This window comes from Lepidochelys kempii, chromosome 2 (assembly GCF_965140285.1).
Source record: "Lepidochelys kempii isolate rLepKem1 chromosome 2, rLepKem1.hap1, whole genome shotgun sequence".
NCBI lineage: Eukaryota > Metazoa > Chordata > Testudines > Cheloniidae > Lepidochelys > Lepidochelys kempii.
Genome location: NC_136381.1, coordinates 81106674 through 81683389, shown reverse-complemented (window position 1 = coordinate 81683389; position 576716 = coordinate 81106674). Strand labels below are relative to the sequence as shown.

The window sequence follows — 576716 nt, the reverse complement described above, 5'->3', positions numbered from 1 at the left end:
GTAGATTTTATGACTCAGTCTGGAGTTAGTTATTTATCTGTCCTCAGTCAGCTCAGCCAAAGCAGCGAATTGAAGTTTGTGAGTCTTCACCAAGGAGCTTCCTGCTATTGTGTTCATAGGCTTCCCCATCAGGGTGAGCCTAACTAAGGCTTGTGAAAATGAATATTAAAATGGAAGCCATGGGGAACATAAGATTTGTGGTCTTGGGGCCAACAGGGCGGTTGAAAAGTAAAGGCACATTAAAATGAAGTTACACCATGATCATCTTTCTTACCTAGTGTGTGTGTATCTGTTGTGTGGATTATGTTGTGTGGATTGGGGTGCGGCCAATCTGCTTACATTGTGTGAGTCTGAGACCAATATATGACCTTATGTATTATATGTGCTGCAATAGCTAGGAATAATAGTATCTCAATTAGGGTCTACTGACTACTCTTTACACAATGTATGTCCTTAACTACTGCTCACAATAATGGAAATTATGCCTATTTTCTCTATGAAAGAAAGAATAGATTTCTTTTAAGACATTGCACCAAATTCTGGTACCTGTGCCAAGCCTGAGTATGCAGACTTGGCACAAGACATTCTGCAAGAGTGAGGGGGTTACACTCTTCTCTCAAGGCTGGATAGCAGCAATGAAACTGGTTTTGTAGCCATTACAGCAGGCATAAGGCTTCTGCCTTTCCACTCACTGTGGTGGATTTTGGATGGCAGAATTATGTAGCTTTGGCCATGCCTTGCTAGCCCCCAAAACCCGACTCCATGACAGCGCAGAAGCTTCTGCAGAGCATAGCTGCACAGCATGTGAGGCTCCATATACCCTGTATGGGCCCCCCAGCACTCGCTAGTAGAACTGAACTGGTAGATAAGCTTTGCCATACCACAAGAGTGGAAATGCTCAAAGCAAATGACTAGAAAACACATTGTTTTGAACATTCACAATAGAGAGGAAGAGGGAGCATGAGACTGGGAATGACAGAAAGGTGGATTCTCTGTAACGTGAAGTCTTTAAATCATGATCTGAGGACTTCAGTAACTCAGCCAGAGGTTAGGGGTCAATTACAGGAGTGGGTGGGCGAGGTTCTGTGGCCTGCGATGTGCAGGAGACCAGACTAGATGATCATGATGGTCCCGTCTGGCCTTACAGTCTGAGTCAGTGAGAACATGGATGAGTTTGACAGGAGACTGAATGTATGAGAGGGAGTGAATGCATGTCTGTGTGTACAGAATATGGTATATCTCGGTATAATAATGTATAAAGACATAGACGATGCGTGTAATCAAAAATGATTAATTTTGTCTCCAAACACCCCTCTTATGGCAAGATGGTGGTCTGAGGTCTACTACTCCACATTATGTTGAAACTTGTGTTGCAGATGACAAAACTTGACATTATGGCTACCGGCTAGTTCCTCACACAGCTTTGATCAATTTATCAATTTTTACACTATGCTAGTCAAGCAAGCAATCTACTTATTAAAAGAGTAGAACCTAGCCAAGTAACCACAGGGCCATAACTGAATGGAGATATGCCTCAAATTAAAAGTTATACAGATCATGTGTTTTTTGTCTATATCACAAGCAGAGCCAAGAAGCTAGCAGTATCATACCCCCTATGGAAAGGTCCTATAAAGTTTAATAGAGATGAAACCAAGAGGGTTTTTCAGAAAGTATGTTAAAAATCCATCTCATTTATAAATAACATTTTTTACAGCTTTTTAAACCATCCTATAGAATTTGAATGGCATGTTATATCCCTGTTATAGAAATCCATAGGTTGGTTTAAAAATTCTATAGCAAAGTTATCATTCTCCCTTAAATTTCCTGGGACTTTTCCATTAGGAATATTCTCTAAGCTCACCAGTTTGCCCATACCCAAAGAAGTGGATCTTAACATGATGCTTTAATGGAATCAGTTTGAATTTATGGGAAACACTCTGGGCCAGATCCTCAGCTGGTATAAATTGACTTAGCTTTATTGATGTCAATGGAGTCTTCACAATTTATACCAGTTGAGGATCTGGCCCCCATCTTCATTAAATCATTAGGTAGAAATATCTTCTTTAAAGCTAGGCAATTTGAGTATACAGTAAGACAGGAGCAAAGGATGAAGAAAAATAAAGGAATCTAGGTTTGTGAAAACAAAATAGCTGAAAATAACCAAAATGCTGATAAATTGCTGCTTTCTGGAAACAGAACCCAGAAATGGCAGAAAATACAGTGCCTAGAATAAAATAAAATAAAAAAAAACCATAGGAGAATCTTGCAGAGAATTAAGTGTGTAAACTCTGTTGAATTCATATGCCAGCTAATACTACCACTATTATGGATGTTTGTTTAAAAAAAAAAAAGGCTGTTTAGGAAGAAATGGTGTAGTGGGGTAATTCTCAGAATGCAGCGGCAAGGGGTACAAAAATAGCTCCTTTTCCTGACTTTTATGACAAAGAGAGAACATTGGCAGCAGCAGAATAAAAACAGGACATGAAATACAAGAGATTAAACATTTTATTTTTCCCAGATGTTTGGTTGGCAACTCGGGACAGGAGTCAACCATAATGAATATGCGCTTCCCAGATAAAGGAGCAGACTCTACGTGGCCATGATACTCAGAGAAGAGCCTTTCATGTTTTGGAACTTTAAATCAATTAAACAGCTCCCAGAAAAGGTATGGGAACAAATGGAAAGCCAAGAATAAGAGGGAAATTAATTAAAAAAAAACAAAACAAAACAAAAATACCTAGCAGAGTGTATAGAACTTTGACCAGTACGAAGATAGCATTTCTTTATGTACAGCAATACATGATTAAAATGTACACATGAGCCAGTATTTTCACACTAGCTATAAAACACTCCTCTTGGGTATAAAAGTACAAACAGAGACTTAGCTTCCAACCCTCTTCCCAGTGGGACCTTTGCCTCCAATTCAAAAGACAGCCTTGAAGGGCCTGATCCTGTTATCTAATTATTAATGTCTCCATATTTATATTCATATTAAAATGAAATGGGCCGAGCTCCAGTAAGGCCCCTAGCTCCTCCACAGAGGACAATCAAGCCTCATTTGTTTAGAGAGTCTTAGATTAGCTACAGTGTGGTATGATTAAAGATGAACACCAGCCGCAGAATCTGAACCCAGTCCCCATCATTACCAGCTAGACATATCTGGGGACTGATTTAGACACTCTCTCTGGCTGGGATAGTTTGGGGATACCAGAGAACTACTGCCTCTTGATGTAAAACATTATAGCCTTTATGGGTGAAATCCTGGCCCTATTGAAGTCAATGATATATGATCAGTCCTGCAAGGAACTGAGCCCTCTGGTCTGATCCACCAAAGCTCTTAACAGGGGCATGCACAGCAATTTAACTTTGACCCCTTTTTGGGGGGCATATTCTGTTCCGGCACCCTGCTCCGGCAAGAACTCACTCTACTCTTCCCCACCCCCCGGCTCCGGCAGGAGCTTGCTCTCTTCCCCGCAGCCCTGGGGCCAGGAGGAGCTTGCTCTCCCTGCCACCGCAGCCTCCGGGCTGGAGGAGTTCTATGCTCCCAACAATTATTAGGGGGTGGCGGTGTGCCCCTGCTTGCCCTACCTTGTGCACACCCCTGGGTCTTAAACATATGCATGGTCCCACTGACTTCAGTGGAACTACTCACATGCTTAAAGCTAAGCATGTTCTTAAGGCCCCAATTCAGCAAAGCATGTAAATGCCCGTTTAACTTTTAAGCAGGTGATTAAGTCCTTTCCTAGGGTTGCCAGCACTGTCTTGGAGTCTCCAGGAATTAAAGATTATGTCATGTGATGAAACCTCCAGGAATACATCCAACTAAAATTGGCAACCCTATATCAAAGCACTTAAGCACATCATAGGATTAAGCCCATTATTCTCCCCTTACTCCAGATAGAGATACAACTTTGAGCGCCTGATTCTGTTCTCATTTAACTTGTTTTTATATTCCATGTAACTAACTAATATTAAACACCCATGCATATTTATTTATATGCCAAGGGAAAGTGTGATTGATTAGAAAGATTAGAGATTAAATCACGAATTAATTTTTAAAAAATTATTCTTATGAGTAATGAGTGCCAGCATCTGCTTCTGGTATCACAGCTGAGATAGCGGATTGATTAATCAGAGGTAGGATGATTCAGCGTGAACTTTTCCTTTCTTTTACTTTCTCTTGCTTTCCCCTTTCCTGAATAAATGTAACTTTTCCAAATGAAATATAGATGGAAAATGCTAAATTATAAGGGCCAGATTCTGCCCTCTGATCTGCACTTTACATTTGGAATAATTTACTCAACAGAGTTAATAAATGACATTAAGGGAAGGTGGAGAACATCTGGTCCATGAGAAACTGAATGAAATTGAAAACAGGAACTGCCCAGACTAGCATAGTTGTTGTTCTGGTTCTTCTAGAAGTGGGCATTTCATGAGACACTTGCATTGATAAGAGGAGGAAGGATGGTCTAGTGGTTAGGACGCTAGCCTGGAATTTGAAGATCAGGGTCCCATTCCCTGCTCTGCTACAGACTTTGGCATGACCTTGGGCAAGTCACTTAGTCTCTCTGTGCCTCAACCTTTCATCTCTAAAATGGAGATGACAATACTTCCCTACCTCAAAGGGGTGTTGTGAGGAGAAATATTTTAAAGATGTTAATGGGGGCCATATAAGTACCTTAGATAGATAAGGATTTTCACAAGAAATTTCAAGATATCATGCACCTTAGTGTAAAACAGATCTTTTCATAGATTCATAGATATTTAGGTCAGAAGGAAGCATTATGATCATCTAGTCTGACCTCCTGCACAACGCAGGCCACAGAATTTCACCCACCACTCCTGCAAAAAACCTCACACCTATATCTGTGCTATTGAAGTCCTCAAATCGTAGTTTAAAGACTTCAAGGAGCAGAGAATCCTCCAGCAAGTGACCCGTGCCTCATGCTACAGAGGAAGGCGAGAGCAAAAAGTTCTTTACTTTATCTTTTCCCATCCTTGTAATGCATCTCTACATGCAAGTTTGCACCACATTACTAAAGGTGTGTTTTGAACAGATTTAGGTATGCTGGTGCAAGTCTGTGTGTAGATATTCTTATTTCAGCTTGAGTGGTTTATTTCAGTTTAACTTTATCTAGTAACAAACTGATGGAACACCCATTTTACTTAAACCAGCACAAGTCTATGTGTAGTTAAGGCTTGAATAACAACAGTTTATATCCATCCAAGTGTCTGATGGATATAAGTGCACCTAGGTGTGTTACAGACTTACAAATGATTTATTCATCTGATGAAATTCCAGGACACAATTAAGGTTTGATTCTTTCAGGTCATGTATTAAAATTCTAGTCTACCTAAGTGTTCAAGGTTGATTTGAACTCAGTGGATGCTGAGGGTTTTCAGCACTTTGCAGGAAGTATTTAGTACCTTTCAGGATTGAATTTTTGGTAAGACACAGTATAAATATGTGACTTGACCTGGACACACACACTGCAATAAGATCATTATTGATCATAAATGGTTAGAAACACATATTCATCTCAACTGAAAGACTCTAGTTCCTTGCTCATGCATTGGTTCATTATTGTCCCAGAAGAAAGAGCACCACCTACAACATTTAGAGAGGCAATGCAGTACATTTGCTAGGACAATAGTCTAGGAGTCAGGAATTCTGTTCCTAGCTCTTTCACTGCTATGAGACTTACGATAACTGGCTTAACTTCTCTATGGCTCAGTTTCCTCACCTGTTAAAACTGGGGTAAAGTGCTTTATAGATGAAAAATATTATATAAGAACTAAGTATGAAATTACTCATGAGCACCACCTCTTGATGAACTCTGATTTTCACTTGAGGTTCCTATCTATGCTCTAAACATGCCAAACCCATCTTATGAGATGACAGCACAAGATGACATAGTTTCTTTACCCTAAAATAAATATTTGTATAATTTACCTTGCACTGGACACAAAATTAAACTCTAAAAATACACCAATATAATTACTTTGAAACCAACATTTTTCAGTTTCTTACATTTTTCTTACATTTGTTTAATATATTTAAAATATAAAATAATGTCATCGTTAAGGATTATCTATACACAAACCAAATATCGACAATAAATGAATAAGAACCAAGGAACAAATTCTGATGTGTGTGTACAAGGCACAAAATTGCTTAAACTTATTCAACAAAGTGTTTGATGGATATAAGTGCACCTAGGTGTGTTACAGACTTAATCCTGGTGGCAAGGAAGAGTCAAGGGATGCCAGCTCCTAGTGGCTTTGAGGAGAGGTGGAGAAGGAAAAGGAAGGGTAGTGTGATTGGGATGGAGAGAAGAGGGTGTTTTTTGCTCAGAGGTGCACTCTCATGCATGCTGACTCCCTGAGATGGGGGACCATCTCCCGAAACCACATCCTGTAGTGGTCAGAGCACTGGCTAGCAATAGCAACCAGTGGCCTAAATCCAGGATTAGCAGTGGCACTTAGTGGTTCAAATGCAGGGGTTGGCAGTAGGGGAATCCAGGCCCTCCTGCTCCACCAGGTTTCAACCGAAGGCCCTGGGCAGGCAGTTCAGGTGTGCAACCTGGACAAGACTACCATCCAGCCTACTCCCTGGGTCACTTTCTACCACATCCCTGCCTCTCCAGAGGCACAGTGTAGGCCTGGCTATCAGCCCACAAGACATGCCCCTAGAAAGGGGTCAGGAGGTTCCCTCCTCAACCCATAAGCTGATGTTCCGCTGTCTCTTCTGCAGTGGCTTACAGTTCTGAGTTGAGATTGCTTCAAGGCAGCATGGGACTTCTACTGTATTTCTTCAGGAGCTACCAGTGCATGTTTGCTCCCTTGGTCATCTTAAAGAAGATAACAGGGAATCACATATTTCTTCAGCGTCTGTTTGCAACAATTTCAGATTCTGACATGAAAGAGCCTTTTGTCTTTAAAATCAACAAACCTGTCACTGGAATCACATTTGTAGGACTCTGCAAGTTACCCTAAAAGTTAAAAAGTAAATGAATTCCTCCAAAATTTTTGTGCAGAAGATCACAGTAAGCAAACACACTTCTCAGTTAAAGGGAGAAACTATTTCCTTGCACGCCAGACGATGCACAGGGACAACATCTTACAAAAAACTGATAGACAAAGCACCCAGCCCACAGTATCAAAAAGAGTTTGCCATGACTATGTAATTCTTTTAATCAGGTGTTTCTTTATGGTCTTGTCACTTGACATCCTTCTCAATAACTTTGTGGTGGGGTTCCATGGAAGCCCCGAGCACCTACTTTTCACCAAGTACAAGCTCAGTCCAGATTTTATTAAATTCAGTTTTAAATTTGTATTTACTTCTTGGCTCCACGCTTTCTACCACCACCTCCAAACTCAGGATGTGAACTGATGCAAGGCAACTCCAGTAGGATGGTGTTGGTAGGTGGTGGCTATGCATGTTAAGGCCACCAAGGTCAGATACCTTTAGATTTCTATTTGTATTAGTGGGTACAACCCAAGCCTCTTAACAGCCGCACCAAATGAGTTGAAAAGACCACTTGATGCTCTTTATGATAACATAATATCTCTCCTCTGAGAGAATTTGGTGGTAGTGTGTCCTTTGATGGAGCATTTGGACCAAGAAATGTCAATAATACTTGATATTCCTATGGCTTTTGTGATCCAGACCTCTAATACTGTTGGACTACATGTAGTCTCATTGGAGCTGGTACATGATGAAGAAATGACACAAAATACCTCCTCTTTCTTTAGGGTCTAAGAAACCTGTAATTTGCTCTAGAACACTGATACAAAGACTGAGGCTTGAGAGCCGCAAGTGGCTCTTCAATGTCTCCTGCGGCTCTTTGCAGCACACGATATTAAAAAAAACGGTGATTTAATTACCAACGCATCTAAGCTATTAACCAATCAGGATGCTTTTACTATGTTATTGACCAACTGTAGAATATTTGGTCAGTCATTTTGCTGTGAGAATTATATGTATATAGTAAATAAAACAATGAATTTACATTACTGTGGCTCTTTTGAGTAATGCTGATCACTAATTTGGCTCCTCTATCACTGCAGTCTGAGTATCACTCCTCTAGAAATTGTCATTATCAGTGGATAGAAGAAAATCAGATTTTGTTGTATTTAAAGCCATGACATCCTACATTAATGAATGATAACTTTTTCTGTTCTAAAGATGAAAGTGCTCTCCCACAGATGGGTATTGGACATCATTAGTGCTAACAGGTACAATGGCACAAGACCAAGGCACACTTGGGTGGCGCTGTTCATATGCAGCCAAAATCATTGGCAGTTGGCTGATGCTTTGTACTGAGGATATCCCTTGCAAGTACTGCGTGGCATGTAGCAAAGCCCTCATAAAGTTTTGAAGTACTTAACTCCTCTTGAATCACTGTTAAAGTATTCTAAGGTTATGTCTACACTAGAGAGACTCCCCTGTCAACGTAATTAATCTGCCCCCAACTAGCTGCATTCTCCCACACACATAGTGCTGTGCACACGACCACTTATGCTGGCATAATTTATGTCACTCGGGGTGGAATATACACATCCCTGAGTGACATAAATTTTGCCGACATAAGTGGTAGTATAGACACAGCCTGAGTATGTACACATCACGGATTAAGCACAGGGTTGTGCTAAATTCCTCCAAATGTTATGTAAAATGAGCACTGTTTGTGTGAGAAAGAGAATGAAATTAAATTGGAATTAAATACAGCATGGTAATTTGACTAATGTGGTGGAGCCTTTTTAGAATGATGTTTTTTAGCTCCCTTGAAAAACTTCATTGTTACTCAAACCAAGCCCCAACCATGCTCAAAACAAGATCAGAAAAGCAGGGGAATAATGCCTGCTGGATGAGGTATGAGCGGGAACAACCTGCAAAGAGCCTGTGTAGGGAGCCTTTGCACCCTTGTGTGCTGCAGAGTGGTGCTCTGTGATGGCAGAATCTGCAGAGCCCTCAGGCATTGGAGAAGACAAGAGGACTGGTGTGCTAGGTGGTCCCTGTAATTGTGGATGATAAAAGGAAGCCAGTCTGGGGGAGATCATGCATGGGACTGGTGTATGTCTATGAGACAATTTCTATTAAGATATGGTCTGAACTATGAATAAGCTTGAACCTTCATGTTTTGTGGTATACATTTAATAAATAGATTTTTGATACCCTTACTCATGGAGTAGACCTTCCTCTACAAGTGTCCCCACTATTTTCAGCGGCACTGCTCATCCCGGAGGAAGGTGCTATTCAGTGTGCCTGGAGTTCTCAGAACCTGGTCCATAAAAATAAAAATATTAAGTTACATATCAGAAAGACTTTGACAAGGTCCCTCACCAAAGGCTTAAGCAAAGCAATCGTGGGATAAGAGGGAAGGCCCTCTCATGGATCAATAACTGGTTAAAAGATTGGAAACAAAGGGTAGGAATAAACTGTCAGTTTTCACAATAGAAAAGAGGTAAATAGTGGGCTCCCCCAAAGATCTATACTGGGACCTCTGCTGTTCAACATATTCATAAGGGAAAGAACAAGTCAAAAATTACTTAGACAAGTTAGATGTCTTCAAATCACCAGGGCCTGATGAAATGCATTCTAGAATACTCAAGGAGCTGACTGAGGAGATATCTGAGCCATTAGCAATTATCTCTGAAAAATCATGGAAGACGGGAGACATTCCAGAAGACGGGAAAAGGGCAAATATAGTGCCCATCTATAAAAAGGGAAATAAGGACAACTCGGGGAATTATAGACCCGTCAGCTTAACTTCTCTACAGGGAAAGTTAATGGAGCAAATAATTAAGCAATCAATTTGCAAACACCTAGAAGATAATAAGGTGATAACAGTCAGCATGGATTTGTCAAGAACAAATCGTGTCAAACCAACCCAATAGCTTTCTTTGACAGGGTAACAAGCCTTGTAGATAGGGGGGAAGAGGTAGATGTGACTTGACTTTGGTAAGGCTTTTGATACTGTCTCGCATGACCTTCTCATAAACAAAATAGGGAACTACAACCTAGATGGAACTACTATAAGGTGGGTGCATAACTGGTTGGAAAATTGTTCCCAGAGAGTAGTTATCAGTGGTTCACAGTCATGCTGGAAGGGCATAACGGGTGGTGTCCCGCAGGGATCAGTTCTGGGTCTGGTCCTGTTCAATATCTTCATCAATGATTTAGATAATGGCATAGAGAGTACATTGTAAAGTTTGCAGACGATACCAAGCTGGGTGGGGTTGCAAGTGCTTTGGAGGGGTTGCAAGTGCTTTTGAGGATAGGATTAAAATTCAAAATGATCTGGACAAACTGGAGAAATGGCCTGAAATAAATAGGATGACATTCAATAAGGACAAATGCAAAGTACTCCACTTAGGAAGGAACAATCAGTTGCACACATACAAAATGGGAAATGACTACCTAGGAAGGAGTACTGTGGAAAGGGATCTGGGGGTCATAGTGGATCACAAGCTAAATATGAGTCAACAGTGTAACACTGTTGCAAAAAAAGCAAACATAATTCTGGGATGTACTAGCAGGAGTATTGTAAGCGAGACACAAGAAGTAATTCTTCTGCTCTACTCCGAGCAGATTAGGCCTCAACTGGAGTATTGTGTCCAGTTCTGGGCGCCACATTTCAGGAAAGATGTGGACAAATTGGAGAAAGTCCATAGAAGAGCAACAAAAATGATTAAAGGTCTAGAAAACATGACCTATGAGGGAAGATTGAAAAAATTGGGTTTGTTTAGTCTGGAGAAGAGAAGACTGAGAGCAGACATGATAACAGTTTTCAAGTGCATAAAAGGTTGTTACAAGGAGGAGGGAGACAATTTGTTCTTAACCTCTGAGGACAGGACAAGAAGCAATGGGCTTAAATTGCAGCGAGGGCAGTTTAGGTTGCACATTAGGAAAAGCTTCCTAACTGTCAGAGTGGTTAAGCACTGGAATAAATTGCCTAGGGAGGTTGTGGAATCTCCATCATTGGGGGTTTTAAGAGCAGGTTGGACAAACACCTGTCAGGGATGGTCTAGGTAATACTTAGTCCTGCCTTGAGTGCAGGGGACTGGATTAGATATCCTCTCGAGGTCCCTTCCAGTTCTATGATTCTATGATAAATGATCTAGAAAAGGGGGTAAACAGTGAGGTGGCAAAGTTTGCAAACAATACTAAATTATTCAAGATAGTTAAGTCCAACGCTGACTGCAAAGAGTTAAAGGGATATCACAAAACAGGTGACTGGGCAACAAAATGTCAGATGAAATTCAATGTTGATATGTGTAAAGTACTACACATTGGAAAACATAGTCCCAACTATACATACAAAATGATGGGTTCTAAATTAGCTGCTACCACTCAAGCAAGAGATCTTGGAGTCACTGTGGATAGTTCTCTGAAAACATTGCTTCAATGTGCAGCAACAGTAAAAAAACTAATGTTAGGAACCATTAGGCAAAGGATAGGTAAGAAGACAGAAAAATATCATGATGCCACTATATAAATCCCTGGTACATCCACACCTCGAATGCTGGATGCACTTCTTGTCACCCCTTATCAAAAAAAATATATTAGCATTGGAAAAGGGAAGGGGAACAAAAATGATTCAATGTATGGAACAGCTTGCATATGAGGAGAGAATAAAAAGACGGGGCTGTCCAGGTGAGAAAAGAGATGACTAAGGGGGAACATGACAGCAGTATATAAAATCATGAATGGTATGGGGAAATATTATTTACCCTGTCACATAACATAAACCAGGGGTTACCCAATAAAATTAATAGGCAACAGGTTTAAAACAAACACAAGGAAGTACTTCTTCACACAATGCATAGGTCAACTGGTAGAACTCATTTCCACAAGATGTTGTGAAGGTCAAAAGTATAACTGGGTTTAAAAAAGAATTAGATAAGTTCATGGAAGATAGGTCCATCAATGGCTATTAACCAAGATGGTCAGGGATGCAGCCCCATGCTTTGGGTTTCCCTAAACCACTGACTGCCAGAAGCTGGGACTGGAAGACCAGGGACAGATCACTTGATAATTGCCCTGTTCTGTTCACTTCCTTTGAAGCATCTGGCATTAGCAACTGTTGGAAGACAGGATGCTGGGCTAGACGGACTATTGTTCTGACCCACTATGGCCATTCTTATTTTCTTTATAAAGAATAAAAGGAATAGAAACCTGGATCTGAATGTTGTGACTCAGGCCCATCTAGGGTGACCAGACAGCACGTGTGAAAAATTGGGAAAGAGGGTGGCGGGGGGTAATAGGCGCCTATATAAGCCAAAGCCCCAAATATCAGGACTGTCCCTATAAAATCGGGACATCTGGTCACTCTAGGCCCATCTCTGCACTGGGCTGAACAAGAATGGTGACGCCAAACACCCATGAACTTTGCAGAAGTTTAGATTTGGATCCAGATCTGGGTGTGAGTTTTGTGACTTGGGACTATATAATGCAGTAGTTTTCAAACTGCAGGTTGCGATCCAGTACTGGGTTGTGGAATGTAAGGCACTGGGTCACAGCAGCTCTGGTCAGCACCACTGACCTGGCCATTAAAAGTCCCATCGGCAGTGCTGCCCAGCTAAGGCAGGCTAGTCCTTACCTGTTCTGACACCGCACTGCGCTCCGGAAGCGGCCAACAGCATGTCCACCTCCTAGGCGGGAGTGGGGGGGCCATGGGGTCCCACACGCTGCCCCCACCGCGAGCACTGGCTCCGCACTCCCATTGGCCGGTTCCCAGCCAATGGGGGCTGGGGCGTGAGGCCTGTGGGTGAGAGCCGCGCACCTCTGCCTAGGAGCTGGACCTGCTGCTGGCCGCTTCTGGGGTGCAGCGCAGCCCATGGTGCCAGGACAGGCAGGAAGCCAGCCTTAGCACTCCCTCTGCGCCACTGACTGGGAGCTGCCTGAGGTAAGCCCATGCCTCAATCCCCTGTCCCAGCCCGGAGCCCCTTCCTGCACCCTAAACCCCTCATCCCCGGCCCCACCCCGGAGCCTGCACTCCCAGCCCAGAGCCCTGACCCCCTCCCACACCCCAACCCTCTGCTCCAGCCCTGAGCCCCCCCCAAACCCAGAGCTCCCTCCTGCACCCCAAACCCCTCATCCCTGGCCCCACCCCAGAGCCTGCACCCCCAGCCCAGAGTCCTGACCCCCTCTCACACCCCAACCCTCTGCTCCAGTCCAGAGCCCCCCAAACCCAGAGCTCCCTCCTGCACCCCAAATCCCTCATCTCCGGCCCCACCCCAGAGCCTGCACCCCCAGCCCAGAGTCCTGACCCCCTCTCACACCCCAACCCTCTGCTCCAGTCCAGAGCCCCCCAAACCCAGAGCTCCCTCCTGCACCCCAAATCCCTCATCTCCGGCCCCACCCCAGAGCCTGCACCCCCAGCCCAGAGCCCTGACCCCCTACCGCACTCTAACCCCCTGCCCCAGCCCTGAGCCCTCTCCCACACCCTGCAGCCCTCATCCTCGCACCCCAACCCTTTGCTCCAGCCCTGAGCCCCTCCCACACCCCGAACCCCTCATCCCCAGCTCCCTTGGGTCGCGGGCATCAACAATTGTCTTCAACTGGGTCGCCAGAAAAAAAGTTTGAAAAGCAGGCCTCTAATGGACCCAGCCAGAACCCCCCTCCCCAACGCTCTGTGGATTGGGAGCCAGATTCCCAGACACCATCTGTTGGTCCGGCAGAAGAGGGCTGCCAGCCTCCCCTCCCCTCCCCTCCCCGCCCCCCAATTTCGTAGTCCTCAGGACCCAAATATTTCCTGCATGCCTCAGGCCTCATTCCCCGCCAGGAGCCCTCCTGCGCGTCTCGCTCTGTGCGCCAGAGGGGGGTGTTCTCTCCCCTGCTCCTCGGGGCGGGCCGCGCACAGCGGAGGCGCAGGCAGAGCGCAGGGAGCCTCTCACCTCCGGCTGCCCCCCATCAGCGCCAGGGACAACCGCGGGCGGGGGACCCGGCTGAGCATGGCAGCGGCGGCGCTGCAGGGCAGCCGCGCAGCTCCCTCACCGCTGGCGCCGGGCGCCGGGCTCTTCCTCGTGGTCTTCCCCCTCTTCCTCACCCTGCGCCCCGGGGCCGCCCAGGTGGGGCCGCCCGACTCCGGGGCGCTCGGGCTCAGCCTCCATCCGCCCTATTTCAACCTGGCCGAGACAGCCAGCATCCGGGCGACGGCCACCTGCGGGGAGGAGGAGAGCGGCGGCGGGAGGCCCCGGCCGGAGCTGTACTGCAAGCTGGTGGGCGGACCGGCCGCCTCCCCAGCGGGGCACACCATCCAGGTACCTCCCCTGGCTGCGGCGGGGATCCCCGGCCGGAGCGCTGGACACACTGGGGGGGCGGGTTAGCGGCCTCCGGGGCATGGCACACGGGCTGCCCGCCCTGGAGAAGCAGGACAGGTGCGCGCCGGAGCTCCCTGCCTTTCATTCCCCGGCCGGTGGCCCGCGCGGCGCCACCCCGGAGAGATTTTGCGAGGGGAGGGGAGCGCAGCGGTTGGGGGTTGAGCTCAAGAAGGGCCAGGTTAGCTTAGGCTTAAAAGCCTAGGTGGGCCCGGCTGGCAAAGTGCCCACCGGAATCTCAGCTCCCCCAGAGTCTAAGGGTGTTTGGGTGTGGTGGGGTGCGGGCCCTTCTTTAGGGAATAGGCAAGAGGTGACACTTGAACTCAGGACTGCACCTCGCCTGCACGGCCCCTGCCCACAGGGAGCGCTTTGTAGTCTCCTCAAAGCTTGCAGTATAATATTGTTTGACCTCTAGTTAAAGACTAACACCCGGTAAGCAACTGATGGTGGCGGTTACTTTCAGCCATGTTTCCCTGAATATTTTAAAGTGGCTCAGGTTGTATTGTGGGGCAGGAAGACAAGCCAGGACCCAGTGATCACATTACTGTTTGTAGGAAAAAATATAGGGAGCTGGAGAAGAGGGGCATATGTATGCTCCTGTATCTTTGGGTGTTTTCCCTCAGCCCTCCCCACACCCTTGCTTTGGTGTTTGAAGAGTTGACAGATGTAACCTCTGGAACCTAGTTTCCTCTGTGCTCAGGGAAGGAGCCCAGCTGCCCAATCTCACTTACTCAGTTTTTCTGAATAGAGTTTGGAAAGCAATCTCCCCTCACTCCACCAGCCTGGAAAGCTGCTTGGTGCAAGAGTTAGTGGTGCAGGATCACCTTGCTGTCCCAATCCCTCCCAAGCACTGAAGGGTTGGGCAGAGTAGATCAGATGCCTTACGGCTTTCATGCTTGTTCCCATCCCCAATTCTTCAGTGCTGGCAGAGGTGTGTAATAATAACTGCTGCATCGGGGAAGGGCCCTCTAGGCTATGGAGGGGGAAGTGCCTTTTAATGTTGTATTAAGAAGACCCAGTGTTTGTCCTGGTTTTCACAAGTACTGAATCCTGAGCCTCATAATGTACCCCTTGAGCTGCTTGTGGGATGATGCCAGAGATTCCTGTGGGAGTCGGGGTGGTGGTGGTGGGGGGAGTGGGGTTTCCTCTCTGAGAAGAGAGTGTGAAGGGTGGTGTGGTATGAAAGGATGATGATAAAGCTGCAGATGCTGATCTGACCTATCTGGTCAAGAGAACTCTGTGCACTTATGACAGCCACAAAGAGAAAAAAAGAAAGCAAAATTCCCAGGGGTGGGTTGATAGAAATACACTTTCCCCAGGTGGTTTGGAAGAAACTTGTGTGAACTTGTCTGTCAGGAGGGTGAGGAAAAAGGAACATTAACCACTGATCCAATGCAATGGACATGCAGTATCAGCTCTGACAATACATTACTACAGGGGAGATGTTGGAGATAGTTTGACAAACATTCTCTAGGACTTTCAAAGGAATTTGTTTTGGGGTGGGAGTGAGGGAGAGAGTTAGAAGAGGGTCAAAATAGGATTTAAAATAGGTTGTTACAGAATTATGGGGTCAAACTTGTGACTACAATTGATAGAAGAACTAGGCAAGTCATTTTTACAGGAACTTGAAGAGGGGGTTATGTTGTGTCAGTTTTATTTCAAGAATCATTCCTGTTTGGAGGGAGTTTCTCTCCATAGTTTTTTTTCAGAGGAAAGATCAAGAGGAGTGTGCTATCCTCAACACATGTAAATAGTGCCTTTCTTCCATATCACACTATAATCTATTTTTAATTGACTTTATATTTCTATAATGCCTTCCATCAGAAAATCTTAAAGTGCTTTACCAATACTAACAAACTGCACAACTTTCTGTTTTACAGATGGGAAAACTGGGATGTAGATTAAGTGACTAGACCAAGGTCACAAAGGAAGTTTGTGACAGGCAGGAATACCTTCGCTCTTAGTTCTGTGCTTTAATCATAAGGCTATCCCTTCTCCCTTACATATTCAGCTGAACCTTGATGTTTGATACTTGTTTAAAACAGACACCACATAATTTGAATAGACAATGCAGCAATCTCTCCCTATTTCTCAGCAGTGCTTTAATAGCAGAATAGTATAGTGTGATCTCATACTACTAACATTATATGAAGTATTAGAAGTCATTAAATATAAACTACAAATACAATCAAATCAGTAAACAAAGTTAATTCTGTGATGCAGTATCCTTGCTTTCTTGTCTTTTGTCTTTTTATATACTAATACCACTTGTAAGTGTGAATTAATGAGGTTTTACTGTATGTAGGGAGAGGATAGAAAGAAGGAGAATTCCCTTTGTTAAATATTTACCTTACAGATCCTGGGTTAGAGGCCAGTTGTGGTTTGTGCCTAATCCAAATTCCTGAAAAAATTACTGATAGCTCAGCCCTGGCTCAAGGAAACATGTTTTGCTTCTTACAGTATTTGTATAAACGTGGATACAGCAGAGTCTCTCTCCAGTTTCAACAAAGCCCCATTGAAATACATAACATGAATACTTCTGTAGTTTACCAGCAGTTGTTGTGATTCAAGAGGGGTTGGAAATTCTTCCAGAAGGCCAGGGAAATTCAGCCATAGAAAATATGATAAGAGCACAATGTACATATTATCAAACTGCTCCACCTTAAATAAGGGAAGAGAATCTCTCTTTTCGGTTAGACTTGCAAAAATGAACAAAAGTGCATTAAATTCCTATGAAATCTTAGCTCATAAGATTTAAACAAACACACACACATTACATGCAGTACTATGTCTTTAAAAATTCAGAGAGAGAATAGCCACAATAACAAAGAAATTCCAGGTTAAGGTGATACTGTGCACTTAACTCCCTCTGTTATGCCTTACTATTGAGGTATGTACAGGGCTGGATTGTGGCTGGCCCTGCACAGGTTTGTAAGTGCAAGGGGAGAGGGTCCAAGGAGCTTCTCCCACTCATGCCCAGTTCATGGGGTAACCACAAAGTGGATGGGGAGAGGAGTCACTGCTCTATGCTAGTGCCATCACTAGCCTCCCCAAAGAGGATGAGGAGGAGCAGAATGGTCCCACCTTTGCACTCTGGTGCTAACCTGGCATCCTTAATGTACACTTTCGCTGCATGGCATAGTGTTTACTGGAGTTTGCGCTCCCAGGGAGCTCCAGAAAGAATTCAGTGAGAGTCATCCACCATTCCTTCTGGGGTTTCCACTGCAGTGAGGCCCCTCCACACAACTCATCTACCTGGCATGGGCTGAGCCTGTAAGGCACTCTCCAACCCACAGTATAGCATACAGTCTATTTCCCTTAATCAGCATATTGGTAAATTGGCCATTCGCTAAATTAGGATGAGTTTCAGTGAACAGATTCAGTGCAGTGCTGTGCATTTCAGTGATTCAAAATGATGGATAGATGGCATGTCTGGGATTGGCTGGTAGTAGTAGTGCGCAGATGTGAATTAGCATTTGGTAGCGTACCTGGCCTGCTGCGGGGCACGTAACTGTCAGATATTATTGTGTAACCAAGTCCTGCAACGTGGTTCTTTTCTGTTGTGTAGATAGGACCTTTATCTTCATTGGGTGTAAATTGTGCACATTGGCATACTTCCATAGATTGCTTGTTGCAGTTTCAGTTTTCAAACTGAGATCACCATTCTTCACACTTGGGAGAACTGCAGGAGATGAGGATAATTAAATCACTAGCAAATGCACACCTGCCCTGGTGATGAATTCAAGCCAAAATCAAACAATGTCTTGAGGCTCAGTCTCTTGAAATCGAGACACGTGCAATCTACCAGATATGCTTCAGTGTGGAATGCCTGTAGATATTGTCAGTGGGAAGCAAGGGAGAATGGTTTGTCCAACAATTTATTTTCCTTCATTTCTTACTCGCTGTTTTGTTGGCAGGTCTTGTGGAATGTACTTTACATAACTGAAACTCCAGCTGTTGCAGGATCATTCTTTGAATTATGTATTGGGAAAATTATTAAATCTTGAGTTCAGATCTTCAAATGCTGCAGTTTCTTTAAAATAACCCATCTCCCAACACATGCATTTTATAGTCCTAATTCAGTTTTCAGTTCACTCTCATCTTTACTTTAAGGCTATCACCAGAGTGTAGTTTAAAACTCTGAAAATACACTAGGAAGAACTGTGTTAAAACAAGGCTGTTGCTGCATAGTTCTAGCATGACCAGTGTGGACATGGATTTCTTTTAAAGACTTATGCTTCAATATTGTTATAAAACCATGCTCTGGTCACTATTACACATTGTTCTTTCTGGTTGTGATAGAAAATGGTATCACTGACCCTTAGTGCAGTATGACAAGTTGTGTCTACATTAGCAAACCTCACTAATGCACAGCCTGAGCTTACAGTAGCACCCTGGTTTACCTTGGTCCTCTGTACATAAGTAAAACCAAACCAAGTTCTAGCATGATTGGAGGAGCATCATGTTATTGCATAATCCCTGGATAGTTCATCAGCCTATGTACATGGGGATTTGTCCATGCCTTTTTTCTAAATGATCCTTGACATTCTCAAGAGTTAATCCCTGACCCAGGCTGACAAGCACAGTATTGACGGACACAAACTCAGATTCATCATTTCTTGTGAAGTCTATAGCGTTGTATGCTATACTTGTTCAGGAATTGTCAGAAAGGGGGGCAGCTGCACCTGCACTGATGTTGACAATGGTTTAAATGCTAGTGTAGACAGGACCAAATCATTTTCAACACTACATTAAGTCTTGGATGAAGTCTTCTTGAAATAGTGACAAACTTAGCCTTGTATCACAAGCGCTAACCAGTTGTTGACACTGTGGTGCTGCACCCTTTGCTGATGGCAGATACAGCATGTTCTGGTATAGACAAGGCTCACGGGCTGCCTTTATTATAATTTCTACATATACAGTGACCCCATACATGTTCACAACCCTTAGATACCACAATAGGTGTCTTAGGTTGTGTCTACACTAGACTTCTTTGGGAAATCTCCAGCCATTGTACCAGCACCAGGGCAGCTTCATCTGTGGTAGCAAAGGTGGGGGCAGAAGAGTAGACATGATGACAGTGCTGTCCACTGTGTCAATTATCCCTGAATAGAGTAGGTCTAGATGATATGGTGGTAAAAACGCTGGTGAACATGCATGAGTGTCCTGTCTCCACTCTTGCTCTCACCTTTGCTATCATCAGTGGAGCTGCACTAGTTTTAGTGTAATGGTGGGAGATTTCCCAAAGAAGTTTAGCATAGTCAAGTCCTTAGAAAATCATTAGAATGATAGATACATAACTATTGGTAGTTGAAATAAATTGCGCTCTGTATGTAAGGTTCATAGTGTGTGGGATACAAGCCTCCCTTAAAAAATTGTTTTCTTTTTTCATGACAAAGGTTCAGATTCTGCAAAAACTTGTGCTCGCAAAGGGTCTGTGCTAGTTGATCTCTTTAAAGTATTTGGGTCTAAAGTCATACAAAGTTGACCTGGACAGATGTGACTATATATTTTTGTTTTATTTTAATGTTGTCTCTGTAGATATCATGTATGAAGTTGCCAGATATGTATTTATTTTGTCTGAAGCAGAATAATTTTAACTGAAAGGACACACAATGGGGAAAAGCTGGTGTGGGTGCATGTAGCGAAAGATGGTTATTTACACTTCCTTGTCTGTCCTTTCTTTGCTTTGTGAAGTTTTTTTGTACTTAGTTTTGCAGCCAAATTATATGTATCAATGGAAAAAAAAAAACTTAAAAAGCCTGTATAATGGTCCTGAGTAAAAAGATCCCCATGCAAAATATAGATGAAGTGTTCCAAAAATGAAGTATAACAGAATTAAGAGGCGAAATGATAAACTGACACATGAATGAGGGGGTGGGGAATGAAGAGCAGGCAGGTAGGGTCGATAAAAAAATAACATTACTGGAGTAGAATGTGATGGGGAAGGAGACCCTTGGAAATTGACTTTACTAATTTTAACTATTTAACAGTATTTGGATAGCAGAATACAGTTTTATGAAGGAAAAACTATAGCTTGATTAACCCCACTAGCAGATAAATTAGAAGCCAATTAGATTTTCTCATTATTATTTCTTTACAGTATAATAGGTTTTATATATTATCAGAGAGAGACAGGGGATCTCCAGAACTTGGTTTTAATTATATATTTAAAGGGCTGGATATCAGCCTCCATAAATAAATGCTTTAATTGTCTTAAAAGGCATTTCTCCAGATTTGCATGTTCTTTGGTTTTTCTTGGGGTGCATTTTGTCAGAAGTTCATGTTTCAGCACCAAAACATATTACACAGCCTGACATGGACAGAACTTGAAGAAAATTTTTAGTATAAGTTAATGTCCACTTTAGGCCTTGTTTACGCTAGTTTTTGCAACATTTCCCACTTTTGTTAACACCAGTTCACCTTTTTCAGGTCTTGTCTACACTTGTCTGTAGTGATGCTGCAGCACTTCAGTGAAGATGCTATCTATGCTGACAGGAGAGCTTCAGCATTGGTATTCTGCCTCCCCAAAAGGCAGTAGCTGTACTGATGGGAGAAGCTCTCCTGTCGCCATAGCACTGTCTATACGGGGAGTTTGGTTGGTAGAACGGTGCTCAGAGGTGTGAATTTTTCACACCCTGAGCAATGTAGTTATACCAACATAAGTTGCTAGTGCAGACCAAGGCCTGGTCTACACTACGAGGTTAGGTCGAATTTAGCCGTGTTAGGTTGATTTTATACACAAGCAACCCCATTCTGCCGACCTAAAGGGCTCTTAAAAATGACTGCTGTACAGGGAGAACTGGAGGTCCTGGTGATGTCAAGGAACTATGACGTGATCGGAATAACAGAGACTTGGTGGGATAACTCACATGACTGGAGTACTGTCATGGATGGTTATAAACTGTTCAGGAAGGACAGGCAGGGCAGAAAAGGTGGGGGAGTAGCCCTGTATGTAAGGAAGCAGTATGACTGCTCAGAGCTCCGGTACGAAACTGCAGAAAAACCTGAGTGTCTCTGGATTAAGTTTAGAAGTGTGTGCAACAAGAGTGATGTAGTGGTGGGAGTCTGCTATAGACCACCGGACCAGGGGGATGAGGTAGATGAGGCTTTCTTCCGGCAGCTCACGGAAGCTACTAGATCGCATGCCCTGGTTCTCATGGGTGACTTTAATTTTCCTGATATCTGCTGGGAGAGCAATACAGCGGCGCATAGACAATCCAGGAAGTTTTTGGAAAGCGTAGGGGACAATTTCCTGGTGCAAGTGCTAGAGGAGCCAACTAGGGGGGGCGCTTTTCTTGACCTGCTGCTCACAAACTGGGTAGAATTAGTGGGGGAAGCAAAAGTGGATGGGAATCTGGGAGGCAGTGACCATGAGTTGGTTGAGTTCAGGATCCTGACGCAGGGAAGAAAGGTAAGCAGCAGGATACGGACCCTGGACTTCAGGAAAGCAGACTTCGACTCCCTCAGGGAACAGATGGCCAGGATCCCCTGGGGGACTAACTTGAAGGGGAAAGGAGTCCAGGAGAGCTGGCTGTATTTCAAGGAATCCCTGTTGAGGTTACAGGGACAAACCATCCCGATGAGTCGAAAGAATAGTAAATATGGCAGGCGACCAGCTTGGCTTAATGGTGAAATCCTAGCGGATCTTAAACATAAAAAAGAAGCTTACAAGAAGTGGAAGGTTGGACATGTGACCAGGGAAGAGTATAAAAATATTGCTCGGGCATGTAGGAATGTTATCAGGAGGGCCAAATTGCACCTGGAGCTGCAGCTAGCCAGAGATGTCAAGAGTAACAAGCAGGGTTTCTTCAGGTATGTTGGCAACAAGAAGAAAGCCAAGGAATGTGTGGGCCCCTTACTGAATGAGGGAGGCAACCTAGTGACAGAGGATGTGGAAAAAGCTAATGTACTCAATGCTTTTTTTGCCTCTGTTTTCACTAACAAGGTCAGCTCCCAGACTGCTGCGCTGGGCATCACAACATGGGGAAGAGATGGCCAGCCCTCTGTGGAGATAGAGGTGGTTAGGGAGTATTTAGAAAAGCTGGATGTGCACAAGTCCATGGGGCCGGACGAGTTGCATCCGAGAGTGCTGAAGGAATTGGCGACTGTGATTGTAGAGCCATTGGCCATTATCTTTGAAAATTCGTGGCGAACGGGGGAAGTCCCGGATGACTGGAAAAAGGCTAATGTAGTGCCAATCTTTAAAAAAGGGAAGAAGGAGGATCCTGGGAACTACAGGCCAGTCAGCCTCACCTCAGTCCCTGGAAAAATCATGGAGCAGGTCCTCAAAGAATCAATCCTGAAGCACTTGCATGAGAGGAAGGTGATCAGGAACAGCCAGCATGGATTCACCAAGGGAAGGTCATGCCTGACTAATCTAATTGCCTTTTATGATGAGATTACTGGTTCTGTGGATGAAGGGAAAGCAGTGGATGTATTGTTTCTTGACTTTAGCAAAGCTTTTGACACGGTCTCCCACAGTATTCTTGTCAGCAAGTTAAGGAAGTATGGGCTGGATGAATGCACTACAAGATGGGTAGAAAGCTGGCTAGATTGTCGGGCTCAACGGGTAGTGATCAATGGCTCCATATCTAGTTGGCAGCTGGTATCAAGTGGAGTACCCCAAGGGTCGGTCCTGGGGCCGGTTTTGTTCAATATCTTCATAAATGATCTGGAGGATGGTGTGGATTGCACTCTCAGCAAATTTGCAGATGATACTAAACTGGGAGGAGTGGTAGATACGCTGGAGGGGAGGGATAGGATACAGAAAGACCTAAACAAATTGGAGGATTGGGCCAAAAGAAATCTGATGAGGTTCAATAAGGATAAGTGCAGGGTCCTGCACTTAGGACGGAAGAACCCAATGCACAGCTACAGACTAGGGACCGAATGGCTAGGCAGCAGTTCTGTGGAAAAGGACCTAGGGGTGACAGTGGACAAGAAGCTGGATATGAGTCAGCAGTGTGCCCTTGTTGCCAAGAAGGCCAATGGCATTTTGGGATGTATAAGTAGGGGCATAGCGAGCAGATCGAGGGATGTGATCGTTCCCCTGTATTCGACATTGGTGAGGCCTCATCTGGAGTACTGTGTCCAGTTTTGGGCCCCACACTTCAAGAAGGATGTGGATAAATTGGAGAGAGTCCAGCGAAGGGCAACAAAAATGATTAGGGGACTGGAACACATGAGTTATGAGGAGAGGCTGAGGGAGCTGGGATTGTTTAGCCTGCAGAAGAGAAGAATGAGGGGGGATTTGATAGCTGCTTTCAACTACCTGAAAGGGGGTTCCAAAGAGGATGGCTCTAGACTGTTCTCAATGGTAGCAGATGACAGAATGAGGAGTAATGGTCTCAAGTTGCAGTGGGGAAGGTTTAGATTGGATATTAGGAAAAACTTTTTCACTAAGAGGGTGGTGAAACACTGGAATGCGTTACCTAGGGAGGTGGTAGAATCTCCTTCCTTAGAGGTTTTTAAGGTCAGGCTTGACAAAGCCCTGGCTGGGATGATTTAACTGGGAATTGGTCCTGCTTTGAGCAGGGGGTTGGACTAGATGACCTTCTGGGGTCCCTTCCAACCCTGATATTCTATGATTCTATGATTCCTCCCCGACGAGGGGAGCAGCGCTAAAATCAACCTTCCTGGGTCGAATTTGGGGTAGTGTAGATGCAGCGCTGTGCAATTTGATGGTATTGGCCACTGGGAGCTATCCCAGAGTGCTCCAATATGACTGCTCTGGACAGCACTTTCAACTCCGATGCACTAGCCAGGTGCACAGGAAAAGCATCGGGAACTTTTGAATTTCATTTCCTGTTTGGTCAGTGTGGCGAGCTCAGCAGAACAGGTGACCATGCAGTCCCAGAATCACAAACGAGCTCCAACATGGAGTGAATGGGAGACACAGGATCTGATTGTAGTATGGGGAGAAGAATCTGTGCAGGCAGAACTCCGATCCAGCAGAAGAAATGCTGATATATATGCCAAAATCATGCAGGGCATGGTGGAGAGAGGCTACACCAGGGAGGCACAGCAGTACCTACCAAAAGACGAAGGCGGCAAATGGTCTCCGGGTCAGAACCCCAGACAGGCTGCTTCTATAATCAGCTGTATGCCATTCTAGGGGGGGACCCTACCAGTACCCCAACACTCTCCGTGGACACCTGCAAGCCTCACCAGCCTCACACAACACAGATGAGGATTTTGTGGAGGAGGAAGAGGAGGAGGAGAATGCGCAGCAGGCAAGTGGAGAATCCATTCTCCCTGGCAGCCAGGACATTTTCCTCACCCTGAAGCCAATACCCTCCCAGGGCCTATTGTTCCCAGACCCTGAAGGTTGAGAAGGCACCTCTGGTGAGCGCACATTTGTAACGACACTACAGGGGTTAAAAGCAATTGTGTTTAATGTTTGATTTACCCTGATCAATTGGGATGCATTCGCGGCCAATACAGCTAATGGAAAAGTCTGTTAATGTGTCTGGGGATGGAGCGGGAATCCTCCAGGGACATTTCCATGAAGCTCTCCTGGAGGTACTCTGAAAGCCTTTGCAGAAGGTTTCTGGGGAGGGCTGCCTTATTTCATCCTTCATGGTAGGACATTTTACCACACCGAGCCAGTAGCAAGTGGTCTGGAGTCATTGCAGCACAAAGCATGGTAGCGAATGGTCCTGGGTTTTGGTCGCATTCATATAACATTTGGTCTTTATTTTTCTGTGTCAACCTTAGGAGAGTGATATCATTCATGGTCACCTGGTTGAAATACGGGAAGTTTTGTAAGGGAACAGTGATCCCCTCTGTTTGGTGATCCCCTGGGCATGCTGGGCTGTTTGTGCGTGGCTAAGAGGGATCATCCCAGAGAATAGCCATGCGGGGAGTGGGAAGGGGTGTGCTGCACATCTACCCCAAAACCGCAGCCCCTCCTTTAAAATGGCAACCGCAGCCCCCCCTTTTAAACAGCAAACACAACCGGCATTGGTTGCTATGGGAAAGGAGGGCGCTGCAGTTTGAAACCATTCCCACATGTTATGAACACGGAAGTAGCCAATCCCACATACCCTTTGGCTTGCCATGGTTACCTGCGAACTGAATTTAGTTGCTCAGCTGTGTGTGATGTGTCACCATACCAGCAGGCGCTCAATATAAAAGGCAAAATGCAACCTTGTACCTAAAACACATGTGCTGTCTGCTGTGAATTGCTTCATTCACTGTGAAAGAGTCTCCCTTTTGTTCTCAGGAATGTATCTTCTTAAAAGTCTACTCTCCCTTTTTCCACCCCCTGCAGCTGCAAATGCTTCCATGTTCCCCGCATCAACTCCGTCCCTGAGGTTATCGCAGATTAGAAGGCAAAAAAAAAAACGCACTCGCGATGATATATTTTCAGAGCTCATGCAGTCCTCCCACACTGACAGGGCACAGCTGAATGCTTGGAGGCATTCGGTGGCAGAGGCCAGGAAAGCATACAGTGAACATGATCGGAACACGCAGGAGGAGATGCTGAAGCTAACGGGGGAGCAAACGGACATGATGAGGCGTTTGCTGGAGCTGCAGGAAAGGCAACTAGAGTACAGACCACTGCTGCAGCCATTGTGTAACTGCCTGCCCTCCTCGCCAAGTTCCATATCCTCCTCACCCAGATGCCCAAGAACACGGGGGGGAGGAGGCTCTCGGCACGCTGCCACTCAACTCCAGGGGATGGCCCAAGCAACAGAAGGCTGTCATTCACACAAGTTTGATTTCTAGTGTGGCTACAATTAGCAATGTGGCCTTGTCCTTCCCTCCTCCCCCACCCCACCCCACCAGCAAACCCTTTGCACACGCAGGCTTCCTTTTACTAGTCAGCGTTGTCAGTGATCTCAAGTTTTTTTTAATAAAAAATGAATAGATTCAGAACAATAGGGACTTTATTTCCTGTGCCAACTGTGGTCGAAGGTGGGAGGGGGATTGGCTTACAGGGAAGTACATTCACCAAAGGGGGCGGCTTTGCATTAAGGACAGACACACACAACTGTCACACTGTAGTCTGGTCAATCATGAAACTATTTTTCAAAGTCTCTCTGATGAGCAGCATGCCTCGGTGTGCTCTTCTAATAGCCCTGGTGTCTGGCTGTTCAAAATGGGCTGCCAGGCGATCTGCCTCAACCTCCCACCCCGCCATAAACGTCTCCCCCTTACTCTCACAGATATTATGGGGCACACAGCAAGCAGCAATAACAATGGGAATATTGCTTTCGCTGAGGTCTAACCTACTCAGCAAACTGCGCCAGCGTGCTTTTAAACATCCAAAGGTACATTCTACCACCGTTCTGCACTTGCTCAGCCTATAGTTGAATTGCTCCTCACTGCTGTCCAGGCTGCCTGTGTACAGATTTATGAGCCATGGGAGCAAGGGGTAGGCTGGGTCCCCAAGGATAACTATTGGCAATTCAACATCCCCCATGGTAATTTTCTGGTCTGGGAAGAAAGTCTCTTCTTGCAGCTTTTAGAACAGCCCGGAGTTCCGAAAGATGCAAGCATCATGCATCTTTCCCGACCATCCCACACTGATGTCGGTGAAATGGTCCTTGTGATCCACCAGTGCTTGCAACACCATTGAGAAGTACCCCTTGTGGTTTATGTACTGTTTGGCAAGGTGGTCCAGTGCCAAGTTAGGGATATGCGTTCCGTCTATCACCCCACCACAGTTAGGGAACCCCAATGCAGCAATGCCATCCTCTATGACCTGCACATTTCCCAGAGTCACTACCCTTCTTAGCAGAAGGGTATTGATTGCCCTGGCTACTTGGATCACAGCAGGCCCCATGGTAGATTTTCCCACTTTGAATCGATTCCTGACCAACCGGTAGCAGTCAGGCAGTGCAAGCTTCCACAGAGCTATCGCCACTCGCTTCTCAACTGTCAGGGCAGGTCTCATCTTGGTATTCCTGCGCTTCAGGGTGGGGGAAAGCAACTCACAGAGTTCCATGAAACTGACCTTACTCATGTGAAAGTTTCGCAGCCACTGGCAATCATCCCATACCTGCAACACTATGCAGTCCCACCAGTCTGTGCTTGTCTGCTGGGCCCAAAATTGTCATTCCACTGTATCAACCTGCCCCAATGCCGCCATGGTATCCCAGTTGCCACATCCCATGTTTTCAGGAATATCTGTGTCCATGTCCTCCTCACAATCTTCGTCATGCTGGCGACTCCTAGCTAGGCTCTGCACATACTGCAGGATAATGCGTGAGATGTTTGCAATGCTCACAAAAGCAATGTGCAGCTGAGCGGGCTCCATGCTTGCCATGCTATGGTGTCTGCATGGATAACCCAGGAAAAAAGGCGCAAAATGATTGTTTGCCATTGCTTTCAAGGAGGGAGGGAGGGGAGACTGATGACATATCCCCCAAACCACCTATGACAATGTTATTACCCCATCAGGCATTGGGAGCTTAACCCAGAATTCCAATGGGCAGTGGGGACTGTGGGATAGCTACCCATAGTGCACCACTCCGTGAGTCAATGCTAGCTATGGTATTGAGGATGCACTCCGCTGACCTAATGCGCTTAGTGGGGACATGCACAAACGACTGTATAAAATCAGTTACTAAAGATCAACTTCTATAAAATCGACCTAATTTCATAGTGTAGACATGCTCCAAGCCAACATTAAGAACTCTGCTGTAGGCCAACTGCTGCTAGTGTTTTGTATATTATGCCATCTAATCTTGTGCAAAGGAAAACTAATTAAAACAGTTCTTAAAGTGCTGGTACTAGCCGCTGACCAGTCTAGACTAGGGCTGCCAAATGTTAACAGTGGTGGAACTGAACCTGTGTTAGTAACAGTGTACTCGAGGCCAAAATATGGCAGAGGAATCTGTCTCTGAGATTCACTGATCTTAGGAAGAGTTAGTACTTCAACAAACTCTGGTTCCAGATGCTTAGGTAGTGATTTCCACGCCAGTTCAGTTGTCTGACTTTCTTTAAAGCTTGGCAGCAAAAATGTACTGCTTAATATTACTTTTTTATTTAACTTAAGTGACTTTAATAGAGTATAATGAGTTTAAGCTTTAACACAGGTTGTCATAATTTCAAATTTAATTCTAAATAGATTCATTTTTTAAAATAAACCCATATTTACATTAAAATATGATTTAAATTAAAATATCTGATTTTTTTAAATAAAAAAACCCAGATTTTTTTTTATCTGCCCTGCTCTATCTCTAGATTTGGTATGTGGGTGTTGGTGACTTATGATGTACAGGAGATTAGACTAGGTGATCTGGTGGTCCCTAGTGGCCTTAAATTCTGTGATTCTCTGTGCCTCCATTCCCTATCTGTAAAATGGGTATGTTAGTACAGTAAAAGCTGTTTTATCCGGCACTTCACCAACTGGAAAGCTCTATAAACCGGCATTTCTGATCTTCATTGAAAGTCCAGTTTATAGTCCAGTTGGCGCAGGGCTGGCAGGTTGCTGGGGTGTGGGAAGGGATGCGGAGCGAAGGCTCTGAGAGGGAGTTTGGGTGCGGGAGGAGGCTTGGGGTGCCAGATCCAGGGGACACTCACCTCAGGCAGCTCCCTGCAAGCAGCAACCTGTCCTGGCTGCTGCTAGGCAGAGGCGCGGCAGGTGGCTCTACATGCTATCTCCGCCTGAAGGCGCTGCCCCCACAGCTCCCATTGGCCAAGGTTCATGGCCAATGGGCACTGCAGAGCCAACACTTACGGGGGCATCGCGCAGAGCTGCCTTCTGTGCCTCTGCCTAGGAGCAGCCGGGACAAGTCACCGCTTGTGGGGAGATACCTGAGGTGAGCGCCTCCCAGATCTGATACCCCAAACCCCCTCCGACCCCCCTGCCCTGAGCCCCCTCCTCCACCCAAACTCCCTCCCTCCTAGTTAACTGGCATTTTTAACTTACCGGCATCCCCCATTCCCCCAACATGCTGGATAAAACAGCTTTTACTGTACTTCTCTTGCTCACAAGGGTGTTGTGAGGATTAAATACATTTAAAAAATGGTGAGGTGCTTAGATACTATGGCATTGAGGGCCATATAAGTACCATAGAGCATAGATAAAGAGAACTAACATGTATACAGAGGACTACTTACACATTGTTGGAGTTGTTCATTTTGAGAGGTGTGGAAGGGCCAGTAACCTTGTAATAATGCAGGCTGTGAAACTGAATCCCAGTAGAGAACTGACTATTTTGAAATGCAGATTACTCTGCTCCTGGAGCATGCTAGGAAATGGGAAGGAGTCTTGGTTTTTTTATAAACAGGGCCTCTTTCTCAATTCTTAGAAGAATGAATGGGGGAAAGATGGAAGTTAAAATTCCCATCAGAGATGGGTTTTTTTGGAGGGGAGGAGATTCTGAGAGGAAAAGTGTCTCAGCTATTCCTTGGTGTGTTTTGTATGTTAGTGTTATATTTTGCTTCCTGTGTTTTGTTTCACCTTTTAGCAGTTTAGGCATGTTGTTTATTGTTTTTTAATAAAGACTGTTTTAAATGAAAGAAACCAAATCTAAATCTCTGGTCTACTCTTGTCATCTACTATGAAAATGGAGAACCCCAAAATACTGTAGACTGTGGTATCACTGGCATAACTTGTACTCTTCAGAATCTGCTGCTATTAAAATTCGGGGGATGTCTGTAGCATTACCCTGTTACCTGCTAACTCAGAAGTCCACATGCAGAATCCAGTATGCAAATAGTTTGAAACCCTTTAAAAGTTTTGGCTCCAGTGAATGGATTACAATATTACAATATTACAATATTACAAACATAATGACAGACCTGATGGCAACTTCAGCAAAAGTGTAGGTTTTGAGTATGTGCTTAAAATTAAATGAGGGGTTAATGCCCGGATCCTCAAAGGTGCCTCAAAGGTCATTAGGTGCCTAACTCCCATTGATTTCAATAGGAGTTAGGCACACAAATACCCTGGGCCTAAGTGCTTTCTTGAATAAAAATGGACTTTGCACATGCGTACATGCATTGCTGAATTGGGGCTTGTGTGCATATCTTGATGTCATCGCAAAAGTGGGCCTTTGATAATTTTACTAAAATGTCAGTAAAATTATTAATATCAACATGCTCTACTGTAGTTTCTTTGGAAAGAGGTTAGAACCAGAAATACACCATACAAAAGCAAAACAAAATCTTACCACACACCCAGTCAAAGCCCTACCTAAATATCATAGTTAGCAGTAGGATTCATCATTTATAGTTTAATGGAAAGATGTGTCTATATTCTAAGTCAGATCAAACTGAGCATAAATCTTTTGTTTTCTTGTCTTTCAGGGACAGTTTTGTGACTATTGCAATGCAGCTGATCCCAATAAAGCTCACCCAATAACCAATGCTATTGATGGAACTGAACGCTGGTGGCAAAGTCCTCCTCTCTCTTTAGGCTTACAGTATAATGAAGTGAATGTCACTTTAGATCTTGGACAGGTGAGTACGTGATCATTTTATGTGGAGCGTTAAAGGGTTTGGCCATATTCTGTATCAATACAAAGGCCTTACAGTAGAAAGATGAAAATATTTGAATTAAGAATCTTGGTCTGCCATGTGATTCTTTTGTGGTTTATGTTCTGTGATTGTTACAGATTTAACTTTACTTAAGTGACTATCTTTCTCAGGAATGTTGACTGTGGGTTCTTGCCACAGACAATATATTGATTGCTATGAATTGGTGCCACTAGAATCTAAACACAATTAATTAATCTAAAGCTGCATAGGATCACTCTCCAGCCGCCCAGCTCTGAAGGCAGTGCAGAAGTAAGGATGGCAATCCTGCAACCCTCCTACTTTAGCCAGATTTCACGGTCCATGACGCGTTTTCAGGGCCATGAATTTGGTGGGGCCCTAGTCACAGGCCATGTCTTCACTGCAGAGTTAATTTGGGGATTGGCATATGGATTAGCCTAGTCTAGGTGTGAACGGCCACACTGAAAAGCCATATCCAAGTTAGAAATCATAGAATCACAGAAGTGGAAGGGACCTCAGGAGGTCATCTAGTCCAGGACTAAGTATTATAGACCATCCCTGACAGGTGTTTATCCAACCTGCTCTTAAAAATCCCCAATGAGGGTGATTCCACCACCTCTTTGGGCAATTTATTGCAGTGCGTAACCACCCTGACAGTTAGGAAGTTTCCGAAATCGCCCTTGCTGCAATTTAAGCCCATTGCTTGTCCTATCCTCAGAGGTTAAGCAGAACAATTTTTCTCCCTCCTCCTTGTAACAACCTTTTATGTACCAGTCTTCTCTTCTCCAGACTAAACAAACCCAATTTTTTCAATCTTCCCTCATACTTCATGTTTTCTAGACTTTTAATCATTTTTGTTGGTCTTCTCTGGACTTTCTCCAATTTGTCCACATCTTTCCTGAAATGTGGCACCCAGAACTGGACACAATACTCCAGTTGAGGCCTAATCAGCGCAGAGTAGAGTGGAAGAATTACTTCTTGTGTCTTGCTTACAATACTCCTGCTAATATGAGGGTTTTGTGTGTGGACTGGAGCCAGGTTAGGGGCAACACCTGAATAAGAGCTCTGGAAACTTCTGCAATGAAGACCTATTCATAGAAAGTTTAGGACGTCTGCTTTGCCTGCTATTGATAACATTGTTTAATAATTCGTCAGTTTAAGGCTGCACAATGGTAACGTGATATTCAGAAGTAAGTATACAGCTAATGTTGATGTGTGAGCTTCCTTTACCTTCTAAGGTACAGACAGGATATTTTCACTCCAACGCATAAATGCAATAATTATTTTTGTGAATGTATGAAATATCTCTTAATTTTGTTCTTTCCTTTATTTTAATGTTGTTAGGTTTTAAATAGATTTTCTCACTAGGCAAACAGCGGCTTTGTGAGGCAGTTAGATTCCAGTTTCTCCCTTTCTCTGACACGCAGCACAACAATCCTGAACCCTAGAGCTGTGGGCACCCTGCAGCATTCTGTATGTGATATAATGTAGTTTGCAAACTGAACCCTACCCTTTGGTTTGCAGTCTACCAACCTCTTTGTGTTTGAAGGTCTCCAATCCCCAAAGGTCCCAAGGAGCATCCTGCCTATTTCTCTCCCCAGGCTCTAACCCCCCAGATGCTCCTTGCTTCTACTAAAAGCACTGGGCCTGCTATGTAACCTTTGCTGTCTATGGAGAATCTGGTGGCAGATGCTTGATCCATCTCTTTTAGATGTTGGATGCACCCCTCCCTTCGTATTTTTGGGAAAGGATGCAGGCTGTGTGCTCTCTGTCCATCAGACTCTTCAGAGACTACCTGGTTTATATGGTTATTTCCCAGTCGATAAAGGTTTTCTGGGTAGAAGGCTCTGTTCTCCTTGCTACTCCAGCACACTTGACAGAGATGGCCGCACGCTCCTGAGCGTGGGAAATAAGGAACCCCAAGAGCCGATAGGCTGATGGCCTTGGGTCTTGTGGTAGTGGGGAATGCTTGTAGACATGGGGGTATGTAGGAAAGATAGGTCGGTGGGTTCTTTTCCCACTTTATAGACTTAGTCCCACTCCTCTCCTTCAACCCCAGGATCAATTTGAATCTGAGGTTCACTCTTAGTATTTTGCATGATACTCACATACCTGCTCCACATCAGTCTGATGTGTATAAAACATTCTAATAAAAGCCATTTGCACAGTGTTATTAATGGAGAAGACGTGGTAAGGGCTGTGGCCCCAAATACAGAAATGTGCATAAGCACAGGCCTAATTTTAAGCATGTGAATAGACCCATTAGTTTCCATGGAATTACTCACCTGCTTAAAGTTAGTCACTTGTTTAAAAGTGTTGTAGAACTGGGGGGCTGTAATACTGAAAGGAAGAGGGGAATATGTCTAACCATGCTAGGGGACAATTGCTTTACCCTTTATTTTAACGCAGTGCAAATCTCCCCGTTGATGAAGTGCACAAATTGTACCGCACTCCCATCATATTGACCAAGAATAAGTATATTAATGTATGTAAATGTATTAATGAACAACAGTGGCTCAGTTATGAATTGGTCATCAAATACCCACAGTTAGAGGAAGCAGAGTTATACATAATATTAAATGCTTTTCAAGTGCTGTGTTCCTGCTATTATACATTTTAAGACTCTCCATGGAGTCGCTCACTTCCTATGTTAATGTCATTGTTCAGAGGACATTTTTCGTATACATCTGTTCTATGAGAATGTTTGAAAGCTGGTTAAAACAGAAAACCACTCACTGGTGGTTCCATTTCACGAGAGACTGGGATGGTTTTGAAAGTCTAAATCCCTCCAGGATCTCAAAATCTGCCTATGCAGAAAGTAACATTTTGTTATTGTGAGTGCAGCCCTTGTGTTTTCAGACTCCTGAATGCAAAAATCCTGTCATACTTTTCTTTCTGGCTGGGTGTATTATAGTTATATTTTTCCAATCAATCACCATTCTCCTGAAAAATAAGACCAGCGTAATGCTGCTACCTGAGGCAATCTCTCCCTCGTGATAACATGTCTACTTACACTGTGGCTGTTCCTAACTTGTTTTAAGGTTGCTGGTACGCATTGTTGCAGCCTCACTCTTGCTTTTAATCACTGAAGCGGACCAGTTTCTTTCAAAATTGGTTTCTGCATTTTTTGTCTCTTTGAATCCAGAACGTCTGCCTGAAGTTCATTAATCTGCACTTGACTCCCTGGGTTGCTTAATTTTAGCAGATGTGTCTTCAGATTTGGCTTCCAGAGAGATTAAACTCTTCAAACGCCCATCAGTCGCTGCTCTAATATTGTCCTAAGTATCTCAAAATTTTCTGTTCTGAAAAGAGGAGGTGAAGGTGCAGGAGAGCAGCATAATGGTGGCTGCTGAGAAAAGGATGTCTGACAACTAAATTTATTTTTTAAAAAAGATTTGTCATTGCTCTTAGTTATGCTTGGTCTCTTTACTGTGCTTTATTGACAGTAACGTAAATGCTCAAATGTCCAGACGCAGTAAGATTTTGTGCACTAAATAAAAAATGTGCTATGTAATTTCTTCCATATAATCCTTTAAATAAACTTCTATGGTAAATGGAAGCTATGGAGTGGACATCTGCTATGTCAAAAATACTATTTTTCTCTCTTTAAGTAAAATATGATATTTTCTTTAAACCATAGGTTCTTAACCTGAGGTTAACAGACAGATGTCAGTGTGTCATAACCATCTAGCCTTCCTTTATGGCTAGATGGCTGAAACTCTTTTCTATTGTAACATAGAACCATGGTATGGAAAATGTTGAGAAACACTGTTAAAAGCTGATTTATAGTTCATCTTTCAGTGATAATGCTAGAGAAATATCTAGAAGACCAATTCAAAAAATGTTGCTGAGATTCCTTTGTGCATAGATGCATATGGGTCAAATTTTGCTTTCCCTTACTCTGTGTATATTTGCAGTAACTCCATTGTCTTCAGTGGAGTTCTTGTGGATTTCAGCTGGCCTCATTGTCTCAGGAGTGAATTCTGTGTGCATGTGTGCCTACGTACACAGACACAGTCATCTCCCCAAAGTAAAAGGTCAGAACAGCATAGAACATATGAGGAGAAATGATTTGTGGTGGACCTGAATCTCCAAGAAAAAGATTGAGCACAATGCAGTTTACTGTTTGTTTTTTTAGTGCTGTGTTGCTGGAGCATTTGGCATCTCAGGAAATAAATTCTCATAAAAGTGAAGAATTTTCATCTTGCATGTTGGACTTGGATTTTTTATTCTTGAGTACTTTCCAGAAAATCACTGCATGGCAACCTCCTGTGTAACAGGCCTCTCCAATGAGCGGAGAGCATAGCCCTAAAGTACTTGGTGAAACTAATTGCTTCAGCAAACATGGTGCCCTCATCTAGCAACAGGGATCAGGTCCCTGCTTGCCTTCAGATCAGGAAAACATTTTTTAGATTTTATTTTTCCATTATCACATCTGTACCTTATATGGGCTGTAAATAGACCAACAGCACCATGAAAATGGTGACAAAATCTCTCCAAGTAACTGTGTTGCAATACAGTAGTTATGTATTTACTTTCTATGGTATGAATCCCTTTAGTATATGAGCACCTCACAAATATTATTGAATTAACCTCACATCACCTCTATAAAATATTATGGTCCCTATTTTCTAAAAAAGGGAAACTGAGGCACAGAGAGCTCTTGCCCAAGATTACACAACCACAAGCAGAAAAGCTCAGCAACTGAGATTCAGCTCTTGGTTTACACTGTGATCTTGCTTTTATCCAGTTTTACAGCTAAATTTAATGTTAATTAGTATTCACACCTCCCTCAAACCAACCAAGAACCTTAAGCCAGTGGTATGATCTTTGGAAGACTTGAGGTTTTTACAAGTTCTGACGATAATGAAGGTTTTAAAATATTTAAACATTACTCACAACTTGGCAAATGGTGTGAAGTGCTTTTACACTAGGCACTTTTTGTGGGTTGAATCTGTCCTCTGTGACTAACCCTTTATGTGCTCAAATTAGCAAGGCTCTGCTGAGACTATTAATCAGCTGTCTGGTTACATGTTGTGATTTAAAATCTCTTCTCTTAAATCTGACACTTTATATTAGTAGATTGCAGTGTTGTAGCTGTGTTGGTCCCTGGGTATTAGAAAGGCAATGTGGATGGACCAACTTCTGTTGGTAAGAGAGACAAGCTTTTGAGCTTACACAGAGCTCTGTGTAAAACAAGTGTCCAGTCTTGCAGTCTTTTTTCCCAGGCGAAGCTCCCATTGGAGATTTGCCTGGTCGATGACTGTAAGATTCAATTCACAAAAAATAATAATTTGTCACATCTATAGCACTTTGCAAGTGAAGATTTTAAAGCATTTTTAAATAATTAAGCATCACAAAAATCTCCTATGTGAAATGAGTAAGGGATATTCAGGAATCAATTCACTCACCATGGAAGTGCAGCTAGCTCTGGTGTGGTGTGCAGCAGCTCTTGAAGAGCACAGATGAGTTCTATATATAACATTAGGACAGCAGTTGAAGAACAGTATTATATTCTCTTGAACGTGCAGGGGGATTTTCAGATTGACATAATGGGCTACATTGCTTTCTCACAGACCCACATGTAGAGGTTTCTGTGTAGCATTGTCCCTTTGGCTGGCTCTCTGGAGTTGGGATCCTCATGGAGTTGGGACCCTCATTGGGGACTTTGGGGGCCTGGAAGCAGGGCTGTATATCACTGCCTCAGCAGTACCACAGCAATTAGGCAGAAAAGATCATACAAACTTTCCCATCCCCTGCCTCTCACTGCATAAGAGAAACTTGGTTCTGGGAGCATCAGCTTGCAGAGTAAGTTGTGGGAGTACATTTCCAAAGGAGCTGTGTTGCCTGGGAGTATGAGAAGGAACACTGGGGGCCCTAGGGTTGGCATGGAGGTACCCCACAACCCTCCCACACTTGGCTCTTTCCCTAAGGCAGTGATTCTCAATCTGTGGCCTGCTTGTGGCCCAGTCAGCACATAGCTGTGGCCATGTGACATCCTCAGGACCGTAATCAGGGCATGGCAGGAGGAGCATCTGTCTTGGATGGGGGTGCATAAATGGGGCAGTGCAGGATCAGGCCCAGCATCCGCTCCCATGCAGGATTGGGCCCAGCGGAATAAGCCCCCGCCCCCATCACCTGGCAGGATTGGGCTCAGCAGCATCACCAGGAGGCCAGGGTGCTTAGCACATTCACAGTGTCTTGGGTCCAGTGACCCTGGCTGAAGCAGGCTTCCCGGTACTAGGACTGCAGCGGTGGGTGGGCTGTAGCCAAGGTAGGAGATCAGCAGGTGCAGGGAGGGAAGGTGCAGGGTGCTAGGGCTGCAGGGCACACAGGGAGAAGGGTGCTGGGGTATGGGAAGGAGGCTAGGGCCATGGGGAGGGGAGTACAGCTGGTGTGTGGGGGTTAGATTCTACGTGGGGGAACTGGTGACTGGGGGCAGTCGCTGGATGGGGGGGTTGAGTGCTGGGGGGCATTCCTTGGGGGGGTGCTGGGAGTTCCTGGTGGCAGTTGCTAGGTGGTGGGCTGGGTGCACTGGGGGCAGACCCTGGCTGGGGGACTGGATGCTAGAGAGGTTAGTTCCTGGAGCGGGGAGGGAGGCTATTCTGCCCTGGACAGGTCACCCTGTCTCTGCAGGGCAGGCCGGTGTGCCAGCCCAGTGTTTGTGGAGGTCTGAATGCTGGGGGGGATAGTCCCAGGGGGAGTTGGGTGATGGGAGCATTCTCTAGTTGTGGGGGCAGTCCCTTACTGGGGGTGTTGAAATGAAAGGTACTACATCGATTTGAATCGTACTGCTGTCATGTAACAAATACAAAATCTTTTTTTTTTTTTTTTGGTAGATATACAGGTAGTATACATATTGTGTGGATGCAACCCACATAACATACAGAAAGCTGCATATGCGGTCCATAATTGTAAATAGGTTGAGAACCACTGGTCTAAGGGATCCTGGCAGTTTGGGGGCAGGCTTGTTACCCATTCTTTGGGAGAAAATCTTTTCCAAGTGCTGAAGTGATTTTGGAGTTTTCCTCATCTCTACAGGTTTCTTTGTGTGGGGACATGGGTGCTAATTCTACTACTTTTGCAAAAAGTGCCACAGATCTTTAAGCATGACACATGGTTAGGACCGCTGCTTTATTGTCCTTTCCAAAAGATAGCACCGTTCATTCACCATGCACGAAGCAGTCAATCCTGCAAATCCTAATATCACTTTCAGACATATATTTATTATGTAGAAGGAAGAGTCCCACCTTCTGAATCACCAACATAATTTCTTATAGCACTCAGGTGTTACTTGAATGTCTCCCATCCAAAGACTCATCTATCCTGACTTATAGTAGCACCCCAGCGTTATGAACACCTCGGGAATGGAGGTTGTCCATAACTCTGAAATGTTCTGTAACTCTGAACAAGAGTTATGGACTTTAGCCAAAGGGGGAGAAGGGAGTTAGGGCTGCAGCCACAGGGTGGTGGGAGTCGGGGCTTCTGACACTGGGACGCCAGGGCACTGGGTGGGGGGCTCAGGGCTTCTGCTCCATGGGAGCACCAGGGCTCAGGGCTTTAGACCTGGGCGGGGGTACAGGGGCTTCAGCCCTGCTGCTTCACTCCCAGTTTCAGCCTAGCGGTGGAGGGTGGGGGGGTAGGGGTGCCGGGGCTCAGGCTTTAGCTACGGGTGCGGGATTGCTGGGGCTGAAACCAGCGCTTGAGCCCTGGCACACCCGTGTCCCCCGGAGTGCTGAAGCTGGGAGTGGAGCCGTGGGACTGAAGCCTAAAGCCCTAGCGCTCCCCCCATCTAAAGCTCTGAGCCCTGGTGCTCCTGATGGTCAGAATCCCCCCGCCGCCTCCCCCCACCTCCGCCCCGAGTACTGATCTCTCCCCCACACTCCGGGTGCAGTCCCAATTCTCCTGTGGCTGAAGCCTTGAGCCCCAGGGCTAAATCCCCCAGGCAGTACTGTACAGTATTTGCAGGGTTTTTTTGTCTGCGCTGCTGGCTGATAGATTACTTCCAGTTCCACAGGGTGTCCGGTTGACTGGTAAGTCTGTAACTCTGGTGTTCCTGTCTTTGAGATTCTTCTGTACTTAGCTTGAACATTCTGCTGGGATCACATCACAATATTTGATTGTACTACAGTAATAGCATTACCAGTCATGAGCTCTAGTTCAACTTAGCATTATAATATAAATAAACAGACTGACTATCTAAAAAGAAAAGGAGTACTTGTGGCACCTTAGAGACTAACCAATTTATTTGAGCATGAGCTTTCGTGAGCTACAGCTCACTTCATCGGATGCATACTGTGGAAACTGCAGAAGACATTATATACACAGAGACCATGAAACAATACCTCCTCCCACCCCACTCTCCTGCTGGTAATAGCTTATCTAAAGTGATCATCAAGTTGGGCCATTTCCAGCACAAATCCAGGTTTTCTCACCCTCCGCCCCTCCCCCCCCCCACAAACTCACTCTCCTGCTGGTAATAGCCCATCCAAAGTGACCACTCTCTTTAAAATGTGTATGATAATCAAGGTGGGCCATTTCCAGCACAAATATAGGTTTTCTCACCCCTCCCACCCCCCACCCCCCCCTTTTTTTTTTTCAAAAAAACACACACACAAAAACTCACTCTCCTGCTGGTAATAGCTTATCCAAAATGACCACTCTCCCTACAATGTGCATGATAATCAAGGTGGGCCATTTCCAGCACAAATCCAGGTTTTCTCACCCCCGTGTATGGGGGTGGGGGGGGTAAGAAAACCTGGATTTGTGCTGGAAATGGCTCACCTTGATTTTCATACACATTGTGAGGAGAGTGGTCACTTTGGATAAGCTATTACCAGCAGGAGAGTGAGTTTGTGTGTGTGGTTTTTGGAGGGGGTTGGGAGGGTGAGAAAACCTGTATTTGTGCTGGAAATGGCCCACCTTGATTATCATACACATTTTAAAGAGAGTGGTCACTTTGGATGGGCTATTACCAGCAGGAGAGTGAGTTTGTGTGTGTGTGTGGGGGGGGGCGGAGGGTGAGAAAACCTGTATTTGTGCTGGAAATGGCTCACCTTGATTTTCATACACATTGTGAGGAGAGTGGTCACTTCGGATAAGCTATTACCAGCAGGAGAGTGAGTTTGTGTGTGTGGTTTTTGGAGGTGGGTGGGAGGGTGAGAAAACCTGTATTTGTGCTGGAAATGGCCCACCTTGATTATCATACACATTTTAAAGAGAGTGGTCACTTTGGATGGGCTATTACCAGCAGGAGAGTGAGTTTGTGTGGGGGGGGGGCGGGGGGGGGAAGGGGGGCGGAGGGTGAGAAAACCTGGATTTGTGCTGGAAATGGCCCAACTTGATGATCACTTTAGATAAGCTATTACCAGCAGGAGAGTGGGGTGGGAGGAGGTATTGTTTCATGGTCTCTGTGTATATAATGTCTTCTGCAGTTTCCACAGTATGCATCCGATGAAGTGAGCTGTAGCTCACGAAAGCTCATGCTCAAATAAATTGGTTAGTCTCTAAGGTGCCACAAGTACTCCTTTTCTTTTTGCGAATACAGACTAACACGGCTGTTACTCTGAAATCTGACTATCTAAAGATACTATCTGATAATGAACGGTCCATTTATTACTTCATAAGGATAGAATCCCCGAAGAGACTTAGACATTGCAACGTTGAGTGTTATAAGCACCTAGCTTTTAGGTGCCTAGAAAGTCAAAGGAACAGCATAGTGATCCACAAAGCTGACTTAGGCACCTAGGCTCCCCCTACAATGAATGGGGATAGATAGGCAGCTAAGAACATGGTCCACAAAAGCTACCATACTAGATGGCTCCCTGCCTATGCTAGCCCATGAGAGACAAAGGTATCATAGAATCATTGAATATCAGGGTTGGAAGGGACCTCAGTAGGTCATGTAGTCCAACTCCCGGCTCAAAAGCAGGACCCATCCCCAATTAAATCATCCCAGCCAGGGCTTTGTCAAGCCTGACCTTAAAAACTTCTAAGGAAGGAGATTCCACCACCTCCCTAGGCAACGCATTCCAGTGTTTCACCACCATCCTAGTGAAAAAGTTTTTCCTAATATCCAACCTAAACCTCCCCCACTGCAACTTGAGACCATTACTCCTTGTCCTGTCCTCTTCCACCACTGAGAATAGTCTAGAACCATTCTCTCTGGAACCACCTCTCAGGTAGTTGAAAGCAGCTATCAAATCCCCCCTCATTCTTCTCTTCTGCAGACTAAACAATCCCAGTTCCCTCAGCCTCTCCTCATAAGTCATGTGTTCCAGACCCCTAATCATTTTTGTTGCCCTTCGCTGGACTCTTTCCAATTTATCCACATCGTTCTTGTAGTGTGGGGCCCAAAACTGGACACAGTACTGCAGATGAGGCCTCACCAATGTCGAATAGAGGGGGACAATCACGTCCCTCGATCTGCTCGCTGTGCCCCTACTTATACATCCTAAAATGTCATTGGCCTTCTTGGCAACAAGGGCACACTGCTGACTCATATCCAGCTTCTCGTCCACTGTCACCCCTAGGTCCTTTTCCGCAGAACTGCTGCCTAGCCATTCGGTCCCTAGTCTGTAGCGGTGCATTGGGTTCTTCCGTCCTAAGTGCAGGACCCTGCACTTATCCTTATTGAACCTCATCAGATTTCTTTTGGCCCAATCCTCCAGTTTGTCTAGGTCCCTCTGTATCCTATCCCTGCCCTCCAGCGTATCTACCACTCCTCCCAGTTTAGTATCATCCGCAAATTTGCTGAGAGTGCAATCCACACCATCCTCCAGATCATTTATGAAGATATTGAACAAAACCGGCCCCAGGACCGACCCCTGGGGCACTCCACTTGACACCGGCTGCCAACTAGACATGGAGCCATTGATCACTACTCGTTGAGCCCGACAATCTAGCCAACTTTCTACCCACCTTATAGTGCATTCATCCAGCCTATACTTCTTTAACTTGCTGACAAGAATACTGTGGGAGACCGTGTCAAAAGCTTTGCTAAAGTCAAGATACAATACATCCACTGCTTTTCCTTCATCCACAGAACCAGTAATCTCATCATAGAAGGCGATTAGATTAGTCAGGCATGACCTTCCCTTGGTGAATCCATGCTGACTGTTCCTGATCACTTTCCTCTCATGTAAGTGCTTCAGGATTGATTCTTTGAGGACCTGCTCCATGATTTTTCCAGGGACTGAAGTGAGGCTGACTGGCCTGTAGTTCCCAGGATGCTCCTTCTTCCCTTTTTTAAAGATTGGCACTACATTAGCCTTTTTCCAGTCATCCGGGACTTCCCCCGTTCGCCATGAATTTTCAAAGATAATGGCCAATGGCTCTGCAATCACAGCCGCCAATTCCTTTAGCACTCTCGGATGCAACTCGTCCGGCCCCATGGACTTGTGCACATCCAGCTTTTCTAAATAGTCCCTAACCACCTCTTTCTCCACAGAGGGCTGGCCATCTCTTCCCCATGTTGTGATGCCCAGCGCAGCAGTCTGGGAGCTGACCTTGTTCGTGAAGACAGAGGCAAAAAAAGCATTGAGTACATTAGCTTTTTCCACATCCTCTGTCACTAGGTTGCCTCCCTCATTTATTAAGGGGCCCACACTTTCCTTGGCTTTCTTCTTGTTGCCAACATACCTGAAGAAACCCTGCTTGTTACTCTTAATATCTCTCGCTAGCTGCAGCTCCAGGTTCGATTTGGCCCTCCTAATTTCATTCCTACATGCCCGAGCAATATTTTTATACTCTTTCCTGGTCATATGTCTAACCTTCCACTTCTTGTAAGCTTGTTTTTTATGCTTAAGATCCGCTAGGATTTCACCGTTAAGCCAAGCTAGTCGCCTGCCATATTTACTATTCTTTCGACACATCGGGATGGTTTGTCCCTGTAACCTCAACAGGGATTCCTTGAAATACAGCCAGCTCTCCTGGACTCCTTTCCCCTTCATGTTAGTCCCCCAGGGGATCCTACCCATCCGTTCCCTGAGGGAGTCGAAGTCTGCTTTCCTGAAGTCCAGGGTCCGTATCCTGCTGCTTACCTTTCTTCCCTGTGTCAGGATCCTGAACTCAACCAACTCATGGTCACTGCCTCCCAGATTCCCATCCACTTTTGCTTCCCCTACTAATTCTTCTCGGTTTGTGAGCAGCAGGTCAAGAAAAGCTCCCCCCCTAGTTGGCTCCTCTAGCACTTGCACCAGGAAATTGTCCCCTACGCTTTCCAAAAGCTTCCTGGATTGTATATGCACCGCTGTATTGCTCTCCCAGCAGATATCAGGAAAATTAAAGTCACCCATGAGAACCAGGGCATGCGATCTAGTAGCTTCCGCGAGCTGCCGGAAGAAAGCCTCATCTACCTCATCCCCCTGGTCCGGTGGTCTATAGCAGACTCCCACCACTACATCACTCCTGTTACTCACACTTCTAAACTTAATCCAGAGACACTCAGGTTTTTCTGCAGTTTCGTACCGGAGCTCTGAGCAGTCATACTGCTCCCTTACATACAGTGCTGCTCCCCCACCTTTTGTGCCCTGCCTGTCCTTCCTGAACAGTTTATAACCATCCATGACAGTACTCCAGTCATGTGAGTTATCCCACCAAGTCTCTGTTATTCCAATGACGTCATAATTCCTTGACATCAGCAGGACCTCCAGTTCTCCCTGCTTGTTTCCAAGGCTTTGTGCATTCGTATATAAGCACTTGAGATAAGTCCTGCTCCTTTCTCAGAGATAGGCGCCTAGCTCTGCTAATGATCCATGAACAGAAACCCCTCTCCTGGCTTAGGTGCCTACATAATTTCTTTTGGACATGAGTTAGGCACCTGTCCTGCTCCACGCAAAATGGCTGGTGATGGTGTCACCCACCTTATAACTCTTAGCCAAGTTGTTAGAACGCTTACCCGGGAGTGGGAGATCCAGGATGGGGAGAAAGGATTGGAAATGAAGTCTCCCACCTGTCAGACTAAATGTTGAACTATGGGATATTGTGCTGTGGAGCTCCTTCAGTCTCTCCTTTTGAAGCTGTTCCACCAGATAAATAAATGAAGAGTGATTGAGCCAAAGAGAGAGAGAGAGATCCTGTAGTTCAGTGGGTAGGGCACCCAGCTGGAGAGCGGGAGACCCTGGGTCAGATGCCTCTGCTCCAATCCTTCTTTCATTATTTATTTATCCACAGTGCAACAGCTTCAACAGATAAGACTGATGGAGACCCATATCAGAATAGCTCAGTGGTCAGAGCACTCTCCTGAGAGGTGGAAGGCCCCACTTCCAATCCTTTCTCCCGCTCTGTGCGGGAGGGGAGAATTGAAACTGGGGTCTCCGACATCCCAGATGAATACTCTTACCACTACATAGGCACCAACTCTGTGGGTGTTCCAGCCCTAAGCACCCACTAAAAACATTAGTGGGTGCTTAGCACCCACTGGCAACCAGCTCCTTCCCTCCTCCCCAGCACCTCCTATCCACCAGCGGCCCCACCACTCAACTCCTCCCCCTCCCTCCCAGCACCTCTCACCCACCACAATCAGCTGTTCTGCGGAGTGCAGGAGGCACTGGGGGGGAGGGGTAGGAGTGGGGCCGGGGCGTGCTTGGGGGAGGGGGCAGAACTGGGTGGGAAGAGACAGGGTGTAGTGGGGGTGGGGGCTTGGGAGAAGGGGTGGAGTAGGGGTGGGCCTGGGGTGGACTGAGGACAGGAAGTGGTGGGGCAGAGTGGGAAGAGGTGGGGTGGGGGCTTGGGAGAAGGGGTCAGTGTGGACAGGGCCTGGGGTGGAACTGGGAATTGAGCACCCCTGGGACCCAGAGGAAGCCAGCTCCTGTGAACCACTGGGCTAAAAGTTATAAGGTGGGTGGTGGCACCAGCTCCTCTGGCTGGATTTTGAATGGAGTCCAGTCTGGACAGTGCCTTCTAAGCATGTCCAGCTGATAAGCTCCGTGGGCAAGTTAGGTGGTTGAACGCCTGTCTTCCTTCGCCTGGTTTGTGAATCACTCCTAGGCCTAGATGAGAGATAGGCACCCAGATGCTTAAAGCGAGGCAGCAGTGCACATGCCCAGAGGCAGAAACTCAGTCACCCAGGGAACTTTTATTTTGAAAAACTTAAGTGTCAAGTGAGTTTAGGCGCTTACAGGGTTCAGTGGGAATTTTGTGCATCTCAGTGTGGGACTTAGGCATCTAAATATGGGTTTAGGCATCCAAGTGACTTCATGGATTCCACACTAAGACTATAAACATCAGATGCTGCACTGAATTACCAGTTATAAATCAATGTAAATATACCCTCTCTTACACAAATACTATCTTTGAAGGTGGAGCTGGTTTTATTTTTTCTAAAAGCAATAAGACTTTAATTATAAAATCTCATTAACTGTTCTAATATTTCATTACTGTTCGTTTTCTCATGGTTGCATAAATCTGTCTGCTGGCACTTGCATTAAATATGTATGTTGGCAGATATGAGATTGTTCTCATGTAAAATATACAGAAAGACATTTTTGAATACATGCATCATGACGATCACACACTTCTTGAAATCTTGTTCTCCCTCTGCTTTCATGTCCTTGCCCTCTTCTGTTCTCCGAGTCCTCCTAACTATTAGGTGGCTCCTCCAGCATCCTTTCTAGAAGGACTTCCTTTACTTTGACTCTCTGTATGGGTCGTACTGAGCCCTGTCATTCATCCCTTCCTGTTCTCCATCGGATCTCATTCACCCACATGGCTTTAATTACCATGACTCATAGCTGTACCTCTAGTCTCCGCTCCTGCTTTCTGTCCAGTCCTACATCTCAACATGTCTCACTGACATCTCCTCCTGAATATCTCACTGTCATCTTAAAATTAACAGGGTCAAAATGGAACCCCTGATTTTTCCTGCCAAACCTCCTCCTCCCCCCGCTTTCTGTCAGTGTTGACAATGCTGCCATTCTCCCTGTCCCTCCAGATTTGAGCCCTCATAAAAGGATTTGTTTTATCTCCTGCCTGTGGGCTCAGTCCCACAAATCCTTACTCATATGAATAGCTTTGCTGTTCTGTGAACAAATAGTCAATATGTAAGAATTATTATGTACATTGAGTTTGGTCTCAGTCCAGTTTCCAATGGAAAAGTGACTATATGAAAAAATTACATAGTTATAACAGTCACTAAATGGCACAATTGTCAACTGTCTCAACAGAAAGACCAAGGGTTGAATGGGCCTGGATATTGAACTACCCTTTCACCTCTGGAAGTGTTTCTTCCGGAACATGGAGAAGGCTCATTGGCCAAGACGTATGGGGAACCTTACACTACTGGTGGGATACCATTCCTGTTCAGTGAACAAAGGATTGGAATCTCTAGTACTGTCAGTGAGGCACATTTTACAAACACTGAATGCAAACAATGAAATAAAAAAAGACATTATTGTGCTGTAGTTCTTTGCAGGAGTAAGGAGCTGTTATTTACAATCACTGACTTCATTATCTACACCATTACCTGAAAGGGGCTTTAAACCCAAAGCAATTTGTGTGGCAGCTGCTTCTACTTGTGGATCTCTGTATTGGTCTAGCATCAGTGGCTAGTATTAAAATGACATGAACGTTGAAAGCATATTAAGTCTTGTAAATGTAAACACAAGTGGGTACTTGAATTTTAATGGGAAGAATGATCTCTTCTTGTGGTTTTGGCAGATGGAACTTGGGTTTTAGAATTCATCATTTCTGGGTAAGCAAATGTGGTAAGAAACCTGGTTCAGCTTGCCTGGGGTTGGCTTTTTTGTACTGTAGTTTCAGATGCAAAATTTGTGGCTTGGGATTTAGCAAATACTAATTTCCAGCAATGGTAGTTACTCCTTTGGATAACTGTGGTGGCTCTTAGGTCTTGCTGAGATGTTAACAAAGAATGATGGAAATAATCTTGATTCCATCCCTGAAGAAACCAGAAGTTTAATTTATATCAATATCACAGGATTTGGCAACAGTAACCAAAATGCATGGGATCATAAATTGACTAATTTAAAATAATTGCTCATTTTAGGGTCTGATCTTAGACTGATTCCTGGGTGGTGCTGGAGGCCCTAATTCAGCAAAGCACTTACGCACACGCTTACAGGCAATCATGTGCCTAACACCCATTCAAATCAATGAGAGTAGGATGTGCTTGGTACTTAATATGTACTTAAATGCTTTGCTGAATTAGGGCTTCAATTCTTGTTGGTTATTGAGGGCACTCAGCACCTCCCAAAAGGTGCTCATCATTTTTCAGGATTGGGCCCTTATCTGGGTAGGTTACTGTATGTGTAGAAAATCTTCATACTTTCTTCCCTCTCTCACATTCTATAGGTAACAAATAAAATTAGATCATGTGTCTGCTGGTAAGGAGTTTCTACTACTCTCTGTAGTCAGTATTTGTAGGATTGGGCCATTATTTTGTATGAGCAGGGTAGGTATCCTGTTGTCTTTTTGCATAATGTACAATGCTAAGCACAATAGTCATCACTCAACAAATAATAACAAATCGCTGAAAAGATTACAAGAACAAATGCAGTTAGATTGACAAATTAGCCAGGTTTAGGTCCTCAATAGTACATAGTATATTTTTCTTCTCAATTACATTGTATGAATTGTATATATTATGTTACATAAATCTAAGCACACTGTTGGAGTCTCATCTTGATAGCTGGAAAATAGACATCTAACACCAGCATTCGTGATTGAAATTAGTTTTATTCCTGCTATTATGCAGATTGCATACTAGGCTCCCACAGTTTTTATTCCTATTGAAAGATAAATTAGTGTTTAAAACCAGGTTTAAAAGAAACTAGTTTCTGAACTAAGTTAAAAGAAAACACTTGTTAAACTTTTCTTTGTACACAGGCAAAATGCTCATTTGGTTTATACCACATTTTTGTTACATAATAGTTTGTTTTCAGCAACAAGTGAACAAAACATTTGGTTTAGTTTTCTATTAAGGGAGAAAGGGCAAGGAGATGTATGCGACACATTTAAAGTATAAGATACTGAAGCAACGTATGGTCAATAAGGCCCCAGTTGTGTATACCCGCACATACTTAACGCTGTGAACTTGAGAAGTCCCATTAATGTCATTAGGACTGTACACATGTGTAGAGTTAAGCGCGTATACAAGGGTTTTTGCTGAATTGGAATCTAAGCTTGTTTTGCACCTGACTTTATATTATGAGTGGCTGACAGCGCCACCGGTAACGGAGAGTAGCAGGTATCCCACTCACATTAAGTGCTGAGCTTCCAGACAGAGCAATGCAACTTTGTGAGTAACCTATGGGACTGAAAGAGCAAATGACTAGTTTGGTGCCTCAGTAAGCAGTTTATGCATGTTGTCACCTGATTTACACATGCAGCTGCAGTAATTGCACATAAAAACGCACCATTGTGCATGCACTTCAGGCCTTCCTTTCTGCCAATGTGTTTCAATGTGCAAGTGGATCTTGAGAGCCTCTGCTGAAGTTTCAAAGAAAAAAAAGATGAAGTCAGAAGATGGCCCCACCTCAGAGCCCGCACTCGCAGCTGGAGCCGGCACCCCTTCTCGCATCTCAATCCCCTGCCCCAGCCTCATGAAAATGAGCGAGTGAGCAAGGGTTGGGGAGAGTGAGGAATGGAGGGAGGGGGGATGGAGTGAGCAGGGGGCAGGGCCTCAGAGAAGGGGCAAGGCCTCGGAGAAGGGGCAGGGCATGGGGTGGGGCAAGGGTGTTTTGGTTTTCTGCAAATAGAAACTTGGCAACCCTACTTGATACCCCTTTCTTACCTTCTCCCATTCTGGGTCTATTACCATGGGAACCCCGTGCATAGAACTCATTCTCAAAGTCCTAGTCTTGCCACTACTGATCTTTGGAACGTGAAGATTTTGAATGATTAAAGCCTTTTCCATATATTTTATTTAGACTTTATCAGTAATAAAATAATATAATAATTAATAATAATAATTATCAACTTCATGAAAAAACTCGTACAGATACAGAGAGACATCATCTTCCTTTCCAAATGCAAACAGATGGACCTCATACCAAAAGGACTGAAGGTAAAAAATCCATTACAATTTACATACCACACAGACTATGCTGTAAGCTTGTGCCACACACTCTCAAAGAAACTGCGGAACTACCTGATCAACATCCTTTACAGCAAACAGGGAAAGATTAAGAATGAGCTCTCCAAACTGGATACTCTCATAAAAAAACAACCTTCCACACATACTTCCTCATGGCTGGGCTTTACAAAAACCAGACAAGCCATTTACAACACACACTTTGCTTCTCTACAAAAGAAAAAGGACAGTAAACTATCTAAACTACTACATACCACAAGGGGCCACAACAGTGGTTCCCTTAACCCACCCAGCAATATTGTTAATCTATCCAGCTATATTCTTAGTCCAGCAGAAGAATCTGTCCTATCTCGGGGCCTCTCCTTCTGCCCCTCCACCCCCATGAACATGATACAGTTCTGTGGTGACCTAGAAACCTATTTTCGACATCTCGACTCAAGGAATATTTCCAATACACCTCTGAACAACATACTAACTCACAGAGACCTTTCTACCAACACTACAGAAAGAAGGATTCTGGGTGGACTCCTCCTGAAGGTCGAAACAACAGATTGGACTTCTACATAGAGTGCTTCCGCCAACGTGCATGGGCTGAAATTGTGGAAAAGCAGTGTCACTTGCCCCATAACCTCAGCTGTGAAGAACACAATGCTATCCACAGCCTCAGAAACAACTCTGACATCATAATAAAAAAGGCTGACAAAGGAGGTGCTGTCGTCATCATGAATAGGTCAGAATATGAACAAGAGGCTGCTAGGCAGCTCTCCAACACCACATTCTACAAGCCATTACCCTCTGATCCCACTGCGGGTTACCAAAAGAAACTACCATCTGCTCAAGAAACTCCCTGAAAAAGCACAAGAACAAATCCGCACAGACACACCCCTAGAACTCCGACCAGGGGTATTCTATCTGCTACCTAAAATCCATAAACCTGGAAATCCTGGACGCCCCATCATCTCAGGCATTGGCACCTGACAGCAGGATTGTCTGGCTATGTAGACTCCCTCCTCAGGCCCTACGCTGCCAGCACTCCCAGCTATCTTCGAGACACCACTGACTTCCTGAGGAAACTACAATTCATCGGTGATGTTCCTGAAAACACCATCCTAGCCAGTATGGATGTAGAAGCCCTCTACACAAACATTCCACATAAAGATGGACTACAAGCCGTCAGGAACAGTATCCCCGATAATGTCACGGCAAACCTGGTGGCTGAACTTTGTGTCTTTGTCCTCACCCATAACTATTTCACATTTGGGGACAATGTATACCTTCAAATCAGCGAAACTGCTATGGGTACCCGCATGGCCCCACAGTATGCCAACATTTTTATGGCTGACGAAGAACAACACTTCCTCAGCTCTCGTCCCCTAATGCCCCTACTCTACTTGCGCTACATTGATGACATCTTCATCATCTGGATCCATGGAAAAGAAGCCCTTGAGGAATTCCACCATGATTTCAACAATTTCCATCCCACCATCAACCTCAGCCTGGACCAGTCCACACAAGAGATCCAATTCCTGGACATTATGGTGCTAATAAGCGATGGTCACATGAACACCACCCTATACCAGAAACCTACTGACCGCTATGCTTACCTACATGCCTCCAGCTTCATCCAGACCACACCACACGATCCATTCTCTACAGCCAAGCTCTACGATACAACAGCATTTGCTCCAACCCCTCAGACAGAGACAAACACCTACAAGATCTCTATCAAGCGTTCTTACAACTACAAAACCCACCTGCTGAAGTGAAGAAACAGATTGACAGAGCCAGAAGAGTACCCAGAAGTTACCTACTACAGGACAGGCCCAACAAAGAAAATAAGAGAATGCCACTAGCCATCACCTTCAGCCCCCAACTAAAACCTCTCCAACGCATCATCAAGGATCTACAACCTATCCTGAAGGACGACCCATCACTCTCACAGATCTTGGGAGACAGGCCAGTCCTTGCTTACAGACAGCCCCCCCAACCTGAAGCAAATACTCACCAGCAACTACACATCACACAACAAAAACACTAACCCAGGAACCTATCCTTGCAACAAACCTGTTGCCAACTGTGTCCACATATCTATTCAGGGGACACCATCATAGGGCCTAATCACATCAGCCACACTATCAGAGGTTCGTTCACCTGCACATCTACCAATGTGATATATGCCATTATGTACCAGCAATGCCCTCTGCCATGTACATTGGCCAAACTGGACAGTCTCTACGTAAAAGAATAAATGGACACAAATAAGATGTCAAGAATTATAACATTCAAAAACCAGTCGGAGAACACTTCAATCTCTTTGGTCACTCGATTGCAGACCTAAAAGTTGCAATTCTTCAACAAAAAAAACTTCAAAAACAGACTCCAACGAGAGACTGCTGAATTGGAATTAATTTGCAAACTGGACACAATTAAATTAGGCTTGAATAAAGACTGGGAGTGGATTGTGTCATTACACAAAGTTAAACTATTTCCTCATGTTTATTCCCTGCCCACTCCCCACTGTTCCTCACACATTCTTGTCAACTGCTGGAAATGGCCCACCTTGATTATCACTACAAAAGGTTTTTTTTCTCTCCTGCTGGTAATAGCTCACCTTACCTGATCACTCTCGTTACCGTGTGTATGGTAACACCCATTGTTTCATGTTCTCTGTGTATATAAAATCTCCCCATTGTATTTTCTACTACATGCATCCGATGAAGTGAGCTGTAGCTCACGAAAGCTTATGCTCCAATAAATTTGTTAATCTCTAAGGTGCCACAAGTACTCCTTTTCTTTTTGCGAATAATAATCCTTTGCATTTATCCAGTGGCTTGAATCATACAGATTTTTAATCGATTCCCCAACTTTTCATTTAAATCCCTCCCTAGAAACTCATTTCTATAGGATTTGCCTATATTCAGATATGAATTAGAACCTCCAGATGGGTTCTTGCCACTACTGATCATATCACTGTAATCCTTGTCCTCCCATATTGATATGGACACATTGCCTGTCTTAAATTGAGAGAAGCTCAAACTATTTGTCAGTAACCTCACACATTCACTACTCAATAAACATGCATCCTCTTTTCAAGCGTACTTTTCTGTAGCAGATAGCTTATGGGTATCAGAAATGATTTTAGCTGGCTCGTTTGACCACTTTAATGCAACTTTTTGTGTGTGTAGTTTCAGAACAAACCACTAGACATGGAAGTTATAGGTAGCATTTTAATGTGGAATTTTCCAAGTAGTAGATCTTGAAAGATTAGAAGTTCATTCAATCTACGGTGATCTTAAATTATCTCTCTTTGGCAGCATGTCTTAATAGATATAGAGAAATTATACAGTGGCATGTTTTCACCTGCTATGTATTTGGATTTTGTGCAGACGTTCTGTTACTTCAAAGGCAGCACATAGTATCTGGAAAAGTGACATAAAATATAGAAGCTTTGAGGGGAAAAAAATCTCTTAAAATATCATTTCTATTTTAATCATGTTCTGTCTCTTGATTTATTTAACAAATTCAATAAGTTTTTTTGGATCCAATAATCTTTCGAGTTTTCTTTCTGAAGCTGAAACCGATAACTTTTGGTATGAAACTTTTTCAGTAAAAGGGTCATTGTTGATAAGATTCTGACTAGTTCAGATTGGAATTTTTTTTCTTGTAATGACAGAAATTTGTCTTACAAAGAAGCAAAAGAAATAATTTTTGGAACTTGAAGGAAAGTTGTTTACTTAAGGCAGTGGTTCTCAACTCTGGTCTATCGCTTGTTCAGGGAAAGCCCTTGGCGCACCGGGCCGGTTTGTTTACCTGCCGCGTCTGCAGGTTCGGCTGATCGCGGCTCCCATTGGCCGCGGTTCGCCGCTCCAGGCCAATGGGGGCCGCAGAAAGTGGCGTTGGCCAAGGGATGTGCTGGCCATCCTTCTAGAGTTGAGAACCACTGGTTTAAGGAAAGCTGTACTGATTAGGTATTATATCTTATGGCCTGATCCTTCTTCTGTTGAAGTCAATGGGATCAGGAACTTAGATAGTTAAATGTTTGTTAAGAATATATAATTAAATTGAACTTTCAAAATTGTTTTTAGAAATAACAGTTGCTGTTTTAGGCCTCACTTCAGCAAGGCACCGAAGCATGGATCCAGTGCTTAATTTGTAATGAAATAGGTGCCGGGGCTCAAGTAATTAGGTGCTGGAGCTATTGCAATTGTATTACTTTCATAACTGATGCAGCAAGGCCCAGGTGCTGCTGGGGCTATGAACTGCCAAACCTAGAGATGCTGTGGCTGAGTCCTGGCAAGCACTGACATAAATTAAGCACAGCATGGGTCTGTCTTAACCATGTGAATAGTCCTGTTGACATCAAGATAGACACATGCTTACATCCCATGCTGAATTCAGGCCTTAGTACAGGGGTGGGCAAACTACTGCCCACGGGCTGGATCCAGCCCCTCAGGGCTTTGGATCTGACCTGCGGGATTGCCAGCCCCGTGGTGCTGCGGGCCCTGTGGTGCTGCGGGCCCCGTGCCGCTCCCGGAAGTGGACGGCATCATGTTTCTGTGGCCCCTTGTGGGGGCGGTGGCAGGGACAGGGACAGAGGGCTCCGCGTGCTGCCCTCACCTGTGGGTTCCACACCCGAAGCCCCCATTGGCCAGGAACGGGGAACTGCTACCAATGGGAGCTTCAGGTGTGGAACCCACAGGTGAGGGCAGCACGCGGAGCCCTCTGCCCTCCCCCGCCCTAGGTGCCACAGGGACGTGGTGCCAGCCGATTCCGTGAGGGGCGCAGGGCCAGGATAAGCAGGGAGCCTGCCTTAGTGGTGCGGCGCCGCTGCCACCCCAGGTAAGCTCCAGGTAAGCGGTGCTGGGCCAGAGCCCGCACACCAAACCCCTCCTGCACCCTGCACCCCAGCTTCCTGCCCTGATCCCCCTCCTGCACCCTAAACCCCTGCCCTGAGCCCCCTGCTGCACCCTACACCGCTCCTGCACCCCAACCCCCTGCCCTGAGCCCCCTCCTGCACTCTGCACCCCTGCTCTGAGCCCCCTCCTGCACTCCATGCCCCCTCCTGCAACCCAACCTGAGCCCCCTCGTACATCCTGCACCCCTCCTCCACCCCAGCCCCTTACCCTGAGCCCCTTCCTGCATACCACACACCTTCCCACACCCCGTATTCCCTCCCACACCCCAACCCCCTGCCCCAGCCCTACATTCTTGGCCCTGCATGCAATTTCCCCACCCAAATGTGGCCCTCGGGCCAAAATGTTTGCCCACCCCGACTTAGTATTTCATTATGAATGTCACTGTTGTGTCTCAGTTACAGCTGCCATTGTATTGTTATTTTCCCAGCAGGAGGTGGAGGCTGATGGTGTAGTCTGAGGAACAGCAAACACAACTCATTGTTTGAATTTATGAGAAAAGCAAAAGGCACTTAAACGGTATAATTTGTAATGAAAAGTAATCAAACTCATCTTTACAATCATTTTATTTAACAGCAGTGTATTTTTTATTAAATTAAAAAAAGACATTACCATATGGCATCTTTTGAAAATCTCTTGCTTTTTCTTAGGGCATTCAAATGCTGAGATTCATTTTCTGTGTGTCATGCTATTGTCAAGGTAGTCGCTTCCTCTTTGTTAATTATTCTTTCAGTTGTATGTAAGATCCAATTCTCCATTGTCCTGCACCTTGTGTGGTCAGTTACACCTGTTCAAAGTGGGTACAATAAGTTACCATTTTGTATTGGTAGCATTTTACACCTGTCACCTGTTCACTCTGCACTAGTGTAGAGAGCACTTGGTCATGCACTTGTTTGCAAAGTTGGTTGCAAAACTTAATTTACATATGTGACGGTGAAGTTTTCCTTAAAGTATCTTGGAAAGATATGTACAGTCTTGACAGTAGCATTTAAATGGTGTTTTCCTTTAAAAGAGGTCTCAGGCCTTAATCTTCTGTTTGTAGTTTTTTATTGACAAATTTCATGTCCATAGTATGAAGTACTTTGTATTTTACTTTAACCTTTGAAATAAATGAAGACATCTCATATTTAGTCTGTTGTCTACTGTAAAGTCTTGATGTTTGAAGTTTCATGTCATTTGGCTTTCCCAGGAATTGCTTCATTTCCTCCAAAGTGCTTACAGTTAGGTTTCTTATTTTTTGGTAAAATCTGTTCTTGCTATAGTGTTGGGAGTACTTTTTTTTTTTTAAAGCCTTCTGTGGTCTAACACAGTACATGTGTTTATAAAGATGCAGAAGGCCCCTTGAGGTCTGGGGAGGAGACTAGGCTCTATTAGGAGCTCTTCAAACTGTCTTTGGTCTCAGAGTAAGTGGAATGTCATTCACATGACTGCTCCCTGTGTACCTTGATACACACATGGCTGTGGGAAGACTTACTTCTGCAAGTTGTAAGGTTTACCATGGCACAAATTACCCAGATGTGTCAGTGTAGTGAGAAGACTGGACAGTCCCTTCATCATCGAGTGGAGCTAGAGAGAGCTACAAAGTAAGTGTGAGATGCTGTTTTGACATTGTTTTTTAAGGATTTCATTGTGACTTTGCTTGACTGTATCATGATGATGTTGAGTGTCAGTGACCCAAGTATTGCAATGGGATAATCAGAATGGGGCACTGTGATTATTTTGTGACTCTATTCATTAATTAATTGAATCTCCAGCCTTTCACTGTTGAATTCTATTACTCTAACACATCCATGTAGTTAAGCATATACTAGACTGAGCTACTTCGATATAGAAAAGGTGGCATTTAGCATAATCACACTGCAGATTTTTCAGTGTGTTGGGCCATAGTGCCAAGTGGTATAGCTCCACTGAACTCACCAGCTGAGAATCTGCCCTGTTGTTTTTGTGGGCACTGAACTGGAAAACAATTTACTGTCTTGCTGTTCTACAAAGACAAGTTGTTAATGAATGTTAGTTCTATTTACTTGATTTTACACAACTTAACAAGCTCTGCTGTTTACTTCCAGCATTACTTGTGTTAATGTATATATATTTTGTTACCAGCTCTTCCATGTAGCTTACATCCTTATCAAGTTTGCAAATTCTCCTCGCCCAGATCTCTGGGTGTTAGAAAGATCAGTGGACTTTGGAAGAACCTATGCACCTTGGCAGTATTTTGCTTGTGAGTATTGATTCTTGCAGCCCTGCAGTTTTATAGGAGAGTTTAATTATTTGTAGAATTTAGAAACAAAAAATCAACCTAGTGGTTTCCCTGAATAAAGTATGGTAACATGAGATGCGTTTGGAAGGGGTCTGGTATAACTGTTAACTAGTTATCCTCCGTAAAGCCCTGACCTTACATTCATCAGCAAAATTAACATGACATGGTTTGAAAGTTTAGAATCTTTTTGTTTAAATTAGCCCAGAGACACACACTCAAACGGATTTTGTTGCCAGTAATTTTTCTTCCAAAGAGCCACTGCTTTATATATAGTTCTCTCTACTGAGAGAAGTCTTTGATGAGGTAAATTTTCAAAGCAAGGCATATTGATTTAATCTGACAACTTTCATTTAAACTGGTAGAGAACACATTATTAAAACCCAATATAGTACTGCAAAAATGTAAAACTGCCCTTGGGATTTTTCCTTTTATCTTGTTTTTGTCTTTTAATAGTGCCTTTCACCCCCCGCCCCAGGATTCCAGTCTTCTTTATAAACCTAAACTGGAATACATGTACAATCACCCTACAATGCAACCATTTTTGTAGTGATATGTGGAAGCTGTTTCAGTGCATTGCCAAACACTAAGAACAGTTTAGGGCAGAAAGTGAAGAAGAATGTGTTCATTTGCTTTTAATATTTTTCATTTTTCTATAGTAATATTTCTATTTTCATACAGAGATGTAATTTGATTCAGGGAGATAATCTATTAGAAAACATGAGGATAGTTCTTTATGGATTTATGTAGCACAATAATGCATGTTTCAATATGTAAAAAAATTGATTTCTTATTTTACTAGATTCTAAAGCAGACTGTTTGGAACATTTTGGAAAAAAAATTAGTGCTCGTATTAGGAGGGATGATGATGTTATTTGCACTACAGAGTATTCTCGAATTGTGCCTCTTGAAAATGGTGAGGTAAGTGCTTTTCAGAAGACTGGAAAATTTAATTTTTCACACTGGAAATAAACAGTGTTATACAGTGGTTGCTTATTAGTATGTTGTTATGAAACATTTGCTATTTCAATAAAACCTGAATTTTTAAGCCAATTTTCAAACGTAGGTGTCTATGTAAATCCATCAGGTATGTAAATCCATATTCAGGCATTTAAGAAGATGTCCTAATTTTTATACATGTGCTGAACATTCACAACTTCCAATGAGAAATGAGTGCTCAGAACTTCTGAACTTAGGCCATTTGTTTAGCTTCATGAATATAATTTAGGTGCCTTACTTTGGGCATCCAAGTATGAAAAATTTGGCTTTGTTTTCTGAGTAGTCACAATGACTGTAATGGGTCTAATTGTGTGAGAATTGTTGATGGAAGTAAAGGTTGCGGAATCAGACCTCTAAATTTCAATGAGCAGTAACTCTATTTTAAAAAAAAGAAAAATGCTGTAAATGTATAGTATAATATAAGTGTGTCTGTAAAAGCTAACACAGGTCATATTGCTTTGGCTTAGAAAGATGCTTCTTACCACTAGGAAATATGATTTATATTCCCTTTATATGAATGTTTATTAGTGGTTGCATTTATCATTCTTTCCAACATAATCTTTTATTGGAGGCCTGTGTCAGATCAAAATCCAAACTTCCTCATTATTCATGGTTGTTAGAATTGAATGTTATGTGACATGCCACTACAAAGAGAGGCTTGTGATGAAGCTTGTATCCAGATCCAAACTTCTTGAAAGTTTTGGGGATTTGGATCCAGTGTTCCAGTTTTGATTTATATTGGTCTATGAACATTTCTACAGAGTGGTCCAAAAACTTATAGAAAGATTAGCATTTTCTATTAAATTCTATGGATTTTCAGATTAATTTCTTTTAGAATCCTGTTGCATTATCCCCTGTTAAATGGTGTATGACTTTTTCTAAAGGAGTTGTGTTGTAATTGGAAACTTCAGTGATCCAATCTTATGTACTTACATGTTTCCAAGTGGCTACTATAAACTGTATCTGAAATCAGTTCAGTTATAAACAAATAAATAGCTTTTGCTCAGTTGTACACACACTCTGATTTATTAATTTAGGGTTCACTTATGATTGTTGGGATGCTGGCATCAATTTCTTTTTCATAATAAGAGCATTGAAGCATTTGTTTTGAATTATTATACAAACCTGCTCCCGCCTGGAGGGAAATTCTAAAGTAACATTGAGTACTCAGCCAAAAAAAACCAAAAAAACCCGAGGAGACCTTAGAGACTAACAAATTTATTTGGGCCTAAGCTTTTGTGGGCTAAAACCCACTTCATCGGATGCATGCAGTGGAAAATACAGTAGGAAGATATATATATATATACAGAGAACATGAAAAAATGGGTGTTGCCATATCAACTGTAATGAGACCAATCAATTAAGGTGAGCTATTATCAGCAGGAGAAAAAAAACCTTTTGTAGTGATAATCAGGATGGCCCATATCAAACCGTTGACAAGAAGGTGTGAGTAACAGTAGGGGAAAAATTAGCATGGGGAAATAGTTTTTACTTTGTGTAATGACCCATCCACTCCCAGTCTTTATTCAAGCCTAATTTAATGGTGTCCAGTTTGCAAATTAATTCCAGTTCTGCAGTTTCTCGTTGGAGTCTGTTGTTGAAGTTTTTTTGTTGGAGAATTGTGACTACTCTGAAATTGAGTGATCAGGGTGGTTGAAATGTTCTCCGACCAGTTTTTGAATGTTACAATTCTTGACTTTTGATTTGTGTCCATTTATTCTTTTGCGTAGAGATTGTCCGGTTTGGCCAATGTACATGGCAGAGGGGTATTGTTGGCACATGATGGCATATATCACATTGGTAGATGTGCAGGTGAATGAGCCTCTGATGGTGTGGCTGATGTGATTAGGTCCTATGATGGTGTCCCTTGAATAGATATGTGGACAGAGTTGGCAATGGGCTTTGTTGCAAGGATAGGTTCCTGGGTTAGTGTTTTTGTTGTGTGGTGTGTGGTTGCTGGTGAGTATTTGCTTCAGGTTGTGGGGCTGTCTGTAAGTGAGGAAAGTACTCACTTTCAAAAGTACATGAACATACTCTCAGGCACTGTAGCTATTAACTGAAATGTATTCCAGGAATTTTTGTGCCTTAACCCAAAAGTGAATGCATGTTGGTAAAAGGGCAATATCCTGAAGTTCTTACTTAGGTAAAAGTCCTATGGACATCATTGCTGTTAGTAATGTATTAGGAACTGACTTGTTTTTGTTGTTTTCTGTAAAATTACATGTATCTCTTCAGTACTCTCTGACGTAATTCATTCAAGACACATGAAGCTCTTGAAGACCAGGATATGTAACATGAGTAAATTGTGCCTGAAGTGAATGGGAATTTTTTCAATATTCAGGTTTTGCTGTGAATATTTTCATAGAACCTATGATTGCTGGAGCATCCTGCTAAATCAGAGCAGTATGGCCTGTATTAGCATTTACAGACACTTATACTATATACTTAAAGCATTTAAATTTTGTTTTAAATAGAAGAGTTACTTCTCACTGAAATTTAGAGGCCCGAGTCTGTAACCTTACTCCCTTGAATACTAGACATGGTTAGAAATGAGCAATCTGTAAAGTTTTGGATGTTTATATTATCGAACCCTATGGATGGCTCCCCACTGTTGATGTTAACTGTTTCCTATGTTTTGACAAAAAGATCTTTGCTCTTTTATTAGATTGTGGTATCCTTGGTAAATGGTCGTCCAGGAGTAAAAAACTTCACTCACTCTCCCATACTTAGGGAATTTACCAAGGCAACAAACATCCGCTTGCGTTTTCTCAGAACCAATACCCTTCTTGGACACTTGATAGCCAAAGCTCAACGGGACCCCACTGTAACCCGCAGAGTAAGTAACTTTTTTCATAAATGGATGTTCAACAGTTGCCCTTCATTCCATTACAGTGAATGGAATGGCACAAATGTCTTTAGTTTGCAAAACCACAACAAAAAATGGATATGGTCCTGATGATCCCCTCCAGCTCCACTTGCAGAGGGAAGCTAGTTGGGACAGATCAGAGTTGTGTGGTTTGTGTAGAGGGGAGTGTGGTGCTCTCAGGGCACCCAGAACTGTAAGCCATTGTGTTACCTCTCTGCATTAGCAAAAGAGCTTTGCTGGAGCTTAAACTGTGTGACAGCTCCCTGCCATGCCAATCTGTTGGCCTTGCTAGCAAACCCCTTGAGTCTCTGTCAGTCTAAATCTTGCCTTGCAGGTAATATCCAGTGAACCCCAGTTCCTGAGTTCCCCAGAGACATCTTTCTGCAGTGTCCAGTCGCTCTCAGTGGACACTCACAGAAATTAACCAAGTTCCCTGTCTTCAAAGAGAGGCAGAATATACAACAGCCTGTTAGTTCAGCTGGGGATGCATGCCTTAACTTTAATATAACAGCACTGAGATGGTTTATATTAAAAACTAAGAATAAGTTTATTAACCAAGAGAGATTTATGTGATACTAAGCAAGAGAAAAAGAGAAAGGTATGCTTTAAAACAAAAGAAAAACACTTTCTAGTGCCAGAAATTGAATTCTAGCAAACGATATCTTTGCCTAAAACAGTTTCTCAGGGATAGCTCAGTGGTTTGAGCATTGGCCTCCTAAATCTAGGGTTGTGAGTTCAATCCCTGAGGGGGCCATTTTGGGCTCTGGGGCAAAAATTGGGGATTGGTCTTGCTTTGAGCAGGGGGTTGGACTAGATGACCTCCTGAGGTCCCTTCCAACCCTGATATTCTATGATCACATGACCAGCAACTCCAGCTCTTTAGGAGGATCCACCTTTCACATAATCAGAAGGTCCTATTCCCTTTGTCCCCTAAGAGATGGATAACGAAATGTCTCATGAAAGATGGGTCACAGCCAACTTTGCTGTAAAGCGCTGCAAGGATTTTGGATGAGCAATATTCTACAAGACTTAATTAACTAGATACACTCATGTCAAATCTCTGGAATGCATGATATGATTTTATTTCATATGTAACCATTTGTTTCCAGTACTTCTGCTTGCTATTATTTGAATCTCTCTTTGTTAAATGAACTTAATTTCACTATAAACATATCTAAGTGCTGTGTGTTAGCAGAGCTGTGATCCAAGGTGAAACTGGTAAGGTGGGGTATACAGCTTCTGTGGAAGCAGCCAATCTGTGAATACTGTGACTGTCCAGTGGACCAGGGGCTGGAGGCCGAGGGAGATGCTTGGATTGAGGGTTGGGGTGTGCCAATTGCAGGCCTGTAGGCTGACAGGGAGTCCTGCAAGGTCTAGGGGGAAGTGTTTGTATTGCCCATGGCTGGGAGCTGACCCATGGCAGGCACAGACAAGGTTTCCTCACACTAAGAGAAGACGGTAGCAAAGTGAAAAGGAGGACTTGTGGCACCTTAGAGACTAACCAATTTATTAGAGCATAAGCTTTCGTGAGCTACAGCTCACTTCCTCAGATGCATATCGTGGAAACTGCAGCAGGCTTTATATATACACAGAGAATATGAAACAATACCTATTCCCACCCCACTGTCCTGCAAAGTGTGTCTCAACCCTGGGTACCCCCGGGAAGTGCCACAGCTTAGAAGTCCGCTGCCCATTCTGTGGGGAAATAAGAGAGGGGCAGACTCTTTGATGGAATAATCCATAAGAATCTCTTTTCATTGGAATTTGTAGAGTTTCTTGACCCAATGTGGTTATTTACCTATCAATTATACTGCAACAGAACCCAAAGGCTCCAGTCAGTGCCATTTGGCTAAGGACTGTACAAATACATATGGGTCTCCTCAACAAAAAAATACTTACCCATTCCAGTTGCTTGGCAGCGTACATTATGTAAGACTTAAGTGCAGCTGTAGGATTTTATTTAAGATATTACTTACAGGCTAAAATACATGCAGTACTTGTTATTCTGCTTGCCAAACACCATAACTTCAGCCTAAGGAACTCTTCCTGATGTAATCAAATAGTCAAATTTGATGGTGAGAGGACATATGGGAGGGGTAATAAGGTAATGTGTTTCATTAACTTGCTGACAGGGAGAGTGTCAAGACTTTTCATATCAGATGCCCTTGAAAACTAGCAGTAGTTCAGCATTCTAGGAGAGAGTCATTGTGTTAAACCTACTGTATAAACAAAACCAAACCAGCCCATCCCCTTCCTTCTGTACAAAGAACTGCCATACTTCCTCAATTTACGCATTGACTTCATAAGGTTGAAAATTATCTGCAGCACAAGCAATGTGGTATCTGAATTCTGACAATTTGGGCATAATACTGTTAATCCAGTGTAATGCCACAAAGTAGGAAGAAACCAGAGATTGAGTTACAAGTAATCATTATGGAGCTAACACATGATGAGATACTGCCAGAGAAAGTGTCAGGGACCATTTTTAATTTTGACCAAGACGCTGAAAGCATGGGGAGGGTGTGTGTGTGAAGAATAATAATAAACCACATTAGATGTGATTAGATGTGAATGTGTACATCCAAATAGAACTATTCCAGGAAGTAAAAATATGGCCTGGATTCTCTGGTCTACTAACGCCAATTTATTGCACCCATGTGGCAAAATGTAGCCTGCAAGCAGCCAGAGAGGGGCAATGGAGGAGTACCCCTATGCAGGGAGCTCTCTGTCAGCCATCTCCCCTCTCCTGGCGTAAGGAGAGGCAGAGAACATCTCGGGGTGAGGTGGACTAGAGGAGAGGACATAGTAGAGGATAGCTCAGCTGTGCCTGGCATAAACTAGAGCTGCCCCTTTACCGTGCACTGGGGCCAGGTAGCTGAGGATCAGGGAGCTGCAACAGGCTCCTTGCAGCCTTCCCTTGCCACTGAGCATAGTGAAGAATCTGCTCTTAAGTTTCTTAAATGTACTCAGAAGTTACTATAAATAGTGGTATTTACACTGTCAGTCCAAACGACTAAATCGTTATCTGCCACAGCCTGAATGACTGCAGGGAGTGGTGGTGAGATATGAAGCTTTTCAACTCTAGGTCACTAGTTCAAATCTAGGTCATGTCAGTCATAATTGCAAGCGAGCAGGTGGGCTCAGTTCAGTTCCTAGAGTTCCCTTGGCATGATCCTAGCTCACCATCACAACTGGCACCATTGTTGGCAGTTACACAGCAGAAAGGTCATCAACTTATTGGGAATGGAGATTGAACTATTACTTCCAGGGGCTGTGGTTCTAGAATCAGCCAGGACACTTTATAAAGACAGCATGGGGAATGGTGAAATACCACTGTCTGTGCGGTATCTATTCAGTGGGTAACACTGAGCTAGTGTGAAATGGCTTTGATTAATGAATCTGGGCCTGATCTGCAACATGGATGTCAGTAGGAGTTTGGCTGTTGACTTCAGGAAAGCTGGATCAGGCCCTTTGTGGATATGTTTGTTTAATATTCTGATAAGCAAGATTTAATGAGATAGTAATGATTTTCTGATGTTACTGTGGCCGCCATCCTACAGGCAAAGGAAAGATGTACACATAATTCTTGATTTGTTTTACAGTATTACTACAGCATAAAGGACATCAGTATTGGTGGACGATGTGTTTGCAATGGTCATGCTGAAGTCTGTAATGCAAAAAGTGCTGAAAACCTGTACCAGTAAGTAAACTGAGCAGCATGCTCATTTCACAGACTATAAACCAATGCAGAGGTATTTTCAAATTACGATTTTTAATGATAAAATAAGGATGTCTTATAGTTTTCTTTATAACATTTTTAAAGTGAGAGTGTGGTAAGGCATACATGAAGATATGCTGAGAGGTATTCTGTGTTGATTAAGTTTAACAATAAAAGAGTGTGCATTAGGTCTTTTTAAAATTAAAATGCGGCTTTGCTAGACTCAATAGTGTGTTAAACTGGTATTTCCCAAAAGGTGGGTCTCCACCTACCTGTGGATTGTGGAAAGATTCTAGATCTAAGGTCATGGGGCCCTAGGCAAATAAACATTCTCCTAGGCTGCTGTGGAGGGCAGGCCCAGGGTGTGGAGGGTAGTGGAGAGTGAGCCCACCCTGCACTTATCCTGTGGCAGCGGTTCCTGTTCCATGGGGCTGGGCCCGGTTCCATGCTCCACGTGTTGAGATTTGCTGTGTGGGATTGCAGTGCCACTCAGGTTTTGCCCGGTTGCCCCTCCATCATGACGGAGGGGTGACCAGGGCAAACCTCAGTGGCATTGTGACTTCATGCACCAAGAGAAGAGAGTTGGGCCCAGCCCCATGAGACAGGAGCCACCACTGTGTGAGGAGTGCAGGGTGGGCTCATAGAATCATAGAATATCAGGGTTGGAAGGGACCTCAGGAGGTCATCTAGTCCAACCCCCTGCTCAAAGCAGGACCAATCCCCAACTAAATCACTCACCAGTCGCCTCATCCCTTTCTTCTCCCTCTGCCCCCCGCCCTTCTCTCTGGCTCAGGATTAGTGGGGGTGGAGATTGTGCTAGGGCAGAAGGTGTATATATGTAAATGGTGGGTCACAAAAAAAAAATACAAAATGCAGTTGAACACAGGAACATAACTTCAGTTGATGGGTCACCTTAGTGAAAAGTTTGGGAACTGCTGTGTTAAACTCACCTCTTTTGGATACCGAGAACCTGGTGTGAGATCACCAATTTATTTCACATAAGCCATCGAACAGCCACATATAATACTTAGTCCTGCCATGAGGCAGGGGACCAGACTAGATGACCTCTCAAGGTCCCTTCCAGTCTTATGATTCTATAATGGGCCAGCATCTCAGTGAAATTACTCCAGCTTTACAGCAGAATAACTGAGATAAGAGTCAGACACCAGGACTTTTGGACATTATGTTGAAAGATCCCAACAAGAAAGTTAATGCACTAGATTCTATTACTAATCCCCTTGACCATCTATATGATACCTTTTCTGACTAGAATTGGTGACTATAGTAATATCAAGGAAAAAGCACAACCTTCTGTAGCAAGGGAAAAAACAATTCCATATATATATATATATATATAAATTATGTGTAGATACCACTAAGTCAGTGGTTCTCAACTCTGGTCCACCACCGCTTGTTCAGGGAAAGTCCGTGGCGCGCCAGGCTGGTTTGTTTATCTGCTGCATCCGTGGGTTCGGCCAATCGCAGCTCCCACTGGCCGCGGTTCGCCGCTCAAGGCCAATGGGGGCTGCGGGAAGGGCGGCCAGCACGTCCCTTGGCCCACGCCACTTTCTGCAGCTCCCATTGGCCTGGAGCGGCGAACCGGCCCGGTAAACAAACCGGCCCAGCCCGCCAGGGGCTTTCCCTGAACAAGCGGTGGACCAGAGTTGAGAACCACTACCTTAAGTATTCCATAAGTGCCTTCATTATTGCTACAGACTTTGAAGTAAGTGGTTACAGGACTGAGCCCTTAGATAGGCACTTTGATTAAGTCAAAATAAATTCAAAATTTTTCCTTTTGGAGGATGACTGTTAATTTTTATACTTTGGGTTATTTCTGATGATCTAATAGTCCTTAGTTTGCATTATTTTTATGAACTAGTTGATGTTACACTCTTAGATATGTGAAATGGTGCACTGTAGTCACCGCTGGGGTGGTACCCTCTTCTGGCAATTCTGGGGATTAGCTCTGCCCAATTCAGCCCCTCCTTTCTTCTCTTCCATCATTGCAGCTCTCCTCTTGTGGTATGGCTTCTTTGTGACTCAGCCCTCCAGCCAGGTCATAGTGATTTCTCCTTCTAGGGGAGTCTTTCAAAGTCTCTCTGCTCAAGGAGCATCAGGCAGTCATCACACTTGCAGCCCTGACTATGTTACTCCCACAGTGACTGAAGTAGTCTTCCCGTTCACTGCACCAAGCCGTATCAGGAACCTGGGCCTGCCCTCTACTCTGGGTTCCAGTCCATGGCCCAATAGTGAGCAGTTAAGGTCCAGGTCTTCAGCAAACCTACTGCTCTCTTCCCTGGACTACTTCCTCCCGTGCTTCTTTAAGCTTCTCCTTCATCAACCTTCTTAGTCAGACCCCTCTTTCTTAGGCCTACTAGGTAAACCCTTCCTTATGGGTTTCTGTCTCCCCTTCCTTCTCCCTTACCTCAGGGATAGAAACTGCAGCTTTCTCTCTGCCACTTGTGATGCCTGGCTTTATAGAAGCCCCATATGTTCCTTCACAGGTGAGCTTCCTTCTAATTAGCACCCTCCACACAACTTACATCTCCCCTATTTTCAGTTTAATTGACTGATTGGGCTCACCTGGCCTAATTCAACTCTCTCAGAGCCGGTGTGGGAAGGTCACCCCATCATAGTAGATTATAAAGCTCTAATAATTTTTTTTAACAAAAGATAATGAAAAATTGAGTCCAGAGTGTAACGGTAACAAACATTTTGATATAGTGTAGGACAGGAAGCTTGAGCCTTGGATCAAGAGCTAAAATAAGATATATTTGCAACTATGGCATATCATCCTGGGTTAATATCTTCTCAGGATACGGTTTCTTAAGCCATTGTTTATTTAATCCAATTACAAAAGACCTCTATAAATCATTTGTGCTAAAAAGCACAAAATGATGTGAGTGAGATACTCTATTGTGAGGAATGCTAGGATGGTTGTGAAAGGGTTTAGCGTTACATTGTGTCCCCTTTACACTTGGTCTTGCCATTTTCATGTTAGAAGTAAATTTTGGATTGTGGTAAAATAAGAAAAATATATATAGTTTTAAATCCTATTTCAATTAAACGAGAATCTTTTCAATATCCAGGTTTCAGTGTGAATGTCAGCATAACACTTGTGGGGAAACCTGTGATCGCTGCTGCCCTGGATATAATCAGAAACAATGGCAACCTGCAACTGCCAACAACGCAAATGAGTGTGAATGTGAGTAGCATGAAAATATGCTAATTTAAAGGTGACAATTCATACAGATTTTGATATAGAAATGGGAGGTACCTCCAGCACATACATGTTCACGCAAAATAGCAGAGCTGTGTTGAGTGGCTGCAAAGCCCCCAGCAGAATAGAGATTGCAGGTGCCTGGCACTGCCTCAAACCTTCCCATTCTTTCACACCTCCCCTTTAGCTGGATTGCCCAGAATCTTGCCCCCCTGGAGGAATATGGCTGAATCCATTTACATATTTATTAGCATTTTTCTAAATTGTGCCCAGCAGGGCTTTGAATCCAACCCCTAGATTTTGAGCACTGGTGATGTGGGGGTGGTTAGAGGAGAAGGAAACTTCCATAGAACTACCTTGCCTGATACAATAAGCCTAATTTTGGTGAACCCCAAGTTCATTTAGTGGAACACTGAAATATTCATAACAGTGCATTTAGATCCGTATTCCTTTTATATTTAGTGAGGAAACATTGTATTGAGTTGGAAAGCGAATCAGAGTTATTTACTGTACATGGATTTGTGACGTAGCCCAGTTGAAAATTTTTTCTTGTAAAACAGGTAGTTTAGAAGGGAAACCCTCTTTTGGGGAAGAGGTGTGCTTTCTTATTTTAAGGGTGTCAGCACACAATCTAGTCTCTTCAAAAGACTCTTGGATCTTCAATCTGCTCACTCAGAACAAAACTACATAGATGGAAGTGAAGAGTTGTTTTCTTCAGAGCAACACCAGTCACCCTTTCTAGTAACCTGGTCTCTTGACATATGCCTCTGGTAAATGGATGCAGATATTCTGTCTTCTTTTCCTTGAGCTCCTACGGGGGAGCTCCTTTGCAGCCAAGCTTTGCTCATTTCAGACAAACATTTCATTCTTTTGTTAAGAAAACTGGGACATGGGGAACCATGACCACTACGGCCCTTTTCTGGGTCTTGAAGAGGCTGTACTGTTCGCCATAGACTCTGTATAACCACGTGGCATGAAAACTGTAGCTAAGGTGATTATAGCATTTGCTCTCTTTGTGTATTCCCCTCTTTTGAACATAGACAGGATTCTCTTCTCTCATATCATCTTGGCAGGCCAAAAGGCAGTTGTTGTGACTTCAAGTTGTAACCCTGTTAGAGTGTCAAGTAGATGTATATTTATATCATTGAAGAAGTGGGAAATAAGAACCGGTTTTATTTTAATCAAAGTTCAGAGGTGATCTGCCAAAATTGTGATAGTAAAAATGGCAGACAAAAAAAAGTAGAAGCAGTAGATAGAAACTAGGCATGTTATGACTTGGTCAGTGAATACATTATAATTCATAAGGTTCTGAGCCAAAAATGTTTAACATCTACTGCTAACTGAAAAAGGGATCCTTTTAGCCTGAAAGTGTGTGTTTGTTTTAAGTTATTCACTGAGGATAGTACTCACTAGCTGAAGACAGCCTTCATTTACAGCCTGTAAGTCAGGAGTTTAGAGCAACCTTGCAAGTCTTCACAAAATCTCTGTATCCCTTGTAGGAACTCCCAACTCTCCTACAGAAAAATCAGTGGGAGACTGGGAGACCTGCCAAACCTGCAAATTTTTGTATCCGTCCACAATATTGTACTTTTCAGCAAATAGTCAAAACTTCAAGAAATTGTATTGTGATGTGTGAAGGGTATTTACCTACCTGCTGGTAAAAGTGCCATTACTTGGAACAAAGGAGGTAACTTGACATTATAGTAAGAGACATAGTAGAGGGCTCAGGATTCCAGTAGCCTTTGGCCATTAATAACATTGAGGGTTTTTTTGACACTTTCCTTTACCTTCCTGCTTTTTCTAAGAGCAGGGGAACCAAAGATGGCCCAGCCATTTTGTCAGCTTTTGGCCCAGCTATTTCCCTCTGAATCTTGTTTAGTTTTCTTGAAGAACTTCATGTATGGACTGGAAAATGAGCTACAAAGGCTCTTCAGGCACAGCTTGTAAATCAGATCTGAGCCCATAAGCTCAGGCTCTGGTTCGTGTCAGCACAACAAAAAGTGGCCCATGACTTTACTCATCCAGGTTGTTTCACAGCAGGGATGTCACGCTCTAGAAGGGAAAGAGTTTCCTCTCCAGAGACCCTTTAGCAGGGCCGTCCCTAGATATTCTGGGGCCCTATGCAGACCGCCCCCCGGGGGGGGGTGTGGGGCCCCAGGCCTCGGGGGGGGGGGAAGGGAAGGGAATGGAGGGGCGGGGCTGGCTTGGGAGGTACGGGGGAACCACCCCCCAGCACTCACCGGCTGCGTGGCTAGGGCCGGTTTGCTGCACTTCTCACTGCCAGTGAGTGCAGGCCTGACCCTGCTGCAGAGCTCAGGGGAGTGGGGGCAGGGCTGGGGTGGAGGAGGGGCGGGAAGGGAGGGGCAGGGGCAGGAAGAGGCGGGGCGGGGGCAGGAGCCCTGGGGAAGAGGCGGGGCAGGGGCTGGAGCAGTATGCAGCAGCGCAGGGCACCAGGGAATTTGGTGCCCTAAATCTCCTGGTTCGCAATGCAGTTGCGTACTTTGCGTATGGGTAAGGACGGCCCTGCCCTTTAGATATGAGGAATAAGAGGAATATCAGGATATGGAGGATTATCTAGAGAATCCACTTCTTTAACTATACAAACAGATAGCAAGACTGGGTAAGGAAGAATGCATTGTTCTTGGGATGTACTCCTTTTAATAGGATTATTGCTGTAACTCTTGCTGAGACACAAAGCAAATGTGGGCAGACCTAGGGTCCTTAGCCCTTGTTTCTAGGGTTTTCCTTGCAAGGAACCTCTTTGTCGCAAAGACAGTTGTGGGGTTGCCCTTCTGCCTAGTTGCCAGGCTAGAGGAAAGGAGACTTCCCCCACTAAGTCTGATGCAGAACCACTGGAATCCTCTAGGAAGATTTCCTTGGAATATTCTTATTTAAGCAGGTCACTGATCCCTTAATATTCAAATGAAAGTGGAAAAGGAGGAAGCCAATATCGTCTTCATCTCCTTGAGTTATTTAAATTGGAGAGAGTTTTCCTGTCTTCCTCTTCAGTGAAAAAGATGAAGAGATTCAAGTAGGCAGTATTTAATTTGTGCTAGGACTTGCCAGGACTGAGCCCTGCACCTCTAGGCTTGGCAGTTCATAGCCTCTGGGTTTGCTGCATCAGTTATGAATATAAAAAACTTGCTTGAGCCCCAGCACCTTTTTCATTACAAATTAAGCACTGTCGGTAAGCTAAGTAAAGGTAAGGGTAAGGAGCTCAAGTAATACAAAGGCACCGGCTAGCCTTTGGTTTGTTACCTCTGTTTGCTATTCTGGTTAGTCACTACTCTTGAATTATGTTACAACTCTGGATGTCTGGAAACTGGAGAAAGGAGAGCACAAGCTTTTAGATGGTTTGAGGGAATGAAGATAAGAGATTACGATAGACTGATATTGTGCCTGATAGACAGATTGGGAGGTGCTACTCATTAGTTTGCACTGGGGTAACAGGGCAAGAGAAAAGAATTAGATAAGGAATTCTATCCATCCACCATCCTTTACTCAAGACGTATTTGCAGAAACTGTTCCAAGTGTTGAGCTATTTTCAGATTAACCCTCACCTTTCAACCAAGGCAAGAACTTTAGGTCAGTACTGGGACTTAGATTACTTTTAGAAAAAGGCTATGACAAGGTAATGAAGGCTGTTGCTGGATTTAGACCTACCAGCTTGATATAAATGGACCTGTAATATTTTTCAGACTACAAAGAGGCTGATATTCACAAAAGGCTACAGCACATTATCTGATGTACCTCATATTTTTTTTCCAGTGTGTGAACAATACTCCTAGGTCAGGGAGCTTTCCATTGGGCTAATGTTTATGTTGCATATGCTGACAGAATATGTAGTCTAGTGGGCCTTGAGAAGTGTTCTTTGATCGTATGTTGTTCACTGCATGGAAAATTACTTCAGTCAGGAAGGGGTCAAAAGTTAGGACACAATCTCTAGAGTTGGACAAGATTCAGAATTGGTGTGAGTACAACTGCATTACCTTTATTTGGCCCAATAAATAAATAAAAATAAAAAAACCCTACCAACCAAACAGAATAAAAACACATCATAGCTGAGATTCTAAACCCATATAAACTAGGAAACTGAGTTACTTACCACAGTCACCCCACCCCTAGTGCTTGGTGAAGTAATTGTGTCTTTTGTCACATGATCACCTAGAGCAGGGGGTGGCAACCTTTCAGAAGTGGTGTGCCAAGTCTTCATTTATTCACCCTAATTTAAGTTTTCGCGTGCCGGTAATACATTTTAACGTTTTTAGAAGGTCTCTTTCTATAAGTCTTTAATATATAACTAAACTATTGTTGTATGTAAAGTAAATAAGGTTTTTAAAATGTTTAAGAAGCTTCATTTAAAATTAAATTAAAATGTAGAGCCCCCCGGACTGGTGGCCAGCACCTGGGTAGTGTGAGTGCCACTGAAAATCAGCTTGAGACCGCCTTCGGCATGCGTGCCATAGGTTGCCTACCCCTGACCTAGAGCCTACTACTTTGTCAGTTGGAGTTTTGCCATAGATGGGAGCAGGATCAAATCCATAATATTAGAAAATGTGACAGACTTTTTGATTTGAACATATCTCTGCAGTGAATAGTCCTCTGGTAATAGACTAGTTGTGTCTGCTGGCATCACTGCAATTAGGGCTATGTGAGTTCCTCCATATAAGTCTTCAGAGTAGCAGCCATGTTAGTTTGTATTTCCAAAAAGAAAAGGAGTACTTGTGGCACCTTAGAGACTAACAAATTTATTTGAGCATAAGCTTTCGTGAGCTACAGCATCTGATGAAGTGAGCTGTAGCTTACAAAAGCTTATGCTCAAATAAATTTGTTAGTCTCTAAGGTGCCACAAGTACTCCTTTTCTTTTTGCATATAAGTCTTGTTATGTATACACAATTGTTCTTCTGACTGAAGATTTAGCCCACAAGCCCCAGCCCAGATGTGAATATTTTTGTAAATTAAAAAAATAGAATAATATTTGCCTATTTTTTATTTTGAAAAATACCCCACCCAGACTAGGTGATTGGGTCAAGAAACATCCCTATAACTTATTTTAGCCTCAAATATATAGTTCTTTGTTGAGTAACTACACATGTCCATTCCACTATAGGTGTATGTGTGTGCCTTGTGCACAGGTGTCGGAGACTTTTCCCTTAGCAGTACCCTTTGGGGCAGCACAAGCACCATCTTGTGCCACTGTACTCAAGTATAAAGGGCCATGCTGCTCCCGACTGCCATCGGGTCCTTCCTACCACCAGCGACAGTTGTTGCTGGAGCTGTGATCTTTGTTTCTTCATATCTTCCCTTCCTTAGCGTAAATAGTAGCTGGAGCATTAGTTTTTAGTCTTGTATATAGTATATCTGTAAATAGTTACTTGTAGGGTTAAGTTTAGAATACCGTCTTACAGGGTTACTGGTGCCAGGTTGGGTACTGGGATTGGTACCGAACTGGTGCCCCATTCTCCTGGATTCAAGGCCTGTCGTTCATGTAGTCAGGTCTATGCCGTTAACTGACCCACTCCCAAGCTGCCTCAAGTGTCTGGGACAGGTGCATGTAAGTGACAAGTGTCACATCTGTAGACGGATCGAAAGCCATTCAAAAAAGGACAGGGCTGCCAGACTCAAGTACCTGCTTTTGGAGTCTGCACTTCACCCTGGAATCCTTCTGCTCTGAACAGGTAGCGAGCACGTCTGAGTCTGTTAGGAGTGCTCCTTCTGTTCTGGCAGAGTCCTAAGGCAGATCTGCATCCCCGGTGCCTAGGGAGACACTGCGTAAGTCTCCCAGGGACTTGGTACCAGGACCCTCTGAGAGGAAATTGCCGAGTGTTTGCAAGGACTTGGAGAGGAGCTCAAAAAAGTCACAACCCCAGGAGCAGTTTGTGAGTGAGAAGGTATTGCTGACTCTGGAATGCAGGAAGGGTCCGTTGAGACCAATCCCTGAAAGATCGGTGTACCTCTTGGTACCGCAGACTCAGGAGCCCTTTCTGATGTCACTGACAAGTTGCATAATTTGTCAGTACTGGCTTCTCTCACGATTCAAAAGCCTTGCAAGAGCACCGTTTTTGGAACTACACGCTCCTATAGTCCTGGCTTCAGCTCCAGAGCACTGCTCGGTACTGACCATTTCTATACTTGTGATATCCCTATGGAGAACTGTGTCTGGGCAAGCCAGTGATGATTTCTCCAATACCCCCTTCTCCAGCCTTGGAATCTCTCTCCCGACCTGAGGATGCCCAGCAGCCCCAGTGGGATGCCTGCCCATTGTGGTACCATCCACCGACTCAATATTCTATGACTCAGTGGCCTACACAGGGCTGGGCCCCACCTCTGTACCAATGGTCCTTTTGAACCCCTTGAGACTTCCCTCCATGTTTCAGAAACTCTCTGCTCCCTTCCTGCACTTCTTCATCAGCTAGGCACAGCTCAGGAGCATCTGCAGGCAGGTCTCCATTTTCCTTCCCCTGGAATTAGGATTGGTACCGAGCAGGCAGAGCCGTGTGCCCAGGACTCCACTGTAGAAGAATTGGGGGAGGGACCTCCTCAGCAACCTTTAGCCTCTTCTTCTTTGTCACCTGATGAGGCAGTAGTGGCTGAATCTACCTCTCTCCCCCACCCCCACGATGATTTTAGAGCTCATCAAGACTTGTTGAGGAAGGTGGCTGCAGCTCTGGATATCCAACCAGAAGAGGTACAAGATCACACAGGCTTGTGGACATTTTAGCATCTGCAGGACCCTTCTCTCCCTATTAATGAGGCTATCCTGGAGCCCGGAATCAAGGTTTTATGGCAGACTCCTTCTTTTCTGCCCCCCCTACTGCCAAAAGAGCGGAGAAGAGATATGTCCCATCACAGGAATTTGAACACTTTTAAAACCACCCTCTGCCAGGCTCCCTGGTGGTTCCAGCTGCAAACAAAAAGGAGAGGCAAGGACACCAGGCCTCTACTCTGAAGGGAAAGGAAGCAAAAAACCCTAGATCTGTTTGGCAGGAAACTTTATTCTACAGAAGGTTTACAGCTCAGAATCATGAATCAGCAAGCTCTGCTGGGTCAATGTGATTGCAACCTGTGGGATAATATCCTAAAGTTCCATCTGCTTGTGGATAATTGTTCAGTTTGTTCAACCCCCCTGTCCATCAGGTTTCTAAAAGATTTGTTCAGATTGTACCCTTGCGTTCATAGTCTGGTCCACAGTGGAGTGTATATTTGGTGGTAACAAAGTTGATGGGTCCCCAATTTGAGCCACGAGCAACTTGTTCTCTGTTTCACTTGTCAATGAAAGTAATTTTCCTGGTTGCTATAACGTCTGCCAGGAGAGTAGGGGAACTGCAAGCTTTGGTATCAGAGCCCCCCTATACAAATTTTTTTAGGGACAAGGTTTTCTTTTGGCCTCACCCTAAATTCTTGTCTAAAGTGGTTTCTGAATTTCACATGAATCAAGCAATTTATTTACCAACATTCTTTCCAAAGCCCCATTCAAGCAAAGAGGAGGAAAAACTCCATACACTAGATGTTACTAGAGCTTTGGCTTTTTACCTGGAGCAGAGTAGAACATTTGTCACCTTTTCATACCAAGCAAAGGGCCACTCAGTCTCCACCCAGAGAATCTCTACCTGGATTTCTGGCTGTATTTGTTTATGCTACCGATTGACCGATGTTGCACCTCTGAAAAAAGTGATGGCTGACTTGATGCAGTTGCAGGCGGCTTCTGTGGCTTTTCTGGCTAGGCTTCCCATTCTGGATATTTGTAGGGTGACAACTTGGTCATCGCTCCATATGTTTGCCTCTCATATGCTATCTCTCATCAATCCAGAGAAGATGCACGATTCAGAGTAGTTGTCCTTCAGTCCTTGTTCAAGTAGACTCTGAGCCCACCACTGAGTTCAAATTGCTTGTGAGTCATCTGTAATGGAATGGAAATGTGCAGTCACTCAAAGAAGAAAAAACGATTACCTACCTTTCCGAACTGTCGTTCTTCAAGATGTGTTGCATATGTCCTTTCCACGACCCGCCTCTTTCCTCTCTCTATCAGAGTCTTTCTAGTAGGAACTGAGGGGGGTCAGGCAGTGCTGCCCTTTGTATCCGTGTGCAGTAGCACGGGACACCAGAGGGCGCTCACGCTGCCCCCAAAGATACTGCTAAGGGAAAAAAATCTCTGACAACTGTGCACAAGGTACACACAAACACCTACAGTGGAATGGGCATGCGCAACACATCCTGAAGAACAGTTACAGAAAGGTAATTAACTTTTTTTTTTTTTTTGAAGCCTCTCTCTCTGGCAAGCCTGGTAGCACATGCTGTCTTATGTTTAGAGATGATCTCAAGTTGGCTCTAGTGTGAAAGGCTCTTGGCTGATTTAAAAAATATGTATACAAATTTGAGCATCTTTTTTTGTTTATAATAGGTTACTGAATTACAGCATAATAATGAAAACTGACTTGTAATATTACTTCCTCAGCCTGCAACTGTCATGGACATGCTACTGATTGCTACTATGATTCTGATGTTGATCGACGCAAAGGAAGCTTAAACGTCCGTGGGTGGTATGAAGGTGGAGGGGTCTGCATTGATTGCCAGGTAATAAGGTGCTTTGATCTCATAGGTTATGCATGAATGGGACTTGGAAAGTGTATCTAGAAGACTTACTTTTCTCAGGCTGACATTTTTGAGATGGCCATTTTGAATAGTACCATTACAATGACATAATCGCTCATGCTCCAGCCAGGAAGAAAAGTCACTGAAAGTAATTCATGTTCTGTGAGGCCAGAAAAGGGATCACCTAATTACAACGATCACACTTTTAAAGAGAACCCACTGTTGCAGTTCCCTACTTCAGTAGTTACAGCAGATTGGATGAAGAGGGGATCTCTCACTGCACCAGCCAAGGAGGAGAGGGAGTTGTGTGGGAGCAGTGCTCCTCCAAGCAAGGGAGAGGAGAGGGAAAGAGCTCTCCCTTTGCTGTAGTTGAAGAGGGAAAGCTGGGTCTCCCCCAGTTCCCTTTACTATAATTCCTGCATTCTTTTAAAAAGGGTTAGAGACAGACACCATGAAGTCCACTAGAGACTTTGCTATTGCCAATCTATTTTATGTGGAAAGCACTCAAATATTATAGTGATGAAGAGTGGTAAAAACCCCTAAGATAGATGGATAGATGATGACCCCTGCTTCCAACCAAGGCCTGTTCCCTCTCTCATCCCACTGTTGTTTTCCTCATTCAAGCCATTGGAACTTGTTTACTAATTTATAAATCACACCTGCTTGGACCAAAATACAGTCACACAATTTAAGAACAACAATGACACAGAATCAAGAAAATGATGCACGCTGTACGTGTAAGAAGTATAGTTGTGCTGTCAAAAATTAAGGAAGAAGGAAAGGAAGTGTGCAGTGCAACTATAGTTTGAGTATTTTTTTCCATCTTATTGCTAAAATAAAATCAGTTATTGCCCAAAAGGCAGTCAGAAGTAAATAAAAGTTCTTTTTATTAAAGAGAGGAAGAAGAGATCTTTGTCTTTCACTTAACATTTCTATGTAGGGCTTTGTTCAACCAATGCTATAAGATTTGTCATATTGGTGCTTCCTGTTAGCTCTTTATTCGTGAAAGATCATGTTTCCTAAATTGCTCCCAGTATATAAAAGAGCAAACCTGACCTAAATCCATGAGGCCTGCAGCTGATAATTGTCTGTAATTCGATTTTGTGGAAATTAAATTGCATTAAATGAATTAACCATGAAATCTAATTATAACATTTTCTTCATAAATAAGGCACATGGATTTTACTTTACTTTTTCCATTTGTGTCATGGAAAAAAGTGTTGGAAATGCATGCCTGAATGAAGAACTAATAGAACCTGATGCATGACACATATAGTTAGATCCTGTTTCTTTCAGGTCTGACAACAGTGCCCCATATATTCTGTATTATATATCTGCATCCGACAATATATTGCTGTTACATAGATTTGTGCTTTCCATTTCCCCTTTACATAAACCCCTATGTTGCTTTGAAAGGGAAAAGAGACAGAGATACCCTGAAGTCCACTAGGGACTTTACCCTATGACGCAAGAAATTTGTTGTAATTCAAATTCATGAACAGTATGTTTTCTGTGAGTGTAAGACATGTTAAGATGTTTAAAAAGCTGTCTCCTCTACTTACAGAAACTTTATTTTGTGCTTTTAATTTTATTTCTAGACTGATAGTTTTGTTTTCATTTTAAGTTTCTAATCTTAGTTGGAGAGTAATTTAGTCACAAAAATGTATCTTTCAATATGGAAACAGCATGATGCTGTTGCAGTCAAACTATATATATATATGTGTGTGTGTAATGATAAAAAGGCAAAATGAAAAGAAAGTTAAAGAAATATCTGGTAATAGTATAAAGATGACAGTGCTTTTCCCCTGATTTAAATGAGCAGAAGGTTGATTTAGGGACTTTGTGCAATGTTTAAAATGTACTAATTGTTAAAAATTCCATGTGTTTATGTGAAATTACCCTGATTCATAATATCATGCAAAGATCAGAGAGGTAAAGAACAAGAATAAAATGCACTCTTTATTGCAGTCTTGTTAGATTTCTTCCCATATGGATCCTGACTGTATATAATAGGAACCTAAATTACAATCTTTCAGTCCTGTATTTGCTTATGTATCCTTCTGCTTGTTTTTCCTTTCTTATGTTATATTTTTCTCTTACTTCATTCTGCATAGCATAACACAGCTGGAATTAACTGTGAACAATGTGTAGAGGGGTACTATCGTCCTTATGGCATTCCAGTGGGAGCTGCTGACGGCTGTATACGTAAGTCTCTCTCTGTTTGGTTATATCTCACACTGGTATTTCCTATCAATCAGGGCAAGGGCTTTGTTATTTGGGATAAAATTTTCTGAAGTGCCTAAGTGATTAAGTCCCATTGACTTTTAGTGAGACTCCTACTGTGAGGCAGTTGCAGTAGTTCAAAGACAAAGGCATGGACGAAGACTTCTGCACAGGTGGAGGAGAGGCAGTGGCATGCAAACACCAATGTTGTCTGGAGGTGATGATAGGAAGATATGCAGAAAAATACAGCTCTGAGTTTAGGGATTTGTAAATAATAATACTTACCTATCTCCCAGGATTAATTAATTTATTCAGCACTTTGAAGATGTGAAGTAATATGTAATTGTTAATTTGTAGCATTATTTAAATAATGATTAATTCACAAGTACAATTGAAACTTCTATAGTGTGACAAAGTTCCTCCTCTGCCTTGGTGGGTTCTGCGCTTTCTGGCGGATTTGCTCGCCTTAGAGGTTCACAGCAGTCCTCAGTTTGGCTCCTTTTGTTAGTGGCACAAACCTGCCATTCACTCAGCTAACCTCATCCCTGGCCAGCCTGGGGAAAAGGAGGAGAACAATCCCCGCAGTTTCTGCTGGCCCACCTAATGGGTCGGGGGACAGGCCAGAGACCTTCCCCTCTGGTGGGACCCACAGTCCAGGTCAACTCCTCTTATATCAAATAGGGAGTTGGGGGGAACCCGGACCCACCCTCTGCTCCGGGTTTCAGCTCAGGGCCCTGTGGATTGCAGCTGTCTACAGTGTCTCCTGTAACAGCTGTGCGACAGCTACAACTCCCTGGGCTACTTCCCCATGGCCTCCTCCCAACACCTTCTTTGTCCTCACCACAGGACCTTCCTCCTGATGTCTGATAACGCTAGTACTTCTCAGTCCTCCAGCAGTACACCTACTCACTACTCAGCTTCTTGCACGCCACTTGCTCCCAGCTCCTCGCATGCATCTCACTAACTGAAGTGAGGTCCTTTTTAAAACCAGGTGCCCTGATTAGCCTGCCTGTCCTTATTGATTCTGGTAGCTTCTTAATTGGCTCCAGGTGTCCTAATTAGCCTGCCTTAATTGGTTCCAGCAACTTCCTGATTGTTCTGCAACAGTCCATTATCTTACTCAGGGGAAAGGGACCTGCTTAATCTGGGGCTAATATATCTAACTTCTGTCACTCTCCTGTAGCCATCTGGCCTGACCCTGTCACAATAGTTACAATGTTATGTTTCTTTGCCAAAGCAACAAATCAGTTAATTTGAAGAAAGCATTTAACTGTTGTTATTTATTTAGCCTGCAGTTGTAATCAGGAGCATTCAGATGGTTGTGAGGAAGGATCTGGTCGCTGTCATTGTAAGGTGAATTTCCATGGCGAAAACTGTGAACAATGTGCTGAAGGATACTATAGTTTCCCATTCTGTGTCCGTAAGTATTGAAGTGAGACGTATCTCTGTTTCACAGGCTTCTAGTCATTTTAATAAGCATCTATATTATAAGTCATTATACATTACACTGCACGTATATAAAACAGTCATCATTTCATACTCTCAAATATATACAGACTTTAATAAATTATCACAATACGCAGGTGAGACAAATAAGTATTATTATCCCTGTTGTACACAATGGATAAGAACAGAAGTTAAGCTAGAAATCAGAGATTTAGCTACATTCCCAGATTTTGACATTCATTTAAGATACTTTTCAAGTGGATAGAGCCCAAGTCTTGAAGCCAGGAACTCATGAGTTCTAATATCGGCTCTGCCATGGAGAAATTGCAAGGTCTTGAGGAAGTCATTTAACTGTGGTTGAGTTTCTCTAGCTATAAAATGGGGATTTTAACTCACCTGAATTGGTACCGGAAGTAGAACATGACTCTTGTAAGAGAAAGGGGACAGCTTGCCAGGCATTCTCCTTGAGAACCCCATAGTTTTAACACTTACCCCCCATAGTCCAAAATAGCCTTAGTTTGTTAACTTTCTAGGGATTTTGCAGGGCCTGTGTATTGGGAAGGCTCTAGTGGGAAATTGTGAAGATCTTAAATATATCTTTTCCTGCTAGGTTTTTGCTGATACACTGATTAATAGTTAAAGGATGGGTTACAGGAGTGGTTTATGTCATACCTGTATATTTAAGAATTGTCAGAAGGTGACTGGTGCAAGGTTGTGTGTATAGTGAAAATAAAATAAATACATTAATTAAAAATGATGTGGCATGGAAGCATCCGAGTATGTAGAATTTGCCCCTATTCAAAATTGCAGCTAAACCGTGTCTAGATGCATTGTTTTAAAAAAAATAGGCTGTTACTTTAAAGTGGAGTGTTTACTGTTGCAATAAACAAGAGCAGTGCACCCCAAAAGCCTCTCTCAAGAACAAATTAAATATAATCCAGAAAAAAGTAACAGCACCAGAATTGTGTTTACTGCATAAAAAAGCAATGGCACTAGGAGCGGATTTCAAAAAAGTTGACCCACTGGAAATGTTTCTAGCCCAAAGGAGAATTGTGTTTCTCGTGGGTGATTACATATTGCCCTGGATCAGCGATTTTGGGCTTGGTTCACCACTGTGATATTCCAGGTTATGTTGTAAAATTGGACCTATGTGCACAATACAGTAGAAAGAGAAATGTCAGAAATTGAATGCTGGTGGAGGCCAGTTTCTGCAACGCAGTATATCTTCCCAATACATTGCAACTTAGATTATCCAAAGCTCACTTTGTAGGGTCATGTGCCCTGATTTAAGGGGCGCTCATCTCTGGGGCATCTCTGAGTGGCTGGGTGGGGTACCATAGTCCTTTTCTTGTCCTTAGTGCCCCCTGCAGCCTGTTGGACAACTTTGGTAGGTGTTTAGTGGCTTGACCCTCTGGCCAAGTCACAAAGTCCAAATGAACCCCTTCTGGGGTATTAAAGAGTCCAATAAATGGTCTCTTTGCCCTTGCTGGGGTCTTCAGCAGTGGCTCTGAGCTTTTTAAATTCAGCCTTTTGTTCAGGTTTCCAAATAAGCCCTGTCCCCTACTTGAGGTATACACCACTTTTACCTGTAACTGGTGGGGAAACTTGGGCCCACCTGCTACTCTAGTTTTCAACCCAGGGACTCTACACACAGCAACTGTACAGTGCTCAACTTTAACCCTTCCCTGCTGTTTCCCTAGGCCTCTTCCTACCAGGCCCTTTGATCACCAGGCCAGTGTCCTCAGGTCCTTCTCCCCCTGAATCCCCGCTGTAAACTCTGTCTGATTGTCAGGCTCCTTTGGCCAGAGAGGAGCACGTAGGCTGACCAGATAGCAAGTGTGAAAAATTGAGATGGGGGTGGGGGATAATAGGAGCCTATATAAGAAAAAGCCCCAAATATCGGGACATCTGGTCACCCTAGGAGCACCCTTCTTTACTCCTCTGATCCCAACTGAACTGATAAGGCCTGGTTGCTCCTTTTATCTGGGCCAACTGGACATGATAGGCTGTTGCTAGCCCTTCTAGTCCATGGAGGACCTGGTCTCTGTGGTTTCCAAAATGGCTGCTCCAGAGAGTCCTCTCTAGGCAAGCTGGAGGACCCACTTTCATGGCTCTTTTCCTCTCAACTCACTGCTTCTTGGGGCAGGGAGTAGTAGTACTGAAAGGCCCCCAGCAAGGAATCGCAAGGGCCAAATACACCCCATCAGAGTGCTGCTCAGATGGCGCCTAATCCAAAGCCCACTGAAGTCTATGGAAGTCTTTCCATGGGCTTTGAGTCAGGTCCATAATCAAAGCTGGCAGAGGAGAATCTTGTCAGGGCATATCTCCCTTTGCTTACCTGGTGGATTTCCAAATGGAAATCTGCCCAGGAGTTATTGCAAGCACCATTGTTAACTCCATCTCTTCAGAACAGGGCAGAGTAGAGGACAGGAACAGAAGACAGAATTAGTGGCTGCACAGCTCCCGAATCAGTAGCATTGAAAACAGCATCTCTACCCAGTGAATGGTATCAGAAACCCCTCTGCAAAAGGAGGGGGAACAGGAAGGTACCATGTAGATTTTCCAGCTGACGGTTGGTCTCCCATAGTTGTCCCCTCTCAAGGAATAATCAGTCCCTGGTTTGGATTTGAATTGGGAACATGGAGGTGAAGGGTTCCAAGTCTTGTTATTACCAGTTCCCTATTGTCAGTTCCTTGAAAACAAATATAAAAACTGAACATGGTTACTGCTGTCATATAAATACCGTATATTATTTATGATAGAATCATAGAATACTACGGTTGGAAGGGACCTCAGGAGGTCATCTAGTCCAACCCCTGCTCAAAGCAGGACGAATCCGCAATTTTTGCCCCAGATCCCAAATGGCCCCCTCAAGGATTGAACTCACAACCCTGGAAAGCACATGAGTTTTATGGCATGATCTTAAGTGAAAGAAATCTAGGATCTTACTTGTAACCAATATTCCTAATAGCGTTTTTTATTTTAAAGGACTTCCTATTTATCCTTTTACTACTCCAAATCCAGAATACCCTGAGGCTGGTGGTGTTAAAGGCAAGTTCTTTCTTTTTCTTTCTTTTTGGTGTTGTTTCAGAAATGTTTGTTCTTGTTATGTTGTCATGTTCGGTGCTATTGCAGTAATGTCTTTTTCAGTATTTGTCGTCTTACCAGAAACTCAACATATATTCATGCTTATATTAAACAGTTTAATGTGCTGACCCAGAATGAAAGATGGGTAAAAATAAGGTCAGCTGGCTGCAGGCAAACACCTGCAGAAGAAGCTGACCTTTTTGCTTGACACCATCATAAACTGATCCATTTTAGGATTCTCTGATATATGAACAGCTTGTCAACTGTCTGACAGTGAAAAATCTCTTCCTTAAGGCTACCTGACCTCTACTTCTGGTCTCTCCTGCACCTGGCAAATACTGTATAATGCCCTTGGCAATGCAGCACTTTGATTTTGTAACGGCTACATGTTTCTTATTTAAAGGCCAATGCAAAACCAGTTGAAATCCATTGAAAGATTCCATTCAATTCAAGGCACTTTGCAGTAAGCCCACACTTAAGTGTATACTTTCACATTGCAGAACACTACAAATGTGACTCAAGTAAATAAGTATTTAAACTGCATTTTGCTGCTGATAATTTAAAAAATTTAGCACCCTTTTTAAGATCCTAGAAAATGTAATATCTGCTTAATATTCAGTAACGTTCGCTGAGTTGCTGTTGCTGTTTGTGCTGACAAAACGGCTTTCATCTGTTGAACTAGTGAAATCTTTCACATATAATCAGAGAAACATAAATCCATTTCCATGTTTACAGATCCTAGTTGTTTCCCTGAAAATATCTGTAGAGTGCTAGATTCCTCTGTGTTCACCCAAAAGCCTGTTCATTTAGAGCCAGTCATCTCCTCTGGGAGGAATGACACTAGATGCGTGACCTCAAACATAGTTTCCTTGACAGACCTAGGGCTCAGAATTATGGCTTTCTGCAGAAACCTGCATAGCCCTGTGGGTAAATGCTTCTCATTCATATTTCTAAAATGAAAAGAATAGCAAAGAGTGATAACTAAGTGAATAAATCTATATGGGAAGAAACAGAACTACAGCTGCTCAAGTTTTAGCCAGTAGCACCAAAGTTTGAGGCATGAGAGAGAGACTTGTATCTTGATGGGTGCTCCTATGGTTATACAAATTGTAAATTTGTATTCCTGTCAACATTGTTTATAAAGGAATTTGGCAGAAAAATATGTGATTGTTCACGTTTTGAAAATGGGATTTGTGTGCGAGTGGCATGTAAGTAATTGTATTAGTTACAGAGTAATAGCACTGTTTTTTAACCAGGATTAACCCTGGGTCTGTTATGCTGCACAAAAATGTAAAGGGTTTTTATAGGTTTGTGCTACAGCTTTGTTCAGCTCTTTCTTTCTTCTGTTTATGTTTGAAGATGGCTGTAAACCAGGATTTTTTGGCCCTCAATGCCAGCGTAAGTTCCATAGTTGTTTTTTTTACAGTTTGAACCCAAATTATATACAAATGCCAACATTTTAAATCCAAGTGTAATGTGAACTTCAAGACTATAACACAGAAAATGTTTCCTTTTACAAAATGTGCTGTTTAGCTTGCCAGTGCTATGGCTCGGGAGTGCTGGATGGCAACTGTGATGGAAAGACAGGACAGTGCAGATGTCGAGTTGGATTTCAGGGGCTTTCCTGTGATGCCTGTGCAGTAGGGTATTTTCAATACCCTTTCTGTCAGAGTAAGCAACAATACTCTCTCTATAAATAAGACCCTGATCCTGCGGATGCATCCTTGTTCTATGTAGAGTTCAGGGGGAGTAAGGGTCATGTCCTTTTTGCAGGACTGAGACTTTAGTAAGTGATTCAGCATAGAGTGATAGGAAGCAAAAAGTGAAAAAGGTCCAGAAGAGGGTTTTTCCCCCCTAAATCATACAGGTACCTTCAACTTATTGACTATTATCTAATGCATGATGCATCTATCAGATTCTGATTTGACTATGGATTTAATAATATGTGATTGATGACAGTTTAACAAAAACGGAAAAAATTCCGTTACCTTGGTTTTACAAAACCTTAATTTTGGGCCTAGTTTGACTTGACAATGCCCCTTTGATGTGTCAAGCTACGACTGCTACAGTCAGTGATAGAAAGCTGTTCGTTTTTTTAAAATACTTTTACTATTCACCTACATTCTGGTGTTGGTAATAGTCTATAGAGAATTTTTAAAATGTATTTCAGTAGTCCCACTCCAAACTGAGATAATAAAACCAGACAACTGTTGTTTACTTCACAAGTAGTCTTGAAAACAGTGGAACTATTCCCAGTGTAGAGTACTGCCCCATCTGGCCCAGAATGAGAACAGGATGGTACTTCCTTGACACTGACATTTGGGCCAGATTCTGCCATGCTTACTCACACTGATTAATACCTTTCTTCACAAATAATCACTTCTAAATCCATAGAGCTAATCAACAGCATAAGGATGGCAGAATCTAGCCCTTTATACTGGAGATTAGCAAGAAGGGAATGTTTTTAGGAAGGAGGAAGAGGAATATCTCTGCAGTGGCTGCTTCTAAAATTCACTTCTTGTTTGTAGTGTGTGCATGTAATTCAGCTGGTGCCCTCCCTGAAATCTGTGATTTCCTTGGAAAATGTCTCTGCCGCTTTGAGGTAGATGGACGTCAGTGTGAGAGCTGTCTTCCTGGCTACCATTCTTTCCCCATCTGTCAAGGTAAGATTGCAGGTGATACGTATAGAATTGAACTGACCACTGAGAGTCTGGACTGGAATGACCGTACTTTAAGATTCTCTGTTTGCATTGACTGGGGCAGTATTCATTATTGTAAATAGGTGAGATTCTCTTACATTCTGTATGGTGAAAGTTCAGAGTTTCCCCTTGTCCTTTCACTGCTCTTGACTATTTAGAACACTAACTGCAGGCAAGCCTCGGAATCTAGTTATTAGATCTTATTTTTATATTTCTCTGTTTCATAGACAGATTGAACCCTGTAGTGGAGGTCAACAATCCGCTCAAATGCTCTTTTTTAAAAATAAAAGGCTATGAAAACTCTTTTCACATAGATGTTTACAGCACTAGTAGTATCATTGACATCGGAAGAAATGAAGTATACAAAGATGTGCTATAAAGGATTTGTTTGTTTTTGAAGGGGGTATTTGCTAGCAAGAGCATTTACATCCTTATAAGCTTTCTGTTTTGTAAAATGTACAAAGAAGTTGCTTTTTATTTTGTAAATAAGAATCCATTTTCCCCTTGTCAGTCATTCCATGTGTATTTTGAGAGCAAATGAAAGACCCCGGATCAGTCTCTGTTGTCTTATTTCTGTCATGAAAGCCCATCAACGTCATTGGAGTTGCACAGTTGTTTTTGAGGGAAGAATATGGCCCACATATCCAACTCCCACACCCTACGTTACTGCCCTGATGCAGAGAGCGGGTACTGATTAGTACTCATGGACTATAAGCTTATACATAAAAACAGCTATACTGGGTCATACCAAGGTCCATCTAGCCCAGTATCCTGTCTTCTGACAGTGGCCAGTGCCAGGTGCTTCAGAGGGAATGAACAGAACAGGTAATCATCAAGTGATCCATTCCCTGTCACCCATTCCCAGCTTCTGGCAAACAGAGGCTAGGGATACCATCCCTGCCCATCCTGGCTAATAGCCATTGATGGACCTATCCTCCATAAATTTATCTAGGTCTTTTTTGAACCCTGTGGTAGTCTTGACCTTCACAACATCCTCTGGCAAAGAGTTCTACAGGTTGACTGTGTGTTGTGTGAAGAAATACTTCTTTTTGTTTGTTTTAAACCTGCTGTCTATTAATTTCATTTGGTGACCCCTAGTTCTTGTATTATGAGAAGGAGTAAATAACAATTCCTTATTTACATTCTTCACACCAGTCATGATTTTATAGACCTCTGTTATGTTCCCCCAAGTCTTCTCTTTTCCAAGCTGAAAAGTCCCAGTCTTATTAATCTCTCCTCACATGGAAGCTGTTCCATCCCCTAATCAATTTTGTTGCCCTTTTCTCTACCTTTTCCAATTCCAATATATCTTTTTTTGGGATGGGGCGACCACATCTGCATGCAGTATTCAAGATGTGGGTGTACCATGGATTTATATAGAGGCAATATGATATTTTCTGTCTTATTATTTATCCCTTTCCTAATGAGTCCCAATATGCTGTTAGCTTTTTTGACTGCCTCTGCACATTGAGTGGATGTTTTCCGAGAAGTATCCACAGTGACTTCAAGATCTCTTTCTTGAGTGGTGACAGCTAATTTATATCCCATCATTTTATATGTATAGTTGGGATCATGTTTTCCAATGTACATTACTTTGCATTTATCAACATTGAATTTCATCTACCATTTTGTTGTCCAGTCACCCAGTTTTGTGAGATCCCTTTGTAACTCTTCACAGTCTGCTTTGGACTTAACTATCTTGAGTAGTTTTGTATCATCTGCAAATTTTGCCACCTCACTGTTTACCCCTTTTTCAGATCATTTATGAATATGTTGAAAAGGACTGGTCCCAGTACAGACCCCTGAGGGACACCACTGGTTACCTCTCTCTATTTTGAAAACTGACCATTTATTCCTGCTCTTTGTTTCCTATCTTTTAACCAGTTACTGATCCATGAGAGGATCTTCCTTCTTATCCCATGACAGTTTACTTTGCTTAAGAGCCTTTGTTGAGGGACCTTGTCAAAGGCTTTCTGAAAAGCTAAGTACACTATATCCACTGGATCCCCCTTGTCCACATGTTTGCTGACCACCTCAAGAATTCTAGCAGATTTGTGAGGCATGATTTCCATTTACAAAAACTATGTTGACTCTTCCCCAACAAATTATATTCATCTATGAAAAGGAGTACTTGTGGCACCTTAGAGACTAACCAATTTATTTGAGCATGAGCTTTCGTGACGAAAGCTCATGCTCAAATAAATTGGTTAGTCTCTAAGGTGCCACAAGTACTCCTTTTCTTTTTGCGAATACATACTAACACGGCTGTTACTCTGAAATTCATCTATGATAATTCTGTTCTTTACTATAGTTTCAACCAGTTTGCCCGGTACTGAAGTCAGGCTTACTGGCCTATAATTGCCGGAATCTCCTCTGGAACCTTTTTTAAAAATTGGTGTCACATTAGCTGTCCTTCAGTCATCTGGTACAGAAGCTGATTTAAATGACAGGTTACATACTACAGTTAGTAGTTCTGCAGTTTCACATTTGAGTTCCTTCAGAACTCTTGGGTGAATACCGTCTGGTCCTGGTGACTTATTACTGTTTAATTTATCAATTTGGTCCAAAACTTCCTCTAATGACACCTCAATCTGGGACTGTTCCTCAGATTTGTCACCTAAAAAGAATGCCTCACATCCTCAGCCATGAAGACCGATGCAAAGAATTAATTTAGTTTCTCCACAATGACCTTATCATCCTTGAATGCTTGTTTAGCATCTCGATCATCCAGTAGATCCATTGGTTGTTTAGTAGGGTTCCTGCTTCTGATGTGCTTACAATTTTTTTTGCTATTACTTTTTGAGTCTTTGGCTAGCTGTCTTCAAATTCTTTTTTAGCCTTCCTAATTATACTTTTAATACTTAATTTGCCAGAGTTTATGCTCCTTTCTATTTTCCTCACTAGGATTTAACTTCCACTTTTTAAAGGATTCCTTTTTGCCTCTCACTGCTTCTTTTACTTTGTTGTTTGGTCACAGTCACACTTTTTTGGTCCTGTTACTATGTTTTTTTAATTTGGGGTGTACATTTAGTCTGAGCCTCTATTTTGGTGTCTTTAAAATGTTTCCGTGCACCTTGGAGGGATTTCACTTTTGGCATTGTACCCCTAATTTTTGTTTAACTAACTTCCTCATTTTTGTGTACTTCCCCTTTCTGAAATTAAATGCTACCATCGTGGGCTGCTATGAGGGTATTTTCCGCACCACAGGGATGTTAAATTTAATTATATAATGGTCATTATTACCAAGCAGTAGAGGTATATTCATCTCTTGGACCAGATCCTGTGCTCCACTTCGGACTGAATCAAGAATTGCCTCTCCTCTTGTGGTTTCCAGGACTAGCTGCTCCAAGAAGCAGTCAATTAAGGTGTCAAGAAACTTTATCTCTGCAACCCGTCCTGAGGTGACATGTACCCAGTCAGTATGGGGATAGTTGAAATCCCCCATTATTATTGAGGTTTTTTTATTTTTATAGCCTCTCTAATCTCCCTAAGCATTTCACAGTCACTATCATCATCCTGGTTATCCTCATTTAATATGAGGCACTCAAGTTCACCCATTTTATTATTTAGACTTCTAACATTTGTATATAAGCACTTTAAAATGGTCACTTTTTAGATGTCTGCCATTATGTGATGTAATTGAATGGGACTCTTTTTCATTTGACTGTTTCTCAACAGATCCTACCCACATCTTATCTTCCATCCTCTCCTTCTTACTAGGACATAGAGAATCTCTGTTAATAGATCCTTCCTAGAGGGATGTCTCTGTCCAAACCACATGGTCATCCACACTTGTCGGCTTTCCCCCAGCCCTTAGTTTAAAAACTGCTCTACCACCCTTTAAATTTTAAGTGCCAGCAGTCTGGTTCTATATTGGTTTAGGTGGAGCCCCTCCTTCCTGCCTAGGCTCCCTCTTTCCCAAAAGTTTCCCCAGTTCCTAATAAATCTAGACCCCTCCTCCCTACACCATCGTCTCATCCATGCATTGAGACCCTGCAGTTTGGCCTGTCTAACTGGCCCTGCGTGGGAACTGGAAGCATTTGAGAGAATGCTACCATAGAGGTCCTGGGCTTCAATCTCATACCCAGCAGCCTAAATTTGGCTTCTGGGACCTCTCCCCTAACCTTCCTTATGTCATTAGTACCTACATGTACCACGACCACCGGCTTCTCCCTAGCACTACACCTAAGTCTGTCTAGATGTCTCGAGAGATCTACAACCTTTGTACCCAGCGGGCAAGTCACTATGCGGTTCTCGTGGTCATCACAAACCCAGCTATCTATGTATCAAATGATTGAATCCCCCATTACTATTACTCTTCCTAATAACTGGAGTTCCCTCCCCTGGAGAGGTATCCTCAGTGAGAGAGGATACCATAGAACAGGGGTCTCAAACACGTGGCCCGCGGGGTCATTTCCTGTGGCCTGCTAAGCTCCCCTCCCTCCAGCGTGCTGCGTCCCCGCTCCTCTGCCTACCTCCAGGTGCTGTTTGGCGGTGCTTAGCGCTTTCCAGGAGGGAGGAGCGAGAAGCCTCGCGCTTAGGAGAGGAGGCAGAGAAGAGGCAGGGATTTGTGGAAAGGGTTGGAATAGGGGCAGGGAGAGGGTGGAGTTGGGGTGGGGACTTTGGGGAAGGGGTGGGGCAGGGCCACATGGAAGGGGTGGAGTGGAGGTAGGGCCGGGGGCAGCAGGGATGTCAGTGATGTGGCCCTCGGGCCAATGTACTAGTCCTCATGTTGCCCTCCTGGTGATTCAAATTTGAGATTCCCTGCCATAGAATCATCTGGAAAGAGGGTCCCAACTATGGGATCATTTCCCTGTGCTCCAGTTTGATGCTCTCCTTCCCTGAGACTTACATCCTCCTCAACTGCACAGGGGCTGTCAGACTGAGGATGGGACCATTCTACTGTGTCCCAGAAAGTCTCATCTATGTACCTTTCTTTTCCCCTTAGCTCCTCCAGTTCAGCCACTCTGGTCTCCAAAGCCCCTATGTAGTCTCTGGGGGCCAGGCTCTCCTTGCACAGAATGTACACTTATGCCACTTGGCCATAAGGCAGGTAGTCATACATGCTGCATTCAATGCAATAAATTAGATAGCCCCCATCCTGCTGCTGGACTTCTGTCTGCATTATCTTTTTACTCCTGCATCTCTTTCAATTGTTATGTTTTTATCAGGAAGTGTTTATTGCCTTAAGCTTAGGGAATGTTAATGAAGAGTATCTAGCCCCCCCCCCCTCTAAACTCTCTTGCAAAACTCCCCTGTAACTATTTGTGTCTGTACAAGAAAGCAGTCAAGTCTCTTTTTGTCACCAGTTTGTGTTAGAGAGTGCCTGCTTCAGGCAAGATGTCTCTATATTGTTTAGTGTGTGAAGTTGTTAATTCAGGATTTAAGTGGCACAGGCCCTCAGCACTGAGGTGAATTTCACCCAGTGAGAGAAAAGGCGAGGTCTCATGTCACAGTAAGTTTTGATGTATGCTTGTGTACACACATGAACATGTTGCATATAGAAAGATACAGGAGAATTTGCTTCTTTGTTGTTGTTTCATTGTGATGTTACCTAGGGTACAGTCTGGACTGTTGAACAGCTCTGTCCCCTCAACTCTCCAACCTGGGGTGCCTTTTACACTGCTTTGCTGTCAGAACAACCATTCCTGGTCTGTTCACACACAGCCTGCAGCATGCAAAATCACTCCCAGCTATGTTGCATGAATGCTCTAGCCAGTCACGCCTGAGTTATATAGCAGAGGGACACCAGCAAATTCCCAGTTCCAGACTTGTCCTCAGATATGTGTGTCTTGTACTGCCTAGCAGTTTCCTTCTGGACAATACAAGCTCGTAGAAAGTTCATCATTTCAATAATAGAAAATGATATGCACAAACCCTGTTATCTCAAATGGAGGTTCCCAAGCATTTCATTCCATACACACTAGTTTCGATAAAATAAGTTTATTAACTACAGAAAGAAAAATTTGAACTGATTACATGTAATCAGGCATAAAAGTAAAAATTGGTTAGAAAGAAAATAAAAAGTAAAACAACTAATATCTAACTTATCCAGCTATTCAAAAGGAAAGGTTTTTCTCACCATATCTTTTTAATCATTACTGGCTGAACTTTTTCAGTCAGGACTCCTCCCCCAGTCCAGTGTCTTTCCAGTTTCTGTTGATGCCCGTGAGCAGAGAGAAAGGGAGGAGTATTTTGGGGCTTCTCTTGCCATTTCTTACAGTTCTCTTTTCCCTTTGAAGATCATCTCCAGCTGGCATTCTGGAGGCAGGAGGTCTGGGGGATGGGAACTTCCCATTGTTTCACTGTTAATATGTAAAGTTCTTGCTCACACTCTTCTTCCTGACAAAGAATGGCCGCTTAACCAGATGCTAGTCCATTTGATTTTGTGGATGCTTTGCTGAGATGTTGTCTAACCTTTTGTCTCTGGGGAACTGGTCTGAAGCTGTTTCCCCTAACTTGGAACATGACAGTAGCATTTTATAACCTTACATACAATGTTGCCACAGATTTTACCAGTACAATAATGTTCAGCAGATTATGATTTTTCAAATGATACCTCATAAGGCATACTTTGTACAAAATGTATCATACTCTTGTAAAAAGGTTAAACATAGGGGGTACAGAACATCACAATCATTTTGTATTAGTAAATGCAACAGACACCTTCATTATGGGCTTACGTTCTAAATATATGCCTATGAAAGGACTACAGAATTCTTTATGCTCCTTAGAAGAAAAATCCAAAGTACTAGTTTGAGTCAACAAGCAAAATGGATGGAGTAAAGAATTACCATATGGTTCTCCCTTTTACAGATCTGGAGTACATTAAAATGTTTTAATGAAAAAAATCAAATCAGAGTTCTACATTGGTACACACAGTTCAGTGGTTTTAAAATACTATAATTTTTTTAAGTTGGAAGTGAATCAACTGGCAATTTAGTATAGCAAATTTAGCCCATATTGAACTGGTTTAAACTTTTAATGCTGAAATCTGCAATGAAACATAAAAGCGGTAAGAGATCATGCAAAAACAAGTCACAAAAAAAAGACTGTAAAAGATAATTAAACATAAGAGAAAACTAAAAGGGGGCATGCAGCCAAAGTAAAAAAGGGGTGACAGTTTCTTCTTTAACCATCGTTTACCTATGCATGATCATAAAACTGATGTAATGGGACGTGGCAGATTTTTTTCTGTTCGGAAAGATTTTTTTTTTATCTAGTGCAACAGCAGAGTTCCTTGGAAAACTCGATTAGGAGGAGGGGTGAGAAAAAACAATTTGGCTTAGTATAATACTATCCATCTGAGTGCCCATCCCACTGAAGATCAAATCACTGTTCCTCCAGCTATGCAGACTAGCCTGGGCCTGATTTTCCTCACTTAGTGCCTGATCCTGCCCCATTGAAGTCAATGGGAGCATTACCATTGATTCACTAGGAGTAGGATCAAGCCCTTACACTGATTTAACTACATTTAAATGAAATGAGAATTTAACTCTACAGCATTACAATAAAAGAACCCCAGTCCTGCCCCAAGACCCCATTGTACTAGATGCTGTACAAAGAGAGAACAAAAAAGACAGGGCCTCCCCCAAAGAGTTTACAATCTAATGTAAAACTCTAGGCATTGGTGCCACTGAAGATGTTTTTGGGAGAGATGGGATGTGGGTTTGCTTTAGCAGCTCTCTCCCTCACATATTGACTGGGTAGCGAGTCTTGCTGCCTCTCTTAATCCTGTGAAAACAAACACAGCAGAGTAAGAGAGCTTTGGCTGCTGAATAGAGAGGAACTGAAAGAGGGAAACCAGAAACATACATAGAACAGGGAAACATTTAAAATAGCTGTAGCTGTAACTCCAGTAAAAACACCCAGCTGGCTAGCAATTATATTCTGACACAGATTCACAAACCGCATGCTAGTTCTTATACATTACTTCACAGCACATAAACTAGCTTTTTTACACTGTGGCAGCAATTCATTTGAGAGTTTGTTGAACTAAAGTTGGTCAGCAGTTAACTTGAACACTGTATCAAATTTCAGAGCGTTAGTCTGTATTCGCAAAAAGAAAAGGAGTACTTGTGACACCTTAGGGACTAACAAATTTGAGCATAAGCTTTCATGAGCTAGAGTTCACTTCATGCTCAAATAAATTTGTTAGTCTCTAAGGTGCCACAGGTACTCCTTTTCTCTTTATCAAGTTGTTATCCTAATAAATTACTAGCTAGTCATTATGCCATATCAAATGCTGCTCTACTTCCTCAATACTTAATGCATGAGGCTCTCTTTTAAGACTAAGTAATTTCCTCAAATAATTTTCCTTCAGTTTTAAGGTGAATTTCTATCCTGTATGTAGTTTGCAAATGATCAAACTAAAACTTTCTTTAATACGTTATAGCATTGCAATAAGACACTAATATCATGGCTGATCAGGCAATTGTATTCTAAGCCACTGTTTGCAGATGTTCATTTTTGCTGGTAAGATCATGGTTTTGGCTGAATGTCTTGTGTTTGTTTTTGAGCCAAAGGTGAATTTTTCAGAACATTTTATTTTAAAATAACTACTGCTTTGGACAAATAGCTGCATGAATAATTGCTTGTGATTTTCCCTTGTGCAGAGTGCAACTGTGATGCACTTGGCTCATTGGACAATACATGTGGGCCTAGTGGTCAGTGTCGGTGCCGTAAAAATTATGCTGGACTTCGATGCAACCAATGTGCTCCAGGTTATTTTAGCTATCCCAACTGCTTGTGTGAGTAACAGTAGTTCCTTCTTTTGCTTTGCTTTCTGTTATAAAGAAAAAAATCAGTTAATTCCCTCAAAAGCTTTTCCATGTAAAACTGCAAGAATCAAAGCAAGAGTGAGTCATTTTAGGCAGAAACAGTAAATGGTTCTCTCCTCCCCCTGTTTATTTAGCACATCATATATAGAAGCTCTGTGGGGCAGGTAGATGAGGCTACCAACTACAGTTCTTAAAAGCCTCATTAACCTCTCAGGCCTTGTCTAGACTGGGATTTAAAGTGTGATGTTAACTAACATGTTTTAAAAGTCTAATGTAGACAACGCTTGCTGCCTCTAGCAATTCTAACTTGGTCAATAGTTGGGGTGGGGACTTTGGGGAAGGGGTGGGGCAGGGGCAATAGGGAGCCTCAGCTTTAACTCAACTAGTTTAGTGTGTATTAAAGTATACATTGCCTAACATCATGTGCCAACATCACACCTTAACTCTTAGTCTACATGAGACCTAGAAGGGCTTGATCCTGCAAACCTACTCATCTCAGTAACCTTACTCACCTGACCAGTTCTACTGATTAGACCCAAAATGAATTATATGACTGATATTACAGAAACCTAGAGACAGTAAAGTTATCAAGTAGAATGAAACATTCAGACCCCATCTACACTGTAATTAAAATCAGGTCTTTAAGTAACTTTAAACATGGTTGTTATGTGCGTGGTTATAGGTGTGGTGGTCACGTGCCTGGTACCACTGAGCATCATTAACAGAGATATTTGTTTCCTGAGAATCAAAATTTCAGATTGGCAGTACCAGAGGAGCTATATTGTTTTACAGCAGGGGTGGGCAAACTTTTTGGCCCGAGGGCCACATCAGGGTTGCAAAATGGTATGGAGGGCTGGGTAGAGAAGGATGTGCCTCCGCAAACAGCCTGGCCCCTGCCCCTTATCTGCCCCCTCCCACTTCCCACCCCCTGACTATCTAACCCCTGCTGCTTCTTGTCCCCTGACCCCCCCTCCTGGGACCCCACCTCCTATTTAACCCCCCCTGCTCCCTGTCCCCTGATTGCCCCAACCCCTATCCACACCCCTGCCTCCTGACAGGCTCCCTGACCCATCCAACCCCTTACCCCTTGCTTCTTGTCCCCTGACCACCCCCTTCTGGGACCCCTGTCCCTAACTGCCCCCCCAGGACCCCACCCTCTAGTCAACCTCCCTGTCCCTGTCCCCCCCCTCCTGGGACACCCCTCCCATCCAACCCCTGCTGCTCCTGACTGCCCCCCCCCGAACCTCCACCCCATCCAACTGCCCCGGAACTACCCCCTGGGACTTCCTGCCCCTTATCCAACCCCCCTTCCCCTTACCATGCCCCTCAGAGTGGCAGGACAGGCTTATTGGAAAGCCTGGGAGGTGGGCGGACACAAGCCATGCTGCCTGCATGGCTGGGGTGACAGTGGGGGAGGAGCTGGGGGCTAGCCTCCCTGGCTGGGAGCTCAGGAGCTGGGCAGGATGGTCCCGCGGGCTGGATGTGGCCTGTAGTTTGCCCACCTCTGTGTTACAGTATGGCTATAACCACTTCTCAGGACAAAATTCCAACAACTTTTAGGGAACTAATTGCTACTCTACAAGAACTGTATTTAACAGTTTCAACTTTAGACACTGATCCTGCAAAGAAATATGCTTAACCTCACACACACCGAGTAGTTTGATTCACTTCAGTGGGACTACTCACAATGCGTAAATTTAGCATGTGTGTAAGTCATTTCAATACTGGGGTCAATAGTGTGAACAGGAACATGAAGATGACCACAAATGTGACTGCTCTCTGGGTAAAAGGCAAGACCCCCTTTTTAGCCCTTCCTAGTCAAGGTTTAAAGATCTGATGTTAGAACATAGTATGTGCTATCTCAGTTTTAAATCCTAGCCTAGAAAAAGCTTTTGCCTTAAGCTATATGTAAAATTAAACAGAACCAGCAAACAAAAGCCAATCCCCACTTCAGTCTGCCCTTGGGTTGAAGCAAAGAACAGAAGAATGAGTGCAGTGAAGTTCCTGATAATCCTAACTGCTTCTGTTAAGGGAAAAATCAAATCATGTAACTCGTGTGTGAAATAAGGCACTCAGATTTCATATTGATGGGTGCACTATTAATAAGTACCTAGGCAGAGAGGTTTTTTTTTTAAAACAGTTATTGCAAAGAAAATCAGGAATGTTCCAGATAAGTAATGTTAAATTTTAAAACTTCAGTCCCGAAACAGGTTATTTCTTACTAAATGTAGCTAGAATCTTACCAAATAATGATTTTTTGTTCAGCTTGTCAGTGTTCTCCCCATGGTTCCTACCAGAACACATGTGAGTCAACAACAGGGCAGTGTGAGTGTCGAACAGGCATTACAGGGCAGCAGTGTGACAGATGCCTTTCAGAAGGCTACAGTTTCCCCTATTGCCAAGGTAAGATTTACGATGGAAAATACTTGATCTTGATGCAAAATGCATACATTTTTGCCATTGTGTTCTCCAGAGCACTCCACTGTATAGATAGCTCCATAGAAACATGGAACATGTACAGGACACATCAGGGAGATGGACTAGATGATCTAATAGAAACACAGAATATCAGGGTTGGAAGGGACCTCAGGAGGTCATCTAGTCCAACCCCCTGCTCAAAGCAGGGCCAATCCCCAACTAAATCATCCCACCCAGGGCTTTGTCAAGCCTGACCTTAAAAACCTCAAAGGAAGGAGATTCTACCACCTCCCTAGGTAACACATTCCAGTGCTTCACCACCCTCCTACTGAAAAAGTTTTTCCTAATATCCAACCTAAACCTCCCCCACTGCAACTTGAGGCCATTACTCCTTGTTCTGTCATCTGCTACCGCTCAGAACAGTCTAGAGCCATCCTCTTTGAAACCCCCCTTTCAGGTAGTTGAAAGCAGCTATCAGATCCCCCCCTCATTCTCCTCTTCCGCAGACTAAACCATCCCAGTTCCCTCAGCCTCTCCTCATAAGTCATGTGTTCTAGTCCCCTTATCATTTGTTGCCCTTCGCTGGATGCTTTCCAAATTTTCCATATCCTTCTTGTAGTGGAGCCCAAAACTGGACACAGTACTCCAGATGAGACCTCACCAATGTTGAATAGAGGGGAATGATCACATCCCTCGATCTGCTGGCAATGCCCCTACTTATACAGCCCAAAATGCCGTTAGCCTTCTTGGCAACAAGGGCACACTGTTGACTCAGATCCAGCTTCTCATCCATTGTAACCTCTAGGTCCTTTTCTGCAGAACTGCTGCCTAGCCATTCAGTCCCTAGTCTGTAGCAGTGCATGGGATTCTTCCATCCTAAGTGCAGGCCTCTGCACTTGGCATTGTTAAACCTCAGATTTCTTTTGGCCAGGTCCCTCTGTATCCTATCTACCACTCCTCCCAGTTTAGTGTCATTTGCAAACTTGCTGAGGGTGCAGTCCATGCCATCCTCCAGATCATTGACTATATTGAACAAAACCGGCCCCAGGACTGACCCTTGGGGCACTCCGCTTGATACCGGCTGCCAACTAGACATGGAGCCATTGATCACTACCTGTTGAGCCCGACGATCTAGCCAGCTTTCTATCCACCGTAGAGCCCATTCATCCAGCCCATACTACTTTAACTTGCTGGCAAGAATACTGTGGGAGACTGTGTCAAAAGCTTTGCTAAAGTCAAGGAATAACACGTCCACTGCTTTCCCCTCATCCACAGAGCCAGTTATCTCGTCATAGAAGGCAATTAGATTAGTCAGGCATGACTTGCCCTTGGTGAATCCATGCTAACTGTTCCTGATCACTTTCCTCTAAGTGCTTCAGAATTGATTCCTTGAGGACCTGCTCCATGATTTTTCCAGGGACTGAGGTGAGGCTGACTGGCCTGTAGTTCCCAGGATCCTCCTTCCCTTTTTTAAAGATGGGCACTACATTAGCCTTTTCCCAGTTGTCCAGAGCCTCCCCCGATCACCATGAGTTTTCAAAGATAATGGCCAATGGCTCTGCAATCACATCCGCCAACTCCTTTAGCACTCTCGGATGCAGTGCATCCGGCCCCATGGACTTGTGCTCATCCAGCTTTTCTAAGTAGTTCCAAACCGCTTCTTTCTCCACAGATGGCTGGTCACCTCCTCCCCATGCTGTGCTGCCCAGTGCAGCCGTCTGGGAGCTGACCTTGTTTGTGAAGACAGAGGCAAAAAAAGCATTGAGTATATTAGCTTTTTCCACATCCTCTGTCACTAGGTTGCCTCCCTCATTCAGTAAGGGGCCCACACTTTCCTTGGCTTTCTTCTTGTTGCCAACATACCTGAAGAAACCCTTCTTATTCTTAAGATCTCTTGCTAGCTGCAACTCCAAGTGTTATTTGGCCTTCCTGATTTCACTCCTGCATGCCCGAGCAATATTCTTATACTCCTGCCTGGTCATTTGTCCAATCTTCCACTTCTTGTAAGTTTCTTTGTGTGTTTAAGATCATCAAGGATTTCACTGTTAAGCCAAGCTGGTTGCCTGCCATATTTACTATTCTTTCTACACATCAGGATGGTTTGTTCCTGTAACCTCAATAAGGATTCTTTAAAATACAGCCACCTCTCCTGGACTCCTTTCCCCCTCATGTTATTCTCCTAGGGGATCCTGCCCATCAGTTCCCTGAGGGAGTCAAAGTCTGCTTTTCTGAAGTCTAGGGTCCGCATTCTGCTGCTCTCCTTTCTTCCTTGTGTCAGGATCCTGACCTCGACCATCTCATGGGAACCTGGGTGGCAGTGACCATTGACTTTTGCTTCCCCTACTCATTCTTCCTGGTTTGTGAGCAGCAGGTCAAGAAGAGCACTGCCCCTATTTGATTCCTCCAGCACTTGCACCAGGAAGTTGTCCCCTACACTTTCCAAAAAGTTCTTGGATTGTCTGTGCACCGCTGTATTGCTCTCCCAGCAAACAGCAAGGTGATTGAAGTCCCCATGAGTCTTCCATAATAGATCTTGTTTATTCCTCACTTCCATGTTTCATAAACTGCACTGAGGGAATTTGGCACTCTTTAGCTGGTGGCATTGTAGATTTAGGAAAAATACCGTTAGTTATTCATCAGAGGGTAGCCATGTTAGTCTGGATCTGTGAAAGTGGCGAAGAGTCCTGTGGCACCTTATAGGCTAACAGACGTATTGGAGCATAAGCTTTCGTGGGTGAATACCCATTTCGTCGGATGCATGTAGTGGAGATTCAGTTACTCTTTTTCCCATCCCTGCCATATTTTTGCAAATAATCCTGATGGTTACATATAAAAATAAAAGTTCTAAAGTATGCACTGATGCTAATTATCCTTTTACACAGTCACCATGAAAGACTTCAACTCATTTTAAAATATCAAGATCACCCCTGGGCAACCTTATTATAGAAAAGTTTGGAATTTGCAACTGCTCCATTGCTTCATTTACAAAAAATGATCATATGTTTATTTTTTTATTACATAAAGGAGCAAACAATGACTGTGACCCTGCTGGTACTCTTTATTCCCATACTGTAAGTATTATATTTTTGGCATTTACAATAAATGTTAATTGATTCACTACACCTGTAATTACTGAATACATTGATTTGGAATTTCTAAATATTATAAATGATTTCCTAACTCAAGAAGTGTTGCAACAGACATGGGGGGAATTCTATATTACACACCTAGTCTTGATAGAGAGGAACTGGTCACAGAACTAGAAATTAATGACAGGTTTCAGAGTAACAGCTGTGTTAGTCTGTATTCGCAAAAAGAATTAATGGTAGCTTTGGTACAAGTGATCGTGACTTGCACAAAGTAGAGCAGCAACAAAACCTGAGGGAGCTTAGTAAAATTGGCATAAAAGCTAAGCTGTTTGAAATTGTGTGTCACTCTATAACGAAGCCAACATAAGATGCTGTGGGAACATAGCTAAGGCTTAAAACAAAAGCTATCAGAAAAAGTACGGCATCCATTAAATGAGCAAAACCAAAAACTTGTTAAACTTCTCTTACCTGCATATAATAAAAACACACCAAAACACGCCCCCTGAATAATGATTCCCCATTTATAATTATTCTACCATTTCAATCCAGTAAGGGACAAATACCATTGTTAGGATTGTTTTTGTTAATATACTTTAATGCCTTCTTATTCTCCTTAACGCTGGTGGCCATAGATTTCTACTTGCAGACCTTTGCTTCCCTTCTCAATTTTCTACAACTTCTACCTTTGGATTTAGGGTCATTACTGTCAACTTCCCCTTTCTTCCATTGGTAATGTTGTTTTTTAATTTTTATAGCTGCCTTCACTTCCCCTCTAAACAAGGTCTTTGTTAAAACCAATATGGCCTTCTTTCTCAATTTGTGGGATTGTGACTTCTCGGGCATGTTCTGAAGTGCTCTTAAGCAATTCCCAATAGTCATTCTATATAAAAAAGGGAAACAAGGAGAACCCAGGGAATTACAGACCAGTCAGCTTAACTTTTGTACCTGGAAAGATAATGGAGCAAATAATTAAGCAATCAATTTGGAAACACCTAGAAGGTAATAAGTAACAGTCAGCATGGATTTGTCAAGAACAAATTGTATCAAACCAACCTGATAACATTCTTTGACAGGGTAACAAATCTTGTGGATATAGGGGAAGTGGTAGATGTGGTATATCTTGATTTTAGTAAAGTTTTTGATACTGTCTCACATGACCTTCTCATAAACAAACTAGGGAAATGCAACCTAGATGGAGCTACTATAAGGTGAGTGCATAACTGGTTGGAAAACCATTCCCAGAGATTAGTTATCAGTGGCTCTAAGTCAAGATGGAAAGGCATAATGAGTGGGGTCCCACAGGGATCAGTTCTGGATCCAGTTCTGTTCCATATCTTCATCAGTAATTTAGATAATGGCATAGAGAGTACACTTCTAAAGTTTGTGGACAATACCATGCTGGGAGGGGTTGCAAATACTTTGGTGGATAGGATTATAATTCAAAATGATCTGGACAAACTGGAGAAATGGTCTGAAGTAAACAGGATGAAATTCAATAAGGACAAATGCAAAGTACTCCACTTAGGAAGGATCTATCAGCTGCACACACAGAAATAGGAAGTGACTGCCTAGGAAGTACTGCGGCAAGGGATCTGGGGGTCATAGTGGACCACAAGCTAAATATGAGTCAAAGTGTAACACTGTTGCAAAAAAACTGAACATCATTCTGGATGTATTAGCGGGAGTGTTGTAAGCAAGACACGAGAAGTAATCCTTCCGCTCTACTCCACACTGATTAGGCCTCAACAGGGGTACTGTGTCCAGTTCTGGGCGCCACATTTCAGGAAAGATGTGGAGAAACTGGAGGAAGTCCAGAAAAGAGCAACAAAAATGATTAAAGGTCTAGAAAACATGAACTATGAGGGGAGATTGAAAAAAGTTGGGGTTGTTTAGTTTGGAGAAGAGAAGACTGAGAGGGGACATAACCTTTTATGTATTTGAAAATTATTACAAGGAAGGAGCAAAAAAGTGCTCTCCTTAACCTCTGAGGATGGGACAAGAAGCAATGAGCTTAAACTGCAGCAGTGGCGGTTAGGTTGGACATTAGGAAAAACTTCCTAACCGTCAGGGTGGTTAAGTACTGGAATAAATTGCCCAGGGAGGTTGTGGAATCTGCATCATTGGAGATTTGTAAGAGCAGGTTAGACAAACACCTGTTAGGGATGGTCTAAATAATATGTAGTTCTGCCATGAGTGCAGGGGACTGGACTAAATGACCTCTCAAGGCAGTCCTATGATGCACATTTTTCAGATTAAATTCTTCCTCCCAGCTGATATGTCTCAATTATTTTCAGCTTTGTCAAATTGGCCCTTTTAAAACACCAAGTACATATGCTACTGGTTTGGACTTTCTGTTTGCATGTTATGACAAACCTTGGCAGGCTTATGCATTTTAAAGTTTACTTTTATAGTTAAAAACAATTAACACCTCATAAACAATATTTCACTAAATGTTAGTGACTGCAGATTGGTGAAATTTAACAACATTTAGCACATTAATACTATTAAATATTTAATTTTAAGCTATTAGTTGGGTTTGTTTTTATATAATTGTTTGGTTTTAATACAATTTTTACATATAAACTACTACTGTATAGGTTTTCACTTTCTCATAATTTATACTACAGATAAACAGATTTTTTTGGATAAGAATGTTAATGGTTAAGCTTTATTTTATATTTACTGCTTTTTTGTGGTGCTGGGTTGGTTTTTGCTTCCAAAACACACAGCCATCTGAAAAAGAAAATAACCTATTGTGTCTTCTCTTTGGAGCCTTTGAGATTTTAATTAAATAGCATGTTTTATTTCATTTGTTTTACAATATACACTACATGTTACATGGGAATGCACTCTTCTTATAGTGCAATCTTTACCCTTTATTTGCCATAAAATTGTTAGCCATATTAATCTTTATATGAAGTGCTTGTAGAATTTTCATCTACTCCTATCAAAGTGATTGCCTGGTTACGTAGAGCCACATTAAGGTCTGGTGTTCTGAACATTGCTATTTTTGTGAGTACCCCTCCCCCTGCCTCAGTTTTCTTTTGCAGCCTTTTTAGCTGCTATTTTATTAATCCAGAAGGATTTAGAGTCTCTTCCTACTGTCCTGGTTCTGGCCATCCCTGTCATAGCCACAACCATATCTTCTAGTCCTTATTTTAAAAAGTGTTGAACTTCATAAAAACATTGAGGTACTCAAATGATTAAATGCTAAAAAGCAGAGCCAGATAACACCAGCTACTGGGGTTTGACATGAGAGGGGGAAAAAAAAAAATAGCAAAGACTACTCAGAAACATTGACAGCTGCTCAAAAAGTGTGTGTGTCAGTTTTTATAACTTTGACTGAAAGATTCAAAAGGATTTTTAGTGGTATTTTTTAAAAGGCAATTCATTTTAAACATTCAAAATGGGGTTTTAGACACTAGGAGTGTTTAGGTCCCTAAAACTTTGCATAAGTACACAGATGTATTTGGTTTTTTTAATATTTTGCTTAATATCCCTTGTGTTGCTCTAATTATTTTTTTTATACAACTGTACCTAGATTACATTCCCTACTTGTACATTCTGAGGCAGCCAAGTTCAAATGGAAACCCCTTTTTCCCCCCTTAGTGATTTTGACTAATTTGTCCATACCACACATCCAAAGTTACACAGAAAACCTCTTCCTTTATTGTATATACATCACACATTTTGGGATTGGCTTGGTTACTTTGTGGGAACCAATCCCAGTACTGCATGCTTTGTCAACTAACAGTGTAGGATTTATGCTTTTCCTCATCTCACATTCTGGGCTTATTTTGTCCACTGTTACCAGTTCCCTGGGTATTCGCTCTTATCTTAGAGAAGATAGGCATTCTGTCCGATATATTACTAACCTATCAATGCACAAACATTCTGTTTACCTACTGTAGCAATGCGAGACTCACCAGCACAGCACCTCCTGCTGGTCATCTGGGAATTAGCTCTTTCCAGCCTTCAGAGCACCCTCTGCAGGCCAGTGTCTCACCTGCCACTGGCCTCATGTCCCTCTTGGACCCCAGAGGCCTTTTCCTCAGGGTTCTGCCCCAGCAGTACCCCCACACTCTGGGTCTTCCCTCCCAGGAGAACCCCCAACCCTCTAAACCCACCTTGCCTCAGTGGCTACTGCCAGTCATCATCTAGCCCCCGCTCACTGGGGCAGACTGCAGTGTAATGGACACTCATCATTGGCAAGGGGTTAAGACCTGCTGCCTTTGCCTGTCTCTGGGCTGCCCCTCTGCAGCACCAGTACCTTTGTAGGCCTTCACCAAGGCCTGCAGCCTGGGGTTTTACCAGGCTGGAGCTCCTGCACTCCCTCTGGCCTTCTCCAGCACTGCTCCACCTCAGGTACCCTGATCCCAGGCAGCTAGCCCTTCCCACTCCAGGACTAGAGTGAGACTCCTTGCTTCTGGCCCACAGCCCTCTTATAAGGGCCAGCTGGGCCCTGTTTGAGCTGGCCACAGCTGTGGTCAGCTACTCACTCAGCTTCCCCCAGCTGGTCTCACTCCTCTTCCCTCACCACAGCCCTTTCCAGGGCTGCTTTTACTATTGGCTCCCCAGGGCAGCCCTCTCCCAGGGCTGTTTTAACCCCTTCAGGGCTAGAGCGAGGTGACCACCCCGCTACCCCTCCCTAATCCTGTCTCCCAAGAAATAAGGCCACATCCATGTCTGACTCATGTCAAGCCAGGCCTACAGTGTTATAATATGGGACTTCACTTGGTAACGAACCCGGGTGCGCTTTCCTGGGCCCAGTGAATTTTAGTATACTAAAGCAAAGATGTTTTTTCCCAAGAATTGGCATCTATTGTTTAAATATCAATATAGTAAAAGTTCTGTATCCTGTCTTCTGGATGTAATTTAGCATGCTTCCTTTTGAATACTACGTAAAATATCCTTTTTGGAGATAAACAAGAATGATGTAAGCTAGTGCTTTCCCCCTTTGTTGCACATTATTCACATTCCTTAGAGTTCCATAGTAGGAAGAAATCTCAGTAGTGCCTCATTGTTCAAAGAACATTCTTTTCATTATTTAAAATAATCTGAACACTGGGATGCCCAATGTTTGATTCTTTTCTGCCATCAGGGCTATTGTCGGTGTCTGCAGCATGTTGAAGGTCCTATATGTAGCAGATGCAAACCACTTTACTGGAATCTGGCCAGAGAAAACCCTGATGGATGTACAGGTAAGATTTCGTACATGCATTTCTTCAGGTCATCAAAGACAGTTAAACTCTTTTTATCGATCGTCAGCTATAATTAGTGACACAAACCTTCTATGTTGGTTATTGTATCGTAGCAGCAGATTTTTCATACTGCTGACATTTGGTACCAAATTACCCATGATTCTTACACTTGTTTTCAAAACTCAGACCCTATCCTGGCACCAACATTTGATGATGATGTCCCAAATTCTGCTCTCAGTTACATTGGTCTGAATCAGGTGCAATCCCATTGTGACTTCAAAGGCGTTATGCAGACTTTACACCATTATAACGTAGAGCAGAATTTGCCCAAGAGTTTGGAGAAAATGTTCTTTCTCCTCTGATAGTGTATTCTCTTAAATTATCAAGGGTGAGAAAGCATTCTTATTGGCTTCACAATTTGCACAGCCTACCGTTGTTTATGTCTAAGTAAGATCAGTGTGACAACTGCTGTTAGTGAGGATGTGGTATACCATCTGTTTTTAAATTGCAGAGCAACAATTTTATTTTTAAAGTCCCACTTCTTCCATATGTTTCTCTTCTAGTGGATTGCTTCACAGCAACCTCCCAATGGTTGGAGAGATGAGATATATAGCCAGCTCTAGAGCTACCCCCACTGTCTTTACAGCACTGAATCCAAATATAGCTCAGTCTGTATCTTCTCCTCAGGGACCAGTCACATCACCTCTCCATAGTCCCAGTGTCAGTAGGGGCACTTCCATGGCTGCACAATGCACCTATGTCAGCAAAGATGGTTCCTGTGATATTTGTCTCATTTCTGTTTCATGAAGCATGCTGTAATTGTCCCAAAGGGTAGCACTGCAAAATAAGGAATAGTCAATCACTTTGGTAGAAGGAGATTTTTCTCTCGCCACATAAGTACCTCCAACGATCAGAGCAATATCATTCTTTGTTCTGTGTAGAATTCCTCAATCTCAATTCAAGTCTGTCTTTGTCAAACACAAATTGGAATATTTCAGACCAGTGTGTGGCTGGTAACTGCCCAGTTATGTACGGGAGTAAAGGACACAAGAAGCCCTCACCTTTCTCCCTTTCCTTTTCCTCTCCCCTCATCCCGTTATGCTCCTGCAATTCAGGGACTGGCCATAACTGTATTTCCTGTGCTTTCCTGAGGGAAGGGCTTGCTCTGTGCTAGCATCATCTGGAGTGCAAGGCATCAACAATGTGGCAGTAGGGAGGTAGTGTCATAGCCTGGCCTTACTCGCTTTCTGCTCTCACACTTGCCATAAAGCAGTGTATTCTGTACCACTGAGAAGTAGGTGTTCCTGCTTCATGTCTTAGAGCTCCAGAAGGCAGTGTGAATTCCAGAGGAAAATTCACATTAATGCTCAGTGAATCGCTATTTCAGATTCTGTTGCTTTTGGTCTAAAGCAGAGGTGGGCAAACTACGGCCCGCGGGCCACATCCGGCCCGCAAGACCCTCCTGCCTGGCCTGGGAGGTTAGCTCCCGGCCCCTCCCTCGCTGTCCCTCCTCCCCCGCAGCCTCACTGTGCCGCCGGCACAAGGCTCTGGGCGGCCGGGCAGTGCAGTTGCAGAGCCGCGGCCTGACCCGGTGCTCTGGGCAGTGCGGCTGGAGCGCTGCCAACCACTGGTGCTCCAGGCGGTGCGGGACAGGGAGCAGGGGGGGTTGGATAGAGGGCAAGGGAGTTCGGGGGTGTGGTCAGGGGTCTGGGGTGTGGATGGGGCAGGAGTCCCAGGGGGGCCCTCAGGGGACAGGGAACAGGGGGGTTGGATGGGGCAGGAGTCCCAGGGGAGCCGTCAGGGGTTGAGAAGCGGGGGGATGGTCGGATAGGAGGCAGGGGCTGGGCCATGCCTGGCGGTTTGGGGACACAGCCTCCCCTAACCGGCCCTCCATACAATTTTGGAAACCTGTTGTGGCCCTCAGGCCAAAAACTTTGCCCGCCCCTGGTCTAAAGGCTTCCTAGGAAGGTGAAATTCAGGTCAATCTGTCTGTCTTCACAGAGTGCCAATGTGAGGTGACGGGAACACTAAGTGGAGTCGGAGAATGTCAGCAGGTAAAGAGAAATTAAGGTTGCATAAAAAGGAATTATTTTAACACTCGGTCAGGTAGAATTCTAGAAATGGTTATTGTCCTTGTATGGACAAATAACTGGTGACATTCCAGATATATTCTATAAAACTTTCCCTGCACGTTTTTTAGGGTCTCGAGCACATTTCCTTTAGACTGTTTGTTCAAGGTGACAGATGGCAATAGTAATATCCTGAAAATATCTTCTTTGTTCTGGTCAGGATTTTTTCCCCTTCTGAATAAGAAATATTGAACAAAAAGTTGAAACCATCTTGATCAAATCATTTTCTCCGCAGAAGAATGGTGACTGTCATTGCAAACCTGATGTTTGTGGAGGTTCCTGTGACACTTGTGAAGCTGGCTATTATGCTCTGGAAAACAGGAATTACTTTGGGTGTCAAGGTAAAATGGAAAATGAGTGTTTCCAACAGAGTAGTTACACATGGTAAATAAAATGTCTTTAAAATCCCAAGGGTCACATTTTCAGAACCAGGCCTCTGTTTGAACACTAAACCACCCATATGTGCATTTTTTTACACTATCACTTGTGAGTGCATGTCATAAATGTAGAAGTGCAAACCCCAGTTTTAGTGTGCAGATTGAGCTCATTCATGAGCAATTAGTTTTGCTCATGAATATTCTGTCATCTTCCTTAAGGCTCTCTGCACCAATTAAATCACCTATTTCCATCTAAAGGGACAGAGAACAAGGCAGTTGTTTCTATAGCATACAGAACCTCTCTGACAAAGGGTGATACCTTTCCTACTCCCCACGTGGAGGACGTTTAAATGAAGTGGAAAGCCCTGTGAAGTGAAGTGAAGACCTAAATATCACAATTAAATAGACTTTAAAACAAGATATTTGAAAATTATTTTTCCTTTTACTTTCCTTTCGGGACCTTAGATCAGGGTTATTTGTTTCTTCTGATGCCTATAAAACTGCAGTTCCATGATGTGCTTAGCTGTTTGTAATGTCATCAGCTGCTGCAGAAAAACCGTGAAATGCTGAATTCAGATCCTAGCAGACTGTAAACTGCTTCCCCACCCCCCACCCCGAGATGTACTTGCATGTCATTTTAAACCTTTTCTGTTGGGGCCTAGCCCAAAATATGTTGAAATTGCTGGAAACATCCCCATAGACTTCATTGGGATTTGGATCAGTCCCTTAATGATTTGAGATTTTAAAATATATTTTTAGATCATTTCAGTTCTTTAAGCAATCCCTTCTTCAGTGTATGGAGTTATAAATTATGGCCAAAATGATCAAACCTAGATAATAAAAGTAAAGTACCTAAGCAAAAGTGGTCTGATTGTCAAAGGGTTGAGCACCTAAAGTTTCCATTGATTCCAAGGAGATTTATGGGTCCTCAGCACATCAGAAAAATAGGCCACTTATATTTTGATGTGTATGTAGAGTTAAGTACCTTGAAGCATTCGGCTTTGCATTTTTTGACCTAGATATACTTTTAAGGATGTCCTTAATTTGTGACTGAAGTCCTGTTTGCTGTATCAAGTCCATAGTTTATCCAGTATTTTTTCAAAAATTATGTATATACAGGTATATGATTATATACTGTATATAATTTTTGTACCACAAATCAAAACATTGTGGTAACTGTCCCTCAAAAATAAACTCTGTTTTGTATTTTACACGCGTTTGTTCTTTATTTTCTTAAAAAATAAACTGCCACTGTATTCCCACTGCATGCTTATTTTAACCATCATTATAGAAATCCGTCCCATTGAATAGAAAAGCTGAATGCTTATATTGGTAAACCTTAATCACAGCAAACAGTAAGTGTGGCTTGTATTTACTATTTAATATTTTGACCAGGAAAAGAACCCCTCATGAGAAACTAGAAGTAACTGAAATGTGTACAACTGTATCAACATTTGTTTCAAAATCTCAGAAGGGAGTCTGAAGGGGGAAATTTGCATAGCCACTTAATGGTGGTTTAATTAGAACAGTGGTTCTCAGCCTATTTACCATTATGGGCGGCATATGCAGCCCACAACATGTTATGTGGGCCGCATCCAATACTACCTGTACGGCCTTGAGGATGTCACGTGGGCTGCAGCTGTGTGCTGATTGGGCCACAGCTTGAGAACCACTGAATTAGAGGAAGTGAGGTGTGCTTTCTGGTAATGTTTATTACATTTTCTGATGAAAAATGAGGCTTCTGTTCTATACCTGATAGGCTGCCAATGTGATGTCGGAGGATCTGTCAATCTTGTGTGCAGCGAGCCATCAGGTGCCTGCCAGTGCAGAAACCACATAGTGGGAATGACCTGTCAGAAGTAAGTCTTGCTGAGACCTTTAGGCTACGTCTACACATTTAGCTGGGGGTGTGATTCCCAGCTTGCATAGACATATTCGTGCTAGTCCTGCTTGAGTTAGCCATGGTTGCACAGGCAACGGCGAGCCGCAGGGTAGCCCTGAGCACAAACCCGCTCAGACCCCTGGGGTACGTACTTGGGACATCAAGCCCCGCCCACCACTTGCCACTGCCCGCGCTACCAAGGCTACACTACTGTTTATAGTGAGCTAGCTGAAGTAGATTTAGCGTATGTCTGCACAAGCTGGGAATCGCATCCCAGCTCCAAGTGCAGACGTAACCATAGTTCATGCTTCAAAACAATCGTTTAAAACTGCCCAGGATTCCTTCATTTTTTTCCACATGTTTTGTTGATAAATTAGCTGGTAGGTTGGTCTCATTACTCACAAGTGGTGAGGTAACACATGAATTTGTCAGATGACCCAAAACACAGTTACTTCCAAAATGATATTTGAGGGGCAGTCAGCAGTTGTAATTGTATTTTGTTGGTAACAGTATGACTGCTGACAGGGAGGTGTTACAGTGTTTTTATATGGAGAAATTCAGATATTCAGAGAAAATAAATAGCTCCTCCATGTTTGTTTTTTCTTTATGAAAGGCCTGAAAAGAACCACTTTTTCCCTGATTTACACCACGTGAAGTTTGAGATCGAAGATGGTACCACTGCGAGTGGAAGAGGCATTTGGTTTGGTTATGACCCCCAGGAATTTCCTGGCTTTAGTTGGAGAGGATATGCACGGATGTCTTCCATACAAGTACGTCATTGATTCAGTGCTGCTGGATGAAAATGCAGCCATTGGGGCTTATGTCTCCTTAATATTGCTACCTGAATGTAAAGTCATGAAGGAGGTCAAAATAAAGTATGCCCTTGCTACTACAGTGGGTGAGAGACAGGAGCATACTTCAGTAGGCTTGACATATTTGCATTGTAACAAATATGGCCTGTTGATTGTTGAATAAAGCAGCAGCATCCAATCAAGAATGTGACTGTGCATGAATATTACAGTCTTGTGATTGTTTACAAGTCAGTTTATCATGAGCAGAGTCCAAGTGAGTAAATCAGAGAAATAAAGTGTCCATCTGCTGTGTCTAGGGCAGGAATTAGAAGATTTGCACTGAATTCAGAGCAAAGGAATTAACAGTTATAAAACAGTAAATTTAAGCAATAAAGACTAGTTGTTCACTGTCCTGGAATGTGTGCCTCTGTTATTAAATTGGTGCAAATTAGATTTACAGTTCTTAGAAAATTTATGTCCAGCTTTGGTAGGGTATCTGAGGACCAATTGGGCAACCATAAACTGAAGGGTAAGTACATAACCACTGGCCAAGTCATTATTTTCATTTTTCCTCTTAATTAGTCACTCTTTGTTCATTTTTTTTTCACTCTGGGGCTCTTTTTGTTAACTTTCTGAAATCACCCACATTCACAAAAGCTACTCTTTGAAGATCTGATTTCTTAACTTCCACTTTACACCGTCCTGCTTTTGTTTCATATCCACTTGACATTTTATGAAGAAGGTAGTGGAATTGCCAGGATGGGCAGGGATGCTATCCCTAGCCTCTGTTTGCCAGAAGCTGGGAATGGGTGACAAGGTATGGATCACTCAATGATTACCTGTTCTGTTCATTCCCTCTGGGGCACCTGGCATGGTCCACTGTCAGAAGACAGGATACTGGGCTAGATGGACCTTTGGTCTGACCCAGTATGGCTGTTCTTATGAATAATTTAGACCCTGATCGTGTAAATACACATGTGCATAACTTCACTTGCATGAGTAAATCTATACATTTATGCAACTATTTGTAGGATCTGAGCCTTAGATAGTTGTATCCTTGTAGGACAGCTGAATTACCTGCACACTCCTTATATCAAAGGGCATTCTGGATTTTGACATAGCTTACCCATGTCTTGCAGGGAAATCAAACAGTTATCCCAAAATTTCTTTGGGACTGACACATTGTTACATGATATAATAATGCTACAACTTTTGTTTAAGGAGACAATCTAAAAGCTTGCAGTGTTGTCATTCAAGTGAAATAATTAGTCAGTGTGTGTCCTTAGCAGGAGCTGCGAATGCACTGTCATTCATATACTTCATATACTTCAGTTTGACATCCAAATTTTAAAATGTTGGCCTAAGCAACTTACCCAAATCTGTGCCAGACCTTGGTCTAGCACCACCTCCCGACCCCCCGCCCACACTTTACCTTAAACACAAGACAGTCCACCCTTCCCCACATGTATCTTCCTTCTGTCTCTTCACTCTTGATTTCCTGTCTATGCTCTCAAACCTTCCCATCATGTCTCAAACACTATACTGTCAGTAAAGCTTCAGGCTTCTTTTCCATCTGCCTTTTCCCTGTCAAATATATATTCTTTTGATATTTCCTCTTCTGCTTCTCTCCGAGCCTCAGTGCTCTGAATGATCACTCTCCTCCCTTCAAAAATAGTTGTAAAAGCTTCTCCTATTTTTCCATATTTTCTGTTGAACTTTCCTTTCTGCTCTCCTATTTCCTTCTGCCCTCTGTTATACTTAAAGTATTTGTATACGTGGCCTCTATAGCTCTCCCATTTCTAGATTCCCTTCTGCTCTCCTGCTTTCCTTTTTATTTTAATAAAGGGGAGGGCTATATACAAATACTCTTGTTCTCTAATGATGACCAATAAGCACAAGCTCTGAAAATGGCGTGTAAGGCCTGTCCTGGTGGCATTAGCCATTAGCTACCTTTCAGAGATTAGAGAAGGTGAGGTCTTAAAATGGGCAACCCTACTGGGTGATATTTGTTCTGGAAGGCAGGGGAAGTGGAACATGTGTGTGCTTGAAAGGAAGAACAGACCAAGAAGGTGGTAGTAATAGAAGGGAACAGTCCCCTGGGCATGTTGAAAAGAGGGAGAGAGAGAGGCTTAGGAGGTGTGAACCATGAAGAGAGGAAGCATAAAGTAGAATGGAGGAACAAGGCAAGGGGAACCCTTGAGGTCATGCTAAGTCTGTTCATTTGCCATTCCACCACCAATCACTGAACCACTCTGCCTGTCTGCATAAGTCTCCCACTCTGCTGCTCTGCTGTGCAAGCTTTACGTAGATAATGTGCCATGTGAATTGTCTTCTGGGGGCAGCACTGCCAGTCAGTGGCTGAGAAGAGGCACTTGGTTCCAGAAATGTCAGTTCATCTGAAGGGCAAAAATATAACCAGAGCCACCATGAATGTAACAGGCTAGGAGGTTTGCTGGGGATCAGAAGAAAGTACAATGACATTCTGAGACTTCTGTGTGCTTTTAGAATTTTGTGTAGGATCCAGGACTTGGATGGGTAATTCTGGGTTATTATCCTGGAATCCAGGAATACAGGCAACCCTTGTTACAGTACATCTGCTTTAAGGCATTGTGTGAGCAATTGCAGGATTCCAACAAAGCACTGTCCACCATTCACAGCCTAGTGTCAACATGCACCTTTAATTCTGCTTTTCCAAGACTAGCTGGGTAAGACACTATTCAATATCAGTGTTTTACCTCAGCAGAGTGTTTTGTTCTATATTCTTTCGTATGCTACCATAACTTTTCTTTCCTGTTATGGAGTTTGTCCTTGCTAAATGGTTTCTATAACTTTTCTCTCTTTGGGTGGTAGTATGTTAAATAATTTACTTTCCTTTCTTCCTTTTTTTTCTCCTTCTTTTTATTTTTCCCAGCCAGAGGTGGTTGTGCCTGTCACTGTGACTTCCTCTAAGCTCTTCCACCTAGTACTCCGCTATGTCAGCCTGGTTTCAAAGAGCTCTAAAGGGAGGATCTCAGTTGCTGAGGGGAAACATTTTGACACTAATTATACTTGTAAGTGAATTAATTTTCTTGTTAGGCTTGCCTGTCTTCGCCCATCACCAGAATCGCTGTTTCTGTACATATTTGTCTGTATATGTGAGTGTGTTTATTTTCTCTAGAAATTTAGCATTTTGCTTGCATGGCTTCTAACTGTTTATCTATTTGGCACTTTATGGCTGTTTGTGTTTATTAACTTCCATTTTACAGAATGAAGTGAGGATAACTCTGAATGTGGAAAAATCAAACCTCTACTTATTTCATGTTATCTTGAGATATATTAACCCTGGAATTGAAATGGTATCTGGCCGCATAACTGCTTACCAATCTCGGTCTGAAACAGGTAGGTAAAACGTAACGGCAGAAGAGAGCAGATGACTCAGTGTTAGATCAGAGAAGCATTTTCATACTTTCAGCCAAGTTCAACTAATAATGTCATTTTAAATGTATTGTTTTTAACAACTTCGAGTGCTATGTGTTTTTCTAGTGTACTTTGCTGTGACTAATGCTGCCTGTTTTTGCATGATGCCTATTGATTTCATTATTAATATTTTTTTAGATGTCTAGTTTACCAAATTTAATATTTTCAGTACTGACATAGGTGGTTCATACTGACAGTTAGGTGAAGCTTTCAGCAAGTTTAACAGGACTCAGTTGCTTTTCGATGCTACAAATAATATTTGTATTCAAAAGCTGCTTGGCTTCTGTCTTCACGGAGTGACTAATATTTAACGATGGGTCCTGAACCACAAATGTTGGATCTGGTTACAGATGTCAACAGAATTTGGAGTGGTTGGTTTTGGTTCACACCATTATGGAGATAACGATTCCAGATCCTCTGTGTGTGGGAGGGGTAGAGGCTAATTTTAACGCCGTAGTGTGAGCCCGAATCTGTAGACCCAGGCTCTGATACTCACTGCTGCAAAGGTTGTTTCTGCCATGCTGCTGTACTCTTAGAGACTCTGTGTGGCGACACAGCTGCACAGGCTGTGTTAATTGGGCAGGGAGATGAGAGCCAAAAGGAAATACAAAGGGTCCTGTCTGTGATCAGTGGTTTCAATAAAGAATGCTCTCTAGAGTCATTGCAATTGACTCCCATTTCTTCTCTTCCGTGAGGGACACTGCAGCTATGGTATTTCTGTATTTTAACTCTGTACAAAGGAACAGAAGTCCTCTTATGTTACAGTTAGTAACTAAAATTGTAGATGCTTATCAGAACCTCCTGAGTCTGCAGAATTTGGCTGGAAATCACATGAGAACAGGCTGTCTCCTAAAATTTCCATTACCTGCTGCTTTGCGTCAACTGAAAATTCCACAATGTTGGCCCTTTGTTGTCTTTATTAAAGCAGTGCGAGACAGGTGGAACAAAAAATAAGGGAAAAGGAAGGAAATGTTTCAGAACTATCCCAAGCTGTGGCAAAAGTTCAGGGGGAAATAGAGGTGTTTCCTATTTTTCTAAATCACTTCACTTGAGCCTAGTGAGAATGAAGAGGACAATAATCACATAGATCTATGGCTTACTATGTACATTATGAAAAAGGAGTACTTGTGGCACCTTAGAGACTAACCAATTTATTTGAGCATGGGCTTTCGTGAGCTACAGCTCACTTCATCGGATGCATACCGTGGAAACTGCAGCAGACTTTATATACACACAGAGAATATGAAACAATACCTCCTCCCACCCCACTGTCCTGCTGGTAATAGCTTATCTAAAGTGATCATCAAGTTGGGCCATTTCCAGCACAAATCCAGGTTTTCTCACCCTCCACCCCCCACACACAAATTCACTCTCCTGCTGGTAATAGCCCATCCAAAGTGACAACTCTCTACACAATGTGCATGATAATCAAGTTGGGCCATTTCCTGCACAAATCCAGGTTCTCTCACCCCCTCACCCCCCTCCAAAAAACACACACACAAACTAAATATCCTGCTGGTAATAGCTCATCCAAAGTGACCACTGTCCCTACAATGTGCATGATAATCAAGGTGGGCCATTTCCAGCACAAATTCAGCAGGAGAGTGAGTTTGTGTGTGTATGGGGGTGGGGGGGTGAGAAAACCTGAATTTGTGCTGGAAATGGCCCACCTTGATTATCATGCACATTGTAGGGAGAGTGGTCACTTTGGATGAGCTATTACCAGCAGGATAGTTAGTTTGTGTGTGTTATTGTATTGTTTCATATTCTCTGTGTGTATATAAAGTCTGCTGCAGTTTCCATGGTATGCATCCGATGAAGTGAGCTGTAGCTCACGAAAGCTCATGCTCAAATAAATTGGTTAGTCTCTAAGGTGCCACAAGTACTCCTTTTCTTTTTGCGAATACAGACTAACACGGCTGTTACTCTGAAATATGTACATTATGTGGTGTATTCTTAACGCATGCTGAAAGATCAGTGTTGATCAGTTATTGTCAGTCTGATTTTAGTGAATGAAAGCATTGGTCTTATGCCTTGAGAAAATTGAGTCATTTGACATAATCTAATATTATTATTAATTTATTTTTTGCTGTCAGGGGCTACTCAGAGCAAAGACATTGTCTTCCCATCCAGTAAGAAGCCGGCTTTTGTCACTGTCCCAGGAAACGGCTTTGCAGATCCATTCTCACTTATTCCAGGAACATGGATTGTCAATATTATGGCAGAGGGAGTCCTCCTGGTAAGAAAATGACTGAGACAAAATATTTTAAGTTTTTGAGAGTAGAATTTATTTGGGAGAGTTTGAGAGAGAATGAAAGGACCACCTCAGAGTTAGGTGCCAGGAAGATCCCTGTAAAGGACATGAAACTTAATAGTACAGGAGAGCACAGTGTCATTCTGGAATAAAAATTGTGAAATTTTACAATTCTGCATTTCACTTCTTTTTCTCTTATTTGAATTTCACCTGCCCTTGTTTTGTATGTATCAGACTTTTATATATATTTAGACTGTGCCTCTCTAATGGATGTACTTTTAAAAAAAATTCACAGGTGCTTATACAAAGCTGTAATCATCACGTTTTGGCCTTATCCAGATGTCTTATCCAAAATCTGTGTCAGTTATAATTTAAAACTCTTTCCACAGAGTTAGAGCCCAATTCTGAAAAAGCCCACAAGAGTCACTTCACTCATGAGAGCAATCCAAGCTTTCATGTGTTTGATGGATCAACCTCTTAATAATTGATGAAGATCCTATGACAGGGAATTCTCTCAGAGAAAATATGAGGAACTCCTCCTTTAATAAGTTGTTTTCTAAATGCTGCAACCTCCTTCCACTGCCTACAAAATTGGCAAACTATCCATCATAAAGATTCAGAAGTTAGTGCAAAGTATAACACAGGCAAAATGTTTCAAGTGATCACTTATGAAACACCCAACTATATATAATCACAGTGAAATCATGCCAAAATCAACTTGTATTTTTAAATATTTTTTAGCATGAATCAGAAATGAACACCTTCCATCATCAAGCCCATGACTGTACTAAAATATATGGAATAGACTACATAATGTCTAGAGTACTAGTAAACCTTGTTTCTTATCTATAATAGCAATATTTATTAGGTTTTGTTGTCTGTTCTGTCCATAATTTTGAAAGGGGACTTGCTGATTGTCCTAACAAATCATATTATTTATTTTTATAGTAAAACTTCAATAAATAAAATTTTAAAATCAAATAAACATCAGTATATAGATTAAAATTGATAGATCAGTAGAGCCAGAGTTTTAAAATGTGCCTTCTTTTTATGCCTGTTTGACTTCACTTAATTCACTGAATTTGTATGCATAATCAGTTTGGTGCGCATAGGAGAACCCTATTTGCATATGTTAGTCAAGCACAAATGTTTTTGTGCATGTCAGTTCAACATCTTGCATACACAGGTGAATAGTGTGCAGAAGCAATTGTGTACATAAAGTGTTTATGTAACCCATGCTTGAACCATGTGGCATTCTGTCCTCCTCTAGTGGTTTGACTGCACAGAAATTTGAGAGTCAGCTGCAGCCGTGAGCTGAGAAACCTGGTCTCTTAGCTCAGTGGCTCTCATCCCTTTCCAGACTACTGTTCTGCTTTTAGGAGTCTGATTTGTCTTGCGTACCCCCAGGTGACACCTTACTTAAAAACTACTTGCTTACAAAATCAGATATAAAAATACAAAAGTGTCACAGTACACTATTACTTAAAAATTGTTTACTTTCTCATTTTTACCATATAATTATAAATTAAATCAGTTGGAATGTACACATTGTACTTACATTTTAGTGCACAGTATATAGAGCAGTATAAACAAGTCATATGAAATTTTAATTTGTACTGACTTTGTTAGTTTGTTTTATGTAGACTATTATAAAACTAGGCAAATATCTTGATGAGTTGATGTACCCCCTGGAAGACCTATGCATACGTTTTAGAGATGTACATTTTATAATTTTCTGTGTGCTCTTGTATGAATCACATTCTTTGTTTTTAGGATTACATGGTGCTGTTACCTAGTGATTACTATGAAGCGCCCATCTTACAATTACAAGTTACAGAGCCTTGCACCTATTCAGGACGTGCTACGACAGATAAGTTAGTATATACACTTTATAATAAGCTGATTACCCTGGACTACTTTAATGATTTTCCTTCAGTGTTGTAATTGGTAATTATGATATCACCGTGTTTTGCTTTGTTTTAAAGCTGCTTGCTTTATCAGCATTTACCACTAGCCAGATTTTCCTGTGTCCTCGGTTCAGAGGCGACACATTTCTTGCTTGGTGGAGAGTACAGAAAAATAGCTGTCCGACAGCCAACCCCAGAGCATCCAGTGATGTCCCACATCAGTGGAAGAGAGGTCAGATTCCTGTATACATACTAACAGATACTAATTATAGTCATGTTTGTATTGCCAATTGTAAATTAGCTAATTGTAAATTTGTTGGGATCAATTTCTCTGCAAATTCATAGCGAGTCCATTAGCCTCCATGAAGTTACTTGGGATTTATAGAAGTGTAATTTAGGGCATGTCTATATGGGCCTGCAGTTTGGACTAAAGGGACTACATTAGTGCGAGCTAGGGACCTTTAAGTTTGCACCCGCAGCATCCATATGGGGGAATTACAGCACTGCACTTTTGTGCACACTACCTACTCATGCCCCATTAGTCCAAACTGCAGGCCAGTGTGGACATGCCTGAAGATCAGAATCTGGTTCATCGACTAATATCACACATGGCTGCAATAAATATACAACTGTGATGTAAGTGAATGCTTTAGTCTATCAAAGGTCAAAAGGTTTTGTAAAGAATCCTTCACTGAAATCCCTCAGCTAATTCATGTACTGTCAAACTGTCTGTTTTAGAAACAAATTGTATCATTGAGCAGTAACAATAACACACAAAAGTAATGTAAAATTTAGCATTTTGTGATTTCTTAGATATATATATGTACATCTGTGTACATTTGTTTTATTAATGGTTGCATTTTTTAAAAAAAATCAAAGAAGCAGAACAATTATGCCAGAGTATATCCATTAAAATAGGGTCTCATGCTTTATCATATAAAGTTTTGTAGTAGTACATTATTGAAAAAATATAACACTAACCTCTATGATCTAATTATGTACGTGGGAACAACACATAAAGATAATGACTCCTTTTGTCTCCTGTTAATATCCCCTGGCACAGCTCATTCTTGAAAATCTGTATTGAAGCAGGAACAGTCAAACACCAAAAACCCTGATCTTTCTAACACTTATACACGTTCCTAGCGTTAGCCATGTGAGTTCTCCCATTGAAATCAAAATGACTAATCACATAAACAGATTCATATACATACTTAAGTGTTCACAGGATCAGGGCCTAAGGGAATACTGATGAAAATGCTAACGTTCAGAAGAATTATACTGAATTCAGCAACAATAAAAGGTGTAGCTGTATAACACTTTTCATGCCAGTATCTCAATAAATAGAAATTTTAAAATTTTTCAAGTAGTTTGCTTAGGACTCCAAGGAAAACTTCATGCTTCAGAAAGTGCTGTTGGTTATTTATTAGATAACAACCTTCTTCTCAGCCCAGCATTTTGTAAGGAGAACTGGAGGCTTTGCCTTTCAGTTGAGACATAAAAACAGTATTGACCTGGCATTAAAAATTCCATGTGGAGAGGAATGATGATAGCCCCATGTCCTGGCAAAATTTCGAAAAGTACATTCTACCTATAAAAATTCTTTCTCCTGTTATGTCTACTGGATAGAGTAAGATTCTTTTGTCCAAAACTGTCATATAATATTCCTGGCACTAATATAAGGGCAGGTGTTTCCAGAGATGGCTGCATTTTGGTGGCAGGCATAGTAATCTCTGTATACCACAGTTTTATTTCTGAAAAGCAGCTTAATGTTGTGAAAAGTAATATATAAATTGAGTGATTTTTTTCCCCAATGATGCTAAGCTTATTTTCTTGTTGAATCTCCAATAGGTTGATTTACAACTGAGACTCAACATTCCGCAAGTCGGTCGCTATGTGGTAGTTCTTGAATATGCTAATGAAGATGATCAATTATACACTGCTGAAGTGATAGTGAACAGTCCTGGGCCTGTCCTGAAGGCCAGAGTGAACATATACAGCTGTAAATACAGGTAGGGATTTCAGAAATAATTATAGAATGGTTAAATTATCAGGTGGAATGGAATTTTATACTTTTTAATCAAAGATTTCTTTGTAATACATGTAAATTGTGGTGTATAGTTTGTTTTATTTTCTAGGGTTTTTAAGTTATTATCTGATCTGTACATTTGAATTGTGCAGTTTATATTCCTTCTCTTTATCTAGGTTTTTAAACCATGCTCCATACCGTGGCATGTGTGCATTTAATATTATTATTACTTCAGCTAACTGGGCACTGTATCTTCACATAAAATGTTGCATCTTGAAATTTAGTTATAAATCTTTATGAATTATTAAGCACAGAGTCCCATGAGCCACACATCCTCCATATATGCATCATCTCTCCATGTGAAATGAAGGCTGCACTGCCCCTGTAGAACTTATCAGGAAAAGTTAATACAGCCAATACAGATTCTAGGCCAATATGTACAGCCAACAGACTGTAAAGGAATGGCTGCCTTTTGAATTAAGAGTGATGAGGTAGCATTTTGTTGTCTATTGGTACAAGGCTGCCAGGTGGTGGTGTGTAAGTGTTGGTCGCCCAGAGCCCTGCAGACTCAGGTTCTAGTTCTCTGGGTCCTCAGAGCTAGCTCGAGGAGAGCTAGTGAATGTCTGTCTATATAGCTGGGAAGCACCCTTTCAGCTGCTGTGTAGACGTACTCATAGATGTAACCCTTAATGCTCGTCTTAATAAATGGTACCATACCTAGTTACAGGCCATAGGGGCTTGATGGTGCCGTAGTCCTATGCAAAGGCTTCCTGCTCCTTCTCTACCCCCTGGGCTCCCCTGAGAAGCCTTCTGCATAGGAGTAGGACCCTCATAGATTGTAGCTCCAAGTACAGGAGTGTGGGAGGAACTGTGTACCTGATAATGTCCCCTCCCCCTACAAACTTTGGCTCCACCCCGCTCCAAACTACTGGCCAGCAGAGCTGTGTGAGCATACAGGAGGAGGAATATGCTACACTCCGAAAAGTGGTGTATTACATTTCTTCCCGTCCCTCAGCAAGGCAGGAACCCTGCGCTCCTCCTGTGGTGGCACAGCTCCACATCAGCCCTACACAAGGCTGATCTTAAAGCTTTCAGTAGGACTCTGTGTGTGAGCAGGTACTCACCAAAGCCTAGCCCTATTGATGTTAATCAGGACGGGTCCAATTCCACCACACTTGCTCCTGTTGAGTAGCACCTTACTGTACAAAACGCCCCCTTAAAATCAAGGATCAGCTAGCCTTTGTGCGCATGTTCGTGGCTGTTCTATGCTGCAGGCTGTGTGTGGCAGTAGAATGCAGCAGCTTTCTTAACTACTGAAGAATGTTGGCTCCTGAAAGAGTGTTTACTAAGTACATTGTTACCTGCAAGGCCCTTCATTTTCGGTTTTTATTCTGTTTAAAATTTCCTGGGAATTTATCAGTGTTTATTACAAAAATTAAAAAAAAGGTGAAAATTGGTGCAAAAAAACTGACGTCATGGTTTTCTGAGTACATGTCAGGGTTAATATTGGGGTACAGGAGGACAGAAAAAAAGCAACAAATGGAGAAAAGTAAGAGTACTTCTTCCCTGGCTTCCCACTCCAGTAGGAGAGATGGCAGCTTGGTAACCTGGATGGACCTCAGCGGGACTCTGGCTCCCTACTCTGGAATCAGAGATGGTGGGTTGGTAACCTGAGCAGACCCCAGGTGAACCCCCAGACCTAGCTGCCCGCTTCAGGAGGAGAGATGGTGGCTGAGTAACCTGGTGATTTAGGTAACCGAGCCACCATCTCTCCTTCCGGAGCAGGCCCACAGCAATCCTGAAAGCCAAAGAGGTGAAGAAGGAGAAGGTGTCATCTCCTCAGGCTGCTGCCTCTGTCTCATCCACTTCTGGGCCTGCTTCGGAAGGTGGGAAGTCAGAGCAGTTACCTGAGCTGTTCAGGTCACCAAGCCACCATCTCTCCTTCTGGAGCCGGAAGCCAGGTCCTGGGAGTTCTGGTACTTCTTTTTTTAGGACTCAAGCACTAATGTATACATACGCCTGCATGTATGTGTGTGTTTGTATCTTCCACTACATTGCCTTGCTTTAACAGACACCCTTGTATTTACATTTAGACTAGCTGATTATTAACGTAACCATATCTATCTAATGTAATGTATTGGATTTTCTTACCATAAAGAGTATTTTCATGTAGATCAGTTGTCCAAAATTATGGCGAAATTCATTAAAAAACAAATAATAGCTTTTGTAAAACCCAGAGAATTATTCAGTAAAAAAAAACAGCATAAAATGAAAGGCCTTGCTTATCTAGCATGTTACAGAGCACTAAAGCTGCCAAAAATGACTAATGTTTGCTGCCCATTTCAAAGCCTGCATACAGTGATGATTCAAGTGGAGACTTGAACTAAAATCTGGGCTTGGGGCTATGGATAGAATATGCCAAAGTGGAAGCACTGCTTTACACATGACTTCTCTTGCTCCTCCCCTTTATTTGGTCTATCTGTTGAGATGCTGCATTTTCATCAGTGACTGAGGGTATTCATTGTCCATTATCCAGGAGAAAAAATAAACATGTTGGCACTAGCATGTGCAATACAAAATATGGCACTGGCAGGAGGCTAATTTTTAATTCTACTTTCTGCTGCAGCTTCCTTTGTCGCAGTGTGGTCGTTGATAATATGAATCGCATTGCAGTCTATGACCTTTTAGCTGATGCAAAGTTACATCTTAAGGCATCAGTGATAAATTTTCTTCTGGTAAGTTTCTTCTTGTAATACTTTTCCCAGGAAATAAAGAGAGACTCTTTTCTCCTTTTTTTATATGCTTTGTGATGATTTTTTAAATGGTGTGTTTTAAGTGTTTGAGGATGGTGATTAGGATACAGTTTGAGGATTGCTAGGATTCATACAAGCTCAATTCCAAAGTGTTAAAAAAATTCTCCTTTCTTGGCAAAGGCATCACCAACATACTTCTGCTTTATTTTATTTCCCTAAATGTCTCCTATATGTACAGTTAAAGGAAGTATCATCTAGGAGCTTTCATACTTTATCAATGAGCTTATTTTTTTCTCCTTACCTTTTAATTTTTTTACTCCTGAAATTCTTCATGGGAATTTCCCAGCTCTCCCTCAGAGTTTCAGGTTGTGCAGGCTTTCATTTTTGAAACACAAGAGGCTTTTAAAAAATTTTTATTAGAAAACCTTTGCTGCCATCTTTTGGTCACATGAATAATTTTTCTTTCCTAGGCTGACTTTTCTTCTAAGTTGTTTCCTGTGTTTCTCATTTTAGAGATACAGGGCCAGATTCTGTTCTCTTGAAAATCCAGTGTAAATCCAGAGCAGCTCCATGGATATGTCCAAGGAATGATAATAGAATCTAGCCTAAGATTGTTATATACAACATAGGATGCCAGTTGCTTTATATCCTCTTGTTGCAAGGCATTGTTCAGTGTTAGCAAATACTGTCTGAAATCTCTGTTAGCTCTCAGTAGTGTCGACAAGATTCATATCCTAAAGATGTGGAATACCACCACCACCTGTTGGGCTGACTTAGATCAGAGGCTTTTTATCTATTTTATTTTTAATTCTATGCAAAAAAAACTATGCTACTTGCCCTATGTTTCTGAATACTTTCTTTAGCTGCAGAAAATGTGGTTTCCCAGTGCTCAAAGTGAAGACAAAAACGTATTCGTGCTTATGTGTGGGGGTGAGGAGGACACTCCTGACTGCCAGTACCATGCAGTTAATGCCCCAGCAGCTTACGAGTTAAAGATTCAGGCAGGTCAGATATACCAAGGATTGAGATTCGAGAAGCAACACACAATTTTGGAGCACAGAGGGCTGGTCCAAATAGCAAAGGCAAACAGGCTTCTTGCAGTCAGAGTTCAATAAATAAAAACCCAAGGGCTTCTTGCAGCCTGTTTCCTTTTGTTTCACAGTGAGTCAAATGAGCTGTCCAAATCCAGACAGTGAGTAACTGTCAACAGTTCCCTTTATTACCCCTCCTAAAGGTGTTATTCACTGCAGTTGAGCCTAGCCCCATTCCACCACTGTCTGGATTCCAATGATTCCTTACTCTGAGGACAGGCATCTTCAATTGACTCTGCATATGGAAAGAAATTTTTAGCTCTCTACCCTCCAGAGTCCGTATTTCCCATTCACAAGTGCTAAAATACAGGCTGGCTGTCCCAATATTTCTACAGTAGGCTGGCTTCTTTGCTGCTCATTTGGCATTTTTTTGCTTCCTTTTTAAGTAGTTCATGCACAAATAAAATTTTTTTTCACTTTCATTTTTATCACTTTTCTTATGGGAGAAATTAAGTCAGGTTGCTCTACCATATGCCTGGAGACTAACTCTGAACACAGTGGGTGAAGTCCTGGACCCACTGATAATGAGTTTTGCTATTGACTTCATTTTAGCAGCTGCTTCTCCCTTTTCACTGGGGCCAGGATTTCACCCTGTGTACAAAAAGTCATAGGACAGCAAATGGGGGAGTTATGGCCTTTCCTTCCAAACTTGTGCGGTGTGCTTTCTGGACATAGCTGAAGATCTGCTCCTCTTAGATACTACGGTAATGGGGACTATGTAAATACCAAAGCACTTCGCTATTTTAAAAAAATGCATTTATCTTCACAACACTGCTGTGAGGTGGGGAAGTTCTGTGACAGGGCAGAGGCTTGAACCTGGGTCTCCTCGTGTTATAGCTAGTGCCCTAACTACTGGATCATCTTTCCTCTTTGGGTCTGGCACCTTTATTTGCAGCTGACTAAAAAGATCACAGTGTTAACTGGGCATTGTACATTGTAATTGTGTGTGTTTTGCAGCACAAAATTTGCATTGTATCAGCTGAAGAATTTTCTCTAGAATATGTGGATCCTAAAGTACACTGCATAGCCACTTTTGGGAGCTTTCTTAATCAAAGGTAATTTGCATGCTTCCTTCCTTTTTTATGAAAGAGTCGTTGAAAAGGCAGACATATGCATTGAGTGGTATTTCAATGTCTTTATGACTGAAACTTTGTTCTGTGACTCAGAGATGATTGTAGGCCAACATATTACAGGGTAATAATTGATAAAAAGTTTGTGTTAATCTAGACAGTCTAGGATTTAGTTAATACCCTCAGTAGCAGATTCCTAGCCTGTCTGAACTACTGTATGCTAAACTACTGTATGCTAAACCTAAACAAGTGGATTTAACACCAGAGTCAGGAGAGTGAGGATTATACTGACTTGCTCTGGCCCTGATCCTGCAACTGGTAGCTTGTGGGCAGAGGCTGCTGTGCCATGGGAGAAATGTGATTATAAAAAGTGCAGTATCCTGGACATCCAAGATGTAGAAATACATTGTTTCTACCTGGGCAAATCATGGAATGTTCTTAAATGACCATTATTCTGATATGAGTTTCATTCTGAACTTTTCTTCACCACTTCATTTCTGCTAGGATTTTAGCATCTGCTTCCCATGAACTTAGATATTAATGATGTATGCCATTTCAAGACTTCTTTACACACAGGTCTTTTTCTACTATGTTGACAAATGTAAAAGGGGGATTAAAGTGAGTGTAACTGTAATTTACAAGTCTTCAAAAGGTAGAAAGAATTGTTGACTAAATCTAATAATTCTCAAGATAGTATCTGCTAAAATAATATTTGAATTGAAGTGGATGGGAGAAAAATCAGGATGGTAATCAGAATGAAGAGCTTTTAAGGTCCAATACGTCATCTTTCTTGGCTTCCACATGGTGTACAGCGTTTCATTTTCAGCCCCTGCTTATCCTAAAAAAATCAGTCTTATTGCTGGGACTAGTTCCTGAGAACTGAATATAGGAAATCCTGGACTTCACAGCAATATAATTTTGAAACCCTTGAATCTGAATAAAAGGTTGGTTTCAGGTTGGTTGAAAAAATAAAATTAAACAACTATGAAGAATATATACCTTTATTTTTGGTTTTGTGGAAAGACATTGTTTTTATGTTTTCATATTTGCTTTAGTTCCAGCATAAATAATTTATGTTACAGTTTTGTTCTGTTGTTAAATATATTATTAGCTGGCTTCATATTTAATTTTATAAATGGGTTTAATGTTCATGAAATTGGAAGATTAACGGCATTGGCTCAGTTTAGTTATTTGATGAGCAGATGCCTTATGAGATTTCCCACACAGGCCTGGCAAATGCACCTCAGTTCTGGACTGGAAACAAATCTGCTGTTCCAGTTCTGTGCCTCTCTTGAGCAGAGACTGATGATTGCCTCATACTTATAAGAAGTGAATAAATATCCATGAGTGACTAGAATGAAATTACCAATTAGAATTTCACTTGAAGCCTTAAAAAAGATTTCTTTCAATCCAGATGGTCAGAAGTAAATGCACCTAGAAATGGATGGTTAAACATTTTGGGTTGTCTATAGAGTCCCTTTTAGGGAGAGATGTTGTCCATATACCTACTTAGGCTCTACTCTTGCAAATACTTGCACATGTGGGTAACTTTTAAGTATGTGAGCAATCCCACTGATTTCAGTGGAATTACTCACATGTTTAAAGTTGAGCATGTATGCAAGTATTTTTAGGATCAGGATATTTGCTAGTAGTTTACATTCTTTAATTTGTAACTAACCTGACCCACTAAAATTTAGGTATGTGTTCGGAACCATTGGTTGTATTTTTGCATCTTGTTTAACAAACATTTAACAGGTAAGCTGTTTACGATACAGAAGTTTTGAGTAAATTTAGTTACACTTCCATTCAGTGATTTAAATCCATACATCTTCATTTTGCTTAATTGATATTAACTATATAGAATGCAAAACAGTGACATTAGTTATTAATGTGTTTTTAAGTGTATTCATTCTAATGCATTATTCAGGGATGGCCAACCTGTGGCTCCAGAGCCACATGCAGCTCTTCAGAAGTTAATATGTGGCTCCTTGTATCGACACCGACTCCAGGGCTGGAGCTATGGGCACCAACTTTTCAATGTGCCAGGGGGTGCTCACTGCTCAACCCCTGGCTCCGTCACAGGCCTTGCCCCCACTCCACCCCTTCCCGCCCCCTCCCCTAAGCCTACCATGCCCTCACTCCTCACCCTCCCCCCAGAGCCTCCTGCATAGCACGAAACAGCTGATCATGAGGTGCAGGGTGGGATGGGGAGGCGCTGATCGGCAGGGCTGCGGTGGGCGGAAGGCACTGGGTGTGGGGAGGGGGAGCTGATGGGGGGCTGCTGACATATTATTGTGGTTCTTTGGCAATGTAAATTCTGTCTCCTTTTCCGGCTCAGGTTGGCCACCCCTGCATTAACTTTTACCACTCTGACTAATTTTTATTTCATACCTGTTCTGCACCACTAGGCCTAAAACTTCATTATTTTACATAAGAAATTCTTCCCTACTGCACAAATAATTACTATAATTCTATTTTTAGTGCATCATGCATTCCCTCAGTGTATGAAACTCCACCAGTGGCCTTGCTTTTGGATGCACTCAAGGATGGGAAAATTTCAGAAGTGCAGAGAAATGTACCGTACAATCCACTGAGTGTCCCTTTCCCTTCTGTTAACCGGGTTAATGGAGTAATCTTGACCTCATTACAGGTAGTTCACATTTGACTGTATTATTTCTAAGGCACAAAGTAAGTTGTCAGTAATGTTAAATAGACTGAGAACAACATGAGAGTTAAAGCTAAATGGTGTTTTAGGGCCAAGCTGTTGCAGGGTGAGGAAGTCCGATAGATAATATTCATAAACAAAAACAAAGGACTCAGAACCAAACGAATGAAAAACCGTTTTGCTGGGTTGTGCGCATTAATTAACATATTTTATAATGTAAATAGACTTGTGATGACTTGCGGCTTTGCCGCTCAGGTATATAGTTTTATAGTAAGTATGAGTGAGGGTGGGCGATTGTGTGTGTTGTGCTGGGGGATTTGTGCTGGTTTGTGTGTGTGACAAATGAGGGATGTGTGTTGCAGTGAGGGGGTATGTGTGTTTGGGGTTATTGTGTATGTTGGTTGTGTTCTGTGGGTGGTTGTGTTGATTTGCGTGGGGGTTGTGCTTGAGGATTTTGTGTTAATTTGTTTGGGTATCTGGAGTGCGTGGGGGAATTTGTGTTGAGTTGTAGGGGTGGCAAAACAACCTGTGAAGAACTGTGGCAGCTGGGCAAAGTAATCCATCATCTCTGCAGTCTCCCGCATCTCTCTGACTTATTACAACCAATGACATTGTTGCATGCAAATTAGCGGTAGAGTAAGGGTGTGATTGGTTGAGTTACCTCTGACATCACAATTGTCTAGGTCTGTTGGCATAGACAGATACATGCTTTACTGTTTTATTATGTAGATATGAGTATGCAAACATAGGGACAGATCCTGCAAGATGCTTTTCCCTCTTGAGAGATGCTGAGCTCCCTCAACTCCCATTGCAGGTAGGAGCAGGCCCATAGTAAAAATGAATGAATAAAACAAATGCATAAGCTTAGCTGTCCTTGTTTCTGCAGAACCAGCTTACTCTGAGTGGGAAAGTGCCAAGTTTGGGCAGATATGTATTTGTTGTACATTTCCAGCAGTCAGCGCACCCAACATTTCCTGTGCAGGTGCTTGTGGATGGGGGACGCCTATGGTCAGGTGAGCCGTGCTTTATATTAATTCAGGTCTTTTTTCTTTCTCAGCATTTTAGCAAACTAGATTTTAAAATTTCATTTAGGTTCCTTCAGTGCTTCATTCTGCCCTCATGCTTTTGGCTGTCGAGACCAGGTGATTGCAGAAAACCAAATTGAACTGGATATCCCTGGGCCTGAGGTTTCTGTTACTGTGAAGATTCCTAATGCAAAAACACTGGTTGTGGTAAGTTTGTTACACCTCAGGATTTGAAAGTATTTTTTTTTTACCTCTTGAATAGTAGAGCTTTTCATGTTCACTATTTACTTGGAAATGGATGACTGTGAATGCAATAGTTTTTCTTAATTTATTTTGTATTTTTTAAAGAGTTAATTGTAACATAGGGAGCACTTTTGTCTTGTCTTGTCTTGTCTTTTGGTCCAAATGTTGACCAACTACAAATCTGATAAAAAAGTGGGGTGAAAACATTCACAACATTTTATACCCTTTTTAATCAAAGATGTTGATGACAAATTTAATCAAATTTCAGAGTTTTCAGCAAGCTCTGAATCTGTCTCTCTTTGATGTTAATCTTCCTCTTCTCTTGAAACAGTCATTTAGGCCCTGATAGGGAGGAGCTTAAGCATGTAGCTGACTTTTTAAGCATGTGAATGGTCCCACTGAAATCAGTGAGGTTCAGCATGGCACAGCAGCCTCTGCCCACAAGCTACCAGTTGCAGGATCAGGGCCAGAGCAAGTCAGTATAATCCTCACTCTCCTGACTCTGGTGTTAAATCCACTTGTTGCAGCTTGTCTTAGACTGTAAATTGTTTGGAGCTGGGACTGTACTGTACTGAGGGAAAAATCCTGCCTGCATTAAGTCAATAGCAAAACTCCCGTTGACTTTAATGGGGCCAGGATTTCACCCTGTCTTTGTACAGCACCTAGCACAAAGAAACCCCATTCCGAACTGGGACTTTGGGATACTCCTGCAATACTGTAATAACAACAGCTTGTCTGTGGCACATGACTTTAATCATCAAGTTCTGCTTCTAACTTTTAATATGACTGGTAGTTTATTTTTCTCCACAATACAGTAGGCATCTATTAACCTGGGGTCTGACCCAGGAAAATGCTCATGGGGAAATACTGAGCTTCCACAAATATTGTGCCTAGCCATCTTCGCTCTCCTGCCCGTAATACCGAAGGTTCAGACATATACTCCTACAATCCATAGAAAGCATGGGACACGCTTCAGAAATGTAGAAATTTGTGTAAGAAATCTGAAGAACTGTCTTGTTTCAAGACAGCTGAATTTTGAATACAGTCTTCATATGAATTTGGGAGGAGAAACCCATCATCATTCAAAATAATTGAAAATAGCTTAACACGCAGCTTATGAAAACAGTTGTTCCAATAATTTTTCCATCCTACCAACTTCTTCTACACAGGAGTTTGCATCTTGTAGAATAATCCAGGGATGAGACTGGAAATGTATTTAGCTATAGATAAACACCTTGGTTCGTTTCTTCTGTTTTTCTATGAAATATACAGTTTAGTTTTCTTGTTGTTTTAAGGAACACGTTTTAGTTGTTCCAGCAGACAGTTACAGCCATAGCCTACTTCAGAAAAGGACTGTGGACAAGTCGTTTGACTTTATCAACCAGTGTGGAGGAAACAGCTTTTATACTGAGTAAGCATCACTTTCTAAGACACTGAACGTTTTACAAAAAGTTGTAAATTATTAATATTTTACTGTATATTAAAACACTTATACCATACCTATCACAGTTCTATATGGGCATGTTTTACATGGCTTATGCTGGGCCATTAAACTTACAAAGGGTATTAAAATGTGGGTCTACATTTTTCCACGACTGCACTCTGTTAGTCAAATTTAAAGGTGGAGTACCATTTCAAAAAAACGGAAAAGCCGTGCTGTCTATCTTGCTAACGTGCCTATCTTCTTGGTATCTCTGAACAGAAGATACTTTCTTTGAAAAAATTATTTACTAAAATGGATGTCAAATCAGTTCAGTACTAGTGAATTGGTTTACATATGTCCATGTGTGTACATTGCTATTGCTATTATGCAAATGAACTATAGTAGAAATAAGTCTCCTAATTTGTTAAGCTAGTGCAGAATGTAGTCATTATAACTTCCTAAGACCAGTTCTTACATGATTTCTATTTTTCTTCCACTAGCCCAGTAACATCTTCAGCATTCTGTAAGGATTCTGTAAGGTCATTAGTGGCGTTTTACAACGATGGAGCATTGCCCTGCGGTTGCCATAAAGCAGGTGCCACTAGTTCGGCTTGTAACCCTCTAGGGGGACAATGTGGTTGCAAACCTAACGTCATTGGCCGTCGGTGTAGCCGATGCCAAACTGGGTACTATGGATTTCCGTTCTGCAAATGTAAGTACATTCTGTTGTAAGTGGAAGTATTTTGTGACCTTATTTAATATGTGCTGCAGCTTCATTTTCTGCATATGGGGCTCAATCCTACAAGGTGCTGATTAACGTAACTTTGATCCAGCACAGCACTTAATCATGCACTTCACTTGAACACGAGTAGTCCCGTTCACTTTAAACACACATGCTTCAAGTGAAACATGCGCTGAAGTGCTTTGCTGGATCAGGGCCAGTGTGCTCATTGCCTTACTGGACAGAACCCAAATGCCACTCCTCCAGAGTTGAATGTTTTACTCTATACTCCCTAGTAAATAATATTTTCTAATTTATTACCAGCTGTTGTTTCCCAACTCATGGCTACAAACCCTTTCATGAATAAGCAGGGTGTAGCATTAACCTGGTAGCACTGACAGATTTATTGGTTACATGAAGTAACATTGACTATCTGCCTTTCCTGGATATTCTATTATACACTAAATACACTGATAAAGGGGTGACATTCTCACCAAAACAGTGGTTTGCCCAATGTGTAGCAAATCATGCTGGGAAGTACTAAATAATAATATTTGTGTTGAATTTGAGGAACAATTTTGTGGAAAAGGCTCAAGGTCTCAGGCTACCCCTTGAAACCTTAGTTGTTGTTACCTGGCTAATTTCCAGGAGTTTGCTTCTCTTCTCACTTATGCTGCTGTATCTGTTGAAGTCAGTTAAATGATACCAGTGTAAAGCTAGTGAAAGGGAGAAGAGAATGAGGCCCCATATGTTTTGACTTGAATGGAATGAGAGTCATTTCTTTAAACTGAATATGATTAATCTGTAAAACATTTCCCCCAACCCAGCATGCAACTGCGGCCGACGTCTTTGTGATGACATAACTGGTCAATGTATTTGCCCTCCTCAAACGGTGAAGCCCAAGTGTGAAGCATGTGAAAGACAATTTTTCAACTACCACCCTCTTGTTGGCTGTGAAGCGTGCAACTGCTCAAGCAGAGGAATAGTTAATGTGGCAAACCCAGAATGTGATAAAAACAACGGGCAGTGCAAGTAAGTTTGCATTATTGGGTTAAACTTGTTATTACTAATGTTAAAAATGTACATTGGAAAATTCTTGAGTGGTTTGATTCACTTGTCTTTTTACATACTTGCAGGGGTGGGTGGATGTATTGTTATTTTGATATAAAGAGATTTATGCGCTGCTATCCTGGGATTAGAAAATGGTACAAACTTGGTTTGCTCTGGTAATTGGTTAGTGGGAATTAGGACTCCTGAGCTTTAATTCTATTTTTGCCACTGACTTGCCATATGACTTTGAGTAAATCATTGAACCCCTCTGTGTCTTCTAATGGCTTGCCCAGTGTCACACAGGAATACAAACCAGAACTCCGACTCCCAGACATGTGCTCTAACTACTAGATACACTTCTCATGGATTCACAGGATCTGGTTTGTGTCCCAGCCTGTAACCAGTCCCTTGGGAGTGATCCCATTAGTGTGCTGGGCCCCAAGGGTGCACACATTTCCACAGGGACAGGCCCTTGGCCTCCAAGACTGGGCCTTTGGGCATCAGCGATCCCTGTCTGTCTCCGTGGCTCCCTGCAGAGAATCCAGCCAAGCCCGACTCCCCTTTGAGGCTTGTACTGTACCCCTTTAGAGTGCAGTACTCCCACTGAGTATTTGCAGTGACACCGGGCAGCCTTTTCCTAACCAGGTAAGCATGTATTGGTCATCTGGCATACAGAATCTGAAAGTCCTTGGAGCGAAAAGGTTAAGAGAGTGAAAGGTTAAGCTGTAGCTCATCCTGGCCAATCCAGTGCAATGAAAGCTGTTATGACTCCATATTAGGATCTGTTTCCCTCTGACCTCTTTGTCTGAACCAGGTGAAAGCTGCCAGCCTCTCTCAAAAGCCAACACTTTATCCCTTGCCTTTCACTTCTCAGTCCTTTGTCTCCAGCCTGGGCTATGCTGAGTTCACATCCCCACTTGCCTGAGCTTCCCACTGTTGGGTGTTGATTGTTGTCTCTCTGTACCCTCTGTTAATCTGAGTTGCATTCTACCAGTTCTTAAATGACCCTGTTCTCTGCGGCCCAGACAGCTAGGTGACACCCACACCTCATGCACTGCATTCCCTCCAGGAGCAAACTTAACCCTCTTTCCCCCACTGGGTAGCAATGCAAAGGACAGGGAAACTGAGGCAAACATAGGCTTCATAAAAATATTACAGAAAATTCCCACTTTGTAACAATACTCCCTCCATAATTCTTAAAATACTAATTACCTAGTGGTAGAATCTCCTTCCTTAGAAGTTTTTAAGGTCAGGCTTGACAAAGCCCTGGCTGGGATGATTTAATTGGGGATTGGTCCTGCTTTGAGCAGGGGGTTGGACTAGATGACCTCCTGAGGTCCCTTCCAACCCTGATATTCTATGATTCTATGATACCTACCTCATAAGGTGTTGTGAGGCTTAAGTAATGTTTTAAAAGAGCTTCGAGATCCTCTGATGAATCTTACACTCTGTGTAAGTGCCTGATATTATTCACTGGGAGGGAGCTGTGGGTGCTAAGCACCTTTGAAATGAAGCCATATGTGTCTAACTGCCAGCACAGTGTGATGAGAATACATTCTTTAGATGTATCCTCTGATTTACATTATATGAAAAACTACTGTGTACAACTGCAACTGCAGTGAATTCTCTTAACTTCTGAAGCCTCTTCAATCCCGTCACAGTCATCATTCTTTTATCTGCCTGTAAATATAAGAGAGCCCTTCATGGCAAGCACAAATCCGTGGAGAGGCTGTAGGGTATTTTTCTCACTCTGACTTAATTTTTGATGCAACTAAGGTATACAAGACTGGTTGAATTTGACTTGTGTGTTCATGTGTGACTCCCAAAAATGGAACATGGGCTTTCCCAGTCCACTGTTAATCCCATGAATGGAGTTTACCAACAGAGCTCTTATTTTCCCAGAGTACAAACAAAAGGAAGTACTTCCTCACACAACACACAGTCAACCTATGGAACTTGTTGCCAGGGGATGTTGTGAAGGCCAAAAGTATAACTGGGTTAAAAAAAGAATTAGATAAGTTCATGGAGAATACGTCCATCAACAGCTATTAGCCAGGATGGGCAGGGACGCAACCCCATGCTCTGAATGTTCCTAAGCCTCTTATCACTAAGAAATTAACAAATTTCTGCCTGAGGCAAACTCACTATTTTGCCAAAGAAGTGGAATTTTGCCTTTTTTTCTCTCTCTCTCTCTGTGAAAAGCTTTGTCATCTGTCCATAATGGTGATATTTTTCACTTGTTGGACAGTTAGTGAAAGCTCATGAGAACCACAGAAACATCAGACTGGAAAGGACCTTGAGAGGTCATCTAGTCCAGTCCCCTGCACTCATGGCCGGATTAATTATTATCTAGGCCAACCCTGACAAGTGTTTGTCTAACTTGCTCTTAAAAATCTCCAATGGTGGAGATTCCACAACCTCCCTAGGCAATTTATTCCAGTGCTTAGCCACCCTGACAGCTGGGAAGTTTTTCCGAATGTCCAACGTAAACCTCCTGTGTCCTGTCTAAATGAGCAGTACTTTATGGAGGAAGGTAAATGAGCAATACTTGATGGTATAGCAGAGCTCTGTCTCTCTCTCGCTGCAAAGCACTAATTATTAAACTGCCAAGTTAGCCATTACATGCTGATTAAAATATTCAATTCCGTGGATTACAGCAAAGTCCAAAGTCCTAATTCTATGTGCAAATTTACTTTCTATTATGAGGATATGTGGGTAATGTACTTAGAGTGTGACAAGCCTCCCCCAGTGTATGGTGAAATGCTTAATTGTGCTCATGTGCTGTATCAAATGCAGCCCATTGTATTCAATCCAGCACTTTAAAACTATTTATTAGTTGTAAATTCCCAGTGCTTGGGTACCCACATATTCAAAACGTGAGTGCTGAGAGCCAAAGACACACGCCCGGTTGCCAAGGGATTTTAAACACACAGTTCCAGTACAGATAAAACCTAGAGATGCAGATGTTAATATTTTTAGACTTTGGAAGTGTTTTCCTGTACAGAGCCTTTGGTCTCCTGAAACCCTGCACTGGAGTTGCAGAGGGAGGCTGTGGGAAGAAGCTAGCAAGGAGATGGTGATGAGGGGCTAGGTCACAAGATCCACATTTCTGTAGATCCAGTGGCCTCACCAGACTATGCAGGTCCACTCCAGAAGCTGGAGTAGGGGCTATGGGAGGGGAGTTGCTGCTTTCACCAAAGGAGGTGCTCTGTGATCTCATGTCCTGACTTTGGGGTTGGATTTCATCTTATATTACCCTTCACACAGAGAAAGCCAAGTTACTCAGGCTTTGTATCTGAGCCAAGTGGATTTCACCCAGTGTGAACAAGTTTGTATAAACAAGGTTTACAGTGTTAGGGAGCTTATTCCTTCACCCACTTACTTCCCTGGTCCTTCTTGCATGAACAGAGAGCAACAATACCCAAAGTCCAAAGGTGCAAACAATTCAATGTTTATTGGGGTGAACTTTCAGCAAGTATGATTCCAGTTTCCTTCCTTAGTGTCCCACTTCCCAGCTCGGACACCACAGAGCCTTACCTGTGTCCCTGTTCCCATTCCTGCCCTTAGCTAAACATGATTCCAATTTCCCTGCCTCCATTCCCTGTTCCCATTTCCCCCCTTAGCAAAACATGATTCCAATTTCCCCGTTCCCATTTCCCCCCCCATACACACACTTCCTGATTGACTGCAGACTATATAGTAAAACTTGAGTTCTGTTTAGCTGTACCTTAACCAATCATTTTACTGGTTTCAGAGTAGCAGCCGTGTTAGTCTGTATTCGCACAAAGAAAAGGAGTACTTGTGGCATCTTCGAGACTAACAAATTTATTTGAGCATAAGCTTTCGTGAGCTACAGCTCACTTCACTGAATGCATCCGATGAAGTGAGCTGTAGCTCACAAAAGCTTATGCTCAAATAAATTTGTTAGTCTCTAAGGTGCCACAAGTACTCCTTTTCTTTTTGCGAATCATTTTACTGAAGTTTAACTAACCAATCCTAACATATTGTAACATGATTATTTAACCAATTATATCCCACCACCTTATTTAGTTTACACCCAGCAAAATTAATTATACAGCTGACAGGAACAATCACAGAACCAGCAGAGATTATGCAGACAAACAATAGGGAAATGGGGACTACAGTGATAGAACAAACACAGAAATGAGGAGGAGTACTTGTGGCACCTTAGAGACTAACAAATTTATTTGAGCATAAGCTTTCGTGAGCTACAGCTCACTTCATCGGATGCATTTCACATCCCAGCTATTGATAAGTGAGTTCTTGCCAGACAGGATGCTATCAAACTAAGTTTCCTTTTACATCTTCTAGGCACTTCCCTTTCTCTGGAGGCGATAGGCATTATCAGAACAGGATTGTATTCCTAACAGCCCAATAGCACCTTATTTCAATGTGACTAGGTTGGAATGTGAGGATGTGACTGTTCGCTTCCCAGTTTATGGCTGCCTCTGCTGCTTAACCAAAGGCCTTAGCCTAAGAACAGGGCCTCAGACTGTCACAGTAAGAGAAAGCTCTTAGGCCAGCAGACAGTGATTTTGATTCTTTCTTTTATCTAGCCAAGTGATAAGAATACACCTAAATTCTTAGAGTATAGGCCTTTACAGACAGGCCTGAATATCTATATCCTACAGCCCTGTAAGTTATGTAATCTTTTCACTGGGAAACGCCATCTTGTTGTTAGCAGCTGGGTGCTTTGGTAAATGGCCACTCACTGTCAGCTCTATAGCTCTTCTGAATACAGACTTCTGCCTGGGATACAGCATGCGGGTGTCAGACTCCCTGTGTTCGCAAGGTGGTACCTCCCTGCTGCAGATGCTGAACAGCTTCAGAACATGAATCCCAACTTCAACACCTGCAGTGTTGAAAATCAAACCACCCCCACTGGGTGGAGTGACCATTGTTAGGCATTGCAAAACTCCTTACACTTCGAGAAAAATGGTAATCTATTTCAGCTGATCCCCATGAGTGGTGTTTAAAGACCAGTTTTCAAAGTAGCAGCCGTGTTAGTCTGTATTCGCAAAAAGAAAAGGAGTACTTGTGGCACCTTAGAGACTAACCAATTTATTTGAGCATAAGCTTTTGTGAGCTACAGCTCACTTCATCGGATGCATAAAGTGGAAAATGCAGTGAGGAAGTTTTATACACACTGACCATGAAAAACCTTTTGAAGTGATAAACACCCATTTTTTTATGGTCTGTGTGTATAAAACATCCTCACTGCATTTTCCACTTTATTCATCCGATGAAGTGAGCTGTAGCTCACGAAAGCTTTTGCTCAAATAGAGAGAAAACCTTTTGAAGTGATAAACACCCATTTTTTCATGGTCTGTGTGTATAAAATCTCCGTACTGTATTTTCCACTGTATGCATCCGATGAAGTGAGCTGTAGCTCACGAAAGTTTATGCTTAAATAAATTGGTTAGTCTCTAAGGTGCCACAAGTACTCCTTTTCTTTTTGTTTAAAGACCAGACGATCACTTCAGATCCTTTGCATTATTTTATTCCCACCCCTGTGACAACGTCTTCCTACACAAACAAACCTAAATGTTTCTGTTTGTTTTGTTGGTAAAGGTGCAGGCCAGGAATAACAGGGCGACAATGTGATCGCTGCAGTCCTGGCTCTTACAGTTTCCCAGATTGTATTCCCTGTAATTGTAACAGAGATGGAACAGAGCCAGATGTTTGTGATCCACGGACAGGAGCTTGTCTCTGCAAGGTCAGATAAATCAAGATACTTGTGCATTCACAAATAACAGTTTCCATATCAGTGGCTGTTTCATATTTAATGGGTATAATAAAGTGAATTTGTTATTTGCAGTTCTTAGATAAGAATTAAATTCAAGTATATAAAAAATGCATTGTAGCACTTGCCTGGATTGCAAATAAACTGCAATTAAGAAGTTTGTAGAATACATTTAATGTTGATCTGTTTCACAGAGAAACCTAGATTTATGCAGTACATTAAGGTACTACATGCTATGTGTGCACATATGTGTTGAAACTCTATGTGCATACACAAATCTGTTTTGCATCTGTAGTTTGGGTTTTTTTTATATCCACTAGGCTTCAGGCTTTTTTTTTTTGGTCATATGATATAATTCAGTTGTTCTCAAACTAGGGCCGCCGCTTGTTTAGGGAAAGCCTTGGTGGGCTGGACCGGTTTGTTTACCTGCCACAGCTGCAGGTTCAGCTGATTGCACCTCCCACTGGCCGTGGTTCGCCGCTCCAGGCCAATGGGGGTTGTGGGAAGCAACGTGGGCTGAGGGATGTGCTGGCCACCCTTCCTGCAGCCCCCATTGGCCTGGAGCAGCAAACCATGGCCAGTGGAAGCTGCGATCGGCCGAACCTGCAGACGCGTCAGGTAAACAAACTGGCCCAGCCTGCCAGGGGCTTTCCGTGAACAAGCTGCGGCCCTAGTTTGAGAACCACTGATGTAATTGACATTTCAGTGCCCCAGTGTATGCATGATGTTTACCATTGCTGTGATTTGCATAGACTGAACTCTATAAATGTGAAGTTTCATATGTGACCTTTCACATATAGGTTTGGAAGAACCAGCTTGAGGATTTTGGTTAGGAAATCACCTAGTAGTATTCAGAACTGGGGCTGATCAATGTTCATTACTCAACAGTGAGCTACAGTAATTACACTGCAGATCTTTATTCAGATCGAGTGGAAAGGCTTCTCAAAAATGACATAGTTTTTCCATGTGCAATTGCAGTGAACTCTATTTTTATATATTCAACTTTGCTGATATGCAATTGGGTCCGTATATTTAGTAGCTAAGAAGGAGACCTTCCTGTTGTGCATGCAGGAGACAAAGCTATGAATAAGTTATTGGCACAGAAGTTCCCTTTCAAGAGGAGACTATTTCATTTGCATTTGGAATACCATTTACAGAAGACCATAAGTAGGGCCGGCTCCAGCATTTTTGCTGCCCCAAGCAGCAAAACAAAAACCAAAAAAACCCTTGCCGCCGAACACGGAGGCAGAGTGATGGCAGGGCCGCCAAATTGCTGCCGGCGACCGAAGAAGAGTTGTGTCCACGCCGCCGAATTGCCGCCGAGCATGAAACGCATGGTGACGGAGCGGCCACCGAATTCCCGCCGCTGCTGAGGGCGGATTGCCACCCTAGAGCCCAACCTCCTGCCTCCCCTTTACGTTTGCCGCCCCAGGCACCTGCTTCGTTTGCTGGTGCCTGAAGCCGGCCCTGACCATAAGTAACAATTTCACATTTATATTCTCTTATATTTTATAAATATTTAAATGTTCCTGTAGGAACTTTGTTTTAGGTGCCTGGTATTTTGCGGGTTGATTAATAACATATGGAAAACTTTAATAACTTTTTTCAATTGTTCTTTAACAGGAGAATGTTGAAGGTAGGCAATGTGACATTTGCCGTCAAGGATCATTTTATTTGGATCCTTCTAATCCCAAGGGCTGCACTTCTTGCTTTTGTTTTGGAGCTACTAGCAACTGTCACAGCACAAGTAATCGTAGAACTAAGGTATATTTCATGTGTATTTTTAGTTACAGGCATCTATTGCATTAAGAAACTATCAGATTTCTTCCAAAAAGACAAATTGTATTTTACTGAATCATGAGAATGGGAAATATTCTCTGGAAACCACTGAAAAGTGTTGTGTTTCCCATGAGATGCCTTCTCTGCAACAAACAGTGCAACTTATGGTGCAGCCTCCTTAAGACCCCTGCGGAATCTGAAAGTGCTGCCCTGTGGGAAATGGTCTGTCTACCTCTCTGTTTCAGCTAGAGCTGAAGCCAGTCCTCTGTTCTAGGTGGCTACAGCCATCAAAGATTTTGTTGAAGGGAGATATCTAGTTACAGTACACTTTTCCAATAAGTTAATGAAGCAATTAATTTGATATCTTGCTTGTAGGAAATACGCACTACAGGTGTATTTGAGACCTAGATAGTGTGCAAGAGGTCTGTGGTAATATTCAACATGAGCTCTCTATGTGAACAGGCTCTGCCCTTCTTCATTTTCATAGGGAAAAACATGACACAAGAAGGGAGGAGGAGGAGGGAAATTGGGATATACTCATGTGATAACATAAATGAATGGGAGGAATTATTTAAGGCTGATAAGCGTTGAAAACAAGGAGAAACAGCCTGAAAATAAACAAGGGAATATTTAAATTGGACATTACAAGAAACATTTCTAATAAAAGACAGGAAAAACATGTTCTTTGATCCAAACATCTCAAAGTTCAAATACAGATCCAAATATTCCTGAGCTTTGAGAATATCTGAACCTGGATCTGGAGGTTTGGTTTAGGCTCAGATGTGGACTAGGTGTTATCTGGATTGTAGCACTTTATTCTTTAAGCACAATGGGTGAAATCCTGGCCCCACTTGAGCAAATGACTAAGCTCTTGTTGGTGTCAGTGGAGTCAGGATTTCACCCAATGACTGCGGCTGCTGTCCCTACGGAAGCCTGTTGTTGAGCTTGTGGATATTTCGATGTCAGATTGTTCTGTGAGTGATTCCGAGACACATGCATTCATTTTTATTTTTGCCATTGTAATTCCATATAGCCATTCTGCTCTATAGTGTAATGATAGATGCCACCTATCTCACCCCAAGCAAAAGATAATTAATGCTAATGTTGAGACTTCCAGCTAAGCTGTAAAGGAAGTCAGGACCTGAAGTATACTGTAAAATAATTCTCCCTCTGCTATTCAAATGATATAATTTGATCCGTTGGTTTTTCTTTGTAGTATGGGACACTATCCCTGCAGAGGACATCTACATCTGTAAAACATTATTGCTCTGGCTTTTGTTTAAAACTGCAAAATAAAAACAGTTTTTTAAAACAATAGACTAAACAAAGCACTGGTGATTTTGACATAGGGTTAGTGCAGCACTAGTGAAATTTGCAGGAGGTTTCAGGAAGTAGATGAGTTAGGAAGACCTTTTTAGACTTCTTATTTAAAGGGGGAAAATAGTTTATGGACTTAAAATATAAGGCCAAATTCTATCCTTGGTTGCATACATGCAGCTTCTATTGACCTCAGTGGGGGTTGTGTTTACATATAACCAAGGACAGAGTTTAGTCCATAGTAATAAATCAAACACCCTTGTGCAGAAGGCGAACAGTAGGCTTATGCACCACTTATGATCCACTTAAGCCCCTTTTGAGGCGAATTTTAAGTGGGGCACAAGTGTTGCATAGGGCTTTGTGAAGTCTGTCTCTGGAGGAGTGAATTTTATCCTCATTACCTTGTATAATCAATATGGTATGTCTCATAAATGACGCTATACACTGAACCTGGAAAGGTTTTAATAAATGATTAAACATGGCCTAATTTCCCTTTTATATTTTGTTATTAGTTTGTTGATATGAGGAACTGGCGCATGGAGACAGCTGACTATAACATTGATGTCCCCGTAACCTTCAATCCAGGCAGCAATAGTGTAGTTGCTGATGTTCAAGAGTTGCCTACCTCTGTGCACAGTTTATATTGGGTGGCACCACAATCCTACTTGGGAGAGAAGGTAAAGGACACCTAACTAAGCTGTTGTGATAATATTTGTTCTGTTTTTTCCAAGATCATTGGTAGAATCCACTCTATCTTTCTAAGTGATGTTTGTTTTCTTTCCCATGGATTTCTAACCCTCCTCTGACCTTCCTGAAATCACAGCACTCTGCTTTTGATGACAGCATTGAAAGTGCAGTCAGTTATAATGCTGGAGTAATCATCCTGGTGGATGTTGGGTAGATGTTTACATGAACTCTGTGGTCGACTCTGTTCCTAGTTTTTGGGAGCTGGTGTTCTGGAGGCAATTGCTGAACCACAGCCTCATATCTTGCTGCTGTCCCATGGTACCTTTTAAGACTCACTGAACATCTTTGGGGAGATTTTCAAAAGCATAAAGGGCAGTTAAGTGTTCAACTGCTGTGGAAAACTTCCCCCTTTATTCTTGATATCCTGCTGTCAGGGCTGATTTAAGAAAGGAGTGAACAGTTCTAGGTGGTCTGAATATTAAATTAATGTATTGTTGTTTGTTTGATATAATAACTTGAATTGTATGGCTGTGTGAAAGTATTACCGTGTTTCCTACTTAGTAACTGTGTGCTTACTAACTAATTGCAACAGGTCAGAGCATCGTATGAGGAGAACACTATTCTTTTAACCATCAACTTCTTTGAGCTCCTTTCTGCTCTTTCTACTTCATAAGGGAAGCAGCAGCTTGCTTTCTCTTAAACTTGTCATCATTCCACCGTGGGGATCATGTTGGTCAGTTTACACATTGCTGCTGATTGCTTGTAGCTTCAGTGTCCTATAACTCTGTCCAACTGCAGTCCCAGTTGTGTTTATAATGGTAGCTGGCTATACAGCATGTAAGTTCAGTACTCTGATTGTTAGGTGCAATGTGGAATCCATCCACCTCATCACATGTGGGAAGCCACTAGGACAGATATTTGTCATATTCAAGGCAGGTGCAATTCACTTGGGCCCCATTTTGAGGATTTAAGTAGTGCATAGACCTCATGCTGGCCCACTGCACACTGGTGAATGTCACCACAGATGATAAATAGCAGATCTGATTAGGGTACTTCTTATTAGTTCTATGAGGTTCTCTTTGTATTAATTACAACTTTTAAAAAAAAGAAGGAAGAGAAGAAATATACTATGCTAAATGTTAACATTGAAACCAAACAGGTTAAGAATCCATGCCTCTCGGAAGTGAATGCCATGGTTAATATTTTTTTTAATATAACGAAAGTGTATTTTTATTTTCACTTTCCCCAAAGTCAGAACTTCCTGGAGGTATCTCTTTTCCAAAAAGAAAATCTTCTTTGGCTAGAGACCAAGGATGGAAAATCTCATCTTAAAAAAGTGAATGTTTGGGAAGGTTGTGGGATTGTAAAACCAGAGTGTTACAATGCCAACTCTTTTTTCACCTTAACTATAGTAACCACGGCCAGTGCCTACTAAAATACATATTTATACATAAAGGAAGGAAAACTACAGACCAAAAAGTAACCATTTTATTTATAGTGGATGTGTGTGTGGCATGCATAGTTTGATATTGTGATGTGCAGAATAAAAAGTGTGTTTACTCACAAGAGACTAAAACTGATAAAGCAGTTTTGCTTTATCTTGCATGTCTTGCCAAAAACAAACAACTGTATGATTAGGCAATGTGGAGTGTAATGGGAATTGGCTGATAAAATGTTGTTGCTAGCTCCGTTTGAAAAAAAAAACTGATTTCAATTTAGCAATAGTGCAACTCTTGCCTTTCAGCCAAAAGAGTTTGTTTTACTAATTACTCATCTCCAGAGACAAGGGTTCAAGTTTGACTTGTGTGGCAACTAAAATGGATTTATTAGTCAAAATCTAGCTCTCATGAACTTCCATCAATTCTCGCAAATTCCTTCCTGCTGAAGAGCAACCCAAAATAAATGGGGTGTTTGATTCCAAAAGTTTTGCACTGAGCAGAGCTTTGTAGAAAAAGCAGTAAAACACCTGTGTTACAATCTGGACAAAATTCTTCTCTGAAATCTGTACAGTTGCTCTTGATTACAGTATTGTCCTCTTTATACATACAATAACATCGGTAGGAGCTCTGTCTGCATAAGAAGAACTGAGGTGAGATTTCCTAGTGAGGTGTGATGTTTATAAGCGTAGGGTGGGCTGGCCTGAGAAAACCACCACTAAACGTGCTCAAACTGGCCTCTCCCTGCCCATCTTTCCTCTCTGCGCATATGGTTGTCTGTTGCCTCTTCAGTTTCATTGTCAGCTTTACTGCTGCTGCTATTGATAAAACCCTCTGAAGATCCTGGGGAGGAAAATGTATGCAAGCCCGTCCCTCCCCACCCCCAAGAGCATTGTATGAGGGTGATGTCATTGTGCCAATGTTTGAGAGAGAAGGTTCAACTGACTTTCAGGAGAATAATGGAATGTACTACACACAATGCCATCAAATGCACAGAATGAACAAGCTCAAAAATAGAGAAAAAAACATCTCTAATCTCTTTCAGTTATTGTCATCTCAATGGTTGCTTACAACAATGGTAGAACCAAAATCCTCAGATGGAAATGTGATTTTCAAGTTGACTCTTTAAACACGAGTTATATAAACTGGCTATCAGAATAAGAGACTCCAAAGTGATGGTGATGATTGTTCTATTCATTCCAGTTTTTGTTTTCAAGCAATGCATATATGCATATTTGCACATTTAGAATAGAGGAAGAAAGAGAAATTACGCTATTTACAATGCATGGTGGGGTGGGAGGGAGAACAAATACAAAATTATTTTAGTGTTTAGCAAAACTGCAGTAAACTCTTTATCATCTTGAACATTTTGTCATAGCTTTCTTCGTATGGTGGCTACCTAAGTTACTTAGTGAAATCTTTTGGCTTACCTAGTGAAGGCATGATTCTTCTAGATAAAAGACCTGATGTACAGCTAACAGTAAGTATTATATTTTGCTTTTTGAAATCAGGGAAATACTTTGTTTCACATTTAATATTTTTCAAGAAATCTCAACACAGTGCTATTTTTTCAGTTATCTAAAATGTACTATTGGAAAAGCTTGCTCTTTAGTAAAGCATTCTAAAAATATATACTACTGTGATGCTGCATTTCTACAAGTGTTCTTATTAAATTTTGTTCAAAGCCTTTATCATATCTATCTGTTTTGCTAAGATAACTTCTTATTACACATATCTGACTTGAGTGCAACAAAAAGATAAAATGGAATTTTCCCCTTAAAATACACCTGTTAAAAAGATAAATCATAGCCTTGCACATTTGTTACCAAGAAGGACCTTGATCTTGGAAAGACTTCTATGTGTGCTTTGTTTTACATGTGGGATTAATCCTATTCATTTCACTGGGACTTTTCATCTGTGTAAAGTTAAGCATAAGATTTTGCTGAATGGGTAGAAATATACTTCAGGTCAACCAGATTTGAATTTAAGTAGCTACGGGCCAAAGTTAGATCCTTAAATTTGTCACTTAAATCCCTGTGTCTGAACCTGGCACAAAACTAGGAGGGCAGCTTCTTTTCTGGTTCAAATGCAGCTGAAATCTTACAAGAGTATCTCTTCTCATGAGATTTCCGTGCTATCAAATCCAAACCCAAAGCGTAAACTTAAACTTGATAGGAATCTGAATACAGCTTCTTCAGCCCATCTTTAATTTTAATCCAATCTTCTAATGTGCTGGCTGAGAAGTACGTTGCATAGAGCATTGGAATGATATCTGATGTGACCGTCTCACTGCATCAGGATTGAAGGTCAGAAACCTTTCTGGGTCATATTTTGTTTTTGCAACCCTCCCCATCCTCACCCAAAAGTGCATCTTTTTGTTGTTGTTGTAGTGAATGCCATTAAAGTAGTGTAACTTAAGTTGTGTCTGCTGAATGACAGAATTACTGTGCTTCCGCAGCTTATACTGCATATCAACACCGGCAAATTAAAAGTATTCAATTTTCAGCATGAAAGCATTATTCTTACACAGGGTCAGCAAATGAAAATTGTTTATGTGGATCCTAACAACCCATTGCCCGACCGACAGTATTACAGCCGTTTGCAGCTAGTTGAGGTAAGAAATATAAATGGGATAGTTTAAGATTTCATCGCATAAGTTACAGTACATCGGCCATTGCCAAAACAGGCAGCTGCTGGAGATGCAGTTCTCCTGGAGTCACACTGGCTCACATGTTTTGGGACAGTCCCAAGACACAATCCTTTTGGCTAGAAATAGGTAGGAGGATTAATATGATTTTGGGTATCTCCTTAAAAATTAGTTCTCAGAACAGTGTTTTGGGTTATGTCCCATCATCTTGGAAACCCTCCAACTCATGGAAAGCTTGGTTCTCTAGAGCAGTGCTTTGTAGCCAAGTGAGTCAGAGTAATTTTGCTTAGTTGGAAGAGCAGACTGTCTCCAGGGATAGAAGCTTGGCACATTGACTTGGCTGTTCTGGCAGCTAAAGAGCTGGTAATATTTTGGAAAAGAAGGATCTCAGACACAATTGTTCTGCCTTTTTAGAAATCTTTAATTAATTCCTAATGGAGGGAAGCCTAGATATTGATCTCCTTCCCCCTCCCTTTCCTCCTTCCTTGTTTTCCTTTCCCTTCCTTTACTTTTTTGTTCTTTTTGTCTTTTTTCTCCTACCCTTATATTGTTTGGGGAGGAAAAATAAAATAAAAAGATTTAATCTTTTTTTTAGTTTTATTATTTGTTTCATATGACATTACCTCTTCCCTATATAATCTAAAAATATGGACAACATATATGCAAAAGTTACTTTAAAGTAGTTAGACTTACAAAATAGTTGATAATTTTAAAGGATATAAACATATGTGTCACAGACTTGAATGACAAATGGGAAGACAAGTGTCTTGAAAGTGTAAGGTATTATTAATATTGGTAGGAACCACTTAAAATTTGGCTCAGGAAGTTCCATATTGTCTCTCAATGGTTTCTAGATCAAAAATGTTCAGTTTACAATAATATTACATTTAATATTACAATTAATATGAATATTACAAATAATACTTTCCCCTCCCTAACTGCCAGCCCTGCGAACTCAGGCTGGGATCAGGAGAGTCAATTTGGGTTCTTTCTGGCTCAGGTATCAACAACAGAATAAGGATGCGGCAGGCCAAATTCCACACTGTGTTAAACTTGTGTCCAGTGATGGATTGATGCCATTTAACCCCCCTGAACTAAATGAACAATCTTTCCAGGGACTGGACATCTAAGGAAGGCCTACTCTTTAAAAAACAAAGGAGTCTTTCATGGAGATTTTCCTCTTAGAGAGAGTGAGTTCTTTCCTGGACCCCTATTTCGGCTGATCAGTGATTTTTTCCATGATTTGGGATGACTGAGGCAGCCCCAACTTGGGTCTTCAGCTCTCTCCTCTTGAGACAGATCCCCAGTTGTTACCAACACAATTTATGGCTCCACCCCTACCTGCCCTTGTGGGTACTGAAGGTGTAATATAGGGCTCCCACCCCATAACCATCATCGTGGGTACTCAGGACATAAGGGACCCAACTTTACCCCTCTGTGGGGTCAGGGCACTACCCCCCTGTGGGCTCAGGGCTAACACCCATTCCCAGTGGACTCAGGTCTCTGTGGGTCTGTGAGGCCTTTTCCCAATGAAAGAGCCATCACACAGTGAATACCCTTAAATATGTACAAGTATTTATTAACAATTAGCAACAAATCAACAGAATACATATGCCGAGCATCTTATGCTCACCACTCCCAGTAAAACAGATAGACGTCTCCCGATAGCTAGTCAGGGTCATGTCGTCTGGGACTCCAACTTCTACACAGTCTGGTCATGCAGGGGTTAAAAAGTTCTAACAGCTTTGATCTTGAGGTGTAACCTGAATTAAGTTCCAAAGTGCTTCTTTTCTGACCCTCATTATATAATTAAAATGAGGCTCTCTCTTACCTATGCCTTAAATTATTTTACTTAAAACATAGCTATGCAAAAAGCACTAACCAATCATTTTCACTATACAGGGGTTCACATGCCTAAGACAGTCTACTCATTAGCTTTTGCATTTTTTAAAGTTAGTAATAACTTCTCAAGGTCTACTTATCTTTATGCTTCGTTAGTGGGATACACTTGCAACAGCAGAACCTCATACTTTTTTATTATCAGGAAGAAACTACAGAAACTCAAGGTTAGTTTGTCCATTTTCTCCCATTCTCATGACTTTGTGAATATATATCTATCTCCTGTTAGTAGGGCTGCATCTGCAGCTAATGCTTTTCTATCTGTCTGCCTACACCAAGGCTGAATTCCCCTGACTCTGTAGTTTTGTTTCCAAATGATGGTGGCTGAAATGGCTGTGAGTTATGCTAAATCCATACACAAGATGGCTGTGAGTCATGTCAAGTCCAGGCCTCTCGTTACACAGGTCCACTTCCTACAGAGTCTCACTCTACTTCAACTCTCTGTGGCGCCATTTCCTTCTGCTGTTGGCTTTCAGGCACCAAAAACATCTCCTGTTCCTTGAATCACTAACTGACATTTCCCAATCACCAAAAATGCTTAATCAGCTCCTTTCTTCCTGTGGGAGACATCCCTAGCAATGCTCGTTCTCTGCTGCTCTCCAGCTGACTTCCAGACTTCCCTCACAGGTCTTCTATAGTCAATTGGGACTGATACATAGTCTCAGTTGCTTGGCTAGCAAATATACAAAGTGCGTATATGGGTTTCTTATGTCCCTTCTCGATGTTCCCACATTCCTTTTCCCACCCTTCATTTCTTTACATACCTGCTACCCACTTTCCTTACGTCTGTTTCACCCTCCCTTCCCTGAGACTGCAGGAAGTGGTGCTAGGTGATTGTTTTCTGTTACCATCCTCCCTTTTTGTTTCAGTGTCTGTTTCCACCAAGCTAATTGGAGGTTAACTCACCCCAGGGCCATATTTACTTTATATCATTAATGTACAGGGAAACTTCAGACATGCGAGCAACAATAACCTGGTATCTAGAGAAGAACTGATGATGATCCTGTCTAGACTAGATGGTTTACACATCAGAGGACTTTACTACACGGAGACTCAGAGGTTAACCCTGGGTGAGGTTGGGCTGGAAGAAGCTACAAGTACAGGAAGTGGAAGCATTGCATATAATGTAGAGACATGCTCCTGCCCCCCTGACTATGTGGGTGACTCATGTCAGGTAGGAAATTTTCTTTGCCGCTTCACTGTATCATTCTTGATATGTTGCTCACAACTGTATTGATTTAGTTAGAGAAAAAAGACTAATTGTTAGCAGTACTGGTTAATTTTAAGCATTTTATAGTTAAGTTTATGTACAGTTTTGATAGCTAGGGCCCAGATCCTCAGAGGTATTTAGGCACCTAACTCCCTTTGAGGATCTGGGCTTAAAATCCTTTCACTGTGTGAAAGGCACTCTAAAGAGGAATAGGTGAATTAGATACCTTCTGTGGAATTTGTGCTCCATTTAGCTGCGACTATGCATGTATAAAGTGTGTGTGTTATATGGATAATATTTTCTGTCATGAACAGAAAGACTAAAGAAGATCAGTCTAATTTAGCTTATGCAAGAGAAGGTTGAGCGTTGACTTGATCATGGTCTATAAGTACGTAGATGGGGGAAAGATTTCTGATAATAGAGGACTCTTTAATTTAGCAGAGAAAGGCATAACGAGATACAGTGGCTAGAAGCTGAAGTGAGACAAATTCACACTAGAAATTATTTGAACATTTTTAATAGTGAGGAAAATTATCCATTGGAACTCACCTAATATTCTCCATCACTTGAGATTTTTACATCAAGACTGAATGTCTTTCTAAGAGGTATGCTATAAAAGATAGCTCAAACAATTTATGGGCTTAATGCAGGAATTACCAGGTTAAATTCTAGGGCCTGTATTAGATAGGAGATCATACTCGATAACCATATTGAGCCCTTTTGGCCTTAAAATCTATGAATCTCTCTAAGTGGACTATATTGTACAGTAACAGCAGAGGTGAAGCTTTAAACTTCAAACCTTGACTGGAGACTCTGGAGAGCTGGGTCCCATTCTTGGTAATGATAATAGGCTGACTACCCAGACCCTTGGGAACAGAGTGAAATATGGAAGAGAGAAACAAAGAACAGATTGCACAGAATGTGTAGAATTGGTTACGTGTTCAAAAATGCTTAAGAGTTAAAGTAGCAGTTACTACACTAACCTGTAAACAATACATCTTAAAATGAGCATGAAAGAGTAGTGAATGGAGCAGAACAGCAACTGAGAGACTGATTGAACAAGCTCTATGTATTATTGGTCTGGGTCTTTCATTTTTGTCTCCTGGCCACATTAATAGGGCATTGTTTGCTGAATATCATTTTGAAAATATTTTCAGAAATTATTATTCATACACTCCGTGCTCTGTGCTATACGTGAAATCCAACTGATCAGCATACTCGGGCTTGCATTTAATATAGATTCCCAGTCCCACCCCACCACCTGCAATGTGCTGTCTTTATTTCCTATCCGTTTTTCCTTCCCTGCATTGAAAAAAATAGATAGCCCAAAGGAAGCAGTTGAACCACGGACTTAATGTAGCTCATAAGCCCTTCCCGTTTTTACAGTATTACTCAATATATGATTTCCTGTTCTAATCATCTAGCTCTGTCTGACTACGTTAGGTAGGGAGAAGGTGATGCCTGCCACACCTTATGTTAGATATACATTCACTTACAGGAGTTACAGTCTGGTCATTTAACCTCAGGAACTGTTATTTGTGCTGTACAACCTGACTCATGTATAAAGTTTAAAGGTGGGGCCCATCGCAGCATACAGCCTCTTATCTGAGTCAGAAGCTGAACAATAAGGCGGAGTATAAGAGAAGGTTTGAATAGTGAAAGAATACTGTACGTGAACAGCCAAGCTAAGAGCTAAGCAGAATGACGGCTGAAATACAGAGGCCGAAGAACATAGGATGGCTAGTTGTCTTGTTAATAGCTCTGGGGCATTGCTTGGGACAAGATGTACAACAGAGGCTAGCATTTCCTCACCTGCAGGGCAGAGGTCAGCAGCAACAAATTCATTTGGATTTTAAACCAAAAGAGGTAATTTCTTTCTTTCTTTCTTTCTTTTCTTTTTCTCGCTGAGTTATGCAGTTCTTGAAATTCAAACAATAAGAATGCGAATCTCCTAACCTTGAATTACATTACAAGAAAGATCATCCATGTACTATTGGTAGTAGATTGTTTACCACTGTCCACAAAAGCCAGAGCGCCTAACAGCTTCTGTGTACTTTTGAGTGGTTAAGAGCTTTTTGTTCATATGAAGTGAATATTGCAAAATGAAGCTGCGGTGACAGTTGTCCTCAAATCAGAGTGCTTCAGTACTCCAGTGTGTATGTTAGTGTTACAAATTTTAAATGTAAAGAGAGTAAAAATTGAAAGAGGAAAGAGCAGCATAGATTTGTTCAAATGCATGTGGATACACTAATAAAGTAGGTGTATTCATTTTTGCTTTGCCTGTAAGGTACTTGTTATAAATAATCCTTGTGAAGCTATATTTCTATTGATTGAGCTATTTCAAATATTGAGGTGGCTAGTCTCCTCAGAAAGCAGGAAAACTGATTGCCTGTTGGCTATAATGTAGGTTACATGTATAAATTCAGGGAGAATAGGTCCCTGCATTTATTAAAATGTATCTTAAAAAAGTCAAAGTGGGGCAAATTATGGGTTCAGCCCTTGCTCCCAGTGAAGTCAATATTAAAACTCATATTGATTTAAATGGTGCAGGATCAGGCCTTATGTACATTTAATTACATTAATCCCACATACCACTGAAAGCGAGGGTGGAATTTCCGACAGATCATAGGTGAACTCTCATTGTTCATTGCAGTATTCTGTTAAAATCCTTGTGCCGCTGCAGGGCTGAGGTTTTTCTCTGCCAAATGTATGTTTAATAAATTCCTAATTCTCATTCAGAATCTTTCATAAATACTCATGCCTAAAGCAACTAGACTACAGTGTATGGCCTGATTCTGCCAACCCTTACTCCTGTGAGTGGTCCCATGGAGCTCAGTGGCACAACTCATCTGAGCAAAAATTTGCAGGATTTGTAGTTTATGTGCCACTTATTTTATTCAATATGTTTTGGGCCTGATGGGGACTGTGCAGAGCTGCACTGCTTGAGGGGTAACTCCTGGAGGCATTTTGGAAAGCATGGTGTGCCCCAGGTATCACAGTCCCCTACCGCCTCTTAGAAGGATGTAGCATGTGATCTCCTGTACAGCCAGCCAGTTCAGCTCCCAGTGAGGAGGGGTTGGGGAGAAGGACCATGCCATGCCATTCTGGGGTGCCTAGTACTCCAGAAGGCCCCCACAGGAAGCAGTCAGAAGAATACAGGTACTGCAGTTAAGGCTGGTCCATGAATAAAGAGGCTCAAATAGTGGGGAAAGCTCTTTTCACTCTCCCTGCTTCTGCTCCCATGCCAGTAATGATCTGATATCAGCATATTAGTTAGCACCTAAATGGTACAGGCTAATACTGCTGACAGTTGTCTCTTGCTTCCTTTTCATTATCTTTCTCCAGTTCAACTCCTCTGTTTCCCTATTTGAAATTGACTTTGATTGATCTGACATACAATATAAATTCTGCTCACGTGCTTTCAGTGACTGAACATTCTTTTCATGTGTCACCGGTCCCTAGGACAAGCCTGTACTTTAAAATCAAACGGCTGCATATTTTGGAACCTTGTCTCACTCTGCCTAAACGTGGCTTCATATAGCTCCAGGTAGAATAATTTTGGAAATCATGACGAGTTAATATAGAAGTTACCACAGTGGAAGTGTTTCTAAAGAATACACTGTAGTTACCTGAGCACTAAGATTTTATGTAAACACTGTAACATATGAGGCGCCTGTAGGAAGCCCTTCCAGAACCTTCTGGTATAAATCTACATTAACATCTTCTGTGGTTATTGTTTAAAGGCCAAATGCTAGACCCCTTTGCTTAGCCGCAGGAAATGTCTTGCTCAGCAGTCTTCTGTGAGGGTCAGGATGATGCAATACCACTGCCAGAGTAGGGAGCAGCAGTGCAGCTACTCAGCAAGGCCCTGATCCTGCAAATACGTATGCACATGGTTAATTTAAGTACTGTGAGTAGTCTCATTTAAATCAATGGCATAAAGGTAAGGACATGCGTAAGTGTTTGCAGGATCAGGTCCCAAGTGCTTTAACAGTTCATGGGCTGGAGTAATGGTATTTTCGTCTACCTCTCATCCCTCCCCCCATGATTCTATGGTTTGGCCAGCATATCTCTGTAGAAACAAACCCACTTGTCTGTTACCACACCCAAACCCCCAAAGCCTGTGTGATACCATTCCACTTTGAAAGCTGCATTATTTTTATAAAATTATTTGAAATGATTGGCCACCAGCTGATATGCAGCTGGAGTCCCTTTCATCTGCTCCCTTGCCACTTTATAAGCTAAAATTATTATGATTAAGAAAGTAACAATTCGCTCCAAAAAAAGCCTATCAGGAAACACTTTCTACTATATTTTTCTGGGTGTGGCCAACAGTTTTTAAAATATTGATCTTTGTAGCCTGTGGAGGCTGTGGAATCCTTCTTTCCCCCACTTTTATTTACACATATATTTTCCTGTATACTTAATAGGAATGTAGCCCTGGGTTTTATCGTGAGAATAAAGGATTATTTACAGGACGCTGTGTACCCTGCAATTGCAATGGAAATTCAAATAGATGCCAGGATGGTTCTGGAATATGTATTGTAAGTAAAACATTAATATTGTTGAAACTAATGTAGAAAAGCAGACTATCCTTTTCTTTACTGAACTGTGGAAGACATAGCATTCCTTTCTTCATTGTTGCCACAAAATGATTCTTGTGTAACTGGTTCAATTCTTTGACTGAATTATATTACCTGAATTTTTTACTGTGTATGCATTTAGGTCCCAATCCTACAAACACTTTGCACATGCTTAACTTTGCACAGGTCAGTAGTTTCATTCAATCTTTATTCCACATTTCTCCCGTGCCTCTTCCCACAACTCTGGTTGTCCCATGCTACCCAAGTCCCCTCTATTAAGCACATGGGTAAGTGTTTGCAGGATCAGGGCCTTAGTTATTTTATAGAGTCCAGTCCAGCAAACTTTTACTCTCATGGGTAGTCCGTAATACTATGCACATAAGGGATTGTAGGACCCGACCCCATATTCAAATAAATAATTACATTCTTGAAAAACTAAGACACTGTTTGCTTGGTCACTTTGAAAACAAATCTTAGATTACAATTACACATATAATATGTACTGGAAAAGACAGGATTGGGCTAGGAGGAGAGAAGTTAGATGAATTACAAATCTGCAATTGAACTGTAGGTACAGTGGGGTGAATTCTGCTCCCAGATAACCATTTTAAGTCTGGAGTAACCCCACCGAAGTCAAGGAACCCCAGTGGTTGTGTGAGCAAGAAATTTGGCCTACTGTGTTTTTCTAGTTTATATTCTTGACAATTAAATAAAACCTTAGTTTTTATGGTTTATTCTGAAAAATTCCAACTTGAAAATTTTTGCTAATTCTTAACTGCACCCCTTTTATGTAAACAAATTCTCTTTCATGATTTATTTTCCCCTGTTTATTTTTTGTAAGCTATTAATTCTGCCTGCCTACAGCGCATTCCTTTGCAATATGCAATACCCTTTGACTTTGTTTCAACAAATCCTTTTGGTTAAATGTTAGTTATGAGACAGTTCAGCATGTTCCAGGGAATGACTCACAATGTGCTTCATTGGGAGACAGGACAGGCCATGACAGGAAAGCACTGCAGCAGAAAGATAGCTGTGTAGATGATGTGGATGAGGATGTGGAGATCAGTTCAAGAGAAGGCTGAAAAGTGTAAACTTCACTTTTTTAGCCTAAAATGTCATTTAGACGCAAGCACAATTAACTTATGAATATGTTGAGATAAAACATCCCCTGCCCTAGAGACAAACTATAAGATGAGCAAAGTCATGCAGGAAAACTTAGTGCAGAGGACACTTTCAAATGGCCTGATCCGAAGCCCATTGTAGTTGATAGAAGTCTATCCATTGACTTCAGTGGGCTTTAGATCAGGCCCAAAGTTGCCAGCTTCTGACCCCATTAGGTGGGGTTTGTCTGTTTGTAGGGAGAGCAGGGGGCAGACATCAAAACATTTGTGCACTCTCCATTGTGCTCCCTGAACTCTTCTTCCATCAACAGCCCAGTTTCCTCAGGAGCTATGTGCCAAAGCCTGCCCATTCTTCCCACTCATAGGAATAGATTGTTGGGGAGGTTGTGAGTTAATGCTGACAGGGTTTCTGATATCATCCTCTGGAACTTTCCTCTGGAGTTTTAAAGGATGCTGCTGCAAACAGTAGCTGTAACTCCAGTCACATCTCCCCTCTACTTGGCTATGCCCCCTTAAATTCTGAGGGAGGGATGATGAGGACGTTGCTGCTTTGGCTTCCGTCCATCATGCTTTAGGGCCATTGGAATAGGATTTTTGTTCCTTTCACCTTCTAGATGAAAGGGGATGATATGGTCCATTGAATGTGATCCATGTATGAAATCTATAAAAGGCTCCCCATGCCACAAGAAACCTTTTCCCCTCCATTTCTGTAGACTTCTCCTGGCTTCCGCATTGCAGGGTGTGTCTACACGCCGCGTTAGTGTGCACCAGCTGGGGTGTAAATTCTGGTGCACCCAGCGTGATGCACACTAAGTGGCCACGTGGACTGTACTAACGTCCACTAAAGCTATGGCTCTCTTACATACTAGGGGCGTGATTCCCAGCTTGCGTACGCATAGGGCTAGCGCGAGTCTAAATAGTAACGCAGGGGGGGCACAACTTAGCCATGCTGAGTACAAACTCACCAGAACCCCGTGCTGCTGCTGCTGCCTGTGTTACCATGGCAACACTGCTATTTATACTCACACTAGCTCTCCTTGAGCTAGCACAAGTAGGCGTACCTGAGCTGGGAATTGCACCCCCAACTCATAGGGAAGGCATAGCCAGAAAGTTCCCCAGCATGTATTAACTTAGCACTGTTTCAGATGTCATGCATCAGTGCACACTACAGAACTTTTAGTGGGCACCAGCAGGGTCCACACGGCCAGTCGGTGTGCACGATGCTGGCATTCACTAGAATTCACATCCCAGCTGGTGCGTACTAATGCACCATGTAGACAAGCCCTCAGCAATCAGGATGTATATTTAGCGGGGGTCAGTAGTGACTCCAGAGTTAAGCATGGTTTGAGATTTGAACCTGCAGCAGCATTAAAATCCCTCTTTCACATTTTAACTATTGAATTTAGTCTTCAGATTTGCCACAATAACTGTTCATGTAAATTTTCCATGTAATTTTTTAAGGAAAATATTCAACAGCTTTTGAGGAGGCCATATTTTAAAATGGGTTCTGACTGTGTGTTTTTAAAATTTTGGCCCTGACTCTGTGTTTATTTGGTTCCCACAAATTAAAACAACCATAGTCCCCACAAAGTAGAACTTCACACATCCATTCTCATAACCTCTCATAAACAGGCCATATTTTTCATTCTTTCCCTTAAGCACAAAACAAGTTATGGGCTTTTGTGCAGGAATAGGGTTGAATGGATCTATGTGGGAAGGTAGGGGGAATGAATGGAGATGTGTATGCTTGGGTGGAGAAGCCGTGGGGGGGCTTGAGTGCAAGAAGAGATGGAAAAGGCAAAGGAGCCTGCTGTCACTTGTGGGGAGGGGAATCCCTCTGCTGCAAATCAGAGCCTAGAGGAGTTTTTGCTCGGAGCCATAGGAGGTTCATGAGAATGGAACTGCAGCCTGCCCTACATCTGTTTGAACCCAGCCAAAGGTCCGCTTCTCCTCCCCGCCCCCAAAAGTCCTGCTGTCCTACCCCATGCCCCACCCACAGTTCTGGTTCAGCCGTGCCTCTCAAATCCTCTAATCTATTCCACTTATCAGTGACCCTGTACTGTGTCATGTACAAGTAATAGATTATAGGGCCATTGGAATGGGATATTATCTATAGGCAAAGGTATAACGGCATCTTAATGCAGATGTCAGAGATCAGGTTGTGCATTTGACTGTTAGGAACAGAATATGTGCACTGATGAGATTGTACATTGGAGTACTAAGGGTGTTTAGCTGTGGAGTGGAGGAGTACGAGTATGTTAAAGGCTTATGATGCTTGGATGATAGGGTATGTGATTGAAGGTTAATGTGGATGCAAATATTGGCTTTATTGGTAATTTCCTGGATTTCTATGGCTGCTAGAAAATGAGTTTGAACAGCTTCAGCTGTAAATTAACAATTATTTTGTGTATAAGAATTTTAGTTGAAGCAAAAATAATGTCCCGCCTGCCCACCAAATACACACATGACTCATTGACACTAATGGGAATAAGAACGTCTCTAAAATGAGGTTTTATTCCCTGGAGTCTTATCATGGAGGAGCTGGCTACGGCAGTTAGATTTGTTTTCTCAGTGTTCATTATTAATTAATTGTTCATTCCAATTAGTAAATGAAATACAAATTACATGCATATTGGGAAAAGTACATGAAATTAAAATCTTAACTGAATCTATTAAGCAGACTAATTTTAAAATTAATTTCCTGGGACTTAGGGAGGAGGTGTGTCTGGACTCAATTAAATGTGTGTTTTTAAAACTGTTCATAATTTCCCAGATTTTATAATATACATTAAAATGCAAAATTTAAGTTGAATTCAGACCTAGTGAATTTTTAATGGATTCGCTCAAAATATCAAGACAGCTACACACATAAGGGACAACGCTCATTAAGCAACTGCACTGCTGCTTTGAGTATCCTGTTAAAATAAGTTTAATAGTATTTAATTAGTCTGTTTTGCAATAAATGCTTAACTGTGGGTGAAAAAAATACACCCTCAGAGGTTTGGAAGAGATCAGCTATAATTTCCCAGTGGTAATGATAATAAACCCTACAAAGTTAGGCCACAGTTAATTGTCTTGTTTGTTTCATTTTTAAGGGCTGTCAACATAATACTGCTGGGGAAAAATGTGACCGCTGTAAAGAAGGTTATTTTGGCGATGCCAGTCAAGGTTCCTGTAGGGTGTGCCATTGTCCTTACACAAACAGGTATTGTACAATATAGTGTCAAGTTAAAAAAGGGTATGGGGAGTGGAAATTATTTACGGTAAGTAGGTAGAGACTGTGTTTTACTCTGTGCTTGGGGTCTCAATCTTGGTTGGGTCATCTAGGCGCTAGTGCCATACACACAATAATAACTAAGTGCTGTAACTTATTTCACTGTGTTTTCTTTAATAAGTTCAAGATTCTAACTGTAGCCCTGATCCTGTAAGTGACTGCACAATCGTAAGGTAACCCCCTTACTTCGGTGGGGCTCTGCACAGGCACAGTGGTGCACCCACATGCAGTGAATTTCAGGGGTGGGGCCTGTTTTGTTTATGAGCTATATGCAGCATCTGTCCCCATACATATCAATGTTTCCCAGGGCTTTCATGTATTCCATTAACTGTTGGAAACACATGTGTTTTCAATAGGGATTTCTCCTTTGCAATCCATGCTCTCTTTCTGTGCTAGTGAAGCCATATTCCTGAGACATGGCATGGAAATTATTTTTGCTGTCCCATTTGGTGTCCAAACCAGAGAGGAGATAATTGGCTATGTGGGAACAAGCCTTCGTGTGAGTGCAGAGAGATTTAGTGTTCTGCAAAGCCCGCACTCAGAAAAAATAATTAAAACTTGTAAACATGTAAGTGGATTTATGTTGGTCTGACTATATTTGAAAGATTCCACTAGCTTGACAGATGAAACATACATACAAGTGCAAACATACTCACCAAACTGCAGCTCAGCAAACAGTACTGAATGGTAAGAAACAATTATATTTGCTAGGATCTTAAGAAGGTTACTAGATTTTTAAAGTCATTAGCAGTAAAATGGGCTGTAAATGCATATTGTTTTGACCCACCTGTTTGTGGTGATTGCTCAGTGCTAAAATGTGCAAGTATGTGTGTCTTCAGGTAAAGAAAAAATAATAGCTCTAATAAAACCTAAGCGCTGCATTGCTAAGAGCATTACACATTATTTGCCAGGTGCAGAGACAGAGGCTAGATAGCCTTAAGTAAGAGATTTTTCACTGGTAAGTAGTAGACAGGCTTTTCACATATCAGAGAATTCTCTGATGGATCTGTTCCTGATGGCATCGGCTTCTTCTGCAGGTGTTTGCCTGAGGTCAGCTGAACGTATTTTTATTCATCTTTCATTTTAAGAGTGCTAAGATAATTGACAAAAAGAAAAGGAGGACTTGTGGCACCTTAGAGACTAACAAATTTATTTGAGCATAAGCTTTCGTGAGCTACAGTTCACTTCATCAGTGAATCCACTGAATGCATCCGATGAAGTGAGCTGTAGCTCACGAAAGCTTATGCTCAAATAAATTTGTTAGCCTCTAAGGTGCCACAAGTCCTCCTTTTCTTTTTGCGGATACAGACTAACACGGCTACTCTGAAACCTAAGATAATTGAGAAAACCATGAAACCTGCATTCGATTCATATGTCCGTATTGATCTGATAGCTACCGTTCTCTGCACAGGGCATGTTCCACCTAGCATTGGTGGAGTCATCCACTTTTCCTCCAAAGTAAGAGCAATATATAGTTTTGGAAGGGTGGGTGGGGGAAGGGGTATTTGATTCCAGTCTTTCATAGACCAGATTACTTTATCCAGGCGCCTATGGCCCAGGTGAATGGTCAAAAGATGGAAGGAACACTAGTAGGCTATGTCCATCGCACACACTCCATCCTACAGCCAAGCAATAGCAGTCCCTCTACAAAGGACCGTGAAGCTAGCTTGGTATGTCAGAAAGAGTAGGCATGGTCCAACATGAGTTCTCCCCCTGTGTACTAGGGAGCTCAAGAGGTGCCATCACTCCCAGAGCTCCCTTTTGGGTTGTGCACCTCTCTACTACCTCGATGCACAAAAGGAAAATAGTGATAGATGCAATTCCTAGCAAGTTGTTAGTTTTGTGGACATCTGCATAGCTGATTGGTTCCTTCTTCCTTAATACTCTTTTTAAACATTTCAAATGTAAAGGTAAATTTATAGCAAGAATTATCAATCCCCACTGACTTTTAAATTGTTGTTTTAAATAATTATTATAAATAAAAATGTCAGTTATAGGAAAAGTGGATTTAGCATGTGTGGGCTCTAACCTTTCAAGAACAACCATTAGCACAAGGCCCTCTGATGATTTCCATGTACGGGGGAGGAAAGGGCAGTATTTTATATTAGAACTGTTGAGCCTTCAATGAAATTACTATGTTTACGTGGGAACTTTAGTACTTTGGGAGGCTTTTTTCTTTTTCTTTTTGATAGGAAAATCGTGCTATCCATGCTAAGAAATTAATATTGTGATTTTACTTTGAAATCCCATATGAACCTTGACTTTTACATTCATTACCTTTAAATAATTTGTATTGAGGTTGTTTAATTTCTTTTTCATGTGAAATACATTGATAATATTTGTATACACCTGGATGTATAATAAACATTGATGTTATCCCTTGAAATTCATTTAAAATAAGATGAAAATCTTCTAAGCATAAGTACAAAGAGCTACACAATCAACAAAGAGCTGTTTTAGCACTTAACTGTTGGTTCTTGCTTAGTAAAATAATATCTGCATAGACCTGTTTTATTTCACAATCTTATTGTTAAGAAGATTTGTTGTATGCATTCCTTTCCAGAATAAGCTATTTTGTTCTATCTAGAAGGGCAGAAGTGTATTTAAAATAGCTAAGAAGTGAATTTAGTAGAAGAATTTGAAGCATCAATGGATAATTTGCTGTAATTTGTCTTGTGGTTGTTAAACTATATCATTGGTTATTTATATCACCAATTACCCGTTATTCCTGAAAGTTATTTGGCCCCTGTTCTAACTCATCTGAACATCTTGATTATGCTTTCATGAAAATAATTTTTTTATCTTCTCACAGTTTTGCAACTGGCTGTGTGGCAAATGGTGAAGAAGTTCAGTGTTTCTGCAAAGAAGGCTATACTGGAGTACATTGTGAAAGGTAAGTGACTTGTCTTTTAAAGCCTTTTCAAACGGAGCGTAAAAAGAGTCTCTCTCCACACATGCCTATTTATTTACCTAATTTATTTATTAGAATATTTACCTCAGCATATTGCTGCAGAATACTGTGTATGCATTTATATATTATGTGTGCAATATGCATGCATGTAAAATTAGGTAGCTATATAGACATAAATATCTGTCAGAAGAACATAAGAACGGCCATATGGGGTCAAACCAATGGTCCATCTAGCCCTGTATCTTGTCAAGTGATCTATCCTCTGTCATCCATTCCCAGCTTCTGGCAAACAGAGGATACGGACACTCAAGAGCGTTGTGTTGCATCCCTGCCCATCTTGGCAAATAGCCATTGATGAACCTATCCTCCATGAATTTATCTAGTTCTTTTTTTAACCTTATAGTTTTGGTCTTCACAACATCCCTTGGCAAAGAGTTTCACAGGTTGACTGTGCGTTGTGTGAAGAAACTCTTCCTTTTGTTTTTTTAAACCTGCTGCCTATTAATTTCATTGAGTGACCCCTAGTTCTTGTGTTATGTGAAGGAGTAAATAATATTTCCTTATTCACTTTCTCCACACCAATCAAGATTTAATAGACTTTTATCAGATCCCCCATTAGTCATCTCTTTTCCAAGCTGTAAAGCTCCAGTCTTTTAAATCTCTCCTTATATGGAAGCTCTTCCATACCCTAATCTTGTTTGTGTATATAGTGTGCTGGGAACTGTAATAATTGCACAGTTGGGAGTAATTTATCGTACACAATATAGAGAACAGAAATAAATGAATAATTTATCTTTAGCATGTGTAACTGGTATATACTGATTTTATCAAAAGGAGTAGTCAACCACTATGAATAGTCTTATTGTATGTAACATTCTTTGTAATAACAGTAATAGCCCCACTTATTTTGTTCTGTTTCCAGTTGAAAAACATTTTCCCTTTTCTTCTTATGCATTAGTTTGTTTACTTCACCTTTCATGTTCAGTGATTTGGGAGGAATGTGCACACTTCTTTGAATAGTGTTTGTAGCTCGACAGTGATCATGTTAAATCTACATATTGCCCTTCATCCTAAATGAGCCCAGTGTGCCTTACTGCAGACACTTCTCGGTTAAAACACTGCAATAGTTTAGTAGCACAAACTACCCAACAATTTAAAATAGGCAGTGAAGAATATCTTATTCAGTTTAAAGTGCTGGGGGAATTTAAGTTTGCAGAAGTAATTGTCTGAGTTAGACTCTTACCAGCACACACAGACTAGCACCCCATCTCTTACAAATGGTGCCAAAGAATCTTTAATTACAAGTAGCCAAGAAACTGTGATGTCTCAACTGAAAGACAGCACCTCCAGCTGCATAGTGTCCCTTAACAGCATGCTGTAGCTTTGATTCGGTGCTGAATCAGAAGGAAGGGTACTCCTTTGTGAATCACTGGCACCATTTCCTTTAGCTCCTACTTGCAGGTTTCCTGTTCAGCATGATTCTGTTTGGCACATGAGATCTGACAGGGTCACAATGCCAGGCAACATGATTTTCAGGCATAGCTCCCAAAAAATGTTATATATTTTTATAATTTTATATGTAAAATTTTATAATTTTATGTATATAAGGAAAGCTAGGTTTTTATTAAATGAAAATATATCTTAGAAAAGAGTTGCAAGCAATTTCAAGTATTTAATAACATATCTATATTTATTTTGTCTAGCTGTGCTCCAGGATATTTTGGAAATCCGCTAAAATACGGAGGTTACTGTCAGAAGTGTAATTGTAATAATAATGGTCAACTGGTTAGCTGTGATCGTCTTACTGGAGGTATGTAAGGGTAGACAGACGATTTGTTGAATACTGATTTCTGTCTTTCAATGAAGGAATGGAAGAGTTTTGATACAACTGAATGTAAAGGAAAACCTATGAGGAATATAGTTCAGATTTAATAACAGTTAAATTTTGAATTCTTAACACTATTGATTATCTATTTCTCCATCCCACACCAAATGGATGGTTGAATACATTACTGAACCTCTTTTACCAACCTCAAAGCCATATCTTGCCACGCTGTATGTAAGCTTAGGAAGCATACACCATAGAGCAGTCCTAATTTGCCTTCATTAAATGTACCTGGGACAGAATAGTTGTAACTTCAGAGTGTATATGCTGTGATCAAACGCTGTTTTATGTCATACGTGCGGGAAACTGTGCCCTGAGATACGCAAACACAACTTCCCCTGGTGTCTTAGGGGTTTGTCTCTTTCAGGAAATAGGCTGTTTTTTTAAACCAATGTGCAGTTTAGTTTAGTACTTATGAGTTATAAGTGAACTAAAGAAGAGTTAAAGTGAGGGCCAAATCTTCCTGCCAGCTACACTGATGTAATTGCACTGAAGACATCCCTGCTACCTTGAATGGAGTTTCAGTAGTATAGCTGAGAGGAAAACCTGGCCCTAAAAAAGATAGAAAAACACACAAAAGAAATACAAGGAACAAAGAACCTTCAAAAGGCATCTTAGGGGTGGGACTTACTTGTCCCTGGACATCTGTTCCTCACATGTTTGCTTTCTGAACATGAGAAAGAGCACAGTATGGCCACACACAGAGGAAACTCTATTTCTGATACTGTGGTTGTGAACTTCACAGCACATGATACTCAAAATCAACATTTTAAAAATAGATAATGGGTCAAATTTTCAAAAGTGACCATGTCCCATTTTTAAGTGACTTTGGCACTTGGTGAGATATAAGATCCTGACTGTCAATGAGACATAAGCGCCTAAAGGACAGATTTACAAAGGTATTTGAAAGTCAGTGGGAATTAGGTGCCTAGCTTATTTTTGTGTGTCCCACTATGCACCTATTTGTAGAGTCCCGAGTGAATACAAATGTATACCCATGGATGCGGATATCCGCAGATATATATCAGTATCTGCTGAACTTCAGGGCTCTCCCGGGAACCGCAGCGGCAAAAGGAGCAGAACATGGGGCCGCCACTCCCAGGAGACAGCGCCCCACACCGGCAGCTCCTCTCGTGCGGCTGTACCACCTCCAGCCCTGCCCCTAGCCCTGCCCCCGTCCCTTCCATGCAGCTGTCTGCATCTCCTGTTTGGGGCAGTACAGCCGTGCCAGAGGGGCTGCTGGCGCGGGGCACTGGCTTCTGGGAGCGGCAGCCCCGTGTTCTGCTCCTTTCGCTGCTGCGGTTCCCGGGAGAGCCCTGCAGTTCCACGGATACCGATTTATATCCGTGGATATAAATTTGTATCCGCACAGGGCTCTGCCTATCTGCATCTTTAGGCAATTAAACACATTTGTAAATCCGGTTTTTGGGAACCTACGTCTCAGTGAAGGTCAATGAGGTTTAAACCCCAGATCCCTAAGGACCTTGAAAATGGGACTCAGAGTCCTAAATTGCTTAGGGGTTTTTGAACATTTTACCACTTCTATGTATGTTGTTTGCTTTATCATTACCATTGTGGATTAAAGGATATGATCTTATGCTCTCCAGCCCTTCTTGAAGCGTATTTACTTCTGTCCTTTGGGACACTGGTACCTGTTCAGAGAAAGTAGGGCTTTGTTCTTGATGAGATCTTTGATTCTACCTTATTTTCATTCCTCATTGACTTCTCTCTGATGTCAATGAACTCACACTTCATTTTCTCCCAAAAGCAACTTTTCCTTCTCACATTTTAGCAATGTTTTAAACCAATCAAAATCAGTGACTACTGATTTTCCCAGTCTGTGCTTTTCTCCAGTGTTGCTCAGGTTATCTGAGAGGCGGAGATGACTGCTTTAACTGTTGGTTTTGGTCGGAGACATTACAGAAACAGCTGGTAATCTGAGTTGCTGTTGGCATCTGGTAGAATTTTGTGTTAGCTAATGCTGGTTTTCCATTTCGTCATTACAGTAATGCCACTTTATTAGGCTTATATTTTTGATGGTGCTGATCTGAAGAGCGTTTATCCTTTTTCCAGCTCTCATTCCAAAGTAAGAGTTTGCGAGGACAAGTGAATTCTTAGACCAGAATTCAGTGAGTCCGTTTGTTTTCAGGTTTCAGAGTGGTAGCTGTGTTAGTCTGTATCAACAAAAGCAACAAGGAGTCCTGTGGCACCTTAGAGACTAACAAATTTATTTGGGCATAAGCTTTTGTGGGCTAAACCCACTTCATCAGATGGATGGAGTGAAAAATACAGTAAGCAGTATATATATGACAGCACGTGAAAAGGTGGGAGTTGCCTTACCAAGTGGGAGGTCAGTGCTATCGAGGCCAATTCAATCAAGGTGGAAGTGGCCTATTCTCAACAGTTGACAAGAATATCAATAGAGGGAAAATTACTTTTTGTCGCGCCAGCGAGGCCCATACAATCAAGGTGGGCGATGTCTCTAAGGTGCCACAAGGACTCCTCATTGTTTTAGTTTGTTTTCAGTTTCTCTCTGCCGTTATATTCTGATCAGCTATCTCTTTCTCCACATTAGCATGAAAATCCCCTGCGGTCAGCAACACAGCATATTTTGGCAGGTTGTCATATGAGTGACATTCTGCACTTTGCCGTAAAAGTCTTTAATTTCATCTTTTTTTTTTTTTTTTGGCTACTGTAGTTGGGTCAGAGACTGTAATAAAAGTCATACTTAATTGGCACTTCTTGGAGACTGCTTGGAATATCTCTAGTGGTGGCTGGATAATACACTAGCAGGAGTGCAAGTGTGTCTGTATTCAGAATAAATTCCATCCTTCTCTTGGAGTAACTCCCTTGTGACTCCTGTCTCCCCTCTGGCATTGGTGAAGTGTCCACTACCAATCAGTTGAACTTACCAGTGATCTAAGAAGAAAGTGGTGAAGGAGAAGGTAGAGCTAGGCAGTTCCCAAGAGTATTCTGAAGTTCCAGGCTATGATCCTAGACTGTTCCATGCTGCTGTTATCAGCAGAAGGACCTCATAATAGTTTTGGTCAAACTTTAACATTGTAGTCGCACATTGAAAGTTGTTGTTGACTCTTGGCAGCAGGGCGCCCAGTCCTAAGTGCCTCCTTCAAGATATAGCGTGACCTCAATTCCCTTAAATTTCAACAGGAGTTGATGGCTTTAGCACCTCACAGTAAACCCTTAGTGATCAGTTTAAAGAACCCTTGTCTCATTTATTGCCTCTATTTTACCATGTAAACTTAATCGTGGTCCATGGTTTTTTTTGTGGAGAGGAAAAAGGGAAATAATGAATCAGCATCCTGGATACTTCTAAATCCCTTTAATTTCACATGAGGTCCAGCACTGGCATATTGAGGGCATAGATACAAACTTATCCATATCCCCATGCCAACCAGGAGAAAATACCTGAATTATTTTCATTGAGTAAAACTTCAAGATTTAAGTGAACAGCTGTGTTATAAAAGTACAGCTGCCTTGTGATTTTACAGATCACTAAAGCTTTATGTCAGGAAAACATTTAAATATGCTGCTTTCCTGAACTGGGGCTTATAACCTGGTTCTACTCTTAAAAGTGACCATGTAAAAATGACATCATCTTACACCACAGATCTTTTCCCTGATATTTGTGTCATATTTTCTCTCTTTGTGACAATTTTTTGTCACATTTTACACCCATTAAGCATAGAAGAGCCAGTTTAGCTAAGAGATGGTGAATTGAATTCTCTTCCTACCTGTGAATCGTCAACAAAATGTTTTCCTGGGTAACATCTGCAGGCATAGTCAGCTATTCCTGTGCACACCATTGACTCTCAAATGTTAGGTTGAGTTTGCAGATCTAATGATTAGATAAAATATATATATTTATTTTTGAAGTGTTAGCACATTTTTAATAGAAATTAGTGGTGAAATGATAAACATGGAGCCCTACAATGCCATTCTCACCGACTTGCTTTTCAGCATAGACCCACAAAGGTCAGGTGAATTCTGTGGCTAAAAATCAGCATCAGAAGTGAATGATTTCTATTTTACTCTTTTCCCAGCATTGATAGCATGCCAAGTTTAGAGGATCTTTATTCTGACAGTCTTAGTAAAGATCATTGAAAACTTCTCATTTTGAAATATATGGTACATCCAGATTCACTCTTCTGTAGCACAGGAATTTGCAAATTGCTGGGGGCAGCACCCCCAAGGTAGAGCAACTGTGTGACAACTCCCCTTCTTCTGGGGTTCCAATGAAGAAGAGCAGCTTTAAATTCTCTAGGGTGCTCCATATGAGCCCCACCAGAGGGAGCTGAATCAGAACATCTCTTACCTTTCTGGCCATGTCCCTTTTCTCAGCACCACGGCCCACTTTGCCTGCAAGCCTCCTAGTATGGTTGAGACTGAAGAAGCCTTGTGCCACCGCAGCCCACACACACACTGGCAAACATTCCATAACTGGGCACGCTGCACAATGCTCTACACCAGTGCTTCTCAAGCTATCTGATGTGGGGGACCGGCATTTTTTTTTTCCAATGTGCGCGCAGACCGGCAGCTGTTGGCTTGCGGACTGGCACCGGTGCGCAGACCCCCCACTTTGAGTAGCACTGCTCTACACCGATTGAATGAATATAGCTCTTCGGCTCCTGTAACATGCAAATTATTTATCCTTGAAAAACAGATTTGCAGAGTCTGCCCCCACACTTTTTATGGCCTAGAGTGCAAAGTTTAAAATTATTTTTTTACAAAGACAAAAATGAATATATTACTGATTATATTTATCTGATTTCAGAATGCTTAAACCAAGATCCAAAAGATGTGGATCCCAATGAAGATTGCGATGGTAGGTAATAATGTTCATTCACTCTAGATTGCTGGCCTCAGGCTTAGGTGGTGGACTGACAATTGTTTGAAAGATGACAAACTAGAAAAGGCAATAATAATGGCAGTAACCACAAACCAGTTCAAACAAGGATAAGCCAAGCACTTAGAGATGGAAAAAATGTTATAGGGTGAAAATGCCAGACAAGAGAGCGCGATGGGCCTCCTTATTTCTGGATTTAGTCTCTTTCCGTACTGTGACCTTTGCTGTTGCATTTGTTATGCATGTAGTGTCCAGTGACAAAGAATCAAAGGGCTTCCATTCCATTCACTGTGGCCACTGAAATGTTCTTTGCACAAAAGAGCAACAGTTCTCATTGTTTTCCTTTGCTTGTGGTATTTCCCTTTCAGCTTGTGATAGTTGTGTAATTACTTTGCTGAAAGATTTGAGCGAAATGAGTGATGAGCTTCAGCTGATTAAATCTCAGCTGCAAAATGTCAATGCAAGCACCCACACACTGGGGCAGATGAGGCATTTGGAAACACGCACCAAGGAGTTAAAAGTAAGTGACCTTCTACAAAAAATAAATTTCAGCTGGTGTGTAGACTAGCGTCTGAACACTAGAATTTCATGTCAGTTTGTGTCAACATGGAGTGCAAGCAAATGTAGACAAACTTCTGACACCACAATACACTGCTACTCTTCCCTGGGGGTTACACTGTGGGCTGGCTGCTCTGAGGTCCAGCTGGGGTTCTTAAAAACATCAGTGGCCCCTCCCCCTCCTAGGCCATCCCGACTCATTTTTGTGGGCTGTGCCATCCGGACCCTCCTGTAGTCCCACTACTTTCAGGCAGTTTATATTCTGCACTGCCCACCCAATGAATTTTCTTCAGTTAAGATCCCCTCATTGCTGGTGGATTCAATGGACCAGCTGGTGTAAATCGGTCACCTGTGAAATTAATGAAGTGATACTGATCTTTATACCAGGTGAAGATCTGACCCAGTGTATTTTAACTTATTAGAAGAAATACAGTCCTTGTTCTCCAGTTCCATACGGTCTCTAGGGGGTAGATTTGGTTCAGTTGTGTACACGTTTTTTCTTTATTTTTAGATCTTGTTGAACAGGTACCGTTCAGCTGTTCTAAATCAGGGCTCAAAGGCAGATGAGTTGGAGACAGACTTGATCAATCTTAATCAGGATGTAAATGCTCTACAAGAAAAGGTGACTTACTAAAACAAAGTAAAAATAATCATCTCTTTTTATAACAAAATATTAATTTGTCTGCTCTTTGCTATCTCTAACTGGCTGTTTTCCCCCTCTTGTTAGGCTGAAATGAATTACAGGAAAGCCGAGACATTATTTAATAATTTTGGTCAGACTAATCAAAAAGGAAAAGATTTGGTTTCAAAAATACAAATTGTCATCATCAATATTCAGGGTAAGGGTGATTTCTACTGTTATGTAATGTTTTATTTTACAAAATCTCGTCACCATACATACAATGTTTTTAATTAACTTCTGAAATTTGAGAAGATTTCAGAAATCAACTTTATAAAATAAAAAGTTAGATACAATGGGCACACTTCAAACCTGCTACAATTCTACTAGCTTCAGTGGCATTACTGTTGATTAATTTCAGTTTAATGCAATTAACCTAAAGTGTGTTTTGTCTCACTGAAAGTTCCTTAGTACGCTTTAATCTACTCCCATTTCAAAGTGGAGAAGATCAAAGCATATTGCAGAATTTTTAGTGCACAGCAGCTGGGTGTACACAGACACTTAGTTCATGGCAGGCTAGTGTGAGGGTAGATTTACACTCCAGCTTGCCACGGACTAAGTGTCTGTATAGACAAGCCCTCAGTAATGAATGCAAGATTGGACTTTATGTGCTTAAAAAGAAGAGCAGCTCTGGGATTTGTCTCCCTTGTGTAAATCTAAGTATCTTCTCTGTTTGAATGTGATATTTCCTTTTTTCAGTGCTCGTGGAACAGATAGCTGGCACCAATGCAGGAGGTAACACATTGCCCATGGGGGATGCTGCCAAGGAACTGGCTGAAGCAGAACAGATGATGAGAGAGATGCGAAAACGCAACTTTGTACAACTGCAAACAGATGCAGAGAGGGAGAGAAGAGAAGCTCAACTCTGTAAGGGGTCCTTCTTGAGCTCTTAGCTTGTTATTCTGCTTAGTTTAAAATGTTCAAATCTTGTGTCTGAAACATAAGAGACTACAAATGATGACGCTCAGGGAGTGATACAGAATTTCAGCATCTGATCGCACCTTTGCAATGTATTTCAGTCATCAGCTTTTGTACAAGTGAACATAGTGATTCTGAAGGAGGTTAAGAATGTTTAATGTAATCATGAAAGAAGTTAAGTTGGGGAAAAATCAAAATAATGTCCTGATATCTGTTTTCTAATGCATTATTTGATCTCTAAATGAAAAAGTCCTATATCCATCTATCCACTAGCTAATTATAAAGCACAGAAACAGTGTAAATATAAATTATATAAAATAATATAGTGTGCGCAGATAGTCCATAAAAAAATCTACATTAAGAAACTATTAAAGCAGTATAGTTGAGCACTCAAAGGTCAAGAAGTACAAAAGTTAAGGTTGCATCCCAGTCTTGTGTCCTCTTCATGTGGTTCCATATTATAATATGGTCTGTCATTATATGATCATATGTTATTTCTGAAATAATATAATACACTATAATTTCATATGTATTTTTTCAGCAACTTTTTTATGTGTGCAGTAAAACCAAATTCAAGCCCCACTGAAATCAATGGACAGTCTCCCATAGCCTTCAGTGGGTGCTGGATCAGGCCTTGAGTGAGGTAGAGCTCAGCGGGATTCTTTATGTCATTCACTGCACAATGATTTCCATGGAATCTATTTGTCTGGCATACACAATGTCGTGCATCTGAGCAGAGCATGCTGCACATACATATCTAAGGTTGTAGGCCAAAATTGTGTAGTAGGGGCAAAGAATTCCATCTGTGACCGTATTTCCCTCTGCCATGGTAGGAAGGCTTTGGCGAACAGATCCATTCTCTCCATGGCTGACAGCTCTATTTCTGACTTGTCTGTGGCCCATAATATCCCATGTGTCACACTGTAAGGTGGGAATACCTCCCACCCCACTCCTGCCATCTCTACTGGGACATCAGGAAAAGCCCATTCTCCCTTGATACTATTCTTCAGATTGCTCTAATTAACAGGTGGGAAGGCAGGGTCACACACTCCTCTGATGGGAAGGAGGTGCAGTGGAGAAGAAAGGTAGACATGGTCTCCTTCGGAGGGGTTTTCTCTCCAGGACTGGAACAAGCGGCTGCTGAGGTGCCCTACAGAGCTCCTGGTTACATTGTACCATAGATGCACCTTGGGCGAGAATTTGGCCTGCTGCTTGACAATGTTCTCTCAGTGCTACATAGAAGTCAGTCATGTAACTTAACCATCACTGGGGAAGAGTAGATTGTAAAGCCCCAGTTTGTGGCACAACTTCAGCATTACTTAAATACAGATTTAGACTTTTGGAGCTGATGGCTTTACCCAGTTTCTCCCTGGCCTTGTTTGGTGATGAAGCTGAATTAGATTAACATTTTTTTAAAAAATCTAGTATTTCCAAAAGTTCACCTTCAACCATATTTCGTTTAGAGCTGATTTGTCATGTTAAATTATCCATAGTATTCTGGATCCCGAAAGCAGCACATTTATCACTGATGGGATGACACACTGAAACTACATATGTTAAGGATACACAGCATCTCACAAGACTGGGCCATTTAATCCGAAAGGCAGAACCTCGCAGGGTGAAGTTAATTTTGTTTTGCTTCTGTTAATCTTTTTCAATTCTAATCTTGCAGTGCTGGAGCGTGTTAGGAATGAGCTACAAAAGCACCAGCAAGAAAACCATGGAGTTGTTAAAACGATAAGAGATTCATTAAGCGAATATGAATCCAAACTCAATGATCTTCGTAAAGCTCTCAATGAAGCAACTGGCCAAACGAAGCAGGCTGAAAACTTAAACAAAGATAATGGAGTGCTCTTGGAAGACATTAAGGTAATAGCACTTTTTAAAAAACTGGACTTATTAGATGGGAGGAAATATTTCTGTCTTACTTTTGGCCTTCTTGTAAAGCCAAATTCAATTCATTCTGAGCCCGATTCCCATTTGCACAAATGTCTCTTTCCACCTCTCTGGCAGTGCAAAGAGGTCTTGAAATGAGTGTAACAACTGTCCTATACTCCCACTTAAGGGCCCCTTCATATAACCAGTGGTGTAGAGGGGGTTTAGTATACATGAGAATCTGGATGCTCTCTGCTCCGAATATTTCCGTCTTCAGCTATAATTATTCATTTTCTCTTCTGTGAGCGTAGTAAACTGAGCACAGGACAAAGAGTCAGGAGCTCTAGGCTCAGTTCCTGACTCTGTCACTGTCTCATTGTATAAAGAAAAGGAGTACTTGTGGCACCTTAGAGACTAACCAATTTATTTGAGCATAAGCTTTCGTGAGCTACAGCTCACTTCATCGGATGCATACTGAAGTGAGCTGTAGCTCACGAGAGCTTATGCTCAAATAAATTGGTTAGTCTCTAAGGTGCCACAAGTACTCCTTTTCTTTTTGCGAATACAGACTAACACGGCTGTTACTCTGAAACCTGTCTCATTGTATGGTTCTTAGCTTGTCTCTTAACCTCTCTGAGCCTCCGTTGTCCTGTAAAATGGGAATAATGATGCTTATCCACTGTTGTTAACCTGCTTTGAGATCTATGGATGAAAATCACTAAATAGTGCTAGTTATTAATTATTGATAAATAAGCGCTGCCTGCCATCCTGTCTCATCAGAAATGCTCATCAGCACTGTTTGTGGTGATGCCTAATGCAGTAAAAATTAAGTTAGACTTTTCACGTATTTAATAAGTCCCTGAACTCTTGTAGATTTTATAATGAATAAACAGAACTGGTCGGAATTAATGCAAGGAATGTGTGCATATGATAGCCTGTATTCTGTTAAACAAATAGTATTTCTGATTCAAAGGACACTGCATTGTTTTATCAAAGCTAAGTTTTCAGCTTTTTTGTTGCACTTCTTGGACAGTAGAATCACTACTGTCAACTGTACATTACAATTGTTCAGTATATTACATGTCAGTGTAGGGCATCACCTCTAACAATATAGCTAAAAATATTTACAGACTGTCTTAAATGGTGGAAGTATCTGCACAGATCATTAATCCATTTTTGCCTTTGCCTCTGCCGCCAGTTGAAATGTTTGTGTATTTGTGATAAGATTAAATTTGATATGATAGATAGAGGGCAAGATGGGTTGATTGCAGACCCTACTATTGGGATGACTTGCACACACTTGGATACAAATACCATGTGACTGTGATTTTGAGGTGCATTATCCTGCCACAACCTCAGGGTCATTGTACTTGCTGCTGTAGGGCTGTGCTGGACTCTTCTCCCCACTGATCCCTCCACTGAGCAGGAGATGCTGGAACCAAGCATCTTCTTCATTCTCCCCTGAGAGCTTTCCAGAGAGGGCAAGCTGGAGAGCCTTCCCTTTCCCTCACTGGTAAGACCCAAAGAGGGAGTCCAACTGTAGAGATGGTTTCAGTCTTTCAGAAGGTTTGGGAGAGGGGAACAGGGTTTCTTGTTTTTATATCCTCCAGCGCTGAGAGGAGAGAGGCCCAGGATGTCAATGCTTTGAGGCAGTGTGAGGAGTTGATTAGGGCTTCTCTAGCTGTGTCTATACACTGATAGGCAAACAAAGCTCTAGTTGGCTCCTCGCTTGGCTTGACAAACTAGGCTGTGCTAATGTAAATTTCCCCAAATACCTGTGAATATCAGTAAGTCATTAGATCCCCAAAAGGCACCTTGATAATACACCGATGAGAGCTTTGGAAATGATGCTGCTAACTTAGGTTGGCTAGATGATCATTTGATTTTTCCCCCACCCCTAATAGCTGAACTGATCACATGCTTTCCAACCCTCCAATTTTCCTTAGAAACAAATTGAAGTGATGAATAAACAACAGAACGATGTCTTGGATCATCTCAACTCTGCCCAGTCTTCCTTGTCCCAGACTAACAGCATACTTGGATTACTTCAGAAGAGCAAAGAGGTATAGTTAATCAAAATGTGACATTTTAAATTTAAAAAACACTGAGTAAAAACTTACATCATTCTAATGGAAGTAAAAGTACAATGGGATAGATAATAATGTGATTGACTCCTATGAAATGCAGTCTGTGAAAAGGGGTTTTCTTTTTTCCCTTGCTCTACACAGCTGTGCAAGGAAATGGGGATTACTTCACATACAGAACTAAGGGTGAAGTGCTGACTATCAGACACTTTGTAATATGTGCAAGTAAAAATAAGATTTCTGTTTATAAAATCACAGGAATATGAAAATCTAGCTGCCAAACTAGATGGAGCAAGGAAGGACTTGAATGAAAAACTGAAGAACCTTTCCTTATCAGCCAGCAAAGAGCCACTGGTGGTGAGGGCAGAGGAGCATGCCAACTTTTTGCAAGATCTGGCAAGACAACTGGCAGAGTATGTTCTAATTTCTGTAAACGAACAGTTCAAGTACATGATGTACTATATTGTAATGTACTGTACATAATTTCACTTCCCTTTAAGGTGACCTGTAAAAGCAGAAAAAAATTGGGTTTGTCCCTCATTTTGCAGCTTTTTGGTGCATAAAGTTTTCTTTTTTTCTGCTTGCTTTTTGTCTTAGACATTTAAGTCTTAAGACTTGGTCTGTTTTTCCTGAAATGCTCTTTCAGGGTCCTGGGAACTTGAGTTTGTGCAGTATCTGACATAATTCAGGCCTGATTGTGATTGGGCCTTGGGCTATCACCAAAATACAAATAAATAATAATGGAGTGATCATGAGCATCAAGGAAGCCAAACCTGAAAATTGAGAAAAGAAGGAAATTTTAGTCATTTTTAGTCAAACTTTTTAAAATGCTTTTTTCCCTTTTGCTTGATTTTGTTGATATATATTTAACTCCAATGCCTGATATATGGTTGGGAGAAAAGTTTTCTGTGTGGAAGAATCTTCACCTCTGTCCCTTTAATTGCTCACAGTTAAAGTTCACACTAATTTTCTGGTGCTCCAACAAATCCTCCAGGAAAGTCAGAGCAAAACACTTGATATACTTGATATTTCTAAGGTAAAGTATAGGTAGGGAAGGGAGGGACCCTTAAAATAAATAAAGTTTTTGAGACCTTGTGTATATATATTAAAGAAGCAAAAAAGGGCAGAACTCTATTTTGTTTCTTTGCAAATAACTTTCACCTAGCCCTAATGCTAACAAGAAAACTCCCAAAAGGTAAAGTAACCCCCATAACATGCCATCTGGATGGAAATGACTTTGCTCAAAAATCTGGTTGTGAGATTTTGGCTCGTTAGAATCATAGAACATAGAGTCATAGGGTTAGAAGGGACCGCAAAGGTCATCTAGTCTAACCCCCTGCCAAGATGCAGGTTTTGTTGTGTCTAAACCACCCAAGACAGATCCAGCCTCCTTTTGAAAACTTCCAGTTGTCCTTGGAGCTTGGTCAGTTAACAAAACAGTGTTGTCATAAATATCGACCAGGCAGTCTTGGATACCTGGCACTGCACAGCTCACGGTGAATTGAGCACAAAGGTTTTTGTCTCTTATCTTTCCCTGGTTCCAGGGCTGCTGGGCTGCTTCCCGGTGCAAGATAGAGCAGCCCTGAAGTGAGTCTGTCTTATGCTAGGCTGTCCATGGCCCGCCAAGGGCTGTTCCAGCAGCTGGGGATTAACTGGAGGTTGCAGCTCTCTGACCAATGCCCTTACACTGGGGGCTGTGATGGGGGTGGCACAGAGCTGGCCATGTTGAGCTGTTGAAATTGCCAGGAAACCTTTTCACTTACAAGCTGCTTTGCAGCACCAGACTGGTGTAAAGCAGCGTTACTGGAGACCAGAATCTGGCCCCTTATGTCAAAATACTATGTGCTATTGGTCGTTTTTGTTGTAAAACATTTGCATTTCCTTCATCAGCATTAATTAGCAAATATTTAGATTAAATGCTGTTTAAAATAAGTCATTCTTTGTTTTTTAGTCTGCAGTTTTTGCCCATGGCTGTATTTTTCACCCTGTTTTCCACAGAATTAAGAGAAACGCCAGCAATGATGAGTTGGTGAACTGTGCCATGGAAGCTGCTACTGCCTATGAAAATATTATTAATGCCGTCAGTGCAGCCGAGGAAGCAGCCAACAAAGCTGTAAATGCAGCTGATTCAGCTTTACTGGTAAGGGCATTATGTTGTCAAATGATGGTGATTTTGTTACAAACAGGTGATCGTTATAATTAGCTGTGCCCTGAAGTTGAACTCATGCGCGCCTCATTGTACACATACACGGTGTATATTTGCACGTAGAAATTATCCATCTGCAGGTACAGTTACTGTTCTGCATATTCAGATGTTGGTTTTGCATGTGCACTATGGGTCACAATTTAGGTGCTACCCATGTCTGACTATTGGTCCATAGGCTGTAGGCGAGAAGATGACAGAAGGCCCAGGTTTCCACTAAGAACAAAGATTGCTTCTAAGGACAAAGGGCGGTGTCATACTCAGGATTTCACCAGTAGCACTAGCTGTGAAGGGAGGGGTAGTGTCTTCTTTCTGTTGGAAACATTTGTTCCTTTTATTGCTTAAACTGGATTAGATTATTAATTTTTACTCTTTCTGATTTGTTTTTCTGCTTTGAGTTCAATTATAAAACTAATCGTACAGTACCGTGCTTTATCACCAGACTGTGGAGAGGGAAGACCTAGCAGGAAAAGCCAAGAGACTGAACACTGCAAGCAGCAATCTATTAAATCAAGCACAGGTGACACAAAAGACATTACAAGGTACTGTAAAAAGCAAGATGATAACAGGAATGTTTATACAGTATTAGAAATTCTCATTTAAAAGTCACTGTTTATGGATCTGATTTAGCAAAGCTCTGTAGCACACACTTAACTGTAAGCAGGAGAGGGTAGCTCCATTCTTACCTATTATAATGGAACATGATACTATGGTTTAGAAGTTCCTTCTGCAAGAGGGTGAGGTGGATTCTTCAACTTCAGTTATGGTCCACACTGTGGGATGCCAAATTCTACCATTGCCCCCTCCGCTGCAATTCTCTTCTACAGCAAGACCTTATCCTTAGATTTGCTGCCGTCCTGCTCTTAAATTGTTCAGTTCAGCCTTAGACTCCTATTGAAGCAGAAGGGTCTGTCTTCACTGCAAAAAAATAAGTGTGTTTTTACATCAAGATAGCTATCTCAAGTTAAGATCTGCGGTCATAGGGTGGGTGAGTTACCTAAACCGAGCAAAACCAGTACCATTACATTCTATATGCTTTATAGTCTTAGAAGTAAATTTGGTTAGTTACCTCAAACTAACACATTGTTTATAATAAACCTGGTTTCCTGATACTCCTGCTGATAGAAGCTGGAGATTGAGTGTAATTTAAATCTTATATATAGATTAAAAATTGAATATATTCCTAAAGTGTCATTTTAAATGGTTTTCTCTGGGTGTTCCTAAGCCTTCTGACTGCCAGATTCTGGACATGGATGTCATGGGATAGTTCACTCAATAATTGCCCTGGTTTGTTAATTCCCTCTGAAGTGTCTGGGATTGGCTGCTGTCGGAAGACAGGATATTGAGCTACATGGTCTGACCCAATAGAGCTGTTTTAATGTTCTTAATACTTCTTGGGAAATCCCAAGACATTGTAGTTCTGTAAACATGTTTCAAATTGTAATAAGAGCTCTTTAACCAAGAATGCTACAAAAAGGACTGTAAAATATATTGTGGTATTGATAGGATTTGGTTGCTGACCAGAAAGACAGGGAGAGTAGGCCGTGGGGCCTAATGAATAGAACATTGGACTAGGGCTCAGGAGATATTGGTTCAATTCCTGGCTCTGCCATTGGCTTGCTGGGTGACCTTAGGCAAGTCACTGTAACTTCTCTATGCCTCAGTTTCCCCATTTGTAGAATGGGGATAATGATACCGACCTCCTTTGTAAAGTGCTTTGGAATCTACTGATGATCAGCGCTATACAAGAACTAGGTATTAGTGTATTTTAAAGACAGGCTTTTGTCTCTGCAACAGATGTGATTGTCAAAGAGAGAGAAGTATGCAAATTGCAAAGACTATTTAGTGTATTGCTTAGTGTACTCTGAATGGCTCAGAAAGGTTGAGCATCATCTCCAAGAACAGAATCCTAATACAGTAGGAACATTCTGATCTGGTTAAAACACCTACATTTAAAATATTCAAACCGGAAAAATAGGTAAGGCAAGGTTTGGGGCTAGTCACTCAAAAAGGCTACATATAATAGATATAATCCACTGACCATTGCCACTGATCTATAAGCATGCACCTACTTGTATTATTATGGGTGTGTGTGGAAGTTTTTTTTAAAAATCCTTTAGATTGGGACATAAAGTATGAGTTAAATTCACCAGGCACTTCCACTGGGAGAGCCACTGCAGAGGGGCTCCAGGAGGCCTGTGCACTCCTAAATGTGGGCAGCACTAACTAAGGAAGGGTGTGGTCGGGAAGGCTAGGGAATGCACTGATTAACTCCCTCAGCAGCCATTGTCAGTGGGGCCCTTATGGAAACAAAAGCTACTCTCCCCTTGGGAGAGGTAGAGGGAGGGTGTCTCCATTTCTTGCCATTATAATGTAACATCTGATTCTGCAGTAAAGCATCTCAGCATCTTTAACTGAAATGGGATCCATGTATTGTACTTGCCTTTTGTCCCTTTGTTTTATCGGGTATCCTGTGTTTAACACACGCCTGTGGGATTATGCCGTGCACATCTGTTTGCCAAACCCCTAAATAGCTTAAATTGCACAATATTGACAGGTCTGTTAATGAAAAGCAAAGGTAGGCTTTCTGCACTGTTATTTTGATCCATAAATATATTCTGTGCTAGCAGTAACCTGGGAAACATTCATAATGGTGCATGCTTAGTAGAGTATTTACCCTTTCTGGAATGCAGCCAATAGAGGGTGACATGGTCACACACGCTTGAGCAGTTCTGATGTTCCATCCTGTAGAGATCAGTGGTCCACACACATATGCACACGTACATTCATTACAGGTGGCCCAGCAGATACACAAGCATACAATCTTATAGTATATAGATCATAGTATAATATTTCATCCTGTTTTCCATTCTCTTCTTTCATGGCTTCTTCACTTCTTTGATTCCCATCCATTATATTAACAGCGACAAAGGGGCTGAATGAAGTCCTTTCACCACTTCTATCTTGTACCAGCTTGTCAAGGTTCCTCCCCCACTTCTGAACTCTAGGGTACAGATGGGGGGACCTGCATGAAAACCTCCTAAGCTTACTTTTACCAGCTTAGGTTAAAACTTCCCCAAGGTACAAATTATTTTATCCTTTGTCCTTGGAATAACCACTGCCACCACCAGACTCTAACTGGGTTTACTGGGAAACGTAGTTTGGACAAGTCTTTCACCCCAAAATCCTCCCAACCCTTGCACCCCACTTCCTGAGAAAGGTTTGGTAAAAATCCTCACCAATTTGCATAGGTGACCACAGACCCAAACCCTTGGATCTGAAAACAATGAAAAAGCATTCAGTTTTCTTACAAGAAGACTTTTAATAGAAATAGAAGTAAATAGGAGTAAAGAAATCACCCCTGTAAAATCAGGATGGTAGGTACCTTACAGGGTAATTAGATTCCAAACATAGAGAATCCCTCTAGGCAAAACATTAAGTTACAAAAAAGACACACAGACAGAAATAGTCATTCTATTCAGCACAATTCTTTTCTCAGCCATTTAAAGAAATCATAATCTAACGCATACCTAGCTAGATTACTTACTAAAAGTTCTAAGACTCCATCCTGATCTATCGGCAAAGCAGCATACCAACAGACACAGACCCTTTGTTTCTCTTCCTCCTCCCAGCTTTTGAAAGTATCTTGTCTCCTCATTGGTCATTTTGGTCAGGTGCCAGCGAGGTTACCTTTAGCTTCTTAACCCTTTACAGGTGAGAGGATTTTTCCTCTGGCCAGGAGGGATTTTAAAGGGGTTTACCCTTCCCTTTATATTTATGACACAGCTTCACAGCTTTGTTCATCTTTAAACCCTCTTGGTCTATGTCATTCTTCACCACATCTATCCAATGTATCTTGCCCTCGCCATTTTCTTATCTCTTCATTTTTTATTTTCTGCAGTCTTGAAACTGAGTATTTCCCTCAGCAAGTTCATTTCTGCAGTCAAAATCTTGCATTCATTGGCTTTCCTCATACTCTTGCTCTCCAATCCGTACAGCAGTATCGACACAACAGTGGTCCCATACATGCTGGGTTTTGTTTTTATCAAAATGTCTTTATCCTTCCAGATCTTGCAGTTATTTGAATGCAGTAGTGGTTCTTTTTTTATGTCATCTTCACAATTCTCATTCTTCATTACTAGTCTTCTAAGGTATGTCCCCTTGTGGCAGTATTATAATCACTAGTCATAATCATAATGGGACATTGTATTTTTATTTGTGCATTATATCCATAATATATAATCATAATGTATTGAATATTCATAATAATGTATCCCCAAAATCTGTGCCCTTCTCTTAAGCTGCCTTAATCACTCATTTTTTCCTATTCTGAGGGGCAGAATGGGTATCTTCACCCCTGGTTACTATCTGCACTACTACCTAAGTTGTTTAACAGGGATGGAAAAGGTAAATGCCCAAAGCTCATGTGACAGTGCAGAGTGCCGCTGCCATTCCACCAGGTGGCCGAGGGCACCTTTGTATAACACCCACCAGGCTGATTCACAGTGCACTGTTTTTCAGATATTAATCCAACTCTTGAAGATATAAAGCAGAGACTGGGTATTGTGGAAGGAAAGAAGAACAGGATGCTGACTGACCTTGTTTCTTTCCAAAATGATCTCAGTGGGATAAATAGAGGTCAGTCATTTACCAAGCACATCTACTTTATGTGATTCTGCTGTTGTTTAAAGTATTTACTTAGACTTTTGTGTGTGTGTGTTTTAGATGACATAGACAGCGTCATTACCAGTGCAAAGAACATGGTCAAAAATGCCAATGATATCACTGCTAACGTACTGGATGAACTGAACCCAATTAAATCAGATGTGGAAAAAATAAAGGGCACCTATGGAAGCACTCAGAGTGCTAACTTCAATAAGGCTTTGACGGAAGCTAACAATTCAGGTGGGTGCTGTGCTTGCTCTTTGCTAATGTGTGTTGTTTAACGGCTCTCAAATTTCTGTCAGAGTAACCAGGTAGACATAGTGATAATAATTATTATTATTTGTTTCTGGTGGCATCCACTGTGTGCAAGGTGCTGTAAAAACGTAAGAGGCATAGTCATTACCCCAGGGAACTTATATGCTGAATTTGTTTTTAGCTCTGTAGAATCTGAGTCTGATGGAATAAAATAAAATACAGTATGTGAAATTAACCCCATTGTTAATGATGTAATAATAATAAGAGATGGTGCGTCTGAATGAAGGTGGCTTTTAAAACAATAGTGTTATGATAAGGTGGATAATTAAACCATAACAATGAAAAGTGTTGTGAGTTTCTGGATGGTGTATTTTATGTAAGCACAACTGCATTGTTTGAGAGTTTCAGAGTAACAGCCATGTTAGTCTGTATTCGCAAAAAGAAAAGGAGTACTTGTGGCACCTTAGAGACTAACCAATTTATTTGATCATAAGCTTTCGTGAGCTACAGATATATGCATCCGATGAAGTGAGCTGTAGCTCACGAAAGCTTATGCTCAAATAAATTGGTTAGTCTCTAAGGTGCCACAAGTACTCCTTTTCTTTTATTTAAAAGTGTTTTTCTTCAGTATAACTGCTGGTGTCAATGGAGCTACTCCTGATTTACACCAGTGTATGCAAAATGAAAGTTACATTAGATAACCATATGTATAGCAAATTTGGTCAACCCCTAGCATCCAAAAACCATGAGATTGGCTTTAAAATCATGAGATTTTTAAAAATAATAAATTTGGAGTTCTTTTTATTTGGCTTTTAAGCCTTTAGACATGTGTCACATTTCCAGGCTTTTCTCCACAACCATGAGGGTTAAAAACTTAGGTTTAAAAAAAAAAAGAAAGCTGAGATTCTCATGTAATCTGTTTTCTCCAGGAGCTGGGATTTTAAGGAAACACCAAATATTGTGAGACTTGAGATAAGACTATCAGAGTTGACATTTTTTGCATGTGTATCTCTCCTCCTTTCCAGTCCCCCAATAATTTTTTTCTCTCATCACAATAACAGTAAAGAAATTAACAAGCAAGCTCCCGGATCTGTTTAACAAGATTGAGAGCATCAACCAACAGCTGATGCCAATAGGCAACATATCTGAGAATGTAAACCGCATAAGAGAGCTCATTCAGCAGGCCAGAGATGCTGCAAACAAGGTCTATCACAAAAACATCCATTATTGCTTGACACAAGGGATTTTTGTACACAAGGATGCTTTCAATCCCCTCTGCAAAATATTTTGTTATATGATGTATGAAGGATACTACATAAAAATTAATCTGTTGGCTTTAGCGAGCACTTTAGATACTGTGGTGGTGGGCACCAGAATAAACTAGATACAACAGTATAGTATACCTTTCCTTCTGCCCCACTCCAAGGTCCCTCTCCTAGCCAAGATCATCCCTACAATTCCCATTTTGGTATTTCCTCTCCTTTCAAAGGCTTGTTGTTGTGGTGACCTTCTCTCCAGTGGAGGAGGGCTGGATGCTGCTCTTTGAAGCCAGTCACTATTGATCGGAACAGAGGTTCTCAAACTGATCTGTGATTCACTGGCGATCCACAGAGAGCTGGCAGGTCACACAGCGTTGCTGATGTTTGTTTCTAACCTCTATATTGCACTAAAAGGCAGCTAAATATACATTACTTGGATAGTATCATTTTCCCATTGATTGCCACGGGATGATGTGATCACAAATAACAGGGCAAGTGTCCACGAGACACTCTCCATTAAGATGCGGTCCACACTGAAAAAGATTTTGCTCGGATGTTGGCCTAAAGAGAACTTCTCAAGAATACTGGTGTTGTATATCTTTATTAGCTACATGTTGTAGTACCTGACAGGCAGTGAAGCTAGGGAACTGAGCAAAGGGCCTGAGATCTAGGGCTGGCGCAAAGCATTGAGACCAAAATTTCAACCCAAGTGCCTAAAGTGAGGCATTAATATCCATGTGTAGGCATCTGAATAAGAGGCCTGATTTTCAGAAGTGTTGAGCACTAACAGCTCCATTTGACCTGGACTCTTTGTTGCCTCAGCTGTAAAATGGGAATAATAATTACAATACAAAGGTGTTGTGGGAACTGATCAGTTAATTTCTGAAGATATAAAGTGCTGCATAAGTACTAAGTATTAGTAATAGTAGAGTAGTACCTACACTTCTCTATAGTTATGTTGGTTTAGAGTCTGATCTTGCAGTGTTGTAGCAATCCATGGCTGTTAGTCATAGGTCACTTAGCACGGACACAAACCAGTGTTGTTAGGGAGGTGATGCCTTTTTTAATTTAAAGGTAGAAATGTTTACCCTATTGTATTTGTTGTTCTTGGTAGGTTGCTATTCCCATGAGGTTCAATGGTCGTTCTGGGGTAGAGGTTCGACCTCCAAGTGATCTTGAGGATTTGAGAGGCTATACTTCCCTTTCTTTTTTTCTCCAAAGACCTCTGCCAAGACAAGCTGGCTTGCAACCGGCTTCAAATATGTTTGTAATGTACCTGGGTAATAAGGATGTAAGTATTTCTTTTGATTTACTCCAATACTTAGAACAGAAAATGCATTTTGGAGTATAAAGGGATGTCAATGTAGATAACTTCCATTAGCTTAATTTTTTTATGTGTAGGAATACATTTATTGGGAAGAAACATAGCCCTTTCCTCCAGTGGACACATAACTGTTTGGGCAAATGTCTATTTCTCTTATCCTGCTGTTCTGCCTTAAAAGTTACTTCCCAATAATGGATGCCACCAGTTAATCTTGGCAGTGACCCTAACTTGTAACCATGGACTTCATTGTAAAAATGTTTGCTTCGGGCTTCCTGTGTGTTTGTATTGCTCCTAGCACCGTGGGACCCTGATCCTGTTTCAGGCCTCTGAGTGTTACTGCAGTATAACTAATAACAAACCTTTTCTTAATTGGGTTTATAAATGCTCCTCTTATTTAAAATTTAGTCCCTTACCTCTTTATTTTCCCTCTCCTGCATATGCAAAACAATACATTCTTGCTCATGCACTCCCATTTGCACAAACACCTAGCACAATTCCCCAATTTTCCTATGTATATAGGTACCACCTATCAGTTTGTATGCTCAGTTACCCACCTGTACATGCATTCACTATAAACGTGGTGGATATGCAGGTACATGTTTAAGTGCAGTTATTCCGCAGTGGATTTTATCTTCCTGATTAAATCTCAGGAAAAACTTCCTAAATGTAAAAACAGTAGAACAATGGAACAGACTGCCTACGAAGGTCATGGAAGCTCCTTCACTGGAGGCTTTTAAAAGGAGGCTTGATAGTCATCTGTTTTGTATAGTTTAGACCCAACAAATCCTGCATCTTTGCAGGGAGTTAGACTAGACGATCCTTGCAGTGCCTTCTAACCCTATGGTTCTACGATTCTAGTCTTTCTGAACATTTGACCTATGATGGCTTTGATTGAGGTTTATTGAAATACTCTGTATGGGAGAAATAAAAGGGTAATTGTGTGGAAGATTATTGCTCCTAGGGATCTCAATAGGAGCAATTGGACTTAATATTGTTTCTTCCATTTTACTTATCTCGCAGAGGCATTGTGAGACTAAAGTAATTAGTATGTATATAGTGTTTTGATAACCTCATGTGGAAGGCACTACAAAGGTAGAAAGCATTTTTATTGGTAAGTAATATTTTTATTATAGTAATAAAAGTAAGAGTTGTGTTTGGACTCCATTCAATCCAAGTGCATAGGACTCTTAAATTGATTTGAAATTATTATTATTATTGAAACAGAGCAGCCAATGAAGCAATGAAGCCATCCCAAAATTAGTAAACTGAAAAAAGTTTCCAAATGCAATGATTGCTACATTAGGAGGATAGCTTTCAAAGCATTGCAGTGTCCCTGAAGTAATTTCTACTATATTTTACCAGCTCTAGCATCAATCATTCATTGATAGTTGATTTGCTCTTCTATTTTTAGGCTTCCAAGGACTACATTGGTATGGCTGTGAGAAATGGTCGTCTCATTTGTGTTTATAACCTGGGAGGCAATGAAGCCGAAATAGAAGTGGACCCATCAGTGACTGAGAGTAACACTGAGGAAGCTACTTTGGATCGGGTGAAGTTTGAAAGGTAAGAGACTCTTAAAATACAACCGACTCTATCCCTTTTTTCTGTATCATATTTAGATGTTACTTTATTAATAAAATGCGCTATTCCTTTACTTTTTCCCTTGGCTTTTAGGATTTACCAGTATGCAAAGTTGAATTACGTTAAAGCAGCAACCTCAGACAAGAAGACTTTTGACAGTAGCAGTGGGAGCAGTCACACACTCCTAAATCTGGATCCCAACAGTGTTGTCTTTTATGTGGGAGGATACGCACCAGATTTTCAGGTAAATAGAAATATCATTCTGGCCTGTAAAAGTGTTTAATCATCATAAATAGGGATTTTAACCATTGAGTATTCTATAGCTAATACTTTTGATTATTTATACCATGTTATAGTGCTTCTTGGATGGCAACATGTAGGTTAAACAATATCATTTATTCGCAATACATTTTAATAGTTACAGCTTTCAGAGTAACAGCCGTGTTAGTCTGTATTCGCAAAAAGAATAAAAAGAAAAAAAATTTCTTTTTGCGAATAGTTACAGCATTACTGTTTTCATGTCTGTGTAAACATTATTAAATTGATGTTGATGTTTTGGTTGGTTTTTTTTTATGGCTCTTTTATTTTTTGCAGCCTCCCAGTGCACTAGACTACCCTCGTTACCAAGGCTGCATTGAATTAGACAACCTAAATGAGAATGTTATTAGCCTGTACAACTTCAAGAGGACATTTAATCTCAATACCACTGAAGTGGAGCCATGCAGTAGGTAAGAAATAAACACAGCAAGTGTTCTACATTAAGAAATTGAAAAAACGTTATCACTGATAAATTAAGATTAAGTGTATTTCCTGTTGATGTGACCACTTAAAATCAGGGCAAATTACCATTTACTAAAGCATTCATACCCACAGCAACTTCAGTTCACATACCCTGCCACCCAAATATTCTAATAACCAGACACATATTCAAACACCTCAGCTCCATGGCATACAATGTTTGGCTTCTTTATAGCCTAAAATGACATTAAAAAGAAACATCAGGTCACTAAAACATTTTAAATAAGATTTTTCTTCTCTAGAAATCGTATCTTAATCCCACTGAGGTTAATGAGAAATAGACTTCAGTCGGGTCAGGATTTGGCATTACTAGAATCTGGTCACCCCTGTTACTGAATATTTTGTTTTAGGCTTTTTTAAAAATTACATTTAGTGTGGTTCTTGTTATGTCCGTGTGGTAGCAATTATTTGCTCCCATATATTCTGATTTATGATGTTTCATTGTTACAGATATAAAGCAGAGTCCGACCAAAACTATTTTGAAGGCACAGGCTATGCACTTGTCACAGCTAGAGAAGCAAATATTCCTAATTTGCTCTACGAGCAGGAAATTGAAACTACTGCAGATGAAGGCTTGGTGTTTTTTGCAGAAAACCAGGTAACTAATGGAGTGATTCTAACTTTTGAGTACTATATATACTTATAATAATTTGAAAACTGAAATTAATTGAGAAAGTGCTCGGAATAATAGCTCTCAAAACTACCATAGCCATCTGTGAAATGGATTAGCAAATTCTGTCCTATGTTTTATTGCTACTGAATATTAATTATAACACATTTTAGAAACAGACATTTAAAGAACAGATGCTGATTATAGCAGTGAATAGAGAGTGTGAGGTACTGTATGGTGAAGAATTGCCCCATTACTCACTTGAATGATGGCATCTCCATCTTAGAAGAAACAGGCTCAGAGGGAGAATTGTTGGTGGCAATGTTTTGTTGTGATGACCTGATAAGTTTTAAAAAAGGCTATTCTTGAGCCAGTCAAATCTTTGTCTTGCTTTCAAGAAGAAATTACTATTGTAATGTGCATCCCTGAAATACCCCATACAAATAGAAGGTGATGAATAATTTGTAAGGATCAAATCATCTCACTTCTCCCAAAGCCACTAAGGTTATGAGAGGCAGCTGGAAATGGAGGATGGTAGCATTAATGAAAATGCAATAGATGGGCTGCAGTTTTAACTGCTTTGACCCTGTATATGGCTCTGAAAGAGACCCCCAAAAGAGTAAGAAAAATACATTGTTGTTATGAATCATGTTACAGATAAATCACATTTTGGTAATGTAAACCTTCCTTTAAAAGGACTCTGTATACATTTTTCCTTTAAAAGGACTCTGTATACATTTTTCCTTTTCATCAAAGCAGTTATTTTTGTGATATTGGTACATGACAAAGGGAATTGTGTAACCCAAAAAAATGTAATAGTCACTTGTGCCTACCTTTCAAAATTATAGGCCAAATTCTGCTCCCAATTACTCCAGTTGAACCCATTGACTCCAATGGAGTTGTACCAGTGTAACTGAGAGGAACATTTGGCCCTATACTGGTATCTGAGATGAGTGCTTTTTTGATTTAGGTATTGTGATTAGAGCTGATTGGAAAAATTCCAACAAAACATATTTTCATTAGTATTTGCCAATTCTGCAAAATCTGAAAGTTTTGCAGAGATCATTTATTTTGCCAAAGTTCCAGTGGAAACCCACCTGGTTTCCTGCAGTTTGACCTACCGCCCCCTTGACAGCTTACCTGCCAGTCAGCTGTGAGTCTAGGCTTCCAGGGTCCACAGCTCTGGGGCTGAATTCCATTTCTTTAGAGAATTTTGAAATTTGCAGATTTGTTCCAAACTGGAACAAAACCTAATTTCAAAATATTGAAATCCCACAAACCAGATGGAGTTACCTTTTTCTGCCCAGCTCTAGTTCTGTTAGATAACAGAGCAAGGAGAAACTTAGAGTACAGGTGATGATTCCTATAAACTTTGAGGCTTCAGGTAATCTGTTAGGTGCTAGAACTAATGATAATATCGCCTGTTGTATTACTTATCTAATAAGAATGCTATAGACATATTTGGTATGTTTGTTAATATAATAAATCATTGCCTTGTTACTGAATTTTATTATAGCAATTTCTTTGAAATAAAAAAAGGATGCTATCAAAATTTTGTAGAGATATGATGGTACTTTTTTGAGTTGATTCATTTTCCTGAGTTTGAGTTAATCATATATATCATTAAGAGTACATTCTAGAATGTTATCTTTTATTTTTTGCCAAAAACTTTCTTGTTATTATTTACTGTCCTGGGAGGCAGTGTGGCCCAGAGGACAGAGCACTGGATTGGGATTCAGGAGACCTCTGATCTGTTTCTAGCCCTGCCATAGGCCTGCTAGGTGACCTTGGGCAAGTCACTTAACTGCCCCATGCCTCAGTTTCTCCATCTGTAAACACCTCCTTTGTAACGCGCTTTGAGATCTACTGGTGAAAAGTGCTATATAAGAGTAGTAGTATTATTTAACTTTATTAAAATAATTTACAAGACAATAAAAATACATATGATATATTACACCGTGGTTTTTTTTCTTATTGCAGGATCATTTCATTAGTTTGAATATTGAAAATGGCCATCTGGTGTTCAGATACAAACTTGACTCACAACCTCCAAAGGAAATAGCAAGCAATAAAGCAGCTGTAAATGATGGAACATATCAGCAAGTATGTCATTTAAACAAATGATATCTTTTATTAAAAGTATCATGAACTTCTAAAAATATATAGATCATAATGGCTGAAGCTACACATCCTATTTCAAATTCTTCTGACTGTGATGTTTTGCCTTTTTTTTTAGATGATTAGGCTAGAAAAACACTAGCTTATGTGTGAAGCTCATATGGAAATTAATCTTTACACTGCTCAATATCATGTATTTCTGTGGGTAAAGTATTCCTGGCGCATAACCACTCAAACGACTTGCCCTCTTGCAAGTGTATTTGTCATAAATATAAAGGGAAGGGTAACAACCTTTATGTATGCAGTAATATAAAATCCCTCTTGGCCAGAGGTACAGAATCACTTACCTATAAGGGATTAATCAGTTCAATTAACCTAGTTGGCACCTGACCAGAAGAACCAATGGGAAAAGAAGATACTTTTCAATCTGGGGGAGGGGGAAGGTTTTGTTTGTGCTCTCTTTGTTGTTCCCTCTTGGGACAAAGAAGGAGAGCAACCAGGTAAACCAGCTCCTAACAAGATCCTAAAATAATACATCTAAAATTACAAAAATTGTAAGTAATAGCAAGAAAATGCGTTAGATTATTTTTTGTTTTAGCTTGTGAATTTTCCCTATGCTAAGAGGAAGGTTTATTCCTGTTTTTTTAACTTTGAAGTTGAGCCTATAGGGGAATCCTCTATGTTTTAAAAATCTTTTTATTACCCTGTAAAATTACCTTCCATCCTGATTTTACAGAGGTGCTTCTTTTACTTTTTTCTTTATAATAAAGTTCTTCTTTTAAAAATCTGATTAATTTTAGTGTCCTAAACATAAAGGGTCTGGTCTGTACTTTTATTAAAAGCAATTGGTTGGTCTATTATTCTCAAGCCTCCCCAGGAAAGGGGGTGAAAGGGCTTTGGGGGATATTTTGGGGAAATAGGAACTCCAAGTGGTCCTTTTCCTGAATCTTTGTCTGAATCATTTGGTGGTGGCGGCAGCAATACTGTCCAAGGACAAGGGAAGGATTTGTGCTTTGGGGAAGTTTTTAACCTAAGCTGGTAAAAATAAGCTTAGGGGGTCTTTCATGAGGGTCCCCACATCTGTACCCTAGAGTTCAGAGTGGGGAGGAAACCCTGACAGTATTGCTTTAGTTAAGGATTATCATATTAATTGCAAATACCAACATTATTTTAATGTTTAGCTTGGTATTTTTATCAGATCAGTTTTAAGAAAAAACTTTTAACTGACCTTTATACAACCGCTTTTTTATCTCATCAGCTTAAAAGCATTTTGTGCTATTTTGTGGAGCTATTTATATGAAGTCTGCTTTGAAACACATAATCAAATCCCTTTATTGATGATTATTTTGGCCAAAAGTATAGTTAAACTCTACTGTTAAAATAGACAGATTTTTCAACAATAAGAAAATGTGACTGAAAAGTAAAAATAACAATGGTGTATGGGTTTATGTATGTATAAATTAGAGCTCGGGAAATATTACAAATAATTATTTGTGAACATACGTTCAAATTTTAAAATGATTTTGCTTGTCTGTGTCCCTTTTTTGTTCAGCTTTCCTTGGATATTTTAAGAGCTATGTTTACTGGCAGGAATATATGCCTAAACAGCAAATTTTAGGAGAATATTGCAGAACATTCACAAAAGGCACATCTTGAATTCATATACATGAGTACTTAAGTCAGAAACCTAATTCTAAAAGTCACTCTCATCCAGTCAAGATGTGACCTATGTGTCCAATCAAAACAGCTCAATTTTGACTTACAAATATAAGAGCCAGAAGCAGTACTCCCAGTGAACCAGCTGTAAGCAATTGGTAGGCAGAGATATGTTTGCATAGAATACGAATGGAATTTCAAACACCATATTAATTTGTAGAAATCACAACCTGTTTGTAGACAATTTGCTCACAAACAAGAGGGCTAAATTTGATGAATAACTTGTTTACTGTGAATAGTTCATGCAGCTTTCGTGCGTGTGTGTGTGTGTGTGGAAATGCACTGAGAAGGACGTGGCTAATTCAAGTTCTGATTGTAGCTGGAAAAACTGCAGAAACCCAAACTTATTAGTAAAATGAAACAGAACACACTTTTGCTAATTAAGAAACTTAGCACCTCATTTTCAATGGTACTAGTCACTCACTCTCAGAACTTCATGAGTCAGAGTGCTTCCAAACCATGTGAGTATTCAGTTTTGCCACTCAATTTTGGGTACCGCACTTGCTAGAAGGTGTGGGTTCCATTGGCTAGGACTGGAAGTTATGAGAGCTGTGTTCTGCTCCCTCTCTGCCACTGATTCACTGTGTGAACTTAGAAAAGTCACGTCACCTTTCATCACCTCAGTCTCTTTTGATGTAAAATAGGCATAATGATACTTACTCTTCTTTCAAAAGTGCTTTGAGATCTGCAAATAAAATGCATAATCTAAGTACTATGATTATATCTATTCATTGCTAGACCACTCATGCACAAAAATCTGCATACATACCTCTTTTAAGCATTTGTTACTTACAAAATGTAGTGTAAATCCACTTGAAGCAATGCAGTTACTCTTTATTTAAACTGGTGTAAATCAGAACAAAATTAGACCATTTGTATTATGCTATGTTTGCACATTTTGATGTGCTAAATTATTCTTGTTTATTTTGTGTGCACTAATTCTCACTATCTGTCCATTTCAGATTAAATTATACATTTCTGGGAGACAAAAGTTAGTTTCGATTAATCCTGGGATTAAAGCCAACATCAATGTCTTTAAATTCACCACATACTACCTGGGTGGAATTCCATCTTCTCTGCGGGAACGGTGAGTTACTATTTTAAAAAGTCAGCAGGCCCAGCCTTTCTGTTGGGTACACACTCAACTGACATCAGTAAAAGGTTTTGGTTGTATCCTATTGGAGGGCTGGGTTCAGATTCTGTATGTTGTATGTGATGTGTATATATATATGTCAAAAACTGTGAGTTGTGGAAAATCATCTGGCTCTTTGTTAATTGGGTGACAGGACATGACAGTGAAAATTTGTGTGCAATAAGGATTCATCTTGGAATCTGCTATTTTATTTTTCTATTTCATATCATTCTATTGACTGACTGTTGTACTATTGTGTGATTGAGGTAACAAGTTACATTTTTCTCTCTGAAACCAGCTTTAATATCTCTACATCTCCATTCCGTGGCTGCATGAAGAATGTAAAAAACCCCGTCACTGCATCTGTTACTTTTACTGAGACCATTGGTGTCAGTAGGAAGTGTTCCAATGACTGGAAGGTAATTTGCAAAGTTGCTTTTAATATGTTTGTTGTTCACGGATTCATAGAAGGAACGGTTAAATCATCTAGTCTGACCTCCTGTATATCACAGGCCATTAACTTTCACCCAGCCTTGTGTTTGGCTAAAGCATAACTTCCAGAAAGACATCCGGTCTTGATCTGAAGACATCAAGAAATGGAGAATCCACCACTTCCCTTGATAGTTTGTTCCAATGATGGATTACCTTCACTGTTAAAAATTTGTGCTGTATTTCTAATTTGAATTTGTCTGACTTCAACTTCCAGCCATTGGTTCTTGTTATACCTTTCTCTGTTAGATTAAGGAGCCCTTTTTAGTACCCAGTATTTACTCCCTGTGGAGGTACTTACACACTGTAATCAAGTCTCCTTTCAATCTTCTTTTTGATAAATTAAACAGATGGAGCTCTTTTATTCTCTTGCTGTAAGGCATTTTCTCAAGCTCTTAAATCATCTTTACAGTTCTTTCCTGCACCCTCTCCAACTTTTCAGCATCTTTTTTAAAATGTGGACGCCTCTTTACCCCTCTTCACTACCCCCGTGTTTATACAACCCAGTATCACATTAGCCCTTTTCGCTACAGCATCATATTGGGAGGTCATGCTTAGTTGTTTGTCTACTGTGATCCCTAAATCCTTTTCATAATCACTGCTTTCCAGGATGCAGCCCTCCATTTTTAGTTATGGCTTGTGTTCCTTGTTCCTGAATGTCTAACTTACCATGCTACCCAGGTCACTATGTATGACTGTTCTGGCCTCATGATTATTTACCACTCTGCCAATCTTTGTGTCATCTGCAAATATTATCAGCAGTGATTTTTATATTTGCTTCCAGATCATTGATGAAAATGTTGAACAGTGTTGGGCCTATTAGTATTGAACCTTAAGGAACCCCACTAGAAACACCCCACTCAGTGATGATTCCCCTTTGACAATTACTTTTTGAGATGTCAGCCAGTTCTTAATCCATTTAACCTGTGATATTGCATAGTTCTAAATTTTCAATCAGAATGTCAGACGTACTAAGTCAAATGCCTTACAAAAGTCTAAATATATTACATCTATGCGGTTATCTTTATCAATCAAACTTGTAATCTCATGAAAGCATGGAATCAGGTTTGTTTGATCAGACTTTTGTTTCCATAAAATCATATTGACTGTCCTTAATTGTATTTCTGTACTTCAATTATTTATCAATTGAATCCAGTATCAGCTTTTCCATTGATCTGCCTAGGTCTGATGTCAGGCTAACCAGGCTATAGTTACTCAGGTCATACCGCTCGCAGTTTTTGAATACTGGTACAGCGTTAGCACTCTTCTAGTCTTTTAGCATTACTCCAGATTTTCAAGTTATGTACTTTTATTCTTAAATGATCTTGAAAAATGTGACTAGTGGACCAGTAGCTGTCTCTGCTTTGCGGAACGCATTGGGTGATATTGTGTATGCGGTCTGCATAGGTAGTCATCTCTTACTTCCTTTTCCTACCCCGATGGATCCTCTGAGTTTTTGTCTGCATCCCAGGGGTGTCACAACTTCAAACGTGCAAATCCATCCCCAGAGCCCTTTTCACTATTCTTCCTGCTGCAGCCAACTGGGTGGGACTCCCTTTCAACTCTGTGTATGCCACTTGGTTTGATCGTGGTAGTCACTTCCTGTTGAAAGACTCTTGTCACTCCTCCTCCTCCCTTTCCACTGTGGTTGAGTCTGCTGCCACTACAGCACTCTTGGCCTCACTGCCTAATGGATAAATGAAAGGGATTCAAATCTGAATGTATTCATTCCAGGCCAAAGTTCATTCATGTGGACAGCGACCCTGCCTGCCTACTTTTTGTCTTTGAATATAAAATCATCTGGCCTTTTCTGATAACATAGACAGTAAACAGAGCAGAGCCGTGTATCATACTAAATGGGCCTCAGTTTACTTACACTGGTTCAAATCAAGATTAACTCCATGGATGCCGACAAAGTATATATACTTGTTCTGTACTTGGAAACTCAGGTACTGTACGCTCAATTTGTCTGTTATATGTTTTCAGTTAGAGTCCATTCATGTGTATATTAGCTTGAATAAAAGAATGAGAGACTTATCTTAGGCAGTCCAGTAAAAAAAGTGATACATGAAAACCTAATTCATCATCTCTTTGCTTTTTAGCTTGTGAGATCTGCAACTTTCTCCAGGAATGGAATACTGGGTTTGAATGCTGAGGGTTTCCCATTTCCCAGCAATTTCCAAGTCGGATTTAGCTTTCATACGTTGGCACCCAGTGGAACATTATTAAATTACAATATATGGGTATGAAACATTAATTTTTGTTTCTGGATAAGAAAACTCATGTCTGTTTGGGACAGGAACATTTTTCAAAATCTCACTTTCTTGCAGAATGGGAAAACTGTTTCCTGCCCAATTCTACTCACAATAAGATCTGGTCCAAAAAAATTGAGTTTTGAAATTTTTCATTGAAAAGAATAGACCTTTTGTGGTGGAAACTCTCCCTTAAAACAGTGGTTCTCAACCTTTACAGGAGGCTGATTTGTCTTGTGTACCCCAAGTTTCACCTCATTTAAAAACTACTAGCTCACAAACTCAGAAATAAAGATATGAAAGTATCACAGCACACTATTACTGAAAAATTGCTTACTTTCTTATTTTTACCATATAATTGTAAAATAAATCATGACCCCCCCCCAGGTTGAGAAACATTGATATAGTATATAGAGCAGTATAAACAAGTAAATGTCTGTATGAAATTTTAGTTTGTACTGACTTTGCTAATGCCTTTCATGTAGCCTGTTGTAATACTAGGCAAATATCTAGGTGAGTAGATGAATCTCCTGTACGTGTACCCCTGGTTGAGAACCACTGCCTTAAAATGTTCCCATTTTCCAACCATGACTATTCACAGCACTCAGACAGTATGGGTAAACTTAGGTAAAGGGAGATTAAATGACTTGCTTGCTAATATGAAGTGCAGAGAGAAGTGACTCCACTGGAGGGGCAGAGTGTAGAAGAAATTCCTGTGTGCTTGTGCTTCTGGAGGAAACAATGGCATTCAGTAGGTGGGGAGTTCAATCCCTACCTCTGGTAAAAGTCAGTTAAAAAATGTTTAAATAACGTTTTTATTTTTTTGCATCCCAAAGTCTGGTGTAGGCTGGCAGGTCTCTTCCCTTCTCCAGGAGCTGTGTTAATTGCAGGGGTTCTGGAGTAGTATGATTTGGGAGATTACCCTGGGAGAGGTACAGCTTTTGGGGTGGCCCAGAACAGTTTTGTGGGAAGGAAGGTTTCCTCCCATGGAGCCATGTTGGATTCCAAGAACTCTTGGGAGCAATGCATTCTGCCATGCTGACTTACGATTGGGACTTGGGTTCATGGTGATATCAGGAAAACCTGAAGCTGCCTATATTTAATGATAACTTTATAGGATTATTTTATTTTTTAGCCTAATATTCTTACCATCTTTCTGAGAGACGGCTTTGTAGTCGTAAAGATGACAGATGAGGAAAAACAATCCAGCAAGAAATATGAAGATGGTTCAGTGCATTATGTGTCAGTAATCAAAGATGACAGGATGTAAGTCCAGTTCTGTGTTTGGTTTTTGAATGGAATGCAAGCCTTGGTTAGAAAGAGAAGATTGTAGAATGTTTTTTTGACCTGATGTTTGGTTATAAAACGGTACATAGTTAAAACTAAATTCTGAATTGTGCTAGCAGTGGATATGGACATTCTGAAGCATTGGCTGATTCTTGATCTGTATATTTGCATGTCAATACCTGCTGAGTTCCAGTTCAGCTCCTATACTTCACAGCAACACTGGTAGTCTGAGCTTTCAAACCAAAAGGCTTGAATCTGCTTTTCTGTGCGCTACGTGTCTTTCTCTGTGGTTGGGCAAGACATAGCATTGGACAGCTTCTCACACTCATAGTCTTCACATCTTTGAGTGTAAATTGCAAACCTATCTAATGTAGCTGTTTTACAGGCCTGAGGAGGAAGGGTAATATCTCTCCTAATTTTCTCGATATTGATCTCCTATATAGATTACGAGACAATTTACTAAAATTTATCTAATTTACTGAAAATTAGATGACTTCTAAAACACACTGGTCTCTGTAGGGTTATATAAAAACTTGTGCTGGCTAAAAAAGAGGGGTTTGAAAGATAGCCTTTGATTGTATTAAAGTCTTGGTCTAATGATAACGTTCAGAGTTTTTCTGTAGTAGCAGTGTCCAACTTGTCAAATTCTGTTTCCTTTTGGCATAAGTGATAGAATCCTGGCCCCACTGAAGTCAATGGAAGTTGTGCTGTTGACTTCACTGAGGCCACGATCTCACCCAAAGAATGTAAGGTGACGTTCTGCTCTCATTCTAACTGTACTGCACCATTTTAAATATGGTTAAGTAGTGAACTAGTACGGGTATAAAACCCATGGAAGCGATAGGAGACCAGGCCTGTAAACGCATTCAGAATTAAAATGTAACTGGAAGGCATGTGTGTGTCAGATCTTTCTTTAAAAAAAATTCATTTAGCTGGTAGTGTGTTTTTCCTAAATTTTTCACTCTTATTTGTATCCATCTTGTTTCAGGGTCAAGCTCCTGGTTGATGACCTGCCTGTGTCAATGGTTGTTGAACCTCAAGGAATGTCTAGAAAATTAAGTCAACCTATAAAATTGGGTGGTGATAATTTTGAAGGCTGCATCTCCAATGTCTTTATACAAAGGTACTTAACTCGGGAGTATTTGCAGTAGCAGACATTGGGGTAAAGAGAGAAATGTCCTGTTTTCCTTTATGAGTAACTGGAATTGCTTCTCACTAATCTGCATTTCTTCTAGATACATGAAACCTTGCTGAATGCATAACCTTGTTGCACAACAAATACATTCCTGTATTTGGCCAATTCATCACTTTTATAAGATTTAATGGAGTTTGATCTTTTGATGTATTGGAAGATCACTCTGAATTGTATTCCTTCACTAGAAGTTTGGTTTAAAAGCATCATTATATTGGAATGCGTATATTGCAACACCCAAAGTTTTCAAACATCTTTGCCTATATTATAGTCATCAAAAATACATGTGCAGCCAGATAATTGCATGAGCAAGAAACATTTGTATATGCAAAATAAATAATTACATCAATAAATGGGGGTACTTGTAAAAAGACCTGATTGCTGGTTTATGTTACCCATTTGTTACTCAGTTTTTTCCCTCCACATCCACCTGGTGGTAAATACATCTTTGCAAGCCCAATTTAGAAGAGAAATTTCACCTTAAGTGTTTTCTTTCATTAAGTTAATTCCTATCACAGGTATTCTCCCAGCTGGGGCCTGCTTGTTTCTACTGACTATTGAGTGTTTGGATGTGCATGAGTGTGTGTGGTTTCACAAAAAATATGTTGTATTTTTGGTTTGTATTTATCTTCATTAAATCTTTGCCTTAGCATTGTGAAGTTGTGCAACATGTATACTAACCTGTCCGTCCATCTGTGATTTACCAAAATTGGAGAGATTCCTTAAACCTTACAACCTACATATGTGTACATTTATTCTCATTGATTTAGCCTTTGCACAAAGAAGATTGGTATAAAAGTGTTTCTGGCAACAGGGCAGAGTTGCACAGTAACAAACTGATAGTTTTTTAGCCCTCACACTTGGGCATCCAGTTGAGTGGGAGTGTGGCTGATTTAGCAAGACTGTAGGTTTGCCCTGATCAATCCTCTTCTATCGCTAATCAGCAACACCTTCTTACTCTAGTCCAGAAGGTGTGACACTGCCAGAGTTACTGTATTCCAGCTCCCTTTTCTCAATGGCAACAGCATTTTTTCAAGTGGGTAGTTTTTGGTAGGCTCCTAAATTCAGTTGAGGATGCAACAGCAGTGGCTTACCTCAGCAGTAGGACTGTAGCAGAGGTGGGATGTTTCAGGCAAGAGCTCCAGACTACAGACTCCTTTCATGTTTCACAAACTTCCCACCCTGTAGGTCATGCAACATCTTCAAGGATTCCCCCCGCCACACACACACACTCACCCCTCCCCCCCCCAGGAAGCAGCTGATACTTTTATTTAGTCTTGGCCTGCTAAAGCTGCCAGAGGCACAGCACTGGACTCTATAAGCCACCTACTGTATAAGTGGTTGGGATTTCCTGGTGACATCACATGCTAATACAAAATATAGAAGTTCTTACAACAGTAATTCTGGATCTGCCTGTGCCAAGAGTTTAGAATCACTCATATAAATCATACTCTTGTGACAGGTGAAAATTGGTAGATGTCCCTTGAACAGACTATCACTGAGAGTAGATCTACCTTGTAAGGCTATATGTCCAAACAATGCAGCTCTAGAATATATGGTGGTTTTCATTAAATAATAGAGATGATAAAGGGTGGTCTCCTATAGCGCTCATTCTCATTCCTCATGTTTATTCCCTATTCTAGGACAGGTCAGCTCCCTCAAGTTCAAAATCTAATCAATTATACTGAGAAGACTGGTGTATCCGTGGGAGCCTGCAGGATGTACAAGTCACTCCAGCCAATGCTGCTGAAAGAATTAGCAGATCCTAACAGCTCTAAGATTTTCAAGGTATGTCTATGTTTACTATAAACTCCAATCCACACTGATTCTCAGGCTTAGGCTCCACCACATGAGCTGGCAGGGCTGAGGAACTGATGTTATTCCTTTTCCACCTAGCATCTGGAACAAGCTCTCCCTTCTCCTTATCCCATGCTCAATATATAACTCTCCAGAGTGATAAGTTCTTTAGCCATTCAAAGGAGGGTGTTGACTGATTCTGATGGGAACTATGAAATATGTATATTGAATTACTATCTCAGTTATACATATTAAAGATTTAAATTCTGCCTTGCAGTTACAGAAGAAAAAGTACCGTGCTTCCCTGACAGGTGCCGAAGTGCAGCTAGACCAGAAGAGCTGTGCTTTACCTACTCAGCTAAATTTCATCAGTGGAGCTTATCAGTTTGGCAACACTCCCAATAGTCATTTGCTGTATACACTTTCCCAGGCATCACTGACAGACAGGTAATGTGACAGTTCTCCACTTAACTTCTAATGCTGTATTCTCCAATGAATCTTAAGCCTTTAGGTGCTAAGGGTTATGATTTCCCCATGTGCATCTCTTTGGGAGTAATAGGGTGCACCCTGATTGTTCTGTTAGGGGCTTGACAGAGAACTTTTCCTCCCAATCATTGTTTCTACAGAACAAAGCTGAACAGGTTGCCTGGAATGAGATGCTTGAATTTAGTGCACATTGAGGCACAATCCAAGAATCTAAATCTGCCAACTTCAGCCCACATTCAGAAATGTGAATGGTGTAACACATAATTATGATTCCAAAAGCCACTATTGTGTTAACAAATTAATTGACTTGTGTTTGTAGGTCAAAACCTCTCCCCCTACATTCCAACAATTAAGACCAGACTGGGTGCTTCTGTTACTGGTTTCTGGGATGGAACTCTCGGAGACTGATGACCGGGTTTTTCAGAAGAGTGTCCTTTTCTGTCAAAGTTGCTTCTTCTCTTCATTTGCCAAAACTAGAATTCAGGACACAGTATATTGCCCCTCTGTTCAGAGAGGATTTTTAATTAAATTCAGTGGTTACCAAATAGTGAAGATACCCACTGGCCTTGTCTACTTTATATTCTCTACAGTACTGAGTACATCATCAGCATTCAAATACTTAATAGTAATCTCACTTTGATGTACTGGTATTATACTGGCAGAATCAGGCCCCTTGCCTCTTTCTAAAGGTTATGGAAAGGTATGACAGTAAGCAAAACAAGGCCACGTTTTAATGTCTTCTCTGCTCCTCTCTTTCCACTAAAGGTCACATTTTTCAGTAGACGTACGGACTGCATCATCGGGAGGACTGATTTTTTTTGTGGGAAATAAGCCTGAGAGCTCTTATATAGCTCTTTACATTTCAAAGGGTCGTTTTGTCTTTTCATTTGGTGCTGGAGGAAAGAAAATTAAAATCAAAAGCAAAGCAAAATACAATGATGGGCAGTGGCATACTGTAAGTATTATGACATTTAGGACAAAATTAACTGTGTGAACCATTGCAAAACATGACCCAGCACTTAATATGCACAGCCGTAAGTGCTCAGCATTTTAAAATGCCGGGAGTATATTCACCTCAACCTTGTGGAGCTAGTTCATATTGCTGAAGGTTCGTGTGGATGACAGGTCTTCGTTGTCAAAAGTCTCACGGCAGTGGCCTAGTTCTAATGCAGTTAGGATTGTGACAATACTTGTATTACTTTAGGAAAGTTCCCCAAAAAAGGGAACATTAAGGTAGGTAGTATGTGTCTGTAGGATAGAGACATTATGGTTTAAGGCGTTATTCTGATGCCCGTAGGCATCTAGAAAGTCAGTGGAATTACTCTGGTTATATACCGGAGTAATGAAAAACAAGGAACCTGGATAACTGATGCTGTGCAAAATACTCCTAGTTTTTGAACGATAAGGTATTTGAAAAAACATTTTGCCCACCTACTTTCTTTTTATTTTTGCTAGTTTCAAGTGAGCCTCAAAAATGCATGCTGATTTAAGGACTATACTGTCTATAACTTGATGGTTAGAGTTTTCAGAAGTACCAAAATGATTTAGGAGCACAAGTTCCATTGACTTTCATTGGGACTTGTGCTTCTACCTCACATAAGTGATTTTGAAATTCTACCCAATGTGTCTAATGGTAATTATGCTTTTCCCCCACAAAGGTGGTATTCAATATGGATGGGAAGAATGGCCATCTTATTATTGATGGTCTGAGGGCCAGGGAAGGAAAACTGGCAAGTAATTCCACCTTCAGCACTAAGCCACCAGTCTATCTGGGTGGGCTTCCATCCCTGAAAGTACAGGTAAATCATGGAGATTTGGGGGTGTTTTTTTTCATTGCACTGCAGATGAAGACACTGAAGTATTGTAAAGGGCAGTCATGATGAGAGGGATTTAGATTACTAAGGCCATCTATACGTAGTGTCCACAAATTCCTAATTATAGACATACACCCCTTCCCCAACTGTGTGCCCAGCCTTCAGCTTGACATAAATTATCAGCATTTTACTCTATAAATTGATTGCAGCCATGTGCTGCTCCTGATTCCCCTTTACCTGCAAAAGTCAAATTCCTCTTTTCTCCAAGAGCACCCTTTCCCCTTAGAGCATTCACTTCAGCAGATCCTTAAGGTGTCTCCAGCTAAACTAGATTTAGTAGTATTCAGTACCAGATGGAGGGATTCCCACTTACTAATCACTGTGATTTTAGGAGGGATTATAGATGTAGAACCTGATTCTAATCTTAGATATGCATTACCTCTGTTATCTTTAAAAATGACCTGTTAGGTATGTGCATCACTACACAATAGCTGTTTGGGGGTGGGTGAGTGCTTAGTATTTGAAATCAGAATTAGACTGTTAGATTGTCAACATTTGGATGTATCATTGGAAAACAGCTATTCTACAAATAAGATTTTGCAATAACCCTTTCAAGATTTCAACATTTCTAGCACGCTTGACTCTTTCATAGTTTACTGGCATTTCTTTCATGACATAGTACACATTTTCACTGTACCAGGGACAGTCTTTAGGTGCATTTCATACTTGGGTTTTCTACCATCAAACAATGCTAAAGAACTGCTTGGCTGATCTGTTATTAAAATAATAGCCAGCATGCTCTAATTTATTGTTATATTATTATTAATTTATTATTATTATTATTATTATTATTATTTCTTCATGTTTTTAAATATGTTTTCAGAATATACCAAGAAAGAGTTTTGTAGGTTGCCTGAGAAATTTTAAAATGAATGGAAAGCTCATGAATACTCCTCATCGGAACACTGGGGTCCCTCCATGTTTGGATGGCTCTTTGGAGCCTGGGATATATTTCTTTAATGAAGGGGGATATATCGTCATTGGTAAGTAGTGTAGCAATCGCTATGTGGAGCTATGTCTTTATTATATAATCCACATAGATGGATAGAGACATAGTCATATAGCTATCAGTTTATTATATCAGACAGATATAGCTCCATGTTGTGTGTGTATATATAGATGATACTTTTCCCCTTTTTAATGTGCTGTTCTAATTATTCTCCCTCCTCCCCTTCTCACACCTGCAGATAACTCTTTTGTGATGGGTTTGGAATTTAAGATCATATTTAACATTCGTGTGAGAAGCCTAACAGGAGTCCTACTCCATACTGGAAACAAACAAGGCAACTATTTAACTGTTTACATGGAAGCAGGAAAGGTGAGTGTGGGGTTTATTTCTGTTTGAACTGTATTACCATAACTAAGAAGAGAGACACCTTACTTTGAACACCAAACTAACTTCGTACAAAAGAAAACCAAATTAAAAATACGTTTAAAAACTTCATGATAGTGTCTTATAACCATCTCTGTGGAGTGTGAACCTTACATTTGCTACCATACCAGTATGAGCAGCTTCCATTGTATGCACGCAGGCTTCCATCAGGCAGCTCCATGATAGTCAGTGCAGGGTGAAGGGGAGTGTCAGAGAACCCTCTTCTCCTCAGGACAAGGAGCACTTGTGGTACTCTGCTCCTCCAAAAATCTACCAGGGTTTAGGCCAGTGGATCATGGAACCATGTGCCCTCACTTCTCCCTTAGCCTTTGCCAGGCTGCTAGGAAGAGCGCAACCATTGAGCACCGACTGCTCTGTGCAGCTCCCTGTGTAGTTTCTCCGTAGCTTTCTGCACATACCCACTGCAGAATCTCAGCAGTTCTATTTTAGTATCGTGTTCAATAGCGAAGGGTGTCTCAGGGGAGTTGAAGGAAACCTGGGGAAGGAGGCAAGGGGGTGGATTTATGTGTGTATAGAGTACACACTATCCTCTCTTAGGACTCTTTAAATGGAATCTACCTTCCTTTAAGGAAGACTGTTTGGGAGTCCAAATATTTTGACTGTGCCTTTTAAAGTGTTGGTGAAATGCACCAGTCAGTGAGTTCAGTAAATTGTTGAGAGTTGGATATTCTTTTGTCACTTCTTTCTTTTCCCTAGTAACTTGAAAAATGACTGTTTTACAGCTCACTGCCTCTGGAAATAATGGTGCTGCAGAGTTCCAGACATCCGTCACTCCTCAGCAGTCTCTATGTGATGGAGAGTGGCACTCCATAGCAGGTACTGTATCCTCTTGCCTGCTCTTCTGAAACTGAAAGGGGTGGGAAGAACAAAAAAGACTGCCGCAGCCCAAATCTAATGCCTAACCTTTTATACACTAAATAATTCCATTGCTGTTTTTTCTAAGAACACCCTTTAGAATAATAACAGGTTTTAATTATTTAAGATTGCATGTAGGGAAGAGAACCTTTGGACTTTGACGTTGAACGCTTTCTCATCCCCATAGGTATTTTGGTATATGTCAGTTTGACTTGGAAATATAATGAAATAAAACTTCCCCTATAAATCACATTCCTGCAAGACAAACACTTCTTAAAATAGTAGGTCATGGCTAGTGGATGCTTGACTGGAGCAAAGTTACTGATTTACCAAATTCCTTACAGTAACTCAGAAACAGAACATTGTGCACCTAGATGTGGATGCAAAGAGCAACTACACCATTGGATCCTCTGCCCCACTTTCTGCTAACGTGGGTCATCCGCTGTATTTTGGAAGAGTTCCAGGTAATATTACTTCAAGTTAATGTTTTGTTGCTCCTCCTGGTGTTTTGTTTCTTTTTTTGAAAGAAAAAAAATCAAACACACTATGGGCCATATCCTCTCCTATAAGGGAAAAAACACTCAGGTGACAGGAGACTTAACTTGTATTATCTCATCATTTTTTGTCAGGTAGGCAGGGTCTTGCGCACTTCCTCTCTCTCTCTCACACACACACACTATGTCTACAGTACAGGCTGGCATAGCCCTGTAGCATAGATGCAGCCTACGCCATTAGAAGGCATTTTTCTGTCTGTGTGGGAACACCACCTCCCTGAACAACATTAACCACCTCAACAGAAGCACTCTTCAGTCGACATAGCTATGTCTACACTGGGGCTTAGGTTGGCATAGCTACATCGGTCAGGGGAGTAGTTTTTTTCATACCTCAAATGCCAATATAACTTTCATGTGTCCACCAAACCCCCTCTCCCCGCCCCCCACCAAAACAATGCTCACAAAAAGCCACTCCACCCATATAGTCCAAAACTCCTGAGAAGGTTCACATACTCCTTTTGTCATAGGTGAGGGCTTGAGATGAATGTATCCTTCCAGTTATGTTAACTGAAGGGTGCATTCACACCCATCAATCTCACTGAGGTTTTAACTCAACCCATAGCAAGGTTTCACCCAGTTCATATCAACAGCAAAACATGATAAAATGTGCAATAATTTTTTTAATTATTTTATTTACCATAGTAAAGTAGTTTAGTTGAACGTGGAATGTTGGTATCATATTACATTCTGAAAGCAAAGACTATCCAATCCTCTCAATAATCAGAGATATCAAAGGGAACATTTTAATGCCACCAGCCTGTTGTATTCAGTGCTTTACAAAACAGCTCATATTATTTAGCTGCTCTTTCTTCCTTGTCTTTACAGCAAATTTGGAAACACCGTGGCTTCCTGTTCGGGACTCGTTCCTTGGCTGTCTACAGAACATTAAAATAAATGACAAACCTGTCTCTGTCAGCAAAATTTCAGAGGTTCATGGTGCAGTCAGCTTGACTGGATGCCCTGCCAAATAACTTTGCCATTACATAATAAGGGAATTATTTGTACCCTCGTTGGGTTGGGTCTTCTGATGTACTGTATGAATTACTGCAATATGGGTTCTCCTTCCCTGATCACTGTGTTACTCTTGTCTATTATGATGTTCAAAACGGCTTACAAGTTAATGCATCTTCTGGAAGGGTGGCCTGTGCCAAAGCTAATTAAAAATGTTGGCTTTGTTAGAGTCCTTATTAAATTTGATTGCTTTCCTGGGTAATTCATTGGGTGTGTGAGATATATACACAAAATATAAAATAGTATTGTTTATACACGTAGTGGGCCAAATGCTGCTTTCGTCCTCCCTGGTATAGCATTAAAATAACTCCATTGACTTAGCAGGAGTTATTTTGAGTTTACACTGGTGAGAGTGACTACAGAATCTGGCCTAATATAAATAATTTTATAAAAATATATACATTTCTTTGGGTTGATGAACAGTGTTTATACTGAAGTGTACATTAATGTTAAAAATAATAATATAAATGGAGTCTGAAGCACTTTAAAGAGTGGAACTCTGGGAGATTGTTGCTGTGTTAAGAGTTCTGGGGCCAATAAATGCAATATGCTCTTTTTAAGACTTCCATATTCTTATTTGGTTGTAAAGACTAAATTCTTTTAACACAGCTTTTTCCTTAACTTGTTATTCACCACGGCCAAATCCTGCTTGGTTTATGTGAGTAAGCCCATTGACTTCAAGGAGACAGCTTGCCCAAGTAAGTGGGACTGGGCCCATTGTTTCTGGTCCACAGAATTTAGATATGAAACACTTCTGATTAGGATAACTTTTCCTGTGGCTTTCAGAACCAGTAGATGCTCTGTTTGTTTTCCTGATGAAATGAAGACAAGATCGAATTATTAACACTGAAGTATCGAGCACACTATCACTTATACAGCACGAACTGCAACACTAAAACCAAGAAAATCCTTAGTTTGACATTCAAGTTTGTCTGACCAGGATCCCTTACCCCACAGAACCCTGTTTGCATTGTTATTATGGATGTGGGGCGGGGCTGAGTAGATGTTGTAAGGCTTCAATCACCGCATTCATTCAAGCCCAGCATTTTCACCCTATTTTAGTCCACTTCCCATCCCCAGTGTAGAGCCCCTATCTTTGTCTGAAAACTGCACTCGCTCTGCATCTTCCAAGGCTAGGCAAGTCTCTTTGGAAGCTCTTATGTTGTTCCTAAAGTCAGCCACGAGGTGGCATAAGAGAGCAGTAGAAACAAACCTCAGCTCCCACAGCCTGTGGGGTTCATCTCCACGATGTGTCCAGTGCCTCCAGCCCAAGATTCAGCAACCCTGTCTATGTTTGTGTGTTTGGCACAACATGCAGTATGGGTAGTAAAACATGCTGCCTAGCAAGAGGGCCCTTATGGATTTGAGCATTAATTTCCTAAAAAATCTTGTGGCTTCAATGCTTGTGTTTGAAAATCAAACCAAAAAACCTCCATTATACCAAATCTGTGTGTCACTGCTTTTCTGTGGCTATTCTGTTACGGGCAAAGCCAGCCCTCTCTTTGCCCTTATGGAGGGTTCTGTAGCAGCATAGCCAGGGTAGTTCTGCTGCTCTGTAGTGGGGGGTGAGGGGTGGACAGAGCGTGGAAACTGCACAGAGGATGAGCTGTGACAGGGACTCGAGGATATGGTGCTGCATGGATCCACCTGTATCACACCCCTGGAGGTGGTCTAACAACCCTTACGCTATTTCAGCAGAGAGCAAGCAGCAGCTAGATGGTATTTATATCGGATGTGTCTCCACACCGTTCAAGTAGCTTTCCAATGGGTAAGTTAGCCAAAAGTATTGAAAAGTGCAGTTATTTTACAACCGTAGTTGGCATTAACATTTCCCAGTGCAGGAGAGGAAAAACAATAAAAGATATGGAAAAATTCTCCAACAATTCCCCAGCAGTATTCCCATAATTCCTATCTGCCAAACTGCTCCCCGCAGCAGATTCTCCCTGACTCACAAAGTAGTGATGAGTCAGTCTAATCCTCCTCCCCACAGCCCAGAAAGGGCAAGCTCTTGTTTTTCATAAATTCTAAGGCCAGGGGGACTATTGTGATCATCTAGTCTGACCTCCTGTGTAGCACAGGCCATAGAATGTCCTCAAAGTAATTCCTAGTTTTGCATAGTTGAGATTTAGTATCACAAACCAAGGCAGATCTTGAATTCCAATCCCCTGGCAATTGGTTTCATTTAACCAGGGCTAGTTCTAGTGCTGACTGGAAATATATTTAGAAAGATTTATTGAGTAAGCTCTAGTGATTTGTAAGTGTTACTTTAAAAGCTGACTGGCCCTAATACGTATTGTCGTGTTGCAAAGTCAGTTCTGTTTTTCATCATTTCTTCAGTCATGTTGTTCTCATAGTTGACTGGTCATCCCATAGTATAAGATTGTCTGGGCAACTTGTGCCAACAAGTAAAACAATCAAGAGCTTGGATATATGCACCTAAACACAAATAAAAAAAAAAAATGGGCTGATAAACACCTGCTGAAAATCCTTTAGAGTTTAGATCCCAACAGTCACTGGGCAAGCCCTACTTTACAAAGAAATCTGTTTCTGATTAGATTATGCCGGTAATTTTAAAAAATCTGATTACAAGGAGAAATTCAGGTACTAAACAGTGAGTTACAGATCATATATTACACCTGATCTGTGTATGAAATATTCTGAGCTTTCCCAAATGGAAACCATCTTCTTTCCCGAAAATGAGGGTTTGTTCATTTGAATAGCTCCAGCTCACCAACAGTAGAAATTATGTACTGAAAAAATTACTTTTGTTTAAATTCTGCGAGGAATTCATTTAGGTGTAAAAACACCCCCGCAAATTTGTATTTATTTTATATAAGTCAAGAATGATTGAATCCTATTCTCTGATCAAAAGTTGGCCACATGCAGTATCATAGAATCATAGAATATCCGGGTTGGAAGGGACCTCAGGAGATCATCTAGTCCAACCCCCTGCTCAAAGCAGGACCAATCCCCAATTTTTGCCCCAGATCCCCCAATGGCCCCCTCAAGGATTGAACTCACAACCCCGGGTTTATAGCAGGCCAATGCTCAAACCACTGAGCTATCCCTCCCCCAAGTACTTGATAACAATCCAGCCCAAGTTTAGTAATGTCATTATAATTATGAACATTACTAAGGCACTCATACCAAGCCCTCTGCAATTCTCCAGGACAATGTGTGGGCCCGATCCAAAGTCCACTGAAGACAACGGAAAGACCTGCTGAATTCAATGGAATTTGAATCAGGCTATTTATGGATATTTTTTTAAAAAAAAATACATATTTTCTAAATAACTATTCTATGGTATCTGCCCATCCTCCTTCCAGTTACACATACAGTATTGAAAAATAAAACTGCCATATATAAGAGAGTGGAACACGGTCTCCATATAGCAAATATGACTATTCTTACAGAAACACAATTCTTACATTGGTTAAACCCATGCACTGGCTAAACAAGTAAAAGGCTGCTGTTGGCAAAAGAGAGACAAGAAGCAGGTTGAGTAGAGAGCCCTTCAGTACCTGGCTTGGAGGCTAGGGAGAGGCAAATATGAAAATACAACACCCAGTAAAACAACATACCAGCATCCCATCTTCCCAGTAAAGAGGATGGAACAAGAAGCAAATGTGATACAGGTAATATAACAATCACACTGAAACCTCAAAAAGAAAAAGAGGACTTGTGGCACCTTAGAGACTAACAAATTTATTTTATGCTCAAATAAATTGGTTAGTCTCTGAGGTGCCACAAGTACTCCTTTTCGTTTTGCAGATACAGACTAACACGGCTGCTACTCTGAACACTGAAACCTGCAACCTCCTCTTCAGCTTCCCAATTCTGTCCAACACCCTACTGTTAAAATCAGGTTTCTTAACCAGCATCCTGTCTTGCCCTCCCACCTTGAGTCCCTGCCCTGGCTTCCTATTTCCTTCCACATCAAATTCCGTCTCTCGTCTTCACCCTTAAGGCTCTCTACACCTCTCCCCCTGCCCACAGACCATCGCTGGATCCTCCACACGTGCACATCATTTGCCAGTTCCGCTCACTTTGATGCATCTCTGGTCTCCCACAAGCAATTCCATAGCACCCCTTATTTCTGTAAGAACTGCCACCTCCCTGTGTGCAAAGTTGCCTCATTCTCCTTCATCAAAACCTCCCTCAAAACCCATTACTTCCTGGATAGCCTTCCATTGCTGACACCCTCCCTGCTCTCTTCCTGATTGTACTTAGATGTTCAGATATAAGCAAACAAACTCAGTATATGGGAGGAACTAACATGTAGTGTGTGTAACAGTCTCATAAGCTTCACTGTTGAATCAATTCACTAGCTGTGCCCCCTACCTCCACCCATTGTTTGTCTTCCCTTATAGCCCCACTGTGGTATGTCTAATTTAGACTGTAAACTCCATGTGACCTGTCACTTTCAGTCTTTAAAGCAAAGCCAGTACACTTGTGGTACTGTATAAATAATAAAAAATCATTAATAATAGCGAAAAACGTCACACTGAATAGTCTTCTCAGCATTCCAGCAAGGTCCCAAATGCGCTCATAACCATTGAGGCCCTAATTCTCCTCTCACTCACACTGTTGTGAGCCAGTAATAACTCCACTGATTTCAGAGGCTCTCCACCAGCGTAAAACAGTCAAGAACCCTGAGTCTCCTCTCCCATACACCAATATAAAACTAGTGTAAGGGAGAGGGGGATCATCAGGCCCTTAAATCATTTTCTAGGACTATTATTATTTATTTGTATTATCATAGCGCCTAGGAGCCCTAGTCATAGACCAAAACCCCATTGTACAAATGCAGAACAGAACGATAGACTCAGCCATCTTTCACTGAAGGCTGCATCCCAGGTCAGATTGTCATACACACCCAAAAACTACATTAAAAGTCCATTATTAAAGTTGCAAAGTGAAGCACGCGAAAGTTAGGAAATGCCAGAATTAAGGTTGCCTGGGCAATCTGAATTCAGCTCCCTTGTACCGAGGCATTCGGAAAAAATCTGTAATTACATGATGACATACTCTTTTTTCCACAGGACCACTACCTTACCCAGGGGGCCAGATCCTCAGCCAGTGAAAATCAGCCAAGGGTAAAGACTTTGACAGCTACACTGATTTACACTAGCGGAGACCATGGTCCAATGATTTCAGTGGAGTTACTTCTGATTTACACTGCTGTGAGAGCACAGTCAGGCCATAAGTGGAAACATTTTGAATGTTCAATTCTTGTAACTTCACATTCTCTTGCTAGAGGAGGCATCTGTTTGCAAGCAGTCGCTAAAGGAGACATATGGCCCTTTGGCATTCTTGGGGGGAAAAGTGATTCCAAACTATTCATGTGTATTGACACCAAAAACCAAGCACCAGGAAAAATTGCTGCTAATCTTCACCATGAATTAATTAAAAAGGAATGAAAAGGTTAAACCCTCCCACAGTAGCCTGAAATGCCATCAAAGAGATTGTGGGCCTGAATCTCAGAGCAATGCTGATTTACACAGGTAAGGATTTTGGTTCTTTTTCTGGAAATTGAGAGAACACTATAATAATATTTTTGAGGAATAGATATAAAGTGACTTTGTTATGAAGAGTCAAAATAAAGAACATTTTGTTTAGTCCAGAAGGGCCTCTTGGCCTCCCATGGAAAAACCCATGGAGAGGATAAAGTAGTTAAAAAACTCTGCAACGGACACATGCTCCTCTCTAGGGGCAATGAGTTCAAGCTACATGGAGGCAGCAAGGGGCCCAGCTATCAAACCTTGCAACACAGAGAATCTGTGCAAAAATTAGGTTCTGATTCTGTGCGTCTATACTGCTTCCCGTGTCCCCCAACAACCTCCCTGTACATGTCCTCCTGTTACTGAGCAGCATTCATTCCTGCCAGTTTTCCCAGCATCAGGTTGTCAGGGGAGCTGCACAGAACCGATTCGCTATGGCTCCACCTCTTCCGTGGCCAGACACTCCCCTGCAACACAATGGTGTTCACTCAGAAGGGATCCCAGAGCATGGAGGTGAGGGAGGGGAAGAAGGATGGTGTGAAGCTGTCACTTTCCCATATTTTTTTTCTGCTTTCTGACCCTTCTTTCTCTTCTTTGCTCCAATTTGAATGGTGGAAGAAAACATCTGGCCTCTTACGACAGATAACCAAATTTACATGCATGCAACTACCAGCTAATTAAACACGTCCATCTGCAGCTGCAAACAGCGATTAGTCATCTTGAAAGCTTCCCACACCTCTTCCTGCCTATTTTTCTGTCCCCATTAAGAATACCAGCTGAAGCACGTATCTCCTCTGTGGCACATTGAAAGCTGAGCTCCTTATGTTTATGAAGAATGTTGTGTGACTAAGCTTAAGCCCCTTGGTGCAGCTTTGATAGGGCGGAACTGAACCTTTGCTTATTTTAATCAATTCTGAGAACAACAGTGCTTTTTGTATAACAAGTGATGTAATCAACCTAAATCCAAGCACCATAACTTCATCCAGATCAAATACTTGCATTGAAAGAAAAGATAGGATTGGGGCCTTTGGTTTGGTTCCTAAGTCTGTCCCCTGGCCTCTAAGGAAGATTCATTTCTGGCTCAGAACTTCGTGGCAGACCCCTGTCTCCCTGCATCTGGACAAAACAAAAACCTGAATCCAAGCACCTTTAAACTGTAGGGAAGTTTGGCTCTGCATCTGAATTTTGCACCTCAGATCCATCTCAACTTAAAAGGCGTATAACTAAACTGGATCACGATCACACCAAGTAAATTCACAAATCCTACCACTGCCTTCACTGCTGTGCAGTCCACTGGCAATGGAATCATGGGTGCAGTTTGCTGAACATACAGGAGTGGGAAACATAAGGGAGGTCCTCATCCCTTTTGTGACAGAGCCCAGGACTTTGGACAGGTGGAATAAGCGTTGTTATCAGCTGCAAGTGAAGAACTGCACATAAAAAGCCACCGGCAATGCACAACAAGTTGTATTGGTTCTACAAAACCAAGGTAATATGCAGTGTATTCTTGAGTGCTATCTACGGGCACCTTATCTATCAATAAAGCTCTCCTGCAACAGGGGCCAAGGCAGGCAGTGGTGGGGGGTAGGGAATAGGGTGACCAGATGTCCCGATTTTATAGGGACAGTCCCAATATTTGGGACTTTATCTTATATAGGTGCCTATTACCCCCCACTCCCTGTCCCGATTGTTCACACTTTCCAACTGGTCGCTCTAGTAGGGACAGGCTAGAGAAGGCAGGCCTATAGGAAGTTACAGGGCAACTATAGCTATTGGAATGTGGTAGGTTCCATGAAATGACTACTTTATTTTGAAGATGGGGATTATTCATCCAACCCACCTCACATCTGCCTTCTTGAGCTGAGCTGGGCAATGGATTTGCCTTTAACTGTGAGTCTGGCAATTATGCAAGCATCTTTGCTAAGCAATCCCTAAATGTGTTTGAAATGAAATTCTTCAGTATATTTAGTAACACTTCCATCTGACTTATTTATGTATTTTATTGATTTCTGCTGCCTCTCTCTTGCACTATTAGCTAGGCCCTTTAAATTATGACAGTTGAACGAACATAAATTACATATGCCACTCAAATTAATTGGTGGTTTAATATCAGAACTACTGCTACCATAACTTTCCCAGAAAACTTTAGTAGGTGAGGATCAAAACAATTCAAGTAATTAAATTAAAGCCAAACAGATACAGTAAAGAAAATCATGGAGGTTTTCATCATGGCCTGAAACATTTAAAAATATGCATAAGATCAACTGTTTGCAATGTTTTAGATCATTTTCAAATTATCAATACAGTAATTAACAAATTTATAACTTCCAATTGCTATAGTTTATCAGTGTGGTTTTATTTCTCATAGTAACTTGGGTACAAAGATCCTAAAGAAAATAAAAAATGAGGAAGAAACGTACTTTTGAAAACCTGTGTGAAAATAGTTATATGTTTTATATGGGTGCCAAGAAGTCTGTTGGGAGATCAATAGTTAATGCAAATGAAGTATATGGTTCTTTGGAAGCACCAGTGTCCTTTAACAATTATGAAGAAACCCTGACCAAAGATACTGATGGGCATCGTTATTACACATATGGGTAGTTTGAGTATAGATGCCCTGAAGCAAGCGCATTCCATACCAAATCCAGGCAAAAATGTTAAGACTAATTTCTAGGAGAAGTGAATTAGTTCTTTCATTTGGAACCCTTTGAAAGTTCAGATATATGCTGACATATCTGAATGAAGGCAAACTACTCTGCAGACACATGTAGATCTGTGCCTGCTTGAAAGTATATGGCTGCATTGGCATGTGCTGATCGACATCACGTACAAGTGAGCTCAGTAGAATTCATAGCATTTATAGAATGTGTCAAATAATGTCTACAGGCCTCAATAAAGCCCTGAACGTGGTGGGCTTCAACTCTGTTATATGGATAAGGGAGTGACTATAATCATGTGACCGTCCCCCCCACCAGGTCATGATGCTAACACTGGTATCACAGGGATCTACAACACATGCCCATGGTGCCTTCTATAATAGCACTAATGTCATGAAGTCCTACCGTGAATCTATGCAGAAGCCCTCCTCTGCCCACTCTGTTTCACCTAGTTTCGCTTCTGTCTCCACTACCCTTTGTTCCTTTTCTTCTGCCTCCAGCCTCCTGCAGTTCTCTCCTTCTGCTCCTGCTCCTCTCTCTTGTTCTCCTCTTTCTACCTCTGATCTATCCAGTTAATCTACTCTCCCCTGCCTCTGATTCCTCCACCAGCTGATCTCCTAGGCATCCACCTAATTAGAGCAAGAAGAGAGCAAAATGAGGGGGATGAGGGCTACCTTCTTGGCTCCAGCACAACTGAGCTCCCAATGCACCTGCCATGACAGCATCAGGAAAGCCGTTGTGCTAAGCCCTTGAAGATGGATGCAGTCTTGGGATAAAATTCAGTCATAATAAATAATTAGCCTGCTTTAGTACATGACTATATAAATACCTTTCTGCATTGCTGTCAATGGATCTCAATAAAGGAAAGGGCATGCCAGAGTGAAAGCTATCCTGTTTCCAATTATAACAGAAACTCCCTATTATGAATGTTTTTGTTACTCAGTCTTTTTGTATTGATTTACCTAAGTGTAGTGTGGTTAGCTGCCTGCATCTCTGTGCTGCTGATATAATAGTTCATCATAAGGTTAATAAGAGCTCTGGACGGAGGTGAAATGGCTTTCACAGTCCACACTAGTATTTCCCCAGCATCCTTCTCTCAGCAACTCAGTATTATCTTCAGAAATGATCCTCTGTCAAACTCATTGCTGACTTGATGGGTTGGACAGATGTGTGCACATACACTCCCTCTCACTCTCTCCCCTCCAAACAGGGAATTATACCACTGTAGGATCTATTTTTTGCTATATTGTTTATAGGATTTGAAGCTTGAGAGCCTAAGGGGAAATGTAAACTGAAACACCTGAGAAAGAAATGTATAATTTAAAAAATGATGAGATTGTAGGATGTGTATGTGTGTGGTTACAACTCTTAAAAAAACCAACAGTCGTGTGAAAGAGCTATTAAAATAATAAAGAAGTGGGGGAAGAGAGAGAGAGAGAAGAATGCTGACTGGAGGAGGTGCAACTGAGTAAAATAAGAACGGCCATAATGGGTCAGACCAAAGGTCCATCCAGCCCAGTATCCCATCTACCGACAGTGGCCATGCCACGTGCCCCAGATGCCGAACAGGTAATGATCAAGTGATCTCTCTCCTGCCATCCATCTCCACCCTCTGACAAACAGGGGCTAGGGACACCATTCCTTACTCATCCTGGCTAATAGCCATTAATGGACTTAACCTCCATGAATTTACCCAGTTCTCTTTTAAACCCGGTTATAGTCTTAGCCTTCACAACCTCCTCAGGCAAGGAGTTCCATAGGTTGACTGTGCGCTGAGTGAAGAAGAATTTCCTTTTATTTGTGTAACCCTTCTGCCCGTCAGAGTTGGCAGCAACAAGGGCCGGGTTCAGTATCTAGGGGTTCCATTCCAATAACACAATGCAAACCGGCTCGAGCCCCCACCCAGTGACCTGGGACAAATATATACCACCCCGCTGGGCGCCTCTAAGAGGCAATACTTCCCCTCTCACAAGCACAGAGTCTGAGTGTAGCAAAAGCCTTTTAATAACAGGAGAAACGATGTGGCATTATGTTGGGGAAACACCACCAACAGGATTCATAACACAACCCACGAGCAAAAACCCACCCCAAGCAAATTGGGCCTTTGGTTCTTGAGTCCAGCAACCCAAAAGTCACCCAAAGTCCCAAAAGTCCAACAACCCAAAAGTCTCTGTCCCTGGTCAGTGCAGCCCCAGAGTTCAAAAGTTTATCTGCAAAGTTTTACCTCCCAACCTGGGTGGAAATGGGGGGGGAGTTAAGGAGCATCTTACGTGGTCCAAAGCCAATTGCCCCATCTCTCTGTGGGGCTCTGCTCTGCTCCACCAGCCATCCCACAAGTTGCTCTGCTCTGGCAGCCGCTCCGCTCCACCAACCATCCCGTGAGCTGCTCCAGCCATCTGGTAAACTGCTCTGCTCCGCTCCACTAGCCGTCCCATGAGCTACTCCAGCTGTCCCGCGAACTGCTCTGCAATATAGCTTCGGGGCCCCCCCGCTACTTAACACAATGCTCAGTAATTTTAGCTCTTTAGTGATTTCAGCTTTTAATAGGGGAGCCTCAGTGCTGGTACTCCATTGGCCCAAAGTGATTTCAGCTTAGCAGCTTGTAACTAGACTCCTATTGGAATCAAAACTAGCTCTGATATTCCACAGTAGAGAGAGGAGACAGCATAATTAGTATATAAGACCCTCAGCAGGGGCCCATACCACCAGGCATTAATACCTGTCCCCAGCCTCTCTCCCTTCACTGGGTTTTGGAACCCATGACACTTGCCTAGCGAGTGCTGCTTAGTTGATGGTGAGTCCCTCCATCATAACAAAGGCCAAGTATAGTTCCACTGTCCTTGGTTCACGTAATCAGGATAATAACAGTTTATTCCTGCCCCAATAACAGAGAAACTGGGCTCCTACAGCAGCCGAAGTGACCATCTAGGCGGGGTGGGTGTGCCTATGCAAATGAGATCAGCCTCTGAAGTTCTTTTCCACAACCCACCACGACTCACCACCAGATGTCAGGGTAGAGCTCATCCTGACTCTGCTTACATTTGTTTTAAACTTGCTACCCATTAATTTCATTTGGTGGCCCCTAGTTCTTATATTATGGGAACAAGTAAATAACTTTTCCTTGTTCACTTTCTCCACACCACTCATGATTTTATATACCTCCATCATATCCCCCCTTAGTCTCCTCTTTTCCAAGATGAAAAGTCCTAGCCTCTTTAATCTCTCCTCATATGGGACCCGTTCCAAACCCCTAATCATTTTAGTTGCCCTTTTCTGAACCTTTTCTAATGCCAGTATATCTTTTTGAGATGAGGAGACCACATCTGTACGTAGTATTCAAGATGTAGGTGTACCATGGGTTTATATAAGGGCAATAAGATATTCTCTGTCTTGTTCTCTATTCCATTTTTAATGATTCCTAACATCCCATTTGCTTTTTTGACTGCTGCTGCACACTGCGTGTATGTCTTCAGCGAACTATCCATGATGACTCCAAGATCTTTCTCCTGATTAGTTGTAGCTAAATTAGCCCCCATCATATCGTATGTATAGTTGGGATTATTTTTTACAATGTGCATTACTTTACATTTATCCACATTAAATTTCATTTGCCATTTGGTTTCTCAATCACTTAGTTTTCTGAGATCTTTCTGAAGTTCTTCACAGTCTGCTTTGGTCTTCTATCTTAAGCAGTTTAGTATCATCTGCAAACTTTGCAACCTCACTGTTTACACCTTTCTCCAGATCATTTATGAATAAGTTGAATAGGATTGGTCCTAGGACTGACCCTTGGGGAACACCACTAGTTACCCCTCTCCAGTCTGAAAATTTACCATTTATTCCTACCCTTTGTTCCCTGTCTTTTAACCAGTTCTCAGTCCATGAAAGGATCTTCCCTCTCATCCCATGACAACTTAATTTATGTAAGAGCCTTTGGTGAGGGATCTTGTCAAAGGCTTTCTGGAAATCTAAGTACACTATGTTGGTTGAGTTCAGGATCCTGACACAGGGAAGAAAGGTAAGCAGCAGGATACAGACCCTGGACTTCAGGAAAGCAGACTTCGACTCCCTCAGGAAATGGATGGGTAGGGTCCCCTGGGGGACTAACATGAAGGGGAAAGGAGTCCAGGAGAGCTGGCTGTATTTCAAGGAATCCCTGTTGAGGTTACAGGGACAAACCATCCCGATGACTCAAAAGAATAGTAAATATGGCAGGCGACCAGCTTGGCTTAACAGTGAAATCCTAGCAGATCTTAAACATAAAAAAGAAGCTTACAAGAAGTGGAAGGTTGGACATATGACCCGGGAAGAATATAAAAATATTGCTCGGGCATGTAGGAATGAAATCAGGAGGGCCAAATCGCACCTGGAGCTGCAGCTAGCAAGAGATGTCAAGAGTAACAAGAAGGGTTTCTTCAGGTATGTTGGCAACAAGAAGAAAGCCAAGGAAAGTGTGGGCCCCTTACTGAATGAGGGAGGCAACCTATTGACAGAGGATGTGGAAAAAGCTAATGTACTCAATGCTTTTTTTGCCTCTGTCTTCACTAACAAGGTCAGCTCCCAGTCTGATGCGCTGGGCATCACAACATGGGGAGTAGATGGCCAGCCCTCTGTGGAGAAAGAGGTGGTTAGGGACTATTTAGAAAAGCTGGACGTGCACAAGTCCATGGGGCCGGACGAGTTGCATCCGAGAGTGCTAAAGGAATTGGCGGCTGTGATTGCAGAGCCATTGGCCATTATCTTTGAAAACTCATGGCGAACAGGGGAAGTCCCAGATGACTGGAAAAAGGCTAATGTAGTGCCAATCTTTAAAAAAGGGAAGAAAGAGGATCCTGGGAACTACAGGCCAGTCAGCCTCACCTCAGTCCCCGGAAAAATCATGAGCAGGTCCTCAAAGAATCAATCCTGATGCACTTACATGAGAGGAAAGTGATCAGGAACAGTCAACATGGATTCACCAAGGGAAAGTCATGCCTGACTAATCTGATCGCCTTCTGTGATGAGATTACTGGTTCTGTGAATGAAGGGAAAGCAGTGGATGTATTGTTTCTTGACTTTAGCAAATCTTTTGACACGGTCTCCCACAGTATTCTTGTCAGCAAGTTAAAGAAGTATGGGCTGGATGAATGCACTATAAGGTGGGTAGAAAGTTGGCTAGATTGTCAGGCTCAAAGGGTAGTGATCAATGGCTCCATGTCTAGTTGGCAGCCAGTGTCAAGTGGAGTGCCCCAGGGGTCGGTCCTGGGGCCGCTTTTGTTCAATATCTTCATAAATGATCTGGAGGATGGTGTGGATTGCACTCTCAGCAAATTTGCAGATGATACTAAACTAGGGAGGAGTGGTAGATACACTGGAGGGCAGGGATAGGATACAGAGGGACCTAGACAAATTGGAGGATTGGGCCAAAAGAAATCTGATGAGGTTCAATAAAGATAAGTGCAGGGTCCTGCACTTAGGACGGAAGAACCCAATGCACAGCTACAGACTAGGGACCGAATGGCTAGGCAGCAGTTCTGCGGAAACGGACCTAGGGGTGACAGTGGACAAGAAGCTGGATATGAGTCAGCAGTGTGCCCTTGTTGCCAAGAAGACCAACGGCATTTTGGGATGTATAAGTAGGAGCATAGCGAGCAGATTGAGGGACGTGATCGTTCCCCTCTATTCGACATTGGTGAGGCCTCATCTGGAGTACTGTGTCCAGTTTTGGGCCCCGCACTACAAGAAGGATGTGGATAAGTTGGAGAGAGTCCAGCGAAAGGCAACAAAAATGATTAGGGGTCTGGAACACATGATTTATGAGGAGAGGCTGAGGGAACTGGGATTGTTTAGTCTGCAGAAGAGAAGAATGAGGGGGGATTTGATAGCTGCTTTCAACTACCTGAGAGGTGGTTCCAGAGAGGATGGGTCTAGACTATTCTCAGTGGTAGAAGAGGACAGGACAAGGAGTAATGGGTCTCAAGTTGCAGTGGGGGAGGTTTAGGTTAGATATTAGGAAAAACTTTTTCACTAAGAGGGTGGTGAAACACTGGAATGCGTTACCTAGAGAGGTGGTAGAATCTCCTTCCTTAGAAGTTTTTAAGGTCAGGCTTGACAAAGCCCTGGCTGGGATGATTTAATTGGGGATTGGTCCTGCTTTGAGCAGGGGGTTGGACTAGATGACCTCCTGAGGTCCCTTCCAACCCTGATATTCTATGATTCTATGATTCTATGTCCACTGGATCCCCCTTGTCCACTCGTTTGTTGACCCCCTCAAAGAACTCTAATAGATTAGTAAGACATGATCTCCCTTTACAGAAACCATGTTGACTTTTGCGCAACAATTTATGTTCTTCTATGTGTCTGACAATTTTATTCTTTACTGTTTTTTCAACTAATTTGCTCGATACTGACATTAGACTTACCGGTCTGTAACTGCCAGGATCACCTCTAGAGCCCTTCTTAAATATTGGCGTTACATTAGATATCTTCCAGTCATTGGGAACAGTAGCTGATTTAAAGGACAGGTTACAAACCATAGTTAATAGTTCCGCAATTTCACATTTGAGTTCTTTCAGAACTCTTGGGTGAATGCCATCTGGTCCCGGTGACTTGTTGCTGTTAAGTTTCTCAATTGATTCCAAAACCTCCTCTAGTGACACTTTAATCTGTGACCATTCCTCAGATTTGTCACCTGCAAAAGACGGCTCAGGTTTGGGAATTTCCCTAACATCCTCAGCCATGAAGACTGAAGCAAAGAATTCATTTAGTTTCGCTGTGATGACTTTATCGTCTTTAAGTGCTCCTATTGTATCTCGATCATCCAGGGGCCCCACTGGTTGTTTAGCAGGTTTCCTGCTTCTGATGCACTTAAAAAACATTTCGTTGTTGCCTTTTGAGTTTTTGGCTAGCTGTTCTTCAAACTCCTTTTTGGCTTTTCTTTTTACATTTTTACATTTAATTTGGCAGTGTTTATGCTCCTTTCTATTTATCTCCCAAGGATTTGACTTCCACTTTTTAAAAGATGCCTTTTTGTCTCTCACTGCTCCTTTAACATGGTTGTTAAGCCACGGTGGCCCTTTTTTAGTTCTTTTACTGTGTTTTTAATTTGGGGTAAAATGATTTGTGATGATAAAGAGGAAAGAATTTAATGGAGAAAAATGTTCATAGAATAAAAAAATTAAGAGCACACGGGGAAAAAAGATGATCTTCCTGTTCCATGTATGGAAGAGATACTTAGGGAAAAATGGTCTGCAAATAAAAGTATAACTTTCCTGACTGTAGTGTCAGAGTTATTGCTGTGTGTAACTCATAATGGGTGCAGTTCACTACCCACTCTAAGAAGCCTTCATGGTTTATGGCACTAAGCCTCACGGAGTGATGTTGGTGAAATAATATGGAGCACCTAACAAGTTAATACTGAACCATTCACGCAACATATGGTGTGAAAAGGCAATATTCTGCTTAAGGTGCTGTGAGCGTTCAGGATCCAAAGACATTGTCAGAAAGGGTAGGGTTGTTAATATTGTTATTCTGCAATATTTGAATATGGACCATGTTGTATATTAATTAAGATAATAAAATAATAATATTTTATTATTCTATTAATTCCACCTGTAATTATCATTACACACACACACACACACAATCTTGACTTTGTCATTTCACTTTAACTGCTGTGCAGTGTTTCTCTTCCAAATATAAGTTCTGTTCTACCTCTCTCCAGGAAATGCCCTTCCATCGTTAGGAACTGGTCCTGGCATTCTTTGATAGCAAAGACCAACATTTTCAAGTGTCCATTAGTCTGGGTCCTCATGTGATGAGTGCCCATCTTGGGACACCCTATGTGTCTGTGGAGGGCAGAAGCTGACCAATTAGTGTACTAAGTTGTGCATCCATCAACTGAGGTGGTCAAAATCAATGGACACATTTGAAAATTTTGCCCTAAACTCAGAAAACCTGTTCAAAGGAAGTCTATAAATGCCAAGTTTCATTTGAAAAGTCAGGTGCTAAATCTAGTAGGAAAGACTAATATTACCAGAAGGAAAATAAATACACAGGGCAACATTTTCAAAACAAAGCCCGTGTTTGTGCATACGCAGTCACTAGTTCTTGCACATTATCACTTCTGTTCACAGATGACAGAATCTATTTTAGGCAATTTTTCAAAGGATCCTCAACCTGACCTTTACATTTTGCAGGTACTACAGGCTGAGTGTGAAATCCTGAACCCCTTTGAAGTCATTGGGGGTTTTGCCATTGACTTCCATGAAGCAAGAATTTCATCTTTGGTTCAAATGACAGAATTTAAAAGTGAGATACAAGGTGAGTGAGGTAATATCTTTTATTGGACCAACTACTGTAGGTGAGAGACAAGCTTTCAAGCTTACACTGAGCTCTTCTTCAGGTCTAATATCCTGGGACTGACATGGCTACAACAACACTGCATAGAATTTAAATGTCTTATTTATAGATGTAACTAAGAAGTTAGGTATATAAATTCTGTCATTCTCAACCCAGAGCTGATTGAGGGCTCAAAATTGAAGGTCACTTTTTTTAAAAGTAAAGAGACGCTTAGAAAACTGCACAGCAAGCAGAGAAAAAACCATACCTTCATTTACATCTACAGTGCTACAGAGTAACTGAGGAAGAGTTTAGCCCAAAGTATAGAGCTGAAATGTATGGGTCTGATGATTTCATTCAGCAGCAAAAACAGCAGATAAGATCTTTACTTTGCCTAATTTAATCTTAGAATTTTCTGAACTGAAGTATTTTTTCTGGTTGACCAAACATTAGCTTCCTAATGTGTTAAACCCTCTGTTAAATCTTATCTTTGATCAGGAAAAATGATACCATCAAGTGACAGAAACATTATCCTTACTCTTTGCTGTATAGTTATAGTCAAAATTCAGGGACTGTTGGGTGAAATACTCATTATCAAAACACTTAGTTTTTGATATTAGAAGAGCAGATGAAAGAATGAAAGGCATTGGTATAAAGATTACTTAAGCATGATCAACACTACCCAGCTGTTGCCTCTGGCGATTACTATCACTTGATTGTGCATGAAAATTATCCTGCTTGAATGCACAGATTTAATAGAGGAAGAGCCCTTCACTTTGGGCTTACAAAGGGAAATGATGATTCTCCTCACCCCCTTTAAATTATATAGCACAGGCAGTTATTTTCCTGCACACATGTGGCAAAACTTTTCAGACCACAGCACTGTTTCACAGATGATAATCCAGCAACTAGAAACAATAACTTTGACAGTCAGAGACATCTCCTGTCTCTCAGAGTGTTTTAGGACTTTATTCTGCCTTATGATGTATACAACAATACATGTTGCTTCTTGGAAAGGTCAGCACACAGTGTTTATGGGTGCAGGCCCCAGAATTGATTTTTTAAATATACCCAAGGATGTACAGAACACCACTTACTGGAGGGCAGGATCACATTCTTAAAATGTAAGTAACTAAAACTGACAGGATCTAGGATTTTTGTAGTTCAGATTCTGGCATATGCAAAGGAGCAAGCTCACCATCTTTGTCAGCTCAGGATTATTGAGATGCACTGTTAACAGGACTGTCCAATGGAGGAACCAAATCTCCTATGCACTTTATTTGAAATGTAGCAACTTATTTCAGTGATGAAGACAAATAACATGGCCACCACTTTTGACAGACCTCAGTAATGTTTGGTTACAAGAACAGTAAAACTGAAAATAAGTATGGGTGGGGAGAAGGAGGCTTCTCCCAGAAGTAAGTGTCATGAATCACCATGAGAGAGTTTAACTACTGGGATGTATTCAGTAATAAAATATGAAACATGCACACGATTTCTGAAAGCAGCAGGGACAATAAATAAAAACAGTATTCTGAAGTTCACATTTAAAGAGTTAGGAACACTAATTTACACTTATATACAGTGTTCTCCACCCAAGATTCTTAGAGCATTTAAATATGGAGTAGGGAAGCCTTGCAACACACCTCTGAGGTTGGAAAGTATTATTATCCTGTAAGGACACCCTAATCAAGTAATTTGTGGGGAATGAACCTCTGGCTCTAAGAGCATGAGTCTCTACTGCTTGAGCTAAAGAATGTGATCCATTAGTTTGAAAGAAGAAACATAACTGAGAAACATCTTTTATGTGGACCTGACATTAGAGAGGGATAAAGATCCACACTGGGTTAATGTGAGTTACTATTACTATTTTACAGATGGGGAAAAACTGATGCACAGAGAAGTTCAATGCCTGATCCAAGTTCACATAGGAAAGTTGTGATGGAATCTCTTGTCTGCAAGTCCTGTGCCTTAAGTTAACCCCCAAATTTTTATTCCTCCCTAGATCTTAAAGTGGGGTTCCCACCTGCAACTATATTTCAGAAAAAAGAGAAAGGATGTGCTTTTAGCTACTGCCAGGAGAGGAACTATTGGTTGAGGAGTCTTAGGAAAAGGAGGTAGAAGTCCATAGATCCATTACAGAGGATTCAAGGCTCCCGCTCTTTAGCAAGGTCAATTCTCCATAGCTCTATGAACCCATATAGCTATCCACTCAGTCTCTCAATTGCTCTCTCCCTTCTAAAAAAGAAAAGGAGCACTTGTGGCACCTTGAGACTAACAAATTTGTTTGAGCATAAGCTTTCGTGGGCTACAGCAGCTCTTAAGCGCATTGATTTGACTTTCCTCTCCCAAATAAAAGGTAAGTTTGTGTCACCCACCTCTTCCCAGCTTGGTCCACAAAGGAGTAATTTGAATGTAAAGAATTAAGCTAGCATGTGTTAGTGTCCCAGCCTAGCAAGGCTGGAAAACTATGTTATGTTTGTTGACTGACTGGTTTTGTCACAGGCATTTTCAACAAAACATTCCTAGCCCCTTTCTCTAACCAGGAAGAAGAGCAGGTGCTGGGAATACCAAAATCTGACCTCAAATTAAACCACATACATTATAGCAAAAAACCCAGAACAATCTCCCACGCAGTGACATTTCACTCTTTGCAGCCTTTCTATTTCTGTAGAGCAGGGTTGGGGGGACCAAATGATGAAAGCATTTGAGTATTTAAGATATTATGTATGTCTAAAGCCCCAAAGTGAGATAGGAAAAGTGTGAATAATCTTTAAATAACTCCCTACCAAATAATATTAATGCATCAAGCTTCCTGACAACTGTGAAAATGTACTGAAAAAGTATTGTTAAACTAGTGGAAACATAATAACCCTTAGTTGGAGTGAGCTTATGAGTTATTTATTCTGTTATGAACATTATTAGCTATGACCTACAAGCATTTTTTATTATTTTAAACTACATACACATTTTGAAGACTCGAATTTAGACAGAGTTTACTGAGGCTGAAATATTTGTCATAATTATCTACAGCTTCACAGATAATTAATTTTCCATCACAAGCATTATGGCACTTTTAAAATGATTTTGCAGGTGTATTTGCAAATGAGAAAAGAGAGAGAGAAAGAGATTTATCCATTCATAAATAAGGCCAGTCTATTAACTGGATTTAAGCATTTAGGGTCCTTTGTGATAGAAGCAGCCTAAGCAGGTATTTTCTCCTGCTAAGATGGAATTCTGAGCTCTGTGAGAAGTCAGCCTTCTGAAAGTAAAACATTTTAAATTGTCTTAAAAATTCTAATATTGTGATGGTACCTTAGATAAGATGAGTCTGTGTAGGAAGAAGTTTTCCCAAGTAATTTTGGTAAACTAGGCCAGCATGTGGCTGCTGTCTGAACAGAGCTGATGTTTGTATTTAATGCTTGTTTTTCCTTTGTTTTCTCTGGAATTATGCACATATGTTTGGTGTTGATTCTGAAAAAACCTGTTATTTAATGTTCTTTAAATAGCAGAAATAACACACCTTCATATGTTACAGTACAAAATAGCAACTGTGTGACTGTGCATATGACAATGAATTTTGTTTTATATTATGGACTTTTAAAAAAAAATATTATTTGTTACACGGAAGCAGAACAGTCAGTGCCACAAAGTCTAGAAGTAGCAACAAGTAAACCCATGAATTCATCTCTTTGTATGATTGAGTAAATGTTGGGTCCAGAGCAACAGTAAATCTGAAAAAAGCCTTAATTTTGTTAGTCCTGTAGCAGCAAGTAATAAAAGAACCAGTTGCCAGTAGTGGAGATTAGGGACATCTAAGAGTGGTCAGGCAACTCTGAAAGTGTACACATTTCCTGTGCCCCATCTATGGCTTTTCTTTCTTCCTCTCTGTGAGCTTTGAGAAGATCACTGAAAAACAGGCCAGGACTGCTTACGGTGAAATGACTTGTGGATCACATTCTGTATTTCCACTGACTTCACTAGGTGGTTCATGTGTTCACCAAAGGTCAGGATTTAGCCCTAAAAATGACAAATCACATTAAAATGAAATTGTGGAGAGCATGAATATTAGTGTGGTTTTGTAGTATCATTTGCCTGCTGCGCTTTATAAAAAACACATGATGATAACAGATGTAAAGCTCACCTCATAAATATTTAAGTGATAAGACATAATAGGCAGTGACTTTCATTATTGCATGCATCTGTAGTATATTATGAGACAGAAAACCAAAGACCAAGTAACTTTAGCTACCTACAAATGACAATTATTCCTTAGAATCACTTGGGCTTGTCATATCATTCTTACGAAGTGGAATTTATAAATAAAAAAGGAGAATATTCAAAGTTATAAATTCACTGGCTATTACTGACATAACTAAAACATCCCTAACAGGCCAGGCTGAAAGTGACATTTGTATCCTGAATTCTAACCTCTTTTCAAAATTAACAATTGGATTATATTTGACCTTTAAACTAGAGTGACAAGTACTTGAAAGGATTTTAAAGTAATGGGGGCCTAATTCTACACTGTCTTGTACCTTGTACGGTTGTGAAGACCATGGAGATATCTGTATTATTTTTTATAAATACTGTGTGTACCTCTGTTTATGTGATTACTATCATGTTGTCTGTTACATGGGGGGGAAAATTAACTCAATCATGGATGGTTTTTTCAGTGGGGCAGCTGCCCCGCTCCCATGCTAGATTGGGCTACAGCAGGCCAGAGTGGCTGCGCAGATAGGCAGCCAATCAGAGAGGGCCTGCAGGGAGCCAATCAGAGGCAAGCAAGAAGCAGCCAATCAGGGCCAGGCTAGGCCCTAAATAAAGGCTGCCCGGGGGGGTGGGGGTAGTCAGTCTTTCCCAGATCTTCAGGGAGGGAAGGTCTGTCTCCTGAGTGAGGAGACCAGCACCTGGGACAGTGCAGGGCAGGGCAGGCTTGAGAGAGCAGAAGAAAACTCTAGCTGGCTATCTGCCAGGCTGCAGGCCCTGATAGAAGGGCCCATAAGGTGCAAAGGGAAAGCAGCCCAGGGAGGAGAGGTGGACAAGGGGAGTGAAGGAGGACAGGGAGGCTGCTGCAAGAGGATCCATGAGCTGGGACCCAGAGTAGAGGGTGGGCCTGGGTTCCCCCCTTCCTGCTTGTATTACACCCTGCTGTTAGAAGTGGCCATAGTGGACTGCACCCAACCCCTGATGGAAGGGGTTAGACTTTGGGGGTGTGGTTGGCTGCTGGGGTGAAGTGGAAAGACTGCTGTTAACCTCCCTGGAAGGGGGTGAGTGTGGACTAGAGGTTGCTGTTGGAGGGCAGTGTCCTGGAGAGGATGCAAGAGAAGGGAGCAACATGGGTCCAGATACCAATGGAGGGCGAGAGATGGATGGGACATCACCAGTGGAGGGTGCTCCACATGGACTGAGCTAATTCCTGGAGGTACCAGCAGGAGGTGCCACAGTGGTGAGTCTCAACCCTATCACAGTTTTACACATCTCCAAGAAGACAGATAATGACTAACTCAATTGCTGGTGTTTAAATGGACAAAATGGTGAAACCACTTCTGGAAGGCTGATGAGATACATAACTTGATACCCCAAGTTCAGGTGTCCCAGGACAGAAAAAGGAGTCTGGAAATGGATAAAAATGGCCAGGGAATGCGGAGGTGGAGATGCTGACTGAGGGTCAGACAGAAGCAGCAGCTGCAGGACTGCAGACCAGCTCACCAGCCCCAGTGCTTGGGAGTGCCTGGGACAAGAGTGACCTATTAAATTTGCAAAGCAAGGCTAAGGCTTAAGTAAGATAGTAGGCATGTAAGCCTGTGGTTTTAACCCTTTTTAGCTCTGATTGCTATAGGCCTTTGGATAAATAAATAATACTTTGTTTTTTAACTCTCACTGCATTTTCATACTGCTCATCCTCCTGGAGGGAAGTATCTAATAGGTGCCAAAACCCAGTAGGACCTGCTGAAGAAACAAGGGTGGTAAACACAGTTATTACGACAGGGGGACCTGGTTTAAGAGTAAAGTGAATTGTAGAATTCTCTTCTGAGAGAAGTATTGATGTAAGTCCTGTGGCCTGAAATGTTAGAGAATAGAGAGCTCTCTAATGTCACCCACTGGTGAAATGGGAGAAGACTGGCAGAGCTGCTTAAGATTCCAGATGAGCAGGGTTCCACGGAGGAGGAGACTCTCAGCCAACATCTGTTGAAGGGCAAAGGGAATTGATTGAATGGGTATGATAGTTTGGGGCATTTTCATAAAAATACAGTTAAACTTTGAGTTTGGGGGCAATTAAATGTTACTGATCTTGTTGGGGGAAATACAAGGATTAGATGTCAACATTGCATATGCCTGGGGCCACCTTCACCGAGACTGTCATGCATATTTGGGTAAGTGAGCCTGGACAGAGCTGAAAAGAAGGAAAACATCTTCTACCTTTTGCTGGGTGTGCCTCTCTTGTGGTGAGGACTCAGTTAAGTTTACTAGAGAGTACTGGTCCTTCTTAAAAACTGAGTTGAGACTGCTAGAAAGCAGTGGATGGTACAGAGCTGAGGGTGGCTTTGAGGCAGTGGATGGTACTGAGCCGTGGTAGCAGCTCTGAGGCAACAGACAATGCAGAGTAGCAGTGGCACTTTCAAAGTGATAGATGGTGCAGAGTAGCTGTAATACATGTGAGGGGAGTAGCTCCCTTTGATAGACAGCCAGTTAGCTGTAAAATCCCTCTCTAGGTCTGTCAAAAGGTTAACAAGCCCACAGGTAAAAGAAAAGGAGTGGGCACTTGACTAAAAGAGCCAATAGGAAGGTAGAACTTTTTAAAATTTGGAAAGAAACTTTCCCTTTGTCTGTTCTCCAGAGAGGGAGACATGGGCAGCAATGCCAGGCAAGACTTGAAAAAGTATGAAAATTCACCTTCCATACCTAGAAGAAATTATTTGGATAGAGAATGTTTAGTTAGACACAATCAGGTTTATTTTTTATTTTGGCTTGTGAATCTCCTCTGTGCTAACCCCTGATGCTTTTGTTTGCTTATAACCTTTAAGCTGAACCCCCCAAGAAAGCTTGCTTTTGGGTGCTTAATTTTTGGAATTGCTATTTTAAAATCTAGCAAGAGCCTAAATTCCAGACATATTTTTTTCCTTTGTGTTATTAATAAAATTTTCCTTTCTAAAAGAAAGGAATTGGGCTTTTGGTGTCCTAAGAGGTTTGTACATGTTTGATTAGCTGGTAGCACAGCTAATTTCCTTTTTCTTTCTCAGCTCTTCCCGGGGGGGAGCAGGCGAAAGGGCTTGAGAGTACCCCAGAGGGAGGAATTCCCAGGTGTTCCTTCCTGGGTCCAAGGTGTGGAGGCGTTTCTATTTTTGTTTTGCATTTGGGTGGTGGCAGCATTTAGCAAGCCAAGGTCAGAGAAAAGCTGTAACCTTGGGAGTTTAATACAAGCCTTAAGTGGCACGTATTAACTTTTAAAATCCTTGCAGGCCCCCTACCTTCTGCACTCAGAGTGGGGATTCTGCCTTGGCAGCAGTGGCTGGAGCAGAGCTGAGGCAGTTTTGGGTTGATGCTGCAGAGACAACAGCAGCCTACCCAAGAGACTCTGGTGTGGACCTCCCTACCATGCAATTAAAGCTGAAATACTTCAGCTGGGTTAGATGGTAGAGTCCCCAGTGTAGTCCAGGCAGCATTGGACTGCCAGCTTGCTTGGAGTTTTCCAACCCAGGTCAACTAACTGTGTGTGAAGAGGAGAGAAATGGCAAAATGTACCAGCTACATTGGGCAATATACAGTACTTGCCAAATTGTAGGCACTGAGTCTAGGGGGTTAAAACAAAGAACTTTATTAAGGTGTGAGAGAGGGCAGGATACAACAGAATAAACTTAGGAAACCCAGATATTAATAAATCAACCAATTCTCTGAAGCAATAATCCAACCTGGTAATGGGCTTTAACAATAGTCCCAACCTCAGTCCTCCTGGCAACTGTGATGATGCCCATGGTGGTAAATCTAATTTCCTAGGTTTTTGGGTGGTGGCTCAAGCTGGCATTAGTTAAGGCTTCAAGAAAGCCCCTAGAAAATGAACCCAGCCCTTTCTGCTGCTGTCAACACCTGGCAGAAGGGTTCCACAAATGCAGACCTGTCACTTTAAAGGGGTGTCCACAGATACAGCTCCCCCTGAAGTGTGACTGACATTTACAAAGTGAGTATAATAAGCTACCATTCTGATTCTCTTCTACACATGGTAGTTGTGAATCAGTCTCATAGCTCTTAAAGGATATGAATAATGTAGCTAGCATCCTTTTTTTAAATAAGCTATTCTGGAAGCTAAAGTAAAAATTGTGGCTAGTTAATTAAAGAGTACAATTCTTGTTTGCCTCATGAATTTTACTTACCTATGCAACACTCAATGCAACTTGCAGCATTGCTGATCTCCACTGATGACCTGCTCTGCACTAAAGAGCTGAAATGCAGTTTATAATAGAGGCACTATAAAACTATGGCTGATAGGCAGTAAAACTCTCACTGCAAAAGTCACATTGCTTGATAACTGATGTTTAAATAGATTACATTTCTCCTTGAACAGGTGAAATGCAGTCTTATGCTGCAAAACTATTCCATAGACTTATGCTTTTTTGAAGTGGTAATTAATTTCATAACTGTAAGATGGACAACTAGCTGCTGAGTAGTAACAACAGCATTTGTTACAGAACATAGATTAGCAGTAGTAGTTCTGCCAAAATGGTCCAGAGAAGCTGGGCCGGAAGACAAAATTGCAAGGATTCCAAGCTCCTTACGCATTGGATCCATAGAACAACAGTGAACACAGGCCCCTATGCTAAAGTTATTGGGTTAGTCACACACACAGGCTGGGAAACTACAAGAACTTGGGAAATAGAGGGGTGGCTGTTTGCTTCTCAGTGGCAGAGGGATTAGCCTTCAATATCTGTAGCTCTGGGGAAACCCACAGGCCATGTATTTCTGCATTGCTCCTTGGACTCACTGACTCCAATGAGTCACATGGCTCCAATGAGCAGCTGCCCCAGAATCACACCTCAGTGTGTGATTCTAACTTGGTCAGTGTTTTGCACCAGGTTGGAGCACAGGTTGAGGGGTGGTGGTGCTGCTTCGATCCCATCCCTTCTAGGTGTAAGGGAAAGCAAAAAGCATACTGTAGAGCTGCCTTTTCCTCATCCTGTACCCATAGGCACAGACTTATAGTGGTTATGCCCCTCTCTGCCCCAACTCTGTCCCGATTCAACTCCTTCCCCAAATCCCTGCCCCAGCCCTGCCTCCTCCCCTAAGTGTGCCACATTCCTGCTTCTCCCCTCTCCCTCCTGGAGCTTGCTACAGCTGTTTGGCAGCTGCAAGCGCTGGGAGGTAGGCAGAGGAGCTGGGATGTGGCACACGCAGGGGAGGGGAGGTGGGGAGCTTGGCTGCTGGTGGGTGCTGAGCACCCACTAATTTCCCCCATGGGCGCTCCAGCCCTGGAGCACCCAGAGTCAGTACCTATGGCTGTACCTAGCCTGAAGGTAAACAGATTTGTATTTTGCTCCACTCATAAATTTCTTGGAGAGTTTCAGGGCTGTGAAGATGGTCGTGTCTTGTATTTTAACAAAACTGAATTTGGAAAGAACAGTTACTTGTTTAAGGGAGGTGGGGGGGGGAGCTTAATTGTGTGAAATTGTAAATTTGGGGGTTAGGATTGATACCTTTATGGTAGTACACTTGTCCATAGTTCACTTAATGATCTGCGTGATCTGGCTTTAAATTAAACTAAAAAAGGGGCTGCTCTGGCATGGGCTTCACAGTCAACTTCAGGAGGAAGTTCCCATTACCACTGATGGGAGATGGAACTAGGGATGCTGCTGCACCCCCTGGCTTGAAGTGGTTTCTATTATATACAAGGTTTACAGTTTAGGTTAATGGCTCTCGGCACCCCTACTATAAAAATTGTTCCAGCACCCCTGGTAAGGGATGAGGTTTAAACTCATATGAGTGGTGCCCACTGGCAGAATGGCATAGGGAGAGCTGCAAAGGCATTGCTCTAGGAAAAACTACAAACCTTCAGTCTCTAAGGCAGTGAATTCACCCTCTTTCACGAGCACTAAAATCACTTTAAAAAAATAAATTAAAAAATGCACTGAAAAGGGAAAGCTGCAATGCAGAGAAAGGAAAGGCTGAGCTTCCCCGCTACACAGCTCTGGGGGCTCAGCTGCTGCAGCCTGAGACACTCGCTATGCCTCACACGAGGGAAACAGGATTCTGCACAAGGACTCGGAACTATTAATAGCTCCTCCGCTGGCTGTGCAGCTGGAGAGCACTCAAGCTGCTGCATGTGCTAGGTGCACCAATGCAGTGAAGAGAGGGCGTGCTGGGAGAAGGAGTTGAGACAATGCAAAGGGTGAGGAAGGAAACTCAGAAAAGCTCCAGGCACAAACTCCCTCCTACTATGTACATGGGACTCCTGCTCCATTTCCCTACCCCCCCCCCCAAAAAAAACCCTCCCACCCAGCCTGTGCACTGGAGTCCACAGAATTGATATTTTGAACAAGTTTTCCGGGAGGGGGGATTTCGGGTGTTTGGAAGGGAGCTAGTCCACGAGCCATTGTCCTGTGCATTACCAGGTGAAAAGGCTTAAAAATCGCTGTGTGACCAGTACAATTGCAGTTTTGTAGCTGCAAGCGGCCTGACGGAATACAAGCCTGCCACCCCCAGCTGCGCGAGGGTGGGACTCTGGAGGGACAAGGTGGGTGAGGTAATACCTTTTATGGGACTAACGGCTGTAGCTGAGAGAGACGAGCTTTGGGGCTACACAGAGCTCTTCTTCGGGTCCCTCTGACTCCTAAATCCTCCAAGCTTAGCCTGCCAAGTTGGCTCGGGACCCCTTTGGAGGAGCCCGGGACCGCGGCTGTTGCTGGGGGTGGCTCTGCGGCGGGCAGAGTCCGCGCTCGCTCCACGCACCCGCTGGCTGAGGGGGTTGGACCGAGCCCAGCCCTTCCCCCCCCCCCCCCGCCGCCGCCGTTCCTGTCAGCGATGCTGCCCGCGCGGCCGCCCCCCCCCCCGGCTTGGCGCCTCGTGACCCCCGCGCGCGGCGAGCGGTAGGCGCCGCTGCCGCGAGGCCGCTCCAGCCCCATCCCGCCCCCGGCCTGGCGGCTTCCACGGCAAGAGTGGACAGGCGATAAGGGCAGCACCTTCGTCGCCCACATCGCGCACGCGCAGATACACCTGCGCATGCGCGTTATCAAACTCTGTGCAGTAGCGCTGGGGGTGCGCGAGCAGGCTCCGGCACCGCAGCGGGCACTACAGCGAAGGAGCGGCCCAGGCTCCTCCCCCTTCCCCCTCCCCCCCCCCCCGCGCATCCCCGCCCTCGGGGTCTCCCGTACGCGGCGCCGCCGGCCGGCTCCCCTCCCGCCTCCATCCCGGCGGAGGTGACAGGAGCCCGGGGGAGCCGGCTCGGTCTCGTCGCCATGGCCGGGTCGCAGCCGCCGCTGGAGGACGAGGAGTCGCCGCTGCCTCTCGAGGACGCGGAGCTGGCGCTGGCCGGGATCAACATGCTGCTGAACAACGGCTTCCGCGAGTCCGACCAGCTCTTCAGGAAATACCGGTACCAGCCTCCGCCGGGCCCCTCCGGCTCTCCCTGCACCTGCCTCCTGCCGCCCCGAGTCCTCTCTCTCCCCCCCCCGCCGGCGAGCCGGGCTCCAGGGGCAGGGGCTGCTGCCCCCCCCCGGTCCTCCGCCGGCACCAGCCGCCCCGTCCTCAGCCTGTGTCCCGGCCCTGGCCCCAGCCCAGCCTCTGCCCCGGCTCAGCACCTCCACTAGCGGCCCAAGCGCCTCGGCCCCCGCGGTGCCTGTGCGAAGCCGCCTCCGTTCTTCCCAAGCCGCCTGGCCAGCCGCGCGCGGAGCGGGTGGTGCGCTCCCGCCTGAGCTGGGGAGGCGAACATCTCCTCCCCCCCCACCCCACCCCATGGCGGGTGTGGGGCTACCAGAGCACTTCCTTGTGCAAACGGTTACTTCAGGAGGCGGTTTTGTGATGCCGTCAGGCTGTTCTCTCAGTTCCCTAGGGCAGATTAAGCACTGAGCGTTACATTTTGTCCCCCGAATTGCTCTGCAAGAAAAAGATTGCCTCTGACTCTTAACCCTTGCACGAGAAGTGAGCATTCACAGATTTAGGTTAATAAATCTTAACTCTAGGAAAACATTTCAATCTGTGACATTTGCAAACTGTTAGTCTGTATCACCTGATTTGACAGAGGCGAACCACCATTTTAAAAAAAAAAATATGAAAACCAGGGGAATTTACCTTTCCTTGACAGGCACTTGTAAATCTCACAAATGCTGATGAGTAGCTATGCATGTGCACAGAAGAATAAACAACAAGATTTGCTTAATATACTTGTGTCATCCAATGAAAACATCCTGAGGATTTTTATCTTTTAAGATTATATGTGTGTGAGTGACTTGGATTGAGACTAGATAGTGACAGGAGGTTCTTGAATGCTAGTGTGATGAAGCCATGAAATAACAAGACAGTGTGTACCATGTGTTTGTATCTAGTTAAAGGAAGAGGTCACTTTCTAGAAATTACTTGGAATATAGTATTAACAGTAGATGTTACTCTATGTCTACACTAGTTTTAAGGTAGTTATGTTTCCTGTATAGTTATGGAAAGAGTTAATTCTTCTCAATAATTGGAGCTCTGGCATTATAGGTGTTGTTTTCTAAATTTAAATGCACCACAGTGCTATTGTCTGTACAGCAGAATATTCATTTAAGACCTAAATTGAGTTAAAAACAAGTCTGTGTTCGTGGTATTGCAAGTATTTCAGAGCCTTCCTTATTTTTTTCATTTACAAAAATTAAATTTGATACAAATAAAACTTTTTTGGGTGCAGAGGGAAGTGATGACTTAAGATCTAAAAATCTAGGATATTAAAAATAGTTTTTACTATGTTCCTGTTTCAAAATTTGTATGTATTAATAATTGTGTGTCCAGCAGATTGTTCATCTTGTTATAGGGAACCTTTGTTTCTGAAGTCTTCCATAAAATCTTGTTTTAGTTTTCTCGTTATTATAAATTGATTATTACAATTTAAACATCAAAGGGAAAATCAAGTTACATAGACTATTTTAATAAACTATATTTGCCTGGATCAAAGCTTCAGTCTTGTTCATATTATGAACCCATATTCAGTGACTGAAATGTCCCTCCTCAGATGTCTCAATCTGTTTTCCCTTGTGCTTAAAATGAGGTGCCTCATGATTCCATGCGATAGTTAATTTTTGACACTTGAGGGCTAATTATGAGCAGCTGGTCAAATCTGATTTATCTGAAAATGGATTGTAAGTGGTGTTATGATTCATAGGTTAAGAATCACTGTCCTAGTTGCAATTTTAACTGCAAAAGTCCAGATCTTTTGAAATATTTTGTTCCTAAATAATTTAAGTGATCGGAACTTCATGTAGAAATGAAAATGGGAGAGAATGTCCAAGGCTGACAGTTCAACCATAAACTCTAGATTTCCAGCCTAGAGATGAAAAAAGTTCAGGCATAAGGTATAATTTGTGTTTAACTTTTCAGACTGTTTTCCTGCCAGTTTTCCTCTTTTGTATGTTTGTGTCAGATATGTTTTTGCTAACCAGAACTGAAGAAACATCATTAACTTCCAAGTAGCTATCAGTCATTTAGCAATAGATTTTTATCCTTGTGTGCTTGAAAGTAAAGTCTTAGAAATAGCTCCTAATTGGGAGTGCTCTTCTAAAGAACAGCTTCTTGCCGCATTGAGAGACCTGCAGTTCGTCAAATTTAGAGACGGATGTTAATCTTATTGACAGCAGTGACGCTCAGAAAACTACAAAAGGGTGTTGTTGGTTTTTTGTTTTTTGTTTTTTGTTTTTTTCCCCCCTCTCTCTCTCTCCTCTGCTGGTAATAGCTCACCTTACCTGATCATTCTTGTTACAGTGTGTATGGTAACACCCATTGTTTCATGTCCTCTGTGTATATAAAATCTCCATACTGTATTTTCCACTGCATGCATCCGATGAAGTGAGCTGTAGCTCACAAAAGCTGATGCTCAAATAAATTTGTTAGTCTCTAAGGTGCTACAAGTCCTCCTTTTCTTTTTGCGGATACAGACTAACACAGCTGCTACTCTGAAACCTGTTTGGAAGAATGTGCATTTTGCATATTTATGCATATTTCTTCAAATACGTATTTAAACTATGGTAGAAATTGTTTTATAGCCCCCTCCATCCAGCTAGTTTAAGCTTTTGAAATAGACCTATGTCATTTTCAAATGGCTTCTGAAAATAGATTGATTTCAGAAAGAGTGAAGCAGAAATCAGTGTTTTTTATGGAAACTCTCTAGGGTTTTTGAAAATTAATTATGTAGCAAATGCTTTGACTTCACTAACTAGTTTAAAATTGCTCTTCAGAAATGCAACTATTTCATCTTTCCTCACTTGGCTCCTGAAAGATCCCATGAAGCATATTAATTCAGGTCTGTAATCCATAAATTCATAATCCGTTTATAGGAACACGGTGACAGTCTGGATGTGCCACTGAGTACATCATCCCAAATCAGTCCGAATTTTTCTCTCTCCCTCCCTCCTATCGCACATGAGGCCCTCTTCCCTCTCTCCCTGCATCCCCCCAGAAAACATGAGCTTTTAATACCACATATATTTGAAAACTGACCATAATTCAGTTCTTAAGGAGGGAAAATTGGATTGGGAATGAAATCTTAACTGGACCTCCCTGCATATTACCCCGTAAATCGGTGTTGGCTCTCAATGGATATTCCCTTTAACTCAGTGGCTCTCAACCTTTCCCAACTACTGTACCCCTGTCAGGAGTCTGATTTATCTTTCGTACTCCCCCAAGTTTCACCTCACTTAAAAACTGCTTGCTTACAAAATCAGACATAAAAATACAAAAGCGTCACAGCACACTATTACTGAACAATTGCTTACTTTCTCATTTTTGCCATATAATTATAAAATAAATCAATTGAAATATAAATATTGTTCTTTTAAATGTATAATTTATACAGCAGTATAAAGTAGTAATGGTCTATGTGAAATTTTAGTTGGTACTGAGTTCACGGAGTGCTTTTTAAGTAGCCTATTGTAAAATTAGGTAAATATCTAGATGAGTTGATCTACCCTCTGGAAGAGCTGAGTACCCCCAAGGGATACCCCTGGTAGAGAACCACTGAACTGACTCACAAGAGAGCTTATTTTTTCTCAGTATTGTGAACAGATATTTAAGCAAGAAAGTTACAACTTTTTTGTCTCTGTGTAAGCAGCCTATCTACTTGTAGATCAAACAAACTAGGCAGTTGAACTAATCTATCACACATCAAGTCATGCAAATAATTGCAACTGGAATGACTGCTTTTGTAAACTAATTGGCATCTTGTTGGGCCAAAACTTATGATTTGCCATATGTTAAAGCACACCTGACAGAGGATGATCATCGAGGCTTGAAAAATGAGTTTGATGCTAGTGAACAGGCAGCTTTCCTGGATGAATATAATCAACTTCTACAGAGACTTTTTTTTTAAAATAAAAGCTTAAATTCTAGCCATAGTGGTTGTCATGACAACCTTCTAAACAACCATGAACCAAATATAAACTGATTAAATGTTGTCTTAACTCTGCAGACAGATAGCTTCAGTGCCTTTCTGGGGTACTTGTACAGTAGAATCTCAGAGTTACAAATTGACCAGTCAACCACACACCTCATTTGGAACCGAAAGTATGCAATCAGGTAGCAGTAGAGACTGATTAAATATTTTTAACATAGTACTGTATTTGCTTTAAAGTACTAAAAAAAGGAAAGCAGCAATTTTTTTCTGCATAATACAGCTTTGAAACTTTACTTAGTCAATGTTCAATTGTAAACTTTTGAAAGAACAACCATAATGTTTTTTTCAGAGTTATGAACAACTTCCATTCCTGAGGTGTTTGTAACTCTGAGGTTCTACTTTGTCAGGTTGTCAGAGAATAAAAACTCACTGGAGTTTAGTCAGATTTCACTGATGCTGTTCAGGGTTTTTTGAGCAACACTGAAAATTATACAAACAGATTAATTTTATTCTTGTGCTTGTGAAAGCAACAATAGAATTAGACCTGGAAATCTAGTAATTGGAAAAGGGGACCAGAATCAAAGGCTGTGGGAGGAGAGTGTCAGAGTACCAATCTTGTGGCAGCAGATAGGCTTACAGAGAATGATCTTTTCCACCTTCTGCTAGCCACAGCAGAGAGTGGAAGGATCTTCAACTCTGACTCCTCCTAACTGGACACTGACACAAAAAATGAAGCCTCTGTGTGGGTCCAGTGCAGCACCTTGTTAAGAATCTAGCAACCCTCCCAAGACATTTGGCTTCTCACCTGGATGTTGCCCTTCTTAATCGTTTTGCTGTAAGTTGTGATAAAATTTTCAAGCTGTGGGTGCGTGCATGGGGAAGAAGTGGGGAAAGATAAATGTAAGAAATAAGAAAAGTGTGATAGAGAAACTTCCTGGGGAGAAGAGAATATAGGGGAGGATGTGGGGGAAGGTCTAAGGGGATAGCGGCAAAGAGGAAGAAGACGTATAAGAAAATGCAGAAAAACAGAACCATGATCTGCGTGGAAAGGAGATAATGGAGAAAGACAGGAAAAGAAGGTTAAAAATAAAAGTGAGATGAGTATAGTAGAACCTCAGTTACAAACACCTTGGGAATGGAGGTTGTTCATAACTTTGAACAAAACATTATAGTTCTTTCAAAAGTTTACAAGTGAACATTGATGTAAGACAGCTTTGAAACTTTACTATGGAGAAGAAAAATGCTCCTTTCCCTTTATTTTTTTAGTGGTTTGCATTTAACACAGTGTCACCATTTCTTCTTAGAAAAAAAGGTGAGGGTTAAAATCAGTTAAAGGAATCAAATACATACAACAATTGCAAACTTCTTGGATCAGCCTTGTAGCAGTAATGAAATAAACTGCTGGCTTGTTAAGTCTTCGGTCGCTTCGAAATCATTGGAAGTTCCTCAGTCCCTTGGTTAGAATGCTCCCATTAGTATAAGTCCATAGTCCAGAGGTTTGAGCAGGAAAAAGGCAAAATGGAGATGTTTCCAGGGCATTTTATGTTTCCAGGGCACATTGTTCTCACTGTGGATAATTACAGGGAACAAGATGGTGTTTCGAGTCTCATGGGCAAATCACATGTCCATTTATGCTTTGCTTAGTCATAGTAGAGGCCATCCCCCATACTCCAGTTAGAACATTCACAGGAAAGTCCATTAAGTGTAGATAGTATCAGAGGTAGCCGTGATAGTCTGTATCCACAAAAACAAGGAGGCGTCCGGTGGTACCTTAAAGACTAGCAGATTTATTTGGGCATAAGCTTTTGTGGGTAAAAAACCCACTTCTTCAGATGCCTGGAGTGAAAATTACAGATGCAGGCATTATTATACTGACACATGAAAAGAAGGGAGTTACCTCACAAGTGGAGAACCAGTGCTGACAGGGCCAATTCAGTCAGGGTGGATGTGGTCCACTCCCAATAATTGAGGAGGAGGTGTCAATTCCAGGAGAGGGAAAGCTTCTTTTGTAGTGAGCCAGCCACTCCCAGTCCCTATGTACCATGTGCCATGTACATTGGCCAAACTGGACAGACTCGACGTAAAAAAATAAATGGACACACATCTGACATCAGGAATGATAACATACAAAAACCAGTAGGAGAACACTTCAATCTTCCTGAACATTCTATAACAGATTTAAAAGTAGCCATATTTGAACAAAAAAACTTCAGAAACAGACTTCAAAGAGAAACTGCAGAACTAAAATTCATTTGCAGATTTAACACCGTTAATTTGGGCTTGAATAGGGACTGGGAGTTGCTGGCTCACTACAAAAGCAACTTTCTCTCCTCTGGAATTGACACCTCCTCAATTATTGGGAGTGGACTATATCCACCTGATTGAATTGGTCTTGTCAACACTGTGGGGTAACTCCCTTCTCTTCATGTGTCAATATAATAATGCCTGCATCTGTAATTTTCAGTCCATGCATCTGAAGAAGTGGGTTTTTTACCCATGAAAGCTTATGCCCAAATAAATCTGTTAGTCTTTAAGGTGCCACCGAACTCCTTATTGTTTAAGTGTAGATAGGCATCTTCCATTGTGAATTAAGTGATCTTTGATGGGTCATTCAACTTGAATAGTTCCTTCAAGAAGTGCAGGCTAAATACCTTGTGGATGTTACCACATAAGCAAACATTTGAAATACAGGTACATAGTTAATATCCATAACTTCAGATACAAAAGTGATACATGCATACAAATAGCATAATTATATTCAGCAAATCATAACCTTTCCGTAGACACCTTACATGACATACTTTATACAAGATTTGTTGCAATTATATAAGTGGTAGCAACAATGATCTACATGGTCATATTTTATCAGATAACATCACACACAGCACTGTACTGTATTTGCATTTTTTGGGTGTGTGTGAGGGTCCTCTGCTGCTGCCTGATTGCACCAATTCCAAATGAGGTGTGTGGTTGACTGGTCAGTTCGTAGCTCTCGTGTTCGTAACTGAGGTTCTATTGTAATTCTGCTTCATTACATTTTTTTTTAAAAGTAAAATTGCTATTGTTGCAATGAAGAATAGTACACACATCTCATTCCTTTAAATCGCAAAGGCACTGCTTTTGTGGGAGGATGTGGCAACACTATACTCTTGCTATTTGGCTTATTCCTTGAGCTATTAGTCTCTGGATGGATTAATCAGACCATTGTAGTTAGAAATGGAAAAGACCTATTGTAGTGAGTTTATGACTACCTTGAACAGAGCATGGGCCATTCTAATCCTTCTTTTCAAATATTTTTTTTAAGTCCCATGTTCTGAGGCATCTAAACATAGTAGTCTAAAAACTAGTAAAAGAGAAGAAACAAAGCCCAGTAATAATGACATTCTTTAGTAATTCCAAGAAAGGGTAACAGAAGGACAGTCCACAAAAACAAGCATCAAACTCCTCATTCCAGAAGAGAACAGAAGTTGAATTTAAAAGAGCAAATAAAGCATCAGTTAAGGGTTGAAATGGTATTTAAATGAAATCAAAAAAGAGGGGAAGGGAGTTCCAAAGTGCTCAGGCTACAAGGTAAAGAGCAAGATATTTAGAAATAGCAATAGGAAAACAGTAAGACAGGAAGGACGAGTTACAATAATAGCAGTGAATATAATTGAGATTTTTTTTTAAAGTGACAGTATAGAAGACTGCAAGACTAGGGAATGAAGTGAAGGGGAAGGCATATTAATACTGAAGCAAAGCGAATATGAGACTTGCTGCGTGCTTTTTTGGGACAGGCTGAAGAGAGACTTTTGGAACACCATCATAGGTAGAACTGCAGAAAATGAGGTAAAAGCTTGCAAGCACAAACATCAGAATTTTCACTGTGTGGGTAATAGAAAAACTGCAGCTAGATTTTAAGATATTTGTAAGATTTAACATGAAGAAACTTATTGTTTCAAGATAACACAAAGCTTCAAAGCAGTGACAGCTGAATGATGGGAGTTTTGTCCATTGAAAAGACTGCAGTGGCAATGAAGAAAGAGTTAGAAGAAAAGAGCTTCTCTCAGATTTAAGGTAAGAGTCAGTACGATGACCGTTGTCAAACAAAAAATAAGTTAAATGTCTTTAATTTTTTAAAGAAATTTTGAGCTTGAATGGAAACTAATTCTTCTTGTTTTTCTCTTTCTGCATAGGTGGCTTTTACTAAAAGAAGAATGACATCAGTGTCTTTCATCCAGTGTTGATGTGTGGGAGGATGATTGTTTCTGCAATATGCACAATACATTGCTAAGTTAATTGAAAGACATGTACCTTTTCAGTACTATTTACTGAAACTGGTCAACATATGTATGTTACAGAAACCAGGTTCTAGTGGTATCTGAATGCCAGCACTGGAAACAGTAGTGCCAACTACTGTGACTATACAATAAATTACCTTGGTATCTACTGGTCATGAAAAGTATCAATTGTGTGTATGTAAGATATATTCTATAACTAGTACTAAAACAAACTTTAAAAGTTAATTAGGCAAATGTAAATTTTAAACACATTTTATATTTCCTGTTTGCAATTAATATGTCATTAGGAAGGCCCTTTTTAACTGGTGATACTGCTGATTCTGCAATATTAGGCCTCCACTGCAGTTTTGACAGCGGGACCCCCACCATGTGCGTGGCTCTCCGTGAAAGTCCTGGCTGCCCAATGTGGCTGACAGCTGGGAGCCCCAACCCAATGTTCCTGTTATCAGCTCTGGGTCCCCATTCACAGCCCTGGACAACTGACAGCAGAAAAATCACAGAAAAGTAGTAATGGATATTATTACTGCAAATAATAAGGTCCATTATTACTTTCCACAATTTTCTATGTCTTGTCCGCAACTCAGCTGCAATGTTGTGACAGTCATCCCACATTTCAAGTAGGTCCTTAGTCATTAGACCAAAATCTTTCAGCTCCTTAATTCTGATATGAAATTGCTAATACAGCTAATTTTTGAATAAAGTGTTTAATAGTGTACATATGTGTCTAATGTTTTCTAAGATTATATTTGTATTTGCACAAGCTACATTAAAATCCATTAAAGGATTATTCACTGTTGGCTAAACAGACCAAAAAGATGTATATATTTTGTTTGTGAATGTTTTGTATTCCTAACGATTTGTTTGCCATTTTGAAAATGTCAGTAGGTGTTATCCAATCCATCCATAAGTTTAGAAGGAATAATATTTTAATTTTCATTGTTAGCTTGGGAAATATTTAAAATTATCTTCCGGAACAGATGATACATCTTGTATTTGTTTGTGATCTTCTGGTGGTGTTTAATTATTTGGATTCATTGATGAGCCTATTTTCAACTTCATAATCTCATCAGTCACATTCTAATGGACTCCAGAATACATTTCTAGATACTGCTAAATTAGCAAGTGGGGGGAAGGTCCTTAAATAGTAGGTGAATATTACTTGAAATTTTGATCTGAGCTAAAATATGGCCGCTTTTGGAACTTGTGTTTGTGGAAGCAGGGAGTTGGTGGTGTGTTTTAATGCCAGATTTCTGGAAAAGTCTTAAAATAACGATGTACGTGGTGCTAGTATTTCAAAAAACATACATAAAATCTTGGTTTCATGTGCATTTTATTAATCACTCGACTGGTAAGAGATGGGAGGCCTGCTGATTCATTGTCCATGCTCATTTCCTCATATCTCTCATCTCTTGACAACTTATGCTCCATGACATGGAAGACCAGCTGTGGAAAAAGTTGGAAAACTTTCTGAAGCTCCAGGAAAAGAGGGGGGTGGCAATCTGTTGATATAATTGACGATTTAGCAGCTTTCCTTCTTGCTTATTTTCACACACGTATGCTCTTGTTGGGACTGTTCAGAGGTTTACAGTCTTGATCAGGGGGACTTGAGTTTAAAAACAAAACAGGGCAAATTAATTTTTTTTTTCCTGCATGTGTCCTGCTGACTTTGAACAACATCAGAACAATGTGGAGGGTAGGGTTTCTAGCCCTGCTGGGTAGAATTGGTAGACCCTATCCAGACCAGCAAAAACAAACCAAAAAACCCCCTTATCCTATAGCAGTAAGAAGAGAGGCAGAGGAAACGTGCATAATTGGGGGATGTACTAAGCAGAAAGTACAGAAATGAGAAAAGTTGGAAGTGTGTGTGTGTGTTTTGTTTGGGTTTTTTGTTTCTTTTGGTCAGCAAGAAAAATGCAGTGAGGGGTAGAAGTGTAGAATTTCATGGGAAAGGATGTTAGGGAACCAGGCTCTGAGAAGTTCGATGCCCCTGCAAGGGTGGGGGAGATGAGCCCTAATCGTGCCTCTGTTATGAAGAGACCCAGAGAAGTGGCTTGAAGACTCTGCTGGAAACCAGGACTTAACAGGAGCAGGGGCTAGCTAAAGGAAGCTGATCTTTCAACTTCCCTCATCAAGGGGTAAATTCAGATTTAGAGAATAGAGGCTCTTTCATCTAGACAGTTGAATCCCTCAATCAGGTTTCAGAAATAACCTTGAATGAATGAAAATACACACTTAGTCCACATAGCTGCCACAAGTTAATAGCTTCCCTTCAGCTTCTTTGGAGAAAACTTCACGTTGCATTTGCTGCATCAAAATTATTCTAGGGACTCTTGTTTTAAGACTAATGATACTACCTACTGCATTATGTGCACATAAATACATGTCCTCTTCTCTTGAAATCAATATTACAAGAGAGGTAGCTTAAAACCCTAGAAAATTGAATTCTACAAATTTCCTCAACTGTAGAGTTACTCTTTTACGGTGCTGCTTCACTGGTGATAAGCTATTGGCCATTCTGAAGGCCACTCACTGGCTTGAATTTCACTGCTTTCTGGCAGTGGCTTGCAGATTTTACAGCTATCCAAGTTGTCACTTGTTTTGCAGAGGCAACTGATGCTCAAGAGCCATAGCATCCTTGCATATAATGTGGTACCGTATATAAATACTGTCTGAAAGTCGGTGTAGACTCTGCTGAAGCTATCATGCGTTAAACCCACATTTACAAAAGTATTTAATTTCTGTAAGGAGCTATCAAACCTTACATATAAAAACCAAATGAAATAATTCACGGAATATTTTAATGTACAACAATAGAGTACACAGGTAATGGAAAAATAGTGGTGCATGCATCAGAGGCACATAGTCATGAATTTGACTAAGCGTAAATCTCATTTTTATGATCTCTTTTCTTCTTAAAATGCCTTAATTGTTGCATTATTTTCACCTAAACCCCCCCATTCCTCCAAAAAATACTATTCCTAGTTAAAACTAAAACAGGAGGGGGAAAGGGTAGTCTTGATCTCTCCCCTGAAGCATTGGAGACAAAATTAGTAAATATATATAGAAAGCTAAGATGCCATCACTAAAAATGAACTGCTGAAGTAAGCAGTATTTACAGTAGTCATTCACATGAAGAAATGGGCGTCTATGTAAATTTAGAATCTTATTACTTCAATAGCAGACACTTGCATTAAAGTGAGTAGAAACAAGTTAATAAAGGGACATTGCTGTGAACTGCTACTTATTAGTCTATGTAGCTTGTATTAGTAAACTCAGAAGTATGAAAACAGTTCTTTTCTAGCTGGTTTTTTAAACTACAAAAGTGAGGGTAAATGGAGATAAGACTGAAAAGTATATGGCATCGTCTGAAGGAAGGACTCTTTAAATGTAAATTTGGAGAGAAGATTAAGTATTAGTGGTATCATAGTGACTACTACAGTATCCCAGGACTGTAGGAACTAGCTGTATTGGACATGTAACCTAAGAAAGCTGGGTTTGATCAAGCCTGGCATGGTTTCCCTTCTGGATGAGCGTGGTGATAAGTATCGGATATAGATTGAAAGGAAAGTCTCAAAAATGTTGTATTTCTAAATATTGTGGAATATACTTAAGTAAAATAAGGGTAGAAAAAGAGAGAAGACCAGTGAATGATGAAGAGAAAAGAATGGTTGTCACTTCTGCCTCTGCCCTTCAGTTCCAATTTTTTCTATGACAAATGCTCTATTCTTTCCACAAACCATGCTTAAAACTCTGATTAACATTAATTATATGAGTTAAATACATACATCAGGGAGGGGCAGAGCAAGCACCTCTCTTTCCTCTGAAACAAAATTAGCTATATTAAGAGCCCTAGTGAAATGAACTACACTGGCATAATTGAATTGTGGCATCTAGCAGCAGTACTGTCATTAAGATAATGTAAATAGTTGTTAATCCTGTTTTTACACGATTTTACCATAAAAACACATTCTGCTTTGCACCTAGATAGCCAAAGTAATAGTTAAGGATTTTCAAACATATTTCCTTACTACTTTAATTTGCAACATCTTTTTGAGGTTTATAGTTGTGTTGACTTCAATGTAATTTTGAAAATATGTTGCAAAATATTACTTAACAAATCATCTACTGCACAGATACAACCTAATTTTTTTCACCTGTCTTCAACAAGCTGGGTAAGGATTTTTATAACATTGTAAGTAAGCTATGATCCCTTATAATATAGTAATTGCCTAAGGAGAATAACTGATGAAAGAAAATAGCCTGTGACAGTATTGATTTTTTTTTATATATCTTTTTCGGAAGCACGGGGAAGTCTTTAGAAATAACTGGCAATGTTTACAGAATGCATTTGAGCAGACAAAGGGCAGGAGAATTGGTGTAATACTACTGTTTTACACAAAAAAGGTGATACATGAGAGCTAAGGAACTAAAGACTTATTGATCACTAGTTTAGCACCTAGAAAGAGATCACCAGCATACTTAATACATAATTTCACTGTAGTAATTGATCTCAAAGACAATTCAGCAATTGGATTTTTTTCACTCTTGACATGTTCATCTTAAAATATGGAATTTAAGTAAAACTTCTTATAATAAGTTCCTGTTTAAAACTGCTTTAGCTCCATATTTCTTAAATGTTATGTTCACTTGAGAAATGTACAGTCACATGAGCTTCACAAGATTATTTTGGGAAAAACAAAACAAAGGGGAATAGAATAAACTACTGTAGCACAATCCCCCTGCAAGTCTTTGCAAATTGTTTAAAGATGATAGGTGTTCACTCCCCTTCATGTCTTTAAGAAAAAATCATCCTCCCAACCGTATTTTAAAAAATACAACGTATATTGAGGCACATTTCATTCTAGTTCAGTGTTTTCCTCTTAAATTCCAGGAGAAGCACTCTTCTGAAGTCAGTAAATCTCTTTCCAACACTTTACTAGCTAATATTTTTTATGGTGATCTATAGTTCAAAGACATAAATCCTCATCAAGAAAATAGCATTGATGCTTGACACCATCAAAAAGAATGGTGAGGATAACAGTGTTAATGTACATTGCTGGCTAGGAAACCAGGCTAACAGATGCGGCAAAATGAAGTGACAGGCAACGTTAAGATGATTATTAAATTACAATGTAGAAATTATGTGAGTGCAAAGAATTGGAGAGATTGGGTAAAATGCTGGAAGTCTAATCTGATGCAGGATGAATGGGAGGGAGTGAGGCTAGAAGTATTGGTTGCTCATTAAGAACTAATAATTTAATATCTTGCAGATTAGTGTAAAATTACTCATACTGCTATAAAGACCCCAATTCAGGAAAGCCTCTATACTCAGAAGAGTACTCAAGCAGGTCACTGGAATTTAAGTAGGAGTTTTAGGTGGAAGTGTCACTGAAACACACGTAACACGTGACAGGTTTCTACTAGCCTGTAACACAGGCTCTCTGTAGAGCACAGTTTAGATACTAAATAACAGTGATATTTCTGGTGGCTACTCTCTTTGTTTACCTGTCAATAACATTCGGGAGATTAAAATAGCTAGAATGTTTGTTTGAAGTGTGTTTTTTCCTCTTGGATTTTTTTATATTGGTATATTTATTTGAAAAACCCCACAGCAAGAGATTTATATTATAAAATATGTATGGGTTTATATTTACAAATGTTGTATCAAACACACTCTAATATGTATTTGAAGTGTAGGTTTTTCAGTTCTTGTTTCCATCTCTTATTTCCCTCTCAGTCCTTTTTCTCTCTTGCTTCCTCCAAGCTTATTTGCTTTATTGTTACATATAATACATAAAGTAAAACATGGGTAAACTCTGAAAAACCTGCATTGATATCTTGGCTTTCTGAGACCATCACAAAACATTCTAGTTTTACTGATATGATAATGAAAAGGATGATGATATTTATTTATTTTTACACATGGGAAAACAAATTATTTGTCCAAGGCCAAACAGTGGATCAGTTGCATTGCTGAGATTATAACAAGAGTTCCTGACAGCTAGCTCTATGTTTAGCCATAGACAGGGTTTTATAGTAATTGCTGTGGTCATTCAGTCTGAAACCTGACCCAGGTACTGAATATAACCTGACTGTCTGTTTGGCCTAGGAATTGCTGTCACCCTCATGGAATTAGACCTTAATTCCCATGAAACAAGGAAAACCTTCAATGATTTACAATTTCTTAATTCATTTACTAAAAATTAATGAGGAAGACTTCTAACCTATTTTAGATCTCTGGAACAAAGCAGATAAAGAACCAGACTTCTTATGAACTATCAAAATGGAACTTCAGGTCTCCAAGTCACGTTCTTGTTATATACACATTTCTGCGGTGTCCATCACCATATTACCTGAGCACTTAACTAGATGAAAGACACATTAGATACTTCTAGAAATAGAATACCAGGGAATATTGTAATCACTCTTACAAATAGAAATCCGTTCAGAAGTTGAGGGATAGGAGAAAACAATTAATTGGGCAGTGGGGTATGGCCAATCGCAGCATGGCTCACTGAAGGACATGCTGCCAGGTAGGTGTGAAATGCCAGGCAGTGAGGTGAGATCTTGATCCACAAAGTTGGTCCAAGATCAACAAGGATAGCCTTTGAGTTGCCTTCAAAACTATCATTGGAAGGCCATAACCTCTGCTACCTTTCTGGTCCCTGCTGAGGGATAAATCAGGCAGTACGTGCAAGGTTCTTTAACATCTGAGTGCTCACCCACCAGAAGGCTGAAATAGTGCAAGGCATCCCTCAATACCTGCTCTGTTGGGAGGGCTCCAGGCTGGAGAGTGGAGCCCCTAAAATAGGTGACATTGAGCAGGGAAAATGTATGTCTCTTGTGCCTCTGCTGAATCACTGTATCTCCATGTCCGCCCCAACCTTCAGGGATCCTATGGTTTTCTGGCCTTAGACCTGAAGTGGCCCTTTCCTAGCAGAACCCCCATGGAGGTCACTCTTAACATTTGTCCCAGATTTGCAACTGCATACATGCAGGTGAATTTCTGGCTCATGTGAAGCTCCATTGGATGCAGTTGCAATATCAAGGCTTGTCTCCCCGCCCCCATGGGCTAATATTTTTGGGGCATGGAAACCCTGAAAGACACACATTTTGCAGTTTCCACCACTTGTACTAGCAGGGGTGACTCAAGTCCAGAGAATTATGTTGAATTCTTTCCATCTTGTGGCTTTTTCCCTGGAGAGTATCATGTACCCACTTCTTCCACATTATGATCTTGCATAAACCAATTTTGATTTCAGAATTTGGTCTAATGAAGCAGATTTATTCCCAGACATATAACCCTTATTTCACATCAGATATTTTCTATAGGTGTGTGTTCTAGTAAACTGTATGTTTACATGTGATAACTGCATTTTGTTTTTGTTTTTTTACAGAAACCACAGTCCGTTAATGAGTTTTGGGGCCAGTTTTGTCAGTTTTTTGGTAAGTGGGTGAACAAATTGGGCAGAGAGAATTCATCTCACTGTTTGTATCATTGTTAATTTCCTTGTGGGTATATATGGTGCATATTGTCATTTGTTTTTTCTTGTTAGGCTCAACTCTTTCAGAATATTAAAATAATGTAGTTATAAAACATGCATAACTGATTATGTTGCATATATGGAATCTTAACTTGTTTTGCTCTTTTATGCGGTTTTAATTGGGAGTAAAGGGTTCTATAAATTCAACATCTCAAATTTATTAAATATTTACATGTTCCATTAAAAGCAAAAGCCAAAGACTGATTGTCTTGCTTTACTGAAAAAAATTAGTTATTGAAATGAAATTCATAAATTCTGCTTTGTCCTAGAAATTAACAGTTTATTATAAGTCTCATTTATCAGAATAAATTTATTTTAGAATAAAACTGGTGGACTTCATGTGAAAACATCTTAAATTAGTAACCTTTTTGAAGGTGCAGAGGTATTTGAGGACTAAGAACGCTAATAGACTAAAGGTTATTAATGTGTGACTGGTCACATTTATGAAAATGTGTTGAGTACATCGTATATGGAGGAAGAAGAGAGAAAAGGGATGAAAACGAGCTGCTGATCTAAAAGCATATTTAATAGTATTTAAGAAAGTATTTGAACCTCATTTTTAAGTTGACCTTATTGTGACTTGCCTGCTTAATCCTAGGCTGCAACCACATATAGAATAGTAAAGTTGTTTTTTGTTTTGTTTTTTAAATAAAAGATAATTTTATAATATTCCAGAAGTGCTTTTTTGAACATTAAATTAATTTTAAACACCTCAGTCTGTGGACTACATGACTTGGAAAGGCATATTAAAGGCGGCTTTTTCCCTCTTGCCTTAGGCCAACATGATGAAAATCTCTTAGGCTTGCTTATCTGAGTTGATTTACTGAAACAGTATAACAGCACAGTACAGCATCATTGTACCTTGAAAAACTTCTGCTTAGTTACTGTTCTAAAGATAGCTACAACACTTGGCATGCTTATGTCATCCAGAATTTCCATTAGACAAAGTATCAGAAAAAGAAGTCAGTTATCCTGAGACCCTCTTTAGCTAGGCTAAATGGAAGCTGAAATGTTTTTTTTTGTTTGTTTGTTTTTAACAAGAAGTATAGGGATTCTGCTCATTATCACTCATAATGCAGCGGGTTTTATTTGTTCTTGACTTTGAGGCATGTTATTTACGTGAATAAATTATATAAAACAGTATGTGCGCAGACACAAATTGAATCTTGCATAACAGTATTTGAAAGTGAATTTATGTAACATAATGCATTGTTCAGCAAATGTAATATGACAGTATTTTCAGTTCAATTATATATTAAACATTCAGTTTTGTTAAGAGAAGCAGAGTCAGCTAATAAGTTCTGATTTCAGTCTCTTGACATTTTAGTGAGGCACACTTAAATGCAGTTGGGCAAGGGGTGTATATATATCTAGCTGTGTATATGAGTCTTGAGTAGCAATTTAATCCTCAAATGTGTTTTAAAAAGACTTATTTTGTTTTTCTCTATAGTTACTGCACCAATAGCTGATGTAAATTTTCTTGTTTTGTCATTCAAATCTTTTGCATTTTATTTTTGAAAGAATGCCATGATGACATTTGAAGAAGAAAAAATGCAGTTGGCTTGTGATGATTTAAAAGCCACAGAAAAACTGTGTGAGAGTGAAGAAGCTGGAGTTATAGAAACAATCAAGAATAAAATTAAAAGGAATGTAAGTGGAGCATCTGTAAAAATATTAACTATTGTGTGCAACTGTTTGTGAAAACTTCCTTCTAGCTTTCCTTTTCTCGTTGGCATTCAAGAGGAGTTTTCATGGCTGAGCTGATGTCAGAACTGCTGTTGGGAATCTTTGTGGTATGTTTGTTCTCTAAAATTTCAGTTTGCATGACAGTGTCAGTTCAGATGGGCTGGCATATGGAATTCCTAGGTTTAGAGAGGCTAATTACCAGAGTGATGGGCATTTTAGAAATTTGAGAGAGATTTACCCAGAGTTGAGGACAGCTCCCATAGGGCCACCCATATGGTTGTCTTTGGTGGGTTAGATATTCTGAGTAATGTTGAGTAGCACAACCATCATCTCTTCCATTTCAATGCAGAGGCTATGCCATACCCATATTGGCATCAGAGACAGAGTGTTTAGTCATAACCTCACTGATTTTTGTGGTGGTCTCTGCTGCTGGTCTGCCCTCCCAACTGGAGTATCTGTCAGGTTACCAGCTGCTTTTATCAGCTCTTAGAGGAGGCTCTTGACTCTGGTTCCTCATTGTAACCTGGTGATTTTGGTGTCTGGATGTCATTGGGGTTTAATGGTGAGCTCTCAGAATTGAATCAGTTGGGCTTTGTTGAGATGGAGTTATCTAAGGAGCTACCTGGAGTCTGATTTTTTTTTTTTTTTTTTTTTGTACAAGGAATTTGTGATTCTACAGAAGAGCTGTGATTTATGCCAAGAAATATTGTGTCCTCTCAACATGTACTCTTTAAGGGACTGACCAGCTGCTGAATTATCTGATTACTCTGGATAATTATTTGTTTAGTTTCTATACATAGTAATATCTTGTGACACTTCCCAGGGGTAGCCAGTGTTGTGAGGCACCTCAGTGCAGCCTGCTGTTAGCCTGAGGAAGGCTTGTCTGTGCCTTCCAGGCATCAGCTCCCCAGCCCCACTGACCACAGGCAACACCAGCACTCTAGGCCTACGCAGGCCCAGCTCTCTCTACAGATAGGCACATTCCAACCCTTGAGGTCCCTGAGCATCCCTTTGGAGTGTCTGCCACTGGTTCACGAAATTCACTGCTTTCAAAGGAACAGTACATACCAGTTTACCAGTTTCACTTGAGGATCACTGCTCCACTTAACACACAGCACTTAAATATGTTTAGTCAAAATAAGTAAAAATTTATTTAACAAAGAGTAGAGATTTTAGAAGTAGCAAGTGAAAGTATTGGAAACACATGCTTACATATAAAATAAAATCCTAATGCCTTCTAGAGCCTAGATTTAATTAACAAGATACTATCTTGTCTAACAAAGTTTAGCTCACTTAAAATCTTTCTAGTACTTTCTAGCCAGGTTGACTCTGACCCTCTTTTCATAAGACAGAACACGCTGACAATTCATCTCCTCAGTGAAGCACCTGGGGTGTACTACAGTACCCCCTGGTTATATTTGAAAAAAACAGTCTTTACTCATAAACAAGACACCTTGTTTTTATTTTTTCCTGTAGATCTTTCATGTGACCAGCTAGAGAGATAAATGTCTACTACACCCATCCTGAACAGAGCCTGTTTATACCTTCTGAAGACCGATCTTAACTCCTGTACCTTAAGAAAAATAGTTTTCAGTATAGATACCTAATTCCTTAAATAACATCTGTACATGCATCTTGTAATGATTAGGATGTCCAGTGTGTTACTGGCTATTGGTAGAGACTTCATATGCCACCCTTTGGTGCATTATTATGTAGATATTAGACCCTTATGCACCACCTCTTATGCCCTCTGCCAGTTGACACTAAGGGGTCCCTGGGTCACAAATATCCAAAAGTCTTGTTTGTGATTGGGGCTCCATTATGCTGTACAAATATGTAGGAAGATGCATTCCTTCCAAGGCCTTGTCAAGGGTCTGCAAGGAGAAGGGATAGAGACATGAGCTTTTCTACCCTTCCACCTCCCCATTCACCCACGCAGCCCAGCCCGGCAAAGCATCCTGGGGGCTAGAAGCGCTCGTTTTGAAGGTGTGCTCAAGAGCAACGCCCCAGTCAGCTCCCCGTATCCACCTTGTTCTTTCCTTGACTGTCTTCGTACCTACTGTTTGGCCTGGTCACAGGCCACCTCAGACCGCTGGGTGCTGGACATAGTATCTCGGGGCTATACCCTGCAATTTTCAGCTGTCCCTCTCTCCCACCCCTATTCTTCCCCATCCCTCTTCAGGGACCCTTCTCACGAGCAACACCTCATTCAAGAGTTCAAGAATCTCTTGCACCTGTGGTCAATGCAGGAGGTCCCTCAGGACATGAAAGGAAAGGGATTCTATGCCTGTTACTTCCTAATCCCAAAAGCAAAAGGGGGCTTCAGACCCATTCTGGACCTGCGTCGCCTCAACAAGTCTCTGAGAGAGTTGAAGTTTCGCATGGTCTCCTTGGCCTCCATCATCCTTTCCCTGGATCCAGGAGACTGGTACGCTGCCCTTGACTTGAAGGACACTTATTTCCATATTCAAAGGTCTTAAGTGTTTCCTTCGTTTCATAGTGGGTGGACACCACTTTCAATTCACGGTGCTGCCCTTTGGCCTCTCTGGCCCTGAGAGTGTTCCCAGAACATATGGCACCAGTGGCTGCTTACCTGAGATGCTGAGGGGTCCAGGTCTTCCCATATCTTGACGACTAGCTCATCAAGGGCAGGTCTTGGGAACAAGTGCAGAGGAGCCTCGATCTGGTGCGTTCCACCTGCTGTGACCTGAGCTTGTCAATAAACAAGGGAAAAATCCACCTTAATGCCAGCCCAGTGAATAGAGTTCATTGGGGCAGTTTTGAACTCCACACAAGCCAGAACCTTTCTTGTGAAAGCATGTTTTCAGGCCATGTTGGACCTGATCTCCCATGTGAAGAATCACATGCTCATCACAAGTCACACCTGCCTGCGGTTGTTGGGCCGCATGCATATATGTGGTCAGTCATGCCCGGCTTCATCTTCGGCCTCCGCAAGCGTGGCTGGTGTCAACCTACATCCCCAACAGGCACAACCTAGACCCGGGTAGTCAGGATGCCAGATCACATCTGATTGTCCCTGGATTGGTGGTTGGATTCTGGGTCAGTGTTGGAGGGAGTTTCCTTCGTGGCCCTGTCCCTGTCAGTGACCCTGGTCTCCGATGCTTTGGACCTGGGTTGGGGAGTCCATCTGGGCGAGCCAAGCACCCAGGGCCACTGGTTGCGGGAAAGTCTGGCCCTCATATTAACATCAGGGAGCTCAGAGCAGTTCGCCTGGCCTGCCAGGCTTTCTTGCCCCACCTGAAGGGCAAAGTGGTGCAGTCCTGATGGACAATACTGCTGTGATGTATTACATCATCAGGTAGTGCGGAGCCAGGTTGTTGGCCCTTTGTCAGGAAGCTCTCAGCCTTTGGGACTTTTGTGTGCAGCATGCCATTTATCTGGTAGCTGCACACCTGCCCAGAACCAAAAATGTTTTAGCAGATCACCTCAGCAGGACCTTCTCTTCTCGCCATGAGTGGTCACTCCATCCGGAGGCAGTCAGCATAATCTTTCAGAGGTGGGGGACTCTCCAGGTGGACCTGTTCCCATCCAGGCAGAACAGGAAATGCCATGTATTCTGTTCCATCCAGGGGATGGACAGGGGCCCTTTCCATCCCCCAGAAAAAACAGAGCATGTGGTTGGGGACTCTGATGTATGCCTTCCCACCAGTGCTGTTCCTTCACAGGGTCCTTGTGACCATCAATCAGGACAGGGCAAAGCTTATCCTAATAGTCCCTGCATGGCCTTGCAAGCACTGATTCGGCACGCTGCTGGACCTTTTGGTAGCCGCCCCACTGCAGCTGCCTCTCTGGCCGGATTTGCTGTCCCAAAACCATGGCAGCCTTCTGCCCCAAACATGGAGGTGCTGTACTTGACACATAGTTTCTGCATTGCCAAACGCGGGCAAACGGGAATGCTCGGCCCGTGTTCGGCAGGTCTTGCTGACTAGGTGGAAACCCTCCACCAGAGTGACGTACCTGGCCAAGTGGAAAAGGTTTACATGCTGAGCCTCAGAACGGCGTATCCGGGCTGCGCAGGCCTCGCTGCACCTCAAACTCCAAGGTTTGTCCCTGTCATTGATCAAGGTCCACCTGGCCACTACATCCGCTTTCCATCCTTCATTCCAAGGCAGTTTGATCTTCGCTCACGACATGACGGGCCGGTTTTTGAAAGGTCGGGAGTGTCTCTACCCACACGTCCAGGATCCCGTCCCTCCCTGTGACCTGAATCTTGTGCTGTCGAGGCTCATGGGGCCTCCCTTCAAGCCTCTGGCTTCCTGCTCTCTCCTGCTTCTCTCCTGGAAGGTTTCATTCCTGGTTGCGATGTCAGCCCACAGGATGTCCGAAATCAGGGCACTTACTTCAGAACCGCCCTATAAGATCTTCTACAAGGATATGGTCCAGCTGCAACTGCACGCATCATTTCTGCCCAAGATTGTCTCCCAGTTTCATACTGGGCAGGACATATACTTACCCGTCTTCTTTCCAAAGTCTTGTACGTCAGATGAGGAGAACAGGCTACACACCCTGGATGTCAGGAGGGCCATCCCATAAGTCAATGAAGTTGTTCGTTGTGGTGGCGGACAGAATGAAAGGTCGCCCAGTTTCTGCTCAGAGGATTTCATCCTGGATCATGGCCTGCATCTGTTACTGCTATGAGCTGGAGAAGGAGCATCTGCTAGAGATGATGACAGCACACTCAAGTAGGGCACAAGCGTCGTCAGCAGCCTTCCTGGCACAGGTACCAATCCAAGAGATCGGCCGCTATCTGGTGATCTGTACACATGTTCGCATCTCATTATGCACTTATCCAGCAAGCTTGAGATGACGCTGGCTTTGGCAGAACAGTGCTGCAAGCTGCAAGACCGTGAACTCCGAGCCTACCTCCATTGACACTGTTTGTGAGTCAGCGAGAATGGAATTGACGTGAGCAAGCACTTGAAGAAAAAACAGTTACTTGTCTTTCGTAACTGTTGTTCTTCGAGATGTGTTGCTCTGTCCATTCCATTACCTGCCTTTCTGTCAGAGTTGCCGGCAAGAAGGAACTGAGAGGGCATATGGCCGATAGCACCTGATATACCGACACATGAGCGCAGCACTCAAGTGTGCACCACAGCTGACCCTACGGATACTGCTAAGGCAAAAATCTCCAATGACCACACACATGGGCGTGCACACCTAGAATGGAATGGACATGAGCAACACCTCTTGAAGAACGACAGTTACAAAAGGAAGGTAACTTTTTTTCAGAGTTGTATAAAATAACTCTTCACATGTCGAGTTGAAAAGTTGAGGTTTATTGTTGCAGAAAAAGGGTGGTTAGCCATGCTCATACAAAGTAAAAGATCTGTGTTCTTTAGAGGGTATACTATCTTGCTATCTGGTAATTGGAAAGATTTTCAAGGATGAAGGACTGCCAGGCCCAAGTCTCCTCGTTTAGCACCTAGCCATCGCATTTCTAGTGACTCTGAGAGTAACTGCACTTTTATGTATGCATAAATCAGTAAGTAAAGTATTATGCATGCTTAATACCTCTCTATATTGTAAGGTATGTGGAGAGTAACAAAAACTTCCTCTGGTATCTTTTAGAACAAAACATTTGTGTTTAACTGAGAAGTCTCTCAAGGACAAGGATCTTGGTCTTGTTTTTGTTTAATATAAATTTCTTTCCAAAAGCCCATCGACAGCTATGGCACTATAATAAATTAAAGAACACTAACTAGGGAACTTCTGAATGAAATGAAATTTGGTACTCTCTTTAGATGTGCTTTTCAACACTAAGGAAATCTGACATTGATAATAGAGTACGTAACGTTTAAGTGTAATTTTGAATAAATAATATGCTTGAAGTTAATTTAGAAATTCTAAAACTCGTATTTATATACTGTGCATTAATTTGTACAATTTTTCAGACTATTTAAGGTAATATAATTGAGCATTGTTGCTGGGGGGAAATTTTTTTTCTGGAAATGGCTATACTAAGTCAGGGAAATATTGCTATGTGTGTTGATTATAGACTAATCGAGTTCTAAAAAATATTTTTCCATATAATTTGATACACCCACTGTGGATTATTAGAGTTCTCATACGAATATGTTTAACTTGTTGGAAAATCAAGGTTGCCTGTGCACCAACTGTCAAAAGTGAAAGTCAAAATTGAAAGATTTATACAATATAAATTATGTGATTTAATAAATATTGCACAGATTATAGGAGTTTAGTTTGAAATTAAAATCATTTAAACCCTGCTTTTGTATATTTCAAACAGGCCGATGGCCGAAAATCTGCACCATCCATGATGGATCGACTACAGAGACAGATAATTGTAGCAGACTGTCAAGTTTACCTGGCTGTACTTTCTTTTGTAAAACAGGAATTGTCAGGTGTGGTGTGACTATAATAATAATATTCTGTCTCTTTTTTTCATAGCATGTAGAGTAGTAACATCTGATCTCTGAAGTGCAAAAATGATTACCCACATTGATAAAGATGGTTGCTTTGTGTGCAGGAGAGACATTCCATTTGAAATGAGGGATTAGATATTTCAAAACTGAATGTGTCCGCAAAATGTGAAGCCATTGTGCCCTAAAAACCTGTATTTGTTCACACAGATTTGGTATGTGAGCATGCACCAATATTATATGCAATTATTCATTTGCATATGGAAATAGAAGGTTTTGCAGGTGAAAGGGTATATTTGTAGGTTCTTTGCCAGTTTTTGCTAGGTTTAAAAGTTGGGTCTCAGTAGTGCAAAAATGAGACATTTAAAATTTTTATTTAGGATTAAAGATACTTATATATTTTTATATAAATATGTATACATATCTAGTAGGGCCTTTAAATAATGTATATTTGATTTGTATAAATTAGGGCTTGCTACTTTCCATTTGCCAGGCACTGTGTTCATCCTACTCCACACCATGTGTTGTAAAGTAGCAGAAGCCAGCATTGTTTACTCTTTGTTTATTTCTCTGTTCATCTGCATCATCCTTGTTGTCTGCCTACAACAGGGAGTAGTAAATTTGTGCTATAAATTGTTTTTAAGATCTTTGGCTAAAAAGCACTGTATAAACTCGCATTATTATTTTTATTTTATTATTATTAAAGATCTTCTCTAGATTTTACAAATCAAATCAGGTTTTGGATCAAAAATATGTGATAGTATTCTTTTTAAATTTGATGTTTAATTAGATAATCTCCAGGTAACAGAATCTCAGTTGCTACAAAATCCTACAGAACTTTTTTGTAGTCATGAAGAGAAATCAGCTTAAATAAAGAGAAATTGCTATATAGTATTTGTCATTCTATGAATGACCATTTATGACTTTTTTAGTTTCTGTATCTGGAATTAAACCCTTGAGATATATTTTCTTTCTGTTGTTAGCATATATAAAAGGTGGGTGGATCCTTCGAAAAGCCTGGAAAATTTACAATAAATGCTACATGGACATTAATACACTTCAGGAAGTATATCAAAAGAAGATAACTCAGGAATCCTTGACTTCTGATGCTGCAAATGATAATCATATTGCTGCAGAAGGTGTAACAGAGGATTCGCTAAACAGACTGAAAGGTGCTGTTAGCTTTGGATATGGACTTTTTCATCTTTGCATATCCATGGTGCCCCCAAACCTGCTCAAAATCATCAACCTGCTGGGTTTTCCTGGAGACCGCCTACAGGGGCTTTCATCACTGATGTATGCAAGTGAAAGTAAGGACATGAAGGCCCCTTTAGCTACGTGAGTAGCTATATTGAAATTCTTTGGTAGATAACTTAATAGTGAAAGTTAGTGGAACTACAAAGAAACAAAAAATAAAATAAAAGCTTGTTGCTTTAAAGGAAACATCAGCAGGTAAAAAGCTTTCAAATTGTTGCTTAACATGCCATTGTTTGTTAGGTTTCATTATAATATATGATTAATTTTTTTTAATACCTGCCTTCAGATTGTGTTGGTGATGTTATTCTCCAAAGCCTTGTATTATGTCATAGAATAGTTCCTATGAATAGGGAGAAATTATTGCGCTTAGAACAGTAATTTAAAGGATATCCTAAAAACCAAAGTAAGCTGAAATATTTAATTAGTTTGCTATTTAGCACCTTGTACAGGGGAAAATGTTCATGTCATAAAAACTATAAACTTCTACCTACTCATTATATATACTTACTTTAATGTGATTACTTTTTTCTATTTTTATCTAATTCCCATTTGCAGAAGTTTGGGAACACTGGAGATTTTTACACACAAAAAGGGTACTCAATATATTGGCCTTTTTAGGAGTATCCCTCATATAACAAGATTTCCTGACTCTTTATGCACATTCTGGTATTTTTTGTGGCTTATTTTTCACCCAGTCTTAATTTACAGCCCTTTATGAAGGTCTTTTTGCTATTCAGTGCCACAAAGTTCATACCTTCGCTACTGGGTTTGCCTAGGAACTACAGTGCACCACTGCTATAAGTGTGGAATGCAGTGCTAAATCCTTTCTGCTTGGAGAGAAAGATCAGAGTTCTGATCTGATGATAAGCTTTAATATGCCCTGAAGATTCATTCATTAGTCACTTTCATATAATCTATATTGTGGGGAAAATTGAGAATACCATCCTTTCTTTGTGTTTCCCGCACCAATTGGCCCAGGAAACAGGCATGCCCTGATCTCCCCCCACAATAAGTCTGATCTCGGTAATTTATTTGTCAACGCTTTGGAACAGCAGGCTCAGTATCCCTTCCTCTCTCTCCCCCAACCCCCCCATCTTTAATTGTTGTTTGTTTTATGGTATTTTTACGAACGTAATTATTTTAAAAAGTTATCCTGTACTTAGTTCTAGAGATTTTAAAAACCCTGCTCATCTAATGCTTTGGAAATTGTGAACTTAATTCTACTTTCATGTATTCTGGTGTAATTTTGAAATCAATTTAAGGAAATGAAGGACACTGGCTTAAAGTCAGGGCAAGCAAGAGAAGAATCATGCTCTGCATCTTTTGTCAGTGCCTCTATAATAGAACTCATCTGCTGTAAACAAACAGTAATCATCGTTCTTTTTGTGTATTCTTTCAGATTAGCTTTGCTGTGGTACCACACAGTAGTTCGTCCCTTTTTTGCTTTGGATGGCAGCGATAACAAGGCAGGACTGAAAGAGGCTAAGGAGATTCTTCTGAAAAAAGAAGCTGCTTATCCAAATTCTTCTCTGTTTATGTTCTTTAAGGGAAGAATACAACGATTAGAGGTATTTTTTACTTTCATTCTCCAGATTATTTTTTCTTTGTTGTATCATAAATGTTGAATATATTACGTTAAAACAATACAGACTTCAATAAATCAGACATGAAGGGGAAAATTTTTTTTTTTAAAAATTGCTCTTTTGCACCTTAAAGTCCACAGTCTGAATCAGCCCTATTGTAATTTAGCTCTGGCCAACTGACTTAAATATCAAGATCTGATTCTTGTTCTTTTGCTAGTTGGTTTGCAACACCTTAATAAAAGGAAATGTATTTATTGCTATAAATCATATTTTCTTGCAGTATTAAAAGGTATTTAAGCTTTGAATTTGTCGTATTGAAATCTGAATGTATTGAAAACATGAGTAGAAAACATTGTTTTCCTTTCTGATGTGCTTTGCCTGATTCTGACCTATCCAGTACAGGTAACCCCTTTCAGTAACTTCCTGAAGTTTAGGTAACTTCCTTTGCTGCTTAGACATCAAACCAGAGTATTCTTAATTCCCATAGTGAGGTATGAGCTGAATAGGGTTATTCCCTGAAAACAAGATTCACTAATGCTATCTGTGTTGAAAAGGTATTCTTCAGCTACTGCAGTAGCCCCACAGTTTGGCTCTGAATCCTGTCCTTTCTGTCTGCCCATACTAGTTTGAGGCAGACAAGAGAGCTTTAAACACCCTCTCTCATCTGCTGCTGCTTCATCTATCGGTATCCGAATATTCTCAGGGCTGCTATAATAAAAAAACGGTAGCAGCTAGCTTCTTGCATTGTGTCATCTAGGGATCCTAAATGTTGCTTTTGGGCAAACTACAGCCATTGGGCTGAAATGCTCCATCTCAACGCAACTGATAGGGTTAGTTCTGACCTTAATGCACTCATATCTGCTGTGGTTTGTGGTTGATTCTCATAATAGAGCCTGCTGTTTCTGGGGAGGAAGCATGCATAACAAGAGTTAGACTTTCAGTCTTCCCTTATAAGACAGATCAGATTTATTTGCATCTTGTTTGGTTTTACCTAGAAATACTCTAAGTTTCCAATCTGAGCTGATTTTGTGCTGTCCCAGGCAAACCACCTTTTTAGGCATCATTTTAATGTTGTTTGTGGGTGGAAAAATATTTTAATTGCCTTTTGTTGAATCCTACAGGCATTCCATGTAGTTGAATGTGTTTCAAAGGGTTTTTGAAGATATTCAGGTGGAATAGGTATAGCTATGCAAAATACACACTACAGTAGTTCAAAAAAATGTAGAGTTGGTAATGGTTCATCCCAGAATCTGACCTTGTAATTGGAACTGTTAACATGTCTGTTGATGTAGGAAAAGGAATATAAGCTATAGCTGTATTGTCTCTGTAGGACTAATCAGAATAAAATCAGTAAAAAAAAATCTGTCAATAAAATGAACCTTTATGACCCTGAATATAGACAGGGCGCAGATCTTTTAAGAGGGTTTTTACATAGTCACTTTAAAAGTATTCCTTCATCTCAGTCAGTGAGGAGAAAGCACTTCCACGTCAAGGAAAATTTCATACTAGTGTGAACTTGAAAGAAGGCGGCAGAGATTTACTTTATGTATTCTCTTTGCCATTCTTGCACTTACTTGTTTTTATAAGAAGTTTTTCCTTCACAAGCCAGCTTTTTCAGCTATGTCCTGAATGGTATTGTATCCTTGTGACACTGTGTTGCTATGGAAATAGAATACTTTGTTACAAACTCAAATATCAAATGAATAACTGATGTATTTGTTATACATTTAATTAATGATATCACAAATTCAATATTGTGACTCAGGTATGTAATCCAGTAAGAAGAAGACTGAGTTGGGAAGGAGCAAGCCCTTGTTTAAATGTAAATGTTTTTAAGAAACAGCAAGTATGAAAAGAAATGTGATGCAACGGAAGTGTATTGGACTTACCTTTGAAGTTGTCAGTGCCTGAAAGAGTATTTCTTAAGTAGAGGCCTGTGGAAAGCATGTAGTGTTTAACTCCTGATGAAACTTCAACAGCTGAACTGAATTTCATTTTATATATAGACAAATCCAACCCTACAAATCTGCCAAGGAATCTTCTGATTTTTAAGGTCATGTTGGGAGACATCTAAACATAAGCCTTGCTTTTTGTCCTAAAGGAAACATGTTGCAGTTAGAATTTCATTTATTTTACCAGCAGTGAATATTCAAAATAGCTGGCTGATTACAAAGTAGTTTACATGTTTCAAGGATTCAAAATAGCTTGTGTATATCTAAAGCCAATAGTTCTAATAGTGGTTGATAGACAAATAGAATTTTTAGGCTTTACATATTAGTCCTGTGAGTGGCAGCATGCAGCACGGGGTTTTTTATATTCTTTGGGCCTGTACATGCTCAATGTGTATGTTGTGTAATTTCAATTGATGACATGGACAAATGCATACTGTACTGCATGTGGGTGTTAATCGTGAAGGTATAAAAAGCAAGCAGTCCAGTCTGGCCATGTAAACCTTGAACTGAAACCAGCCATCCAAATAAGAGACAGATGGATATGCCAGACTGGACACTCAGAAAGACGATCACTGTGGAGAGGTAAATTTGAGAGTTTCATGCACTGATATGCAATGATAGTTGAAGCCATGCAAATGGAGGATGTCCCCCCAGGGATAAGATTCATAGATTCCAAGGCCAGAAAGGATCGTTATGATCATGTAGTTTGCTCTCCTGTATAACACAGGCCATAACATGTCCCCAAAATATTTCTTAGAGCAAATATTTTGGAAAAACATCCAATATTGATTTAAAAATTGTCAGTGATGGAGAATCCACCACAACGTTTGGTAAACTGTTTCAATGGTTAATTACTCTTACCATTAAAAATGTATGCCTTATTTCCAGTCTGAATTTTTCTAGTTTCATCATCCAGCCATTGGATTGTGTTATATCTTTCTCTGCTAGATTCAAGATCCATTATTAAATATTTGATGCCCAGATAGATACTTACAGAGTGTAGTCAAGTCGCTCCTTAACCTTCTCTTCATTAAGCTAGATAGACTCGGAGTTCAATTGCTGTAAGGCATCGGTTCTCAAACTTTTTGTATTAGCACCCCCTTTCACACAGCAAGCCTCTGAGTGGGGAACCCTTATAAATTAAAAACACATTTTTTATATTTAACGCTATTTTTAAATGCTAAGTTTATAACCCTATTTAAAATGAATTTACCTTTTTTCACTGATTTTAAATTAAGACTATAAAACACTTTTATTGAATTGTTAAAAGCAGAATTCTTTTTTTATATAGTTACTGTTTAATTCTGGGGGTGGTGAAGAAACATAGTCAATGTCACTTTTCACAGCAGATTTAGTGCCCCATTGCCCCCCTTACTTCTGCGCTGCTGCTGGCGGTGGTGCTGTCTTCCAAGCTGGGCGGCTCTGAAATCTGTGCCACTAGCAGCAGCACAGAAGTAAGGGGGGCAATGGGGCACTAAATCTGCTGTGAAAAGTGATACTGATACAGTTTCTTTATGTGTCCTTCCCCCACATAGAGCCCCTGGCACACCACAAGTCTAGCCCACCTCATCCCCCTCACCAGGAAGAGGCTGGTGCTGCCCCTGTCTCATGACTCCCACATAATAACCTTGCAACCCCTCAAGGGGTCACATATCCCAGTTTGAGAACCCCTGCTGTAAGGCATGTTTTCTAATCCTTTAATCATTCTTGTAGAGGATTCAGAGAAGAGCCACAATTTTTCAGCATTCTTCTTGAATTGTGAGCACCAGAACTAGACACTGTTCCAGCCCAGTCGCATCAGTACCAAATACATAGGTAAAATAACCTCTCTATTACTATCCAAGATTCTCGTGTTTATGCATCCCAGAATCGCATTAGCTCTTTTGGCCACAGCATCACATTGTGTGATCATGTTCAGCTGATCATCCACCATGACCCCCAAATCTTTTTCAGAGTCACTGCTTCCGAGGATAGAGTATCCCGTCCTATACGTATGGCCTACGTTCTTTGTTCCTAGATGTATACATTTGCATTTAGCTGCATTAAAACACATAGTTTGCTTGCACCCAGTTTACCAAGAGATCCAGATTGCTCTGAATCCGTGACCTGTACTCTTCTTTATTTACCTTCCCCCAACTTTTGTGTCATCTGCAAACTTTATCAGTGGTTTTATATTTTCTTTCACATCATTGATGATAATGTTAAATAGCGTCGGGCCAAGAACCAATCCCTATGGGACCCCACTGGAAACATATCCGCTTGATGACTATTCCCTGTTTTACATTTTGAGACCTGCCAGTTCTTAATCCATTTAATGTTTGCCATGTTAGTTGTATATTGTTTTAATTTATTAATCAAAAAGTGTGGCACTAAGTCAAATGTGTTACAAAAGACTTAAGTATATTAATTAATATTATTACCTTTATCAACCAAACTTGCAATCTCATCAAGATGTAGAAAAAAAGAAGAGGGGTCTAAGGACAAAACTTGTGTAAGGTGGATAAATAGGGGGAGATGGGAGGAGGAAGGACTGTCAAGTCTGAGAGGAGGAAAATCAAGAAAGGACAGGGTATCAAGGGAGAATTTACCACTGTGTTATGAAGTTTTGAAACTTTATACTCTGAAAAGCATATATAGAGTAGCATGGGAGGTTGGTCTCTGACAGTAGTTTTCTGTGAAACAGCCTTGTAGTAGGATTTATACATGTGGATATAATGAGCTGATCCTCCCACTTTCTCAAAATCGCTCGTTTGAGGGATAAAGTCTTGAATGTCTTCTAGATATGTTGAAATTAATGAATTTTGGCTGCAAGTGAAAGGGAAGGATGACACAGGAAAGTTGGAATGGAAGTAAGACAGGAGGTTCAAGTCTACATTCGTAGAATGATCAGATATCTCACCTTTTCAGGAATGTTGTATGTTCCATGCATGTCTGATGGTGATATTGTCTGATATGTTTGCCAAATCTGCAAGCATACCTTTGTAAATTGTCTGTCTGTTTCCATCTTTGTAGTATTGTCCGCTAAAACTAATTGAGAAAGAGTATTGTACACAACTTTAAGCCACTAGTGCAAAATGAGAACATTTCAGGTACACTAGTGCAGTGGTCCCCAAACTGTGGGGTGCATCCTCCTAGGGGGAGGCATGGAGGAATATTTTGGGGGGGGGTACATGGGGGACAGGGAGGGAGTGCCACCAGCTCTGCCCCAACCCGGCCTCAGTCTCGCTCTGGCCCTGCCTCAGCTCCTCTCCACCCCCTGCTCCAGCCCCAGCTCAGCTCTGCCCTCATTCCCTCTCTGCCCCCAACCCACCTCTAGTCCCAGCTTCTCCCCCATCCCCAGCTCTGCCTTCAGCCCAAGCTCTGCACTGAACCAACCGTGCAGTAATGGAGGGGGTGTGTGTGGACAGATTTTATTACTGGTAATGGGAGGTGTGACCAGAAAAGTTTGGGCACCACTGTATTTAGTGTATCTGAAGAATATTTAAATAATGTAATTATTTCTAATATCAAGCTACCTGAAAATCAGCATTTTTGGCTGTGCCTTGGAGCCTTTCTCATTACTGGAGACCAGTAGCTAAGTAGATAGAAATATATTCCCAGACAAAACTTGTTTAAGGTAACTCTGCTGATAAATATCCATTTATTTGTAACAATATTATTTAATTGTTACACTAGTGTCCAGGGCCAGTAACTGAAAATAGATAGGGATAATGGTATCAGGTAAATGGACAAAGTTAAGGATGGTATTCAATCCTTAACTAAGGTTCATCAGCCTTTCTGCTGTTGGTGTTTCTCTCCTATTTCTTTTACTCACTCACCAGCACTTTGTCTCCCTAGATAGAGGGGGATGAATGTCCACACACTGAAATATCTAAAAGCAACAGATTAATACCATCAAGTAAGATAAACCAGAAAGAATGAACATCTGACAAAGTCCTAATTTGTGTAAGCCCTTTAGTCCCTCCACACCAGACAGTGGGCAGAGCTCGGCTGATTACATTTTTATAGCACCATCGATTTCAATAAAGCTATGACAACATAAACCAGCTGAAAATCTGTTCCCAGGTTTCTAGTGACTCTGTTAGTAAACAAACAAACCCTTAACTGTATGTTTCGGTCAGACTGTAAGTGAGAGTATTCACAACTCTTGTATTTCATTTAGCTTTTAGCCATCAAGACAACATCCTCTACCTGTCAGGAGAATAAGCTTCTTGCACTAAAACATTCATATTTGCAGCTAATTTTAAAAGGCCATCCATCCCTAGGACACTGTGGAATTAAAAAAAAAATTACTTGAAAGTTGATATTGTGTTAGTATAGCTCTGACTGAAAAAATATAGAGATCACAGGCGAAATTTAACAGTAAGCATTAGAGTTTCTTAACTAACCCTTTATTTTAAGTATGATTGGTTTATGTCCCAGATGAAAACTTTCCCCAAAATACTGTACTACCAAGTTTGGTTAGATGTTGATAGATGTTTGACTGCGTGTGTGTGTTCCCCCTGTGATAGCTGGCACGGCAGATCTCGAGCAAACCGCCCGATGACCACAAGATCCATTAAGGGGGCAAAGGCACCCGGCCAGGTTTATTGTTGACGAAGTACAGTACTCTGCACACTCTACCAGACCACTAATACATGTATGCCCATAACAGTGGACCAGCTCAGTGAACAGTGGGACTTTCCATAGCTGGCAGGCTTCCATAACTGCTAGTTTGGCCCCTTTAAAGCTGACAAAACTAGTTGACAATGAAGGGAGATTGGCTCACTGTGAAGGGAGAATACTAGCATTGGGCCAAGCTAGCTGGCATTGGAGAGGTTCAGTACAATGCTGTGGAGTAAATTTACCATATTTGGTAAATCTTGGCTTCAGTATAAATAAAAATTTCATGCAGGTAGTTGAGATTTTAGAAGTACTAAATCAAAAAAATTAAACTTATGGTTCTCTCAATAGTTTTAATTGGCACTACATATATGTAAAGGGGCTATTGATTGTTATACTGTTTGTGTAATCTTTCATGCTAATGTACACGTACCAAGGGGCTGAGTGACTGACTGCTGTTGTGAGAGTCATAACTTGAGATGTTCACATTCTACAGTCAGCACATCTAAACTTTAATGTTGCATTAGCTTGTTTTTAGTCATTTACAGTTCCATTGGTTTATTTTTAAATCAATAAATAAAGATTCAGAAATGCATTTATTTTAAGGAACAACCTTAAGCAGAAATCAATACCCCAGAGTCTTAAAGAAGGGCATTGAAGCATCATTGCAAGATCTGGAGATATTGGGAACTTTAGTTGTGTCAAGGAATGTCTTAAAGACAAGTCCACTGGGCCTCATGCACAGAGGAAGTTTATCAAGATCTTAAAGGCCCTTAGGGTCCTACAAACATTTGAGGATGTATCGTACAGCATCAGACTTTGAAAGAAATAGAGCTGCATTTATTTCTATGTTCAGTGCTCCACAGGCAGGCACATTTTAGTATAAATTTAGAGAAACCACGTAATCAGCTTAAATCATTGCACAGCATGTGGTGTTCTGCAAATACAACCTTTCTATTTGCAAATCAAATTATCTTCAGATATGTAAAAGAGGACTGAGTCCTTTGTTTTTGTTTTAACACAGCTGTCCAAAAATGTTCAGAACAAAATTTTACAAATTTCTCAAATTTGACTTTTGGAATGCAGATGAAGCTTCTTATGCTTCTTCTAAAGCTTTTTCAGAAGATTGTAAGATCTTGAAAATATAGATTTATTTTGGAAGTTTCTGCCTAACCACAACTGAAACTGGTATGATTCTATAATGTTAGAAGTGTGTTGCCAGTTGTTTTAAAATATATTATTGAAGTGTGTAAGTAGATGAAAGGTATATTACATAAGTAACTTTACTATACACAGATGCACAGGGTCCTTGATGACATCTTGGTAACCTTAAGAGCAAATGAAACATACTATAACTCACTCATGCAGTCTCACTGGACAATTAATTATACTGTCATAAAAAAAATTTTCTTCACTTTCTCCAGGGCATATTCTCTCATCACACCAACAAACATTCTGTACAAGAAAATTATATAATTTAGGCTGTGCATGTTTACACTATTACGTTATAATTGTGGTTTACTCCCATAGGGAGTTACTTTATGTCTCTGCAGCAAACATACTTTACAATGAAATAGTTCCTTAGCAACTAAAATGGTATTCCCAGAGGTGACAAAGGAGCAAATTAAACAAAACCACTCCACCCCATGCCAAATCCATGAAAAGCAATTAACAACCATCTTTTCATTTGGTGTCATGAGATACATAAAATTAGTAAGGATTTCCTGGAAGCTTTATATTATACTTGTTTGTTGGCTGCTTTTACTCATTCATGGATCCCTTTCACTCCTCTGCTTACTGTCAACACTGACTAGTGGAAATACATATCAGGCTTTTTAGAAGATCTTATCATGTATGTGTGAATAAAAATACATTGTATGGGTGCATGGAGTATGTATGTGAGTCTGTCAGAGATAGTGGTGCTGGGTCATGCTGATTTTGAAGTGATGAGAGGTGTGCCCCTCAGTGAAATGGTGAGATTATAAAAAATCTTTGTCAAAATATGAATCAGCCCAACTAAGGAACTTCATTCAGGACTGATTTTGCATAAAATCTTGTCTGTGTACAAACTTACACTAGTTTAGTTAAACTGTTGCAAACCTCTGTGTGGTCACTCTTAAACTGGTTTAGAAATGACTTTTATCAATTTGATGTAGGCCAATTCAAAACTAATGAGTTGAATTGATAAGTCCTTTCTAAACTGATTTGAGAGTGTCCACAAAAGAGAGACAATTTTGCTCTGTTAGAGAAAGGTATGAGAGACATATTCAATAAAAAATTTTTAGGAAATTGAAGAAGTGGGTTGTGGAGAACTTCACTTTAAAATACAAACAGGGTGAAATCTTGGCCCCATTGAAGTCTATGGGTCTAGGAATTTCACCCAGATTATACAAAACTCTTATTACGCGTATGTAGGAAATGACTGTTGCAGGGTAGCTTTTCTTTTAAAGCTGTCTTCTAGTAATTCTAAACTGAAATATTCTTCTTGAGAAATAAGTCAGCTTTTAGTAATTTTTAGGAGAGGTGTGGAGAGAGCATGTAGTTTAGATTACCTCACTGGGTCAATTTTTACTTTCACTAAATAATAGGAACCTTTTATTTAAATGTGTGTATAGAACTTTAATCTTCCTTTTACTTAAATATTTTATGATTTTTCCCAATGCACATTTCATAGAATCATAGAATATCAAGGTTGGAAGGGACCTCAGGAGGTCATCTAGTCCAACGCCTGCTCAAAGCAGGACCAATCCCCAATTTTTGCTCCAGATCCCTAAATGACCCCCTCAAGGATTGAACTCACAACCCTGGGTTTAGCAGGCCAATGCTCAAACCACTGAGCTATCCCTCCGCCCCAGGAAAAGTAGATAAATCATTCAGCATGTTGAAACATAACAAAAGGTTTATTTCTTTAAAATGAACTTATTTTAAAAGTAATATTTATTAAATGTATTTATTTTAGAAGAAATTTAATGTTATAGTTTGATCCAAAGAGTTTCATTTTTAATGAAATTTTTAAAACATTAATATTTATTATAGTGTAGGTAAACAATCAATCAGTTATGCTTTCTTGATATGTATAAAATGAAAACAAAGAAGGAAGAGTAAGAGAAAAATGAATACTATATTGAGATGGAAAAGAAAGTAAAAGAGACAGAATGAAAAAGGGGAGAAGGATGCCAATGGAGGGTCTAGTAGCCAGTGAGATCAATTAATCAATTTAATTAAAATTAAATCAGACTCTAAAGGAAGTTTTACAGTTGTCCACATGGACTACCCTAAAATAGTTTGCTGATAAGCCAGAAATTATATCTGACTTTTGCATTACCTTAGTAACAGGAGAGTTGGAGGATGTAAGCCATCAATTTCTTCAAAATTAAAACTTACATTTATAAAACATTTTTTTCTAGCCCTTAATATTATGAAGATACATTTCCCAAATATGAACAGATACATGATTGTCTTCCTGAGTCTGCAGAGACACAGATCCAGTGCAGTTGCTGCCCATAATTTTCTCTAAGAGCACAGTGAAATTAACAAGGCCTTTGATCAGCTTAACTATTTGTCCATCAGAAGGCTGTGGACAGCAGTGAACCTGACAAGAATCTTGTTAATTTCATTCTGCTGTAATTTAAGAAAATTATGAGCCATAGCATAAAAAGGTACTGTGATTGCATTTAAATAGACATTGAAGCCAATTGTGTCAGTGTAAATGTGTTAACCATTCAATAGCTGAGAGAAGGACATTGTGCAAGTCCCAGCGGGGACCATGCAGCCTTTGTCAATGGATGCAGTCTGCAAATATATGATCTACATCTTCTAACTGGCCACAGCAGCAAAGGGGAGAGTCAGAAAGGTCCCATTTACAGTCATTTGCAGCTTGGGTGACCAGATGCCCTGATATTAGGGGCTTTGTCTTATATATGCAACTATTCTCCTCCCTCCCCCCCAAAAAAAAGTGTCCCAATTTTTTACATTTGCAATCTGGCCACCCTGTTTGTAGCACATCTGATCACTCTGCATCTGAAGTGATTGAACTTTTCATGCAGATGGCATGGAAAGTCAAAAACAGGTGGCTGGACTGTTGAATCTGTCACAAGATAGGCATTGGCTATGTTTGAAGCTTGTTCTTGCCACTGAGTATGCCATCTGGAGGTGACATTTAAAACCCCTTAAAGGAATTATCCAAATGGGGTACCTTGATCTAATAATTTGGTGGCTTGGTGGATTAGAAGCATCTCTAAACAGTATAAATGGGCATGTCTTGCACCGTAAGGGACAGATTCTGCAAGGTGATTTGTTGCCTGATGTCAGAAGGGACAGTATTGCACAGGACCAACATCCAAGTCAGGCTGGTTGGTCTCATAGAACCAGTTGTTATATGCATAGTTTAATTCAACTGAGTGTCCACTAGTCCTGTGTCAGAGAAGTCAGGGCGCAATACTCTGCTACAGAATAGAACAAGGTAAGCCCAGAGCTGCTTAGTGTTTAAGCATTGGCTCCCCAGGTTGAACCAGCTAGTTCACTGATCAGGTTGTTGTCTTTATTTTCCGCAAGGTCTTGGTAATGTGTTCCTTGAATGTCAAGTTGGGGTCCAGTGTAACATCTAAATACACAGACTTTGGATCATGGTCCAGCCTGTGGTCATTTAGGAAGATGTTGTGCTGTTTTCAGAGTAGCAGCCGTGTTAGTCTGTATTCGCAAAAAGAAAAGGAGTACTAGTAGCACCTTAGAGACTAACCAATTTATTTGAGCATAAGCTTTCGTGAGCTACAGCATCCGATGAAGTGAGCTGTAGCTCACGAAAGTTTATGCTCAAATAAATTGGTTAGTCTCTAAGGTGCCACTAGTACTCCTTTTCTTGTTGTGCTGTTTGTTGGCCTTGAAGTGGTTTAAATGGAAATATCTGGAAGCTGCTTTTTAGCATTTGGTTTAAGTTTCCATTGTTTATAACTGTGGGCCATCTCTCTCTGCATCTGCATTCAGCACTTCTAAGTGACAGAAATCCTGGTTCTGTACTGCCAGAGAGATGTTGTCCGCATAGATAAAACACCTGGCAGTGGTGTAGGGAATGTCATTTGTGAAGAGGTTCAAATGTGTTGGTGATAGAACTAAACCCTGAGGTAGACCATTTTTTTAAGACCTCCAGGAACTGGGGTATATTATTTTTTTGTCCAAGTGAAACTTGGAACTGGTGGTCTTTCAGGAACAGTTCCACAGCTATGACAATGCACCACAATGGGACCAATGACTGTTTGTATAACAGGCCTGTATGTTGGATCATGTCATGACCAGCAAGATCTAGAAATACTGCATGTCTTCTGCTTGGTTTGGAAACCCTTCTCAGTGTAGAGTATTGAGTGCCAGCACTTGATCTCATCATAGTACCTGTGGTCTGAAATCTGCCTGATCTGCACATAGGATACCATCAGTGTGGGAAGCAGTTCTTTGTAGGACCTTTCAAGTAATTAGTGTACACAACTTAACAAAGTACTGGAATTATTCATGAGGAAGATAAGGAAAAATGTGCATCTCCTTTCTAGCTACTAAAAGAGGGCAGGATGAGGGACTGCACATTGATCAGACCTCTACTAGTTTTAGGTTGTTACTAAGTGTCAAGGTTCCTCCCCCACTCTGAACTCTAGGGTACAGATGTGGGGATCTGCATGAAAACCTCCTAAGCTTACTTTTACCAGCTTAGGTTAAAACTTCCCCAAGGTACAAATTAATTTTATCCTTTGTCCTTGGAATATCCACTGCCACCACCAAACTCTAACTGGGTTTACTGGGAAATGTAGTTTGGACACGTCTTCCCCCCAAAAATCCTCCCAACCCTTGTACCCCACTTCCTGGGAAAGGTTTGGTAAAAATCCTCACCAATTTGCATAAGTGACCACAGACCCAAACCCTTGGATCTGAGAACAATGAAAAAGCATTCAGTTTTCTTACAAGAAGACTTTTAATAGAAATAGAAGTAAAGGAATCACCTCTGTAAAATCAGGATGGTAGATACCTTACAGGGTAATTAGATTCCAAACATAGAGAATCCCTCTAGGCAAAACCTTAAGTTACAAAAAAGACACACAGACAGAAATAGTCATTGTATTCAGCACAGTTCTTTTCTCAGCCATTTAAAGAAATCATAATGTAACACATACCTAGCTAGATTACTTACTAAAAGTTCTAAGACTCCATTCCTGTTCTATCCCCAGCAAAAGCAGCGTACCGACAGACACAGACCCTTTGTTTCTCTCCCTCCTCTCAGATTTTGAAAGTATCTTGTCTCCTCATTGGTCATTTTGGTCAGGTGCCAGCGAGGTTACCTTTAGCTTCTTAACCCTTTACAGGTGAGAGGATTTTTCCTCTGGCCAGGAGGGATTTTAAAGGGGTTTACCCTTCCCTTTATATTTATGACACTAAGGCTAGAGCCCCCCAGGCTATTTCTTCAGAAATCTGCCTGATAAGAGAGAGAAACACCCTCACTCTTCTCAGCAGATTGCAGCAGGCTGAGTTTTCATCAAGCCCTTTGAACTCTTCTGCTACCCCCAGTCTTTCATATCAGCCTATGGACAGTGGGTTTAGTCCACTGGCTAGATTTTTCATGTCCTGTCTCGTAGCTTTGTCATGTAAATATGATGTGAGGGATGATTTATGCAGAAAATTTCATCCAGAGCACACTCCAGTCTTTCAATTTGTTCTCAAAGCTCAGACACTTTCAAGACAATGAAAAATCTGTGAATTTAGAAATCATTATGGATATTATTAAGGAAATAATGACACTGAGTGTTACGCTTTACATAGAAATTCTTATATCCAGCACGGCAGTAGGAATACATCTCAAACTGTTGTTGTGTCTAAAGTAACGAGACTTGTGACTATATAATATATCTGGTGGAATAGAAAAGTAAATAAAAACTACTTGCCCCTAAACACGCATGCCTACAGAAAACAGGTTTGTATCTCAGACCTATTACAAAAAATATATAAAGCCAAAATCAGTAAAATTTACGTTTCCAGGCGGAAATTATGAAAGACACTTTTGTGTGTGGCACCTTTTATGTTGCTTAAATACTATAATAGGTTTGCTACTCTGTCCCTTCTTCCTTTGCCAAGTATGCTGTCATTAATCTTTGATTGCTAACTCTAGGCCTCTCTGGCTCCACATAGGTGGAAAGGTTTCCTCACAGAGATCCCATGTTGGCTCAGGACAAAATTGGCTATGAAAATAACTTCAGGTTGCTTGATGTTAGCTGATTTAGCTCAGGCTAATGGTATTATTCAGTTGACAGAAAGCACCCTCAAGTTATCATCTGTTATTTCAACAGACTATTATTTCAACCAAGCTATTAATATTTGACTAGTTCAAATACTTCAATAATTTTGCCTTCCTCTTTACCTCCTCCCCATTCTGCTCATCTTAATGTCAGGAATTTCTGTAATTTGTTTTGGATTCAAGTCTCACCTCGACAGAATATTATGCCCCTTTCTTTTCCAGCAAGCTATTGACTATCGTGTGAAATATGGGGTCTTCTATTCGCTAGATAATCATTTGTTCTTTAATTGCTACTGATAATAAAGAGATTTGTATCATTTTTTGAATTGCAATTATAATGGTACTTGTTCAAATTTGCATTTATTTAACAGTAGTTGCGTTATGACAGTCTCTTTTTTCTCCCCCTCTTAGTGTCAAATCAACAGTGCCTTGACCTCCTTTCATACTGCTTTGGAACTTGCAATAGATCAGAGAGAGATCCAACATGTCTGCCTATATGAAATTGGTAAATAATACAGCTTCAATGACATATACATTTTCTGCTCTCAAATTGATTAAATGACGACATTGTATATTCTGCTCTTCCTAGTTAAGGTTTTTTGATTATTTGATGCCTCAAAAGTTATTAAAGTTTGAGTGTCTTAATTGCATAGATTGTTAATAATGCTTCTTCCTATTTGGGGGGGAGGGATAGCTCAGTGGTTTGAGCATTGGCCTGCTAAACCCAGGGTTGTGAGTTCAGTCCTTGAGGGGGCCATTTAGGGATCGGGGCAATAATTGGGGATTGGTCCTGCTTTGATCAGGGGGTTGGACTAGATGACCTCCTGAGGTCCCTTCCAACCCTGACATTCTATGATTCCTTAGTTGTCAGTTGGATTGTAACATTTGATGACTGCATGAACATACATACAACCTGTACTCCATGATTTTCTATGTGTAGAAACCTCTATAGAATCAAGAACACAGTGCACAAATTAGAACTGGCTACTTTTTACTCTGCCTTTTTTTCTTAAGGCTTTCGTGTCCACTCCATAAGACTGAAAGCCTTCTACTGTCCATTGCCATGGAATCAATGATTCTGTGCCAAGGATTAACAATCCTGCTGGAGCTTCTGAGCTGCCAGGGTTTGAACATATACTCCAATGTGTACGAAAGATAAGCGCTATGGCAAAAGACCATAAATGGTTGCAAAAAGAGCAAACATCATTCTGGGATATATTAACAGGAGTGTTGTAAGCAAGACACAAGAAGTAATTCTTCTGCTCTGCTCCGCACTGATTAGGCATCAGCTGGGGTATTATGTCCAATTCTAGGTACCAGAGAAGACCAAGAAAAATAATTAAAGGTCTAGAAAACATGACCTATGAAGGAAGTTTGGAGGGGGAAAAAATACAAGGGTTGGTTTAGTCTGAAAAAGAGAAGACTGAGGTGGGACATAAGTTTTCCAGTACATAAAAGGTTGTTACATGGAAGAGGGAGAAAAATTGTTTTCCTTAACCTCTGAGGGTAGGACAAAAAGCAATGGGCTTAAATTGCAGCCAAGGCATTTTAGGTTGGACATTAGAAGAAAAAACTTCCTGTCAGGGTGGTCAAGCACTGGAATGAATTGCCTAGGGAGGTTATGGAATCTGCATCATTGAAGATTTTTAAGAGCAGGTTAGACAAACATCTGTCAGGAGAGGTCTAGATCAGAGGTTCTCAAAGCCGGTCCGCCGCTTGTTCAAGGAAAGTCCCTGGTGGGCTGGACCGGTTTGTTTTCCTGCCGTGTTCACAGGTTCAGCTGATAGCAGCTCCCACTGGCTGCGGTCTGCCGCTCCCGGCCAATGGGGGCTGCGAGAAGCAGCACGGGCCCAGGGACATCCACAAGTAATGACCATATAGTCTGCATGCCTGTGCATATTTAATAAAGCGGCACGGGCCAGTGAGAGTTGCGATCGGCCGAACCTGCGGACGTGGCAGGTAAACAAACTGGTCCGGCTCGTCAGGGGCTTTCCCTGAACAAGCAGTGGACCGACTTTGAGAACCATTGATCTAGATAATACTTAGTCCTGCCATGAGTGCAGGGGACTGCACTAGATGACCTCTTGCGATCCCTTCCAGTCATACGATTCTTTGATTCTATAATAACCACAGAAAATTCTATAGCCTTGGTACACCTGTAAGTACTTAGAAGAACTACTCGTTACTGAATCTCCTCTCACATAAACAGAAAGTGAGCATAGCAGTTCTCAGTTACTAGTTTGAGATTTGAATAAAATAAAAACGCATCTTTTTGCTTGAAACTCTTGAAACCTGTTTTAATTGATACACTCGAGTTGATCCCTAAAAAATGTATTTGTTATCTTGTATAATATGGTTATAGGTAACTAGGCAATTTCCAATAAAGTTTTAGGTATACTTCCCTTCAGATTTTTCAGAAAAGATTTTTTAAAAAATGTAATGGAATTCCTCAGGGTGTCTTAAAATCCTTGGACTTGCCACAACCCAAAGTGTTCACAAACATTCATTATTTGTTTAGTGTAGTTGCCTATACCATTAAAGCTAACGTGATTTTGGTCATAAGTTAAAATTCTCTTTTTTAGGCTGGTGCAGCATGATAGAAATGAATTTCAAAGATGCATTTGAATCCTTTGAAAGGCTTAAAAATGAATCAAGATGGTCCCAGTGCTATTATGCCTACCTTACAGCAGGTTAGTATTTTTAGTGATAGAATTAGTGATGATTGTGTTAGTGTGTGTATATACACACATATGTATATACAGAAACAAGTCTTTGGTCATGAACTTCTGCAATTGTGGAAGTTAATTGCACACTTGGAACTTTGTCTAATTCCTCCTTTTATACTGTCCATATTAAAGAGCTGTGGCTCAGATTTTGTTTATGTCGTTGTAGTTATAAGGCCACCGTCACTATAATTACTCAGTACATAACAAACATTAATGAATTAATAATCAAAAGAACCCTCAGAGGCAAGTATAATTATCCCTATTTTACAGATGAGGAACTGAGCACCAAGAAATTGGCTTGTCAGAGATCATACAGGAAACCTAGGGCAGACTGGGAGTTGAACCCAGTTTGCCTGAGTTCCCTTCACCAAAAGACCATGCTTTCCCCTTTACCTGCATAATGCCCTATTTCTATTTTTCCCTCTTTCATATCCTGGAACCTTTTTAGCAGAATTTTTTGTGTGTGTGTGCGCTTTATTACAGTGTGTCAAGGAGCCACTGGTGATGTGGATGGTGCGCAGAATGTATTCAAGGAAGTTCAGAAGCTTTTCAAAAGAAAAAACAATCAGATTGAACAATTCTCAGTCAAAAAGGTTTGGTTGGCATGGATTGAGTTGCTTCAGTACAGTAACTACAATTGGCAATTGTGTTGTCCTTTACTCAAGGATTTGGTTCTAAACAAAGTATATTTTTTCTGGTAGTCATCTTCTCTAGTGTTAATTTAGTGGAAAGGATTCAGGTAGAAAAAGTGAACAGTGCTTTATAGTTTAATGAACTACCAGCAGGAAAAAAGTTGGTAGCTCACAACTAAGCGTGGTTTACATAATCTTCAGAGGAAAAAAAATACCGTGATACCAAAGCTGCAGCACTAGTCTTTCTTCCTGCTTCATTTCTTCCTGCTTCATTGTACCCTGTTAGCTCTACCGTGTATGCTCTTAGTTAGCTCATTCTGAAATCTGGAAGTGATGGGGAAAGGCCATACAAACTTAAGATCCCACAAACCTTTAGTGGGAAAAATAGTCCACCACTGCATCAGATTGTATTTTAACTTTTTTTTTTCCCAAGACTTGTTTAGTCATATACCAGATAACTTGATTGAGAAACAATAAGTGTACTATTTCAACAACTTAGTTTTAGTCCTAAAGAGCTGCAAGCTAAATTTTCACACCCCAAACATTTTAACACTATGTTACTTGCTTTTGTGAAAACATCAGAATTACTGTTTGTGACCCTTATCTGTCTCTCCTTCTGAGAGGAACTTAGCACAGCTATCTTTACTGTTTTCAGGCAGACAGATTTAGGAAGCAGTTACCAACCAAAGAGCTCTGTGTGCTGGCATCCATTGAAGTTTTGTATTTATGGAAAGCCCTTCCGAACTGTTCCTTTTCTAACTTACAACATATGAGCCAAGGTAGGATATGTGTTTCCTTGGCTATCTTTTTCAGTGAGATAATATAATCTCTTTTTCTTTTTTCTGTCATGAAGACTAGCTGATTGCAGTAGTATGAGGGCTGAAATATGTGTTGACATTTGATGAGCAAGCTAAATTATTTGGATAGTTCTGGAAAAGTGCATTCATTAGGACTCAACTTAACACTTATTTTGAAATAGAGAGTGACACTTGGAAGGAAGAGGCTTTCTCAATTTTTTTCTTTTTTTTTGACATTCATGACAGCATTTTAATTTAAAATCCCGTCTACTGCAGATAATTGTATTATTTCAACTTTGTTTAATGACTCTCTTAAACCTAGCCACAAAAGAAACCAAAAACACAGCAATCCATTTGTGTTTTAATTGTCACCTAAGTGTACATAACTTCCATTAATATCTGGGGATTAGAGAGAGAGTTAGATATGGAATTGCAACGATTGTAGGTAATTCTAAATAGCTCAGTGGTGAGAGATATGTAAATACACACAGTCTCACACACACTCATACCTCACTATCCTCTCCCCTCACCCCAAAAAGTATCTGTGGAGGTGATATCCATGGGTAAAATTACAGAGCCATGTGTTAAATTAATGTATCATGCACCTTTGATCACCTCTTTGCCCATTGATCAATCTCCCTTAGGATTTCTGAGCAGCTTCAAATAATCCCTATTTTTTAAAAAAAAAAATCCACCTGCAATTGAAATATCTCCTCCTCCTCCCTCTACATGATGAATTTCTGTGCATGCCACACATGCACTCAACGCATTGAAAATTACATCTGCTCGAGGCCCACAGTCTTACCCCAGTAATAGCTTTTTTGTCTATAAAAATAACCTTACAATACATTAATTCATGCCCCTGCAGGAGCTTTATACGATTGGAAGGGGATCGATTCAGATTCCCAATCTTCTAGCCCTGGAAGATGCTAGAAAGACCTTTAAATAAAGAAGTTTTTGTGTCTACAAATAATAGTTTCTAGAGGGCTTTTTGTGGGTGATTTTTTTTTAAATAGCTCCATCAGAGCGCTGTACATTTGGACTTAAAGAAGGTAAGGCATCTGGTTCTAATAGACAAAGAAATATGAAAAATAGTTCCTATGCAAGTTTTATAAACTCTCTCAAACATTTTCAGAATAGCTTTTCTGTAATTTCGGTGGCACGTACAGAATTCGGGGGGGAGGAAGGATAGCTCAGTAGTTTGAGCATTGGCCTGCTAAACCCAGGGTTATGAGTTCAATCCTTGAGGGGGCCATTTGGGTTCTGGGGCAAAAATTGGGGATTGGTCCTGCTTTGAGCTGGGGGTTGGACTAGATGACCTCCTGAGGTCCCTTCCAACCCTGATATTCTATGAATAAATTATAGTGTTTGGTATTAAGGTTCTTTTGGCATGAGCTTGTATTCTACTCATTTCTCACGAATAACCCTAAATTCATGCTGATAAAACCTTTAGATCACACTGTTACGTATTCCTGTGATATGTAAATAAGTTAGTGTTTCTAATGTCTGTTAATTTTTATAAAGCATCCAGAACATAAGGTGGACACTCAAAATAAATTTAAATAATAAATACTAGATCTTGTTTCCCACCCTTTTGAAAGCTTAACCCTATTTATTTCAGGGAAAAAAAACAAAAACAAAAAACTGTTGTGCTTCCTCTGCAAACTTACCATGTGGTGTTTAAAAGCATCCCTGATATATATACATCTTCTGTAAGTGGTCCTGGCCTACACTGGGAAACTATAGATCTTCATAATATACCTCCTCTTTTCTTATATGCTTCAGTAAACAGTGAAATAGGTTCACAATGTTGGCATTTAAAGCATCTGAGTTAGCACCTATTGAAATGCATAGTGCATTTCACATCTCAGACATATCGTTTAAGGATCTATGCAAACTCAGGTAGAAATGTCTGCATCATTACCTTCAAAACATGACGTGAGTATATTTTCCTAGTAATAACCAGTATTGCTACCCCCAAACATTCAAATAACAAAACAAAAATGGGTTATTTTAATTTGTCGTCTGGCTTTGAGCCTTTAAGGTTCCGTTGGCTCACATTTTCACGTTTTTCTCCACAACCATGAGGGCTAGAAAATTACGTTTGTTTGGTTTTGTTTGGTTTTTAAATTAGAGATGAGAGAACATTAAAGATACAGATTACAATATTTGAGACTGGCCATTGCTAGTTAAAATTAAGCTACAGAAATTAGACACTTTCTAATCTGATTTCAAAACAAAACACCAAAAGATCATTTTTATTATAAAAGGAGTATAATTTGATTACAAATTTAATTTGATTTTTTTTAATTAAGCTTGTCATGAGGTTGATGATTCATCTTCTGTTGGTCTGAAGAATTTGCTTCTTGGTGCCATACATAAATGCTTAGGAAATTCTGAAGATGCGGTTCAGGTAAGTTGTTACAAGGATGATAATGATGTACCCAACTATCTTATAAATGACTTCATTTCTGATTAAGTACAAACTTTTGTTTGTCAGTGTTACTGACACACTGCGTGAATGATAGTAGAGGATATTAAGTCTTTTCAAAGTATTATGAGATAGTACAGTAACTCCCCGCTTAATGTCCTCTCGCTTAACATTGTTTCGATCTTACGGCCCTGCTCAGTTACAGAACATGCTCCATTTAAAGTTGTGCAATGCTTTGCTATAACGTCATTTGGCTGCCTGCTTTGTCCACAGCTGACAGCCCCCCATCAGCTCCGCTATGCCCCCCCAGCACCTCCTGCCCGCTGGCAGACCCCGCAGAGCAGCGCCTTCCCCCTCCCACCTCCTGCCTGCGTCAATCAGCTGGCTTGCGGCGTTCAGGAGGGATGGGGGAGGAGCGAGGATTCGGCATGCAGGCTCCCCCTGCCTCCCAAATGCCGCAAACCAGCTGATTGCCGGAGGCAGGGGAGGAGCGAGGACTCGGCGCGCAGCCTCCCCCCTACCCCCTGAATGCCACAAGCCAGCTGATTGCCATGGGCAGGAGGGAGGCGGGAGGAGCAAGGATGCAGTGTGTGGAGTAAATGGAGGGGGGAGAAGAGGCGGGTTAAGGGGGGGGATTGAGGGAACAGGTGAAGTGGGCGTGCCGAGGGTTCAGCCCCTCACCCCTGGTGCTTGCAGAGTAGGGGAAGCTGCCGCCACTGCTGCTGTGCAACGTGCTTCTCCTACCTTACAGCACCTTCAGCCTCCTTGCCTGCCTCATTGTCCCCAGTGCCAGTGGGCTGTGCCTGTGTGGCGTAAGCAGGGGGCACCTCCCATCTATAGAACTGTACTGTACGGCAAAAAAAATTTTCCCTGGAACCTAAACCCCCCCCCCCCATTTACATTCATTCTTATGGGGAAATTGGATTCACTTAACATCGTTTCACTTAAAGTCGCATTTTTCAGGAACATAACTACGACGTTAAGTGAGGAGTTACTCTATGTATTACTGGATTTCATATTGTATGAAGGGAAAAGGCTAAGACATGAGCTTCAGTGATATCCCACTTCCTATTAAGGGCTAATGTTTAGCAGATGTATTAGCAGAGGTGGCCAGCCAGGGTGAGAGTTGAAGGGAAAAAGAGGAAGTGGAGAATTTCAAAAAAGAATTGTGCCTCTGAGCTATTAACCAGGGTTTAGCGCATTAAAAAAAAAAGTCAAAGACAGCTCAGCTTCTGTTAGTGATATATACCTTGGAGCCATCTTAAGCTCTAAAATAGGGTGGCCAAAATTTGGTCCACAGGACAGGGGCAGCCCTCTGTGTTCTGCCATGTGGCCTATGATCACCCTCACATATAATTATGGAAGTGTGATGTGTAGTGATTACAGCCTTTATCAAGCAGGATCTGGAGTCGAATGGCCTGGCTACTCAGAACAAGATGTTACATTATGGGTTCTGTGGATCACTCTTCCAAATTGAGTGGCTGCAGTCTGCTCCCTTTTGTACAAATTTGGGGCATCCCTCAGGCTTTTGCCATCTGCCAATGCAGCTCTCAGTAGGACTGAGTTTGAACACCGTTACTCTGGATCTAATGGAAAATTGAAAAGAAAGATGGTTCTGAGTATTAGCAAACTTCAAAGAGCCCATCTTAATGTAGATGGAATTGGAATTTGTTCTGCAATCACTGAATTCTTTGAACTTGTTTTATTTTTGCAAATGGAACCCAATTCACACAAAAACAACGAAGGTGGTGATGGTGGGTGAACTCTTATTTCTAATTCTATCCAATTTATTTTAAAGAATCTGTGTCTGTGACCTCCAATTATTAAAGAACCATGTTAAACTGTAATTTTTTTTCAGCTAAAGATATAAAATCTTTGGATCAATTCATGAATCTTTTTTGACACAGACCTAACATTTTTCTCTAACAGCAGATGCTGACATGAATTCATATGATCACTGCTGTTAAGGATCCTTTAAGACACAGGAAATGTTGCTCTGTTCAGATTATGATTTTTGGAGTTGGTTTGTAGTGCTTGATGTTGAGGGTGCTTCTTATTTAGTTTTCCAAAACGAAGAGACTACTAATTTTATCGTATAAACATTTGTTTCTCTTGCAGTTCTTTCAGCGAGCTGTTAAAGATGGACTGTGCCGTCAAAACAACTTATACATTCAGCCATATGCTTGCTATGAACTCGGCTGTCTTTTGTTAGACAATCCAGAGGTAACAGTAGAGTACATCTTACATTTTTGGAAGTGGAAAGGGGGTCAGCTGTGACCACTCTAAACAGACAATGAAAATATGTTATTTTACAAGTGATCAGGTATAGGAGTTAATTTTAATTACTTTTCCACCTGTGTATAAAGAGTCCCTTTAGTTTTATGTCTTTAGTGTGCTAGATACCCCATTATTGTCTAGGTGGCGATATCATACTGTAGAGATTGGCATACATCATACAAAGTTTACACTGTGATGTTTGCAGGGGCTTTGTGCATACCTGTGACAGTATAATAATGATTGCTTTCTTTTCTGCTCATTTTTACCTATTATATAATAAATAAGGATCTGAGATGGTCCAGGGCAGCTGCACTGAAACATTTCATTTCTGGCCACCAGCTGGTGACTCTCTACCAATAAGATCAGCGGAACCATTCCAAGTCCCTGTCTATTTTATAGCTAAAGTTTAAAAAGAAAAAAAAATTACATAAGCAACAACAAAAATTATTGAAGCAAGAATATTAGCGATCTTAATTAGTTCTGTGTCAAAATAAACATCTTTAAGTATTGCCTATATATATCCCCCACTCTTGGGATAAGTACAGTGGCGCTGGAATGGTTTTTACAATGGGGGTGCTGAAAGCCAGTGCTCCCCAATTTTTTTACTTCACACCCCCCTTACCTCTGTCCGTGCCCCCTCTCCCCAGAGCTGGGGCCAGGATTGGCTGTGGCTACGGGAGGGTGGGGGGACATGGGTAAGGGGGCTGGGGCTGGCGTGAGCGGGACCCCGCACAAAACCTGGGGGTGCTGCATCACCCCCCGCACCCGTAATTCTCGCACCTATGGATAAGTACATGCCTGGCTCATGAGCTCAGAATATTTTTATTGGGACCACCCATTCCCCTATCTCATTGCACAAGGTATAAAAGCTCCTCTTGAGTACTGAAGATGCAGCAAGTTTGGAGCATACTGAAAATCCACTCAGACTGACTTCTGTGCTTTCTGCCTTCTGATGTATGGGTTTATCAGTCTTTCTCACTCTATAGTAACTGAGTTTCTACCAGGAAATGTTTGCTTCATGTATTCCACCTGGGTGGTAACCACTTCCCTCATAGGATTTAAATTTCCCTCTCACAAAACTCGTGGGCTTCTGTTCAAACTTTGTCAGGCTATTCTATGTATAATCTGAGAAGAGACAATATTCTTCCTAGCCATAACGTCAGCCTTAGAGAGTTAGTGAATTATAGATGTGTTGCCAGATTCTCACAATCCCATGTTCCGTAATGGTAAAGTGGCCTTGCATCCTCACCCCAAATTCATATCTAAAGTAGTCTCTGATTTCCCTAAGACTCATTCACATCTAGGTATGTCAGGCTCCCTGCATTAGGTGTCTGGAGAACCTTAAGTTGTCCTCTGTAGAAGACCAAATCTGTACATAAGTTTCCTCAAGCTTTTTGTTTTGTTTTTGGTGGCATATAGAGTTAAGAACAGAACTCAATCCCTCTGACTTCACAGTCTGTCAAAATAGATCAGGAGATGTATACATGATTGATATGACCTGGCAGGTGCTAAGCCACCTGAAAATATCAGAATTTATTCAACTAAGGCAGCTTCTGCAGTACGCATCATACTATCTCCCTTGTTGAAATATATAAAACCTTTACATGGAGCTCTATATACTTATTTTAAATAGCATTACATCCTCCACTTTCTTCTAAAGGAGATGGCCAGTTCAGGGAAGCAGGCTGTTAATTAATGCTCTTCAGATCCAGCTCCTGGAGACTCTGTAGTAAGTGGAATTGATAGCACCACATGATGTTAAGGTTGCCCAACACTTTTCGTGGTAAGATCTTATTTTCAGTTGTTTATAACATTGCAAAATGTTAACCATTTAGGCTGAAATTCTCCATGCTGGGTGTCTGCCTCAGTCTGAATAGTTTCTGAAAACTTTAGTCCAGGGGTCGGCAACCTATGGCACGCGTGCCAAAGATGGCACGTGAGCCGATTTTTAATGGCATGCTGCTGCCTGCCGGGTCCCAGCCTAGGTTCGGCAGCTGGCTGAGTGGGGCTGGCGGCTGGGACCCGGCAGGCAGCAGCATGCCATTAAAAACCCTGCCTGTCTTGACCCGCTCTTCTCCACCCCGCTCCCCCCCTGGGGGCAGGGTGAAGAAGCTTGGTCCTGCTGGATGCTGCTGCAGGGCAGGCAAGGTCCTCCCTCCCCCGCCTCTTCCCCCAGTGTGCTGGGTTCCTGCCCCTCCTCCTCTCCCTCCCTGCTGCCAATCAGCTGATGTCCCTTGCGAGGGAGGGGGAGAAGTGGAGCCGCAGCTCTCACGCTGCTCCAGGGAGGAGGCAGAGAAGAGGTGGGAATAGGGCCTTGGGGAAGGGGGGTGGAATCAGGGCATAATCCCTCCAGCCCCCTGCTGTAAGCCGCTCTGGGCAGGGGGCTGGGAGCACCCCCACGACCCTAGCCCACAGCCCTCTGCCCTGACCCCTGCTCCCCCCCCACGACCCCTGCCCTGACTCCAGCACCCTCCTCACATGACCCCAGCCCCTGTCCTGACTCTTGCACCCCCCACATTCCCACCCCCACCCTGAGCACCAAACGGGAGATCCTGCACCCCCCACACATTCCCACCTGCACCCCTCGCACCAAATGGGAGCTGCCCAGGTAAGCGCTCCACACCCAAACCTCCTCAGCCTCCTCCCTCATTCTAGCTCCTGGCCAGACCCTACACCCCAACCCCCAGCCTGCTCCTTCACCCCCAGCCCTGCGCTCAGTGCATTCCCACCCTCAGCTCAGTGCAGAGAGAGTGGAAGAGAATGGGCTAGAACCAGGGAGAAGGTAAGTACCCACTTGTGTGGGCAGGGCCAGGATCCCAGACCGGCAGCAGGCTGAGCTGGGCCGGCAGCTGGGACCCTGGCTGGCAGGAGCCGGCAGACGGAACCCCAGACCGGCAGCGGGCTGAGCGGGCCGGCAGCGTAAGATCAGATTTTAATTTAATTTTAAATGAAGCTGCTTAAACATTTTGAAAACCTTGTTTACTTTACATACGACAATAGTTTAGTTATATAATATATAGACTTAGAGAGAGGGACCTTCTAAAAAAACGTTAAAATGTATTACTGGCATGCGAAACCTTAAAGTGAATAAATGAAGACTCTGCGCACAACTTCTGAAAGATTGCTGACCCCTGCTTCAGTCAAACTGCTTAAGCAATTTCCGAGAACAAGGCTAGGGAAAAATAAGTTGTTTTGTCCTTAAAGATCTGGCAACCACTTCTTTGAAAATTTCTAGTGCTCCCATGCTTTGGCACATCAATTTGAAATTTGGCAGAGGTGTTCCTTTCGCCATCCTTGATGCCAAGGATGATCCTTTTGCCATCCTGGTGAATATCCACGCAAATTTGGCCAAGTTAATAAACCTCTAAAATTTCTCACATGCTCAGCAGAGCCTTGTTAGAGTTTTGCAGCTAATTCTCTGAAGATTCTGTCTGTTTTGGGCATGTTCCAACTGCTTGCAACTTTACATGCTCAGAAGACTCAGTATGTAGCATCCCTACACAAGGACTGAGCATGCTCCATGCTGGGGCTTTGGGGGCTGAACAGGACTTTCCTTGTAATTGCTCTTCAGGTACGACTGTAATAAGGAGTACAGGAAGACCGTCTATCCTGGGCTCTCTGTGCTCCCCCTGTTGCTTCCCAGGCAGGATGGAGGGGAAGGTGGAAGCCACCTGATTTGAATGCAGAGGGGTGAGGCAGGGAAGAGATGAATCTGTAAAGAGAGCGGGGTAGGAGCCAGGAATGAAGAGAGGGGGAGCTGTGAACAGTGCAGGGAGGGAACAGGTACAGGAGTTGAGCAGGGTGAGGGAAGATTCTTAGATTATAAAGCCAGAAGAGACCATTTTGATCATCTAGTCTGACTTCTTGTATAGCTTTGGCCATAGAACTTCTCCAAATAAATTCCTAGAGCATATCTTTTAGAAAAACATCCAATCTTGAGTTTAAAATTGTCAGTGATGGAGAATGTACCACAACCCTTGGTGCATTGTTCCAGTGGTTAATTACTGTCACTGTCAAAAATGTATGCCTAGTCTGAATTTGCCTAGCTTCAACTTCGTGCCATTGGATCATGTTATACATTTCCGTGCTAGATTGAAGAGCCCATTATTGAATATTTGTTACACAAGTAGATACTTACAAACTCTAGTCAAGTTAGCCCTTAACCTTCTCTTTCTTAAACTAAATAGATTGAGCCTTTTGAGTCTGTCACTGGAAAGTATGTTTTCTAATCCTTTAATCATTCTGATGGCTCTTCTCTGAACCCTCTCCAATTTATCAACATCCTTCTGGAATTGTGAACACCAGAACTGGACAGTGTTCCAGTGGCAAGTCATCAGTGCCAAATACAGAGGTCAAATAACCTCCCTACTCCTACTTGAGATTCCCCTTTTGTTTCTCAGAATTACATTAGCTTTTTTGGCCATAGTGTCACACTGGGAGCTCATGTTCAGCTGATTATCCATCATGTTCCCAACTCTTTTTCAGAATCACTGCTTCCTAAGATAGTCCCCCCCCATTATATAAATATGGCGTATATTCTTTGTTCTTAGATGTATGTACAGTATTTACAGGTGGCTGTATTAAAACACACATTGTTTGCATAGTTTACTAAGCGGTCCAGATTGCTCTGAATCTGTGACTTCTCCTCTTCATTATTTACCACATCCCCAACGTTTGCGTCATCTGCACTATCAGTGGTGATTTTATGTTTTCTTCCAGGTATTAATAAAAATGTTAAATAATATAGGGCCCAGAACTGATCCCTGCAAGACCCCCCTAGAAACACACCTGCTTGATGACAATTCCCTGTTTACAATTGCATTTTGAGACCTATCCGTTAGCCAGTTTTTTAATAATTTAACGTTGGTTTTTATATCATCCTAGTTTTTAATCAAAACTCATGTGGTACCAAATCAAACACTTTAGAAAAGTCTATTACATCCAGACTATAAAGGTAATCTCATAAAAATATCAGTTTAGTTTGACAGGACCTTTTTTCCATAAACCCACTTTGATTTGCATTAATTATATTGCCCTCCTTTAATTCTCTATTAATCAAGTCCCTTATCAGCCGCTCCATTATCTTGCCTGGGATCAATGTCAGACTGACAGACCTATAATTACCTGGGTCATCCCGTTTACCCTTTTTGAAAATTGGCACAATATTAGCTTCCTTACAGTCTTTCTGGAATGTTCCCTGAGTTTCAAGAATTACTGAAAATCCGCATTAATGGTCCAGTGAGTTCCTTAACACGCTCTTTAAAATTCTTGCATGCAAGTTATTTGGGCCTGCTTGTTTTAAAATGTCTAACTTAAGTAGTTTCTGTTTAATATCTCCAGAGATACTAGTGGAATGGAAAGAGTGTTATCATCACCATATGATGAGACTATATCATCTATATTTTCCCCAAATACAGAACAGAAATATTTATTGAACACTTCTGCCATTTCTGTGGTGTTACTGATAATTCTGCCATTTCCCTATAGTAATGGACCAATGCCATTGTTGGGATTCTTTTTGTTCCTAATATATTTTTAAAAACCTCCTTATCATTCTGATCTCTGCTGGTTGTAGAGTTTTCCTTATGACCCTTTGCTTCCCTTATCAATTTTCTACAATTCCTAAGTTCCAATTCATATTCATTACTGTCAACTTCCTTTTTCTTACATTTGTTATGTTGTTTTTTTATTTTTTATAGCTGCCAGTATGAGCAGCAGGTGAAGTATGAATAGAGGGGGACTGGGAGAGGCTGGGAAAGGCAGAGGTCTGTAACTTCTTGAGTTCTCCAGAACCTGGAAATGAACCCAATAACTCTTGACATTCCTTTGCTGTCTAGTAAATAGCTGTGAAACTCAGGCAAAGTGTGTGTGTTTTCATCCACCTCCAGTGGTGGGTCCACATGGAAGATAACTTGATATCAGTTACTCTTTTAGCCCAAGTAGTAGAGGACTGTGCTATGGATTTACTGATCCCATCCCTGCTGGTGACCTATGTGGGGAGTGAATATGATTATGAAATTTTTGTTTTTTCAGTTTTTCAGATAAGTTAGGGTTGGGTTTTTTAATCTGTTAAAAAAGTTGCAAAGCACTAAGAAGTTAAGAAACATTGGATTTATGATTACCTGTGAACTCCCTCTCCCATGCGTATGAACTATGATTAGGGTTTGCAGAATTTGGTTTTTATTTTTTTTATATGTTGACAATGTTATCAATGTTTATTTTAAGCATTATCAGTGGAAATATTTTTTTGGTCAGTTTGCATGGGTATGATGAAATTGAAACTTATGGACATTTAAAAATTAAAAATCTAATCCTTCCAAGCCTAATTATGATATAGTCTTAAATTATATGATCACATATTATTTCTTCCACAGGACCCCTGTCTCGTTCAGTGCACAGGACTAACTTTTGAGAGCTTTCAAACCTAATGTTTTAAATGTATTTTTTGTATGTAATACATACTTCTTCATCACATTCCTACTTTTTTGGAGTCTCTTGTAAAGAGATTTGTGAATTAGAGGAAGTAACTGATTGATGGTTGGGGCTGCTCACCATTTTATACCATCAGAACTGGGCATGGGAATGAGTGGATCCCAGCATACAGTGCTTTCTAGAAGCTAGAGTTCACAGCCCAGGTGTATGCATATCCCATCAGTGTGGATCATCTTTAGTTACAATATGATTCTCAGAGTTTTGATCTTGTAAAAATAAAAAACTCTGGAAATAAACTTGGGGCATAGAAGAAAAGGATTAAACATACTGAAGTTAATGAATGAAAGATACAGATACTGATTTGCATTTTTATCATAAAATCATGACTTTTAATAAAAAAGTACTCCAATTTAATTTGAAGTTATTCATATTTATCTATGAAATCAAACAGCATTTCATCTGAATTAACTTCATTATTTTTAAGCTCTTCCATTCATTAAGCCCTTCGATACCATAGTGGTAGATGCTATATAAGAGACTAAGACTTTGGGCAAAACACAAACTTTATGGGTAATATTTTTATACACTTCTGAATGTAGCTATACCATTTAGAAATAAAAACTACAAATATTTAAGGTATTTGTATTCAGAAAAAATTTAGTAAGATATTCATCTGAATCACTTTCATCTTTCTCGTATTCATCTTACTGGGGAATAGAGTAGAAACCTTCAAACCAGTAATAAAAATTCAGTTGAAAATACCAAATTTTTCCTACAAGCTTGAATAACCTTTGCTATGTCAAGAAAAATAGCTCGTTATTGACGAACAAAATATTCTCTTTTCTCTTCCAAATCATTCTAATAAGGTCTATCTTTATCCCATGCTTATTATTGCAGATGGGCAAGTTGTATGACATACGGAAATCTTTTAGTATTTCGAAAGAGGAGGTTCAAATGAATAAACTGAAACCGATAAGAAAAAAAACTTGAAACTCAGTGAATAATTGATATGTTTTTCAAGTTGAATTAGTCAAAAGAGTAAATTTGCGATTCTTAAACTTCAGTTTGCCTATAACTTTAGTGCTTTCACTTTATATTGTAGCTCACTGTAGTGCTTATAGTTCTACATAGTGTTGTGTTTTGTTTTTAAGTAGACAGAAGTGCTGTTTTTTAAATACATACAGAAATACATACCGCAGGACCAGTCAGGTACCTTATTAGGAGCCTGTAAACACCTACAGGGCATGATGTTTAGTACCATGAGTAGTCCCAGTAGACCCCATCTCCAGTAGTATTTTCAGAGTTGAGACTTTAGTTCTTGTCTGACCATTATACTTTAAAAGATTCTCTTTGACCTTTCTGCCATGTGTACATTCTTCTAAAGTGATATTTTCTTCTCCTTTTTCTAGACTGTGCCAAGAGGCAAAATCTTACTTCTCCAGGCAAAGGTAACAAATCAACACACCCTAATCCTGCTGTTAAGTGAAATTGAGAGTTCAGCTTGTGGTGTAGGTTTTATAGTGTTGTTGTATACCGATGCTCTATAACTTTATATATACTGGAACTGGTCATTCCTTTTACTCATTGCATGGGATTCATTGGGATTTCCTGGAGCTTTTGGACATATACAATTTCCCAGTTACTGTGCAAGCTTTTAATAGAGAAGTAGACTGGTCCCTGCTTGCACTTGGGAGGTAGAGGGGAACCTCCTGCGCCGCCTTCTATCTACCAACAGCAGTGCTTAATTTTGGCAAGGGAAGAGGGTTATTAGCAATTTTTAAGCTCCAAGAGCCATTTTCCTCGTCCTAGTTACTGTTTTGTAGCTCAGTGACGTCTTAAGCATCCTCAACAAGTCACCTTGATATCCTAAGGTCGATGAGGTTAATAGTTGTATGTATTTTGTATTACAGGAGGAATTCAATGGATATGATTTTGAGAACAGATTGCATGTCCGCATACATGCAGCCTTAGCCTCTCTGAGGGAAGTGGTTCCACAGTGACAGCCGGGAAGTCTTGACGTATTCTTTCCCACAGTTTCCGCACTTTAAGATAAAGCAGAGGTTAAGCTTTTGGGAAGATTGGCTTTTCTTCTGAAAACCACCTGTGCCAGAGACACTTTCCTAGAATGTTCAGGGTTGGTGTGACATAGTAAAGTTTTACAATCTTAATCATTAAAAACAAAATAAGTCAGCCAGAAAGAGAGGGTTAAGTGATATTGTGTTTTAACTCTTTGTTTAGTTTAAACCAACTGAACATTTGTAGTCTGTGATTGTAGCCTTACCTGCACAATAAGCACATATCTGATTTACCACAACAACATTGGCCCAGTTTTGACAGGTATCATTTACCTGTTTAAATAGTCTAAAGATGTTTTCTAGGGAGAACAACCTCGTGTTCGATGAAAATAATACAATATAAATAATTGTTGAAAATTATAAGTTTGCAGAGATGGACAGAACTCTTTTTTTTCCTTCAAAAGCCAACGAAAAAGAGGGGCACAAAAGAAGAAAATTGTTCAGTGAGGATAATAGCCAGTCTGCTCATTATATTTACTGGGTTAGTCCAATGTCTTGATGATGCATACTATGTGTACATTTTAGAAAACTTCCATCCATATTTGTGATAAATTATGAGAGTATTTAGGCTCTCTGCTTCTGGTATTTTCCAGCCAAATACTTTGTTTTTGACATTTAGTCACTGTATGAGTCATTTTAGTTTTGTTCTTAATGTTCTAAATGGTGCATTGGCCTGCTAGGCTAGATGTTCCAAGAGTTTAGCAAATCCTTTCCCACTCAGGTTGCTAAATATTGTAAGAAAAGGCAGTAGCCTTAAAAAGTAATTTTTAACCCCCCTTATTTTTAAGTAAGGTTGTCTTACTGAATAGTATCACTTCCCTTACTTCCATATATGGTACTCTAAACCTCAGGTGTTTAAAGTATTCATATACCTCAGTCAGCTTAAGAATATTTGCCACAACCATATAACATAGCCAAATGTGCAGTAATACTGTAATCTGTTTTCCTGTCAGTCAGTCACATTCACTGTCTTTTTATGTTGTCACATTCTTTTTAGTATAATATTTTATCGAGATATACATTTTACTTATAAAAAATGTGAAACCTGGCCAGAATGGTAGTAAATTCTGTTGCTTTGCATAACTGTGATAACCATTTCCAAGGAAATCCAGTCATCATAAAGCCTTATCTTTGCTCTGGCCAGGTTGCTTTAAATGCTTCCCTAGCTCAATTTCTCTCTTTTTTTTTCTTTCTTTTTCTTTTTTTTAATTTTATTTTGTGTTTGCAGAATGTTTCCAAAATGTAGTATTTTGCGGACATCTAACTTGCACTGGTTTGCTTCAGGAGTTGCATCTCAAATGAGACCTGATGTGGAGGGGGGGAAAGTAATGATGTATATTCACTAGGCAGGGAGAAAAGATTAGGATAACAACCTTTGCTTTCTAACTGGAAATACAGAATTCCCACTATTAGGGATTTGCTTAGAAGCAGTCCAGTCTCCCCTTTTTATTGCAGTCCAAGATGGGGAGAAAGACTTCGTGAATCCTAGAGGCTATAATGTAGCTTTATTGTTTTATGGTCTAGTTACAGTACATGTAGTGAACATGTTTCTCCTTAGATTTGATTCAGTAATACTGAGTCACAAAATTCTGGCTTTGTGAGTTCAATCCTTATTTGAATTGGTCAATTCAAACAAGTATTGGATAGAAGCGTTATACTGTATATTACTTTGAACCCTGATCGTGGTTTAAAAGTGAGCTTAATATACTTCTTTTTATTTCTGACTTATCTGCTTTTTGTTTTTTAATCAAGGATATAGTTCACTTTGAATAAGTAGCAAATAGGCAACTTAATATGACCCACAGATTTCCTGTAGTATCCCATTTGCACTGAATGCAAGAACGCACTGTCCAGGACACACAACTCCTGCATCGCTTCGTGTTGAGATTTGAAGGATCCAAATACCCCCAGATGAATAGTAGAGACAGTGTGAAAGTCGGCTTACCAAATGGCCTACTCCTCTCACCAGGCCTGTTGAGTTGGAGTGGTATGGAAACAGACTTGTCTCACTATGTACTCCTACAACATCTCAGCTCTGTGCAAGTTTCAGTTTCTCCATGGAGTCCAGAAAATCATCACTGAAGTGGAACTGTTTCTGTATTTTTTCTCCCCTCGTAGGAGAATCTCCTTATTTGTAAATATCAATTATTTTTTATATTAGATTATGCCTGTGATGAGAACAATCTCAACTGTATTTTACGTAACTTGAATAAGTTTTTATACTTTAGAGCTCGGAGGCGTGGTCTAATAGCAATAATGCAATACGCATCTTCCTGGTGAATATGTTTAAGATTTTATCTTTATTGGGTCAGGTGTTTTTTGGTTGTTGACACAGTTTTTATCTCATTATGACTCATTTCAAGTAAATAACTAGAATTTTTAGATGTCACCAAAAATAAGAATATTTATTGTGGTGTACTGTACATGTCATTAACTTACAGAAATTGCACTTTTATATTTCTGCTGAGTAAAATTAAAAGAAAACATGGACCAGATTGTTCTTGCTCTTTAAAATTACCCCTAGTCAGTGGCTTCCTGAATACAAAGATTTCAAGTATTCATAAACTTCCTGGCTGATACTGAATTGTATAACAGCAGTTACCTCAACCTCTGTTCTTTCATCATGGTTTTAGTCTTCTGGTTTAGAAAATGGGTTATATATTAAGCTCAGTCGTAGCATGGACATGAAGATTTGACACTCATTGTAAAGATCTTTAATTTTATTCCCCCTAAAAATCTGTACCCACAGTATTTCTCCACTTTCCAAAAATGTCTCCAGTTTTCTCTCAGGTGAGCACGTTAATTTCTTCTTTTGCTGACTTTAGATGCTAGTTTTGTATTCTGGCCATGGCTGGTTCTTAAATAAAATTCCCCAAACCTGTATTTAATTGCCTGTCCATTTTCCGAACATATTCCTGTCTAAACAGTTTCTTGGACATTTTCTAATCCAAAATACCTCTGTAGATGTTCCAGATTCTAAATGAGAAGCAGTGTGTTGGTAGCACCATACAATACACGTATTTTAATAGAGTGATTGTGAAGGGTCTAAAGGAAAAGGAGTACTTGTGGCACCTTAGAGACTAACAAATTTATTTGAGCATAAGCTTCAGCTCACTTATCGGATGCATTCCTGGTTGTCCATGAAATAACTGCACAAACCACATCCCTTCTGAGTAATGATCACAAAACAACATCCCTATAGCAACTATAGTAGCTGCCTACAAGGAAAAATATTAGGAAAATATGTAATATATGTTTAGATATCTTTAGTGAAATTTATTAGCTGGAGATAAGCAGCCGCCAGTGCCATCTGACCAGCTAGCTATTCCTGAACCACCACGAAGTTATCCATGGGCCACAATTTGGGAATCTCCTATGTACTCAACTCCACTAATCTTTTAATAGTAAGAAGCAAGATACCAGTATATTGTCTATAATTCTCCATGCTGCAGATATTTAACAACAATGGTTGATAAATATTTAAATGGTTTAGAACAAAACAAAAAGCTGGGATTTGTAGCCTTTCTATCTTAGTTATAACTTGTGCAGGTGCCTGTACAACACTGCCTCAAATTTGTAATGTTTCAGGGTTATCCGATCAATCATTTCAAGAATTAAGTATACTCTGTGGGCCAGAGCCTCATCAAAATGAATAGAATGCAAATTTATTCTAAATCAATGGGATTACTCCATTTATAACAGAGGTCTGATTCTAGCCCATTATGTCCAATGCACAATCAAAACATTGCAAACAAGTACTCTATGTTGATTCATCAATCATAGGACTTGCCTTAGTTCCACTGAATTGCATGTACCTGTATAATTTTCATCTATGTCAAAGCAAACAAATTATGTAACAGTAAAAATAACTCTGCACTGAACAACTGTGTCCAGTTCTGGTGCCCACAATTCAAGACAGATGTTGATAAATTGGAGAGGGTTCAGAGAAGAGCCATCAGAATGAATAAAGGATTAGAAAACATGCCTTATGACAATAGACTCAACAAGCTCAGTCTATTTAGTTTAACAAAGAGAAGGTTAATCGGTGACTTCATTACAATCGGTAAGTATTTATATGGAAAACAAATATTTAATAATGGGCTTTTCAGTCTAGCAGAGAAAGTTATAACACAATTCAAGGGCTGGAAGTTGAAGCTAGACAAATTCAGACTGGAAATAAAGTGTAAATTTTTAACAGTAAGAGAAGATTAACCTTGAAACAATTTATCAATGGTTCTGGTGGATTCTCCACCACTGACCATTTTTAAAATCAAGATTGGATGTTTTTCTAAAAGATCTGCTCCAGCAATTATTTTGGGGAAATTCTCTGGTCTGTGTTTTATACAGGAAGTCAGACTAGATGATTGTAATGGTCCTTTCTGGCCTTGGAATCTATGAATCTGTGAACCCCATTTACAAGATACACTGGAAAAACAATGCAACCATTTTAAGAAAGACCAAAATCCTGTAACATAGTGTGTTGCGAATGTATATTCTCACTGAAAGTTAATTCAACCACTGTGCCCAATAAAAAGAACAGGAGGACTTGTGGCACCTTAGGGACGAACACATTTATTAGAGCATAAGCTTTCGTGAGCCACAGCTCACTTTATTGGATGCAAGTGAGCTGTAGCTCACGAAAGCTTATGCTCTAATAAATGTGTTCATCTCTAAGGTGCCACAAGTACTCCTGTTCTTTTTGCGGATACAGAGTAACATGGCTGCTACTCTGAAACCTGTGCCCAATAGTAGTGCTTCTAGGGAAAGGCAACTGGTAATCTACTGTGCATCTTAAATGCCTACATGCTCAGGGTTTACATCCTGTGCTTGGGCTGTACCACTACTTTCTCTTAGAGGAATATCCCTTCCAGCTCTGTGTATTCCATTTGTTGTTGGCAGAGCGTGTTTTCACAAAATGCTTGGTGGCAGTGACCACACACCTACATAGGATGAGAGCAGATATTCTACTGTGATGTGACTGATCAAGGAGAAAATCCTGAAAGAGACTGTAGGATCAGTATGTTCCTCTCTTATGCTGCAGGAGTCTGTTTCCTAATAAACTACCTGAATTCTCAGCTTGATCTTCAAAGACAATAAAAATACGTAAGAGCTGTGCTAGGTATAGCTCAAACTCAGACCTTTCCTGTCCCAAAGTCAGGATTGAAAACATAGATCCTGACAGAGAAGATTTTTCAGAGTTTAGCGAGGGCCACAACTAAAGATGTGTAGACCCTGAGGCTCAGCAGTGTATTGTGGTACTTACGGCATAGCTCCACATGTGACAATCTCAGTAGACTTTGTAGTCTAAGTGGTATCAAGCAGTACAGACTCTTATTGCATCAGATGATGGACAGCTGCTGAGGCTTTCCTGGCTTGGTGGCAGACCAGAGACAAACTGCAATTATTCATAGATTTTTAAGGCCAGATAGGACCAGTATGATCTAGTTTGACCTCCTGCACAGAACAGGTAATAGAATTTTGCCCCGTAATTCCTGCAGCAAGCCCATAACTTCTGACTGAGCCAAAGCATGTCTTTTAGAAAGATGTCCAATCTTGATTTAAAGAGTTCAAGTGATAGAAAATCTGCCAGGTACCTAAGTATAAGTTATTCCAATGATTAATTATCATCACCCTTAACTTGCACAGGATTTCTAGTCTGAATTTGTTCTAGATTCAGCTTCCAGCCATTGCATCATTTGTCTGGTATGTTAAAGGCCCTCTACTATCAGAAATCTTCCAATGTAGCTATTTATAGACCATGATTAAGTTACCTATTAAACTTACCTTGAATAAACTAAATAGATGGTTTCTTTGTTGTCTCAGGATATGTCTACACTATGAAATTAGGTTGAATGTATAGAAGTCGGTTTTGTAGAAAGCGTTTTTATACAGTCGATTGTGGGTGTCCCCACACAAATGCTCTTAAGTGCATGTAGTCGGCAGAGTGTGTCCACAGTACCGAGGCAACTGTCAACTTCTGGAGCATTGCACTGTGGGTAACTTTCCTGCAGTCTCTGCTGCCCATTTGAATTCTGGGTAGAAATCCTAGTGCCTGATGGGGCTAAAACATTGTCACGGGTGGTTCTGGGTACATATCATCAGGCCCCCCTTCCCTCCCTCCTTCCATGAAAGCAAGGGCAGACAATCGTTTTGCACCTTTTTTCTTGAGTTAGCTGTGCAGACGCCATACCACGGCAAGCATGGAGCCCGCTCAGCTCACTGTCACCGTATGTCTCCTGGGTGCTGGCAGACGTGGTACTGCATTGCTACACAGCAGCAGTTTATTGCCTTTTGGCAGTAGACAGTGCAGTATGTCTGGTAGCCATCGTTGACGTAGTCCTGGGTGCTCTTTTAACTGGGTGCCTGGGCAAACGTGGGAGTGACTCAGCCAGGTCATTTCCCTTTTAAGTTTTGTCTCATGGCGATTCAGTCCTACCAGCAGTGCACTGTCTTTTAATCAGCAGCCAGCAGAAGATGATGGTCAGCAGTCATGACGATGGCTAGCGGTCGTACTGCACAGTCTGCTGCCAGCAAGATGTATAAAGATAGATGAAGTAGAACAAAACAAGAAATAGACCAGATTTGTTTTGTATTCATTTTCTCCTCCCTCTGTGAAATCAATGGCCTGCTAAACCCAGTTTTGAGTTCTATCCTTGAGGGGGCCATTCTGTTTCTCGCCCCTTTGTTGATTTTAATTCCCTGTAAGCCATGTCATCAGTTGCCCCTCCCTCCGTCAGGGCAATGGCAGACAATCGTTCCACGCCTGTTTTCTGTGCAGACGCCATACCACGGCAAGCACGGAGCCCGCTCAGATCACTTTGGCAATTAGGAGCACATTAAACACCACACGCATTATCCAGTAGTATATGCAGCACCAGAACCTGGCAAAGCGAAACCGGGCGAGTAGGCGACGTCAACGTGATGACGTGAGTGATGAGGACATGGACACAGACTTCTCTCAAAGCAGGGGCCCTGGCAATGTGGGCATCATGGTGTTAATGGGGCAGGTTCATGCAGTTGAACAAAGATTCTGGGCTCGGGAAACAAGCACAGACTGGTGGGACCACATAGTGTTGCAGGTCTGGGACGATTCCCAGTGGCTGCGAAACTTTCGTATGCGTAAGGGCACTTTCATGGAACTTTGTGATTTGCTTTCCCCTGCCCTGAGGTGCAAGACTACCAAGATGAGAGCAGCCCTCACAGTTGAGAAGCGAGTGGCAATAGCCCTGTGGAAGCTTGCAACTCCAGACAGCTTCCTGTCAGTCGGGAATCAATTTGGAGTGGGCAAATCTACTGTGGGGGCTGCTGTGATGCAAATAGCCAACACAATCACTGAGCTGCTGATATCAAGGGTAGTGACCCTGGGAAATGTGCAGGTCATAGTGGATGGCTTTGCTGCAATGGGATTCCCTAACTGTGGTGGGGCCATAGATGGAACCCATATCCCTATCTTGGGACTGGACCACCAGGGCAGCCAGTACATAAACCACAAGGGGTACTTTTCAATAGTGCTGAAAGCTCTGGTGGATCACAAGGGACGTTTCACCAACATCAACGTGGGATGGCCGGGAAACGTACATGACGCTCGCATCTTCAGGAACTCTGGTCTGTTTCAAAAGCTGCAGGAAGGGACTTTATTCCCAGACTAGAAAATAACCTTTGGGGATGTTGAAATGCCTTTAGTAATCCTTGGGGACCCCGCCTACCCCTTAATGCCATGGCTCATGAAGCTGTACACAGGCAGCCTGGACAGTAGTCAGGAGCTGTTCAACTACAGGCTGAGCAAGTGCAGAATGGTGGTAGAATGTGCATTTGGACGTTTAAAGGCGTGCTGGCGCAGTTTACTGACTCGCTTAGATCTCAGCCAAACCAATATTCCCACCGTTATTACTGCTTGCTGCGTGCTCCACAATATCTGTGAGAGTAAGGGGGAAATGTTTATGGCGGGGTGGGAGGTTGAGGCAAATCACCTGGCTGCTGGTTACGCGCAGCCAGACCCCAGAGTGGTTAGAAGAGCACAGGAGGGCGCAGTACGCATCAGAGAAGCTTTGAAAACCAGTTTCATGACTGGCCAGGCTACGGCGTGAAAGTTCTGTTTGTTTCTCCTTGATGAAACCCCCCCGCCCCTTGGTTCTACTCTACTTCCCTGTAAGCTAATCACTCTCCCCTCCTCCCTTCAATCACCGCTTGCAGAGGCAATAAAGTCATTGTTGCTTCACATGCATGCATTCTTTATTCATTCATCACACAAATAGGGGGATAACTACCAAGGTAGCCCAGGAGGGGTGGTGGAGGAGAGAAGCACCAGGAGGGGTAGTGGAGGAGGGAAGGACAAGGCCACACAGCACTTTAAAAGTTTAAAACTTATTGAATGCCAGCCTTCTGTTGCTTGGGCAATCCTCTGGGGTGGAGTGGCTGGGTGGCCGGAAGCCCCCACCACCGCGTTCTTGGGCGAGGCTATGGAAGTTGGGGAGGAGGGCGGTTGGTTACCCAGGGGCTGTAGCGGCGGTCTGTGCTCCTGCTGCCTTTCCTGCAGCTCAACCATACGCTGGAGCATATTAGTTTGATCCTCCAGCAGCCTCAGCATTGAATCCTGCCTCCTCTCATCACACTGCCGCCACCTATCATCTTCAGCTCACCACTTACTCTCTTCAGCCCGCCACCTCTTCCCGCGCTCATTTTGTGCTTTCCTGCACTCTGACATTGTCTGCCTCCACGCATTCGTCTGTGCTCTGTCAGTGTGGGAGGACAGCATGAGCTCAGAGAACATTTCATTGTGAGTGCATTTTTTTTCACCTTCTAATCTTCGCTAGCCTCTGGAAAGGAGAAGATCCTGTGATCCTTGAAACACATACAGCTGGTGGAGAGAAAGAAAGGGACAATGGTATTTAAAAAGGCACATTTTCTAGAACAATGGGTACACTCTTTCACGGTAAACCTTGCTGTTAACATTACATACATAGCACATGTGCTTTCGTTACAAGGTCGCATTTTGCCTCCCCCAGCGCGTGGCTAGCCCCTCCACCCTCCCTCTTCCCTGTGGCTAACAGGGACTTTAGGTCGAATTTAGCAGCGTTAAATCAATGTAAACCTGCACCCATCCACAAGATGAAGCCCTTTATTTCGACTTAAAGGGCTCTTAACATCGATTTCCTTACTCCACCCCTGACAAGTGGATTAGCGCTTAAAACGGCCTTGCTGGGTCGAATTTGGGGTACTGTGGACACAATTAGATGGTATTGGCGTCCGGGAGCTATCCCAGAGTGCTCCATTGTGACCGCTCTGGACAGCACTCTCAACTCAGATGCACTGGCCAGGTAGACAGGAAAAGGACCGCGAACTTTTGAATTTCAATTTCCTGTTTGGCCAGCATGGCAAGCTGCAGGTGACCATGCAGAGCTCATCAGCAGAGGTGACCCTGATGGAGTCCCAGAATCGCAAAAGAGCTCCAGCATGGACCGAACGGGAGGTACGGGATCTGATCGCTGTATGGGAAGAGGAATCCGTGCTATCAGAACTCCGTTCCAGTTTTCGAAATGCCAAAACCTTTGTGAAAATCTCCCAGGGCATGAAGGACAGAGGCCATAACAGGGATCCGAAGCAGTCCCGCATGAAACTTAAGGAGCTGAGGCAAGCCTACCAGAAAACCAGAGAGGCGAACGGCCGCTCCGGGTCAGAGCCCCAAACATGCCGCTTCTATGATGAGCTGCATGCCATTTTAGGGGGTTCAGCCACCACTACCCCAGCCGTGTTGTTGGACTCCTTCAATGGAGATGGAGGCATCACGGAAGCAGGTTTTGTGGACGAAGAAGATGATGAGGAGGAGGAGGAGGAGGAGGTTGTAGATAGCTCACAGCAAGCAAGTGGAGAAACCGGTTTTCCCGACAGCCAGGAACTGTTTCTCACCCTGGACCTGGAGCTAGTACCCCCCGAACCCACCCAAGGCTGCTTCCTGGACCAGGCAGGCGGAGAAGGGACCTCTGGTGAGTGTACCTTTTAAAATACTATACATGGTTTAAAAGCAAGCATGTGAAAGGATTACTTTGCCCTGGCATTCGCGGTTCTCCTGGATGTACTCCCAAAGCCTTTGCAAAAGGTTTCTGGGGAGGGCAGTCTTATTGCGTCCTCCATGGTAGGACATTTTACCACTCCAGGCCAGTAACACGTACTCGGGAATCATTGTACAACAAAGCATTGCAGTGTATGTTTGCTGGTGTTCAAACAACATCCATTCTTTATCTCTCTGTGTTATCCTCAGGAGAGTGAGATATCATTCATGGTCACCTGGTTGAAATAGGGTGCTTTTCTTCAGGGGACACTCAGAGGAGCCCGTTCCTGCTGGGCTGTTTACCTGTGGCTGAACAGAAATGTTCCCTGCTGTTAGCCACTGGGAGGGGGGAGGGTTGAGGGGGTAGCCACACGGTAGAGGGAGGCAAAATACGACCTTGTAATGAAAGCACATGTGCTATGTATGTAATGTTAACAGCAAGGTTTACCCTGAAAGAGTGTAGCCACTGTTTTGTAAAATGTGTCTTTTTAAATACCACTGTCCCTTTTTTTTTCTCCACCAGCTGCATGTGTTTCAATGATCACAGGATCTTCTCCTTCCCAGAGGCTAGCGAAGATTAGAAGGTGAAAAAAAATGCACTCACAATGAAATGTTCTCTGAGCTCATGCTGTCCTCCCACACTGACAGAGCACAGACGAATGCGTGGAGGCAGACAATGTCAGAGTGCAGGAAAGCACAAAATGAGCGCGGGAAGAGGTGGCGGGCTGAAGAGAGTAAGTGGTGAGCTGAAGATGATAGGTGGCGGCAGTGTGATGAGAGGAGGCAGGATTCAATGCTGAGGCTGCTGGAGGACCAAGCCAGTATGCTCCAGTGTATGGCTGAGCTGCAGCAAAGGCAGCTGGAACACAGACTGCCACTACAGCCCCTGTGTAACTAACCGCCCTCCTCCCCAAGTTCCATAGCCTCTACACCCAGACGCCCAAGAACGCGATGCGGGGGCCACCGGCCAACCAGCCACTCCGCCACAGAGGACTACCCAAAAAAAAGAAGGCTGGCATTCAATAAATTTTAAAGTTGTAAACTTTTAAAGTGCTGTGTGGCATTTTCCTTCCCTCCTCCACCACCCCTCCTGGGCTACCTTGGTAGTTATCCCCCTATTTGTGTGATGAATGAATAAAGAATGCATGAATGTGAAGCAACAATGACTTTATTGCCTCTGCAAGCGGTGATTGAAGGGAGGAGGGGAGGGTGGTTAGCTTGCAGGGAAGTAGAGTGAACCAAGGCGTGGGGGGTTTCATCAAGGAGAAACAAACAGAACTTTCACACCGTAGCCTGGCCAGTCATGAAACTGGTTTTCAAAGCTTCTCTGATGCGTACCGCGCCCTCCTGTGCTCTTCTAACCACTCTGGGGTCTGGCTGTGCGTAACCAGCAGCCAGGCGATTTGCCTCAACCTCCCACCCTGCCATAAATGTCTCCCCCTTACTCTCACAGATATTGTGGAGCACACAGCAAGCAGTAATAACAGTGGGAATATTGGTTTCGCTGAGGTCTAACCAAGTCAGTAAACTGCGCCAGCGTGCCTTTCTAAAAAGGCACGGAACGATTGTCTGCCGTTGCTCTGACGGAGGGAGGGGCAACTGACGACACGGCTTACAGGGTTGGCTTCAGGGAGCTAAAATCAAGAAAGGGGGTGGCTTTACATCAAGGAGTATTTCAGGCAGGACTTCACGGGGGGTTCCAATAAGAAATGGTGCACCTAAGTTATTGTTCTTATTGGAACAATGAGGTTAGTCTGGCCTCTGATTGATACATGGCTAGATTTACCTTGCTGCACCTTCTCTGTGAGTGACTGCAGTGTGACCTAGAGGAATGAGTCCCCTAGACTGGGAGGGGGGGGGAGCAAGTGAGTACAAAACAAATCTGGTCTATTTCTTGTTTTGATCCACTCCATCTATCTTTTACATCTTTGGCTGGCAGCAGATGGTGCAGAAGGATTGCATGTCATCCACATCTCATGGCTGCCAGGCAGAAGATGATGCAATAGGACTGCTAGCAATCTGTATTGCCTGCCTGCTCACCATAAGACAGTTCAATAGGACTGACTGCAGGACTAAAGAGAATGACCTGGTCGAGTCACTCCAAATTTAGTCCCTGTGCCCATATCTGCCCAGGCACTCCTGGCCGATGTGGCCAGGAGCACCTTGGACATGACAAGGACAGCTACCAGTCGTACTGTACCGTCTGCTGCCACAAGGCAATGGTTGCTGTTACTGTGTAGCAATGCAGTACCGCGTCTGCCAGCACCCAGGAGACATAGGGTGATGGTTACCTGAGTGGGCTCCATGCGTGCCGTGGTATGGCGTCTGCACAGGGAACTCAGGAAAAAAGGCGCGAAACGATTGTCTGCCCTTGCTTTCACGGAGGGAGGGAGGGAATGGGGGCCTGACGATATGTACCCAGAACCACCCGCGACAATGTTTTAGCCCCATCAGGCATTGGGATCTCAACCCAGAATTCCAATGGGCAGCGGAGACTGCGGGAACTCTGGGATAGCTACCCACAGTGCAACACTCCGGAAGTCGACACTAGCCTCGGTACTGTGGAAGCGCTCCGCCGAGTTAATGCACTTAATGCACTTAGAGCATTTTCTGTGGGGACACACACACTCGAATATATAAAACCGATTTCTAAAAAACCGACTTCTATAAATTCGACCTGATTTCATAGTGTAGACATACCCAAAGAGTGAGGAGGTAGTGAATTGGGTCTTTAGGAGTGGGATATGAGAGAAAGACCTGGTCATATCACCTCTGGACAATTATCAATGGCTTGTGCTCTACACTGGTCAGTAGCAAAATATTTAGGCTTAGCAGAATTTGATTATTTTTATAATTTCAACAGATAATTATTTTTAAGCTTTTTTTATTTTTATCAGTGTAAATGTTCACAGTTGCAGGAAATTATGGGGATGCCAGCAAATAATTATTTAATGACTGTAGATGTTGAGATTGTATATTTTGACATATGATGTTGACAAAGTAAATATCCCTAAATAATAAGCTTTCAAGCAGCACTTTTCCTGCTTTTACTATCTGTAAATTTTGATTTATCAATGGAAATAATGTTTGTTTGTTTGTGTACAGTGAAACTGACATTTGTTGAGATTTCCAGATAAAAATCTAATCCTTTCAATATTGTATTGGAAACAGATTCCTATTCCATCCACTGATGCCATTTGTAGCAAAATTCCAAACCAGATACAAGAGAGACAAATGGGAAAATCCTTTTATGCTTCTACCACCAAAGACAAATATGGTTCCCAACTTAGGGGTGACAGTGGGTTAACCTTTTAGATTCAGAGACTTGCCACATCTGATCACACAGACCCAAGGCACCTCTTTACACTCCAATTTACGATACCATTCCCTATGAGCATGACTCCTAACAAGGTAGAAGTCTAAAGCTGGGGTGTTTTTGTAAAAGGTGTTTCATCTCATCCTAATTGCTCAAGGGAATCTGTCAGAAAGACTTAGTAATAAGTAAGAAAGGTTTAGTTATAAGTTGTAAAAGGTATCTGAGGTTCCTTTTCATGCCCCACATAAAAACTGCTCATTTGCCTTCATTGCTAGGGTCAGTGTTAAAGATAAATTCAAATCCTTTGGCTGATGTTTTGGCCTTTAATTTAATATACTGAAAATAGACCAGTTTCTTTGCAGTGTCAGGTTGTCAGGTTCATTGCGGCTTGATACACTGAAACCCTTCCTATTAAATAGCCTTTGTATTATAGACTATTTAATGTTGTCTTAACTAAGCTGATACTTTTGAATCTCTCTGCACCTGTGAGTTCGTTTCTTTCATGGAAGTTCATTTTTCTGGGGGAAGGAACTTCAGCTGGTAGGAGTGAACTTCAGGCCCTAATGTCTGGTCCAATTTATTCTAAACTCTTCAAGTAAAAGTGGAGTGGTGGATTCATCTTAGGCTGCTTCCAAAGGTGATAACGGAGTTTGACATAAATGAATCAGTCATCCAGACTGATTTCCCCTTCACCACACATTCTCAACCTGGAAAAGCCTGTCTTCTCAAGCTCAATACAGATGAGTCTTTGTTTGGTGTGGACTGAAGGTCTTTGAAAACCCACCGAGCTTTTTGTTTCAGTTGACACTAATAAGTTTTGCTTTTTCCCAGAGGACTATGTTTAAACATCAGTTGGGTTGCAATTTCACTGTTACAGCTTTGCAGACCTGGAACCTGAAAGTTATGTCAAAGCCTCTGCTGTAGGAGGCAGGTGCATCCAGGACACTTGTAAAGCAGCCATTGTTGTCTTTTCTGCATACTAAATCCTATTGCTTAGATTTGGCTTCCAAACTGGAATCCATATGTAGACTGCTTTGCCAGGCAGGGGGTTACCTTAATTGTCGTACCTCCCACACCCATGAATTTTATTTATCTATTATTTTAGTCCTCTATTAGACTTTTAAGATGAGGTATCTTATTTCTCCATATGTGAAAATAAATCTAGTTAATCTTACTAGTCATGACCTGTTCACTTTATTCTTTGTTTCTCACTGCCTGTGAGAAAGTAGTTGGACTTTTTTCTTTTAGAGACGTACTTGGAAATTTTAAATCTCTCACTTTACTACAACAACCAAGTTTTTAAAACACAGCTATGAAACATGATTGTGGGCCCAGATGTGTGTGTTGTTTGCGTGGCCATAAACAAGGTATAACTGTGCTAGGAAAGCATGTTCAAACCTAGGTATCTACCAAGGTTAAAACATAACCCCAGCCATATTTGGTTGGTTTCTGTTTTGGGTTTTTTTCTGTTTATGGCAAGCAAACCTACAACAATTGTGCTATACCAATACTTCATATTTTAACATGGTTATTTTTGTAGTGTAGTCCAGGTCTTTATTGTCCAAGAGTGAGAAGCCTTTGAAAGGAGGAGTTTCTTTAGTGAAGAGATAATTGGTTATGTGATAGGGTTTTTTTTTTCAGATGGTACACTTCTCAGTGGATTACCACGTATGGACCTTCCTACACACCAACTTATAGGTACTGTGACTTCATATTAATTTTTTATTGTCTCTTGCTAGGGGAATATTTTCACCTCTTATTCAAAAGGAACTGATCACTTTAGGCAGCCTGAGTACTTCACCAGAGATGGCACAAATCAACTGCCACTGCATGCAGCATCTTAGAACCTCAGAGTTATCGGAATTCTTGCCAAGCCTGAACAGAGATATAAGGACCCAAGAGTACAACGGAAGGTATATAATTACTACTTTTCAGCTTTCATGAAGAATCTTGTATGTCATGCATATATTTTATCTATGTAGGTCTTTTTCAGAAGTTAGCTTACGAGGTAGTTGAATTTCCCCCCCTCAGTGCCTTAATAATCCATTTCAGAAGCTCAAATTAAGCAATTAGAATTCAAAATTATCTTGACAAACTGGAAAAATGGTCTGAAATGAATAGGATGAAATTCAAGGCTATTAACACTCTTTAAAGTTTCAAAATATAGGCCCCTATGGTGTTTTGACCAGAGACAACAGAAATAAAATTACAGTATGTGGTTGGATCTGTTACTTGTGAATAGAAAAGGAGGACTTGTGGCACCTTAGAGACTAACAAATTTATTTGAGCATAAGCTTTAGTGAGCTACAGCTCACTTCCGATTAAGTGAGCTGTAGCTCACAAAAGCTTATGCTCAAATAAATTTGTTAGTCTCTAAGGTGCCACAAGTCCTCCTTTTCTTTTTGCGAGTACAGACTAACACGGCTGCTACTCTGAAACCTGTTACTTGTGAATGAATTCCTACTGAGTTTAATGTATTATAAAGAGCTTTAAGCAACAAAATAATGACCTGCTTCAAATGTTTAATGGCACTGAAATACTTTGAGGTTTTTGAACTGAAATATACAACTTAGTCTAAATTGCTAACAACATTTGGACATCCTAATCTATGATAGGCTTTAAAAAACAATACCACCCTATCACCCTTTGAATGAATTTCTTAGAAAGAATCTGAAATACGTAATGTTCTGAAGTGCTGACAGGTCACATGGTTCACTAAGATTGTAAAAAGGACCTAATTTTCAGCAATTTTATTTTAAAATTGTATTACTTTTCCTTATTTCCTTCATTCCCAACTTGTAAATGTGAAAATATTTCACATCAAGTTGTTTTATAGACTTAAATTCTAACTGATTTTACCTGCCACTTTAAATAGTTTTATTTAATAGTAATCCATTAGCAAAATTAAGGGAGAAGGGTTGAACAACTGCAATATACTATATGAGGTCATACTATTTTAATAAATAAAAAAATGTAGAAAACCCAATAATGGTTTGTTCATGTCAATCTACACAAACTTATTTAGTAAGGTCACAAAAACTCCTACCCATACCTCTGACTAAAAGTTCAGATATGACCAGACAGATTAAATGTCCTCCACAAAAGGGAAGTGCCATTTTTATAGAAGAAGGAAGAGGAGGCTTGTGTGGTTGTTTATAGTAGGGGATACAGAAATGGAGTAAAAATGTATTTGGAAATCTTTGAAAGGTAAGGTTATTGAAAGATTTCAGTAATTCTAATTGTCCTTGGACGCCCAGGTGATAGACATGTTAACAGAACTGTGACACCCCTTCTCCTACCCCATACATACCTTTTAAATATACAAACTCAGGCAGCTCCACAGAATAACGTTGTCAGTTGACCAAGCCTTCGATGCAATATGCTGATGTCATGAATTGCAATATTCCTTAGAAAGTTTCTTACGAGCTAGATGTGCTGTGTGAGACTTTATTTAAGCACCCACTGAAGTGCTGCTAGCCTAGTGCAGCTGAGTTTGTTGTAGGCTGTGTCTATACTACGGAGTTACTCTGGCATAGCTGTGGTGCCATAGTTATGCCATTATAATCCTCATAGTGCAGATGTGTCTGCAATCTATATAGGTGTGATATTAAAAATACAGAACTCCTTCAGCCCCCAGAATGGGAGGGGGTGGCGGAGGAAGGCACATGAAATAAAGCTCTAAGGGCTTGTCTTCACTGCATGGTAGCTTGAGCTATAACTCACGTTTTGCCCCTAACCCAACCCCCATCCACACACAACTTTCTAGCTCAAGTTAAGTGGTGCTTTGAGCTAACTGGCCCTTCAGGGACAGGGTGGGCTTGAGTGCTGCTGATGCTGAAGCCATGCGTAATTTTTGCCAGAGCTGCACCCTGGCACCTCTAGGTGTGGCAGTTCAGAGCCCCAGCAACTGTGCTTGCCGCGTTAGTTATGGAAGTAAAAAAAATTGCTTGAGCCCCAGCACCTCTTTCATTACAAATTAAGCACCGTGCTCAAGCTAGTAATGAAATGGGGATACAGCAGCTGAGTTAGAACTCAACTACTAATCCAATTACTCCAGTAACCAATTCACTGGCCATGTGTCTACTCACTTGAATTAGCTCCAAAGGAGTAACTGGACTAATGCAAACTAACTGTTGCAATGAAGACAAGCCTGAAGATACCTGTAAGAGGCTGGCAAAGCCCTTGTGTATAATGAATTGTCTTCTGCTTCTACAAACAAGCCAGAAAAGAAGTTGCCCTTTATAATGTGGTAATTTGTTCTGGGAGCCTGGTACAGAGGCAGTTGTGCTAGAGAAAGTCTGGTCTCCAGCTTGAGGCAGGCCAGGTCTGAACTCATACTGTTCTGGGTCACGTTTTGGCCAGAGCGCCACCTAGACCCAGCACAAAGTGGAAAGTCTGATGAGGGCAGTGAAGGCTAGCACACTGATAACTCTGTTTTTAGGATTATGCTGACTTTGACAGTCTGTCATAGTCAAGGAAACTGAAATCTACTGTAGCAAAATCTCCACCCTGTTTTAACTACTCCCCTCGCTCTTCTCCTCGCCTATTATTTTATATGCAATGGGGGTGAGAAACGTTGGTATGTTTAGTTTTTCAGATAAGTAGTTTTTTAATGTCCTTCAAAGGTGAAAGCCTGAGTTATGTAAGAAAGCAGAGCTAATACAATTCTAGTTAATAGTGGCTACTAGTCTCCGCAGTACTTCCTCCTGCTTACATGAAACCCTAAGATAGCAGAGCAGGCACTAGGCAAAAGCAGACTAAGCTATTGCTTAGGGCCCTGAGCAGCTTTGTATGATGTGGGTGGAGGTGGGGGAAAGAGGGGAAAATATTCCTGCTTAGGGCCCCCAATGAGCTAGCTCTGCTCTGCCTAAAAGCTCCAATTTAGACTCGGGAAAAAGCCTATGGCAGCAGCCTCATCCAGGTGCGTTTTGCGGCTAGTTTTTAAAATTTGGCATTTCTGAAACTTAAAAAGATTGGACTGGTGGGGACATTTTTATACGGGCATAAAAACGTAAAAGCTCCCCGCCCCACCTCATGCAAGGAAAGCCCGAACTTCTAGTTCGGGTGGGAGGCGGTCATCACTTATCGATCAATCCTTTATTTACAGACGGGGGCCCGGTTGTTTTCAGACGGTATTTCGGTAACCCAGACCCCGCGTGGAATGGCGGAATCGAAGGAAAAACGAAGCGGGGCCCAGTTTGTCAGTTTCTCCCAGCTGGAGAGAGCGGGGAAGCCCGGCGCTGGGAGTACCGGCCAAGAAGCCGCCACCTCTGCCCTGAAGCCAGCTGCTGACACGCTGCCGGGGAAAGCGCAGGGGCATCCCTGTTTCTCATTGGCTGTGAGCCCGGGGCGGCCACGCCCCTCGCCATTGGTGACCACCCGGCCTGGGTAGGGGTGTGCGGAGAAGGCGTTGTGACTTCACAAATGGAACTCTGTCACCTCCCCGGCCCCGCCCACCACGACCCCCCACCTATAAAAGGCCCCGCCTGCGGCGGACCCCTGTAGAGGAGGCTCCGGCAAGGGAGGCGGCGGCGGAGGAGGAGGAAGCGCAAAGGTCTGGGCTGGAGCCGCTGCCCCCGGCCCCGGTTGATATTCGGGGGCGAACAGGTTCAAGGGCCGCTGCGCAGGGGGGCAAGATTTCGCCCCCTAGTTGGTTCAGTTCGGTTCCCCGGGGCCTGTCCCAGGCGGGGAACACACCCCGGGTGGGGCGGAGCCGGTCCCGGCTGTGCAGGGCGCTGCCTGGCCGAGCCGAGCCGGGGGTGGTGGCGACGAACCGCGCCGCCCACGGGCACTTTGAGGAAGCGATTAGCTAACACTTGAGTGTAACGCGCCCCCACCTTTCCATCAGGGATCTCCCGGCCCTTCAGCGATGTCTGTGCCAGTCCCACCTTGCAGACGGGGGAACCGAGGACAAGTTTTTAGCTCAGTGTCTCGTAAAATCTGGATTTATAAAATTAGTGGCTGAATTATGTTTAAAATAACCCCAAAGAGAAGTTGAAGAATTCAAAAGTGCTTAAGACACTGGTGCTGTCCCTGAGAGCTGGTGCTTTAATAGGAACTCGCTGACTTCGTTTTGGGCAATGGCTGAACTTTTCTGAGCAACACGTTGGGTCATTACACAAAGTAAAGCTGTTTCCCCATGTTTATCCCCCCACCGCCCACTGTTCCGCAGACGTTCTTGTCAACTGCTGGAAATGGCCCACCTTGATGATCACTACAAGAGGTCCCCCCCCCTCCCGCTGGTAATCGCTCACCTTAAGTGATCACTCTCCTTACAGTGTGTATGGTAACACCCATTGTTTCATGGTGTGTATATAAATCTCCCCACTGTATTTTCCACTGAATGCATCCCATGAAGTGAGCTGTAGCTCACGAAAGCTTATGCTCAAATAAATTGGTTAGTCTTTAAGGTGCCACAAGTCCTCCTTTTCTCATTGGTAGTTAGTGTGTCTTGGGGATTGAGAGGGCCCAGGAGAATCAGCATCATCTGCCATGGTGATAAAGCCTGGAACTAGCCTAGGAGGCTACACACAGTACTTACTCAGATATTTTTTGTTGTAGTTGTGAGAGTGATTTGTCGCCAATCGACGAAGATGCATTCTTCAAAACCCAGGCTTGTTGTTCCATATGGCCTCAAGACTTTACTCGAGGGAGTGAGCAGAGCTGTTCTCAAAACCAGTCCAAGCAATATCACTGAGTTTGCAGCTCTCTACTTCAGAGAGCTAATTGCATTTAGAGAAGGTTTGTTCTTGCTTATATGCTGTGATACTTATTCGGTACATTTGAAAAGCTGTTATTGCAGAATGCTAATCAAACTGTCCATCTTAATTTATACTTTTACCTCCAGAAAATCCTAATTTGGATATAACAGACCTGGTTAGAGAATTTCATTTCACAAGAGGTAAGAAAGGTGTCAAATGCTGCTCTTATTAAGCTCTTATGTTTTAAAATACAGTGTATTGTGATTAAATCATTCAAACCTGCATGGTCATGAACAATCCCCTTTAAATGATCTTTTGACCATTTTCATTATGAATAGTAACTTAAAGTTATTTAGGATCTGTCATCACAATGTACCTTTACGAAGTATGGGCCTAATTTTATGAGATGCCAAATGCCTTCCTTTGACCCCTCACAGGATGGGACCCTAAAGTACATACAGGAATCCCTGCAGACAGATGCCTTTGGTGCTGCAGCTGGGTAGTGGGGAATCCAGGCTCTCAGTTTAGGGTCTCGTCTACACCATGCTTGTTTTTGGCACTTGAAGTGCCATATTTCCATTTAGCAAAGAATTTCTCTGGCAGAGATTGTAACATGACTGTGTCACAAGGAGCCAAATCTCAGTTGTAGAGTACTAGCAGGTGTTGCATTAATGATGTCATATATCAGAAATTATTCTGGTCTTATTGGCCTGGAGACCCATCAGTCATCTGCTTGCATCGTCTTGAACTGACCTTTCACTCACCTATCGACTCCATTATGACCCAGTCTTCTCGCCTCAGTTTGCTCACCCCTGCCCCTCCCCCTCTATTCAGTTGCATGTGACCCTGTTGGAGTTGTAAAGGAAGTTGTTGGAAAGGTATTCAGTCATCGGCCACAAAAATGGCAGGCTTTTCTCCTCCCAGCCTTTAGATAAGGGGAAAGGGTGCTTCTTGGAAGCTAAGGGTCTCTTCCCCCCTCCAGTATTTTGTCATGATACCACAGGCTTGGACCAGGTCTCTAAGACTTGCAAGTTGTCTTTGTGACATCACAGGTAGAGCTGTGCAGAAAGTAAGTTTTGAAAATGCACCTGGCTCCAGCTAAAAAGACTCTAAAGCTATTTCGGTAGCTTGGGCTGGTGCTCTGAGAGAAGAAATTATTACTGGTTGTGTTTCTCAGAACTGACAGGAGGCCATGTGGTCTAGCTACCAGAGTAGGAATCGGAAGATTTGAGTGCTGCCCCCTTACCTGCTACAACTTCGGGCAAGTCACTTTGCCTCTGTGGCTCTGTTTTCGTGTCCTGCTCTGTCTTGTCTATTCAGACTGTCAGCAGTTTGGGACAGGAATTGTTTCACAATGTCTATACAGTAGTGCCTAACACACGGACCCCAATCTCAGTGGGAGCCTCTTGGTGATACAGTAAAAACGAATCATAATGACTAACTGAAAGGTAAGAACAATGCAATTTATTAAGTAGTGTGCTGCACACCTGGGCATTAGGTACAGGGAGAATGATCCTCATCACTCTGATGCTGTGTCCTAAACTGGTGACTGCCTTTGAAGGGATTAGTTGATGTGCCCCAGCACAGAACAAATACTCCTGGGAAAGCAATAGGGTGGATGGTGGGGGAGGAAAGTGCTAAGGACACAAGGCAGCTGTTGTGCCTGTAGAAGATCATTTACATGTGTTTATCTCCTATTTTTTCTGCAGCTGTGAAGGGAGCTTTCTGATTGCGGGGCTGGGTTGTAAATGGTGTATGCATTGAGAGAGGCTGGGGTGCCAGTCAGTGTGTGTAATTTAGAGAGAGTTTTTGCTATTAGAGTTCAAATTTGGCATGAATAGAGGGTTCTAGATTTGTTATAGCTCTTCTGCATTCCTGCTCCTTCTTCCTCTGGAACCTCTCTGGGTGATCTTATCCACACATGACATTAGGTACCATCTCAACACCAACTCCCTCCCCCTGCCCTCAAGATCTCTCTCTCTCTTCCCTGCAGTTTCCCACTTCCCTCCATGCGATGCCATTTTTGCATGTGCAGTGGCCAACAGACTAAACACAATTTAAAAAAAGGAGCTCCTTCTCTTCTCCTCTTTTTCATGTTTTCAACCATAATACCCATGAAAATCCCATCAGTTTTTCCTATTTCTCTCTCCAAAATCCACCCCCGCATCTCTACTGCCAAAACCTTGCTCCGCGTCTCCCACTGACACATACATGCTGCTTCTTTAGGTAAGACCTGTGGGGCAGGGGCTATGCAAACACTCCAGTTTTATGGGATTTGTGATATGTGTCCCCAACATAATTTGTATGAATCCAGGATGCTTTGATGCTCCAGGTAGGTTCCAAAGGGAATGATACATTTCTCAGGTTAAGTACTTGCTTGTAGGTGGATTGATTTGCCTTTTCCTATTGACTCTTCTGTTTTTTTGCCCACAACTTTTTTTTTTTTTTTTTGGTGGTGGTGATGGTGTGGGGAAGAAGATGGCTGCTATGATGTGGGGAAAGAGAGGGTGGGTTTAGCACTAGTAAAATTTTACATCTCCTGCTCCATGACTTTTAGCTTGTGCGTTAACAGGCAAACAGAAATCCCATGGTCTACCTCTTGAATCTAGAATGACCTGACAAATTCACTTGAAAGCAGGGGTAGTCAATATTTTTTTTTTGGTCAAGGTCCAAATATCTTGGTCAAAGTGTAGTCAAGGTCCTGACTCCAGAGAAAATAATAAAAATAAATAAAAAGATTTCAGGGTCAGTTCAAAGCCTCTGGTGGTCTGAATTTGGCCCGCAATCTGCCTATGGACTACCCCTGCTTTAAAGCCTTGATAAAGTATTAAACAGGCAGGTTGTATAGCGATAGTTGGAAGCACCTGCTAACTTACTGTTGCGTTCTTTTAATTAGTAGAGGGCTGGACTGATAGAATGCCAGAAAAGAGAGCTGACCTTGGAGACAAGTTTATGCAAGATATAAGTGTGGTGTCTCCACTTTCTGAGGAACCAAAACAAAAGGAAAAATCCACAGACACAGAGGAGGACCAGTTGCACGAAGGCCCTGAACCTGAATTCAGCAGCAAAACTACCCAATACCCATCGACTCACTGCGAACTTTTAGAAAATGAACCATCCCCTTCGGGACCTGAACCATCCCCTAAGGGACCTGAACTTGCCTATGTCCCAGCTGATCCTGCACAGCTTGCTGCACAGATGTTAGGTAACACTGATTCTGTTCATTCTATGAAGGATGTGGGAACAAGTGTGCAGTCTCTTCCTGAACTGTCTCTGAGCTCAGAGAACACAACAGCTGCACCAGTAGAAGGTGCTGCTGAAGACGCTACACTTACCCCAGCCGCTGAGCGTTCTGCAGAGTCCGTTAGGCTGGAGTCAGCGGTTCAAAGTCAGGCCTCTGTTGTCCTAGGGCCCTCCAGCAGTCAGGCTGAACGATCAACAAGTGATGTAGATCAAGCTTCCTCAAACCCCTTGCAGGATGAACCACCACCACCTGCTCCTCCACCATCTCCTCCTCCTCCTCCACCACCACCACCATCTCCTCCTAAAGATCCATTAGAGGCTGTGCCTTCCCAAAGCGAAATTGAGGTTACATCAACCATTCAGGCTATGCCAATACATACTGACGATGAGCCTGCTACTGAAGGAGAGGTTCCACCTTACGTAGAGCAGTTCCCGCAGCAAATAGTAATTCCCTTTTTAGAACAAGTAGCTTGTCTAATAGAGATTCAGCAGCCACTAATGCCTTCACTAAATGCAGGTCAGTTTACATGCACTAAGCTCTTAGATCCATCTGCAGATGATGCAGAATGTGACCCTGAAAGAATGGAGACTACAGCGCAAATGGCATCAGCTGAGCAAGGTTTTATTATGTCAGGTAAGAAAGCCCAATCTTAATGAAAATTTCATATTCCAGGTTAACAGTGCTGTAACTCAATCGCTAAATTATTAAATGCAAGCACCTACGCCAGTGCAAGGCTATGGGAGAGATTGAACTTCCTCACTTTAGAGCACGTAAGGAGCTTTGGTTCCCTCTGCAATCGCCTGGCCCCAATGCACAGATATTAGATCTCTCTGCAATTTGTTCCAAAATGTGTGACTAATTGTGAGTAAGACCTATAACTGCTCTTGGATTAGTGTTGCCTGCATCAGAGGAACATGCGTTCACAGGTTCCTGCAAATTGATTTGTTGTGGCATCAGAGGTGCAGACAGCATTTACTCCAGGAGCCAGAGTGGGAAGCCCCAGTACAAAAGGTATGTGGGGGTGTGCTTTTGAACAGCTCTGAAAGGGTCTTGCTGAAAGTGAGCCACACAGTTTGAGGCAATGGCAGAGATTTAAGATGTAATACATGTGCCTTGTGGCTGAGGAAGGGTGATGCGGGGGTGGCCAGAACTTTGAATGTGGCCTCACTTTGAAAGTTTTAAACCCTAGCCATTGCATTAACATAGAGTTTTTGCATTTAAAAAAGAAATGGTGGTGGTTGCCTGCACTGTCCTGTTCTGCAGATGGGTTGAGGTGGGTGGACGAGGCACTTGGCAGGGGGCTCTGCAGATGGGAAGAGGGTCTGGCACTTGTCTTCCTGGTGAGGTGCCACTGGAACAAACTCCTCACCTGACAAGTACCCTATGCACACTCTCTCCTCCCAGCTGCAAACCCACTCTTCTCTGTCCTCTGTGACAAGTGCCCAGCCCACCCCCTGCTCCCAGCTGGAGAATCCCTCCTGTGTCCCCTTCTCCAGTGAGAAGTGCCTGCCTGACTCCCGCTGCTACTGCAGAACCCCTCTTGAGCCCCTTCCAGGCCCCAGGAAAGGTAGAGGTGTTAAGACGTATCAAAGCATGTTACCGAACTATTGTGTTAAGCAACACCAAGGGATTTGCATGGCTGAAGTAAGGAATAACGGTGTTGTGGTGCTGTAGTTATGTTGGAGGCAGCACACCTGATCCCTGTTTGGGTGTTGATAAACTTTCTTTCTGAGATTATCCTTTGAAAACATTGGCTGTAAAACGTTAAGCTCCCATGGTACTTTGTGTGGCAGCTAAATAGAAATTGCTGTTTAACTTTGGATGTCCAGCTATAAAAATATTACCCTGGGTCCAGATGCATTTTTCTGTTTGGTTTTAATAAACCAAAACATTTAAGTAAGTTTTGACAAAACTGACTTTTGGATGGGGGGCAGACTGTAGCAATTCCCCTGATGCTGGCCATTCAGAATCTCTCCGGCTTGGCAGCCCAAAAGGAAAATGTTAAAAGCCACTGAAAAGAGGGACTTAGAACAGGAAGAGTTAACGGTCTCTTTGGCCATAACTCCAGCACCAGTTCTGCTGCTGTTCTTTTCATGTCAGCTATGCAAAAATCCCAATCAATCTTCTCTAACATGCTTTCTTATGGCATACATAAGTATAGGCATGTTATATGTAAGAGATTGCAATTCATAGCGCCTGATACCAGCAATTTTTTAAATTTTTATTTTATAGCAATGGCAACAACCGAAGCGGGACAACCACCACCATATTCTAATGTGTGGACTCTCTATTGTCTAACTGATTTGAGCCAACAAGGTCGAAAGTCACCACCACCCCTTCCTCCTGCTGGAACTGGTGCTCCTTATCCCCAAGCAACCCTCTATATATCTAGTGGGAAGGAGCAACAACCGTTCCTACAACAGCAGCTGACACCACAAGGTCCACCACCACAAGTATCCTCTCCAACTTATGTGATGATGGAAGAAAGCAAGAGGGGAAATGCACCACCTTTCATATTAGTGGGCTCTACGGTTCAGAATGTACAGGACTGGAAGTCTATTCCTGGCCATGCTGTCCTTACACAGCATGACACGAGTGCTGTGAGGAGATTCACTACAGTACCTGTACCAGTTGCCAGGCCAGCAGATCTGAAAATGGCCATGCCAAACCCCAATTCTAATGTTGCACAAGAAACTGCTAGACCACCAACCCCCGTTTTTCTTTCAGTTGCCATACCCTTAGACGAGGTAATGTCCGCAAAGAGGGGTTCAGCAGCTGGTGATAACCAAGCAGCCATAAATCCCTTTGCAGGAAGCTATGGTATAGCAGGAGAGATTACATTTACTTCTGGCCCGGTCCGCAGAGCAGACTCGTGAGAAGGTAGGCAGTTTCACATTGTGGTTGGGTCTGCTAGGGAGATGTTCGCAACTTAAGTTTTGCTTTATAGTCAGACTTCTTTAACCAGAGGCTGAAGTTTTTGAACTTGGAGGCTTAAAGTTAAGCTCCTAAAATGTAGCCTGGATTTCAGAGTTGCTGAGGACATAACTTCCACTGAATCTAAGTTCGCTTGGCTTTGGCTACCATTCTAGCCACCAGTGTAGTCTGACTTGAAGCCAGTTTGACAGTGGTTGGGACAGCCTCATTCCTCTTACCATTCTGATGCACTAATGCAAAGCTACTATACTTGGCATACAGAGCAAACACTGACCCTCTGTCCCCTAAATGAAAGTAGTGAAAGACTTCTGATTTTAGATCAAACCTTTTTGGAGCAAGCAGTTTCGAGATGGTTTCTCTGTTGTACTTGGCCTTTGCAAATCCTATAAATTGGTAGTTAGATGAAAATTAGCACATCAAACCTGTCAGATGTTTGAAATAGGAAATCAAAGCAACAGGCACTGTAGATTTATACGCCATGTCCATGGTACATGCAGGTGTAAATTCCATCCTGAAGATAGAGGCCCATGAAAAACAGCAGTGTACATATAATGGTGTAAGGGGATAGTGATCCCCCATACAGAGGTGGTACTAGTGTGGCTACACTTCTGATTTTAAGCTTGGGCAGAGCTAGTTCAGCTCTGTCTCCTCCAACTGGCATATACATTTTCCAACTCTAGTGGAGACAAGCCTGACATGAGCAATGTCTAGGATGGTAGAGTGATTTCACAGCTGCCCCCCTGTAGACTGGTAGTCAACAGCCCACCTTCTTGAAAGGATCATGTGTGTGTCAGGGATGAGGGGGGAGAGTGAGAAAACATAATGCTCTCTGTACTTAACTAAATTAATTATTTCTTTAACAGGCTAAGAGGAGATGATGTCATGTGAACAGCCCAGGATGGAAATCTGCATCTTAAAATAATACATTAACTTAATACAAGCACTCAAAACTAATGCAATCCATTAGAATGCCTTTTTTTTTGCATTTCTCGAATGTTGGCAGAATACAAACAGATTGTTGAAGAGAAGTAGATAATGAAGCTTCCAAGGGGGGAAAACATCCACCAGCAGCCCAGGCAATGTCATTTATAACCCAATAGAAAAGAATACTTCCCCTCAGTGGCAGGGGCCCCTGGAGCTGTTTAGCTAATAGACAAGTGCACCACGTAGTATTTTGTAAACATACATCCATAAGAAAACCACAGAATAAACAGATTTCAAATTAGTTCCACACAATCCCTTTCCAGAGTAGATCATGCCTTATGCAACAGATCTGTTCCTGGCATAGATTCAGAGTCAAAGCTGTGGACTTAAACTCATTAAGCAATGTCCTTATACTTGGAATGTCCCAAAACAAAGAAATTACTGCTGGGGGTGTGGCACTAATTCAACACTGTTCATTTATTAAGTGAGGGAGTCAATGAGATTAAAGGTTTAAAAAAAAATCTCACTAGACAGACAGCAGATGCAGCCCTGTGCCATACAAGAAACCAGTGCTCTAGGTGCTTTAGTTAAAACCCATTATAATGGACCTTAGATTTGCCATGGAAGACAGTATAGCTTTGGAGTCAAGTTTATTTCAGGTTTCAGAGTAACAGCCGTGTTTATTTCAATGTCAGTGGTCACTTGAGAATGTCATTTCTGGAGGATTTTAAATGTTTAGAGAAGATGCCAATTTTAATTATCCAGCATCTTAATCTTAAGAAAATTGCTTTGTGTTTGTATCTATTCTATTAAGAGCCCTAGTCTTTATGCCTTGTGAGTTCCCTAGTGATTGCTCCTCCTCTTGGTACCTGCTCTTCTTTTTAAGATGTAGGAAGCAGGTAGTCATCTCTGCCCCAGCTTGAAAATAAAGGAAGCCACTAGGAGAGGGGCTCTGGAGTAGATACCAGCTTCTGGATAAGAAACTTACCTAGGAGGCATATGCCACTGAATAATGGATAGAAATAGGGAAAGAAGCAATCTCTTCAAACACACAATATTTGGAACTGAGTCCTTTCACTGGAACTTAATCAGTTTCAAAAAGCCCTAGGTCAGCCTTTGAGTCAAGGGTGTCACATGAGGCTAGTGGGGTGGGGGATGATTGGGAGATAAAGTTTCCAGAATAATTTCAGGATAGCAAAATCCTTCAAAGTTTGAGACCAACTTCAGTAGAACAGATTACTTGTAGTGATGCATGAGAACCCAGTATGATTCAGCTCCTGCAGTGAGAGTGTTTTCCTCGTTTGCTGAGCACAGTTCTTAGCATGGAAATCACTGCAACGACATACTTTATGAACACAGAACTGCAAGCTTTCAGACACTTCAAGCTAAAGCCACACTCAGCAGGATGGCTTTATAGGAGCAAAGCCATCTACCTGTATCAGCTGATGCAACCCCTAGTATTAAAAAAAAAAAAAGAATCTGAGAAATCAGAGCATTGGAAAGCCTTTATTTAGTAGCAATTAATGTAACACTACCCTCCAGACAGCAATTAAAATAGTATACAAAGAGCAGCTGGAAGCTCTGTACCCCAGGTCTATAAGATTTAATGCACCCCAATTAAAGGAGTTAAAGCTGGTGTGTACAGCAGTCTCCATATAGTGCCTTACTGACTTCAAACCACACTTTCTAGGAGGAAGTCTTATGCATTTGTACAGTGCACACACAGGTGCAGTTTAATTTCTCCAGTAGTTCTGTTCCACTGGGTCCTGATTTTTAAAAAGTTTTTGCAATTGTACAATGATGGTGCCAAGCACCCTGTCTTTTCTAGTGCAGTAAACAGATTTTTTTTAAACCTCTTACTAGTGTTCAGATAAGATCAAATTTTTAAATGGCTCTTAATTCCTTAACAAAATGAGGCTGGTAACAAAACATGAAAGAACAAATTCAAAACACTGCACTAAACATGGAATAAATACTTTGAGTAATGTTACCAGCGTAACCTACAGCGTGAACATTTGGGGGATAGTAGTTCTGGAATCACTGGCCGGAATCCAGGATTCTGAGAGAAAGCCATCTTATGAAAGTTAAGTAAATCTTTACAAAAATAACTTGCCCTCTCCTAGCTTTAAGCACAGACTAGTGCAATTCGTACCTGTGCTTTTAAACATTTCTGTGCCACAATAAATCCACCCCAAAGGGCTGTTGTGCCAGCATCATCATTAAAAGAAAGGATCAATAGAACACCTTCAAATGTTCTATTTGCTATCCGCCGAGACTTAACATAGATGTATTCAGCAAATATGGTAGCGCTAACCCATCAGAAAAATGTCAGCTCTGAGCAGTTCTGTCCATGTTCTCCTCGCCACAGCCTTTCAAATCTGTACCACCATATTTACTGCAGGAGATACTTAATATCCTGTTCAGTAACTTCTCATCTCTTGGAAAAACTGACTAGAAACAAGGAAAATTAAAAAGATTAAGACTTAATTTGCATTAGTCATGGCCTCCCTTTGACATTTTAATAAATGTCAGGTAAATTAAAGTAGTTTCTGTCCCAGTAGTTGCCAGAGTAAAGCCAGTCCTGTGCGCCAGTGTAGGGATTGGGACCTTGATGGAACCACCTGTAAGAGAGGACAGTGTGTCTGTGACTGAACACATTTCATTGTAACAAAGTTCAAAGCTGCTTTGTTGCATCTTTCATGGTGGTTTTCAAACTAGTATACTGAGAATTCAGTGCTGCATCCCCACACTGTTTTAAGTCAGTTCAGACTGTCTTGATTTGCTAGACTTCTCCCTTACAATCCCAGAATGGTTTCTGGCTGAAATCAATGTGGATATGTTGTGATGAGTAGGTGGTAGAGACTGTTGTACAAGAAACTATTTACTTCAAAGCAGTTTTGAAGAAGCCATTTTTGGCATGCATTTAAGAACCATTTATTACACAAGGGCACAAATACACTGCAAACACTGCATTCCTGAAAGCAGAAGTCTATTATTTCACTAGCATCTTGATTTCCCCAAGATTTTGAAACCATTATTTTGGTAAGTGTCAAATACCACAGCTCACGATAATGGGGAGTGGTGATTTACTTCCCAAGAGCAATACAGCTCTTTTGATGGAACAAATCATACAGAACAGTTCCAGCAAGTTTTCTGCATAGTTATAAAATACTGGTGTTTATGTGAGACATAACACCGTAGAGCCATTCTAGGGCATGAGATCGGTCTCATCTGCAGCAAGTTATTTTCATCCTTCCTGGTAGATTCTGCTTGCCTGTTGCTAGAAATACTAGGGTTTCACTTATTGTTCAAGTCTGAGAATGTTTTCAGCTCTCCAGTATATTCACAAACAGTGATAGTTACACATTTGTAAGGTAAGATGTATGAAGGAGCCATACTATTGACAAGTACACTTTTGATGTAGCATGGAGTCCCCTTTTATGGCCTGAGTGTCAGCAACTCTCCTCCCCCGAGCAGTACGACATCATAAGATACCCAATGGTATGTGTTCGTTTGTACGTTATACATCAGGAAGCACATCTTACCACAGCCCAGATAAGTCTCACAGGTATTCCCTCCAATACAAACACCCCTATTAACATAACATGCAATATGTCAACCTTCTCCCCAGTCTTTAAATCTGTGCCCCGTTAGTCATCTCTGCCTCACACCAACATCATATTACACAGGACCAGCCTTCAGAGGGGTGAACTAGATTTTTTTAAAAATCTGCCTGTGTATTTGCCAAACAAACAATGATTGTGGCATCTGAGTGCCCCTGCTGTACATGGCTTTATGGCTTACACTTCAGCCTCCTTTTGGAGCTTAATTCACCCCAGAACAATCCTTGCTTTGTAAACGCCACTGCAATTAACATTGTCTCAAGCATAAGGAACTATTCAGCATCACCTTAAGGTTTCAGAAAGATTGAATAAAATGGAAGTTGAGCATATTGTGGTTGTTTAGGAATATAAATTTTGCCTTTTAAAAACCAGAAAGGCTGACAGCATTTTATATTTATATATACACACAGTACATTCTATTATGGTCTGTTACGTAATCAAATGAGGTTGCAAACTGTAGCATGTTCTATCTAGATTTAAAAATGTGGTATAGTAGATGTATGTCACCTTGTACAACAACCTGTCCAAGTCTTTAAATCAGTCTTATTCTGTGCCAAGTACCAGTTAAGCTGAGCAGGAAGGACTCTGGAAGATGCAGCAAAATCGTTGCACGACTTATATCTGATCTACTGCTCATAGTTCACACATTTCAAGACCACAAGGGACCACTAGTGTTCATTTCGTCTGATCTCCTGTATAGCACAGGTCATAGAAATGCCCCAATATAATACCTAGAGCAAATTTTTTAGAAAGACATCCACTCATTTTAAAAATTGTCAGCGATGGATTATTCACCGTGGCCCTTACTAAGTTGTTCCAATGATTAATTACCCTTCCTGTTAAAAGTGTACACTTTATTTCTAGTGGGTGGTGCTATAGAAGCAAAATTTAGTTTACTGGGAATAGTGTTAGGGTTCATACACCCAGTGAAGTGAGAATGGAGTGGGGGCTAAGATTGTGAAGGATATAGGGTATACTAGATCAACCACTACCTTGGGAGTGATTGGAGGAGAAAGGAAAGGAGAGCACTAATATTGCTTGCAACAGCATTAGGTGTTCAGTGTGTTTCAGTGAAAGATAAGGTCTTTGTGACAAGGAGCTTAACACAGTCTTTAGACCATTGGCCAAGGTTTTCAAAAGTGGATTAGTGACTGTTTCTGGAAAAATCAGGTATCAAACAGAGCACCCAAACAAACCCCCTCTGATGTCAGGCCCCTTTAAGGTGTCTGAAACTGGGCACCCAAAATCACTAGTCCCTATGAAAATCCTGCCATTATGAAAAGAGTAGACAAAAGACGACCGTAGTCAACAAAAGGATAGAGATCTTGCCTGAAGGAGTGCACTTTTCTACAGTGCGTAGTTAATGATGGTTGCACCATAGACTAGTCACTGCAGATATTAAGCTATGTATTCCCTAAACAGAGGATTGAACATTCCTGGAAATATGTAGAAGGGTTCATCTCAAAATATGGATTGTTTTCTGCATAATTTTCTTAAATAGAGAGACCACAAAGCAATCTAGCTTTCCATGACCATACCTTGATCTTCTTATCAGAAGTGCCAAATGTGAATGCCATTGTCCAAACAGATGGTTTCTAGATCCTAGCAATCCTTGAAAATTTCCCCCCCTACTTTGTTTTTTATTTCAAGTAAACTGAAGAATTCCTGACATAGAATGATAATGGGGAAACTGATAGGAAGAGTCTGGAAAGCATGCAGTACCTACCTATTGCAATTTGTGTACTTACAGTAGTAGTTAAGGTAAGGAAACCTAGAATGCACACTGGATTATTCAGAGTCACTGAAACAAATAAACCCTGGCATTCTGACAAGGGAGAGGAGACCAAGTGCGTCCAGAACTTCGCCATATATTAACTCAAAAGAATTACAAAAACATTGTTCTGTGCTAGTCTTAGGGCAAGCCAAGCCAAGCCAAGCACTTTGAGAAAGCAAGCAAAAAGTGGGAGTGGGGTGGGGAGAGAAGGAAATCAGACAAGTCCAAACCTGGGACCCTGGGCTGTTGGATGACTTCAGTTGGAAAAGGAAAAAAAAATGCACCTCAAAGTTACAACTAGACATTCTGTGTAAAACAAACAGTATGATTACGTGGCATTACCACTCAGAATGTGGGTGTGCAGAAGAGTCGGGTTTGCTTACCAGTGTAGAGTTCTCATACTACTTATAGACCCAACCCCAGAGGCTATGTGGCACTCCAGAAACACTGTGCTGTTCCATTACAATGCTTGTCTTGGAATGATATCATTAAACATTTCTCAAAGGATGGAATACAGCCCACCACACTTAACTGTGTGCTAGTCAGCAGAGCTCAATTTCTGGGAAAGAGAAATAGGATGATGAGCCTCATGAGTCAGGTGCAGAGCCCACTGGAAACCTTCAGCTAGATTTTTCTAGTCTAAATTTCAAAGCAGAATCGTCTGTGTCAGGGTAGAGCTATACTGGCTTGCTAAAGGGTAGGAATGAGAGTAAAAGGCTTTGAAAAAGATATACTTGGGAAGGCCCATTCCCCACTGACTTTTCTGAACCACGTTGCAAATTCTTTACTCTCTTAATTCCCTTTTTCTCTATGCGATGGGGATTTAAATCCTCTCATCCTATTGCTTCCCAGGTTCCCTCACGTTTCTTTTGCTGTCCTGTTTTGCACAACTACTGTAAAATAAATCCCAGTACTGAGTGCAAAACTAATGAGAGATTTGAAAACAACTGCAGAATAAGTTATTCGTGCCCAAGGCAAACTGGGGTTCAATGGCAGGGAAGGACTGGAAATAAAATAACTGAAATGAGGAGTAGGGAAAGTGCAGTGGGCTGAGTTTTAGGCTTCATATTCCTGCAGCTGGACTTCAGCTGTCCACTCCACACCTTAGATCAGGGGTCAGCAACCTTTCGGAAGTGGTGTGCCGAGTCTTCATTTATTCACTTTAATTTAAGGTTTCACGTGCCAGTAATACATGTTAACGTTTTTTACAAGGTCTCTCTCTATAAGTCTATATATTATAGAACTATTGTGGTATGTAAAGTAAACAAGGTTTTCAAAATGTTTAAGAAGCTTAAATTAAATTAAAATGCTGATCTTACGCCGCCGTCCCGCTCAGCCCGCTGCCAGCCTGGGGTTCTGTTCACCTAGGCCGGCAGCAGGCTGAGCAGGGCTGGCGGCCAGGACCCCAGACCAGCAGTGGGCTGAGCGGCTTAGCCCACTTCCACTCAGCCCACTGCCAGTCAGGGTTCCATCCACCGGCTCCTACCAGCCAGTGTCCCGGCTGCCAGCCCCGCTCAGCCTGCTGCCGGTCTGGGATCCCGGCCCTGCCCACATAGAGTAGATACCTACCTTCTCCCTGGTTCTAGCCCATTCTCTTCCTCTCTTTCTGCACTGAGCTGAGGGTGGGAGTGCACTGAGCATAGGGCTGGGGGTGAAGGAGCAGGTTGGGGTGTAGGGCAGGATTTTTAATGGCACGCTGCTGCCTGCCAGGGTCCTGGCCTGGGTTCGGAAGTGGGTGCTGAGTGGGGCCGGCAGCTGGGACCCGGCAGGCAGCAGCGTGCCATTAAAAAAAAAGTCTGCTGGCGTGCCGTCTTTGGCACACGTGCCATAGGTTGCCGACTCCTGCCTTAGATATACCCTTCCTTGACATCAGAAGAAAGGATAGAATAGTGGCTGTGGACCATTGAGGGCCACGGTGGAGCTTCAAATTCCAGTCATTACACCGAAGGTGGCATGCTGTTGGACACCAGAGGGGTCGTGGAGGAGAGAAGAACGAACAGGGAGGACAAGAAGGTTGTTAGCGTACAGGAATCTTAGCACAGAGGAAATTCCACCCCACTGCCAGAGTATTTTAGGTTTATTTCAACAGGCACTTAGTTCTCTGCAACAAATAACCAGCAGGTTTACTATCCCAGGTCTTCAAGTCTGGAAGTAGGGGAAAATTGCCGATACTGAGGAGTCTCATTATACTTCATGCTGCAGTGCTTTTGAAGCTGGCATCAGTTTTCAAATTCAAGGGGTGATAGGCACTTTAATCTTCTAATCCAGAAGGATGAGAGCTGCTCAAAGCCCGATAAAACAGACTATACAGTCATCTGATTGGTAACGAAGTGTTGGCACAGCACAGCAGGTGCCCCTTCAAATTATTTGTAAAGTGGCCCTGAGTTATCATAGCACTTAGTGCTTCAGGAGAGTAACTTCCACTATCAAACAAGCTGAAGAATGGTATTGCCAAAGCTTTTCAATGGCTTCCTAGACTCAAGCATGAAGAACATTGAATAGCACTTGCATCCTTCCTACAACGTGTATTAAAAAAGAGAGATGAATATAGGAGAAACAAAAGGAGACAGTGCACAACACTACGACTTTGTAGCATGTGTTGACCGAGTCCAGAGATAAAAGTTTGCTTTTATTTTTTGCTTTGAAGACATCCTGTGTGGGTTTAAATTCTTATCTTGTTTAGCCATTAGTAGGTTCATCTTATTCCAGGTGGCAGCTCTGACTCCTCCATTAAAACGGTGTTCCGTACAGTGCCATGTAGCTTGTTTTTAAGGCTCTAAATATCCAGATGAAGAGTAGGATACATTCACAGTCTTGGAGGGGAAGGAATTTGGGGGGTCTGCAGAACTGGAGCTCTATTTTACTAATTTATAAAGATTCTAACGACTTGCAACTAGGTTTAGTTGGCAATAGGGTAACAAGAAGCCTGTGTGAAACGCTGGAGAGAAGGGTGGGTCAGTGGGTGGCACTTAGACTCCATGTTCTCTACCACATTATGGTTAATGTGCAACCCCAAAAAGATCAGGGAAAGTCAAATGGATAAATAAATGCTCCAATACCCTTCTGCTTTCCCATATCCCCTACCTACAGCAGGGTGGTGGTAAGTTATTGGACTAAAGGGTTTTAATGTCAAATGCTGGGAGTCCAAGTATCCTTATGAGGGACCTATGTATTATGTAGATCACAGAACTCTCAGTTAAACTACTAAAATTTAAATTTAGAAACAGAAGGCTTAAGATTTCAATTACAATCTGTCTGTATAACAGAACCTAAAAGACACTGGGAGAGCAAGGAGAACCAACAGAACACTTTCTAAAGCTGTTCTTTATTCAGTGAGGAATTCAAGAGCACATGTACATAGAGTTAGATGTGTTACTGAAGTGGCTTTTAAGCAAAGTTGGAAAAAATCTAGCAGAATGACAGATCTTGACAGACGGAACTTCAAGTTTCAAAGTTTTGTTTATATAATCTGCATAATTGGCTCACAAATTGTGGTAAAGTTTTATGGTCACGCATCTACTATTCACACAGGCTTATGCCATTCAAAATGATTGGCTTTCCGAGAGGACACACGAGGTCGGGAGAGACTGTTAACAAGAAAACTTTAACGTCACACAAACAGTTCAACACCTAGGAATCATGGCCAAGATAGGTTGCAAAGTCTTTCTTGAGGTGGTGGGAGGGAAAAGAGTTATGAAATCTCAGCTCTCATTCAGAATTTTTCCCCAGCCCTTCCAGTTGTGACATTAGCTAGATCATAAACAGCTGCAATAGTCAGGAACATGGACCAGGCAGCATATTGTGCCAACTTGGAGGAAGCAAAACCGGTCATAGGCTGGGTAATGTGAGTAGTGTTTTACATAAATATGCTTGATTGCTTACCAATATAGTCCTTGGAAAAGGAATAATCCTTTGGTTAGTTTTTGGCACCGATGTGCACCCACAGGAATAAAACTGGGTGGTTTTTAGGGAGTCATGGATGTGAAGATACATAACTCAATAGTTAACTGGAGGAATCATTACAAAGAGAAGAGCTCCCTTCTCTCTGGGGCCAAGCACATGGTCGTCTCTACTATTTTCATCTACTGATTGCATAGGGAGATCAAATCAAACCAGAATCTCTTCTATTGTAGGGCAGAGCACACGTGTATTGGTCAGTTGTACAGCATCACAGACTGCACGTGTCACAGGGAGCGGACGTCAGTGGCAATAGCTGTGTTCTTGATGGAACAAGTGAAGCTCAGCAGGCATGACAGGCTGTTTAGAGACTGGTGGGGGGTTAGTGGGAAAATGAAACAGGGCTGATGTTATAGTGAGCCCAGTACATTCCTCACTAAATCAGGCATGACAAATACTCTGACCAAGATCTCAAATAGGATAGTAGCAGCAGAGCTGAAGAGGTCATCAACTCTTCCGGTGATTGAGAATAACCTGTGTGTGGACAGACACCTAATCTGAACAGCCAGTAACTTTATCAAATGTACTGACCTTGTTTTCCAGTCTTCCTCTGACTTGGACCGGTTTTTGCGGACAGCCCTTTGTTTCTCTTCTAGCCTTTTTTTCTCTTCACTCGCTAGATCTGAAAAGGAACAGAAGTTTGAAAAAAAAAAAAAAAAATCTTAGTTTCCTGATCACTTTTATTGAAGCCCCGGTTATAAAGACTCAACTTGTTTCCAACACTAATTTAGTCAGATCATGCCAGTTTTAAAAGCCTCCTTTAAAGAGCACACCCCGCAAAGCACAGAGGCAATATTAGGAGAAGCATTTCTGTTTTAGAAGTAAGGCCAACTAGAGGACAAGCTCTGCCAGTCAGATTGATTAATCAAAGATGGGTCTTGCTGTACACCCAAACTGTGGGTTGAGCCATGACCTAAGGAACCTGAGAATTTGTTCCAGTTCTTGAGAAGAGGGGCTTTATGATTCCCTTCAGAAGAGAAAATGGTTACATTACTGGACTGAATTAAGATCTGGATTCAATCCCCACCTGTGTCACAAGTTTGTGTGATCTCTGTCAAGTTGCTTCATATTTGGATCTTCAAATGATCAGAGTTTAAAACCGTTACCAAAGTGATTCTCCTGATTTACAGCCTCTCTAATTTCTCCAGCTCCACTGGCTTATCGCAGCACTCAGAGTGTGGCAGTATGACAGCTGAGCAGAAACAGATACTACCACCACTACACAGCTTGCAGATATTGATAGATCACTCAATGTTAGTACATTCTGTAAATTAAGAATGCAATACTAAATGCTTTGGGTAAATATGGATGCAATATAGCATGAGTCACTTCCACTAGCCACAGAATAATCCAATTTACAGGGAAAGGTAGAGACTGTTTTGACAGTCAAAGGAAGCAACTTGTCAACAGTATATTTTTAAAAGCCTCAAAAGATCTCATTACTGATCTTTGAGAACTCCTCAGTACCACAGCATCACAATGCCCAGCTGCTATATAATCCATAGATCTCGAAGTGCTTAAAGCAGGTGAAAAAGTGTTATCCTCATTTTACAGGTGCATAGACAGAGGCACAGAGTTGAAGTAACTTTCCCATGGTCACCCTCCAGGCCAGTGACACAGCTGGGAATAGAACCCAAGTCTTTAGTCCCCGAGTTCCATCCTCCAGGCCATGCTGCTTTCATACATATAAACGTTACAAATCAGAGTATCGAGCACCAAACCATGCTCCTCACTATACAATCATCAGTAAACACTGCACTGACACCATGGTGATAGGTATCTTAGACACTTCTAGATTAAGAGACACATGCAATTTGTACTAGTTTCACTTAGACTTTCAGAGGAATTGTTTGTTTCTTCCTAATGAAGTCTATTTTTTTCCTCACCCTTTTGCTGTGAATAATTTTAAAGCGAGCATGCACTTCTTTTGAGGGGAAAGCTTAACTTCAGCAGTTTCAATCACATTACTGAAATTGGTATTTTGGATTAGTTGATGTAAAGAAAGACTATTTTATAGTGGAATAAAGAAAGACTTTGTACAGCGGCAAGTTCTAAACATCATGGCAAACTTCACAACTTTGCTATTGCCCTTCATAAAAGGTCCAATTAAAAAGCTTGACAAGGCAGCACTCTGTGCCTTCTATCTGGCCTCAGTCTTGTCACTCTGATAAATTAAAAAAAAAATTAATGCTTATAATGAAAGAATGAGTAACATGCCTGGCATAAAGCTTATACATTTAAGCATATTTTCACCTCACCTCTACAAGGATATATTTCAAAGGCATGTTCCACCACCACCAAAGGAAAAAAAAAAGAAAAATAAAGCAGCTTATCGGTAAAGATGGCTTTTTATTGCTTAAGGCAGTATCTGTAACCTTTCAGTTGGAGTTCCTACGACTCTTTCAACTTTGACAAGTTATTTTGTATTTTTATTTTTTAAAGTTACCTATTTCACCATTTTCCATCGCTCGGATATCTGGCCGTAACCGGCAGTCAGTTTTAGGAACAACACTCTCCATTTCTTTATCCAATTCATTCAAAGCCATAGCAAAGCTAGTGAAATTGTACATCTGAAAGAGAGAAACAAAAATTAAAGGATTGCGTTCTGAAAGTTTTGGCTGCTAAGAGTCTTCACATATAAAAAGAGATTTTCAAAAATCAAAAGAGCACCGATACATAGTAACATACAACCGTAGCCACTTTCTGATTGCTGAGGTATTATACAGTAGTAATGTGAAGATGCTAGCAGGGTGAAAACGTGCCAGGTGTAACTGGGTGAACCTTTATGCTCATGTCTAATTAGAATGAGATCTGACTAGCCAAACAGAGGGAGGGAGAAACAACCTCTTTGTCCTTATTCATCCTCCAGGGGTTTTCCTTACTGACTCTACTAAAGCAACCTACCCTTCTCCCTATATGCACCTACATGACCACCCTACCCTATTTTCTTTTTCTGCTTCCAAATCTCTCTAGCTATACATCTACTCATCTGTCCTGCTCAGCTGTCTGTCCAGCTCAGTAGATCTTCATACACCCATTCACGTTATGTAGCCTTCCTCTGACTTATGGGTTCTTGTACTCCATGGTTTGTCTTACATAGCTTTTGCAGACTCTGCTCCTCTATGGACACCTCTGATGAAATGTCTCATGCACTGGCTGTCCTGCACTAAACCTGCCTCCCAAATGGATGGCAGTACTTAAGTGGCAACAGAGTGGGATAGTGAATTCTCCAGGCCACCGCTAAGTAGAGCAATTGCCTAATTCATCATAATCAGTGATTCTGTGGAGAAGAAGTTAAGCTAAGCTAGAAAGAAGCCATGCGTGCATGCTGGTCTGTCCATCCACAACAGGAGGCCTACATATTCAGTTCCACATTACATAGCTCATTACAGTTTGTGTTGGGAAAGTTCAAGATCATTGCAGCAAAATTGATTTTACTGGAAAGTTATTTTAAACACTGCATCACGAGCCAGGGAATTCAGTGACTAAGATGTTCACTGTACATTTTACAGTTTAACAACAAATTGTCAAAGCACCAAACATTTAAGCAGAGCCCTGGCTAACCTGAACTGAATTTGGAGGTCTTGGAGCTATCCTCCAGAGTAAAATACTTCCAGGAACAACACGCACACTTTCAGAATCTGGCAAAGGCATCTCATCTGGCTCTTCAGAATTGCCCACCTATAAGCAGCACAGATACAAGAAAATTTAGCTGAGTCGCAGGCTGTTTGTTTAAATAATCTTAAACACAAACCATAGAACAGTCCTACACAGAAGCTACAGTGAAATGAGACTAAAGACATAAAAAGGCATGAAACATGCCATCACAGAACACACATTCACTGTCCCAATACTTATTTTGCCCCCTAAGCTTACGTCATCATTTTAACACCCACTGGCTTTTCTAGATGCATGTCAAGATTAGAAGAGCCATCAGCTCCTCAAAGAAATTAAAAACAAAAGCCATTCTATTTAGATAGTTCTGCCAATAGTTCTTTTTTTTTACATTTATTTATTCCTTCAGCGTGCAGCTACTGAGAAATAAGTACTTTCAAATCCACATTTTGAAGTTACTATTTTTTCTCAGCACCACAGAGAACACTCATGTTAGGGATTCCCCCCCCCCCCCCTTTACAATATAAATCAATTTTGGTTTTATTTATGCTGAAAGTGCAGACCACCTTTTCTTTTTTCTCCTACATTAAGGAAACATGCATCCTACAGTCTGTGTATGTGTAACTGCTGTATTATTGCTGTTCAGCAAGTGAGGTCTTCGGTTCCGTTGACATTATGATGTCAACAGTGAAAACATGAAACACATTAAACAAATGCTCTTCTGAGAATAGACTACCTAATCTAGAAGGCTGATTGAACTGTCAAGGTTGATGCACACTGGCTAGGATGTCAGTGCTGTACCATAGTTAATACATTTCTGGGAATACTGCTTAAGTTTCCATCCAAATTAGCTAGAGTAGTAGAGGGTAATGATAGGGGTAGACTGTTCTCCAACTGGTTAAAAAGGTGCTTTGGTCCAGCAGCATAGACAGAACTGAAACACACATTAACCAGTGTCCTTAAATTATACTATAAACCTGAAGTCCCAAGCTGTTGGCAGGGTTGGGTAACAGCTCAGGCACAACAGGGCAAACAGCTTGGTCAGTCCCTATACTAGACTAAACCATAACGTGTTATGCTGAGCTACTGGATGACAATTTTTGTCCCAGCATGTTAGTTTATAGGTTAGTTCTAGATAAAATGATTCCACCGCAGCATGGGAAAAGCTTTAGAGATCGTTTAGTAGAAATCTAAGCAGACAGATGAACACAATTTCCAGTTATGCATAAGCACAGTCTAAGCCCTATTGTGAATGAACTTGGTTCTATGAGGGTTAGGCTAGGCAGCATGGACAAGGCCATTTGCTGTATCTGCATTTCAGCACTCAGAGAAACTTAAGCTAGTGTATGGTTTTGAACCCTTCTGACATGACTGGGGTCCATCCATGCCACCAAGCCAAACTATTAAAACTTGGTTTAGTAATGAGATTATTTTGGTCTGGTGTTTTCAATATTTAAGATGGCTGCAAAGTAACCAGAATGTCATGCATAGTAGATTTACTCCCTTGGCTGCTGCCAATGCAGCTCTCAGTTGGATATTCCTGGGCTGTGCTAACACACTGATTTCCAAAGAGTTGTCAGTATCCCTTGCAGAACAGAATGACAAAGAAATTGAGGTAAAATGCTACCAGATCGAAAGAAAGAAGCCCTGCATGAATAACAAACTAATCCATAAACAAGGCACCAGACCTTTTATAAATTTTACTGTTCCATGGAAGCTTGTAAATAGTTGGTTGTGTGTTTCAGATTGTGTTTCAATATGTACATACACATTACCCAAGTTACAATGAAGAGTGACTACAAACTAGAAGCACATTTCAGCTGTTCTCAGCAGTTCCTTGGACATCACCTCAATTGATGCATAGAACTGAACAGCGCAGTGTTTCTTAACCAGAGGTACACATACCCCTGAGGGCACGCAGAAGTCTTTCCAGAGGTACTCAACTCATCTGGTGGTTGCAAGATGGGTTTAGGAGGGTTGCAAGTGCAGGGCAGTAGCCCAGAGCCCCATGCCACAGGGGCTAAATTACATGCTTCAGCCCTAGGTGGCAGGGGTTAAGCTTTAGGCACACCACTCAGGGCTCTGGCTTCAGAGAAGGATCACAAATGAAAAACAGGCTCAAGTATCACAGTAGTTATATTCCAATCAATTTATTTTATAATTATATGGTAAAATGAGAAAAAGTCAGCAATTTGTCTGTAATAATGTGCTGTGACACTTTTGTATTTTTATGTCTGATTTTGTAAGCAAGTACACCTCTACCCCAATATAATGCGGTCCGACATAACGTGAATTTGGATATAATGCGGTACAGCAGCGCTCCGAGGAGCGGGGCTGCTTTACTGCGTTATGTCCGAATTCATATTACTGCAAGCGGTTCCTCCGAGTCCCCCCTTACTTGTTGCAGCCCCGCTCTGCCCCAGCTCGCCTTCGCCTCCTCCCACGAGCGCACCGCAGCTCCACTTCTCCTCCCACCCAGGCTTGCCGCGTCAATCAGCTCAAGCTCTTACTCAGCTGATTGGCACGGCAAGCCTGGGAGGGAGGGAGAAGCAGAGCTGCTGTGTGCTCATGGGAGGAGGTGGAGTGGAGGTGAGTTGGGGGCCGCAGCAAGCGAGGGGGGGCACAGAGGAGCTGCTCCCCGCCCCAGCTCACCTCCACTCTGCCTCCTCCCCTGAGCACTCTGCCGTGGACGCTCTGCTTCTCCCACCCTCTCCCTTTTAGGCTTACAACGCCAAACAGCTGATTGGTGCGGTAAGCCTGGAAGGGAGGGAGGGAGAAGCAGAGCGGTGGAGGCATGCTCAGGGGAGGGGGAAGGCGGTGGAGGTGAGCTGGGGCAGGGAGTGGTTCCTCTCCCTACCCTGATATAACACAGTCTCACCTATAAGATGGTAAGATTTTTTGGTTCCCGAGGACCGCGTTATATTGGGGTAGAGGTGTAGTTAACTGAAGTGAAACTCTGGGTACATAAGACAAATCAGTCTCCTGAAAGGGGTACAGTAGTCTGGAAAGGTTGAAAACCACTGGAATAACATACCCGTCACTATTCTGTATATTAATGACATAAAAAACTTTCCAGACTGTTAAAATATCACTCTAGCTTCACTTTCTTTAGGCTTCTAGGATCCCTAAATTCAGTAGTGTCCAGACTTCACTTATCTTACCTGAGGACTGCAACCAGCACACACAAGAAAGCTGACTGCAGTTGCCCCCATCTTTAATACAGAGGTGCAGTCTGCAGCATGGAAAATCTCCTGAGTTTCAGGGGTCACAACTGGTCACCCTGGTTTAATGGTGTTACAGTCTTAATATAATGAAGGAGCAGTATTCATTTCATTCAATCTGTCTGTGTGTTAACAGGATATCCATCTCTGCATATAGAGAGAGACCGGTCTAATGTCTCAACATCTTTTTGATGAAAAGGATAGCAAGTTTTTTCACAAAAAGATTTTATCCCTATACAATCAAAGGCTTTATGGGAAGGTCCAGGATAATCTGCTGATGAGACATTGGCCCCCAGCAGCACATGCAAGTAGGTCCCCTAAAGAAAAGGAAAGTGAATCTACATGATGGCAGTACTAAGAGCAGAAGTAGTAGGAAGCCATGAGATTTTGGAAACACTGGCTAGGTGAGGCTTCCCATGGGCTACGTATATTTTCATGGTACTGAAGCAAATCACTTTAGCATGAAGTGGTGAGACACATCTGAGTGTAACCCTTAAGTCACTTGGAAGCTCAGAGAGTGTGCTTGAAGCAACATCACGTCCTTGAAGCACCGGCACTGTGACATCACCACTAGAAGGTGAAAAGTGGGTTGCCATGGAGTTTCTGAAACGAAAAGGAACTGAAATCCTTTGTGGTCCCAAGGGGCTAGATCCGCAGTCAGACCTAGGCACAGCACCTACTTTTTAGGCACCTTGCCACTTGAAGGAACCCTCAGCCATGTACCCAGGCTCTCTATACAATGTATGAGGAGAACGAGATACCTAAGCATGGGATTCACAGAAATCAGCAAGCTGCCTAAGCTAGCCAGTAAGAAATAATGAGGGGAAGGGAGGGGAGGGGCCTAAACTGAAAGGTAGCCAGACACCCAGCTTTTGGCCCAAGGGAGGCACCTATCTCTAGACAGGATTCACAGCCATCAAAGAAATGGAGACCCAGAAAGGATCTTGAGAAATCTTAAAGTCCAGACCCCTGCCCTGAGGCAGGACCAAGTAAACCTAGACCATCCCTGACAGGTGTTTGTCCAGCCTGTTCTTAACCTCCAGTGATGGAGGTTCCACAACCCCCCTTGGAAGCCTATTCCAGAGTTTAACTACCCTTATAGTTAGAAAGCACTCCAGCTGAGGCCTCACCACTGCCGAGTAGAGCGGGAGAGTTACAGCCCGTATCTTGCACACAACACCCTAGAATTATATTAGCTTTTTTCACAACTGCATTACATTGGTGACTCATTCAATTTGTGATCCACTGTAACACCCACCAATCCTTTTCAGCGGTACTACCACCTAGCCAGTTATTCCCCATTTTGTATTTGTGCATTTGACTTTTCCTTCCTAAATGAAGGACTTTGCACTTGTCTTAGTGAATTTCATCCTGTTGGTCTCAAACCAGTTCTCCGGTTTGTCAAGGTTATTTTGAATTTTAATCCTGTCCTCCAATGTGTTAGCAACCCATCCCAGCGTAGCTTCATCTGCAAGTTTTATAAGCACACTCTCCATTGCATTATCCAATTCATTAATTAATAGATTGACTAGTACCAAACCCACTCAGAGTTAGAAGCCTAAGCAAAGTTAGTCCTGTTGCAAAAAACCAGCACATGAGAGAGAGCCCTATTTTAGCTAGTAGCCCAATGGTTAGGGAACTCATTTGGGACATGGGAGACCTGTTTTCAAATCCCTGCTCTGACTGATTTGGGGAAGGACTGCAACCCAGATCTCCTTTCTCCTAGGAGTGCGCCCTATATGGTCACACTCTCTGGCCCAAAGAATATTCAATTTATACAAAATGGAACAGCTTCAACAGGAGAGACAGAATCCCACATCAGAATATCCCATAACTTGGTGATTTAGGCACTCACCTGGTGTGTGAAAGACTATAACTATCAGTTGGTGAACCTTGTTATATTTATGTGCTCATTCCTGACTATCTTTTGTGTGGTTTAGGAGTGCTCCAAGCACACCTACTGGATTGGGCTCTGCAGGCGAGAGAATGGGGGAAAGCCCAGTTCAAAAACCCTGCCAAGTCTTAGACATGAGCCAGGGCACTGAACTGCTTGGCAGCATCAGGACTTAGTTGACTTTTTGAATGGCACTGGCAGAAACATAGGTGTCTAGGGGACTCTATTACTGGAAACTTCAGCACCTAGGGAATTTAGGCACCTACAGAGTTAGGCAGTGACTGAGTGGGAGGTTCTCAAGGGCACCCAAGTGGCACCTTCCAGGATGCTATTTGTGCATGCTTTTTTCCAAAAAATAAAAAGAAAGACGATGCTTCTCTTAGAGTCCTGACAGCTCTAAGACACTGTCAGAAAAACATGTTTTCACTAGATTCTTTGTCTAGTTTCATTTGCCAATTTTCAAAGCAGTTGTAGTTTTAATTAACATTCTTCAGCAGATTTTGCATTTTAAATTATTGTGCCAACTCCCAAGATCAGACAGACTGGATACCTGATCTGGATGTCAAAGAGTCTCTTCCAGTCAGAGAAGTGGAGGGAAAAAGACACTCAAAAGTTAGCTATAGAGAATGGAATAAAATTCTGACTAGCAGATTCAGTGAAATGGTGTATAAAATTCTCTTAATTAAATGATGAAAAGGCAAAGTAGGCAAGTATATTTTACTAACTAAAAGCCCATGAGAAACCAAAAGTAACCTGAAGCTTGAGCTTCGTACACAAAACTACTTCATTCATAGTAATCTTCAGTACTGCAAGGGAAAACAAACAAGTAGGTGGATGATAACAAGTGTGCAGGGTATATTTTTCTTTTCTCCTCCTCCTCCCAGAGGCTCAGAGATGCAGCCTCAAAGAGAGGGTGGTAATCCCCTGAGCTTTAGAGCTCTCCTGTGCAGCAATAATGTAAATCTACACAGGCATACTTGCCTTTAGAGTAGTTAGAATCTAACAGGGCAAAGTAGTAAAACAAGCATGGTGATCTTCGGTGGCATGGAGGGGTTCTCAGATTTTTAGTAAAAATGTTATCTTGTCATTTAAGATGAATGGTGGCATGTATGTATAATTACTACAAGAACCTTCACGGACATTGGTTTAAAAGAGCGTGTTTCTATTGAAAGAATTGTTAAGGAGTAACATAATGGTTTACAGAAACACAAAGAGTAAGATTTCCTGGACAGTGCAGACTGTAAAAATCTTTGCAAAACCTTCAGAATATGACATTCCTCCAAGTTATGAAATCCTTCTGAACAGACCCTCATCTATCCTGCTTACAGGCCTGAAAAGCATCAGGTTGGAGTTCCCATACTAGATCAGACCTATGGTCCCTCTAGTCCCCTATCCCACCTGGTTACTCCAGAGGAGGGTGAAAGAACCCAATAATGGGCAGATGTGGGGAAATCTGCTCTCATGAAAGTTTCATGTTAACCCTTAATAATTAGATATTGTCTTAAACCCTGAAGCACAAGGATTTTAATCCTTCCAAAACTGTTTGGATAATAGCCAGAATTATTATAATTAATCCATATAATACGTGTCCAAACCCTCTTTGAATCTTACTAAGAAAAAGTCAAATGAAAAAGTATAAAACAGTAACAAGCCTAAAGGCACCTTAGACTGCGAAGTGTTCTATTGTGCCTTTCAGACACCACCTCTTTACATGTCTAATACCTGTTTACTGTTTTTCTTCTCTTCTGTATTTTTCTTGTCATTTTTTTTGTAAGCTTCGAATGTAGCTGGGTCAACACTGTACAAGCACTCAGTCCATTTCCCATAGAGCGCACAAACTTTCTTTTTGCTGTAAAAAAGGACTAATTTTAGGAAGAGCTTAAACAAGTTATGAAGTTAGTGTTTTCAGATTTTAATATTATGAGAAAGGATTCTAAGAACAGATTTAAGACTGAATCCCCATCTTACTGTACATTATAGTTACTAACAAGATACACACACCCCCGCCATTGGCACAGTATATTGTAACAGTATTTAATTCCAACAGTTCTCACATATATCTTTATTAGAAATTTAAGTAGCATTTTATTAAACAGTAGGTCTAACGAAGACAGGATTTTTACCTTTTGTCTTGAATGTAGCCTTCAACTTTGTGTAACTCCTTCCCAAAAAGCCCACATGGTTTGAAGTTTAATATACACTTCTCACCAGTTCTAAGGAAGAAACATTTAGCTCAAATTACTTTGCAATAATTTGTTTAAAAACGTAGTAAACTAACAAGTCATGTTCCAGCTTACTTGTGATTAGTTATTTCTACATTTCCATACTGCTCAATCCAAAGTTTACCCACAATAATATTATGCACACAGCAAGTAGGATTTGTCCAGGTGTAGGCTTCATCGTGTCTGAAAAAACAAATGGAAAAACAACTGCTGGCATAATCACACCTTTCAACAATATACCTGAATGACTCTACAGCAAGTATCTGGCTCTGGAACTCTATTAGTTATTGGCAGCAAATCAAGGAAACAAGATGCACCAGCCATGCATGGTGTGGCAAAAACAGGAGCCACTGCTTGATTTTGTTAACTGCTTAGCATGGCAGCTTCAGTGCATCTATTACTGGCAAATCAATAGGACTACTTACAGTAGTCAAGTTAAGCACGCATAAGTGTTTGCGGGATTAAGGCCTTAATTACCTGAAGCCTATACAATTCAGGGGTGCCAGCGAACTGTACAATTGTTTGGAATGGTGTTCAAGCCATTTTGGTCCCAGGATATGAGAGAGACAAGATAAGTAAGGTAATATCTTATTGGACCAATTTCCAATGGAAGGGACAAGCTTTTCAACATCACAGAGCATTTCCTCAGGTCTGGAGGAGGCAACTGGAGCGTCCAAGGTAAATACAAAGCAGGACACATTGTTAAGCATAAGTGGTCAGACATGCTGTAGGAGACCTTTAAAAATGAAGTGGGCAATAAGGGTTAACAAGCAGTAGGGTGTGTCATAAATTATTGTAAGGAGCCATAAAAGCAGGAAATCTGCAAACTGCATAAAAAAGATTGTCTGCTTTATCTATATGAAATAGTGGATAGATTAAAAGTCATCTTACAGCACTGGAGACTAGTATATAAGCCTTTATTCTGCACAGCCTCAAAACTAAAGTCTAATATAGTAATCTGGCCAACTTACTCAAGAAGTTCCAGAGTTATAGTCCCTTTAGGTTCTGCTTCCACACTCTTGCCCCAGAACTTGAGTTTAGGATAGATTGAGCCATGAAACACAAAATCGTTATTCAAGCCTTCAGCATAGAAAGCACTGATTGGTGGGTGATGACTAACTTGTTCTGAAAGGAGTCTAAACCCAAGATCATCTCTAAAAATAAAATAAAAATAAAGTTTTCAGGATCACTGTTCTCCGCAGTTCTCTGAAATGCAAATTTTGTGAGTTTCACTGATACAACTGGTACTATAGTGAAATAATTTCCTTTACCCATTCTGAAACAAAATTAAAGTTATAGCAATTATGTATGGATCTAGATATTTAAGCCACTGATTAGTTTAGAAACACTCACTGCAACACAGATCTCTCTCTGTGATGCTGCAAGACCCCAGAGGGCCCTGGTGCAAGGTAAGTTAGGGGATCTCTTCCTGATTCTGAAATCCACTCCGTCCAGCTCCCACAACGCCCCAATTCAGCTCTCCAACGCCTTTCTAACTTTCCCATAGCCTCAGTCCTGTCCTTCCATCCCACAGCTCCTGCCTAGTTTAAAATGAAGTTTCAAGAAGAGAGGGAGAAAGGAACTTCAAATTGAACTCCTAAACTAGTTATGCAAACTAGATCAAAAAGTTACAGGAATAGAAGAGATGTTTCTACTATGACCCCTAATACTAAAAAGTCAAGGAAGAATGTTTGCAACAGGGAATGTTTGTTCCCACCCTGAATACATGGTCTGGAAATTTTAAGGATCTGAATTAGAAGGAGAAAGCTTCTGAAGAATCAAGAGGTACTTTTAAATGGAAAAATAGATTAGCATCTCCAGCATATTATCCTCCCATGACCATTAGAGCAGCAGGTCAAGGAGCCTTTCGATACACTTTCCGTTCCTTGCACTGTACTAGATGCTGGTACCTGGTGCTTCCCCTTGAAGTAGGGATTCAACACACACAAGGAGGGTCTGCTGGGATGCAAGTCACAGGAAAAGGGCTCCCACATCCCTAACACTGCAGCTCAGACCCCCACCCCCAATTCTTCCTGTGCTGGCAGCTTTGTCTCCACTTCCCCGCACATCCATAGCCCCCACTTTGTGCTGCAGTGCCTAGGTTCACCCCACCACATCCCTGTGCCCTGCTGCTGCCACCTGTTTCCTCTTCCCTACCACAAGGTGTTCTGCTCCCACACCCCTGCTAGTCCCTACTGCCACTCTGCCAGCTCCCTCATCTTCATCCCTGAACCCCACCCCACTCCTCCTGGCTGCCTGTTCCCATCACCAGCCTCTCCCTCACCCACTCCCTTGGGCTCCTCCTCGTCTGCACCCTATGTCCTAGCCCTGCATTAGTGCCGGCAGGGGCAGCTCAGTGCCTGAGCGCGGGTAGCTGTGCACCCTTGCAGCACAGTGCAGGCACCCCACATGACTCAGGCTTCTGCACAAGCTTGGGACGGGGGTATCAGCAGCCAGGTCCTCTGCAGTGCAGGGTGGGCAACAGAACAGCACACCTGCATCAGTACTGCCACCAGCAGCAGCATCTGCTAGTGGTTGGGTCCCCATACCTGCCAGGGCTCTGGTGCGACTGCACCACTTGCACCCTTGTAGCAATGCCACGGAGTCTCTCTCTCTCTCGCCCGCCCACCAGACAACTTCAACGGAAATACTAACAGGCTTAACTATTTTTAAATGACAAAATTTTTGACGACACACTGCAGCATCCACATTATGTATCTGACTGATGAGACCCCAACGTAACGGGTTGGCAAGAGCGACCCAAAACAGAAGGGTCTTAGTTTATTTTTCAGTTCTTAATGAAAAAAGATCTGTTTGTATATATTACCTGAGTTTGTGTAACAGTTTAAAGGACATTTGCACAACAGACAAATCGCTTTTCAGGCAATGTGTGTTTACATGGTAAGTCTTTTTTTTAGTATAGATCTGAAACCTAGGTTTATACACTAAAAAACGGATATTTTTCTGATCACTTAGATTATATTAAGGCTGCTTTCAAGTAAAAAAAGACACTTTCACAACTTTTCAACCCAGAGCAATTTTTACAGGCAAGTTAGACTCCCATAAAGAGGAAGTAACAACAGAAACGCTGACAACCTGCACTGTGAACACTTGTAACAGTTACTCCTACAATGCAGCCCATTTCAAACACAAAGCAATTCTCAAGCCATACAACGTGTTACATAAACCCACAAATTCCATAACACACACTTTGGTCTTAAATGCAGTTTCTATTTGTTACCTGACTAATTCGTACGTCTCTCCAAGAAGTGGGTTGAACGGTTTTCCTGTACGTTCCCACTGTGAGGCAACAGCAGACACAGCAAATGCAGCTACACACTGTTCAACAGAATATTAACATATATCATTCACCTTTTGGAGTTCCCTTTGACACTTCTACTTTAAACATAAAATTCTTCTATTGCACTTCACGTTTCTCTGTTAAATTTATTCTGTCTTTGGCATAAAAATTGCCTCCCAGATGGGCCTGGCAAGTTTTGGAAAGAGTACAACAAACCATAATAGTTTTGCAAAAAGCTCAGAAATATTAAAGCCTTTACCCTAGCTAACAGAACTAATAAAGCAGTTCCATGTGCACCAGATTACAGCATCTCTCCTCTCCAACAGAAGGTTTAACAGGCAGCAGATTTAAAACAAAATTATGTAACTTCTTCACACAATGCACAGTCAGCCTTTAGAGCTCATTGCTGGTGGATATTGTGAAGGCAAAAAGTACAACACGGTTCAAAAAGAGAAACAGCCAAGATGGTCAGGGATGAAACCCCATGCTTTGGGTGTCCTTAAACCTCTGACTGCAGAAGCTGGGACTGGATGACAGGAGATGGATCACTCAGAATTGCCGTTCTGTTCACTGCCTCTGAAGCATGTGGCACTGGCCACTGTTAGAGACAGGACATGGGCTAGATGGATCATTGATCTGACCCCGTATGGCTGTTCTTATGTTCTTAGCTGAAAGTATTTGTACCACAGTCCAACCTGTTCAAACAGACCACCACAAGCATTTTAAGACACTACTACAAGCAAAGTACCTGCATCCTCTCAACTGTGCCAGAAAGTGAACTGGCCTGGTGGATGAGGTATGTATGTTCCATATATTCTGTAAGTCGCTGTAGGAAGCTCAGCGGCTCATTGAAAATAACTGGCATAGTGATCTTGGACAGCTCCTGACACAGGATAGAAATTTGTGTTAAAACTGAAGAGATTAAACACAATGAACTAAGTAACAAGAATTTAATTGGCTTATTAGAGAGATAAGTCACGCAAGCCTAGTGGCAGTGCAACATCCCTTGACCTGGCCAACAACTTCTGAAAGAAAGAGACCCACATCTCTCAAGCTAAGCCTCTCCCTTGCATTGGTGAAGATGGCTAAAGAGAGAAGTGTATCTAAGTCCCTAATGGGGAGGAGGATCAGGAAGATGGTGGGCATAGAAGAGGGGATTTTCAGGACTTCAAAGCCTTTCAAAAGAGAACACCAAGATTCAGAAACACTATTTTTAGAATAGGCACAGGCCATCTGATTAGTGAAACAGGCAACTTTGGGGGGAGGGGGATGGCGGGCATGAGAAGCAATAGGAGTAAGCTTCTGAAATAAACCGTACTTGATCTATCAAATATCTCCTGGTTAAAAAGGCTAATAAGGTCTGGTGTGTAATAGGAATAAGTTATGTAAAGTCTTGAAAGAAAACTATACATTCTTGCCTTAAAAACAGACCAACCTAATTAATCTGGAATATTTAATCTCCAGTTCAGACAATATTTATTTTACATCATTTGTTACATCTGTTGGGCAGACTGGTATGATTAGATACTCCATCAAACTACAAAACTCCACTAGAGGGTTAAAAAGTTAAGGGATTTATTTAACTTTGCTTTAATGCAATAGCACTGTAGAACAACAATCTAAGACTCATTCTTCATACAATTCTGAGAGGATGCTGTCAAGTTTCAGCAAGAAGAAAGTGGTTTACTTTCACTAATGGATCTGTTTAATGGTTGTGCTAGATAGTCTTCATGTTAGCTGCCAACAGGTTTTATATTAACCTATGCAAATTAACATCTGAAGGTTTTTTGTTTTTAACTCAGACTCCTAGATATTAAGGTCAGAAGGGACCATTATGATCATCTAGTCTGACCTCCTGCACAATGCAGGCTACAGAATCTCACTAACCCACTCCTGCAATAAACCTCTCACCTATGTCTGAGCTATTGAGGTCCTCTAATCATGGTTTAAAAACTTCAAGGTGCAGAGAATCCTCCAGCAAGCGACCTGTGCCCCATGCTACAGAGGAAGGCGAAAAACCCCCAGGGCCTCTTCCAATCTGCCCTGGAGGAAAATTCCTTCCTGACCCCAAACATGGCGATCAGCTGAACCCTGAGCACATGGGCAAGATTCACCAACTCGAGACAGTTCCGATAGCAACCTAAGGGTATGTCTTCACTGGCAGCGCTTAATGTGGCTGTGTAGTGGCGGCACCTGTGCTCTCCCAGCTCTGTAAAAAAAGCAAAACAAAAAACCACCCCCACAAGTGGAGTAGCTACCAGTGCTGGGTGTGCGGCTCTCAGCGCTGGTGCACTGTCTACACCAGTGGTTTTCAAACTTTTGTACTGGTGACCCCTTTCACATAGCAAGCCTCTGAGTGCGACCCCCCCTTATATATTAAAAAAAGTGTTTTTAATTTATTTAAACACCGCTATAAATGCTGAAGGCAAAGTGGGGTTTGGGGTGGAGTCTGACAGCTGGCAACCCCCCATATAATAATCTCATGACCCCCTGAGGGGTCCCGACCCCCAGTTTGAGAACCCTTGGTCTATACTGCCACTTTACAGAGCTGAAACTTGTAGCGCTCAGGGGTGTGTTTTTTCACACCCCTGAGCAAGAAAGTTGCAGAGCTGTAAAGTGACAGCGTAGACAAGTCCTAAGAAATGACTAACCTTCAACCCCCCCCACCCAAAAAAAAAAAAAAAAAAAAGAGAAAAAACACCATGTTTTGAGGCAGCCAGCATGAAAATGAATATAACCTAAAAATTTAGTTTAAATGTGGGCCCAAATGAATCAGGAATATCTTCCAAGTTCTAATGATTTCTTTCTAAACTAGTCAAGCTTTTAAAAAATTTAAATTAAATCATTAATTTATAAAAACATTTTGCTCAATTGCTACAAAAGTAAACTTAACGTCCAAGTTAAAACCCCTCTCTGTCCAAGGTGGTATTCTAGATAAGACTTAGTAGTAAACAAAGTTTCACAAGTAAGAGTGGGCCTCATTAAGTATGGAAATAAGAAATTGGCAAAGAGTATTTAAGTCTAATAAAAATAGAAAGAATAGAGTAAAAAAAGTCAGAAGACCTATACTTTGACAGATTTAAATATAAACCTTTAGTGTTGTAACATTTTAGTACATGGTCATTTATTCCCCAAATGCAGTTTTTCCTGCTCTTCAATTTCCTCTGAACCTCATTCACCACTTATTTCCAATATGGTGTTCCTACTCTTCAGGAAACACAGAATAGGGAGAAATCTGCCTACCCATGACCAGCACAAACAGATGTCTCAAAGATCTTTGTCAGCCATTTGCCAGAGCAGAGTTTAAGCCTAAGAAAGCGCTGGCTTCATTTTAACTGGTTCCTTCTTCCAGATTACACAGAAGCCTTTTAAGGTGTCTTTCTGTGAACAGCACAGAGGAGCTACGTTGCAGAGCAAGCTAGACCTGCTGCCAACAGCCATTTGTGTAGATTTAAGGTTGCACTCTTATCTGATCAGAATCATAGTGCTTTCTAAGTTGAAACGCTTCAGTGAAAGTTCATGTGCTCTGGAGTTCAAAACAACATTCCTGAGCAATCTTATCTCCTGTATGGACTTTAAGTAGGTTTCTTGCATATTGTGTCTGTTTTCTGATTGCAATGGAAGGGGAACAAATTTTTGAAGTTATTGTAATTCCGATAAACAGGAAAAACTTACTCCCAGAAAGTGCTTTCACCTTGTGGCTATGCAGATTCTCTTAGTATGGCAACTGTGTAACTTTCAGTTTGGCACATTGCACTTTAGAGAGTGAAACCTAATCATTGTGGCCAAGATGAACCTGCCTACATGGTGGGGTTTCATAATGGAAAGAAAAGAAGCCTTCCCAATTAACCATTAACTAGGAGTGGGCTTAAAATTTATAGATAAGGCTAGAAAGGACCACTGATCATCTAGTCTGACTTCTTGTATAATAGAGGCCAAAGAACTTTTCTGAATGTATATTAAATATTTGTGACTTGGGGCTTGTCTTCACTATGGGGGTAAGTCGACCTCAGTTACGCTACTCCAGGTAAGCGAATAACATAGCTGGAGTCAATGTAGCTTAGGTCGACTTACCCCAATGTCTTCACTGTGCTGTGGTAATGGGAGACTCTCTCCTGTTGACTTTCCAGCTCCCAGAGAAGAGTAAGGTGTTGACTGGAGAGCACTCTGCTGTCAGTTTAGTGGGTTTTCATTACACCCACTAAATTGACACCCACTGCATTGATTGCAGCAGTGTCGATCTCCCCAGTACTGAAGACAAGCCTTAGCTCTAGTCTACATTTATCAAGCTTCAATTTCCAACCACGGGATTGTGTTATACCTTTATCTACAAGAATGATCCTGGCTGACCCGTCACAGAGCTTCCCAGATTTGATTAAACAGACCTAGTCACTAACCCATCTGAAGTACTGTGGTGAAACTGGAAGGTTTTCTACTACAAGTATAAAAGGAGACTGGGGAGAGCTCTGGATGGTACAGGATCCTCAGAGGACTAATAAGAGAAAATGCCTTTGCTCTATTGAATAAATTGGCTCATGGAGTCACCCTTGGTCTTTCTGGTTGTGAGCTTCTCAGTTCACATTTTGGTCCTCTTTAGAGATAGCCACAACCATAACTTATCACTAATTTCTGTATCACAACTTATATATTTTACCTACCATTCCAATACATTTTCTTAAGATACTCCAAATACTAAAATCATTCCTGGAAAACATTGGAGATGGCAAACTTGTTCTAGAGAGGGGGGAAAAAAGCAAACCACATTTATTTTATTAATCTCTTATCAAAATAATCTCAGTTGTGAACAAGGCTGCAGAATGTATTAATATTGTTCTAGTTTTTAGGCGTTCAGAATTGACTTATTGATAAAACAGGCCTACACAAGTTCTTTATGTTATGATAACTTTTGGGAGCTTTCATTAAAAAATTGTTAGGTGACTTTCAATCAGTGTCCCAAGAGGACACACACAACATGACAAATACCCTAAACCTTAGTTGTTTTAGTCAAAGAAAATTGTTTCTCTCTAAAGAAAGCAATAGTTCAAACAAATCTATCAAATGCTGGTGTTAAAGGAGTGGAAAGAATTTTGTACATCAGTTTCCAGAAGAGTGCTTAAACATGGTGCTGTCACCATGCTGGTAAAATCCGCCTCTACTTTGAAAATGTATATTCATGAAAGAAGCTGAAGATAATCCAGTTATATGTGAACAGGTTTCAGTTTTGTAGTTTATTAGCAAAAAGACTAATTAAAAAGTTATATTTAGCCAATAAATGACATTTATTATCTGGACTGGAAAACAGTCACGGATAGAACAGAAAAGTAATGGAACAGATGAATGTACAACTTTCCTTAGACAGATAGGGCTAACATACATGTTTAAGCAAGGTTTATATGTAGTTTTAGACCAAATGGCTTTAGCATGGTTTGGTGCTTGGTGGGTCACGTGGGCTTAACCTAGAGCTTCACAGGGGCGAAAGCCTAGTTCTTTAAGCTGCTAAGACCACATCAACAATGGCCAGCTAAACATGAAAGTTAAGCACAGTTTTATGTCCTATGTCCTGTGTAAAAGGGACCTTAGTCCAGATAATCCCAATCAGAAGCCTGGTACCATGAAACAATTACCCATATCAGGAAGATAAACCAGAAATCTTATCCAAGGCACTCTCAAACCACATAGTGCTACCAGCACCACAACATTTCACTCTACAGTCTCTCTTAAGTCGCAAATTTATGTTAACTTTGGCCAAATAGTCAAGCACGTGCCATGCTCCTTTCCCCCAAATTAATGAATTAAGTGTTTTCAGAAATCTCTAGTGCAGCAATTTTTTTGTTCTCTGGTACAGGTTTAAGTGAATCATCTTCCTTTGCAATAGCAAAAGCATTAATTTCTATGAAACTTCATTTGTTGGGTCACTTACCTCTCTCTTTTGCATGCATCTTTCACTGACACTTCCATAACAGAAAAGCCATACAAGGGCTGATACTTTAAATTTTCAAAATGTGAAATACTGTTCTCAAAACCAGTAGCTATACATGCATGAAAAGATATTGAACAAAGTCTGGTTTAAAGCAAAGAAATGCCCAGTCTTTTACAAATATATTGCCTCCTACAGTATATAGGAATCTGTGGAAAACAACTTAAGTTCTGTACTAATTTTCCACAACTATCCAACAACATATATTCACCTTTTGAAGTGTGGGAGTTCAGTGAAAGAGGAAATTGGTAACTAATGGAAAGCTCCTTTTGGATCAAACATGAAAGGAATCACAGATCCTTATATTTTAATAGATCTGCTATTCTAAACTTCAGTAATCTGAAATGAGGTGAACTGGTCGTCCTGAAGACTAAGTGTAAACATTTCCTTTGTTGATGCTTTTATGTGCATGTCCAGAAGAGGACAGTGTCCACCACGTAGTTAAATTTGATTTGTAGTATTTAATTAAAGAATAGACTGAAACTGAGGCAATTTGTGAAGTGTACGTACTATTTAGCAATGAGCACTTCTGCATAGAAAGCTATGAATATATTTTTCTAGCTTGCCGATTTATATAGGAGGATGCGTTTAAGAGAGGCTGGCTGCTAGCAACATGTAATCAGCAAGGGATTGTTTTTCAATAAAAGTACCCAAATGTTCTTCTCTTAAACTCACCCTCGTATATAAATCACCAAGCTAGAAAAAAATTATCATTCTTGTGTGTGAAAGTAATCTTTCATGGATTAAGCCTATTTCCTTCATTGCTTATAATTACATCAGCTAAATTTGAAAGTGATGTCTGCTGTTTTCTCCATAATGTGCTCATATTTATTTTGTTGCTGCAATACCAATTTTGAATGGATCAAAATGTTCTTTCAGGGGTTAAAAATTAGAGACCTAGAGATATAGAAAATTAAAGATAGTCAAATATTAGGCCTAACCATATTGATAGTGTCCCAGTGAATGAGAGAAGGGTTGTAAACTAGAAGTTTACCTTCAGTATCTCGAAGCAGATTTCCTTTCGGAAGTCATTTATAGAAGGCAACCACATTAAGAAAGTTTCAGAAAGTTAACTTTAGCTTTGCATAATGAAAATATTTGTTCTACTGTAAAGAATAACTAGCAATGATAGTGGCATAATTTTAAAGGGTTGCTCCTCAAAAAAAATCACTTCTGTCTGTTTTACTAGTAGGTAAAACAAAAGATTAATATTGTAGTTACAGTAAATTTATTTTTTTATCTTGTTTACTTTATGTATTTGACACTGTTAGAGTTTGTCTCCCCATATACAAACTTTCTTGTGTGTGTGTGAGAGACTCATGAAGAAAAAAGAAAACATTTTTAATCATGAGGAAAAAACAACAAAAAAACAACAACATGTCAGGGAAGCTCAGTGGCAGCTGTAACAAGCTACTTTTCAAACCCTCCCCCCTCCTCTTTTTTTTTTTAAAATTGGTTTGATTTCAAACTATCCCTTTAAATTTAAGTGACAGATTAGACTATGAACATTTCCAGGCTAGTCATATTTCGGTACCATTCTTTTTGCTGTTTTTCAATCTTCTGGGTTGAAATAAGTGAAAAAGGCTTTGAACACGTTTTAGCTTGAAGAAGTCCACCTCATAGATCGAACTGGCACCACACCTCATTAAGTTCCCAATTCTAATTATTGGGCAGGTGTCCTGTGCTCTATATCAGAATTAGTTATATCACCCATATGCAGATCAGATGGATGCAATGTCACTGAGCAGCATCATATAGCAAATTAGCAGCACATTCAACGTTATCTTTGGTTTCAGAGTAGCAGCTGTGTTAGTTTGTATTCGCAAAAAGAAAAGGAGTACTTGTGGCACCTTAGAGACTAACCAATTTATTTGAGCATAAGCTTTCGTGAGCTACAGCTCACTTCATTGGATGCATTCTGATGTTATCTTTGATATTTTCAAGTTATATGCTACCACCTTTCTAGTAGGAGTCAATGACAATGAGAATTTCAACAGCTGGAGCACAACACTCAAGTGTTTCCCAACAGTTACTCCTTGATACAATCAGGTTATTCATATTAACAAAAGTGATCACAAGGAATATTCCTCATACCAACTAGCTTTGTTTTTCATTTCCTTGGCTCACCAAATTTATTCATTTTGCTCTAAAACTGAAATAAAGGCAGATGAGGTCCCAGAATGCTTCTGACAGCAAACATTGGAGAATGGGCTGGTAAAAATGTTAGCAAGCTGGATATGCAACATTTGTTCAAGGACCTCCAGCAAGACTTAAGTTGAAAGGCAAAACAAAGCAAGCAAGAGTTAAAATACTGTATTAAAAAAAAACTAGGCCATTGAGATACACTAGTCTGAACACTGTCCAACATAAAGGAAATCAAATAAGTAACAGTGCCAGCAGTTACATCAAACTACGAAGATGAATCTGTTTACTCCTTTTAGAGCCCAATTCAGGAGTTCTCCTCTTGCATATTTAAAGAGAAGTGAAGCTAACAGAGGTTATTAGGTGCGACATATATCTCCTCAAAACATTCTAAGCTGTGTGTGTTAGTTTGATGATCACCATCTAAGTTTTTGCACTTTGAGGACAGACTGCATCTAAAGGATATATTCTAAAATAAGCATCCAAGTAGTCTGCATCTAAACATTTTGTAAAAAAGCGTGCCTACTGGTCCAGTTACATAACATGAGCAGTTGTGGTGTAATTATGTCAAGCAGCTAAACGCATTAGCATTGACCAAGAATCCAAAGACAGATCAAAACACTGAACAACTTCTTCCGCCATGGAAAGTTCTCTTCGAGGCAAAGTTTAGATTCACAGTACTCTGCGGGGGAACCTATTTGCATCACTGTATTTGCAGACACCAAATCCCAAAGTGTCGCCAAGGTGCCAGGTAAAGAGCTAATGTTACTATGCAATATACAAGATATATTCGCTATCTGAGCCTTTCTTCAAGCAATGTGCCACAGCAAATTAGAAATCGTTACAAAAATGGTTACAGCTAAACCAGTTTTATGAAGAGCACTAAACATTAAAGGATACAGGCAAGACATGCAGCTAAGGAATGGAAAGGGAGCCTAGTGATCAAAAAGTTTAATGAGACATTTGTAGGTGGAAAGTGGAGTAGTGTCAGGGGACTGAAGAATGAATAATGGAGCTTAGAGGCTCTAGTCACCTCTTGTTTACAATTCTGACAATATAAATTTTATAACAAAACTTGTGGAAACTAGCCAAGCTATTGTTTCCTATACTTTGAGAAAACTGGCTTTCGTTTAAACTTTTCCAGTGGATTGTATTTATATAATGTAGCAAACAAATGCAACTGTCATTTTTACAGAGGGTCTTAATGGTCCTCTCCCTCTCTTCCCAATTTCTCAGGCAACAAAGGGGGGATTACAAGTCTCCATTCTGAAACATCCACTTTCACCGAACATTTTCCTCCCTCCCTCCAGCTGCTACTATAGGACTTTCAGGTGACAGGTGAAGGCACAGAGAAGAGATCACCAATGATAAACAAAAAGTAGTATCATTAAGGGGTCTTAAAGGAACAACACAGTCCGTCAGCATCTTTGCTTGACCCTAGTACTCAACACTCCTTGTCTTTGCTTGGTTTGGGAGGCGCTGATGTTCAGAGGTGGAACCTGACATCAAGTCTCCCACATTACCATGCACTGCAATGGCCTCAGAGATTTAGTTGTGAAATGCAGATGTCAAGTAACTAAGGTACTGCTTAATGCACTTGAGCGAAAATGCTATTTTAATGCCTGCCTTAAGAAGTATTATCCCATCTGTTAGTAATTGTGACCTTGCTTATTTCCAAAGGGCCAGTTATAGATTGGTACTTTAAAAACATGTCAATGTTGGGACTGAACTGTAATGTACACGTTAAATTGCCTCTGCACTGAAACTTGAGAATAGTGGTATCTATTACATCTCATTAACTCTGGCCCTATTGTCCTCCTTTACCGGCAGAGACATGAACAAACAAAAATGGATTAATTGGACCGCATAAAATGAACCTACGCAATGTACATAAGTTTTAAAATAAAACCCTTGTGTTTAGACTTCAGTTTATTGTGATGTCAAGCTAGCAATATTGTGATTCAGTCTTAATACAAGTAGGGAGATCAAGTGACTGGAAACTAAAAAAAGCAATAGGATGCACAAATCATTAAAAATACATGATGAAATAAGAGCTAGCATCGATTTCAACAAGACTTTTTAAAATGAGTTAAAACATGTCCATTTTAAAGCATTTGCTATCTATATATAAAAAAATGTATACCCTTGCTTACTAGTTAAAATGGAATGGTATATAATAGTTTACTTCAAAATGGTGATAGTCTGTTAATGTAGGAGAAAGGATTCCTTATTAAAAGCACAGAGCAACTATCTGCTTTTCATTTATCATACCCCAGGGAAAAATATCTACAATTATCTTTCACAGGAGTCTCATGGTTTTTGCCTACATGGCAATAAAGTTTACAGTAGATCTTTAAAAAGAATAGGCAACATCCTACCTGTGTTTTTTGATGCCATTAGACAGAGACTCTCCACCACCACCACAGACCTTTCCACCTCCACCACAGACCTTTTCTTCAGACATGCTGGAGGTTATTGTATTGTTGGACTCCACACTGTCCTCTGAGTACGTTGTTACTGTTTCAAATCCACTTAATGATTTTTCAGATTCTGAATCTGCAAGAGAGCAGGTGCATGTTAATGAATATAAACTTCAATGGTAGACTTCACAGACTAACAGAGACCTTCTTCCTCATACAAAACTCTGAAACCTAAGTAGGTTACTTTGTTCTGATGACAGTATCCGTCTGGTAACTACTAGTACCTCAAGACTGCTGATACGCCATACCTAGAAATGGATTAAAGGATCCTGGGTCTTTTGAGATGGGGGGTGGGGGAGGAGAGAGAGAAAAAGAGAGAGAAAGGGGAGAGAAGAAGATAGTGGGACTGCGAGGAGAAGTAGATATGCTGGAGGTAGGGATAAGATACAGAGGGACCTAGACAAATTGGAGAATTGGGCCAAAAGAAATCTGATGAGGTTCAACAAGGACAAGTGCAGAGTCCTGCACTTAGGACGGAAGAATCCAATGCACCACTACAGATTAGGGACCGAATGACTTGGCAGCAGTTCTGCAGAAAAGGACCTAGGGGTTACAGTGGACAAAAAGCTGGATATGAGTCAACAGTGTGCCCTTGTTGCCAAGAAGGCCAATGGCATTTTGGGATGTGTAAGTGGGAGCACTGCCAGCAGATCGAGGGACGTGATCGTTCCCCTCTATTCGACACTGGTGAGGCCTCATCTGGAGTACTGTGTCCAGTTTTGGGCCCCACACTACAAGAAGGATGTGGAAAAATTGGAAAGAGTCCAGCAGAGGGCAACAAAAATGATTAGGGGACTGGAACACATGAGTTATGAGGAGAGGCTGAAGGAACTGAGGATGTTTAGTCTATGGAAGAGAAGAATAAGGGGGGATTTGATAGCTGCTTTCAACTAGCTGAAAGGGGGTTCCAAAGAGGATGGCTCTAGACTTCTCAGTGGTAGCAGATGACAGAACAAGGAGTAATGGTCTCAAGTTGCAGTGGGGGAGGTTTAGGTTGGATATTAGGAAAAACTTTTTCACTAGGAGGGTGGTGAAACACTGGAATGCGTTACCTAGGAAGGTGGTGGAATCTCCTTTCTTAGAAGTTTTTAAGCTCAGGCTTGACAAAGCCCTGGCTGGGATGATTTAATAGGGGATCAGTCCTGCTTTGAGCAGGGGGTTGGACTAGATGACCTCCTGAGGTCCCTTCCAACCCTGATATTCTAGGATTCTATGATTCTAACACACACCCACGCGAAGTATGTCAGTTTTTACTTAAAGTTAATCCATTTTAGGTCTTATTTAAAACTCAGCGCCAGTATCACATTAAAACTACTGGCCCAGCCAACCAGAAACTAGTGCTAGTTAATGAAGTCGGTATTTCAGAATTTCATTTTAAATTAACAATTTCTTGTTCTTCCCCTACTCAGATTGCACATGAAATACGTGTTAAATGTATTAGTTCTAACTTGTACGAGGTGAATTGAAAAACACTTTATTTTGTTTATCATTTTACAGTGCAAATATTTGTTATCAAAAATAATCTACACCGATTTCAGTTACATATACGACAATGTAGAAAAACATCCAAAATACTTAATACATTTCAACTGGTATCCTATTGTTTAACAGTGCAATTAAAACCACAATTAATTGTGATTAATTTTTTTCAGTTAATTGTGTGAGTTAACTGCAATTAATCAGCCTACTTTTTTTTTGGCAACCGCGTTACACTGTTGACTCATATTCAGCTTGTGATCCACTAGGACCCCCAGAGCCCTTTCCGCAGGACTCCTTCCCAGGCGGTCAGTTCCCACTTCTTATGTGCGCAACTGATTGTTCCTTCCCACGTGGAGTACTTTGCATTTGTCCTTATGGAATTTCATCCTGTTTACTTCAGACCGTTTCTCCAGTTTGTCCAGATCATTTTTAATTTCAGTCCTATCCTCCAAAGCATTTGCAGCCCCTCCCAGCTTGGTATCATCCACAAGCTTTATAAGTGTACTCTCTCTGCCATTATCTAAATCATTGATTAAGACATTGAACAGAACCAGACCAAGAACTGATCCCTGAGGGTCTCCACTCGATATGCCCTTCCAGCTTGACTGCAAACCACTGATAACTACTCTCTGGGAATGGTTTTCCCAACCAGTTAGGCACACCATCTTACGGTAGCTCTATCTAGGTTGTATTTCCCTAGTTTGTTTATGAAACGGTCATGCGAGACAGTCTCAAAACACTTACTAAAGTCAAGAGATACTGTAACTACAGCATCCCCCCATCCACAAGGCTTGTTATCCTCTCAAAGAAAGCTTTTTGGTTCGTTTGACGCTATTTGTTCTTAACGAATCCATGCTGTTACTTATCACATTATATTATAGGTGTTTGCAAATTGATCGCTTAATTATTTGTTCCATTATCTTTCCAGATACTGAAGCAAAGCTAACTGGTCTAATTCCTCGGGTTGTCCTTATTTCCCTTTTTACAGCTGGGCAAATATAGTCCATTTTGCAGTCCTCTGGCATCTCTCCCATCTTCCATGACTTTTCGAAGATGGTTGATAATTGCTCAGATACCTCCTCAGTCAGCTCCTTGAATATTCTAGGGATGTATTTCATCAGGCCCTGGTGACTTGAAGACATCTAACTTCTCTAAGTAATTTTTAAACTTGTTCTTTCCCTATTTTAGCCTCTGCTGTTACCTCATTTGCACCGGCTTTCACTGTGTTAGACATCTAATTTCTATTAACCTTTTTGATGAACACGGAAACAAAAAAAAAAGTCATTTGACACTTCTGCCAGTTCCATGTTTTCTGTAATTGTCCCCCCATTAAGTAATGGGCTTACCCTGTCCTTGGTCTTCCTCTTGTTTTTAAATGTACTTATAGAATGTTTTCTTGTTACCCTTTATATCTCTAGCTAGTTTGATCTTGTTTTGTGCCTTGGCTTTTCTAATTTTGCCCCTACATACATGTAGTATATTTGTTTATATTCATCCTTTGTAATTTGATCTAGTTTCCATTTTTTGTAGGACTCTTTTTTGAGTTTCAGATCATTGAAGATCTCCTGGTTAAGCCAGACTGGTCTTTGCCATACTTCTCATCTTTCCTATGCAGTGGGATAGTTTGCTCGTGACCTTAATTTCTCTTTGAAAAAGTGCCAGCTCTCTTGAACTGTTTTTTCCCTTAGACTGGATTCCCATGGTATCTTGCTTATCAACTCCTTGAGTTTGCTAAAGTCTGCCTTCTTGAAACTTGTTATCTTTATTGTGCTGTTTTCCATTACCACCATTCCTTAGAATCATGAACTCTACCATTTCATGATCACTTTCACCTAAGCTACCTTCCACTTTCAAATTCTCAACCAGTTTCTCCCCATTTGTCAAAACCAAATCTAGAACAGCTTTCTCCACCTTCTGAAAGAAAAAATGGTTTCAACACATTCCACTATACAATATACTTGTGATATGCCATAAGAGCCCAGAGAGGAAAAGGAAGAGGTAGACTTGCTTATTGTATGTACATAGTTTGCACTGTTGGTCACTTACAAGGCTATCTTAACCTTTGACCCCTCTCTGGTCTGCATACAGCCCCTCAGATACTAGGGTCTCATGCCCTTACCTTGTTTAGGATGCAATCTTGTGATTCTCCCATGGGGGGCTGTAGCACAGGGCACAATCTATCAGCCAGGATTATTCTGTAGGCTTAACTAGGTTTGGAACCTGTGACCAGTGGTAAACAGTGACCAGATAGACTTCTTCAAACAAAGTATTGTCTATTTACCATCAAAAGAATAAAAGAGAAAATATGCTTATCTATCTTACTTGGAGGCTTGCTATCCCTCAGCACAGACTCTAGGCAAGTCCCTCTTTACTCCAGACCCCTGACTTCCAGGGTCTGTGAAAGCCACTTCTTGTCAGCAACTCTCCACAAACATTCACCCCCTCTCCACAAAGAGCTTTTTCTCAGCTTCCAGGACTTTTAGTTCTCCTGTGTTAAACTGGAATTCATCTTAAGCTAGTCCGCTGAGCTCAAACAGGGGGTCAGAGATGGGACAAACCAAATAGGTCTACCATTCTCCTGCTTGCATGGAAAGCTATTGTCCTCTTTACTGAGTATCTATTGTCAACCCCTCTTGAATTAATCCCTTGTACTCATACAGTAACCCTTCTCTTACAGCAGAGAGATTTGGAGCTGCTCTAGTGCTCTTCTGTAAAACCTTTGAATATTATATGTTCTGTCACAAACAGATTGATCACTAGAGAGGAAGGGGAATTTCTAACTAGCTGAAAAGAAAGCCAGTCCACATCGTGGAAGCCAAAATTCACAAGTACCAGAGGACTGACCAGGCAGCAGGAGGCCCTTCTAGGCCATGGAACTGTAGCTATGTGACAGTTATATCAAAAGTACACTGACAGCAGGCGTGGTGAAGGTCACCAAGACATTAATCAAGGGAAGATAACACGCAGGTGAACCCTGACAGCCTAGGATGAACAAGAGTGCTAATTTCTAGAAAGGGGAATTCAGATAATAAATATATCTGAATAAGAGAAGTTGCAACACACAACAATGCACAAGGATTAAACTGAGACCAAATACTAGACCAACACCAAGGCAAGTAACAAAAACATTAGCTTGGGGAAGAAATCCACATATTGTCTAAGCAGGAAGCTGTTAACCAAAGATCAATTCTTCAAGTTAATGAAAGCTACAAATGAAGTACAGTGCCATGTGCATCTTTAAACAGCATAACCGCAGCCACACTAGCGGTTTGCAAGGATATAGTTAAAACCATGTTTAGACCAGATCTAGAGATTAAGCACTACATGAAAAGATGAGCCAAATCAGGGCAGTTTTAGTTTTACCAAAATCCGGCTTGACATTTTGTTTTTACCAGTCTAAGATAGTTTTGCTTTGTGATTTACAGTCCACGTTTCCCTGCTTACTTGTGATGTTCAGAAAGAGGTCTATCACCCCTCACCCCACAATTTACACCTGTTTAGCCAGTTTCTGCACTGCAGACGCTAAATTTGTGATTGCAGAACCTCCAAATTTGAACTCAGTTTAGATATTCCTCCTGAAGTCTGTATGGTTACCCAAAGCTTATCCGGATAATTCATCTTGCTAGAGGATACCATTAAGCCTTGGAAAATTGTGTCCCCACACAATACTTCTCCCCCGTTCAAGCACACTAGCTAGGTTTCGGGGAGTCTACATTTAAGTATCTGACTCTGGGATGAAAAGCCACACTGCTGCTATTTAACTTCGTTTTTATGCATCTTAGTAGTTTCTGCATGTTTTCCCAGTATGGGAGGTTAGAGATACCTGGAAATGTTGTGAGCTCAGTCAGAGCTTGTCTACATGGGGACATCCAGGAAAATTAATCCAAATGAACTAAAGGTGTGAATATGAAGTGGATAGTTAAATCACATTAAATCCCTATGTGGATTTTGTTTTTCAGCATTAAAGTGGCCTCAACTAAATTTCACTTTATTCACTTACTTCCAGAATGAATCAAGTGAACCTGAATTGAGGCCACTTTAATTCTGAACAAGGGTGTTCACATATGGGTTTGATGCAGTTTAACCCACTACAAATGCACTCGCTGTTAGTTTGGGTTAGTTTTCTGGACAACCCTGTGTAAACAAGGTAGCCTGAGTTAGCCTCTGTCAGCAGAGAGTTCAGATTTACAATAAGCACCATTTAATACACTCCAATGTCAAGACATACTAAATCAGAAATGTCAGTTTTACTATAAAAATTTGTCTTGTGTAGGTCAGAGCTCCTTTCAGAATCTGACATAACACCCAATATTTACTGGCCTTCCGTGCTGTACCACTGGATGTTACGATGAATTATACATAAGCACATAAACCAAAAATAGCATTAAGAGAAGAGCCTTAGCAAAATGGCATTTCTTCAGTAACTGACCTCAATGTATTTCTAAAAGCAATATTCAGTAAATATGCAAACAAGATTATAACAGGGACTTTCATTTGTAAAATGCAAGAATGTTGTCAATAGGAAAAACAACAAGGAGTCTGGTGGCACCTTAAAGACTAACAGATTTATTACTTTAAGTAATGAGGGCCACAGATTCTAAAATGGGTCTCCAACCTGCTTAAGTTTTGGGGGGCCAAAACACAGACCTGTCAGTTACTGGCTCAGGAATACATTCTTTATGCAGAAGAGTGAATTGAGATGTCTTCTACAGCTAGGACAAGACTGTGTTGTAGCTAACTAAGTTTAAAAAAAAAATGAAATATGCCTAGTGCATAGAAAAAATGGTTACTCACCTTCTCATAACTGTTGTTCTTCAAGATGTGTTGCTCATATCCATTCCAATTAGGTGTGCGCGCACACTGTGTGTACAGTTTGCCAGAAGGTTTTCCCCCTAGCAGCACCCATCGGGTTGGCTCTGGAGCCCCCTGGAGTTGCATCTTCATGGCGCAACATATAAGGCCCTGATGCCTTGCCAGTTCCTTCTTAGAATCATAGAAGATTAGGGTTGGAAGAGACCTCAGGTCATCTAGTCCAACCCCCTGCTCAAAGCAGGGCCAACACCAACTAAATCATCCCAGCCAGGGCTTTGTCAAGCCAGGCCTTAAAAAGCTTTAATGATGGAGATCCCACCACCTCCCTAGTAACCCATTCCAGTGCTTCACCACCCTCCTAGTGAAATAGGGTTTCCTAATATCCAACCTAGACCTCCCGCACTGCAACTTGAGACCATTGCTCCTTGTTCTGTCATCTGCCACAATTTAGAACAGCTGAGCTCCATCCTCTTTGGAACTCACCTTCAGGTAGTTGAAGGCTGCTATCAAATCCCCCCCTTACTCTTTTCTGCAGACTAAACAAGCCCAGTTCCCTCAGCCTCTCCTCGTAAGTCATGTGCCCCAGCCCCCTGATCATTTTTGTTGCCCTCCGTTGGGCTCTCCAATTTGTCCACATCCTTTCTGTAGTGGGGGGCCCAAAACTGGATGCAATACTCCAGTTGTGGCCTCACCAGTGCTGAATAGAGGGGAATAATCACTTCCCTCGATCTGCTGGCAATGCTCCTATTAATGCAGCTCAATATGCTGTTAGCCTTCTTGGCAACAAGGACACACTGCTTCTTGCCAGATACTCCAACAGCAACAAACAGCTGGTTCAACTTACAAAATGGCTTAGTTCGTTCAATAAAAAAGGCCAATGCATGCCGCATATCTACGGAATGGAGCCTCTGCTTGCGACTACTGGCATGGCGTTTTGTGAAAAAGACTGGAAGGAATAGGTCTTGATTAGTGTGGAAATTCGAGACCACCTTCAGGAAGAATGCCAAGTGGGATCACAGTTGCACCTTATCTTTGGAGAAAATGGTATACGGAGTGTCGGATGTGAGAGCCTTGAGCTCGGACCCCCTTTTGGCTTATGTAGCCTTTTTGGTTACAATAACCTTATAGGAAAGGTAGAGGAGCGAGTACATTGCTAGAGGCTTGAATGCCCCCCCCTTCCCATCAGCCTTGGGAGTATCAAGTTAAGGTCTCAAGCGGGGGTGGCTGCTGAATAGGATATAATCTGATCAATCCCTTGAGGAACTGCTGCACCATTTCGTTAGTGAAGATGGTGCATCCATGCTCTCCTGGGTGAAAAGCTAAGATGGCAGCCAGGTGAACCTTTATAGAGGAGTGAGACAAGTCCTGCTGTTTCAACTTTAGGAGGTAGTCCACGACAAAGGGGACCGACGATTGTGTTGGAGGGATACGATTTTGCGAGCACCAAATCGCGAATCTCTTCCACTTGGCTAGGTTATCACTCTGGTTGAAGGATTTCTGCTACCCAGAAGAACCTCCCCCATGGGGTCTGAGCATGCAAGTCTAGCGGGTTCAACCACACAGCTTCCAAGCCATGAGGTGGAGAGATTCGAGATTGGGGAGTTGAAGCCATGCGTATTGCTTATCCTCATCCGTGATGAGGTCCGGAACTAGTGGTAGAGTGATTGAGTGTCCACCGATAGCTCCAGTAACATGGTGTACCAATGCTGATGTGGCCAGGCTGGTGCCACTAGGATCACCGAGGTTCCGTCACTCTGGATTTTGAGGCGACCTTGTGAATCAGAGGTATGGGAGGGAACGCGGAGAACAGGCAGTCCTTCCATGGAAGGAGAAACACATCTGCCGACAAATCTGGGCTGTGGTTTAGGAAGGAGCAGAACTGTAGGCACTTCCTGTTGGCCCTTGTGGCTAACAGATAGATCTGGGGAACTCTGCCCCGCTGGAAGATATTGTTTATTATGTCCAGGTGGATAGATGACTCGTGGTTATGAAAAGACCTGTGAGGTGGTCTGCTAGTTTGTTCTGCAACCCTGGAAGCTAGTACACTCCATACTTTTGGAAGCGTCCTATGCAGAACTCCCACAGTGGGAGGGCTTCCTGACATAGGGGAGAGGAGCGTGCTCCCTCCATTTGTTGATATAAATTATCGCTGTTGTATTGTTTGTCAGGACCAATATGCACTTGCCCTCCAGGAGAGGCCGAAAGGCCTGACATGCCAGCCGGACTACCCTGAGCTCCCTTATATTGATGTGAAGCATCAATTCCTCCTGAGACCAAAGACTCCGAGTTCTGTGCTCCCCAAGGTGTGCCCCCCACCCTGTGGCTGAGGCTTTGGTGGTTAGACATCGGGATAGATGGGTCCTTGACTAGTCAGTCATCTGCCTTTTCCAACTGACATACATTTGGTAAACACCAGAGGTGCCGATGATAGGCCAAATGGTAGTACTGTGAATTGGTAGTGGGAACTCCTGACTGTAAACCTTAAGAAGCGCCTGTGAAGCGGGATTATGGAAATGTGGAAGTATGCGTCCAAGCTGAGAGCAGCATACCAATCTCCTGAATCCAGGGACGGGATGATAGTGGCCAGAGACCATTCAAAACTTTAGTTTCTTCATGAACCTGTTGAGATTGTGCAGGTCCAAGATGGGTCTGAGGCCCCCTTTTACTTTCGGAATTAGGAAATACCAGGAGTAAAACCCCTTTCCCCGAGCTCCGGTGGAACCTCTTCCACAGTCCCCGCTGATAGGGAGGGTTTGTACCTCCTGAATGAGAAGTTACTCATGAGAGGGGTCCCTGAAAGGGGGTGGGGTGGGGGCAAGGAAAATTGGAGAGAATATCCCATCTCTACTGTGCGAAGAACCTAATGGTCTGAGGTGATTTGGGACCATGCTCAGTAGAAATGGGATAGACATTCCGAAAATGGGAAAGAAAGATCCAGTTGAGAGGTGGGTATAATGCCCTCGGGCGCATCCTCAAAAGGTCTGCCTCGGGCCTGGTGGCTGCCTGGACAACCCAGACCCCCTGTTATTTGGGGATTGGGGTTGGCAATGGCAATTCTGGTTTCTGGGACACCTACAGTTCTGGTACTGCCTAAACTGCCCCGGTATGGTCGTGTCGTGGGTTGAGGCCTAAATTGTCTACACTGGGAGGCAGGGGAGTCTTTCAGACTGTAGAGTATAGAGCCTGTTTTTTCCAAAAATTACATGGCCCCCTCAAATGGTAGGTCCTGAACCGTCTGTTGGACCTCCCCAGGGAGGTCCGAGGCCTGCAGCTATGAGCATTGGCACATTGTGATGCCCAAAGATATCGTCCGCGCTGCAGAGTCTAACACCGTTTGCAGCAATGTCCTGGTGACAGTCTTGCTCTCATCCACGAGAGCAGAGAATTCCGGATTAGAATCTGTAGGGACAAGGTCCAAGAATTTGGACATTACATCCCATGATTTGAAAGTTATAAGGGCTAAGGATCGCCTGCTGATTTGCGATATGAAGCTGGAGCCCTCCGATGTAGTAGATCTTCCTCCTGAAGAGGTCCAGCTTCTTTGCATCCTTAGCTTGAGAGGTAGGCCCTTGCCTTTCCCTCACATTAACAGCAGTCACTACCAACGAGTCCAGCAGGGGGTGGTTAAACAAGTATTCATAGCCCTTCGAGGCCACAAAGTACTTTCTCTTGACTCCCTTAGCTGTAGGAACCAGAAAGGATGGTGTTTGCCACAGGGTTTGTGTTCTCTCCTGAATGGTCGGGGAAGGGCCACCCTAGTGGATCCTGCTGGGGATAAAATGTTCACCATTGGGTCCGACACCTTGGTGACCGCCTCCATCTGTACCCCGAGATTCTGAGTGGCCCGCCTCAGAAGTTCAAGGTGGGCTCTGCTGTCAGGAAGGGGAGGCCCTGAGGATGTTCCTGCCACTGAGGAGGAGCCTGAAATTTGTGAGGCCTCCTCCTGTCCATCTGGCTTCTCAAAACGCTGCAGTTCCATCCGCAAATTGGAGTCTGCTTTGGTGCCGGCCCCGGTACCGGTTGCAGCCGCATCACAGTCCACGATACTGAGTGTAGCCGCGGTGCCGGGTGCAGTACCAATTGTGTTGCTGGCGGTGGTAGCGGTGGCTGATGCCTAGGAGAAATCTCTGGCCCTTCTCTCAGACGTGACCGAAAAGAAGTGTACCGAGGTGGACCCATTGGGACTGGTGGAAAGCCCATGGGGTCCAAAAGGACCACTGAGCCAGTACTTGTCATTGTGGTGGCCAAGGTACCAAAGGGAAAGTTTGGGTCATCCCCGCTGACTGGGAGTGCCAGTGGCTACGATGTCAGCTTCCCTGGGACATAAAAGTCAGTGTCCAATGTGGATTCCGACGAGTCCACATGCAGAGACCATGGCAGCGCCATGCCTGTCGGTGCTGGGGAATCTGTGCTGGGGCAACGTAGATCATTGCTGAATCATAGCTGGCTTGCCCCTGGACTTCACTGGTGGCCCCTGAGACATTTGTGGCCTCAGGTCTGGTGCCATGACACCATGGTTGGGGGACTGTAGACCTGCCAATGTTATCAGGTCCTGCGCCGCCTCATAACTCTTGGTGTGGAAGGGAGGTCCAAATCCTCCACCTGGGTCTCCTCTGGTGTTTCCGGACCCAATGGTCCCTCCCATGGGCCTGGAGTCAACTGTACTGGCTGCTGAGCTGGAGGGGAGGTGTGGTCTTGCACCCGACTCCCTTCCTTGGGTTCACGTTCCCATGCGTGGGAAGGGGAGTCCCCTCTATCAGTCTTCCTGTGCTGCTTCTTCAGGACAGGAGACTGAGTGGTGCTGAAATTGATCCTGTGCCGTGCCCGGCACTGGGGAATGCTGGTGCCGAGGGTCTCTGACCCCAGAGTCCTTCCTCAGCACCTGCCGGATTAAAGCCGGTGCACTGATGCAGAGGTGCCGTGTCCATGGGGCTCAACTCAGACTAGGGGTGGAGAGCTGCTTCCATTAGCAGTAACTTTAGTCTGATCTCTCTCCTTCATGCGGGGGCAAAAGCTCCTACAGATCTTGCACCTGTCTGCTTGATGGGACTCCCCCATACACTTTAGACAAGCTGAGTGCGGGTCGCCCTGGGGCATAGGTTTCTGGCAAACCCCGCCCGTCTTAAACCCCTAGGTCCAAGGCATGCCCCAGACCTGGGATAGGGACTGGGAAGCGGGGAGGGAAACACCTCCCAGTACCTCAAGTCCAGATGTCTGTCTAACTACAACAATTTTTAAAAACTGTCATTATTTACAAAAAATACGCTAGAGGATTGCTCGAAGACGAGAGATGAAATGCTCTGACGACCGCCACTGAAAATGAGAAGGAACTGGAGAGGCGGCGAATCGGCAGGGCCCTATATGCAGTGCCATGCAGGCACAACTCCAGGGGGCTCCAAAGTTGATCCCACGGGAAAAGCCTTCCGGTGAACTATGCACGTGGCCCGCACACACACCTAATTAGAATAGATATGAGCAAGCACAAGAATGTGAACTTTGTTATTCTTTAAAAAACAATACCATCCCTTATCTTTCCACAGGGCAAGTCAGATCTGTGAGTTCTATTATTTCAAGTGTAGGCTTCTACTAGCTCACTAATTCGCAAAATTGCAGGTAAGTACTTACATAAAACAGCTCCTACAGAGGGATTTTAAATTGGCTGTTCGCAGCTCAGCGAGGAAGAGAATTTGGCCGAAAAAGCAAGTCACAGCTGAAGTAGCCATGCATATAGGCCATTTCCTGATTGAGGTACTACAGTGTGCCACACCACCCTCTCAAAGAACACTGACAATGCCTGTGTCACAGCCTGGCCCAATCCAACAGTCTGTTGTGAGTGCACCCAACTGCTGGATCCTATGTACTTCTAAGCCAAATGGGTCTGGACAGGGACTAGTTACTGTTTCCAGCTCTGGATGTGTAAGGCATGCTCTTACACCTCTTGTCTGAGCCTGAGCCCTTCCCTGGCACATGGGACTATGCAATCCTGCCACCCCAAACCCTGGAACCAGGGCCTCAGGCTTCCTGAGCCTCCCTAGTTGCTTACTGTCAGACTCCTAGGCTGTGATGGTCACTCTGGACTGCTAATTTAATCCCTTCAGGGTCAACATGGCAAGACCACCACAGAATGGATTCCAAATTCAAACTGGAGGTCATCATGCCACCCCCACACATCCCACTGCCACAGCTCGCGTGTCAGCTTTGCTGTCCTTTTAAAAAAAAAGGACAACAAAAAAACCACCCACACCCCACAACACATGGAGGACCAAGCAGCCAGCTTGCAGATTTCTTCCCAAGAAGTGCATCTCAAACCTACGCCTTCAATTCCCGGACGTTTATTTTTTGGCTATATATAATGTTATTGTGCATGGGATTCCAAGCCACTGCTTTTTCCTTCAGGGCAACAGTTAGGGACAGGAGCAGTGGTGAGATATGGAGTTTACTTTAGGGCTGAAAGCTGGGTTCATTTAGAGAACTCTTGGCCTCATGACAAAAGCAGCAGTGGTGGTGCTCTGTGGCTACCACTCCAAATTAGAGCTGGCTGGAAAACTGAAATCCCTTCCTGTGGGAGATTCCACATTTTGGAAAAAAATTCCATTGCGGATTCAAGGAAAGAAAAAAATGTTTCTTGACAAATAAAACAATCTCAGCTTCCCAACTGCCCACCTGGAAAGCTCTTGTCAATTTCCCTTTCCTCAAGGCTTTCAGGCAGGCAGGTGTTTTGGTGTGGTTTGTGTTTCCCAGATTAACAGGATTTAGGTGGGAAGGCTATGACAGATTCAGAGGTGGCAGTGGGAGTGACCCATGTAGCAGATGACACAATGAAGATGACTGGATGTGGAAGCTGTGGTATGTACATGATCCTGGAGGGGGCACCTGGTAAGAGTTTTGTCTGCATGAAATGCCGTCTGATAGAGCTGATGGAGGAAAAGATCAGAGGTTTGAGAGATGCAGGTGGGAAGTCTGGTAGAGTTTAGGAAGGGGTTTGAGCAGATTATGGAGCAAAGACATGAGGTATCTGAAGGGAAAAGCTCAGACTTGCAGATGGAAGCAGGACTAGGGAATTCTGAGGGGAGACTGGGTGAGGAAAGTGGTCAGTGGAAGCATGTGACTAAAAGAACTAGGCAGAGGAAAAGACGGGCTAGTGAAGGAGAAATAGAGCTTCAGAATAGGTTTGCAGAGTTGGAAAATGAAGAAGGGGCTCAGCAGGTAGTCACTGAAGGTGACAGGGCAAGGAAGAAGAGAAGAGCGGTTAGTCCTATAGGAAAAGGGGAAGAGTTAATGGAGATTACACCAAATATGAGCCCCAGGAGGATACAGGATGGGTTAAAAAGGATTACAAGGGAGAATGGGAATGGAAAAAACTTGCAGCCAGAGGGAACAGGGGATAGACTGGAGAATAGCACCATCACTAGGAAAAGGCAGGTCTATGTGATTGGGGACTCTTTACTGAGAAGAATAGATAGGCCTGTAACCAGAGCTGATCCAGAAAATAGGAGGGTGTGCTGTCTTCCAGGTGCTAAGATACGGGATGTAGACCTGAGGTTGAAAAGGATTCTAAAGGGAGCGGGAAAGAATCCCCTAATTATCCTTCATGTGGGAACAAATGATACAGCTAGATTCTCGCTGGAAAGTATTAAGGGAGACTATGCTAGGCTGGGGAGGACGCTTAAGGAAATTGAGGCTCAGGTGATCTTTAGTGGGATTCTGCCTGTTCCTAGAGAAGGGCAATAAAGGTGTGACAAGATTATGACTATCAATAGATGGCTTAGGCAGTGGTGCTATAAGGAGGGCTTTGGGATGTATGGCCATTGGGAGGCATTCATGGATAGAGGACAGTTCTCTCGGGATGGACTTCATCTGAGAAGGGAAGGAAATAGACTTCTAGGATGGAGGCTGGCACAACTGATTAAGAGAGCTTTAAACTAGGAATTTGGGGGAGATGGTTGGGAGATGTCCAGGTAATCTCCACGCCAGAAATTAGCATAGAGTGGAAAGAAAATGAAGTAAGAGTGGATACAGCTGTAGGTAGGAGGAAGGGCAGTGTAGATACAAGTCTAATAGGTTATACTGGTAGTAAAATAACCGTGCCTAATAGGGTACAGAATGTGAGTGAGGCCAAACAGCAAAAATTAAGATGTTTGTACACTAATGCAAGGAGCCTAGGTAACAAAATGGAGGAACTAGAGTTACTGGTGCAGGAAGTGAAACCAGATATTATAGGTATAACAGAGACCTGGTGGAATAGTAGTCATGACTGGGCTACAGGTATTGAAGGGTATGTGCTGTTTAGGAAAGACCGAAATAAAGGTAAAGGTGGTGGAGTAGCACTGTATATCAATGATGAGATAGAATGTAAAGAAATAAGAAGTGATGAAATGGATATGACTGAGTCTGTCTGGGCAACAATTAAATTGGGGAAGAAAACTATTAGAGCCTCCCCTGGGATAGTGCTTGGGGTGTGCTATAGACCGCCGGGATCTAATTTGGATATGGATAGAGCCCTTTTTAATGTTTTTAATAAAGTAAATACTAATGGAAACTGTGTGATCATGGGAGACTTTAACTTCCCAGATATAGACTGGAGGACGAGTGCTCGTAATAATAATAGGGCTCAGATTTTCCTAGATGCAATAGCTGATGGATTCCTTCAACAAGTAGTTGCTGAACCGACTAGAGGGGATGCCATTTTAGATTTGGTCTTGGTGAGTAATGAGGACCTCATAGAGGAAATGGTTGTAGGGGATAATCTTGGCTCAAGTGATCATGAGCTAATTCAGTTCAAATTGAATGGAAGGATTAACAAAAATAAATCTGCAACTAGGGTTTTTGATTTCAAAAGGGCTGACTTTCAAAAATTAAGGAAATTAGTTAGGGAAGTGGATTGGACTGAAGAATTTATGTGTTTAAAGGTAGAGGAGGCCTGGGATTATTTTAAATTAAAGCTGCAGAAGCTATCGGAAGCCTGCATCCCAAGAAAGGGGAAAAAATTCATAGGCAGGAGTTGTAGACCAAGCTGGATGAGCAAGCATCTTAGAGAGGTAATTAAGAAAAAGCAGAAAGCATATAGGGAGTGGAAGAAGGGAGGGATCAGTAAGGAAAGCTACCTTATTGAGGTCAGAATATGTAGGGATAAAGTGAGACAGGCTAAAAGTCAAGTAGAGTTGGACCTTGCAAAGGGAATTAAAACCAATAGTAAAAGGTTCTATAGTCATATAAATAGGAAGAAAACAAAGAAAGAAGAAGTGGGACCGCTAAAAACTGAGGATGGAGTGGAGGTCAAAGATAACCTAGGCATGGCCCAATATCTAAACAAATACTTTGCCTCAGTCTTTAATAAGACTAAAGAGGATCTTAGGGATAATGGTAGCATGATAAATGGGAATGAGGATATGGAGGTAGACATCACCATATCTGAGGTAGAAGCGAAACTCAAACAGTTTAATGGGACTAAATCGGGGGGCCCAGATAATCTTCATCCAAGAATATTAAAAGAATTGGCACAAGAAATTGCAAGCCCATTAGCAAGAATTTTTAATGAATCTGTAAACTCAGGGGTTGTACCGTATGATTGGAGAATTGCTAATATAGTTCCTATTTTTAAGAAAGGGAAAAAAAGTGATCCAAGTAATTATAGGCCTGTTAGTTTGACATCTGTAGTATGCAAGGTCTTGGAAAAAATTCTGAAGGAGAAGGTAGTTAAGGACATTGAAGTCAATGGTAAATGGGACAAAATACAACCTGGTTTTACAAAAGGTAGATCGTGCCAAACCAACCTGATCTCCTTCTTTGAGAGAGTAACAGATTTTTTAGATAAAGGAAACACAGTGGATCTAATTTACTTAGATTTTAGTAAGGCGTTTGATACTGTGCCACATGGGGAATTATTAGTTAAATTGGATAAGATGGGCATCAATAGGAAAATTGAAAGGTGGATAGGGAATTGGTTAAAGGGGAGACTACAACGGGTCCTACTGAAAGGTGAACTGTCAAGTTGGAGGGAGGTTACCAGTGGAGTTCCTCAAGGATCAGTTTTGGGACCAATCTTATTTAATCTTTTTATTACTGACCTGGGCACAAAAAGTGGGAGTGTGCTAATAAAGTTTGCAGATGATACAAAGCTGGGAGGTATTGCTAATTTAGAGAAGGACAGGGATACCCTACAGGAGGATCTGGATGACCTTGTAAACTGGAGTAATAGGAATAGGATGAAATTTAATAGTGAGAAGTGTAAGGTCATGCATTTAGGGATTAATAACAAGAATTTTAGTTATAAGCTAGGGACGCATCAACTAGAAGTAACGGAGGAGGAAAAGGACCTTGGAGTATTGGTTGATCATAGGATGACTATGAGCTGCCAATGTGATATGGCTGTGAAAAAAGCTAATGTCGTCTTGGGATGCATCAGGAGAGGTATTTCCAGTAGGGATAAGGAGGTTTTAGTACCGTTATATAAGGCACTGGTGAGACCTCACCTGGAATACTGTGTGCAGTTCTGGTCTCCCATGTTTAAGAAGGATGAATTCAAACTGGAACAGGTACAGAGAAGGGCTACTAGGATGATCCGAGGAATGGAAAACTTGTCTTATGAAAGGAGACTCAGGGAGCTTGGCTTGTTTAGCCTAACTAAAAGAAGGTTGAGGGGAGATATGATTGCTCTCTATAAATATATCAGAGGGATAAATACCAGAGAGGGAGAGGCATTATTTAAACTCAGTACCAATGTGGACACAAGAACAAATGGATATAAACTGGCCACTAGGAAATTTAGATTAGAAATTAGACGAAGGTTTCTAACCATCAGAGGAGTGAAGTTTTGGAATAGCCTTCCGAGGGAAGTAGTGGGGGCAAAAGATCTATCTTGCTTTAAGATTAAACTCGATAAGTTTATGGAGGAGATGGTATGATGGGATAACATGGTTTTGGTAATTAAATATTCATGGTAAATAGGCCCAATGGCCTGTGATGGGTTTTTAGATGGGGTAAGATCCAAGTTACCCGGGAAAGAATTTTCTGTAGTATCTGGCTGATGAATCTTGCCCATATGCTCAGGGTTTAGCTGATCGCCATATTTGGGGTCGGGAAGGAATTTTCCTCCAGGGCAGATTGGAAGGCCCTGGAGGTTTTTCGCCTTCCTCTGTAGCATGGGGCACGGGTCACTTGCTGGAGGATTCTCTGCTCCTTGAGGTCTTCAAACTACAATTTGAGGACTTCAATAGCACAGATATAGGTGTGAGGTCTTTTTTAGGAGTGGTGGGTGAAATTCTGTGGCCTGCATTGTGCAGGAGGTCAGACTAGATGATCATAATGGTCCCTTCTGACCTAAATATCTATGAATCTATGAAATGACACTTCAGTTTTCCTGACAAAAAGTTGAAAATTTTCAGCAAAGGTGAGTTTTTTCCCCCATGAAAAAGTTCAGTTTGAGAAAAGGGCATTTTTCAACAGGAAAATGATGAACTCCTGACCAGCTATCCTCCTAATTCCAATAATTGTCTGACTGATATAACTGCTATTAATGAAGGCATTTTATAGATCGGGAACAGACACTCAAAGATGATCAGTGGAATAGAATGCCTATCTTAAAGGAGAATGGAAGAGCCTGACTTGTTCAGCCTAGCAAAAGGCAGGCTGAGGGGGGATATAGGATTGCTTTCTGTAAATACATCAGGGAGATAAGCACCAGAAAGTCCGTCCTTTAGCCAGAATCTCTTTTCAATGTCAGTACAAGCACAAATGGATATACACTGACCATGAACAAATCCATGTGGGAAACTGGAAAAAGGTTTCTAACCATCAGAGTGAGGTTCTGGAACAGCCTCCCAATAGGTGCATTGGGGACAAACAGTTTTGAGAGCTAGACAAATTTATGAGTAGGATTGCATGATGGGGTTGATTATGATGGTGAGGGGCAGGGCTCGGCAGTCTTGTAGGTATCTTCTGGTTCATGTTTGGAGTTTCTAAAAATCTCATGCTTCAACCGGTAATCTGCAGGAGTCAGGAAGGGACTTCCCGTGCTCAAGTATGCACGCGCACACATACAACATACTGGGTTGTGGCTTTGTCTCCTTCCTCTGAAGGATTAGAGATGGCCACAGCTGGAGACTGGTCCACACCATCCAATATCCCTTTCACTGGTGCTTGGCTGCATCTAACTGATGAACATATGTGCTGTCAGGAAGGAATTTTCCCCCAGGTTACATTGACAGCAGCCTTAGAGGTTTTCCACCTTCTTCTGTAGCGTGGGATTCAGTTTGCTTGCCATGATCATCTGGGAACATGTCACTTGATCAATTCCCAGCCACTGCAGGGGCCTCAGGCGTTGGTGCACTTTGGTCCCTCCTATTCTCTACCTGTGGAATATAGTTTTAATCTCCTAAAGACTAATAATTTGGTCTAATTTCAGTTGTTGGGTTTAATGTGGGTGCTGAATGGTTGGGGGCTTATAATATACAGGAGGCCAGACTAGGCCCCTTCTGGCCTTAAACTCTGTGACCAGATTGAAATCCTAGGATTTCAGAAAACTGCACCCCAAATCTGCATTATTCAACGTCAGTCAACTCCTGCAGTTCAACCAAAAGAAATCCTTTTGACTGGAAATCCCCTTCAAAAGTAAGAAACCTAGACAAAATGTAGAGGGTGCATTAGCCTAAGTTTTAATTTTAAAATTAGTTTTCCACTGTTCATTATGGAATTCCCCCTCCTCACCTCTGCCATCACCACAGACAAGGGACTTCTTTCCTTTAGCCAAACACAAGTAGGTAGGGCTTACCTTCAAAACTACTTAGGAGACTCCTTGATTAACCAATATGGATCTGGTGAAATATAAATACCACTGCTTTTTATTCCTTGTGTGTGTCACAGAACAATTTCCAGGACAGTGTGAAGTTCTTCAGGGCCAAGAAATAAGATGTTATTACACCAGAATTATGACGCCTGAGTTATAACACCAGACTCAGCTACCACTATGGGTATGCCTACACAAACATAAGAGATCACAGCATGGTTGGTCCAGGTCAGCTGACTCAGGCTGTGGGGCTAAAAACTGATGTGTCGACACATTCGGGCTCAGGCTGGAGCCCAAGCTCTGGGACCCTCTACTCTCGCAGGGTCTCAGAGCTCAGGCTCTAGCCCTGTGGTCCCCAAACTTTTTACCTTACACCCCCCTCGGAGCCAAGAGTGGGGCTGTGGCTGCTGGAAGGGGGGGTGAGGGGCATGCCACAGACAGGGGTAAGTGGGCTGGGGCTTAGAGTGAGTTCAAACCCTAACTATGTTCAGATAAGGATCTGGACACTTTTGATCTAGTCTTTCCCTAAGAACACCCTAAAATATATTTGAAGATCTAAAAATACATGCACACATCCTACACCCTTACACCCCAGACAAAATAAACCAATCTTCAGAGAAACAGACCTATGGAGGCACAGATGTCATTGTGCTCAGGTGCTTTTAATTAAAAAATTGCATTAAAATTTTAGTTCAATACTGACATTTAAGTTATGGGAAAGAAGGGGAACTGGCACCTCAAAAACAGTCATCCATCCCCCAGCCTGTGACTGGGGACAATCCTTAGCTCAATTCATAATGAAACATTGTAAAGAAAGCAAAAAGTTTCTGTGAGTCATGTCAGCTGTAATTGAAAGTTTCTTGGCTTGTGTTTTTACAGAATACCCTTACATTTTACTTGATAGAAAAAGGCTGAGGAAGTAGTAGCCATTCTAGTGATCAGCCCTGCCACAACCAAAGTTTTGCGAACTCTGCTCGTGGTAGACGGAAACATGCCACAGTTCTAGGCCCAGATTCAGGCGGTACTTAAGCACTTGTTTAACTGAGTACATGAGCAGTCCTGCTGCAGTAAAGCAAATGCTGAAGTACATTTCCATACAAGGTGCCCTAGACGGTACAACTAGATTTGGACCCCTTCCATTTACAAACAAACAAACAAACAGACACACAGACATTTGCCACATGTTCAAGTTCTGTATGTTATTTGCTTACCTGAAACAGCATCATAGAACTGTTCCTCACTAAGGATGCTCAGAGGCGGAGATCCTTTAACTAGAGACTGCTCTAATTCATGGTGTTCAGTGGCTAGTGTCTCTAGTGCTTCTGACAAGATCTTGTTTTTCTCCTGTTCATGCTCCAGTTTCAAATTCCTCACCTATAAGTAGACACATGTATGAATAGAATCTATCCTTCAAATAGCTTGGAGACACACATTCTTGGGAGAGATGAGATTTTAGTTGGTCTTTGAACCAGTTATTTACAATAGAAACTGAAGTAGCTATAGCAGCCGTGTTGTGTTACTTGTGGATTAAATGAGCAATATTACAGGATAATTCTGTTCCCACATGATGATTTTTTGTCTCAGCATTTTTTAAACTATTGAAAAGTCTTTCAAAAAAAGAGTTTAAGGTTTATATATCAGAATTCTGCAACGGAATTCAACACACAGCTATCTGACTGGCTGACGTTCCAAACAATTACAAGTTTTAAACGATGTTTCCCAGATTTGTTTGTAGTCAGAATAAAAAAAAAAAGCCTGTTCTAGTGTTTAAACTGGATTCACATGCGGCAAGCCAATTCTACTGTTCTGCTCTAATTTGGGCCAATTAATATAATCCAGTTGCATTTCTCAGCAAGTGTGAGTTACATAGGTGCAAATATTTAATCAACATCTTAAAAATTGGAGTGTGTTAACCCCTAGAATTACCGTTTTCAAGTAAGTTAAGGAAGTGAAAGAGGTGAGATGAAAGGAGGGGAAAGTGTGACCGGCTGATTTGTCTGTGATGTAATGCTCCTAACACCCCATTGTAAACTGTTCATAGAACAGCCACAAACTGACATGAGCAAGGAAACTGGGGGGGAGGGAAGAGGGCAAGAAGAGACTGGCTAGCAGATGGGTTTTGCATTAAAAAAAACCCCACACCTATTAAACCTTTGTTATTTTCCTGTGGTGCTACAAGCGTCACTGTCTTCTGAGCTCCAAGAACTACTAATATGAAAGCAGTAACATATCCCTACTATCCCTCCTCCTCCCTGTGCTATTCCCTCCTTTTCTTTCCTTTTAGGGGAAGATTTACACTTGGACCTCTCCCAGAAAGCCTCCCCCGCCACAACAAGCCCTCCACCTGCTGCCTTCCCTCCAATCCAAAGACTGCTTCAATCTTTGACTTTCTCCATCCCCCCACACCCCCGCTCTGCTTTTCCTCGACATCCCCAGTGTAAAGGCATTCAGCTTCCCCTGCTACCGCCTTTCCCTCATTTCCTTCTCAGGGTCCCCTTCGCAGCCCTCCCAGTTCTCACACGCAGTTAACTGAAACAGCATTGGAGCAGTTATAGTGACTCAGTTTCAGCTTATATTGTAAGCAAGAACTGCTTATGTACCAACATTAACTAAAATTATAAATAATCATAATTTTATACATGTAATTTACTTGCCTCCATGCTTTTTGCAGACTTTTTGCATCAATCTCTGCTTAAACAACGAAAGCTGATTAGGTCAGTTTCACTTTTGTTTATTGCCAAGTTCACTTTCAGCATCATTGTGCTACAATCTTTGGGTCTCAAACAAGGTAGCATGTTTGTTTAAAGTCAGCTGTGCCCACAATTTATAAAAAGATTCAATGCAACACTTCACTTGGGGGTATTTTAACAAAATGTACGTTAGTTTCCTTAAATTTCGCCAGTTGAATAGCAAGACTTAAGTTCTTAGGTAGGTGAAATGCTAAAGTTGCAACTTTACCCATGGAAAAAGTGTTAGAAAGACATCTGAATACTTATTATAAAAGATTGCAAACTAAAATGTAGCCTCCGGTCTTTACCACAAGATAGTGATAAAGGGTAAAAATTTCAAAATGCATCCAAGTCCCATTTTCAAAAGTGATTTCGGCTCCTAAGTGCCTGTGTCAAATAAAACTTAAACAGCCCTTTTGAAAACTATCAAAAGTAATTAACTAAAGTGAATAAAATCCAGGAAGTCTCAACTAGAATGTTGTATTGTGAGAAGATTCCAGCAGCACCAAAGGATGACAGTTTGAGGAACAGTAGGTGCCATATGTGCTCCAAAACCAAGCCCAGTAATTGAGTTTCTTTTCTTTCACTGGTAGAGTCAGAATCTTAAAACAGCTCTTCTACAATCCTTTAGTCTGCTTGGTCATTCATGGAATGTTACTCATAATTGTGTAATGAGTACCATGCCCCAAAAGTGAATTCTCCTTTCTCAAAAATAGCCAGCTTTGCAGCAATAATGGTCTTCTTCCATAAATTGCCAGGCTTCACAGCTGCTGAACACTTATCCAAACAAATACTTAAAGCTCCTAATACCTAAATAAAGAGTTTCTCCCTTGTGGTCCTTGTAGCATTAGACAGCAGCTAAAGTAAACAAAGTGAGGAAAAAATTAGACTATTCAAGTCAATGTGACTGGAAGTTGAAAATTGAATTCCTTTGTTTTAAAAGTTAACTCAGAGGGAAAGGGAAGAAAAAAAATCTAATTTAAGATAAAATATGGGCCCCAATCTTATAAGTTTATTAAAGTGGGCAGATACCTATGTCCACGCAGAGCCCCAGAATTTAAAGAAGTCCACCAGTTTGGAGCTCAGTGCAGGACAGGAGACTAAATGAGCAAGTCTTAAAGAGGAAGGATGACTTTCAATGAAAGAAGTTTCCAAAAAGCAGCTGAAACTCCATAGGACCTACATCCTATTTTAAAGTGAAAAAATTGGTTCTCCTTCCACTTTTAGCCTCTGATTCTTTTACTCTAATTGCAGTTCCCTTGTATGGCCTCCACATAATCTATATAAATGCAACCACCAATGGAAGATAAACTTCTTTGAAGCCTAACAGCCCTTCCCCCAAGTAAAAAATGCAATGTGTTTATTGGACCATTCATGCTCAGTGCTATTTTATTTTCTTCCCACTTGCTAATGACCAGGCATATTCTTTACTTCTCTTCTACAAGAGCACTTCCAGTGCGCCAACATTCACAAATCCACCTTGCGATAAGCTGCTTGCAAAGACAGGCAGGCTACTTTTCTTCAGAACTAAATGGGCCTGGTCCCCGATTCTACCAGCAGGAGTTAGAACACTGCTCTAAGGCAAGCCACTCCCTTCCACTACATTCATTAAGTTCTTGCATATTTAAAAAAAACAAAACTCAACAAAACATAAAGCAACTGATTTTTCAATCATTTTGAACTCTAGCCTTCTGTAACGAAAGACTGCTTCGGTTCAAGTCTTACAAAATTGCCCATTTGCTATGTTGTGAATTTTGGACTGAGTTTTGTGACCCATTTTTGAGTGGAATGCAAATACAAAATACTGGCTGAGGATCAATGAAAGTAAGTGGACACTAATGACCATCCCTTTCCCCATCAAAGTCTTCAAAAAAAAAAAAAAAGTCTGAAGAAGTGTCCCAATAAGTACTGATGAAGCAGCAGAAAAGCAAGGCAATTTAGAGTTACTTTCCCACTACAGCATCTTCAGGGCCAAAGGCATTCCCACCCCCTGCCTCTCCAAGATTTATAAATAAGATTCTATTGGATATTACTAGCATTTCATTCAACTAGATTTGCAGACAGACAAGGGAACATACTCAGCATGACAGTTTCCAGAGGAGTTTCCTTGTATTTATTTGTATCATTCTGTTTTGTGCAGTCTCATTCGCTTCCCTTCCACCTTTTGTTTTAGAGCAGTAAGAACAAGTTCAGTAGCTGCTTTTAATGTAATCTCACATTGGGATTGAAATGTTATCGATCTCAGTGTGTGCACAGTTCTGGAAACCCAGTCCAAGTACTAGAGCAATGTATCCCTACCATGCATTCCATTCATAATCTCTGTAAAGCGCAGTTTGTGCTAGAGTTGTAGCAGATCAAGAATACGGATTTCAACTATTTCCACTGTTGAATTATGAGAGTTTTGAGATCAGCGAGATGGGTTTAAGACAAGTTAACTATTTCAGTTAGGCTTTCTGTATTATGATATGGGGGTACAAGATTACAGTAACAGTTTGTAAATTTGATAGTTTCAACTAGTAACAATTAATCCATCTAGTTATCTCAGAAAGAATGACAATGATTTTACCTGTGAGACTATGAACTGCACTACTCTGTCACTGCAATTTTTGTTAAAGTTTAATACCTACATGGTCTTCAGTTACATGGGTCAATAGGGCAGGGACCATCTTTTTATTCTGCGTTTGTACAGTGCCTAGTAAGCGCATTCCTCATCCATGACTGGGCTCCTAGATGCTATAGTAATACAAATAATAAATATACATACACCCATACCCACTGGGACAGCATAAGAACTCCAGTTACTAAACAGAAAATTCTGCAGCCTTCATTAGACTAAGTTCAAATTACAGCTGTAAGTGTGAAAAGGAAAGCTGCTGGGCCACAAAGACATTTTCCTTGAAACCTGCTGGTATTTAGAGCAGTTTGGATTAGACTGCTCTAATACAGTGCTCATCTTCCAATTCATATCATATATCCCAATTCAATACAGCCAATGCCTTATGTGGTATTTTATTTTCCAAGTTAATTTAAACTGAGGTCCATTAACAATGGCATATTCCAAAAACAGGCAGAATCATACCACTGATCTTTGGGACTTCAGTGCCACAAATACATGGGATCATATAAGTGGCATGCTAGCACAGCTGCAAGCAGCCCTACGGAAGTACTGCATATCAACCAAGGCTTGAGGCAGCTGGAGAGGATGGACAGAGATGGGAAGGAAGAAATCTAGACTTGTCAGGAAAGAGAACTAGGCCAGCCGCTGTCAAAGATGGAGATGTGTAAAATAAAGTTTAAAAAAAAGAGCAAGACTTAATTTTTTGGCATTTCTGAAATATTACCTGTCTTTATGGAGTCAAGAGGGCAACATGGCTCATTTAATTTCGCTTTCTGAAAGAACACAATCTTAGACGAGTTAATAGAAGCTCTACATTTGGACATTCTGAATTGTGAAGGATCTTCTTCCTTCCCAAACATATTTCCCTAGAATTACCTGTAGTAATGCCCAGCTTCAAAAAGCACATTATTATATTGTACTTTTCCAGGTATTCGTTGTCCAATCTTGTTTAGCAGTCTACCTAAAGTAGTACAGTCTACCATGACAGAACTTCTAGGTTCTCCGCTTATCTCTGCCACTTACTCATTGTGCTAGCTTGGGAAGAGTCTTTCAACTTTTCTTTCAGAGACAGTGTAAAAATACCCATCCTATAGCTGAGCCTTCATGTTTGTAACACACTTTAAAAGGCACTACAGAATGGCACATTAGTATAACAAAAAGATTGAAGCAGCTCCACAGCCAGACAGTATTCCTTCAAAGGACCCCCTGGGCAAGAGTACCATTTCAGTACTAAGCCTCCATCAGCCAGAAAAAAAAAAATTGAGCCATCAAGGTAATTGTGTCTTCAGTTTCTCTTGAGATCTCAAAAAAAAAAAAATCTAGCAGTAAGAAATCGAGTGTCTTTTGGGAATACTTACTTACTACAGAGGGTAGATAACCCATGAGCACAGGAAAATTACTGCCCACTCAGCAAATGCTCTGTAACAAACACAAAAAGAGTAAGTTTTTGATCGCTGCTCAAATGCTACTTATTAGAGTCAGGTCACAATTGAAAAAAAAAAGATAGGCTGCAAAATGGTGATGGAATGGCACAATTAAGGTTTGAGATCATGGAGCACCATGACTAGAAGCAACATTACACACCAGTGGATTACCAGCTTTCCGATGGAGGTACAGAATCAGTTTCTAGTTCTGGAGAAGTTCTGGTCTTTAAAACAGGTTGCTTGTTCTTTGGGTCAGCAGTTCTTTCTGGCACAAGACCCAGGCTTTATGGAAAATCTCAGAGGTTGGAACAACAGTGCTGAATCCATGTCCACCCACCACCAGGCTTTAGGAAAAAAAAAGTTTTTTTGTTTGTTTTTTTTTTTTAAAAAACTCCCTTTCCTCAATCTTCCCACCTTTAATCAATTTTGCCCTGTTGTCCACTTCAAGACTAGTTCTGATCATCAGCCCTTCAACTTGCAAGTTCTGCATTTCACCCTACTGCTGTTTGAGGAATACTATTAATTTACCAAAAAACAAGTATTCCAATATACTGCATGCTATAATGGATAAGACCAACCCTTTGGACACACAATGTAAGGTGAAATGTCTCTAGTTTCATTTTTTTATAACAAAGATTAATATTCTTTTGTTACTCATGCTAAAAATTTATTTTAAATGTAATTCACCATATTTAGAACTGCTCATATATGGTTTTTAAGAAAGAAGCTTTTCTTTAGTTTCCCATTAAAAGCCAAAGTTTTCGCAGAAGACGTTTACCAAAATCAGAACCATCTTCCAGAATTAAAGTTCTTGCAGAAAATTTTTATTTTGATCTACAAAGCTAGTCTTTATTTTAAAGCATTGCAGCCAGCTCCAGTCATATGCATCATGAACTTATGTAAAGCTACCAATACAGGGAGCAGTAGGAATCAAAATAGGGGATTCTTTGACTTGTGATATTTAGCATTAAATATAAGATGACCACTGAGGAAAGTTTAAGAGTAAAGTTTAAGTCCGCCTTCAACCATAGAGCGATGTCTGAAACATGCACACAACTGTATGTTCCGTACAAAAAACAAACCCACACAACCGCTACAATGTGGCTCATTGTTTCCCTCGTGCCAGTTTCTCCCTGCATAGTCCAATTATTTTGGTCACTTATCAGTTTGAACCAGCGTTGAGTAATTTATCATTCTATTACTTACAGCTTCCACATTTAATATTTGGTGTTACTTGCATCTATGCAGTTCTAGCTGTCTGTTCAAACCTAAAAAGTTCAGCTACATCTAGTGATTGACGTCTTTCAGTATCTTCCCCATTGATAAAATTATCGGAACCTTCCCAACATCCTCTGAGCAGCACAACTGTAAATATGTGGAGATTTCAAAGACGGCACAGAGTCCTTTCTTATTAACTAACATGTTTCTGAACATTAAGAGTCACATAAAGGTGCCCTGCAAAGTCAGTGGCATGATGAAGTGCTTTTAGATTTTCTACTGCATAAGTACATGACAGAGAAAGTTTGGTCTAGGTGTCTGCTGAAATGAAAGCTGAAGCCAGTTGTTACATATACAGCAGGATGCAGTTATAAATTTATACTGCAGGTACTCCTGGTTTTAAGCATAAGTTTGAGTTTCAGTAAAAGCAACTATTCTGGCAGATAACAGAATCATAGAATGAAGACTTATCAGTGTAACAGTTTACATGGCATAGCAGAATTCATGGAGTATTAAGAGTCTTCCAGTACTGAAAAATACACTTTGAGAAAGCTTTCACCAACTTATTGCTTTAAATGGTAGCTTTCTCATAAGCTATCCCACTAACAATAAGGAAGATTACAAACCATCACATTGTGGCCTCACTCTGTCAAAGAAAGACAGCAAGAGCCTTTACTGACTCCAGTAAGTCCTCCTTGTAGCTTTTAGTAAACATTTTTTTCTTAAAACCATTACTGTCATGTCGGTATAAACCAGTGTATTGAAACGTGGAGCCAAAATTGTCGTAATCCATCATGCTTTGTTGCAATAATCAGTTCTTGCTCAGAGAGATGCCTGCTCAACTCTGATAACATTTACTGTTTACTCATTTCAGAGAGAAATTTATAGAAAGAATAGTTGTGTGTCACTAACAAGTGACTTATGCTGCTACTAATGGGTACACTTCGAAAACACAAAACAAGATGTTGGGTGATTAATCAAGGAGGTAAGCTGAGCACATTGACGACAGGTAAAATGTTACAGAGACTGTATTACAAAAGTGCATCTTGGTCTGCATCATGGAAATATGGCCGATCGATACCATAGGCTCAGGGTTAGCTCACCACATCATGCCCAGGATACTTTAGTCAATACAACTAGGAAAACTCATTAGGCAAGGATGATACTCCTTTCCCTTCCTGGCTCAAATGCAGGAAATACTCACTTCAAATCGAAAGTTTCTTCAGTACATCCACCTAATCTGTAAATCCAAAAAACTAATCCAGGAATCCTGACAATCTACATCACCTCAGCCTGATCCAAAGCTCACTGAAGACACCACAAGCTTCACGTGACAGAAACACACAGGCGATAAATTTCACAAGACTCTCACTGGAGATTTGCCCCACTAGGCAGCTGACACTTCTGAAACAAAGCCCCAAAGTTTCCTGCAGGAACTCTCCACAGCCTTGCAAACAGCCTTTCTATATGCAGTCTGCTATACCCTGACCTGGAATTCAAGAACCAACCCCTTCCCTTGTGGGGTTCATTTCCTTTCCCAGGTGGATAAGGTCTCTCCAATTGTAAACAAGCTACCACCGTGGCCCACCCCAGCAGTTTAAAGTAACCCTACTAAGTCCTAAAGTTTATAGAAAAAGGTCTAAAAGACACCAGAGTGCTCTCAATCACTGCACCTACCATTATGCTGATAAACCACTTTTGCCCAGAAATTGCAAGAGGCTCAGATTGGGGCCAAGATGCATCTCAGTCAGCTTGCTATCAATCTGAATAAAACTGAGGTGATAATGGTGTGTTTAGGGAGGCACCTAGAGGATTTGACTGAGGTTAGTTAGCATCGCTCCTTCAACTGAGGCCACATTTATGGCCAAAATTCACCATTTAGGGGACTGGTGTATTCCTAGTTTCTAGATTATCAATATTTCAGTGACCAAGATTTTCCCCTCACCCTCATTTATCTCTGGAAAGGAGACTGACCATTCCTCTTGGACATGGACCTTGCTATCATAATCCCTACTTTTCACATTTATACTTGACTACTGCAATATGTTCTACTGCAACTTCTGAACAGGTTTAAGTTAGTACAAAATACCAACTGTGTTTTGAACTGCATAGCCCTCTGGGAGCTTGTGACCACACTGCTCCACAATCTGAACTGGTTGCAATTCATGTATTTGTTTTGAACTAAAAAAAAGTCATATGGCCTGGGACCATTCTCTCCTTGCAAGATCCTATTTCAGTTAATATCAGCAAGAGTACTGGAACTCCTCTGGTATACAAGAGGGAGCTGCTATCAGCAGGACATTTTCCAAGAAGGTTCTGTGACTGAAATTCACCCCAACCATCCCTGCAGGAGTAATACACCCCGTAGTCTGTTGAGAGCCAGGGCGAAGCAAAGGCCATCTTTCCAGAAAGCCTCTGGGAAGGCTGAAATAGCTTGGGTTAGGAAACTGATTTGTTTCATGTTTTCTGGCCTTGCAGTTGTATTTAGGGGAAGAACTGCTGTTTTCATTCTACAGTGGTTTTTGCATTGTATTTCTAATCAACAGTATGGGTGTCAAGTCTGGGATAGGAACTCTTGCATGCTTATCAAAGTCAAATAAATAATCACACAGACCCTTTTCAGAAGGTTTGTTTTTTTTTAATTAGAGATTTGCAGTGGGTACACATGTAGCCATGTCCCCCTTCAGAGTATTTTTGCACTTGCCTTTTATTTAGATGACTGAGTTGCTGGAGGAGAGGTTCAGCAATATACAAAAACTCTAATCTGGGGTTAAAACCAGTGATAGAAGATGCCAAAATAGTGCATTCTTCCCCCATTCTATTTACTCCAGTCTTTTTAGTCACATACTGATTAGCCAAAACACTAAGACTCATTCAAAATGAATCAATTTTGTCCATTTCCAATTAGTATTTTATTGCTATGCTATTTTGAGTTGAACTGAAATCAATACGGTTGGTGCTCAGCTACACAGTACCTTTGCCAAAAATCTTTGTACATCACTTATGCCAGCACATCTTTGGGAAGTAGTGTTTTGTTTTCGCGTAACTTGCTGCAGAACCAGAAGCGAGTTAAAAAAAAGCAAAAAGCAGCCCTTACAAAATGAGACCCCCTTCCTTCAGCACACTACACCCATGAATAACCTCATGCATCAAACAGTAGCATCAGTGGAACTGTTCACATGCATAAGATTACATGTTAAGCATTAAACAAGGTCAAAGGTCATAAGCTTTAAAAGATTTTCAGTGATGGTAGGGTGAATGAAAGGGATGCCTGTGAGAATGAAATGTTAATTTTTACCCACAAAAGGTGTAAGATCTTAAAAAAAAATCCCTTGACATTGCACCTTTTAAACTGGTAACATTTCCTTTCTGATTTTAAGATTTTGTAAGTTTAACAAAATAAAAGGAGCGTTAAGAACAAGCTATATTTCCCTTAATACATTTAAATTTTCAAAATATCAACGACTGCAGTTATCAGAAACATTTTCCCCTTTCGTCCCTGATGAAAATGAAATAGTTCTGTCCACTTATTTCAACATTACTTGTTGATGCTTTTCCTGTCCAGGCAGCTATCAGGTTCTTTTGCTGATTTTGACTAACTCCTCCACCCACAAAGAAAGAAAAGGAAAAAAAATGCTTCTGCACAGTGATTTGAGCATCATTACTAGAGATGTGTTTAAAGTTTTAGAGTAAATGGCGCAAGACTGGCTGCTTTCAATGACATCCTACCTGTAAATTTAGTTCTCAGCACTGCAAGTTCCAGATTCTGAAGCCTCATTAATTACTTATGAAGGCTGGCCAATGTTATAAAAACTGTTCCGTAGCCAATGTTGCACATTTCTTAATCTTTTATAGAAGTGTGTGTTTGAAAACATTTAGTTTGAGGCTTTATTTCCATGGTACAACTTGCTGGTTTTATTATATATCTTTGGTAATTGGGGAAGTCTTAAGAAAGATCACGTACCATGAGCCAACTGACCATTTATCATACTCCCAGATATTCCAAATAGTCCATCCTACAGCTACTCTGTAGGATGGAGTTGTTCCCCATGAACTCGTGTGGATGTGGGAGATGGTGTTTTTTGGGGGGAGAAGGAGGGACAGCTCTGGGATGGTTTTTTACAGTCCAAACAGTCAGCTCGTTACTTGCATGAAATTTCCATTGAAGCCACTAGGCATAAAGTTTGGCTCTTAACCTACGTGAGGCCATTAGATCTGGAAGACGTAAGAGCATTCAAAGAAAGAACATTTATAGTTGTATCCCTACTGTGATATTTCGTTTGCGCCATTCAGATAATCAATTTTCACTCTAGTTTCTAGTCAGTTTCACCTAGTAGATATATTTGAACAAACACCCAAAAAGCTTCAATTAGAGATTAGCTGCAATTTTAACAGAAGAATTTCTACTGGATAAGTGCCACACCATATAATTACCTCCACAAAAGTCATGCCTGTTGGCAGTCTAAGTAGACAGGAAACGGTTGGTGGACATGGAGACTGAATTACTCCTTAGCTAAAGAGGTGGCCCTTGTAAGGTCAGGGTGGAGCACATGAGCAGAAGGGTGTGAGGAAGCCTGCACTGTTATATCTGTTTGTAATGGAGAAATTCTGTCTCCAGAGCTGTCAAACCAACAGTTGTCATCAGCACTATGTTGAGTAAGAGAGCCAACTGCATTTGTGAGTACTCAAATATAACAGATAAAGCTAAGTTTACAGTGGGAATGCTCTTCTTACCCTTGCTGTCCAGGATATTCATGACAAAATGTGAATACGCTAATATTTTAAGACAAAACCTTCAGGTCATTGCTCATTTGCAGCCATATTCTGCCCTCAATTTTCACACAACGTAAGTGACACTTTGTTTGTAGATTGCTGATCGGCTCTGCCCATGTAACAATGCCGTCATCCACCCTTTTGGTGCAAGACCAAAAAACATTTATTCACAGAAGTGTATGACTTAGTTTAAATCTTTTAACAAGCAAATTAAATAAAGAGTGGCATAAGTGCCCTTTACCCACATAGCTTTTACAATTTACTGAAAGGTATTGTGACGGGGCAAGGCCAGATGGCTATAGAAAAGTAGTGGGAGATAGATATATTAGCTCCAGGCTAAACAAATACCTGGGGCTAATTAAGAACTTTCCAGAAGGCAGGGAGAATGCTAGGTTGATTGGGACACTTGAAGCCAATCAAGGGCTGGCTGAAACTAGTTAAAAGCCTCCCAGTTTGTCAGGTGGGTGTGCATGTCAGGAGCTGTGGGAGGAAGTTGTGCTGTTGGAGAGACTGAGTAGTACACACCATATCAGGCACAAGGAAAGAGGCCCTGAGGTAAGGGTGAAATGGAGCTTGAGGAAGTGAGGACTGCTATGGGGGAAGTAGCCCAGGGAATTGTACATGTCATGTTTCTAAAAGATCAGCTACCATAGCTGATACTATTAGGGTCCCTGGGCTGGAGCCCGGAGTAGAGGGTGGGCCCGGGCTCCCCCACACCTTTGCCCCCTGATTAATCACTGAGACTGGGAGACAGAGACTGTGCAAGGAAGGATAACTTCTCCTCACCTCCCTCGCTGGCTTATGATGAAAATGGCTCAGACTGACCCTTGTCTCTAGAGAGAGAAGGGTTAGGTGGAGGGTCACAGTGAGCCTCTGAGGCTAGCGAAATCCGCCAGGAAACGCAGGACCCACGGTGGCAAGGACAGAGCTTTGTCACAATATCTGGCTGTTAGAAATATATAAAAATATGTTTTATGAGGGTGATGTGCACAAACTAAAATAGCGATTTTCAGAATTTACGCAGTTCTATCATTTGTGAGTAATCTAGTATTCACCAGCTATGCCATTAACAATACCTGCAATGACTCAAATCAGAATTAAAAAATATAGTTCTCAGAAGACAAGGTAATAATTTGGAAAGGCACAACAGTAATATTTAGAACCACATTTTAAGATATAAAAGACTTAAAGTTTAGTCATATTCCAGCTGTAACAAAAAAGTTACCAAGTGCACACTGCAGGAACTTGAGCTAAAGCAGACAACAGGCCAAATTCTGCACTGATTTGCACCTTGTGCAATGCTATAGGCTTTGCCAGGGTTAAATTGAATACTTAAGTCCACACAGTGGTTGTGTGTGAAGAGGCAAGCTGGAGGTCACAGAGACTGAAAGGCCCACTTTTTGAAGTCCAGCAAAGTTCTGACATGCCTTTTCCTGATTGCCCAGCTTGGCACCCACACTTAGCAGCTTTCTACTGTTGCGTGCAACTGCCCAGCAACCATGCCGGCCGGCTGCGCATGCCAGACATGCTCTGGCTTGGAGTAGACAGGAGATGATGGATTTCCTGGGCCTGTGACGAAGAGCTGTGCTTGTACAGCCTCTATGGATGAGCCGTACAAGCAGATTCCACAGGGGAGGCAGGAGAAGGGGTATGACAGGGACAAGCAGCAATGCCACATGAAAGCAAAGGAACTGTGGCAGGCATAGCAGAAGGCCAGGGAGGCCCAAAGTCAGCCCACTGTAAAAGCATCAGGTCTGTAACTTAGCAAAGAGCTGCATGCCACACATGGCAAAGACCCCACTGCCACCCCGCAGAGCACTGTGGATACCTCTGAGGAGCCCAAGCCACAGGCCCTTGGTGTGAACAGCAAGGATGAGGGACATCCAACCTGGGAGTCCAGCTATGATGCGAGCCAGGATCCATTTGAGACTCCACTGCAGCCCAGTCAGTCAAGCATGGGGTAGCCCAATGCAGGGGAAGGAATCTCAGGTAAGCGTGTAACTGCATTTCCCATTACAATGATGTACTAATGGCACCCCCACCTTTACAGGGCACAGCTATCAACTCTTCATTAAACGTATTCATTCTAGAAGAGGTAGCAGTACAACCAAGAGAGGTAGAGAGTTATCTGCTTTTCATATCCCTGCAGAGTCAGGCTAGAGGGGCCATCCAGAGCAGTTTATGCACACAGGGATGTCCACTGAAGTCTCCTGAGACATCTTGATGAAACCATCATGGAGGTGCTCTGCAATCCTCTCTCTCCGTTTTCTAGGGATGGTAGCCTCGTTTCTCCCTCTGTGGAGGAAGACTTTCCCATGCCTGTCAGCAACAACTTTGGCAGTCACCACTGCAGTAAACAGATTAGCAGCATACGGGCCAGGGCAGCTTTGTGATGCCAGCAGCAACTGTGCTCTGTGCCTTTGTTACCCTCGGGAGAGGGAGATCAGCTAGAAATCACCACTGCCAGTGGAAAATGATGCCAGTATTCAGTACCATTGCCCTATACTCAGAGTTTCATGCAATCAATGACACCAATTTTTTAAAAAGGCTCCAGAGGCAATCCTGGCAATGACAAGCTAGACAGCCTAACTTCAGTAGCAGGCAAATTGGTAGAAACTATAGTAAAGAACAGAATTATCAGACAAACAATTTGTTGGGGGAAGTGTCAACATGACGTTTGTAAAGGGAAATCATGGCTCACTAGCACGTTAGAATTCTTTGGGAGGAGGGGGTGTCAAACATATGGACAAGTGTTGTCCGGTAGATATTGTGTATGGACTTTCTGAAAGCCTTCAGAAAGGTCTCTCACCAAAAACTCTTAAACAAAGTGAGCAGTCATGGGATAAGAAAGAAGGTCCTCTCATGGATCAGTAACTGCTTAAAAAAGACAGAAAACAAAGGGTAGGAATAAGTGATCAATTTTCACAGTGGAGAGAGGTAAATAGTCTGGTTCCCAGTACAGATCCTGGAGGGATATGTGTTGTTCAAAATATTCATTAATGATCTGGAAAAAGGGGTAAAGAGTGAGGTGACAAAATTTGCACATAAGTATCTTGAGTAATTTTGTAAGTTCAAAGCAGACTGAAGAGTTACAAAGGGATCTTACTAAACTGGGTGACTGGGCAACACAATGGCAAATAAAAATTCAATGGTGATAAATGCAAAGTAATGTACCCTGGAAAACAATCCCAGCTATACATACAAAATGAGAGAGTATAAATTAGTGATTATCACTCAGGAAAGATCTTGGCTTCATTTATGGATAGTTCACTGAAAATATCCACTCAATGTGCAACAGCAGTCAAAAAAAAAAAAAGCTAACAATGTTAGGAACCATTAGGAAAGGAATAGATAAGACAGAAAATATAATAATGCCACTATATAAATCCATGGTATGCCCACACCTTGAATACTGCTTGCAGTTGTGGTCACCCCATCTCCAGAAAGATATATTGGAAAAGGTACACAAAGGCAACAAAAGTGATTAAGGGTATGGAACAGCTTTGGTGTGAGGAGAGAGTAACAAGACTGGGACTTTTCAGTTTGTAAAAAGACAACTAAGAGGGGATATGACAGAAGTCTATAAAATCAAGACTGGTGTGGAGAAAGTAAGTGTTATTTACTCCTTCACATAACAAGAACCAGGTATCACCCAATGAAATTTGTAGGCAGCAGATTTAAAACAAACAAAGGAAGTATTCCTTCACACAACACAGTCAAACAGTGGCACTCATTGTCAGGTGATGATGTGAAGGCCAAGACTAAAAGCAGGGTTAAAAGAAGACCTAGGGGCTTTTCTTCACATACAGCACTATTGTAGTGATTTAGTGAAGACACTCCTATGCCAATGGGAGAAGCTCTCCTGGCAGTGCAGTTAATCCACCTCCCTGAGAGGCGCTACCTATGGGAGTGGGAGAAGTTCTCACGTTGACATAGTATGGTTTAAGTGTAGTGTTATGGTGGTATAACTACACCACTCAGGTATGGATTTTTCACACTCCTGAGCCACAGTTATGCAGATGTAGGTTTGTAGTGCAGACCTGGCCTAGATAAATTCATGGAGGATAGCTCCATCAATGGCTGTCAGCCAAGAAGGGCCAGGATGCACCCCTATGCTCTGAGCATCCTTAGCCTCTGACAGACGGTGGACAACATGGGATGGATCACTTGATTGCCTGTTCTGTTCATTCACTCTGAAGCATGTGGCATTTGTCACTGTTGGAAGACAGGATACTGGACTAGATGGCCCATTGGTCTGACCCAGTTTGGCCATTCTTATGTTCACTGAGCAATTCCCTCATCCCAGCAGGCCACACTCACCGTGGCTGGAGCTGTGAGGGGCACCAGGCACAAGCACTCCAAAACAGAAGCGTCAGTAAGCATGTCTTGTTAAAATGTCAGGGGAGCAAGGAAATGGAATTCTGACTCAACTTTCACTTTCCATTGTAACTAGATTGACAAGGATATCTGTTTTATCTGCAGCTGGTGCTGCAGCAGCCTTGAGGGGGTTCCTACGCCACACCGTCAAATCCCTGAGCCAGATGAGGAGGGGGGAAAAAGGGAAAGAAAAAGACGACGACTCCGGAGGACATGTTCTATGAGAACCTGCATCAGAACATGAGCAAAGGGCTTGGAGGGTGAACACTGCAGACAGCCTGGAGAAGAAAAGATCAGAGAGGAGAAAGGCCCAGATGTTCCATCAAGAAAAGGAGAGGGAGATCCACCAGGACAGAAATGGTGCTTCTCTGGCATCAAAACACAGATGCTGCAGACTCTGGTGGCCCTACACATTCAAAAATCCCAGCCTTCCCTCCCTTTACAGTCCACGGATAACTCCATTACAGTACCTCCCTACACCCCCTCACCCCCGCAACATTCCACATAGTATTAGAGGCCACATTCCTACCTCTACCACTCTACCCCAGGGGACATTAAGGACCACCACAGCTTCACATACAGCAACTGTAGCTTTTACAGGCTGGTGTAAGTGTAGATAAAATGGGGAAAGAGGCATGCCCTCAGGTTCTCAAGGGGAAAGGTTGGAGTGGAGGAGGACCCCCCCCACACTCTTAACAAAACTACTACTACTACTAAAACTAGAACTATAAACTACTGAGAAACTACACTAGAAAGCATGGGAAAACGAGAACTTGTACACAAGCCACTCGCAGTACGTCAACCGTCACAGGCAGTAAGAAGGAACTGAGGAGGGGCCAGGTTGGCAGGGTCATATATTGAGCGCCATGAAGGCGCCACTCCAGGGGGCTCCACAACCAACCCAATGGGAGTTGCTGGGTGAAAACTTTCCGCCAACTGTGCACGCACACCCGACTGGAATGGACGTGAACAAGCACTCAGAGAAGCAGCACACTTTCCATGGTGCACCCCTCTGCATCAAGAAGCACTCCTGACGAATACGTGCAGCACCAACGCAAGGAGCCAGTTATGGATGTGCACAAAGTGATACACCAACCGAGGCTACTTTATGTCAATGTAACTCGAGTCAACCAAAGGTTGTAGTGTAGGCTTAAGTGTTCATATATTTTGTGCCTTTGGCCGCCATTCTTCCTATGTTGAGCTACAAATAGTTCTGTTCACTCCAGAGGAGAGGGGTTCTGTATTCTACAGATTGTTTAGTCTCTGCTTGCAGAACCAGATTCTCCAAAACCACATTCCTTAAGCTGTTTGGGCCTTTATGAGGTCACAACTGTACACCAACTCCAAGATTTCGTTCCGAGGTTCTAGCCATAAAATGCTGTGGGGATATTTTGTCGTTTGTTAATGTGGGGAGAGGAAAGATATTTACCTGGGGCAGCCAGTGGGGAACAGAAGTGAAGCAAGGAGAAGGATAAGAGGCTACATTAAAGAAAAAAAGACAGTTTTTAACCATCCTTTAAACTCCAGAATCCTGTGTAAAGCAGTTCCTAGTGAAACATTGCATGAATTCCATGGGACTGTTTAATAATGGAATAAAACTAACAAGCCATACTCCATCAGCAATAAGCCACTCCAGTATGTGCATTAGTAAGCAGCTAATGCACTAGAGTGGCTGAGGGCATTTTCCCTTCAGTCTCATATCTCAAGTTGATCAAAGCCAGATTTAAACTAGCCTGTGTGAAAGTTTGTCTCACCCACAGAATTCCACTGTGGTTAAACAGCTAGAGATGCTGAATCTTGCTGATAGAAATTATATGCAAACACACTACCTAGTACAGTCAAAAATCAAATTGCTGAGAGAAGACAACTTTTTTTTCCCCCTTAAATCAAAACTCATTCTTCAAAAAAAAAAAAAACAATGAAAAAATGTTGCATCAACTGAGCTTTTGGCAAGGGGGTAACAATCAGAGTTTGCATTTTAACTATCAAAACAGAAGCATATCAGTTATTTATACGACAGTAGCACCCAGTCACAGGTCAGAACCCCATTGTGTTAGGCACTGTATAAAACAAGGATCTCTGCTCCAAACAACTTACAATAGCAATAGTGCACTGCAAGTGTAAGTCTTTAGCCTCTTTGAGTGTGGTGGGGAGAGGGAGCGGTGCTTTCCTATGCTAATGCCCTATTTACCTGATGGAAATTTAAAATTATCTTGTAGTGCCAAGTAATGCTGGTAGCTACACAGTATTTTTTTTTTTTATAAAGTGAGTAAAGAAATATGAAACATGTATAATGGTACCAAGAGAAAAACAAAATATATAATGGCACCAGACTTTGACTGTGCAACTGCACACTGAACAGGTTAGACTGACCGTGTATCCTAGTGGACAGACCATCAGCTGTTCTGCACACAGCTCACATACTTTAAACCTGGTCCAGGCACACAGGTTTGGAATCAGAAGAACATTCCTCAACCACCCTTCTTTAGGCCTTGTGAACAGCCTAAAGAAAACATGACTCTTACTCTAAAGGGGCAAAGGAGGCACAATATCTACTTTGCAGCAGATTTTTAGTCCTGTTCTATCCCTTTTGCTGTGCTTAGGTGGTGGAAAGAGAGCAGAAGTGATCTGCAAGTTTCCCACTGGGTGCAAGGGAGAAGGGAGCATCCCCAGTGCTCCAGAGCCAGCTTCCATGCCTCCTCCTTTATGACAGGTGGCAAGTCAGAGGTTGGGAAGAGGGCATGGCCACAGCACACTGCATTCTGGCTATCCCCAGAAGGCACAAGGTCCCTTGTGGATCACAACCAGCCGGTTTAAGTAGAGCAGCGTCCAGACTGCTCTCACCTGAGTCAGGGCTGGAAAAGGGATTCATGGAATCAGTAACTGGTTGCTGGTTCTCAGCTTTATTCCCTGTCTTCCAGACGTCCTGGATGGCTCTGAGGCATCCTTCATTAGGTGCTCCTCTAGACTCTGAAAGCCAGTTGAGCTTTTATCCTTCTGTTCCAAGGGTCCCACAAGTCTGGCAGGCAATGTACCAATCAGAGCTGTTCTCCTTACTTTCCTGCACTACACTGAATGGGCAGTGGGGGGGAGCTGCTGTCCCTTTGCTACAGTTGCTCACAGTGCTCACGCCCTGGACATCTGAGGCTGTAGGGGAGGCACCCCATACTTTCTCCCCATAGGAGGCAGTGGAGCATATTCAATACACAGTACAAATGAAACTGGGGGCAGCTCAGTTTTCAACTGACAACTGAGTCAGTTACCGCAGTCACCCTGAAGGATAATTTAGATCTCTGATTTTCACAAACGGGCTCCTGAGTCACAACATGGACACTCCTGTGCAAGGAGCTGTACGGGACAGAGAGTTTTATGTACTGGAAGAGCATGCAATCCAATTTAAATATAGGCGTGTAAAATGAGAACACAGAGTGAGGCAACACCGACAAACATTTACAAGGCTAGACTTGGGCATAGCTTGAAGTTTCCAAGCTATTTAAAGCAACATGAAACAAATAAAAAGCAATCACCTCTCCGCTAGCCTTCTACATAGACATCATACTAACAACTGGTATAAGCACCATCATTCAAATTGCAAATGCATGTATATGAACATGTTATGCTAATTATGCACATGTGACTAGTGAAGTACCACACCTTGATATATCTACCCAAGTTAAACATACTGTGTGAATGGTTCCTGACAAAAGTTAGTGCAGAGAATGCACAAAGGGAATGAATTATTCTGGATTATGTACACACCAAGCCTAATATTTGACACGGACTAAAATAATCTGCAAAAATAAACTTGCATTTCCCCATTTACCATCTTTAATAAAATCTTTCAGCCATTTATCAGTTAAATTATCTTTTGGAACATTTACCACAGGCAGTGAAAAAGATTCAGGCAAGTTAACCAAGGAGAAAATTGTTGAAACTGAAAACAGGCAAGAGTGCAAGTAAGATCTCAATCTTTAAAAAGGAACAGTCGATTTTAAAATCCTGTTGTATAAAGAGGTTACTACCTCTGTTACTAATGCCACCTTTGATCATAAGACGTGAATTTTACCAAGATCTAAATTACTATTCAGCATACTTTTTGTATTTCTATAGTGCTAGAGGATGAAAAAACCAAGTTACATCAGCCTTGCTTTTGTTTAATCAAGCTTCTCTTTCAGATTATTGGTGCTGCATTGAATGAAGTTCTAATACTGTGGAAAATAGATTTTAAAACCTGTTTATATTGAATTTAGATAATACCAGTCTGCAGTTTTAGAATTTTGGGGACATTTAAGTAGAGCCCCTTTAACTGTGCCATTGTTACAGTAATACAATAATTTAGGTTACTAATGTCATGGTCAACAACGAGGTTAAACTGCCCCAGATTGTAGTTAGAAGGCAAGTTCAGCTAGGATACTCGATCCAGCAGGAGGGAAAAGCTTGCTTCCAACAAGATTAACTAACCTTGTGCTAGAGTCACCACCGGAAACATTCCAGGTTTCACTTGTTCTGATGATGGAGCTTCAATGACAAACTAGAGGCTTCAGTAAAAATTCAGACTGAAGATAATCTAATAGCTTCCTAAATCACTCTTTAGTCTTTTTAATGGTTTAGTGAATACTTTTAGATGCTCTATGTTTAGAGTTTCATCCCAGCGCCAACAAGGAGAGCAATAAAACCTATTAACTTTCAGAAGGTGGACGCCAAGGCAAGTAAGTGGACAGGTTTGTAGTTGCACAAAAGACACCATGAATAAGGAGACGGTTAGCGGCTAAGCACCTCTAAAGCGGGAGGGTCCAGCCTGTTCACCTTACCCCGTGTCCTGGCCATACGCGGAGGGCCAGTCTCCTAGCGTGCAGGGATAAGAGCAGTCCCTCCCATCACCTCCACGTCCCGGCCGGCTCGCAGGCTGCTGCAGCGGCTCCCCCCAGATTACAGGGGACGCGAGCGCCTCGGGTACCTCGTGCCCTGGCTGCCGGGTCCCGCAGTGCCCTGGCGCGGCTCTCACAAGACCCAGCGGGGCGCTGCCCGGGCGGAGCTCTCTGCCGCTGGCGGGGGCATAGCGGACACCCGTGCGCCGCGCTGCTGCCGCCGCCGGCCCTCAGCCGGCCGCTCCCGGCTCCAAATCCCAGCCCGGGACCAGCGGCAGCCCCAGCCCCTCCGCGGGGCGTATCGCGAGAGCCGAGCGGTTCCCCGCCCGGCTCCGGAGCATTGCACCACTCCGAAATGCCCCCGGCCCTGCGCGGCAGCCGCCAGCACGCGGGGCGAGTGGGAAGGGCCAGGGCTGCCCGGGCGGCTGCCGTCGCCTCCCGCGGCCCATTCGAGCTGCGGGCGAGAGACAGAGACCGGGGCCAGCCGGCCGGCCCGGGGAAGGCGATTCCCCAACGCGCGGCAGAAGCTAACGGCGCGGGCTCGGCCAGGCTTAGCGCCAGTTCCCACAGGGTCCGAGCGAGCGCTGGGGGTTCAGAGCCAGCCCGGCCGGGAGCCGCAGCCCTTCTCCCTAAAGCACTCTAGGGCAAAGTGGGGTGTGCTTAACGGGTTAGTCTAGCCATGTTCCTGCATTTACAGCGCCACCCCAGTCCCTCTTTTAAGGTCCCGCCGCCACACTTCGCGCATCAGTTCCACACGCATAACCTTATCCCCACCGCACGGGCCCTGGGCCGATTCCTAAATGCCGCCTTCGCTTTCTGACAAGCTGCAGCCAGGCTCTGAGCGACCTTTACCAACTCATCCAGAACGTGCAACGTTTGTAAAAAGGTTTTTAAGGCTTTCCACCAAATCAGCTTGACCCTTCATAAATCACCTTGCCCAGTATGATGTGGTTTTTTTATTTTTTTTTGGGGGGGGGGGGGAAGAGAAGAGAGAGCGAGCAGGCAGGCTGAAGTTTGCTCACAATGCAACCAGGAGGTGGAAGCTGAACTCCCACACTAGTTTAAAAATGCAAAGGTGGAAGGCATATAATTTATAATGCATTAGTAAAGACTCTCAGACACAGGAGTACCATTGGTGTATGTACTGTATAATTATGCTACAACTTCACACAGGAAGGGGTGGGCTATGGAGAAGAGGACATTCCTTCTTGCTAGTTAACATTTTTTCCAAAGGTCAACCACTGGACCCAATATGACTGATACACAGCAGCATTCTAAAAAAGTTAACTTTACATTCTAACAACTTTGTAAGCTGCACTTTTTAGTACCCGAAAAGGTTAAATTATGATACACTAGAGAAAGATCAATTTTTGATAAAAACTAGATATCTCATGCTCAATAGTTTAAGGCATTTCCTTCACAACTGCAAATTTGTAGAGAAAGGTGGCATTAAATAGATTACTGGCTGCAAAGTTCAACAAAATTAGTGCAGTAGACACTGTAAAATGAGTGTGACACTGGACATTAGGCAAGGAAGAAGTCTGATCAAAGAGCCATAAAAAAGGGCAAGGAACCGGGATCTAGAGAGGCTATGAAAACAGGTAGTGATTATGAAAAGAGGTCCAGAGATTGCCCTAGACATGAGTGTCAAAGAAGCCCACAACACATCTGAAAGAGATTGCAAAACCCTTTGAAAATGATCCTTCATGAAAGGAATTTGACAGTCCAAGTTAACTCTGCTTTGACTGTCCTGTTAGTAGAGAGGTGTGTGTCAGGAGAGGAATTTTTGAAAATAAGTGTCTTGATTTCATGATCTCTTTCTTGGAATCTCTTCTGCTTACGGTCTTTATCTAGATAGATGTGTTCCATGAATGATACCAACTCAAATATAAACCTTACATGAGAAGAACTCCATTGTTTACACGAAAGTAGTGTGAGTATTCAACACATGCTGGCAGAAGCTAGAAATATGTGGCTAGGGCCAAATCCTTTTTCCAGGGCAGAGCCCAAGTATATGGCATTTGTACTGGAGAGATCCACAGGAACAGGAAGACTATTCATGTAGCAATAATGTTACTTTTCTTGAATGGAATTTCCAATAGAAAGTTAAGTTCTGGTTTTGAGTAGCAATATTAGTTTAAATTGAGCTCATCAGAGACAGAAGCAGTCAACTGAAAGTGCTCTGTAAGGCACCAAGCTCCCCTATCTCCTTTTCAATATTGCAAGAGCTTTCTATATTAAGATGTGAGATGGTTAGAGCAATGCTATGAAAAGGAATTAGAATTTTTATTGCCTGGGCATTTGAAGATTCTTTGAATAGTTTGGTAATCATAACAAACACAAAGGGGGAAAAATACATTACCAACATGAAGTAGTTATAGTGCAATAATGACAATTATTGCAAAAAAAAACAAACTTTGCCACCTCTTTCATGGAAACAATTATGCTATCAAGCCCTTATTTGTATCATACTATAAAGGTTAAAAATATGAACAATTTAAAGTCTGGTACCCTTTTCTTAGCTTCATATGGTATTTATAACATTACTTTGCTCATTAAAATAAAAATAGAGGAATGAATTTAGCTTCACATAAAGCCACATACCTACCAAATATAATCACAGAATCAGAACCATCTCCCTCATTCACAAATGGAGTTTTGACAAGTAGGTATTAAAGGAAAATTAAACTAGATCTATTACAAGATAAACAGATCTTTCACCACTCACTCCATTATGTTGTATTTTCACTCATGCAAGCATAGCTGGCTTGTGAGTAAAGAAGTAATAGGTTTGCATTAAGACTTTTCATTCCTATCCAAGCCTTGACAATGGATCCAGTGTGTGGCCCATTGCTAAGGAACTGGAAGTGACTCACAACACCAACACAATCTTCCCTATTTTAAGATACAAATGACTGATGAAAAACAAAGCTGAACTGAAGAGAGTGTTATAACAGGTCAGGAGAACAAGTCTATGTATGGTAACTTGGTTATAAAGCACCCGCCAGAGATCAACATTAAAAAACAAACACGCAGTACGTGTGCGCTGAAGTACTGGAATTACACTTGTGATACAGGAGGGCCAGGGAGCAGTGGGAGAGTGCTAGAGGGGAAGATATAAGCTCAAGGCTAATTCATAGATTCATAGACAGCTGCAGCAGGACAGAAGCCGTAATTAAGGCACGGTTCCCTGTAGACTAGGGAAGGTGGCTGCAGGTTAATTGGAGCACCTACAGTCAATCAAGGCCTTGTTAGGAACCTAATAAAACCCCCTGCTTCAGGCAGACAGGGGGAGGAGGAAGGAGAGAGGACTGGAGCTTGGAGGTGTGTTGAGAGATTTGGAAGTCCTGAAGTAAGGGAGACCCTGCCCCAGCAGGACAGGGAGACTCCCTTGACCCCACCATCTAAGGACCGAGGGTAACCCCGCCTAAGGGGGATGAGGGTAAGAAACCCGCAGGGGTTGAGAGGGTCTTGAAGTCAGAGCGAGGAACAAACCCAGACCCCTCCCCCACTTCCCTCCTCTACCACCTTCCCGGGCTAGTAGCAGAGCCCTCAGCACTCAAGAGCAGGGGCAAAGGGCGACATCTTAGCTCTCTGCCAAGAAAAAAGCAGGACCCACCAGACTAACATCGCCATCTTGCCACACACAATAGTATAAACAAACAGGGTGCTATTAGGACAACAAGCCCAATGAGTAGGGGGTGGTATTGAAACTAGAAATACACACTAGGAATTCCCTGGAATAATAAAAATGCTGTTAATATCTCGGACTTAACCAATTCCAGATAGAGGGAAGAATCTGCATAGGGCCCTGCACATTAGTGACAGTAAGTACAATAAAAAGGACACCGCTTTTTAAAAACTGTCCATGAAAACAACTAAATCAAGAGAGACCTTTCCAAATACATGTGGAAGAAGGCAGAACAGTTGAAAAGACTACCAATTAATCTGTACAATATGCAAACAAACCCAAGATTCTCTTTTGTATTGATGCCTAGCTGCAGAGGAAAATGCTAATTTCTTTGATGTATCAGATTCCACTTGGTGGCTAACAAAATGCAAGACAACCAGTCTGGTAAAGGCAGAAGCCTTAGAGGTGTACTTGGTTCAGCACATTAAGCAAGCAAGGCAGCTGCAGGCCTGAAGAGAAATTTGGGGCTTGGCACATCATGTTTGATGGAGTCTCTGCCCTGCTCGTTTATTTATACCGATGTTGAACACATTTTGGGGGCCCAAGTACAATTGTCCCCCTTTCCTCTGCCTCTCATTAGTTCTGGCTTCAGTGATGCTCTTAAAATAGTTTATGCAATAAGGATGTGAAGTACAGCAATACATACCCCTTCCTGCTTTGTGAAGAGCTTAAGGCAGTTACTCAGAGCCTCACAAGTTTCTTTTGATACTTCAGAGACCACTTCAATTTTCTGAAGAAATGAAGGAGGCATTCCTGAAAGTCAAAAGTACCAAAGTGAGCTGTTTTAGGAGACATCTTAACTACCGATTTTGCACAACTGTTTGCTCCCAAACGGTCAATTAAAAATCCTGTGTATTTTATGTGCTACATCAGTGCCAGAACAGTAGAAAATGCTCTGTCTACAATACAGTGTACAAGTTAATATTAGGGGAAAGTTTCTTCCCCTTGTCCTGAACTTGGGAAAGGTTTCAAAAGGTAATTTATTCATGAGTTGGATACAGTTCCACTGCACAGCTTGGCTCGGAACACGAGATGGGAGAACTCTGGGCTTCATAAGATTACCCAGCCCTAACCTGCGTCCCTCCTTTTTACCCCTTCTCCAGGAGTAAGGTGTAAAGACCTCTCCTGTAAAAGTATTGCATGATCTGTAGTCCAAGGATGGTGTGCAGTTACTGCCATCATGTCAGACCAGGAAGCTGAAGAAAACCCAAGAGGCCACACTCAAGTTGGACAACCAAGTTACCAAAAACAGGAATCAGAAGAGAGACTGGTGGTAAATATCAAGGAGAAGAGGAAAATCTTCAAATGAAGGCCAAGACAATACCTGATGGGGTAAATGGTACAAACAGCACAAAAATATCCCCTCTTCACACCCTGAATATAACCATCCCAAATGGATATGTAACAGAGGGTGGAATCATTAGCACTCAGGTCCTTTTGTAACTATAATTGTCAGCCTGTTATGCAGGATAAAACTCAAGACTCAAGTTTCCCTTTGTCCTTGCTGTAATCCCCTTATTCATGCATATTAAAAATGGAATTACTAATTCTAAATTAGAAGAAAAAGGTTTATTTCATCTTAAAAATAATAGGGTTCATTTAAAAACCACCACCAGCAGCAACTATGTTGTACATTTGGGCAATAGCAAATTAAAACACCCATACACGCATCTGGTAGCAAAAAGTGATATACCCTTTATGTACTAAGTTGATAGGAGAGCATGCTCAAGGCTATATAGTGGTTTGTGGCAAGCCTGGCTTCCGCATCTGTTACACAAGCCATTTAGAAGCATTATATTCATTGCACTACTGCTACGAAAGCAGACAAGAAAGTAGAGGTAAGTTTGAACTAGGTGTCTGAGTTTGCAGCATTTCGAAGATGTCAGAGGGTCTTGATAGTGACTACACAGAAGACACAAGTACCACCACAATCAGTCTCACTAAAAAAGTAAGTGCTGTTCTGGTGCAAATACAAGAGTCTGACAATTCAGTACTGCCACAGTTATAAGACATCCTCCAGTGTCTTTTACAAGCCACACAAGAGCAATTTTACCCAACATGCTAGAAACTACCCTAGATATTACATGAATGTTTGTACTTTGACACATTGCAAGAAACTTTTTGTCTTGATTAGACCTATATATATTGTGTAATACAAGAACTTCTATCTTTGGGGCCTCTAATTAAAACTCAGAGTACACTTAACAGTTCTAACTGTGACTATCAAGTTGGATAGGCACCTTCCAAAATGAAAGATACAGGCAATATTCTACTTTTCACCTCTCCTACATTCAGTTGCTTTCTTCTTACTTCACCCAAGCTCTTCCTCCAATATTGTTTTGTGTGTTTGGGAAAAAAAAAATTTAGAACATGGTCCAACTATGGCCAATCTTAGGCTCATTTTAGGCTTTTCCAGTAGTTAATTCCACAATAGATGGCCATCTTGCAAAAGTCCCATCTTCGGTTCACAAGAGTTTCACCTTGGGAAAGGCTAGCTATACTGCCCAGACGGGAGCATGGCTATCTGACACAGTCAGACCACAAGTCACTGAAGTCCTTCAGTTCAAGACAACACCAATTCAAGGCAACAGTATGTGATCTGAGAACAGGTGCAAGCCACATGTACTTGTGCAATGCTTTCTGTTGTGAGCCACTGAGATTGTGTCCTAGATTGAATATGTGCTGTCTCTCCATTTCAGTCCTAGATAAATGAAGTTACAGACAGTGATAGGTGACAAGTACTTGATCACTGTGGTGGGGTCACCTCCTGAGGGGAACAGGCACAGTTTCCTGTAACACTGGAAATGGAAAGATGCATTTTCTATTACTGCAATTGGTTATCAGGCTTAGCAATAAATCCATACAAGTCTGGATTTGTATTTGACAATCTGAGAGCATACTGCCTTGACTGATGGCAAGTTAAGCACCTTAGGATCAGAGGTACTAGCTCTCTTCCAACCAGGAAGACTTCTGCTTTATCTACGTTAAATTTCAGGTTGTTGCTTTTCATCAAAATGTTGGTCTTATTATACTAAAAAATTCCAAGGACTTCCTGATGCAAAAAAAACAAAAAACAACAAAAAAAACCCACACACATGTATGTTGTAAAACAGCTTCAAAAAGGGATGAAAGGGAAGTGAACAGACCATTTTTGTAATGGAGCCATAGCACATCTATTTCATGCTAACAAGGTAAAAAGGACCATACAATGCTGTAGTTTTGACCCCATCAGCATGAAGGAGAAGAACTGTACTTTATTTGCCCTTTAATTTGTTTTGAATATTTGACTATCACCTTGTATAGTGGTCAGAAATCTGACAAAAAGAAAAGGAGTACTTGTGGCACCTTAGAGACTAACCAATTTATTTGTGCATAAGCTTTCACGAAAAGCTCACGAAAGCTTATGCTCAAATAAATTGGTTAGTCTCTAAGGTGCCACAAGTACTCCTTTTCTTTTTGCGAATACAGACTAACACGGCTGTTACTCTGAAAGAAATCTGACACATTCAGATGGAAAGCCAGTGATAGACAGTATTCTTCATAAAACTAACTTTTACACTTCATCTGGCTAGTTTGGACATTGTTAGTTGTCCTCTATTTGATTTCCACTGCATTAAACCCCACCCAAGTTAAATACCACTGACAATGTTTGACTAACCTTAATGGTTTATTTTTAACAGAGTTTAGTAGTGGCAAAGCCAGTTCTATTGAAATACATATTTTAAAGATAGACACTAGCCTTAATATAATTCTGTTTCCAAAGACTTGGAATCACTGTGCATGTCTACTCCTAGAACCAGCTAAAAGTGGTATCGGCAAACAAACAGAATTCTATGATTGCTTCAATATGGACAGCATGCTCATTTGACAAAGATGTGTTTTACGTAAAAGTTAGCCCCGCAGACAACTTGGACTGCATCAAGGTCGGTTTCTTGTTTGGTAGACCACTACCGGCAAAGGCTTGGCTAGCCACATGCTATCCTGTTAAAGACAATGGGCTTGCACAGGCATTAACAAGCCTTGTGGATAGAGGGGAAGCAGCAAATGTGGTATATCTTGACTTTAGTAAGGCTTTTGATACTGTCTCGAATGGCCATAACAAAACAAACAAAATAACCTAGATGAAGCAACTATAAGGTGGGTGCATAACTCGCTGCAAAACCATTCCCAGAGAGCAACTAACAGTCATAGGCACTGACTCCATGGGTGCTCCGGGGCTGGAGCACCCATAGGGAAAAATTAGCAGGTGCTCCACACCCACCAGTCATCAAGCTCCCCCTCCACTCCTTACCTTCTCCCCCCCACCCCCCAAGCATGCCACATCCCTGGTACTTCCCATCCCTCCCAGCACTTCCTGCCCCCGCCCCCCCCCCCGGCCACTTAACAGCTGTTTGGCAGCACTTAGGACTTTTGGGAGGGAGGGGGAGGTGCGGGGACACGGCATGTTTGGGGAGGGGGCAGAGAAGAGGTGGGGCAGGGACAGGGACTTAGGAAGGAGGTGGGGCGAGGGTGGTGCAGAGGTGGGGCAGGGGTTGAGCACCCACCAGGCAGAGGGGAAGTCGGCGCCTATGCTATCAGGCGTTCACAATGAATCACTTAAAGATTATGGACAATACCAAAGCTGGGAGGGGTTGCAAGTACTTTGGAAGATAACATTAAAATCAAAACGATCTGGTCAAACCGGAGAAATGGTCTGAAGAAAATACGATGAAATTCAATAAAGACAAATGCAAAGTACTCCACTTAGGAAAGAACAAATCAGTCGCACACATACAAAATCGGAAATGACTGCCAAGGAAAGAGTACTGTGGAAAGGGATCTGGGGGTCATAATGGATTATAAACTAAATATGAATCAACAGTGTAACACTGTTACATCCCAGAACGATGTTTGCTTTTTTGCATTAGCAGGAATTTTGTAAGCAAGACAAGAGAAGTAATTCTTCTACTCTACTCTGTGCTGATTAGGCCTCAGCTGGAGTATTGTGTCCAGTTCTGGGCACCACATTTCAGAAAAGATGTGGACAAATTGGAGAAAGTCCAGAGAAGAGCACCAAAATGATTAAAGATTTAGAAAACATGACTTCTGAGGGAAGATTGAAAAAAACCTGGGTTTGTTTTGGCTTAAATTGCAGCAAGGGCAGTTTAGGTTGGAAATTAGGAAGTTTTTTCTAACCATCAGGGTGGTTTAGCACTGGAATAAAATTGCCCATGGAAGTTGTGGAATCTCCATCATTGGAGATTTTTAAGAGCAGGTTGGACAAACACCTGTCAGGGATGGTCTAGATAACACTTAGTCCTGCCATGAGTGCAGGGGACTGGACTAGATCAGTGGTTCTCAACTGGAGATCCGTGAACCCCCCCGAAGCCGGGAGCAGCACAGGGCTAAAGCTGGTGGGCTCCCTGCCCCGAAGCCAGGAGCCGTGTGGGGCTGAAGCCAGCAAACCTCCACCCCCCAAGCCAGAAACTGGGAGTCCCCCCCCCATATACAACCCCTAGTTACCCCCTGCCCATAGGTGCTGACTTTGGTTTTGCAGGTGGGTGCCCCTTCCTAGCTCCGCCCCCTTCCCTAAGGCCCCACCCTCACTCTGCCCCATTCCTCCTCTTCTTGCCCCTGCTCTACCCCCTCCCCTGAGCATCTCCTGCCCACAGCTCACTCCCTTCTGCCCTCTCCTGCCTTGAAGGTGAGGTGTTTGTGCTGGGGGGGGGGGAAGGCCTCAGCCTCCCCCCAAAACTGGAGATTTTCAGCATATTTATGTACTTTTCATATTCTGTTATTGAATGTGTGTATCACTAGCATCTTAATGTAATTATTAAAATAGTAATGAAATATATCATTACATCATCATGAATTACAGTATATTAAAATCATTACACTCAGTTACAAGCTGTCTTCAACATCCCAGTTTAAAGACATTATGTTCACACCTGCTTAGGGCCTGTTTGGGAGCTGAGGGCCACTGATGGCTGTGGGAAGAAGGTGGATAGAAGGGACAAGGAGTGGAGAGTCTTTCCCCTCTCCCTGCCCCTTTCTCCTCTCCCTTTCTCTTGTTTCTTCTCTAAGTCCTTGCTCCATTTCCTGATGTTTCTCTCCTTCTTGCTTCCTACCCATGTCCCTTTTCCCATCTCTCTCTGCTTCCCACCTCCTGGTGGCTCTGTCTAGTGCCTGCTCCCACCCACCCACCCAACGTGGAAGAGGAGGTTCCCCCTCCTTGGGTGGAAAGGTTGCCTAGTAGTTAAGGCACAGGCCTCGGTCTCAGGTGTTCTGGGTTTGATTCTCTGCTTTGCCACAGACTCCCTGCTTAGCCTTGGGAAAGTCACTTCACCTCTGTGTGCCCTAGATCCCACCTGCCAAATGCAGATAATGCTGTCACTGCCTCCTAGGCTATATCCATTCATGGTTGTGTGATGATAGGGGAAATGGAGACACCAAGGTGGGTAGATTTGGGCTGAATTTCTCCACAGCTGGAGAGTGAGAGCCAGCTCTGCGCAGGGGGGATGGGAGAGAGAAGAGCTCAGGCCAGTTCCACACAGAGTGGGGTCTGGGACTTCTCTTCCCCCACCCAGCACAGTTCCTGCCGGGATCCGGGGCTTCTTCTCCCCCTAATCCACCACTGCACCCAGCCCTAGCCTAGCTGGGCTCCCTTGGGTCATCTGATGCCTGCTGTAGCCGGAGTGGAGCCTGGCTGGCAGAGAGCAACCATACACGTGGCCATCAGCCCAAGAGGTGTAGGACGGCCCTAGGTGAGCAGGGGCTGGCTGCACTGCTGCTGATAGCCCACGCCTAACCTTAAGGCTTTTTTTTTTTGTGAGACTCACTCGGCCCCTGTGGGAGCACGGAGGTGGGAAACAGCTGATCTGAGCCTGCCCACCCAACAGCTGATCACAGCTGCGCACAGGCTGCCCCTAGGAAACAGCTCATCAGCCAAGGCACCTGCAAAACAGTTGATCCCTGGCTGCCAACAGCTGGTAATGCCAGTGGGTGCTGAGTACCCAGTTTTTTTTTTTTTTCCTGTGGGTGCTCCAGCCTTTCCTGCATCCTAAGCAATTTTCAAACTTTTTGAACCGAGTCCCCCCTTCAAGTTATATTTTTTGGTTGCATCCCACCAGAGCCCAGACAGGCTGGGTGGCCTCCTGAGTGAGTCAAGGGGGTGAAGGTGGCACTCCCTCCCTGGACCCCACTGTGTAAAGCTGGCTCAAGCCCCACCAGCTCTTGCCTCCCCCCAAATAGAAATAAAATCTATGCCTATGCCCAAGGGTGCCCCCAGCCTGGAGCCCCAAGTTCCCTCCCCTCCCGCCCCCTCTGGGCCCTGGCGTTTTTAATAGCATATTGAGGGGGGCCTTAGCAAGGAAAGAAGGTTAAGAACCCCCTCAACTCGATGACCTCCTGGGGTCCCTTCCAGTCCTACAATTCTATGATTAACAACTAGCATTCTAATTTGAGCTTAGTACATTTTAACCACTGTTAGAAGTAGTAAGGACTCAAATATACACGAAGGCCAGATCTGTTTATTAAAGAGGTTTGTTTTTAAAGCCCCCACTTTTCAGATAAATATAATTTAAATTCTCAAATTACCACTTTTAAATCTTAAAAATCCATTGATTTCAATTTCATATTATGCATATATGTACAAGGCACTAGCCCGAAACAAGAGAAAGTCAGGATCTCTTAAATTTGATGCCTGTACATAATAGCCAATAGCATACAAACAGCAGAGTTCCAGTTAAGTGTCCAATGGAAACAGTATGTGATTTACAAAGATTTGAGCTCTCCCCAACCTGCTGTGTCCCCTTTTTATACAAGGACACTGGAATATATGCCATCTCACTGACCCATTAGTTTCTTTATTACATTTAATTCATCCCCATTCCACAAGGTCAGTGCACCATAGCTTTTTTACTACAATGAGCAAATACATCATACAAATTGAGTGAGGAGAGAAACTAGAAGCAGCAGCTGATCTCTTGGCAGTAAGGAGGGTAGCAAGAGGGCTTTTGGTACCTTTAAGGGGACAATAAAAGCTACTGCTCTTGTGTTGTAGAGCCATTTAAATAAGTGATTCCAAAGCAGGAGGAGCTCACCTATACACTCACTTATCCTGAAAATACTATTTATGACAAGTTACACCATAGTACAACTTCCCGGAGGCTTAAACTAACTGCCTCAATGGATGTAAAGCATTAGCAGAACCACTAGCTATTTAGCAATTATAATGGTCAACTTACTTGAAAACTGAAGTATTCAGTCTCAATTTCTAATTAAAAAGCAGTGGTTCTATACTCACAGGCATCTTATGTTTCTGTTTTGGTGAAGTTTTATTTGACAAAAGGGTGGACTTCCTGATTTTTTACCGAGTGGTTTATTCAACACAGAGCATGTCAAGAAACTGCAGAAAGAGTTACAATTGCTAACAGTGTTACCTTTAGTGGTGTTGCACGATTTAATCATTATGAGGAAGTTGGAAATCTCTTTATCTAGCCTTTGTTGACATGTTTGTGCCTTCTGCAAACAAAGATAAAAAGCTATTTAAAACAGGTACTTCTAAATGGAAAAGAACTTCTCACATTCTATTAAACGTACTAAAGTTTTCTTAAATACAAGTTAGAGATACCTAACAATTTGAAAAAAAAAGTTCTGATATAAAACCACTTTTTTCTTAAGGTAAATCAATAGATGACTGGTGCCTCCCCATATTAGGGGGGCACCAGCTAAATGGGAGGACACAACCTCCCCATGTATCTCTGCCCCGCCCCCAGCCCATCTCTGCCCCGCCCCCAGCCCGGAGCCCCCATGCTCTCCCCCCCGCCCCACATTACTTATGGTGGGGGAAATAGGCTCTGTCCTCCCACTGCACTGGCTCCCCCCAGCACATTCAGCTGCTCTCCCTGGCAGCCAGGCCCAGGCGGGGAGAGCCTGGCTGGGGAGGCTGCGGCAGTGGCGGCAGCCTGCTCCCTGTCCAGGCTCAGCTTCTGGGGATGGGCATTGAGCACGCCAGGGAGAAGCGGGGGACTCTGGCTCACTTGGCTGCTGTCCCTGGAAGCGGAGCCTGGGGAGAGGGCAGCCTGCCACCCCCACAGCCAGATGCTCTCCCAGGCAGCCACTGGGCCGCGCCAGGCAGTGTCCCAGCATGGTTGGAGAGGTTCTGGCCCCACCCCTTCCTCTCCCCACCCAGGTGGCTACTGGGGAAGCACTGGACCATCCATGCCTCCCCGCCCCAGTCTGGAGTGTGTAAAAAAGCTTCATATGTATTTTTCTCTCTCTCAAGAGGCGTCACTGCACACTTGAATGGCTATATTCAAAGCCACTTTAATTGCAGTATATAAATTTCAATAAACTTTTTAGAAGCAATCAAGTTTTGTTCAGAGACCAGTTACATAAGCAATTTTCCTCCCAATTTAGTCTTGCTTCTTAGGGCATGTCTACCCTGTATTCTAAGCCCAGGCCTGTAGAACACGGACTGTTTCCAAGCCTGTGACCGAGCATCCACTCTGCAACAATTGCTAGACCAAGTTCTCACAGCTGTGCTAACGTGACTATATTGCACTACGTAGATCTTTGACATGGGTCTGTACCTTGACCTGTATCCACACTGCAAAGGGACAGGGCTTGGACCTGAATTGTAGTGGTACTCTGGCTCTGATCCACACCCTACAACATGGGTCTTGAGTGCTTGCTGACCTGACTCAGACCGATGTGCGTGGGGACCGAAAGGTGGTTTGGGCTCAAATCAGAGTCCGAGCCGTGCCTTAGCATGTGTGCCTTAGCATACCCTCATCACAGGCAACCTCCTTCAGCGCTTTAGCAGATTAGAGTGGACAAACGCTGGCAAGTGAAGAGTTAAACCCAGAGCACTGGCATGGTGGCGCTAAAGGTGGTATGTTCATTTTAACCTGTTTGGTTAGTAACCTGGTCAACTTCATTTTTGGATATCCAAATGTGCAGGAATGGGCAGGCACTGCCTCTCAGGATCAGGTCCTTAGGCTCCACTGTAGTTTGGAGGCATCTACTTGCACAAAACATGCCCATTCCAGTGAAGTCCCAAATACACTTTTCTTTTGAATAGTGATTACAACACGCATTGCTGTATTTGCAGAGTAACTAGGACACTTGGCATCACTTCAGATTTGATTTAACATGTTAAAAAAAGAAATCGCCTCTGTAAACTCTTTGTAGGGGGAATGTAAAGACCACTCATGAAATTTATGTCTACACAAAGCTTTCTACTGCCAGAGATGCTTCAGTCTCTGGGAGTACAAGTGCATCAAGGTGATACAGCTAAGAACTCTCAGATTTCACAGCATAAATGTAAGTACTAATGAAGTTTAGTTTAACTGGAGTAGAATTATTCATTAATCATGTAAGTGACATACGATGCGGTTTCTCCAGTAAAGAGAACAGTGCTGTTGCATTCTACAAGTTATTTGGCATGAACTTGTCATAGGACTACATAATATATATGACACTCAGGCTGTAATAAGTCACTTCAAAACTAAAAAGCATCACATTGTACTAGACAACATTTCATGTGGAAACAGTTACATGTATTACCCTTTGTGACAAGAGGTTGTCGGGGGAGAAAGGAGAGCAGGGGTGAGAAGGGGTAGAGCAGTCAAATATACTCTTTAAAAGACCACCACTGTTTGGGCCTACATGTCTAGGAGTGAAAGGCTACTCTAGAATGCTAACCCAGCACTTTTACTCTTCTTTAAGAAAAGAAAAATACCCACCCAAAAAAAAGCCAAAACCCATTTTTGCTCAAACTAAAGAAGGATCAGCTTAAGGTAAAGAATTGGTTTGTAGCCTGAACAGAGAGGGTCCACATAAGCAATTCGTTACCAATTCACTCAAGTTACTTTAACTAGGAGATGTATTCACTTACTGGCATGGTGGCTCTAAAGGTGGTGTGTTCAAACAGGTTAAAATGGTTAGTAACCTCGTCAACTAACTGTGCCTCATCGCTAACAGAGGCCTAGGGTGGCACAGTGTTGTCTTCATGTAACTTGTTCACTCTTTTTGCGCATGACTAGAACATCAATCATTAACTAGTTTGGGCTGGTCATCTTCTTTCCAGCTCTGTGGGTCAAGAAACTGCACCACCTGCTGCTGGGTTCTGTTTTATGTGGGAATCCTCCAGGCAGCCCATCCTTTGCGGGGTTATCAGATTCCCAAATTTTCCCAGAATGCACCAAGGAAGCCTTGTACATCATTACCTACACATTTGTTACAAAAACTGAATCACATTACTTGTAATCTATTAGGCCTTGCCCGCAAAATAATTTCTATGTAAGCTTCTACACTGTTGCACTGCTACCAGACCAGCTTTACTAGGGTGTGTGCTAGTGTAGAATGGCCTCTGGCATTTTAGCTACCCTGCTCAAAGACGGTTTAGACAATGATAGAATTCCAGCAGACTTTCTAGCATTCTAATTGGTGGCAGCACGACAGCATGGAGGTTTGAAATAAAGTGCTGTGGGTAGACAAGGAACGATGGTGACCCTGTCTCATTAGAAAAATGAGGTTTGCAGTGGAGCAAGTTGTGAGGAGATTAGTTTCAGGGGGTTTCCTTCCACTCGGAGATGTAAAATCCAAGACTGAAAACTACATAGTAAAAAACCCTGGGGCTTGTTTAAAGACTCTTCAGAGCCCTTGCTGAAAAGTCTTCAAGGAATGAGGAATTTCAACTATGATTACATACAACTTTATAAAATTAAATATCAGCATGTATACAGTTGTCCTCTCCACCCCTTTTCATCCTCTGCATGTTGCTTCTTTTCAGATTATTCTTTTATAAGGTCTTGAGAGGAGGGACTATTTTCTTCCTTTGTGGACATTACCAGAACACAAATAAAGTTCTGTTTTACCAAAAAGCATGTGCATTTCATGTAGTTTTTCTACAGAATTAGTAGTGTATCAATATTAAGGATAGTTAAAAATTTTCCATTAAAAGACTGTTTTGACAACTGGGTTTTTGACTAGTGGTTTTTTTTGGGGGGGGGAGGGTGGAGGGGTTCTGCTTCCCCACAGAAAAAATTTAGACTTTCATCAAAAATGAAAAACCTAAGATTTGGAAATGCATCCACAGTGCCTCTTGGGCAGGGTGGATAAAAATCAAGGATTTAAAAAATAAATAAATAAAATCAGATTTTTTTGATAACATGCTTTTTGAGGAAAAAGCAATCTAAAGATAGTTTTAATTAAGATGCATTATAGTCCAAAGATATCTCATCATGGAATAGGGATTATAAATTCTAATTCTATAGTATGAAACAATATATTCATATAATGTTTAAGAAAAGTTTTGTAAATGCATTCCAAGAGTTCATGGATTAGGGACCCAATTTTATGGGGTTCCAGGGGCTTCTGTATAGATTTAGGTTAATCTTTCTATCTACCCAATGGGACTCTACTCAGTCACTCAAGAAGATACCATCAGAGATATTTAGTTTTGATGTTCTCAAACTGTGGATTTGTGTCTCCAGAGATAACAGAAAAATTTTTAAATAAATAAATGTTACTATACCAGAGGATTTCTGTATGATTTTTAAATTTATATAGTTTAAAGATCCCAAAGTAATGTTAATTAGAAGGCTTTTCCTTTCTATGTGAAAGGTTTGCAAGGCCAAACTGCTCAGCACATCCTGGGACAGAAAGTCTGTTCTCAGAAGAGATAAGACTTTGCAAAAACAACTGTTCCTCGGAACAGCACACAGATCCCCACCCTTCTCCCATTCTTTATCTTGTTTCAGCATAGCAGCTGTGTTAGTCTGTATCTACAAAAAGATCAGGAGTACTTGTGGCACCTTAGAGACTAACAAATTTATTAGAGCATAAGCTTTCGTGGGCTACAGCCCACTTCATGGGATGCATAGAATGGAACCAATGAAGTGGGCTGTAGCCCACAAAAGCTTATGCTCTAATAAATTTGTTAGTCTCTATGGTGCTACAAGTACTCCTGTTCTTTTATCTTGCTTGTTATGTATGTTATATAGTAAGGGGGTTAAGCAGTTTCTTTACATCCCAAGAGTTGTTAAAGTCAGAAGAGATACATGTCCAAATAAACTTGAGAATGCATGCGAATGGATGTTGTGTGTAAACAGAAGATGAATGGTTAGGAGTGCCACCCTAAGAGTTAGCACTTCAGTATCGAATGGCCAAAGAATGCGCTAAGTGGAGATAACTGGATGATCCCTGGAGGGCAGACTGGAATCCACCCAACAGCCTCAAGGATGGGAGAACCAAAGTTGCATCCGATGAAGTGAGCTATAGCTCATGAAAGCTTATGCTCAAATAAATTGGTTAGTCTCTAAGGTGCCACAAGTACTCCTTTTCTTTTTGCGAATACAGACTAACACGGCTGCTACTCTGAAACCTATGATTACTTGTTTACTGTGCCTCTTTTTGTATTCACAACACACATGGCATTTTGTCTCATCCCCTTTTTAAAGATCCTGTTGGGTTTTATTTTATTGGTATAACAGAGGTGAGAAATAACACCTGTTATTTCTGTCCTCAATCCTATTGTCTCTTTGCAAATTTGTGACCACACAGTCAATTCCTTACGTCTCTCTACAAGTGCAAAGTTTCAAAAAGTTCAATGAATAGAAGATTGTTGGGGGCAGAATAGATCTGAACAAGGAGAAGAAGTCTGGAGATAAATGTGAGACAGGGACAGGCAGCAGAAACAAAAGTGAAACTGTTTGAGCAGCATATTCCAGAAGTCTTGAGGTCTCTCTGAGTGTAGCCTTCATTGATTTGAGAGCTACCATACCATTCTCTCACTGGAAGGGAAAACCTATAATGGCAGCAGGCCATAAAAGAGACCCAGTTTGGGAATAAGAACCATTCAAGAAATATACATTTGCTGGTGATGTTTTAAAGAAAATCACACCAGGGAACTGGAGGAAGTCACTTAAGCACTTGGATTCAGAGACTGTTGAAGTGATAATCTCAATTTTAACAGCAGTAGCTTCTTCTGCTGGTGTAGAAAGAATATTTTCTTGCTTTGGACTAATTCATTCCAAACTGAGAAATTGTTTGGGACCTGAAAAAGGCAGGAAAGCTTGTTTTTCTTTTCCAGATTATGAACAAATAGGAAAATGAAGGTGAAGACAACTGAGTTAACTGCAGAAGCCAATATTTTAAGTTTTTCATATTGACCTGGCTGACAGTCGATCTAATTTGTGTGGTTTTTAAAATATATATATATATTTCATTTAACTATTTTAGTTGAAAATAGTAACAAAAAACCCCAAGATTTTAAAAAACTTTAATGTTTAACTAAATTCAAAAATTCATATGCTTGTTTTGTTAAATATTATGTGCTTGCTGTTGAATACATAACGGTGTTTTAGTTAAATAAAACAATTTAAATGTCTGTCTGGTGATGTTCTCCTCCTAATACAGATGGAAAGAAAGTCCTACAAATAATAATGATTAACCTGTTGAATTGGAGATATTTATGAAGTCATTGGGAGGTGAACTATCTGCTTCAATTATCTTAGGTAAATGAAATAACCAAACACTCATTCATTTTCTGATATAGCTGTAAAACTAATCTAAAAAATTTTCAGAATAAAATCACTTAAAAAATATAAAGTTGTACCTTCTAAAAATGAAACCTACATCTGAGTTGTGAAGAATATGTATTAAGGTTATAACAACATTAATGTAGTTTTAAGAATGCACTTTTATGTAGAAATCCACGATTAAATTGAGTCTTCCTGACTAGTGACTTAAATCATGATTTAAATCAAATCCACTCTGCTGTTGGGAGCTATAGTTTAGGTGTCATACACCCCGTCTTCCTCTCTGGGCCAGGCTCCTCAGACAGACTATGATGCCCCACAGCAACCAAACAAAAAGCAAACTCTGTGGTACATGAAAGGACACGTAATTTGGTTGGGGAGCACAGCCCACAGTGAAAAACAGGGCATGAGCCACCATTTCCAAATTGAGACAGTCTCCTCCAGTCAACTCTAGTCAGTATTTAAAAGATTGCAGTAGATTGCAGGAATAGAAATTAGAATTACATATATACTTGTTCAAGTTATCCTGAAATAAAGGTTTGATTTTCATTAGTGTAGCCTTCAGTGTTTCCTGTCTAGTCACCTTGAACTTTTCTGTACCCTGCTATTTTCCTTTAATACACTAGACAAGTTTTTTGAAGCCAGAAGTTTGATGGTAGAGCCAGCACCACAACAGGAACTCAGTTTCATAGTAAACTGAAGACCCTCTCATAAGTTACTTTGAAGTTATGTGAAGTGCCTTGCATCAAGTCAGTTCAGATGAGGGCCCCATGCATTAACACCTATTTCTAAGCATACTATATCAGAACAAAAAGAAAAGGAGTACTTGTGGCACCTTAGAGACTAACCAATTTATTAGAGCATAAGCTTTCGTGATCTACAGCTCACTTCATCAGATGCATATCGTGGAAACTGCAGCAGACTTTATATATACAGAGAATATGAACCAATACCTCCTCCCACCCCACTGTCCTGCTGGTAATAGCTTATCTAAAGTGATCATCAGGTGGGCCATTTCCAGCACAAATCCAGGTTCTCACCCTCCACCCCCCCACACAAATTCACTCTCCTGCTGGTGATAGCCCATCCAAAGTGACAACTCTTCACACAATGTGCATGACAATTAAGTTGGGCTATTTCCTGCACAAATCCAGGTTCTCACATCCCCCCCACCCCCATACACACACAAACTCACTCTCCTGCTGGTAATAGCTCATCCAAACTGACCACTCTTCAAGTTTAAATCCAAGTTAAGAACAGTACATTGCTGAGGGTTACAGCCTATAAATCTGAAATACCTTAGTGAAGACTTAGACTAGAGGACATGTCAAGTACTTCAAGCTCCCTCTTCTGGCCAAAAGTGCTCAAAACAGTTTAACTTGTAACAGTTCATTTTTGTGTACATGTTCTTAAATTACTAAATACAGGCCGTAGTAGTATACATTCACTATTACATGCAGAGTATTGAGCATGAATGAGACATCACAAACTGTATTCTAAATGTCAGCAGTGTTTGTGGCCCCTGAGAACAGCCAAGTAAATGGAGGGAGACATATTACCCAAACTAGAAACGGTAAAGCTGCTCTAATACATCTCCAGTATTCTGTAGTTAAAGACTAGCAAGCACCAATTTATAGTTCGCCAGATGTAAAAGCCATGTATTCCCATACATACTTTCAGCGTTTCTTGCAATTCTGCAACAGATACTGTGTCATCATCTTCCTCATCACTCAGCTGTTCTTGGGTACAGTAGTGAGTGCTGTATGCAGAGTGGTCTTCTATTGCCTCCAGCCAGTTCTGAAAGTAAAAGCAGCCACTGCAAGAATTCAGCACACTCATTTTAAAGAGCACACCTCTACTTCAGCAGCAGCTGAACACTGGCACATGTGAGACAACTGGTGCTTCAGAAGGAAGCACCAGCTCAGTTATATATTTTTTGTCTTAAAGACTCCTTGAAAATACCTAGCTTTTAGACAGTTACTCCATTTTCAAAAATAAGTGTATAATACACAAAGGAGAATGGCATGGTTATTAAGTTGCTAGACAGGTGTTACTTATTCCCTCTCATAACACAAAAACTAGGAGTCACCAAATGAAATTAATAGGCAGCAGGTTTAAAAAAAACAAAAGGAAGTATTTTTTCCCACACAACATGGTCAGTCTGTGGAACTCTGCCAAAGGATGTTGCGAAGGCCAAGACTATAACAGGGTTCAAAAAAAGAACTAGATAAATTCATGGAGGATAGGTCCATCAATGGCTTTTAGCCAAGATGGGCAGGGATGGTGTCCCTAGCCTTTGTTTGCCAGAGGCTGGGAGTGGGTGGCAGGAGAGATATCACTTGGTGATTGCTTGTTCTGTTCATTCACTCTGGGGCACCTGGCATTGGCTGTTCCCAGAAGACAGGATACTGGGCTAGATGGACCTTTGGTCTGACCCAGTATGGCCGTTCTTATGAGAGGGTTCTTGATCTGGGTTAGCTTCCTTGTTTTGCTAGACTCCAAGTGACTTGCTGGAGGTCATACAAGGAGTCTGTGCCTCTGGTCCCAATCTCCAAAATGGAGATTATACTTCTCTCATCCTTTGTCCTGTCTATTTAGATTACAAGCTCTCTGGGGCAAGGACTGCTTTGCCATTTTGCTTGCACAATGCCTGGCACAATAGGACTTAAGTCCAAGTTGGGCTTTGAGGCACTACTGCAAGATAAAATTCAGAGTAACAGCCATGTTAGTCTGTGTTCGCAAAAAGAAAAGGAGTACTTGTGGCACCTTAGAGACTAACCAATTTATTTGATCATAAGCTTTCGTGAGCTACAGCTCACTTCATCAGATAAAAAGTGTTTTTCCCCAGATTTCTTCATCTCTAGAAACCTTGAATCATGCCTTATAGATGAAGGATAAATAGTATGTTCAATACATTTATTACTGTAGCACCTAGGAGCCTGAGTCATGATAGTGCTCTTATTTCTCACACCGCCCAGTTTTGGATAGAACATTATCACTTGTTTAGAATGCGTGGCCCTAACCACACATCTCTGAACCTATTTGCAAGAATACACTAACTACCTTTCTTGGTTTGGGATGAGGGACTAAGTAAGTTGCAACAGAAGTTTAAGAGCTCAAACAAACAAAAACAACCTCTCAGACTACAGACTACACAGATTTTCCTATAACCAACCATTTCAGCAGTGGAATAGCAAAAAACATACAACTATTCTGAATGCTGTGTGTCCATGAGCCAGGTCTCTATACTACTAGTGAATCCAAAAGTATAGTATTAATATACACAGCTCAAGGATTCAGAGTTAGCTCTATGCAAACAAAATTAGATTCTCTCTTCCATCTACACAAAAGTTACAAGATTAGAGACTTAATTAAATTGGTAGTTACCTCTCTAGCCATAGGAGGAGAGTTTTTAGGAACTTTAAAACTGTGAACACTGTCATCGAAGCATTTGACATAGAAAAGGCAGCTGTCTGTAGATTTTACCTTTGATTAAAAAAAAAAAAAAAGATCATGAGTTTACAGACTCCAGAAACAGGCAACTAAGGTTTTAAAAAAAGTTTTACTGGCAGTTATAAAATATTAGAGCACAGTACTACTCTAAAGTACTTACAAATGGTAATATGGGTTATGTTTGTTCTGGTTTTCAGTTCAAATGTGCTCAGTTTACAAGCAAAGATGATTTAAACTAGCCACCTGCCATACAAAGGGAACTCTGTCTCAGCAAAACTGTTCCTTGCCCTTATCTCATGCATCACAAGTAAAGGCTGTGCAGACCACTCAGCTAAATCTGCACATCCCCAATATCTTCATATTTAAGTCCTCAGCAACCCCTGTGCAACTGCTGCTTTCAGTGGTTTGCAAGGTGCAGCCAGTTGGAACTTAGCAAGCTTATGGATGCATAAAAACAGTCAGCCAGCTGGACTTGGGCATAGTAAAAAAGGCTGCTATGACCATCCACAAGAAGCAGACCTGCATAAAGTAGTGAGAGTCATTTTTCAGACTAGAAACTCACTTTGAAGAAACAGTTTAATATAGTTTTAAACACAAGCAGTAAGAAACTGGTACTTACCTTCTCGGAACTGTTGTACAAGATGCATTGCATATGTCCATAACACTGGAGGTATGCATACACTTCATGCACCAGTACTGGAAAGCTTTTCCTAGCATTACCAACAGGGTCAGCCCTGCTCAGCTCCCTGTGCTGTGAGTAAGGGATGAAGGGCAGAGATGCCCCACCCCCCTCCTCCACTTGCTTTGTACCAGAAACCAATGGTAGACTCTGATGTGTCAAGGAATAAGGGTGGTCGTGTAATGGACGTATGGAACCATCCTGAAAAACAATAGTTATGAGAAGGTACATAACTGTTGTTCCTTCGGGTGCTTGCATGTCCACTACACTGCAGGTGACTCCAAAGCTGTTACCGCAGGAGGCAGAGCTCACTCTCATTGGAACAGGGATGTATGGTCACATTGTCTGCATTTGCATTATATCCCTTGAAGCTGCAGACTGTGCATAATGTCTGGTGAAAGTATGAATCAAAGACCACATCACTGCTCCACAAACGTCCACAACTGGGACATGTGCCAGAAACATCACTGAAGTTGAATGTTCTCTGGTGGACAGCACTGTGAGCCTAAAAGAAGGAGCTGTTCTTAACGGTATAAGCCACTGCAATACACCTGCATATCCAGAGAGGCTGCCATTGACCTGAGTAACTACTGGTATCCTTTAAAGTCATCTGGTACTGGGGGATGACGTATCTGGTACCAAGACCTCACTGGAGAAGAGGAAGTGGTTTACAGTGGAGGCAAGGAAGATGGCTGAGTTGGTCTTGCAGTACTAGTGGTTATACCAGAGCTATCAATGGTAAGTCAAATGCATAGGTGTCAGGAGGCTGTTCAGTACCATCACCAGTCTCAGGGTACATCTACACTACAATTAAAAACCCTTGGCTGACCTGTCAGCTGACTTGGGCTCATGGGGCTCTGGCAAAGGGATTGTTTAATTACAGTGTAGACATTGAGACTCAAGCTGCAGCCTGGGCTCTGGGACCCTGTGAGGTGGGAATCAGAGTCAGTTGGCAGGAGCCAGACAGGGATGTCTAACTGCAGCGTAGACACGCCCTCAAAGGTGGTAGGACAAGTATCCCACCGGAGGGAATACTCATATGAGAGGAATTGGTTCTGGAAATTGGAGGCATCCTCCAAGGCAACCAATAGGGTCATTGTGAGGGGCTAGTATGGTACCAGGCCCCAGGCTTAGCTGGGGCAAGCATCCCAATCCCTGGACAGACCCGTCTGAGCCCCAGCAATGAGAAACAGTGGTCTCTATGCTCTTGGTATAGGGAAACCCAAGAGTCTGAAGAAGTCTCGGAGCACCCAGAGAATCTAGCGAAATATGGTGCTGGCAGAGGTGCTCTGTGACCTCAGTTGGGACCTACGCCTGGAGCACAGTACTGGAGCAGCTTGGACAGCTTCCAAGCCAGTAGTACTTTGCGCAGAGGATCTTGAGTTGTCCCTATGGAACATGGCAGTGCTGAGTCTAAGACAAGCGATGCCAAGGAAAAGCGACCCGGTGCCTCTAAAAGGCTGTGTCAGTGCCAGGTGAGGATGCTCACATTGAAGGAGATGACAGCAGTACTGACAGGCATAATAAATCTAGCTGCAGCAGCAGCCTCCATCTGCATCTGTACCACCAAGCTGCTAACCTGCAGCAAATCAGACAAGACTGCTCTGTCACCACTGAAGAAGTAGCCTGTCACAATGGTCCCTGATAGGGGACCAGGGTGGTTGTCTCAGGCCTGAGTGAGTCTGTGCTGGGGTGCAGCAAGTCGAAGGATGCACTCTACCATCAGTACCTGAATGATCCTTTGTGAAAGAGCCCCATACCCTATGCTTCAAGGGGCCAAAAGTGGACGTATGCTTGTGCTTTGAGGCCAGGACTTTGATTCCCTGGCCTTGAAGAGGACAGTCCTGGAGACTGGGATCTTCTGCAGCCTCTTTCAGCTGACATGACCTGGGAAACACTTTGGGAAGGAGCCTTTGAAGAGCTTCCCTTAGATGACAGTGGCTCCAACGCTGGTCTAGGAACAACTTCCATAAGAATATAATGGAGGCACTCCTCTCTCAACTTCATCCAAGTCTTGAAGACTAACAGATAGGTGATCTACATCTCTGATGTTGCCTTCACCCAAACACTTGAGGCAGTGGGAGAGTGGGGGGGTCACTATCAGGTATAGGCTTCCCACAGCCTTGGCAAGATTTGAACCCCCGGGACCTTGGCATAAGTTCCCTGGTACCAAAGACCCACCAGACTGGAAGGACCCCAAAAGGAGGGCAAAATCAAAATAAAATAAAAAGATCAATCCTTTTTCCAAGTAATACTAGGTAGACTGGAGCATTGGTGTTCCTTGTGAATGACACAGCTATGGATGTAAGAAGGAACTAGAGGGGCAGTGCGGTCTCTGCCCTTTATACTCTCACCCCTACGTGTAGCACTAGGGAAAGTTCTCCAGCACAGGATACATACATACATTCCCCTCCTGTAATGTACACATACAAGCACTGAAAGTAGTAACGTCATTAATGCAAACAGATTAAGTTTTGCTAGAGGCATATATTGAGGACCATATTTCTGAAGTTTTGCCTTTTAAAAATAAGCATAAATGGTTGGCTTTTGCTTTATTAAAAATAATCACAGGTAGCTCCACTTCACGGTACATTTTTTGCCAGAAGTCTAACAGTTTTTCATATTCTCTTTAGACAGCAGGTATAACTAGGTTATAGTTTAGCTCTTAATTGAAATAATCTTAAAGAGGGGAGGTGTTTTTTTAACCCGATATTGCAGACTTGAGATACAGGCTCAAAGCAACTGGAATAGTCCCCCTCCAAGCGCCTTATACTTATTGCTTATTACCTGAGCCCTCAGAGTATACACCCTACACATGGCTTTCTACATGCCCAAATAGTGCCTCCTCTATCTAGCTTGCTACTTTTAAGCTGTGTAGCGTCTGACTGCCTCCCCCTGCCAGAGCCTTTAGCTGCAGCATATAGCAGCGCCATGCAATGACAAGTATGGACACACACCTGTAGTGCCTGTATCTACACACTGCGGTAAGCATAGACCTAACCCTTAGTTACCAAAAGGGTAAAATTCTTTGTAAAAGTGTTATTTCATGCCACATATTACAAACAAAATTATGATTCTGTACTATATATTACAGAGAGGCATCATATAAGGCATGAAATATGGGAAGTTGTCTAAGCCACAGTGATCTGGAAAATGTTGAAGGAACTGAGCCAGAAGCCATATGTAGTGACTTAGCCAAAGAATTCATAGTCCTTATGTGCACAATATCAGTGTATGACTGGTATTTTAAAAGCCCTGCTTCACATCCTACCGTGCAGACAGCTTGTGTTAGGTGCTTGCATCCTTGGCGATGATCATTATTTACTGCATCAGCCCTTTGGAAGATTTAAAAAAATAAATAAATAAATTTTATATTGGAAAGGTAAGGGTCATTAAGATTCTAATTATCAAGAAATTAGTGTGACACTTACTGTTTGCAATACCAGGAAAGGACTCCATGTTCTAGTACTACCCAGTAAAGTTTCCAACCAAAAAACCTTAAACTCTAAAAGAGAATGTTAGTCATTTCAAAGCCCATGGCTACTTCTGATAACTGATAGCAATACTTGGTGGCTAACAGTCTACATTTTATTTATTTTACTTCAAATGTGATCCAAGAGCTATATCTATTAAAACTCTGAACATTAAATCAGTATCTGTTTTTTCAACTATTCTATTTCCTTCCCCAAGAAGTGGGAGAACATTTATAAAAACCAAGTACAAGTTTGGTTGTATCCACAAAGACAACAACATTTATGGCGTTTTAATGAACATTGTTACTCAGTAGGAACCTTCCTGGTCAATTAAGTTTAGCTTTGTTGTAGTTCAGCACTCAATATGGCTATCCACATGTCTGATCCCTTATACTGGAGTGGTTGTTAGTACCTACCAGAAAGGTTTCTTATATATTACCATAATCAAAAGTAACTTATCTAGCCAATCTGACATATGCAACAAAGAAACTGAGGATGGAATCCAGATAGCAGGAAGAAACCTGAAGGGTTGCCATCTGCACAGTAGTGTCTGCTTTTAAGAGTTCATAGCAGTGTTAAGAGATGCCTAAAAATCAAACCTTTTAATTGCCATTAGATATGGGGAGAGTGCGCTTTACAAGCTGCAGCTTAATATTTTGGTTTTTAGGGTGTAAATAAATGGTTTTGCATTGGCAGTTAACCAACTTTGTGAATTATTATTACACTGAACTTTGGTTTAAGCCAAACTATTTATAGGATTTTTAAAAATATATACACTCTTCAAAAGTTCTTTTGAGAAAGTTGCTTCTTGTACTTAAACACATCTTTATAGGATTTAGAGGAGTTACATAAAGATTTTCCCTATAATAAATCAGGAGAGATAGAACATCTTTTGGGGACTGTACTGAACAGAAATGTTTGTAAGCTTTTATTACCATCTTCCCTATAATTCAGTTTTCAAGGCTTTTAGGAATGGGCTGTATCCTATGGATAATACTGAATAGCAGTGAACCAGTAACCAGTAGTCAGATTACCTAGATATTTATGTGGCCTTCAAAACTGTAGTAGAAGCAAAGCCCACTTATTAATGGAGTTGATCTTTAAAAAGGTAGGCAAGTACTATCCCCATTGTACAGATAGGAACTGTGACACGGGGTAGATGAAGCAAGACTTGTCCAAGGTCACAGGGAGCCTGTGGCTGAACCAGGTATTGTACCTAGATGTCCTAAATCCAGGACCAGCCTTCCTGTCCGAGGATTAGCAAAAAGAAAAGGAGGACTTGTGGCACCTTAGAGTCTAACAAATTTATTTGAGCATAAGCTTTCATGAGCTACAATGGCCCACCTTGATTATCACTACCAAAGGCTTCCGCCGCCCCGCTCTCCTGCTGGTAAGAGCTCACCTTACCTGATCACTCTTGTTACAGTCTGTACGGTAACACCCATTGTTTCATGTTCTCTGTGTATACAAAATCTCCCCACTGTATTTTCCACTACATGCATCCGATGAAGTGAGCTGTAGCTCACGAAAGCTTATGCTCAAATAAATTGGTTAGTCTCTCAGGTGCCACAAGTACTCCTTTTCTTTTTGTGGATACAGACTAACACGGCTGCTACTCTGTAACCTATTTCCAAAACTAATCCTTGGATATGCTGCAATACACCTGTCAAGATATCACAGAAAAGCCACCATCCATCAACCCCCTCTCAAGAGCAGAGAATACAATCTTCTCGGATAGACTTGGAAAACAGTGTTTGGGTTGTTTTACATATTATGAAAAGGGAAGTAAAAGAAAACATACCTTCCACAGGAGACCTTCATATCGTTTCAGGCGTTTGTTGATCACCTATATAAAATAAAATATTTTAAAAAACTAATCAACTGATTGTTTCTTGAACAGTTTAATATAGGATCTTTTGTACCCACCTTGCCAATGCTTCCTCCAAGTATCTGTTTCATTTCTGCACCTTGGGCTAGATCAAACGGTGTCTGGTCTGTTTAATAACCAAAATAAAATCCAGAAGAGAGTTTAGCTTTAATTAGGAGTTAGATCTGTTGTAGGACATTTAATGCTGTGGATAAGTATTATGTAGTAATTACACTGGATGCATTTAATATGGCATAAGGTTTCTATCTAGCTCAGAGGGAAAGCAATTGCAATCATTTGCTTGTTTGAACACTATCGATAGAAAGAACAGCTGGCAGGAGAGTGGTATACTAGCTATGATTCACTTCCTACAGTAAGACATCTTCTGAACCTTACAAGATTTGCTCACTTGCCAGACAAGAACAATTCTTAATTGACCAACAAATATAATATAATTTGTTATTCTAAAGCTGTGGGCAAATTGAATTTTGCGAGAATTGCTAAGGAAGAGTTTTGCTGGATTACAAAAGCCTGATTTTATTCTAGTCAACATCTGCCAGTTATTTACTTTTAATTTAACCAGAGTGTTACAGTCAATTTGATAAAAAAAGTGACAAGATAAACTTTACAAGTGGGATTGTCAAGAGAACCTGAAGTGACACAGGAGCATCAGTCCCAATGACTTTCCATGAACTGAAAATTTTATCCTCTGCTTTTACGCTGCTATGCTCATCTCTGGCAGAGTCAACAAAAAGTGACTCAGAACCCGTCTACACGGTGCAGCAACATAAACTGCAGGGGTGTGAATTCTCATGCACACCAACATGTTGCACACTAACTGGCCCCTGCAGACACTGGTGAGCACTAATAGCTCCCTATTGCATTTTAATTTAGCACATAAGTTAGAGTGCAATAGGGAACTTTTGGTGTACCTCAACAGGGTCTTCACAAGCCAGTTAGCATGCAACACATTGGTGTGCATGAGAACAGAGGTTCTCAAACTGGTCCGTGGACCACCAGTGATCCACGAGCTCCATTCAGGTAGTCCGCAGATAGTTCCCTCTAAAGTGCACACCTGGGTGACCGCACATGAGAGAATGAAGGGCCACCCACCTAATTAGTGGAGCCACACGGGTGTGGCTGCACTAATTAGGTGCCTGGACCCTGGAGAAGACACACAGGTAAGGTGAGGTGATGGCCTTGGGGTGCACGGGGGGGGGAGGGGGCAGTGGGGTGAAAAGAAGTGGGAGGAATTTGGGATGTGCAGGGCTGCAGCAGCCAGAGAAAGAGGTGACTTCCCCAGCTCCAGGGCTGCGGCTGCCGGGGAGAGACGGCCTTCCTTCCCAGCCTCAGCATTGTGGTTGCTGTGGCAGGGGAGAGACCACCCGTCCTTTCCAGCCCCAGCTTGGGGGCTGCCGTGGCAGGGGAGAGAGGGAGACCCCCCGCCCCCTTCCCTCTCAGGGGCTGCCATGGCAGGGGGAGAGAGGGCACATCCATCACATTAGAAAGGTAAGTATGGATATTAAAATATCAAAGCGCTATACAATAGTTAGCCAACAGTACAAACAACATTTGGAAAATCATTAAGTGGTCCGCTGAAACCCTCAGCAATTTTCAAGTGATCCGCAAAAAAAAAGTTTGAGAACCACTGCATTAGAATTCATAGCCTGCAGTTCACATTGCTGCACCATACAGACAAGGCCTAACTTGCACTTAACAGTTAAGCAGTGGCTAACAAGTACTCCCATAAAATGACACTGGTTTAGTTCCTTTGCTTCATATTTAAACTAAGAACTTTACTTACCATTTTTGTTTCTGATTTTAGAGTCTGCACCATTTTTTAGAAGTTTTAAGGCACAGTGCTTGTGGGCACGGTATGCTGCACAATGTAATGGTGTATTTCCCATCTGATCAGTACAGTTAATATCAGGAGGCTTTGGCCTGTTCAACTAAAAAACAAAGACTTATATTTACAGGTTAATTTAGTTTTCCTCTTGCATTACATATAGCCTGAGCGATTTATGGTCAAGTATCTGCTCCCTGCCCCGAAATCTTGAAATGTACACACTGAAAAGTAGGGTGACGAAAAGGGATCATGCTATCGGAAGCACGAGGTCTACAGCAGCCAAGTGAGAGAGGTTCAGTTACAAGTAGCTACTTCCCTATGTTCTTGGCTTAAGCGTCCCCTTCCCATCTCCCATGTGCAATGTAGCACAGAACTGGCTGCATTGCCATGGTACTCTTAATAGTTTAAAGATTTTTGGTTCCTTTGAGAACAGGAAGACAACAGAAATTGAGTTTTTAGAGAATTCTAAAATCAGAAGCCCTGATGGTAAAAGGTTCTGTAAGTTAATAAGGACAATACTATCAAAAATAAATAAATAAATTAAAAGTCAGTGTTCAGTTTGTTGAATCTGTAATTCTCTATAGGTGTGTACCTATCACTTATGACCCAGATATCCTCATTTTGTTCAGAAACATGTCTGGAAGGAGTATAAAAACTCCATGGGAAAACTCGGAAGCAGTTGCTCATAAAAACCCAGTGCATAAAAGACAACATTCACAGGAAAACCTTAACTCATTAGGGAAGGGATTATTCTGTCCCTCAGGCAGCAGAGTAACAAATATACAAAAAAAGATTTTAGCAGATTCAAGAGAAAACCAATATGTCTTCTGTAACATGGCACATGGCTAGTAGAGAAACAGCTGACATGAGAGTTCCCTACGCTTTTGAAACTATTTGCGTTAATACAGTGGCTCTCAACAGCTTATTTGATCAGGCCTCCCTTTTTTGTGTCTGTAGTTATTTATGCCTCTTCTCCCCAGCCCCCGTACATATAATCGCCACGCAGCTCTGAAGCTGGGAGAGCAGCAGCTGCTGGCTGGGCAGCCAGCTCTGAAGGTGGCCCCCCAAGAGCGGCACAGAAGTAGTATTCATCAATATCACTTTTCGCAGAAGACAGTACCCCATTGCAACCCTTACTTCTGCACTGCTACTGCCCCCCGGGGCTGACAGCCAGAGCCCTGCTACGTCCCAGTGAGGAATGGGGTGGGGAGAGGCCCTTTATCCCCACCTTCTGGGTGTGCATGGCCCTTCTGCACAAACCCCAGCCACCCAAGGCAGACAGCCAGAACTCTTCCAAAAAACAAAACACACAGCTCACACCGCCCTTGACACATTCTTGTGCCTCCTTTGGGAGCCCATAGTTTTAGAACCACTGTGTTAATAGATAAGGCCAGAGGGGAACACCAATCAGCTCAGACATCCTGTATGTACACAGGCCACAGAAGTCCATCAAGACTAAGGACAGGAATATTCTAAGTAATTAGCAGCCCCAGATAGAGCTGGAAGGGAACGGATTTATAACTGAACTGAGGGTACATGGTCAAGAAAAATACAAGTAGTAGAACCATTTTCTCATTCAGGTAGTGGTTGGAAAGCTCCTTAAGAAGCTTCAAAGTATGCAGTCAGTTTATATTTAATACAATTCTGCTGGTAACCTTATTGGTAGAGGTCACACCTCTATAGATTGACAATTTATTGCAACACATGTGATGTTTCTGGATTTCATGTGTCATGAAATGCGACTAGTTCAAAGCTTTAAAACAAGATGGGCTTACAACTTTACCAGAAAGATACCATTTGAACTAAGTTTCATATTTGATCTTACTTCAGGAGAGTTGTTTTAGAAACTCATTCTCCCAACCATTTCAGAAAAACAGGTGAAAAATTTATATTTCCTAGCCACACATTTAAGACATTTTGATTTACTCAATCTGCAAACTTCCGATATGCAGTGAATGAGTACCAGAAGTAGTACAAGTTTCACATTACAAAACAAAAACTTTAATCACTACATGTAATCAATTTTAGTTTGCGGTCTCATCCAAGGGCCAGCACCTCCAGCAGGGAAGTGGCTGTTAACCCCAGGGACATTGGTTCAGTATAGATGTTACATCCACTAGCACTAACGTGTTCCTTGGAGGTCACAGAGGAGTAGCATGGCCAGACCTGTTTCTCTTTGAGACCCAGAATCAGCATCTGTTGCTGGCTGAAAGTATTGCAATATACACCAGGGACAGAATTTGTTTTGTGGTTGAAGATACACCTCAGATTCATTGTGTGTTTTTGAAGTCTCAGACTTCATGTTGCATTCATACATTTTGTACTCACTAATGTTTGTCATGTACTAGACTAATCTCAGCTGAAGCAGATAATTCTCATGGTAAGCCCCACGACTGAGGTACTGTAGAAGTTCAAGCAGTAGCACTTCACAGTATCCTTTAGCCAACTCAGGAAGGATATTAGAAAACACTAGAAAATTTTGCATCTTAATCTGTTGTAATAAAAAGGAGAATACTAATGGTAAGGAAGCACTGTACTTCAGACTGTTGCCTACCATAGGGGTGCGGGATGTGAAGGTAGCATATGTAGCGAAAAACATCTCAAATTCTTACCAGTGCTGAGACTTTTGCAGTCTCCCCTTCTCTTGCTGCTCCTAAAAGCAGTTCTTCCAGTTTCCTTTCTTGTGTCCTTTCCACTGCTGTTTTCAAAGTGAAAATAGCTTTAGCAACCACAGTTGTAGTCTCAGAAGAACACATGTAACATCAGCAAAGTGATATCTGTCTAATGAAGAATGTTCAAGCACGGTATACAGGGCCTATAGTTTCCTCAACACTTGTTAACTTGAGGGCTATGCCTACCAGACAGGGTGAAATACACTTACAGAGCCATGACCTCCAGAGTCAATTAAATACCATGCAAAAGTCTAAAAGGTCACAAATCACTGCAGAAAAATTCTGAAGTTACTCAAGTATTCAAACATTTACCAAGTAGTAGAGGTTCAATAGGGCAAGAAGTATTTGTCCTAAGGTTTTTTTTCCAATGAATACTGGGGAAGTTCAGTGGTAATATTTGACCGACACTATTTAACCAGCCCTACTTGCATCTTGGATATTATACTTTCTTTCCCTTCCTATAAAAAGATCTTCTCTCTCCTCTATCTTACCACTAACTTTTTCCCCACAAAAATCTCATCCTTCTCCAGCTTAACCTGTCAATCTCAAGCAGCCTTCTACAACAAACTGTACACTCACATACAAGGCTAAGAGATTTTAATCAGACACCCAATAACTAGCAACAAACTTACTAGGTACAGCGTAAGACTGAGGTCCCACTCTATGAAAATAGCCTACTTAAGAAGCCAAAACTGCACTATGGCACTTATTGGGATTACTACTGAAGTGCTGACCCGTCACTCTGATAGAGGGGTCCATCCATTAGAGTAGGATATTAAAAATAAGCTATTTGAAGCTTCCATGACACAACCCACTCCCACTCCCTCTGACCCCTACCACCAAAGGGCTCCTAAAAAAGTGCACCTTTTCTACTATGCCATCATAAAGTTCTGTGGCTGCTACAGTGTTGCCTGGGGGATTCTATTTCCCCCTCCTTTCTTCCTGGTAGTAGTGGTCTGGTTGGGAAGTCTTTGCTAGTTTACTCCTCTCAACTGCATTTCGCATCCTGCTCTAATATCTTTGAAGAAAAGAGCTTCTCCCCAGTCAAGCAGTACCAACCGGTGCTTGTCTATGCTATGAGCAATAGCAGTGGAGCTGACTGCAGACTTGAGATGATGGCACAACACTGGTTTATGCTATTCACATTTGGAAAGTTCTCTTCCCAACCATGAGGGCTAGGATTTTTCAAGCCCTGATAGGTTTGTGTCTAAAAGAGCATATGCAAAAAAGTCTTGCTTTAAACACAATCCATACTACACAGAGTTCTCCTCTGGACTGAAATATTCAAGCTTTGCACACTTTTTTTAGTCACACTCCGAGAAGAATGGTTTGTTTTCAAGGAGCAGTGAAAAGAGCGCTAGATATTACTATTAAAGTGATTTATTCACGTCTTTTGACTTCAGATGCATATAACTGGCATAATCATTTGACAAATTAAGATGCTATTGTTTCAACTTTTTGTTATTCACAGATACCAAAAGTGATTTATCTATATAACAGAAGGATGTAGACAAGCTTGTCTGTGCTGTAGAGGACAAAGCTCAGGAATTCCTCAGTTTACATATTGATATGTACTCTAGGCATTCCAAGTTATGGAGCCAGAGGTTTAGGCACAATTGTAGGATTTTTCCAGAAGTGCTGAGCAACTCATTGGACTTCAGGTGGAGATGGGGTGCTTTGATCTTCTCTCCAAAAAAACAAAAACACCCCCGCCCCCAGACCCTTAGCGCATACATATGTAACTGTTTCTACACTATCTCTGTATACAATGGAAGTTTTTACCATCACAAAATTATCTTGTTGCCCTAATAAATGTGTCATGATAAATCCCACTGGTAAATTTGTTTTCATTTACTGAGGACAGCAGAACTGGATCAAGTGTTTTAATAAGTTTAACTGGATTTAAGGGAAAAAGTAAATCCCCCTGCAGGTTAATCAGACTTTTAGGAAGTCTTGGTTTTCAGTCACGTGGTCAGATTGTAACCATAGCAACAACTGTGAAACTGACATTGTTAGCCAGATTTATAAGAGCTTTAATAAATGCTTCACCCTGAGAAGTGCACTCATTCTAAGAATTTATCTGTAGAGCATCTGTTTATGAGAATTGCCTGTAATCTCATGTACAATTAAGGAATAGCATGTTTTCTGGAAAAGTACTGCTTGGAATGATTTCATCTGGAAATTTTTAGTTTTCTAGTCCATATTTGACTTTAAGAGCCACATGTACCAATCTGTTCAAATTAAAGAATTACATTTGAATTAAGATCAATTATTCATAAAGTCTATTCAGGGTTATGTTGTCAAGAACCCCCATCTAAAAAGTATTCCTGGTGGCAGTACTGGGGCTAAGTGATAGTTATTTTCTTACCCTTTGTTTGCAGATAGCATAGTAGTGAATCAATACATAAAACATACTTGCTTTTTGAAAGCAGTACAGGTCAAGACTTGAAAAAGTAAATCAATTTTGGGTATTCAACTTTTGACACCTTTAAGATTTGATTTTCAAAAAATGTTAAGCACCTGCTCTCTGGAAGTCACACCCCTTTGCTTCATCTCAGGCTGGAGACCCAAAATCACTTGGACAGGGTCTCCACTTTCAGAGCTGAAATTGTCCAGAGGAAGACCTGGTAAGTTTGTGAATGATTCAGAGCGTCTTTTCCCATTGACCATTTGGTACTCAAAGTTAAATTGGGCAGATTTCCCTTTTCTATTCCCCTGCGAAGATGCCCTACAACCTACCTAGCCTCTTTGTAGGTGAGAATTTTAGAGTGGAGAAATAATTATTATTCTCCAAACACTATCTAGTGGTTAGAGAAGCAGAGTTGGAAACAGATTTGAGGATCTTTCCTGCAATTCCTCTGACACCTAGCAGAGTCACTGATGTCTGAGCAGGTTTGCCCACTATCTTTGCAAAATGCTAGAAATTATGTTTGCATCCAAGTGAAGTGGTTTATGTCCCATCTTGTTACACACAAAGCAGCTTTTGTTATCAGCACATGCTTGGATTACTTTCCCCTATGCAGTGAGCTAGGGCTTTGAGTGCTACACATAGTCCACATCATTAAAGGGCTCAGAGAAAAAAAAACAAAAACAGTGTTGCCTTTAAGGCCCTAACTTTGATCAGAAACAGCATTTACAAATAATTTTTAAGGCTTCTTTCAAAGGCACTAACAAACAGCCCTGTTGTATTGACTGGTCAGTGTTTTTACAATAGAAGTGACTGAAAATTAGTTTAATTAGTTTTGAACCAGAAGCTACTTTGAAATCAAGTGAACTTGTAGGTGAAGCAGCTTTCTTCAGAGCTACAAATGCTTATGAAAGGCAGTGAAGACACAGGAAGTTACCTTCCAACATATTATTGATCTCTTTATCTTGTGTAACATCTCTTGCCGTCTGTCCACCCCCGTTAACAATAGAAGTATCAGCATCATACTGTAAGAGCAGCATCACCACCTCCTGCAAGAAAAGTTCAAAGTTATGATGTTTTATCACAATGGCACTTTCCTAGAACTGGGTTGGTCCACTGTTTTGCAACCCTCCTTTGTGAGCCTAGCAGCGTGTAACTGGTTCACTGCCACAATGAGTTGGTAAAACATGGCAAGGGAAGAAAATCACAATCCTGTTGTATTATTTGGAATAAAGGGACCACAGTAAGTTACCTGGACTTGAAGATACACAGCAGTAAAGTCAGGCATAAAGACATCTTACTCAAGAGTGTGACAATAAACACTTGTAGTAAGGAATCTTGTACTGGAGAACTTTAAGTATCACTCAAAGCTGATCAGAGACAACACTTTCTGCTGCGTAACCATATGGTCATATGAGAATCAGATCTACATTTTACATGTTTATGCCTATACAGCATTAAGAGGCAAATGGCTTCTGTTTGAAAGAACAAGTTGTTCATATTAATTAGCTACTGAATCTACTCATCTTAATTCTGGTATTCTATGTAATAAGTGGATAGGAGATCAGTATTTACAATATTGTTTCTAGGCTTATTGGATATAGAGCTTCATACGAATGAGCACTTAACACAAGTGATTTCAATCCCCTTTAGCTATGCAACTAATATCCAACTAATCCAGACAAGTCAGCCTTAAAGTCTATAATTAGGCAAGCCAAAAAAAGAATTAAGATACAAACAGCAAAAAAATGTTTAAGTACATTGGAAGTAGGAAGACTGCCAAACAATAAGTGGGGCCACTGGATGATCAAGGTGCTAAAGCAGTACTCAAGGAAAACAAGACCATTGCATAAAAGCTAAATGAATTCTTTCATGGGCACCAGATGAAACCCCGCTCTGGGGAGGCTAGCCCACCAGCCCCGCCCCTTCTGCCCCAGACCCCTCCACCCCCATAACAGAAGCCCTAAGGGGCCCCCACAGGACCGGAGGAGCCCCAGCCTCTCCCCCACCCCCAAGTGCTGGGCTGGCCCGCCGGCTGGAGCCTCCTCACTCCCCCACCCACTGCTGGCTCTGTCACTCCTCACTCCCCCATGCCCCTGAGGGGAGACAGCAGCAGGTGGTGGGGGCCTCGGAGAAGGGGCGGGACCACCACAGCTCAGGTGTCTAGCAGTGGGTCAGCAGCAGCGTGAGAGAAGACCAAACCTTCCCTGGACTATTATACCCGCTGCCCATGAATTCTTACATCTTCTGCAGTGAAGACAGATGCAAAGGGATATTCCCACACCTGAGCCTCTTTTAAAAAAGGTGACATATCTGAGGAATTATCCCAGATTGAGGCGTCAAAAGAGGAAATTTGGAACAAACTGACAAGTTAAACAGTAATAGGTAGGGCTCTATCAAATTAACAGCCGTGAAAAATGTGTCACTGAGCATAAAATCTGATCTCCCTCTCCCCCCCACCCGGCCATGAAATTTGGTCTTGTGTGCTTCCCCCCCATACTATATAGATTTCACCAGGGGAGAGGAGAACTAGAATTTCTCAAATTGGGGGTCCTGACCCAAAAGGGAGTTGCAGCAGGGTCACAAGGTTATTTTTTGGGGGGGAGCAGGAGTCACTATATTGCCACCCTTTACTTCTGCGCTACCTTCAGAGCTGGGCGGCCAGAGAGAGGTGGCTGCTGACTGAGGGCCCAGCTCTGCAGGCAGTGGCACAGAAGTAAGGGTGGCAATACCATACCATGCCCTCCTTACCTCTGTGCTGCTGCTGACGGCTGCTCTGCCTTCAGAGCTGGGCTCCCGGCCAGCAGCAGCCGCTCTCCAGCTGCCCAGCTCTGAAGGCTGTGCCACCACGAGCAGCAGTGCAGAAGTAAGGGTAGCAGTACTGAAACACCCCCTACAATAACCTTGTGACACCCAGCCCCCCAAACTCCTTTTTGGGTCAGGACCCTACAATTACACCACCATGAAATTTCAGATTTAAATACCTGAAATCATGAAATTTGTGATTTTTAAATTCCTATGAACATTAATTTGGTAGGGCCCTAGTAACAGGTCACTAAGACCAGATGGTATTCACCCAAGAGTTCTGAAGGAACTCAGATATGAAGTTGCAAAACTACCAACTGTGAACCTATCACTTAAATCAGCCTCTGTACCAAATGACTGGAGGACAACATAACACCACACCGATTTTTTAAAAAAGGCTCCAGAAGCAATCCTGGCAATTATAGGCTGGTATGCCTAACTTCAGTATCCAGTAAATTTGTTGAAGCTACAGTAAAGAACACAATTATCAGACACATGGATGAACACGATGTTGGGGAAGAGTCACAGCTTTTGTAAAGGGAAATTATGCCTCAATCTATTAGAATTCTTTGAGAGCGTCACCACACACATGGACAAGGGTGATCCAGTTGGCAGTGTACTGGGACTTTCTGAAAGTTTTTGACTAGACTCTTAAGCAAAGTAGTAATCATGGGATTAGAGAAGGTACTCTCATGGATCAGTAACTGGTTAAAAGATAGGAAACAAAGGGTAGGAATAAACGCTGAATTTTCCAAATGAAGAGAGGTAAAGGGGGTAAAGGTAAATAGCAGGATCTGTATTGGGACCAGTGCTGTTCAACATATTCATCAATGGTCTGGAAAAAGGGGTAAACAGTAAGGTGGCAAAATTTGCAGATGATACAAAGTTACTCAAGATAGGCAAGTCCAAAACCAGTTGCGAAGAGTTACAAAGGAACCTCACACAACTGGGTGACTGGGCAACAAAACAGCAGATAAAATTCAAGTCTGATATGTGCAAAGTAATGCACATTAGAAAAAATAATCCTGACTATACATACAAAATGATGGGGTCTAAATTAGCTGTTACCACTCTAAAAAGATCTTGGAGTCAAATAATTCTCTGAAAATATCTGCTCAATGTGTTAGCTTTTTTGACTGCCACTACAACGTTAGGAACCATTAGAAAGGAATAAGACAGAAAATACAATGCCACTACATAAATGCATAGTACACTCACACCTTGAATACTGCGTGCAGTTCTGGTCATGCCATCTCAAACAAGATGAATAGGAAAGGTACAGAGAAAAGTAAATGAAAGTCATTAGGGGTACGGAAAAACTTTTATATAAGGAGAGATTGAAAAGACTAGGACTGTTCAGTTTAGAAGAGAGACTACTATGGGGGGACATGATAGAGGTTTGTAATATTATGAATGGTATGGAGAAAGTGTAGGGGGAAATATTTATTATTCACATAACAAGAACCAGAGGTCACCCAATGAAGTTAAAAGGCCGCAGGTTTAAAAAAAAAAAAAAACCACAACCCCCCTACGCGCACACACCCATAAAGGAAGTACTTTTTCATGCAGTAGACAGTCAACCTGTGGAACTTGTTGCCTGGGGATGTTGTGAAGGTCGAAAGTATAACTGGGTTCAAAAAAAGAATTAGATATGTTCATGGAGGACAGGTCCATCGGTGGCTATTTGCCAAGATGGTCAGGATACAACCTCATGCTCTGCATGTCCTTAAACCTCTTGACTGCCAGACACTGGGACCAGATGACAGGAGACGGATCACTCTGACAGGTTCTGTTCATTCCCTGTGAAGCATCTGCACTGCCCACTAGACGGGATACTGGGTTTGATGGACAAGTGGTTGACTCAGTATGGCCATTCTTAAATTAAGTCTAATTATTCTTTATGGCAGCGATACTCAGAGTCTTGAGCTGCAAGGGGCTCTTTAATGTGTCTCCTGAGGCTATTTGCAGCACATGATATTAAAATACTGATTTAATTATTAACCATTCACGATGCTTTTACTATGTTATTAACCAGTTGTAGTTGATAAAATAGTCATTTTGCTGTGAAAATAATTATAGTCTATTTAAAACAGTATGATGGGAAATATAAGTAAAAACTAAATATCTTCCATCATACTGTTTAAATATGAATATACAGGTACTATAGTAAATGCAACAATGAATTCACACTACTGTGGCTCATTTGGGTAATGTTTATCGATAATTTGACTTCTGAACCACTGGCATCTGAGCATCACTGCTTTCTGCTATGGTTTGTGAGAGATTAATAAGTGGTCTGTCAAGCTGTATGCAGAAATAGCTACTTTTCCCATCCCTCCAAACTGGCTTCCATCTGACAACCAGCATTTACAGCTGAGAGGCTGATTAGTGCTATGCTCCCGCACTAAAGTGCTTTACCCCACGCACATAGTACGAGTGACGTAGGAATGACTGCACAGACAGGCATGCAGGTAAAGTGCTTCAGAGGAAAATGACTATGTTCCCCCTTTCCAGCTGCCAGCCACATCCTGGAGAACAAAAAAGGAAACAGTAGCTATGGAGAAGGAAGACTGAGGTCTCCGCTACCCCCCCAAGGAAAAAAAAAAAGCAGTTCTTTCTCTGCCAAAAAACCCCCAAAAAAAACAAACCAAACTGAGGATTAGACAGACTAGATGTTAGGCACATTAAAATTAGTCCTTTGGTAGCTTTCTGGAATGTGCTGCTACAAGGATTTTTCCTACCTCAAATGCTTTGGCTTCAATGTGTTACTATTTTAAACCACTTAACATTTTAGACTCCATTGACACATTATAGCACCCTTTATGGGGACACAATCTTATGCTGGGTGAACCACACAGGGTGGAACACAAGTAGTTAGACAATAGTGTATTTTTACCTTGCGTCCAGTGAAGGCTGCACGATGCAGTGGTGTGTCCCCCATATCGTTTAACACGTTTACTTCTGCACCAGCCTGCCAAGACAGAGACAGTTAAGTAATGCTGGAAACACAGGCAGGTCAGTAGGTTACCTCTACAAAAAATATTCCATCCAGAAAGAACTCAGTGTTACCGACACCTCTTGGTTTATAACCTATTTGTCAAGAATGAATTAGGAGGTTTTCTGTGTGTCCCAGTATAGTTGTAAAGCCAGTGCCTCAGTATAGTTGTAAATCAGTGATAACATGGAAAGATTTAGAGGGGAGGAAATCTACAAGGAGCCCTTGTGAAAGGGAACAAATTCAGATTGGGGCTGCGTCTACACTTAAACCACTACAGCAGCGCTGTTCTACTGCTTCAGCATAGATACTCACGACCGTAACAGGAGGGGTTCTCCCATCTCTGTAGTTAAGCTACTTCCCTGAGAGAGAGTAGCTAGTTCAACAGAAGAATTTTTTAGTCAGCCTAGGCTATGTCTACACTAGAGAGTTTACAGTGACGCCGCTGTATCAATGCAGCTGCACTGCTACAAGACCTCTAGTGTAGTCACTCTATGGGAGAGAGCTCTCCCGTCAACATGATTAAACCACCGCCAACGAGCAGCGGTAGCCATGTTGGCAGGAGAAGCTCTCCTGCCGACATAGTGCTGTCCACACTGGTGCTTATGTCGGTGTAACTTACATAATCGGGGGGGAGGGGGTTATTCACCCCGCTGAGCAATATAAGTTATATGAAACAAGGGGTAGCGTAGACACAGCCCTAGAGCGGTCTATGCCAGCAGTTAGGCTGGCTTAACCACTTTGCTCAGGGGTGTGGATTTTTCACACTCCTGAGTGATGTAGCTGGGTCGACTTAACTTTTTAAGGTGTAGACATGGCCTTTGTTTTGCTGTCACTCATCTCCAAGTTGCACAAGTTGCATACAGCAGCCATTAAAGCTTTAGTTTCACTCCAGTTGAAAGACATCACACTGTAGTACTATTATACACTCCTCTTCAAAAGATTAAATAGGCCACGACTAGCAGGTTTCATGATCTCTTCACTGGCTCCCTGCCCTTTTCCACATCAAGTGGAAACTCCTCTATGTACCATAAAGGCAATGTACCACTGTATTCCTGTCTGAATCTCAGCTCCATCTTTCCCATTCCTTTCCTGCACCCGAGATCCTTGATCTCTCTCTCACGCTTTAAAATCCCATTTCAAAACACTGCACCTGCTGAACCCTGCTCTTAAAATGGTCAGAAAGATCAGGACAAGCTGCATATGCAACAGAACTAATGGGACTATGTGGTTTTACTATAGCTGGGAAACTGGTCTAGTGATGGAGCTCACGAGACTAGAGTCAGGAGATTAGGTCTATTCCTGACTGCCACAAAGTACCCTAGGGCAGGGGTTCCCTACCTCTTTTCTGAGGCCCCTCCAACATGCTATAAAAACTCCACAGCCCACCTGTGCCACAACAACTGGTTTTCTTCATATAAAAACCAGAGCCACCATTAAGGAGTAGCAAGCAGGGCAACTGCCTGGGGGCCCATGCCACAGGGGCCCCTGCAAAGTTAAGTTTGGCTTCAGCCTCCGGTGGTGGGGCTCAGGGCCCCAGACTACAGCCCCCTGTGGTGGGCTTCAGCTTTCTACCCTGGGCTCCAGCGAGTCTAACACAGACCCCGCTCAGCAGCCCCCTTGAAACCTGCTCTCCCCCCGGGGTCCTGGGCCCCTGGTTGAGAACCACTGCCCTAGTACAGGTTTCAGAGGAGCAGCCGTGTTAGTCTGTATCCACAAAAAGAAAAGGAGGGCCACCCTGAGTCTCTCAGGGTGACACCTGAGAGACTCACACATTTATTAGACCATAAGTTTTCATGAGCTACAGCTCACTTCATCAGATGCATTCAGTGGAAAACACAAGTGGGGAGATTTATATACACAGAGGACATGAAACACCTTTCCTTTTTGCCCCAGGACAAGTCACCGTCTATTTAACCTCCATCCATCACTCTGTCTGTAAGAAGGGCACTAGCACTCACCCATTTTTGTAGGACACTGATCCACGTATTAAGAGGATTTGACAATCTCCCCCCTTCCCACCCTGAAGGCTTGCCATTTGTTTACTCTATGCTGTAAGCAAAGTCTTTGGGTCAGGGACAGTATCATTTGTTGATACTAGCTTTGTTTGTAGGACTAGAGATGGAAACCTTGTAGCAAAATCTCAGTCGGTTTCCCAGACCAGAATCTCCCGATTATTAGTTTTTCCATGTAGAACCAGATCCAAGTTTACCTAGATCTATTCTTTTTATTTCCAAATCAATTTAAAAGAAGTCACCCCTCCCATTCACTGTGTGGCTTTCAGAAAAAAGCAAAAAAAGGCACATTTGTTTTTGGTGCATGTATCTGAATGCTGCAATTAGCTGTACTTTGCAGATAGTTGGTTAGCTTTTGTGGAGCTTAACTGCCAACACTGGTTATGCCTAAGGCTGCAAGTCAGTCACTGAGGTCACTGATTCTGTGACTTTCCATGACCTCTGGAATTTCTGCAGTGGCTGGTGCTGGCTCAGGGGCTGCTCTGGCAGCAGCACTTTGGGTGTATGTGAGGGGGCTCAGGGCTAGGGGCAGGGGTTTGGGGAGGTGCTGACCTTGGGGTGGGGTGGGGGGTTACCCCCCCTTGCAGCTCCTATGTAGTTAGCTGCCTACAAGCGCAACAGTACATAAGCACATAGAAGTGTAGGACTGGAATGGACCTGACAGTCATCTTGGGGAGTCCCCTGCACTGAGGCAGGGCTAAGTATTATCTAGACCAGTAGTTCTCAAACTTATTTGAACAGGTACCCCTTCTTTGTGTCTTCAGTAGTTTATGGCCCCCTCCCTCCACATACATATACTGCCACCCAGCTCTGAAGGCAGAGTGGAGAGCAGCAGCTGTTGGCCGAGCACCCAGCTCTGAAGGCAGTGCCCTGCCAGTAGCAGCACAGAAGCAAGGGAGGCAATGTGAAAAGTGATCTTGATGAATAGCAGAAGTAAGGGTTGCAATGGGGAGCTAAGTCTGCTGTGAAAAGGGATACTGATGCTGCTGCTGCCACCCCGAAGCTGACAGCCAGAGCCCTGCCACCTTCAGGTGAGGGATGTGGGGGAAGGAGAGCCTGAGCCCATGCTGCACTTCCTGGTGAGGGACTGAAGTAGGGGTGGGAAGGACAGCCTGAGCCACGTCCCAGGGGTCGGGGATGGAAATCTGAGCACCAGGTTGCACACAGCTCTCACTCCCCAACACATTCCTCGGCCTCCCTTGGGAGGCCTGCCCCAGTTTGAGCAGTTCCCAGTGTTTCTCAAACTGTGGGACAGGACCCCAAAGTGGGATGTGACCCCCTTTGAATGGGGTCACAAGGGCTGGTTTAGACTTGCTGGAGCCTAGGGCTGAAGCCCGAGCCCGACTACTGAGGGCAAAGCCAAAGCCTGAGGGCTTCAGCCCTGGGCAGCAGGACCCAGGTTGCAGGACCCCTGCCTGAGGCCGAAGACCTTGAGCTTCAGCTTTGACCCCACTGCCCAGACAGGTGGGGCTTGGGCTTTGGTCCTGCCATCCAGGGCAGTGGGGCTTTGGTCCCTGGTCCTGGTGTCGTGAAGTAATTTTTGTTGTCAGAAGTGGGTCATGGTGCAGTGAAGTTTGAGAATCCCTGACCTCGACCATCCCTGACAAATGTTGGTGTAACCTGTTCTGAAAAACCTCCAAATGATGAAGATTCTACAACCTCCCTAGGCAATTTATTCCAGTGCTTAACTACCCTTACATTAGGAAAAGCTTCTTAATGTCTAACCCAAGTCTCCCTTGCTGAAATTTAAGCCTATTACTACTTCCTCTGTCTTCAGCGGAGGAGAATTTATTACCCTCTTTATAACCTCATGTATTTGAAGACTTGTCTCCTCTCAGTCTTCTCTTCTCCAGATGAAACAAATTTTTCTACAATGTTTTCCTGACCTTCAATAATTTGCTCTCCTCTGGACTTTCTCCAATTTGTCCACATCTTTCCCGAAGTGTAGTATCCAGAACTGGACAATACTCCAGTTGTGGCCTTATCAGTGTTGAGTGGAATGATTATTCTTGTGTCTTGCTTACAACACTCTTGCTAATACATCCAGAGTGATGTGGTTTTTTTGGCAACAGTATTATATAACTGACTTATATTTAGTTTGTGATCCACTATAACCCCTGTGACAAGATAGCCGATGTTAGTATGGTAGGTCCTGCGCTTTTCTTGGCAGGGGGCTAAGATGCCACCCCTTGCCCCTGCTCTTGGGGCACAGAGGATCCCGCTAGTGGCCCGGGTAGGTGGTAGAGGAGGGAAGCAGGGGAGGGGTCTAGGTTTGCTCCTCACTCTGAGCCCCAGCCCCTCTCAACCCCTGCAGGTTCTTACCCTGTTCCCCCTTGGGTGGGGTACCTTCGGTTCTTAGACGCTGTGGAAGGGAGTCTCCCTCCCCTGCTGGGGCAGGGTCTCCCTGGTTTTTCAAAACACCTCCACGCTCCAGTCCTCTCCTTCCTCCCCCTCTCTGCCTCCCTGAAGCAGGGGGTTTTATTGGGTTTGTGACAGGGCCTTAATAGACTACAGGTGCTCCAATTAACCTGTAGCCACCCTCCCTAGTCTACAGGGAACCACACCTTAATTAGCCTAGGGCTTATATATTTCCCCTCTACCACTCTCCCTGGCCCTCCTGTATCACACCCCCCAGATCCATTTTTGTAGTACTCCTTTCTAGACAGTTATTTCCCTATAAATAAATACAATATTTGTATTTGTGCAATTGATTATTCCTTCCTAAGCACAGTACTTTGTATTTGTCCTTATGGAATTCCATCCTATTTACTTCAGGCCATTTCTCCAGTTTGCCAATATCATTTTGAATTCTAATCCTGTCCTCCAAAGCAACTGCAACCCCTCCAGGTTTGCATCACCCATGAACTTCATAAATGCACTCTCTATGCCATTATTAAAATTATTTATGAAAATATTAATTAGAAATTGACCCAGGACAGACCCCTGCGGGACTCCCCTTGATATGCCCTTCCAGCTCAATTGTGAAACATTTGATAACTAGTCTTAGAATGATTTTCCAAACCAGTTGTGTACCATATATTTCTCTAGTTTTTGACAATCAGAGAGACAGAATCAAAGCCTTTCTAAAGTCAAGATATATCCTCTCTACTGTCTCCCCTATTCTACCAAAAAAGGATATTAGGTTGGATTTGTCAAGAGCAAGTCATGTCAAAGCATGTCAACTGTTACTTAACACCTTATTTTCTTCTAGGAAGGTGCTTATAAATTGATTGATTTGCATCATTAACTTTCCAGATACCGAAGTTAAGCTAACTAGTCTAAGTCCCTGATTTGTTTATGAAAAGCAAATATAGACAGGTACTACAGTATATTTGCCTTTTTCCAGTCCTCGGGTCTCTCCCTCAACTTCTATGAGTTCTCAAAGATAATTACTAAGGCTGCATGTCTATCACGAAGGTCAGATTCTGTGACTTTTCATGATAGCTGTGACTTCTGCAGCGGCCAGTGCAGCTGCTCGGATAGCCCCTGGGCCAGCTGCACCAACTGCTGCTGGGGCAGTTTTGGGCCACTGCACCCTTTGCCCCTCAGCAGCAGCATCTTGGGTATGGGGAGGGGGCTCCCCAGAAGCAGCCAGCATGTCCCCGCAGCTCCTAGGCAAAGGGGCCAAGGAACTTTGTGCACTGCCCCCGCCTCCAGGCACTGCCCCCACAACTCCCATTGACTGCAGTTCCTGGCCAATGGGAGCTGTGGACCCAGAGCTCATGGCAGGGACAGGGCCCCTCCCCAAGCACCCACAGGGCCCCAGTCCAAGTTTTACTTAGGGGTATATAGTAAAAGTTATGGACAGGTTACAGGCTGTGAATTCTTGTTTACGGCTTGTGACTGGTCCATGACTTACTAAAAATACCCATGACTAAAATGTAGTCTTAATTGCTAATGGATCAGAGATCTCTTCAGCTAGTTCCTTAAATATTCTAGGAAGTATTTCATCTGGCCCTGCAGACTTGAAGATACTTAACTTGTTTTTTTTTTTTTCCTGTTTGAGTCTCAGATCCTACCCCATTTTACAGTGATTTTCACGGTGTTAGTTATCCAATCTCCAACTAACTTGTTTGGTAAACACAAACAAAAAAGCCATTTAACATTTCAGCTATTGCTGCATTTTCTCAAAAAAAAAGGAAAAGGAGTACTTGTGGCACCTTAGAGACTAACCAATTTATTTGAGCATAAGCTTTCGTGAGCTACAGCTCACTTCATCGGATGAATTTTCTGTTATTGTCTCTCCTTCCACATTGAGTAATGTGCCTACCCAGTCCTTGGTCTTCCCCTTGCTTCTCATGGATTGTAAAATGTTTGTTATCCTTTATGTCCCTAGCTAGTTTAATCTTGTTTTGTACATTGGCCTTTCTAATTTTGTCCCTACATGCTTGTGGGTTTGTTTTTTTAATATTTGTCTTTTGTAATTTGATGTAGTTTCCACATTTTGAATGACAGTTTCAGGTCATTAAAGAAGTCTCCTATACTTCCTATCTTCCCTACCACATTGGGATCATTTGTCCTTGTGCCTTTAATAAGGTTTCTTTAAAAAAATTGCCAACTCTCCTGAACATTTTTCTCCTTCTACTTGATTCCTATAGGATCTTTCCTACCAATCCTGTAAGAAGGCAGACTTTAGCAAACTCAAAGTCCATCATCTTTATTCTGCTGTTTTCCCTCCTACCATTCATTAGAATCAAACTCTATTGCATTTCATGATCACTTTCACGCAAGCTGCCTTCCACCTTCAACTTCTCTACTAGTTCCTCTGTTTGTCAGAATCAAAACCAGAATTACCTCTTCTCCTAGTTGCTTTCTCCACTTTCTGTAACAGTGGTCTCCGATGCATTCCAAGAATGTTGGATAATCTGTACCCTGCTACATTTCCATATATTTTCCCATGTAAATATGTACATGTACAAGCATGTAATTAAATACAAGCGTGCACATGACTAGTGAGAAGGATAGTTCATAGTCTTCACTTAGAATTGCATTGCTTCTCTTCAAGTAAACAGTTTGCACTTCAGTAGAAAAACCACTTTTCCTGTCTATTTTGACCTTTCAGAAGTAGACAATAGCTATTGGTCCTTTGAACAACTTGTGGTATCATGAAATAGTATTAATGTTTTTCATGATACTATCTTGTTTTATGTAGGATCTTCAGACTCATTTAGAAAGAGACAGCATTAAGTATACCTTCAGTAAATCCTTGACCACACTGCCATGTCCAAAATAGCATGCAAGGTGAAGAGGCGTCCAACCCAAATTAGATTTACTTCTGCCTAAAAATATGAAACAGAACATCAGGTAAACAAACGCTTTTGTAATACAAGACTGTAGGAATAGTTCAGTGTAAACTAACATCTTGCCAACTCTCACACATATAACAGGCATAGTTAGTCTCTACAGTGAGAGCATTTTTCAGAGTAACAGCCGTGTTAGTCTGCATTCGCGAAAAGAAAAGGAGTACTTGTGGCACCTTAAAGACTAAACAATTTGAGCATAAGCTTTCGTGAGCCACAGCTCACTTCATCGGATGCATACTGTGGAAAGTATAGAAGATCTTTTTATACACACAAAGCATGAAAAAATGGGTGTTTACAACTACAAAAGGTTTTCTCTCCCCCACCCCACTCTCCTGCTGGTAACAGCTTATCTAAAGTGATCACTCTCCTTACAATTTGTATGATAATCAAGGTGGGCCAGTGAGAGCAGCCATTTATAGATTTCAGGCCAAAAAGGACTGAATATCTAGTCTGACCTCCTGCAGAATAAAATAAAATTACGCCCCCCACTAATTACTGCATCAAGCCCATAGCTTCTGGTTGAACTAGAGCAGTGTTTCTCAAATGCGGCCACCAGGGGTTTTTCCTGCAGCCACAGCAGCCTCTTGTGCAGAGAAGGAGAGGGGGGCAAAGCAGTGGCCCCGCCCTGCAGCACTCAGGAGCGGGCTTCAGCCTCCCCCGGTTCTGCCAGAGGCTCCGGTGACAAGCTATAGTCCCCCCCTCACCCGGCTGCAGCCGCAGGGCTCTGGCAGCAGGCATCAGCTGCAGGCCTCCTGAGGTGGGCTTCAGTCCACTTCCCCCAACTTGAGGGCTTTGAGTTTCAGCCCCCACACAGTAGCAGGGCTCTGCCTGTGGGCTCTGGGCTTCAGCCCACCCCTGACTCCAGCCATGGGGCTCGGGCTCTGGGCTTCTGCAGGGCTGGCCTTACCAAGTGCTGTGGTTCAGAGGCAAGAAGTGGGGTGAGCCTGGGGTCTGAGGCCACAGAAGGGAGCCCAAGGCAATGGGGTGGAAGCAGTGGGGCCCGGGTAGGCAGCAGGGGCCAGGGGCACCAAAATATAACTGTACATTGTTTTTACTATTGAGTCTACAAAAAACCTACATCAATCAATTACAATGACTTGGATACGTAAACATGCATATTTATTTGTTTTTCCTAAAGTTAATTAAGTAGTTTAGGAAAAAAATTGTTGGAGCGGCCAACAACCAGTGTTCGTGGCTACACTGAGGCCGCCAGAAAATTTGTTGTGAGAACCCCTGAACTAGAGCATCTCTAATAGGGCATCAACCTAGCATTACATTGTTGCTTCCATATTTCTTAACTCTTGTGCTTTGACACATATGGATGAAAATAGCATTCTAAGAACTAGTTTGTTTTTTAAATCTACAAGAGTCTAAAAAGTCAATTCTGGTTTCACTGAGTCCATTCCTCTTATATGAGCCTTAAGAGAGTCATAGCTAACCCTTACACTTAAGAGCATAGGACACATGAGAAGCCAGTTGGTTTATAACCTGAATTATCTTTATGTTTAAGAATACTATGCACCGGTAACAGCCTTGTCATTGGCAAGGCTTTCTATGTCAAGCAGTTACCAAGAGCATTTGCAATCCATAAGGCATGTATGTTCAGATCTCACTGACAGGGTGCTGGAGCTAACAGAACAGTCAGCTGGAAGTGGACACAGAGCAAAGCTCTTGGATAACCACCATTTATTCTGAATCTGAATAGTTTACCCTGAAGTTGGGACTACCTGTATTTGACATTCACTGAAATTTCAGCTTTAGTTAACATTCACTGTTATTTAACAAACTGGTAGATTTCTAGGTTAAAATTATGCATATTACAGTGAAAGAAATTCCACTGAGTTGGTAACTGAGCTTAGTTTCTCTACTTGCTACATGTAGACAATAAGCAGAGCTGTTCTGCACCTCACAAAAAACTGTATATTAAAGATGCATTTAAGTACCAGCCACAAAGCTTGTTACTGGTGGGGGTATTGAGAGGACACAGATTAGTGGTCTAATGTGTAAATTGTAGTACCATCATCAAGTTTTCCTTCATCTCATGTATGCCTTACAAGTAGGCCTCTGCAGCCCATACAAATTTACCAAAGAGAAGACAAAAACACTAGCATAGAACCCTACACCTTTCTTTAAAAAATTGGTGTTTAAGATGGGGCTCATACCATAAACTGATAGTCAGTTATTTTCCCGTAGTTGCCCTGCTAACAATTTTCAGCATAGATAAGCACCACTAAGGGCCTTTTAACCATAAGGAGGTCTTAATTTAAATATAATAGGTTTTCACCCCTACCCAAATTCTCACTTTTAGAGCTTTGAAGATTGCTGACCCCCATCCCAGCTGCACCTTCATTTCAAGTGGCAAGTTGAGCCCTCTTATTGTAGGATATTCGCTTACTTTGTTACCTTGTCTTCTCTCTTCCATTTTTGTCCCCACCTCCCATCTGTCTCATGGACCTGCTGCAGTGTGCTGTGGCCTCAACTGTAAGCTCCTTGGGAAAGGACTCTTTACTGCATGCCTTCAAAATGGCAACTGAGCCTTGATTGTTATGCAGTATTACCTCGGCGCAAATAGATGCCATGTAAACCACTATTTGGCAAGTACAAGGATAGCAAGTTATTGGCAGAAAGATTCAAAGCCACCTCATTACGCATGCTCTAATGGGATTATCAGTTGTACAGAACTTCAGGATTCTAATGTTAGACTAGGCCATGCCAATCTTTTTCAGCACAACCCTAGTTTGTCCTTTTCACTTTTAAGTCTCCATGCAGTCATCACTGCCTCTCAGCCTTCAACAGCAATATTACAGAGAGGCCTTCCTATTGAATTTTTATACATATTTAGATACCAATAGCAGTATCTAAATATGTATAAAAGTGGTTTATTTATACATTTTCTCATAAGACTGAAGCAAATGAGATCCTTATGGTCCCTTCCAACAGTGGTAACCATACTGGCAGACTTCTTGGTTAAGATCACTGTGTGTAGGATAACAGTTTAGATATCAGAGTAATAGCCGTGTTAGTCTGTATTCGCAAAAAGAAAAGGAGTACTTGTGGCACCTTAGAGACTAACCAATTTATTTGAGCATAAGCTTTCGTGAGCTACAGCTCACTTCATCGGATGCATACCGTGGAAACTGCAGCAGACTTTATATATACATAGAGAATATGAAACAATACCTCCTCCCACCCCACTGTCCTGCTGGTAATAGCTTATCTAAAGTGATCATCAGGTGGGCCATTTCCAGCACAAATCCAGGTTTTCTCACCCTCCACCCCCCCCACAAATTCACTCTCCTGCTGGTGATAGCCCATCCAAAGTGACAACTCTTTACACAATGTGCATGACAATCAAGTTGGGCTATTTCCTGCACAAATCCAGGTTCTCTCACATCCCCCCCCACCCCCATACACACACAAACTTACTCTCCTGATGGTAATAGCTCATCCAAACTGACCACTCTCCAAGTTTAAATCCAAGTTAAACCAGAACATCTGGGGGGGGAGGTAGGAAAAAACAAGAGGACACAGGCTACCTTGCATAATGACTTAGCCACTCCCAGTCTCTATTTAAGCCTAAATTAATAGTATCCAATTTGCAAATGAATTCCAATTCAGCAGTTTCTCGCTGGAGTCTGGCTTTGAGGTTTTTTTGTTTTAAGATAGCGACCTTCATGTCTGTGATTGCGTGACCAGAGAGATTGAAGTGTTCTCCGACTGGTTTATGAATGTTATAATTCTTGACATCTGATTTGTGTCCATTTATTCTTTTACGTAGAGACTGTCCAGTTTGACCAATGTACATGGCAGAGGGGCATTGCTGGCACATGATGGCATATATCACATTGGTGGATGTGCAGGTGAACGAGCCTCTGATAGTGTGGCTGATGTTATTAGGCCCTTTGATGGTGTCCCCTAAATAGATATGTGGGCACAGTTGGCAACGGGCTTTGTTGCAAGGATAAGTTCCTGGGTTAGTGGTTCTGTTGTGTGGTATGTGGTTGCTGGTGAGTATTTGCTTCAGGTTGCGGGGCTATCTGTAGGCAAGGACTGGCCTGTCTCCCAAGATTTGTGAGAGTGCTGGGTCATCCTTCAGGATAGGTTGTAGATCCTTGATAATGCGTTGGAGGGGTTTTAGTTGGGGGCTGAAGGTGACGGCTAGTGGCGTTCTGTTATTTTCTTTGTTAGGCCTGTCCTGTAGCAGGTAACTTCTGTGAACTCTTCTGGCTCTATCAATCTGTTTCTTTACTTCTGCAGGTGGGTATTGTAGTTGTAAGAAAGTTTGACAGAGATCTTGTAGGTGTTTGTCTCTGTCTGAGGGGTTGGAGCAAATGTGGTTGTATCGCAGAGCTTGGCTGTAGACGATGGATCGTGTGGTGTGGTCAGGGTGAAAGCTGGAGGCATGCAGGTAGGAATAGCGGTCAGTAGGTTTCCGGTATAGGGTGGTGTTTATGTGACCATTGTTTATTAGCACTGTAGTGTCCAGGAAGTGGATCTCTTGTGTGGACTGGACCAGGCTGAGGTTGGTGGTGGGATGGAAATTGTTGAAATCATGGTGGAATTCCTCAAGGGCTTCTTTTCCATGGGTCCAGATGAAGATGTCATCAATATAGCGCAAGTAGAGTAGGGGCTTTAGGGGATGAGAGCTGAGGAAGCGTTCTAAATCAGCCATAAAGATGTTGGCATACTGTGGGGCCATGCGGGTACCCATAGCAGTGCCGCTGATCTGAAGGTATACATTGTCCCCAAATGTGAAATAGTTATGGGTAAGGACAAAGTCATAAAGTTCAGCCACCAGGTTAGCCGTGACATTATCGGGGATAGTGTTCTTGATGGCTTGTAGTCCATCTTTGTGTGGAATGTTGGTGTAGAGGGCTTCTACATCCATAGTGGCCAGGATGGTGTTATCAGGAAGATCACCAATGGATTGAAGTTTCCTCAGGAAGTCAGTGGTGTCTTGAAGGTAGCTGGGAGTGCTGGTAGTGTAGGGCCTGAGGAGGGAGTCTACATAGCCAGACAATCCTGCTGTCAGGGTGCCAATGCCTGAGATGATGGGGCGCCCAGGATTTCCAGGTTTATGGATCTTGGGTAGTAGATAGAATATCCCAGGTCGGGGTTCCAGGGGTGTGTCTGTGCGGATTTGATCTTGTGCTTTTTCAGGAAGTTTCTTGAGCAAATGCTGTAGTTGCTTTTGGTAACTCTCAGTGGGATCATAGGGTAATGGCTTGTAGAAACTCGTGTTGGAGAGCTGCCAAGCAGCCTCTTGTTCATATTCCGACCTATTCATGATGACGACAGCACCTCCTTTGTCAGCCTTTTTGATTATGATGTCAGAGTTGTTTCTGAGGCTGTGGATGGCATTGCGTTCCGCATGGCTGAGGTGATGGGGCAAGTGATGCTGCTTTTCCACAATTTCAGCCCGTGCATGTCAGCGGAAGCACTCTATGTAGAAGTCCAGTCTGCTGTTTCGACCTTCAGGAGGAGTCCCCCTAGAATCCCTCTTTCTGTAGTGTTGGTAGTTTAGGTATGTAGCATTTCAAGGTCTACAGCAAACTAGAGATGCCAGTATGCTGCCTCCCCTCCTCCAAGACACCGTCCTGCCCCCCACATACACACTTCAGGCCTTCCAGCTTTACATCCCCATACCTACATCTTTTAAAGATATTAGTAGCTGGAAAGACTTAACAGATGTTCTCTAGACTGCATGCAGAGAGCTTTGAAAATAACCCTTGCAGAGATCAGGAAGTTCAGCAAAGTTTGGGCCACAACTAGACCAATTTTTGGTTTTGGTCTTACTGAAATGGAATGGTTTCTTTGGGAGCCTCCCCTTTCAGTGTCTTACTTTATGTAAAGTTTCCAAGCAAGAATATGACTAAAGAGTGTCTAATGCACTCAAGATCTTAGTTAGAAGTGGACAAACACATTCAAATGAGAGGCCTAGCAATTGAAAGGTATATCTGATTAAATTTAAGCTCTCTGCTAAACATTAGTGCAGTAAGTTACATTGAAAGTCTGAGTAACATTAAAAAAGCAAGTCACGTGAGAAGAAAGTTTTGATGCGACTCCCATGTGGCCAGTTTTGCTTACAACTTTAGTTTCAGTTCAGATTTCGGCTAGTTAAAATTCCATTGTTCATGTTTTCATACCAGACTGATGTGGCAGACAGACATTTCCCTGCTTCATGCTTTAAAAAGAGGTAACATCCTCAGTCACGGGAAGAAGCAGCCTGGTGAGTGATCAGCCATCCTCCACTAAAGTGACAGCCCAGCAAAAGTAAGAGTTATATGTAACATTTGGGTCCCAATATTAACCCACAAAAGCAAGCACAATTGTTAAATCTGCTTTTTTGTGTTCTGTTGGAACAAGATGCTATATTTAACCTTTAATAAGGCATGGTAACCATCTTATGTTACTAGGACTTGTGCATTCTGCTGAATGTTTGACTTTCTGCTTGTTATCCCTTACTACACTGATTTTTGTCTGTTACCATTTGACACTGTGCTTCTCCAAGGGAAAAGTATTCATTCCTCTAGTACCAAGATATACCGCATTCCATGTTGAATGCCACCAGCAGGTTGTATATCAGTTTTGGAGCAACAACTATCAGCCACAACAAATAGGAGCCTACTGAACAGAAGTGCAAGGTGTGTAGGGTTTTATTTTTTTAATGTTCTATTTTCATTATCTAGAGCAGGATCATCATCACTGAGGGGGTAGGAAAAAGAAAGAGCATAAGGGTTGCCAGAAATAGTACAGAAGCAACTGAAGTAAACACACAACATGAGCCCTGTAACAATGTCCTCTTCAGGAAGGACTTCTATTGTTTCCATCTAATCACTTGCTTGTATATTCAGTGTAGAATGTAAGTAAATGGACTGCTACAACCTCTATTAAGACAGCATTAAATCTGCACCCAGCACCCCTTATTATAAACCCCAACCCACAAAACAGGACATCCATAACAGAACTGAAATGCCAGGCATGAGAAAGAGAGCAGTCTTTGCTAAGGCCCAAGGCAGAATCTCAACTGAATTGCACTTGTTGGTTAACCTTTACCAGAGTGATCCAGCATGATTTTTTTAAAAGGGTAGTGGCAAATTTTCTGCATTTGAGTTATTGCAGCACATATAGTTACAATGTATTGTTTTGAAAGGAGCATATTCTAAAGTCCCAGATGCCAATAGTATGAAATCTTCATTTAAACTTAAAGCCTGGGGGAAAAACCCAAGACTACACTGCCAGTCTGAGTAATGCAAAGGACACCCCAATCTCACTTCTACAAGTCACCCAACAGTATTGTGTGTTAACCTGGAAAGTTTTCCTTCTCTGCACAAAAGACACAGTTTCAGGAGTTCAAGGGCAAGAAGCAGCTAGAGTGAAAAGTTGTGTTTTTGCTAAGCAACCCACATTAATAATATGGCCAAGGGTATCAGACCAACTGCTTTCAAACACTAATTTTCCTAGCAATTCAAATTAGGTGTCTGGTGCTGTCAGCTACTAGCATTTGTTAGATACAATCCTGCTGTAGAGCCATTCCTCTATAAGCTGTCTTGGCACAGTTTAAGTAACTCATCCAAGACATTTCAAGAAGCACTCTGCTGTCCCCCCCATTAAGTGAGAGTATGTTATTACTGTCTGCATAGATGTGCAAAGCTGATGACAAACACGATCAGTATGGTCATACATCCAAAATAGTCACACCTAATGTCTGTTTCCTTCAAAGAGCTTGGTGTATGAAGACACCTCCAAAATGACACCACATCCTTCATGAAGCAGTTAAACAGAACTGGAAGAAAAAAAAAAAAAAAGAGGACTGTCTTGCAGAGATGTCAAAATGTTTTGCTATTACATTTTCTGAACAGCTTTATTGTTAGAGTAGCTAACTTAAAAGCTTCGCTGTGAGCTTGGACTTTATGAGTTGCTCTAACAATGCAAGCTCCCTTTCTAGCAATAGCACTGAAGTGAGGTAGTTCTGTTGTGAAGTGCAGCCAGTTTAAATTCAGAACACAAGGGTAGTTTCCCCCACATCCTCTAGTCACCTTTTGCTTAAGCCCTCACTGTGTCTCAGGTGCCCAGAAATGTCAGCAAGACAGCAGAAGCATACCACCTAACAGCTGAGCTCCCCTGTCTAAGGGTGCGGGATTCATATCCTCCCTTCATGACAGCTTAGAGGCTTTCAGCCAAAGCTTTGCACCTGGTCTTCAGGAGCACAAGGAGGAAGCCTGTAGTAGTTCTTGTCTACCCGTTTCCTAGAAGTCTGAAGCATGAGGAAGCTACCAAGCACTCAAGACATCAGCTGAGAGCGCTTCACACCCAACTGCAGGATTGTTTCCCATCCCTCCTCCAGCAATCTGGAGGAAAGTTGGATCTTCAACCCCTTTATCCACAAGGCTGTGATGCCACAACAGCAACTGGGCACTTCAAGTCAAACTGAGTTATGACTCCTGTGACAAGACCCTGAAACAGATGAACTGAGAATTCATGCTCTCCTCCTTGTATCTCTACAGTGCCTATCACCGTCCAGGAGAAAAAGTAAAGCATTGTGCAATCTCCTCTCAAATTAAAGTGATTTGAGATTTCCCCAGCTCAACCTCATGCAGAACCCTTTGGTTAGGCTCAGGCTCCTTGTTTTGTGCATCTTTTGAAGTGCAGTGCCTTCAGTTAGAGTTCACTTTGACAGTTTGGTTAGTTCTGGTTACTGCCTGCCTGCCTGCTCACATGTGGGTCAGAGAGAGAGAGAAGTGTTGCTTACTCCAGAAGTGGTGGTTTGGGGAAAACAGAACATTATCTGTTCTAAAGTCTGAAAGAAACTATGGGAGGAAAAAAAAGATTGTCGCTCAGGTAATTTTTAGTGTAGCTTTATGGAATATTGACATGCCACTGAAGCATTTGTACAGAATAAAGGAAGGGGATTCTTAGCAAAGTGAAACATGAAATCACCACTATAAAAACCTAAGTAATTTGTCACTTCTCTACCAAATAGCCTCCTATAAGTAAACTTATTAAAAGCCCATGGCTATTGTGTAGCATTTTTGAAGCCCTGTAAGTGTCTGAAGGCTTTTGCTGCAAGTTACAAGCACTACAAAAGAGCAAACAGCATGTAAAATAAGGAAGCTAGCACAAATGGCCTTAGAGTACCATGCTGCATTTGCTAAAGGGTTATGCCATTGTAGCATGGATAAAACTGTTTCAAGGAAGAGTGAGCCAAATTCAGCGGGTGCAAGCTGTTGCAACTCCAGTGAAGCCTGGATTCTTATACCAGGACTGAAGTGGGTCAGCAATTTTTTTTTGTCAGCCATCTCAAAAACTGTTTAGTAACCTGTAAACCATCCATTAGGAGATGGCTTAGTGGAGCACACACAGGTAGACAAAAATGAAGACTGAAGTTGGCAGTCACACCTTCACATTAAACCTTTGTTTTACAAGAAGAGCAGACAATACAAGAAGGTATCGAGGGGAAAACCTTAGAACTGAAAACCCCAAGCTTTCTTGGTCATCAATTTCTTTGATGTTCAAATAGAAACATTACTTTCAGGAAGTTCTTATTAACCGCCACTCAAGAGAGATCATCCTTCCTGTTCACATTTTGTGCAAGTCACTATATCAGCTACACAGTAGCTAAACAGAAAGCAGAAACATGGAATTGGAAAGGCAATAACGGAGAGTGAATTTCTGTACCGCCCACCAATGTCAGCAGCACTATTTTTCATTTACACTGAACTCATTTTGCTGGAATAAACAGAAGCAATGAGTACTGAGAAAGAGTGTGGAAGAAGTTAAAGGAGTCAGACCACGAAAAAAAAAAAGAGGATTACCATTCAAGTTGATAGGGAAAAAGAGCATAGGATCAAAAGTTAAAGTTGTAACCCTTCTCCACCTCCCTTGTTTTAGGCAGGATGTTATATAGGGTAGGGAAGTTATTAAGTCTGCAGTGCCTAGTACAATCCTAGATTCTTATTCAATATAGCTGTCAGGGTGTTTACTAGCTAATGGATGTTTATTAGCTTAAGGGAAAAAAATCTTTCAGTCCATTTCCAATGGAACAAGTATGCACTTCTCAAAAGCAGCACCACTTGGAATGATGCTACTGAAAATCTCTGCAGAGACCAAGGACTGAACCACACCTCAGAGGGTCCTTCAAGAGAAGGGTTGACACATTAGAAGATCAAATCGGGGTTGTTGGTCCAGCTACTACTGCCTCTGTGTATGAGTGGTGGGGAGGTAGGAAGAGGGAGACTAGAAAGACTATTTTCTAGGAGAGATCCAGCACTTCCCCTAAAGTGGAGTTTGCGGTGGACTTTGCAGGGTTTACTTTGTTTTTGTCCCAAATTTTAACTCCAAAAATGGGGTAAGCATGTACAATTTCTTTGAGACTAATGCTATAATATTGTTAATGTTCACACCTGAAAATAAATGAGAATACCATGTCAATAGTGGATAGATACATGTATAACAGAGGAAGTTAATTCATAGTGGGCAGCTGAGTGGTGGTATCTCTGTAGCTTTGTTATGACAAATCCAGCTGAGGCAAGAATCTTTATGCTTAGTAGTCCATTTGTTTATAGGTGTAAGTTTTCACTGTACATACTGTTGGCTTGAATTATATGCAAGATTCTTCTTTAAGAGAGCTTTGCTTTTATCCTGTCTTAAACAAAAAGCCCTGCTCTTTAAGCCATTTGTTCCCCACTTCCCACTGAGAAGAGAGTGGAACAAATGCATATTCTCTTTTTGGGGATTAGCTAATTAGATATTTTACAGGTTGAGGCATTAATAAGTGAAGCATCCATGGCTTATTAATGGAGAGGAGAGAGAACATGGTGCAGGGGACAAAGCACTGGACTGGACTCAAGATATCTGGCTTTTATTGCCATTGCTGCCAGTGACATGCTGTGCAACTTTGGTCAAGTCAGTCACTTCACCTCTCTTAAACCTCCATTTACTCTTCCACCCTGCACCTCATCCAACTAGACCATAAACTGCTGGGGTGGCAACTGTCGTGTCTGTACAGCATATAACACAATGGAGTATCTAATCCCAGTTGGGATCTCCAGGCCCTACTGTAATGTTAACACTACATTATCAGCTATTTATCCTCTTCCCCATCCCCTCCCTTTCTAGAGTCCCTCTTACTCTGCCCAAGTTCTATAGTTATACACTTATCACCAGCTTCTACAGATATCAAATATGTAGACTTACCTCTCAAGTGAGTTATAAATGAAGTATTGACTGGGGGTGTGCTCTACTACAAAGACTGAAAGATGCAAGATACAAACAGTTACAGCAGAACATGTTCAAGACTTATTAGGACATGTCCAATCACTGGAAGTGCTGGCAGATGGCATCAGTGTTCTTTGCAAATGGCACCACTTACTCACCAAAACCAAGAAACGATATACAGTCCAACATATTGGACTCCTGCAGTCTTTCTGGTCCTTTACATAGTAGTGCATTCTGCTTTTACAAGAGAACTTTCAAAGCATTGTACTTTACCCCACTAGGTAAGGCTCATATACCCACTGCTCTATATGTACATGCATCCACGCAAAAATATATGCCTGGTGTGTTAGAGTTTGATGTTTTATCTTTTAGAGGATAATGAGGGGGCCCTACATCACTTAAGGTTTATAACCTTAACGGCTAAGAGTTAATCATACTAACCTTTGCAGTTGATGTCAACAACTACTTCTTCTTTGTCCATGGTTTCCAGTAGTTGTCGAACCTCTTCACAGTTTCCATTTCTAGCATCATGGAGAAGCTGCTGTTCTGCTTCAGTGCTCATCTCTAATAGATTATAAATACAGACTATTAGTTGTTATAGCTTCATTCCCTCTCTTCCCCAGGAAAAAAGTTATAGCATAATTTCATGCCAAGATAAAACAGGGTATACTACAACTTTTGTAATAATTTATTCCAAGCTGTGTCCTCTCCATTTTACTTCACTTCCCCCCATTTATTGCAGTTTCCCTTTCATCCTGATACTCACATTTAAATTTCTAGAACTTCCATCACAGGGCAATTGTTGTAAGTTGTCAAACTAATTTTTGGCCACTCTGCACAGGATATTAACCAAGCAAAGAATGCTATGTACACAAACCATAACTCATGCAGCATTTGGCTATGTGCTCACTTAGGCTCATTCTGCTTGGGATATGAATATTTATAATACTAGAGAGACTACACTGATATGGCTTAGATGAAAGATGTTCTACTAACTGGCCGCTTTCAGTTCAGATACCTAGCTAATGAGCAAACACCACCATTGCTACAGATGTCATCTATATATATAAAAAAATGACTTTTCCCCCTTTTCCTCTATCCACCCCTTAAAACTTAGAGGCAACAGAAGCAGTTTATACTGTTTAGTCTGAGTGCTTGGCTGAGGATTAATTGGAGTCCTTTTAGCAATAGAAATCAACTGGAGAACAGAGCCCATTAGTGTTTGTGGGGTGAGAATGCATAGAAATTCCAATTGTCCACTGGCTGCCTGAGGTGAAAGGAAGGATGAGCCATTGAAATAAGCATCCACAAGAGACTTAATCCTTTATTTTAAAAAGGCCCATCAGTGTGAGGTGAACTAAAACTGGGTCTGCTCAGCACTGTTGGGTGCTATTTTAGAGGGTCTTGTATTACAGCAATCATACAATCTTGGTACTCTTAGGACCTCATAAAAGGGACAATAGCACAATGCTAACCCAATGGAAAAATTTAAGCAACTGGGTGGGCGACAGTACCATTTACTCAAATTCCTCTCTTAAATGTTGCCTTTTCTCCCTTATATACACAAGATTGAGTCCATTTGTTGTCCTCACACATGCACATGTCCCATGAATTATACACCAGAAAATGTGTTCCTGGCTTGCTGCTTACTACAACAGAACTGCCTCAAGATACAGCACAACTCAAAACTACCTGCAAGAAATCCTTAAGTCGTAAGTGAAGTGTGACCTCTTTGAAAAGAGTCAGGGAGCTGCTTTTATATAATAGCCTACAAAGAGTACTCTTCTGCAATATGCAGTAAGTTACTGTTGCCAAGATCATCAGCAGACTAGCAGGTTGGCAGAGGATAGAAGCCAGGTCTTGACAAGACCACTAGGCACATGCAAGGATTGCCTACACTGAATCCTACAGAAGCAAAATCTCCAGGAAGTGAAAGTTAACTTTTTGCCCCTATAGTTTCAAAGAGACTTCCAAGTGTTAACTGAGTTTACTATTCAGCATAGTTTTCCTGCTAGTAGAGATCTCCCGTAGTTCTGCTGCTTCTCATAATTTTACTTACACAATACTTATTCAGAGTTCTGTGAACAGTGTTTACAGTAGATTGAAATAGGAGGGAGCTCTCACTGCACCAGCCAAAAAGGAGGGACAGCAATGGGGGACCATAGCCAGAGAAGGGACTCCCATTTGCCTGGGAGCTACTCATGGGGAAGGACCCAGAAAGAGGAAGGCTAGGACAGTGGAGGGTAAACTGTGAAAGGTCACATAAAACCACACCCCTTACAACACTAGAAGAGGCTGAGGAAATGTACAGTAGGAGAGGCAAGCCTCCCACAGACTCTGGTTTTGAAGAGGATAGAGGAGCAGGTGAGAGGGGGAACGAGGAATCTTCAGGTTGAATCAAAAGCCTCCTTGCCAGAAGCCAGCATGGAAAATTGAGCAAACCCCTCTCCCCGAAGCAGGGACCAGGAAGGGTAACCTGATTGAAATCCCAGCAGACTGGGATTTCAAGGGGAACATCATGTACACAACTTGTCTTCTCAGAAGGCATTGCCACTGGACCTTGCTGGCAGGGCTCTGCCACTCCTCATCTTTTAGGTCTATCTCTAACAGGTTTCTGGTAATCTTCAGGTCCTGGAACTAGCCTTTCTTGAATGAGACCTCTTCAGTAAGGTACCATTCTTTACTTTGTCTTTGAGAACTAATATAGCTGCATAGTTTCTGTATCCATTGAACACATGAACACCCATAATACTAGAAACTATGTTACAAAATTCACTTCCTACCGGGAAGGAACTCCTAAGCACACGCCAGTCAAATACAGACAATTTAACAATACCATCATACCAGACTGAGTTCATCCACAGACAAGTCTACCACACATTGAGAACAGGTACACACAAGGAATAATGGACAGGTATATTAGGAATACCCAAACCATGACAGTGGTCATGGAACAAAATCCTTATTTTAAGCCAAGAAAATATAAGTGAAGTGTGATCAATGAATAGTCTGGAACACTGCCTCTCAAGCTATGAAGCATGATGCCTTTCCTGATGGCCCCCAGCATGCAGTGGGAAGCTAGGAGGAGGCAGCCACGAGGAGGGAAATCTCTTATGGAGAGGTCAGCAGAATGAAAAAGCAGAAAAGCCACCTGTCCAAAATAAAGTCAGTTCTTCAGGGATACTCTCAATCCATTTAAAGTCAGAGGGACATTCCATTGTAATGTTTATATCACAACATTGCATCATTTGTCAACAATGGATGTTGACAATGTGCAAACATTGCAGTACACTTTCAACATAATTGTTGCAATTCTGCTGTTCCATTTGGCACTATGTCTTCCCTTCCCTGGTCTCCAGACAGTTGGGAAGGGAACCCTGCAAACGGTCCATTTGCTCAGCACTCCTTTGTGCTTATGCAGTAGCAAAAGCTGGTGCTCTTTTGATCAGTACTCTGCTAAAAGCCAGGGTTACAAGACCTATAGAGAACCAGCATGGCTGTGGAGTCACTTGCCAAGCATCACTTGCCTAGGAGAAACTGACAGAATTCAGAGTTTGTTTAAATCTTGATTTACTATCTCAAGGTAAACAATTTCTGCTCTTGCAACTATATACACTGGAAGAGTAATAAATGTATTGTGCTAAAATTAAACAAGGTTTGTTTACTAAGGAACTTCACCATCTAAATGCTTTTTTCTCCTCCTAGAATGAGCTTTATTATTTCTTTGTATTATTGAAGCACCTAGAGCCACAGTGTAAAATATGAACTGGTGCAGAAGAATGCTGACCGGCTATTAGTCATAGCCACTTCAGGGATTATTTATATGGAAAATTTTACACATTTAAGTGAATCTGCCTGTGGTCACTCTTCCAGTTTAAGATTTGAACTAAAGAAATGTATTCATTTAGTATGCATGCCCACAAAGCAGAGTTTATGACAATGGACTTGAGAAGACAGACTTTCATATCTTATTTGAAAATCTATTAGTTTTAATAGAGAGCAAAGAGTAACAGTCCATACAAGTTACAGGTATTATGAATTTAAAGGCAACCCTGAAATTCCCAAAGCAAGGGGAGGCATGCAAAGGGGGAGGGGGGGGAAAAGAGAGAGAGAGAGAGAGAGAGAGAGAGAGATATGCTTCCCAAACCCTTCTCACCAAATTTAGCAGATGTGAGAAGGTGCCACATTGACAGTCCTGGTTACTGAAGCTCTCTTAATCTACAGACTAGGTACAGCCTGGAAGGAGTACTAAAGGTTTCCTTATAGTCTGCCACCAGACTGCCTTATCCCTTACCTGAAGAGGCCACCTTTAGGGGAAAAGGGGGAATTTGTATTGCATTCAATCCTCTCTTGAAACTACCAACATGCCAGCCAGTGGTGGGTGTTTAATGTGCGCGCTTACCAATATGAAGGCAGAGACCATTCACATATAGAGTCTTTGAATAGTGGCAGCTTAAGACTTGTTTACACTGGAGAATTGTGCCACATGAAAGTGAAGTGTTATTACTGGCCCATGTGTACCTGCCACATTACAGGGAGTTCACACCACCAATCCTATTTTGCTTGCATTTATCCCCACAGACACTGCAAGTGCATTGCCTTCTGGAAACTTATCCCACATTTCTTGGCACTATGTGCCTTGGCTTGTGGGAAATTAATATGCCCTTGAATGACTGGTGTGCTGCAGGACATTTGTAATACTTAGACAACCAATGCTTCTTATCTACGCTAGTAACTCAGTACTAGAGCACTGGCTAAGGACAACATTTAGGAGTTGCACAGGCCAATAATGTTATTTATCACACCCAAAACTCTCCATTGTAGGTGAGGCTGCAATTCTTAAGCCAGGTGGTTTAGTGGTGAAAAAGCTCCATATTCCTTCAACCATCCAGCCACCTGAAGGCTGTACAGTCCAACTGAAGCTGAAGGACTGATTCATAGTTATTTAAGTGAATCTACACAGAAAGAATAATTTGTAAGTTATAACTTGTAATTAGTCATCCCCCATAACTCCTCCATCCCCTGCCAACACCTACCAACTTGAGAATCAAACTGATTAGCCAGGGTAAAATATGTATGGACAACCATGCCTACCCACAACTCCATCATACTACCAACAACTTAAAAGATTAAGGCAATTGTGTACTATCTTGCAGTGTAATATTGCCCATCGATGCAAAAGTGTTTGAATGTTAGTGGCGATAAAGGCATCAAGGTATTTGCCAAATAGTACTGCGATAGTTTTATATGCTAATATTGCAAGAAAGTATTTGTCAGATTAAATTTAATAGATCAGTGGCATATGTCAAATGTAATATCTAATACTACTCAAAACACTCCTACCTAGAAAGTCTCTTGCTTTTGGAATTCTTCTTAAGATATAGGATGGCTTCTTTTCTGTATGTTGTCTTCAATGCCTGTTTCCTACTCTTGCTCCTACATCTCCTTATTGTATTTCTCTCATCTTATAAGTGTCTGTTCTTCTCCCACACAAAAGTCTCTTTATGGACACAGCCACCAAAAAGGAAACTCAACCTTCTGCTGGTGGCATCTGACTCAGATAATGAAAATGAACATGCATCTGTCCGTACTGCTTTGTATTGTTATCGAGCAGAACCCATCATCAGCGTGGACACATGTCCTCTGGAATAGTGGTCTAAGTATGAAGGGACATATGAATCTTTAGTGCATATCTTGTGACACTAGCTACAACCGTGCCACACAAATGCCTCCTCTCACTTTCAGGAGACATTGTAAGCAAGAAGCAGGCAGCATTATCTCCTGTAAATGTAAACAAACTTGTTCAGCCAATTGTTCAGACGAACAAGAAGTAGAACTGACTGGAGTTGTAGGCTCTAAAGTTTTACATTTTTTTTGTACACAAGTCTACATTTGTAAGTTCAGTTTTCATGATAAAGAGATTGCACTACAGTTCTTGTATTAGGTGAACTGAAAAATAATCTCGTTTCTTTTTACAGTGCAAATACTTGTAATCAAAAATATAAAGTGAGCACTGAACACTGTTTCTGTTACAACTGAAATCAATATATTTTAAAGTATAGAAAACATTCAAAAATATTTAAATGGTATTTTATTATTGTTTAACAGTGTGATTAATCATAATTCATTTTAATCACGCAATTGTGATTTTTTTTTTTATTGCTTGATAGCCCTAGTTTGAATATCAACCAGATTCTTTTCTGTTTCACAGCTACTGTTCACAACTCTGTAGACAGCACTGGAAGCGGACAAGAATCTGGTTGCTTTTCACTCTGCTGCAGCTTGACAAAACTATGAGCAACAGCAGCACTGAAACTGGCCATTCTCACTCAAAGGGTCTGATGTAGTAACCACTGATCTTATGGGAAGCTTTTCATTTACATCAATGGACAATAATCCTAAAAACAACAATACACTGATTTACACTCAGATAGATTAACACACACAGCACCATGAGGATCTGACACTTCAAACAGAGTTAAGTGAAAGTTAAAGTTCTGCAGATTTTGATGGCACTCACATACTGCCCTGCTTTAATAAAGGACAAACAGAAGTAGTCTACTAACACAGATACTCTAGGGCTGCTGCAGTTGCTACTAGGTACGCAAAGGAGAGAAGTTTGAAGTGTCCAACTATAGTGCATAGCAAGCAATGTGTTCAATCTCAAATTAAAGAGGCTAAAATCCAGAGATGTGCACTTTCATAGAGTCTCAGAGTACTCAATGTCAGACTATATAGAAATCATTTCACCCACATCTGAAGCATAAGCAACCTGGGTGAGAACAATGCACCTCTGACAGCAATCACACTGACTTTGGCTGGGATATTTAGATTAATCCCTATACTCTTAAAGGTCTACTGGCTCTTTTCACACATAGCCAGGATGCTTCACCTCTCTGCAGGAAGACTGTTCCTCACTCAGGCCAGTGAGCTGACCACCCTAAGATACTGGTTCATTTCCATTCCAAGGGAAGAGTGCTATCTACTGAAGCCACCAACACTAATCCATGCAGAACCTCATATACCTCTGAAGAATAGCCAAGAATATGACCAACTATACTAGAGTTAACAAGATCAATCAGGATCACAGCAAAATACCTAGCTCTTATATTGCGCTTTTTTCATCAGCAGATCTCAAAGGGCTTTAGAAAGAAGGTGAGTACTATTATCATTTTACAGATGGGGACACTGAGGCACAGAAAAGTAAAGTGATTTGCCTGAGGTCACCCAGCAAGCTAATAACAGAGCAGAAGGTAGTACAATTACAAAGAAGTTCAGAGTTGAGGATGTAGAGATCTTCTATGAGCCCTAAAGCAACAAAACTGACTTCAAGCCTTACTTTGGTAGTGGTGTTTAGGTCATTTTTGAAAGAACTATTTTATGGTGCTCTTTGGAAGACTAACTAGTTTACTGGTCACATTAGCTGCAATACACACAAGCACGTTCAAGACTGGACAATCATGCTCCAAACACCACCAATACTGGACACCTCCACCCTGACACCTCTCCACTCAACAGGTGCATAACTCCTATTGTTTGAGCTATACAGCGAGGGGAGGAGGGATCATTTGAACTGTACATTCACTTTCTTGTGTGTGCGCACGTGCAGGGGCTAACCTAACACAGCCGGCTACTTAGAATCATAGAATATCAGGGTTGGAAGGGACCTCAGGAGATCATCTAGTCCAACCCCCTGCTCAAAGCAGGACCAATCCCCAATTTTTGCCCTAGATCCCTAAATGGCCCCCTCAAGGATTGAGCTCACAACCCTGGGTTTAGCAGGCCAATGCTCAAACTACTGAGCTATCCCTGGGGGCCTGATCATCAAGCAGCCAGTTTAAATTTTTTTCCTGATAGTCTTATGATTTGACAGCCAGCACCCTCTCCCGCAACTTTTAACAAACATTTAACCAGCAGTATGTTGTAATCAGCCATAGGGGAAAGTATGTTTCCTATTGCAAAGGAACAGGGCTCAGCCTCTGGGGACAGCTCTCCAGCTTGTAAAGATGATGCTCATGTAACTCATCGGTGCTGGAACTAGGGCTGCGGCCACACACTCGGGCTTGAAGAGGTTCCCATCATATACAGGGTTTACAGCTTGGGTCAGTGGCTCTCAGCGCCCCCACCATACAAACTGCTCCACAACTCCTGACCTAACTAGGCAAACTGGGCACGTGAGACGCCGATGGCTGGCGGGGGGCCGCGCTGGGCACCCCCAGGAGCGAGCAGCCCAGGAAACCCAGCCACGCACACAGCTGTGCTCTGCAAGGAGCAGGCGCTTGCTCCGCCAGCCCCGGGACGGGTCACTAAAGCAGTCCCTCGGGTGGCAGCAAGCCGCCCCTCCGCTTTCACTGCGCTCCTCGCAGCGGCTCTCCCCAGGGGCCGTGGCCGGAGGGCTCCGCAGCCCCCTGCACGAAGCGGCTCATCGCTGCATTGTAACCGCTGCAGCGGCGGCGGCGGCGGCTGCTGCGCCCCCCCGGGGAGGGCCGCCCACCGCAGGCTGGGACGCACCTGGGGGTAACAACGCCGCTGGGGCAGCGCACCCAGCAAGCCCCGGGCCGCCGCCGCCGCCTCAGCCTCACCGCTGCAAGCAGGCGGGCTCCCTCGCGCAGCCACCGCGTCTCGCTCTCGGCCGGCCTCACGTGCCGGCCCCTCCCGATTGTTTTATACTCCGCCACCCGGCACGTGACCGACAGCGGGGCTCGCCCTCCCCCGCCAGGAGGCTTTCCCCCCTCCCCTCCGGCCGGCTGACGGACGCTCCCAACGGGAAGCTAGAGGGGGAAAAGCTCCTCCCAGCCGTGGCGCCTCGCAACGCGCTCAGCGCCGCAGCCCCTCCCGTATCCCTTGCGCGTGCTCGGAGCTCCAGCAGCTGGGCCGTGGGCTCTGTTGAGCTAGGCGAGCGCGGCCTCCCGCAGGCGCGCGCGCGCGCACACACCCCCTCGCAGGGATGGGTACTGCCCCAGGGGTGGATCTGCTGCAGCTCCTGGCAGGCTGGGTAACAGGGGGTCTGATCTGCACCTGAGCCCTCTCCAAAAGCGCTGAGCGTGAACACCCTGGGAGAATACTGCAGGGAATGAACAGATAAGACCTTGATGTGTGAGGGAGGCTCCGCATATTGAAACTAAACGGCCTAGTGACCTTAATAATAAATAATACTTATATAGCATCGTTCATTTGATGAGCTCAAAGCCATTTAAAATTATGAGTATTCCCATTTTATAGATGGGGAAAACTGGGGCACAAAGAAGTTAAATGATTAGCCTAAGGCCATACCCTGAGTGGCAGGGTGGGGAACAGAGTTAGGTTTCCCACCTATCAGTCTTGGACCCAACCATTTATTATCTTACAAAGAGGGCACAATAGATCAGATCCAGATATGAATAAAACTGAAGATTAAATCCATAAATAGATACAAGAACTCAGACAAATGTAACCCTCAAAAAAGAGTATAAAGTCATCAGAAAAAATACACTTTTTTTTTTTTTGCAGTTACTTCAGCTTATATACAAATACAATAACACCGAAGGGAAATTCTGACTGTACACCCATAGGGGCTGAAGTACTACTTTGGTTCAAGAGCCTTATATCCACCACTCTCTTCCCATCTGTTCCACTTTCTTGCCCATATTTAATCCCCATAATATCTGGCAACTTTCTGTTCTGCCTTCAGCACTGGAGAATGCTCCCATGATGCTACTTGAAGCTTGCAAGAGCATGTGAATTCGTTAAATATTATAGTAGTATACAGTGTTGAGACATTAGAGACTCTGTATTGCATTTAGTGAAAGGTCAGGAGCTACAAATACAGTTAGAAAACCATTCAACCCAGTAGGGTGGATCATCAGGTTCCAGGAACGGGCAAATTTAAACCTTAGCAATGATTGTGAAACCAAGATGACATAAAGAAGGTGTAATAAAGCATGTATCATTGTAGATTACTGTCTCTGCTTCATTTATTGTCTATATATTAAAATATGATAATTCTAAACATGAAATTGCAGCATATGACTGAATATAGTAGTTTGCTATCTATACAGATGAATAATCAGAATCTGCTGATCTCGTGTTCTGGTTTGTGTTGTCTCTAGTGAATGAGTTCTTTCTGATCTTAAGTAAGGCATCATTCTGCAGATGGGCTTTAGCAATGGGTATACAATAGAGCTGGTCAGGAATTTTACAACTAAATGTCAAAAAATGCTGATTCGTCAAAACCAAAACTTCATGGGAAAGGTCTGATTTCTACAAATTTTCCATTTTGAAAAGCTTTTGGAGAAAAGATTCAACATTGTCAAAATGTTCCATTTTAACATTTCCCAAACAGAAAATTCAATTTTTTGCTTCAAAACAATTTTTCATTTTCAAATCTAATTTACAGTAAAAAAAAAAAAAGAGAGAGAGAGAGGTTGAAATCAAAAGAAAACATTTAAATTGACCTAAACCTTTTTTTTTAATTTTCAGTTTGTGAAAATTTTTGAGATTGCGACTTTTTGTCCTGATTCCATATGGAAATTTAAAAAAAAAAATCTACATTTTCCCAGGACAGGAAACCCATTTCCTGCCTAGCTCTAGTATATACTATCTGAAGGGGTTCACTTATTTCCATGCTCACACTGGCCTCTTTTTCTTCCATATTAACTTCAGCCTTTTTCACATTTTCAGAGCACTCCATAACTGCTCTACCAGCACCTCTCTCCCACACATCCAGCCACACCCTTGGCTCCACCTAAGCTTCTCTCCCTTTGTCTCCTTAGCCCACTCATGGCTTTGTGCCACCTTTCACAACACCCTGACAGCATGAAACAGTTTCCCATTAAAGCCAAGCCCCCACATTCTCTTTCTTCAAAAAAAAAAAAAAAAAAAAGGGCAATAACCTACCTCTTCCCAGCTGTAATTACCACACAACACAGTGTCTGTAGTGCAGCCAACTAGACTATCTCATGTTTCTAAATTCTTCAAGGCAGAGTCCTGTGATTTCTTCATCATAGTTTCCCAGTTATACAACCCCTTGTTGTACACACCCAGCATTGTATAAAGAATAATAATCTAGAGAGTTTTGCTCTTTAAAGTTTGGAAGCTGTGTTGCCATGACCATGGGTTTCCCATGATTTGGGCATATCTTTTCCTTTCTTTTTCAGGTGGCCTGCTGCAGTTAGTAATAAGTGGAACATCTGACAAGCTATTTTGGGGTTGAGTGTGTTGGCAACCACCTTTGGATAAAATTCATGTATATGATGTGAATTGGTTTTGTCAAAGATTTTCTTGTAGCAGAATATATTTTACACCATCTCCTCTGATGGGATTATTTATCCTGGAAGGGTAAAGCATATGGAGCAACTTGACTGCAGAATTCAAAGTTTTGAAGGATCAAGCCACCTCTTTACCCTGCTCCAGAATACAAGACCAAGGAGAGCCTTGGCTAAATGGGTTGTAAATTCAGAACCAATAAAAGGAACTTCTACTTCATGCAGCACATAATCAGTCTGTTGAATTCACTGCTGCAGGAGGTCAAATCCTGTTACAAGACTTATAAAAAAGGGTTGGACAATTTAAAATAATAGTGTTAATTACGACTTAATTTGGACATGGTTTGAAAATAGGAACGATACAAGGCAAGATGGTGTTAGGGTGATAATTTATCATGCTTCAGGGCACCAGTGATAGCTTAGACAGGTCAGGAAGAAGCATGTACACCCTTTATAGCATTGCACAATTGACTAAGTGTACTAATACTTGCTTATCCAGGGAAGAAGTGAGGAATAATATTTGGAAAGTGTTCTGAACTGAAAAGAGTTAAGATTTACTAAGTATTATATCCCCCTGTATTCCACAAAACATCTGCAGTTCTGCCTCTGACACTTCATCTTTTTTGTGCACTTCTCCAGATCTTGTTCTCTTTTTCATCTTCAAACTAGAAAAAATACATGTCACATATATTCATTATTGCCAACTCGACAAGGATATTGGATATTGGTAATTCATTACTGAAATATTGTAATTTGATCTGTTGTACTGATGCTATCCTTCAGTAAAATGCTTACTAAATGAACAGTCAAAATGCTAGTGTGACAAATTGTGCTCTAATAGTTAGTATGTAGCCATTGTGCCTATGATTCCTGGGAAAGTTATTCCTTTTTTCTAGTTCCTCGTTGCTTGGTGAGGATACAAACATGAGGTCTGGTCATCTACTCCAATATACACATTTTATGCCAGTGTAGGGATTTACACTGGCATAACAGACTGAAGAGTCAGGCCCACCTTCTCCAACAGAATGTTCTATGAACCTTTGTAAAGTAGATCTGAATGCACGCAAACAGGAAGACAAAATGGAAAGGCCTGCCACATGGTCTAACTGTGGGCCCAATTTACTGTGGGATAGGACTAGTTTGTATTGCACAAAGCCGTACTAAAGCGAGCTTAGCCAGCCGCTAGAGGAGGCCCGCTGAAGAGGTGAATCAGGTGATATAGAGCTGTTGGATTGGTTATTATGCCATGCCCTTCCCAAATGACATATGGGCATGGCCAGAGGAAAGCGTGCACGGCCAAGGCTCCTGTACTTACTAATGCTCAGTTGCTGGGGTGGCCCCTGGGGCCCACTGACAGCCACCGCAATTTAGAAAAGCTTTCAGGTTTCTCTAAGTTACACAGAAGATTGGACTGGCACACAGATGGCCCCAAGATCAGAGAGGGAGGTGGGTCACAAAGATGGCTTAACGCCACCTTTACACACAATCCTCCTGAGATGCACCAAATGGTCCTTGGCCACAGCCCAGGATCTGGGCCTGTGTATTATGTCTTTTTGCTAAAATAACAGAAGCAGTTTTGGTTTGGTCTTAAATACAAGATAGTGAATAAGGTGTGCATACAATGATCTTATAGCAGTTTCACAATCATTTAGCCCCCAATCCACCAAAGTATTTAACCATGTACTGAAGTTGGACTGAGATTCATTTAATCAACAGATGGGGTCTAACAAATATTTATTAAGGCAAAACACTCAGCAAATAGTGATCCATTACTTATAAGTGGGAAGCTCATTAGGATGATGTCATCACAGTCGCTTCCAGCACTGGACAATACAGCTCCAACCTCCCTTTGTTACACAAACTTATTTATAACTTCTTATCTTTTCTTATACTTATGTATTATTCTCTTGTTTCCATTTTAACTCTCCTCCCCTCATTAGGGTTGCCAGGCATCCGGTTTTCAAAGGCGGATCTTGGCTGCTCCAGTCAGCACTGTCAACTGGACTGTTAAAAGTCCAGTCGGCAGCGCAGCGGGGGCCCAGGGCTCCTGTAGGCTCCATGCCTGCCCTAGCTCCACGTGGCTCCTGGAAGCGACCGCCAGGTCCCTGCAGCCCCTAGGCCCTGGGGCGGCCAGGGACTGGCAGGCTCTGCACGCTAGCCCCGCTCCGAGAGCCATTTCCGCAGCTCCCATTGGCCAGAAACCGCAACCAATGGGAGCTGCAGGGGTCAGCGCCTGCGGGCACGAAGGCAGCACGCACTGCACAGAGCCACCTGACCATCCATGCCCCTAGAAGCCGCAGGGACCTGGTGGCGCTTCCTCAGAGTTGCAGAAAGCACTGCCGGGACCCTGCACTCCCTCCCGCACCTCAGCCTCCTGCCAGAGTCCCCTCTTGCACCCCAAACCCCTAATCCCCAGCCCACCCAAAGCCTGTATCTGCAGCCCAGAGCCCTACCCCCTCCCGCACCCCAACCCTCTGCCCCAGCCCAGTGAAAGCAAGTGAGGGTAGGGAAGAGCGAGTGATGGAGGGAGGGGGGATGGAGCAAGTGGGGGGCGAGGCCCTGGAGAAGGGGTGGGGCATGGATATGGCCTCAGAGAAGGGGCGGGGAAGGGGTGTTCGGTTTTACGTGATTAGAAAGTTGGCAACCCTACCCTCCATCAATACAGGTTTAGTGTTAGTTCAATCAAACCAGTCTTTTCTACCTCTTTAGTTACTTTATCTTTTCTTGTTCTCACAAACATGATTACTCTGCAAATTCTTACACATACACAGTTCTACTTTTGCTTACACCATTAAACATTAGACTCTTAAAATCCACAGCAGGCTTCTATTAGGCCTAAGTATGCTGTCATGCCCAACATATGGGACTATTACACACTTTATTTTAAGTATGTGGCTTAAGTGCTTATCTGGTTGGAAGCCTTATTCAAAAGCTGACCAAATAAGAATGACAGCATGCTAAATATTATACAGACATCAGTATCCTATCAGTGAGTGATCATTCACTGTTTTTATAGCAAAATGTTCTCATTGAACTATAGATATCCTAAACTAACTGCAATATAAACAGTACCCTAAAAGTGACCTCAGAAGAAGAAATTCGCAGACAAAAAGCTATGTTAAGATGGATGACAGTTGAGAGTATGGATCAGTAACTTAAAGGTAAATCATTAACGGGATATTTTAATTATCCCCAAATCAAGCAATACTAATCTAGGAAATTCAAAGTTATGGTTAAGCTTAAAAGTGTTAAGGACTTGAAAAGTTCAGTTAAAGCACCCAAACAACCTTAAATTCTGTCCTGAAGTGAAACCATGCAAAACCCATACAAGTATGATTAGGAGCTTTTATTGTTTGTGCTGCTTTTAACCATTTAAGAGAGGTAAAATCCTGGCCCCATTGAAGTCAATGGCAAAACTGGTTATTCTGCACTTGATTTTTACTGCATTTCACCTTGTGTAACTTTTTTATACCAGTGCAAATTGTTCATAAACACTACCAAATCAGAATTCTCCACTCACACCAGCTGTGACATTTTACATCCACTTTGCATTAATTTTGCACAAATGTTGACTTCACAAACTGAAATATGGTTCTCCTAACAGGGTGGATAAAAATCAATGATTTTTTTTATTTAAATCAGAGTTTTTTGATAAAACGCTTGTTGAGGAAAAAAACTATCTAAAGATCATTTTAATTAAGATACATTATAGCCCAGAGATATCTCATCATGGAATAGGGATTATAAATTCTAATTCTACAGTATGAGACAATGTATTCATGTAATGATTAAGAAAAGTTTTGTAAATGAGTTCCAATAGTTCATGGATTATGGACCCAATCTTATGGGGTTCCAGGGGCTTCTATATAGATTATTTAGGTTAATCATTCTATCTACCCAAAGGGTCCCAGCACTCAGTCTAGAAGATACCATCAGAGATGCTTAGTTTTGCAGTTCTCAAATTGTGGATTTGTATCTCCAGAGACAACATGCTTGTTAACAACAAAAATGTTTTTAAATATAAAATATAATATATAGATAGGTGAGAAATAACAGACCTCAACCCTATTGTCCCTCTGCAAATTTGTGTATACAGAGTTAATCCCTTAACTCTCTCTACAAATGCAAAGTTTCAAAACGTTCAGTGAATAGAAGATTGTTGGGGGTGGAATAGATCTGGACAAGGAGAAGTCTGGAGATAAATGTGAGAATGGAGGGACAGGCAGTAGAAACGAAAGTGAAACTGTTTGAGTAGGTTTCATAGTAACAGCCGTGTTAGCCTGTATTCGCAAAAAGAAAAGGAGTACTTGTGGCACCTTAGAGACTAACCAATTTATTTGAGCATAAGCTTTCGTGAGCTACAGCTCACTTGCATCCGATGAAGTGAGCTGTAGCTCACAAAAGCTTATGCTCAAATAAATTGGTTAGTCTCTAAGGTGCCACAAGTACTCCTTTTCTTTTTGTTTGAGCAGCATATTCCAGAAGTCTTGAAGTCTCTCTGAGTGTAGCCTTCATTGATTTGAGATCTACCATACCATTCTCTCACTAGAAGGGAAAACCTATAATGGCAGCAGGCCATAAAAGAGACCCAGTTTGGGAATAAGAACCATTCAAGAAATATACATTTGCTGGTGATGTTTTAAAGAAAATCACACCAGGGAACTGGAGGAAGTCACTTAAGCACTTGGATTCAGAGACTGTTCAAGTGATAATCTCACTTTTAATAGCAGTAGCTGCTTCTGCCGGTGTAGAAAGAATATTTTCTTGCTTTGGACTAATTCATTCCAAATTGAGAAATCGTTTGGGACCTGAAAAGGCAGGAAAGCTTGTTTTTCTTTTCCAGATTATGAACAAACAGGAAAATGAAGGTGGAGACGACTGAGTTAGCTGCAGAAGACAATATTTTAAGTTTCTCATGTTGATTTGGCTAACATAGTCGATTTAATTTTTGTTGTTGTTTTTTTAAATATTTCATTTAACTATTTTAGTTAAAAATAATTTTAACAAAAACTTGAATGTTTAAATTCAAAAATTCATATGCTTGTTTTGTTAAAATATTATACGTTTGCTGTTGAAGAACAAAATCCAGAATACATAACGTTGTTGTTTTAGTTAAATAAAACAATTTAAATGTCTGTCTGGTGATGTTCTCCTCCTAATACAGCTTGGAAAGAAAATCCTCCAAATATTAATGATTAACCTGTTGAATTGGAGATAGTTCACCTCCCAATGACTTCATGAATATCTGCTTCAAATACCTTTGGTAAATAAAATAACCAAACACTCATTCATTTTCTGATATAGTAGTAAAACTAATCTGAAAAGTTTCCAAAACAAATCACTTAAAAATGTATATTGTGTACCTTCTAAAAATGAAAACTACATCTATCTCTGAGTTGTGAAGAATATGTATTAAGGTTATAACAACCAACAAAAATGCCAGTACATCCCACGCCACTTCCAGCAGGTCCCATTGTCCTGGAGCAGCGAACCTCGGCCAGTGGGAGCTGCGATCAGCCAAACCTGTGGACGCGGCAGGTAAACAAACCGGCCCGGTCCGGCAGGGGCTTTCCCTGCACAAGTGGCAGAACAAGTTTGGGAACCACTGATCTAGTCCAGGAGTTTTCCTTTTCTTTTGCAAGAATATAAGGAGATGGCTAATTACCTGTTCCTTTATGTATATTTGGTAATACAAATTAAGAACTAAAATAATACATTTAAAAAATTCTCCTATTCCCCCCTAAATTATTGTTTTTATTCTGATAGGTTTTACATGCGGTTTTCCACATGAGGGTGTTGTTTCACAACACCAATTTGCATTTTAAATGGTCAATGCATAGATTAAGCACCTGTACGTAAATATTTTATTTATAACTAAGAAATATTAATTGTATCCGGTTTACGGTTTGGGTGATTTTTGTGTGTTCTACGTTTAGGATTAAAAAAATTGTTCCAAACAGCATGAGCTTTGACCAAATGTATTATCTTACCCTTACCATACTGAAGGAAGAGCTTGCATTCCTTGTGGTAATTTAGGCCACCACCACTGAAAAAATGTTTTGGCCCTCCAACTGTACACAAACACAGAACGTAACAAAAATGAAAAAAACCGTTCAAAGAACAGTTATATTAACTCTGGCCAAACAATCGTGACATTGAGGTCATAGGTCAAATCTGAAGCCTTGCCCACCTTGGGAAAATTACCGTTCCAATGACCAAGTACTGAAGAGCTTTAATATATATAATCTAGGATGGGAAAGTTGAATACAGTAGAACCTCAGAGTTACAAACTGACCAGTCAACCACACACCTCATTTGGAACCGGCAGTACACAATCAGGCAGAGGGAGAGACAAAAAAAAAACAAAAACAAAAAAAGCCAAATACAGTACAATACTGTGTTAAATGTAAACTACTAAAAATATAAAGGGAAAGTTTTAAAAAAATATTTGACAAGGTACAGAAACTGTTTCTGTGATTATTTCATTTAAATTAAGATGGTTAAAAGCAGCATTTTTGTTTTGCATAGTAAAGTTTCAAAGCTATATTAAATCAGTGTTCAGTTGTCAACTTTTGAAAGAACAACCATAACGTTTTGTTCAGTTACAGACATTTCAGAGTAATGAACAACCTCCATTCCCAAGGTGTTTGCGAGGTTCTACATTTTAGTGTTTATGTACATTAGCGTGCATTTCTACTCCAAAAAGTGACTGCTTAGAAGAGGCAGCGTAGGGTTCTATATTTTTCGTTATCTCGATTGCTTTCAAATCAGATTTGATCATTTACAGATAAAAACATGTTTTTTCAAACTGCCATCCCTGCAAACTGAGCCTCGAATCTGAGATTCAGTTTTGTTCTTTTTGACTCAGGAAACCTCAGCAGAATTGTTCACTAAGTTCCAAATGCTGATCCAAATTCTTCCCTCACTTATATCTGTGCCAACCCATTGGCTTCAAGTCATGAGGAGATACACCCATGCAACCTCATTCTCTTCAATATGGATTCATGGAGATAACTTGGGGCAAAATTTGGCCCTGCAATGATGAGAACTTTGTTAACAATCATTCTAACGATGCATGATCCAGAATAGAACCCAGTTTTATGTCTCAAAGCATTGACTACATTGCTAAAAGGAACAAAAAATAGTTCAACTTTATTCTGTTGCTAAAGCAAGCAGGTATGACTTTGCCAGTGTATATCAAGAGGTGATTCTCAAATAGGGTCAAGAGTTGGGCAAGATATCTATTTACACAAAGATTAAACTAAAGTGGGAGCAATCAGAGTAGAGATCAGAACTTGCTCTGCATTTGGTACTGTCATCCCATCCCCCCCCCCCCCCCCCCACCGCCGCCCCTTTCTGTCAAATATGGTTCAAACCTTATAATTAACTGTCACAGTCAAAAGGTATTCCTAAAATCCTGATATGGTCCCCAAGCCAGCTGATTTTCTTGCTGTCACTAATGCTTACAGAGGAAGCAAAAATTTGAGGACAACGAGGCCATGTAGCAAAGTAATAATTTTTTGAAGGCTAGGTGAAAAACAAAATGCCACACAGTTAACTTTAATTTCTGACACTGTGTATAGAAGCAGCTGGGCTCCTCTATTTTGTTTTCAAGCAGATGACCAGATGCTGAATTAGTTCATTCTCACTTTCTCAACACAGCAATTTTTTTTTTTTTGCCTAAACTACATACAGAAATCACACATTTGCCAATGCAAAACCATTTCTATCATCAGCCCGTTTTTTTGAGGAGTCCTTAGTTAGGGTCAGAACAAAAAAGCAGTCAGATCTAATTTTGCTGTATCTGCGCTTTCAACTGTATAACAATGTAAACAGAAAAATATGAATAAAGTATATTTATTTGCTTTCTTTCCAAAGAAATTTAGAGGAAAGGGAAAATGTATCTTATCTTAATTCTTCATGATTGAATCTCTGTGAAACTATACAAAAAGAAATTCCAATTATAAATTGCAGAGAAAAGCTGGCTCACATACTTTGCAAAAAATGGAAAAATTAATAATCAAATTATTTACTAATAGAAATGTATTTCAAGACATCTTTACTATCACAGAAAATAGACCAAAAATAGGTCTACAACAGAGAAACAAACAGTAAATTTTAAAAGGGTATATGAAAACTCTACACAATACTGAATATCAGAGGGATAGCCATGTTAGCCTGTATCCACAAAAACAACGAAGAGTCTGGTGGCACCTTAAAAACTAACAGATTTATTTGGGCATAAGCTTTCGTGGGTAAAAAACCCACTTCTTCAGATGCATGGTGACACAATACAGGTGACACTTCTGTAATTTGAGTTTAAAAGAAATTATACCTACACTTACCATGTTTTTAAAACCTGGAAGACTTATACATTTTTTAAAATGGGCAAGCATCACAATCTTGCAATTGATTTTCTTGCACTAGACATATTTTTCTGGGTGTACCAATACTTGATTTTTAATGTAGCTTACTGAAAAAAATATTTTTCAGCATTAATTTACGGGGTTAATTTACTATGCTGAATTCCTTGGTTAAGTGAGCTGAAGTAGATGCAAAATATGAATAACAACAGTGCCAGTGCTCTATGTGTGGATACAACACGTATCAAAAATCTAACTTCATTCAGTAAGGCCCTAGGAACAACTTTTTCATTAGGTGTTTTGATATTATTGGCAGTTCCTATGGTTTTGTTAGTCCTTATTACAGTTCTTAGAAATGCCTTGTTTATCCGGACTTTTGTGGTAGACAAAAATCTTAAGACGAAGGAGTAATTATTTCTTTTCTAATTTGGCTATTTTGGGTTTTGAAGTGGGTAAAGTTATATTAGCATAATGAAGCAATGTATTATTTATAATATCAATGTTAAAGATATCTTTAAGGAAAATAAAAATGGTTTATGTCACTAAGTTGTTTCTCAGCTTAAGAAAGTTTACCAAGCATACAGTATACTTAGCAGACCCACTTGGAAAAGGTGGAAGCGGTTCTGGACATGCTAAGACAGGCTGGCCTTACAGCCAATCCAGCCAAGTGTGCTATAGGGCTAGCTGAGGCTAAATACCTTGGCTACATTGTAGGAAAGGGGCATGATCAAGCCCCAACTGAACAAACTGGAAGCTACCCAAAATTGGCCCCGGCCAAATCGGAAAAAGCAAGTCCAGGCATTCCTGGGCATGGTGGGGTACTACCAGCGATTTATTCCCCATTTTGCTACCAGAGTGAGTCCCCTGACAGACCTGATAACAGCCCGGGGTCCGGACATGGTCAAGTGGACTGACGCTGCAGAGAACACATTCACGGATCTATGAATAGACCTCTGCAGTAACCCTGTGCTTACAGCCCCGGACTTCAACAAAGAGTTCATTTTGCAAACAGATGCATCTGAAGTAGGATTGGGAGCTATCCTATCACAGATGGTCGGAGACAAAGAACACCCAATCCTCTACCGCAGCAGGAAACTCCTCCCGAGAGAGCAGAAGTATGCAGTGGTTGAGAGTGCCCTGCTGTGAAATGGGCCATGGAAACACTTCGTTATTACCTACTGGGACGACGGTTTACCCTTGTGACCGATCATGCACCCCTCCAGTGGATGCAGCACAATAAAGAGAAGAATGCAAGGGTGACCAGATGGTTCTTGTCTTTACAACCTTTCCAATTCACCATACAACACTGGGCTGGAGGCCACCATTGCAACGCAGACGGCTTATCACGAGTACACTGCCTGACATCCCAAGTTGCCCAACCCTGTGGTGTTGAGCAGGGAGGGGGATATGTGACAGGGTCAGGCCAGATGGCTACAAAAGAGTGGCTCAAGGTAGATACATTAGTTCCAGGTTAAGCAGGTCCCTTTCCCCTAGGTAAAATAACAGGGACTATCCCAGAACACTCAGGAACTTTCTAGAACTAATTAAGGCAGGCAGGCTAATTAGGACACCTGTAGCCAATTGGGAAGCTGCTAGAATTAATTAAGGCTAATCAGGACACCTGGTTTAAAAAGGCTCTCACTCCAGTTAGTGAGGGGCATGCAAGGAGCTGAGAGTGAGTGCCGCTGGAGGACTGAGGAGTACAAATGCTATCTTGCATCAGGAGGAAGGTCCTGTGGTGAGGATACAGAAAGTGTTGGGAGGAGGCCATGGGGAAGTAGCCCAGGGAGTTGTAGCTGTTGCACAGGTGTTACGCAAAACACTATAGACAGCTGTGATCAACAGGGCCCTGGGCTGGAACCCAGAGTAGAGGGCTAGCCCGGATTCCCCCAACTCTCTCTTGGATACAGGAGAAGTTGACTTGGACTGTGGGTCCCACCAGAGGGGAAGGTCCCGGACCTGTCCCCTGACCCACTAGGTGGACCAGCAGAGACTGCGGGGATTGTTCTCCTTCCTTTTCCCCATGCTGGCCAGTGATGAGGTTACCTGAGTGAACGGCAGATTTGAGCCACGAAAGTGGCCAAACTGAGGACTACTGTGAATCTCTGAGGTGAGCAAAATCCGCCAATAAGTGCAGGACCCACCAAGGTAGAGGAGGAACTTTGTCACAATTGTCACACAGTAGAGATTAACTAGTGGAACCTTGTAAATATTGTAGAATATTTACTGCCTTGTTTTTTTCTACTTTGAAATTAAGTACCAATCTGAAAATACCTGAATAATACTTAAGACAGACCAAGTTATTGCAGTGTATGTATATAATTATTTCTTCTGGAATAACATAAGGTATTGTATCATGCTTTTTAGAGAACATAAAGTTGGTAATAGGAATTAATTTTTACAATGTTAATTTTGGATGACTAATTTTTTATCAAACCACAGAATGACTATCTAATTCCAATACCCTAGTACATTATTACTAAACCCTCTTTTAGTTCTAACATTTCAAAACTGTGTTAAAAATGTCAACTTCTATAGCTCAGTTGTTCCTCTTAAACAGTGATTAGTCTGGAAAGTACAACCAATAAGCAGTGACATTTATTTGATAGAATAGTACAAAAAATGTTTTTTAGATCTAGGGTGAAATTCTGTCTCCACTGAAATCAGTGGCTAAACTCCCACTGACTTCAACAAAGCCAGGAATTTACCCCTAATATGTCAGAGCCCACACACTGATTTCATGAGAACACAAGAACTTCAGTATAAATTCCAATCTGAAATTTGTATTGATGTATCTTTAATGGTTCTGTTTTTCTGTTAGCACCACATGCAACCTGGACTACAATAACTGCATTTTGCATTTGATTTCTTTCCATAGAAGCATTCTGTATCCCTGTGTATCTCTCTTATGCCATCACAGACAAGTGGATATTCGGAAGAGGCTTCTACAAACTTCGGCAAGTTGTAGCCCATCTTATGTGCACACCTTCAGCATTTCACATCATCCTCAACAGCTATAATATGTCTCTGTCAGTTACTAAAGCTGTATGTATAGTGTATGCAGTGAGCTGTTAATTCCTACTAATACAGAGATAAATGATATTTCAGATTAAACTGAAGACAATACTATTATAATTTTTCATGAGTTGGTTATAAAATATAAAAAGTCAGCCAAATTGTGGCTTTAGACCATAATTCAGCAATGACGCTTGTGCTGAATTTAGAAAACATGAGTAGTCCTATTAACTAAAAAGCTTTAACAGTATTTTTATATTCTGTGTTTGTGAAAATTACTTTTTTCTTTTCAACTCTGGTGATGGAGGCCAGACAGCTAGCTAGTTATGGCCTGATCCTATATCTCTGAAATTAACCCCTGGCACAGGGTGGGGCAGAAGATTTGGGGGTGGGGATTGTGTTTCTGTTGGGAGGTTTGATTAACTCTCTGAAGAGGTAGACTTTCATGACTTAGCTAGAGGGCTAGGTTACCTCTGCAACCTAATGGTACCGAGAGCCAGAAAGCCATCTGAGGGGAAACTAAGGTGTGACATTTAGGGAAACTGAGGCAGCACACTGGCCAAAAGCCAGATCAGGTATGTCTCTGGTAGTCCTATTGGCTTAAAACAAGCAATCTTATTGAAGTCAATGAAACTGCTAATATGCTTAAAGTTAATCAAGTGTTTTGGTGCTTTACTGGATCAGGGCCTAATTCAGGATTGTATTCTACTGCACTCTCTCTTTTTAATCACTTTTTCCCTTGTGTTAATATGCACAATAGTCTGCACCAGCCCTATCAAGCTTTCACTGTATGTCTTATGCTCTTTTAATATTATTTTAGGTGGCTTATTAAATTCAACAGGCAAGGATTTCAAACACCCTAGCTATGATGGTAGCAATTGGGATTTTGCATTCATACCCCATGATGACCCAGCAATTATCATTTGGGAACATGTGGCTGCCTGCAGCACCATAACAGATGGCAAATGCTACATGGAATATTATCTCACCTGGTCTTTTCATGTGTATACTTCAGTCTTAAGCACTTTTATATGAGCAATATCTGTGGCCTATTCCCACATGCACATTTACCACAACATAAAAACACACAAAAGAAGTCAACTGAGTAGGACACCCAGTATTAGCAGACCTTCAGAGAGCAGTGAAGGGCCATTAAGACTTTTTTTCTTCCTGGAAAAATATAAAACTGTACATAAGGAGGAAATACCTAATCCTTAAACAGACTGGTAAACCTGACTTCAGTACCAGGCAAACTGCTTGAAACTATAGTAAAGAACAAGACTGTCAGACACATAGATGAACATAATTTGTTGGGGAAGAGTCAACATGTTTTTTGTAAAGTGAAATCATGCCTCACCAATCTACTAGAATTCTTTGAGAGAGTCAACAAGCACGTGGACAAGGGGGATCCAATGGATATAGTGTACTTAGATTTTCAGAAAACCTTTGACAAGGTCCCTCACCAAAGGCTCTTAAGCAAAGTAAGCTGTCATGGGATAAGAGGGAAGGTCCTCTCATGGATTGGTAACTGGTTGAAAATGCAACTCAGTGTGTAATGACATCTTTCTCTAGTGCATGACACCAGCAACTGTGTCTAGTGCATGACACAAGCAACAGCTTGCTACTTGCAGTTAAAGAAATTCTCTGTTAGCTCAAACAGTAAAAATCTCAAAGTTTGGTGCAGAAGATTTTTGGTTTCATCCCTGATCTGTATATAGCTGCAGTCATTATACATGCAGGCTCTAATTCATGGGAACTGAGGTACATGAAGAGTCCCACTGAAGTCAATGCTAAAGTATGTGCTAAAGTACATTCCTGAATCATGACCACACACATTAATTAAACAGAAGTGTTACAGATACATTTTTCAAAAGTTCTTCCTTCAAGGAACATTTTATTTGCAAAATGGCTATAGAAACATGGCTGAGGATTTTTTGCCAAGATTGAAGTATCAGTTTAATGTTTAAAAAGTCCTCTACTGGAGGAACGTATCCCACCTTTTCAGGGAAATGGACTCAATTATGAGTCTTTTCGGTCTATAACTACAATATTTTCCATTTAGGTCAAGTATATTCCTTGCAAACACAGAACTCCCACTTAACTCAATGCAAATGCAACAGTACTGTATATCTCACATCTACTCACTGGCCCTAGACTGCATAAGAATTTTCACCAAGTACCTACCCTAATAACCTAATGCTCCCCATTATGTAATCTATTATCCTGTATGGTTAGCTGAGGAGCAAATTCTGAATGGTGGCAAACACTCTCACGAAATTGCTCCTCTCTTCCTAATGAAAAGAGAATACTTGCATCACCTATTTAGTTGTAAGGCATACAAATTTCATTTAGGTTTTTTTGTTTTGTTTTGTTTTTTAGTAAATATTACATTTTATTTACAGCATCTCTGTGATTTTAAACATTTACCACCCAGGAATAGTTTTTAAAACACATATCCTAGAAAGGTATAAATCTGTCCATGTCCTGTTTCATATCCAGCAAAAGGAACATGTTACTGATAGTTCTGTTTATGTTTATATCCCACAATTACTGTCCTACTGCAGATTCTGAATGATACTCAGCCCAGCTGATCACTGTAATGTTTGCATGGATGTGAAAGCCGCCTAGAATATCTAGGAAAAAATCTGCACATGCTGGGGTTCATAATGACTGCTGTAACAGTTTAAAAAGGACTCCCTCAGGAGGTGGGTAGTTGTTTGGAGGAACCAGACAAAGACAAGGTATCACCTGCAGTGTCTGAAGAAGCTAGGTCTGCCTTGATCACTGTCAATAGGATGATAAAATAGAAATGTGTGTAGACTGTTGCTTTAAAGTCTTTTTTCTCTCTCTAGATCCCCATATCCAGACTATATCTAAATCTTGCCAATTCTTTCTGCATAACTCTTTAAAGGAGCCTTTCTTATCCATTCACACAGCTAAAACTCTCATCCAAGTTCTCATCATCTTGCATCTCAATTACTGCGACATCCTTCTCTCTGGATGTGACAAATGCCATCTTGCTTTTCTCATATGTCCATTCAGAATACTTTGGCAAAGATCATTTTCCTAGGCCATAGCTTTAAGCATGTCACTCCTCTCTGCCTCCCTCCACTGGCTCCCCCTTCTCTATCGCATTAAACATAAGCTGCTTCTCTTCATTTTCAAGGTCCTTCATGAGTAATCCCCACTTTGTGTATCATCTCTCATTCACTATTAAGAAGTTGATGCTTACCTCCAATCAGCCCATGCCAGCCTCCATCACCCACTTGTTACATTTTCAAATAAGCACCTTCATGGTTTCTCCTATGCTATCTCTCCTATGCTTGGGAGATGTTCCCCATAAACACTCTCAAAGCTGCCTAATTATCCTCCTCCAAATCCCTTCTCAAAACTCTCCTCTGCTGTGATGCCTACAAGAAACTTGACAAGTTAGGCTGCTGATGGACTGAGACCATTGCCTATCATGCTGATTCTTGTACTCCCTCATCTGTTTGTCTCTATCTGTTGTCTCTTGTGTTATACTTAGTCTGTAAGCTCTTTGGGGGCAGAGATCGTCTTTTTGTTGTACTTGTGCACTGCCGGGCACTGGGGTCTAGTCAATGACTAGCTCTGCTAAGTGCTACAGTAATATAACAATAAATACTTTTTCCTGCTGTTAAAATAAACAGTACTTTTGTTTAAAAAGGTTGCCTGATCACTGCATACTGCTGGTCACGGACTCCTGAAAGGAAGAACTACCTAAGCATGGCTGACACAATAGGGTACTGAAGCCCTGGGCCTGGTCTAGGAGTGGGGGGATTGCACGATTCCATCCCAGAAGAGGTAAGGGCACAAGGCCAGATAACGGTGTGCGCTCAGAGAGACCAGCAAGGGGACAGAGGTGCAGCTGGCCCGGTAACTGTGACACCAAGTCTCTGCAGTCTGCACTGGCAGACTCAGAATTATGCGGCAGCTCCAAGGAAATGAAAACACTGAGATTTTTATCACCATGTATTAAAGTCTAGAGGCCAAAATCAGGATCGGGACCCATGGCGCTGAGTGTTTTGTCGATCACTTGAAAGGGATCCACGCCTCGGAGAGTTTACAGCCGAGTGGCGAGAGGCCGGGGTTGCAAAGGCCGGGCGGGCGGGCGGGCGGGGACACAGCAAGGAGGCGGCGAGCGCACAGGGGCTGGCCGCGCAGGCGAATGACGATGAATGGACGCGGGGTTAGGTACGTTTCGAGGCGAGCAGCGCAGCCCCGCACAGCCCCGCACGCGGCCGGGTTGCTCCTGGGCAGCTCCGATCGCAGCTGTTCGAGGCTGGCTCCATCTCTGCGGGTCACTCATCCCCGCCCCGCACGGCTCTGTTCCCCCGGCCCGGGGCCACCCCTCCCGCTCCCGCTCTCGCCGCCGCCGCCCAGGAGCGGAGCGGAACACCAGCCCCAAGGCCCCCGCCGCCGGCCACTCCGGCCGCGCATGCGCCTTCGCACCACGCACGCCTTCGGGGCGGGGAGATCGTCCTCGCGGCGGCCGGCGCGTGGGGCTGGGAGGGACGTGCCCCGCCCCGGGGCCCAATGGCAGCGAGTGACCCGGAAACGGCCCAGAGCCAAGTGGGTGCTGGGGGCGCGGGGGTTAAACACGCCGGGCTCGGCTCCGGGGACGGTCCCGGTCCCGGCCGGGCTGTGCGCGGTGACCCGGCCGCCCGGGGTGGCGCCTTCTGCTGCGAGCCCTGCCGGGCTATCGTCCCCCACCCCCGCCATAGCCCCCTTCGAGTCCTGCCCCTCACCCCCCCTTCAAACCGCCCCCGCCCCCAGGTACAGCGCCCTGTCCCCCACCCCCCGGCCTTCACAACCCCCCGCCCCCACGTACAGCGCCCTGCCCCTCACCCGGCCTTCACAATCCCCTCCTGCCCCCACCCCCACCTACGGCGCCCTGCCCCTCACAAGCTTTCCGCCCCCACCCCCACTTACAGCGCCCTGCCCCTCACCTGGCCTTCACAACCAGAACTGCCCCTCCCCCCCATGTACAGTGCCCTGCCCCTCACCCGGCCTTCACAATCCCCTCCTGCCCCCACCCCCACCTACGGCGCCCTGCCCCTCACCTGGCCTTCACAAGCTTTCCGCCCCCACCCCCGCCCCCACCCCCACGTACGGCGCCCTGCCCCTCACCTGGCCTTCACAAGCTTTCCGCCCCCACCCCCACTTACAGCGCCCTGCTCCTCACCCAGCCTTCACAACCAGAACTGCTCCCCCCCTCATGTACAGTCCCCTGCCCCTCACCCAGCCTTCACAATCCCCTCCTGCTCCCCCCCCAGTGTCCTGCCCCTCACCCGGCCTTCACAACCACAGCCCCCCGCCCAGTGTCCTGGCCTTCACAAGCTTCCCGCCCCAATCCCCACGTACAGCACCCTGCCCCTCACCTGGCCTTCACAACCCCTCTTGCCCCCACCCCCACGTACAGCGCCCTAGGAGGCCTGACCCTGCCCATCCCTTGCCACCCTCTTTCCCCTACGCCCCATACAGGCAACATGGCTGTTACATGGCACTGGGGGCCTGGCCAGTCCCTATTCACATTGTTGTCATGTGTATTGTAACTTCTGGCAGCCTTCTCCAGGGTGCTGGATCCACATCCTTGGCTCCACTAAGCTTTGTCTTAAGCAGGGCTCTGAAACTGGGCTTGCAATCCTTCAGGAGGTCACAAGGTTATTACTTAGAGGTCGTGAGTTGCATAAGGGTGGGGTTGCACTCAGAGGCTTGCTGTGTGCAAGGGGTTACCAATATAAAAAGCCTGAGAGCCACTGGAACGTCTACCAGCATGGCTGCTACCACTTGTGCAGTTTCACCTTTGCATGTCTGTGTGTTTAATGCTTTGCTATTTAGAGCCACTGTGTATTAAAAACACCAGTGGCTACAGGAGCCTCATCTATGCTAGGAATGACACAGTTTGCTACCACAAGTGGGACAATGGGAAATTTACCAAATACACCTATGTTGTAGGCACCAACTTTGTTTTTGTCCGTTAAAAATATGTACAAGCAGGGAAATCAAATGCATAAAGCTACAAAAAAGCAACTTTGTTGTTGAGAGTTTAAAAGAAGAAGTCATTAAATTAAAACTGTTGAACTGTTATTTCCCAAGACACCAGCATCTAAATGTTTTGTCCGCTGTATCATTTTTAAAGAACCATTTGTCGTGTCAATATAATTGGTAAATTCAGAGTAATGTGTTCACATATGCCCCAGTCCTGCAATGAGTTCTTTGCAGACTCAAGTGATTGCGTAGAGCCAGCTCCATTGACTTTAACTGGGCTCCATGCAGGTGGAAACCTGTAGTATGACCTTTTCAGATGTGGTTTTTCAAGTTGATGGTGTCCATTTAAAATGTTTGATGTGTAACACTGAAAAGATGCAAAAATCATATCAATGCAGTAAGTTATGTGTTTGACAACTTTCATTTCATTTACAGATAGGGGCACAATTCTGGTGATTGGGAATTGAAGGTACTCAGCACCTTAGAGGGTCGGGTTCTTTGTCTTTTAACATACTTTTCTTGTAGATGGATGAAATTGACGCTCTCTCATCTATATATGGTGATGACTGGTGTGTTGTTGATGAAGATGAAAGGATATTTTGCATTAAGATTAGTGATTGTTTGGAGCAGCCAAAATGGACTCTCTGTTTGCAGGTATGTTGTTGATACAGAGTTTGGCCCAGTTTCTGCTATTGGAATCATGGAGGGTTGCTCTTTGTGCCTTGTTTAATGGGGCTCCATATAGACTCAAGGGTCTGCTCCTATGGATCCAGTCGTAGGATAAAGGCTTTTCACAGTCTGTTCAGTTATTGTCTCCTTACAATGTCACTGTCTGCTATCTTTTTCAGTAATTATTTTTGCTTTTTCCACACCCTTAAATATTTTAATTAAAAGTGTATTTTCCGGATAGTCCTTTCATTATTTATCTATTTATACACTGTATTTTGCATAGAAGGGCTGACTGAATTGGTGCAGCTGGTTCTCTTACTGCTTTATTCCAGAATTAGAAAGAAACCATTTTAGACTGCATTACAGTTCAGCCTTACCTGACTTTGAATGATTTTCTACTAGATGTTGCAATCAGTGTTTGTAAAATGTTTAGGATACCAGTCCTATATGGCTTTGTACAGTATTACAAGTCAGGAGCACTCCAAGCAATAGTTTGTTGCAATACTTTTTTGTTTAGTGTAGACAGGGCTGAAGTGTATATGTATACTTCTAACCTTTTTTCTTTATAGTAAAGGATATATCGTATGCTACTTTATCTGTTCACAGAGTGTAGCCTATATGACACTTTGTTTGTATCACAGATGGGCAAAAGCCTGAATTATACGCTCACACTAGAAATACAGCCTTTATATTATCACATAATAATGGAGCAACCTATGTCCTCCTTTTTATAACACAGCTTACCATCCAAATACTCCAGTTGGTTTTGCCATAGTCTGTTTTTAATTTAGCTAGTTTTGGAGGTCCAACCTGATGAATATTTATACTTAATACTCTTTTTAGGTGATTCTGCCTTCTGAATATCCAGCTGCAGCCCCACCTATTTATCAACTGAAGTAAGTGATGTCTCTTTGTCAACAGATTTTTATTTTAAACATTTACTGCATTTTGTTTCAAATTATTATTATTGCAGCTGCTTGTAGAAGTTTAAGGTAGCTCTCTGGTTGAATTGAATATATATCCTGGGAATTAGAGATGTTAACAAACTTTTGTAAAGTTTACAGTTTAATTTGGGATTGAAATGTTAGCATTACAGGATTAAAGGATCACTGGGCAAGTGTGTTAGGCCAGGATGGAAGCAGGGACAGAGAGAACAAAAGCAGCAGCATGCACAGCTTTTGGGGAGACAGTGGAGAGATGTTACGTTATGCTAAGAGCAACTCTGGAACCAAGTAAATGGAAAGTGTGTTGAGCCCTCTTCAAATGGAGTGATGGGGTAATCCCAAAGCAGGGCATTAGAGGGGAGCAGTAGAATATCTTGGAAGACTGCTTACCCTGAGATGTTAGAAAACCAAAATCTTTATCAGTGGGAACAGTTGACAATATTTTGTCTTAAAGGTTTTACTTCTGAGTGTAATTTTTTTAAATCAATCATTTTTTGAGCTAAACAAAGACACCAAAATGCAGAGTTTGTAGGCACTAATTTCATCGTATTTTTTATTTTGGTCATTCTAGTGCCCCTTGGCTTCGAGGACAGGATTATATGGAACTAGCAAATAGCCTGGAAGAAATCTATGTGTAAGTGGCAGAAGATGGAAAATTCTAAAAATTCAGTTGCACATCTCTCTAAACCTATTATGTTAACTAGATTACTCCTGCGGGAATTCTGTGCCTAAAAATTATGCGCACAATCTTTTAAAATTCTGCAAAATTCTGTCTTTTTTAAGTCAAAATAATGCAATATAATCTGTTTAGTTTAAATTATTTTGGTAATTTATTTAAACTATAATACAATGGATGGAGAATGGGAGTGGGGAGCATTGGAGGAAGTCTCCAAACCCCCTCTGTCTAATAGTAATGTAGCTAGTATTGACCCTTTATTTCTAATTGTTAGTCAACAAATATATGCAGCCATATGCTCAGTGTTACATCATAGGCAACTGAAGAGCAAGGGAGGGCTGGGGGCTCAAACTCACAATTTATACTGGCTACTGACCATCTCCAAAAAAGGTCAGTAGCAAACAATTCATGGAGCACATTTTGATAGCAAATTTTTTCAGTCCAAAAATTTTGACCAGTTCTAATCACTAAAGCACCATAAGCATTTATAAGACCATACTGTCCTTTACAATAAGGCTCCTTTACACCACTCTGGTAATGTAAAGGACCCTTAACGTTTTTACACCTGTTTTATACTCCTGGGGGAATTCACTAAGCACAATGGGAACAATTCACTAAGCAGGCAGGCTGCTGCGTTCTCCTCTGCCTGAGGGAACAGAACCTGCCCCACGCCCACCTCTTCAGAAATACCCCAAAGCCCGGCCCCTGCATGCCGAGCATGTTGCAATAAGAAAAGGAGGACTTGTGGCACCTTAGAGACTAACCAATTTATTAGAGCATAAGCTTTCGTGAGCTACAGCTCACTTCAATAGCAAGCTAGAGGGACAGAGTGTCTCTCTCTCACACACACACACATGACTACCCAGCCCCCACGACTCCCAGGCAGTGATTTATATCTCTACCGGCTGCTCTGGGTGCCCAAACCAACCTGTCTGCACTGCCAGGGAGTGGGTGCATGACTGCTCTTGCGACTTCCCTTTGTGTCCCCGTCAGAAGTCATTTTTCTGCGAGTAAGCAAAGAAATCTGCTTGGGCCATGAATTCTGCACCCACACAGTGATGCAAAATTCCCCCAGGAGTACTAGATGCTTGAATCAGAAGGATTGAGGTAATTGCTGTAACAGCTGAAATGATGTAAGACTTCTGCATAAATAAAATAGTCTAATCTAATAGATACTTACTGTACATTTTATACATCTGTTAAATTATTTTGAGAACGGGGCATTATATAAAGTTACAAGCATTAATCTTGATGGATAATTTCTATTATCATTATAATTTTTAAACCCTTTGTACCATTGATATAGAATTCTTTGTTTTGACTTATAATATATGTTAGGTTACTTTTAGAGTTTGGTCCCAGGAAGTCAAATTCCTTATGTCCAATCTATATCCATATAGTAAACTGCAGGATCTGAAAATACCTACTCAGACCTTTGAACACAGGCAGAAACCACTTTTTATTAAAAGCAAATGTTTCCTCTAAAGAAAAAGTGAATTTTAAATAAAAGTAGTCTTAGAAAATATTAACTATAAAGCCACTCAGTAGCTAGAAGAGGCTTGTTAATGTAATGTGCAGATAACAGAACTTCTCATAATGTGTGAGAATAAATAAATATTTAGAAATGCTCAGACTGTGTTTTTGCAGGGTTTATTGGTGTTAGCATGGGATAATAGAAACAATAATTTTATATATTCTATTTTATCCAATCTGATCCTAAAGCTTGATATGAACCTAACAAAAGTGAAATACACATTAAGCACTGAGGTCATGTCATTCAATACTGAAATACAAAAATCTTTGGTGGGGACTATGGTAGATTTTAAATGGCAGGAAACAACACTGTAAGTTAGTTAGGGCCTGGAGGCAGATACCTTATCTAACTAAGCCCTGGAGAATCTAGGGAGGCAGAATGTAATTACCAAAGTTAAAACTTGAACAGAGTATGGGGTTAACAGCTCTACTCCCATGAAAAGTGCTATAGGGACCTTTAATGACCAGAGATTCCCCAGCCAGGGTGATGCTTGGCATGGGGGAGTCTCTAGCACGTGTAGATACACAGTAGCTGGCTTCTGCACCTTTTGACCCACAGCATTTGGAACGGGGGCCATATCGAGGTTTGGGGTGCAGTGGCCAGGGTGTGATATACTCTGACTGTTCCTAGCTGGTGCGTGGACCCTTGTGGACCATAGTTAGCTGGTGCAAGTTAGAACTGTCCCCAGGATGGGAATGTGGGAAATGTAACTGGCAATTTGACATTTCCACCCCCCTCTTTGTTTTGCTTAGGAGAAACTGATTGCAGCAACAGATCTGTCCTTCTATCTCATTCGTCAGTCTGTATTAAAAGCAGTGGTCTCTAACATGCTGGACTTGCTCTGGTTTAGTTTTAAGTTGGTGGCAGGAGTGCCCTCTACAGGATTGACTACCATAGCTTTACAGCACTTACTTATTTTTGTAGGGCTCTGAGCTCTAACCTATCCAAACCTTGGATAATCTTCTGTTAAACATAAATAACTTAGATTATTCTCAAATCTTTCACTAATTATTTTAAGTGATCTGTCTGACTTTTAGTCACTGCCAACATGTCTGATACACACTGCAGTGGAAGGCAAGCAGCGTCCACACTTATCACTGCGATGTGTAGCTATATGCGGCAATGAAAGGCTCCGGCAGCCAGGAAGCAGTGCCAGGGAAAGGCTCCAGTGGGGAGGGGGAGATCACACTGCTAAAAATATCTGTGTAGATAGATATATATATATATATATATATATATATATATATATATATATATATATATATATATAAAATAAATGCTGCTTGGGCGGTAAGAGCCTTCCTGGGATTTCAGGGGTGTGAGGCACTCTACTCACCGAAGCCATGCTTTGCTATCCACATTGTTGTTTATACCTGTGCTAGCTGGGGGTGCAATGTCTCCTTTGCACACTGCCATAAGCGTACACGTACCTTTTCTTAAACTGGCCCCTGTGCTATCCTGCCCATGAACATTGTAGTTTAGGTGCTTTTTCCTACCTCATTAAGAAGTTTTAGTCATTGACAATACAGATATAACTTGAATAATGTTGGTTTTATATCGCAGAATTACAAACCACAAACAGAACTCTGGGTCCCTTAATATATTAAAAGTTACACATTCAACAAGTGTAGACACTTATTCCTTTCCAAGAGATTCTCAGTATCAGGCTTCTGTTAAATGAACAGTTTAATTTAACATCTTTGATACAAATGCTAAGAAAATCAAAGCAGCCTTGGAACAGGAACTACCAGAATGGGAGTAGCGTAGAAATAGGCAGGGTTTAAGGTGTGGCTAATATTCCAGAAGTCCTCAGGGAGCCGCCTGGACCCATCAGTGACACTGCATGAGATTTGTCCAATCTCACCCATTCCAGAACATTTCCTAATGAGAGTTCAGTAATATGAAATCTGCTATGAAGTGGAAAACATTAAATATAATAAATAGAATTGCTAAACAAAATTATTCATGACTCTGTAGTTAAAATTCTTGCTCTTCATTATACAGAATTTAATAAATTACAAGTATTAAAAAATGGTACTGGTATACATACTTGTCAGAAAGGAGCATGAAATAGGGTACTTAACTCATTCTAGAGTATGTCTGGATTCTGAGGTCACAGCTACAAGTCTATACTTTCCTGATTCTTTGAGACTTCTCTTAATAATATTAGTGCCTAAATATTTGATTATGTTCAGTAGTAATATACATATTTACTGAAAGTTTACATTTTTAAACCTATTTTTCTACCCCAGAATTGTACTTATGCATTATTATTCCAGAAGATGGCTGTAACTTGAAAAAAATTATTGAAAGTGAAGCCTGAGTTTGCACATTTGATGCATTTTGGTCTTGTGACCCTGGCAAACATACAAATTTTAAGCATCTTTAAAAAAAAATCATAATTGGAAAAATTTTGGCCAGTGTTCTAAATTTTCATTTTCTAGTACATGCAGTTTCAGCTTGTAATAGATTCCGAATTCTGTGCAAAGTATAAAAATGTTCCTAATAAGTATTTTCCATTTCTGTGCAAATTACATGTACAATTTTACATGTGATTAGATTACTTCAAGGAAAAATATGATTACGTGAAGGAAAAGCAAGAATATATACAGGTAGAGGTAAACACGCAGTACCATGACTGTAACACCGAGAGGCACTGAAGTACATTTATAAACTTCTTTCTAATTAATTATTTAACTTTCATTATTGGAAGAAAGTTTCACCCTTATCAGTACACTTTCTTGATTTCTGTGTCTGACTTTGTATAATTTTAATAAATTAGGACATTGTCATACATAATAAAAAGCATTTGCGGTATGAATCCTTGAAATAACTCCATATTTAATCAAAATTATTATGAAAATAAATGTACACTATAGAATTGTGGCTCACAAGAAAAACTGATAGAAATTGAGAGACTTATTCCCTGTGTTGGATCTCCTGAATTGTTTGGAGGAAAGATGGATCAACTGTTACAAAATAATTAAAAACAAATAATTGATTTAACTTTTTATAATAGTATTTATATTTGCTGTAGCACTCAATCTGCTTTTTTGTACATATGTCATGCTCTCCTTTATTGCTTATGAAAGAATAACTGTACTGTCAGCAAATCTGTTCACCTGTAATTAAAACAAACTTTAGTAACATGATTCATAACCAATAATTGGAATTTTCCAAATTTATTGCCTCTGCAGATCCACACCATAGAAGTTTTGTGCCATGTCTTGTGAGCAGTGGAACCACTTATAGTTATAAAATTGTTTGAAGCTATTTGTGTCTGTCTAAGATCTGAAAGTGTAAAGACCAGGAAATAGTAAAGGCAGTCTTTATAGCAGTTCTTAGTTCCTCTCTACCTTAAAATATTCACCAAAGGCCTTCAAAAAAAGAGTAAGGAAGAATTATCAGTGTGGATCTGCAGAAGCAATACAGCCAGAACTCCATGTAGTGATGGGTAATCTATCTTTCTTCATCCTGAATTGCCTCTGCAGATCCACACTATAGGAGATTATCTAGAGGTATCACAGTCCAGGAGGTGGGTTGAGGAATGCTTAATTAAAACAGATAGTAAAGGATTAGCTTCAGAAACCAAGAATTTGATCTAGCTATAGAATTGGGAGTAATATTTCATTAAGGTAGGAATTGAACTCCAAGTCTCAACTACAGGGCAGCTGTATTTCATGAATGTAGAGATTTTTCATAGAAGTAGTAGCTGATTATAATAATAAATCTCCTAGAATTTAATTTTAACCCATCCAGTACAGGTACACTGTCAATGATCCATTTAATAAAAGTTTATGTTGAAGGGCTTTTCCCTGGGATTTCTCCCCTTAATCTGTAAAGAGTTGGGAAAGGTTTTGTTCTTTCCAAATAGTAACTATTAACTGTCCAATCCTGCAGACAGTTATGCACAGACTTAACTGTAAGCACATGAATAATTCCACTGGAGTCAATATGAACTACTGATTTATAGTTAAGCATATGCAGAGTGTTTGCAGGATAAGGGTTTGAGTGTTCTTATAGACTGCAGTCTGTGCAACCTTGCTTTACCTTAAAGATCATGAGGCTTAGGAAAAAACATGGGAGTCAAAAATAGGACCATCACCTTCTGAGTAGGGGACAATATTCTACTGAGGTTTTATACTATAGTATTGAACAATATTTTGAGACATTTAAAGAGGCTTCATGTTCAGTGTGGTAATGGGACTCGTGAACGTACATAAATCTGTAGGATGCTAAGGGAAATCTGAGTGGTACCCTTGGAGCTGAAGAAAGCCTAAATTACAGCACCTTGTAGTGGAAGTGATCAAGAATTTCAAACAGTAAACCACCACTCAGAAAAGAACTCTACTCCCACATGCATGTCTCAATCCTTCAGCATTTCAATATATAATGTTTCTATAATGTACTTCTAAAATTTGTTCATATTATTTATTGAATGTAAATGATTTCCCAAGTGAAGCCTCTGAAAAGGCCCTTTTACTTACTGTGAATTTTGTATAACTTCCAGGAAGAATCTTGGTGAAAGCATCCTTTACCTCTGGGTGGAAAAGATACGAGAAGTTCTGATAGAAAAATCTCAGTTATCTGATACAGGTAATGTAGAAAATATGTGGTGTTTTCTGTTTACTTTTGTTTTAATTTTAAAGTAAGATGCTTCCAGCGCTTGCTCATGTTGATTCTATTCGAGATGGTGTGCGCGTCCATGTGCACCATTGTTGGAATTTTTTGCCTTCATGATATCCGTAGGGCTGGCTCTGATGCCCTCGAGTCCTGCGTCATGCCGGTATATGAGGCGCTGCTGGCCCTGTGCCCTCTGTTCCTTCTTACCGCCCGTGACGGTTGTTCAGAGCGCCTGTCCTCTTGCGTCTGCGTCTTATGTCTGCAAGTACAATAGTGGTTCTCTTCTGTGCTTCATTTCCTGATTGTATATAGCGCCACTGTTTTTTTCGTTATAAAATCTAATGTTAGTTTTCAATAGCCCACAATAAACTGAAAAGTGAAATTTTTGAATATTTGGGTGTAAGAACTAAAAAGGCAACTAGATGTCTGTAGGAATAAATAATGGAAGACTAAATAATGAGATATTAAGGCTTTAATGACTCCAAATAGTGTAGGAATAAATAATGTAGGAATAAGTAATGAGATATTAAGGCCTTAATGACTCCAAGAGTGTTGGCAACAACCTCTGGTCATAACTTACTCTCAGATGACAAAATTTTCTTGGCTTTTTAAAAAATGTTAGTTGGCTCAGTCAATTTTCCTCTCAACAGGTTACCATGTTATAAAACCTAACATCATAACTGGCACTCATCTGCATAGAGACAGAACTAACTCATCCCTGGGAGTGATTTCATCCAGGTCCATATGGATGGATCTTGGAAGGGAAATGTGAGGAAATTCTGGGGCGTAGCAAGGCTCCAGAAGGCCTGGTGCAAGAATAGGTTAGGGGCTCCCTTTCTGATTCCAATATCTAAAATTTTGCTTATCTTTACCATCTTGGAAAATCAGAACATATTTATGTTATCCATAAATACACAAACACCATATACAGGCTATGGTCTGTACATTTTTGCAAGATATTTACACACAAAAAAGTTCTGTTCACACATTTATACAAAATGATCAGAGGCAGTGATGTAAATTTTGTAGTGGAGGGTACATTATCTCAAGTTGATAATTCTGTCATGTGTGTCTTGTGTGTGATGTCATCATAAGATAAAACACCCATATTCAAAACCTAACAAACATTTTACGAATACATTTTAACTACTTGACAATCTATTGCAACAGCAGTTATGAGACTTCACACATATATCATATAAACATAGAACACACACAACTCAGATTTTATATGCCAAATATTAAACTAAGAAGCAAGGTACATTGAAAGCACATATGTAGTTAGTCAAAAATCCCAAGGGCTTGAGTCACTGTTGTGTTACTACAGTTTCAAGTTGGTGCACCTGTATTAGAATTAAACAGATGGAGTTACACTGCTGTAAAAGGGGAGCACAGGCAGTCCTTGACTTTGTTGTTCGACTTATGACAAATGGCACAGCACTTCTGAATTGACACCCTGATTCAACTTAGGAAAATTGGTTTTGACTTTACGATGCTCAGTCCCACAATGGACTGGATTGCGGTTCTGAGTGACGACATTTCAACTTATGACTCAATTTTCGGGAACCAATTGTGTCGAAAGTCCAAGGACTGCCTGTGATGCAATGTGGAACCTTTATACCTGAACCCACAATTTTGCCTGTGAAAGAACTTGCAGTTTGACCACAAACAGCATTTGCTTTACATTCACATCATGTGGCTGGGCACCAAATGCAAGCAAATGTCACAGATATACAGACTGCTCTTGAAAGTGCAGTCACTAGTCACAAAAAGCAAACACAAGAATCCATACTGCCAGGCAATCAATCAATCAAACAAACAAAAACATCTATTAAAACAACTACATTTGTAGCACTTTTCCAAGATCATGATACCTAGTCCATTTCCCATTACTATCTAAGTCAGGCACTTATGTTGCTTCCATGTCATAGAAATATTTTCTGGCCTAGATAAAAAGCCAGCCTTCACCAACATCTGTAACATCTTCTAAGTACCTCTAAGATACACACTCTATTGAGATAGGGTTTGTTCCCACCCCATAGGGCAAGATTCAGTGGTATGCTCCAGCTACTCAATAAGCCCAATATAACTGTCTTATCAGATGAGGTTGACAATAGTTTTCCATTGTCAAAATGTTGCATAGGAGCTAGAGTGCAGTAGTGAAAATAGCTTAGTTAGGAAAAACACATTCTAACAGAACTAAGAGATTAATTCTAATCAGGGGCTGCTTCCCATCTGTGCCCCTGCAGCCACTCAGCTCAACCACAATGGGACCTGGACACCACCAGCCTGGCTCCCATTCTATATCCCCTATCTGGCCCCCTGCACCCGAAGCCCATCCCAGCCCCCACCCTCTGCCTGGCTCTTCATACTTGCACAATGTACCCCCCACTCGCCTCCCCACACTCTACTCCCACAGGTTATCCCAGCATGCACCTTCTGCCTGTCCCCCTGCACTTCACACCCCCAGCCCACACCCCCAGCCTCTTCTAGCTCATACTCCCTGTCTGGTTCCCTGCACCACCAGTCCTCCCTACACAACTTTCCAGATGAGCTTCTCGCTGGTGACATGGTGACTATAGTGCAAATCTAAGGCTGCAACCAGGGCAGGGGCTGCGGGCTGCCAAGCATCAGGGCCCATGGGGTCTGGCTTTGGAGTGGCGTGTGCATTGGGATGCCAACGTGAAGGCCCAGCAGCATTCGTGGTGCTTCCATTGGCAGCTCTGAGCTGCTTGGTGCCTGAACCAGAGCCATGATCGTACCATGCTGGGAGCAGGAAGTGGCTGTGGAGAGGGCAGGAGTGCTTCCCTGTCAGATAGCCTGGGTGCCGCTTCCTGGTCCTCAGAGCCCTGGGAGCATTTTTCTCGGAAGCCCAGCTAGGGGCTGTTTCCTGCTCTTTGGAGCCCCAGCTGGTTGGCTGCTGCCTAGCCAGCCTGTAGGTAGACTGTGATGAAAGTACAATGATCCCTAAGGTAGAACGGCCTCTGCTGGGTAGGCCCCCATAACCTTATGGGCCTTGATATGACAGCACCTCTCACGCCATTGTAGCTATGCTACTGAGGAAACTGGCACTGCCAGCAACCATAAGAATGTCTAATTTCCAGTGAATAAAAGACTTCAGTCTCCAGCACTGTCAGTGTAGCATCTTTCACCACCATAGAACTTAAACGTGACCAGAAAGAAATTGGGAATAGTAAAAACTGAAGGATTTTATTACCTCATACTAGTTATAGTTGGGCATTAGGTTCAGATCTTTCCTACAGGGCTGAACAAATGACCTGAGCTGGAGGGAACAGTCACTAACACTAACTGTCACTAGGCTAAAAAGCTTAGTCTTTATATTTAAAAATAGAGTAGACAAAATACTAAAAGTGCACCGTAGGGAACAATCCTACTTTAGCAGGGGGGATAGGTTTGATAACCTACCAGGCCATTTTCATCTCATTTCTGATTCTGTGAGTAGGTCAGTCTTCACACTTCCTTTTGCCAAATTATGTGGACTGTTTTTGTGGTATGGAACTCTGTTTAATGTGGATCACACTTGGATGACTAAACTTCAGTTTTCATTCTGATCTTACTATTTATTTAACAACAACAACATTTTAATCTTTTGATCTAAATAGTAGACAATGATTTTCTTCAGTTTTAAAAACCAATATTAAAATAGAATATGTTTTATAGTCTATTGCATATGGCTACCATACTGCCAGTATTACAATAATACCTTTTAGCAAGATTGCAATCACAAATATTGCACAAAAAATGACAGTTGCAATTAATGTTATTTTCAAATACATTTAATAGTTTAATCAGTCATAAAACTGATTTATTCTTTTGGTTTTAGAGTCTTTTGAGCAAAGTGATCAGAGATTATACTTTGCGCTAGACAACCCTGATAAAATTTGTTACAAATTCTATCATTCTACACCAGCAGGACCAAACGTTGAGAAAATTACTGAAGAGATTGATGAAGATGATGAAGACAATGAAGGTGATTATTCCCTGGAGTATCAACCAGTTCAAGAAGATACAGTTAAAACATTGAATTTTGTTATATCTGAAAGCCAAGAAGGTAAAAGAATCTCTACTAATTTTGATATAAAAATTTAGAAGAGAAAATCTTTATATTTCTACTTTTTATCACCATCTTTGTATTTTATCAAATAATAATGCAATATTTGTTTTTAAAAAGTATTTTGTTTCCCTAGCGTATAGTACCGTATAGTAACTATAAAACTTCCTTTTTTTGTGGTGTGTGAGATATTGTCATTTCAGCTTTTTCTGAGTTGTTATTTAGAATTTATTTTTATTTCCTAGCTAGCTAAATACATTGTTAGGAAGTTGTAAACATATTTCTCCCCAAAATAAAAATATAAATATAGAGGTCTTAATTTTAAATCGGTAGATGAAGAACTGCCACCAATTAATCATGGAAACCCAATCTCGGACCGAAGGAGCACTTTTCAAGCACATCTTGCTCCTGTAGTGAGCCCCAAACAGGTTAGTAAAGCTTGTAAAACAGATTTGTATCCTACAGTTTTGTGCCTGATGAAATACCACTGATGTACTTGGAACTATCTGAATGCATCTCTATTTTGTGAAAAGTGTATTAATACTGTTGTGATAAGAACCAGTCGTTGTCATTCACCATTTGCTGAATCTATTCCCTGTGATACTTCCCATTAATGCAGTTGTCCCACATCACTGCTGAAGAAGGTAAGTATTATTATCACTTGCTTTCAAGTGGACTAGGCATGGGATTGGGAGTGAGGAGATTTGTTTTCTAGTCCTAGTTGTGACACTGACAAATTGTGTAATCTTGGGCAAATAGTTAAAGTGCCTTTCTACTCTGAAAAGGGACTGAATGCACATTAAATTTCTAGCTCAACATCTTTAATCTTTTTTGTATTCTTAGTCACATGTTCTCATTTTAGTGATACAAATAATAATTATTTTTCAGTCTCTTTGATACTATATAGCCAATAAAGCTATGGAAAAGTGATCTGGAGTCTTGTGGATCATTAACAAAATTCTGTGTCTATTATACCTGAACAAAAACAGAAAACAAGAGTATTGGGTGCAATTTAGCCTGTTCTATAGCATTATTGCTTATTCTTTGGCTGATCATAAGGGGATTAGTTGTTTAAAATGCATGCTTTTGTGGTTGGCATTTACATTTTTGACAGCTGCTACAAAGAGGGAAATGATGGTTAGGGCATTAGCCAAGGACTTGGGAGTTCAAATCCCTGCTCCACCACAAGAAGTTTGTGTGACCTTGGGCAAATCACTTAGTCAATGTTTCTGTTTCCCACCTGTAAAATGGGGCTAATAGTACTTCTCTACCTCTCAGGCATGTTGAGCGTAAAATGCATTAAAGATTGTGAAGTGCTCAGATTCTGTGACAACAGGGGCCATATGAGTACTTAAGATATATAGAACAAACCTGTTGGAGGTAATAGAGTTGCATGGTTGTCATGGAGGGTGTAATGTGACCTACAGAATCTTTATCACTTGACATATACATATTATTTTGACTACGGTGGCTAGACGGGCACTAAAATTCAGTTCCTCTGGATAATATGGCTTCAGGAAAGGAGGGAATCAGTACCACCAATGTTATTTCCTCTTCTTGCTTTGGGTTACTTGCACCTATTGGTCACAGTTCTTAAGCTACGCATAGCACAGATACTGATAGGAGGAAGCCCATAACCAGTGGGTGTGCGCTTCCTAAAGTATATATTTGTGACATGGACACAGTAGGATCTCCGCAGAGAGGTACTCATCTGAACAGGTTTTTAAAGCTACCTATGCAGAAAACTAAATAATTCTTCTCCTTTCCTCTCTTCATCCCTCCTCTCAAAATAATTAGGAAATTTCAGACAGACAGGGTTTTGATTGGGCAAAGTTAAAGTGATGGTATGTGTGGTCAAAACTGGGTTCATAACAAAAACTAGCTTCATCAGTAACTATGGAGGGAATAGCATCTATTCATAACACTTTGTCTACTTCACAATATTAATTAATACTCGTAAAGCACTATAAGAATGTAAGGTGCTTTGTAACGTCTAAATATTGTTCAGTATTTTACATTTATTTTTTTAACAGTTTCAATTAACCTTTAATATGGTTTTAAATAATATTACTTTTAATTGGTATAGTAATTATTATTTTAAAACTGAAAACAAAGGTAATGGGTAAATGGGTAATGGTAAAACACAGGCAATTTAGCATGTTTTCTAGCATTACTTTTTCTACTCTTCTTTGGCTGAAGGGTTTAGGTGTTTAAAATGCAACAGCTTCCATGGTTGGCATTTACATTTTTGAAAGATGCTACAAAGAGTTGACCTGGTGCTTGGAAGATAACTTTTGGTATTTTATGTTTTGAGTTTGCAAAGGGGCTTCTTTACCCGCCCTGGGTCTACATTCATTGGGCATTATTTATTATTCTGACTTAATATTTTGTGTTAACTTATTCTTTTGATATTTAAAAAACAAAAACATGCACATTGCATATATAGTCTATGGAACTGGATTGTTTGATCATTTTGGAATGTATCTTTACTTGGCATCTTTTCTATGTATATACTTGAAAGTATAAAATACTAATCCAATTTGAAAGTGTTATCTCCCTTTGAGTATCCTCGTTTCCTCCACCAAACAAATTAATTCATACAAGATACACTGAAAAAATCCTTCATAAATTCTTACTGGTGAGATGAAAAGCAATAATGAATGCCCTAAGCTAGTTTGTGCTTACCCACAGGAGAAGGGCAAAAGACCAGGAAAATATATGCTTAACCTCCAGATTGTCAGATGACCATCCCTTCTACTGGGAGGAGTTTAGGGAGAAAGGCTTGGGGTTAGTGTTTGGGCTCCTAATCTCGCAGATTCTGATGGCTCACAGTGAAAAAGAACCCTCTTGCTGTGGTTTCAGAGGTGTCCACTTGGAGGGCTGGCTTCTCCCCAAGGTTCTCCATTGGCTTCCATCCCAGCCCTGGCAGTATGTCTCCTTCAGGTCCTGTGCATCCATTGGTTGAGTCCCTCTGAAGTGCAGTAGCAGTTACAGAGGAGCCAAGCTCTTAAGGAGTTAATGCTGTATTAACTCTCAGTTGGCTATCCACTTAGATATCTGCATGGTCAGCTAGGCATGATGCATCAGAAGACTGGTGCTGTTTCACCTCCTTTGGCTCCACCTCCAAAATAATATAGAAGAAGAATCCTTCAGAGCTCCACTAGAGCTTTTGTGGGATTCTAGGGTGATGCCAGGTAAAAAAATGCCAAGTGGCTACTTATCTCCCTGTATGTCCCAACTGCAAGAGCTACTGGGTTCCATTCCTTTGTTCCCCACACTTCTATGGGCAATCTAGCCATTAGTGTGAAATCAGATTAAGCTGATTTAGTAAAATCACACTGAAAAATCTTCAGATCCATTGTATACTATTGAATTTTATTTAAATCTATTATGGAAAAGATGTGTATGTATTTAACTTTATTGCAGAGTTAAAAAATTGAAAAAGCACAGGAGGAAATATGTGCGAAGAAAAACCAACATTTTTAATGGAAATTCTTTAGAATTCATTATGAGAGGAGCACACAAAATTTGAAATAAACAGAAATTCAGGCATCTAATCTTGTATCTTAGTAACAAGTATGGAAAATTAAATCATTTAGAAATATACAACATTCCAGATACATCTGTTTGAAATAACAGATGAGATCTGCCCAAATAATGGTATAGGGATTAAAAATAAAAAATCCCCCACGCTTTTTTTCACAATCTGCTGCAAATAAAATTTATGGAGCATCCTGGAAAACTTGTACTAGACATAACTGCACTCACTATCAGTCTGTATATGTTGGATCACAGTTTAAATCTGTGCCATAACAGGTTTGCAAAGATTCATCTGAATGGAGGGAATGATACTCTGTTATGTGTAATATCACCTAAAATAGTACATTATAGATTCTAAGGGGAGAAGGGACCATTATGATCATCTAGTCTGACTTTCTGTATAACACAGGCCATAGAACTTCCCTAAAATAATTCCTAGAGCATACTATTTAGAAAAGCATCCAATTTTGATTTAAAAATTATCAGAGATGGAGTATCCACCACAATCTTTGGTAAATTGTTCCAATGGTTAATTACTCTTTCCATTAAAAAGTTATGCCTCATTTCCAGTCTGAATTTGTCTAGCTTCGACGTCCAACAATTGGATCATGTTATACCTTTCTCTGCGAGATTGAAGAGCCCATTATTAAATATTGTTCCCCGTGTGAATACGTTTGGACTGTAATCAAGTTACCCTTAACCTTCTCTTTATAAAGCTAAATAAATTGAGCTCCTGGAACCTATCGCTAGAAGGCACGCTTTCTAATTCTTCAGTCATTCTCATGGCTCTTCATGAACCCTCTCCAATTTATCAACATTTGTCTTGAATTGTGAGCATCTGAACTGGACACACTGTTCCAGCTCAGTCACACCAGTGCCAAATATAGAGGTAAAATAACCTCTCTACTTCTTGAGATTCCCCTTTTTGTGCATCCCAGTATCTCATTAGCTCTTTTGGCCAGAGCATCACATTGGGAGATTATGTCCAGCAGACTATCCACCATGACCCTCAAATCTTTTTCAGTCGCTGCTTCCCAGGATAGAATCTCCCATCCTGTAAGAATAGCCTACGTTCTTTGTTTATAGATATATACGTTTACATTTAGCCCTATTAAAATGCATATTGTTTGCTTGTGCCCTGTTTACCAAGCAATCCAGGTTGTTCTGAATCCGTGACCTATCTTCTTCGTTATTTACCACTCCCCCAGGTTTTGTGTCCTCTGCAAACTTTATCAGTAATAATTTTGTTTTCTTCCTGGTTATTAATAAAATTGTTAAGTGGTGTAGGACTAAGAACCAATCCCCTCAGGACCCCACTGGAAATGGACCCTCTTGATGACAATTCCCCATTTACAATTAGCCAGTTTTTAAGCCATTTACAGTGTGCCATGTGAATTATATATTATTCCAGTTTTTAATAAAAATGTTGTATGGTAACAAGTCAAAAGCCCCACAGAAGTATGAATATATTACATCAACACTGTTGCCTTTATTAACCAAACTTGTAGGCCAAGGCCAAGGCACAATTGGAATTGCAGCTACCAAGGGATGTGAAGGGTAACAAGAAGGGTTTCTACAGGTGTGTTAGCAACAAGAAGATGATCATGGAAAATGTGGGATTCTTACTGAATGGGGGAGGCAACGTAGTGAGAGATGATGTAGGAAAAAGCTGAAGTACTCAATGCATTTTTTGCCTCGATCTTCACAGACCAAGGGCAGCTCCCAGACTGCTGCACTGGGTAACACAGCATGGGGAGTAGGTGATCAACCCTCAGTAGTGAAAGAACAGGTTAAGGACTACTTAGAAAATGGATGTGCACAAGTCCATAGGTCCAGATCTAATGCATTCAAGGATGCTGAGGATTTGGCTGATGTGATTGCAGAGCCATTGGCCATTATCCTTGGCGATCGGGGGAGGTCCCGCACGATCGGAAAAAGTCAAATATAGTGCCCATATTTAAAAAAGGGAAAAAAGAGAACCCAGGGAACTACAGACCAGTCATTCTCACTTCAATCCCCGGTGAAATTATGGAGCAGGTCCTCAAGGAATCCATTTTGAAGCACTTGGAGGAGAGGAAGGTGATCAGGAACAGTCAGCATGGATTCACCAAGGGCAGGTCATGCATGACCAACCTGATTGCCTTCTATGATGAGATAACTGGCTCTGTGGATATGGGGAAAGCAGTGGATGTGATATATCTTGACTTTAGCAAAGCTTTTGATATGGTCTCCCACAGTATTCTTGCCAGCAAGTTAAAAAAGTATGGATTGGATGAATGGACTATAAGGTAGATAGAAAGCTGGCTAGATTGTCAGGCTCAGTGGGTAGTGATCAACGGCTCGATGTCTAGTTGGCAATCGGTATCAAGTGGAGTGTCCCAGGGTCGGTCCTTTGGCCGGTTTTGTTCAACATCTTTATTAATGATCTGGATGAACTGATTAATTGCACCCTCAGCAGGTTCGCAGATGACACTAAGCCAGGGGGGAGAGGTAGATACAATGGAGGGTAGGGACAGGGTCTAGAGTGACGGATTGGTCCAAAAGAAATCTGATGAGGTTCATCAAGGACAAGTGCAGAGTTCTGCACTTAGGAAGGAAGAATTCCATGCACTGCTACAGGCTGGGGACCAACTGGCTAAGCAGCAATTCTGCAGAAAAGGACCTGGGGATTACAGTGGATGAGAAGCTGGATATGAGTCAGCAGTGTTCCCTTGTTGCCAAGAAGGTCAGTGGCATATTGAGCTGTATTAGTAGGAGCATTGCCAGCAGATTGAGGGAAGTGATTATTCCCCTCTAATCGGCACTGGTGAGGCCACACCTGGAGTATTGCATCCAGTTTTGGTCCCCCCCACTACAGCAGGGATGTGGACAAATTGGAAAGAGTCCAGCGGAGGGCGACGGAAATGATTAGGGGGCTGGGGCACATAACTTATGAGGAGACGCTGAGGGAACTGGGGTTATTTAGTCTGCAGAAGAGAAGAGTGAGGGGGGATTTGATAGCAGCCTTCAATTACCTGAAGGGGGGTTCAAAGAGGATAGAGCTAGGCTGTTCTCATTGGTGGCAGATGACAGAACAAGAAACAGTGGTCTCAAGTTGCAGTGGGGGAGGTCTAGGCTGGATATTAGGAAACACTATTTCACTAGGAGGGTGGTGAAGCACTGGAATGGGTTACCTAGGGAGGTGGTGGAATCTCCATCCTTAGAGGTTTTTAAGGCCCGGCTTGACAAAGCCTTGGCTGGGATGATTTAGTTGGTGTTGGCCCTGCTTTGAGCAGGGAATTGGACTAGATGACCTCCTGAGGTCTCTTCCAACCCTAATATTCTATGATTCTTACTCTGCTGATCATATATTTCTTGTGTCCCTTGGCTTCTCTTATCAGTGTTCTACAATTCCTAACTTCTGATTACTGGGTCAGACCAAAGGTCCATCCAGCCCAGTATCCTGTCTACTGACAATAGCCAGTGCCAGGTGCCCCAGAGAGAGTGAACCTAACAGATAATGATCAAGTGATCTCTCTCTTGCCATCCATCTCCACCCTCTGACAAACAGAGGCTAGGGACACCTTTCCTTATCCATCCTGGCTAATAGACATTAATGGACTTAACCTCCATGAATTTATCCAGTTCTCTTTTAAACCCTGTTTTAGTCCTAGCCTTTGCAACCTCCTCAGGCAAGGAGTTCCACAGGTTGACTCTGCGCTGAGTGAAGAAGAACTTCCTTTTATTCGTTTTAAATCTGCTGCCCATTAATTTCATTTGGTGGCCCCTGGTTCTAATATTATGGGAACAAGTAAATAACTTTTCCTTATTCACTTTGTCCACACTACTCATGATTTTATATACCTCTATCATATCCCCCCTTAGTCTCCTCTTTTCCAAGATGAAAAGTCCTAGCCTCTTTAAACTCTCCTCATATGGGACCCGTTCCAAACCCCTGATCATTTTAGTTGCCCTTTTGTGAACCTTTTCTAATGCCAGTATATCTTTTTGAGATGAGGGGACCACATCTGTACGCAGTATTCAAGATGTGGGTGTACCATGGGTTTATATAAGGGCAATAAGATATTGTCCGTCTTATTTTCTATCCCATTTTTAATGATTCCTAACATCCCGTTTGCTTTTTTGACTGCCGCTGCACACTGCGTGGACATCTTCAGAGAACTATCCATGATAACTTCAAGATCTTTTTCCTGATTAGTCATAGCTAAATTAGCCCCATTATATTGTATGTATAGTTGGGATTATTTTTTCCGATGTGCATTACTTTACATTTATCCAGATTAAATTTCATTTGCCATTTTGTTGCCCAGTCACTTAGTTTTGTGAGATCTTTTTGAAGTTCTTCACAGTCTGCTTTGGTCTTAACTATGTTGAGCAGTTTAGTATCATCTGCAAACTTTGCCACCTCATTGTTTACTCTTCTCCAGATCATTTATGAATAAGTTGAATAGCACTGGTCCTAGGACTGACCCTTGGGGAACACCACTAGTTACCCCTCTCCATTCTTTAAATTTACCATTTATTCCTACCCTTTGTTCCCTGTCTTTTAACCAGTTCTCAGTCCATGAAAGGATTTTCCCTCTTATCCCATGACAACTTATTTTTCGTAAGAGCCTTTGGTGAGGGACCTTGTCAAAGGCATTCTGGAAATCTAAGTACGCTATGTCCATTGGCTCCCCCTTGTCCACATGTTTGTTGACCACTTCAAAGAACTCTAATAGATTAGTAAGATATGATTTCCCTTTACAGAAACCATGTTGACTTTTTCTCAACAATTTATGTTCTATGTGTCTGACAATTTTATTCTTTTTACTATTGTTTCAACTAATTTGCCCAGTACTGACGTTAGACTTACCGGTCTGTAATTGCTGGGATCACCTCTAGAGCCCTATTTAAATATTGGCATTATATTAGCTGTCTTCCAGTCATTGGGTACAGAAGCTGATTTAAAGGACAGGTTACAAACCATAGTTAATAGTTCCACAATTTCACATTTGAGTTCTTTCAGAACTCACCTTTCTCTTCACCTTTCTTCCATTTGTTATATAGTATTTTTTTTTGTTTTTTACAGCTGCCATCACTTCCCCTCTAACCAAGGCTGTTTTTTTAACCAGAACAGCCTTCTTTGATTGTGGGATTCTGGTTTTTTGGGAGATCTAATAAGGTACAGGTAGATATATTACTATTCTGGGCTTTATTCTGCTTGCACATTGTAAATGTGATGAAGTCATGATCATTTATACCTAAGCTACCATTAATTTTTAGTTCTGCGATCAGTTCCTGTTTATTTGTTAGGGCAAGGTCTAATATAGAATTCCCCTGTGTTGGTTGAAACACTTCTTGGGTTAGGAAAGTCTCATCTATAATGTTTAGAAATTCCAAGGATATTTTAGTATTGGCAGCATAAGACCTCCAACATACGTCATTCACATCGAAGTCCCTCATGATCATGCTGCTTTTTTCTCCTACACGTTGTAGATAGCCACATAAGGAGTCAGTCATTCTGTCTCTAGTATGATTTGGTGATCTGTAGCAGACACTAAATAGTACCCTATCTTGTGCTTTATCTGTTAGGACATTGATCCAAATGCATTCAAGATCATTTTCCTCTGAGTGATCAGTGACTTGGAAACAGGTAATGCTATTTTTTGACAGAGTGCCACTCTCCCTCCTCTTTTGCTCACTCGGTCCTTCTTAAATAGCTTATAACCGTTGATCTTAGCATTCCAGTTGTGCAGATCATCCCACCTGGTTTCAGTAATATCAATGGGATTGAATTTTTGCTTATAAATTAGCAATTCCAATTCCTCTGATTTATTATTCGGGCTCCTAGCATTGGAGTCTGAGCAATTAAAAATAATTTCTTCTCTTCATGTCCTTTGGTTCTTTGATTAATTTTGTTTTCAACATCTTGAATTTGTGATAACTGAGTGCTCCTATTTCCCCTCTTTTTTACCCTCACCTTGTTATCATTTACTCTTTAGCAAGTTCTCTAAAACTCTGCCAGGTGCCTGATGCACTTTTTAAGAGTCACGTTCTCTGCTTCTCGTAGCTTACGGTTTTAAATATACAAAAAAATGCAACAAGTAGGATAGTAGGGAGGGGAAATAGAGAGAGGACATGGGTTACCAAAACAAAATAATGTGATTGCTTAGATTTATGTGTGTGTCTTGAGGTTCTTTAGAATGAACCTTTATTACATGCTTTTGGGAACCTGACTGATAATAAATAATGCACTATTTTAGGTAAGCAGTCTCAAAACTAATGATTGTGTGCATTATATAATTTAATTGCATCCATTCAGACAAAGCTCTGAAAGTGTGTAAAGTGAAATAAATAGTACTTCAATATATATATTTTAAAAAGGAACAAAATTGTTGCAGGAAAATAGGTTTTTGAAGCAGCGTTTTCTTCTGAGATGTTGTAAATGGTTTGTTGAGGTCTATTATTAGATGTATTTTTGCAGCGCATTTACTGATTTCACTGTGGGAAAAAAATGGGAATAGCACCATACTGCAAAGATTAATATTGAGATGTATATTGATTACTCCAGAGAGACATTTTTTCTTTTGAATTAAAAACAATTTGCTTGCCAGGCATGCTTTCTTAAGCTCTCACAACTTTAATAATATTTTGCTTAAAGTAGTATTAATTATGCATTGTTTACTAAAACAGTGTCTTTAGCAAAGCTCTTTTCTTTGCTAGACCCAGTTGATAAGGGCAGAACAATTGCAAGTTTGTTTATTTAGACACAGAAGAGGAACTAATATTGATTTACTAAATGATGTTTTTAAAAGTGCTATTTGTTTAAAAACAGAGATAGCAACTTGTTAAGAGATTATTTTTCTGCATAGTAAAATAAGAACATAACAAAGTCATCAATACTATATATTTAAATAGCTCTATTCTTTCCAGCCTATCGGTTTCTTACAGTGTCAACAGTATGCTGAATTGGAACAATAGTCAATAAGAGATGGCTTGGTTCTGCTATTCACATACTGTGTATATGTGTTAAATGAGAGAAATCGGCTTCCTCCACATTTACAAAAGCAATTTTAAAATGCTTTCGACTCATAGAGTGAAGCTCTATGAATAAATGAAGCTCTACTGAATGAACTGGTCATCACCTTTTAAGAAAAGATTAGTACTGTTCCTCTCGTTGTCCCCAGAATACATCATAGAATTCTAGTAATCTGCTGAGTTTGCAAAATGTATGCTTGTGAAACTTGTGTAATGTGCAGCTCTAGAGACCATCCCATATGTTCTGTGGGTGTTTCACGTGAACAACAGATGCATTGCATATTGATATAGGAGAGATATATCAGAAAATTCATGTTTCCTTCCAGAAGTAAACACCTTTGATGTTACAATAATTTCTATATCTTCTTTGTATCGTGCTCTGTATAATCACCACTGCTTACATTAGGTAGTTACACCTGCATGTCAAGGGAGTGTGCTGTAGACTGTATAGTGTTTAAATTCTAGAATGATGAGGGCTCTAGCAATGCTTATAGGCCCTGATTTTGCAAGTTACATAAACATCTGAATAGTTCCATCTTGTGCTTAAAGTTAAGTACCTTGCTGAATCAGGGCAATCGAGAGGATATAGGGATAGCAGTGTCTGTTCTTCTATGTTGGATACGTTACCTGTTTTTTTAAAACACCAATTTCTTTTGATACATTAAAACAATTCAAGATTAATGTTAGATAATTGTTTATTTTAACATCTGAATACAGATCCTTTACAAATGATGCCTACAAACCCTGTTGTTGTTTTTCAAGGTGAAAATGGTTCTTGCCAAATTGCATGAGAATAAGAAAATAGCGAGTGCTACCCACAACATATATGCATACAGGTGAGTGAAGAGTAGAGGATTTTCAGCCTCAGTAACTTTGACCCTAACTATACATTAAGAGTATTAAGTCTGGTTATGAGTACACATACTCATAGCAACCATGAAGATCACAGATATAAAATAAAAATCAGAAACTGTGCTATAGGGTCGCATAATCTTCTTACGCTGCATTTGTATTCAAACAATGCCTAAGAGTGATCTGCAACTACAAGTCAAAAGTGTACATATTGATTGCATATGGTCTGAAAATTATTGATCATTCTGAATCTACTCATACCCCTTTGAAATGCTATTGGATGAAAACAGTCCTTCCAGCAGAGTCCACTAATTCATAATGAAAATAGAAAGAAAAATAGATAGTAAACATTTTGGGACAGGAACCTCTTTTTTGTTTTATGTATCTGTATGAGACCCCCATCCCTGACTGAAGTCCCAGGGCACTATTGCAATACAAATAATAAATAAGTATGGTACTGGGGATTGGAATGGGAAGAGAAATAAATATATGCACACTCTCTCACACCACATACATGTGCACAAAGCATGGTGAAGATGGACATAGAGGACAGTATATTTAAAAGCTACCCAGGAAATGTCTAAAATCAGTTTGTGTGTGGATGGTACTCGTACAACAATGTTTTATCTCATCCAGGTTTCCATGGTCAAAATCCGTTAGAGACCCCCTGCTTTGAAGATAATGTACAATTACTGTATTGTACATATAAATATAAAGTAAAACATCCCATAAACTGTTTTCCTGGCCTACATTTAAATGTCCTCATTTCCATTTACTTTATTTTGATAATAAAATATTCTGGGCTGAATAGTGGCATGCAGGGTTTTGGCTTTGGAAGGTTATTTAATTATTTCCAGTTTTCCAAAAAGACACTTCAGTGGATTTATGTGTGTTTGTGTGTGTGAAAGAGAAACACATACAAACAAACATACATTTTATGTATACTACTTGCACAAAAATCATATTGAAAGAACCATTTTTAAGGTTGCAAAGTCAGGCACTGAAAAGTTAGGAAATACCAGAATTAAGGTTGCCTGTGTTCATAGCAGGGTCTGAATAGTGTGCAGTAAATAAGGCCTAGTGTCACACACTGAACAGTGAGGATGAAACAAAATATTGTACAGCTAGTCATTGAGTACTGTCCATCCTGTGCACTGAATAAAACAGGGGTCCTGTGGGAATGATAGTATGTGAACTATATCATAATTCATATGCACCAGAGGGATGAATTAAGGTTGCACATTAAATTCCTGCTCATCCCTGGGCTGGAGCATGCCTAATGTGAATGGATCATGCCTGGAGCATGCCTAGTGTGAATCTTCAGAGGTTTGTGCTGTGAAGATCTAAGGCTGAACGTGTGCAAATTGTGATTTTTAAAAGGCTTATATCTTGGCCAGGTTTGGGCATATTTTAATAAGGATGACAAAAAGTGTGTCCTTGATGTAAAAGTCAGTCTTCTGCCAAATTTCAAGTCCATTCTCCAAAACATGAGGACACTAGAGCTTCTCAAAAAAAAAAAAAAAGTTGCTAGAATTTTTGAATATAGCCTCATTCTTGGAAGCGGATGAAGCATTTTGGATGAAATTTTCCCAAAAAATCAGCTAGAGGCAGACACCTGCCATGGAAAACTTCCACCCAAATGGTAAAAGTTTGGCAAAGTTATAAATAACTGAAAATGAGGTCTTATAAATGGGAAGTTGTGGGCAACCTTAATAATAGGTAGGGCTGCTGGTAGCGCTCCTTATCCTAAACTAATTTCACATCGGCTTCATATATGACTTGATCTCAGTCCAGATCCATATCACAAAAACCACCATCACTATAACTGATACTAACGGTTATCCCTTGTTGGCAGTCTTAGCAGAGAAGCCAATGATCTGAAACAGCATGCATGGAAACTGACCTAGACAGTTTCTTTTAGTGGTGGTACTAGCAAAGAGCAAAATGGTAGCAAGAGGAGGCTTGAATACCATGCATGCTATATCTGTCTGTGAACAAAAAGAAAAGGAGTACTTGTGGCACCTTAGAGACTAACAAATTTATTTGAGCATAAGCTTTTGTGAGCTATAGCTCACTTCATCGGAAGCTTATGCTCAAATAAATTTGTTAGTCTCTAAGGTGCCACAAGTACTCCTTTTCTTTTTGCGAATACAGACTAACACCGCTGCTACTCTGAAACCTGTCTGTGAACAGAAGATGTTAGTTTTTACTATTGCCAGTATGACACCTCTCTCCATCACTAGCAACATACACTTTAAACAAAACCAAAAATATCTTATTTTTGCTTCATATTCTTCACCTGATTACACAATTCTCTTTTCATGATTACATTGCTTCTATAATAACTGAGTGTGATGTTACAAACAAAGGTCATTAAATCAGTTTGGGTAACAAGTGACATGATGCCAATTGTGTGGATAATTGTTTGGAACTAGACTGAGGACACAGTCCTTTCAATATAAATCACCTGTTCCAGGGTGTTCAGCTCCGAAAGTGCCTGATGTGTAAGTCTCTCATGCATGACTAAGGCTATGTCATGGAAGTCACGGAATCCATGACTTTCAGAGACCTCTGTGACATTTCTGCCCTGAGGCTGGAGTTGTCAGCAGGCAGCTCCGCAGCTCTCAGCCGTCGCTGGTGGCTGGCCCCCCAGCAGATCCTAGCCGCTGGGCAGCAGGGGGACCCCCGGAGCTACCAGCCCCTGCAGGCTGTGGGGGTCCCCCCCAGAGCTCCCAGCCCCTGTGGGTGGTGGGGGTCTCCCAGAGCTTCCAGCCGCCAAGGGTGGCACAGGGAACCTGAAGCTCCCACTTGCTGCAGGCAGTGGGGCTTCCCACAGCTGCCCAGCTGTGGTGGGCAATGAGTGGACCCCATAGCAGCCCAGCTACGGCAGGCGGTGGGAGGCCCCCACAGCTGCTCAGTCGCTTTGTTCGTATTATTTGATTTAGTGTTTAAAGTCTGTTGAGCTGCATGTGGAGAATGTGGCCACAGATTTTATTAGTTTGTTTTATTTTGGTCACATTAAAAAACTTGTAAATAAATTCAGAACTCTGGTGAGGGTTTTCTTTGCTTAGCTTGGGACTTCAGATGAGTTTCTGTCCATGTGTAAGTCCTAGTCCTATCAGACAGAACATTCATCAAATGCTAATAACTCACTACTGACCTGGGAACTGTACAGCATAAGCTCATAAAATTCACACCCTCCCTCAATGTGGAGAGAGATATGCAACAGTTTTCTGCCCCAAGTTATAATTTCCACACACTGGCTTTAGACAAAACAAAAACAAATTTATTAACTACAAAAGGATAGATTTTAAGTGATTATAAGTGATAGCAAACATATCAAAGCAAATTATCTTAGTAAATAAACAAAACTGCAAACTGAGCTTAACACACTAGATAGGTAGGATATGAATTAGCAAATTCTCACCCTGAGTGATAAACAGGCTGGTAGATTCTTAAGGCACAAGCTGCCTTGGCTTTCCTAGGTTTTCATACACAGGCTAAAAATCCCTCGAGCCTGGGACCATCGCTTTCCATAGTTCAGTCCTTGCCCCTCATGTGTTTCCAGGTGTGTTGTAGGGAGAGTGAGGTACCATCATGATGTCATTGTCCCCCTTTTATATCTTCTTCCTACTTGCTTGAAAGATCTTTTGCTGTGATCTGGGTCAAATAGTTCCCACTGTGTAGTGCTATCTCTGAAAGGGTTTCTATTGTACACAGTTCCTGGGGTAATCCTTGTGCTTGTGTGCATTTCCTCAACAAGCCATTAACATTGTTTGGCCTTTTTACTGTTGAACCTGAAAGGCTGTTTGTGGGTATTTTCAACCTCACAACATGTTTTAATAACACATACATAGCCAAACTTCATAACTTCACATACGATGATAGCACGTACAATCCAATGAGATATTACTGTCTAGCACATCAAGACTTTTAGAATGATACCTCACAAGGCATAATTTATACAAAACATATCTTAATTACGACAGTGGTGAATGTTGGGGTGTGCCAGGGTGTCACACTGTAAAAATATTAAGTGATTGATATTTTTGGGTTAGGTTCTAATACTGTTGCTTGTTTTCAGAATATACTGTGAGGACAAACAGACGTACTTACAGGATTGTGAAGATGATGGGGAGACAGCAGCAGGTGGACGCCTCCTCCATCTTATGCAGGTTAAAGGAAACAAACTTTGTCTTTAGATAGTTTTAAATGTGTTTTAGAATCATAGATCGTAAATAAGGCTTACAGCTTTATGCACTTAAGATGATTCTAATTTTTGCTCTGCAAATAGCCCTATAGATTTAGTATTCTATATATTACGTGGCTTTAAAAAAAGTAGTTCTATTAGGTAATGATAGGTACACACCAACTCCCAGGTTCTCAGAGTGTTTCCTGCAGTGTCCAGCCCCTTATTCACTGAATACTCATTGAATTACCAGGCTTGCTGTTCCCAAAGGAACAGCACACACCAGCTTGTAAGATTCTACTTAGGACCATCACTTTGCTTACCACCACATCAATTAGATATTTGAGAGAGTTATTCTGTATGGATCAGGAAAGCATAGTTCCCAGGGGAAAGAAAAGTGTATGAGCGCTTGAGTAGTAGCAGTTCATAAGTTCATTTGTAGCTCTTCAGTGAGATCTCTTGACTTCCTGCTTAAACACACTTATGACTGATAATTGTAAATCTGCTCTTTCTGTTTTCATTTTCATTTGGGGGTTTGCAGTTTTTGCAGGTTAGTATATCATTTGCAGTCACAGCAGTCTCTATTCTACTGAAACTTGATGAGGCAAGAAGTTAAACCATAAATTCTACCTGTCTTTTCTTTTTTTAACTCTTCCATTTTCTTATATCTGCTCTATAGGATACAAAATTACAAGGTAGACTAAATTAACCTCTGCCGCTAATAGAAATGAACAAAGTATTATACTTCATGCCTGGGGAAGAGGATTAGATTCTATGCAGTAACTATACTATGGCTCATCCTTCCCCATTCTCATGAAGAATGCATAAAAACAGTTTTGAGGAAAGTGTAGTGTTTGGGGAACTTTTGTATTGCACCATTTTTTTAAAAAACAACCACCCCAGCTCTTGCCCCAACTTGGGCATATTTCTTTATCACTGAGGTTCTAGTGATATGATCTGTGAAGATATGGTCTCCTCTTCTGTAGGACTCTTATCTTGTCTAAGATAAACTAAAACCACTTCAATCAAGATAGTACTTTCCGGTTAGAAGAAACAATATTTAAGACTTATTTTTTAGATTTAAAATGATAGAGAGCTCAACAATTTCCTAATGCCATTTGGCATCCTGCTTACTATGAACAATTGATATCCAGAGTTGCTTTGCTAGAGTTAATTCACTGAGCTCACAATTGTTGTAGAAGTATATTGTGAAACATGAACTGTATTGAAATTGTCTCAACACTTCTTTTCTAGATAGTCCCTTTATTCTTTCTTATGCTGTAATTTTTATTGAATTCTTGTTTCCACATACAAAGGCAGAACAATTTGACAATATTTTTACAGTTACATAAATAAGGTTTCTCTATACAAATTGCCATATAAAACATATCTGTCTGGGCTAGGTAGTGATAGTTGAGCTGTTGCAGGTGAATTTGTGTTGGATCTCGTGTATCCATATGTGTTCCATTGGACAACTTCCAATTTTATGCCTGAGTTGCAATACTGTAACTACTGAAGTTCATGGAGTTACACGAGGGATGAATTGGGTTTATTATATTTATCATTATGGGCAGTTTGGTCCAGGCTCCCTGACTGACGCTTTCTATCTCAGCTGGTAATTGGCTCTTCTGTACACGTTTCCTCTGATCCCGATCGTTCCGTAGGTCATCTTCAAGCTGAAAGTGGATCAGGTCAAGTTCATCCTCATTGCCCCAGCATGGCTGAGCAGTGTTTGGTTGTATGACCTTCCCGATTCAGCCTCCCATATCCCTTCCTCTCCATCCTGATCTCCTCACGCATAATCATGGTCACAGCTTGCACCCCTTAGTCAGCTTCTTTCCATCTCACTGCGTGGCTGCTTCATGGTTGAATAAGGAGGAAGAGCATTGTTCAGTGGCTTTCAACAGGTTCTATTCAACAGTGGAAAGTCCCTCTACCAGAATTGCCTATTTGGTGAAATAGAAATGGTTTTCTGTGTGGTTGTCGGCCAGCAGAGTTCAACTGATGCTGGCTTCTAACCAGTACTTGCTGCATCATTGGTTGTGGGGCCTTGTGCTTAGCTCATTGAGGGTGCATCTGGTGGCAATTTCAGCATTTCATCCCCCCATTCCTGGAAGATCAGTCTTTTCCAGTGCCATGGTAGTAAGAGTCTTAAAAGGGCTTCTTCATCTCCATTCTCCAGTCTGAGAGCTGGTTCCTCTGTAGGACCGTCACACAGTACTGGCAGCCTTAGTGGGACCTCTGTGAGCTTCTGGCATCTTGTTCCTTTCCACTTTTGTGCCAGAAAACTGTTTACTGGTTGTGATAAAATCTGCAAGTAGAGTCTGCAGGTTGCAGGCTCTGATTACAATACCACCTTATACACAGTTCTCCAAGGACAAATTGACTTTACAGCCGCACCCAAAATTTTTACTGAAAATGGTCTCTTGGCTTTCATTTGAACCAGGCAGTATATTTACCTGTGTTCTTTCCTAAGCAGCATCCATCTCTTAGAGGAGCAGCATCTCCATACATTAGATGTCAGGGGATGTCTAGCCTTCTATCTTGACAGGACTAAAGCATTTCGTGCTTTGCCTCACCTGTTTGTGTTGTATGGGGATTGTATGAAGGATCGAGCAGTCTCTTCACAAACGATCTTCAGATGGATAACATCCTGTATCAAGTCTTCATATGAAATAGCTTCAACTACACCCCTTGAGTGGATGTGAGCTAATTCTACGAGAGCGCAAGCAATGTCACTAGCGTTCCTTGATGACGTTTCGATATTGGACATTTGCAGGGCTGCGACATAGTCATCCATAAATACATTTATGAACCATTATGCCATTACTGCAACTTCCAGAGCTGATGTAAACTTTGGAAGGGCAATCCTGGAATCCTTGTTTAGATAGACTCCGCCTCCTCTGGGTACTGCCTGTGAGTCATCTAAGTGGAGTACATGGCTGCATCTACTGGAAGAAGAAACGGTTACTTACTGACACTGTGGTTCTTCAAGATGTGATGCAGACATGTATTCCACAACCCATCCTCCATCCCTTCTTCATCGGAGTTTAATATCTGGGCTTTCGGAGCTAAGGAACTGAGGGGGGTCGAGGCGGCACAGCCTCATAAAGCCAGGGGAGGGGCTATGAGCCGGAGGCACAAGCACTGCCTCCTACAAGTACTGCTAGGCAAAATTCTCTGGCTCCAGTGCACTTATAAAAAGAGAATTGGAGGGTGGGGGGAGTAAAGCGGAAAGATACATTTAACTTAACTGAAAAACACAGGGACTAGAAAAGGGTATTTTTGAGGGACAAAAGAGGCAAATGGCCAATATTTGCCTTACCTTTCTGTTTGAGTGGAGAGATGAGGGTCAAGTCCTCCTCACCAGAATTATTTTTTCAGGGTGGGAAGAGAACCTAGTTCAGATGCGAAGTTCTCCTTACCTTTCATGTCTTCTCCGTGTGCTACTGTTGCTGCCCTGCAAGTGGCAGCAGCCCAGGCCTGGAGCATTTCTGAGAAGCTCCACGTGCATGTTCTGAAGCTGCAGCTTACAAAAGTCTTCAGAGAACCAGCCCAAGACAATTACCTACCCTAACCCCCACAGTGTTTCAGGATAAAGTTAAAAATGCAGATAGAAGCTCTGTTCATGGGGCAGGGATTCAGGCCTCAATACAAATAGTACTAAAAATGCACAATATTTAAAAATAATAAATGTGAATCAACAAGTATCCCTTTAATAATATCCCTTGCAAGTTCCTTTGGGAAAGAAAAAGCTTTCATTATACAAAAGAAACTATTGACTTATGTGTTTATCTATTTAAAATAAAGTTCTGGGTTTGTTTGTTTTTTAAAACAGATTTTGAATGTCCGTAATGTTTTGGTTGTGGTATCCCGCTGGTATGGAGGTATCCGGCTAGGACCAGATCGCTTTAAACACATCAACAATTGTGCCAGAAATATACTAGTGGAATACAGTTACACAAGTTCAGCTGTAAGTTATTACTGGAAGATTGACAATGTCAATATCTGAACATATAGGGCCATGTACTCAATTTGTATAAATTGTCATCGCTCAACTGAAGTCAATGGAGCTATGACAGTTTACACCAGCTGAGGATCTGCCTCATGGTAACCTTTGAGTGCTTAAGCTAAACCTAAGAGCTCAGTTAAAAAGATTCCTTCACTACTTTTCTCCTTATTAAGATTCCATAGACTCCCCTTTGTTTTTTTACTTCTTTGGAATTTTTCCTTGTGTTGTGTAATTTTGGTTTTGTTGCCTGTTAAACATAAAAGTAAAAAAAGAAAAAAGGTTAATTTGACTGCCTTACATGGGTAAAGACTATGGCGTTAGAGATCCCAAGTTAGAATACGTGCCTGATAACCAAATTCATGATAGGCAGCGTCATGGTCTCACCATCTCAAATGACCCTGAGATTGAGTGAGGCCAAGTTCTAGTCCCATTGAAATCAATGGGAGCTTTGACGTTAACTTCAAAGAAGTCAGGATTTGGTCTGATACTTGTATCTTTTTTTTTTTTCTTTTTTCTTAAACACCTCATTTGTTCTGATACACTGTATGAATCTCAGGTTATTTAACTACAGTGAGCTGTTTTTCAGAAATGATACAGTTCACTCTACACTGATTGTACAATTCAACATTTTGGATGCTTTATCAAAGAGAAAGCCGCTCTCAGAAGAAATTTATATGTACAGAAAAACATGTAAACAATTCATAAACAATAAAACACCAGACTTTCCCCATTTAAAAACTAGATTAGAAGAGTGGAAATCAAGAACAAAGAAAAGACTAAGGGTACAATTTTTGAAAAGCACCTAAGTGGATTGACTTTGAGTGGGACTTAGCCTCCTACATCACTTAGTTGCCTTTGAAAATGTTTACTTTACCACACTATACAGTGCTGATATAAACATTTTACAGCTTGATAACAAACCACCTGGTGGTGTTGCTCAAGTCCAGGGTGAAACTATATTCCCTCTCCTATGTCTTCCCTTAACTGCCCACACTCCTGTTTAGCACAGAATCCCAGCAATCAAATGTACATGGTTTTAAGTAGTCTTCCAGAGTAATATTCAATTTGGGCATTACTCCTAACAGGCCCACGAGAGAGAGTAAGGTGGGCTCATGGTTAAAGTATCTAATTTGTAGAGCCCTGCGCGGATACACAAAAGTGTATCCGCATCCAATCCGCACGTTGCGGATATCTGCAGATATCCACGGATAAGCAGGGCTTTACAGTGGGGGCTGGGCTGAGGCTCTGAGGCATCTCCACCACTGCAGGCTGGTTGGGCAGAGCCGTGTGGGCAGCTGTGGGGAGCTCGTGCGGAGCTGCGGACCCTGTACCTGCCCTCAGCCAGGCAGGAAGCCTGGGGGGCTAGGACATGGCTGTGGGCTGCTCTCAGCCCCTCAACCCCGCACTGTGGGCAGGTGGAGGGTCGGTCGCAACTCCCCACGGCTCCCTGGCTGGGCTCCACTCTGGGGTAGCCGGGAGAATGGGGGAGACCTGTGAAGCTGCCCAGGGGCTGCTCGGGCCCCCCGCCCAGGGGAGGCTCTTTCCGTTGCCAGGCAACAGCTTTGAGCCACCCCTCTCCCCGGCTGGAGTTGAGTCAGGAAGAGCTGCGCTGGCAGCTGTGGGGAGCTGCGGCAGACCCTCCACCTGCCCTGTGCAGGGAGCCTGAGCAGCCTCTGACCCGTGTCCCAGCCCCCCAACCCAGGGCAGGTGGAGGGTCTGCTGCGGCTCTCCTAAGCTGCCAGCGTGGCTCTCCCCGACCTGGCTTCGGCTGGGGGATGGCTTGGAGCCATAGCCCTGACATGATAAGAGCCAGGCAGGCCGCTGTGCGGAGCCACCGTGGACCCTCCTCCTGGCCTGGACGTGGGGCCTGAGCAGCCCCTGCCCCCGTGTCCCTGCCCCCCATGATCCCCACCCAGGGCAGGTGGAGGATCTGTTCTGCAGTACCTCACAGCTGCCTGTCCATCTCTTACTGTCAGAGCCCTGCACGGATACAAAACTTGTATCCGCATCTGCACTGCTATCCGCAAAAATCGTCCATGTATATAAAGCAGATACCTGTGGATTTGCAGGGCTCTACTAATTTGAAGTCTAGTGATCTGTGTTCTGGTCCTAGCTCTGTTGCAGACTCCCTGTGTGACCACAGGAAAGTCTCTTAAACTTTTCTGGGTTTTGTTTCCTGATCTGTAAAGTACAGATAATAATTCTTTCTTATGTAATATATTGTGTAAGCCAGAGGTGGGCAAACTGTGGCCCGTGGGACCCTCCTGCCCAGCCCTTGAGCTCCCAGCCGGGGAGGCTCGCCCCCGGCCTCTCCCCTGCTTTCCCTCCTCCCCAGCAGCCTCAGCTACCTGTGCCGCCAGCGCTCTGGGCGGCAGGGCTGCGAACTCCTTCCGGGCAGCGCAGCTGCGAGAGCCGCTGGCCTGCCCCGGTGCTCTAGACTGTGAGGTGGCGGGGCTGGCTTTGGCCAGGCAGTGCGGCTGCCAGTCCTGGTGCTCTGAGCAGCATAGTAAGGGGGCAGAGAGCGGGGGGAGGGTAGATAAGGGGGTGGTTGAATAAGCATGGGAGTCCCGGGGGGCCTGTCAGGGGTTGGGGGTGTGGATAGGGGTTGGGGCAGTCAGGGAATGGGGAGCAGGAGGCTTGGATAGGGGGTAGGGTCCGGGGGGGGGGAGGTTAGGGGGAAGGGGTTCTGGGAGAGGGTGGTCAGGGGACAAGGAGCAGGGGAGGCTGGATGGGTCGGGAGTTCTGAGGGGGTGGTTGGGGTGTGGGAAGTGGGAGGGTGCAGATAGGGGGCAGGGGCCAGGCTGTTTGGGGAGACACAGCCTTCCCTACCCAGCCCTCCATACAGTTCTGGAACCCCAATGTGGCCCTCAGGCCAAAAAGTTTGCCCACCCCTGGTGTTAGCAATAGTATTTGCTCATACAGGATGAAATAATATTTGCAAAGTACTGAAATAGAAGTTATGTATAAACAGAGGCGCTGACTTTCTAATGTGCCGGGGGGGGTGTTGTGTGCTCCACTCCACCCCTTCCCCCAATATTCCCCTCCCACCTCACCTCCACCCTTTCCCTCAAGCCCCCATTCCACCCTGCCCCTTCCTACCCTGCCCCTGCTCCATCCCATCCTGCCTTTTCCTGCCCTGTTCAGCCCCCTCCCCTGAGCACATACCGCCCTCCCTCCCTCCCAGCGCCTCCTGCATGCCACAGAACAGCTGATCGTGGTGGGTGTGAGGCACAGGGAGGAGTTGATTGGCGGAGCCGCCAGCAGGCAGGAGGCACTGAGCCGGAGGGGGGAATCTGGCTGCATCCACCATTTTTGAGCAACCATGGAGTCAGCGCCTATGGGTATAAGTACTAAGTATCAAAATTATATTTTCCTCTAATTTTCCCAAACAGTTCAAATTTTAAAACTTCAAGTTCCCTACCTCCTGCACCTTACCATCCATGCCAGCTTCTCCTGCCTCTTAATGTTTCTGTTCCCTTCCTGCTCTTCACTCTAGAAGATATAAATCATGTTTGTAGATATGCATGTATGTGTATAATATGTAATTGCCAACTCTAAAAGGATCCAGGCACCTGGAACCAATAGTTTAAGGGATACTTCAAAAATCACACTTTTGCATGAAAAAGTTCTCCTACTTCTGATACAAAGTGCATCTAAGATGGTTATAACTGAAAGAGAGAAGAATTTTCTTTCCCCCTTTTCTGTTTGTTTACTTTGTGCATTTCACAGCACTTTGTGTATATTGAGTTTCACTGTTTCCTTATATAGTCAGTCCATTTCCTCTCTTTTGTGTGGGTTGTGGATTGTTCATACAGCAGCAGGGGAAAGAAAAATATTCTTTCAAAATAGGAAAATGTGGTTGTAAAACAAAATTGTCCTCAGGGAGTCAGGATTTACTTTTGGTGTGTTTTTTTTTTTAATGACTTTATTTCAGATTGATTCAGTTCCTTTTAAGGTTTGTGTAATTTGATCTCCTTTGTAGAGGTTAACATCATTCAGTGAAATGTTTATCAAATGAATGCTAAAGATACTAGTGCTGTAGATAGCAATTGTGTCTGTGGTTCTTGGAAAAGTGTTCTTTTTTGCTAATTGTCTTCAGCATAGCAATCAGGATGCAAACATGCTCTTTAATGTGTTCCAGTAATGGACTTTTCTGTTTCATTTTAAATGCTAGTTTCCAGTAAAGGATCAAAGGCATTTTGTAAATTATACATGAAATGTGAGAATTGCATGCTAGTAGGAAGGAAACAGGTTTTTACAGCAGGTTCAGATGTGTTTGATACTTACACCAGACATGAGAAACTGGAGGCCCTGCATTGTCGTCAGCTCGTAAACACTGTGTGTTGATTTGAACATGGAAACAGTGAGACACAGACACCATAATGTGATTAAATATGGAGGCTGTATTTTTATTAACAAGTCATACCATACTAGGATAAGCCACCCCACACCCCAATGTATTATAAACCTCAATGTGAGAGTGAAGGTCATCCTTAGGTCTGCCAGGCACCCCAGACTGGAAGCTAGAGTCCTGACCCACTTCTTTCCTCCATGCTGGAGGTAGGAGACACGAGATGAGGTAAGTCACAAGCTCCATGAGACATATAGGCATACTCCATTGCTATTCCATGAAAGTGCTTGGGACAATGCCCAGGCAGCCTGCTGGGTTTAGGGCCTTTAATTGTACCCTTCCTAATCCACCAGATCATACCAAAGTTATAACAATTGTAATTAAATTTCTCAAACCTCTTGGATGCCATGTGGAAGGTGAAAAAACTCACACACCAACTTGCTAATTTCACCAGGTAAGGAAACTGCAGAACTGGCTGTCAAGTTAGCCCCTGGCATCAGAGGAGATCCAGCATTAGTAGCTTAAAAGTGGGGCTGAAACAGAGAGCCTGCAAGGCTTCCCCACCTGAGAAGCAAACCTTATCACTGCCTTTTCCTCACTGCACCAGATGGGAGCCAATCATCCAGCCCTGCACCCCCTCCTCTGTCCACCTACCCAGTGGCAGCAGGAGTGAGCCTCATCCCATACCCACCAGAGGTGAAGGGGGAGTGTGGGAAGCAAGGGGGCATGTGGAACAATGCATTAGCTGCTTCTGGTTGAGATATGTCTCCACTGCTCCTGCCTCCACCAAAACCCCAGCTGGCTATTGGGGTGAGCACTTTCATTCATTTTTTGGTCCTAAAGTGCAAGATAGTGAGTGAAGCACACATGTTGGTCCACTCCCGCTTAACATGGTGTTACTTCAGTGAAGTCACACCAATGTGAAGTTATTATGTTTATCTTATCTATTCATTCAGCTCTCTTCCTTATTATATGAGTGCTTATTGGGGCAGTGCCCAGAGCCCCCAGTTAGGTTCAGAGGTCCATTCTGTTAGGTGATGTAGAGAGGAAGACAAGATCCTTGCCCTGAAGAGCTTAACTGTTGTAAGCGAGGTCAGAGTCAGGGCGATAATTCCTTTTGTAACTATGAATAAAGGTTTTAGAGTTGCTCAAGACAAAAATTTACTAAATAAGAAAGTTAGGTTGTTAAATATACAAGTCTGAATGATCACAGTCTCTGAACTATGAATATTTTAAACTGATTACACTATTAAGTGTAGTGAGTCACCTCAAAAGAATGTTAGCAGTGCACAGAAAAACAAAGTGGTCTTTACTAGAAGGCAAGAGATTACTGAAATCATATTTGTGTGATTTTTTTTTTTCCAGGAAGAATCATCTAAGCAATTGGGAAAGAACAAAAGAGTAAGAAAGGACAAGAAGAGAACTGAACATTAATTCATTTAAAAATAACATTAAAAAGTTCAGTTTCCACATATTTATATAAAATTAAATATGAATCTTTTTTCTGCAGAAAAGATCCTCATATGTTTTATTCCACAGAAAAAACAACAAGGGCTTAGAAACATTTTCTTTCTGTTCAATGATGGCCTCAGCCTTCTGGAATGGAGAGCTTAAATAAAGGAGTTTTCCCTACTCTCATACTTTTAAACTGAGTCCTGTGCATACCCAGAACCATTTTTTTTTGTCAACTACAGTTGATTCAAGCACAACATGGATTAACTGGCCTCCATACCATCAGGTCACTAGTCAAGTGCCTGTCTTGGCCTGGGACTCAGTCAGCAGAGTTCTTCAACATTGGGATGAAGACACAAAAACTTTGGAATATTGTCTTTTAAAGCTTTCTGTACCAAAGAAAAAAAGCAGATAGCCTATTGCTAAATTGACTTGGAGAGGCTCTCTTGTGTGTCTAGTCCTTGAGCATACAATTTGGAGTCTGCTTGATGAAGTCTCAAGAGCTATCACGAAGAAAAAAAAAGAAAAAGGTGGCAATCCACAGAATATAAAACTCACTTTGTCAATCCATTGAGAATTTTGTTGCATGCGTGTCAGGCTGAAATTTGTGTAGGTGAGGTGCCCTAAAATTGAAAGAGCCAATGTTTTTGAAATCATGTATTTCACCTAATAATGAATATTAAATATCAAGTATCTGTACAAGTGGTTCTGTTTTGTTAATTGTGTAGAATCTTTCATGCCAATAATTTTCCCCTCTCATAGAGCTTCCAGATTTCTCTCTACTGTTCTACAAATTTAGGTCTTGATCCTGCAAAGGGAGTCAATTGGATTCCTCTTATGCATTAAGGACCTGCCATGTGGATCCTGAGGCTTTTCCCCCTGTATCTCTCACTTGAAGGGATGTACTCAATTAGCTGAGGGTCTTTTTCATCTCTAACTTTTATGATCTTTAATTGCTAGGGTTGATCATTTCTATTTGAGTTCTAACAATAAAGCCACTTTCATAGGCTTGGCCCACATTAGAAAATTTTAGTGGTATAGCACTATCAGTGGGAGGTATGTATTTTTTAATTACATTTATATATCAGCAAAAGCCTTAGTGTAGATGTAGTTGTACCAGCAAAAAAGTGCTTTGACAGTATCGTTTATTTTGTTCACCAAACTGGTATAAAATTTGAATCTGCCCTTGAGTTGCTGGTACAGTTATACCCACAAACATTTTCTACTATAGAACTGGGCTGATTAAACTAGTTACACCAGAGTGTCACACAGCAATGGAGAAATCTCATAACAAGTTTAGTCATACCAAAGTTATGTATAAGTTATTTAATGGCCTGACTTCCAAAAGAACAGAACACCCACAGATCCCTTTGCAGCTGTTTAGTTATCTTACAGATGGATTCATTTAAAGCCAAAGTACTGTCCTTTACTTCTAGTAAACTGTTGACAAATATTCCCAATATTCCAGTGTTTTTCTCAGAGGTAGAAATTGCTATTATGTAAAAATAGGTGGGGCTTCAGATATTTTAGACACTACTGATTCCAGTCCCATGATGATATGAATGTTTCATTCGTTCCTTCCAGAATGCACACTTTAGCTCATGTTTTCAAAAGTGACTAGTGATTTTAAGTGTCTAAGTTTTTAGATGCCCAAGTTGAGATACCTTAAAAGGGTCTGATTTTCAGAAAATGCTGAGTCCCTACCCCCTAAAAAGCAATCCCTTTCTGGAGTGTCAAGTCAAGCACCCTAAAATCGAGGAACTCAATCCTTGGTCACTTCTAAAAATTTAGATCTATATTTCTCCTAAAATAAACTATAGCAAATCAGTGCTTAAGTTGAAGGAAATTGGAAAGCAGACTAGCAAAGCTAAGAGACTTGAGAATCCTTAGGAAAGATTGACATGGAAGTCTCTACGTTAGAGCTGTTCAGATAATACTAAAAATGATTTGCAGATATTTTAGTGAATAAATGTGGTAACTTTGCTAAGATGTTATTCATGGTGTCATATGGTTTGTTGTTTGAATACCTTGACCAATGCCAATTTATTTATGAAGATGTTAGAGAATCCCAAAAGTTCCATGAATTTTAGCCCAAATAATTATTCAGCTGAAAATTCAGATAAGCGTTGGTTGCCATTTATTTTCCCATTACAAAAGATTGTCAAGGAATCAGTGAGCAAAAACAATCCCATTTCATTCAGGTAGCAAACAACATCTCTGAGAGCAAATAGTCAAAATGACAGTATGTATGTGTTTGTGTAACCACTGGTGTTTAAATCCCCCTCTGTGCCAGTCCAGAGAATAGATGACTTATTACAGCAGCCAGCTACTGAGCTGTCTCTCTTTAGCTCATGCAGCTCCTGGTTTTAGCTCTGGACATTCCCAGTTCAGTCCCCTTTGTGTCACCTCCAGGAAGCTGGCCATCATGCTTGCATTTGTTTCTTCTGCAAGAATGTTAGCTGCTGGCAAGCTACCTCTTCTGGACTGATAAGAGAAGTTATATCCTTTTTTAAAAAAAAAAAAAAAAAAAAAGTATTTTTCTAATTTAAAACTTCCTTGACTGAGAACAAAGTTTTACTTGTAGCTTTCCACAAGATGCTTGTTTTTCAACAAAGCATGAGAATAGATTTTTGTTCCAAGGGGTTGGGCTCAATCGTTTGATTGCATACACCTCTCTGTTCATTGTCCTTTAAAGCATAGAAGGGCAGTCTAGGTCAGATGTCAAAAGGTATAGGTTTGATGTAGATAAAGACAAGTGAGATGTTTATTGAAATCTGACAATGAGGATGTGCATGGTGTTCAAGGATACTCTGCTGGAGTACAACTTGTGTAACTCTGAGAATGTGTTATTTAATTCAAGTTTAATGTGCTTGTAAATTCTAGATGGATGTCGGTTTTGTTCTGATCAGTACATTACAGGGAACCTTTCTAGCTTTAATCTCTCTAGCTGTGATAGTCTGTTAGGTATTACAGCTCTGATGTAATCCACCTTCTTGGTGATTTTGAGATACGGCTATGGGCAATAAAAGGCACAGTTGTGATCTCTAGTATGTGCCCATTCAGAGGAGTATGGGGGGAGTAAGACACCCTCTCTCTTCTGTGTGAGATAAGGATATCTCAGGGAACAGCAGCCTCTGCAAGGCTGATTTTCCCCCCCCATCACATGCAGATTGGCAGGGAATTGGATGGAGATTTCACTTTACTGTTTCCATGCCAGTTTAGCTGTGCCAGCCAGCATGTGGGGGAAACAATCTGGGTTGGGGATAGGGTTGGAGTGAGGGATGAAAGAGGCAGTATGTTGAGACGGAGTCAAAATATGGTCCCTGGTCTGCCCCTTAACTCATCAGGGCTTTTGGCAAAGACACAATCTAGTCCAAAATAAATGGACGTTCCTATATTTCACTTTAGGAGTGAAACATGTTATCTTAATTAGGTGAATTTCAGTATCCTAAAGGAATAGCCCCAAACATTGCAGTAGTATTACTTACTATTGCAAGCTGTAGTGCTTTGGAACTTTGCTGCAAAATATTATAGTATTTTCATAAGGATTTGGATGGATGCATTTAAAAATCAAATCAAAATTTAAATACAGTGCAATGCTCCCTCTCTGAACACAACAATGCTACATTTACTATGGGATCAGCTAGATTTAAACAAATCTTGTAGGACATTAACTGGCAAATAGAATCAAACAAAGAAGAAATGTGCAAAAGTCATTCTAATTCCTTTACATTAAAACCCATTATCCAAATATATTTTATTAGAAGTATAAAATATAATGGTGCTTTTAAACAAGCAAAGAAACTAAATGCTGTTAAATGTCCCCTACCACTGTAATTCAGATACCAAATTATGGACTGTATACATATTTAATCCAATAAATGTGAAAGGATTTTCCAGTAGGCTGGAAAAATAGAGTGATCTGTTTATCAGATGAAAATTCAGAGAGAGAAATTAATATGGCATCAATCCCTACTCAAGTCATTAAATACAGCCTCCTCCATATAAATATGCCCACAAAAAGGTGAAAATAGCAGTTGGAGAACAGAGGGGGAGAAGGGTGCTTTAAATTTTAATTGCAATGATTTTGCTATATTGGAAGCAAAACAGACTGCCCCTGAAACCGAATTGATGACTCTAGGACCCTTAGGTGCCTAGAAACAGTATCTGCATTCATTTTTCTTGGTGGTTAAATTGAAGTGGCTATCATTCTGCCAACAGCCCTTTGACATTTATAATGTGGTCTCTGATAAGGATTTTTCAAACACACACACACACACGCAACGTTGTTAGAAAAGTCTTTTCTATCAAGGTGCTGGGTTCTCCATGAGCCAAGATGAATTCAAAAGGAATAACAGAATACTGAGAGTTAGTTCCTGCTGGTCTTATAAACTGCAAGGTCCTGGGGCCAGATGGTTTTCAGAATGGTTTTTGATTACGCTCAGTGCAAAGTTATTTAGGTTGAAAAAAGATAGCATAAAACATTTAATCCAACACTCCTACCATGTACTTGGAATTTTTCAGTACATAAATCTAAAAAGGATTAGTTTGTTCTTAAACCATTTTTATTTTTTACAGGAAATAAAATCATTTTATTAGCCCAACATAGCAATTTAAAAATTTGAATTGTAATAACAGTTTGGTCTTGTAGTGTCTTAATACTTTGAAAAGGCATTCAGTGCAGTTCTGTTACCTATTACTGTACAGTTTTATGTTTGAAGTTCATACTTCTGGGGGAATTCTGCACCAAAAAATTAAAAATTCTGCATATTTTATATGTCAAAACACCACAGTATAATCATACCAGTTTCAATTATTTTGGTAATTTATTTCAAAATAAATGTCAGCAAGTATGTCTGTAATAATACAGACAACAAAAAAGATTCAGGAAATGTTTTTTGACCAATAAATTTCTTAGTAGGCATATTAATACAGAACTTTGAGTTATAATTCATTTAAACTACAATATAGAAATGTATTTCCCGCAGTGCAAAGGCTTGGGGGAATCAGGGCTAATATAGGAGCTGAGGAAGAGGGAAGTAATTGCTGGAAAGAAGCCTTGGAATGAACCTGCAGGGTTGTTGGATGTGGGTGGGAGAAGTATGGAATAGTTTTTTGGGGGAGGAGGAAGGGAGGGAGTTGTGGAGCCTCTCCCATGCTGACCCTAGCCTATCATTCAGTCAGGCACATTTGCCCTGTCCCCATGTGGCCCTGCCATAAGCCATATTCAGCCCCCACCACTGTCTGTCACTGTGATAGCCATTCTGAACCCCAATCTGCAAACCCCTGCAGCAGCCCAAAGTGACTCATGCTGTCTGTCCCCACCATATGCTGTGCCTCCTCACCTGCCCCCCTTGGCAGGGCACTTTGAGGAAAGCTGCCTCTTCTCCTCCCACTTCCCCCTCTGCAGCTGGCTGCTCCTGAGTAGGAGCAGCTGTGCTCTATTCTGGCACCATAGTAGCCTGGGTGGGTGAAAAGCCTAACTGCAGCACCTCTCTGGCAGAACGTATTTTCCGCAGAAAAAAATTCTGCGGGGGACCTGAATTTTGTGCGTGTGCAGTGGTGCAGAATTCCCCCAGGAATAATTTCATTATGAATGCCTGCAAGGAAAAAATCCACAAAACCGACTGTGCTCACTTGAGCATATTTGATTTTCACACCGACTATCTAGCACATTGATTTGAATGAAATTTGCTCTTTTTATAGAATTGCCACTAAACTTTTTACACAATATTCTGCTGGAGGCACATGTTCAGCAATCTATTAGTACCAGTTATCTGTCGTTAGAAATTCTCCTAGTTATTTACAATTTTATTTAATTCTAAGCTTTCAAGTATAGTTCGTAATAGTCTAGCTAATAATTCTCTCTCCCAGTTTCATTATAGTTACAGTGCTGCTGCAGAACTCTGCTAAGAACTAATGGAATAGATCCCTGGTTAAACTTTGACTACATTAGGAATATTTTTGAAACATTTCTCAGTGTTGCTAACAGTGTTGGGAGCCTTAATATAGGCAGCCTGTTGGCTCCCAACACCTTTTTTTTTTTAAACATTCTGCTGATCCATCTGATGGCTGCTTACTGGCCTATGTGAAATAAGTTTATGAGCTTGGTCTATTTATCATACCACTAGAACCTGTACGATAATTGGCACTAGCTAGCTTCCTTATAGCCCCGGATTGGAGGTACCATACACACTCTACTACATTCTCCCTCCTAAAATTGGTATTCAGGATCCTAGACCCTGCTTCATTTCTAACAATACTAGAGATATTCAAATTAATAAGTTCAGATTCTCATATTGTGTAAACTGGTTAGTATGGTGTTCCATTGATAGGCCTTGTTGCAAGATTGGGGTCTTTATACAATTTCCTTTCAACCCTCAGCAGACTTTTCCATAAAGTACATTACTAGAAAAGAAGTTATTGTCTCATAGTTTTAGATTGTAAACTCTCTTGGGGCAGAAACCATCTGTGTTTTGTGACAATACTCTGTCCTTGCCTCTATGGGTCCCGCGTTTCCTGGCGGATTTTGCTAGCCTCAGAAGCTCATTGTGACCCTCCACGTAACCCTTCTCTCTCTAGAGAGAAGGGTCACAGTCTACTGAGCCATTTTCATCATAAGCCAGTGAGGGAGGTGAGGAGAAGTTATCCTTCCTTGCACAGTCTCTGTTGTCTCCCAGTCTCAGTGATTAATCAGGGGGCAAAGATCAGGGGGGGGAACCTGGGCCCACCCTCTACACTGGGCTCCAGCCCAGGGACCCTATTAGTATCAGCTATGGTAGCTGACCTTTTAGAAACATGACATGTACAATTCCCTGGGCTACTTCCCCCACACAGCAGCCCTTACTTCCTCAAGCTCTACTTCACCCTTACCTCAGGGCCTCCTTCCTTGTGCGTGATATGGTGTGTACTACTCAGTCTCTCCAACAATGCAACTTCCTCCCACAGCTCCTGACATGCACACCCACCTGACTGGGAGGCTTTTAACTAGTTTCAGCCAGCCCCTGATTGGCTTCAGGTGTCCCAATCAACCTAGCATTCTCCCTGCCTTCTGGAAAGTTCTTAATTGGCCCCAGGTGTCTTAATTGACCTGGAGCAGCTGCCATTTCGCTTATCCTGGTACCAGGGATTTGTTTAGCCTGGAGCTAATATATCTATCTCCCACTACTTTTCTATAGCCATCTGGCCTTGCCCCATCACAGTTTGTATAGCGCCTAGTGCAATGGGGTGTTGGGCCATGACTGCGAGGCTCCACAATAATATAAATAATAGCTATAAAGCTAATACAGTAACTCCTCACTCAAAGTCATCCCAGTTAACGTTGTTCTGTTGCTGATCAATTAGGGAACATGCTCGTTTAAAGTTCTGCAATGCTTCCTTATAATGTTGTTTGTCAGTTGCCTGGTTGTCCACCGCTTGCAGAAAGAGCAGCCGTTGGAGCTAGCTGGTGGGGGCTTGGAGCCAGGGTGGACTGGAAGTCCCCCCATCAGCTCTCCTAAGTTCCCTGTGCAGCAGCCGCTTAGCAGGCTATCAATTGCCGGGCAGTTCAGCTGTCCCTCCCCTCACTGCCCTGTGCTGCTGCTGCCCTCTGCTTTGGGGCTGCTCCCGGGAGCCTCCTGCTTGCTGTGCGGGTGGGGGGGGGGGAAGAAGAGGGGTGCTCAAGACAGAGGGAGCTTGCTGGCCGCAGCTGCTCTCTCAACTTGCTGATCTACTTAAAAAGGCAGTGTACTTAAGAGTGGGGTCAGCATACTTAAAGGAGCAATGCGCGTCTCTCTCTCTCTCTCTCTCACACACACACACGGTGTGTGTCTCTGCAGTCTGTCTCACACACACACACAGTGTGTGTCTCTGTCTCTCTCTGCCATGCTGTCTCCCCTCCCTCCATTCCTGCTGCCTTGTAGAGTGTGAGGCTACATTAACAGCAATGTGTTAACCCTTGAGGGCTCAGCCAAGTGCTAGTTGATCATTTAGCAGTAAGGCATTCCCTGGGAAATATCCCACCTTCTTCCACCCTCTGATTTCACCACCTCAACCAAGTTGCACAATCATCATTGCTGTGTACAGTATTAAATTGTTTGTTTAAAACTTATACTGTGTATATGTGTGTATAGTCTTTTGTTTGGACGAAAATATTTCCCTGGAACTAACCCCCCACACACACTTACATTAATTCTTATGGGGAAATTAGATTTCACTTAAAGTAGAATTTTTCAGGACATAACTACAACATTAAGTGAGGAGTTACTGTAGTGTTTTTGCCTTTAAAGACTGATCTTAAAAGGGAGCAGTTAGAAGGCAGAACTTGCTCTGTATTTGGTACTTTTCTGTCCTATCAAGCATTGCTTGAGTCTTATAATCAGCAAATGTCCAACAAAAAGATGTTTCCAAACTCCTGACAAGGTTAAACTGAGTGTCTAAGTTAATGGATTTCTTTGCTAATGTATGTATAATAGGAAGAAAAACTCTAGTGGTAAGCAGGTCTCTTAAATTTTCACATGTCTAAATGAAAGCTGTCATTTCTATTACTATATATGGAAATAGTGGGATGCTGCTCCTTTTCATTTTCAACCAGATAATCCCATGTTGAATTAGATCCAGCTAACTTAGTTTAGATCAAACTTCAGGCTGTGGTAACGGGGAATAAAACAGTTTGTAGCACTGCTTAGCTGTTGTTAAGATCTGTGGTTTGTACAATGATGCCTGGAAATGAGATAATGCTCAAAGTAGAAGTGAGTATCTTCTTATATAATTTAAATTCTGATATCACTTACATAGTGTGCAGATTTTTGTATGAAAAATAATGTTCTGCATGTCTGTAGTGCCTTCTATCCAATGTTTATCTGAAAGCATTTCGCAAGCAATAATGAATTTACTCCAACACCCTATAGAGTAAATATTTGTATTCCCATTTTGAAGATGGGTAACCAGAGTCAAAGGTTGAAACCAGCATTTGCAAACTTGGATACTTAACGTTAGACCCTAAAAACCGTTTTTAAGTTTCTGAATAAAAGTGGCTTGATTGTCAGAGTTGTTTCACAGCTTCCAATGTGTGGCTTATGAACAAATAACAATCTAATGTGTGCACACAATTGGCACTCCATTTCTATCACCAGCCCTATGAAGTCATGGCCCCATTGAAGCCAAAAGCAAAGCTCCCACTCACTTCAACAGGGCCAGGATTTCTCCCCTGTTTTTCAGAAGTTAGCTTCTGATCCTGGTTCACTAAAGTCAATGCATGCCCTTATTGGTTAACATCAGTCCAAGAAATATCAGATATAATTTTGCTGTATATGAGCTTTGAACTATAGAGACTGCATAGACAGGAAAATATTAAAAAAAAATTCTGATCTCCATGACATGGACAACATCATTTTATATGGTTGTACATCATCAAGCAAATTGGAACGCAATCCTACAGCAATATAAATAATAAATTGTTGTTGCTAGATAAATACCGAAGAAATTAGAAATTAAACCTATTTTTCTTCCCTAGAATTAAGTCCCTGCAAATACATGTAAATGGGAAACAAATTCAAGAGAAAATCTGGTGTGCACACTATGCTAAAAATAAAAAATTCTTGTCTGTAATAAGAAAGAGTGAGCAAGAAAGCAATTTTTCAAGCCAGCTTTTCTGACCTCCATCGACAAGGATCAGCCTGAAGGAAACACAATGTGATGTTCTCTAACTCGAGGGAACACCCAGCACCCCCATGTTCATCCTTATAAAGTTATTGTGTAGTATTCAATACAAAGTTTGTCATGCTGGGTGTCTTCGGAAGGCTCATGATGCACTGAGCATTGTTATAGTAATGTTATAGTGATTGTTGTTATAGTAATGTTATAGGTTGTAATTTCATGTATATAGTTATGAGGCTAAAAATGTGTCCTCATGGTTTAAAACAAGCCCAGACAAAAACTCTCCAAGATCAGAGGGGCAATTCACACCTCATCAGGGCAGGTATGGGACAAACCCATCCCAGCTCACAGGAACAAAGGACACTGACCTAGGCAGCAACAAAGGATCTGTTGGACTCTCGAGTGAGTCACTCACCTTCCTTTGGTCAGTTTGGGACTATGATGAAGTAATGCTCCACCTGACTCTGAAGGGGGGAGTGCAAAGCCAAGAGGGAAGAAAGAACATGATAAAAGGGAGACATGTTTGCCATGCTCTTCCTCTCTCTTCCACCTCCATTTACAGACATCACCACCAAGCAATTGAAGTGCTGATCAAAGGGGAGAGCCTGGCTGAAGGGTAACCAGCCAGCTTGTGGTGAGAATCATCTAAGTTTGTAAGGGCACTGAAAGTGTTAAGATCAGCTTAGGATGCATTTTGCTTTTATTTCATTTGACTAAATTTGACTTGTTATGCTTTGACTTATAATCACTTAAAATCTATCTTTGTAGTTAATAAATCTGTTTGTTTATTCTACCTGAAGCGTTTGGTTTGAAGCATGTCAGAGACTCCCCTTGGGATAACAAGCCTGGTACACATCAATTTCTTTGTTAAATTGATTAACTCATATAAGCTTGCAATGTCCAGCAGGCATAACTGGACACTGCAAGACATAACTGGACACTGCAAGAGAGAGGATCCTAGGATTGTGTCTGGGACTGGAGATATTGGCTTGTGTCATTGCACATTCCAAGCAGCTTACATGCCAGAGGCTGTGCATGAATAGCCCAGGAGTGGGAGTTCTCACAGCAGAGCAGGGTAAGGCTGGCTCCCAGAGTCAAGGATTGGAGTGACCTAGCAGATCACCAGTCCACATAACACCAGAGGGGAACCTCACACACAGTCACTGCATTTTAAAACTAGCATTTGAAAACTCCACATCCTGTTTATTGGTGATACTTCTGCAGATTCAGTTTTCAGGACATTACAGCTAAATGGACCATGCTTTTGAAAACAAGGAAGCTGTGCAAAATCTATATTTACCAAGCATCAGAATCTTGCAATCATTTTTTTTTTACTTTATCAAATCATTTTGGATGCTCAATATCTGCTTTTAAATATACAGTATCTTATTAAAATTCTTTATCTTCATTAACAGAAACAGTTCAGAAAAGAGCCTGAAGTGGATGCACAATATGTATAACAACAGTACTGAAGATCTACACATGACTGCAACATGTAACGGAAGGACAACTTCATCCACATCGAACTTGGAACGAAAATTTACATTGGTTGTTTTGGTATTACTGGCAGTTCTTATGGTTTTGTTAGCTCTTATTACAGTGCTTGGAAATGCCTTGGTCATCCTGGCGTTTTTGGTGAACAAAAATCTTCGGCATCGGAGTAATTATTTCTTTCTTAATCTTGCTATTTCAGACTTTTTAGTGGGTAAGTTATGATAATGAAGCAAATGTAATACTCATTTTATAGTTTACTTCAAAGAAAGATTTATTTCATTATGTTGTTTCTCTTAACAAGCAAATTTCCTGAACATATACCTAAGATCAGATAATGGGGTGGAAGCTGCATGGAGTACTTTAGCAGGCTGTTAGTTCTCAGAAATGTACTAGAAAGAGAAACCGATCTTTTAGCAATGTGAAAGATGTTTTCTTCAGAAAAGAAAGCAACTATTCTATGTAGAATGGATGTGAAACCATTGCTGCTTAGGGGTTATTGTTTGTAACTGGTTTTAATTAACCTCCACTCTGGAATTTTGCTTTTCATCATAGATTGTCAGATGGAACATAGTATATGTTAACCAGTAGATCTTGTATATATTGCAAATTCCTTTCAGAAAATTGCCTTTTCTATATTCGGTTGAAATTAACTAGTAGCCAAAAGTTTAAGAATTACTAGTTATTTTTTCCAGGAGTACATACGCTACATTGTTCCATTTACTAAGTCAGCCAACTGACTAGCACTAGGCAGTTTTTGCAAATATTCTACTGTTCATCTCTGTATCTGGCTGTAGGCTTAAGGACATATGAAAAGAATAAATAATCAATTATTAATCATTTCAGTGGGTTGATGCTACACACACACACACCCCTTTTAAAAAACTATGCTTGAAATAAATTAAAATTGATTGTTGGAATCCAAATTTATACCACTATAGCATTTAAACAAATATGTAGAAGAGTTATCACTGGAAGAAGAGAATTAAATCATTGTAAATGCAGAACAATAGTTTTTAATGAATTAATATTTCAAGAATGTTAAATATTTTTCTAAGACACAACTGAATTTTCTGTAATTAACATATTTACATCCTGCTTATTTTACTTAAGCAATAAGACAAGATCAGCAATAAAGTTCTGGGTGATTATTGTATGCTTCATGTGGTATTCAGAGGTATGAGGCTGAAGACCTAGGGCTACATCCACAAGAAGGATATAAGCTCCTTGCTGCAATGCCTGTCTTTAGGTGTCCTGCTGCCCCCTGGCTCCTCAGCCCTGAGTTAGGTGTCTAGGCTCCCTATACAATGCATGGGGTGAGATGTGTGCCGAGGAATGGGATTCTCAGAACTAGCAGGCTGAGCAAGAAACCACTTAAGCTAACGAGGAATGAAATGCTGAAGAGAGGTGTGTGATTTAAATTCCATCCCTCAAAGGGAATTAGGCACTTAAATCTGGATCAGAAGGAAGCACCTAACTCCACTTGAGAGTCACAGCTGTGAACCCCTCCTGGAGTTAGGCACCTAAACCAGGTCAGAGATTGAGAGAAACCTATCTCAGAATGCTATGTAGCCCAGTGGTTAGGGCATGGAGGTAGGAAACTGAGGTTCAAGTCCTTGCCCTGAACCAGGCAGAGTAAGGATCTGAGTTGCAGTCTCCCATATCCCATGAGTGCTCTAACCACTGGCCTATTGTGTATAACTGGGGGTGATAGTTCCTCCTCTGTTTTGGACAGGACCTGATGCAGTAGGCTTGCTTGTAGGCAGCCTCTCACAATGCCTACTGGATCAGGCCCCACAGGTGAGGTAGGCAGGGGAATGCAGTTTCAGGGTCCCAACGTGGCTTAGGTGTGAGCTGGGCATCAGAACTTAGGAAGCTTTGCACAGGCATACCAGTAGAAATGTAGGTGCCATGGGGACTTTGTTCATGGAAACTTAGGCACCTCAGGAATTTAGGCACCTAAAGTGGCAGTTAGGCACCTTAAATCCCTTTGTGGATCTAGACCAGGGGTTGGCAAACTTTTGGCTCGAGAGCCACATCTGGGTATGGAAATTGTATGGCAGGCCATGAATGCTCACAAAATTGGGGTTGGGGTGCAGGAGGGGGTGAGGGCTCTAGCTGGCGGTGCAGGCTCTGGGGTGAGGCCAGAAAGGAGGAGTTCAGGGTGAGGGAGGGGGCTCTGGGCTGGGGCAGGGGGTTAGGGTGCAGGGGAGAGGGGAATGGCTTCAGCTGAAGGTGCGGGCTCTGGGGTGGGGTTGGGGATGAGGGATTTGGGATGTAGGAGGGTGCTCCAGGCTGGGACCAAGGGGTTCAGAGGGCAGAAGGGGGATCAGGGCTGGGGCAGAGGGTTGGGGCACGAGTTGGGGTATGGGATCTGGCTAAGGGTGCAGGCTCTGGGGTGGGGTCAGAAATGAGGAGTTCACGGTGCGGGAGGGGGCTCTGGGCTGGGGTAGGGGCTGGGGTATGGGAGAGGGATCAAGGATAGGGCAGAGGGTTAGGGCACAGGAGGGGGTGCAGGCTCCGGGCTTACCTCAAGCAGCTCCTGAAGCAGCAGCCTGTACCAGCCCCGGCTCCTATGTGGAGGTGCGGCCAGGCAGCTCTGTGCGTTGTCCCGTCCGCAGGTGCTGCCCCTGCAGCTCACATTAGTCGCAGTTCCCAGCCAATGGGAGCTGCAGGTGTGGTGCTTGGGGTGGGGGCAGAGCGCGGAGCCCCCTGGCTGCTCCTATACGTAGGACCTGGAGGGGGGACATGCTGCTGCTTCTGGGAGCCTTGGCACACATGCTCGGAGCAGCCTCAGACCCTGGTCCCCAGCTGGAGTTCGGGAGCAGGGCAAGCCCCAGATCCAGTTCCCTAGCAGGAGGTTGAGGGCCAGATTAAACCGGCTGGAGGGCCGGATGTGGCCCCTGGGCCATAGTTTGCCCACCTCTGATCTAGACTCTAGTGCTCCAGTGTACTGTACTGATAAGTAAAGGAGCCCTAGGAATGCACAGTATCATATTGCTGTAATACATTTTAAAAGGAACTAGTCTTTGCTTCTCTCAGCAAAGGGTTTGAAAATGTGCTCAGAACATAACACCATTAATGGGGATAATTTAAATGTTAGATTTATGACATACACAATATATACTCCTGTAATATGCACTATTTGGGAAGGTGTGCATTTTCAGTGCTGGGAATTAGCTGAAGAGCTCCCATTAATGGGGTTCTGTTTCTGGTCCCACCCAGACTGAAGAGAAGGGAACACTTCTCAGCTTTTAACAGTAACCGCACTGATCATATAAGAAGCAGTGTTTGTGGACTCCACAGGAATGGTGGCTGAGATGGGAGGTTATCCTTCAGGAATGTGACACACCAACAGGTATTGCAGCAAATTAATATGAGTTTTAGAGGAACCATATTAATAAAAGACTTTGCAAGCATTGTCTAGTGCGATCACCACAAGCACTGAAGTATCCTTAGGATAGGAGGCAGAGTCAAAATATTTCTTTTTGAATTAATTAGAAAATCCCCTGAGTTTTAAAAAAGTAGGAACCTAACTTTAGGTTCCTAAATCCATACAGCCACCTAAATAATTGGCCTAGTTTTCAAAAGTGCTGAGCACCCAGCAGCTCCTACTGAGGTCAATGTTATTTTAGATGAGTAGTGTATGTATGTGTAGGGTGATCTCAATGGGATTCACTTGGCCATTCAGCTCTTTCGAAACTCAGACAATTTATTATCATGCCTAAATATGATATAGCAGCTTAGCTGTCGCTCTCATTTTTGAAATGTTTGGTTTAGGAGTTTAGAGAGGGCACCATATTTTGAGGTGTCATAAATGTCCTGATGGGGGCACCTTGATTTTCAGCCAGTTCACAAGATAGCACTTTCTGTAGACCAGTGCTTTCCATTTTCCAGAGCAATGCAGAGCCATTAGTTCACTGAACCAGGAGAAGGAGAACCTCCTACTGAGCCATCTCTTCCACTTCAAGCAGTGCCCAATGCATGTTCCGAATATGTATCGCCTCTTTTTCATCACAATATTTAAGTCATTCCACTTTAGCTTTTAAAACCTTGGGCATCAATCCTGCATACCTTGACTGATGGCCTTCTATCTAATTCTTGGACTGGCATAGAGGTGAAAACAAGAGTGTCCGTGTTGATATCCAGGGCATTGTGCTCCACATTGACCATTTTCCCATCTGTAGTTGCTGTTCCATAGCTCAGGCCTTCTGCACAGAACTGTTCTTCTCAATGGTTGACAGTTTTTTCAGAGACTTTTGTTTCTAGGTCTAAACAGAGAGCTTCAAGTCCCTTCAGACTGCCTTAATGTTTCCCACTTTTCTTTCAAATTTCCTGTGGGCCTGAAATCTTCAGAGTCAGTAAGATGTGTTAGAAACAGACAACTCACCTCTTGTGCATCCTGTTTGCTAACTAAGGATGAGAGATTGCAAGTGAGGCCACCATTTTCAATCTTACATGTATAAAGATAGGTTCTTAAATCCATATTGAGGCATCTAAACAAAAGTAACCTGATTTTTCAGAGGTCCTAAGCATCATCTAATCCCATTGAAGATGATGAGAAGTATAGGTGTTCATCATCTTTGAAAGCCGATTTAAGCGCCTATATGTGGTTTTAGGAACCTAAATTTAGGTTCAGCATGGGTGTTGAGACTGCTTCATGTGTGTTCCAGACTAATACTTTATCAGCTCAGTGCCAAAAAGGGGATTATGATCAGTGGAAAATGCTGGGCTGAGTATGTATAGGAAACTATAGAATCTTTTTAACTTTTGTTGTTGGCCATGGTTTGCTGTTTCCAGCCAATGGGAGCTGCGGGAAGCGGTGGTCCACAGGGACATGCTGGCCGCTGCTTCCTGCAGCTCCCATTGGCCGGGAACAGCAAACCACGGCCACTGGGAGCTGGGGGGGGGGAGCGGGCGCCATGCCTGTGGATAATCAACATCAGCAAAATGTTTCACGGCCTGCAATCAGATTACCCTGATGGGCGGCATGCGGGCTGCAGGTTGCCCCCCACTGGCTAGCTACTCTTTCCTTTAGGTTGTGATACAAGTCTGGAAAATACTAATAATAAGCACTATATTATACCTGCCAGAGAATTAACAGTGCATAAAAACATGGCTGAGATCAAGTGTAAGGAACCCATTAACTAATTTCATGAGAACACAAGAACTTCATCTGTAAATTCCAATCTGACATTTTTGTAATTGGGTATCACAAAAATTGTTCTGGGTTCCTATTAGTACCATCTGCAGTCCTGACTATAACAACTTGATTGTTTATTTATGATTTTTCTCTATAGGTGTATTCTGTATCCCCCTGTATATCCCTTACATCCTGACAGGGAAATGGATATTTGGAAGAATTCTCTGCAAACTCTGGCTAGTTGTAGACTATCTTATGTGCACAGCTTCAGCATTTAGCATCGTCCTCATCAGCTATGATCGGTTCCTGTCAGTTACTAAAGCTGTGAGTAGAACATTTATAGTTAGCTTTGCATGTCTCATGATGTTTAGATGTAATTGTGTGTTTATGATAATACTTAACACTTATATAACACTTTTCATCCATAGCTTGGAAGGCACTTTACAAAGGTGGATAAGCATTATCCAACAAAGAATTTAAGTGACTTGTCCAAAGTCACACACTGAGTCCATGGCAGAATTGGAAATAGATTTCCAGACTCCCAGGCCAGTAACTTTGGCTAATCTAAATTATAGGTGGCACATGTAATAATGCCTATATTATAAAGGTTGCCTGACATTATAAGATCTTATTTTCATGTAACTTATGACTTTGCCAAACTTTTACCATCCAGGCTGAAGTTTTCTGTGTTGGCTGTCTTCCTCAGGGTGAACTTTTTTTGCTGTTGTTGAAAGTTTCAACTAACAGTTCAGCCATTTCTCAGAATAAGGTTAGGGATAATACTTTGTTATGACAATGATAAAAAATTCTTGAGTGTTTTGTTGAGAAGCTCTAGCTCCTCCATTCATTGGAGCAGAGACTTGAAATTTGGTATGAGGGTTGCCCCGCTTTCAGGAGCGTGTTTTTTGCTATTCCTGTGAATATTTGTCCAACTTAAAAGCCTCTGAAAATCTGTTTGCACAGGCTCGGTAGAGAGTTGTTAGTTAGGCAACTAAATTCTCTGACAATTCCGTCTACGCTGAACATCTTGCAGGAGTGGAGCAGGTCTTCTACAGCAGTTGCTGCATATGGATGCTGGGGGCTGCTCTGGCACTGGAGCTGAGAGCATGGAGACTGTCTCTCCTGTGCTGTCAGTGAGGAGGAGGAAGCTGCTTGCCTAGCAGGCAGATTTGTGGAAAATCAAGCCTGGAGCAGTGGAAAGTGGGGAGGCTGGGACAAGGGCCAGGGAGAAGGTGGGGATGGGAGATTGGGCCAGAATGAGGAGCTTGGGGAATGAAGACCTGAAAGAGGTCTTGGTGATGGGGAGGCAGGGCCTGAGATGAGTGGAGGAATGGGGAGATTGAGACAAGGAGCTAAATGGAGGGTCAGGTGAGATTGGAATTTGGGAAATGGAGCCAACCAGGAGGTTGGAGTGAGTGGAAATGTTGGATGAGGATCTAAGGGAGGGCCAGAGGACTGGACCAAGGACAGAATGGAGGGGCCAAGGACAGAAGGGTCTGTAACCACCTTAGTACATCTACCACCTGGAATAAAACCCATATTTCCTGAGTCTCAACATTTCTCTGCGGACAGCAAATGTCCGTGAAACCCACTGGCAAAGTGGATCTCACCTCCCCTTAGTGTCTGGTCCATATGAAGGATGAGAGCCTAATACTGATATCACTTACTGTGTTAGCTCAAGGGGCTCTGTGTTTTGGATCTAAAGGTTCCAACCCTTTTGATGACCCATGTGGGTGTCAATATGATGCCACATGATGGAATTCTGTTTTTTTTTCAGTTTGCTTTTATAAAAACCTATGAAATTGCACACAAAAACCCTATATTTAAGGAGCATTAAAGTTGCAGAATCTAGCCCTCAAAGTTAGGAGAAATGCATGTGTGCATATGCATTATGATACAACCTTTAATTATATGATCACAGGCTATTTTTTTCTGCTGGATCTGTGCCTCATTCAATGCACAGTATGGCTGTTGCTCAGAAAAGGAAGCAGGGTTGGGTAGTGAAGGAGGCTTTCTACAGGACCTCTGTCTCATTTGTTGCAGAAGTTGGAAGGTGTGTACTATTTTCAGATCTGGGACAGGCGGGTGTAGGCCTGCCCAAAACCAAAGGCCCACACCCTCTGCTAAGAGGGAGGATTGGAAGGTGTGTAGTGAATGGGGCAGGTGATGGCAGGAATAGAAAGGAAGGTCTCCCGGTTAAGGTAGTTGAATGCTGTCCTGGGAATGTGGCTTCTATCCCTGCCTCTGCCACAGAGCTTGTATGTGATACTAGGCAAGTCACTTACACCAGACTTTTCACAGGTGGTCACTTAACTATTCTTCGCTGTCTGTGTCCCAGACTGAAACACCTGGGGTCTGATTTGCAGATTCCTGAGCACTCACAGCTATAGCTGAAGTCAATGGGAGCTGTGCTTTGAACAAATAAAGTATTATAAAATGGACGGTCCTCTGGAAAAAAAAATCAGTCCATAGGCTTTTTGGATTGAGCACCCAAAATTGGATACTTTTGCTATTGTCTCTTTGCCTCAGCTCCCCATCTGTAAGATAGGAATAGTCATACCATCACACTTCCCAGGTGAAGCGCTCAGATACTATAGTGATTAGCACCCCAGACAAGCCCCTAAGGAAATTACTAATTCTGTCTTCAGAGCAGGGTTTGAATAGTGTGCAGTAAGTATGGCTTGGGGCCAATCACTGAAAAGTGAGGAAAAAAACCCAAAGTATTGAAAGCTGCTCAGTCAGGAAGTATCATACACCCTGTGCACTGAATGAGCTGGGGTCCTGTGGAAAAAATAGTATGTGATCATGTAATTAAAGACTCTGTCATAATGCTTACACACAAGGGATCTGAATTAAGGTTGCATTGGCAACTTTTTTTGTTGCTGGATACTTAAAAAAAAAGTCTGATAAGGCATAAAAACCTCAACCACTAAAGGAATCTGAGCGGCCATTTACATGATAAAGAAAGAACCATAACACAACATCTAAATGATTGAATTTCCTTCCTTTAAGAACTATAAGGGGATCTGGGGTGGGGATACATTTTATTCTGTGACAAAGAAAAACAAATATTCACATTTAGATACTTGGAAGCAGTCATGGTTACTTTTCTATTACAGTGGGAGTAACCCCCCCCCCCCATTCTTAGTTTACCTCAGAGATTCAATGTTTTCATGAGTCAGAAGCTGACTCCTTGTTATTTCCTTATTGTAATGGTGATGCCATCAAACCATTTCCTATTACTCATTCATTCATTCCAATGGAAGGTATATCCATCTCAAATGTTTTCCCCCCAAATCTTAAGCATACAGTAGGCTATAGTGCTTGAGCCCAAGATTAATAAAGTTTTTCAGGGCTTTATATAAACACAAATGTTCTGGACATCTGGAGACCCAAAGTACAAATATTATTCTTAATTTCCCAGAAGTTTTTACAAAATACTTGCACTAGATATTAAAAGAACGCACTGTATGACTGACATGGGGGTCTTTTAATTTTACTTCTAGGTGACATATAGGATTCAACAGGGAACGATGTCAAAAACTATTGCTAAGATGGTGGCAGTCTGGGTCTTTGCATTCTTACTCTATGGCCCCGCAATCCTCATTTGGGAAGCTGTGGTCGGCTGCAGCAACGTACCTGATGGAGAATGCTATGCTGAATTCTACTACAACTGGTACTTTCTCCTATGTGCTTCAACCTTTGAGTTCTTCACACCTTGTATCTCTGTGGGCTATTTCAACATGCACATCTACTGGGATATACAAAAACGCAAGAGAAAAAGGCTCCAGAGCACAGTCAGTATCAGTAAACAGGTGTCTGTACCTCCAACAGGAAACAATGTCTTGATGGCTGACCATTGCTCTTTGAAGGAAGAAGTTCGTTCTACTGTTTTAGAAACAGAGGACAGTCTTTCTACTACTTCCAGGTCACAGACGCAGTCACTGGAGACTGACTGTTCACCTCAGTCCAGAGGCTATTCCATAACCCCTAACAGTGATCAGTCAGTAACCCTCAGGGTGAAGACCAGGTCAAAATTGAACAGGGACAAAAATATTGCAAAGTCACTAGCCATAATTGTCTGTGTCTTTGCCATTTGCTGGGCACCATATTCATTACTTATGATAATTCGCGCAGCCTGCTATGAAAAGTGTGTCAACAAATTCTTGTATGAAATAACATTTTGGCTTTTGTGGTTCAATTCCTCTGTGAATCCCTTCCTCTACCCTCTCTGCCATGTTAGGTTTCAGAAGGCTTTCATGAAAATATTGTGCCCAAAAAGGTTTTTGGTATTGCCACCAGCCCTGTCAGTCTCTTCTTAGAGAGCCAAACTAAAAGACTTACAACAGAAGCTCCACCATCTCATTTCAGTTAAGCTTGTTATGATCTCATCTTCAATAATATAGTAGATATGCTTGTTTCATAGATGGCATTAGTCAAGGATGCAATATGTGAACTTACCAATAGTTTGATAATTTTCAATGCATTAGTTTCCTTTTCTCTTGAAAGTACCATGTTAAATTCAACAACAACTTTTGCCTAATTGTGCACTATCCCTTTAATTTATGAATTTTGTTCTCAGGCACAGAACATGATCCCTTTCTTTTATTAATACTGTTTATTTAAAATTGGGACAACACAAGGCATATATTTTCAAAGGCCGCTACAAAAGTGTTCCTGGGAAAGAGACATCAGTCTGCATCACACATTTCGATGTAGTTGCCAAGTGTTTAAAGAATAGAGCAGATTCATGCATCCATAACTGTCATTTAAAGGAACAGAAGTTCAACAAATATATATTTGAAATGTCACAGAATCCTTTGGGAGCAGTAATATTTTCTTTGCAAGAATGTTATAGAAGCCAGGTAAGACCTTCAGGGCATTACATGCTCCCCGTATTAGGGTGTGTGTGTGTGAGAGAGAGACTAAGCAGGCTAACATAATCTAACAAGCCTTTTCCATTTCTAATTAAAATATACTCCACTTAGGTCAAGTGCGTTCTATGTGCATGCAAAATCCCATTGAGTTCAATGTGTCAGTAGGCAGCATTTAAAATACTTAGGAGAATAAAGCAAAATGTCTCCAGTTCTCGCTCTTCCCCCCCTCCTCTGTTTGTATACTTGTGATGGGCTGGATCACAGAAAAACCCTTGGGAACTGCCAGCTGATGTGCTGAGACTACTTCTAACCTGTTTTCCCTGCTAGCCTGGGACTCCAGTACCTTGCCTGTTTGAGCCACACACTCTTGCCGGCTGCAAACACAGACCCAGGTCTGAACAACGTCCCACAAACTGCAGGCTTACCTGAAAATAGCTTAAGAAATGATCATGTCTCCAACACCCAGATGCCCAGTTCCCAATGGAGTCCAAACCCCAAATAAATCCATTTTACCCTATTTAAAGCTTATACGGGATAAACTCATAAATTGTTCGCCCTCTATAACACTGATAGAGAGATATGCACAGCTGTTTGCCACCCCCGCCCCACAGGTATTAATGCATACTCTGGGTTAATTAATAATTAAAAAGTGATTTTATTAAATACAAAAAGTAGGATTTAAGTGGTTCCAAGTAGTAACAGACAGAACAAAGTAAATTACCAAACAAAATAAAATAAAACATGCAAGTCTATGCCTAATATAGTAAAAGAAAGTGATTACAGATAAAATCTTACCCTCAGATGTTTCAATAAGCTTCTATCACAGACTAGATGTCTTCCTCGTCTGGGCATCCTTTCCCCTGGTACAGCCCTTGTTCCAGCTCAGGTGGTAGCTAGGGGATTTCTCGTGATTGCAGCCCTTTGTTCTGTTCCACCTCCTTATATATCTTTTGCACAAGGCGGGAATCCTCTGTCCCTCTCTGGGTTCCCACCCCTCCTTCTAAATGGAAAAGCACCAGGTTTAAGATGGATTTCAGTACCAGGTGACATGGTCACATGTCCTATGAGACCCCAGCCTTCATTGTGACTGCTCTGGACAGCACTCTCAACTCAGATGCACTGGCCAGGTAGACAGGAAAAGGCCTGTGAACTTTTGAATCTCATTTCCTGTTTGGCCAGTGTGGCAAGCTGCAGGTGAGTGCAGAGCTCATCAGCAGAGGTGACCATGATGGAGCCTCAGAATCGCAAAAGAGCTCCAGCATGGACCGAACAGCAGGTACGGGATCTGATCGCTGTATGGGAAGAGGAATCCATGCTATCAGAACTCCGTTCCAGTTTTCGAAATGCCAAAACATTTGTCAAAATCTCCCAGGGCATGAAGGACAGAGGCCATAACAGGGACCCGAAGCAGTCCCGCGTGAAACTTAAGGAGCTGAGGCAAGCCAACCAGAAAACCAGAGAGGTAAACAGCCGCTCCAAACATGCCGCTTCTATGATGAGCTGCGTGCCATTTTAGGGGGTTCAGCCACCACTACCCCAACCATGTGCTTTGACTCCTTCAGTGGAGAGGGAGACAACACGGAAGCAGGTTTTGGGAACGAGGAAGATGATGATGATGAGGTTGTAGATAGCTCACAGCAAGCAAGCGGAGAAACCGGTTTTCCCAACAGCCAGGAACTGTTTCTCAACCTGGACCTGGAGCCAATACTCCCCGAACCCACCCAAGGCTGCCTCCTGGACCCACCAGGTGGAGAAGGGACCTCTGGTGAGTGTACCTTTTTAAATAGTATACATGGTTTAAAAGCAAGCGTGTTTAATGATTAATTTGCCCTGCCATTCATGGCCAGTACAGCTACTGGAAAAGTCTGTTAACATGTCTGGGGATGGAGCGGAAATCCTCCAGAGACATCTCCATAAAGCTCTCCTGGATGTACTCCCAAAGACTTTGCAAAAGGTTTCTGGGGAGGGCAGCCTTATTCCGTTCACCATGGTAGGACACTTTACCACGCCAGGCCAGTAGCACGTAGTCGGGAATCATTGCAGATCAAAGCATTGCAGCGTATGTTTGCTGGTGTTCAAACAACATCCGTTCTTTATCTCTCTGTGTTATCCTCAGGCGAGTGATATCATTCAAGGTCACCTGGTTGAAATAGGGTGCTTTTCTTAAGGGGACATTCAGAGGTGCCCGTTCCTGCTGGGGTGTTTGCCCGTGGCTGAACAGAAATGTTCCCCGCTGTTAGCCACAGGGAGGGGGGAAGGTTGAGGGGATAGCCACGTGGTGGGGGGAGGCAAAATGCGACCTTGTAACGAAAGCACTTGTGCTATGTGTGTAATGTTAACAGCAAGGTTTACCCTGAAAGAGTGTACCCATTGTTCTATAAAATGTGTCTTTTTAAATACCACTGTCCCTTTTTTTTCCTCCACCAGCTGCATGTGTTTCAAGGATCACAGGATCTTCTCCTTCCCAGAGGCTAGCGAAGATTAGAAGGTGAAAAAAAACGCACTCGCAATGAAATGTTCTCTGAGCTCATGCTGTCCTCCCACACTGACAGAGCACAGACGAATGTGTGGAGGCAGACAATGTCAGAGTGCAGGAAAGCACAAAATGAGCGCGAGAAGAGGTGGCGGGCTGAAGAGAGTAAGTGGTGAGCTGAAGATGATAGGTGGCGGCAGTGTGATGAGAGGAGGCAGGATTCAATGCTGAGGCTGCTGGAGGATCAAACGAATATGCTCCAGCGTATGGTTGAGCTGCAGGAAAGGCAGCTGGAGCACAGACCACCACTACAGCCCTCTTCCCACCAACCGCCCTCCTCCCCAAGTTCCATAGCCTCCTCACCCAGACGCCCAAGAATGCGGTGGGGGGGCCTCCGGCCACCCAGCCACTACATCCCAGAGGATTGCCCAAGCAACAGAAGGCTGGCATTCAATAAGTTTTAAACTTTTAAAGTGCTGTGTGGCCTTGTCCTTCCCTCCTCCACCACCCCTCTTGGTGCTTCTCTTCTCCACCACCCCTCCTGGGTTACCTTGGTAGTTATCCCCCTATTTGTGTGATGAATTAATAAAGAATGCATGAATGTGAAGCAACAATGACTTTATTTCCTCTGCAAGCGGAAGGGGGGAGGGGAGGGTGGTTAGCTTACAGGGAAGTAGAGTGAACCAAGTGGGGGTGGGGCCTTCCTCATTGTCTGCCGTTGCTCTGATGGAGGGAGGGGCAACTGATGACATGGCTTATAGGGTTGGCTTACAGGGAATTAAAATCAACAAAGGGGGTGGCTTTACATCAAGGAGAAACAAAAACAACTGTCACACAGAATGGCCCTCTCAAGGATTGAACTGAAAACCCTGGGTTTAGCAGGCCAATGCTCAACCCACTGAGCTATCTCTCCCCCTGGTATTCCAGGCAGGGCTGAATCTCCATTAAACTTTTCAAGGTGCCCCTGACAGACCTCACCGAAACTATTGTTGGCCATTGATTTCCCGGAGGGAGGGGGGAGCAAATGAATACAAAAGAAATCTGGTCTATTTCTTTTTTTGATCCACTCCATCTGTCTTTTACATCTTTGGCTGGCAGCAGATGGTGCAGTAGGACTGCTAACCATCCTCATCTCCTGGCTGCTCGGCAGAAGACAGTACAATAGGACTACTAGCCATCCTCATCTCCTGGCTGCTGGCCAGAAGATGGTGCAATACAACTTCCGGCAGGACTAAAGAGAATGACCTGGTCGAGTCACTCCTATTTCAGTCCCTGCGCCCATGTCTGCCCAGACGCTCCTGACCGACCTTACCGAGGCGGCCAAGAGCACCTCAGACATGATGACAATGGTTATCAGGCCTATTGCACCGTCTGTTGCCACAAGGCAATGAGCTGCTGCTGTATAACAATGCAGTACCGCGTCTGCCAGCACCCAGGAGACGTATGGTGACAGTGAGCCGTGCAGGCTCCATGCTTGCCATGGTATGGCGTCTGCACAGGTAACTCAGGAAAAAAGGCGTGAAACGATTGTCTGCTGTTGCTTTCACAGAGGGAGGGAGGGCAGGCCTGCTGACACATACCCAGAACCACCCGCGACAATGTTTTTGCCCCATTAGGCATTGGGATCTCAAACCAGAATTCCAATGGGTGGCGGAGACTGCGGGAACTGTGGGATAGCTACCCACAGTGCAATGCTCTGGAAGTCGACGCTAGCCTCGGTACTGTGGAAGCACTCTGCCGAGTTAATGCACTTAATGCACTTAGAGCATTTTGTGTGGGGACACACACAATCAACTATATAAAAACGATTTCTAAAAAAACAACTTGTGTAAATTCGACCTAATTTCATAGTGTAGACATATCCTCAGAGAACCAATGTAGCCTAATGATATAGGATAGTAATGACTGCTGTTTAACTAGGATAATATGAGCCTAAATTCCTCATAATGGACCAGTTTCCAAAGTATTAATGGAGTAAATTCTGAGATTTAAGGCCAAACTCGCTACAGGCATAAGCAGACCTAGCTGTCTAGAATTCAGTGTACAGTAGCTGCATCCCGTTACACCGGCATTAAGGCAGAAGTTGCCAAATAAATATTAAAAGTGGAAAATAAGAAATAGTAAATGTAAATTATAGTGAATATCCATTTTATTCTTTCATTGTTATTTAGAAGAGTATTCTGTCATTTGACATCATTGCAAATTCCTTTGTTTAAGGGTCTCCTTTTGACTAGAATTTCCATTTAATCATGGTTATTGGCCATCCATTGATTTGTCCCAATCAAGAGAATTCTACGGTATTATGATCTAAAGCATCATACCTACACAATAATAAATACCAGATTTAAAAAATATATTCACTAATAGTTGCAGAAAATATCTAAAGCAAGGCAGAAACTGAAACAAGTGCCCAATGTAACCAGCTGTCTTCTTTAAAGTGCCGTCTTTATCAGTTCTGTTCTTGACAGAGATTGGCTCTTATTAATTTTAAGACAATTTCTTAAATTCAGGAAGGGTGCAAAAGGATGCCTTGCTTGCACAAAGAATTCTTTTTGCTTTTGCCCCAAGCATGAGCAAGTGCTGTTCACTCAGTAAGCAATGCTTTTGGGAAGGTTACAGTGGGGGTTTTAATGAGCTCAATTGGTTTAGCTTGGCAGAAAGAAAATCAAGAGGTGACTTGAACCTGTTATAACTACCTTCACAGGGAGAAATACCAGGTATTAAAGGGCTCTTTGATTTAGTGGAGAAAGGCATAACAAGACACAATGGCTAGAAGTTAAAGCTAGATAAATTCAAATTAGAAACAAAGCACACATTTTTTTTTAACTGTGAGGATGATTAGTTACTGGAACAAACTACCAAGGGAAGTGGTGGATTCTCCGTCTCTTGATGTCTTCAGATCAAGACTGGATACCTTTCTGGAGGACATGCTTTAGTCAAACAACTTACTGAGCTCAATATAGGGATAACTGGGTGAAATTCTATGGCCTGTGTTATACAGGTCAGACAGATGATCTAATGGTCCTGTCTGACCTTAAAATCTGTGAATCTCTGAAATAATGATTTTCACATGCCTAGGTTTAGTAACGGTGGGATCATATGGTTGTTAACAGTCATCCTTCCTCACTCTCCCTACTGTTTGTCACCCCCCTCTTGTCTCCTTTGTCTAAAACTAGACTAATCTTTACAGGGCAGGGACCACATCTTTCAATTTGTTCTGTAAAGTGCTTATCATGTTGGATTGTGTAAAAATAAGCATAGATTAGTTTTCTGAGGACTGAAATGCTGTAAACTATGTACTACAGGGAGAGAACAGGAGAGACTGAGGTGGCACCAATGCTGATGGCCCTGCAATTGCAGAGAATTAATTATGTGAGTTATGCCCACATGATCCCAGCAGGCAAACCACACCCCATATTGCGGAGGGATGTGGAAAAACCCTGAAGCCCCTGCCAATCTCCTGGGGGAGGGAATTCCTTTCTGATTTTAAATCTGGTTATCTGTATGGAAATCTGAGCATGTGGGTGGGACACATCAGCCAGGTATCTAGAAAGAAGACTCTTTGTCCCACCTCAGAGCACCGGTCCACCCAATCTGGCATGCCAGCTCCAGTCGCAGACAATCTCGGAAGTTGCAGAGGAAGGTAAACCTTCACCCTAAAACACATCTAGTCAATTGTCATTATCTTAATTCAAAGCAGCAAGTGTCGTGAGCATGTTGAAGACAATATAGGCAATCCTGTTCTCCCCATGGCTCATGAAGAAAGGGGGCAAACAGGAGGACTCAGATTTTCTGGGTGTTATTCCCAGTTTTCATACTGACTTGCTGTGTGATCTTTAACAAATCATTCTCTCTGTGCTTTAATATAGCTATAAAATGGTGATAATACCTCTCTGCCTCACAGGGAAGGTATGTTTTGACTTAGTGTGCCACATTCTTTGCTGGTGTAAATTGTCCTCGCACTATTTATTTCAAATACAGCTATTGCCAATTTACACTCACTAAGGATCAGGTGTAATATCTGTAAAGTTCTAAGAGAGCCGTGGATGAAAAGCACTATACATGTGCAAAAATATTGTTTATTAAACAAAAATCTGCCCTTTCTTCAAAAAGAGCAGAAAGCTGGCATTTTAAGCAAAGAAACACAATAAATGTGTCCAAACTGAGAAAGCACTCAGTTACTCTCAGAGGTCTTTCTGATTTTCTGGAACTATACCTTCAAAAGTTCTGGTCTAACTGAATTGTTAGTAATGGTTGAATAAAGCTTGTCCCGTTCTTTTATTGTAAAATGGTGCATGTGATTATTGACTGGGTTGAGAGTGACTGGGTATGCACTTTGCAATGCTGGAGCAGCACAGTGTCATGGGGGAAGGTGGAGTTCATTAGTTTAGCAATCAGATAAAGGAATAACGTGAATTTACAGATGTTCAATTGTCCAGTGCACTGTTCAGCACTCACAATGCTGACTGCAGTATGCCCTACCAGTCATGTGTAATTACATTGATTAGATCACAGTTTTTCTACCCCCATGTGATGGGGTGCTCCACTCACTGCTAGGATGGCATCTCCTCCTAATTGTTCTGGGGAACAGCTCACAAGGTCAACAACCTTTCCGCAGTTGCACGCCATCCACTGCCCTTCTCTCTGGGTCTGCAGCCCCTCTGACTGCATGAGCTGGTGCTGCTTCACCTTCATGACTTAGCCCTCTGGCCAGGTAACTATACGTGTTTCCCCTCTCAGGGTTGGAAAGTCTTTCCTCACCAACAGTACTATGCAGCCTTCCCATTCACTGCCCCACCAGTACCACTTCCCCAATGGCTGGTTAGGGAACTTAGGCCCGCTCTCTACTTCAGGTTCCAGCTCAGGGACCCTCTAGTCAGCAGTCAAGGTTTGTGCCACCCCGGACGGTGCTGCATTTCCCTGATCTCTTTCCTAACCTTCTGGCTCTCCCTTTCTTCTCGGGAGGCTTGTCTATGGCGGGCAGCGATCAATCCAGTGGGGGTCGATTTATTGCATAAATTGCATAAATCGACCGCTGAGCGCTCTCCCATCGACTCCGGTACTTCACCAGAACGAGAAGCGCAAGCAGAGTCAACGGGAGAGCGTGCACTGTTGACTTACCGCAGTGAAGACATCGCAGTAAGTAGATCTAAGTATGTCAACTTCAGCTATGCTATTTATATAGCTGAAGTTGTGTATCTTAGATCGACCCCGTGCGGTAGTGTAGACAAGCCCTGGGTCTGCCAGCTTCACTACTCCCTCTTCCCAGGCATCAACTGCAGGCAACCTGTCACTGCAGCCACCAAACATGCCTCCCTTCTGCCAGGGCATGACTGTAGACTCTCCCTGCAGCCCCATCTGCTTCCATTTCCCTGTCTTTGTAGTCCCAGCCCAGCTCCTTTCTCCTCAGCTGGGCTTCCTCATTCAATCAGGGGATTGCTTAGTCACCTGACTCCCCTCAGCTGTGGCCTGTTAGGTTAATTAATTCCCTTCTCAGTCTGCCTTAACCCTTTCAGAGCCATTGTGAGGTGAACATCCCATCACATGGCACAACACTGCACTGCTATCCATCATCCACCTTTGTTGGGCTGTTGGCCCCTTACTGAAACTTAGTGGGGTTTTTTGGTTCGCCATCTCCCAGTATAAAAAGACAGAGGAAGGGCTGGTGAAAAATCAGGACCCTGAGACTGACCGTCCCGAGGGGCAATGGAGAGACGCCAATGCTCCAGGTCAGCCTGATTGACAGGGCAGGCAGGCCAATGAGGGAGTAAGGAGGCCCCGGGTCCCGTCCTCCATGTGAGCTGGAACTGCCTCCAGAGCAGGCAGGACGAGCTAAGGCGCTAAGGCGAGAGCATCAGCCTGAGCTGAGCTGGGGAACAGAGAGCTATGCCAGCCAGAGCCAGAGGAGCAGCCCAGGGAGCTGTGCTGGAGACAGAGTGGAGCTGGGGCTGGAGCTGAGGCTGGAGCAGTCTGGAGCCAAGTGCGGTGAGCAGCTGGAAAGAGTGAGGGGGGGCCCTGGGCAGAGCACTGTGCAGGGAGATGCCACCAGCCAAGAGGTCTTGCAGGCCGGACTGGGACGGGGATCGTGACCCCGACGGGGTGGGGAGGTGATGCTGGGAAGAAGGGTCCTACCACCTAAACCCTGAAGGTGTGTGGCCACCCCCTGAGCAAGTATCCAACCTGCAGCTTCCCTGCAGCACAGCCAGGGCCTGGGCAGGAGGCCTGGGACATGTGGGGAACAGACTGTGAACTTTATATTCCAGAGATGGCTGTTTGTGGTTCCCCTGTGCCCACAGAGAGGGGTTACATGTTTTCCTTTAAGCTTTCCCATTTTTCCTTACTTTTTAAAATTAGTTGCTGTTTAATTAGCCCCCTTCGCAGTCTGCCTTAACCCTTCCCGGATCAGTGTGGGGTGAATACCCCATCACACCGCACAACACTGCACTGCTATCCATCCTCCTCCTTAGTGTGGAAATAAAGTCTACATTTAATATACTTTAGCTGGTTGATATTCTACTGGCTTCTTTTCTCTTGAACCTTGGGAAAACAAATTTAGGCTAAATTTTTTTGTCCTTTCTTCTTGAACAAGGATCTGGCCAGGTTGATTCATGTATTCGTCACATTAGTCTATTGTTATTCACTCTCTCTGGGACTCACGGAGGAAGCAACACAAACACCTGCTGAAGATGATTCTACTACTTCTCACAAATAGATCTAGAATAAAATTAGAGATAGTTCTTGCAAGGCTGCTTCCACTGACTGCCTGAACTATGGTACATATTAATAGACTCAAGCTCACAAAATCTGGTTCAAAGTTGGATTTTAGGCTATGTTTAATACTGTGCCCCAGTGCAGGCTATGGGGTGTGTAAATTGCAGCATGCACCAAAGTGCTGTGCTGTAATTCCCCTGTGTGGACGCTGGTCATGCAAACTGAAAGGTCCCTGGTTTGTGTTAACAAAGTTCTCTTCAAACAGGACTACATTAATGCGAACTAGGTTTGAACTTTTAGTTCAAACCAGCAGCATCATGGGGGAATTCCAGCACAGCCATTCACATTTCCCTAGTCCAAACTGCAGGGCTGTGTAGACAAGTGAGGCTTTTGCAAGAGCCTTGAGTTTGAGTAGTGTTTTCTATCACTGTTTCAGTAGGCTACCCCCAGTAGATGTCACTAGCGCTACATGATATTTTTAAACCTTGCAGATCCACTGGTCTTTCAACAGACAACACCTGCACAATGCCATATAATATGAGACTGATATAATTATGCCAAAAAAGCCACCAAATCCTTTACATTTTGTTTTATAATTGGTCTGGTGAAGAAAAAGGTTAATGGGAGGACACATTATCCTGGTAAAGAAAGGAAGCATTTAATCATACAGGTGATCATATCCTGATATGGAACTTCTTCTTGTGTTCTCCAGTGTGGAAGCTGCCTTGCATTCTGCATTTGAACCCCAAGGCCACCTCTCAGCATTGGGTTTTGAGCCATATGTGGCTGAATACAGAAGTTTGGAATTTGAGCTTGGAAAAAATGTATTATTTTCCTCTTATGACAAGTGTACACCTCCCAGAGTAGATTTTGCAGGGCAGCTCCTTTGGCAGAGAAATCAATAGAGCTATACCAGCTTATACCAGATGAGGATCTGGACCTGTGCGTGTGATTTGGCATTGTGAAGGGATACTCACAGCTAGGCATTGGGGGATTGATCCTGCAAAAAGCTGAGCAGCTCCTGAGAAGTACAGAACCATTCTGAATTCCACTAATTTCACTCAGAAGGCACTTGGCATCAGGCCATTTGTTAGGAAAGAACTATAGTTAGACATTGAAGTTAGGTCTCCACTTGAAGCCATTTGTAATTTTCAGCATGTGGAGACGTACCTGCTCTAGCTCTAATGGAGCTAGGGTGCTAAAAATAGAGTGCAGCCATGGGGGCACAAGCAGCAGGAGAGGCTAACTGCCACAAATAGGTGCATAATCAGTGTGGCTAGCCCCTCCTGCTGCTTGAGCCACTGTGACTGCACTTTATTTTTAGTGCACTAGTGTGGGTATGTCTCCTCGAACTGGAAATTACACTCCCCTAGCTCCCAGTGTAGCCATATCCTAATATTGACAAAGAAGCCCTGCAGATACACTCACCCCCAAATGCTGATTTGGCTTCTGAAATTTGCCAGTAGATTCAAAGCTCCAACAAATGGAAACAAAATATGTCAGCTAAAATATCATAATTACACTACAGGGGCCAAATTCATCCCTAGAACAATGCCATTGAAATCATGGGATGAATGTTGTCTTTTATGTTTAATCAAATGCTGCATTATATTTTACCCCTTATTTCTGGTGTATTCAGATCAACACATTTTTTCAATCTGTTTTACTGCTGCTATTTCAGATAAATTTATTGCATTGCTTTTATAGTTTCATTTTTACATGCACAATTCTTCCTTTCCATTTTCTACAAATGACTAATTCGAACTAGTTGATCATATTACACATTAGATAATCTTATTCTGATTATGCCACTAATGTCCAGTGTCAAATTCTGATTGGGCACCTATATTTTTGATCGTCACAGCAGACTCTAAAAGCACCATCCGCATTTTAGTATGATAGCACCAGAGTTAACCACCAGCTCAGCTCTTTACAAACAGACCTATTTACCTCCCTACCTACATGTTGTCCCAAAACCATAGTATCTGAGACCCAGGTCTTCTAAGTTACTTAAGCCTAAATTCCACTAATTTAGTATGGCTATACTTCCGTTGTCTACAGCCAGGAAGAGGTGAGCAAAAGTGCAATATCAATACTGTACCCTGGCCTGAAACCTGGCTAGGAGGGATCCAGGATATTGGCAGCTAACAGGGGTAACTGGAAACTGATTTTTCTTTACCAGCTTCTCAGTTGGCTTGCTTCGAAAAGGGAGATTAGAAACCGGACAGTGGCTTATGAGAACATTAGGCTCAAAAGATGGTTTCTTTGGTTTTCAATACATTGGATATGTAAATAAGATGTCCAGAGAAAAAAACAGGTAATAAAACCTCCCATTGCTTATTGTTGTACAGTAATGCAGTTTTACAAACGTAGAAGGCTATGCACTTCCTCACCAAGAATGGAGTGTCTTAATGCCTAGAGTGGTTTTTTAATTCTAGCCTGGTTCTGTTTATATCATACAATTAGAGGCAGGAAGGGTCCATCTAGGTCATGTCCATTCTCTTTGCTCCTCAGAGCCACTAGTGCAGGAGTTACTCTGCCCTATGGCAAGTGTTAAATCCAGTCTTGCCTGGAATACATCCAATGATGGTGCCTTGATGACTTCCCTTGGGGATTATGGTATTGCTCAGTTGACCTTCTGTTAGGATTCCTTTTACCTTGGATTGTCTTTATTCCTAGCTTCAGGCCATTAGCCTTTGTCTTGATGAATAATTCTTCCTCTTCCATAACTGCTCCCAGTTTAGATTTATTTAAGTGAAAGGAAACCTTCCAAGATGCTCCAGACACCAAAGGAGCTGTGGTGAGCCTTCTGTCCAGACAAGCAGCCCACAAAGAGAAAGGCTGCATTTCAAACTGTCCCCTTGCCCTTGTTTCAGAGTAACATGGTCATTATCAGCGCTTTGCAGGCAGTCGGGCCACTTAGCATCCAATTTAGCTTTTCTAATAGTTGAAAACTGCTGAGTGGCCATGAAGTGATTTTGAAAGCAGTAATCAAGCCCAAAGGAGGAAGGGGAGAGATCTGAAGCAGGTCACATAAAATAAAGTCCATGATGCAGTTTGGGTCCATGGTGAATTAAGGAAATTTGCATCCCAGGTCTTCAGGTATTCTAAAGCTCAATCATTGTTGTATGTAAAACTAGGGATTGAGAGCATGTTTTGCTTAATTTACAACTCTCTTGAGCCTCACGAGTTCAAAGCTGGGTGGTGGACTCATTTATTTTTTTCAGTATCACATCCATTCTAGGTTTATCAAAACAGGTGTTTCCTTATTGGCTAAAAACTCACATTTACTTCCTGGTTCACAGTGTAAACTAAGGCACTTCCTCCTCTTTAATGCTTTGGGAATAATGCCTGAACTGCTATCTCATGAGGTTTTTCAGGCCATAAACTGTCTGCTGGCTGGCTGGGAGTAACTGTGTTCAAGTGGTCTTAAGGAAGAGGGAAGACAAAAAAATAGAAAACCTTTTTCCAAACAGAGAGCCAGCTCCTTAGCCCAGTCCTACCACCTTTGCACCACTGCAGTGGCATAAAGCAGCCAGAAGCCTGTCAGACTGTCCCAGCTAAGGAGTCCCCTGGTAGTGGGGAACCCTCAGGTAGTTTAGAGGTGGCAGAGCTCAGCTGGCTCTAGATCACCTCTCCCACTCCAGTAGAGGGGGCTTTCCCACAACAGAGGTAGGTGGAGTGCCTGTGGGGGTATGTCTACATTGAAACTGGAATGTAATTCCAAGCTTAGTTAGACGTATCCACATTAGCTCTGATGGAGTTAGGGAGCCAAAAATAGACTGCAGCCACAGGTGCATGAGTGGCTAGTTGTCTGAGATCCTGTCCAAGACCATGGGTACTACTCAGGGTGACTAGCCCCGCCTGCTGCTCATGCCACTGTGGCTATACTTCCATTTTTAACATACTAGCTCTATTAGAGCTAGCACAGTATGTCTTCTTGAGCTGGAATTTACACCTTCCAGCTCTAGCACACACATGCCACAGTGATTTCCTTGGTCCCGTGGGTAGCCATGCATCACCTAGAGCCATCTTGAAGTTGCTCTAAGTTATATTGGGGACCAGGAAGCTGCAAGGGTCACGTAAAGCCTTTTCTCCCTCTCACAGCTATGCTGAGTGTAAGTTTAAGGAATCTTAAAGTGCTTTGGGATTCATTCAGTATAAATATATCTACAGCTTCCTTTTATTAGTCCTTTTTACTGTGTAAATAATTTTTAAGCAATGGAAGTGTGTGGTAACCCAGTATACATGGAATGTACATAACTTTGGAACTAAAATGACTGACATCCCTCAAGTTTGCCCAATTCACAGGGAAGTTGGCTGCTTCCATGAAGTCACGTCAAAGCCATCCACTCTCATAGCAGTATTGCTTATATCAGCATCTCTTTAATAAAATTCAGTTTTGACTTTTATTTACATATCTTGTTTCACTAAATATTTTGGGAATTTCCTTAATTCATCCTGAGATCTTAGGTGAGTATAAGAATTTAAGGTGCTTTAAGGCTTTAAAGCAATAGAAGATCATGAACGGTCATAAGCCCTTAATGCAATTTAGTAGCAGTCTTGATGGCCACTAATAAGATATCTTAAAGATTTATGGCACACGTAAGCTATTTAGGTTGCCTCAAATCTAAACTGGTTCACAGCATCTCTAGAGTTCTAAATTGATTTATCCTCAAAATGAACTAAGAAATGAGAAAGGGTGTAGTCCATGTGTGCCAAAATTTGATTTTTGTTTAACAATATATATATATGTAGGGATGTTTTAATCAATGTTTATCAAACTAGGACCCTGATCCCAGAATCTCATCCCTGGAAGCAGCCGCTACCTGTGTTTTTTCTGGAGCCTTCCTTCCCAACTTCAGTGGGATTCTGCATAGGAGCAAGAATCTGCCCACAGGGATTGGACTGCAGGATCAGGGTTCTGGCTTGTATTTTCTTCCTCAGCGAGGAAGCCAACATGGAAGCCAAACTTTAGCAATGCTCGAGGTTGGTGACCACAAAAATTTCAGTCAGATCATATGGAAAGAGAGCAGTTTTCCCTGTATATGCATAACTTAAATACAACTGAAGTAATTTTGAGCCACTAGTCCTCAAAAAATAAATCATCTTTGGGGTGGGACTAAGACTGGACAATATAAAGGAATTTGTCTGAGAAAGTTAAGAGCAACTGAAGTGGCCACTCAGAGTGGACGCCAGAATTCAACATAGCTCATTACTGTGACTGATGTAAGAATACCATGTAAAGGGAATTTAGAGGGGGAAAAACATAGTCCAAAAGGAGACCCAAATTGGAGATGTTCTGTATGCTCATGAGCAATGGGACACTGATCGCTGTGCAGTTATAAACATGAAAACTTGCCCCAGATGATACTGTACGTTATGTGTATAATGGCTGGGACAGATAGGCCCAATTCTGCAAACATGCATTTGCTTAACTTTATATGTATGAATAGGCTCATTGAATTCAATGGATCCTCTCATGTGGATATGCTTAAGCATGTGAGTCAGTGTTTACAGGAATAGGATCCAAAGTTGATGTAAATTTTTTTTCTCACATACATGTAAAATATCTTTCATCTGTACAGACACTAATTCTAAGTTTTCACATTTGCAGTTGAATGCACATAAATCCTTAATTTCATGGTTAGGTGGTAACCTTTCAAATACCAGCTGTATAATTTCTAGGCAAGGGTCTTCCAACTACTTCTAAAGTTGATTCAGATGTGGGTCAACTAGAGCTTTTAATTTTTAAGGTATCAAAATATCAAAAGCCTAAAGTGCATATTTATATGTGTGTGAGTGTGTATTCTGTGTTACATCCTCTCTTCTACTCCTCTGTCTACTATAGTTCAGTTATAACTGAGCCAATGAATAGTAGTAACTAAAGGGCACAGAGATATTTCCACAATGCACTACTACTGTCCTAACTATGTTTGGCATTTTACTTCTCAGTGACAGTGAGATGATTTAGGAAGGGGTGGGAACCCCATCACGTGTGACTTCTGCAACTCAACTGGAAAAAATCCTCAAAAATATATGAGTGGGACCAGATACTCTCATTGTCCTTTTCCATCTTTACATTCTTTCAGTGATTATAAGGTTTATTCTGCTAAAAAGTAAAGCAAAATGCTAATTAAAGAAAAGGTTCTTGTGAGATCACTTTTTATTTAAGTTCATTAAATCAACATCTTGTTTTTCCTCTTGCGTGATTGTCAGCTCTGACATAATGGTAGTTACCTGGTAACTGGACATTAAAAGGGAGATTTATTTGTATTACAAAACAAAATCCACACAAAAATAATATCACTACCTCTGGGTTTCCCTGTGTGTCCTGTTCTCTCCATTTCCATCCAACAGATTGTAAGCACTTCAGGGCTGAGATTTCCTTCATTCAGAGTCTCACACAGTGCCAAAAACATCTATGTATTCTGAGGAATTTTCAGTAGAACGCACCCCTGTAGTATCTAAGCATTAACTATGTCAGTGTTTAATACACAATAACAACAATGGACTAGTCCTAATGATCCTATAATTACAAAGAAAAAAAAGCTTACACTTTCCCTCAGTTAAATCAATAAACACTCAATTATCCCTTTGCCTAAAATCCCATTGCTATGGATATGCTTTCCCTCCACACATAAAATAATTCCAGCATTTTACATTATTGCTCCAACATTCTTTTATTATTGAGCCTATATAGGTATAATAATTATACATGTTATGTAATGTACAATAGTTCTTTGTACCTTCCAACCCAGGAATCAAAAGAACTTTACAAACATTAGTTAATATAGTCAAACACCACCCTATGATGTAGGTAAATTTTGCTATCCTTGGTTGACAGCTGGGGAAACTGAGGCAAGGAGGGATTAAGGCTGACTCCTACTCCCATTGCTTTAGATGAGAACTGAATCAGACCCTATGTAACTTGTTCCAGTCACCATAGGAAGTCTGGCAAATCCAGGGATGCCAGCCAAGCCTCTTGAGTTCCATTCCTGGGTCTTTGCCACAAGGCTATTTTCCCTTTCACAATATTGTTCATTTAGACACATTACTATTATTTTCATGATAATATTTGTTGATATCAGAATCTAGGACTTTTTTTTTTTTACTATGAATGATGTAATAATTGACACGACTCATGATGTAATAGAATTACACTGGTTTGTGGGAACGCTTGATTGTTCTTGCTATTTCATAAAAGGAACAGTGATGCTAGTTAGGGACTATTTAGAAAAGCTGGACGTGCACAAGTCCATGGGGCCGGACGAGTTGCATCCGAGAGTGCTGAAGGAATTGGCGGCTGTGATTGCAGAGCCATTGGCCATTATCTTTGAAAACTCGTGGCGAACCGGGGAAGTCCCGGATGACTGGAAAAAGGCTAATGTAGTGCCAATCTTTAAAAAAGGGAAGAAGGAGGATCCTGGGAACTACAGGCCAGTCAGCCTCACCTCAGTCCCTGGAAAAATCATGGAGCAGGTCCTCAAAGAATCAATCCTGAAGCACTTGCATGAGAGGAAAGTGATCAGGAATAGCCAGCATGGATTCACCAAGGGAAGGTCATGCCTGACTAATCTAATTGCCTTTTATGATGAGATTACTGGTTCTGTGGATGAAGGGAAAGCAGTGGATGTACTGTTTCTTGACTTTAGCAAAGCTTTTGACACGGTCTCCCACAGTATTCTTGTCAGCAAGTTAAGGAAGTATGGGCTGGATGAATGCACTACAAGGTGGGTAGAAAGCTGGCTAGATTGTCGGGCTCAACGGGTAGTGATCAATGGCTCCATATCTAGTTGGCAGCCGGTATCAAGTGGAGTACCCCAAGGGTCGGTCCTGGGGCCGGTTTTGTTCAATATCTTCATAAATGATCTGGAGGATGGTGTGGATTGCACTCTCAGCAAATTTGTGGATGATACTAAACTGGGAGGAGTGGTAGATACGCTGGAGGGGAGGGATAGGATACAGAAAGACCTAGACAAATTGGAGGATTGGGCCAAAAGAAATCTGATGAGGTTCAATAAGGATAAGTGCAGGGTCCTGCACGTAGGACGGAAGAACCCAATGCAGAGCTACAGACTAGGGACCGAATGGCTAGGCAGCAGTTCTGCGGAAAAGGACCTAGGGGTGACAGTGGACGAGAAGCTGGATATGAGTCAGCAGTGTGCCCTTGTTGCCAAGAAGGCCAATGGCATTTTGGGATGTATAAGCAGGGGCATAGCGAGCAGATCGAGGGACGTGATCGTTCCCCTCTATTCGACATTGGTGAGGCCTCATCTGGAGTACTGTGTCCAGTTTTGGGCCCCACACTTCAAGAAGGATGTGGATAAATTGGAGAGAGTCCAGCGAAGGGCAACAAAAATGATTAGGGGACTGGAACACATGAGTTATGAGGAGAGGCTGAGGGAGCTGGGATTGTTTAGCCTGCAGAAGAGAAGAATGAGGGGGGATTTGATAGCTGCTTTCAACTACCTGAAAGGGGGTTCCAAAGAGGATGGCTCTAGACTGTTCTCAATGGTAGCAGATGACAGAACGAGGAGTAATGGTCTCAAGTTGCAGTGGGGAAGGTTTAGATTGGATATTAGGAAAAACTTTTTCACTAAGAGGGTGGTGAAACACTGGAATGCGTTACCTAGGGAGGTGGTAGAATCTCCTTCCTTAGAGGTTTTTAAGGTCAGGCTTGACAAAGCCCTGGCTGGGATGATTTAACTGGGAATTGGTCCTGCTTTGAGCAGGGGGTTGGACTAGATGACCTTCTGGGGTTCCTTCCAACCCTGATATTCTATGATTCTAGTTTTGTGTTGTATCAGAGTTGTTGATTTTTTTCATTTAAATTTACCTATTTGAATAGTTTGAGTGCAAAGTGAACGCAGGGCATGTGCTTTGTGTAAAATCATAGCAACCATCTTCTGAGAGAAGCACTGGTTGGTGTAGGTGGTGTTAGAACTACCTGCAAAGTTCAGTTGATCCTTCTAAACTTCAAGGGGAAAATCCGTTGTCAGAGAAAAATAAAGAGGGTAAGTATATTCAGCATAAGAAAAAATCTTATCAGCTCCCCGTATGGTTTAGAAAGATTAGTGAAGCTGAACATATTGTATGATAGTCTAAGACAACATTGTCAGTTCTCAGAGCTGGCTTTGTTTATTACTTTGATTAGCCATCACTCAGTTTAAGGACATGGGGAGATCTTTGGAGAGAAATGATTTCCCTAAGGAGTGGCCAGGAAAGTACAACTTTCTTAACAGAAAGAACCCACCAACCAGACTATTTTATAAGCAAATGTGCCAAATCAAGGTCTCCAGAAACTGCACTTGGACACTACCTGGGGATAATTAAAGTTGCAGAATGGAGAAGCAGTTGAAATATACGCCAGAAAAGTTAGCATTGTATCTTGTTTATCCACATGGTAGGAAGAACTGACAATCACATTGGGCTAGGTTGTACCTATGTGAGGCAATGCAACGCTGCAGCGCCCAAGGGTAAACAAACATAGATGCATAATCCCTCCCTGAGCTTACTGGTGCTCACAGAGGGGTACATTGGACATGCCTCTTCCCCATCCCTCCACCCACATTAGGATTTATACAGGGCGTGGCCCACGTGTTCCCCTGATCATAAGGTCTGTAATTGTAGCTAAACATTTCCATGGGCTGTGGAAGATGGGGGAGTCTCCTGGAGTCCTGTGCACAGGCCATTCACATTCTGGCCCATCCTGTAGATCAATTGTTCTCAACCTTTTTTAAAGGATGTAATGCTTCTTAAGACAGAGACCCTGATCTGAGTCAACCCTCTTTTCAATTTGGTTCCTAATTTATCATTTGGAATTAAATTGCAAAAACATATATATGCTAGACACTGTTTTATGTTCCACTAGTGAAGAAGTCATCAAAAAGCTCCATCAGGCTCAAAATTTGGCCTATTAAGGGAGTGATTTGGTTGAAATAAAATGTGATGTTTAGCTTCAAGAAGAAATTGGAGAGGGCGAAATTAGATTTAGCTACATGGAACTTAACAATCAGTTGGGTAAATGCTAACATGGCTGCTTCATCAAATGTTAAAACTCTCTGTTGAAACAGTATTAACATAGCAGGATTGCGAAGAGCTGGGGTAAATAACGACTCAGAGCAAACAGTCCACAGCAGGAACAAGGGCTGTTTCACCTTATTGTGTTCACTAACTGCCCTCAGATATGTGCAGCATTAAGCCTAACATCATCATGATTACCTCTGATCTTTCTAACACTTCCTGTGGCAAGAGTGAATAGAAAAAAGTGGTCTGAGACATGCTTTGTAATATATTATTAGGTTTGATTAGTACTGCAGTAGTGCTCAGCCATCCCAATCAGGATCTGGGGCCATTGTGCTAGGCAATGTACTAACACATAGGAAGATACGGTCCCAGCCTGAAGGCACTGACAATCTAAGAAGATAAGGAACAAATGGAGGATGAGGTGAGGGGGAAAATCAAATATTACTATTATTTATAAAAAGAAAAGAAGTACTTGTGGCACCTTAGAGACTAACCAATTTATTTGAGCATGAGCTTTCGTGAGCTACAGCTGCTTATGCTCAAATAAATTGGTTAGTCGCTAAGGTGCCACAAGTCCTCCTTTTCTTTTTGAGAATACAGACTAACACGGCTGCTACTCTGAAAACTATTATTTATATGGCAGTTAGCCTAGGACTCCCAGTCATGGACCAGGACCCTGTGGTGCTAGGTGCTGTACAAACACAGAACAAAAAAGTTTACAACACTGACGTTTTAAATACTGACATGGCATACTTTGTGAAAATAATGAATAAAAGAAAACACCTCAGTTGTTCCTGACTCCCCTTCAACCTATCCCATCTTGTAGGCATCATGGAAGAGCTGTGTTTTATGGCAAGATTAGAAAGAGGAAAGGGTAGTGGCTCAGATCTATCTTACATATCTATGTTAGGCTTTTATAATGCCACCCTTCACCATAGTACTTAAACATTTTCCATGTAAAATCAATCACAATAACAAGTCCCTAAGGGACTCAGGGAATCTCTGGCACTTCTCTGAATGTGGGGGTGCACTTGCATTTAACCCTATGCCATGCCCTGTTTCAATGGACTGATCACTCACTGAAGCAGCAAATAAATGACATACTTCTTCAGCTCAAGAGTCTGTCTGTGCACCCGTGCGTTCTGGGTAGTGGGGAAAAGAACACTGGAATAGTAGGCTGAATAAGATAATAACTAAGTGAGAACATTTTCTCCACCAAATGTGCCACCTAGCCTCCAAACTCTTAGTATGCAGCCAAGACCCAGTGAAAAGGGGAATCCAACCACACTCACTTTGATAATTACTGCAGTGAGAGGGGAATAAATCAGATTTTTCCCAGTTAATGCAAAATCAGAATGTCTCTCAAATCCCTTCACGCTATCTGCAGCATACATGGTAATGGAGACGTTTGATTTTTGGGCATAAATTAGCACAATATCTCTACAGAGGGAGCCTAAATGATGATTGTTCACTAGTTGGAGCCTGCTGGCTTCTGGGAAAGTGGAAATGCAGTGTCAAATGGCTCAATTTTCCAGGTGAACAACAGGAGCCATGCCTATATGAAACAAAGCTGGCTAAAATCCGAGGTGTAGCAAAGATTTGTGCCCAAGGTTACAGAGTAGAGGCAGTAAGCAGGAGATAGAAGCTGATGGAGGAGTTCAAAGTTTGCACTTGTGGAGTAAACTGATGAGAGAAAAGGGTGGTATATAGGGAAGTAAGAATAAGAAGTGCTTGGGAGTTTGACAGGCTGTGGGAGGTAGAAAGAGTTATAAGAAACAGCTTTGGGAATTTAGGACTCCATCTAGAAGAGCAGTGGTCATGACAGAAGATCCTGAGCGGGCTGAAAAGAGATGAAGGAGGATGACTATGAGCAGATTTTTGAGCATGTAAGAAAAAAGACAGCATCTCTATATTTTGATCCTGGGCCATATATAGACTTGCTCAGGCTAGTATGAATCTGGATAACCTGTGTTTCAAAATCACAAGCAATCCTGTTAACACAATAATCTAAGTTCCTTGTTGAGGGGGGCACCGCAGCTCTATGAGGAATTACAGGACTGTGAGCGTGATGAGTGGGGGGAATTATGGGATGTTGGACATAACGAGGGATTTGGCGATGAAGCTTCAGTAGCATTCCATCACATTTCCCTCCCTCCCCACTTTGATCCCTGAGAATAATCAGCAGCATCAGCGCAGAGCCAAAACCAGGGACAGGGGCAGTAATGGGTAAAGGAACTACTGTTTACCCCACCAATATCACTAGCTCTCCCCCCTTTGCTGTTTCTTCATCTCCCTTATTTCCCCAGATCAGGTTTCCCCCCTTTTTTCTGCCTTGTCCCACCTCCCATCTTCTTTGTTCTCACCACCCACTTTTTTTCTTTCAGCAAAAGAACTTGTTTCCTTTAAAGCTGACACACTCCACACGACTCTACTGCTAGCCTGTTGTGCTGTTCCTTCGTTACACAGCATCTGCACTGTCCCCGTAGGATTTATTGTCAGCAATTGACGGGAGATGCTGCTTCTGATGGTGCACATGAAAAGGCAGGCAAAGCTGGAGAGAGGTTGTTAGAAAACTGCCGTTCCTTTCTGCTGGTGGGAGGACATTTCTCCTCAGTGCCTATGTGACAATATGGCGCTGTCACTTATGGCATGTACTTCAACGCTGGTACCCCAGTGGTTTCCCCCTGCCCTGCAGTCTTTGGCTCTTCTTCTGTCCACAGCTGTCCTTCTGGGCTGATGATGCATTGGCATAACTTTGGCACACACCTGTCATGCTGACAGCTACAGAACTGCTGCAGGAACATTGCTAGATTAGAATCACACTGTTGTTGACACTGACTGAGGGACCTAATTGTAATTATAGCTGTTGTGCACTTACCAGTAGCTGCTTCTTCATGGCTTTTGTTCAGTCAAGCATGGGAAGGAAAGAAGTCAGTACCTACCGACATACTCAAACTTACTAGAAGTCTATTGCTATACAGCAAAACTGGTACTGTTGTGAGCCATATTCTACCCTGCTTCTGAATGACTCATGGAATAGCTGACATCCTCCTCCTCTTCTCCTTCCAGGCACAGGCCACTCACAAACACACTGCAGCAGCAGGATTTTGCTGATTAAGACACAGGATGTATATATCTCCATAGATCAGCTAGGGGAGACAGCAACTGTAACTACAAAAGCAGCAGCAGCAAAAAGCAATTTTAGTCCTCTCTTCATGACATCAATGGAACGTATTACATTGAATTTTTTCTACACATTCATCTTTAAAAGTTTCCACTTGAAATGTTTAAAAAAATGCCACGTGTGCAGAATCTCCTGAGTTATCAGTAGCCCGCTAAGATCTTTCCACACTCAATGCAACCCTGATTGCTTATGCTTTGGTAGGGTTTCTGATATGTCCCATATCCCACTTACTGTTAGCAACTGAAGAAGACTGACTATGAGGAATCTCTTTCCAGGATTTCTGAAAGGGATAAGTCTAGGAAGGAATAGGATTCTCACAGTATTAGGTTTTAACCTCTACTGTAGGAGGTCTAGCCAAGTGGCTTGTGACACTTGTAATGCTTGCTTCTCAATTAGTTATTAATTTTCTTTCTACCAGTGGATAACTCTGGATGGCCCTATGGCCACTGGAAAAGCAAGGAGTAGAGCTACTAGTGACCCCAATAAACTTGCTAATTTCCTTTTCTGTCAGGAGTTAAGACATCGTCTCTTGACACTTGTTTGTTATGGATTCCCTTTGTGGCCATTTACATTTTTTTGGTTAATTTTAGAGCTATGACATCCAGAGCAAAGCCCAGAAAGCTTAAACTGAGAAACTTGATTATTATGTATTTACCACAATCCTCAAGAGCTTTAACAAATGTACTGTGGCTTGATACATAGCCTTGGGTGCCCTTCTGACTCTGCTGCAGTGAAATTGTCCTTTAAGTAGATAAGCCTTTTTACTCTCAGATTTTAGGAAAAGAACGACTGGTCTAACAGCCATGGTAAAAAGCCTTTGGCCAAAGCAGAGGCCAAGGACCATAACCTTCCATTGGAAAAATGTTCCCTTTTCTGGGGAATCCTAGCAATTTTTGGTAGTTTGAATGTGTGGGAATGGTAAGTTAAGGCTGGTTTAGGCCTATTCTACACTAGAAAAGTTTTGCTGGCATAGCAATATAAGCAAATCCTCCTAGTATAGATACAGTTTACACTGGCAAAAGAATGTTTTTGCCAGTATAGATTATACCAATTCCCTGAATAAAATAAGCATTTTTATGCTGGTATGACTTCATCTACACTAATGCTTTTGCTGGTAAAACATGTAATTAAAAACTCCCCAGTCCTCTAACTGATATTGCTATACTGACAAAAATTTCTCTTGTATACTCGGCCTCAAGTCTGTTTTTGCCAGGAATGCCCTCTTTTTACAGTTGTTAATGTCTTTTAATCCATGCACATAGAAAGACTGGGCCTTCAGGGAAAAAATAAAAGAAAAAGAGGTTTCTGTGTTGCTGACTCTCATGATTTTTTAGTGAGTCTCACAATATTTAGGGTTTTCCTTAAAGCCCAGCTCCTGGAGTTATCTGATAATATGAGAATCTTGGCTTTCATTTTTTAAAAAAAATTATCTTACAGCCCTTGTGATCGTGGAGAAAAGCTTGAAAATGTGACCTGACTATAATCTTAAGGCTCAGAAAATACAAGGCAAAGAAAAAGAACTCAACATTTATTCTTTTTTTAAAAAGCTCATTTGGTGGGGCAGCGGGGAAGGGCTGACATGATTTTGGAGCACTTGGGGTTGGCAATACTTAGGCTTGGGATTTACAATGAGACCATACCTCCTCAGAAGATGTGGCTTATCCATCCCCTTGAAATATTTTCAATTTGTACTACTTCCAAAGCTTCTCATTCTTGGCCTTACTCAATTACTGAATTTCTCATATATAGACTTAGTTTACTGTATTATATTGAGGTTTTCCAGTTAAAAAGAAAGGCCCAATTTTTCAGAAGTGACAAGTGATTTTTGATGTGTCACATACTTATTAGTATTTTAACTGTTGTCTTTACACAGGAAAGATAAAGTAGGAGATGCACATTCCCCTGGGAAACTCATGTTACATGAAATGCACATTTTGACTTGTCCTAACTGACCACTGGGTGTCACTGTTGTTCCACAGAACTATAGCTGTAAATTATATTAGACATGCAGGGTTTTATTATAGCAACCCATGGCCTATGTGCAGTATAGCATTAGCATACTTTACAGGATGCTATTGCATTAAGTAGGCCTGAAAAGTCAAGTACATGAAAAAGCTCCATGTAGATGTTGTGAGTGTCATATTTTACAAGAGTGGGTGAGGTAATATCTTTTATTGGACCAATTTCTGTTGGTGAGAGAGACAAGCTTTTAAGCCAGGCAGAGCTCTTCTTCAGGTCTGGGAAAGGATCTCCCAGCATCACAGCAAAATGCAAGGTGGAACAGATTGCTTAGCATAAGCAGTTAACACATATTATAAGGGACCACTCAAGGTAGAGTGGCCTAACACCTTTGCAGTCACAGGACAAAAAGAGGGGGCTGGTAGGTTACAGATTGTTGTAATAAGCCATCAATCCAGTGTCTCTGTTCAGTTCATGATTTTTGGCACATAGAGTAATTAATTTAAGCTCCCAGGCTTGTCTTTTGAAAGTGTTGTGCAGGTTTCCTTTGAGGATGAGGACTGATAGGTCAGATATACAGTGATCACTTTGTGAAAAGTGTTCACCCACAGGTGATAGGGTGTTTTTGTCTTTTATAATTTTCCTGTTAGAAGAAAAGGAGGACTTGAGGCACCTTAGAAACTAACAAATTATTGTCTGGTTTCACACACATAGCACACTGGATAAGATATACCACATGTTATGATAGGCATGTGTAGGATCCATGGATCTAGAAAGGGGTGTTGTGGGGGATGTTGATCATTGTAGCAGTGGGCATATATCTGCAGTTGCTCTGCCAGGGTCTGGTTGGTGTGTCCTAGTCTGTGGGGAAACTTACTTCTGATGATGAGCTTGGGGGATTGTTTGAAGGCCAGAAGTGGGGGTTCAGGAAAGATTTCCTTCATGGGGTCCCCATTGAGTATGGATTGTAGTTAGATGATACCCCATATGGGTTCCAGCATGGGGAGGTAGGTAACAATAGGGATGTGCAGTCAGAGAGGGCTTTATTTCTGTATTGAAACAGGATCTCTTGGGGTATTTGGGTGGTCCATTCCATGATGTGATCTACTTCTCTGGTGGAGTGTCCTTGTTTGGTGAAGGGAGTTCTATGTGTTTTAAGGTGTATATTCCAGAGCAGGTATTTCTTCTCAGAGCACATTCTGTGGTATCCGAGTGCCTGGCTGTAGATAACAGATTTCTTGTGAGTTTGGGGTGATGGGGTTACTGGATCTATGAAGGTAGGCGTGGTAATCTGTGGGTTGCTGAAGAAGAGCTCTGTATGGCTTGAAAGCGTGTCTCTCACCAACAGAAGTTGGTCCAATAAAAGACATTACCCCACCCACCTTTGTCTCTCTAATATACTGGGACCAACATGACTACTACTACACTGCATATTTTACAAGTGAAAGACATCTTTTGATATTGTGCCCACAACGCTGCAATATTGAGGGCACGGCTGTTTCTCTATTTTCTGAGAACTTTTTTTAAAAACACAGAATCATAGATATGTATGGTTGGAAGGGACCTTGAGAGAAAGGAAGACAAAGTTTTGCCTGTGTATGGGAAGGTAAATTTGTGCTGGGAATTGGTTCAGCTGAGCTATGCAGGTATTTGGCATCCAACCTGCACAATTTAAACCGACAAAAATAGCTCAGGATCTAGGGTCCAGACCTTTGGCCCAGACTGAGTCCCATCTGTGGCACTCTAAGGAGCTCCCTAAAGGGACAGCTGGGTATTCTCACTATGTAGCCAACTTCACATCACTTAATTCCTCCCTGCTGGGTGCTGGGGACGAAAAGGGACTCTGCCCATAGCACAATGAGCTCCAGTAATGCTGGACCAGTGGAGGTGGTCATCAGCTGGTTCAAGTTCAAGCAGCCCAGTGGCTATTCTAATTTCCTCTGGGCCCAACCAGGCCCAGGATGGAGGAAGCGGAAAGATGGCTTAGACCCATCTTGGTCTCTTTTACCACCATCCACATCACCTGTGCTTCACATGAGTTTTGTGCAAATGAGGATCAATTTCTAACTCTGAGAATCCCAAAAAATGTTTTCAGGCTTTAGGACTGTGTAGCTTTAGTGAAAGTTTTTTCACTTCTAGTTACCAATATGTTTTTATGCTAATGCTATAGGGACTGCAAGATTTGGCCTCACATGGATTTTCATGCCCTTCACAATGCACAAAAGGGGTGTCTGTTGTATATCCACTAAACTTAATTATCCAGTTGATGCAGAAACTTCCAGAAGTGTTGCCTAGCAAAAAAGAGGATAGTTAAAATACTGACAAACATTTTCATAAAAGCAGAACTAAAACCTGACTCTTCAGGAAAATCACAGAATTATTCCACATCTGAAAAAACAAAACAAACAAACAAACATTGATCAAAATAATGTCAGCTTGTCTAGGAAAGTGGCTAAAAGTTATCCTATTCTCAGGAGATAGTCATTCTACCTTCTGTGTATAGTCCTACACTTCCCTTTTCTCCTGTATTATGGCTCTGATTCAGCAAGGTACTTAAACACATGGTTAATTTTAAGCAAACTGAATGACATTCCTTTGAGTTCTTGCAAAAGAGAAGAGAGACTTCCCCTGAATGTCAGTAATACTTTGAAATGACCTTGATTGTACTTGTACAGTAGCTATATTAAGGAGGGAGAAGAGGGGGCCATGGTAGTGTGAGGAGTCAAAAATAGGAATAAATGGATGAAACTGGCTAAAAGAAAATTAATTTGTGATATCAGAAATTAATTTTTACAGTATCAAGATTTAGAATGCTGGCTGGTACCTTCAGGGGTGCTGGGGAGCACTCGGAGGAGTGGGTCTTGCCTGGCTGGCTCATGGTGCCATCCGCACAAGAAGCAGGTCTGGGTGAGAGTAGGCCACTGCACACTGGCAAGATGGTGCTGGAGCTGCACAGGCAACATCTTATAAAAAGGTACAGCAAGTGCCACTCCTCCAGATGCTCCTCCTCGCACCCCTGAAGGTACTACGGTTTTCACAAGCATGATGTGTCCAGGCACGGCTGCTCAAATGACACCAGCTACTGCCTGCAATATACAGGAGGTCAGACTGATAATCTAATGGTTCTTTCTGACATTATAGTCTATGAATCCCTTCCCAATGTACCACTGTCTCTGGGCCAATGACTTTTCCACTGTGGATAAATACTTAAACAGTCATTGGGAGAGAGACAGAGAAAATGACTCTGTAGCCCAGTGGTTAGGGCACCCACCATTGAGGCTGAAACATAGGCACCTAGGGAACTTTTATTTGAAAATGTATGGGGTGAATGAGATTAGGTACCTACAGGGTCTAGTGGGAGTTTTGGGTGTCGAAGTGGAGCCAAAACTGGGACTTAGGTGCCTAAACTTCAGATCCAGGTACCTAAATCTGGGGTTTAGGCACCTAAATACCTTTGTGGATGTGGGTCTTTGTGTCTCAGTTCCCCACATGTAAAGTTTTCCCCTCCCTTGTCTATTTAGAATGTAAACTCTTTGGGAATGTGTCTTACTCTGCTTTACAGTGGTTAGTCCACTGGGGTCCCTTTCTTAGTTGGAGCCTATAAGTGGGACCATAATAACAATAACAATGAAAGGCTAGAAAAATTTACTCTCTTTTTAAATACGAGTCTAAGGGCCATATGTTCAAAACCGTCTCCAAATTTACATGCTCAAAATTGTGCATCTTTTTAATCCATAAAAACTCAGATTTAACCACACATGTGACATTTGTAATACCTAACTGGAGTGTGCAAGTGACATTTTTGTGCAGAAAATATGATTTTTTTTCCACTGAAAATCTTGGATCTGCAGATTTGGGCACGCATGGTTAAGACCCCAAATTGAGAGTACTTTGAAAATTTAGATAAATACTGTCAGGATTAAATTGAGACACCAATGAGCAAGTGTGAAGAAATGCAAAATAAAGGCTGATCTTATCCCCTCAGCTCTAGCCTTTTTTTAAAGTCAATATGTCTGAACAAAAATATCACGGCCCCTGCAAGACACACGCTAAAGTTCATTGCTCAGTAACTTTGCATGTTCTTGTTCCCCTCCACGCCCCTGCATCTATTCATAGTGTATTTTGATTGCAAGTTATTTGAGACAGGGACCTTGTCTTCTTGCTGTCTGTGTAGATGTTTACAGTAGCACAGTGTTAGTGCCAAGTGCTCAATATGCTTTCCTTAATTCATACCACTGAAAATCCAAAAGTACAAAACCTATTTACACATAAAAATATACCTCAGTATTTACCTGACAGACCAATTAGTGAAAAATTGGGTTAAAATAGTCACTGTTAGGCAAGGACCTTCCATGCCAAACCTCAGCCCTCAGCGCATTAAAATGGCTGAGTGCAGATGCTAACATAACCTTAACTGTAGTGCATGAACACACCACTGTAATAATTCATTTAGAATGATGACACCTGAGACCTAATTTAAAAGTCCTGGATGAATACTGTTCTCACATTCAAACCCCAAGGCTGCTGCAAACATACCTAAGAAATCCTAAGAACTATAGTGAGCCTAATTGAATTGGACTTAAATGGACCATTGAGGTGGCCTCACAGAGCTCCGGGGAATTTATATTGTCTATACTGTATCAGAATCACAGCTTGAACTGAATAACTGGTTACATTCAATCATGTTACTGTAACTCAAGCTTGAGGTAAAGGGAAAACCTTTTGCTGTCAGCAAGGCTGTACGGAAAACAATTTCAAATCACTTTAAACCCAGTTGGCAACTGCTTTGCCAATTATGGAGTCCTTTGGGAAAGGTATGTGCTAGGGCTCAGGACTAAATGATTTATGTCAAGCGCCCTAGTCCCCTGAGGCATATGCAAGAGCCTGCAGAGGAGGTGCTTGTGGCTAATTATTTCTCTGAAGAATACTTGAGCAAGGTAATTTGTGCTTGCAGATGAGTTGCACTGCACACTGAATAGAAGACAAGCAAAGCAGAGACTTTAGTGATACAGCTTACAGACAGATAAAAGAGAAATGAATGGGCTCATCAATCCTCGATCTCGCGTGCAAAAATATAAAGAGCAAACTCGCAACATTGTGCTGAAAGGAGAACTCCAGAGGCATGTAAAACGGATTCTGATCACAACATCTAATTACAGAGAGGAGTGTATCTTTTAAGAGTGTGACAAAGGCTCCCTCTCCCTCAGTGTAAATCCAGTCACTTCAGGGGAGTAACGGTGGTGTAAATCCCAAGTAAATGAAGCAGATATTAGCAAAATATGTTTCTGGATTCCACATCGACACTCCTGTTTGTGTATCCCCTCCACACACTTTTGCTGTATTTGCTCCTGTTTTCTGAAATCTCTTCCCAGGTTTATTACTGAGACCCTGTTATAATCGATGAAGCCACAGAGCTTCTGGAACATACATTTGGTTTAAGAATGGCAAGCTACAAACAAGGAAGTGTAACTTCCATTGCTTTTAGTACAACCTCTGCCTACCCTTCCACTCTGAATTACTCCTTGGAAAGGGAAGAGCTACCTTTTCTAGTTAGATATGTTTGTAGGGTAAATCTCATTACCCCTCATGAATGACTTTAGTCTAACTTCCCTCCTGATGCAAACTTCCCCCAAAATTTGAGGCTGTTCAGATCTAAGGGTTTGGTCAATCCCATTAGAAAGAGGGGCCAATCTCTAAATTGTCTCACAGCTTGGGTGTGTTAGGGGCAAGGGTTTTTGATTGGGTCCAGCTGTAATTGAAACACTTGTTGGAAGCCTGTATTGGCAGAACACTGTGGCCTGGATTCTCAGCTTGTGTAAATCCACATAATGCTATTGAAATCCATACAGCTATTCTAATTTACACCAGCTGAGGATATGACTCTCTGTGACTTTAGGAGTAGTAGGAGTGAGCATTTGAGAGACATTTCTAATTGTTATTTCTGGTAAGGATTTAGCACAAACACTGCCTGCAAAATCAGATCTGACCCTGAAACAGTCAGTCACAACTGCACACCACTCAGACATTATTAGATGTTATATAAGCAGTCAGACCTGCAAAGCACTCGAGAAAGTTCCACTCAAATATCCCCAACCCATAAACAGCACAGACAAATCAAACACATAGCCAAACTGAGGGTGTGCCTAGAAGAGCAGGTTATGCACAAACAACAGTTGTGACTTCACAGGGAGGAGGAATGTGCAGCCAGGAACACAAAATGCAGAAAAGTCATCAGATGGGTCATTCTGCAACAACCTGGAACAAAAACGATTATAGCAGCATTCATTCCCCCTCCCCCCGTCGGTTCAATCATTCATGACAATAATATGGCTGAAGTACGAGGGTAAGGGATGACTTTGTTACCTCATGGTAAACTGATCAACTTTGAAACAGAAACAAGACCAAACATATCCATTTGTCCATGACATCCAGGCATTTATACCGTATTCATGCAACAATCTTTATAACGCATTTAAACTGGAATCCGTTAATGTTAACCTGGTTAGCTCAAAAGGAAAACTGGACTGCAAGGGGCAATTGACTGCTGAGAGAATACACAGTGTAGAGCAGGGGTGGGCAAACTTTTTGGCCAGAGGGCCACATCGGGGTTGCAAAACGATATGGAGGGCCAGGTAGGGAAGGCTGTGTCTCCCCAAACAGCCTGGTGCCCACCCCCTATCTGCCCCCTCCCACTTCCTGCCCCGACTGCTCCCTCAGAACCCCCAACCCATCCAACGCCCCCTGCTCCTTGTCCCCTAACCACCCCCCAGGACCCCACCCCCTGTCCAACCTTCCCTGCTCCCCATTCCCTGACCGCTCCCCCAGAACCTCTGCACCATCCAACCGCCCCCTGCTCCCTGACTGCCCCCTAAGATCCCCTGCTCCCCACCCCCTTACCATGCCGGAGCAGCCCCGCCACCACGCTGCCCTGCAGGAGTGGCCGGCCAGGGCGCTGGCAGCACAGTGCGCTGAGGCTGCGGGGGAGGGGGAACAGCAGAGGAGGGGCCGGGGACTAGCCTCCCTGGCCGGGAGCTTAGGGACCGGGCAGGATGGTCCCGCAGACCGGAAGTGGCCCATGGGCTGTAGTTTGCCCACCTCTGGTGTAGAGGTAATAGGAGAAGGAATGACTCTTTAGCAAGCCTGTTCTGGACTCCAGAGCACAGAAATTGGGAACGGTAGCAGGAACTACAAAAGACTAATGGAGTCTTGCAATAGAAGGCTCTGTAGCCCCATAGATCAGTGGTTCTCAACAAGGGGTCCAGGGCCCCCTGGGAGGCCTTGAGCAGGTTTCAGGGGGGCTGCCAGGCAGGGGCAGCATTAGACTCACTGGGGCCCAGGGTAGAAAGTTGAAGCCCCATTGTCTGGGGCTGAAGCCCAGGGCCCTGAGCAATGTAGCTTCGTGGAGGCCCCTGTGTCTTGGGGCCCCAGGTAACTGCCCTGCTTGCTACCCCCTAACACGGGCCTTGGCTTTTATGTGAAGAAAAACAGTTATTGTGGCACAGGTGAGCCATGGAGTTTTATAACCCGTTGGGGGGGGGTGGGTGGGTTTCAGAAAGAAAAAAGGTTGAGAACCCCTCCCATACTTACTATGGAAGGAGGCAATACATCCTCAAGGACATGTATGACATGAGGCAGCTTTTATTTGTAGACTCTACCCCTAGGACTTCCCTTAGGAGCGGACATGTCTGAAGAGCCTAGTTTAAAGGCAGCTAGCTGGAATGTGCTCGCTGAGCAAAGTAGGACAAGGAGCATGCAGACTCAGCAGTTTAGTGGAAAAAGTTTTTTCTCATTATTTGTATTTGTCATTGTGCTGATCCCCTCCTCACTGATTCTTTTCAGGTATGCCCATCATCCGGCACTACATCAGAAACAAACCCCTGTCACATCAGCTCTAGGCTAATTCTTCCCTCTCTCTTCTGCTGCGAAAACCCCTGTTCTCTGTCACAGTCCACATCCTCCTCCTTTTTCTTTCAAAGCAGAAAACTTCTTCAATGCTTTCCACCTCCCTGCCTTAAAGGAAATTTATACCTGTAGTTTTCAAATCTAAGTATTTTTGTTTTGATTTTTTTTATTCTTCCCAATCCCTTTTTATCCTCTTTCCCTTTGCATGTCTGCATCTTGCTGATCACAGGGTCAAACAGATTGGAAACACATGTGCCAGCAAAGTGAATTTACCTTTGACCTCTAGCTATTCCTCCATGGGAACATTTAATTTTCTCTGATCAAAAGTATTATTTTTTTTTTTTTAAGTGGAATGCTCTCTGCCTGGGGCAAATTGCATGGAAGAACATCAGATGGGGTTTTATTTCCCTACTTTGTAGAAAAGTATATTCATTTTTGCTTTACATCTGGAATTTTTTTAAACACAACCCTGGGATTTTCTCTTTATCTGCAGCACTAACTGTGGCTCCCGTGCAAAATCAAAATCAAATCAAACGAGCCAAGTGTTGAGCTTGATTGAACTGGTATTAAACACGAAGCTTGACCAATGATTGGGAGGTGGAAAAGTTTTCAACATCCCAGGTCCACCTACTTCTGCTTCTGTTAGGAAATTAAATGGACTATATAATTGTCCCCCCAAAATGTTACAAGTATGGATCACATGACGTCTGTCTAAAAAATTGTTTGTAAAGCACTTTGGGATCCGTATGGTAAAGTTGATGTACGCTTTTCATTATTATTACTATTAGCAAAACTGCAGCTATAGTTCTTTACCTTAAACCAGAGTTTCTGCAAATTAACTGAAGGCTCCCAGTGCCCTGTGATACAACCCAACGGTTTTAGATTCTGATCATTCTGCAGGTCTCACATGAGGTTTCTAAGCAGGTCCCTAGACCTTTTGGAGACATTTTCTGAAATTCCATCATATCTACTCATGCATATTCCTCGTACACATGGTTGGCCTAATTGTTGTTATAATATCCAAAGAGCTGAAAATATATCTGTCACAGGCTGGCTGGCCCTTTAAGGCAAGGTGGGCTCAGCTTTCCCTGTAACCTACTAGCTAGCCCCCATCTGATGGCAACCATAATAATTACTGACCCCAGCTGTGAAAGGGTCAGGGAAAGATTATATAAACAGAGCACTTAGTGGAAAAAGACACAGGAGGGGCTAGAGGTCTTTCATAGGAAGGGCCTGGAGACATTTAGGCTGAAAGACCAAGGGGGGCAGGGCTGAGATAGGCTCTGCAAAGAGCACAGAAGCTGCTAGAGTAATTGGGGAGGGGAGACACTGTTGGTTGGAAACTGTGTAAGAGAAGCTTTGCAGGGGTCAGGAAAAGGAACTGTGAATTTGAGTGGAGCCTGAGAGGGGCAGAAGAATAATTAATCTGTGTTTATTTTTGACTTCTAGTTAGACCTTTTATTCCCCTGGAAGGGGGCTAAACTCAGGAGGGCCAGACTGGTGAAGGCTCAGACAGAGACAGGCCATTGCAAGGCAAGGAAATAGTCAGTAGTGGGTGCAAGAGGTAAAGCTCCCTGCAATGCCAGTCCAGACAGGAGGGGGTGTGCTAAAGGGGAGGAGGTGCTATACCAATTATCCAAAACTTTAAAAATGGTCATGTTTGGCTTATGTGATCTTTATTGTTGGTGACATCACCACTCAGATCATGCCATCTCTGGGTTTAGTTTGAATATTGAATTCAACAGAACATGACAGTCTAACATCAGAGAGCCAGAATATATGTCAGAGCCTGATAAGCCAATATCATAGATGGTAACTGCATGGGCATTGCCATTCATCTTGCATGGCCAACCCATCCTTTTTAAGGCACACACTGCTGGAAAGAACACTGTTTCCCCTGAAGCCTGAGATTATGAATCTCTTTATATCTGGGTCTTGGTTCTACTTTTTCACTTTGCTTCCTTCTAATATATGCTGTCAGCACAAATGACTATTCATACAAAAATTCATTCTGGAAGTGTTAATAATTGTCTGTCAGAAGTCAATCCAGCTCCTTATTTTTCCATTTAAAAAGTTTCAGTCATCCAATCAGGAAGCAGAAATAATACCATGTGACTTAGGTGACCAGTCACACAAAATGAATAACAAATAGCTAGTAGTCATAGTGAACAGTTGAGCAGCACATACGCTAGTATTTTTGCACACAAACTATTTGGCAAATCCATATGAATAACCAGTAGGAATCAGAATGAGTTCACTAACAATTCACAAACAAATGAAAAGGGCTAAAGTACTGAGATTACTCGTTTTCCATGAGTAATTTGACCAGTTTTAAATGATGGGGATTAAAGGGGGCAGTGAGCAGCCTCTCTATATGGCATGCTTCTGTCCAAAAAAAAAAAAAAAAAAAAATCATCACAGAATACCTGATCTCTTTGCCATATTAATATATGCTCCATCCCTTGGAGAAAGGGGTTTTGTACAAGTGTGTGAGGAGCACAATTTAGGGCACTGCCAGGAAAGTTTTTTTTGCATCTGTCAACATTGCCCAATGTATTTAGATTTTTTTTAAGTGAAAACTACTTCTAGTCTGACTTGTTCATCAATCACTAAAACTGGAGGACTTTGCAGCTCTTTCATGAATGCAGTCAGGTTTCAACAACGTGTCAATTAGCTCCTCTGCACTAGAGCGAGTCAAATACAGTAAAAATGGGGTTCATGGACATTTATGTGACTGCCAAATAATTGTCCAGGTCAGCTATGTTTGTGTCTCTTTATTCCTATTTGCTAGTGTTCCAACAAGCAGGTTTTTGTCCCCATTATTTCTGCTTAGGGTGTTATACTGCTGCTCATTCCCATAGTATCGGAGTGCCTTCCATTAGACAAACAGCTCCAGCTTTTTTGCTGCTTTTTTCTAACTTTCCAGAAGATGGTAGTATTGAAATAACATATGCTGAGGGTATGTGTACACTGCAATTAAAAACCCATGGCTGGCCCATGCTAAAATCTCTGAAACTTTTAGGGTTCACAAACATTTGCATAAACACACACCAGTTGCCCAAGTATTTGTGGGCAACGAATCACATGACACATAACAGGGGAGCGAACACACCATGTTGATTTGTGAAAAAGTCCACAAGCCAAATTTTGTATTACTCAACTAGCTCTACCATAAACGTCCTTGAAATCTTTCTAAGCCCTTCCTATGTGCTTGCAGGCTCAGAAAAAGGAAACTTGCTGTATTCTGTCTTGGGCCTTATACTGCAGTCCATTACCATAGTATCTGAATGCCTTCCACGTACCATCTATAGAAACAGTAAAGTCCTCAGTAAGTTTCATGGAGTCTCTAACACCTCTCCCTCCTTGGAGTCAAAACTTTTCTTGAGGTAGGATTTTTTGTTTTGACTTTTTTGAAGATTTATTTAGCTGCTAGGGTTTAGCAGTAAAAGAGGTGTCAGTAGCATATTTTTTTTATGGTGGAAAGGCAAAGGTGGTTTTTCAGAATTTCTTAATGACGGTCAGAATCTGGATTCATCAAATCCGTCTTCTGAAAGTCCACTGTGCAGCCAAATGCCCTTCACCAAGAATCTTTAGTAGTGTCAGTGTGACTGCTTTCCACAGATTTAGGGATTATGTGCCTTTATTATTTAGGGATTTATATTCACTTACCATTTGGGCAGCCAAAGTGGGTTATGACCACTTCTGATCATGCTGTTATCATCCCATTGTTACCTGGTGCTCTGTTATATCTACCTGTTGGTTTTAATTTTATATCTAGACTGCAAGCTCTTGGAGGCATGGACAATCTCTTTGTGATGTGTTTGCTGTGTCTTGCACAATGGGGCCCTGATCCCTAGTTGGCGCTGCTACGCACTACCACAATAAAAGATAGTAAATAATACTTGACCCTTTTGCTCTTCCCTGTGTTACAGATTGAATGGGAGTATTCCAGTATTCCAGACAATAGGATTATGCAGGCACATTTTTGCTAGAGAACTTTAAAACAGTGAAAAATTAGAGGATCTACTGGCAATCAGATTATAATCTATAAACATAATCTAAATCATGACATGGAGACACTGATTAGATATGACCTAACCAGACAAATGATCAATATTGGATTTATTTCAGATTCCTGTTTACAAAATGGACTGGTGACAACAGATAACTTCCTCTGGGAATACACATTGGAAAAGATAACAATGAGCAACTACGTAGGCCACTTGAGGTCACTATTGCTTGATAATGTACAAATGCAAGGGGAAGACTATGGCAGGGAGTTTTACAAAAGAAGAATCTTATAAAAGGTTTAGAGATGGCATCTGGCCTTTTCATTTAAATGGAATGAGAAGAATACACTGGTTAGGGACACACAAAACTTCTGCTTCCATGCAGTGAATGCTGCTGGGGAGTGGGTAGCACTGTTGCCTTTTGTACTCACAGTTGAAAGTGAAATAATGATACAGTTCTGTGGTGACCTAGAATCCTATTTTCGTCATCTCTGACTCAAGGAATATTTCCAACACACCTCTGAACAACATACTAGTCCACAGAGACCTTCCTACCAATACTACAAAAAGAAGGATTCTAGATGGACTCCTCCTGAAGGTCGAAACAGACTGGACTTCTACATATAGAGTGCTTCCGCCGACGTGCACGGGCTGAAATTGTGGAAAAGCAGTATCACTTGCCCCATCACCTCAGCCGTGCAGAACACAATGCCATCCACAGCCTCAGAAACAACTCTGACATCATAATCAAAAAGGCTGACAAAGGAGGTGCTCTTGTCATCATGAATAGGTCGGAATATGAACAAGAGGCTGCTCAGCAGCTCTCCAACACCACTTTCTGCAAGCCATTACCCTCTGATCCCACTGAGGGTTACCAAAAGAAACTACAGCATTTGCTCAAGAAACTCCCTGAAAAAGCACAAGAACAAATCCGCACAGACACACCCTGGAACCCCTACCTGGGGTATTCTATCTGCTACCCAAGATCCATAAACCTGGAAATCCTGGGCACCCCATCATCTCAGGCATTGGCACCCTGACAGCAAGATTGTCTGGCTATGTAGACTCCCTCCTCAGGCCCTACGCTACCAGCACTCCCAGCTATCTTCGAGACACCACTGACTTCCTGAGGAAACTACAATCCATTGGTGATCTTCCTGAAAACACCATCCTGGCCACTATGGATGTAGAAGCCCTCTACACCAACATTCCACACAAAGATGGACTACAAGTCGTCAGGAACACTATCCCTGATAATGTCATGGCTAACCTGGTAGCTGAACTTTGTGACTTTGTCCTCACCCATAACTATTTCACATTTGGGGACAATGCATACCTTCAAATCAGCGGTACTGCTATGGGTACCCGCATGGCCCCATAGTATGCCAACATTTTTATGGCTGACTTAGAACAACGCTTCCTCAGCTCTCATCCCCTAATGCCCCTACTCTACTTGCGCTATATTGATGACATCTTCATCATCTGGACCCATGGAAAAGAAGCCCTCGAGGAATTCCACCATGATTTCAACAATTTCCATCTCACCATTAACCTCAGCCTGGACCAGTCCACACAAGAGATCCACTTCCTGGACTCTACGGTGCTAATAAGCGATGGTCACATAAACACCACCCTATACCGAAACCTACTGACCGCTATTCCTACCTACATGCCTCCAGCTTTCACCCAGACCACACCACACGATCCATTGTCTACAGCCAAGCTCTAGGATACAACCACATTTGCTCCAACCCCTCAGACAGAGACAAACGCCTACAAGATCTCTATCAAGCATTCTTACA

General features: G+C 41.9%; 6 protein-coding genes and 1 long non-coding RNA gene across 28 annotated transcripts; 5 read left to right on the top strand and 2 right to left on the bottom strand.

Annotated features, from left to right (window-relative positions):
* The first annotated feature begins 13880 nt into the window (after nucleotides 1–13880).
* On the top strand, nucleotides 13881–204106 carry LAMA3 (laminin subunit alpha 3). 5 transcript variants are annotated; one of them, XM_073331377.2, is made up of 78 exons: nucleotides 13881–14268; nucleotides 30592–30744; nucleotides 55846–55963; nucleotides 56802–56920; nucleotides 59664–59834; nucleotides 63467–63564; nucleotides 66672–66787; nucleotides 75259–75377; nucleotides 77510–77600; nucleotides 78907–79038; nucleotides 82053–82115; nucleotides 83511–83549; nucleotides 83685–83822; nucleotides 84680–84814; nucleotides 93466–93600; nucleotides 95896–96033; nucleotides 99073–99119; nucleotides 104239–104338; nucleotides 106340–106392; nucleotides 106703–106808; nucleotides 108604–108703; nucleotides 109340–109496; nucleotides 112763–112895; nucleotides 115070–115212; nucleotides 117001–117101; nucleotides 117213–117366; nucleotides 118986–119146; nucleotides 121790–121898; nucleotides 123965–124062; nucleotides 126559–126727; nucleotides 127629–127755; nucleotides 127835–127974; nucleotides 129306–129421; nucleotides 129934–130145; nucleotides 130982–131186; nucleotides 136797–136941; nucleotides 138592–138732; nucleotides 140577–140741; nucleotides 143566–143667; nucleotides 144718–144801; nucleotides 147677–147907; nucleotides 152374–152487; nucleotides 156743–156852; nucleotides 159734–159814; nucleotides 161536–161642; nucleotides 166510–166560; nucleotides 166950–167101; nucleotides 167651–167761; nucleotides 167867–167978; nucleotides 168518–168685; nucleotides 170409–170605; nucleotides 172558–172674; nucleotides 172954–173108; nucleotides 174694–174835; nucleotides 175341–175440; nucleotides 179420–179536; nucleotides 179624–179803; nucleotides 180880–181022; nucleotides 182192–182368; nucleotides 183813–183964; nucleotides 184076–184226; nucleotides 184577–184710; nucleotides 185231–185378; nucleotides 187371–187493; nucleotides 190187–190311; nucleotides 190655–190775; nucleotides 192948–193088; nucleotides 194233–194363; nucleotides 195373–195507; nucleotides 197220–197364; nucleotides 197651–197820; nucleotides 198625–198814; nucleotides 199518–199658; nucleotides 200557–200716; nucleotides 200921–201051; nucleotides 201849–201942; nucleotides 202326–202445; nucleotides 203361–204106. In XM_073331377.2, exons 1-78 carry the CDS (start codon nucleotides 13960–13962, stop codon nucleotides 203504–203506), a joined length of 10365 nt encoding a protein of 3454 aa, XP_073187478.1. In that variant the 5' UTR covers nucleotides 13881–13959; the 3' UTR covers nucleotides 203507–204106. The 5 variants fall into 5 exon arrangements, with proteins under 5 accessions (XP_073187478.1, XP_073187479.1, XP_073187480.1 ...); XM_073331378.2 differs by lacking the exons at nucleotides 55846–55963; nucleotides 56802–56920; nucleotides 59664–59834; ... (9 more) ...; nucleotides 93466–93600; nucleotides 106340–106392 and having other exon boundaries at nucleotides 13884–14268; XM_073331379.1 differs by lacking the exons at nucleotides 13881–14268; nucleotides 30592–30744; nucleotides 55846–55963; ... (9 more) ...; nucleotides 83685–83822; nucleotides 106340–106392 and having other exon boundaries at nucleotides 84686–84814.
* An 18796-nt stretch (nucleotides 204107–222902) lies between these two features.
* Nucleotides 222903–231006, bottom strand: LOC140905930 (uncharacterized). Its single transcript, XR_012156986.1, has 2 exons — nucleotides 230766–231006; nucleotides 222903–224043 (listed from the first exon to the last, which is right to left on the bottom strand). It is a non-coding gene; the product is annotated as an uncharacterized LOC140905930 (long non-coding RNA).
* A 282-nt stretch (nucleotides 231007–231288) lies between these two features.
* Nucleotides 231289–292414, top strand: TTC39C (tetratricopeptide repeat domain 39C). Of its 6 annotated transcripts, none has more exons than XR_012157238.2 (15): nucleotides 231291–231607; nucleotides 247266–247314; nucleotides 248934–249062; nucleotides 255367–255481; nucleotides 256483–256837; nucleotides 258156–258324; nucleotides 272575–272668; nucleotides 274746–274853; nucleotides 275373–275482; nucleotides 276177–276300; nucleotides 278634–278731; nucleotides 280868–280972; nucleotides 288868–288906; nucleotides 289369–290014; nucleotides 291339–292414. XR_012157238.2 is itself a non-coding variant. In XM_073331369.1 (15 exons), exons 3-15 carry the CDS (start codon nucleotides 247282–247284, stop codon nucleotides 289456–289458), a joined length of 1569 nt encoding a protein of 522 aa, XP_073187470.1. In that variant the 5' UTR covers nucleotides 238129–239416; nucleotides 239531–239644; nucleotides 247266–247281; the 3' UTR covers nucleotides 289459–292414. The 6 variants fall into 6 exon arrangements, 5 of the variants coding, with proteins under 5 accessions (XP_073187471.1, XP_073187468.1, XP_073187470.1 ...); XM_073331369.1 differs by lacking the exon at nucleotides 231291–231607 and adding exons at nucleotides 238129–239416; nucleotides 239531–239644 and having other exon boundaries at nucleotides 289369–292414; XM_073331367.2 differs by having other exon boundaries at nucleotides 289369–292414.
* Nucleotides 250226–459624, bottom strand: OSBPL1A (oxysterol binding protein like 1A). Of its 6 annotated transcripts, XM_078851540.1 has the most exons (35): nucleotides 459447–459624; nucleotides 451377–451499; nucleotides 439609–439694; nucleotides 432302–432376; nucleotides 427538–427649; nucleotides 424134–424219; nucleotides 421480–421624; nucleotides 419735–419802; nucleotides 419610–419654; nucleotides 417767–417840; nucleotides 417607–417670; nucleotides 413591–413689; nucleotides 411878–412000; nucleotides 404099–404180; nucleotides 396325–396431; nucleotides 371193–371355; nucleotides 350805–350982; nucleotides 344966–345041; nucleotides 341056–341190; nucleotides 340248–340345; nucleotides 337978–338160; nucleotides 337082–337189; nucleotides 336908–336997; nucleotides 336507–336633; nucleotides 329619–329735; nucleotides 328501–328624; nucleotides 326586–326676; nucleotides 264110–264162; nucleotides 263191–263318; nucleotides 261286–261423; nucleotides 260229–260434; nucleotides 259914–259998; nucleotides 257037–257096; nucleotides 251692–251805; nucleotides 250226–250972 (listed from the first exon to the last, which is right to left on the bottom strand). In XM_078851540.1, the coding sequence occupies exons 2-30, from the start codon at nucleotides 451495–451497 to the stop codon at nucleotides 261382–261384; spliced, it is 3000 nt and encodes a 999-aa protein (XP_078707666.1). In that variant the 5' UTR covers nucleotides 451498–451499; nucleotides 459447–459624; the 3' UTR covers nucleotides 250226–250972; nucleotides 251692–251805; nucleotides 257037–257096; nucleotides 259914–259998; nucleotides 260229–260434; nucleotides 261286–261381. The 6 variants fall into 6 exon arrangements, with proteins under 6 accessions (XP_078707666.1, XP_073187465.2, XP_073187467.2 ...); XM_073331364.2 differs by lacking the exons at nucleotides 250226–250972; nucleotides 251692–251805; nucleotides 257037–257096; ... (3 more) ...; nucleotides 263191–263318; nucleotides 264110–264162 and adding an exon at nucleotides 297774–298390 and having other exon boundaries at nucleotides 337082–337213; XM_073331366.2 differs by lacking the exons at nucleotides 250226–250972; nucleotides 251692–251805; nucleotides 257037–257096; ... (3 more) ...; nucleotides 263191–263318; nucleotides 264110–264162 and adding an exon at nucleotides 318188–319151 and having other exon boundaries at nucleotides 337082–337213; nucleotides 459447–459623.
* On the top strand, nucleotides 308076–316735 carry CABYR (calcium binding tyrosine phosphorylation regulated). 3 transcript variants are annotated; one of them, XM_073331375.2, is made up of 6 exons: nucleotides 308076–308504; nucleotides 309459–309638; nucleotides 309745–309798; nucleotides 312495–312803; nucleotides 315075–315722; nucleotides 316640–316735. In XM_073331375.2, the coding sequence occupies exons 2-5, from the start codon at nucleotides 309491–309493 to the stop codon at nucleotides 315716–315718; spliced, it is 1155 nt and encodes a 384-aa protein (XP_073187476.1). In that variant the 5' UTR covers nucleotides 308076–308504; nucleotides 309459–309490; the 3' UTR covers nucleotides 315719–315722; nucleotides 316640–316735. The 3 variants fall into 3 exon arrangements, with proteins under 3 accessions (XP_073187476.1, XP_073187475.1, XP_073187473.1); XM_073331374.2 differs by having other exon boundaries at nucleotides 308077–308451; XM_073331372.2 differs by lacking the exons at nucleotides 308076–308504; nucleotides 309459–309638; nucleotides 309745–309798; nucleotides 312495–312803 and adding an exon at nucleotides 312810–313475.
* An 18126-nt stretch (nucleotides 459625–477750) lies between the features above and the next one.
* Nucleotides 477751–518201, top strand: IMPACT (impact RWD domain protein). 6 transcript variants are annotated; one of them, XR_012157236.2, is made up of 12 exons: nucleotides 477979–478146; nucleotides 480091–480219; nucleotides 481078–481130; nucleotides 481750–481812; nucleotides 487899–487984; nucleotides 491943–492083; nucleotides 492417–492511; nucleotides 503406–503479; nucleotides 507580–507670; nucleotides 511523–511657; nucleotides 516502–516857; nucleotides 517413–517497. XR_012157236.2 is itself a non-coding variant. In XM_073331358.2 (11 exons), exons 2-11 carry the CDS (start codon nucleotides 480091–480093, stop codon nucleotides 517479–517481), a joined length of 936 nt encoding a protein of 311 aa, XP_073187459.1. In that variant the 5' UTR covers nucleotides 477751–477768; the 3' UTR covers nucleotides 517482–518201. The 6 variants fall into 6 exon arrangements, 4 of the variants coding, with proteins under 4 accessions (XP_073187459.1, XP_073187457.1, XP_073187460.1 ...); XR_012157237.2 differs by lacking the exon at nucleotides 516502–516857 and adding an exon at nucleotides 516194–516275 and having other exon boundaries at nucleotides 517413–517470; XM_073331358.2 differs by lacking the exons at nucleotides 477979–478146; nucleotides 516502–516857 and adding an exon at nucleotides 477751–477768 and having other exon boundaries at nucleotides 517413–518201.
* A 9915-nt stretch (nucleotides 518202–528116) lies between these two features.
* HRH4 (histamine receptor H4) lies at nucleotides 528117–541720 on the top strand. The gene is given in 4 exon segments (XM_073331355.1): nucleotides 528117–528840; nucleotides 533927–534093; nucleotides 537276–540411; nucleotides 541074–541720. Coding segments are annotated over 3 exon segments (1437 nt in total). The 5' UTR covers nucleotides 528117–528386; the 3' UTR covers nucleotides 538092–540411; nucleotides 541074–541720.
* The last annotated feature ends 34996 nt before the right edge of the window (nucleotides 541721–576716 follow it).

Bases quoted from the DNA above. Each gene is read 5' to 3' on its own strand.
- LAMA3 (XM_073331377.2), top strand. From the start codon at position 13,960: ATGGCAGCGGCGGCGCTGCAGGGCAGCCGCGCAGCTCCCTCACCGCTG. The intron at 184,227-184,576 runs GTAAATAGAAAT...TATTTTTTGCAG, and splicing joins GATACGCACCAGATTTTCAG to CCTCCCAGTGCACTAGACTA. The intron at 194,364-195,372 runs GTAAGTCCAGTT...ATCTTGTTTCAG, and splicing joins GTAATCAAAGATGACAGGAT to GGTCAAGCTCCTGGTTGATG.
- TTC39C (XM_073331367.2), top strand. From the start codon at position 231,471: ATGGCCGGGTCGCAGCCGCCGCTGGAGGACGAGGAGTCGCCGCTGCCT. The intron at 276,301-278,633 runs GTAGGATATGTG...TTTTTAATTAAG, and splicing joins CTTACAACATATGAGCCAAG to CTTGTCATGAGGTTGATGAT. The intron at 288,907-289,368 runs GTAACAAATCAA...TTTGTATTACAG, and splicing joins TCTTACTTCTCCAGGCAAAG to GAGGAATTCAATGGATATGA.
- CABYR (XM_073331372.2), top strand. From the start codon at position 312,827: ATGAAGGATGTGGGAACAAGTGTGCAGTCTCTTCCTGAACTGTCTCTG. The intron at 313,476-315,074 runs GTAAGAAAGCCC...TTTATTTTATAG, and splicing joins GCAAGGTTTTATTATGTCAG to CAATGGCAACAACCGAAGCG.
- OSBPL1A (XM_078851540.1), bottom strand. From the start codon at position 451,497: ATGAGCACTGAAGCAGAACAGCAGCTTCTCCATGATGCTAGAAATGGA. The intron at 341,191-344,965 runs GTAGGTAAAATA...ATCCTGTGTCAG, and splicing joins TAAGAAAATGTATTGGAATG to GAGCTGTCCAAGATCACTAT. The intron at 340,346-341,055 runs GTACTTTGCTTG...TCTGTTGAACAG, and splicing joins GCACAGTTGAGAGGATGCAG to TGTGTAGCTGCATTTGCTGT.
- IMPACT (XM_073331356.2), top strand. From the start codon at position 478,111: ATGGCAGCGAGTGACCCGGAAACGGCCCAGAGCCAA. The intron at 481,131-481,749 runs GTAAGTGATGTC...TGGTCATTCTAG, and splicing joins CCACCTATTTATCAACTGAA to TGCCCCTTGGCTTCGAGGAC. The intron at 492,084-492,416 runs GTAAAAGAATCT...TTAAATCGGTAG, and splicing joins TATATCTGAAAGCCAAGAAG to ATGAAGAACTGCCACCAATT.